Below are 576,716 nucleotides of genomic sequence, written 5' to 3' on the forward strand. Positions count from 1 at the left end.
ATGGAGATTTTGCAGTATCCTTCCCCTGGAATGGGGAGGGAATGGAGATTTTGCAATTTCCTTTCCTCAGGAGTGAGGTGGTAATGGAGATTTTGCGGTATCCTTCCCGTGCCACGCCCACCAAGCTATGCCCACAGAACCGGTAGTAAAAAAAAATTGGATTTCACCACTGGTTACCACCATTTTAAAAAAATAAATCTGAATTATCTAAGTAAATACATGGGGAAGGGGAGTAGTGGGGAGGGAGTTCTATTCGACGATACTCCCACTTTTGCAATCCCAAGGGGTTTTCTAACCCAAGCTGGGTTCACACAAGATGCTTAGCCACGCCCACCTTAACCGTGGAAACGTCTCCATCCAAAAGCTTAGGGAACTTAAGCTTGTTCAGAAGAACCGTGGTTTGTTTCCAATTACCACAGGGTGTTTATAAGTATTTAGTTATAAGTATCTTTTTTTTTAACTATTTCTTATATTGTTGGTTGTTGATACTGCTGATATTGCTATGACTATTGATCTGCCACAGTGAAGCAGTATGTAAGTACCTCTAATAAATAGGACACCCAGGTATTGGCCAATCTACCGTACTTAATCATCTCTAGAAAGAGTGCAGAGAAGAGCAACAAAGATGATTAGGGGACTGGAGGCTAAAACATATGAAGAACGGTTGCAGGAACTCGGTATGCCTAGCTTAATGAAAAGAAGGATTAGGGGAGACATGATAGCAGTGTTTCAATATCTCAGGGGTTGCCACAAAGAAGAGAGAGTCAAACTATTCTCCAAAGCACTTGAGGGTAGAACAGGAAGCAATGGGTGGAAACTAATCAAGGAGAGAAGCAACTTAGAACTAAGGAGAAATTTCCTGAAAGTTAGAACAATTCATCAGTGGAACAACTTGCCTGCAGAAGTTGTGAATGCTCCAACACTGGAAAAATTTAAGAAAATGTTGGATAACCATTTGTCTGAAATGGTGTAGGGTTTCCTGCCTGGGCAGGGGGTTGGACTAGAAGGCCTCCAAAGTCCCTTCCAACTCTGTTATTATTATTATTATTATCTATGCAAAAAAAATTAAAAATGCATTTGAAGGCAATGCCTTCATTGCAACAGGCATCTAAAGCAGGGGTCTCCAACCTTGGCAACTTTAAGCCTAGCGAACTTCAACTCCCAGAATTCCCCAGCCAGCAAAGTCCTCCAGGCTTAAAGTTACCAAGGTTGGAGACCCCTGATCTAAAGAATTCTCCAAAAGAGAACTGGGCTGCTTTTGTGTTTCCAAAAAGTTTTCAGTAACGTTGGAACCGCATCCCATTGTAACTTCAGGAACAGAAATGACAGATTGATTGCAGTGGAATTGGGTGGGATTTCCATAAGAAATCTTTATGACCGGATGAGGGAATGTGATTTTGGCATCTGCAGAGGCTTCAGCGTTTCTCCAGCCCTCCCTGTGCAGAAGCCAAAGGCTTTGGCATCTGTGCATGGGACAGAGTTCAGAATCAAATTCTGTGCTGGAGAACCAGAAGCTATTTTTTTTTATTATTATTATTATTATTATTATTATTATTATTATTATTATTATTATTAATTTGATTTTTATACCGCCCTTCTCCCGAAGGACTCAGGGCGGTGTACAGGCGCCCTTCTCCCGAAGGACTCAGGGCGGTGTATTTTATACTGCCATATACTCATTAGGCTTTCAGTGATCAATACTCTCCATACAGATTTGATGTTTGATTACCCATTGCAATGCTCTAAGTCTAATCAAGACTTATTAAAGGAACTAGAGTTGTCTGGGATTAGGCAACATGCTAAGCTATAAACTAATTCAGGCAACTCAGGAGTGAAATGCTCCCGGTTCTGACCGGATTGGCCAATTCAATAGCGATGGCGGCAGGTGATTCGGAGAACCAGTAGCAAAAATTATAAACCAATTCACACATGCCAGTGGCTGCATTCACCTAATATGCTAATAAGACAACAACAAACAAATCATGGTATACCTTGGTTTAACATAACATCAGAGTTGGAAGGGACCTTGGAGGCCTTCTAGTCCAACCCCCTGCCCAGGCAGGAAACCCTACACCATCTCAGTCAGATGGTTATCCAACATTTTCTTAAAAATTTCCAGTGTTGGAGCATTCACAACTTCTGAAGGCAAGTCGTTCCACTTATTAATTGTTCTAACTGTCAGGAAATTTCTCCTTAGTTCTAAGTTGCTTCTTTCTTTGATCAGTTTCCACCCATTGCTTCTTGTTCTACCCTCAGGTGCTTTGGAGAACAGCCCGACTCCCTCTTCTTTGTGGCAGCCCCTGAGATATTGGAACACAGCTATCATGTCTCCCTAGTCCTTCTTTTGTTAAACTAGACATGCCCAGTTCCTGCAACCGTTCTTCATATGTTTTATCCTCCAGTCCCCTAATCATCTTTGTTGCTCTTCTCTGCACTCTTTCTAGAGTCTCAACATCTTTTTTACATCGTGGCGACCAAAACTGGATGCAATATTCCAAGTGTGGCCTTACCAAGGCATTATAAAGTGGTACTAGCACTTCACGTGATCTTGATTCTATCCCTCTGTTTATGCAGCCCAGAACTGTGTTGGCTTTTTTAACAGCTGCTGCACACTGCTGGCTCATATCTAGATGGTTATCCACTAGGACTCCAAGATCCCTCTCACAGGTACTACTATTGAGCAAGGTACCACATATACGGTACTGGTGCATTTTGTTTTTTTGGCCTATATGTAGAACCTTACTTTTTTCACTGTTGAATTTCATTTTGTTAGATAGCGCCCAATGTTCAAGTCTGTCAAGATCTTTCTGTAACTTGAGCCTATCTTCTGGAGTGTTGGCTATTCCTGCCAGCTTGGTGTCATCTGCAAATTTGATGAGTTCCCCATTTATCCCCTCGTCCAAGTCATTGATGAAGATGTTGAAGAGTATTGGTCAGCCAGTTACGAATCCATCTGGTGGTGGTGCTGTCTAACCCACATTTTTCTACTTTATCTAGTAGTAGGTTATGGTCTACTTTATCAAATGCTTTACTGAAGTCCAAGTAAATTATATCAACAGCATTCCTCTGGTCTACTAATTTTGTCATTTTGTCAAAGAATGCGATAAGATTAGTCTGGCATGATCTGTTTTTGACAAACCCATGTTGGCTTTTGGTTATTACTTTGTTTGCTTCTAGGTGTTCGGTGATTCGTTGCTTGATTATCTTTTCCAGAATCTTCCCCGGTATTGAGGTCAGACTGATAGGTCTGTAGTTTCCTGGATCTGTTTTTTTTTTTTTTTTTGAAGATGGGAACTACATCAGCTCTTTTCCAGTCCTCTGGCAGCAAAGAAGTTGGGTATTGGTTTTCTAGCTACATGGAGTTGCATTCACATGTTACAATAAATCATAGGTTGTATTGGCAAGACATATTAAATCTCTGTAGCAGGTCGACAGAGCCATGCTGCCCTCCATCACCTTACTGCCTTCTTCACAAATGGTCCTTTATCCAAGTTTGAAGTTTTAACTGAGATTACTTACAGGGTTCTCCTGAGTAGGCTCCATTACAAGCGTGCAGGAGCTTCATGCATTATCTAGAATAGAGGTGTATTGTGTCCAGGAAACACAATGACAGGGCAGTTGATTTGGTTTTAACTGGGGATATTATACAAGCCAAGTTCTTGCATTTCATAAATCATGGTTTATGGCAGAGGTGTCAAACTTGATTTCATTGAGGGCCACATCAGGGTTGTGTTTGATCTCGGGGGGTGGGGATGGGAGGGATGGGCATGGCCAGGGTGGGCATGGCCAGCTTGACATCACTCATGTTGGGGGCGCCTGTGGTGGCCCAAGCGCTTTGCCAGTGAAAACGGGATCCTGAGCTCCGTTTTTGGCTGTGACGGCCTCCTGCAACCCTCTGCCAGCGAAAACGGAGCTCGGAGGGGCTGCATGTGGCCCTACTGAGTTCTGTTTTTGCTGGCAGAAGCACCTTTGCTGTTTCCAGGGTGGCCCCCCGGGCCAGATCTAAACACCCCATGGTCCGGATCCAGCCCCCGGGCCTTGAATTTGACACCCCTGGTTTATGGTTTAGCATAGTTCCACAATTTTCATCAGCTGAAGGGACAGAAAAGGCTTGGTTTAACAAATTGAGGACTGCACTCCAAAAATGATCAGGAGAAGAGAGGGTTAAATGATGAAGTGGTGTCCTAAGGTCTGTGTGGTTGAAGCCACTGGTTTGCCCCTTCAGATTCACCCAAATTTAGACCTGTAATAGCAATAGCACTTAGACTTATATACCGCTTCATAGTGCTTTTACAGCCCCCAACAATTTGGGTCCTCATTTTTCCGACCTCGAAAAGATGGAAGGCTGAGTCAACCTTGAGCCTGGTGAGATTCGAACTGCCAAATTGCAGGCAGCCGGTAGCCAGCAGAAGTAGTTTGCAGTACTGCATTCTAACCACTGCACCACCTCGGCTCTTATATGTAGTCCTTTTTTTTTTTTTTTTGAATTTATATCCCGCCCTTCTCCGAAGACTCAGGGCGGCTTACACTGTGTTAAGCAATAGTCTTCATCCATTTGTATATTATATACAAAGTCAACTTTTATTGCCCCCAACAATTTGGGTCCTCATTTTTCCGACCTCGAAAAGATGGAAGGCTGAGTCAACCTTGAGCCTGGTGAGATTCGAACTGCCAAATTGCAGGCAGCCGGTAGCCAGCAGAAGTAGTTTGCAGTACTGCATTCTAACCACTGCACCACCTCGGCTCTTATATGTAGTCCTTTTTTTTTTTTTTTTGAATTTATATCCCGCCCTTCTCCGAAGACTCAGGGCGGCTTACACTGTGTTAAGCAATAGTCTTCATCCATTTGTATATTATATACAAAGTCAACTTTTATTGCCCCCAACAATCTGTTGGGGTCCTTGACTTACAACAGTTCATTTAGTGATTGTTTGAAGTTACAATGGCACTGAAAAAAGTGAATTATGCCTGTTTTTCACACTTACAACCGTTGCAGCATTCCCATGATCCCATGATCAAAATTAAGATGCTTGCCAACTGACTCATATTTATGATGGTTGCAGTGTCCCAGGGTCATGTGATCACCGTTTGTAACCTAACCAGCAAAGTCAATGGGGAAGCGGGATTCATTTAACAAGCAACTTAACAACTCACTTAGCAACTGCAACTGAACAACTGTGGCAGAAAAGGTTGTAAAATGGAGCAAAACGCACTTAACAAATGTCTCGCTTAGCAACAGAAATTTTGGGCTCAATTGTAGTTGTAAATGAAGGACTGCGTACCTTTCACAGCCCTTTGAAGTCAACTAAAGTTATGAATGCTAATACTACTTTTATTATAAAGTTATAATAACTGAATCTTGCAAGTCTGAATATAACGCCTTTCTCCTTCTATTCATCTTTGAGAGAACTAGGCAGGATCGTGTTTGAGATGCTTTCACAAATTACATTTTGGCCTGGGCTCAGATTTCTTTGACTGTTGTCTCTATTGCAGTTCTGGGTCCTGTTTCTCAAGGTTACACTTACAGCCCTTTACATCACCAGATGTGAGTGCGTAAAAAGGCAGATGAGCAGTAGATGGCAGAAATGAGATACAGAAAAAGTGTGCTCTTTGCTGCCATCCTGTGGTCATCTTTTTATGATTCCAAGTCTAGTAGTTTCAACCAAACTACCCAAAATGCAAAGAGGGTTTCCGTTTTAAGATGCTGCTGGCTGCACTTTTTACATTCTTTGAGTAGCATATTGTGAGAACTTGGCGAAGAATCATTTATTCAACAGCTATTATTAAACAAATCAGGATTCATAGAATATGTGAAATATCTGTTGTCATCCAACCCATTTGAAGATACAAATGATCAAACTTGAGATTCATTTTATGTACATGCATGTGTAATTTTTTTTTAAAAAACAACCCTTAAAGGTCTGAAAATAGAAAGTAATAAAAAGCCCAGTTCAACAACAATTTCAACCATTGTCTATTTAACCACTGTTTATTGAATAAATGACAGACACAACATAGCACCTGCTATAAATTGGGATTTATAAGCCACAACAGATGCATGCACACTGCACCTTAAACCAAAAACAAACAAACCACATCACAGCAAACTTTGTTGTGTAATTATGTTTACCAGCTACAAAATGTTGTTGTAGGGAAGGGAACCAAGAAAAGTGGAGTGGAATTCATTAGAAGAGGAGGGCATAGTGTGCTGACAACATAGGATGGATGCACACAACATGACAACACATTATGTTTAGGAGATGGACAGCTATATCCAATTTGTTTAATAAATAAATGGAATAAATTACAGGCCCCTCTACTTAAAAGAGAAGAAACCAATGGATGGGTAGATCTTTTTTAATCAGAAAGGGGTCAAAAGGTCAAGCAATGCAGAACGTAATGGTTCAAACATTCCTAGGATGAAGACACATAAATGAAAGTCTCCAGTCATAGCTGTGATATGACCAGCATCCCTGGGGTTAGATGGTTACAGGTCCAGATCTAAAGGTTGTAAAGCAACAGCTAGAGAGAAGACAACAAAGGATTGGGAGACAGATATTTCCAGAAACCTCTAGTGTGTAGAACATCTTCTCTTGAAGATACTGAATCTTCTTTTCTCTTGGGCTGCTATAATTTTTAATCCCTGATATGAATCCAAGGTGGGAAGTTGGCAAAAAAAAAATGTCCCAAAATGCAACACACTTCTCTATGGTGCCAAGAAAATGGCAAGGATGAGCCAACAGGAGACAAGTGTGACTTGGGTATGGTACCATCTTTCTTAACTTGGCAACTTTATGACATGGACTTCAATTCCCAGAATTCCAGAGTCAGCATGCTGGCTGGGAAATTCTGGGAGTTGAAGTCGCATGTCTTAAAGTTCCCAAGTTTGAGAAACACCGGTGTAGGTTTTTGCCTTCTTGTAGAGTAGACCAATGTTGTTGTTTCTTCAAATTTGGCAACATAAAGATGTGTGGACTTCAACTCCCAGGTTTTCCTAGTCAATGTGCTTTCTGGGGAATTCTGGGAGTTGAAGTCCATACACCTTAAGGCTGCCAAATTTGAAAAACACTGTTGCGTAGGCTAATTGGGCTATTTATGGGAGGGATGTACCAGTTTATCTGGAAAATCTGAAATACTATCCAGAGGTGATAATCACATAACATCTTAAGTTATGGTTAAACAACCAACCACAACTTACTAGCTAAAAGATAAATTAGCTGCCTTCATACTTTATTACATCTGGTTTAAAACATCATAATGGCTACATTTATCGTTCAAGTCCTCATGTGGTTTATGATGTTTTTGTTTAGATGATGAGTGAACCAATCACAGTAGCTTCAAAATCATGGTTTAGCACTGTGTAATTCAGTACACAAGATATGAATCATGTCAGTATATCTCTCGCTATCTGAATAGAAGACTATATTCATGATTAATGGAATTGTCCTCCAGAACTATGTCAAATTTTCTGTTAAAGGCATCTAAATTATGACATAAAAACATGGTCATATTACCTACAATGTTGCATCTGGATAATGGGAAAGCATTGCACCATAGAAACAGCATGATACAAAGCATCCTGCTGTTTAAAAAAAAGTCCCCAAATTCTCTCTTCTATTAAAGTGAGAAAATAAATTTTTTGCTTAGGGTCCCCAGCATGAGAAAAAAAACCCCATTCCAAGCAGAGTTGTTTTAGCAGGCTCATTTTATAGTCTGTGCTGAGTTTTGCAATCTCCTCTGAGCCATGTCTTTGACACACAAACAACACATCTTCCCTGCCTGTATTTGGAATTAAAAAAAAAAAATAGCTAGCTTCAAATTGCTGATAGCTTAAGATTTCCCAAACTGGCCATGCATATATTGAGCTCCAACCAAAATTATTTGACCACTGAAAGGATTTCCAAGGAAGTCTGTTTAGGAATCTGATGCCAAAGATTCTACACGGCATAAATACTCTCCCAGTTTAAACAGGCTAAGCCAGCCCTGCTTGGAAAAAAAAAAGGAACACATATGCAGTAAACATTTACAGAGAATATATAATAATCAGGATTTGTAGAGGGCCAGCCCTATCATTAGGTAACATGAAGCCCTGCTTTTTAAATTACATTACAGTCTGCATAGTTACTCCATTTCTACTCTGGTTCAGAAACGCACTCTTTGAGCCCTCTGTCTAAGACCTCCCAAAGTTGTTACCAAATATTAATGTTTAAAGTAACACAGGAGGAACATTCTTCAGTACCTTGTTGGAGAGTAACCTGTTAACTAGGCTTTATTTTAAGGGAGTTTAAATATAAATTTAGTGTTTGGTCTGGATCTCTCACTCGTTTGGGGAATGCAACATGTGGCTCACGTCTCCGAGGACAAATATGGACTCAGTCCAGAGGAAAACAGATCTGTGCTCTAAGCCGTGTGTGTGTGTGTGTGTGTGACAAGAAGTCAAGATGTTGGCTGCAACGGTGTGATTGAAGTTCTGCCTGTTTGTTGTGTGTGTTGCGGTGCACATCCAATATATAAAAACAGGCAAGAGTTTTGATCACACCCTTTGAGACAGTCTTCCTTTGTTTATGGACCCTATTTTGAAGGCGCCTCTGATTCTAGAGCAACATCAGTTCTAGGATTCAACTAGAGTAGAGTACTTAGAATGGATACCTCTTTTGGTTGTTCCAGGTGTGAGAGGCAACTGAAACTGTGGGCTAAGTAGATGCCTCTACTGTAGTGAAGAATGATCGGAATAGAAGCGATCCAGCAAAATAATTAAACAGAGCCGAGTGTGCTGCTTATTGGCACCTTTGTGCAAGAAAAGGTAAGGAGCTGCAGTCAAGTGTTACATTCACACCTTCACGGCCCCTGAATCCAATGCTTTGCAAACCCTCTTAGGCTTTGCCTCTTGAGGGAAATCCTCTTGTTGGAAAATTAAATCTGTTTGCTGACTCTCTTCAATTTTACCTGTGATAATGATCCTTCACAAGGTGTCTTGTGTATCAAAAAGATGGAAAAATCTTTCAAATCATCTAATCCAGTGTTTCTCAATCATGGCAATGAATAGAGTAGAGTAGAGTAGAGTAGAGTAGAGTAGAATAGAATAGAACAGAACAGAGTAGAATAGAATAGAATAGAATAGAATAGAATAGAATAGAATAGAATAGAATAGAATAGAATAGAATAGAATAGAATAGAATCAGTGGTGGACTGCTGCCAGTTTGGACCGGTTTGAGCAAACCGGTAGGTTCAATGATCAGTTAGCCCCACCCGCCCACCCCTGCCCTATCCTGTCCTATATTTCCTTCTTTCTGGCTTAGCTGATTAGCGTGGCACAGCTGATTTCTGTGCCCCCACTGTTCTATTTACTGGGACTGCCTTAGAAGGCAAGCAGCTGAGTTCAAATTGCTGTATTTTGAAAGCTGACCGCAAGTGCACTAGGCGTGCACGCGTGCTCACAGAACCAGTTGTTAGCAGCCCACCATTGAATAGAATAGAATAGAATAGAATAGAATAGAATAGAATAGAATAGAATAGAATAGTTGGAAGGCACCTTGGAGGTCTTCTAATCCAACCCGCTGCTTAGGCAGGAAACTCTACACTTCAGACAAATGGTTGTCCAATCTCTTCTTAAAAACTTCCAGGGTTGGAGCATTCACAACTTCTGCAGGGACTGATTAAATGTTCTAACTAGTGGGAGCCACCCGTTGCTCCCATGTAACACCAATCCTGCGCAGTCTGCACTGGCTTCCTATGGTCTTTCGGGTGCGCTTTAAGATTCTGGTTACCACCTTTAAAGCGCTCCATGGCTTAGGGCCCGGGTACTTAAGGGACCGCCTGCTGTTACCGTATGCCTCCCACCGACCCGTACGCTCACACAGAGAGGGTCTTCTCAGGGTGCCGTCCGCCAAACAATGTCGGCTGGCGGCCCCCAGGGGTAGGGCCTTCTCTGTTGGAGCTCCTACTCTCTGGAACGAACTTCCCCTGGTTTACGCCAATTGCCTGATCTTCGGACCTTTCGCCGTGAGCTGAAAACGCATTTATTTATTCAAGCAGGACTGGCTTAAAAGTTTTATTAAATTTTTAAATTGGGGTTTTTATGTATCTTAGGGTTTTAAATTGTTTTAAATTTTGGCCATTTAAGTTATATGTTTGGTTTTAAGTTTTGTTTTAATGTGTATATTGTGGGGTTTTTACTATTTTGGCTGTACACCGCCCTGAGTCCTTCGGGAGAAGGGCGGTATAAAAATCTAATAAAATAAATAAAATAAATAAAATAACTGTCAGGAAATTTCTTCTTAGTTCTAGGTTGCTTCTCTCCTTGATTAGTTTCCATCCATTGCTTCTTGTCCTACCCTCAGGTGCTTTGGAGAATAGCTTGACTCTCTCTGACTGGGGAATTCTGGGATTTGAGGTCCACACAACTTCATGTTGCCAAGACTGAGAAACATTGATGTAGTCTAACACTCTTATGGGTAAAATACTGTATCAATACAAGCATCTCTGATTGCAGACAATTCCAGCCTCCATCCCAAACTACATAGCAACAGCCTTGGGCTGACTTTGGACCACCTCTTCTTGAACTTCATTGTTGCCTCCAAGCTCAGACTGCAATCTGACTGTTAAATCAGGGACTACACATTCCAAAAGTGGTTGTTCCTTTCTGATCCTATCTCCTGATCTTCCAGTTGCATCCTTGACATAAAGAATTATAGCAACTGTGGACATAAGTATAGGAATAGGACAGGGGTGAAATGTTCCCGGTTCGGACCAGATTGCCCCATCCGGTAGCGATGGTGGCGGGTGATTCGGAGAACTGGTATCAAAAATCCCTGCCCCCCCCCATGCCCAGCTGAGCCATGCAATTATCTGAGGTTTTTTTTTTTTACTTTTAAAAGCATTTTTTCCTTCGGCAGAAAAAATGCTTTTAAAAGTAAAAAAAAAGCCTCTGATGATCGCGCGACTCAGTTGGGATCATCAGAGCCTTTTAAAAGCATTTTTTCTACAACCTCTTTGGCCAAGGTTGTAGAAAAAATGCTTTTAAAAGGCTCCTCCGACGATCCCAGCTGAGTTGCCTGATCGTCAGAGGCTTTTTTTTCTTTTAAAGGCAAAAAAAAATGTGTTTAAAAGAAAACAAAAGCTTCTGCCGATCAGGCAACTCAGCTGGGATCATCAGAGCCTTTTAAAAGCATTTTTTTCAGCCGAAGAAGTTGTAGAAAAAATGCTTTTAAAAGTAAAAAAAAAAGTTGGCCACACCCACCCAGTCACATTACCCCCCCCCCACACACACACACTAAGCCATGCCCACAGAACTGGTAGTAACAAATTTTACATTTCACCACTGGAATAGGACATTTTGGTTGAAGTATAGTAGTTCAGTCTTTGCCAAGATTTGGCGATGTGGTTCCCATAGAAACATGATAGCTTCTCTTCCTGCCCCCCCTCTTCCCGGTGCCAGGGACTTCCAAAATTGTATTTGAAAGTAAACGCTACTAAAAATAATAATAATAAATCAGCCCCAAATCTTTCAAAGTCTCCAACATTTCACAGATTTTGATAATCCCACATGAGATTGCCATAACATTTCATAAGGTCTCATGATATTTCAGATGTTTGCCTACTACTGTCTCATGAAATATCAGGGTATCAACCACATCTCAGAAAATTAGTATATTTTTGAGATTCAAGGCAATTGCAAAGTGCCAAGCCATTGTGTGAGCTCATGCAAAGCCACCGCAAAGCTGAAAAAGATTGATTACTTATGCTTCACATTAAAAAAAAAAAGCTGCTATATTTATTTTTAAGCCTGAATACATATCAAAATATACAGCATGAAAACCCTGTAGTGCTTGTTCTGGATAGAGTGAAGGCAGCTGGAAGGAGCTGACCAGAATATACAGCATAGTGAATCTTAAATCCCGTAAAAGCAAACAGGGTTGGACCGAGTTACTGTTTGGGTGGGAGATTACTAAGTCATCTCACAGCTGTGGACTAGACAAGAAAATAGAACCAGTGGCCTGAAATAACCCAAAAGATGGGATTGCAGGCCACTTTCATATTGTTGCGAAGAGTTAACTTTTATGTGCAACCAAACTGTAGAATGGAATGGAATGGAATAGAATGGAATAGAATAGAATAGAATAGTTGAAAGGGACCTTGGAGGTCTTCTAGTCCAACCCCCTGCTTAGGCAGGAAACCCTATACCGTTTCAGACAAATGGTTGTCCAATCTCTTCTTAAAAACTTTTTTTTAAAAAACGGTGTTGGAGCATTCACAACTTCTGGATGGAAGTTGTTCCGCTGATTAATTGTTCTAACTGTCAGGAAGTAGCTGACTATGTGATTTTGGACCAATCACTTTTTCTCAGATTTACCCACCTCACAGAGTTGTTGTTGTGAAGAAAGACACTGTGAAAATATCAGGGGATGTTGATCCACATTTTTTTTATTAGAAAAGTCTAACAAAAATTATGCTACAGTAGTAACCTTAAAAAAAATCATTCGGTCTGCAGCATCTCCCAATATTCTCAATATCCTCCATGAATAAAATGAATTGGACTATGAAAAATACAGTCCTCTTCAGCATTGGATTGTCTATAGCAGTATTCCTAGCAAGTGGGATCCTAGGACCCCCAGGGATCTTCCAAAATTCCTCTCAGGGATCCAAGAAATGAAAATGATTTGCCAGCCTATGTTGAAATATAATACACCATTAAAGTCCCATTAAACAATCATGAGAAGTGGTAGCAGCAGCAAATGCATCAATTTTAAATTTTAATATAGTAAATATTGATAAATATAACCAATAGAAACAAAAGCTCCTTTGGGGTCCCGTATTAATTTTTAAAAGTGGGGAGGGGTCCAAAGTTTGGCAAACATCGAACCATAGTGTACGAAAGCATTTGAAGATTAATTTTGTTAGGTCAAACTGAGAATAATGTCTTGTGCTCCCTATTTTCAAAATGGTACTGTACTTTTTGTTGTTCTTGTTCAACTGCAAAGTTGTGTCAGATTCTTTCCAACCCCATGGACCACAGTACGTCAGTCCCTCCCTTCTCCCCCATCCTCCATTGTCTCCCGGAGTTTGCCCGAATTCATCCTCATTGTGTCAATGAAACTATCTAACCATCTGATCCTCTGCCATCCCCGTCTCCTTTTGCTGTCAATCTTTCCCAACATCAGGGTCTTTTTCAGTGAGTCCTCTCTTAGAATAGATTAACAGAGTTGGAAGCGATGGTGAAATCCAATTTTTTTTACTACCGGTTCTGTGGGCGTGGCCTGGTGGGCGTGGCCTGGTGGGCATGGCAGGGGAAGGATACTGCAAAATCTCCATTCCCACCCCATTCTGGGGCCAGCCAGAGGTGGTATTTGCTGGTTCTCCGAATGGCTCAAAATTTCCGCTACTGGTTCTCCAGAACTTGTCAGAACCTGCTTGGATTTCACCCCTGGTTGGAAGGGACCTTGGAGGTCTTCTAGTCCAATTCCCTTCTTAGGCAGGAAACCCTATACCGTTTCAGACAAATGCTTATTCAATCTCTGCTTAAAAACTTCCAGTGTTGGAGCATTTGCAACTTCTGGAGGCAAGTTGTTCCACTGATTAATTGTTCTGACTGTCAGGAAATTTCTCCTTAGTTCTAAGTTGCTTCTCTCCTTGATTAGTTTCCACGTATTGCTTCTTGTCCTGCCTTCATGTGCTTTGGAGAATAGCTTGACTCCCTCTTCTTTGTGAAATATTGAAACACTGCTTTGTGAGATATTGGAACACTGCTGTCATGACCCCTAGTCCTTTTCTTCATCAAACTAGACATACCCAATTCCAGCAATCATTCTTCATATGTTTTAGCCTCCAGTCCCCTAATCCTCTTTGTTGCTCTTCTCTGCACTTTTTCTAGAGTCTCAGCATCTTTTTTACATTGTGGCAACCAAAACTGGATGCGGTATTCCAAGTGTGGCCTTATAAAGGCATTATGAAGTGGTATTAACACTTCAAGTGATCTTGATTATGCAGCCTAGAACTGTGTTGGCTTTTTTTGGTAGCTGCTGCACACTGCTGGCTCATATTTAAATGGTTGTCCACTTGGACTCCAAGACCCCTCTCACCTCTTCTCATAGGATGGCCAAAATATTTCAGCTTCAGCTTCAGATGCTTTGCTAATGGAGCCCAAATAGGATTACAGGTAGTCCTCATTTAATAACTTCTTGTTCGGTGACCATCTAAAGTCCTGAAGGAGGAGACTTTACAATGGTTGCACAAACCCAGCCACATGATTTGTAAATCATGGTTTCTGTCTAAGCACATTGCTTGAACCCTGCCCATTATGACTAGTGCAGGAAACTGTGATTAAAGAAAGCTAATCTTAGCCCCATGCCCTAAGTTTTGTCTTTCAGGCTAAGCTCCAGTTGAGGAATAAAATTCCAGGAAATATAGTGGGAGTATAAAGTTCCCCTATAGAACTTGAGCACTGAGGGAACTTATTTTGCGCCAGTTTCCTTTGGTCCTCTCGATTTCCAAAAAAGCAAATGTGGGGAAGGTCAGTGGATGAAAGGAAATTCTGGAAAACTGCTGCGAATCATCCATTTCCCGGAGACCTACATGAGCCAACTGGCTGGTGTGGGGAGGGGAAGGCGAAGTAGAAGCAACCAACCCTGAACGTTAATAATACATTCAGTGGTCAGAGAAGAAGGGAAAAAAAGAGCTCTTGATTTCTCTGTGGTTTCCAGGATAGGCTACTCTGTTGAACTAAAAGTCCTGCGGGTTGGCGTTTTGAGGTTGTTTTAATTTTGTCAAATTATGGCTTAGCTGCTTGGCTTTGCTTAGTCATTTTTTTGTGCGTGTGGGGGGGGTGAGGGCTGAGGTTTTTAGAAAGGAATCATATGAAGACCTTTCGTTGCCATGGGAAAGATGACCTTGACTTCACAAAGGAGCCAAGGCCAGATTAGTTATGCTTTGTTTTTTTTTAAAAAAAAAATTGTGCGGAAAGGCCTGATAGAAAAAGCAAAGATGCATTTCCAGCCTATAAGATTAGGATATCCCAGTCTGATTTTGAAAAAAACAGAAGGAAGGAAGGAAAGAAAGAAGGAAGGAAGAAAGGAAAAAGAAAGAAAGAAAGAAAGAAAGAAAGAAAGAAAGAAAGAAAAAAGTCTGCATGAGTGCTTAAAAATGGGAAATAGGTAGAATACCCAGAAAATCCATTCTTCAGCCCCACTTTTCTGATTCAGCTTTTCAGCTTTTAGCTACAGAAATTTTGCAGAGCCTCTTAATGCAAATCACTTCATACAATTCAGCTTCAGTCTCAGAGCCATTTAGCTTAAAATAAATGCAAAAGAAGTACTGTGGAATTCAGTAGGGATAAACCCACGATTAAGTATGCATTGCATTGATGTTATCAATCTAAAGATACAGAACATAAAATCATAAAGCTGGAAAGTCTGTAGAGATTCTCAGTCATCCAGGTCATGGTTGTCCCAAAGATGCTTTTTCAGGAGGCAACTGGACTTCCTTGTTTTTTCTTTGAAGACGTTTTGCTTCTCATCCAAGAAGATTCTTCAGCTCTGACTGGATGGTAGGGAATGGAAGGACTGATATTCCTTGCAGACCATTGGTAATCTGCATCCTTTTATGGTCTACTCTACTCAGGTGACCCTGAGGACACAGATAAACCTCCAAATGCTTCAATGTCTTCTACGTCTTCTCCCTGATCTTCGGACCTTTAAACGTGAGCTCAAAACTTTCTTTTTTCATCAAGCAGGGCTGGCCTAACGTTTTTTATTGAGGGTTTTTAGTGGGGCTTTTAGAATTTTTAGAATTTTACATCCCTATTTTAATTATTTAGTGCATTGAGTCAGTTTTTTAACCAATATTGTATTTTAATTTTTTTGATATCTATGTTTTATTTGTGATGTACACCACCCTGAGTCCTCGGAGAAGGGCGGTATAAAAATTTGAATAATAAATAAATAAATAAACGACTGGCTAAAAGGAATATAAATCCTTCCGTTCCGCACTGTCCTGTCAGAACTGAAGAAGCTTTTGAGATGAGAAGCAAAACATCTTCAAAAGAAAAAACAAGAAAGTCCAGTTGCCTCAGGGATGAAATCTGAATTGATTTACTACTGGTTCGGTGGCTGCGCATGCGCTCTGTACGCCAAAAGTGTGCTGTGTGCACGCACATGCGCAGTGTGCACCACATTCCAAATGCGAGGTGCACACGTGCGCACATGCAGTGCACACCAAGAGGAGGCATGGGAAGGAAGGTGTGCGTGCGGGGGGGGAATCAGCTGTGGCGTGCGATCGTCGGAGCCTTTTTAAAACTTTTTTTAAAGCGTTTTTTTACTACCTATTTGGACGAATAGGTAGGAAAAAAAATGTTTTAAAAAAGTAAAAAAAAAAGATTCTGATGATCCCGCGCCGCAGCTGTGATTGTCGGAGCCTTTTTTTTTTACTTTTTTAAATGCATTTTTTATAAACTTTCTACCATTCAGGCGGGAAAAACAAGCAAGCCAGAAAGAAGCGGCAAGCCGGTGACCCGGCGATTGTAGGGGTGGCTTGGGGGGGAGGGATTTTTGCTACTGGTTCTCCGAATCACCTGCCGCCATCGCTACTGAATTGGCCAATCCGGTCAGAACCGGGATCATTTCATTCCTGAGTTGCCTCCTGAAAAAGCACCTTTGGGATAAAGCTGGAAAGGACCTCAGAGGTCTTCTAGTTCAACTCCTTGTATCATCCTGGTCAAAGGGTTGTCCAATCTTTTCTTGAAAATCTTTAGTGATGGAGTACCCACAACTCCAGGAGGCAAGCTATTCCACTGATTAATTGTTCTCACTGTCAGAAATTTTATCCTTACTTCTAAGTTAGATCTCTCTTTAATAAGCTTCCACCCATTACTTGTTGTCATGCGCTCTGGTGCTTTGGAGAGTAAATCAATCCCCTCTTCTTTGTGACAGCTCCTCAAGTACTGGAAGACAGTTACATGTCCCCGGCCTAACCCTTCTTTTCTATAGTTTAGATATAATACCTAGTTCCCTTCAACTGTCCATCATAAACTTTAGCCTCCAGACCCCTTTATCATCATCGGTGCTCTTCTCTGCAACTTTCCAGGGTCTCAACATCTTTTTCATATACCTACAACTGTACCTTTTGTAGGATACGACCTTGTAGATGACCCTCACTCTGTCAAGGACCTTGGAGTACTCATATCAAATGATCTGAGTACCAGAGCCCACTGTAACAACATTGCCAAAAAGGCAATAAGAGTTGTAAACCTAATCTTGCGTAGCTTCTTCTCAGGTAATATTACACTACTAACCAGAGCATACAAAACATTTGCTAGACCAATTCTCGAATACAGCTCATCTCTCTGGAACCCGTACTGCATATCGGATATTAATACAACTGAGAGAGTCCAGAGATATTTTACGAGAAGAGTCCTCCATTCCTCTACCCACAATAAAATACCTTATGCCACCAGACTTGAAATTTTGGGCCTAGACAACTTAGAACTATACCGCCTTCGGTCTGACCTAAGCATAGTACATAAAATTATCTACTACAACGTCCTACCTGTCAATGACTACTTCAGCTTCAACCACAACAATACAAGAGCACACAATAGATATAAACTCATGGTAAACCAATCCAAACTAGACTGCAGAAAATACGACTTCAGCAACAGAATGGTCAGTTCCTGGAATGCACTACTGGACTCTGTGTTTACTTCTCCAAACCCCCAAAACATTAACCTCAGACTGTCTACTGTTAACCTCACCCCATTCCTAAGAGGTCTGTAAGGGGCATGCATAAGAGCACCAAAGTGCCTACCACCCTGTCTCACTGTCCCCATTTATTTGTATCCTTATCCTGTATTCATAATCATGTTTATATTTATATCTGTTATCTTATACATCAGTGATTCCAAATATAAAAACTTGATGTGCTAAATGTCTACCACCCAATTGAGCAAATTGTTTGGCAATTCTAGGAGTCATCATTTCAGAATATTTGGAAGTGTCCAGAATGGGGAACATTGAGAAGCGAAAGATGTTATTTCCTCCTTATTTCCTTTGGCTTCAATTTTATGCTTCCTCAACTTCGGCTCCGAGCTTCAGTACTGCTCCCTCTAGCAAAGTTTTTTATGGTGGATCCATGCACCAGTAGGCTTACTCAATGGCAGATGTAAAAAAAAAAATTCCAGGCAAAGGATCTTGAGAACTGTCTTCTCTTTAAGGTAGGCTGGGCCAAGATATAGGCATGATGGGAAATTCAGGAATGCTCTTTATTAGAGGATACACTAAAATCTTGAAATCTTTCTTTCTTCTCCATCTTGTAGTAAACGAAATCAAGGTGACATTGAGTTTCTTTTTCCACACTTCCTTTTTCTCAGGATGGCACAATCTTTGGCCAAAGTTCCCTCTTAATGGCTTACTCAACCCTTCCCTGTTTCCAAGATCTGGTCTATATTCTTTCCCCAGAAAACACACAAACGCACACACTTCATCTGTGTTAATATTTCTTGAACTTCATCAGTCATTACCCTTAGGATACCATTTGAGAAATGGGCTAGCTTTCCTCCTCATGTGAAGAGCATATGAGCCACTATGCTGCTCAGACAATACCTTCTACATGAGGGTCTCCCAGCTGCCTCTAGGAAGCTCCCAAATAGGGGGCCAAGGCAGTTCTCTTTTCCCACTGTGGTTCCTGTCCACCCAGTTATATAGAGGTGAATGGATTCTGTGTCAGGAGGCAGCTCCTAGTCATCAAAGTTAACGACCACTGATCTGTAATTCGTGGATTTATTTTTATTTATTTATTTTGTCACAACATCATATAAAAAGATTATATAGTATATAAACATATATATGAGTAAATATTGGGAGGTATAAGCATCTATATATATATAGGAAGAAGAAAAGAAAAACAATAGGACAGGAACGGTAGGCACATTTGTGCGCTTATGCACGCCCCTTATGGTCCTCTTAGGAATGGGGTGAGGTCAATAGTAGAAAGTTTTTGGTTAAAGCTTTTAGGATTATGGGAAGAGACCACAGAGTCAGGTAAAGTATTCCAAGCACTGATGATTCTGTTACAGAAGTCATATTTTCTGCAATCTAGATTAAAGCGGTTAACATTAAGTTTAAATCTGTTGGTTGCTCTTGTATTATTGCAGTTAAAGCTGAAGTAGTCTTTAACAGGAAGGACATTACAATAGATGATTCTATGAGTTAAACTTAGGTCTTGTTGAAGGCCTAATTGTCTTGTCTAGTCCGTTCTTGAGTCCATCTATATTAGCGGCCAGCAACCCATCTTGTGGCACATATTCCACAAGCTGAATATATCCTACATGAAAAAAAGATTTCCCATTCTTTTGTGTTTAATTTTATATTTAAAATTAAGATAATGTCTTTTTTTTCTTTCTTTCTTTCTTTCTTTCTTTCTTTCTTTCTTTCTTTCTTTCTTTCTTTCTTTTTCTTTCTTTCCTTCCTTTCTTCCTTTGTTCTTTCGTTCTTTCTCTCCCTCCTTCCCTCAAAGTTTTATATAACTGCCCATCTCATTCCATGAGCCTGAGTGGTTAATAGCAATTTAAAACTTTAATGACACAAATAGATAACAATAACTCAGTTCCATGAGGATCTTGGATCCATAGGACAAACACTGCAATAGACATTTACTATTTTCTTTTTTAAAAAAGAAAGAACATAGAAAGCATTGTTACATCTGGATATAGTTGAACTTCCCCCCAAGCTTGAACTATTGATATAAGATCATCTGCTAAGAGAAAGAGTTAATTAACTGAAGGAAACCTCAGGGCTGGGTAAGAGCTACCCAGGTTTCAGTTAGAATCTTGGAAACTAAGAGGAATTTCCAAGAGTTAATTGTGGTAGAGTCGCCTGGGATATTTTGAAATGCTTCTTTCCTGATTTCTGGCCACTTAGACTGAATTGCCATTCATGAGGTAACCTGCCAATGGTTTTGCATTTTCTTTCTCGATTGCTCATGTCAGTGATCTGCTTCATTCTTCTTCCAGCTTCCTCAGAGCCTCTCCAATCCGGAAAACACAAAATAGGCTTAAAACTGTATCTCAGTTTTAAAAAGCAAAGGAGTGTTACTCCAATCAAGCCTTATCTGCATATGTATGATGGTCCCTCTACGTCATTGTCCTCACACACACACACACACCCCTCCCAAAATACAAAGCGTAGCCCTCAGTCAGCAAAAGAGAGACCCCAGCCTAGTCGAAAATTACAGACCAATCTCTTTTTGCTGCGTCACCTGCAAAGTCATGGAATCAATCAGCAACCAATCCATTACCCTCCACCTAGAAACAAACAACCTGTTCTCCAATAAACAATTTGGTTTCGGAAAAAATTCTCCTATAATCTACAACTTCTACACTGCAAAAACTTATGGACTACAAATCTTGATCAGGGAAAAGCAATAGATGCAATTTACATAGACTTCTGTAAAGCCCTTGATTCAGTGGTACATGACAAACTACTTCTAAAACTAAAATCCTATGGCCTCTCTGGACCTCTCCATAATTGGATAACCATGTTCCTGTCAAACAGGCAACAAGTGGTCAAAATAGGGAGCGCCCTATTAAATCCTGCACCTGTTAATAGTGGTGTCCCCCAAGGCAGCATTCTAGGACCAACACTCTTCATACTATACATAAATGACCTTTGTGATCATATTATAAGTAACTGTGTTCTCTTCGCCGATGATGTAAAACTATTTAACACCACCAACAATGCTGCTACCCTTCAAAAAGACCTTGACTTTGTGTCGGAATGGTCAAAAAATTGGCAACTCCAAATCTCAATCAACAAATGCTCCGTCTTACATATTGGCAAAAACAATCAGAACACAAAATACAAGCTGAGTGGACACGACCTTTTAGATGACCCCACTCTGTCAAGGACCTTGGAATACTCATATCAAATGATCTGAGTGCCAAAGCCCACTGTAACAACATCACCAAAAAGGCAGTAAGGGTTGTTAACCTAATCTTGTGTAGCTTCTTCTCTGGTAATACTGTACTGCTAACCAGAGCATACAAAACATTTGCTAGACCAATCTCGAATGCAGCTCATCTGTCTGGAACCCGCACTGCATATTAGACAATAATACAATTGAACATGTCCAGAAATATTTTACAAGAAGAGTCCTCCACTCCTCTGCTCGCAACAAAATACCTTATTCCATCAGACTTGAAATTTTGGGCTTAGAAAATTTAGAACTAAGCATAGCTCATAAAATCATCTGCTACAATGTCCTACCTGTCAATGACTACTTCAGCTTCAACCACAACAATACACGAGCACACAATAGATACAGACTTAAAGTGAACCGCTCCAAACTTGATTGCAGAAAATATGACTTCAGCAACAGAGTGGTCAATGCCTGGAATGCACTACCTGACTCTGTGGTTTCATCCCAAAACCCCCAAAATTTTAACCTTAGACTGTCTACTGTTGACCTCACCCCATTCCTAAGAGGTCTGTAAGGGGCATGCATAAGAGCACCAGCGTGCCTACCGTCCCTGTCCTAATGTTCCCTTTAATTTTATTCATTTTATGTATTCAATTCATGCGTATATATATATATTATCTAATAAGTACTTGACAAAATAAATAATTAATTAAAAAAAAAAAGATTGTCCTAGCTCAATCTAAATCATCCAGTTGTAAAAGGGGAACAATTTTCACTTCCTGGCATTGTTATATACAGGATTCCCAGGGAGGAATTCATGACGCTGTGTGTTGTGTGTGTGTGTGTGTGTGCGTGTGATATTAAGACATGAAGCTTGTGAATGGCAAGGAAAACATGAATTGCTTCAACAGTTGTTTTCCTTTCCAACTGCAAGCATTGATTACATTTACTAGGCGTTATTTTTAATACATATACTTAAGGTGCAGGAGGAAGGAGGAGGGGGAGTGTAAATCACAGCCAGGAAAAGGGTGAAATAAAAAAAAAAAAACCCTTGTCAGAGCTGAGGCATTCGGCAGCAGAATGCAACTGCGAATTCTACCATGTGAGCTATTTTTTCTCATTAACACATAACGTCATTTGGAGCTCTTCCAATCCTGCTTCTGTTGCTGAGGGATCCTCTCTCGATCATGTTCTTGGTCTGCCCTTCATTTTTCCCTCTCTGAGGTAAGTTACTACCACGTAGGCGAAGGCTGACTTTAAGCTTTAGTTTGGACAAGAAGCGAAACCCGGTTAGTTACTATGATCAGTCAAGGGGTTTGACTAGGATGACAATGTACAGGTAGTCCAGAGATGGGTTTCAGCAGGTTCTGGAGAACCAGTAATGGAAATTTTGAGTCGTTCCAGAGAACCGGTAGTAAAAATTCTGACTGGCCCCGCCCCCATCTATTCTCTGCCTCCCAAGTCCCAGCTGATCGGGAGGAAATGGGGATTTTGCAGTAACCTTTCCTTGGATTGGGGAGGGAATGGAGATTTTACAGTATCCTACCCCAGGAATGGGGTGAGAATGGAGATTTTACAGTATCCTTCCCCTGCCATACTCACCAAGCCACACCCACAGAACCAGTAGTAAAAAAATTTGAAACCCACCACTGAGGTAGTCTTTGACTTACGACCACAAATGAGTCCAACCTTTCCATTGCTAAGCAAGACAGTTGCTAAGCAAGTTTTGCCCCATTTTGCGACCTTTCTTGCCATGGCAAGGTTTAAGGTTTTGGTCACTACCTTTAAAGCGCTCCATGGCTCAGGGCCTGGGTACTTACGGGACTGCCTACTGTTACCGCATGCCTCCCACTGACCCATACGCTCACACAGAGAGGGACTTCTCAGGGTGCCGTCCGCCAAGCAATGTCAGCTGGCGGCCCCCAGGGGAAGATCCTTCTCTGTGGGGGCTCCTACCCTCTGGAACGAACTTCCCCCTGGTTTACGCCAAATACCTGACCTTCGGACCTTTCGCCGCAAATTGAAAACACATCTATTTATTCGCGCGGGGCTGGCTTAAATTTTATTGGGTTTTTATTGGGTTTTTAAATTTTTACTATGAATTTTAATGGGTTTTTTAGTTTTATATGTTTTAAAGTCTTAGGCCAATGGTGTAATAAGTTTTTTAATTTGGATTTTAATTGTATATTGTATTGTTTGTTTTATTCTGGCTGTACACCGCCCTGAGTCCTTCGGGAGAAGGGCGGTATAAAAATTGAATAAATAATAATAATAAATAATAATAATAGCAGTTAAGTGAATCCCTGCAGCTGTGAAGTTAGCAACACGCTTGTTAAGTGTATGTGGCTTCCCCATTGTCAGAAGCTTGCAAAAGGGGATCACATGACCCTGGGACGTGGCAACTATCATAAATGTGAGCCAGTTGCCAAGTGTCCGAATTTTGATCATGTGATCATGGGGATGCTGCAAGGGTCCTATGCGTAAAGAATGTCATCAGTCACTTTTTTCAGTGCCATTGTACCTTCGACGGACCACTAAACAAATGATTGTAAGTCAAGGATTACCTTGTACATGTAGTCCTCGACGTACGACCAGTCACTTAGCAACTGTTTGAAGTTACGACCTGTCTGAAAAAGGGGACTTATGACCCCGATCCGAACTGCTGAAAGTCGTCCTCACCTCTGCAGTTATATGACTCGACTTCAGCTGCTTGGCAACACAGTCTGATTGATGGCAGTTTGCAGCATCCCAGGTGTCAACCCTGAAGCTGACCTGACTGAAGCCATTTTAGAATAGGATAAAGGAGTTGGAAGGGACCTTGGAGGTCATCTAGTCCAACCCCTTGTCTAGGCAGGAAACCCGACACCACTTCAGACAAATGGTTATCCAACCTCTTCTTAAAAACTTCCAGTGTTGGAGCACCAACAACTTCTGGAGGCAAGTTGTTCCACTGATTATTTGTTCTAACTGTCAGGAAATTTCTCCTTAGTTCTAAGTTGCTTCTCTCCTTGATTTTGACCGCTTTAGTGTTGCCACAGTGGAGCTGAGGGTCAGGGAGGGAGGAATTGAGATAGAGAGGAATCTGTAGCCAAAACAACATATTTTCTCTTGGGAACCAAGGACATTCTCACACCTGGTCGAAGAAAGGAGGAGTGATGCCACCCGGTTGCCAGTCTGCACCGTGACTGGACCATGTAACTGATTGTTTTGAGAAAGTAGAAAAACTTTTACTTTTAATTAGGTGAAAACTGTGGGAGACTTCAGAGTCGGTTTTCACAAGATATGTGTCAATATGATAATTCCAATAAAAATATTCTTTGAGGAATGCTTCTCCCTCGGTATAGTATTCTACCTCGGAGTCTTGCTTGCTATGGATTTATTACTTGGAAACCTGACACCATGGGTATGTGATTGCATTTTGCCAAAAACTGGCATTTTCAGTTTTCAGCAAAACCATGCCCATACTGAACAATGGGTTCGCACTTATGACTGCTGCACTCCCCTAACGACTGTCACCAAAAAATAATGTAAAATTCATTTGACCATTTTACAACCATTATGACTTACGACCATAATGGGCAGATTCCTCTCTGTAAGGCTAAGCGGCTAACCTGCCTAACAAATGTTAGCCCAGCACAAGGTGGGCAGTATGATGCCTGTCAAGACTCGGTTTTTAATTCATCCTCAACACTACTCTTGATAAGCAGCAGGAGCTTCCATGGAGGGCATGAAGAAAAAAATCACACACACACACCCTCCTTTATTTGGTAAATTCATATAGCTGCCCGTTTCATATATGTGGCTCTGAAAGCTGCACAAAATTAAACAAAAGACAATACAGGTAGTCCTCGTTTAGCAACCGCAATTGGGGCTAGCAACTGGGTAATTAAGGGAAACGGTTGCTAAGTGAAACAGCGACTGTGCTTATGATTTTACTTTCCATCTTTCCTTTGCTTTACAAACACGTGAAGGTCATAAATGCGAGGATTAGTTGCAAAGTTACTTTTCCAGCACCATTGTAACGACCAACGGTTACTAAATGAGTCAGTCACTAAACAAGGACTACCTGTATAACAAAAGAATTAAAAAAGTTCACAACAAAGAGTATTCAAAATAGTAAGAAAAGCAACTAAAAACATTTTAAAAATATTAGAAAGCAACAACTATGGGAGAGCACACTCATTTTCCCTAGCAATATCAACACATTTTAGACTCCATGCCCACGTTACCAGATCCTCAGGTCAGATGGCAAAGCCAGGTCTTCAAGCTCTACTTGAAGGTCAGCAAAGTTAATCTAGGTCAGGGTCTGCAAACTTGGCTCTTTTAAGACTTGTGGACTTCAACTCCCAGAGTTCCTCAGCCACCCCTGATCCAGGTGATGATGATGATGATCATTCAGTCGTGTCCGACTCTTGGTGATTCTATGGGTCAGCACTCTCCACATCTTTCGATCTTGAATTACTTCTTTGAGTTACTTCTTTGGCCTGGCTAGGACTTAGCTAGATTGTACAAAATCAGTCTTAGTATAGGATGAGCAATGGGGTGGAATCATGACCCAGTTCTGCACAATAATCCAAAGGCAAAAAATGGCCTTGAAGCCAGAGGCCTTGTGTTCCTCCAAAGTTACTCGGAGTGCTATAATCCAGTTGCTAGAAATTGATTTTCCTAGGCATGATATTCAAACGTTTGGCTGCCAGGAACCAGAAACTCTATAAGGGACCGTGAATTGTGGATATATATGTGCAATGGAAGATGGCATTCTCAGGAGTGTATTTTCTTGAGAGTTTTGTGGCAAATTGCAATCTATATAAGTGACAAGGACTGCAGTATTAGACCATGCCATATATATCGGCTTTGATTCTCAATTCTGAAGACATTCTTGGAAAATTTGGAGAGTCATAGTCCAACATTTTCTCAGCCCTGGCTGCCTCCCCCGAATGTCAGCAACTCATCTTGAAATTGATGGAAGGGAGAGACAGAATTGTGTGCCACTCGTGATGAAAGGTTGATGAAGACGATTTTAGAGGAAGCCATCATGACAGCTGAATCCCAGACTGGTACCTTTATAGTTGGCATCTATGTTTGATTTCTAAAGGCAGAGTTCCAGTTCTCATAGAAGCAGATAAATCTACATGTCTGAGCACCGCTTTTCACACATTTATTTTCAGCTTTAGGTGTTTTTTTTTTTTGCTGTATTTGACAAACTTTGGCAATCCCTACATCTTTGCATTCAATTAATGACAATATGGCTGGATTTTGATAAGTTGTTTTTCACAATGCACTAAACAAAATTCTCAGTGATCTGTACCAGTCGATATAAAAGTATTTCTAGAGTGGTGAAGGGCCTCTTGTTCTTAACTAGCTAGGAAATTGCTACTCTGGCAAATTTTGTCATTTTATCCTATGTTTCTCAATTCGACAGCTTGAAAATATATATGGACTTCAACCATATAGCATTCTGGTTGCGGAATTCTGAGAGTTTAAGCCCACACACCTTAAAAGTTGCCAAGATTGAAACATACTGCTCTAGACACTGGGAAAGTACCTTGGCAGAGCAGGGCTATGATGCCCAACTGAGCACATATGCCCAATATCACAGCATATTGATGATATTTAACTCCATGCTGATGGCTTTGGCAGGGGAATTCTGAGTTGAAGTCCATATATCTTGTAGCCACCAAGGTTGAGAATCACTGATATAAACTATGGAATATTAATGTCTACGGAGATGGTCATGGTTGTCCCAAAGGTGCTTTTTCAAGAAGTAACTGGACTTTCTGGTTTTTCTTTGAAGACATTTTGTTTCTCATCCAAGAAGCTTCTTCAGCTCTGACTGGATGGTGGGGAATGGAAGGATTTATACTCCTTGCAGACAGATTGACATTTGCATCCTTTTAGAGAGTCCTTGAGGTCAAATGGAGGTTTATCTGTGTGTCAGAATCATTGAGTGGTGCAAATGGGTGTGGAGCCTTCTTGGAACTGTTGAAAAGGTTGTGTTGTAGACTGAAGATAGATAATGTTGTATCCCTCCACCTACTTGAGAGAGCGCTGTTAAATTTTGACACAGATGGCCTCTTTGACCCCTCTTTCTAACCAGAAGTCCTCTCTATCCAAAATGTGGAGTTTGCTATCTTCAAAAGAGTGGCTTTTGTCTTTTAAATGCAGATGGACTGCTGAATCTTGTCTTGATTGGTTTGTTCTCCTATGTTGTGCCATGCGTTTATAAATATTGATCTAAAGCCACTGAGTTGTTTAGAGATTGGAAATGTTAATCTACCTGTGATGGACGTCATCTTCAAATCTAGCTATTAATACCCAGAGGAGATACCTAATGCTGATCAGAATGAGAGCCAACAGCAGTGACACTGATAGGCTTAAACTTTCCGCTAAACTTCAGTGCCCCTCAGCATGGAGGATCTTCCTGGATCCATTAATGGGGCAGCGGCAAACAAGCCAAGCATCCTTGCCCAGTATAGGCATATTCCCAGTCAGGGGTTTAATTTGTGGAAAAAGAAGTTTAATACAGTGGTATCTTGGTACTCGTAGTTAATTTGTTCCGGGAGGCATGATTAGTACCAAAAACGATAAGTACCAAACAAATTTTCCCATAAGGAATAATATAATGAATCTCAAGACATCTGTCACCAACAAGTTCTAGCTTGTGCATTGTGCACCAAACAAATGATAAATACCAGGACAAAATTTTCACATCAAAATGCATTGAGTACCAAATTCAATAAGATTCAAAGCAATTGAATACCAAGGTACCACTGTACATAGTATGAGTGCCAATTGGAGGAAAGCTGATATCATTGTGGTGGTTAGAGAACCAAGCAGGGGTGAAATCCAGCAGGTTCTGACAGGTTCTGGAGAACCGGTAGTGGAAATTTTGAGTAGTTTGGAGAACCGGCAAATACCACTTCTGGCTGGCCCAAGAGTGGAGTGGAAATGGAGATTTTGTAATATCTTCCCCCAGGAGTAGGGTGGGAATGGGGATTTTGCAGTACCTTTCCCCTACCTTGCCCACCAAGCCATGCCCACAGAACCGGTAGTAAAAAAAAATTGAATTTCACCACTGGAACCACATAATATCTGAAGGGGACCAGGCTGGAAAATGTTGCTATACTATATGGGGGATCTAAAAGCCACCCCCAAAAAAGAGAGAATTTTCTCAGAAATTATGATTTGTGAATGTCGGGAAAGTTGTGAAGAACATCATACTTCCCAAGTCATTTTTGCACCAGGTCTCGGTGAAAAGCATTGTGTCACACTAGAAGAATTTGCAGAGTTCCTGAATGGTGTTATTTGTTAGAGGAGTCCCCTGTTTCTATGCTGCCTGACTGTGTGATGCCCTCGCATGTGCACGATGAATGTCATAGCAAAGTGAGAACCCGATAAGAAATCTACAGATGTGAACACACAAGCCACGGTCACCTTCTCCCACAGAAGGTAATTTGCTACTTTCATCGATTCAACAGCCCAACAGCTAGTCCTTGACTTATGGCCCCAATTGAGGCCAAAATTTCTGTTGCTAAGCGGAACAGTGGTTAAATGAGTTTTGCCCCATTATACGACCTTTCTTGCCATGTTCAGTGAATCGCTGCCATCGTTAACTTAATAACATGGCTGTAAAATGAATCTGGCTTCCCTTTTGACTCTGCTGGTCAGAAGATCGCAAAAAGTTGTAAGTCGAGGACTACCTGTATGCCAAGTATCTAACAGGCAGTAATAACTGGATTACCAGCTCCTATACAGGTAGACCTCCACTCTACAACAGTTCGTTTAATGACCATTCAAAGTTACAACGGCACTGAAAAATGTGACTTGTGACCGTTTTTCAAAGTTACGACCTTTGCAGAATGCCCATGATCATGTGATCAAAATTCAGATGCTTGGCAACTGGTTCATGTTTATGACCGCCACTGGCGGGTCCCAGGATCATGTAATCCCCTTTTGCGGCAAGCAAAGTCAATGGGGAAGCCAGATTCACTTAACAACCATATTACTAACTTATCAACTGCAATGTTTCATTTAACAACTGTGGCGTGAAAGGTCGCAAAATGGGGCAAATTTCAGTTAACAAATGTCTCACTTAACAACAGAAATGTTGGGCTCAATTGTGGTCATAGGTCTAGGACTACTTGTATATTGCAGCAGTGGCTGTCCTATATGTGAAATAGTGGCATGTTTTACACGCTGATGGGCTAAAGGTGAGATCCAGTTACTCACCCACTCTGAGAGCTAAGGCAGTTCAAAAGGAACATGTCATCTATAATTGAATCTGGTTCAGATTAACAGAGTTGGAAGGGACCTTGTAGGTCATTTTGTTCAACCAGTAATGAAATTCAATTTTTTACTACCGGTTCTTTGGGTGGGGCTTGGTGGGTATGGCAGGGGAAGGATACTGCAAAATCTCCATTCCCACCCCACTCCAGGGGGAAGGATACTGCAAAATCCCCATTCCAGTGGTGAAATCCAATTTTTTTACTACTGGTTCTGTGGACGTGGCTTGGTGGGTGTGGCATGGCATGGCACGGCTTGGTGGGCGTGGCAGGGGAAAGATCCTGCAGAATTTCCATTCCCACCCCACTCCAGGGGAAGGATACTGGGACCAGCCAGAGGTGGTATTTACCAGTGTCTGAACTAATCAAATTTTCCGCTACCGGTTCTCCAGAACCTGTCAGAATCTGCTGGATTTCACCCCTGAGTCCAACCCACCCACCCACCCCACCCCCGCCCAAGCAGGAGACCCTACACCATTTCTGACAATCTCTTCCTGAAAGCCTCCAGTGATGAAGCTCCCACAACTTTCAAAGGCAAGCTGTTCCACTGGTTGATTGTATGTGTTGTATCACTGTTAAATCAGATTTTTAACTGGGAAAATTAGGAAATGGGCAGAAAAGGGTACTTCCCTATGGGCTTTGTTAGCTAGATGGATGATAAGGATTAGGTTAAGCAATAAATCATAAACAATTTTCTCTTCGTTTTACAATGCAAGATAGTTTCTTAAAGAATCGATGGTTCAACAATTACTAGGTTCGGTGACTGTTTATTACCTCCTGAATCATAGGTTGTGTATTTTAAATACCAGCAATCCCCATTCACGATACCTCGTGATTGTCACCTTCATAATTGCTTGTGGGCTTTCTGAATGCCTATGATTGATCATAACAATTGGATTACATGAGCTTTTGTCATTATCAAGCCAAACTCCATTTATGACCCTTAATCATATAAGGTATACAGTAACTCTGCTTGCAGTCTTTCTATATATTAAAATAAATACATGGTAACTTTCCATTGAGACTATTGTGTTCAAAGAGATAACTTTTTTACTTTTTGTCCAGTCCGTATGTTTCATGATAGTCACATTCTATGACACTTGTAAAGATTTTTTTAAAAAATGGTTATTTTTAAAAAATCCTATAGTGAACAAGGTGAATTTTATGAACAAGCAGAATCCAAGGATGTGTGTGTGTGTGTGTGTGTGTGTGTGTGTGTGTGTGTGTGTGTGTATTTTAATAGCAAAAAAATTAGAAGACATTTTTTAAAAGTTTTAAAAAAAGAAGCATAAGAAAATGTGGGCACGATGCATTTTTCTTTCTTTAAAAGCGATTTCTTTTCTTTAGTAAAAAAAAATTGCACAGTATCTTAAGCAAATGAAAAGAGGGGAGCGGGGGAAATGAGACCCATCATCCAACCAAACCATTGTATTGAAAGAATAAAAGTAACCAAAGGATCATGGTTTAAGTCAGGGGATGAAAGCAGAGAGCTCAGGCAGGTAGCCAAGGAACATATTGTTACTGTTATCAATATAAACCTGACAGGATTGTCACTCACTCAGTAAAAGGAAAGTAAAAGGAATTTGGGTAATAATGGAATCGTAGATACATGAAGAAAGAGCTTTTTTGACAATACATTCCCATTTCTTGTTCAGTGCAGGAATTCATTAAAACACCTCCACTTCACACCTAGTGAAAGGGAGTCCACCTTCAGACTCTTTCACCCCCTCCATAATTGGTCCCATTGTCAACTAGCTCTTAGAAAAAAAAAATTCTAGCATACAATTGAAATCTTTATTTTTCTAATTCAAATCATAATTCAACATTCTGCACTCCTGAACAATAAAAAGCAGAGTGCATTTTTTTATTTTGCGGCACCCTCTGGCATTGAAACTCTCTTTTTCATGCCTTTGGGAAAAAAAATTGTCAAGACAGGAATCTACCACGCTTAACAGGTCGTCCTTGACTTATGAGCATTCGTTTAATGGCCTTTTGAAGTTATGACAGTGATGGGGAAAATGACTTACGACCGCTCCTCACACTTACAATCGTTGCAGTGTCCCTGTGATCAGAATTTGGGCACTTGGAAACGGGAGTATATTTACAACAGCATGAGTGACAGAGGCTCATGTAATGGCCATTTCCCAGCTGGCTTCCAACAAGCAAAGTCAATGGGAAGCCAGATTTGCTTAAGGACCATTTGATTCCATTAATGGAAAAGCAAAGATGTTCCCATATGCATAGGTTTGTGATAGTTCTTGTTACATATTGAATTTTCCTATTCTCAATTCATTTCTCTAGACCCTTTTTCTTCTGCATTGCATTTCTCTTGCTTAGTGTGAGGTGCATTTAATTTCATTTAGTTTCAGTGGGGGAACCGGAGTCCTAACGATTCCTTTCTCCCCATTTTTCCATGCCACACTCTGCCCCAACTCTCCAAATTAACCACCCCCAAAGTCTTTCTTAATAGACCATTACTTTAATAATAGCAATTGCCTTTTCCTGTACCTTTTCCCCTCTACAATATCTTCTTATGACATTTAAACAGTGGTGGGTTTCAAAAATTTTTACTACCAGTTCTGTGGGCGTGGCTTGGTGGTATGGCAGGGGAAGGCTACTGTAAAATTCCCATTCCCTCCCCACTCCAGGGGAAGGTTACTGCAAAATCCCCATTTCCAGTGGTGGGTTGCTACTGGTTCGGTCCGGATCTTGTGAACCGGTAATAATGGCAGCAGGAGGCTCTGCCCACCCACCTGAATGTCATCATGGATGCTTTGCGCATGTGCAGAAGCTTCTGCGCAGAAGCGCCGTGCACGCACTCCCATTGCGAACCGGAAGCAAAGGTAAGTGGAACCCACCCCTACCCATTTCCTCCCAATCAGCTAGGACTCGGGAGGTAGAGAATAGATGGGGGCAGGGCCAGTCAGAGCTGGTATTTACCAATTCTCCAAACTACTCAAAATTTCCACTACCAGTTCTCCAGAACTGGTCAGAACCTGCTGAAACCCACCTCTGGCACAAACCCTTGGCTCAACAACCCTTTCCCAGCCCAGCCCACCTCACAGGACAAGATACATATCACCAGGAGCATCAAAGGAAAGGAAGAAGAAGGGAGGACCTTCAGGTGGAGTATTCAGTGTACTTAGAGATGCTGGCAAGTTCTCTGTGTTGTTGTTTTTTGTCTGGTGCTCAAGTTTTGTGAGTTTAATGGCATTCACACAGCATGCTTGTCCAATTCTGTGTTTTATTTGGCTTTAGCATGGTGGGCTGTATGAATCCAGTCATTATCATATCATGTTTACAGTTTAGCAACTTACACAAGACTGATCAATTGTGCTTCATTTAATCTATATATATGCATATACATATGTCCATAACGAACAAAGATACAAACAGATAGAAGGAGCACCCATGGGATCACCCCTCTCACCCGTCATCGCAAACCTATACATGGAATACTTTGAAACCAACACTTTAGACAAATCTGAACTCAAACCCAAACTCTGGCTTAGATACGTAGATGATACTTTTGTAATTTGGCCATATGGAAAGGAGAAACTGGACAACTTCCTCACACATCTCAACAGCCTACATCCCAAAATACAATTCACTATGGAAATAGAAGCTAACAACCAACTCCCCTTTCTGGACGTACTAATCTACAAAAAACCCAATGGCTCCCTAGGACACACCATCTACCAGAAAAAAACACACACCAACTGCTACTTAAACGCACAATCACATCACCACCCTGCACAGATCAGCTCCATAGCCAAGACTCTCATCTCCAGGACAAACGCCTAGCCGACAAAGACCACCTGAAAATTGAATTACACACTCTCACAAACGTATTTAACTCCTACAGATACCAAAGAAACACAATTATCAGCCTAATCCAAAGAGAGACACCGCCCAAGAACCAAGACACAGAACAAGACAACAGCATCGCCCTCCTCCCATACATCAAAGGCACCACAGATAAAATCAGCAAAATTTCCCACAAACACAACATCAAGACAGTCTTCTGCACAGACCAAAAAATAGCCAACATCTTAAGAAACCCCAAAGACAAGATCCATCTAGAAAACCAAGGAGTCTATGAAATACCATGCAAAATCTGCCCAGCCACATACATTGGATAAACTAATAGGAAAATAAATGCACGCATCACAGAACACAAAAACGCAGTCAGAAAAGAAGAAAAAACCTCCTCCCTTTTCCAGCACCTTAAATCCACAGGACACGAAATTGATTTTGAAGGAACCAAATTAATCTCCACAACTGAACACTATAACAAGAAAATAATTATGGAAGCCATTGAAATAGAGAAACACCCTCACAATATGAACAAACAGGACGACACCTCCTGCCTACCAGACATCTGGAAACCAGCTTTGGTCAACAAACGAGTCCCAGCCACGAAAATTGACCCTGGACCCAGGACAACACACAACGCCACCACCAATCATCTTCACCAGATTCAAACCCAAACCCATCCCACAGACGAAACACAACCACCATTTAGAAACCAGACCATGCTGACACCACTGGCTGCTGCGCCCCACTCCGATCCCCACACAAAGCAGGCTGACACACACCAGGAACACATGACAGGACCTCGGACTCAGAGCCAAACCAGGGCCCGGATGCTGCATCACAGCCATCTGCTCAAGACATCACATCACAGAACTTCAGAGGCCACAACACCAAAGCTCAGGAACAAAAGACCAGGACCACACCCACACAGGATGCTACGAAACAGCCGACCAATCTGCAAACACCTACTCCATCTACCAATCAGGATGCAACCACAGAGCCAACCAACCCGCTCACAGCAACACTCCCCACCTCGACCAATCTGCAAACACCCACTCCATCTACCAATCAAGATGCAACCACACAGCCAACCAACCCATTCACAGCAACACTCCCCACCTCCCCACCAGTATTTATAGAGAGACAGCAGCTCCAACCACTCTTTGCTCGAGAAGCACGAAGCCGAAGACACCAGCCTGAAGATGATGACCTCGTCGAAACGTCGCCAAGATACTCTCAACTTTACACCGGAAAAGACCCGAAAATGCCAAGACCTACATATACATATACATATACACATACACACATACACACGTATATATATATAAGCCAAATCCACTCATTCATCACGAAATCTCCAGAACCGTAAAGCCTACAAACTTGAAATTTGGCACGTATATTCCTCTTGGCTTCTAGGTGCTCGCTAAGAAAGGATTTTTCAAAATGACCATCAGATCATTAGTATTTCATATACAGTATATTCATATACAGTATATTAACACGCTCTGATGCTAAGGAGTTAGACATTCTACCCCACCTGAAAAGTTCCAACTGCCACTTGCCTCACATTCCATTACCTCAGTTCAAATTGGCAGATGTTCCACTCCTTCACTCAGGAGTGGTCCAGGGCTCCTTATAGTACTAAACATTCCTATGTCACCAAAATGTTTACGCCTTCCACCTATGGAACTGCTTCCAGACTCAAGGCAGCAGGAGAGATATTTCCGTATGTGTTTCAATCACCGACCACCCCTGAGCCAACGGATTGTGAACCAAATTTCTCCTGCCTAGTGTCTCAGCCCCAACTCACTTCTTACACTGACCTCCTCAGTTCAGATGAATGTGTTCTTTCTACTGAAACACCAGTGAAAGGAAAAAGACTGTCTTTCTGCTACCTGGAAGTACAACGGATGCTTCCAAATGACGTCTTTTGGAGCCAGAGAGGTGAAGGAGGGAAATGTTACACCAACATTCAAAGTGCAAAGGCAGGTCTACAACAGGATAGGGAGTATCATGGCAGGGCCTCAGCAGCAGCCTTCATTTCTCCAGATGTACTTTGTTGGTGATGATGACAATGAGAGTCTGTCAAGACCATGGGGATGCGACAATGGTCATAAGTGTGAAAAATGGTCATAATTAGCAAAGCACGGGTATCCAGCTAGTAAACAATAATCAATAAGAGTAGGCAAAAGGTGAACCAGGGCCCTATTTATCTGTGTTTAGTGCATCAGATTATAACTGGTATTGGATAAGACGAGGGCCTTCTGCATTTTCACGTACATTCTTGAGATAGATGTGAATAAGGGCTTCAAGAAACATTCTTTGCCACTTCACTATAGGATGCAATGAAGACAAGCCCATTTGCTTTGAAGGAACACATTTAATTAACAGTAGGGATCGTCCTCAAGTTACAACCATAAGGGAGCCTCCCCATTACGGTCTTAAGTCGCGACTGTTATAAAATGAGTTTTACAATTTTTTTTTGCAGTAGTCATTAAGCAAATGTGGGTAGTCATAAGTGCAAATTTAGGGGCTGTAAGTGCAAAACGTGGCAGTTGTTAAGTAAGCACTGTGGTTGTTAAGTGAACCCATTGTTCATTATGGCACGGTTCTGTTAAAAACTGGAAATGCTGGGTTTTGACAAAACCATCATAAAACATGGTGGTGTGACAGCAGGATGCTGCAAACAGCTGTAAATGTGGCCTTGTTGCTAAGCACCCCAAATGTGGTCAGGTGATTATGGTAGGATGTAACTTTGAATGGTCATTAATTGACCGGTCATAAGTCAAGGACTACCTTTATGACAGAGGGAGAAGAGTTAATCTTCTTGTCTGGCTCTGAAAGAAATTGAAGGTCTGTCTGACTCATATGATTTGGTCCTCTTCTGTTATGGTCCTCTTCTGGTTTCCAGTGAATTGTAGATGTCTATACAATTCCCCTGGGGGGAAACCACAATAGTTGGAGATGTAAATATGAAGCTAAACTACATTCCAGAAATATGGAATTTGACACTTTAGGAAGAACTTTGGTTCTATTGAGTCTTAGAATTGGTTGAGAGGATTATTCTAAGCCCAATGATACTTTTGGACAGAATTATGCTCAAAGCCAGAATGGCTTTCCTGCATGCCAACTCATCGTTTAATTTTCATTATAATTTGAGATATTAAAAAAAAACCCAGTTGGGCAGAGATCCTACCAGGCAACAAAAGAAGTCTCCGCAGACATGCTAATTGCTCACTCATTGTATAAAGCCTATGAAAAGAGTCATTCTATTAGTGAACAACATCCCCCAAATCTGAACATAGCTCAGAAATTAATTGGGAGGGCTAACCTAGAAAAGAATGGTGTAATAGGACTGAAACCATTTATTTCCAATTAAAGCTCTCATTGCCTCTGGGAATAATAGCTTCCAGATCATTTGCAAAAGCCATCTCCTGCATTTGGAAACCCAAATCTAGGAGGGGACAGGGAGGAGCAGCTTCTGATGTAGTCACCATAGGCTGGGGCGGGTGTCGGCAACCCGCAGCTCCGGAGCTGCATGAGGCTCTTTCGGTCCTCTGCTGCGGCTCCCTGTCCCATCACTGGCTGGCCCCACCCCTCGCCCTCCCCTTCCAGTCACTCCTCACCTGGCCTTGGAAATCAGAGAGATACAGAGAGGGGGGAAATAGAGAGGAAGAGGGGGAGAGAGACAGAGAGAGATACAGAGAGAGGGGAAGAGAAAGATACAGAGTGGGGGGGAGATGGGGGGGGAGGGAGAGAAAGAGAGAAAAGGTTTTGGTGGTTCCCGGTGTTTTTTAACAACCGGTTCTCTGCTCTAATGACTGGCTGGGTAGGCATGGCTGGGGGGGTCATGTGACTGGATGGGAGTGAGTGACATGGAATTGGCCACACCCACCCAGGTTTTGTGGCTCCCGGTGTCTTTTTTTTCTGTGGTAAATGGGTCCAAATGGCTCTTTGAGTGTTTAAGGTTTCAGACCCCTGGGCTGTGGGAAAAGACACAGCTGCTTTAATGATTTTGAGAGAGGTGATTGGTACAATTGGTTGCAAAAACACCTCTTTTGAAGGGTCTGAAAACACACACACACACAAAGGCAATGCAGTATTAACATTGGTATCCAGGATGTGATAGCTAAAAACAAACCATGGGGTAGGAAGCACATGAACAGAAAGCATAAAAAACAAAACTTCCCAGCCTCCTAAAATGGGGGAAGAAATGGAAAATTTCAGCTTTACTGATGCTTGTGATTCAGCCACACCTGTTTTGCAATTTTATTCCATCCATTATATCCATTTTTCCTACCAAAATGAATAAAATGTGACCCCAATGACAAGGTCGTTCCCAGCTCTGACTCTAAACAGAGAGAGAAAACATTTCTCCCTTTTTTTTTTCTTTTGTAAAATCAGTTTCTGACCTCTATAGAAAGAAGTATCACATTTTATTTTATTTTATTTTAATCGGAGGTAATGATGTTATCCAGTTGAGTAATAAGAGAGCCAGTTTGGTCCAGTGGTTAAGGCCCTAGGGTAGAAAGCAGGAGGCTATGAGTTCAAGTTCTGCCTTAGGCGTGAAAGCCAATGGGGTGACTTTTGCCTAATCACTCTATCTTAGCCCAATCCACCTCACAGGGTTGTTGTTGTGGGGAAAACAGGAGGAAGAAGGTCAGTGGTGGGATTCACCGGTTGTAAAAACCGGTTCGCTGTGCTCACTTTGCTCGGATGTGTGCCAAACTCATGCTTCCCACATGCACGTTACGATCGAAAGTTACTTTCTACTGAATTCAGAGTGAGTAAAACAGTTGAGACGTGGCAATCCACTCTGCCTATCAGCTGGGATTAAAAGAAAAGAAAGATAGGTAGATTATAGCGCAGGGGCAGGCGGGTGACCCATCTGATCATCGGAGCGAACCGGTTTGCACTCAGCTGATCGCCAGAGCTACCGGAATGTCCGAACCGACTGAATCCCACCCCTGAGGAAGGTGTGTTGGACATGTTTGCTGGCTTGAGTTACTTGTAAAAAATAATAAATATGGAATACAAATAAAGACGAATAAATAGATAGACAAATACATAAAAATAAATGAGTATTGTTTTGTACACTGTGTAGGGAATTTTTAAATATGAGAAATCTTAGATCCAGGGCTATACTTGCTCTTCCAAATGGATCTCTGATCACTGAGGTTGGATAGTAGCAGAAACTCTGCATAATACATTTTGACTATACAGCTCTTACTTGGACTTTCAGGTTTGACATCCAAGTGACAGAATTTTTTTTTTTTAAAAATGATTATTTATACCAGTTACTCAGTGTCATTTCCTGGTGGGAAACATCTATATTGCAATAACAGGCCTGGCTAAATTCCCTGGGAGAGAAGCAATTTACACTTCTGCCAATGAGCTTTTAGCAGCTAAATTAATTAAGCTAATGGATGCACATTGGAAAATGTCTACTTGATTAAAAGGGGAAAAAAGGCACACATAAATAACAAAAATGGGAAGCTGTAAAATGACAATGTAGAGAAATGGTCATTATTCATCAAGCGCATTTTCCTCCATAAAGGAAACACACCTTCTCCAGCATTAAAAACTGAAGAGCCCCTTCCCCTTTTGCTGTATGAAGGAAACAATGGGATCATCTGTGCAGCAAGAACAACCTGTTCACTATGGGTATTTCCCCCCCCTCAGAAACCTGAAGTAAATGGCAGTAGGAGCTGTGGTGGCGCAGTGGCTAGAATGCAGCATTGCAGGCTAATTCTGCTGACTGCCAGCAGTTTTATCCTGATGGGCTCAAGGTTGACTCAGCCTTCCATCCTTCCGAGGTGGGTAAAATGAGGGACCCAGATAGTTGGGGGCAAGATACTGACCCTGTAAACTGCTTAGAGAATGCTGTAAAATATCATGAAGCAGTATATAAGTTTAAATGCTATTACTGTACTGGAAATAATATTGCAAATCATGGTGATGTGACCAGTGGTGGGCTGCTGCCTGTTCAGACCAGTTCATGCAAACTGGTAGTTCTGACCAGCGGGTGGGGGAGTGGACCCACCCCCAACCACCCCCAACCACCCAACCTGGCACTATCACTTCCTATATAATTGCTGGTTTTTCGATGCTGCGCACGCACTCACACTTTCTGTTCCAGGCGAACCAGTTGTTCCAGTATGTGACGCTCATCTCTGGATGTGACTATGGGATGCTGCAAATGGCTGTGAATATGGGCCAAATGCCAAGTGCCCATAATTGGTCACATGAAAAGAAGAAAAAAACCATAGAACGTGGATTTAGGGTTGGAAGGAACCTTGGAGGTCTTCTAGTCCAACCCCCTGCCCATGGCAGGAGATCTTATATCTTTCTGGACAAATGGCTGTCCAGTCTTTTCTTGAAAACGTCCAGTAATGGAGCACTCACAACAGCCAGTGGTAAGCCATTCTACGAATTAATTGTTCTCACTGTCAAAAATTTTTTTAGTTCTAAGGTGATATCCAATGGTGAAATCCAAATTTTTTATTACCAGTTCTGTGGGTGTGGCTTGGTGGGTGTGGTATAGCTTCGTGGGTGTGGCTTGATGGGCGTGGCAGGGGAAGGATACTGCAAAATTTCTATTCTCATCCCACTCCAGGAGAAGGATACTGCAAAATCTCCCACCCCACTCTAGGGCCAACCAGAGGTGGTATTTGCCAGTTCTCCAAACTGCTCAAAATTTCTGCTACCGGTTCTCCATAAACTGTCAGAACCTGTTGGATTTCACCCCTGGTAGTATCTCTCTTTAATAAATTTCTACCTATTAATTCTTGTCCTGTCATCAGGTACTGTTATGACCCAGGCCTTCAAGGCAAAGGCCTCCTTTATTGCTTTCAATAAATATTCCAACCAAAGGCCTTCCAATGACTGGGAAGGCTCCATCCCATGCTACCTTGAAGGCAGCCACCCTCAGTCCCCCAAAACAACAACCCATAACCAAGAAAGTCCACAGAGTAGGAGCATGCTCACAGAGCAAGGTCTGGGGTTCCAAGTCCAGTCCACCCAACTAAGCAAATCCATGAGGCAAATTGTAGTCCATAAGGTAAAGTTCAGGCACAAGGCAAATGGCATTCCTCAGGGCAACAACAAAGCACGAAGCAAAAGACAGTTCTAAAGGCAATGCAAAGCAAAGGGCAAACATCAGTTCATGAGGCAAGGGTAAGGTCCAAGACAAAAGGCAGAAGGCAGTCCTCACAGCTGGGCAAAGCAGAAGGTGAAAAGCAGTCTTCAAGGCAAGGCAAATGGCAAGAGTCAAAGCTGGGGAGTGTAAGCCAAAACAAACAACTGATCCAAGCAAACACTATCTCCCCATTGCCTCTCCTTAACTCACCCCACTCCAGGTGTTCCTGGTGAGGAAGGTGGAGAGACCTTCTCCTGAATAGCCTTGCAGTCCTTCTCTGAGCTTGCCTATGATCCGGTCTCCATGCCCTCGGATGTGTGGGAGGCAGCTGTTCCTCATCAGAAGGAATCTGCTGCCTATCAGCACCACTGCCTGTCAGTAGCTGATCCTCCCCTGTGTCTGTGAAGGCAGGAAGTTCTCTGTCTAGTTTGACCACCTCCCCTAATGCCTGAGGGTCTTGGGACAGCATCATTCTCAGCCTCTGGCCCCTCCAAACATGCCAAGGTGGACGTGACATCCCTGTCGGATGGTCTTGGTTCCAATTCCTCCTCTTCCAAACCAGGCCATAACAGGTACTTTGGAGAATAAACTGACTCCTCTTCTCTATGACAGCCACTCAACTAATAGAAGACTCCTATCATATCACCCCTAGTCCTTCTCTTCATTAGACTAGACCGGGTGTGTCAAACTCAAGGCCCATGGGCCATATCCAGCCCACGGGGTGCTTAGATCTGGCCTGTGGGTCCAGTCTGGAAATAGCAAAGGACCAGCCCACGGTGCCTCTGCTAGCAAAAATGGGGCATGGGTGGGGCATTTTCCCCCAACCGCTTTTGGCCTCTGGAGTCCTCCAGGAAGTCTTCCAGGCCCAAAATCGGGCCTCCAGAGTGGTCCAGGAGGCCATCCAGGCCCAAAAGGGGCTCCAGGAGGCCGTCCTTGACTCAGAAGGTTATAAAAGGGAAGAAAAGTAAAATATTTTACCTTTCAGGCTTGCAGGATTCTGCTACTGTAGCCTATGTCAACAATTTTGTAGTTCTAGTCTTCCTATGGAGTCAGTTTCTTGATTTGGTCTCTCTCTCATAAGATGATCAAGTAGATCAAGTATGTTAGATACTGACAGCCTGGTTTTCTATCGGGTCCGGTGTTGGAGCAGGAAGAATACTCAAACGTAATTGGTTGAACTCCCTGACAACTCCCTATATAAGGGCAAGCTGTCAGAGAGGTATTTTGCTGGATTGCAGATAGTTATAGACTAAAGAGCTGTTGACTGAAGCCTGTTTCCAGTCTCTTCACTCACCCAACTTAACACTGGCGACGAAGGTGGGATTTGTGAAGGAGAACTGAGGCAAAAAGAGCTGACAACAAAACATCCAGCCAGGCAGATGAAAAGGAATGGCGGCCATTTTGTATGGCAAATTCGAACGAGCAAAAAGCAGCAAGAATGTCTGCATTCCACTTGCCTACGCCTTTCAATTCAACGAAAGAACACTGGGACACTTATATGACCCGATTCGAATGCTTCATGGAAGCAAATGATCTCCTCGAGTTATCAAACAACCGGAAAAGGGCATTATTTCTCAGCCATTGTGACCACAATGTGTTCGACACGGCAGAATCCCTGTCCAAACCAACTCCAGGGCAATCCGTACCATGGCAAGTGGTTTAGAACGCACTGAAGCCTCACTACGTTCCAGCCCCATCCAAGATAGTGAGATGCTATAAATTCTGGCACCGAATGTAGAAGGATGGCGAGTCCATCAACCAATATATCACATTGCTTCAAAAGGCTGCTGCCCACTGTGAGTTTATAGACTTAAATGATATCCTTTTAGATCGACTCATCTGCGGGGTACAAGACCTCTGCCTACAACAAAGGCTTCTAGCCAAAACAAACCTGACTCTTCAGGCTGCCTTAGACAAAGCAAGGGCCACCGAGTCGTTTAACAGGGTGGCTGAATCACTCCAAAAGCTCGCTACAGCCCCAGCGGCAATAAAACCTACAGCCACCATGGACAAAGGACACTATGAGGACAAAGAATCTAATGGTAGCGGGGACGAAGTCTATCACACAGAAAGAAGGCAGTCCATGGACCAAGAAAGCAAACAGCAATTATGTGCCGGCTGTGGGGGCCAGCACCCAAGAGCATCCTGCCGCTATCGGGATGCCATCTGCCGAAGATGTGAATGGAAGGGGCACTTGGCAAGACTATGCTGGGAAACTCTGCCCATCACCCACAGAACTACCCCAGGGGCCGCCCTGCCTGAAGCACCAAAGCAACACAAGCGGGAAACATGGAAACCGTAGTGCACAAATAACAATGCAGGGGCTCCTGAAACCAACCAAATGATAATTGGCCAAGCAAGCACCCCCTCCCAAAAGAAACTAAATGTGACAATACAGATCAAGGGGTCCCTTTGCAAGATGGAGATAGATACTGGGTCTTCGGTGACCATCATATCCTGGCAAGTGTTAAAAAAAAGCGGTTCTGAGACTCCAGAAGTGGCAGTTGAATTGCCAACAGCTAAAGCTAAGTGACTACTGAGGGAATCGAATTCCTGTGCTGGGCTGCAGAACGTTCAATGTGAAATACAACAAGTTCCACGGAAAGCTGTCATTAATGGTGGTCGGTGGTGACCTCCTGAACCTGCTTGGTTTAGATTGGTTTGGTTCCCTCGGATTGGGGGTAACTGTCATCAACGCCATCAGCAGTACTGCTGCAGATGACCTGATCCAGGAGTTCTAGGATGTTTTCAGCCCAGAGTTTGACTCAAGCCCGATGGAGACAGAGTACGCACCTGAAGAACCGGGAATCCAGTGATGCGAACCGGTTCCAGCCGAGCCCGAGGCCCCACCCAAAAAGTTCCAGGAGTTTCCACGGGTGGACTTTTGACGGCAGCAGGCACTATCTATCAGACCGCTGCTGCCACACCTACTGAACGGTGCAAGTCTGGAAGGACCGGTAAATACCCTGCCTACTTGTGTGACTACGTATGCAGAGTAGACTGTTCCAACTACGAGGGGAGGGGTGTTAGAAACTGGCAGCCTGAAGGTTTTCTATCAGGTCTGGTGTTTGAGTGGGAAGAATACTCAAACGTGATTGGTTGAACTCCCTGACAGCTCCCTATATAAGGGGAGCTGTCAGAGAGGCATGCTGCTGGATTGTAGATAGTTATCAAATAAAGAGCTGTTGTCTGAAGCCTGTTTCCAGTCTGTTCCACTCACCCAACTTAACAAAGTAAGTATTTAAAAAAAATCACAGAAATGTATTCCTCCCTATTTTTATAAGTTTATAAAACCATGTCTGCAGAGGTGCGGTCCCGTGTCACACCCACCATGGCCACACCCACTGACCCTCCAAGGCCAAACCCAATCCTGATGTGGCCCTCAATGAAATTGAATTTGACACCCCCGGACTAGACATACCTAGCTCCCTCAGTCATTCATCATATGGTTTGGCCTCCAAAGCCTCATCTTTGTTGCTCTTCTCTGCACTCTTTCTAGGGTCTCAACATCTTTTTTGTATCATGGTGACCAGAATTGGATGCAGTATTCCAAGTGTGTTTTTATTTATTTATTTATTTGCATTTATATCCCGCCCTTCTCCGAAGACTCAGGGCGGCTTACACTATGTTAGCAATAGTCTTCATCCATTTGTATATTATATACAAAGTCAACTTATTGCCCCCAACAATCTGGGTCCTCATTTTACCTACCTTATAAAGGATGGAAGGCTGAGTCAACCTTGGGCCTGGTGGGACTTGAACCTGCAGTAATTGCAAGCAGCTGTGTTAATAACAGACTGTCTTAGCAGTCTGAGCCACCAGAGGTTTAACCTCAGAGGTTTAACGACCAGTGCAGTATAAATCAGTGCTATCGCTTCATGTGATTTTGAAACCATCCCTCTGTTGATGCCTCCTAGGACTGCATTCATTTTTTTTGACAGCTGCAGCAAAAAGAAACCAACCCAGTGTTCTCATTCAAGGCACAAATGACCACCTTCAAATCATCCTACTTCAGACACGTTATGTGAAGATCTTGCTTTTTGTAATAGGCTCTAATGCTGGGAAGGTAGAAGGAGAGGGAAGAAAATAACCATCAGCAAAGTGGCGAGGAGACCTGAAAGAACAGGTCAGGGACAGAATGTCATGGAGAACATCCATCTGTGTGGTTGCTAGGAGTCGAAAATGACTTAATGGCTTAATCATCATCAATCATTACCAAACTATGGATTTTGCAACATTTTGCTTACTGCTGGCTGTGTCTGATTGCATCTCACTCAGATGTAGTTTCTTGTGAAAATTTCCATTTATAGAGCAGTAGATAGAATTATGGCGACAACTCTTGAAGCACTAAGGTGGAAAACTTGCTACAGGCAATGGAATTGCAAGCCTAAATATGTGCTGAATCAGGTCCCTCTTAATGCTTCGGGAGGAGAAGAAGCAGCTGTGAAAGTTAATAGTAATGATCATGATGAAAGTTAATAGAAATGATCAGGATATTAGTCGAACATCTATTTCTGGGTAGCTTATCCTTCTGTGGTGGACAGCTCCCTGGTTGCTTTCGCAGCACTGCTCCATCCTGTATCTTTGTCTGTTGGACAGCTGCTCCAAAAAGATTTGAGTAAGATTTGAGGCTTTCCAAGAGAACTCCAGATGATTCTTACTTAAACTCATCCCTTAGTACTGATACCAAAAGCCAAGAAGAGATGACTCAGTCACCCACTTAGAAAAGCTGGTTTCTTTCTTTAAATGAGTCACAATACAGATTGTACCTTTATCCCAGATTAAAGAAGGCAAAATATTAAAGGGAGAGCTGTATTCAGATTGGTATGTAAAATTCCCAGATATTGCTGAATTCCAGCTTCTGTTAGTCCCAGTCAAGATGGCTAATAATATTGGGGTATGGGAAGTTAGTTAAGTAATATGTGGAGGATCACAGGTTTCTTCGGCTGACTTGAACTATATAGAATAGATTAGATTATTAGAATAGAATAGAATAGAATAGAATAGAATAGAATAGAATAGAATAGAATAGAATTTTTTATTGGCCAAGTGTGATTGGACACACAAGGAATTGTCTTGGTGCATATGCTCTCAGTGTACATAAAAGAAAAGTTCATCAAGAATCATAAGGTACAACACTTAATGATAGTCATAGGGTATAAATAAGAATCAGGAAACAACATCAATATCAATCTAAAATTAGCAGTTTGTTAAATAAGAAGATACTAGATAGGGCACATATAGCCTGGCTAAGAAAGAGATGGAGAGGTCTGAGCTAAGAGCATGGTATAATGCAATTCTTAGAAACAAGTTAAGCACCATTGATGCTATTTCAGAGTTTTTAAAAAATCTTTTGAATTTTATCCTATACCAGATATAGGGTTGTGTTTCTCATCCTTGGAGGCTTTAAGTTTTGTGGACTTCAATTCCCAAAATTCCCCCACCAACGCTCTGGATGGCATATTCTAGGAATTGCACTCCACATGTCTTAAAGTTGCCAGGTCTGAAAAAGACTGGCCTACCTATATCCAGTTCTTTAAACTATTGTACCACTCATTGGATTCAGCTGTGGTGTATTCCGTAGTAGTTTGGCACTCAGACCTTGGGGCTTCACTGAAGGCTCTAGGCCAGTGATGGCTAACCTTTTCCAGACCGAGTGTCCAAAGCACAAATGCCTGAACCCCCAAAATGCAATGTGTGCATGGCCCCCCTGCATGCGCCCCCACGTGCATGCATGCATGGCCCCTGCATGCACCCCACCCCCTGCATGCGTGTGCAGCCCCCTGCATGCAGCCCGCCCCTCGTGCATGCGTGTGTGCCCCCCCCTGCGCCCCACCCCCCATGCATGCACACCCGGCCCCCCAGCATGCACCTCACACATGCACGGCAGAGACCTGAAGACCAGCTGGCCAGTGGGAGGCACACACACATGCACAGTGGAACTGAACTGGGGCGACGGCTCAGGTGCCATCAGAGAAGGTGCTGCATGCCACCTCTAGCACGCGTGCCATAGGTCCGCCATAACAGCTCTAGGCCAATGTTTCTCAACATTGGTGTGAACTTCACTTCCCAGAATTTCCTAGCCAACACTCTGGTTGGAGAATTTTGGGAGTTAATGTCCACACATCTTAAAGCTGTCACAACCAAGAAACACTGCTTCAGGCAATGAAAAAGCGCTTGGGCAGAGCAGTGCTAAGATACCCAACTGAGTGTCATCAACATATTGATGATACCTGACCCCATGCTGACAGCGTTGGCTGGAAAATTCTGGGAGTTGAAGTCCACACATCTTAAAGCAGGGGTGAAATGCTCCCAGTTTGGACCGGATTGCATGGTCCTGTAGCGATGGGGGCAGGTAGTTCGGAGAACCAGTAGCAAAAATCCCTGCCCCCCCTCCACTGCCCACGCCTTGCTGTTCCTCTTCTCTGTCCCTGAAGCGCTCAGTGGTGATATAGCTGCAAACGGCCTTAAATGACTGCTGATGTAGTGCCGCACTACAGCTGATCAGCACTGTAGGCAGCTAGTAGACTATTTTTAAAGAAGGTAGACTGGGGCCTGCCAGTAAAAGGCAATTGGTAGACCGGGGTCTGATTTTAAAGAAGGTAGACCGGGACCTGTCAGTAAAAGGCACTTGGTAGACCGGGGGTCTCTATTTTTAAAGAAGGTAGACGGGGGCCTCCCAAGTTTTGTATACTTTATTATTTTTATTATTTATTATTATTGACCATGCCCATTCAGTCACCTGACCACCAAGCCACACCCACCAATTAAGCCACGCCCACAGAACCGGTAGGGAAAATTTTTAGATTTCACCCCTGTCTTAAAGCCCCCAAGGTTGAGAACTACTGGCCTAGTGTGTATATATCTCAGAGGAAAGCATCTGGAATGAGCTTAAGGCAACTGCCTTAGGCCTCCTGCATTTGCATTATGCCCCACTGAGATAACAAGACATCATTCTGAGTAGGACAGCAAATGCAATAAACCAAAGCAACACATTTGACAAGAGCTAAGTCAAGTTATGCTAAAATATTTATACGTAGCCTAAATAATAGATGAGTGGAACAAAAACAATCAGTTTCGTGTACATCTCCACTGTCAACTTTCATTCTGAGTGTGTGGAAAGACACAAGGCCCTTTCTCTTATTTTCATGTCCTCTGGGGATAAAGAGAAGCATCCACATGCCGGAGGATAACAACGTGCCTTTTTCCGATTTGTCAGCACAAATTGCTCCTTTCTGTCTTCTTCCAAGGGAGGCAAATATTTAGGTAATTCAGCTGTCAGAATCATTTACTCCCTCAACAACTACCATGCATAGCCATGGGAATTCTGGTCTCACTTGCGGTCATAAATTGAGGATTACCTTTATATACGAATTAATATTAATATTATTATTTAAAAAATTTAAATGATTTTTTTTAAAAAACCACCACTCGAGCAGAATAGAAAGGGATTAGGTGATCAGCAGGCACACAGGAGCTCTCTCAATAGTTCACAATTGACTGAGTTCTCCAAGCCCTCTGACACAACCACAGTTTGAGGGACCTCTGGAAAATTAAAAGGAATGCAGATTAACAGAGTTGGAAGCAGAGGTGGTATTCAGCCGGTTCTGACTGGTTCTGGAGAACCGGTAACGGAAATTTTGAGTAGTTCGGAGAACCGGCAAATACCACCTCTGGCTGGCCCCGCCCCCATCTATTCGCTGCCTATTCGCTATCTATTCAGCTGGGTCTTCTTTTGTTGCCCTGCACACGGATCTGGAAAGCAGGTCAGTGGGGTGGGGAGGGAATGGAGATTTTACAATGTCCTTCCCCTGGAGTGGGGTGGAAATGGAGATTTTACAGTATCTTTCCACCTGGAATGGGGCGGGAATGGAGATTTTACAGTATCTTTCCACCTGGAGTAGGGTGGGAATGGAGATTTTACAGTATCTTTCCCCTGGAGTGGAGTGGGAATGGAGATTTTACAGTATCCTTCCCCTGCCACGCCCACCAAGCCACGCTCACCAAGCTTTGCACCACCCACCTGCCACGCCCACCAAGCCACACTCACCAAGCCATGTGCCACCCACCAAGCCATGCCCACAGAACCAGTAGTAAAGTTTTTGAACCCCACCACTGGTTGGGAGGGACCTTGTAGGTCATCTAGTCCAACCCCCAATGAACCTTACAGTTCCATAAAGTGAGGGCCACAGCAGAAAAAGCCTATGGCCTAGGACCCACCAAATAAAACTTCCTAATCAACAGGACCCACAAAATCAGGTGCTCTAATTGCCCTTATTATAACAACATAAACTGGTCACTTCTCTGCAAAATCATTGCCTCCTTAAAATAGGGGCATACAAAATATAGAGCAGCTTCCCGAAATTGCTGCAGAATTGAAAGTGTTAACAAGGCAGAATCAGTGGTGGAATTCAATTTTTTTTACTACCGGTTCTGTGGGCGTGGCTTGGTGGTTGTGGTTTGGTGGGAATAGCAGGGGAAGGATACTGCAAAATCTCCATTCCCACCAGTGGTGGGGTTCAAAAATTTTTATTACTTGTTCTGTGGGTGTGGCTTGGTGGGCGTGGCATGGCTTAGTGGGCGTGGCCGGGGAAGGATACTGTAAAATCCCCATTCCCTCCTGATCAGCTGGGACTCAGGAGGCAGAGACTAGATGGGGGCGGGGCACTCAGAGGTGGTATTTACTGGTTCTCCGAACTACTCAAAATTTCCGCTACCGGTGCTCCAGAACTGGTCAGAACCTGCTGAAACCCACCTCTGATTCCCACCGCACTCTGAGGCCAGCCAGAGATGGTATTTGCTGGTTCTCCAAACTACTCAAACTTTCTGCTACCAGTTCTCCAGCACCTGTCAGAATCTGCTGAATAGCACCCCTAGGCAGAATTAACAATTATTAAACATACAGGCTCTATGAAGGATAAAGGATGTTTAAGGAACAGGAATAGAATTAGAATGGAATCAGATTTATGGGTACTTAAACCTGACTCTGCTTCCTGGTAGAGGGTGTCCTCTGAAAACAGGAGAGTTTCTAGATTTGATATAAGAATGTGAAGATGAGAGCGAATAGAAAGGAAAGGGCTTGTCATGTGATATCTGGACTTTTAAACTCCTTGTGGATGCCCATGGGATCCTAGCTTTAAAATAAAAAGGCTACTCCCTGCCTTAGAGCAGTGTTTCTTAAAGTATGGTACTAAGAATTTCTGGGGATCACTCAGGCCATGACCCTCTCAAAAGGAAAAGGAAAAATATTTGCCAGCCTATGCTGAAAAATAATACAATATTAAAATCCCACCAAACAATTGTGAGAAGTGGTAGCATCAGTTTTAATTTTTAATTCATATGGTAAATATTGATAAATGTCTATGTACCACTAAAACTCTCGTGTCTGTTTGTAACCTTCAATTAGCCAAAATGGTGCATCATAGGATAAGAATTTTTGAAACCAGATACTTCAAGTGGGCTGACTTGTGGAACGTAGCCAAAATCTAGGACCCATTATTATTGTGGGACTCAAATTTGGAAAAATTGTGACCTCTTCAGCACTGCTATACCCCCATATTGCCACACTGCTATGACTAGCCACAGTTATATGATCATAATTTCTAACGTGTACTGATCGTGTCCCAGAACTCAGTGGGGAAGCCAGTAGGAAGTCTAAGCTTGATCATGATTGCTGATACTCCCTGTCAATTCCCACAACAAAGTCAGTGGGAAAGCTAGCAGGAGGTGCAAGTGAAAGGCAGAGGTGGATTTCAGCAGGTTCTGACCGGTTCTAGAGACCCGGTTGCGGAAATTTTGAGTCGTTTGGAGAACCGATAGTAAAAATTCTGACTGGCCCCGCCCCCATCTATTCTCTGCCTCCTGTCCCAGCTGATTGGGAGGGAATGGGGATTTTGCAGTAACCTTCCCCTGGAGTGAGGTGGGAATGGAGATTTTACAGTATCCTTCCCCTGCCACGGCCACCAAGCCATGCCCACCAAGCCATGCCATGCCTACCAAGCCACACCCGTAGAACTGGTAGTAAAAAAATTTGAAATCCACCACTGGTGCAAGGCCAGAACTCAGGTAAGTAGGTGCTGCAGGACAGATAAGGGAGTGAGAGGGGTCTGTGAGAGGTGCGATTAGGGTTGGGTTGGGGAGTTTGTGCGAGAGTGTGAGGAAGTGCCCAAGAGGTGCAGTGAGTGTGCATGGGGGTATGGCATAGATGCCCAGGAAGCAGCACAGGTTGAGGTGGATGCATGGGGGTGAGCGGTCAGTATAGCATGAGTGCAGAGGAATCAGGGTGAAACCACCCTTCAGCAACTTCCAACCTTTCCTGCTGGTTTTCCCATTACCTTTCTCCCTGCCATAGGCAAAGTCAGTGGGCAAGCCAGCAGGAAGTCAGAAATTGCTCCCAGTTCTGCTGCTTTTTTGCTTGCCTATGATTGTTCTATTCATCTGTTTATGCAAATAAATATCTCTAAAATGATGACACAACTGAAATGATGACCCAACAGGCCACCAATTGTCTAATAACCCAGGGGTCTCCAACCTTGGCAACTTTAAGACTTGTGGACTTCAACTCCCAGAGTTCCTCAGCCAGCTTTGCTGGCTGAGGAGCTCTGGGAGTTGAAGTCCACAAGTCCTAAAGTTACCACGGTTGGAGATCCCTGTAATAACCCATTCGAGCCAAAGCTCTCATGGAGTCTTCCATAGTTTTTAAAAGTGGGAAGGAGTCCTGAAAGGAAAAAAAGTTTAAGAAAGGCAGCCTTAGAGTCATCATCAATCCCATTTCAGTTCATCCTTTCTGGGATTAAACCTGTAACTCAAGAGGGAAGCCTGTCAAGGGATATCTGTGCATGAATGTTAAGCCATGTCACTTGCATGAGGACCAGAAATGCCCCATAGCAATGAACATTGATTGTTGAATGGGTGAAGAGAAAAGGGGGGAAAAATCAGAGAGAGGAAATGGAATGAGGTATCTCGGCTCAAATTCTGAATGGCGGCTTTCAAGCCAGCCATCTTTTATTGCAGCTCCCCTTTATGGAAATTCACAGCAGGGATAAACAACAATCCAGGGTGTGTAAGTAGCCTTCTCAATATGGCCGATGATGAAGATTTCTGGGAGTTTTAGTTCAATAACATCAGAAGTGCCACAGGTTGCCTATGTCATTATCTGTTGCAGGTATTTCTAGTCTTGAAGTTGGCTGGCGACTTTTAGCTCATCCACTTGTCACCCGGATGCATTTTCTTTCCTTCCTTTTCCCTTTCTTAAAAGTTGTGTGTGTGTGTGTGTGTGTGGATTACATGATGTGCAGTTGGGCCATTCTTTGATCAGGGCTCCAGCAGTTCCCTAAATTTACTGCAGCAACCCTCTCAGGTTTATTGTTTTTCGAGACTTGCAAGTTTAATAAAAAGCAAGCCACTCGCTGTTCTGTACTATGGCCTCCTGGTGTTTTCTAATAGCTGGCTGCCCCCCATTCCAGCATCGCTCCTTTGTCCTTCCTGACTGATTACTCTGCTAAAATGTTACAGCCAATTTAAAAAGCAGTTGTGATGCCTCCTGCAAAAAAAAAAAAATAATACTCCAGAATACAGAACGTGCACATTTCTGAACAGTCGTTGAAGTACTGAAGGAAGGGAAAAGATCCTGTTCCTTCAAAGCATGTAATTTTCTTTAGCAAAGTGTTCCCTTCCATTTGTTCAAGGTTCCAAGTTGTTCAAAGCAAATCACTGGGTGGGTTGCATTTTGAAATTTGAAAAGTGGGGGTGGGTGGATGGGTGGAGATGGAGGCTAGTAGAAAGGCCTCCAACAGGGAGCAATTCAATTCATTTTCCTGCTACGGGGGTGAGCAACTATCACTGTCTGTAGAAGAAGATTATCTGTATTTAATACACAAGCTTTGAAAACCTCTCAGCTGCATGTATTGACAAAGTGTCTTTTAATAACCCATGGAACAGTTGTCACTGCTGGGCCATTGAACTGAGCAAAAGCCTCTTTCCAAGGCGATGAAATTAAATACAGGTTTTGTGGGGGGGGGGGGGTTTCCTAGTTGAAAAGCAGCTGTCATTCCGGAGTGAAACACCAACGTGGAAGAACTTTCTGTCCAGCCCTCATACAATTTCTGGTTTAAAAAGAATCACAACTTACTTTTACACAATTGTCTAGATCAGGGGTCTCCAACCTTGGCAACTTTAAGACTTGTGGACTTGTGGACAGCAAAGCTGGTTGAGGAATTCTGGGAGTTGAAGTCCACAAGTCTTAAAGTTGTCAAGGTTGGAGACTCCTGGTCTAGATTAGCCTAAGCAGGAGTGTCAAACTGGATTTCTTCGAGGGCCAGATCAGCATTGTAGTTCTCCTCCATGGGCAGGCCGGGAGTGAGGGGAGTGGGAAACAGGACGGACGTATGATGCATCCAATCCGTGGGCTGAGAGTTTGACAGCCCTGGGTTAAGGCATCAGGCTAGAAACCAGGAGACTGTGATTTCTAGTCCCGCCTTAGACACAAAGCCAACTGGGTAATCTGGGCCAGTCACTTTCTCTCAGTCTTAGCAAGGAGGAAATGGCAAACCACTTCTGAAAAACCTTGCCAAGAAAATTGAAGGGGCTTGCGCAGCCAATCCCAAGGATTGGACATGACTGAGCAGGAAAAATAAATTATTAGCCGAGATGTTGCTGTTCTTTCAACAAACCATGACTTGAATTTATGTTAATTTTGAAAACCAGGCATTATTACCAGTAAGGGCAACTTTCCCCACAAATGTAGACAACCTGGAAAAATAACAAGATGTATAGATGGTTGATGTGTGAGGTGGAAAATCAGATGGGATGTCAATGCAATAATTAAATTCAGCATCATTTTTAATGCCTATCTCACTATATAACTTATCTTTTTCTTCAGCCAATCAGCTGGAGTGGAACATCTCTGGCGAATATCAGTTTTTGCAAAATGCTTGTTGAAATGACAAAGCAAATAAAACCAATTCTGATTTAAAGCAACAGTCTAGTTCACAGAATGCACTAACACACACACGTGCTGTGTTCCTCCAACACAATGAGCCACAGAAACATTAAAATATCTTTTAATGTAAGTTCTAAGACGGGCTGGGTTACACAATGTGCTTGCTGGGTCTACTTTAGTCATGGTTTACGAATCAATCCAATTTTCTGTATTTGCACAACATGCTATACCCGTGATGGCGAACCTATGGCATGCGTGCCGGAAGTGGCACGCAGAACCATGTCGCCTGGCAAATGCAGCGTTGCCCATTCCTCTTCCGGATTTTGGGGGCACGCATTCGCACTGGCCAGCTAGTCAGCTGGTTACTGATGTGCATGTGTGTGGGAGGATCAGCTGGCCCTCACATGTGTGGCAGTGCCCAGCTGAAGTTCATTTCCCGGCACGCTCTTAGCACTGGTACATCGCTCCCCTGTGCCTGCCTGCCTGCTTCATCACTGCCACTGCCGCTGCAAGGAAAGGCCCCGAATCTGTGCTGCCTGGGATCCATGTGGGCTGCCACAAGTGGAGAGCAGGTATGGCTGGCTGGATGCTGTCTGGAGCATGAGGCTGGCAGGATGAGCCGCCGCTGCCTCTTAGGCAGCACAAACAGCCTGCTGCCGCCCTCTCCACCCCGCTGGCTGCTCCTGCCACTGCCAGGGAAGCAGCAGCATGAGAACTGCCCCCCAGGGGTGAGGGGGTGGTGGCAGCAATGATGAACAAGCCGGGGCTTCCCTGTCTCCTCGCCCGAGTAGGCTTCTGGCGGGAGAGATTTAAGTGTCCCAGCGCCCCGCCGGCTGCTCCTGCCACCGTGCAGCTCCAGGTCTCCAGGAAGAAGGATTGAAGCCTCAGCCGGCTGCTCCAGGCCATCCTCCTGAGGCTAATCTCCCTCCCAACTAGAGGCTTGGGGCTGCGGAAGAAGCCTTCTCGGGTTGGCTGCGAGGGAAGCGTTCTCCCTTGCACCAGGGATTCTTGAACTGCTGTTTCCCCAGCAGCAGCAGGAGCTGTGGGCTGAGGCTAAGCTCCCTCCCAGCCAGAGGCTTAGGGCCAGCCAAGTTTCGTGCAAGAGGCTTTCCAGGCCCAAAACAGGGCAGGGGGGGATGCACGCATGCGCAGGGGAGCATGGGGTGGTGGTCACGCATACATGCGCAAGTGGGGCATGCACTGCATTGTGGGTGCCGGCACCTGCATTATGGGTGCTATCGCACACACACAGATACACTTTTGGCATGCAACAAGAAAAAGGTTTGCCAACACTGTGCTATACCATAAATGAATCTACATTCACACAAAGCATGTGACTAATTATAGTTACCCAGTTTGTGGTTCAGTACAACATGCAAATACAGCCATTATATTAAACCACCATGTAATTTGTTTAGTTTGGAGCTTAGTCTGTTTTGTGAACCCCAACCAATTGCAGGTTATTTTTTTAAAAAAAAATCTTAATAAATAAACCCTGATTTAGCAAAATCTGTTGATAAGGTCATTGCTATGAAAGCTATCCAGCTGCCTTAAGAGATGGTTGAAAAGAGCTAATTCAAGTTCAGGGATGCTTTTAAATGGCTGTTTTATATCATTACTTTACTCTAACTTTCAAATTAGCACCTACATCTATTCAGAGAGAGAGAAAACCTTACGTAGGAACAGGGTGCTAAATTGTTGAACTGTTCCTGAATTGTTAAAGAAAAGAATGTTTTTCTTTTCCATTCATAATTTTTTTTTTTACAGTGATTAACACCAAAAGGAGAAAGTTACTTTTAAAATCATCCATGGCAATTTGGCCTTTCTGAATTAATTTGTCTTTTTGAGTTGGTTTTAAGAATAAGCATATACCTTCACTGGGGGAGTGGTGCAGTGGTCTAAAGGTAGAGTTCTTGCCTCACAGTCAGGAGGCTGTGAGTTCGATCCTCGGTAGCGGCAGATATTTCTCTCTCTGGGCACAATGAGTTATCTGCTGCAAACTCTGCATTGGTGACAGGAAGGGTATCCAGCCAGTAAATAATCTACTCCATTCAGTTGCCCCGACTCCACCCGATGTAAGGGATTGCAGGGTCATTAAAAGACCAAAAAAAAAAAAGTAACTTCACTGGGCATCCAGTCATTATAACTATCCCTCCCAATTTCTTGGACATCTACATATTTAAGAAGCAAAAGACTATTCAAGACTATCCTCTAATTTAAGGAGGAACCCAGGGGTGGATTCTACTTACCTTTACTACCGGTTTGCAACAGGGCCGCATGCGTGTGCTTTTGCACATGCGCAGAAGCTTCCTGATGATGTCCGGATCAGTGGGCGGAGCCTCCCGCTGGTTTTACTACCGGTTCTTCTGAACCGGTCCAAACCAGGGACAACCCACCACTGCAGGAACCATGTAAGACAATTCTAAATATGATGGCTAACATTTCAGCTGAAAACCCAAAATTTTCAACTTGGCAACATTTTTAACTTGGCTGCTAAATCAGGGTTACCCTTACCAAGTTTTAGGACATTATACCAAATGCAGACAAGTTAAATATGTTGTGTGAAATACAGCCTTTATCCTCTTTATTCTATCTGTGTAACACACAAACCATCCAGAGGATATTTTTATTTTTTATTTATTTTTATTTTTTATTTATTTATTTTTGTCACAACAATATATGTAAGTATCATACAGAAAGGTTATATAGTATATAAAGGTATAAGCATATATATATATATAGGAAGAAGAAAAGAAAAACAATAGGACAGGAACGGTAGGCACGTTTGTGCGCTTATGCACGCACAATTTTATAATTTATAATTTATAATAAATTTATAATTTATAATTATAATTATAATTATAATTTATAATTTTAAAAATGTCAAGATGGCAGCCAGAATTGTGCAACTGAAATACCGCCTATTTTTTATGCATAATCACATCACAATGGCTACCATCTTGATTTTTTTTTTTTTACCTCCTGCAAACTACATTTTGTGATTACCTGGTTTTCAGAACAACTAACTGGGAGTACCATTGCCCCCAATCCTGAATGCAATAGCTAATGGGACTGTACAAAGAACTGGAAGAAGTATTTCAGGAGTTACATGTTCCTTCATTAGGGAAGGAGTAATAACAGTTTGCCAGTTGAAATCAGAGTGGTATGACTCCAAATAAGCCAGTATTGGGCCACCACTACAGTGCATTTCCAAAATACAGGAAGTAATAGTCCACTTTCATTTATACCTTGACATGTTTATGAACTTTAAGGGATCATTTCCCACTACTGTTTTTCTCCCCACAAGAGCAAACCTTTGTGATAGGTTGCTCCCAGGGGTGGGATTCAGCCGGTTTGGACCAGTTTGGGTGAACCAGATGCTAATTTTACATCTGGTTCGCCGAACTGGTATTTGCAAGGACTGGCTGGCCCTGCCCACCCCACCTCTCCCCTCCCAGGAGTCTCCACGCGGCCCGTTTTGGATGTCAGGTAAATGCAGGGCCCGTGCAGAGGTTCTAGGAGGGTGAAAAACGGGTCTCCCAGAAGTCCTGGAAGACCAGAAACGCATCTGTTTCTGGCCTCCGGAGGGCCTCTAGAGCCCAGGGGAGGCCGTTTCCACAATCTCAGAGGCTTAGGAAAAGCCTCCAGAGCCTGGGGAGGGTGAAAACACCACCCTGCCATGGTTCAGGAGGCCGAATAGGCTACGCCCCCATGGCCATGCCTACCCAGGCACTAGGCAGAGAACTGGTTGCTAAAAATTTACTATCCCACCCCGGTTGCTCCACAATTAGTCATCTTCCATGGCTGAGGGTAGACTTTATCTTGAGTCTCCACTTTAACTAATGGATTCCTCAGGAGGGCATTGAATGAAATGGTCCTTTCCCATTTTATTTTAGAACATTCCTATTTCTCTGGAGATTTTAATACTGATTGAATTTTTATTCTGATTGGGTAGGGAATCAACCTAGCTGATGTATTTCCGTTCTTTAGATTTATTTTTAAGGATTTATGTTTTGTGTTTTAGTTCCGCCGTGTGTGTACATTTATGTTTAGATACAGATCTGAAATTCCATTTGCTGGGTGATCTATAAAGCTTTCAAATAAATGAAAATGTTTACTTGATCAGGGGAATATCTGGAAGGGAATTCAAAGTCCATCACCATCCAACCTTCTGAGGGAAATTTACTATAACAGTTTCATTGACTGGTATCATTTGAAACTTGACTCCAATTTCCCAAAAGCCTCTCTGAGTGAATATGGGACAATCTTGGCCATCTTAAGCTCCTGGGGGCAGGATACAGATCTAAACAGCAAATAAATGAGTCTTTCCCCTAACCAAGATGACTTGGCAGCATTGTTGTACAATAACAAAGCAAAAGTGAATGGAGTTTATTGCCTTAGGCTTCTTGAGAGATCATAAAATATTTCTGGGCTAAAGGGAAATGGATTCAGAAGAACTTTCAAAGGAATGAAATCTATCATCTTCCAATCTAGGCCAGTTATGATATGCCCAGTGTTTAGAGCAACAACAAAAAATTCTATTAATGTCACCAATCATCGCACTTTTCTGATCATGAAGCTTACTTTTAAGTAGCAGTCTGATACATGGAAAGTGCTTTATTTACTAAATTTAGCATTTTAAAAGCATTAAAATCATAAAAGATTATTATTTCTAAAACAATGAAAATGGAAATAAGTAAGACCACACCTAGAGTACTGCATTCGGTTTTGGTCACCACACTATAAAAAAGATGTTGAGCTCCTCTGCTCACAATTAAATACCTTATGCCACCAGACTCCAAATTTTGGGCTTATACAATTTAGAACTATGCAGACTTCAATCTGACCTAAGCATAGTACATAAAATTATCTACCACAATGTCCTACTGCCAATGACTACTTCAGCTTCAACCACCATAATACACAAGCAAATAATAGATACAAACCCAAGGTAAACCGCTCCAAACTTGATTGCAGAAATTATGACTTCAGTAACAGAGTGGTCAATGCCTGGAATGCACTACCTGACTGTAGTTTCTTCCCCAAACCCCCAAAACTTTAAGCTTAAACTGTCTACAGTTGACCTCACCCCATTCCTAAGAGTTCTGTAAGGGGCGTGCATAAGTGAACCCGCCTGCCTATCATCCCTGTCCTAATATTCTTTTTTTTTTTTACTTATTCTTTTCATGTATCCAAATTATGTTTATACTTTTACCTGTTACCTTATTTGTGATTGACAAATTAAAAATAAATAAAAATAAAAATAAATAAATAAAAAGTGCAGAGAAGAGCAACCAAGATGATTAGGGGACTGCTGGCTAAAACATACAATGAACGGTTGCAGGAACTGGGCCTGGCTAGTGAAGAGAAGGACCAGGGGAGACATGATAGCAGTGTTCCAATATCTGAGGGGCTGCCATAGAGAGGAAGGGGTCAAGCTATATTCCAAAGCATCTGAAGGCCAGACAAGAAATAATGGATGAAAACTAAACAAGGAGAGATTCAACCTAGAAATGAGGAGGAACTTTCTGACAGTGAGAACAATCAACCAATGGAACAGTTTGCCTTCGGAAGTTGTGTGAGCTTCATCACTTGAGACTTTCAAGAAGAGACTGGACTGCCATCTGTCAAAAATGGTGTAGGGTCTGCTTGGGTGGGGGGGTTGAACTAGATGACCTACAAGGTCCCTTCCAACTCTGTTAATCTGTAAAAATGAAATGAAAATGGAAATTACAACCAGAACTGTAAGTTAAAAGGGAAGGTTAGCGGGAGTTTATTAATTGTTTACAACTGTTAGATTCAAGGCTGGCCTTATGAGGAGGGGGCACACTTCCATTTCCTTTAAGGTTCAAGCCACTAGCTATCTCTCAACAGGGCTTATACCACAGCCTGAACCAATTACAGGTCCCTCCCTGGTCATTTTAACAATCCAGGAGACTGGATCCAATAAATGTTTAGCCAAATTCACAGAGCACAGAACCTTCTGTATTTCTTAGGTCTCACCAACTCAAACTCATTCTAAATCACACCACAACAGTGACCCTCAGGAATTTTAGCTGGACTTGCCCTGTCACTTGGAGCAGATCTAAGATGGTCCAGATTACTCTAAAAAGGACTGATTGGCTATTGATGGAGCCCTAAATTAAGAAACTATATTACAGCTGTGTTTGATAGGATTCAGTTGTACAGCTGTGTACAACCAGGAATGGGCTGCTGGGAGTTCGCAGGGGTTCAGGAGAATCTCTAGCTAAGATTCTGTGCAGTTCGGAGAACCCTCAAATCCCACTCCTGGCTGGCCCCGCCCACTCCTCCCCTCCCCTCCCAGGAGTCCCCACACAGCCCATTTTGAATGTAGGTAAGTGCAGGGCGTGCACAGAGGCTCGGGGAGGGTCAAAAAACAGGCCTAGCAGAAGTTCGGGAAGGCCGGAAATGGACCCGTTTCCAGCCTCTAGAGGGCCTCCGGAGCCTGGGGAGGTGTTTTCGCCCTCCTGGAGGCTCAAGGAAAGCCTCCGGAGCCCAGGAAGGCAAAAACGCCCCCCCTGCCATGGTGCAGGACGCCAATTAGGCCACGCCCACCATGGCCACATCCATCCAGCAACTGGGCAGAGAACCCCTTGCTAAAAATTTTGAAGCCCACCCCTGTGTACAACTATATTATAACTATGTTTGATAGGATTCATTCAGGGTCTTCCTCCAATAATGCTCCAGATGTCTGTTTTGGCACTTCATTTCTTGCAGCTCCTCAATAACATAAGGTATACTTAGAATCAGTACACAGAGAGAGGCCACATTGCAGTAATGTGGTCCAAGGCCCCAGCCTCTCAACCGTTCCAGGGAGTAAACAAGGGCTCAGCCAACCTGCCCATCAGATCCTCAGGTTGGCTGAGCCCTTGTTTGCGCCCTATGTCCAAAATTCCTTTGGAATACCACAAACTGTTTCCTAGGGCCCAATTTCAACCAAAGTCCCTTACATCTGTTTATCTATGGATCCTCTGAAGGCCTATAATAACTCATGGATGACAACAACCTCTTCCCTTTCCCTGAGGTGGTACAGCTCCTGAAACTCTAGTAGGCACAACTCCAAAGGGCTATACTCCCCTCTGAGCCCAAACAGGGTATGGTATGGTATGGTATGGTGTGGTGTCATGTATGAGTGGAATGGAATGGAATGGAATAGAAGGGATCCTCTAGTCCTTTCCCCTACTCAAGCAGGAGAACCTATACCATTTCAGACAAGTGACTGTCCAATCTCTTCTTAAAAACCTCCAGTGACGGAGTGCCCACGATTTCTTGCCCACTTTAAGAACCTAACCATTTTTATTTGAAAAAAAAATGCAGATCTTGACATTCATCTTCACATTTTTCCCTGTCCTCCCCAACCTCCCTTTTTTTCTTTCTTATTTTAGCTACAGTCTCAGTGGGATTCACCACCTCAATTCCACCCCCTTTTTTTTCCTAAGGTGCAGAATTCTGCAATGTGGTTGCTTGGGGAAAGGGGAATCCTGCAAGTTACATATCTTCATTGGATCAGAATGAAAAGACTCAGGGGAACTTAAGGAAATGAAACAAAAAGCCTTGGAGAGGTATTTACTTCTGGAGAGTGTATGTATGTGTGTATGTATCAGGAGATTTAGGTCAATGGAAATCTTAAGAGCTCTGATATGAAACAAATGAGCAGAAAGGTAGCTCTAAATAATCTCAGTTACTTGGCAATTTCCCAAGTTTTGTTATTGTCTACTTGGGTTCTGCAACTTTGGGAACTGCTGGAGACTTCCATTAGGGACTTTTTTCACTCTCTGCCCACTCCAGGGCCTCTAAATTGACTACCTGGTTGTTTTAGCTCCTGAGTTTTAGAACATGAAGATGAAGGTGAAGGTTCATTCTCCGAGCTTGTGTGTTGGTTTCCAAATGTTTTGTTACCAGGCTAGGTAACATCTTCACTGTTCACTGACGTCCCCTAAACTCCACTGAAAATGTTACCTAACCTGGTAATGAAACATTCGGAAACCAACACACAAGCTCGGAGAACGAACCTTCACCCTCATCCTACAACCGAGCTATAGATGATATTCACAGGAGTGGGCTGCTGGGGGTTCGGAGGGGTTTGGGAAAACCTCTAGCTAAGATTCTGTGCAGTTCTGAGAACCTCCAAATCCTACTTCTGGCTGGCCCCGCCCACCCCACCCCTCCCAGGAGTCCCCATGTGGCCCGTTTAGGATGCAGGTAAGTGCAGGGTGCACAATGGGCCTACCAGAAGTTCAGGAAGACTGCTGAAGGCCTCTGGAGCCTGGGGAGGCCGTTTTCGCTCTCCCGGAGGCTCAAGGAAAACTTCCGGAGCCCGGGGAGGGCAAAAACATCTCCCCCATGGTGCAGGAGGCCATATAGGCCATGCCCACCATGGCCACGCCCACCCAGCAACTGGGCAGAGAACTCCTTGCTAAAATTTTTGAAGCCCATCCCTGCCCTCATCCTACAACCAAGCTATATATATTCATCACAATTGCAAACATGAAGATGAACCCAGATTATCATGAACTAGTCAGAGTTTTCACCAGCCAATTTAGAGGGCGCCAAAATTATCAATCCAGTTCTTGTTGGAGCCCCCACTTCAAAGAAAAAAAGAAGAATTACCGGTACATTTCTTGCCAGGTTCCCTCCCATTATTTTCAGTTCTTTCTATCTGCTTTGGCTATTTTAAGGATAATAAAGAGTTGCTGATATAAGGGAAAGCCAGATACTCTCAAGTTATCATTCTTAACTGCTTATAGGCAGCATACAATTTCTAACAAAAAAATGTCCATTGGATCACTTGGTAGCATGTGATTTGATTAACAATCGTGGCAGTTCACTTAATCGCTGTAAAAAATGCCATAAAATCAGTTCCAGTTCAACTTATGACTACAATGATTTAGGATGAAAATTCCAGTCCAGTTGTGGTCTTAACTTGAGAACTACCTGTATTTATTTATTTTTTTTGTTTGATTTTTAAAAATTGTTCTCAGCAACCCAGAGTCAATCGTTTGAGATAGGCAACAAATGAGTAAATGAATGAATAAATAAAGGTGGAGATAGACAGAATATATTTGTTCACTTCGGTTGAGAGACTGAGAAATAGAGCAAGGCAAGAGTCTGGTGCCTACTACTTAGAAAATCAATCTGAGGAATGCTCTAGAGATTCTGAATCTGAAACTGTAAGTGGCTTTCTGGAAGCAAGCTGTATAAAAACACAATAAAGAAATAAAATAAAGAAAAGCTGGAATTAATATTGTGCTTGCAAATTAAGTTCCTTGTGGAATTTACCAAAGATCTCCAAGTTCAAGTGATGGGAGGCATGAGCAGATGAAGCCTATCCCAAAACCTCTTGGAACTCCAGAATAACAAATCACAAATCCACTAGAAGATATTGTAATTGGCTTAGTGATGCTGTGGAAAGCCAGTGGGCAGTGCCCTATCAGCACATTTGCTGCATATGAAAGGGCTCTTGAGGAACATCTTGAAGGACCTCTTAGAAAAGCATTGCTGGAAGATGACCTGACTCCCGCACAAAATTACTACTATGGGAACACAACCTCTTTGCAAAGCACCAATTTGCTACAATGTCACTTACTCACTGCCAAGTTAGGCAGTAAATCATAGCTTTCCAGGTGCTTACCATCTTATTCAGCACTTGGCCTTCTCCTGGGGTGGCAGAAAACTCACACACAATTCAGCTGGATTAGAGTCTTTATTGCAAACAAGAATGAAGTTTTCAGGGTAACAGCTGACTGCTCGCAGCAGTATACATAAGCCATAAGGTGAATACATTTATTTCAATGCTCCAGAGTTCAGATTTTTTTCCACTTGCTTTCCTCAGTTAACCAATACTTGATCACTTCAAGAGGCTGCGGAGGTACATTTCTATAACAATTCCCACTAGTCTGAAAACTGCTGGTTCCTTCTCAACTTTAAAATTATTATGTGTGTTGGAAGAAAGATCCATCTGGTTCAGTTCCAAGCTGGGAGAAAGGCACTGGAGACAAAATGGAGGCTAGAGGCTGATTGGAAAGAGGGTCCTTTTATTGATGAAGCAGAACCCTCAAGCACATGTGATTCTGGGCAGCTGACTACATGGAGTTGAGAGTGAGGGGTATTTATACCTACCCTTGGGCTTTGCACTTGAGCTTCCTGTTCCTGTATAAGATCATGTATTCTATTGACTGTTGTCAGACTCCCATGATGCTATGATGTAGAGGTTATGTAGGGGTCATAGCTGGCTCTATAGGCAAAGTAAAAATCCTAGGAGTTTGTCTGCGCTAAATTTGGTTGAAGATTATGAGGGTGATGCAATAATTCATATTGTAGCTTTTGGCTCTTGGGTGAGGGCTAATCTGCTTTGGTTCAGATTTTGCTGAACAAAGTCTTTGCTGAATCCATTACTTTGGGAATAATGGATTACCAAATCTGCATTTCTAAAAGCTGCCACACAGAGGTGGGCTTCAGCAGGTTCTGACCAGTTCTGGAGAACCGGTAGCGGAAATTTTGAATAGTTCAGAGAACCATTCGTAAAAATTCTGACTGGCCCTGCCCCCATCTATTCTCTGCCTCCCAAGTCCCAGATGATCGGGAGGAAATGGAGATTTTGCAGGAACCTTTCCCAAGATTGGGGAGGGAATGGAGATTTTACAGTATCCTTCCCCTGGAGTGGGGTGGGAATGGATATTTTACAGTATCCTTCCCCTGCCAAGCCCACCAAGCTGCGCCCACCAAGCCACACCCACAGAACTGGTAGTAAAAAATTTTGAAACCCGCCACTGCTGCCGCAGCTCAGTATCTGCTTGAGGGCAGGGAGCTGGGGCTCTGAGTTTCTGTCTCCCTTAAGCTTTTTTATTTCTCTTTTAGGGGAAATATTTTATCCTGCCTTTTTAAAATATTCCTCAAAATATTTCATTCTTCTAGGAGAGGGGTAGGTGCTAACTTTCTACATGTGTTTTAACCACTCTTCCACAGGACCTTCCCTATTATTCTTACTTAGCTTTATCCTTAGGATACAAAATAATTTCCTTCTTTCCATAGTCTACCATTCTGATCACCACATGCACAAATTACAGCTTCATTTTTTCTTTTCTTTTTTCAGCAAAAACCCATCAGCGATTTCCAGTCACTAATAATATAATTATTGTTTTTTCTCTAATCAAACAAATCAATTTTGGCATCTCTGCCAATACTGTCCTTTTCACCAGCCATCCCTCCACTGTGGATATTTCTGTGTGTTTCCATTTTTGTGTATGTAATAATCTTATAGCAATTGGTGGGCCTCTGGTGGCTCATCAGGCTAATGCAGCCTGTTATTAACAGCAACTGCCTGCAATATTGCAGGTTCAAGTCCCACCAGGCCCAGGTTTGACTCAGCCTTCCATCCTTTATAAGGTAGGTAAAATGAGGACCCAGATTGTTGGGGGGCAATAAGTTGACTTTGTATATAGTATACAATTGGATGAAGACTATTGCCTGACATAGTGTAAGCCGCCCTGAGTCTTCGGAGAAGGGTGGGATATAAATGCAAATTAAAAAAAATAATTGTATATATAAAAAACAATCTTCCATAACTTTCCAAAATTGTCTATCCATTAGTCCTGAGAAAAGCTCAATTTCAAATGAATATTATCTTTAAAATTCTTGGTATCACAGTGTGTATTTTCTGCTGTTTGCAAGTCCACCAGACATGATAAAACAACATCTTCTTTTTTTCCCACCAATGTTCTAAAAAAAAAAATCTCATGGGGCCTATCTGGGGATGTCAGATATTCTTTTTAGTAAAAATGATGCTGCAGGCTGATCATTTGCTTTGAAACATGGCAGCTTTGTGTGTTTTAAATTGACTTTAAAACAAAGGTAAAAAATGAGATGGAAAAAGGTGAGGGAACAACAGCACACTTGGGTATTGTGTTGGCATTTGTATTTATTTTACTTATTAATGCAGGCATGTTGATATTTGTGATGCATTATTACAAATCTTTTATTCTAGTACACTGTTTCTCAACCTTAACGAATTTAAAATATGTGGACTTCAACTCCCAGAATTCCCCAGCCAGCTCTGCTGCTTGGAGAATTCTGAGAGTTGAAATCCATATATCTTAAAATGGCTAAGGTTGAGAAATACTGCTCTAGGGGCTCCTTTCTTTATATTTTAAAATATATTTTTTTATTCTTTATTTCTTTATATTTTACCAAATCTTTTATAGTATGTTAAGAAAAGCTTATTTTATTTGGAAAGGAGGAGGAGTGGAAAAAACATATCCACTTTGGAATAACAAAGTACCGGCAATCTGAGGCAATTAATTAAATTGCTAATTAGGGGCTTTCAAAAGATGGAGAGAAATCTTAAGAACTGCCAAAAATATTTATGGATTCAATTGTTCAGTTTACTCTCTAGGATAAAAGTGGTAAATTATATATAATTATGTAGACATACAGACTTATAATGTAGAAATGTTTAAAGATTTAAAGTCAGTCATGACCAATTCATCCTAGCCACTTCCATTTAGACCGCTCTTGCTAATGGAATGGGATGACTTGCCATAGCCAACTTGCGGCCAACTCAACTCGCTACGGCCAGCTTGCTACAAGACAACTCGCCACAGGACAATTTAACAATTCAATTTAATTATTGAAAATAAATAAATAAAATATTTTAATTTTTGTCATTCACATTCCATTCTTTTCCTTCCTTTTGTATCCTTCCTTTAGTTATTCTGTTCCACCATTTCTTTGATATTAGTGTAACTCTTGTTCCACAGCTAATTGTCCTGCGGTGAGTTGGCTGTGGCGAGTTGGCTGTGGAGAATTGTGATAGACCCCTTGCTAATGTGTTGACTTGTATTCCAGCATGACTGAGGTCTGGAAGTTGAAGGGACTCACAGGGGGATAGAACTAAAATATACTGCTCAAAAAAATAAAGGGAACACCTAAATAACACAATGTACTGTATTTAATAAAAAATATTTCATTCCTTCAGATCTAGGATGTTTTACAGTATTTCTGTGTTCTCTTTATTTTTTTGAGCAGTGTATATTGTTGAGACAGGGCAGAGCAACAGAAACTGGCAAGTCTGATTATGTTTTTCCCCTTCTTACACTCTAGGACCATGATGGCGAACCTATGGCACACGTACCCGAAATAGCAAGCAGAGCCATCTCATCTGGCACATGTGGTGTCGCCCGTTCCTCTTCTGGGTTTCTGGCGTGCATGCGCACGCGACAATCAGCTGGCCTTTTTGCATGCAACAGTGCAGGAACTAGAAGAGCAGGTCTTCCATTTTCCTGCGTGAGCATGCGTGCTGGCCAGCTGATCGTCACATGCACATGCATGCTAGAAACCCGGAAGAGTAGCTAGCTGAAACCGGAAGTTCAGTAGCTAAAACCGGAAGTTCATTTTCGGGCGCACGCATGCGCCCTGGGCAGGTCCTCTTCCGGGTTGCAGCCCAGGCGCAAAAGGTTTGCATCACTGCTCTAGGAGTCCTAGAAGAGCCAGTCTGAATCCCTTCCTAATATTGTTCCCTTCTCCCTCGGTTTAAAGCAGGGGTCTCCAACCTTGGCAACTTTAAGACTTGTGGACTTCAACTCCCAGAATGGATTCTGGGAGTTGAAGTCCACAAGTCTTAAAGTTGCCAAGGTTGGAGACCCTTGCTTTAAAGCATATTTCTGCGCATTTTTTTTTTCATGGTTTCTAAAAAGATAATCCCAGGTCATTTCCATAATTCTCTGCCTTGCTCCTGGGCACTCTATAGGTAGTCCTTGACTTACAGCCATTTGTTTAGTGACCATTTGAAGTTACAACGGCACTGAAAAAATCTATTATCACTGTTTTTCACGCTTACCGCTGCTGACACCTCCCCATGGTCATGTGATCAAAATTCAGACACTTGGCAATTAGGATGTATTTTTGATCGTCATAATGTTCTCGGATCATGTGATCACCTTTTGCAACCTTCTGACAATGGGGGAGCCAAGTTCACTTAACAACTTAGTGTTACCCTATAAGACAGGCGGCCAATACGTTTTATGAATAAATAAACATAGTGTTACTTAATAACTGCCATGATTCACATAACAACTGTAACAAGAAAGGTTTAAAATGGGGCAAAACTCAATAACTGTTTTGCTCAGCAATAAAAATGTTGGTCATAAGTCAAGGGCAATTCTGCTAAATTGTGGTCATAAGTCAAGGACTATCTCTGTTGGGGAACTCCTGAATAGATTCTCAAATATAAGTAGCCCTCAAGTTACAAATGGTGACTTAGCAACCATTCAAAGTTATGGCAGACCTCGAAAAAGGGTGTTACAACCCAGATACAAATTTCTGACAACTGTTCCTGTGGCTGCAGTCACATGACTGATTTTGGGCACTCAGCAGTTAGCATTGATTGCTAATTTACAGTGCTCCATGGTTACATGACCACAATTTACAACATATTTGCCAGAAGCCAGCATTTACTTCTGGTTTCTAGCAAAAACTATTACATAACAATGGAATTGCTCAACGATTGCCATGTCCACTTAACAACCATCACATTCACTGCCACAGAAAAGGTTGTGAAATCAGGTGTGATCATTTGATCATTCGTTTTACGACCATCACAACTTATGACCAAAATTGCAGTCTCAATTATGTTCATAAGTCAAGGACTACCTGCATATAGAATGTATTCTATATTCTGTGTTTCAGGGATCAATATAATAATATAATAAATGCAATCTAATTAACATAACATAAAACATAACATAAAACACAACATGAAACACAACATAAAACTCAACATATAACATAGCATAGCATAACGTAACGTAACGTAACGTAACATAACATAACATAACATAACATAACATAACATAACATAACATAACAATATTGTCCCTTATTCTTAGGGACAAGAAATAAACTAGAAATAGAACTATACCTCGCCGTTCCCAGAGAAATCTTAAAGCATGGTAGTCCTTCCTGTTAAGGTGAATTGGTAGGCAGCCTTGAGTAATGATATTGAAACCAGTCCAGTACTTAGGGGCTAATTACCATGCAGAGGGAACACCTCAAACTGCAGTTTTGTGGCTCACTGGCTCATGAGGTATAACAACTTTGAAGAAAATTGAGGGACTCATGGTTTGAGCCCCAACAATTTTTTTTTTCTGTCAAAATGTGTGCCATGTTTCTTTACTGCAGATCAACAACTTCTGACCCATAGACCAGTGGTGGGCTTCAAGTAATTTAACAACCGGTTCTCTGCCCTAATGATTTTTTCCAACAACCAGTTTTCCAAACTGCTCAGAAAGTTAACAACCGGTTCTCCCGAAGTGGTGCAAACTGGCTGAATCCCACCACTGCCATAGACCTAACTTGGCCTGCAGAGCTTCAATGGAGACCTGTTAGATAAGCAGTCAGTTCAAGACATGGACTTCAAGAGTTTCCATGTCCCTGAAAGCCACCACCACAACCACTCCAGTTAAACAAGACAGGAAACACATCTAGATGAGCTACATGATCCATTTTATTACGCAGTTACATTATCAGAACATTATAAAGTCTGAAAGTAAAAAAACCTTTCACCACCACTTTGCTTGGTCCATTATTGTCTTTTCTAGGTTTCTTTCTCTGACCATTAAGCCACTGGGGGCTCCTGCCCCTCTTATCAGATTGTTTCCTAGGCAGCAACTATTCCCCCTCCCTCACTTTCCCCAAAGTAAGCCAGGTGTTCCATTACAGGTATGTATGAAGGGGAAGGGATTCAGAAGAGGCTTCCTTTTCTGGAAAAAAAAAACACCTGCTATTTCTTCCCTTTATCTCTGGCATCGCCTGGTTTACCAAGGGCTTGGATAAATTAGTTTTTCCAATGGATTAGTTCCCAGGCTGTTTTCGTCTACGGGTTTAAGATACTGCACAGGAGATTCAGTGGCCCTGTTGATTATACAACATAAAAAGAAGAGGAAAAGAAGGGAAGAAGATCTAGGTCACAATAAATGGAAGAGTCGCTTTTTAAACCAAGAACCTGAGGCAAGTCAGGAATTAATTAAGTGCCAGAGGCACTGGGCTATATTGTTACGGATAGCCTCCACAAGGAGAGGGCAGAATGATAGGTATCAGAGGGCTTACTCGTTCTCTTTGATAGATGCGTTCCGCCAAGCTCACATATTGCATAATGGGAGAATATAGCTCTGCTTTTTGATGAATGGGAAATGGACTCAGGATTGTTACCATGAGACCAATTCATCAACATGCCCTCATTATAGGTCGGCCTACAAAATGATCTGTACTGTCCTCGATTTATGACCATAATTGGAGCCAGATATTCCATTGCTAAGCAAGGCAGTGGTTAAAAATGAGTTCTGCCTGGTTTTGCATGTTTTGCCATGGCTGTTAAGTGAATCTCTGTAGTTGTTAAGTGAATTGCATGGTTGTTAAGTGAACATGGCTTCCCCCAGATTTGGGTGGGCAGAGCAGGTGAGTGGGGTGAATGGTGACCAGGCAACCGGGTGGGTGGGGGCGGGGCCAGCTAGAGGTGGTATTTGCCAGTTCAGCGAACCAGTTAAAATTTCTGTTACCGGTTGTCTTGAACTGGTCCGAACCGGCTGGATACCACCTCTGGTTACCATGGTTTAACACAGCTTGTAAACTCTGCCATTGCGATCCTACTGACAATTGGAACTCAACATGGCTCTCCTTAGGATAGGCCTTGTTGTCTAAAGCAGGGGTCTCCAACCTTGGCAACTTTAAGCCTGGCGGACTTCAACTCCCAGAATTCCCTAGCCAGCTTTGCTGGCTGGGGGATTCTGGGAGTTGAAGTCCGCCAGGCTTAAAGTTGCCAAGGTTGGAGACCCCAGGTCTAAGGGCTGTGCACGAACATCACCCAATTTATCATTTTTCTTCATTTTTCTTTTTCATATCATTTCTCAGGATATATTTTTCTTCCCCAAAAAAACCCCCAACAACCCTATAGCCTTTTGAATCAGCAAAGGCTCTCTGATTTCACTGAAGTGACCTGTTTGGGTTATTTGGGGAAAAGGAACACTTGTGTAATTGAAATCTTCACTGTTCCGGCACAACTATTAACCAATTCTGCAGGGAGTTCCCTTAATTAACCCTTCTGCAGTATTTAATTCATTGGAGACTTCTCAAAGACTTCTTAATTAGGTCTTTAAAAATAAGGCAGAGATGTGCAGAGTGTTCTCAGAGAGTAAGTGCCAGGCCTGTTCTGCAGAAGAGGGTGGGCCTTCTTCCTGTGTCCCCAGAGTCTCTGTGCCCTATTGCTCCTGTGGTCCTTTCCTATTTCACACTGCAAAAGAAGAAGAAGAACCCTGGGGAACTTTAAAATACGGAGCAGTTTGACTAGGAAAGGGCAGCTGGATGAATCAGAATTTTAAGAAAACTAGTGACAACAAAGTAGAGCTGGTAGATCCAAATCGCCAGATGCACCCATGGGTAGTAACAGATGCAATGGTTAATTTGATGCAATGGTTCCAAAATTAAAATCTGAATGGAAAGGAGATCAGAATTTGTGAGGGTCATGCACACTAATGGAGGCGCTGCAGCTTTCAGTTGCGTGTCTCCGCTACCTAAATTAACCAGAAATGAAACTGGCTTAAGAAATGTTTTTCCGGTTTTTAACAGTTCCTATGTTTTGGTCTAGGGATGTGGTGGCTCAGAGGCTAAGACATTGTACTTGTCGATCAGAAGGTCGGCAGTTCAGCAGTTCGAATCCCTAGCGCCGCGTGATGGAGTGAGCTCCCGTTACTTGTCTCAGCTTCTGCCAGCCTAGCATTCGAAAGCGCATAAAAAATGCAAGTAGAAAAATAGGGAGCACTTTGGTAGGAAGGTAACAGTGCTCCATGCGCCTTCAGCATTTAGTCATGCCGGCCAAATGATCATGGAGACGTCTTCTGACAGCGCTGGCTCTTCAGCTTAGAAACGGAGATGAGCACCGCCCCCTAGAGTCAGGTACGACTAGCACACATATGTGTGGGGGAACCTTTACCTTTACCTTTATGTTTTGGTCATGGTGATGGCAATGTGTTCTGCCTATATTGCACTTAATGCAGCTCCCAATTGGTGGGTTTGCATGACGACTGGCAGTTCTCAACCTTCAAGGTAACTCAGTGCCCATTCGAAGTTACAGTGGTCCTGAAAAAAGTGACTTATGACCATTTTTCACACTTACAACATTGCAGCATCCCAATGGATACATCATCAAAATTCAGATGCTTGGCAACTGGCTTCTATTTATGACAAGTTGCAACGTCCCAGGCTCATGTGATCACCTTTTGCAACCCTTTGACGTGCAAAGTCAATGGGGAAGCCAGATTAATTTAGCAACTGTATTACTAACCTAATTGCAGTGATTCACTTAACAACTGTGGCAAGAAGGGTCATAAAACGACCCAAAATTCACTTAACAACTATCTTGCTTACTAACTATTGTGCTCAATTGCTCAATTGTGGTGGTAAATCAAGGACTACCTGTATTTTCTCCTGCCCTGCATGCCAAGAAAGCAAGTAGCAATTGTTTTCCTTTCTATGGCTGAGTGGGTCTTTTGAGATGGAGAAATAAAGAGCCACAGTTTAGTCAGTGCAGAGTTTCTTCATTGATAATGTTACCTTGTTGAGTAATGAAACATCTCCAAGAAAATTCTACAAGCAAACAACCAAGCTCAGGGAATATTCCGAAATTCAACCCTGAGCCACAGATACTCACTTCTACTGGAGTTTTACAGGTCTTGTCACTTAGGTTCAAAGTGGAAACTTGACAAAATCCCCATCAGTTTGTTTAAAAAGAAATTGAAATTAACATTTAAAAATGGCCAGCATTTACATAGTTGCATTAACAGAGGGAAACCATCAAGATCAAGTGAGGTACTAATACCACTCTATAAAGCCCTAGTAAGACCACACCTAGAGTACTGCATCCAGTTTTGGTCACCACGCTATAAAAAAGATGTTGAGACTCTAGAAAAAGTGCACAGGAGAGCAACCAGGATGATTAGGGGACTGGAGACTAAAACATACGAAGAACAGTTGCAGGAACTGGGCATGGCTAGTCTAGTGAAGAGAAGGACCAGGGGAGACATGATAGCAGTGTTCCAATATTTGAGGGGCTGCCACAGAGAAGAGGGGATCAAGCTATTTTCCAAAGCACCTGAAGGCCAGACAAGGAATAATGGATGGAAACTGACCAAGGATAGATTCAACCTAGAAATGAGGAGGAACTTTCTGACAGTGAGAACAATCAACCAATGGAACAGAAGTTGTCTTCAGAAGTTGTGGGAGCTTCATCACTTGAGACATTCAAGTAAAAATTGGATTGCCATTTGTCAGAAATGGTACAGGGTCTCCTGCTTAAGCAGGGGGTTTGACTAGATGACCTATTAGGTCCCTTCCAACTCTGTTAATCTGTTAAACATGGACAGGTTACTGGGGAGGTTGAATGCCACCACATGTTTACTGGATCCGTGCCCCTCCTGGTTGGTGCTGGCCACACAGGAGGTGACACGAGGCTGGCTCCGGGGGATTATAAATGCTTCTTTGATGGAGGGGGTCGTCCCTGCTGCCTTGAAAGAGGCGGTGGTGAGACCCCTCCTCAAGAAGCCTTCCCTGGATCCGGCTGTTTTAGGAAATTATCGTCCAGTCTCCAACCTTCGCTTTGTGGCGAAGGTTGTAGAGAGTGTGGTGGCATGTCAATTACCCCGGTACCTGGATGAAACTGTCTATCTGGACCCGTTCCAGTCCGGCTTTCGGCCCGGTTATAGCATGGAGATGGCTTTGGTCGCGTTGGTTGATGATCTCTGGAGGGCCAGGGATAGGGGTTTTTCCTCTGCCCTGGTCCTATTAGACCTCTCAGCGGCTTTTGATACCATCGACCATGGTATCCTGCTGCACCGGTTGGAGGGATTGGGAGTGGGAGGCACCGTCTATCGGTGGTTCTCCTCCTATCTCTCCAATCGGTCGCAGACGGTGTTGACAGGGGGGCAGAGGTCGTCCCCGAGGCACCTCACTTGTGGGATGCCGCAGGGGTTGATTCTCTCGCCCCTCCTGTTCAACATCTATATGAAGCCGCTGAGTGAGATCATCAGTGGCTTTGGGGTGAGATACCATCTGTACGCTGATGATATTCAGCTGTACTTTTCCACCCTGGGCCACCCCAATGAAGCTATCAAAGTGCTGTCCTGGTGCCTGGAAGCCGTATGGGTCTGGATGGGGAGACACAGGCTCAAACTCAATCCCTCCAAGACGGAGTGGCTATGGATGCCGGCACCCCGGTACAGTCGGTTGCAGCCGCAGCTGACTGTTGGGGGCGAGTTATTGGCCCCAATGGAAAGGGTGCGCAACTTGGGCGTCCTCCTGGATGGACGGCTGTCTTTTGAAGATCATTTGACGGCCGTCTCCAGGAGAGCCTTTTACCAGGTTCGCCTGGTTTGCCAGTTGCACCCGTTCCTAGACCGGGGTGCCCTATGCACAGTCACTCATGCGCTCGTCACATCTCGCTTGGATTACTGCAATGCTCTCTACATGGGGCTCCCCTTGAAGAGCATCCGGAGGCTTCAGTTGGTTCAGAATGCAGCTGCGCGGGTAATAGAGGGAGCCCCTCGTGGCTCCCATGTGACACCTCTCCTGCGCAGACTGCACTGGCTACCTGTGGCCTTCCGGGTGCGCTTCAAGGTTTTGGTTACCATCTTTAAAGCGCTCCATGGCATAGGGCCGGGTTATCTACGGGACCGCCTGCTGCCACCGACTGCCTCCCACCGACCCGTACGCTCCCACAGAGAGGGACTCCTTAGGGTGCCGTCCGCCAGGCAGTGCCGACTGGCGACACCCAGGGGAAGGGCTTTCTCTGTGGGGGCTCCCACCCTCTGGAACGAGCTCCCCCCAGGACTGCGCCAACTTCCTGACCTTCGAACCTTCCGCCGCGAGCTTAAGACACATCTATTTATTTGTGCGGGGCTGGCCTAGGGTTTAGTTTTTAAAAATTAGTTTTAAATGGGGTTTTGTATTATTTTAATCGATATTTTTAAATTTGGCCTAATGTAATAAGTTTTTTAAAATGTTGTTTTAACTTGTATTTATTATGTTTTTTATGTTTTTATAAGGCTGTAAACTGCCCTGAGTCCTTCAGGAGATAGGGCGGTATAAAAATTTGAATAATAAAAAAATAAATAAAGATTTCCCAAGGTCCAGCTTTTCATAACAGGTGGCCCAATAGCTCAGAATGAAATGGTAGGTGAAGCATTAGAGACATGCCCAACCATATTTGGGTAAAATGGAATGAAACAGACCAGCTTCCCCTGCTTATAACAGAATAACCATGGAGAGCAATGGTTAGAATGCAGTACTGCAGGCTACTTTAGCTGACTGCAATTTGGCAGTTCGAATCTCACCAGGTTCAAGGTTGACTCAGCCTTCCATCCTTCCAAGTTGTGGCCCCAGATTGTTCGGGGCAATATGCTGACTTTGTAAACTGCTTAGAGAGGATTGTAAAAGCACTATGAAGTGGGTATATAAGTCTAAAGTGGTATTGCTATTGCTATGGCTATAACAGAGTTGGAAGGGACCTTGTAGGTCATCTAGTCCAGGGGTCTCCAACCTTGGCAACTTTAAGCCTGGCGGACTTTAACTCCCAGAATTCCCCAGCCAGCAAAGCTGGCTGGGGGATTCTGGGAGTTGAAGTCCTCCAGGCCTAAAGTTACCAAGGTTGGAGACCCCTGATCTAGTCCAATCCCCTGCCCAAGTAGGAGACCCTTTATGCAAGCAAAATCTAAGCAGGATACAATTTCTGCCAACAGAGGAGAGAAAGCACTACTTCAGTTGCAAAGCAAGAAAACTCAGCATGCTGATGACAAGCCTTGTCCCGCCTACTTGGAAACATGCACACCTGGACTGTACCCTAAGCTAAAACAAATTAGGTGAACTTGAACACTGCCAGCTAACTCTCAAGAGACACCAAACCCCCAAACTCCCTTGCAGCCAAAACATTGTATTCTGATTGTAGGCCTCTGCTGAGTCTTCTGCTTCTCAGTCCATGGCACAGCAACTCTGGATCTAGCTAGTGTCATCGCCAATCAATGTGAGTCTGGGCCTGGAGTCACCACAGAAAATAGACACTGTCCAAATTTGTATATGAACTTTTCCATAGAAGATTGTTTCATGGCTCTGCAGTGTTTAGATGTTTCAGAAAGATGCTTAGCACTAAATTAATATATATATATATATTGGGGATAAATAGTGGATGTAGTTGAGAATCCCCATAAGACCAACGCCCATTTCATGTCAAAAGCATCTTCTATCCATCTTCATGGAGTGCAACAATAATCCATCTGGATGGCTGTTGTTTTCTGTATTGCCTTATGGACCACAAGATATAAAACAGATTTATGGAGCCCCAAGTCTGAACATAAAACCTTGCTTGTGAGTCATCAGTCTGCAAACGCTGGAAAGATAAAACCGTAGTCTGTTCTATGGCTAGATTTCTAGTGCACCATTTGTCCATTGATTTATTTGTCGTAAATATTTTTATCCTGCCGTTCTTCTACTGTAAGTCTGGAGGATATAAATATTTCTGTGCACCACCCTTGTTCCTAGTTTCCAAGATGCAAAAGTGGGGTTCACAAAAATAAATTTAAAAACTGAATGCAATACAATTAAAAGAATAAGATAGGGGTGTCAAACTCAATTTCATTGAGGGCCACATCCGGCCACATGTTTAACTTTGGGGGCAGGGGTGGGCATGGCCAGGGTGGGCGTGGTCTGCTGGACATTACCCATGTAGGGGGCGTCTGTGGTGACCCAAGCACTCTGCCAGCAAAAATGGGCTCGAGAGCTCCATTTTCAGCTGCGACGGCCTTCTGCCACCCTCGGCCAATGAAAACAGAGGTCGGGAGGGGGGCAGTTCCGTTTTCACTGGCAAAGGGTGGCAAGAGGCCGTCGCAGCTGAAAATGGAGCCTAGGAAGGATGCACGTGGCCCTCCCAAGCTCCATTTTCACTAGCAGAGGCACCGCAGATCGGTCCTTTGCTGTTTCTAGGGTGGCCCTGTGGGCTAGATTTAAGCACCCCACAGGCCGGATCCGGTCCCCGGGCCTTGAGTTTGACACCCCTGGGATAAGACGTCAGACATTAAAATATTATCATTCAGGGTAACAAACATTAGCCAACTTGCTTCTACAGACCTAAAATGCCTGAAGAAACATTAGATAATGATGTGATTCTGAAGAGAGGTTGAGATGACACAATAATCCTTACCCTGCCTGTAATAACAATGATGAAAGTCTACAGGTAGTCCTTGAACTTAAAGCCATTTGTTTAGCAACTGTTCAAAGTCACAATGGCGCTGACAAAGATGACTTATGACAGTTCCTCACACTTACGGCTGTTGCAGCTTCATGTGGTAAAAAAATGGGTACTTGGCAACCAGCATGTATTTATGACAATTGCAGCATCCCAGGGTCATTTGTGACCTTCCCAGCCGGCTTCCAACCGGCAAAGTCACTGGGGGGAAGCTGGATCTGCTTAATAACCACATGATTCACTTAACAGCTGTAGTGATTCACTTAACAACCATGGCAAAAAAAAAGAGTTATGAAATTGAGCATGACTCAGCAATGGAAATTCTGGTCACAGTTGTGGCCAAGGTCATAATGATCAAGGACTACCTGAGTGTACTATGTTTCTTTCCTTTTTTTTGACAAGTTATAAGGAGGAAACATTTTGTTGGCAAAGATTGGGGAGGAGCCTGAGTTGAAAGCCCAAAATCCATCACAAAATACACGAAAATGTTATCCACATAGTTAGAGTCCCACCCAGCAGGAGGAACAACCATTTTACTGTATTCCAAATTTAAACAGAGGACAAACCATTTCAACCGGTTCACAATGATTATGTTGCATATGCACACAGAGTCCTTGCTTGACAAATCTGCCTTCTGCCCCCGCTAGATTCCTTGGCAGGCTCTTATGGCGATTCTGAAATGAGGAAATTGGAGCACATTTTCAATGCCAAGCTAAGACGTTCAATCACGGAAGCGTTGCCGCTGCCACCATCGACTTAACGTGGAGGATGTGTCAATTTCAGGCCTTTTCGTTCTTTGCAAGAACAGAAATGGGAATAGAGGTAGGAATATCAGGTTGCCATTCTCCCTGAAAGTCGTAGCTTTTGTTCTCAATGCCTGAAACAAGAGGTTCCAAAAAGAGTCAAAATAAGTGAAAAACAAAGAAAAGACCGAAACTGCCATTTCTTTACATGTCCAATAGTCTCAAAAGTAGTCCATGGGGCCCAAAACCTCTTTATAAATGCAATCAATAGAAAAGGGCTGCCACTGGAGCATGCCCAGTTTACAAAAATGGTTGCCACAGTAGAAATGATCGGTTTCAGAAACCAACATACAAACAACAAATTTGAACAAATGAGGAAAGATGTTTATTATTGCTGCTCAAGAGCCAGTTTGGTCTAGTGGTTAAGGCACCAGGCTAGAAAGCAGGCAATCCTGAGTTCAAGTCTCACCTTAGCCATGAAAACCAGCTGGGTGACTAAAGACCAGTCTCTCTCTCTCACAACGCAACTCACCTCACAGTGTTGATGTTGTTGTGGGGAAAATAGGAGAAAGGAAGGTGTGTGGGATATGCTTGAGCCTTGAGTTATTTGAAAAAAATAATAAAGATAGAATACAAATAAATAAATAAATAAATAGCCCACAGCTTACTTCAGTTGTATGTCTTTGGGGGAAGATGGCAAATGACCACACACATTTGATGACATCTCACAAAAGATATGGGTTATATTTTCTGGATGACTCATCATGGCTTTTAACAGAACAGAACGGAACGGAACGGAATGGAACGGAATAGAATAGAATAGAATAGAATAGAATTTTTTATTGGCCAAGTGTGATTGGACACACAAGAAATTTGTCTTGGTGCATATGCTCTCAGTGTACATAAAAGAAAAGATACATTCATCAAGAATCCTAAGTACAACACTTAATGATAGTCATAGGGTACAAATAAGCAATCAGGAAACAATATCAATATAAATCGTAAGGATACAAGCAACAAAGTTACAGTCATACAGTCATAAGTGGAAGGAGATGGGTGGTGGGAACGATGAGAAGATTAATAGTAGTGCAGACTTAGTAAATAGTTTGACAGTGTTGAAGGAGTTATTTGTTTAGCAGAGTGATGGCCTTCGGGAAAAAACTGTTCTTGTGTCTAGTTGTTCTGGTGTGCAGTGCTCTATAGTGTCGTTTTGAGGGTAGGAGTTGAAACAGTTTATGTCCAGGATGTGAGGGGTCTGTAAATATTTTCACGGCCCTCTTCTTGATTCGTGCAGTATACAGGTCCTCAATGGAAGGCAGGTTGGTAGCAATTATTTTTTCTGCAGTTCTAATTATCCTCTGAAGTCTGTGTCTGTCTTGTTGGGTTGGAGAACAGATGTCTGTAAATTCACTTTAGTCTTTTCCTTAAGTCAAGTATGCACATGTACAAAAAACAAAAAAACTGGACAGCATCCACTTACCATATTTATTCTCTAACAATACTTATGGTGGTTATGTGAAATCCAAGGCCATTCTGAGAAATAAAAGATGGTTTTTGGAAGGTGGTGGCCTGCAGCTTGCTGTGTAATTTGGTTTAAATTTAAAAGAAGCTCTAATTTTTTTTTAAAAAAAAGCAAAGTGGAAAGAGGCAAGCAGGGGGCTAGTATGTGCCAATATAGACATGTGTGAGCACACGGGTGCCTCGTGGGTGCCACAATAGGGATCCCAGTGATTATTTATTTGTAAATTGTTTCTGGTTTTAACATAGTGCTGAACTAATATTCTCCATCACTTCCATTTGATAAAAGATTTGTACTCCCTCAAAATGGGGAGGGCTTTTTTTTTTTTGTAGCTAATTTCTCTGAAGTGGTTTTGGAGGGCAGCTTGACTTTTTCTTTTTTTAAACGAGGCAAGCAAAGATTTTGAAATTAATGCAATGCCCAAAATACTTTCCTTCTGGCAATATCAACAATTATGGCCCCTGGCAGGTCCTCCTGCCCATGTTTCCTGAGTGACAAGGCCCGTGGGAAACTATACAGCCTTAGACTCAGGGGTCTCGTTGTCTGGGAAACCTACTGAATGTCGCATGAAGGAAGGCTTAAAACTCCTTGCCCATTTCATAAAAATAAAAAGAGCTCCAAGAAAATAGTCTCCATCCACAGCCTCCGGTACATTTGCTTCCACAGAAAAATCTGGACTGAAAAATCGGGCCTCTCTTTTGTCAGAAGACACAATGCTGTTTATTGCTTGGGCGAAAGACCATTTCAGACAAACAAAAGTGTTTTTCTACAATAGATTGCAGACAGAAGGGATTCCTGAAGCCAGAGGGCCTGGCTGTCCACATCTGTGTCCTTCTCTACTGAGAAACAAGAATGGCTCTCCTGCCCATCTTCAGATTTAATTTCTAGAGATTGTGAGGAATATTATATTATATTCTTATGGTTATTTCATGCTTATATACTGTTGTGTTTGACAAATAAATAAATAAAAATAAATAAATAAATATGTTATGTTATATTATATTATGTTATGTTATGTTATATTATATTATATTATATTATATTAATTATATTTATTATATTTATTATATTTTAATTATAATAATTTCCCACCTTTATTATTTTTACGGATGACTGAAGAAGGCAAAAATATCCAACACACTTTCTACCTCCTATTTTCTCCACAACAACAACGCTATGAGGTGGGCCAGGATGAGAGAGAGAGAGAGAGGGAGATAGAGAGAGAGAGTGCAACTGGCCCAAAGTCACCCAGCCAGCTTTCTTGGCTAAGGTGGAACTTAAATTCACAGATTCCTACTTTCTAGCCTGGTGCCTTAACCACTACTAGACCAAACTGGCTCTCTTTTATTATTTATTCATATTTAATGACCGCATGATTCATTTAACAACTGTCATAAAGTGGGGTGCAATTCACTTAACAACTGCCTAACTTAGCAGTGGAAAAATTGGACTTAATTGTGGTCGTAAGCTGAGGAGTATCTCTACCTCTGTGGCCTGGTCATGCAATTTACTGGATTATGTGATTTGTAGCAGTTTTGCCTTAGTATGTTCTGTGAATGCACCCCACTGTGATATATTTCATCGAATTATGGTATAGTGCTGGGGTGTCAAACTCGATTTCATTGAGGGCCGCATCAGGATTGTGTTTGACCTTGTGGGGGGCGGGGTGTGTGAATGTGCCAGGGTGGGCGTGGCCAGCTCACCGTCACTTGTGTCAGGGGCGCCTGTGGTGGCCTGAGCACTCTGCCAGTGGAAATAGCCTCCTGAGCTCTGTTTTCGCCTGCGACTGCCTCTTGCAACCCTCTGCCAGCGAAAACAGAGCTTGGGAGGGTCACCCACAGTCCTTGCAAGCTCCGTTTTCATTGTCAGAGTCACTGCAGGCCGGTCTTTCGCGGTTTCCAGGATGGCCCTGCAGGCCAGACCTAAGCACCCCATGGGCCAGATCAGGCCCCCGGGCCTTGAGTTTGACACCCCTGGTATAGTGTATTGGGTGATGATGCTACCTAATATGTTTATGAGAGTAAATAAATGAATATTCAGATATGAATATGCTTTGTTGCCTAAACTGGGGCCTCCTAAGACAGAAACATTGCCTTATACAATGTAAGCCGCCCTGAGTCTTCGGAGAAGGACGGGATATAAATGTAAATAAATTAAAAAAAAACATAATAGATGGCTTGTACGATATGCTAAACAAAAGACAGATCCAATTATCTGCACCCATTTAAACATTTGGCTTTGCTGTGTAAATTTCCTTTCCTTGCAGGTAATCCTCAGCTATCCTCAACCATTCACATAGTGACCATTCAAAGTTACAGCTGCACTGGAAAAAGTGATTTACGACCAGTGATGGGATTCAAATAATTTAACAACTGGTTCTCTGCCCTAATGACCAGCTGGGTAGGTGTGGCTCAGTGGTCATGTGATTGTGTGGGCGTGGCCAACTCAACGTCACTCACATTGATGGGCGCTTCGCCTTAGCTGTTACAATGTAATAAGTGTTAACCAGAGAGACAGTTTCTGTAAGTAGGGCAATAAAGATCAGGCTAGAAACAACACCAGAATGTTTCCTTCCTGCCTTCCTTACAGGATTAGCCCCGTAAAGTGGAGAAAACCAAAATTAAGATTTCTTCCAACAATCGGTTCTCTGAACTGCTTAGAAAGTTAACAACCAGTTCTCCCGGATAGGTGTGAACTGACTGAATCCCACCACTGCTTACGACCAGTACTAGCATTAACAACCACTGCAGCATCACCAAAGTGACGTGATCAAAATTCTTGGCATGTATTTTTGATAGAGAAGGAAGGATTCACTGGAGAAGAACCTACGGTAATTTTGGGAAAGATTGAGGGCAAAAGAAGAAGAGGACAACAGACAATAAGGTGGCTGGATGGAGTCACTGAAGCAGTAGGTGTGAGCTTAAATGGACTCCAGAGGATGGAGGAATGTTGTCCATGGGGTCGTGATGGGTCAGACACGACTTCGCAACTAACAATAACAATTTATGATAGTTGCGGTTGTCCTGGGATCATGTGATCACCATCTGCAATTTTCCCAGCTGGTTTCTGACAAGGAAAATCAGTGGGGAAAGCCAGATTCATTTCACAATTGTGATATTAAGAATGGCAAGTGAGTTGCTTAACTGCCAGAGCATAAAAAGTCATAAATCAGGTGTATCTCACTTAACAACTTCCTTGCTTAACAATAGTTTCTGGTCTTAATTGTGGTCACAAGTTGAGGACTACCTGTATCTTGTTTTTCCACCCCTCGTTCACCTACTGTGCCATGAAGACAGCAGTTTTAGCCTCAGGACCTGCCTCTGGTCATGTTCTGAGAGCTTCAGACTCTTTTGGCAAATGGACTGGGAGTCTGAATGCATGTTGGGGACTACAAAAATCATTCTAAAAATACTTGAAATGGAAGATTTCTAAGGAGCATGACATATGCAAATCTAGTCATTCTCAAAGCAAAATCTCTTTCAAGCCCTCTCAAACAAGTTAGATTTCAGTTCCCCTAATCCGCATAGACTAGTTCCAGCATCATCTGGAAAGTATCAATATCAGTGGTGGGTTGCTACCAGTTCCCCCCCCCCGGTTCGGGAGAGCCGGTAGCGGAAATCCTGATATGAGAGCGAACCGGTTCGCTCCTAACGTCAGCTGGGCCTTCCTGCCCGCCCCCACACTATACCTATCTTTATTCCTTTGGTTTTAGTTCAGCTGTAAGGCGCAGCATAGTGGATTGCCATGCCTCAGCTGTTTTTTTACTCAATGCGCTTGCATAAAACGCAAGTTTGGCGCATGTGTGAGTAAAGCGAGCATGCGTGCGGCGATCGTGCACAAAGCGCGTGCACGATGCGAATCGGTGGTAAAACTGGTTAGAACCCACCACTGATCAAGGTCATAGCTCAAAGAAAAATCCATGGGATAATAAAATGTTAAATCTATGATTCCCAACACTTTTGTCTTTCTTCCAGTATCTGAGACTTTATGGTTGCCATTTAATGTTTTATGAGAACTGGTTCTTGGATCGTTAAGAAGTCTAATATCTGCTTCCAAAACAATTAGCATGCAGTTTTTTCCTCTGCTCCCCAAAAAAGAAGCAACAGTCCTGTTTTTTACTTTGAAAGTTGAAAGAAACTCGGAAACCTCCCTTAATTTACCTACACGCTGATTTCTCAATTGTAATTAAGAGTGCTCATCTCTCCATCTTTCCCAGGTTTTTTTTTTGTTTTTTGTTTATTTTGTCACAACAGTATATACAATCATCAACAAAGCACGATAATCGGTGGTAAAACTGGTTAGAACCCACCACTGATCAAGGTCATAGCTCAAAGAAAAATCCATGGGATAATAAAATGTTAAATCTATGATTCCCAACACTTTTGTCTTTCTTCCAGTATCTGAGACTTTATGGTTGCCATTTAATGTTTTATGAGAACTGGTTCTTGGATCGTTAAGAAGTCTAATATCTGCTTCCAAAACAATTAGCATGCAGTTTTTTCCTCTGCTCCCCAAAAAAGAAGCAACACTCCTGTTTTTTACTTTGAAAGTTGAAAGAAACTCAGAAACCTCCCTTAATTTACCTACACGCTGATTTCTCAATTGTAATTAAGAGTGCTCATCTCTCCATCTTTCCCAGTGTTATCCAGAAATGCTGAGAAGTGAATTTTAATCAACCTTCGGTGCATCTGAACATGTATGATCTTCCTTGGCCCAGATTTAAGGAAAGAAATCTTGGAATGTAGGAAAAAAGTATTTGGAGTACAAGAGGTTCTGATTGCAACCTTCCTTTGAAAAGCTCTGCAGATCATGTCAATCCACCACATCAACAGCATTTAAAATGCCACAAGGTATTTTATTGCATTCACTGCAGCAGCTGAATGCAATCAGCCCTCCAGGGGGAAAAAAAGTTGTGTTCAGAAAAGACAGAATCAGGTTATTGAGCTGACCTGTTTTCTGGACTCCCACAATACATTAAACAATAACTCGACCATAATGGCAATTTGTACAGTGCGCTGAGTTCCCCAGCCCAGCCCAATATTAAATGCATATTGTAAAAATGTGTTTGTTACATCTGCATCTATCTTGATTAATTGTTGATGAAAACCACCTAATAAGTGGAAGTTCTGGTGCTGCCTCTCCATCTCAATATCTGAGACTATGCCTAGTAAGAGAGCAACTTAAAGTGTCAAATTTATTTTTTTAAATTTTTATTTATTTGTCAAACACAACAGTATTTATAAGTATAAGCATGAAATAACCATATGAATTGGATACAATCAAAGAGAACATTAGGACAGAACGGTAGGCACGCTGGTGCTTTTATGCACGCCCCTTACAGACCTCTTAGGAATGGGGTGAGGTCAATAGTAGATAGTCTTTGGTTAAAGCTTTGGGGATTTTGGGAAGAGACCACAGAGTCAATAGTGCATTCCAGGCATTAACAACTCTGTTACTGAAGTCATATTTTCTACAATCAAGATTGGAGCGGTTCACTTTAAGTTTAAATCTATTGTGTGCTCGTGTATTGTTGCGATTGAAGCTGAAGTAGTCTTCGACAGGAAGGACATTGTAGCAGATGATTTTATGAGTTATACTCAGGTCATGCCAAAGGCGGCAGAGTTCTAAATTTTCTAAACCCAGGATTTCAAGTCTGGTGGCATAAGGTATTTTGTTGTGATCAGAGGAGTCCACTTTTGCAAGTGGACTTATATGTTGCTTTAACTTCCCTGACTTTATTTCTAAAAACTGCCAAGCAGCTAAACCATCTCAAAAGGGTTTTTGCTGGTTTGGACAAATGTAGTCCAGTTTCTAGCTTATCCGGTTTAGGGAATATTGTTGAGAAGGTGGCAGGCTGACAGGTTTCTGGAAGAAGCAGATGATCTGGATCTGTGACAGTCAAGGTTCAGGCCAGGATATACCACTGAGTTGGCAATGAATGGTTGCAGGAAATGGGCATGGCTACTCTAGTGAAGAGAAGGACCAGGGAGACATGTGTTGTGGTCCGCCAGCAGCCTGCAGAACTGGCAATGGAGTCGGACAGCAATGAGGCTGAGGAAGAGTGTGGGCCAGTCCTGGAGGCTGGGGAAGGCCCGGATGAGGGCTTTGCGTCGGAGGCTGACGTGGGGCCAGGGCCATTGGGGAGTGAGGTGCGGACTCCAGAGCCTCCAGAGACTGACAGTAGTGAAGCAGAGGAACAGGAGGAGCCTGTTCCTAATGCACACATGAGAAGAACTGCCAGAATGCAAGAGCAGCTCAAGCAAAGAGGATGACTTGGGATTAGGGCCAAGAGATGATTGGCCCCTCCCATAAGGCTTAAAAGACCAGCAAAAGTGTTTGGGCTCTTTGCCAGAAAGCAACGTTGATAACTTTGTCTTGTTGCCTTTATTTTGTATCAGTGTCTTCTGAACTTTTGCCAAGAAAGGCCTTTGGCAGTTTGCCTAATTGGAGCAAGGTTGGTGATAGGACTGAGGAATTGTGTTGGGAGGAATTTGCTTTAATTTAATTGGACTATGCTGAGAATGAAGTAATTCTCAGCTGTTTTAATAGAGTTTGTTTGTTTTTACACTGACTGTGGGCCTGGGTCACAAAAACATGATAGCAGTGTTCCAATATTTGAGGGGCTGCCTCAGAGAGGAGGGGGTCAAGCTACTTTCCAAAGTTCCTGAAGGCCAGACAAGGAATAATGGATGGAAACTGATCAAGGAGAGATTCAACCTGGAAATAACCTGGTTTTCTGACATTGGCAATCAACCAATGGAACAGAAGTTGCCTTCAGAAGTTGTGGGAGCTTCATCACTGGAAGCTTTCAAGAAGAGATTGGACTACCATCTGGCAAAAATGGTGTAGGGTCTGCTTGGGTGGGGGGGTTGGACTAGAGGACCTACAACCGTGATGACGAACCTATGGAACACGTGCCAGAGGTAGCATGCAGCGCCCTCTCGGTGGGCACGCAAGCCATCGCCCCAGTTTAGTTCCGCTGCACATACCCGCACACCTCCCGCCGGCCAGTTGGTCTTTGGATCTCTGCCATGCATGAGTGGGGGGCGGGGGGTGGAGCATGCATGCGGGGGTACACATGCATGCGCAGGGGCGGGGTGCATGCACAGTGTGCTTCAGGGGGTGCGCATGCACAGGGGCAGGGTGTATGCACGGTGGCCGTGCGCACATTGCATTTTGGGGGTTTGGGCATCTGCGCTTTGGGCACTCGGTCTGGAAAAGGTTAGCCATCGCTGACCTAGAAGATCCCTTCAAATTCTGTTAATCTGGATCTTTGACAGGATTTCTGATAGACTCAGGATGGGAGTAGTGCATCCATTCTGGCCCTGCCTGATTGGCTTTTGATAGGATTGATCATAGTATCTTTCTGGACCAGTTGAGAAGGTTGGGAGTGGGAGACAGGTACTCCTCTTCCCTACATTCCAGTTGGTGTTCAGTGAGGTGTGAGGAGGGGAGGGAAGGTCCAACTCTAGACTTCTGCTATGTGGGGTTATGAAAAGCTTGGTGTGCTCTCTGGTCTTATTTAACATCTACATGAAACCTCTGAGTGAGATCATCTGCCAACCCAGGGTTAAGTACTATGAATATACTGATGATAATCAGTTGGACATCTCAACCCCACACTGCCAAGAGGCTTTCCTATGCCTAGGGCAGTGGTTCTCAACCTTGGCAACTTTAAGATGTTTGGACTTCAACTTCCAGAATGGGAAAAATTGCCAAGGTTGAGAAAGAATGACCTGGATAGAGAAGAACTGACCAGCTCAACTCTGAAAAAGACTGAATGACTGTGAGTTGTAGGGGTCCTCAGATCTAGTAGCTTTGTACTGTTAACTCTGAATGAGTGAGAGACCTGGAGGTTCTCTTGGACTCCAAACTCCTGCTCAAAGCAGCCACGGCAAGGAGAATTACTGCACAAATAGGTTTTGTCCTCCAGCTATGCCCATTCTTGGATCAGGAGCTTTACTCATGGTCACTCATGCCTTAGTAATCCCCCATTTGGATTGTTGCAATGCATTCTACATGGGACAGCCCTTGAAGAATATGTAACAGCCCATGTAACACAGATGCTATCTGAGTTGTAGTGTCTTCCCAGTGCAATTCAGGGTTCTATTTGTCATCTTTAAAACTCTGCATGGCATAGTACCAATTTACTTGCATGATGGTCTCTCCCCAGTGATTTTGGCCTGTCCCATCAGATCTGACAGGCTGGGTATGCTCCAGATGCCATCAATAAAACAAAAGTATCTGGCAGCTCCCAAAATTACTGTATGCTCTTTCTAATATGGCACTTGTCCTATGGAACAGCCCTCCCCATAAGTACAGCCCCTACTCTATTGGCCTTTCCCAAGGACATGAAGACGTGATTCTTTCTCCAGACATTGGGTCTGGATGCTAGCATGGAAGCTCTGGTAGAGATGTATATGCCTAGTGGTTTTGTGTTTTTAATTGAGCTTCAGTTATAGTTGGTTTTTTTGTTTAATGAAAGTGTATGTTTTTATCTGATTTATGGCCCAGCGTTTCTTGGGAAGCCATATAAACTGGCTGGCTGGCTGGCTGGCTGGCTGGATGTATGGATGAAAGTTAAATAAAGAGATAGATAGATATAGATAGATAGATGATAGATAGATAGATAGATAGATAGATAGATAGATAGATAGACAGACAGACAGACAGACAGACAGACAGACAGACAGACAGACAGAGACAGACAGACAGACAGACAGACAGACAGATTTTAGATGAGAGAGAGAGAGAGAGACAGACAGACAGACAGACAGATAGACAGATAGATTTTAGATGATAGAGATAGATAGATAGATAGATAGATAGATAGATAGATAGATAGATAGATAGATAGATAGATAGATAGATAGGGACAGACAGATAGACAAAGACAGATGAGAGATGAGACAGAGACAGAGACAGAGAGAGAGAGATGATATCAGTCTTGGTACAAAGTAGTGTTTAAGATATTTTTTTATGGTATTCCTGGGGAAGCCCCATTAGGTAAATTAATGCAACACTAAAGTCACATTCAATGTATCATTATCATTCTACAAATTAAAAGAAAAAGACTGACCTTGTCTTGGTGTTGCTGGCGGTGTTGTTGGCGCTGCAGCTTTCTTCGAATCTTCTTCAATATGAACAGCCGTCAGGAGGAAACAGCCTCCTCCAAGGACACCAACAAAAATGCAAACCACAAAACTGTATTTCAGACTCTGGAAATCCCAGAAAGTGGAATTATCTCTTTGGTGCACTTTGATTGTATTTGCAATCTATAGGATTGAAAGGATTTATGTCACCATCAGGTACAAGCGGCAAGTGATCTCATTCCAAATCAGATCTTTGGAATAGCTAACACAGGGAAACCCTCCATGCCAGGAGTCACATGGACCAGGAGTCTCCAACCTTGGCAACTTTAAGACTTGTGGACTTCAACTCCCAGAATTCCTCAGCCAGCTTTGTTGGAGACCCCTGACATAGACAATATTTTGGAAAATACGGACTATATGCGACAGAGGATAATGCAGACTGGGCAGAGTTGAGTTATGAAAATAGACAGAAGCAGAAATGGGGGTAGAAATAGTCCTACGTTAAGGGAAGATTTCTTTCAATTACATGCCTCTATTTACATTCTCCAGTTCTTCACATTTTGAAATATTATATAGAATTATAGGAAACTGTATTGTTTCCTGATTTCTATTAACCTTGAAACGCTGAGAATCCCCTAAGATACTCATTGTTCCTTTCAGCAAAAATCAAATTATATAAATTGTGGCTGTTGACATCCCCCCAGCTCTGTTTTCAACATATTGTTTGTATTTGTCATATGTTCACAAAAGTAAAGAAACATCTGGATGCTGGTTATGAATTTAAACGTCCTGGCTGCAAAGTTGCCATTCTTTTTGAATACCAAAGCCCATGGCAAAGAGTAAAGGTGAATTTTACAATCAGATCCTATCCTGTACAGTGGTAATGATGGCTATGGAATAGCAATAGCACTTAGATTTATATACCATGTCACAGTGCTTTACAGCCCTCTCTAAGCGGCTTACAGAATCAGCATATTGCCCCCATTTGGATCTGGATCCTCATTTTACCGACTTCAGAAGGATGGAAGGCTGAGTCAACCTTGAACCTTGGTGTGAATCAAACTACCGAACTGTTGGTAGCTGGCAGTCAGCAGAATTAGCCTGCAATACCAGAGGTGGGCTTCACATAATTTAAGAACCAGTTTGCCCCAGTACCGAAAATGTGAGTGAATGTCTTCCGCGCATGTGTGCAGCCTTCTGCGCATGTGCTTTGCTTGCACGCATGCACGCAGCTTAAAAAACACAGCTAAATAAGACGGCATAGCATGGGGGGGGACACCCGCAGGTCACAACTACCGGTTCGCCCGAATTCGTACAAACCGGCTGAATCCCACCTCTGTGCAGTACTGCATTCTATCCACTGCACCACCGTGGCTCAATGGTGCAATGAGATGAATGACCCTCAGAGCACTACAGACTTGAAGCCAGGATTGCTACTTTTCCAAAGCAAAAATCCAACTCTAGTTTATTGTAAAGCTAATCCATCAACAGGAAGGGCCTCTAAAACCCAAATAAAATGACTTTATGTTGCACTATTTCCAATTCATCCCACCAAAGACATGCTTTCTTGTCAACCATCCATCCAGCCCTGCCCCATCTAGTCCACAAATCCTGCCATAACTTACAATCCCAATGAGGTAGGGGCTGCCAGCATCACCCAGCAAATGGCTCATAAAAATTTGAAGAGAAAGTGCAGTTGATTGACAGGCGGGTTTCACTACATACTGGAAAAAAAATCCAAAGAAATTGTGTCAACATTTGGCAGAAATGCATTACAGGTAGTTCTCGACTTAATAACCACAATTGAACCTCTGTTGCTAAACGCAACAGTTGTTAAGTGAGTTTCGACCCATTTTACAACCTTTCTTGCTGCAGTTGTTCAGTGAATTACTTCAGGTATTAAGTTAGTAACACAGTTGTTAAGTGACTTTCCCATTGACTTTGCTTATCACAAGCTTGGAAAAGGTGATCACATGATCCTGGGACACTGCAACCATCCTAAATACACGCCAGTTGCCAAGCATCCAAATTGTCATCACATGACCACGGGGATGCTGCAACGGTCGTAAGTGTGAAAAACAGTCATAAGTCACTTTTGTAACTTTGAACGGTCGCTACATGGAAGGTTGTAAGTCGAGGACTACCTGCATAAGGAAAGAACAAGTATCACAGGTAGACCTGGTTGGCATTGTTATAAGCTGAATGGCTATGGGTGTGCATGTTGATGCCTTAACTTTGTAAATGACAAAGTTTGTAAATAGCAAAATTTCAAAAAAAGATACTGTATTTTTCGAACTATAAGACACACCTAAATTTAGAAGAGGAAAACAACCACAAAAAGTTTTTGGCCTCCACAGACCCCATTTGTGGCCATTTTTTGGCCTTTTTCCAGCCTTTTTTCGGCCTTTTTTGGCGCTTTTTCCAGCCCATTTTTGAGAATTTTTTCAGGAAAAAATGAGTCAAAAAAGCCTCCTAAACGGGTCAAAAAAGCCTCAAAAATGGGCCAAAAAAAGCCTAAAAAATGGGCTGAAAAAAGCCTCAAAAATGGGCTGGAAAAAAGCCTCAAAATGGGTCAAAAACGGCCTCAAAAATGGGCTGAAAAAAAGCCCCAAAAGGGCCAAAAAAAGACCTGAAAAAGGACAAAAAAAGGGCCAAAAACGAGGAGTGCAGAGGCAAAAAAACAGCCAGCGGTTGGGCGGGGCTTTGGCAATATTCAGTCTATAAGATGCACATACATTTTCACCCCCTTTTTGGAGACAGAAAAAGTATCTTATAGTCTGAAAAATACTGTATGTACATAAGCAAAGGATTATTTTCATTATACCTGTAACCACTGGCATGATTAAGAGATTGTATTTATGCACACATGTCATCAGATCAGCAGATTTGGTGAACTCTTCTGCTCCAGGGAAGAGAATGATACTTTCTGAAGGATATAATATACCCTGATCGTGTGGTTATACTGCAATTTTGGACTTTTGCCCCAGGGGTGAAATCCAGCAGGTTCTGACAGGTTCTGGAGAACTGGTAGCGGAAATTTTGAGAAGTTTGGAGAACCGGCAAATACCACCTCTGGCTGGCCCCAGAGTGGGGTGAGAATGGAAATTTTGCAATATCCTTCCCCCAGGAGTGGGGAGGGAATGGGGATTTTGTAATATCCTTCCCCTGCCACGCCCACCAAGCTACGCCCACAGAACCGATAGTAAAAAAAAAATGGATTTCACCACTGTTTTGCCCCCCTCACCAGTGGGTACTCCTGAACTTAAAGCCAGCTTAGCAAAACACAACTATCTAAGATTGTGATTGTGTCCATGGCATACAGTGAACTACAAATCACCCAACCTCTAAACAGCCCAAAGCAATATTTAAACCCAGGAAGCTAGGCTGCTTCAACAAATCCTGATTCTCTTAACAGTAGAGCAGGGACAACCATGGCAGGAAAACAGAGGCATCATGAATAATCTATTACGCCACTACAGATATATTAATATGGTTTTATAGCTCTCCTATGTTTTAAATTTAACATCAAGGGACATTTGAATGGGTTATTCATATGTAAACCTATGTAAACACAAAGAGCCTTTGTGTGTCTGGTACACACCAGGTCAGTAGGTTCCTTGTGTAACCATATGTAACAGAATTTCAGCAGATGGCTTAGTTTTATGATGCAAATCAGACCACGCATGCTTCCCTAGGACTGACGCCCTGAGAGATACATCAAGACTGGCTTTTGAGCGAACATGTATCAAAGTGCATTTTAGGCCACTCCACACTCCTTCACCATGCCTCCCCCCTCTTCCCGAATACTTGCTGACGTAGACCCTGACGGGAGGTGAAAACAGAGAGCATAGAGAACTAAGAATAGAAGTATTGGATTATCAACAAAATCAATATGACAGTAATGACAGTTGAACTGAACTCACCAAGAGGATGTCAGCCACAATGGCCCAGTTTAAAGATAAAAAAAACACCGCAAGGGCAATAAAAATCTGAAATATTAAAGAAGACAGAGAAAGAGAAAGAGAGAGAGAGAGAGGGAGACTTAGAACATCATGAGTTGATTGGAAGGGCAATCCAATGCCCTCCTAGAAGTATAAACTGATACTACAGACAAATAATTGATGCCATATTTATCCGTTCCAAGCTGCCATAATCCCCTGGCCATACTTTTAGCTGAATGTATACTGAATGCTGAAATCGTAACATTTCATTTGTTTTCTAGCAATCTTCCTGTCCTTTTCCTCGCAACCTTGAGGGCTCTAATCATTAAATCCTACATATTTCAAGGTGCCCATCAAAACGGTAGATTCTCTGTAGTGAGTGACTGAACTTTGACATGGTTTGTCAACTAGTTGACATATTCTAGAAGGGTGGGACTCTCGATTTCGTAATTCCCAGCCTTTTCTAGAGAGTGATAGGAGGGGAAAACACAATATATCAACTGGGGCTTCTTTAAACTGAAAACGAAAGTCACCCATTTAAATATATGAATTATTTGGTCACTTACATATGCAGCTACAATGCTCTTCCCAGCCAGCATAATAGCCAAGTACATGCATGGAGATGAACAGAGCAAGCCCATCGCACAGATAAGAGGGTCAGCCTTGGTGTTAACCTTCTTGTATCTTCGGGCAGCTTCTGCTCCAATGACGACCCCCAAAATGCCAGTTGCTATGGTGATCCCTCCAAATATCTCACTAATGACCAAGCAAAAATGCAACATTTTTATCAACAGCATTCCTTAAATAGTGCCTTTTGGTGTAGAAATCTAATAAATTACTAAGGGAGGGAGGGAGGGAGGGAGAGAGATGATAGATAAATTTTAGGGTGCAATTCCCTTCAGCCCAGTCAGCTAGGGAGGTTGGGAACTGACATCCAAACTACATAAAAGGCATATCATATTTGGGAAGGCTGCCATAAAACAAGGAGGACTTTATCCTTTTTTCAGGGCCTTGTAGCAGCCATTTTTTTCTTTTTTTTCTTTTATTTGAAAGAAATCATGGTGATTCATTCAGGGCTATGCTTTCTTTGCTCCCCCTCCTGCCCCCATCCTAGATGAGTGTTGCAGAGGTGATAACTTGCCAGTGGGAATATGCAGACTAAAACGTGCCCAGTTCCATTTCGCTCCTGCTGCAGTAGGTTTCTTAGGCAGGTTTCTGAGTCATGGTGTCATTTGAACCTAAAGCAGCACCATATTAATCCAAAATTTTCACTATCCTAATCAACAATAAACTTATCAGTATTTAGCAGAATAACAGAGTTGGAAGGGACCTTAGAGATTTTCTAGTCCAGGGTTGTCAAACTTGCATCGTCACAGTGGTGTCAGATTTTTCCCCCGCTTCGTTAAACCGGGCGTGGGCATGGCCGGCATGTGGCGAATCCGGCCCATGGCCCAGGAGCTTGACAGCCAATGCCCTGCTCAAGCTCAAGCAGGAAACCCTATGCCAGCGATATCCAAACTTGGCCCCTTGAAGAGTGGTGGACTTCAAGTCCCAGAATTCCCCAGCCAGTAAGTTGCTCATATTTGTGGCTCATGCTGGCTGGGGAATTCTGGGAGTTGAAGTCCACCACTCTTCAAGGGGCCAAGTTTGGACACCCCTGCCCTATGCCATTCCAGACAAGCTATCCAGTCTCTTCTTAAAAGCCTTCAGTGATGGAGCACCCACAACTTCTGAAGGCAAGCCATTCCACTGCTTAATTGTTCGCACTTAAATCAACTCACTTAAAATACTCTAAACTGGTAACCATTTTAGGTTTGACTGTGCTAAACTTGTTAATTTCGTTTACATACTGAAATTGATGGGGATAAAAGCTTAACCGGTATTGCATTGACTAATCAAGCCAATAAATTTAACAGAGAAAAATCTCAGCTGCCAGAACGTATCTGGAGCTATCCAAGGTCCTGTTTCTTGCCTTGTGTTGTATTCTAGTCACTTGGACTTTGCCAAAAAGTCTGCTTTCCTTTGACTTCCTTGCTATGCTTAAGACTTTTTCTATCACTTCAAATAGCCAGCAGAATTAGAGGAATCCCACAAATCTTTCCAGGCATCTCCCATATAATCTCCATTTGCTTTTCAAGGTTTTTCAAGAGGTGGTTTGGTGTGGTAGCTAAAGGCTGGGAGACTGGGAGACTGTGAATTTTAGTCCCCCCCCCCGCCTTAGGTATAACAACCATCTGGGTAACTTTGAGCCACTCCTCCTCTCTCAACCCAACTCACCTTACAAGGTGCTTTTATGGGGAAATAAGAAGAGGGGACATTGTGTATGTGTGTCATCTTCTTGGCCAAAAATAAAGGCAGGATAAAAATCAAATAAGTAAGCATTTAAGACAAGCGTTTGCATTACCTGTTGTGGCTTTCACATGGGTTTTTGCTGCATGGTTGTATAATATCCAAAACAACCTCAGCTCTGTAAAGAAACACAGGAATCCAGAAACCGAGAGCACCAGTGATGAAACCCATGCAAGTTACACCCAGCGAGGATCCTATAAAGCTCCAGCTGGGAGACAGAGAAAGGTTGGCATGGATGAAGAAGTGATGGAGAAAGAAGAGGTACCAAGTTCGGTGGTCAAGATGTAAGAGAGGATTAAGACAAAAAGATGTTCTACAGCTCCCTCAAGTGGCCTAAAATAGCTACACAGGTACCCAGTGTGCTTCTAGTCCAGATTTATGAAGGCCACCAAGAACTTGGGACAGGATTCCTTGTGACAATGAATCGCGGTATATTTACTACTCTACTTTGTTTTTTTTTAAAGCTATAATTGGCTGAGTATTGAAATTTAAATAAGAAAGAGGAAGCCCTTTCTTGGCCTCAGTGGAATAATTATTTTTCCAAAGTATTTTGGCCTCCAGGACAGGCCTCTCCAACCTTGGCAACTTTAAGACTTGCGGACTTAACTCCCAGAGTTCCTCAGACAGCTTTGCTCTGGGAGTTGAAATCCACAAGTCTTAAAGTTGCCAAAGTTGGAGACCCCTGCTCTAGGACATGCAAGAAGACATGTTTGTTGATGTAGTGACATCACTAGGGGTTTTAGGCTGAATATTTTCAGTCTATGGATTGGTATTACTTGGGGGAGAATGATTTACAGAATGGAAATGTTATATTTTGGCTTGCAGAGTCTTAATATTCTATTTCCCTCTTATTTTAGCAACGTTTTATGAAAATCATATTGCCAAAACTTGGCCATTTGTCGATCAGTCTTGCTGATACAAATTGTATGAATTACAAATTGCAAATTGGGGGCTATGTATTGCAAGTGGTGGTGGGGAGGTATGGGGCTCCATACAGCCCAGTGACTGCACCATAAAAATGGTTTGCAAATCATAAAGGCACATCATGCTGAGTAAATCAGGTTATGGCCTGTCAAATCAGTTGCAGTCTTCTTTCACATAAATATAGCTACTTGCTGGGACCATTAAGGCGCTGCTGGTTGTATGGACTTTCCTTAAGGAACAATAGGAAGTTAGTACCCACCCCTTAGGAAAATGAGATATTTTAGGAAATATTAAAGGGGCAGAATATTTCCCCTAAAAGGGAGGCAGAAACTCAGCCACTCTGTCAATGGGCCATTAAGGCCTAGGCCAGTCTATTCTACATAACAAAGATCTACCTCCTTCAGGTACAGCTATAATAGGAATTGCCCAAAGCCCCTTCATTACATCATCACCCAGCAAGAGTCAACCAAATCTGGGACTCAAAAGACAACCTATAAAGTTAATCCTGCATGACCCCATGGGAGTCTAAAAACCAATGAGAACACAAGCTCCAATTCAGAGCCCAACAGAGGGCATAAAACCCAGGCACTCTCAGCATGTCTACCCTTTTTGCCCAGGACTTCAAACCATGTGGTCCTCTCCACCATTAAAAAACATCTTTCCAAACAGCCGCCATGTTTCTAGTGACTTTCCCCCCACTTGGAACTGAACCCAGAAGGATATTTCTTCCAACATACCCTTCTCCTAGAAACACAAATTGAGTGCAGGTAGAAAAGAGTTTTATTTTAGTTCACCTTGACATCAGACATTCTCCTGATGGTGCGGTTCCATCAAATTAATATCATTTTGTTTAACTCAATAAATAAAAGCATTGAAAAGAAAAGAAAATGCGAACATCTCTTGGTTTTGAATCACTGGCCGGTCCCATGTCAGCTGAATGATCAAGAACAATCAGAGCCCCTGAAGAGAAGCTTGAAAACAGGCAGGCATTTTACCCGGTCAGAATTTTCCCATCGTGGTGAAATATATTTCTATTTAAATATAGGATCTGTGTTTGCAAATATGCCTCTGTTTGCAAAAAAAAATAAAAAATCAGCACATGCAATTTTTATCCCAATGTGTTTGCCGGCCACCATTTGGGGGAGGGGGGTGAGAAGCAGATGATACAGCTTTTTAAAAAGAGTAAATTCTAGAATATGGCTGCATTCCACAGCACACATTCACTTGAGTCACTTAAAGCAGGGGTCTCCAACCTTGGAAACTTTAAGCCTAGAGGACTTCAACTCTCAGAATGGTTATCCAACATTTTCTTAAAAATTTCCAGTGTTGGAGCATTCACAACTTCTGCAGGCAAGTCGTTCCACTTATTAATTGTTCTAACTGTCAGGAAATTTCTCCTTAGTTCTAAGTTGCTTCTTATAATAATTCTTATAATAATAGATACAAACTCAAGATAAACCGCTCCAAACTCGATTGCAGAAAATATGACTTCAATAACAGAGTGGTCAATGCCTGGAATGCATTACCTGTTGTGGCTCCAGACCCCAAACCTGGCCCCATGCCCGAAAGTGACTCCGAAAGTGAGGGGGAAGGGCCGGTAAGGCTTACCTCAGAAGCACCGATTCCTTTGGCCCGGCTCCAGGAGCCAGAACCAGGCCAGTCGGAGGACGTAATGAGGCTGACATCCCCTGATTCCTCCCTTCCTCAGGCTACGCCTTCAGACGCAGCTGATAATCATACTAATCAAGCCTGGATTGACCCGCGCTTCAGAAGATTAGAAAGGCGGCGTCATCAAAGGGAAGGGTGGGGCAGGAGCCCCACCCCACAGGATATATAAGGAGCTTTGGGATTGCTCTCAGTTCCACAGGAAGCAAATTAGCTGAACCGTGTCGAAGTGAGCTGAAGTCTTAATCTGTTTGAACTTTTTGGCAGACAGCTGCGTTTTTTCGGCCAGGACTGATAGAAGCCGTGAATCCACTGGCTGTAGGCCAGCTCGTTACTCCAAAGTGGGGACGAAGACAGAACACTACCTGACTCTGTAGTTTCTTCCCCAAACCGACAAAACTTTAAGCTTAAACTATCTACTGTTGACCTGACCCCATTCCTAAGAGGTCTGTAAGGGGCGTGCATAAGTGCACCTGCGTCCTACCTTCCCTGTCCTAATATTCCTTTTTTTACTTACTCTTTTCATGTATCCAAATTATGTTTATACTTTTACCTGTTATCTTATATATGAATGACAAATAAATAAATAAAATAAAATAAATAAATACTGTAGACTTAAGTATTTAAGTCTACGGTATTTAAATAAGTAGCAGAATTATTTAAGTCTATAGTATTTAAATAAGTAGCAGAATTATGACAATAGGTTTACCTTTTCCAGAGCATTATTTTTTCAGATTTAGCTATTGCCCTGCTGGTTAAGAATCCAGAGAGTTGCAGTCCTAACAAATCTGGAAGACCCCAATTGAGAAAAGGGTGTCTAAAGATTTACTTGCAGGATAAAGCAGGCTTACCAAGGAAAATAAAAAAAGATTTCTACAAGCCAACATCCCCCTCTAGCGTCTGAAAGTATTAACTAGCCATACAGTTGAAAAGACAGATTTGTGGTGCCTTACTGATTAGCAGATATATGTTCCCGTACATGCATGTTCTGCTACATGGGAGGAAACAAAGCTGCAAGTAATGGAACCACAGGTACTGCAACAAACAATAGCATAATGGCCAGAAACCTGAAGGGCTGTTATGCGAGAACAGGAAAAGAAATAGCTTACTTTTTGCAAAGAGAAGAAATGTCTTTGAACCAGTTTGAGGTTCTGGTACTCTTGCCAGCTACGAGCGTCTTGTTCTTTGGTTTAGGGACTAAAAGAATTAGGAGAATCAAGCCTGTAATTCCCATAAAAGGAGTAACCTAGAGAGACAGAAGCAACAGGGATGTCAACAAGGACCATTATAAGAAGCTGAAGGACTGTTACTTGTTTTTTCAGCATACGAGGGGAACAAAGACAAAGAGAAGTAAACTTGTGCACACAATCCATGTAATTCTATACAAAACTAGTACAGGGCTTCGGCAGTAGCCTCATAGTTGGACGCTTCTGGCATTGCTTCGTGAAAATCTTTTAGGAAACCAGAGAACGCATGTCATGGAAAATCTTGCACAATATGTTTAATAGTTTGCATATCAGCACCACAATCGCAACAAGGGGGATCTTTTTATTCCCACTGATACAGGATAAAGGTGTTGTGGTCCACTAGCAGCCTGCGGAGCTAGCAGTGGAGTCGGACAGTGAGGAGGCTAGGGAGGACAATGGACCAGTCCTGGAGTCAGGGGAAGGCCCAGACGAGGGCTCTGCATCAGAGGCAGAGATGGGGCCAGGGCATCTGGGAGCGATCCGTGGACTCTGATGTCTCCTGAGGTGGACAGCAGAGTGGCAGAGGAACAGAAAGAGCCTGTTCCTAGTGTACACATGCGAAGAGCTGTCAGAAGACAAGAGTAGCTAAAGCAAAAGGGACGACTTATGAGTAAGGCCAGGAGATAATTGGCACCTCACATAAGGCTTAAAAGAGCAGCAACGGCTCTTGGGTTCTTTGTAGGAAAGCAACATTGCTACAATTGTTTCTTGTTGGCATCTCCTGTTTCTGAACTTTGTGGGATTTTTGCCAAGAAAAGCCTTTGGCAGGGTCCCAAAGAAGGCAAGGCCGAAGGACTTTTTCTGAAGGACTTTGTTTTGGACTTAATTTGGACTAGGCTGAAAATGAAGTAATTCTCAGCTGTTCTAATAAAATATGCTTGTTTAGGACTGATTGTGTCTGGTAATAACTACTTCAGCCTAGGTCACAACAAAAGGCACTTCTTCCAGTATTGCATCTAATTCTGTTCCTAATTACAAGAAGCTTACACAGTGAAGCAACTGTTTTATATGGCAGACTGAACAGTATGGTAGTCTAGGGCTGAACTTCACTTATGTTCTTCTGACCTTTTCTCCAGAGAAATTCTCCACTCCGGCCATCGTTCAAAGAGAGTCTTCAGATGCCATGCATAGTAATAAAGCCTGCCCACAATTTTCTGCCATGGCCACTTCATTATTTTGAGGAGCCTTTAAAGCAGTGTTTTTCGACCTTGGCAGTTTGAGGATATGTGGACTTCAATTCCAAGAATTCTCTAGCCAGCTATGCTGGCTGAGAACTTCTAGGAATTGAAGTCCACACATCTTCAAGTGGCCAAGGTCGAGAAACACTGCTTTAGAGTGATCGTGATACTATGACTAACTGGCTGGAGGATGGATCCACCATCAGGGAAGAGGCATATGAGAAGAAGGGGCAAGAAAATATCTAATTTTTCCTCTTTCCCCCACTCCCAGAACTTCTGATAAACTACCATCAAAGACGGACAGTTTGACTTCTCATTTTCACTTTCCCTCTTCTGAATTATCACTTGATTTTTATAGCTTATATAAATAAATAGCTAAAATAAATATATAAACATACAAACACACAGTATGTGTCTAGATGGATGGATAGAGAGAGAGGGAGGGAGAGAGAGGGACAGACAGACATAGATGATTGATGGAGAGAGAGACAGAGACAGAGAGACTGAGAGATCAAAGAGAGACAGAAAGACATATAGACAGAAAGACAGACACAGATTATAGACAGACAGACAGACAGATAGACAGCTAGACAGACAGATAAATAGATAGATGAGAGAGAAGAGAGAGACAGAGAGATGGAAGATAGAGATGATAGATAGATAGATAGATAGATAGATAGATAGATAGATAGATAGATAGATAGATAGATAGATAGATAGATAGATAGATAGATAGGATAGATGAGATAGATGAGAGAGAGAAAGAGGAAGAAATCACACACATAGACCAAAATTCTAACATTGTAGAACTATGTCAGCATCTTTGTATACACTATTTCTTTTTCAACATTTTCTTAAAACCAGCTGAAAGAGAAAGAAGTTTTACTACTAACAGATTGATAGAACCCCACCCTTTTAATCCAGGGGGATTCTCTTAAAGATAGACCTGACCAACCAAGACTCACCCTGAAGCCCCAGCCCCAGAAACCGCTTGCACGCGCCACTCCAGATGACAGGATATAACCGAGTCCGCTGCAAGAGAGGAAAAATCCTAGTTGAAAGAAGCCCTTAAAGCCACAGAGTTCAACCTCCTGTGTTGTGCAGCAGAGGTGGTATTCAGCAGGTTCTGACCAGTTCTGGAGAACCGGTAGCGAAAATTTTGAATAGTTTGGAGAACCGGTAAATACCACCTCTGACTGGCCCCACCCCCATCTATTCTCTGCCTCCCGAGTCCCAGCTGATTGGGAGGAAATGGGGATTTTGCACAGTGGTGAAATCCTATTTTTTTTTACTACCGTTTCTGTGGCCGTGGCTTGGTGGGCATGGTGTGGCTTGGTGGGCATGGCAGGGGAAGGATCCTGCAAAATCCCCATTCCCTCCCCACTCCAGGGGAAGGATCCTGCAAAATTCCCATTCCCTCCCTATTCTGACCTGCGGGAAGGATATTGCAAAATCTCCATTCCCCCCCCCACTCTGGAGCCAGCCAGAGGTGGTATTTGCCAGTTCTCCAAACTACTCAAAATTTCTGCTACCGATTCTCCAGAACCTGTCAGAACCTGCTGGATTTCACCCCTGATTTTGCAGTAACCTTGAATGAATATGAATATGAATATTTTAATTTGTATACCACCCTTCTCCCGAAGGACTCAGGGCGGTGAACAGGCAGATAAAATACAGATACACACAATAGTTAAAAACATCCCTTAAAAACTAATTTAAATTTGCCCAAATGTTAAAATAACACACTCCCCCATAAAATTACAAAACTTTAAAAACCCATCAAATTCAATTAAAATTCAAAGGTAAAAATCAAGCTAGTCCAGCCATGCGAAATAAATAAGTTTTAAGTTCGCAGCGAAAGGTCCTAAGGTCAGGTAATTGTCGAAGTCCGAGGGGAAGTTCGTTCCACAGGGTCGGAGCCCCCACAGAGAAGGCTCTCCCCCTGGGGGCCGCCAGTCGACACTGTTTGGCTGACAGCACCCTGAGGAGTCCCTCTCTGTGGGAGCGCACCGGACGATGGGAGATAGAGGCCGGCAGTAGACGGTCCCGTAGATAGCCCGGTCCTAAGCCATGGAGCGCTTTAAAGATGGTAACCAATACCTTGAAGCGCACCCGGAAAACAACAGGTAGCCAGTGCAGTCTGCGCAGGATAGGTGTTATGTGGGAGCTCCGAACCGCTCCCTCAATAACCCGCGCAGCCGCGTTCTGAACTAGCTGAAGTCTCCGGGTGCTCTTCAAGGGGAGCCCCATGTAGAGAGCATTGCAGTAGTCCAGGCGAGAGGTAACGAGAGCATGAGTGACTGTGCATACCTTCCCCTGCTACAGCCATCAAGCCACACCCACAGAACCAGTAGTAAAAAAAATTGAATCGCATCACTGTTGTGCATGTATCCTCCTCTCTATCATTTCAACCCGTTATTCTACATGCTACATTTTGGAGGGAGCTAGAAATGATTTTGACTGAGATCTCTGAACTGATATGTTCTGGTATTTCTTGACTTAAGGCCACAATCAAGCCCAATATTTCTGTTGTTAAATAAAATAGTGATTAAGTGAATTTTGCCCCATGTTATACCAGTTGAATCACGGCAATGGTTAAATCAGTAACACAGTCATTAAGTGAATCCGGCTACCCCACCAACTTTGTTTGTCAGAAGGTCACAAAATGTGATCCCATGACCCCAGGACAGTGCAACCATCATAAAGACGAACCAATTGCCAAAATCCAAATTTTGATGACATGACCATGGATATGCTGCAATGGTTGTCAGTGTGAAAACATTTTCAGTGCCATAGTAACTTCAAATGGTCACTAAAACAAATGATTGTAATTTGAGGACTACCTGTATTGAGAGAAAGACTGCATATTCCTTAAGTCAGGGGTCTCCAACCTTAGCAACTTTAAGACTTGTGGACTTCAACTCCCAGAATTCCTCAGCCAGCTTTGCTTAAGTCTTAAAGTTGCCAAGGTTGGAGACCCCTGCCTTAAGTCACCCCCAAAAGATCCTTCCACCACAGGAATCAAGGTTCAATGATGGGAGGACATATATCTGCCTCAATGCCTGATAACAGCCTATCCATTTTCACCATCCCCTCCCCATCCCTCCGTAGCGCAGCGGTTAGAATGCAGTACTGCAGGGCTAACTCACTGCTCACTCCAGGAGTTCGATCCTGAGTGGCTCAAGATTGACTCAGCCTTCCATCCTTCCGAGGTCGGTAAAATGAGGACCCAGGTTATTGGGGGCCATATTCTGACTTTGTAAAACCACTTAGAGAGGGCTGGAAAGCACTGCGAAGCAGTATATAAGTCTAAGTGCTATTGGTATCCCATTAATTTTGAACCCAAGAACCCGTTCCTTACAATTCACTCCACTCCCTCCAAGGAGTCCTATATAAGAAGAGACCGTGGATATGGGTTCAGTGATTAAACTTATTGGGTGACCTTAGACTAGTTGCTGCCCCTTTGGTTTAGGTCTGTGATGGTGAACCTATGGCACGTGTGTCACAGGTGGCATGCGGAACCATGGCTGTGGACACGCGAGCATTGCCCTAGCTCAGCTCCAGTATACATGTGTGTGCTGGCCAGCTGATTTTTGGGCCTTCCAGGCCCTCTGGAAGTCAGGAAACAGGCCTTTTCCGGCCTCCAGGGGGAATGGGGAAGGCCATTTTCACCCTCCCCAGGCTCCTAGAAAGCCTCTGGAGCTTGGAGAGGGAGAAAACAGGCCTTCCAGTCCCACTGGAAGTCAGGAAATGGGCCGTTTCCAGCCTTCGGGGGTGGGGAGCCTATTTCCACCCTCCTCAGGCTCCAAGAAAGCCTCTGGAGCCTGAGGAGGGTGAGAAATGGGTCTATCGGGCCCACTGTGCCAAAAGCTGGGGGAGCGTGGGGGAGATCACGCGCACATGCATGGAGCACATTGAATTATGGGTGGCACACGAGGCCAAAAAGGTTAGCCATCACAGGTTTAGGTTGCGGTGAGATAAAATCAAAGTTTGAGTATTAAGGATGATGCCTTGAATTCCTGCATGAGAAGCAGGATATAAATATGACTCATAGAGATATATCTACTAATTGTAGGTTCAGTCTTTGAGCATGGTTAGATCTACCTTCCAACAGGTATGAAGATGTAGAAGACTGACAACATCCACGTCCGATAGTCTTTCTCGAACAAGTCAGCAATGATGGTGGGTGCTATGGTGGAGTAACTGGAGGTACCAGCACCCACCAGTCCCCGTGAAATAAAAAACAGCCAGGGCATCTAGATGAGAATTTGGAAACGGCACATTCAGTCATGCCCATCAATATTTAGTATAATTTTTTAAAACTTTAACTGCAATCATTTTCTTATGGATGCACACTGATCCGTATCTATTCTCTATGTATTCTTTTCCTATTCTATTCAATCTATATTGAACTCTGGTTAACTGGCGTGGGTAAGATTGCGCAAAATTCTGTATAATTTTTGCATCTGTTAGACTAATTTTTCCTGAAAGAAAAGCGAGAGATTAAGTAGTAAAATGTGGCTTTCAATTCTTTCACCCTTGGAAAATTGAGCCAAAAATGTTGACTGATCCTTTAAAAATTACTTCCCCAGGGTGAAAAATAGTTGCCTGTTTCTAAAAAGTTGAAAAAAAAATAGAAGAGATTAAAATTAAGCAGTCTTTAGAATAATGAGCGTGAATGATTGTTCTGGAAAAAAAAGTGGCAGTTTTTTGTTGTGAAATTATTCTCAATCATGAAGTATGGTCAGTACAAAAAGAAATATATTTATATATATTGGACACTTTGGAAAACATTTAATAAAAGTTTGTAATCACTGCCATATTGCTTTAAAAAATGCTATTCAAAAGGTGGAACACTAATCTCATACAGTTTGGGCTTGTCCTACTATTTTGATCTGAAACCAAGGTTGTTAACATGACTTTAAGCAGTTCCTGTATAAGGAAATGTATAAGTTTCTTCTTACTTGTGACCTGAATAATTTAATAATTTAAACCAGAAATATGTTTCATTTCTTGAGACCCATGCAATAATGCACTATAAAGAATCCAATATAAAATAAAAATAGCAAATTATTAGCAAATTGACATCAGAGTGCTTAAGATCTTAAATACACAAGCAATTCCTAGCACCACTAATTATTATGAAAACTTAAAGATCCAGTTATTATATCCGCTACATCAATGGCCTAATGCAATGTGAGAATCCAATCTATATTTATAAATAAATGGAAAGATTATACCTTTGGAAATTCAAAACAAGAACATATCCTTAGAAAATGCATATTTTAAGACCCAACATATTTTAGAATATGCATTAGATATTATTTACATGCCCATTTCCATTATTTAATTAATGGATTTGTGTGGAAAATAAAGAAAATGGATTTATGGATAAATATATGCAAAAGTTACAGGTCCGAGAAACAAGGACAAGGAAGGACTGGACAGCTTATTTTGTTATTTGAACGCGTCTTCCAAGAAAGCCACTGTGTATTTCAAATCCCATTTTAATTCATTATTAATTAAATTTTGGGGGAGCATGACGTACGGCATCTTGATTTCTACAGGGAAGACAGAATAAGAATAACAACAACAACAACAACAACAACTGAGTTGGAAGGGACCTTGGAGGTCTTCTAGTCCAACCCCCTGCTTAGGCAGGAAACCCTACACCACTTCAGACAAATGGTTATCCAACATCATCTTAAAAATTTTCAGTGTTGGGAGCATTCACAACTTCTGGAGGCAAGTTGTTCCACAGATTAATTGTTCCAACTGTCAGGAAATTTCTCGGTTAAATAGAAATTTAACAAATGATTATCACCATCATAAACACACATCACAAGATTTTGGAAATCTTAGGTGAAGACATTGAAATCTTCAATGAGATTTTTTTTTTTTTTGAATTTATATCCCGCCCTTCTCCGAAGACTCAGGGCGGCTTACATTGTGTTAAGCAATAGTCTCATCCATTTGTATATTATATACAAAGTCAACTTATTGCCCCCAACAATCTGGGTCCTCATTTTACCTACCTTATAAAGGATGGAAGGCTGAGTCAACCTTGGGCCTGGTGGGACTTGAACTTGCAGTAATTGCAAGCAGCTGTGTTAATAACAGACTGCATTAGTCTGTTGAGCCACCAGAGGCCCTGCACAGTGGTTCCTGCACAGAATTTGGCAATGTGGTAAGAGTTTTCAGCCATCATATTGCTGACCTTGATACATGCCCACTATAATCTCTAAATATTTAAACAGATAGGCACTAGGACAAAGATTTCATCCAGAATGGAGCAGAGAGGAATACACCAAATCAAATAACCTCTCTTACCGAGGCAGGAATGAAGGAGCTACAAAAGGTAACAGTTGACCAGAAGGATATTCCGATGCAGAGGATGATTTTCTGATTGTATCGGTCCCCAAGGTATCCAAAAACAGGAGCCGAGAACAAGAAACAGAGAATGAAAACTGCCATGAAAAGAAAGGAGAGTAATGATGAACAACCTCACTTGATTTTCAACACAACTATCATTTTAATGCATTTGTCATCTCACACTAGATTTATTACAGTCTATTTCACCTGGAATTCTCCTGGAAGATGAAGTAGGTGCTACTGTTGATGAAGAACACAGCTAAGTGGAATCCCATGAAAATTCCAGTTATAGTAGTGGCCAAAATTGTGGGAACCTTTTGGGAAAAGTGTATTTTTGAGATTTGATGGCTAATAACACCACTTTTTTGGGGGGGGCAAAATTTCCAGATAATCCTATTCCACTGTTGGAATGGCCTGGGAATAGCTCAGACCTTAACCCAACTGAAAATCTATGGAGCTGACTAAAGAAACTTGTTAGTCAGAAGCGACCCAGCAATAAAACCCAATTAATAGAAATAATCATTCAATTTTGGTTTCACATTAGAACAGCTGCAGAACTAAAAGACTTGGTTCACTCCATGGGAAGATGTTGTAAGGCCGTCATTCATGCTAAGGTTACCCAACTAAGTATTAACTGACATGGTGATAATTTTTGTATATCTCATTTTTTTCTATGTGTTTCACTTTTTTTCTTTCTACTGTAACTGCTATTCTAATAGCAAATCCTTCATAAAAGTTATTGCATTACATTCTTGATTAAATTATCTTTCCATTGATATATAATTTTATGGTACTACTAAAAAAAAAGTAGTGTTATTAGCTAGTTTTAGAAAATATACTTTTCCCAAAAGGTTCCCACAATTTTGGCCATTACTGTAAGTGGAATCCCATAATGTCAATACTTAGGGTGCTCCACTGGCAACTGTCAATTGCTGGATTCTCTTCAAATGGTTAACATTAAAAAGCAAGTCCCTAAAAGGCTTAGAATCAGGCGTGAAATTCAGCAGGTTCTGACAGATTCTGGAGAACTGGTAGCAGAAATTTTGAGTAGTTGGAAAACTGGCAAATACCACCTCTGGCTGGCCCCAGAGTGGAGTGGGAATGGAGATTCTGCAATATCCTTCCCCCAGGAGTGGGGAGGGAATAGGAATTTTGCAATATCCTTCCCCTGCCACGCCCACCGAGCTATGCCCACCAAGCCACACCCACAGAACCAGTAGTAAAAAAATTTGGATTTCACCACTGCTTAGGATGCTGGCAGACAAAAGAACATTTCTTATACTAAAACCTAGTCTACAATAAAATGGCCAAGCTCATGTTTTTATCTACATAACTGGCATGGAGAATAGTGACAAGAAAAGGGTGTTTTAGTAGCGACACCTTAGATACAAAACTCCCTTCTGGGGAATCATTGTTGGCTTCTAAGTACTACTAAGTAATATTAAGTACTACGTACTACTCGCTACTAAGCTGCACTTTTATCATATATGTAGGTAGTCCTCGATTCACAACAATTCATTTAATGACCATTTGAAGTTACAACAAAGAAATGTTGTAAAATGGGGCAAAACACAATTAACGAATGTCTCACTTAGCAATAGAAATTTTGGTCTCAATTGTGGCTGTAAGTCGAGGACTACCTCTATTGATACATAGATATATAGATATATCCACCATGTTTCCCTAAAAATAAGACCCTGTCTTATATTTTTTTTAACCCTGAAATAAGTGCTTGGCCTCATTGCCATGCGCTCAAAAGCCCGATTGGGCTTATTATCAGGGGATGTCTTATTTTGGAGGAACAGGGTATATAGCTATATAAATATATGATTGAAGATGCTATTATTATAACTGTTCTAACAAAAGTAGTTTTAGATTTACAGGGCATCTGTTTCTTCTATGATGCTCAATAACAGAGCCTCTGGTGGCTCAACAGACTAAGACAGTCTGTTATTAACACAGCTGCTTGCAATTACTGCAAGTTCAAATCCCACCAGGCCCAAGGTTGACTCAGCCTTCCATCCTTTATAAGGTAGGTAAAATGAGGACCCAGATTGTTGGGGGCAATAAGTTGACTTTGTATATAATACACAAATGGATGAAGACTATTGCTTAACACAGTGTAAGCCGCCCTGAGTCTTCGGAGAAGGGCGGGATATAAATGCAAATTAAAAAAAAATGCTGGCTCACTTGGAAAATTGAGAGAATGATGACAAGAAGTCCAAGACTGTTGAGATTTGACCCTCACCAATAGGTTATTGGTAGTCATAACTTTGAGGATGTGCCGTAAGCAGTGGTGGGATTAAGCCAGTTCACACCAGTTCGGGAGAACCGGTTGTTAACTTTCTGAGCAGTTTGGCAAACTGTTTGTTGGAATAAAACATTAGGGCAGAGAACTGGTTGTTAAATTATTTGAATCCCACCACTGGCCATAGTTCTCTGCCCTTTTGGGAAGTCCAAAATAACTTCAAATGGTCATTAAGTGATCAGTCATAAGTGGAGGATTATCTGTATGCATGCATTCAGTTAAGCAAATATCCTTTTTATTTTAAATCCTGTTTATGGTCATTTAAAATCCAATATGTCAAGCCATCCATTTTTTAAATGTGGGAAATACTGAAAGCAGTGGCAAAATGAAGAATAATGTCATAAAATAGCATCATTCATAATCACAAAGGCCCTAAGTTTAGAAAAGTTAGCCACCACAACTTCTCTTGAAAAGCACAGGATATGAAATTAGGTCCCAAATTCAGTTTCTTGTGGAACATCAATGTTTAGGATTGTTTTTTTTTTAATTTCCAAAAGCAGGCTGGGTGGGAAATTGCATCATTTGTTTTAAAGATACATAGAGAGCTTCCCTATATGAGTCATATCATAGAACCAGTATAGAACTTTTGACTCTAGCTGTTGAGCTAGCTTTGAATTTTGAAGTTCAAAATTCAAAGTTCAAAACCCAGGGCAACTTTGAAGTTGCCCTGGGTTCCAAGCACAGGGATGATGTAGCACAGGTTTCTTAGGTGTCATTAAGCTACAACTGCCAACTGTTGGCCATATTGTCTAGGACAGTGATGGCAAACCTTTTTGCCGTCACGTGCCAAAAGCGGAGGGAGCGCAAGGCGGGGTCATAAGCACGTGTGCCCACACCATAATTCAATGTGCCCCCCACGCATGCGCGCACGACCCCCCCCCCACATATGCGCATGCGACCCCCTGTGCTCCCTCTGCTTTTGGTGCGTGGGGGCCCCCAGGCTCCAGAGCCTTTCTAGGAGCCTGGGGAGGGCGATAACGGCCTTCCTCACCCCCTGGAGGCCCTCCAGAGGCTGGAAATGGCCCGTTTCCCAACTTCCGGTGGAACCGGAAGTGATGTTTTTTCACTCTCCCCAGGCTCCAGAGCCTTTCTAGGAGCCTGGGGAGGGCAAAAACAGCTTTCCCAAGGCCCTAAAATCAGCTGGCCGGCATGCGCATGTGTGCTGGAGCTGAGCTAGGGCAACGCTTGTGTGCCCTAGCTCAGATATGGCTCCGTGTGCCACCTGTGGCATAGGTTCGCCATCATGGGTCTAGGGTGTCTGGATGCTTACTGAACACCATTTAGAGAGCTATAAGTGCCCTTCCTTGCCTCACTGGAGCCATCTAGATTTTTTTTCTGATGGCTCTGTGACAAGAGAAATCTGGGAAATAGATTTTGGGTGGTGATATTGGCAGATCATTGCTCCTAGCTTGGATAAATGACCTTTCAGCTTCTTCAGGGTATCCACCTTGAACCTCTTGCTGTATATCATTGATACCATGTGTTGTAACAAAATAATACATTGGAAGGGACTTTGGAGGTCTTCTGGTCCAACCCTTTGCACAAGCAGGAAACCCTATACCATTTCAGACAAATGTTTGTCCAATCTCTTCTTAAAATCTCCAGTGTTGAAGCACTCACAATTTCAGGAGGCAAGTTGTTCAACTAATTAATTATTGTGTCAGGAAATTTCTTCTTAGTGCTAGGTTGGTTCTCTCTTTGATTAGTTTCCACCCATTTCTTCCTGTCCTGCCTTCACATGCTTTGGAGAATAGCTTGACTCCTCCCTCTTCTTTGTGGCAGCCCCTCAAATATTTGAACACAGCTATCATGTCACCCCAGTCCTTCTTTTCATTAAACTAGACATACCCAATTCCTGCAACCGTTCATCATATGTTTTAGCCTTCAATCCTCTAATCATCTTTGTTGCTCTTCTCTGCAGTCTTTCTAGAGTCTCAACATGTTTTTTATATAGTGCAAATGGACTGAGAATTCAACTCCCAGGATTCTCCTGCAATAAAGCCATGAATTCTGGGCTTTGTCAACCTAATAATTAGAACTGCAGAAAAAACAATTGCTACCAACCTGCCTTCCATTGAGGACCTGTATATTGCACAAGTCAAAAAGAGGGCTGTGAAAATATTTACAGACCCCTCACATCCTGGACATAAACTGTTTCAACTCCTACCCTCAAAACGACGCTATAGAGCACTGCACACCAGAACAACTAGATACAAGAACAGTTTTTCCCAAACGCCATCACTCTGCTAAACAAATAATTCCCTCAACACTGTCAAACTATTTACTAAATCTGCACTACTATTAATCTTCTCATCATTCCCACCTCCCATCTCCTTCCACTTATGACTGTATGACTGTAACCTTGTTGCTGGTATCCTTACAATTTATACTGATATTGTTTCCTGATTGCTTATTTGTACCCTATGACTGTCATTAAGTGTTGTACCTTATGATTCTTGATGAATGTATCTTTTCTTTTATGTACACTGAGAGCCTATGCACCAAGACAAATTCCTTGTGTGTCCAATCACACTTGGCCAATAAAAAATTCTATTCTATTCTATTCTATTCTATTCTATTCTATTCTATTCTATTCTATTCTATTCTATTCTATTCTATTCTATTCTATTCTATTCTAATACATCTAGAAACCCTGCCAGCAAAATCAGTTTCTAACTATTGTATTACATTGGCTTCCATTGCCCCTACCTTTAGATGCCCTTGTTTGTTTTCCTCATTATTTTGCAAATTAAAAGCACAATTAGTAAGTAATTTACTTTCAGAATGTATGTACCGACTTAACCCAAAAAATTAAGAGAGGTTATCAATCCTGGAAGAGAGAATTGTTTTACCAGTGTGTAACAGGCCTGTAGTCTGGTCTGTAAGATTAAAGAATTTCTGGATGTCGAGAAGCACTCCTGAAACAAAATGATATGGAATAGATTAATTCATGATGTTCAGCGGTGGGTTTCAATTTATGTTATTACCAGTTTGCTGCACGCGCGGATGCTCATTTCATGCACACGTGCACCCGGTTCACGTGAGTGCCTGCCTTCCACACATGCGCCCGGCCTCAAAAACATGCTAAATAGAATAGCATAGAGCCGGGTCAGTTGGGCAGACTGGTTCCACTACCGGTTCGGGTGAACTGGTCTGAACCGGCTGAATACCATCTCTGATGATGTTGTCCTATTCTGACCCCAGGATTTTCACAGCAAAAGGGCCTCTGGTGGCTCAGCGGACTAAGTCTGTCTGTTATTAACACAGCTGCTTGCAATTACTGCAAGTTCAAGTCCCACCAGGCCCAAGGTTGACTCAGCCTTCCATCCTTTATAAGGTAGGTAAAATGAGGACCCAGATTGTTGGGGGCAATAAAAGTTGACTTTGTACATAATATACAAATGGATGAAGACTATTGCTTAACACATTGTAAGCCTCCCTGAGTCTTCGGAGAAGGGCGGGATATAAATTCAAATTAAAAAAAAAAAAAACAAGCAGTAAGCACCTGATTCTTTCCCCAGACTGGGTTATGGTGACTGAAGTTCTTTTTCTCTGTGTTATAAGCTTCTGTGTCATTCAGTAGATTCACCATCTTGTTTATTATTTTTTATATACATTATACATTTTTTATCTTGTTCTTATACTTCGAGCTAGCCAGAGTCAGTTTGAAACTGGGTGACACCTAACTGAAATAATAAATAAAAAATGACCTCACACTACATTTTATCCTCAAAATAATGGATTTGAAGTTTAGGCTGAAACAGAACTGTCTTAATTCTCTTTAGCCAGATAAAACTCTCCCAATGTACTTTTAAGTCCTAGAGCATGGGTGTCAAACCTGCGGCGCCAGGTTGCTGTCACGTGACGTTTCACATTTCCCCCCTTCATATACGGGCCGGACATATCCGGCCCGTGAGCCGCCAGTTTGATACCCCTGTCCTAGAGGTTGCATTCAAATAACATGTTAGATTTAGTTAGATCTAATTTAGGTTAGCCTTTTTCTGGCTTAACATACTGTGCGAATCTTTGGTTAGTTTATAGATCAGTGGATTTTATGAATTCAGAAAATTAGTTTATTATATCTTGCAAAATATAAAGCTGACCTTAGACCTCCCAATAAACATTGATTGAGTCAGGTTTTTGAAACTGAAACATTTGATACTGTAGTCCAACATTTTTTTTGAGAAGGTAGCATTCAGATTATTTATAGTTTAGTTCTGATCCTCTTATGGCAGAATAGGCAACGGAGAGAGATAAATTATATGGTTTAAACCAGGGGTCTCCAACCTTAGCAACTTTAAGACATGTGGACTTCAACTCCCAGAATTCCTCAGCCAGCAAAGAACTCTGGGAGTTGAAGTCCACAAGTCTTAAAGTTGCCAAGGTTGGAGACCCCTGGTTTAAACAGGTGGAGGACACCATATGAGAAAAAGCTGTTTAGTAAATACAGTTTTAAAGTTTAGTAAAGTAAATTAAGATTTGAGATACCTATTTTCAAACAAGGAGAATATCTGCAACCTGAGACAATCCCTAGAGCAATTCACCAGTTTGTCAGTTGGTAAATGTACAAAGATGTTACTTTGGTCTGACTGGCAGTTCAGGTTAAGCAAGGCTGCTTAAAAATAGCTTGAAAGAATTTGACCTTTTCCCTTTGCTTTTACTCGAATATTTGCAGCTCTTGTTAACTTTTTTTCTTAATTTCCCAATAACCCAATAAAATGAATAGCCTATTTCCTGAAACTGAAATGAAAGGAGAATATTATAAAAGTACCAAAACAGGCCCCAAACCCAAATCATTTGAGGGAACCATGGAGTAATTCAAATATATAAAATAATATTAAATATATAATTTGTATTGTATTAAATATAATATTAACTTAAGCCTGTTTCTCCCCATCCAGAACACTAAAGAGTGAGAAAGAACCTTTTGGTCAGCCTGGGACCAAGATGTATAACTAAGTATCATTACCATACTAATGATATCACAACCCATGCTGTCAGCCTTCTTCATCCAGCAAGGATTTAGAGTAGTGTTTCTCAACTATGGCGACTTGAAAATGTGTATACTTCAATTCCCAGAATTCTCCAATCAGTTATGCTATCTGAGGAATTCTGGGGATTGAAGTCCACACATCTTAAAGTTACCAAGGTTGAGAACCACTGGTTGAGAGCTAAACGTCTTCCCTGTTACCAATAATGACTGGAACCAACTCTAGAAAAAGGAGGAGGAGGAGAACCACCATAAAATTCTGCTCTCCACTCCTGAACTCAGATCAAGGGAGGCAAGAATAAATGTACCATCTCTGTTCTGGTTTTATTTATTTATTTATTTATTTATTTGATTTCTATACCGCCCTTCTCCCGAAGGACTCAGGGCGGTGTACAGGCAAGAATAAAACAGACGGTACAATATACAAATTTAAAATGCAGTTAAAAAACTTATTTTAAAATTGGCCTGAGAAGTAAAATATATAATAAGCTAAAAAATCCCATTTAAAATTAATTACTAAGAATTTAAAAATTTGTTAAAATCAATTTAAGCCAGCCCCGCGCGAATAAAAAGATGTGTCTTCAGTTCGCGACGGAATGTCCGAAGGTCAGGTATTTGGCGTAAACCCGGGGGAAGTTCGTTCCAGAGTGTGGGAGCCCCCACAGAGAAGGACCTTCCCCTGGGGGCCGCCAGCCGACATTGCTTGGCGGACGGCACCCTGAGAAGTCCCTCTCTGTGAGAGCGTACGGGTCGGTGGGAGGCATGTGGTAACAGCAGGCGGTCCCGTAAGTTTCCTGGAGATCATTCATTCATGCAAACAATACAGCCTTTGTGATGTACCATTCTAAGGAAGCAACGGGGAATTCTTGTAACGACCCTGTGATTAGCTTAACTGCAGTGAGTCACTCAAACAACCATGGCAAAAATGGTCACAACATGGGGCACAACTCACTTAATGACTTCCTTGCTTAGCAATGAAAATTTTGGGCTGAATTGTGGTCGTCCGTCAAGGATGCCTGCAATCCTTGATGCTTTAACTGGGTGTTTTAGCTCGACTAGATGATCAAACCAGTGGTGGGATTCAAATTTTTTTACTACCTGTTCTGTGGGCATGGCTTGGTGGATGTGGCTTGGTGGATGTGGCAGGGGAAGGATACTGTAAAATCTCCATTTCCTCCCGATCAGCTGGGACTCGGGAGGCAGAGAATAGATGGGGGCGGGGCCAGTCAGAGGTGGGATTTACCGGTTCTCTGAACTACTCAAAATTTCCACTATCGGTTCTCCAGAACTGGTCAAAACCTGCTGAGTACCACCTCTGGATCAAACCCATTCTTCCAACATTTATTCTATCATCTCCGTTTATGGCAGTTGGGGCATTGAGCTTTAGCCCATGAAAACTGGTATGAAAATAGCTCAAAATAATTGTACTTAGCTTTTTCTTATTGCAACAAGAAAACGTAGATAGTGCTATGCTTCACTGAGCATATTCCTCATTCCTCACCCTCTTTTTTCATTCTAGTTCTTATCCAATTTAATGAAAGAGAATTTGCTTTCAATTTATCTTTTAGGATACTATTTTAATGACATTCTGACGATGGTGGAATTTTTGCTTGTATTTAGTTATGAAGCGATCAAGACAGGTGTCTGAATGGTCCAATTTTCATTGTACAATGATTCTCCAATAATCTTTAACCTCCCTGTAACATGTAGTTCATCCCAAGGCAGCATCTCATAGGGGCATTTCATAGTAGGGAGAATGAATAAACAGAGAGGCTACAGAGAGATGGAAGCGGTTGTTACAGCAAGAACAGCACCAACTCAAAAACATTCCTGAGAAATTCTCAGGGATCTGGAGAGTAAAACAGTGAGAAAAACAGAAGTCTTTTTTGGATAGAAAAAATTGTGTTGTTATTGTTGTTATTAATCATCACACAGTCAGCCAGAAGTTCAGATTGGGTTTGGCATTTATGTGTACCGATCAAGTCCATCATTAAACCCAGATTCTGGGTGCTATTGCCACAAAGTAATTGTAAATGGGATCCACCCTACCTGCTACAAGAAACCAATCCATGTAATTCACCAGGTTCAGATGGCAAAGCGTAGCAATAGCGATGTAAGCCCGTCTGGTGGGTGGCTTTGATGATCCTTGAGGTTGCTCAGCTGATTCCATGGTTCCGTAAGCCTTGACAGAGGCAGGGGATTGAGGTGGCAGGTCTGGGATCACTCCTTCATCCATCTTCCTGGTCAATGCTGCCGATTAGTTGCAGAAACCCATACCTTGGTCCGGCAGTTGTCTGTTGCTCTACAAGGAGCTTCAGTTTTGGCCTTGCCCTCAACAGGAGGAACTTAGCTTTGCTCAGTCATTTCCTGTAAAAAGCCGCCTGTGTACTGGCCGCAGAATTTCCAAGGTTCCCCTCCATCCAACATGTTCACAAGCCAGTGAGAAAAGCAGCCTGCTTCTCTCAAATGGCTTAGAAGACAAGGTGTCCATGGGCATCTCTATTGCAAGGCTAAGCTACGTTAGGATTATAAACCTGTGGAGACAAGCAGAAGAGCCCATCTTTAGATGCTGAGCAGATTCGGGTGAAAAAAGAGCCACACTGAGAGAGGAACTGCTAATCTGAGTAAACTGAATCTTCACCTTGTGACTCCGGATGGAAGCTGTGTCCTCACAGCCCAATAACCCACAAACCAGTTGTTCATATACTAACATCTTGTGCAAAACCAACCCATCTGTTAGCTGATGAGTTGTTGGGTGGTGAGAACCTTGAGAACCTTGAGAATTCCCATAATCCTAAAAGCTTTAACCAAAAACTTTCTACTATTGACCTCACTCCATTCCTAAGAGGACCATAAGGGGCGTGGATAAGCGCACAAACGTGCCTACCATTCCTGTCCTATTGTTTTTCTTTTCTTCTTCCTATATATATATATATGCTTATACCTCCTTATATTTACTCATATATGTGTTTATATACTATATAATCTTTTTGTATGATATCTACATATATTGTTGTGACAAAATAAATAAAATAAAAAAAAATAAAAAAAAGAATTCAATTAATCAAATGGTCTATTGGTCAGTTAGCCACGACAAAGCGTATTATGTGAACTCAGCCACAGTCATGCAATGGTGCTTACAAAAAATGGGGGGTGGGAAGTTACGTGAGCTACTGCAACCCTCATCCAGTGGGATAGTAGGTAAAATCAATTCAAAGCATGAGCATAGGAGAGCCAGTTTGGTCTAGTGATTAAGATACCAGGCCAACCAGTTCCTGTCCTACCATAGCCATTGAAGCCAGTTGGATGACTTCCAATCACTCTCTTTTAACCCTACCCACCTCACTGTGATGTTGTTGTGAGGAAAATTGGAGGAGGAAGGTGTCTGGATATGTTCACCGTCTTGAGTTATTTGTAAAAATAATAAAGGCAGAAAATACCTACCTACCTACATACATACACACATACATACATACCAGGGGTCAAATTCAGCCGGATCTATCCGGATCGTGTGATCCGGTAGCGCTGGCAGTGGGAGGCTCCACCCACCCGCCCGGACGTCATCACATCCTGTTTCCACATCCACACTCTGCGCATGCATGGAGGAGGCACGCGCGGTCACGTTTACGAGCCAGTAGGAAAAGGTAAGTGAATTTCACCCCGAGATAGATAGATAGATAGATAGATAGATAGATAGATAGATAGATAGATAGATAGATATTTGTTTTCTGATATATATATACATGGTTTGAATCTTTCCTTGCCCTGGATCTCATAGTACAGTAAGACTAGCTTTATATGGTTTTTTATTTATTAATTTCTATAGCCACCCAGCTTAACCAGGAAACTCTGGGTGGCTTACAATTCTAAAACAATTAATTTAAAAGTACTAAATAATAAAAACAAGCATCCACAAAATAAATGTATAAACAGCAGCCAAGATGGTTAATTAATTTAGTAGTAAAGCCAAATAATGAGGCCCTTAGCACATTCTGAGCCCCAGGCCTGAGTACATAGCCAAGTTTTTAAAACTGCGAAAAATCAAGAGGGTTGAGGCCATTCTAATCTCCGAGAGAGAAAATATTTCACAAGGCAGGGACTGCAACAGAAATTGCTGTTGCTAACTGGGTCTTCTGTCAGTGAGGGGAATCTGTCCTTCACTGCACACAAAAGCAGATTATTAATTCAGGAAGTGCAGGGTAAGGCTCATAGAGTTTCCTGTCTACCTCCCAGCATCTGTCATTTGAAGCAGATTTCTCACTCTGTTAAAAGATAATGCTGTCCCTATTGAGTGGTCTTCTTTGAACCAGTATCTGGAGAGAAATGAGAATTATCTGCCAAATATAGTTGTGAACAGAGGGTTCTTGCTTGAGTTTAATTTTATTTATTTATTTATTTTGTCATAACAGTATATATAAGCATAAGCATGAAAATAACTATATAATATATAAGCATAAATATATAAGCATAAGCATGTAATAACTATATTAATTGGATATAATGAAAGAAAACAATAGGACAGGAACGGTAGGCACGTTTGTGCTCTTATGCATGCCCCTTACGGATCTCTTAGGAATGGGGTGAGGTCAATAGTAGACAGTTTTTGGTTAAAGCTTTGGGGATTTTGAGAAGAGACCACAGAGTCAGGTAGTGTATTCAAAGCATTAACAACTCTGTTACAGAAGTCATATTTTCTGCAATCAAGATTGAAGCAGTTAACATTAAGTTTAAATCTATTGTTTGCTCTTGTATTGTGATTGAAGCTGAAGTAGTCTTTAACAGGAAGGACATTGCAATAGATGATTCTATGAGTTAAACACAGGTCCTGTCGAAGGCGGGATCAAAACGGTTCCTACTTCAGGTGGGAAAGGAGGGGAGGGGGGCCCACCAGAGGCCTAAGCATTAAGCAAACTTCCTGAAGTGAAGACCAGAAAGTTGGCTAATGGCGCTTAACCCTGAACGCTGTTTCCCCTGGGCTAAAGCTCCGAACAGGAAGTCAGAAGAGAATGCAGGCAAAAGAGACCCATTAGTATAGTATTTCTCAAGCTCAGCTACTTGAAGATGTGTGCCGGGGGAACTTGGGGAGGTGAATTAGTTCTTGCTTCTCAAACAGCACAAAATTAGCCCCATGTGCAAAGGACAGAGCAATGTTAACTAGAGCATGCTAACTAACTAGAGCATACAAAACATTTGCCAGACCTATTCTTGAATACAGCTCATCCGTCTGGAACCCATACCACATCTCTGATATTAATACAATCGAACGTGTCCAGAAATATTTTACTAGAAGAGTTCTTCGCTCCTCCGAAAACAACCAAATACCTTATACTACCAGACTTGAAATCCTGGGATTAGAAAACTTAGAACTCCGCCGACTTTGACATGACTTGTGTTTAACACGCAAAATCATCTATTGCAATATCCTTCCTATAAAAGACTACTTCAGCTTCAATCGCAATAATACAAGAGCAAACAATAGATTCAAACTTAATGTCAACCGCTTCAAACTTGATTGCAGAAAATATGACTTCTGTAACAGAGTTGTTAACGCTTGGAACTCATTACCTGACTCCATAGTCTCTACTCAAAATCCCAAAATCTTCAACCAAAAACTGTCTACTATTGACCTCACCCCATTCCTAAGAGGATTATAAGGGGCGTGCATAAGAGCACAAAAGTGCCTACCGTTCCTGTCCTATTGTTCCCTTCATTATATCAAATTAACATAGCTGTTGCATACTTTTACTTATATATATATATTTTTCTTTCATGATGTGTTGTTTTTATTTATGACGATGTTTGTGTATACTGTTATGACAAAATAAAAATAAAAATGTTTCTCAGCCTTGGCTGCTTGAAGATGTCTGGACCTCAATTCCCAGAATTCCCTAGAAAGCATATCCATATGCTGACGGGGGAATTCTGGGAGTTGAAGTCCACACATCTTCAAACAGACAAGACTGAGAAACACAAAAATAGTACGTCCGCCATTTGTCAATTCTGTCAGCATTTGCCAATTTTTCTTGGATATCAAGACTGCTCCAATGAGCATCCTTGGCGCACTCTGAACTTGGTTGTTTGGTTGTTTTCTTGCAGAATTTTCATTACCCAAACCAGATATTGTCATCAATTCTAGGACTGATGATGTTACCTAGTTTGGGTAATGAAACATCTGCAAGAAAACAAATATGCTGTTCAGAGAATATCATGTAGATTTTAAGCCTGAATTGTTTTTGTTAGGTATAATATCAGAAAAATTAGATAATAAAAGTATGTATTTAATATTACATGTTGCAACAGCAGCAAAGATTATATTCGCACAACATTGGAAAAAATGAAGAAACACCGCGAGATGAAGAGATAATTAAGAAGATACTAGACTGTGCAGAAATGGATAGACTGACACTGAAAATTAAGCAGAAAGGAGAGACAGAATACTATCAAACATAGAATCTGTTTTACCAGTGGTTGGAAAAAAGGGGTGGAGATTGAGTATATAATCAGTATTGTTAAGCAAATTAAGTACCCAGACAACATGGTATTTAATAAGCACTAAGAAATGTAATTAATAAAAAAAATCAATTAAAAAAAGATTGCTCCAATGAGCGTCTTTGGCACTCACTGCACTTGATTGTTTGGTTGGCAGAAGTTTTATTACCCAAACCAGATATCATCATCAATTCTAGGATTGATGATGTTACCTAGTTTGGGTAATAAAACATCTGCAAGAGAACAATTTCAATGCTGAGCTGCAAATATTCTTTTTCATCAAAGTGTTCCAAATTTCTGGACTACTGATCCAATTCATTTAGCACTGCTTGTCCCTTGGGAGAAACAAGGGTTCTATTTAGGTCAAATTCGAATTCATTGAGGGCCGCATAAGGGTTGTGTTTGACCTCGGGGGGGGGAGCAGGAGGGCAGGGTGGGTGTGGCCATCTCGACATCACTCGGGGATGCCTGTGGTGGCCTGAGTGCTTTGCCAGTGAAAAAGGGCTCCCAAGCTCTGTTTTCGGCTACGATGGCCTCCTGCAACCCCCTGCCAGTAAAAACAGAGCTCAGGAGGGCCACCTGTGACCCTCCCGAGCTCCGTTTTCACTGGCAGAGGCACCATGGGCCGGTCCTTTGCTGATTCCAGGGTGGTCCCGCAGGCCAGATCTAAGCACCCCTTGGGCCGGATCCGGCCCCCGACCCTTGAGTTTGACACCTCTGGCTTAGGTGAATCTGGTTGAAGCTAAACATTTCATTTTATCTGCCAAATGGACAAATGATAACAATACTGGAATTGGTCATTTAATCATGTCATTAGCAACTCAGAAAGGATATCCTCCACCTTCCTCTTTGTGGGCTGGAATACCATTTTTTAAACAAGCAGAAAATGAAGAAAGAAAGAAAAACCCACATCCGGAAGCCGCAAACAGGAAAAGGGTCTTAAACTACTGCAAATTGCTCATATAATTTTCCTTGAAAAAATAAAGAATAGATTTTACAGAACAACACCTCACAGGGTGCAGAAGCCAATGGGCAGCTATTATTTACTAGCTCAGCAATGCATCATATGATACTTACATCAGCCCTGGATGGCCAAAAATATTTCATGACAATATATATAAATGTTGCCCAAATCTCACACAAAGAAAATCTTTGAAGGTTTTCTGAAAGATTTTGGGAATGAATGAATGAATAAATAGCCTCAAGACAGGTCAACAAATTTGGGGATGAGATCACAAGCATCTCATAAAACTTAATCCATTAAAAGACCTCCTTGAAATAAGAACAATATTAATCTCTAGTATCTATTCATATTTTAATTCCCCCTTATTTATTTTATATGTTGTGACTCTTCATCTCTAATGAAAACGGTGTGGTGGCTCAGCGGTAAAGATACTTGGCTTGGCAGCTAGAAAACTGCTTTTGGCAGTTTTGGCATACTTGGCTTGGCAGCTAGCAGTCCAGGTTTGAGATCCAAGCATCACATGATGGAGTGAGCTCCCGACCTCGCCCCAGCTCCTGACAACCTGGCACAGTGATGGTTAAACTTTTCGTTGCTGCACACCCATAATACACTGATCCCCCTGTGTGCACCGCCCGCATTGTATGCGTGCATGCCCGCCACGTGCCCCTCGCCCCGCGCATGCATGCATGCCCCCCCCACGTGCGCCTCGCTCCCCACGCATGTGTGCATGTCGCCCCGCCCTCCCCCCATGCATGCACGTCTCCCGCATGCATTCCACCCCCCGGGCATGCGCAGCAGAGACCCAAAAACCAGCTAGCTGGCGGGAAGCATGCGCAGTGGAGTTGAGCTAGGGTGACGGCTCGTGTGCCCACAGAGAGGGCTCTGCAAGCCACCTGTGACACTTATGCCATAGATTCGCCATCACGGACCTAGCAGTTCGAAAGCATGCAAATGTGAGCAGATAAATAGGTATCACTTCAGTGGGAATGCTTTGTGATGTCATGCTAGTGACATGACCATGGAAATATATTTGGAGAACGCTGGCTCAATGACCTTGAAACAGAGATGGCACCACCCATATGGTTGGCAATGCCTAGCGGTGGGCGGGGGACGACGACTCCATCTCTAATTGAAGTAAAACTAAAACAGGAAAATTTCTACACTATTTTGTCAGTTGAAGTAGAATCCAATGCCCAACCCACTGATAAACTTCATAGTCACAGAGGTGTCCATAGACGAGAGTAAAAAACAGGAGTGAAATGCTCCCAGTTCAGACCGGCTCGCCTGATCCGGTAGCGATGGCGGCTGCTGGTTCGGAGGACCGGTAGCAAAAATCCCTGGTCCCAACCCCTGCCTCTGCTGAGCCGGACCATCAGCAGAGGGTTTTTTTTAAACTTTTAAAAGCAGTTTTTCTTCAGCTGAAAACATGCCTTTAAAAGTAAAAAAAAAAAAGCCTTTGAGGATCCCGCGGCTCAGCTGAGATTGCCAGAGCCTTTAAACTCTTTTTTAAAAAACTGAAGAGCTTGTTAAAACAATTATTTTAAGAGATTCTGGGCTGCTATGAGCAAACTTTAGCTGAGATCATCAGAGCTTTTAAAATCTCTTTTTCCTCTGGCGATCCCAGATGACTTGCCTGATCCTCACAGGCTTTTAAAATCATTTTTTAACAGCCCCCACTTACAAGAGCCCCCACCCATGCCTACCCAATGCCCCCTCCTCACTTACCTATAATTACTGCTTCTTTCAGGCTGGCAACACCATGCTTTACTTCAGCTACTGATTACAGCCTGCTTTGACTGCCTGCTTTGCTGAATGAGGAACTCTGGGAGTTGAAGTCCACAAACCTTAAAGTTACTAAGGTTGGAGACCCCTGATCTAAAAATAATAAATATATAAAATAATAAAATAAAATATTTGTGCAGCTTTCTGAGATTTGGTGCGTTTCTATAGTGTTTCACTCTAACTACACAAACACACAGAATCTCACAAAGCTGTATGTGGCATTTTGTGTGTGTGTGAGAGAGAATCAGTTGTGTTATGTGTGTGTAAAGTGTGAAAGTGTGAGGTTCCTGCTTGTTGCAGGGGCCATTTTGGGTGAAGTGCAGCTGCTTTTACATTGTGTGTGAGTCAGTTGTGTTGTATTGTGTGTGTGTAAAGTGTGAAAGTTGGTTTTTGGTACCTCTTATTGTTTTGTATACTTTATTATTTTTATTATTTATTGTTATTGACCACGCCCGCCCAGTCATCTGACCACCAAGCCACACCCACCAATTAAGCCACGCCCATGGAACCGGTAGAGAAAATTTTTAGATTTCATCCCTGGTAAAAAGTCAAGGTGGTTTATGTGTCTCCGTTTGTATCTGTGTGATTAAGTCTCTGCTTTTTTACACACAAGAACCACAGGACAGGAAAGATTGTGCATTATTTGACCGTTTGCGTTGCTTCTGGTAAAAGAATTGCCTTCCTGTTGAAGACTACTTCAGCTTCAGTTGCAACAATACACGAGCACACAATAGATTTAAGCTTAATGTGAACCATTCCAATCTTGATTGCAGGAAATATGACTTCAGTAACAGAGTTGTTAATGCCTGGAATGCACTACCTGACTCTATAGTCTCTTCCCAAAATCCCCAAAGCTTTAACCAAAGACTATCAACTATTGACCTCACCCCATTCCTAAGAGATCCGTAAGGGGCGTGCGTAAGAGCACCAGCGTGCCTACCTGTCCTAATGTTCCCTTTGATTGTATCCAATTCATATAGTTATTTCATGCTTATGCTTATATATATGCTTATATATCATATAGTTATTTCATGCTTATGCTTATATATACTGTTGTGACTAATAAATAAATAAAACAAAATAAATAAATAAAATAACTCCCCAGCTCACATGAGAGCTGATAATTCAATCAACCAGCAGATGTCACCAGAACTGTGGTGTTTATATTCATTTCTTGTAAACAATCCATCTCTTATAGACGTAAATTAGGAATGCTCAAGATTTGAAAATATTAGGGCAGGGTTATCCCCATCTCCATCACACACAGTCTAAATTAATTTTCCAGTAGGATCGGAAGCCAAAATAATGAGGAAGTCATGTCTACTTGAACTCAGAAACTGCTGACATTCTGAAGACATGAAGGATTAATAATTCACATTAAATCGTTGACTTCTTTGGATGCTGTAAAAAGCCAGCTCTTACTTTCAAATTCCGAAATGCTGGACATTCCTTAGCTGACCAAGGCTGTGTCAATATTTCCATTATAGCTTCTACACTTTGGATATTCACATTAGCATTCCACAGGGCTATGGGTAGGAAGGAATGACTCTCAATTTCTCCATTCATAAACTGGCTTTCTTCTTAGATTGAGATTTTTAAAAAAAAGATGGTACCAAAATTTCTATGCACCAACTAGTATTTCTGCATGCAATTTAATGCGTTCAAAAATACAAAATGTTATTTTTACTAAGAATACGTGATAGATAGATATAAAATAAATAAAATGCTTTATCATTGGATTTTTTTATTACTCTATTGCTGTCTGGTTTTATAACAGGTGGCTTTATTTTGGATCATTTTATCTAACTGATTTTATTCAACATTGTTTTTAATTGTTCATTTTGTATTCTGCTGTAATCTCTTATCTCCTGCAGGAAGAAGTATTATTGTTTGCATTTTGCTTTTTTAGCCTATCCTGCACTCGTTCATTTTCTCTCTCTCTCTCTCTCTCTCTCTCTCTCTCTCTCTCTCATATGCAGTGGTGGGTTTCAAAATTTTTACTACCAGTTCTGTGAGTGTGGTTTGGTGAGCGTGGCATGGCTTGGTGGGCATGGCTTGGTGGGCGTGGCAGGGGAAGGCTACTGTAAAATCTCCATTCCCTCTCCAATCCAGGGGAAGGTTATTGCAAAATCCCCATTTCCTCCCAATCAGCTGGGACTTGGGAGGCAGAGAATAGACGGGTGCAGGGCCAGTCAGAATTTTTACTACCGATTCTCCGAACTACTCAAAATTTCCACTACCGGTTCTCCAGAACTGGTCAGAACCTGCTGAAACCCACCTCTGCTCGTATGAATGTGCATTTTTTGTATATGCATTTTTTTAAACTGAATAACTATATCCTGGTTTGTATACAGGTAGTCTTCAACTTACAACAGTTCATTTAGTGACCGTTCGAAGTTACAACGGCACTGAAAAAAAGTGACTTAGGTCCATTTTTCACACTTATGACCGTTGCAGCATTCCCATAGTCACTTCATCAAAATTAAGACACTCGGGAACTGACTCAATTTATGACCATTGCAGTCTCCTGGGGTCATGTGATCATTGTTTGTGACCTTGCGAAGAAGAAAATCAATGGGAAAGTCTGATTCACTTAACAATGGTGTTACTAATTTAAGAACTGCAGTGATTCACTTAACAACTGTGGTCGTAAAATGGGTTGCAAAATTCACCTAACAAGTGTCTCACTTCACAACAAATATTTGGGGCTCTGTTGTGATCGTAAGTCGAGGACTATGTGTATCAGCTGAAAAGTATACAATTAGGAAAATTCACACTGAAATAATCCATGAATGCCCGATCTCGTCTACCCTTAACTGAAGTGAGAACTAGCCCTTAGATTCCCAGCAGTGCATTTAAACCACAGAAAGTGAATCCCAGTTTGTGTACAGGAAGGAAGAATTTCTTTTCGGCTGTTGCAGAAGCAAACAATATTTGAGGGGGAATCTTACCATCTGTTGTGCCTCGTCCGCTTTCCCCGCAGCCGGGCCCGTCTTATCTGCTTCCGAACGCTGAGGAATGTCCTAGCATGCCTCCCGGCCCCAGCCCTGGCTCCATGCCCAGGCAAACGGAGCAACTAGACCCCTCCCCCTCCCCCACAGCATGTGAGCCTGAGGAAGGTCAATTACCAACAGCTGCAGACTGGAGTGACCCTCGCTTCAGGAGAATTGATAGGTGGCGGCAACAGAAGGAAGGGAGGGGCAGGCCTGGATAAGTGCTGAGTCATGGAGCCACACCCCATGGCCTATATAAAGGATCTGCTCTCTGGCATTCTCTGAGTCAGGCAAAGTCTACCTTATCTTGCTGAAGTCACTTTCTGGTCTCCTGCCTGCCTTGAGAACTTTGCTAGGACTTTGGCAGAGCTGCAGAGGCACGCCTGATTCGGATTTCCCTGACCCGGCCGTCAGTGGAGGAGTGGGACATGACACCATCATGAGTAGATTCCAGCTGTCTTCTTCAACATGGTGCCCTCCAAAATTAAATATCATTTAGTTTTAGTTACTTAAGGTAAACCGCTCCAAACTCTATTGCAAGAATACGACTTCAGCAACAGAGTTGTTAATGCCTGGAATGCACTACCTGACTCTGTGGTTACTTCCCCAAACCCCCAAAACTTTAACCTTAGACTGTCTACTGTTGACCTCACCCCAATCCTAAGAGATCTGTAAGGGGGCATAAGCGCACCAGCGTGCCTACCATCCCTGTCCTACTGTCCACATTTATTTGTATCCATCTTCTGTATTCATAATCATGTTTATACTTATATCTGTTATCTTATATATGTTTATACTTATTTGTTATCTTATATATGCTTTATGTATGTTTATACTTATATCTGTTATCTCATATATGCCTTATATATGTTTATATTTATATCTGTTATCTTATATATGCTTGACTAGATTAATTAATTAATCAAAATAAATCATGCTGGGAAGAGATGATTGGAAATGTCCTACACATCTGGAGAGGAAGGCAGGAGAAGGTCTTCCCTTGGTTACATCTGTCTCTACTAAGTACGCACCAATCTCATACTTGGTTTCACAAGTCTTCTTCCCATTCTCACATAGAGAATCACACACATGCAGCAGGAAACATATTTTATACATTTCCCTTGTATTCTGAAATGGGGAGTTTGCATTGATGAGTGTCTACTTCTAACACTCCAGATCTGCAAGGTAAGGAGGTATCAGCTGGAAACTATAATCACGAGGACATTGTGATAAAATAAATGTTAGTCATTTAAAGCTACTATCACCAGTCCATTGTTGAGCAACATCACATTCCAAAGCTCTGAGAAATAACTGTTTTGACCACCTTGTTTATAAAAAATATATCAATATCGGTGCAATCCTGGAGGCTATTTTACAAAGTGGACGCCACCACCAAGAAATGTTTACTTTGGATAACCACTATATCACCTCACGTGTGCCGGGAATATATTAAGTTACAGATACAGAATTACAGAGTAACAGATTTGGAAGGGTCCTTGGAGGTCTTCTAATCCACCCTCTTGCTCAAGTAGTAGATCCTATAGCAGGCAAGTGGCTGTCCATAATGGATGAACTGGATCTTCCTAGAGGGGAAAGAACTGCACATGCCACTGCACATTCTCCTAGTCTTGTTTCCTCCATTTTTTTTAAAGTTTCCATCTAACAATCCATAAAGGAGGGAATGATGAAATACTGTCCAATCCCTTCCAACTGAAAATGCTTTGTGTCTTGTCTATAGAGAGTCTCAATCATCCAGGTTACGATTGTCATAAAAGATGCTTTTTCAAGAGGAACTGGGTTTCCTTTGTTTTTCCTTGAAGACGAAAGTCATAACTTCGAAACGGTTGCTAAACAACCAGAGATAATTCGCGACTACTTGCACTGTCTTTTATTGATCCTGAATCTCCCACATTTAGTTTCAGTGGGGGAACTGGAGTCCTAACGATTTCTTTCTCCCCATTTTTCCATGCCACACTCTGCCCCAACTCTTCAAATAAACCACCCTCAAAGTCTTTCTTAATAGACCATTCCTTTAATAATAACAATTGCCTTTTCCTGTAGCTTTTCCCTCTACAATAACTTCTTGTGACATGTAAAAACAGTAGTTGGTTTCAACATTTTTAACTACCAGTTCTGTGGGGATAGCTTGGTGGGGGTGGCTTGGTGGGCATGGCAGGGGAAGGATACTGTAAAATCCCCATTTCCTCCCCATCAGCTGGGACTTGGGAGGCAGAGAATAGATGGGGGCGGGGCCAGTCAGAATTTTTACTACCGGTTCTTTGAACTACTCAAAATTTCTGCTACCGGTTCTCCAGAACTGGTCAGAACCTGCTGAAACCCACCTCTACGTGTAAACTATAAGCATTGTTACACCAGCATAGCTGGCATTTTAAAGAGTATCCACCTGCTTTTTTTTGGGAGAACCCGTTTTGGATAATTTGGCAATCTCTTTCTATTTTTACTAGTCTGAATAATTTGATGGTCCAAGATCCAGAACCACTTCTATTCCTAACACTCCAAAATCCTCCAATCTCTGGCAGGGTGGAATATGGAATAACATTGCAATATGCTTTTTCATAACCTTGCTTGTCTCACATATCCAAATGTACAGGCTGAGTATTGAGAGAAATAGGACGGTGGCCAGACTAAATTTATCCCTGATGTCCTGTCAATTACCACGAAAGCAAAACTGCTTGCCTGAACAGTGGACATTTTCCTCTTCCACGAAATCTGCTTCCTGTAAGTTAATTGAAACCTTCCAGATTTCTTCCAGGGCTCTTGTTCCAGTTCCTACCAGCAACATGAAGATTAAACTCAGCAACGGTTGGTGAAAAGTTCATCTGACTATAATCTCCCGATAATCATGAAGGAGCAGGGAAGAGCCACAAAATCTACCCTCTAATGATCATCCCAATTTTACTAGCTCAGATCAGGAAGCCCTAATGGAAGGTGCATATTTACCGATTAACTAAAGTATATTAGTTTTTCTCCCTGCAGCGTATTCCAGAAGCACATTGCTTAATGCCTTAATGGGACCTGTAACCTTGACAAGGTTTTCCAGGCTCTGTTGCAATCTAAAGGCAGCTCCCCCTTCCCCCATCCACTCCTTGGCAAAACAGGCTTTTGTTTATTCTTCTCCACCTCTTCGTAGAACCAGAGGAAACGTACTGCTGGATCGAAAGAAGCTTATAAAGGCAAAAGGAGCCATTATAGTTTGTGGATTTATTTATTTATTTATTATTTATTTATTTATTCAAATTTGTATACCGCCCTATCTCCCTAGGGACTCAGGGCGGTTCACAGGCAAGTAAAAATACATATAAATACAGAGTAAAATATCCATTAAAAAACTTATTTGATGTAGCCAAATAATTAAAAGAACAATATATATAATAAAACCCATTAAAATCTAAATTTAAAAATCTAAAAATCTAATCCAGTCCTGCGCAAATGAATAGATGTGTTTTAAGCTCGCAGTGGAAGGTTCGGAGGTCCGGAAGTTGACGAAGTCCTGGGGGGAGTTCGTTCCAGAGGGTGGGAGCCCCCACCGAGAAGGCCCTTCCCCTGGGTGTCGCCAGACGGCACTGTCTAGCCGACGGCACCCTGAGGAGTCCCTCTCTGTGAGAGCGCACGGGTCGGTGAGAGGTATTCGGTAGCAGCAGGCGGTCCTATAAATAGCCCGGCCCTATGCCATGGAGCGCTTTAAAGATAGTTACCAACACCTTGAAGCGCACCCAGAAGGCCACAGGTAGCCAGTGCAGTCTGCGCAGGAGAGGTGTCACATGGGTGCCACGAGGGGCTCCCTCTATCACCCGCGCAGCCGCATTCTGAACTAACTGAAGCCTCCGGATGCCCTTCAAGGGGAGCCCCATGTAGAGAGCATTGCAGTAATCCAGACGAGACGTCACGAGGGCGTGAGTGACCGTGCATAGGGCATCCCGGTCTAGAAAAGGGCGCAACTGGCGAACCAGGCGAACCTGGTAAAAAGCTCTCCTGGAGACGGCCGTCAAATGATCTTCAAAAGACAGCCGTTCATCCAGGAGGACGCCCAAGTTGCGCACCCTCTCCATCGGGGCCAATGACTCGCCCCCGACAGTCAGCCGCGGACTCAGCTGACTGTACCGAGATGCCGCATCCACAGCCACTCTGTCTTGGAGGGATTGAGCTTGAGCCTGTTTCTCCCCATCCAGACCCGTACGGCCTCCAGACACCGGGACAGCACGTCGATAGCTTCGTTGGGGTGGCCCGGTGTGGAAAAGTACAGCTGAGTATCATCAGCGTACAGCTGGTACCTCACACCGAAGCCACTGATGATCTCACCCAGCGGCTTCATATAGATGTTGAACAGGAGGGGCGAGCCAGGCTCTTTCCTGGCTTTGGCTGGGTTCACATCACATGTAAGGGAAGAAGCGGTTGGAGGCTAAACTCTATGATAAACAGTTGAAAGAACAAGGTCAGAGATGGCTAACCTTTTTGCCATTGCGTGCCAGGAAGGGGGGGCGGGGGGGGGGGTCGTGCGTGTGCCCACACCCATAATTCTATGTGCCCCGACCGCTCGCATGCATGTGTGACCCTCCCTCCCACTCCCCCCCCCACCGCTCCTGGAACACGATGGCTTGGTAGGCTCATTTTTGTCTCTCACCTGGCTCCAGACTCCTAGAGAGGCTCTGGAGGCTGGGGACAGCAAAAAACATCACTTCCTGTCCAACTGGAAGTTGGGAAATGGGCCATTTCTGGCCTCTGGAGGGCCTGGGGGGTGGAAAAGGCTGTTTTTGCCCTCCCCAGACTCATAGAGACGCTCTGGAGCCAGGTGAGATGGGCCTTTCCCACCACCACCCAGGGCTGTTTCCCTATTCTGGTGGGCCCAGAAGGCCCAAAAATCAGCTGGCCGGCGCGTGCATGCATGCAGGAGCGGAGCTCACGTGCCCACTGATATGGCTACGCATGCCACCTGTGGCATGCGTGCCATAGGTTCGCCATCACGGAACTAGGTAGATCCAGCGTAGAGAAGAAAAGGATTGGGGAGGGGGGAATGTGATAACTGTTTTCCAGTACATGAGAGGCTGTCACAAAGAGGGGGTTGACTTATTCTCAAAGCACCTGAGGTCAGGACAAGAAGTAATGGGTGGAAGCTTGCTAAAGAAATCCAACCAGGGGTGGGATTCAGCCAGTTTGGACCAGTTTGGGCAAACCGGATGTTAATTTTAATCTAGTTCGACGAACCAGTTGTTGCAAGGACTGGCTGACCCTGCCCACTCCGCCCCTCTCCTCCCAGGAGTCTCTGCGCCGGGGTGAAATGCTCCCGGATCGGACCGGCTCCCACGATCTGGTAGTGATGGTGGCTGCTGATTCGGAGGACCGGTAGCAAAAATCCGTGGCCCCACCCCCCTGCCTCTGCTGAGCCGCACCATCTGCAGAGGTTTTTTTTTTTTTACTTTTAAAAGCTGGTTTTGCTTCAGCCGAAACATGCCTTTAAAAGTAAAAAAAAAGTCTTTGAGGATCCCGCCCCTCAGCTGAGATCGGCAGAGACTTTAAACTTTAAAAAAAAAAGTAAAGTCTCCTCTGGCGATCTCACCTGAATTTCTCATCAGCAGAACCTTACTTGTACTCTTACTTGTAGAAAAAATGTTTTCTACAAGTAAAAGTAGAGATTCTAAGGCACTTACCTGATTACTGATGAACGCATGGCTCTTTTTCCAGCCCGAAAACAGTTTCAGTTTCAGCCAGACAGAATCAATCGCTTAGCTAATCTATTTCCTCGGTGATCAACTGACTGGCTTTGCAGGCTGGGGAACTCTGGGATTTGAAGTCCACAATAAAATAAAATAAAATAAAATAATAAAATAAAATATTTGTGCAGCTTTCTGAGATTTGGTGTGTTTCTGTAGTGTTTCACTCTTACTACACAAACACACAAAATCTCAGAAAGCTGTATGTGGCATTTTGTGTGTGTATGTGTGTGTGTGTGTGAGTTGTGTGTGTGTGAGTTGTGTATGTGTAAAATGCGAAAGTTGGTTTTTGGTACCTCTTATTGTTTTTTATACTTTGTTAATTATTTTTATTATTTATTGTTATTGGCCACGCCCACCCAGTCATCTGACCACCAAGCCACGCCCACCAATTAAGCCACGCCCACAGAACCGGTAGGGAAAATTTTTAGATTTCACCCCTGCTCTGAGCATTCTATTTTGGATGTCAGGTAAGTGCAAGAGCCGCATGGAGGCTCTTGGAGGATGAAAAATGGGCTACCAGAAATACCGGAAGTCTGAAAATGGGCCCGTTTCTGGCCTCCGGAGGGCCTCCAGAGCATGAGGGAGGCCATTGTTGTCCCCCCCCCCGGAGCCTCAACAAAAGCCTCCAGAGTCTGGGGAGGGTGAAAACACTCCCCCCCCCATGGTGCAGAAGGCTCAAAAGGCAGAATCTATGGACCACTGGATCTTTTTCTGCCATCAGTTTTCTATGTTTCTGTGAACACAATCAAGTTACCCATGTGAAAAAATCTGACAAATCATCATGATGAAATTAGTCACACAAAAGTTAAATAATACATAATATTGGCACTGTAAGTATGAAAAAGCTGCAAAATTTGAACAGGTGGTCCTAAAACTGAAACATTTTGCACTGCCAGTACCAGACAAATTTTAGCAAAGAGATATTCTGAAAACTGGGAACGTGCATGGGCCTCCCATGTGAATATATATTGCACCCCTCATGATGGAGTAATACAAACAAATGTGTCCTCTGAAACCTGAAGAATAGAATAGAATAACAGAGATGGAAGGGATCTTGGAGGTCTTCTAGTCCAACCCCCTGCTTAGGCAGGAAACCCTACACCACTTCAGACAAATGGTTATCCAACATCTTCTTAAAAACTTCCAGTGTTGGAGCATTCACAACTTCTGCAGGCAAGTTGTTCCACTGATTAATTGTTCAAACTGTCAGGAAATTTCTTAGTTTTAAGTTGCTTCTCTCCATGATTAGTTTCCACCAATTGCTTCTTGTCCTGTCTTCTGGTGTTTTGGAGAATAGTTTGACTCCCTCTTCTTTGTGGCAGCCCCTGAGATATTGGAACACTCCTATCATGTCTCCCTTAGTCCATCTTTTCATTAAACTAGACATATCCAGTTCCTGCAACCGTTCTTCATTATGTTTTAGCCTCCAGACACTGGAAAAAATTTTAAATTTTTGTAATTCTCAAATATTGAAGCTGCAGGGAGGTATATCTGCAGGGGAAATAGAGAGACAAATAGTGCCACACTCATCATGATGTTATTATGAAAAGTGCATAATTTGTGTCACCAGTATGATGATATCATGGCATAATTATGGCTGCAACAGGGCGCCCATGGCCTCAAACCTCAAAGGCGGTTATCAGTAAAGAGCCCATCAGGGCAATGAAATGATGATGAAGACAATTTGGCTGCACAGTATTTACTCTAGGTTTGGATAGTCTGTTACCAGCAAATATCTATTACAGATAGATAGACAGATATGAATAGAATGAAACAGGAAGAATCATAGAAAAGGCAGTCTGAAGTCAGAGCTGGTTGCTGAGTGCCCAAAATGTGGTCATATGACCACCTGGGGGCAGCCATTGGAACTTCGGAACTAGTCATAAACAGCTTTTGGGGAATCCGTCATCCGGTGTGGCTCAGGCTGTAAGAAGCCTGTTATTAAAACACAGCTGCCTGCAATTACTGCAGGTTCTAGTCCCACCAGGTCCAAGGTTGACTCAGCCTTCCATCCTTTATAAGGTAGGTAAAATGAGGACCCAGATTGTTGGGGGGGCAATAAGTTGACTTTGTATATAAATATACAAATAGAATGAGACTATTGCCTTACACACTGTAAGCCGCCCTGAGTCTTCGGAGAAGGGTGGGATATAAATGTAAATTTAAAAAAAAATAATAATAATTTCGAACAGTTGCTAAGCAACAGGTTATAAGTTGAAGACGACCTATATGCAAGCCCCTAACAATACATCATTTCTGTAAGGAGGCACCAACAGATGTTCTGCATGGACTCATTCCCACCCTAGTGCACTGTTTTGGCTTCATAACCAAAGGGCTGGCTGCAAACCCCTATGAGGTACATGCATTGCAAAGGTAAAGGTAAAGGTTTCCCCTGTCCAGTTGTATTCAACTCTAAGGAGTGGTGCTCATCTCCATTTTTTAGCCGAGGGAACCAGCATGGTCCAAAGATACTTCTGTGGACATGTGGCTAGCATGACTGTACACTGAGGTGCATGGACTGCTGCTACCTTCCCATCAAAGTGGTACCTATTTATCTACTGGCATTTGTATGTTTTCAAACTGGAGTGGTGCGGTGGCCTAGAGGTAGAGCTCTCCCCTCACAATCAGGAGGCTGTGAATTCGATCCTAGGTAGAGGCAGATATTTCTCTCTCTAGGCACAATGACAATACATCTGCTGAATATAACTCCGCATTGGTGACAGAAAGGGCATTCGGCCAGTAAACACTGAGCTCCAATCAGTTGCCCAGACTCCACCCCACACGGGATTATGAGGTCATTAAATGAAGATGATTTTCTATGCTTTCAAACTGCTAGGTGGGCAGGAGCTGCGCCAAGTAACAGGAACTCACCCTCTTGAGCTGCCGACTTCCAGTCAATTGCTAAGTCAACATGATTTTTAAAAGTCCTATTTGAAGCCTCCCTAGTGGGAGGAGCTGAGGGAGGCCTTAAATTATAAATTTCAGCTAGCTGTGCTTTTGACAACATAGAGGGCAGCACATTCTGACTAGTGTCCACTTCTCCCACTCATCATTCATAAGTCAAAATTCCACTAGTTTCAATGGCAATAAGATCAACATGGGGAATTCGCTTTTACGGGGAAGAGCAGGAATTGAATTCTCATATTCAAGCGGACTGGCTTTCCATCTGTCAAAAAACGAATAACTCCAAATGTTCTGCAAGATGGAAGGTAACAAAAGAACAATATCATCAAGATGACAATGTGAAAACAGTAATGTACCTGTGCTGATTTCAACAAGATGGAAGACAATATTTTCTCATGTTATTGCAAGAGAAACTGGTGAAAAGGTATTGTCTCCCCTGAGCTACGAAGGCTTCTGGCTTACCAATGCCATCAACTTGTTTTAAATGGGTATGTCTAGTTTAATGAAAAGAAGGACCAGGGGAGACATTATAGCAGTGTTCCAATATCTCCGGGGCTGCCACAAAGAAGAGGGAGTCAAGCTATTCTCCAAAGCACCTGAGGGTAGAAGAAGAAGCAATGGGTGGAAACTAATCAAGGAGAGAAGCAACCTAGAGCTAAGGAGAAATTTCCTGACAGAGTAATTAATCAGTGGAACAACTTGCCTTCAGAAGTTGTGGAAGCTCCAACACTGGAAGTTTTTAAGAAGATGTTGGATAGCCATTTGTTTGAAGTGGTGTAGGGTTTCCTGCCTAAGCTGGGGGTTGGACTGGAAGACCTCCAAGGTCCCTTCCAACTCTGTTATTCTATTTTAATTTTTAAATTTTGCCCTGGAAGTTCCCGGAAGCCTTCCATCCAATACTAACTATCCCATTTAATCATCCAAGAGCAGCCAAATTTGGCTTAAGTGCTACACCTTGCTGGACAAAATGGAAACATGGGTGTTGCATCCTGTCAACATGACAGCTGCTATACCTACTGATAACTTTGTCTACTACCATTCTTTTACACAAAGGTGGCTTCCCTTTTGAATACAGGGACGGTGTATATGCTGAATTATTAACTTAATTTCGGGAGTATGTATCAATGTCAAAAGTAACTTCAGCAGTCTGAATATTCGTTTTAATTTTGAGACTTTTTATGGACTATAATTTTGCGCACAGATTTCTATCACAGCTGAAATTCAGATTTCTTTTAACATGACTTTAAAACCCCTTTAAAAATTGACCATAACAGTACTAATTTAGAATTCTTGTTAATTCTTATATTTTTCATTAATTTGACTGTTAAATCTTATCAACTGCGATTTTGAAGTACTAAAGTGAGGCATGATTTTCTTCATATTTGTTTTGGTTCAGTATTACTTGTAAAGGAATGGCAGACAGTGTTTCCTTTTCTTTTAATTTATGTAACTTTTATATTTTGAACACCCACAATGATTTCTGTTTTCTATTTCCATTATTTTTATTTCTTTATTACAGTTAATATATATTTTTTTAAAAAATATTTCTTTATTACAGTTAATATATTTTTTTTAATTATTTATTTTTGTTCTGACCCAAACTATTTCTAAGAGTACAATCTATATTCCTTGACCGGGATGCCTTATGCACGGTCACTCATGCTCTTGTCACCTCTCGTTTGGATTATTGCAATGCTCTCTACATGGGGCTCCCCTTGAAGTGCACCCGGAGGCTTCAGCTAGTTCAGAATGCAGCTGCGCGGGTGATAGAGGGAGCCACACGTTGCTCCCACGTAACACCACTCCTGCGCAGTCTGCACTGGCTTCCTGTGGTCTTTCGGGTGCGCTTTAAGGTTTTGGTTACCACCTTTAAAGCGCTCCATGGCTTAGGGCCCAGGTACTTACGGGACCGCCTGCTGTTACCTCATGCCTCCCACCGACCCGTACGCTCACACAGAGAGGGTCTTCTTCTCAGGGTGCCGTCCGCCAAGCAATGTCAGCTGGCGGCCCCCAGGGGAAGGGCCTTCTCTGTCGGAGCTCCTACCCTTTGGAACGAACCTCCCCCTGGTTTGCGCCAATTACCTGACCTTCGGACCTTTTGCCGTGAGCTGAAAACGCATTTATTTATTCAAGCGGGATTGGCTTAAATTTTTAATCTTAAATAATTTTAATTGGGGCTACTATTTATGAATTTTAAGGGTTTTAAATTTGATTGTTTTAAATTTCGGCCATTTATGGAATATGCTTGTTTTAAGTCTTTGTTTTAATTGTATATTGTATTGTTTTATAATTTGGCTGTACACCGCCCTGAGTCCTTCGGGAGAAGGGCGGTATAAAAATCTAAATAAATAAATAATAAATAAATAAATATAGCACATCACTCTGCAAGGATGACACAAGGGGCAAATGATGAAACGTGTGTTGTGACATCTCACTGCAAACCAAGTGACTTACGTATTACATGTAATGTTGCAACACAAGTTGGAAAAGTGGGGGTTTGCATTGTGATGCCACAATATATGTTTTGCCACTTTTGTGCCTTGTGTCTTGTACCGGATGCCTTCAGCCACGGATGTCCCTTATTTGAATAAAATGCTTTATCGACTTCCCCTTAAGGGAGGAACCTCTGGTTTGAAACTAAGATAACTTCTGGTCAAATTCGTACAGATTAAAGGTATTAAGAGTCAGGTGCAAGATTATAAATTTGTATGTAGGGGTGGTCTGCTTCTTGGGGTTTACGTGGTTCCGATCACGGGTCTCCAACCTTAGCAACTTTAAGACTTGTGGACTTCAACTCCCAGAGTTCCTCAGCCAGCAAAGATGGCTAAGGAATTCTGGGAGTTGAAGTCCACAAGTCTTAAAGTTGCCAAGGTTGGAGACCCCTGATCTAAATCCGGGTGTCAAACTGGATTTCTTTGAGGGCTGGATTAGCATTGTAGTTTTCTGTGGGCCAGCCAAGGTGTGGGGAATAGGATCGATGGCTCCTGAAGCACCCTGCTGGCAAAATGGGGTGCCAGGGGGTGCACACAATCTTCCCGTGCCCCATTTTCAGTCTGGACAGCCTCCTACAGTACCCTGCCAGCCAAAATGGGGTGTGAGGGGGTGCGCCTTCCCGCACCCAGTTTTGGCTGGCAGGGTGCTGCAGGAGGCTGTACAGGCAAAAAACAGAGCATGGGGATACATACAGTCCCCCCACACCCTATTTTGGCTGACAGAAGCACCCCGGGCTGTGCTATTTCCAGGCTGGCTCCAGATTTAAATACTCTGTGAGCCCGCGGGCCTTGAATTTGACACCCCTGCTCTAGATGTATTTCTGCATTAGAGGGTTCTAAGCCACCACTGAGTCACGGATATGTGCATCAGTGTAAAACATGTCCATAAGAATGGTAGTCAGGATTTCAGGTGAGCTGGCAGTGGGAAATAGGAGTTGCATCTGGCATACTTAAAGAGAGCCTGGTTGGGAATGGATCGTTTTGCTAAGAGAAACATTTTATATAGAAAACATATAAAGGTAAAGGTGTTCCCCTTGCACATATGTGCTAGTCGTTCCTGACTCTAGGGGGCAGTGCTCATCTCCGTTTCAAAGCCGAAGACCCAGCGCTGTCCGAAGACGTCTCCGTGGTCATGTGGCCGGCATGACTAAATGCTGAAGGCGCATGGAACGCTGTTACCTTCCCACCAAAGATGGTCCCTATTTTTCTACTTACATTTTTACGTGCTTTCAAACTGCTAGGTTGGCAGGAGCTGGGACAAGTAACAGGAGCCCACTCCATTACGTGGCGCTAGGATTCGAACCGCTGAACTGCCAACCTTTCTGATCAACAAGCGCAGTGTCTTAGCCACTGAGCACTGCGTACCACAGAAAACTTATAGGAAAGCAAAATACCCTTTCAAATTCCTAACCTCAAAAGATAGCATGTTTCTTCCATTCCATAGGGACCTCTGGGAACTCTTTGCATTAAGACCTGCCATGGTTATGCAATTTATTGCACTTATCCTCTATCATGAAAAAACATAATGTGAGAGCAGATGGCCGTGTTGCCAACATTTGCAAAAAAAAAAACCGGTGCTCCCAAAACAAAATGTACATGGATGTATAGTACATGAACTACATGGAATTATATCTCTTCCTTCATCTTCCTATGGGGAAGGATTCCCTCACTCCCACCTACAGCCTCCAGCAATTATTGGAAAGAAAAACGGTGACTTGGCTGCAGGCCAGAAACATTGCAGATAAAATCATCCTGAGGGATTATTCAGAGTTCCACCGTATGCTTTGGTTTGCAGAGATACCAGTGACAGGTAAAGCATGGCTCTGTGTAAACAAGCTTGTTTTGGGCTGATCCAAATGTATTTAAAAAGGATTAAGAGGCACAAAAAAATGCCTGTAGTACCATATAATGATGGTGATCAATCTGCCACCCTCCAGGTGTTGCAGATCTTCAACAGCCAAGAACTCGGCCATCTGTGCCTGGAGGACAGGCAAAAAAGAAAGCGACACCATGTTGATCATCATGCAAATTACAACTGTGATGTCATCCAGGCTTCTACCAGATACCTATGGCTAGTATACCCAACAGTGAGGGATTTGGAATGACATAATTTCTCCTTTCTTGCCATACACTCCAACTGCTCCTTATGCCAGGCAACATGTTGATGTGAATTTTCTAGCATTTTCATGCCTTGAAGTTTTAACACTTTCCACTAGAGTACTACAAATGAACTCTTGGAAATGGCACACTGCATCGCTATCACAAATGCGTGTGAATAAGGTGAGGCTAAGATATTTAGCTCTCTATGGCTAAATATTTTTATTTATTTACTTGCATATTTATTGTACTTCTACACCCTCTGATATTCTGAATCTCTGAACCATTCACAAAACTAAAGTTAAAATCAGAAAGGGATTGGACCACCTTTTGTCGGACATCCTAGAGGTAGTCCTCGACATATAACAGTTCATTTAGTGACCATTCAAATTTACAACATCACTGAAAAAAAGTGTCTTAAGACCGTTTTTCACGCTTAAGACTGTTGTAGCATCCCCATGGTCACATGATTTATATTCGGATGCTTGACAACTGACTCACATTTATGACGGTTGCAGGATCCTGGAGTCATGCCTTTTGTGACCTTCTGACAAGCAAAGTCAATGGGGGAAGCCAAATTTGCTTAACCACGGTGTTACTAATTTAACCGCTACAGAGATTCACTTAACAGCTGTGGCAAGAAAAGTTGTAAAATGGGGCAGAACACACTTAACAAATTTTTCACTTAACAGCATAAATTTTGGGCTCCCTTGTGGTCATAAATTGAGGATTACCAATATAGGGTTGGACTTGCTTGAGCAGGGGGCTGAACAAGAAGAAGACTTACAATGTCCCTTCCAACTCTCTTCTTCTGTTCTTCTATTCTGTTATAAGTGCATAATAAAGCAAGGATACATTTCAAAGAGCTGTGGATTAAAATCAAAGGACTGAAAAAAACACTCTAGTACCATGATGGCGAACATGCCGGCCTGTGTGCCGGAAGTGGCATGCAAAACCATCCCGTGAGGTATGCGCGGTCCCGCTGGCCTTTGCGCACGCAGGAGCACCCAGAAGAGCGTCGGTCCATCACGCATGCACAAGCCTGCACCCAAACACCCAGATATCGGCCTGGAAGCGTGTCTGACAAACAGCTGTCCCTCGCACATACGCACGTCAACCCAGAAGATCGGGTGCCAGCCTGCGCATGTGTGCCGGAACGCCGCTCTTCCAAGTTCCGCCACCCCCGCGTGCGCCATGGCCAGCTGACCAGTGTATGTGTGATCACAGGAAGGCGGAAGAGGAGCCAGCGAGGCTGCACATTCTTCATGGGATGGTTTCGCATGCCGCTTCTGGCACGCGTGCCATAGGTTTGCCAACACTACTCTAGTAAATCAAGTGACAAATCTTTTCAGGTTAGATACCATTAAAAGAAGATGAGATTAAGGTATGGATGGATACTGTGCTTAAAAACTAGGTTTTTACCCCCTGAATAATTTATTTTTAAAATACTCAAGTCTTAAGGTGAGTCACTTAAAATAGGGTAGTGGGATTAAGTTTTTAAAATCATTCTGGTGTAGGGAATCATCTTAAATTCAGGGCTGAGTAAATATGGCATACAGAGGGTGTTCAACTTACAACCATTCGTTTAGTGCAGGGGTGTCCAAACTTGGCCCTTTAGAGAGTGGTGGACTTCAACTCCCAGAATTCTCCAACTAGCAACTTGCTTAAATTTATAGCTCATGCTGGCTGGGGAATTCTGGGAGTTGAAGTCCACCACTCTCCAAAGGGCCAAGTTTGGACACCCCTGGTTTAGTGGCTGTTCAAAGTTACAATGGCACTTTTGACACTTGTGGCTGTTGCAGCATCCCATGGTCACATGATAAAAATTTGGACACTTGGCAACTGACTCATATCTATGGCAGTTGCTGGAGTCATGCGATCACCTTTTATGACCTTCCGACAAGCAAAGTCAACTGGGAAGCCAGATTCGCTTTACAGCCGTATTATTAACTTAACATCTGCAGTGATTCACTTAACAATTGCCACAAGAAAAGTCGTAAAATAGGGCAAAACTCAAAACAACGGTCTCACTTAGCAACAGAAATGTGGGGCTCAGTGGGGATCGTAAGTCAATGATTACCTCTACGTGAAAGGAGATATACTACCACATCACCACCATCATATCAATTCATTGTTCCAAAACTAACAGTCGGAGCTGGAGGTTATTTTAATATTGGTGTAAAAAAACAAGGGAATTAGGGACTCTGTGTGAAAGTGTGTGTTTCTGTCCGAGTCTTCAGATTTAGCTTGAGCAGACTGAGTCTGAGTCTGCACCACAGGGATTAAATCAGGGGTGTCAAACTCATGTCATCACAGCTGCGTCACATGACGTATCAGGACTTCACTAAATGACAGGCATGGGCGTGGCCAGCGCATGATGCATCTGGCCCACAGGCTGGGAGTTTGACAGCCCTGGATTAAACAAAGAAAATGGTACAGGTGCAGACTGAGTCAGCTGTCCCAGAACTTGAGTTAGCCAAAAATCTGAGCCCAGAAACAGATCATAAATTGAGAAGAACAAAGGAAACTTAGTTGGCTAGGAGAACTTGCAACTTAATCTCTTATATTCAGAAGTTTACGTTCAGTTCAGTGGTGGGTTGCCCCCGGTTCGGACCGGTTCCAAAGAACCGGTAGTAAAACTGGTGGGAGGCTTCGCCCACTGGCCCAAACTTCATCAAAACTCTTCTGCGCATGCACGGGCAGGCAAGTAAAGGTAAGTAGAACCCACCCCTGGATCAGTCTACCTGCTAATTGTTGGCATACAACTGGAATAGATCGAACTCTCCATTTTGAAAGTATCTTCTATTGACAAGATTATGCAAAACAACAATAATTGATGGAACTCCGGGGAATATGCAGAAGCTAGTCCCTTATCCAAGGGACTCCTGAGAATATCCAGAAGCAAGAGAGCAAATTAATTGCTTGCAGAAATTCAGTCACCAAATATAACTGAGAAGTCATGTGTTCTTTTTCCCAAAAGGTTTCTTGGAACATATCAACGATAGAAGTAGGAGAGCAAATACACTGTGAACAGTCGTAGATGATATTTGAACTAGATCATGACATCAGGCGGGATTGTTGTTGGATCCTATTACACAAGTGGGACGTGGAGCAAAATTCTGCAGCGCGCTTGGCTTTTGGATGAATCCTCTTTCATGATATTTCCTCGCCAGCCAACTTTTCATCTCTCTCCTTTCACTAATCAGCATTCTGTAGACACCGTTGTATACATCTGGACCTCCCTGAGCTGTTTGGTGGGGACTTTCTCTATATTTTTTAATGTTCCTACTCCTGTAATCCTCAGATCCTGGGTGATACGGCTTTGGCTCAGAAAGATTAGAACTGGATAGTTAAGAATTTATTGTGGGTTTTTTTTTTCCTGCAGAGGAAAAAAAAACCAGCATACTGGTAGTTGTCTTTTCTAATCCCGTGATGGCGAATCTATGGCACGCGTGCCATAGATGGCACACAGAGCCTTCTCTGCAGACACGCCAGCCGTCACTCCAGCCCTGCTCTACCACGCATGCGTGTCTGCCGGCCAGCTGGTCTTTGGGTCTCTGCCGCACATGCACGGGGCAGGGGCACATGCGGGGGACACGCAGGCGCATGTGCAGGGGGAAGAGCGCATGCACAGGGGGATGCAAGTTGGTGCAGGAGGCTTTCCAGGCCCAAATCGGAGCGCAGGGGCCCCCGTTTTGGCTTCCAGACAGGGGTAAAAGGCTCCTGGTTCGGACTGGATTGCCTAATCTGGTAGGGATGGCAGCGGGTGGTTCGGAGAACCGGTAGCAAAAATTCCTGCCCCCTCCCCATGCCCAGCTGAGTCACGCGATCATCAGAGGGTTTTTTTTTTTACTTTTAAAAGCATTTTTTCTTCAGCTTTAACTTTTAAAAGTTAAAAAAAAGTTGGCCATGCCCACCCAGTCACATTAGCCCTCCCTCCCACAGAACTGGTAGTAACAAATTTTACATTTCACCCCTGCTTCCAGGTTGGTGCAGGGGGATTTCCAGGCCCAGAATGGGGTGGGGGGGACGCACACAAAGGCGCGGGGGCAGGGCGCATGCGCAGATGGGCGTTCGTATTGCAGTTTGGGGGTTATGGCACGCGTGCTTTGGGCACTCGGCAATAAAAAGGTTTTAATGGATCAAATGGATCAAATGGAAACAGAACTGGTGAAAAAAATAGCAGTAGGAATATAGCCCGGTACTAAGTGCTCCATGGCTTAGGACCGGGCTACTTACGGGACTGTCTACTGCCAGCCTCTATCTCCCAGCGTCCGGTGCGTTCCCACAGAGAGGGACTCCTCAGGGTGCTGTCAGCCAAACAGTGTCGACTGGCGGCCCCCAGGGGGAGGGCCTTCTCTGTGGGGGCTCCTACCCTGTGGAACGAGCTTCCCCTCGGGCTTCGACAACTACCTGACCTTAGGACCTTTCGCCGCAAACTTAAAACCTATTTATTTCGTATGGCTGGACTGGCCTGATTTTAAATTCTAAATTTTAAATTTTAATTGAATTTTGATGGGTTTTAAATTTCTGTAATTTTATCGGGTGTAATGTTATTTTAAATTTTCTGGCAAATTTGAATCAGTTTTTTAAGGGTTGTTTTAATTATGGTGTGTTTCTGTTTGTATTTTATTTGCCTGTTCACCGCCCTGAGTCCTTCGGGAGAAGGGCGGTATACAAATTAAAACATTATTATTATTATTATTATTATTATTATTATTATTATTATTATTATTATTATTATTATTAATTATTTATTTATTTATTTATTTATTTATTTATTTATTTATTTATTTATTATTTATTTATTATTTTATTTTATTTTATTTTTATACCGCCCTTCTCCCAAAGGACTCAGGGCGGTTTACAGCCAACATAAAACAATTTTATAAATAGAATTAAAAAATCTTAAAAATCTTATTCAATTTGGCCAACCCCATTTAAAACTATAATAAGAAATGATAAAAACCCAATTAAAAATTGTAATGTATTAGGCCAGCCTTGCGCGGTGAAACAGAAAAGTCTTGAGTTCACGGTGAAAGGTCCGGAGGTCAGGGAGTAATCGTAACCCCAGAGGAAGCTCATTCCAGAGGGTAGGTACTATAACAATAGTACTTAGACTTATATACTGCTTCACAGTGCTTTCCAACCCTCTCTAAGCGTTTTACAAAGTCAGCCTATTGCCTTCAACAATCTGGGTCCTCATTTTACCAACCTTGGAAGGATGGAAGGCTGAGTCAACCTTGAGCCGGTCATAGTCAAACTCCTGATAGTGAGCAGGGTTAGCCTGCAAAACTGCATTCTAACCACTGCGCCACCCTGGCTCCTAAATTTTCTAAATAAATAAAATAATAAATAAATGAATGCTCCTAATGGTTCCAATATTGCAGTCTTTGCAACAACTATATGAAAATATATTCCACTCAGAGGGATCTCTATACGATGAAAACAAGAGTAAGAAATTTTAGCGGCTTGATGACTAGATTAAAAAAAAAGAACAGGAAAAACCTAGTCAAAGCTAAGTTTTCTGACCATGGCTAAAAAGCACAGTAGCTGGAGCTAGACCTGATACAAATGTTGATTTGTTTATACATATCTAAAAGTTTGAGTAGGAGTTAATGAAATCGCAGAACTTTATGGTAAGAAAAGAAGGGGTAGACCTTTCTGAAATCAGTGAACGGTGGCTGAATTATTTGAAACTTTGCAGCCAAGTCCAAATTATCTGGACTGGTCCCATGGGCAGCTGGGACCCAGATAAAGATGGGAAGTTACTGCCAAGTGATGACCTTATGAGATTGCACTGTATGGCTAAGATATTAGAGAACTGCGTGTAACTTTCAGTACTTAGAACTATGATCAGGCTTTCTATTAATAGACTTGTCCAAAGCGGATGTTCATAGATAGACTAATGGCTGGCAAAACCATTTTAAGTGAATGAAATACTGCCCCGTATGTCTGCTGAACTGTGTCTTTTTACAAATGTTTTAGGGAATTGATATACCAAAACTGCATAGAGGTAGAACCAGTGGTGGGATTCAGCCAGTTCACACCACTTCGGGAGAACCGGTTGTTAACTTTCTGAGCAGTTTGGCAGACTGGTTGTCAGAAGAAATCATTAGAGCAGAGAACCGGTTGTTAAATTATTTGAATCCCACCACTGGGTAGAACCACCAATAGGAACATTTTTCGGTGTGAATCCTAATTAGGGAATGGGGCTCAGAGGCGAATGCCTCTTTTGCATGCACATGATCTAAAGTTCGGTCTTGACGTTTCCAGGTATGTCAAGGAATGTGCCTAGAATTCAGGAGAGCTGGTTCAGTCATTATCAACAATACTGGGTTAGATAGATATACTACAAATCATGTATGCATTTCGAGAAAAGTACAACAGAATGGCCGGTGTGCCTGATATAATAAAAACTCAGTTGATCAAAACAAGGATACAGACTGTTCTGTTTTCCTAAAAGCAGCAAACTAACAGCCTCCTAAATTGAAAAAGTGTGAGAAAACGGAAATTATAGAATAGAAAGATATCTTAAGAGGTCATATACTTCAAATCTTGTTTAATGCAGGATCCACTGAAGCATTTCTGACCAATGACAGTTCAAATTCTTACGACTTCCAGCAAGGGAGAAAATATTTCAGATGGCAGCTTGTTCCACCGGCTAATAGCTCATACAGTCAGAAATTCCTTTTGATGCCTAACCTAAACGTTGGGGGTGTATTGTGGGAGGGTCTGTTCTTGATCACAGTTACATGACCTGGGCCCCTCATTGTGATGACATCTAGATAGGGTGCAATTCAGTGGTGAAATCCAAATTTTGTTACTACTGGTTCTGTGGGCGTGGCTTGGTGGGCTTGGCAGGGGAAGGATACTGTAAAATCTCCATTCCCACCCAACTCCAGGGGAAGAATACTGCAAGATCCCCATTCCCTCCCCACTCCTGGGGGAAGGATATTGCAAAATCTCCATTTCCACCCCACTCTGGGGCCAGCCAGAGGTGGTATTTGCCAGTTCTCCGAACTACTCACATTTTTTTTTTTTGTTTACATTTATACCCCGCCCTTCTCCGAAGACTCAGGGCGGCTTACAGTGTATAAGGCAATAGTCTCATTCTATTTGTATATTTTTACAAAGTCAACTTATTGCCCCCCCAACAATCTGGGTCCTCATTTTACCTACCTTATAAAGGATGGAAGGCTGAGTCAACCTTGGGCCGGGCTTGAACCTGCAGTAATTGCAGGCTTTGTGTTCTTAATAACAGGCCTTACCAGCCTGAGCTATCCGGCCCCTATTTCCGCTACTGGTTCTCCAGAACCTGTCAGAACCTGTTGGATTTCACCCCTGGTGCAATTTCTCATCACATCTAAACCAGATGGGGCCACCTTTCTATCAGGAGGCCTTTCTGCTGATTCTGAATAAACAAAGACGACAATGTCATGACCCCTCTGGAGCTCAGGACTATAACAGTGGTGGAATCCCAGTAAGTTTTGAAGCTTATCTAGCAGTTCTATGACCGGCTTTATCAATATCTTCGTTCTTGTGATGTTTAATGGCCCTCCAATTGAAGTCTTGCAATGCATAAGTTACACACCCGTTCAAAAGAAGTGAATGCTGAATCTATTTCAGCTCCTCCATCGATGTGATTGAAATGGCCATAAGGAAGATGATGCGATGTTAATACGACACACAAATCATTGCTGGAGATAAAATGTGGAATAAAGAGGTGTGTCAGTTATTGACCAAATAGCAATAGCACTTAGACTTATATCCCGCTTCACGGTGCTTTACAGCCCTCTCTAAGCAGTTTACAGAGTCAGCATATGGCCCCCAGCAATCGGGTTCTTCATTTTACCGACCCCGGAAGGATGGAAGGCTGACTCAACCGTGAGCCTGCGAGAATCGACTGTTGAACTGCTGACACCTGGCAGTCAACAGAAGTAGCCTGCAGTACTGCATTCTAACCACTGTGCTACCACGGATCTTCCCAGGCCATTATGCAGAGGCTGTTAAGAAACATCTCCATCATCATGACATACATCTTCTTTCTTAGGATGTTTCTTGGATTATTTTAATTCCCAGGGTCTCAAGTGTCTTCTACAATATCCTGTGGCATAGTTTGCTTAGGGATCTGCTGTTCACTCTCTGGCCCTGGCACTGAACGATTCCTGTTCTTTTTGCATCTTTGAGTCACATGCTTACACATTTCTGCCAAACTCTACTGAAATTTGCTCTTTGCTCTCTCTGTTGCTTGCTCAGAGTGCTCTCCTGTATCAAATTACCTATTTATTTAATTAAATTTACTTTGGGGTAAACATGGATATATAAGGCTTGACTGGGCTTTTGTAAAATGTTGGATTGCTTTGGAGCAAGGGTCTCCAACTTTGGCAACTTTAAGCCTGGAGGACTTCAACTCCCAGAATTCCCCAGCCAGCTTGCTGGCTGGGGAATTCTGGGAGTTGAAGTTCTCCAGGCTTAAAGTTGCCAAGGTTGGAGAACCCTGCTGTGGAGGATTTAGGAGGAGTTCATCTGTCCACAACTCCCTAAAACAGCTGCATCTTTAAGTACTGCACACAATCCTAGTGCCTGATTTTGTCTGGCATGTGTGTTTTTCTTAATTTCCAGCATATATAGTCAAACTTGGCTTCGACATAGCATGAAATATCTCAGTGAATTCCCTCCCCATTCCTGGGGGAAGGATATTGCAAAATCTCCATTCCCACCCCACTCTGGGGCCGGCCAGAAGTGGTATTTGCCGGTTCTCCAAATTTTCCACTACTGGTTCTCCAGAACCTGTTAGAATCTGCTGAATTTCACACCTGGCTGAATGCAAAATGTTCCCTAAACAGAGTGGCCACAGGTCTTACTTTATGGATGTCAGGTCCCTGCCAGGACGCTGCCATTGTGAAGGTGAGGGGGTTGCTTCGTGAGCTTGGATGCTTTGAATACTTTTGGTTTTGCTGTAAACGCATGGGAATTAGGGAGGGAGACTGAGTCGATGTGATGGACCTCCTCCCAGCCAGTTCCAGCCTGTTACCAAGGTCATGGCATCCCGAGGATGAGCCATTATCACCTTCCCTCCTCAGGGTTCCCATAACACCTTCATGGCATCATCTTGGCTACTGCTGGACTAGGGAATTGGGGTGAGGGTTGAATGGGGAAAATAGCTTAGCGCTTTGTGGAGGATTTTCAGACTCCCCCCTGAGTCTGCAATCACTTTCTCTCAGTAAAAGTTGTTTCAAGAGTCATGCTTTCCTGAGATGAATGCTAAGGCAGGTCCTTACATTAGGCGGAGTCTGCAAAGCAGTCAACCCGGAGAGGCACTGTGGGGACCGTGCAAACAATGTCCACCCAAGGCAGTGATGAAGAGGAAGCTGAACGTTGGGGTGAAGCCTCAGCCAAGGCTGACTCAGGGTCGAATGCTGCATATGGATGGAGGAAGTTGTGGGCCTGGGGGGCTCAGCAAAGCCCAGATGGTCCATTGGAGTCGGGAAGAAGGATGATTGGGAAGGGAAGATGAAGGGAGTCACTCTCACCCAAGGTAATCACCAATGGAAAGAGGAGCTGGAGTGCTGGGAGACAAGGAAGAGGAAGAGAATGAACCTGACCATGCCGACCTTCTGATGAAACAAGCCATGTGATACATGATTGGATGCATTCCAGAATCTAAAGGCCGGAGAGGTACTGGCTCGGATGCAGTGGTGGGATTCAGCCAATTCTCTCCGGATTGCGTGAACCGGTAGCAGCTACTGCGGGACGCTCCGTCCATCTACCCAGACGTAATGCGCGACTACTGCGCGTGCACAGAAGGCCATGCACATGAGCAGAGGTGGTCACATTTGGTGGTCTCCCAGCATCCGAGCAGAGGTAAGTGAATCCCACCTTGCTCGGATGGCGGGAGACAACAGCCGTCGGAACTGACTGGATGACAGAGACAGGAAAGCCTCATCTCTAGACACCACAGTGGCAGTGGCTGCAACCCCAGCAGGGGCACAGCAGCGGCGGAGAGCCCACAAGGGGACCGAAGGAGGGCGAATATCCCAAGACCAGGTGATGATGTAGCACCCCAAAGGTGAAAGGCAATTTCCATTGGCATGAAGTTCAACGGGGACCCTCAACAGCTGGGGTTTTTCCTGGCTCATGTCATCTCTACATGCAAGAGTATGGCCATAAAATCCCTAATGAAGGGACCAAAGTTAGAGTCGTCATATTGGTATTAGAAGGAGCTGCGGCTAAGTGGATGGTGACCATCCACAATGCAAATGCCCCGAGTTGAGAAACTTCAACCAATTTATGATAGCTCTAAGATGGTGTTTGAAGGACCCCCTAGTGAACCGCAAACCCTGAGACCACATAAAGACCATCCAACAAGGGCATCGGCCAGTGGCTGAATACACAGAGGAATTTAGAGACCTGGTCTACCGCCTCGACTGGCCAGAGGACATCCTTGTGAATTGCTTCAAAAGAGATCACCCCCGGAAAGGAAGAGAGAGGTAGCTAAAGCTCAAGTTCAACCACTGTGTTCCATTGCCTGTTTCAAATGTGGAAAAGAGGGCCACTGAGCCTCAGAATGCCACACCACAGCAATTATATCCACAGCATTTCTCTGGTCCACTAATTTTGTCACTTTGTCAAAGAATGGAATAAGATTTGCAGTGTGCAACAGCTGCCAAAAAAGCCAACACAGTTCTGGGCTGCATAAACAGAAGGATAAAATCAAGATCACGTGAAGTGTTAATACCACTTTATAATGCCTTGGTAAGGCCACACTTGGAATATTGCATTCAGTTTTGGTTGCCACGATGTAAAAAAGATGTTGAGACTCTAGAAAGAGTGCAGAGAAGAGCAACAAAGATGATTAGGGGACTGAAGGCTAAAACATATAAAGAACGGTTGCAGGAACTTGGTATGTCTAGTTTAATGAAAAGAAGGACTAGGGGAGACATGATAGCAGTGTTCCAATATCTCAGGGGCTGCCACAAAGAAGAGGGAGTCAAGCTATTCTCCAAAGCACATGAGGGTAGAACAAGAAGCAATGGGTGAAAACTAATCAAGAAGAGATGCAACTTAGAACTAAGGAGAAATTTCCTCACAGTTAGAAAAATTAATAAGTGGAACAACTTACCTGCAGAAGTTGTGAATACTCCAACATTGGAAATTTTTAAGAAAATGTTGGTTAACCATTTGTCTGAAATGGTGTAGGGTTTCCTGCCTGGGCAGGGGGTTGGACTAGAAGGCCTCCAAAGTCCCTTCCAACTCTGTTGTTGTTGTTGTTGTTGTTGTTATTTGTCTGGCATGATCTGTTTTTGACAAACCCATGTTGGTTTTGGTTATGGCTTTGTTTGCCTCTAGATGTTTGCACATTCATTGCTTGGTTATCTTTTCCAGTATCTTCCTAGATATTGATGTCAGGCTGATACGTCTATAGATTCCTGGATCCATTTTTTTTTTTGGAAGATGGAAACTACATCATCCCTTTTCCAGTCCTCTGGTAGTTTCCCGGTGCTTCAGGATCTTTGAAAGATATGGTTCAAGAGACTACTAGAAAGTTATACCAAGTTCATTTACAACTGGAACATAAATGACGGCAAGCAAATTTCCTGACAGACAAATTGCATACTATATCCCTCAATTTTCCAACCTTTTAACTTCTGCACTTTCACCCCATATTGTTGCCGTTACTTCATGCACACAACATCTTATATCAGCCCCATTCTCTTTATTTGTAAGTGGAGACAGTGTGGAACCTTTGACCAGTGGTGAAATCTGAACCAGTTTACTACCGGTTTGCTGGCTGCGCATGTGCAGTGCACACCATGCACCAAATGCGAGGTGCGCACACACAGTGCATGCCAAAAGGAGGCATGGGGTAAGTAGAACAGCGTGCGAGGGGTGTGTGATCAGCTGTGGCGTGCGATCGTCAGACCCTTTTTTTTTACTTTTAGAAGTATTTTTTTACAACTTATTCAGGCGAATAGGCTGCAAAAAAATGCTTTTAAAAGGTAAAAAAAGACTCCGACAATTACAGCTGCAGTGTGCAATCGTAGGAGCCCTTTTTTTTACTTTTAAAAGCATTTTTTACAACCTATTTGCCCAAATAGGTTGTAAAAATGTTTTTAAAAGGTAAAAAAAAGGTTTTGATGACCGTGCGGCACAGCTGTGATCGTCGGAGCCTTTTAAAAACTTTTTTAAAACATTTTTATTACCAGTTCTGGAGAACTGGTAGTAAAAAAATGCTTAAAAAGTTTTTAAAAAAAGTTTCGATGATCGCACATCGCTCACCTGATCATCAGAACTTTTTTTTTTACATTTTTTACTATCGGTTCGGTGAACCAGTGGCCTTTTTTACTACCGGTTCAGGCAAACTGGACTGAACTGGGAGCATTTCACCCCTGCCTTTGACACTTTGAGAGATTCCTATGTAAAACAAATCCACAAGCATAGACTCAAGAATATTTAGTCTACCTGAACAATAGTTTGAAATAATGACAAACTTGAAGGCAGATTTAAAAAAACTGGAAAAGTTTATCTCTAACAAGAGAAGCAATGGGTTGGTAGCACTATTCATTTCAAGTATGAATAATATTGCATGGAAGGAAGTGTCTACATGGAGATTCTCAGTCATCCAAGTCATGGTTGTCTCAAATGTGCTTTTTCAAGAGGCAACTGGACAATTTTGTTAGTTTTTCCTTGAAGACGTTTCGCTTCTCATCCAAGAAACTTCTTCAGCTCTCATCCAAGAAGCTTCTTCAGAAGTGAAGAAGCTTCTTGGATGAGAAGCAAAATGTCTTCAAAGAGTCCAGTTGCCTCTTGAAGTCCAGTTGCCTCTTGAAAAAGCACCTTTGGGGCATAGAAGGAAGGTAAGCCCTGTTCTTTATAATGACAGGAGGGAAAATATGGAGTAAGAGTTTTATGGTAATTTACAAACAGCCATATTTCTATCAGCCATTTGGGGGGGGGAAATCCTAGCAGCAAGAAAAAATTAATGGAACCAATTTCTCAGAAGGATGATGGCTTTTCCTTTGCTGGTTCTTTCCAGAACTAAACACCTCTCTAATGGGCATGCTTTAATTTGGATTTTTGCAGGGAACAAAGAAGCTTCATAGCATAACATATAATGGTGCAGTTATGAGAGTAGGACGCTTAAGTACATAGAAAAAGCATCAAGTACAGATGATCTGGTTTGTATGCAAAGCCAGAGTCAACCAATGTTTTTTTAAGATCAGCAGGGGCGCCTCTGTGAGCATGTTGGTGGGTTCAGCTCAGTGCGGAGAGCCAGGAAAAAGGCCTCTGAGTGGCATCATTTCACATATGCAATTTCTCCATGGGAAAATACGACGAGTCCCATATTCTTGTTTGAAACAACTGAAGGTTTTCATCCAGGCATTTTCAAGATGAGGTTAGTTACCCTTTTAAAATAAAATGCTTTATTACTGGATTTTTTAATTACTCTATTGCTGTCTTGTTTTACAACAGGTGGCTTTATTTTGGATCATCTTATCTAATCGATTTTATTCAACATTGTTTTAATTTTCTTTTTGAATTCTGCTCTAATCTCCTGCAGGAAGAAGTATTATTGTTTTTATTATTTTGCTTTTTAGCCCTTCCTTCCTTCCTTCCTTCCTTCCTTCCTTCCCACCCTCTCTCTCCCTCTCTCTTTTGAAGAATAGATGAGTGCTTTATTTTGGATCATTTTATCTAAATTATTTTATTTAACATTGTTTTTAATTGTTCTTTTTGTATTTTGCTCTAATATCCTGCAGGAGGAAGTATTATTGTTTTTATTATTTTGCTTTTTAGCCCTTCCTTCCTTCCTTCCTTCCTTCCTTCCTTCCTTCCTTCCTTCCTTCCTTCCTTCCTTCCTTCCTTCCCTCCCTCCCTCCCTCCTTTCCTCTTTTAGAGACTAGATGAGTGCATCGCAAAAGCATTCATAGAGGTATCTGATGGTTTAATTCACTCACAGTGCCTTTAGGGTCTGACATAATGTTGCTCTAGGGCTCGCATCTTCAATACAATGTGCATGAGCATTAAGCTCCCTGCTGTACCAAAGATGCTTTTAATGAAAATATAAATGGGAAGATGTCATGCTGGGAAGAAAAGTGCCAGCCTGAAGGATCAGATCTTGACTCAGGATAAGCAGTGAGCTAAAGAAGGTCTTATAGAGGATGCCAAAATATTTAGTATCATGAGGAGCTCCAGAAGAATCTCTTCAAAGTGGGTGAATGCTCAGGAAAGTGCTAAAAGCAGTTCAATTTAAATAAATGTAAAACAATGCACACTCAGACAAACTGTGAATGGAAAATGTGCAGAGGCAAACATAATGATCAGGGGGTTCATGAAGAGATTAAAATGTTTGGGACACTTTAACTTAGAAAAAAAAATGTTAGAGGGATATAAAATCATGGAGAAAGTGAACGCTAGGAACAGAGGCCATCCAGTGAAGCAGAAGGGAAGACGATTCAAAGCAGACCAAAGAAATAACAAAGCATATAATTAATTTGTAGAAGTTGTCACCTCAAGTTGTGGGTGAAGGCCATGTCTTGGATGGCTTTCAAAGGGCATAAGTTAATGGAGGTGGGATCTATCAAGAGCTATTACAGTAATTTTTTCTAGATTAAAGATAGCATGCCTCTGAATATATATTGCAAGGAATTGACAGTGATTTGAGAGAGCTATTTCTTCATCTTTGGCACTCCAATCAATCAATCGATCAGAATAGTGCGGGAAGACCTTGGAGGTTTTCTAGTCCAGCCCTCTGCTCAAACAGGAGACCCTATACCAGTGATGACTAACCTTTTTGGCACCGAGTGCCGAAAGCGTACAAAAGCGCGTGTGCACACCCACAATGCAATGCGCATGTGCCCCCGCCCCCTGCATGCGTGCATAACCCCACGCATGTGCATGCGACCCCCACGTGTCTACCCTGCCCCACCCCTCACACATGCATGCGCGTCTCCCACATGTGCCCCCCGCCCATACACATGTGCGGCAGAGACCCGAAAACCAGCTGGCTGGTGGGACGCAATGTGCGCTTGCATGGTGGAACTGAGCTGGGGCAACGGCTCGCGTGCCCCCAGAGAAGGCTCTGTGTGCCACCTGTGGCATGTATGCTGTAGGTTCGCTATCACGGCTCTATACCATTTCAGACAAGTGTCTGTCCAGTCTCTTCTTTTAAACCTCCAGTGATGAAGCACCCACAACTTCTGAAGACAAGCTGTTCCACTGGTTAATTGTCCTCACTTGTTAGGTAGTTTCTCCTTAATTCCAGGTTGCTTCTCACCTTAATTAGTTTCCATCCATCGTTTCTTGTCCTGCCCTCTGGCACTTTGGAAAATAAATCGACTTCCTCCTCTTTGTGGCAACCTCTCCAAAAGCATCTTGCTGGCCACTATAAGAAACAAAATGTTGGCTTGATCCCACATAGGTTTTTTTACATTATTTTTATTTCCCAGAGTTCTTTTGGGACCCACATATCCATAAATATTTAAAAAAAAACAAGAGTAAGTACCTTATTGCCTATTTGTGCAGGAAGATCAAATAAATATAAGCAATCCGGGGAAGCAGGAAGCACTCTGAGAACTTTTAGGAGTGATATGCTATTTTGTTATCTGATAATGTTAGCAATGCAGAGGATGCTGCTTGCTACCTAGAGGATCTTCAAGACTAATAGTCACTGATAGATTTGCCCTCTGTGATTTTATTCAACATGCCAAGCAAATTAGTGGCCATTACTGTCTTATGGTAATGAATTCCACAGGTTAAGTATGAAGTACTGACTAAACATGTATAACAATATTAGTAGTGAATGCAATTTTTGAGGAAAAAATAGTTCCAAGCACTTCCATTTAGGATAGTGGTGTCAACTTACAAATTGCCAGAATGTACTTCCAACTTCTGTATTTACTCTTTTTAGCATTGGTCTTCAACTGTAGAAGAGAGATTGGCCAAGCCAGGGAGACAAGTCAAACTGGGACTTAATCTAGAATCCCTACATGGGCACAACAGGCTGAAATCTGACTCTCCCCCTTGAACGTTGTTGAACCTTATCTAGTCTCACTTAATTGCAAAGTGTTAGTTTGAGAAGATTCTTTTGTATAGACTTGAAAAATAAATCAGCTAATTGAATTCTTTACATGTGGAGCAGATTTAATAATAATAATAATAATAATAATGTTTTAATTTGTATACCGCCCTTCTCCCGAAGGACTCAGGGCGGTGAACAGGCAAATAAAATACAAACAAATATACACAATAATTAAAACAACCCTTAAAAAACTGATTCAAATTTGCCAGAAAATTTAAAATGACATTACACCCCATAAAATTACAAAAATGTAAAACTCATCACAATTCAATTAAAATTTAAAATTAAAATCAGGCCAGTCCAGCCATATGAAATAAATAGGTTTTAAGTTCGCGGCGAAAGGTCCTAAGGTCAGGTAGTTGTCGAAGCCCGAGGGGAAGTTCGTTCCACAGGGTAGGAGCCCCCACAGAGAAGGCCCTCCCCCTGGGGGCCGCCAGTCAACACTGTTTGGCTGACGGCACCCTGAGGAGTCCCTCTCTGTGGGAACGCACCGGACGCTGGGAGATAGAGGCCGGCAGTAGACGGTCCCATAGGTAGCCCGGTCCTAAGCCATGGAGCGCTTTAAAGGTGGTAACCAATACCTTGAAGCGCACCTGGAAAACAACAGGTAGCCAGTGCAGTCTGCGCAGGATAGGTGTTACGTGGGAGCTCCGAACCGCTCCCTCAATAACCTGCGCATTTCTGAAACCCACTAATTTAAAAGTCAGAATGATAAGAACTTTTGTTTAAAAACACATTTTTCCTGCAATATTCTTAGTTTCCTAATGTGAAATAACATTATTGTTCATCTACTTGTTTCCATATGCACTAAGAACAAAATTCCCTCCTCAGTCTGCCACTGCATTCATCCATGTATAGCCAAGTTTTACTTCATCAGTTTGTTAAATAAGTTATAACTGGCTGGCTGCAAGCAATACATTAAACCACATACTGGTAGTAGAATATAAACCACAATGGTTAGGCTCAACTTGCTAAACCAAAATGAAACAAATCACATTATAGTTCAGCACAATAGGTGAACCTAGTCTGGAATTAATTTCAAAACACTCTGGGGTAAGTTATGAATTACATTTTGGTATCTATGAGGTTTTTCTCTCCTGCAGTGCAAATAACAACTTTCGATCAGCAATTTTCAACAAGATTATAGTATGAGAGAATAGGGTTAAATTTCCTCCTTCTCTATTTCTTGGTTTCTAATTCCACTCTCTGTCTTCTGGACTATTTACTTTTTTAAAATGTAATGTAATTTATCTTTTATAATGCTTGAAATGTAAAGATGAATTTAACATTTTGACCTTCAGCAATTTATCAACTGGGTTTGTACAGCATGATGGGCTAATATGTGGCTTGTTAATTTGTGGGTTGATAATATGCACATATCTAGGTATAGTGGTTTATTAAGTCTAATATATGCTCCTGACTGTAAGTAATAGAGTTGGAAGAGACTTTGGAGGTCTTCTAGTCCAACCCCCTGCCCATGGCAGGAGATCCTATACCATTCCAGACTTTCTTTGGACTTGAGAGAATGGATACACGTGATCATAGAAAAAATAACAGAATAACAGAGTTGGAAGGGACCCTGGAGACCCTCCAGCCCATCCCTGCCCAAGCAGGAAACCCTGCATCATTTCAGACAAATGGCTGTCCAATCTCTTAAAAATCTCCAGTGGTGGAGCACCTACAACGTCTGGGGGCCAATTTCCCACTGGTTAATTGTTCTGACAGGAAATTTCTCCTTAGTTCTAGGTTATTTCTCTTCTTGATTAGTTTCCATCCATTGTTTCTTGTTCTATCTTCAGGTGCTTTGGAGAATAGATTGACCCCCTTACATACTGGAACACTGCTATCATGTCACCCCAATCCTTCTTTTCACCATATTAGACATACCCAATTTCTGCAACCGGTTTTCATGTTTCAGCCTCCAGCCCCCTAATCATCTTTGCTGCTTTTCTCTGCACTCTTTCTAGAGTTTCAAAATCTTTTTTATATTGTGGAGATCAAAACTGGATGCAGTATTCCAAGTATGGTCTTACCAAGGCATTATAAACACTTCATGTGATATTGATTCTATCCCTTTGTTAGCGCAGCCTAGGACTGCATTGGCTTTCTTGGCAGCTGCAACATATTGCTGTCACATATTTAAATGGTTGTCCACTAGGTCTCCTTGATCCCTCTCGCAGTTACTGCTATTGAGCCAAGTTCTGCCTCCCCTCTCCATCGACCACTCCAACCTTACTATCCTTTGGGAAGTCCATGAACACCTAGTTCCTCCCTCATGCATTGGTGGTGGGCTGTTAGTTTAGATTTAGAAGCTCCAACATGGATGTGTGATCGAGATATTTTGTGTTTTTAATAAGGTCTTCAACCTGGGTTTTGTTTTATTGGTGATATTTTATATGGCATATTTAACATCCAGAGCTTCATTGGATAGATGTAGCCTTCAAAGTTGATTATTAGATTTTTATCTCACATTTATTACTTTATAGGTAATTCAAGGCACTGAACATACATAATAATCCTTTGTCTTCCTATTTTCCGCACAACAATAACCCTGTGGGGTAGGCTGAGCAGAAAGAAAGTGACTGGACAAAAATCACCCAGCAGGCTTTCATGCCTACGTGAATACCTTAATCACTATAACAAACTGGCTTTGAGAGAATGAGACCATTGTTAATATAACTCATTGTTAATGATCATATATATATGAACGATACTTTCTTACTTTTGAAGTGCATTTTATTTGATTAATTTATGGACGTATCCATATGACCTTTATATGACTGGACAGCTTACAATAAAATAAGATGTATAAAATATACAACCTAAAAATAAAAATATTTATTTGATTTATATAGCCTTTCATCTCACCTTTATGACTGGGCAGCTTACAATAAAATAAGATATATAAAATATAGAAGGTAAAAGTAAAAATAAACATATTTATTTGATTTATATAGCCTTCCATCGCATCTTTATGACTCTAGGCAGTTTACAATAAAATAGATAAAATACATACATAATCTAAAAAATAAAAAACATTTCATTTTGCAGTAACAACTTTCACAAATTGAAGCGGTTAATACAAACAAATTAAAATTGCCAAATTAGTCATGACGCTATCTTTGTTTTCACTGGATAGCTGGTGGGTGGGTGGGAACTAGACCTAGATTATCTCAAATAACTTTTTGGGAGGGGGTTAATTCATGGTTAATGTTAAATCTTATTACCGTACATTATTTTCACTAATGAGACAATGCAGTACTTAATGTAGTGGCTGAGTTGAGCGGCTTTATAAATCTTTAAATCAATCAATGAGACTCAAATCACCAGAGAACCACAATGCTCCTGGGATAATCACTCTTCCTTCAACCTACCTCTTAAAATTGTTGAGCATAAAACTGGGTTGAGAATCCCACGTGGCATTCAATATATAAAATTCTGAAAGACAGTAAAAAATACTATAGAAAAGAAACTCTATTGACTCAGTTCTGTATTTATGAAGTAAAAATACATCAAGCTGTCACAAGATTATCTCTCAAATATTTTTTCACAAGCATTGGGGGGGTGGGGGGGGGTACAATTGCCAGAAATAGTGAGTTTAATCAAAACTGTAGAAGGGACGGGGAGGAGGGGTATTAATATTGATATTAATTTCTGAATGGTTAATAAGTTTAGAAGGGAATGTTTTTAACAGATCCTTGATTTTGTGTATCAACTTCACCCGTTAAAATGTTTTGCAAAACTGATTTAGAAAACCCCGTTCACCGGAAGGCAGTTAAGAAAAATATGACATGATTTTTTTTAAAAAAAATGCAGCGTAACGATCTACGTGAAACCGAAAGCCTCATCATATTTGCATAACTTGGAAAGCGTGGCGGGGAAGAAACGAAGAGTAATGCTGCCCGTTCTTCCTTTGGCAAACTTTTAGGGTTATAGAAGTCTAAACCAGGATGCTTCTGCCCTTCCCAAGATGGCGCCAAGGCCGGCGAATACACAAATAAATAAATAAATGCCTCCACCACGCGCCCGTACACAGTCACAACTCTCTGGCGCGCGCCGGAGCGGCTCAGCCCTGCTCCCTTTACACGGCCACGAGTTCGACCTTCCAAACATGGCGGCCACCCCACCGCTGGGCAATCCGGGCTGAAAGAAGAAAAGAGGAGGAAGCGCAAGCGCCATCTGCGACAGGGGCGCATGCGCCGAGGGAGTTGTGCGCCTGCGTGTCGCGGCGCCCGAGTGCAGTGAAATTCCGTGAAGGGGGAGGAGAAAGAGAGAGGAGGTGGGGGGGGAGAAAAAGAGAAAAGAAAGCTGAGGGGAAGGTGTTGGAGCGGCAGACGCGGGGCGAGCGGCAGCGTTGAGCGCCCTCCCGCGCGCTTTCTTTCCCCCTCCCCACCCTCTCCACACGCACACACCTGGTCCGACGCTGCTCCCGAATTCTCTCAGAATAGTTTCTCCTCGTAGTTCCCCCTCCCCCTTATTCCCCCCTCCCTCCCCCCCCGCGGCGGAGGGACTCGCGGCGCTGCTGTGGCGGCGGCGCCGGCGCTGAGAGGACGGGCGGGCAGGCAGGCCCCCGGCGGCGGGGTCGGCGCGAGCGGGGAGGGACGAGGGCTCGCCGGCTAGCTGGCTCGAGCCCGGCAGTCGTAGGAGCGGGAGGATTAGCAGCAGCAGCTGCGCCGCCGCCGCCGCCGCCGCCGCCGCCCCAGACTCCCTCCCCGGGCACCGGTGGGGAGAATGACGGAGCTCCAGTCCGCGCTGCTACTGCGGAGACAGCTGGCAGGTGAGTCCGGGCGGCGGTATTTCAGGGCCGTCCCTGAGACCCGGGCTGGGCTGAAGCGTGGTCGGTGTGGGGAGCCCGAGCCGGGAAGAGGGGGCCGGCTTTGAAACGTGGTCGAGGAGGAGAAACGGGGAGCTCCGTGAGGCGGGCCGGTGGTGGTGTGGGGCTGGGGGGGGGGGAGCAGAGTTTCCAAAAGAAAAGTTGGGGTTGGGATTTGGGGGTAAGTGCGAGGTAAGACGCGGGGTAGGTTGAGAACAGGGATTGGGGGCGGAAAGGGCCGGTGTTCGAGTTAAAAGATAGCCGGGGAAAAGTCTCTTTTGTGCCTAAGGCGGAAGACTGGAAATTTCCTGAAGAGGAGGGAGTAACTTCGTGTATTTCTGAGGGCTGATGGGGCGGGGGGGGGGGAAAGAGGAGAATATAGGGCATTGAGAAACTCGGGCTGGGGGTCCTGATGTTGTTGTTTATATACATACATATATATACACATATACATACATACATACATATATATATAAATAAATATTGTTCTTTAATTTTCTCCCATTCCCCACATTCATGTTCCCCACGGTCTGGAAACCCCACATCACGCTTGATTGATATATATATATATATATAGTGGGAAGACGGGAGACTTGGGAATGGAGGGAGGTTTAAATATTGCCGAGGTAGGAGGGCCCGGGGGGGGCAGCGATGGGCAGCTGAAGGCAGGCAGTATGGTGGCGGAGAGTTGGGAGGCGTGGTGCGACTAAAGTAGATAGTGGAGCCAACGTGTTTAATGAGGGGAGGAAGCAGAGTTGCTCTTAAGTTGGAGAAAGAGATGTGTGCTGGTTAGTCAAAGAGTAAGAAAAGGGGTGAGTGATCTGGAAGGAATGAGGGATAGGGAAAGGAAGGGGAGGTCATTGGAGTCATAAGAGCCGCTGGGCATTGGTGTGGTGTACAAGAGAGAGCACGGCGCCTGTGAATCGGTTGAGAAGGAAGTCAGGCAGGCAGTGATGGATGGTATAAGTGAAGGTGTCACCCGGGTGAGCCCTTGAAGTCACTACAACAGCCTCTTTTGTGGAAGTTGAAGATTCAAAGAAAGTGCCTTTGCTGGCTTTTCAAACGGTGCCTAATCTTCCTCCAGCCTTTTAGTGCAGAGGCTGGCAAGAGGGGGTTGAATCTGGAGCTATTAGAAAGGGGGAGTGGCTTGGAGTATGCAGAGGAAAGCTGGAGGTGCAGAGGCCCGAGTCCCAGACGGGAAATGAAAAGTGGTAAGATTATTTTGTGTGTGTGTGATACCAGTCAGATTGCTACTACCCCTGTGAAAGGTCATGAGGGGAGCTGGAAAATAATAACCCAGATGGAAATAGGTATTTTGTGCCATACTTGAGCGTGTGTGAGGTAAAGTCAACAGTTTCAAGCAACCGAGAGTTAACTAAGACTGCCAGAGTGAGGGAAAGCTGGAAAAGAAAGACAGGTTAAAATTTAGGATACCCTGAATAAATGAAAAAGATGCCCTCTAGTCAGATTACCCAATTTCTCATAACTGAAAAATGTGTTTTCTCCAGTAGTATGATAAAGATGACTTATTAGGGTTGCTTTCTGGGATATGTTTTTAACTTCACAGATAATCAAAACCTGTGGAATTCTCAAATGGTCCTTGTTAGGATATCCTGGGTTGCCAAAGTGTTGTTGAATGGCTGGGATGGCTGGGATACAGGTTGTTGAATGGCTGGGATGGGAAGCAAAGATGTCTTGTGCAGTTAAGGTAGCGTGAATGTTTGGTTTGTAAAGAGCACGTGGAAGATGAGAATATATAACACCCAAGAATGTAGAAGTTATTAGGCAGTAACTATTAATCAAAGATAGGAAAAACTTCATTTCAGAAAGAGAAAACCTAGTGAATTGTGTACACTGGCTGCATAAGGCAAATGAGAAAACATGAGTGCTGTGATCCTATGGAAGATGCTTGGCTGTTGTGTATAAGAGCTTGATTTACACTTTAGACATTAGAAGATTCACTAATAGCTACTGGGTTCACCTAATATGCAGTCAAACAGATCTTATCTGTTTAGAGAAGATTTGTGAGCTGCTGTCTTGAATGCCTCCTCCTGTGCAGTGCAAAATGAGATTGTACATTGCCTGTTTTGAACAAAGCAGAGTAGGGCTGACATCTGTGGAGTACAGTATTGGGGTGGGTTGCAGGGGGATTAATTATCATTGTTTCAAATTCATAATAGAGGAGCTATTGCAGTCTTCAACTTTTTTTTTTCTTTGCTGGGGTTACTGCCAAGTCTATTCCTGGCTGTAACTGGGAATAAACAAGGGCAGAACTTACCAGAGATCTTACCTGGGAAATGGGTGACAGAACCTGAAACCTAAAAGAGGATTGCATTACGAACTTCAAGGCATTTGTAATATATTACTGATTTCATTTTTTTAATTTCCATCTACAGTTATCCTCCCTCTTTTTCTTTGTCCCTTGACTGACCAGTCTTGCTTGACTAACATTTTAGCAAGTAATGGTGGGGGGAGGGGCAAGGCTGAGCTTGGTCTGTCCTAGCAATCATATCCGACATGTAAGTATGTTGCCTGTATAGTTAGAGTGGCATTGCATACCTAGTAGCTCCATACTGTATGCTACTCACTGCCGTATTAAAAGAGAAAGAAAGCAACAGCAATGTGAAGATAACAGAATGTGTCAGTTCTTTTCTTTTTCTCACCTCATGAGTCCATAGGATTTTGTTTTAAAAAATGTGCATCTATGGCCTCTGATTTCTCTTGTCAGGAAGTTGAAACTCCTTGTTGACATATTTTCTTAAAATTTGAATCAAACCTGAATACTTTTTTCTGGTATAGAAACTTTTAATTTATTACAAACAAAGATAAGGAATAGTATGATCTATACAAAAAGGCTTTGACTTAAAAACACTGAATGGCTGTATAAATTCAGTTGAGAATAAATTCCGGCAGTAGTGTAAAATAAAGAACTTATTAAATGTTATGGAAGAATTCTCACTGCATGAAAATAGCCCATAGCTCTACTCCAACATGTGTCTTTTAAAGTTATATTTAAACTTAGATGTAGTAAAGAAATGCAATCGTTTGCTGAAATGTTACCTGGCCTGTTATAATCAGAATCAAAATAGGGCAGATAGTTTTTTTCAACAAAGGATTACAATTTTATTTTACTTGTTTGCAAAATAGATATATGTTTACATTGAATTTCCTTTTCAATGAATTGTGCATATTTGGGAAATTTAGTAAAATACAGGTAGTTCTTCACTTATAGCCATTTGTTTAACAACCTTTTGAAGTTACAGTGTCACTGAAAATAAAAAGACTTACAACTGGTCCTCACAGGATTGTTGCAGCATCTGCATGGTCATATAATCAAAGTTCAGGTGCTAGGCAACTGGTATGGTAGTTACGACAGTTGCAGTATCTGGGGTCATGTGATCACCATTTGTGACCTTTCTAACTGCCTTGCAACAAGCAAAGTCAGCAGGGGAAGCCAGATTTGCTTAATGATTAATAACTGTAGTGATTTGCTTAATAACCATGGCAAAAAGGTATGACTCACTTAACAACCACCTTGCTTACCAATGGAAATTCTCATCGCAGTTATGGTTGTAAGTCAAGGACTATATAAACACCTATAATATACCTATTCTGTTTATTTAGAACAAAAATATCACAGTAAGCTAAACCGATTTTTGACTTGTAGATATATGGATGGAGGAATACCAAACTCTACTGTGCTTAAATGTGTGTGTCCCCAAAAATGGAGATCTTTATCAGTCTTAAGAAAATTATATGAATATTTGCTCCTGAAGTTATCAGGAAGAAAGCTTGATATGAAGAAGCTTTTATGATGAACTGTGATGGAGCAATTCATTGGATAGCTTCAGGCAGGAAAGGAGGCTAAAAGGCTACATGGCCTTTGTACTTCTGCTTCTTGTCTACCCACATTCAGCAAATCAAATATCGTGACACAGTAGTAAATAACCACATTTTAAAATAACTACATTTTAATGTAGTACAAGAAATTGCAACAACTATCAGATGATTTGTATAACAGTGTTAAATCTGGAGCACACTTAACTTTGCACCATATAAAATATCATTGAGAAACCTGAGTATCTGATCCCAAACAGTTAAATAAGAACAAGAAAGGCATTTTAAGAAAAATTCTGAATTATGATTCCAGTGTTCTTAATTGTTTCACTACTGTCAATATAGAGAACTTGCTAAGAGTTGTTTCCATTATCGTAATACTGATAACCTGTAATTTGGAGATTTTTCCAGGTTACTAAACTAAAGTAATTATGCTAGTCTGTTTAGGTGGTTGGATAAAACTTGTGCATGTAAACTGAAGCAATCAGTTTACATGCACATAAATAGGATAGTTTATCCTTTGAATGCTACAGGATGACTAGCTGTACACAGTTCATTAAGTTATAATGTATTTGAATTTTGCTTAGCATTTTGTGTTTATAATAAATTGTGATTAAATTATGGCTTGCTGCAGTATGTGAATCAGTTTGATGACTCTTACAAGAAACACTCCATTCTTCCCAAACATATGCCAGAATTCTGGCTGATTATTTTTGATCAGAGTTGCTATTCCTTTAATGGAGACCTGCATTCAGTGGTACTAGTATGCATGTGAAAAGCCCCAAGTTAAATATGTTGTGTAAAACTTGTATAAAAACATTTTGTAGCCATTACTTTGGAGAAATTAAGTCAGTTGAATCAGTGATCAGAATTGGCATTAGATAATTCTTACATTCATAATACATTAAAGCTTTTGAAATTAGGATTTATTTCTAGTATTCTCTGAAATCAAGTTTTAATTGAATATAAAATAATATTGTAGCAGAACCTTGTTACACAACTCGTTATAAATAGTACAGTATAGATGCCATCTACATTTATTTTAGAAAATTTATATAGCAACCCATATTATGTATGAACTCTGGATGGCTAACAACAGTCAACAAAAACAATATCATAAAACCTCTTTCCAAAAGCAAAATAAAAAAAATTCTACAATCATAATTTGGGCATACCTTCAACTTTTTTACTGTATTTTCTGTTCCAGCAAGTGAAATTACATGTATCAATATTCATTGGTTCTTTCCTGCTGATCTCCTAAACTGGTAATGGCATACATACAAAATAATGATTTATGAGTGCTTCTACCTTCTGGCAAGTATGAAGGTCCCATTCTCCATCTCGTTCTGGAGTGCAGGAAAAGGCCATTATTTCTGCAGCAGTGTAAATCTGCGATCCCTCCCTCACTGCTCAATGTTCCAGGGTTAGAACTGAACCATTAAGATTGTGTTAGCAGCCTAATAAGCAAGACCTTTTTGTCTTGCTTTTTGACTGCAAGCATTGAGTGACATTCTATTTGATTTTGCACACATATATGAAATCTGTTGAAATGCAGATGCTGGTGATTCTAATTTTCAGCTTAGTTTGCAAGCCCAACTAAATATGTGAACCATCCACAATAAATGCTAAATATGGATAATAAAAGCTAAAGAGTAATACTAGCTTTAAAATGAATATTACAAATACGGACATTTCCAGGTGTAGATGACAATATGAATATATGGGCCAAGATGCCTTTTGAAAGTTGCATGTACAGTAATTCTTTGTGTCTATGTCAATCTGCATATCTATAACAGGGTATCATAATATCTTTATAAAGGTGGATCCTTTTTCAAACCTTTACAAAACCAAAATAAGCTCTGTTTGCTATCGTTTTTTTGCAGTGAGGGCCTTGATAATTCTCCCCCTTCTACATACACATATGCACAGACTGATCAGGAAATTCAGGCTTCCCTGTGCTAGTTTCCTATGCTTGGCTGCACTAAAAGGGAACTCCCTTGTGCAGATAATGTTCCCAACCCCCTTCTGTTTGCCGCACTTGCATTCCAATTTCAGCTGTCATTTGAACGCAGCATTAGAAAATTGTATTGCTATCTAGTATTTTATGTATAATGTTTGTGTTATAAGGTATTTTCTGTCAGATATTGTAGCAAAAATGAGAATAACGTCATTTGACATAAATTTATTGTGGCGGTTCATAATAAATTGTTGGTCATAAGGCCCTTAGTATTGACTCTTCAATTGCAGATGTGGATTTGTGACAAAGTCTGGGGTCTCTCAGTTAAATTAGTATTGCAAGATACTATTAAGAACTGTGTTGGATGCAAGTAGGTATTTAAAGATAATGTTGATCCTGAATTTGCTACGTTTGCCATGAATAGGCAAAGCATGTCCAGCTACAATTCTTTTTACAGTTCTTGCAGTTAGTATAGAGGAGCCAGGGCATCTTTCTGTTGCTTAATTATACCTTCATAGTTGTTGCATTTGAGGCTGCCTCTAGTAGCAGTAGTTTGTGACAGAAGCAGTTCCTTAGATAAGTAATTAGCATAGTGGAATGTTCATAAGTACTGTATAGGCTCAGTCTTACAAACTTTTCTGAACAGTGTTTGGGTAGATAGTTCGTTGCTTCTGTTTATTTTTATTTTATTATACTTCTGTTTGATTTATGATTTTTGATTAGGAATAATATTACTTATAAATTTGAAAAAACCATATTTGTTGGAATACTGCATGATATGAATGTTTTGTAAATGGTAACTGCTACCATATATAGCAACTATTTCTGTGTGTGCCTATTCCATATGCTTGCAAGTTTTCAAATATTTTGAATAGTTTTCAAAGGATACTAAAACCTGCCTAAATAATACTGTTAATACTAATATAACCTGAGTGAATACTTATGCAAGTAGTCCTCGACTTACAACCATTTGTTTAACCATGGATCAAAATTACATTAGCCTTGGAAAAAGTGACTTACAACCTATAGTAATTTACAACCAGTTGGAACATCCTGTAGTCATATGATTGCAATTTGCCGCTCTTTTGCCAATTTCTAGGAAAAGTGCCCTTAGGGGAAGCCGGATTTGCTTAATGATCATGTGATTTGCTTAACACCATTGTAAAAATTGTTGTAAATTGGGTCCAAGTCAACTTACGATTGCAGTGATCTGCAACAAAAATTCTGGTCTGGTCCCAATTGTGGTCATAAGTCAGGGACTACCTGCATCTGGAGAGCAGAAGATCTTGTATTGATTTTGTTGTACAACATTTTAAATCTAACATCGGGCTAATTTTATAAACTTGTAAATTGGTGAGCCCTAGACTTTGTCAGCATGAAAAACAAACATGCCCATAAATGTAAGGTACAAAATAGAGGTAATCTCTGAGTCACTTTTTGGGCCCTCCATTTTAATCTCTAGTAGTAATTTCACAGAATAAAAATTGATGCCATATCTCATCAACTTGAATAAATAGTGTACTGTAGAAAACAAATATTTTTGCCTTAAATAATATTTTGATAACATGTTTCTCAGAAAGCAATTTGGTGCTGTTTAGAGAAACATAAATATAGTGGATACAGAAAACCCTGTAAAAATGCCAGGTTTTTTGAACTGTAAAAAAAAAATTAGACCAAGATAAATCAGACCACTTCAGAATTTTTTCCACTGTTAATATAACATATAAGCTGCACAATTCAGCTGAATTGTGAAAATTGAAAAACAAATCAAAACATCTTTTGGGGGGAATAACAATAAAAAATTAGAATAATGTGGCTGCATAAGCGTTTGCACCCTCTTATAAGCAGAAGTATGACGATGTTCAGAATTAACCAGTCACATTAAAACTTGTTAGTAGTTAGTAGACACCTGCTATCAATTAAAATGACTGATCAAGCCCATATACAATGCAGCTGTTCAAATTGGCTTTTTCTGACATTTGCTCAGTTGCCTCTTACAGCAAAAGCCATGGTCTGCACAGAACTTAGAAAGCATCAAAGGGATTTTGTTGTTGGAAGATATCAATCAGGAGAAGGGTACAAAACATTTCCAAGGCATTGGCTATACCATTGCATACTGTGAAGATGTTCATCAACAAGTGGAGAAAATATGGTACAAAAGTGATATTTGCAAGAACTGAATATCCCTCCAATTTTGATTAAAACAGAACTGCAAGAAGTTCTGACAAGTACTGGTTGTGTACTACATGTGATAACAGTCTCCCATGTTCTTAATATATCTGGGCTGTGGGGTAGTGTGGCAAGACTGAAACCTTTTCTTATAAAGACAAACATCCAAGCCCTGGCTACATTTTGCAAAAATCTGCATCAAGTCTGATAAAAGGCATGTTGGAAAATGTGCTATGGTTTGATGAGATCAAGGTTAAACTTTTTGGCTTTAATCCCAAAAGTATGTTTAGCACAAAAACAACACTGCACATAACCAAAAGTATACCATATCTACAGTGAAGCATGGTGGTAACAGATTCAGAATGCTTTTGCAAGGAAAAGTGGACAAAGATTTCCAAAGCATGATGTGCCATGCTGAAGACCGCATGCTGTCATAAAATCAAAAGGTGCTTCAATAAAGTATTGCTTTAAGGGTGAGCATCTTTATGCAGCCACATTCTTCTACTTTTTTATTGTAATTTCCCCCCTAAAAGATTTCAGCTTGTTTTTCAGTTGAATTCTACAATTTATATGTTATGTTAAAGGCAGAAAGAATTCTGAAGTGATTTATCTTGGTCTGGTTTTTTTACATGTCAAAACCCAAGCATTTTAACAGGTATGTAGACTTTCTATATCTACTGTATACCAGAACAGACTAACTCCATGCACCAGAAAATATACATCTGCATAGGCAAAGCATCTTGCAGAATGTTAAGACTTTGGCTTCCCTTTTATATTTTCTAGGTGACTTGTTAGATACGTTTTAAAGCACTGAATTATGACCATCTGTTTGAGCCTTGGAAATTCTTGGAAATAGAAGGAAAGCTGAAGTTTAATTCTTATAAATTAAACTCTAGAAATCTGGTCAATTCCAAGGAAAGTGTCCACAGTAATTGGTCTGAATCACAATCTAAATTAAATTATAGGGTTCATTCAACTAGCAATGTTGTTATTTATTTAAAAGTAGGGAAACTAGAGTTGTTTATTAAATGCAATTATGAGCGTCTGTGGAAATATGGACTCTGATCTGCAGGATTAGGAGCAAAGAACTTTGCCATTGCCTTGTTGCTGTCAGATGATGCAATTAAACATATTAGGAAGGTTTATTTCTTCTAAGGTTCATTAAAAATTTGACCTGTTAATTCTTAGTTAACTACTCCTAATTTCAGTCCTACTGAAACTCTTTTGAAGCATCTTCCCTTTTATGACAGTCCTCTGACCCATTCTGAGTTATTTAACATCTAACCTTTTAATAACAATGCTGGCTCTTTTTTTAACCAAATGTATCCCAAAAGTATGGGCTCGTTCCTGTCCTTGATTTTTATGGCTTTTAAATTGCCCATGATATGTTAGCTGGTTCAGGTGGAAATGGATCTATGTACTCTTGAGTTGCCTTCTTTTAGTGATATTATAAATATATTTCTAGCATAGATCACATATAAGAATACTACAATAAACTGCAATAATCCAATTATAAGGCATTTCTTCCAAAATAGCTTTACTATTGAGATTATTAGTTCAAGAAAGTAATTTTATTAATTGTATTGGTGAAGCTCATTTTTGGGAGGTCTCATTAACTATAGTTTGTGCACACATGATTGATAATTTGAAACCAGACCTTAGTATATATGCAAAAACGTTACTGTATCCATGGTTTTCACCTAAATTTTATTACTTGATAGCAAACAGCATTTTGCATATGCATAGAGAACTTTTTAAAGGTTAAAAGTAGTGTGTCTGCACAATGTATGTGGTTCTTTTCTCTCATGGTGAGAGATGTAGTGATCTCTCAGTTATACTATTGCAGTGATGGCTTTTCTGGACCGAGTGCCCAAAGTGTGCACCCGAACCCCCAAAATACAATGTGTGCATGGCCCCCCACACATGCCCCCTGCTCCCGTGGATGCGCGCATGGCCCCCCATGTGCTCAGCCCCACGCATCTGCACGGAAGAGACCTGAAGACCAGCTGGCCAGCGGGAGGCGCACGTGCGCATGTATAGCAAAGCTGAACCGGGGCAATGGCTCGCATGCCATTTGGGCGCTGCCACAGGTTTTGCCATCATGGTACTATTGGATGCTAAGGGTGGATGTTATAGCTGCTCATGGATTATACAGGCTCAGTCTAACTACAGCTGCCAGAAATGATCTGGGTAGCACTAAATGTCCAGTAATGTGATTGAATAATATTATTAAACTTGTATGCCACCCAATTGTCAACTACTCTGGGTGACTCACAACAAAGAAAAGAAAAAATTGACAATAAAATCAATAAAATATAAAAGGCAAAGGTAGAAGATAGCAAGTGCAATGAAATGAAGGGTTTCACTGTCTCTAGGCATAGACCTGAACAACTGCAGAGTGGGGGCTGTCCAGATCTTGTGTGGAACCTTGCTCCAGAGAGCAGATGCTGCTATAGCGAAGGTGCACTTCCAGAATCCCACATTGTTTAATTTGAAGGAACCGAGAGCATATCCACTCTGCAGGATATAATCGGCTGGGTAAATTTTATGGTATAGAAGAGAATATTTGTTGCCCAGGGTTGAAGTCTAGGATCCTTGGTGCTCTCTGAGCTTGATTGTTTTCTTGCAGATGTTTTATTACCAAACTAGGTAACTTCATCAGTGCTACTAGGAGTGGATTTGTGCTCATTTTATATATTAGTAGCTTGCCCTGTCAATGTTGGTGGAAGTGGTCTTGGTGATTCCTTGATTGGGCAATTGTTTATTGTTAGCTTTTTTTGTATGAGTTCCTTGATTGGGGTATTGTTTGCTTCTTGATTGTCAAGAAGCAAGAAATGTCTGCAAGAAAACAAGAAAGCTCAGAGAGCACAAAGGTCCCCACAGATTTTATGGGATACAGGCAGTCTCTTTTAGTAAAATAAAGAGTTGCTTGGAGTGGAAAAGCCAGTGTGAACCTATGGTGCAAGGAAGATAATTCTTTCCATCACCAGTCAAGTGAGCCACTCTGAAAAAAGCCAGCTGCCAAGAGGAGACCACATGAAACCTAAAGACTAGGCTGACTCAGCAAGTTCTATCATAATCAAGCAAGGAGGAGGAAAAACATGCAGGTACAATGCACAGGGGGAGGAAGGGGAAGAAAGCATTTGTGGGAGGAAAAAGACAACCCTAGGTTCCAGAACCTAACACCCCCTCCCCAGTTCTCATAGATTTGAGGATACATAATTTGTGGTTTAATTATCTATGATTTAAGTTTGATTCAGATATGGAAATCATAGAGTGTTTTCTTATGTATAAGGGAGTGACCCTCTTAAGTAACTATTTAAGCATTAATCCTAGGTAAATATAGAGCACAAAGAGAAGAGTTTGCAGATGTGATCACAATTGGACCCAGCAACATTTCACAGTGCTTCAGATCCCCATCCTTAGGCTGAAGAGATGATAAATGGAGCTAAAGCTCTGAACAGATGCTTTTAAGACCTTAAATCTTGTAAATCACTTTAGTGATGAGAACAGCTTATTGTTGGGACTATTCAGCTTTTGTAAATCCACACGTACAGAACTCCAGGAGAAATCTAGTCTTTGGAAGAAAATACAGATTATTTTGTAGATCTTGACTTTTACTGTTAAAAAATACCTGTGTATGTGTGTGAGGGAGGGAGGGGGAGAGAGAGAGAGAGAGAGAGAGAGAGAGAGATTAATTCCAAGGTAAAGCCTGAAAAAAATGTTAATTTTTAGAATTGCTCACTGGTCTCCTGTGTTCTTTTTAATTCCCTGAAAATGATAAATGAATTTGTTTGACTTATCTGTGGATAAAGCTAAAAACTACACTGGGATTAGGCTGGGATAAGAAATAAATACATTACTTTTAAGAAATATATTAACTAAGCTGCCTCAATTGCAACATCTCTAGATGATGTACACTGATACAATGAATGCAATAAAGATAGCAGGGTCAGGCCATGCAGCCTTCTGAGGGCATGCTCTTCTACAAGGCAGTGCAGCCACACAGTAAGACAGTATTGCTTTAATGATAGGACTGGCCTGCCAAATGTTACTGGGTGGATGGCTCTACCCAGGTCCTAAATAAAACCGTAATAGAGGTTTATATTTGTATAAAGTAAAGTAGATAAAAATATTGAATTTTACTGGTATGTACTGTTAATCTATGATATACTAATGCCTGTTACACCTACAGAGATGGCAGAAAAATACTGTGGATAATAACCATTGTCAGTGGATTGCTAATATTCAAAAGTATTTTATCACATGATTCATAGGAAACAAATCTTATTTTCTATGGAAATGGGAATTATTTCCATTTCTGTTGTATTTTTTTAAAAATCAAATTTATGACATTCATTCTTGAATTAAAACCAATTGTAAAATGATTTTATAGTTTCTATGGTTTTTGAAATATAATGTATCAATATATTTTAATATAAAACTGATTTCAGATTGTTCTATAATAGGTAATTTAAATAAAACAATGTTACTGATTGTTCCTATAATACTTGTGCCTCTTTTAAGAAATTAAACAAGTGGAATATTGATTTGTAACCTTCGTAATTTTGCCTAAGGCAGAATTTTTAAAAAGTTTCAATTCTCCTTACCAAATTATGCAGAAGCCACAGCAAACAATACATTGAGGTTACCTGCTTAATTTTTTTTCCATGTTTTTCCTTTCAACTCTTTGAATTTTATGACTTTTCCACAAAATGTAAATTCTATATTAACTTCATAACTTCACATTGGTTTGTTTTGACATGTACATTGCCTACATTAAATACAAAATTAAAATAAATCTGATGATGTATGATAACATACTGTTGCTGAAAACTGTCTAAAGGTTGGTCTTTAATAATATTATTTTATGAATAAACTAAATTTTGTAGCATGGAAAAATGAACAACTGCTCCTCCAAAGAACTGAGATATGGACAGATAACTATACATTTTTGGAGGGACTCTGCAGCTGGATCAAAGACATTTTATATCTAATCACTAAGTGATTCTGGACAATGAAAAAATAAAATAAATAAATAAAATATTTTTTTCCAACTAAATAATGGTTTGGAGATTCTTGGAAGTCTTAATGGATTATATTGGAAACTAAAGAAATAGGAGAAAAAAGTAAAAAACTATTGAACTGTTTTTTATGCGAATATCTCAAATCCCTCTGTTTTAAATTTATGAAATATTAAAGATATCAATAGGACATAAGAATCTGGAAGTTAAATAAATACAGTTAAGGAAAATTTTGGAAAATTGACCTCCACGTACCAAAGCATTTGAGAACAAAGGAACTTTGTCACCAAAATGGCTACTTATTATTTGTGAGCTGTAACTGTTTCAAAAGGAGACATCTAGAGGCAGAGGAAGATAGCTAGAGGATTGGTGTTGCTGGGACTACACAACAGCTTTAGAAGAGAGTTTCAGATGGCGTGTCTTTGAACTATAGAAATTGAATTCTCTATTTAAACAAGAATCCAGAGGCAAAGAAAGTATGCAAGAATGGAATAGCAGACTATTCCCCATGCAGAAAGTTCTGTGGGTGTGGGCACACCACATTTTTTTGAAAGGAACTTATGGCTGCCTTTATAATTAGAGGCAGAGGAAAATAGCAAGAGTCGAATAGCTTTCTTGTGATTATTCCCATGAGGATTGATGTCGTTGGGACCACACAACAGTTTTAGAAGAGATTTCTAGATGGCGTGTCTTTAAACTATAGAAACTGAATTCCCTATTTAAACAAGAATCCAGAGGCAAAGAAAGTATGCAAGAATGGAATAGTAGACTATTCCCCATGGAGAAAGTTCTGTGGGTGTGGGCACATGACATTTTTTTGAAAGGAACTTATGCCTGCCTTTATAATTAGAGGCAGAGGAAAATAGCAAGAGTCAAATAGCTTTCTTGTGGCTATTCCCATGAGGATTGATGTTGTTGGGATCACACAACAGTTTTAGAAGAGATTTCTAGATGGTGTGTCTTTGGATTATTGATTTAAGCGGAGAATTCCTTACTTAAGAAGAACTCAGAGGTAAAGAAAGAAAGAATGGAATAGTGGACTATTCTCACAGAGAAGGAGTTGCTGATGTAGACACACAACATTTTTTTGAAAGGAACTAATGGCTGCTTTTAGAGTTATATTAAGAAATTTATTTTAGAAAATGTTAATATCTATATTAAAATATGAGTGATAACTATGATAAAAATAATTGAGGTTTTGGGAAATGGAGGGAAAAATACTAGAATAAATTGGTATAAGAGGGAAATGAGTGTTATTATATTGAAGAAAAAATTCTCTTTTTTTGTTCTTACAAATAAGTAAGGTAATGGAAGGATTTGATAAAACTTCTAAGGAAACAGTTAATATTTTGGGGGAATAACTGGGGGAAATAATTGGCGACTACCCTTGCAAATGTTAAATTTTCTGTTTGATATTAAAGTGGGTTAGATGGAAAACTTTAAATATATGTTATTGATTTAGAGGCAGTGGAAGATGAAGGGAAGAATGAAATTGTCTATGTGATCTCTGGGCAGTTTTAAGAAAGAGATTTTAGATAGGATGACCTCTGATTAGTAATGTAGATATAAAGCTGAGAGTGGTGAAATTTTAAACGGGGACTAGACTTCATTTAAATATTTTCCTGAATGGGTTGAATTTGATTTACTTCTATAATCAGATTATGTGCAAATAAATAATTGAATTTAAAGAAGAAGAAGGAAAATACATTGTATTAGACTATAACTTAGGTGAAACTTGATATGTTTAAAGATGTACCTGACCAATAATTTGTTCACAATGATTTTTTTTATTATGCTTGTAAAAAAAATAAAATTTTGGCAAAAAAACCCCCTAAAATAATACAAACATTAAAATATATCAGTCTAGAACAAAGCACATATAGGTAGTCTTTGACTTACAGAAGTTCATTTAGTGACTGTTCGAAGTTACAACATCACTGAAAAATGTGACTTGTGATCATTTTTCACACTTATGACTGTTGTGACATCCTCCCCATAGTCATGTGATTTACCTTTGGATGCTTATCAACTGGTTCATATTTATGACACAATGTCCCAGGAGTCAATGGGAAAGCCAGATTCACTGAACTAATTTACTGTAAGACACACTTCCCCCCCCAAAAGAGGGTGGAAATGTTGGTGTGTCTTATACACTGTATACAGCCATTTTTGGCCTTCCAAACCCCTGCCCTGCGGGCTTCCCATTTTCACCAAAAACAGGCTCTTTTTTTGCAAAAACGGGGCACACAGGGGATTTGGGAGGCCTGCAGAGTCATCCTGGGGCTGGGGAGGGCAAAAACTTCTTTTTCTTGTTTTCTTCTTTGAAATCTTGATGCGTCTTATACTCCAATGGATCTTAATAGTCCAAAAAATGTAGTAACAATTGCAGTGATTCATTTAACAAACCTCATGAGAAAAGGGGCAAAATCAACTGGTTCATAAATATGAACCAGTTGATAAGCATCCAAAGGTAAATCACATGACTATGGGGAGGATGTCACAACAGTCATAAGTGTGAAAAAATTTCTTACTCGGCAACATAAATTTTGGGCTCAATTGTGCCCAAATAAGTCGAGGTTTACCTGTATTATAATGACTAAATTAACCATGAAATGGGTCCCTGTATACACTCTGGGGCTCAGGTCTTGGCACAGAACCAAGTTCTTTTAAGGATTTACAAAAAGCCATCAGAAGTGGAGCCATCCTGATCTCTGGTGGGCGATTGTACCATATGGTGGGAATGTCTGCTACAGTAGAAAAAGCACATCTTCTAGGCCTGCCACCTGCATTCCATAGCCAATAGGACCTGAAGCATGCCAATCCTGTCTGACTGGATCAGATGGGGGAAAATAATTGGAGAGAAAGAGTCACTCACATAACCTAGTCCTGAGCTATGAAGGGTTTTAAAGGTTATACTAGCACTTTGAATTGCACTCAGAAGCACTTGAATTGCACCTGGAAGCATATTGGGGTAGGGGTCTGCATGCTGTGCTTCCCTGCCATAGAATGTCTTATTAGTATTATATTTTTTCAGGTAGTTGGAAATTGTGTTTCAATTATCTCTGAGACATGGAGGCATAATGCTAGACGACTGGAGAAAAGCAAACATTTTTTTATCTTCAAAGTAACTAAATAAGATTGATGTTGATACTGGGCAAAATTTTGAAAGAAATTAAGAAGTGAGTGTGTGAGCATTAAAGACAAGAAACGGCATAGGTTTATCAAGAGCAAGTTATGGTAAAGGAAACTGATCCAGTAAACATAAGTGTCAAACTAGCGGGCCGCAGGCCAGATGCGTCACACACAGGCCACACCCACCACAACTCCACAAATGGGAAAACCATCTTGAAATGTCACGTGACACAGCGAGTTTGACACCCACGCAATAAAACGACAAATAATTGTCAGGAATGTAGTTAATATTGTTAATTTGACAAAGTATTGAATAGTGTTCCAGGAAATCCTGGTAGAAAAGATTACAAAATGTGAATCGTTCTGTGCTCTCATTAGATAGGTTGTCAGGGTTCCAAGTAACACCCCCAGCGAAATCAACCTCCAAGGCTTGAAGTTCCTCAAAGCTAAATTTTATTAGAGGTGTCATATTGGCATATCTGGGAAAACCCGAATCTGAAATCTTCTGGGTTTTCCTCACCCAAAAGAAAGTTCAAGACCTTGCCCACATCTTCCACATGTCCACTACAGCTCCAATCAGTTCTTTCTTGAACAGAAGACATCCTCCAATTTCTTCTTTGCACAGCTGCCAGACACCATGGCCTTGAACTTCTATAGAGAAGTTTGATATGGCTAAATCTACATCACTCTTGCAACCCCTCCTCCCAACTTCCCATGATAGGATTGTGGCAGGCCTGGACTCTGAAGGCACAAAGGTAATATGGCTTCCAGGCATGACATAGGTATTGAATCGGTTGAACAATCATCTCCATCAGTTCTCCCATGTCGGGGTGGAAGGCAATGCTAATGATGTACATAGAACATAGAATAATAGGGCTCGAAGGGACCTTAAAGGTCTTCTAGTTCAAACTCCTGCTCAAGGCAGAATAACTTATATCACCTTGATCAACTGCTTGTCCAGCCTATTTCTGAAAACCTCCTGTGATGGAGTACCCACAACTCTGGGAGGCAAATTATTCCATTGATTAATTGCTCTTGCTGTCAGAAAAATTCTCCTTACTTCTAGATTGGATCTCTCTTTAACACCCAGTACCTCCTGTCCTGCTCTCTGGTTCTTTGGAGAATAAGTCAGTACCCTCTTCTCTGTGATAGCCCCTCAAGAACTGGAAGACGATTATTTCCCCCTTCACCTTCTCTTTGATAGGCTAGACCTAGGGTGTCAAACTCACGATGACACGTCAGCGTTCCAAATAATGTATTCATAGAAAAAAGAACTCTGAAGCAGGTACATTCCTCAAAGTACAATTTATTGGAAATATTGGCACAACTGGTGAAAGCTGACTCTAAAGTTCCCATGGCTTTCACCTTGTAAAAGTTTCCCCTTTTCTATAAAGGTGGGACCAGCAGCCAGGAATGGCTTGCTCTGTCTGTTATCCGATAGGACTGAGTCTGCAAGCTGTTAAGCTCCTCCTCTTCCTGTTGCTTCCCAGCTTTTCGACTCAGTCTGCTGGGACAGACATGTTTTCTCGAGCTGATCCATTCTGGTTGCTTGATCCTGCTTCTAGGCTTCTTACCATCGAGGCTGGCTCCCAGTTCTCTGGTTGAGCTGGCTTTCTTGCCAGCTTGAAGGGCACTCTAGACTGATACCGCTGAAGGTTTCTCTCAGCGATCCATCGCAGAGGGCTCCCAGTTTGACTGGTTGAGGTCTGCCATCCAGCATGAAGGGCTTCATTGCCTGACCCTGCTGAAGGCCGTTTCATGGCAGTTTCTCGCAGACAGCTCCTAGCTCAGCTGGTCGAGTTCCCTGCTTTTCCAGCATGAATGGCGCTTCAGCCGGAGCCCACTGAAGGCCATTTGGCGGCGCAGATCTGTTGGCTGGCAGATCGTCAGGGTGGTGTTCCTGGGCATTGCCTACATGCCTGATCCTGAACGGAGGGTTTGGAGGCCTCCTTGTCCGCAGGAGAGTGGCGATTAGCGGTGGTGCTTCAGGGCCTGTCCCAACGGCATTAGTCAGCCAGGGACGGCGCAGCTCCCTTTACATTTTTCCATTTTGTTTTTACATTCTCTCAGCGGGGCTGAGAACTCAACAGGGATAGGTAAGACCGTGACATCTCCCACGGCTCGCAAGGGATCAGCGAGCCTCGTACCACATAGAAAAGCCTTGTGGTGGTCTCAACAGTCTTCCCCCCTTCACTTGTTGGAACGGAGGTTCGCAGGGTGGGGGTCGGATCCACTAGGCCTCTGGCATTAATTGCTCTACTACACAGTTGCCACATGCTACATTAGAGGCCTAGTTTGCTAGGCTTCGGTAATTTTTAAAATGGCTGCCGCCCAGTCAGATCAGCATTCCAAACGCGGCCTACAGAGCCCCCTTGAGATAGACCAGGTGGAGGCGGAGCCCTCGCAACTGAGGCACACTAAGAGGAGAAGGCCCACTAAACCTGCCCCCCCTCCGCCAAACCTCCTAAAAAGGCCCCAAAGGCTTCAGAAAATTTTTAATTCTAAACAATTTTAATCAGGGTTATTATTTATAAATTTTAAGGGTTTTAAATTTGATTGTTTTAATTCCGGCCATTTATGAATTATGCTTGTTTTAAGTTCTTGTTTTAATTGTATATTGTGCTGTTTTTTATGACTTGGCTGTGCACCGCCCTGAGTCCTTCGGGAGAAGGGCGGTATAAAAATCTAAATAAATAAAATAAATAAAAATAAATAAAATAAAAGTAGGCCAGCAAAGAGGCATAGGGCGATTGAAAAGGCCATTGAAAAGGCCTTTAAGGAGGCTAACAAGAAGGATAAAGGCCCTTCCGGGCCAAGGCAGGCTATCCCTTCAGCTCCCCCCACCTTGCTTGAGGAACTACTTCTGCCTCCACTCCAAGTAACCACAAGGGCCTGGTCCCCAGACGGGGAAGGGGTCTTGACCTCCATGCCTCCTGTCCACAGCAAATTGCTATTTGGACCTCTAACAGAGTCTGATCTAAGGGGTTCCCCCTGGGCTCAATCAAACAGGCCAGGGGTGAGCCAGGCCGAGGTTACCTTTATGCCCACGGCAGCCAGCCTTCGGCTGGAACAGCAGGATGACCCACACTGCCAGTATGGCAGCCATCATTTCGGATGCAATTCAGCGAGGCATTGCCAGGGGAATGCAAGAAAGAGCTGGCTCAGGCCTATTCCGCAGCATCCCCCAGTCAGGACTCCCTTTTGGGGGAGGAGATGCTTTGGGATCTGACGACGAGGGCCTGATCCCTGACCAACCTTTCTTCATAGAACTATTCAAGCCTCAGCTGTTCTGATCACTGCTCCACAAGACTAAGACCACCACACGATTGGGTATGGTCAGGCCTCTCCCAGATCCCGCACCGGGCGAATTTGACCCTTCAGTTCCCCTTTTGAGGAGCCAGCCTTTGAGGCGGAGGAGGTCCCAGCTCCCAGATTATTCAGGGATGTGGTGCAAAGACAGTGGTCCGCACCAGTCTCCGGATCCAATCTTAAACCTAGATATGCGCCTCTACAATATGGGTTCGGACCTGACCAAGGCTCTCAGGTCCCCACCGTGGATCCTCCGGTGGTAGCCCTTTCTGCCCCTTCAACTTTGATAGGCCCTTGGAGGAAAGCCTCCGCTCTTAGGATAAGCGGTCGGAGCAATTACTGGTCAAGGCTCACCAAGCGGCAGCTTTGGCCATGAAGGACTTTATTGCCGCTTTTTTTTTTTAACGGGGCATCCCTGCTCTGGCTGTGACAACTGCAGGAGCGCTTGCCAGCTTCCGACATCAGGTCCCAACAAGATTTGAACAAAATTGTGGCCACCCTAGAATTTTCAGCAGATGCTACCTTAAACAGCTCCGGATTTGCCACTAAGTCCATCGGTTCCACAATTATGTCTCGCTGCATTCTTTGGCTCCGCCATTGGCAGGCAGACACCAAAAATAAATAGGGGCTAGCATCTGCCCCATATGCCGGGGACAAACTGTTCAGCGAATCCCTGGATCCTCTTCTAGTGGAATCCAGGGGTAAGTGTAAAGTCCTCCCCAGCATGTCCCATTGGGCTGACCCCAGACCGACTCCTTATTTTCGGCCCTTTGGGGTTCAGTTGTCGGCTGTGGGGGCCCACAGTCGCAGAGATTCCCCTCCCCCAATGGGAGACCTCAAAATAGAAAGGGTGGTCAGTGACAGAGAGGACCTCCCAAATGGCCCTTTCATGGTGGGAGGGGTCGCCCCTTCCGGCGCTCCCACTGACTGCACATCCAGCCCTCTCATTGGCGGCTGTCTGGCTCTTTTTGCCAGCCAGTGGGAGGTCACCATCACGGACGCTTGGGTCAGGGAGATGGTCAAGTCGGGCCTATCTCTGGAATTCCTCTTCACCCCCACCCCCCTGAGCCTTTTTGTTCGGTGCCCCTTATCGCGGGATCGGACAGAACAGCTCATGGAATCGGCTATCAAAAACCTGGTCGATATTCAGGCCATACCGCTGGTTCCACAGGAGCAACACGGACAGGGCTTTTACTCTTGCCTGTTTGTGATACAGAAAGCCTTGGGGGGCTGGAGGGCAATTCTCAACCTCAAGTCCTTGAACCCTCACATTGTTTACTAACAGTTCAAGATGCAGTCTCTCCAGACCATCTTGGAGAGCGTCAGGGAGGGTGACTTCCTGATGTCAGTAGATCTGCCGGAGGCGTACCTCCATGTCCCTGTCCTTTCGTCCCACAGGAAGTTCCTCCGTTTCTGTCATGTGGGCTGCCATTATCAGTATTGTGCCTTGCCATTTGGTCTCTCCTCTGCTCCCAAAGTCTTTACCAAACTGATGGCCGCACCAGCGGGCCACCTCTGGAAAGTGCTGATAAGGATGCAATTCTACTTAGACAATCTCTTTATCCAGTCCAGTTCGAGTCTCTGGCGCGGATAGATCTCAACACCTGTTGTGTCCTCCTCGCCTCCGTCCGAACGATGGCTTAATTAGCCGGCTCTTATCTGGCAGCAAAAGAATCAGGGTCTGCCAAGAGCCCTCGATAGCTGCCAAGACGCTGGTGAGTCACAACTTTCAGCTCTAGTCAATCCGTGGATTTGCCTGATACAAAGAGATACACTAGCTCTTGCTGCCTTTTATATCCTGTGGAGTGTGGCTCCATGACTCAGCACTTCCTAGGCCTGCCCCTCCCCTGCTTCTGTTGTTCTCTTCTCTCCTGCCTACGAAACCTGGGATTGAGCCAAGCCTGATTGCTGTCAGCTGGGTCTGCAGGCGTGGCCTGGGGGGGGGGGAAGAGTCAGGAGAAGGAGGCCTCATTATCTCTTTCGCTTGGCCTGCTTCTGGCTTCTGGAGCTGATTCAGGGAGGCCGGTGCTTCTGAGGTAAGTCCTGATGGCCCTTCCCCCTCACTGTCCACGTCACTTTCTGAAAGTGGCCCGGTTCCGAGTCGCTTTCTGGCAGCAGCAGGCCCAGCTCCAAGGCACTGGGCATGGGGCCAGGTTCGGGGGCGGGAGCCACAACAACACCACTCTGGAGGTATTGCAAGACCACGGCTTCTCCATCAACAGAGCCAAAAGCCACTTGATCCCGATAACCCACATTTGCCACTTAGGGGTGATCATCGATACGGTCGAGAACAGAGTATATCTTTCCCAGGAGCGTCTTTCCAGCCTGACGGCCTTGGCGACACGAGTCAGGGCAGGGAGGTCTGTACCCCTGCGCCTGCTCTCGCAGCTCCTGGGAAAGATGGTGTCTTGCATCGGAATCATACCTTGGGCGAAGCTCCACTGCAAGGCTCTGCAGTGGTTTCTACTCCCGTATCAGAGGGCACATCAGGGTTCCCTTCATTTGCCCCCTCCACCTCACCTCCTCATCTTGTGCTGTTTGCACGGGAAGCAACGAAAAAGCCATGATTGCTGGAGGCAGCGGCCTGAGCGGCACTGGCGCAGCAGCTGGTTGGCACTCCGGCAGCAGTCCCCCTGCCTCGGGCCAAGGTTTAGGGGCCTCCTACTCCTCAAAAATAATAAGGCCAAGGCCATATTTCAGGGGTCAAAAGAAAATAAGACCCTGTCTTATTTTCGGGAAAACAGTACAAATTTGTAGAGGATACAGAGATAAAGACAGTAAACACCTTAGAGGATTATATAAATTCAGCAAGACCTAGACAAGCTGGGCAAAAACCGGCAAGGATTTTAACAAAGATAAATGCAATGTCTCTCATCCGGTTAATTATAGCCATAAGTATGGCGGGGGGGGGACCATGTTGGATACCATTACATGAAAAATAGTTTGAGTGTGTTAGACATAGCTGCAAAGTAAATGCAATCCTGGGCTATGTCAGGCTCAAGAAAAATAACCATTCCATTCTACATTGGTCAGACCAGACAGAGAGTATTGGATCCAGGACTGTGCACTGTTTTTTGGAAAAATACAGATAAAATTGTGGAGCAAGATAGTAAAAGGAATTGGAGCCACTTCAAGGTTGGAGAAGACTGCTGAAGATAAGATTACTGTCTTCAAATATCTGAAGCTTGATATCTAGACTGAGTTGACTTACAGTATTCATGACTGTTCTGGGTGACAAGAAACAATGGATTTAAATTACAAGGAAGCAAATTTTGCTTAGATATTAGGAAGGGACTTCCTAATGATAAAAGAATTGGGAAACAGACTTATTATTATTATTATTATTATTATTATTATTATTATTATTATTATTATTATTATTATTTATTTGATTTTTATACCGCCCTTCTCCCGAAGGACTCAGGGCGGTGTACAGGCAAAAATAAAACAGATAATACAATATACAATTTAAAAAGCAGATTAAAAAACTTATTTTAAAATTAGCCTGATAGGTTAAAATATACAAGACTAAAAAACCCCATTTAAAATTAATTAATAAAAATTTAAAATTTAAAATTAATAAAATTCAATTCAAGCCAGCCCCGCGCGAATGAAAAGATGTGTCTTCAGTTCGCGACGGAAAGTCCGAAGGTCAGGTATTTGGCGTAAACCCGGGGGAAGCTCGTTCCAGAGTGTGGGAGCCCCCACAGAGAAGGCCCTTCCCCTGGGGGCCACCAGCCGACATTGTTTGGCGGACGGCACCCTGAGAAGTCCCTCTCTGTGAGAGCGTACGGGTCGGTGGGAGGCATGTGGTAACAGCAGGCGGTCCCGTAAGTACCCAGGCCCTAAGCCATGGAGCGCTTTAAAGGTCATAACCAACACTTTAAAGTGCACTCGAAGGCCACAGGTAGCCAGTGCAGTCTGCGCGGGAGGCGGTGTTACGTGGGAGCTACGCGTAGCTCCTCTATCACCAGCGCAGCTGCATTCTGGACTAGCTGAAGCCTCCGAGTGCACTTCAAGGAGCCCCATGTGAGAGCATTACAATAATCCAAGCGAGAGGTAACGAGCGCATGAGTGACTGTGCACAAGGCATCTTGATCAAGAAAGGGGCGCAACTGCCGAACCAGGCGAACCTGGTGGAAGGCCCTCCTGGAGACGGCCGTCAAATGATCTTCAAACGACAGCCGATCATCCAGGAGGACGCCTAAGTTGCGCACCCTATCCTTTGGGGCCAGTAACTCGCCTCCAACAGTCAGCCGCGGCTGCAGCTGACTGAATCGGGATGCCGGCATCCACAGCCACTCCGTCTTGGAGGGATTAAGCTTGAGCCTGTTTCTCCCCATCCAGACTGCCTTATGAGGTAGTAGATTTTCATTTATTGGAAGTTTTAAAAGAGAGACTGCATTGTTAACTATTGGGGATGCTGTTGTGGTTTCCTGCATCGGGAAGGAATTGGGTTAGACCTCCAAAGTATCTTCCAATCCCATTCTATAGTTGCATGATTGGAATTAGAATATAAATATGCAATTTTTGATTCTGAAATGTTTCCAATGGAAGAGAATATATGTAGCTTAGGTTTGGACTGTGGAGTCCTTGGTCTCTCACTTTGGTTCTTAGCTTCCAGATGTTTTACTGCTCAACTAGATAAGATCATCAGTACTAGCAAGTGTAGGACTTGATCCCGGTATAAAATAACTTGCCCTGTCAGCATTGAGGGGAGTGTAGCTTTTCCCTTAGTTGTTCCTTGCTTAGGGTATTGTCTTCTGCTTGATTGTGGCAAGTCCTATGGTTTTAAATGTTTAAATATGTGGAATGTTTCCGGTGTCAGTTGTTCTGGAGATTAGGGTGCGTACCAATGAACGCACCCTAATGAACCAAGCTTTTATGTATATTTTTTGTCACATGTTTTAGGCTTGTGCACTTAATCCACTGTTTAAACTCGGAGTCATATCTATCAAATTAGGTGAGGACATCTGTTAATTTGAGGTGAGTTATCACCAGTGTGCTGATAATGCTCAGATTTACACCTCCACTTCAGACTGCCTATGGGACATCCCATCATGATGGCTAGAAATTTTTGGGGCCTACGTGGGCTCAACAGGCTTCAGCTCAACTTACCTAAGACTGAGTGGCTTTGGGTAGTTTGGATGTTCTGGTGCCAGAGATCTTCTATCCTTAGTTCTGAATATGTGATGGCACTGCCTTGAATGCCCTTGAAGAGCATTTGGAAGCTTAACTAGTGCAGAATATTGCTGCAGCATGAGTAATAAATAGTGCTGGCCACAAATGGTATGTGATACCATTTTTTTCATGTGCTGCATTGATTGTCATTGTGCTTCTGGGTGTAATTCAGGGTGCTGGCTGTCACCTATAAAGCCCTTCATGACTTGGAACTGGGTTACTTAAGGAACTGCCTCTGCCCAATTGTTTCTGCCTGTCTGATCCAGTCCAACAGGATGAGCATGCTCCAGGTTCCATTAGCTAAAGAATGTCAGCTGGTGTCAGCCCTTCGAAGAAGCTCAAACTAAGAAGTCAAAGTTATGAATATTAATATTGCTTTTATTATAGGGTTATAATAACAGAATCTTGCAAAGTCTGAATAAACCTCCCCACTTATCCCTTTATCTGCAAGAGAACTAGGGAGGGTCAAATCTGAGACATATTCTTAAATTACATTTCTCTTCCTTCACATTTTGTTTGTCTGACTGTTGTCTTGGTTGCAACTCATCTTCCTATTTCTCAAGGTTAAGTTTCACAGCCCATTACATCTGGTGTGGCCAGATACAGCCTTTTTTACTGTAGGATCTGCCCTTTGGACTATTCTCCCTTTAGAGATCAGGTTGGTCCTGACTCTACTGGTCTTTCACAATGTCTAAAGATTCTGTGCCTGGGCTTCATGCCTTGAAAGTGTGATGGGTCCCATCTCTTGTTTGTGTTAATGATTAATGACTTGTATTTCTCTCAGCTGCTGTGTATTTTTATTTTTATAGCTATCAATTGTAATTATTTTCACCTCCAGTTGTTTTACATTTAACACTGTTTGCTTTCCGGAATCACTTATTGAGATGGATGGCTATATAAACTGATTAAAAAAATAAATTTACAATCAGCAGGGTAAATTATAAATTTTTGTATTTAATAGAACTTTCCATGAAGGTACTCCTCGACTTACAGTTATTTGTTTAGTGACCATTCAAAGTTACAATGGTCATGTGATTACTTTTTGAAACCTTCTGAGAAGCAAAGTCAATGGGGAAATCAAATTCACTTAACAACCATGTTGCTAACTTAACAACTGCAGTGTTTCACATAACAACTGTGGGACAAAAGGTTATAAAATGGAGCAAAGCTCACTTAACAACTGTATTGCTTAGCAACATAAATTTTGAGCTCAATAGTGGTCATAAGTCGATGACTATTTGTACCAAATTCAAAATGCAGGTATTAACATTCATTTCTCAGAATCAGAATATTGAAAAAAATTGCTTTTTTCTGTAAATCAAATTCCTAGTTGTAAAAAAAATAGACAACTAGTAACATAACAGGATTTTTGAACCTAAGGATTATTTATGCCTTCTCCAGCAACTTGCTTGATTTCCATGCAAAATATGGAGAGAAATGTTTCCTTTACTCTTTGGCAATCCAGGTCTTCCTCACCAATCTGGCTTCTGAGGTAGACATATAAAAAAACACAGCAGGCAGGTAGTTTTGTTGATGCATAGATTGATTCCTGCTATTTTTGCTTGCTTTTTTTCTGTGGCTACAGATTCACTTAATGACTATGGTGATTCGCTTAATGGCACCACAAAAAGTTGTAGAATTGGGTTGGTCATGTGATTAGGAGCCATGGTTGTGCAGTGGTTAGAATGCAATATTGCAGGCTAATTCAGCCCGCTGCCAGGAGCTTAATCCTCACTGGCTCAAGGTTGATTCATCCTTCCAAGGTTGTAAAATGAGGACCTAGATTGTTGGGGACGATATGATGACTCTGTAAACCACTTAGAGCAGGGATGTCATACGGCGTTGCAGCATCACATGACATATCACGAATTTTCCTCCCTTCACTAAACCGGGGTGGGCATAGCCAGCAGGTGACGCATCTGGCCTAGGCACCACAAGTTTCACACCTCTGGCTTAGAGAGTACTGGCACTGTGAAACGGTATATACCGTATTTTTCAGCGTATAAGAGGCTCTGGACTATAAGACGCACTACCTTTTTTGGTGAGGAAAACAAGAAAAAGAAATCTGCCTCTGCCTCCCAGAAATTTTGCCTGGTTGCAGCAAACAGCCTGCTTTATTTTCATTTTCATTTTCAGCATAGCTTGATTAACACAAGAAAAAAAAATCTGCTCCCAGCAATTTACCTCTTTGCAGGAAGCAGCAGAAGCCTGCCCAGCAATAGGCAATGGCAATCCCTGCAGCCTGAAACAGCTGAGAGATGGGAGGCCTATCCAACAGACAATCAACTTGTGCTAATTAGGCTGTGCTAAAACTGAAATGGGCTGTTTCTTCTTGCTGCTTGCTGCAAGGAGGTAAATTGCTGGGAGGCAGAGGCCATAGGGTGGGGGCCATGAGTGGGCAGAACTATATTCAGTGTATAAGACACACCAAAATTTTCACCTCCTTTTAGGGGGGAAAAGGGTGTGTCTTATACTCCAAAAATATGGTAAGTCTAAGTGCTATTGTTATTGCTATGACCTGCTTTATGACTGTCACAACACAGTCCACTGTTTTTGGAACAACCCACATTTTGATCCATTGGTTACAACAGGAATTGGCTGACAGGCTTGTCATCCAAACCTGACATCATGGGCCAAGTGAGAGTGATTGGCCCAAAGTCATCCAGCCGGCTTTCATGCCTAAAACAGAACTAAAATCTCAGTCTCTAGGGGTTTTGTCTGGAGACCAAACCACTAACCAACCAAACCACTAGACCAAACTGGCTCTGATGAGCAGGAAGGATTTTATTGTTGTTAAATTGTTATTAGTTGCGAAGTTGTGTCCGACCCATCGCGACCCCATGGACTTCCTCCAGGCTTTCCTGTCCTCTACCATCCTCTGGAGTCCATTTAAGCTCACGTCTACTGCTTCAGTGACTCCATCCAACCACCTCGTTCTCTGTCGTCACCTTCTGTTGTTTTTCTGGAATTCCCTAGCTTTCTCCATGATCCAGTGTATGTTGGCAATTTGATCTTTAGTTCCTCTGCCTCTTCGAAATCCTGCCTATACTTCTGGTAGTTCTCGATCCACATACTGCTGGAGCCTAGCTTGTAGGATTTTAAGCATAACCTTACTAGCATGTGAAATGAGTGCAATGGTGTGATAGTTTGAACATTCTTTGGCATTGCCTTTCTTTGGAATTGGAATGTAAACTGACCTTTTCCAATTTTGTGACCACTGTTGAGTTTTCCAAATTTGCTGGCAAATTGAATATAGCACTTTTACTGCATCGTCTTTTAAGATTTTGAATAGCTCAGCTGGAGTACTGTCACCTCCATTAGCTTTGTTGTTGGTCAGATTTCCTAAGGCCCATTTGACTTCACATTCTAGGATTTTCTGGCTCAAGGTCAGTGACATCGTGGTTATCAGGGACGTTAAGCTTATTCTTGTATAGTTCTTCTGTGTAATTTTGCCACCTCTTCTTAATCTCTTCTGCCTCTGTTAGGTCCTTGCCATTTTGATCCTTTATCATGCACATCTTTGCATGAAACATTCCCTTCATATTTCCAATTTACTTGAAGAGATCTCTGGTCCTTCCTATTCTATTGTTTCCTTCTGTTTCTTTATATATAATAATATATAATCTTTACATCATCGGACTTTCCTTTCACCACCAGATACATCCGCAGCTGAGATTCCCTTTTGGCTTTAGCCCAGTCGCTTCATTCTTTCTGGCGCTATTAGTACTAACCCTCTGCTCTTCCCCAGGACCATATTGGACACCTTCCGACCTGAGGGGCTCATCATCCAGTGTCATATCTTTTTTTCCTTTTGGTACTGTCCATGGGGTTTTCATGGGAAAGATACTGGAGTGGGTTGCCATTTCCTTCTCCAGTGGATCACGTTTTGTCAGAGCTCTCTGCTATGACCTGTCCGTCTTGGGTGGACCTTCATGGCATAGCTCATAGCTTCATTGAGCTATGCAGGCCCCTTCACCACAAGGCGGTAATCCATGAAGAAGATTGTTGTTAATACAACCAGGAATAAAATTAACACAACAAGGAATTGAAGATGTTTCAATTCTTCAGTGGCAGATAGGAAAATGAAATAAACTATTAATATTCTATAGTCCAATCAATTATATTCTTTAGGAAAGTTCCATGTAATCAGCTGTTGGAATTTTTAATTATGAATTGTCACCATGTGGGTGACTAAAAGCATGACTATATGTTAAGATGTTCAGTAGAGACCTTTGCATTGGACCTTGCTATTCGCGGTATAATTGTGAAGGTTTCTCAGGACACTTTAATGGTAGTGCTCCAAAAGGTCTAATCTTCTTTGGGCTTTGTCAATATGTACTCTACTTTAGGGAAGCAGTGGCTCAGTGGCTAAGACGCTGAGCTTGTCGATCGAAAGGTCGGCAGTTCAAATGTTTGAATCCCTAGTGCTGCATAACAGGGTGAACTCCCGTTACTTTTCCCAGCTTCTGCCAACTTAGCAGTTCGAAAGCACATAAAAAATGCAAGTAGAAAAAATAGGGACCACCTTTGGTGGGAAGGTAACAGTGTTCTGTGCACCTTTGGCATTTAGTCATGCTGGCCACATGACCACAGAAACATCTTCGGACAGCGCTGGCTCTTTGGCTTTGAAATGGAGATGAGCACTGCCTCCTAGAGTCGGGAACAACTAGCACATATGTGCGAGGGAAACCTTTACCTTTACCTTACTCTACTTTTGTGAGAAGAGTAGAGTAGACTAAGATATTTTGCCTTGCACATCATTAGTTTAAGGGGACTGAAGGCTAAAACACTCAAAAAATAGTTGCAGGAATTGGGTATGTCTAGTTTAATGAAAAGAAGGATAGGGTGACATGATAGCAATATCTCAGCGGTTGCTACAAAGAAGAGGGAGTCAACCTATTCTCCAAAATACCTGAAGGCAGGACAAGAAGCAGTGGATGGAAACTAATCAAGGAGAGAAGCAACCTAGGAAGAACTAAGGAGAAATTCCCTGACAGAACAATAAACCCAGTGGAATGATTTGCCTCCAGAAGTTGTGGGTGCTCCAACACAGGATGTTTTAAGAAGAGATTAGACAACAATTTGTTTGAAATGGTATAGGTTTTCCTGCTCGTACAGGATATTGGACTAGAAGATCTCCAGAGTCCCTTCCAACTCTGTTATTTTGTTAGTGTAGCTTAGTGGCAGATTTTCACCATTTTCTATATTGACAGGAATTCACATGTCTCAATAAAGGAGTGAGTCTCTGAGCTCAACTGACTGAGCTTGGTTGTTTTCTTGCAGACATTTCATTATCCAAACTAGGTACTGTTATGAGTGCTAGCAGAGAGCATCAAGGAGCCCTCATTTACATGTCTGTCAATTCCTGCCAATATATTCTGAGAGATTACACAAGAGGCTTGTCTAAATCATATGGACTTTCAAAAGTTGAAAGTGAGGAAAGTGGGAAAAAGAAAAAGCGCTGACTTACAGTTTTTACCCTCTGGTACATAAGATACATAATAAAGTTATAGTATCAATTTTTTAATTATGCCAAGTAATAACTGCTAGCCATTTCTATAAAAATACCCCATTTAATTGTCAAAACCCAAGCTCCAAATTTCCTATTTTTTCCTCTTTCACAGATTAGTTAGTTCATCATTGAAAATATGTGCATATTGGGATGTATCAACTGAACTAGTATCTTGAATAAATTGCTCTCCAAAGTCCATTTCCTCTAAAAGTCTGTAAAAGTTCTTTTAATGTTTAATAACAACAAAAGAAAATAACTGGAGAATTCCTGATTAGAGAGAAATAATAAATTTTAATTAAATTAATTTTCAATATTACTGACATTTCAAGTGCTGCTCTTGGCCTGTGCACCTTTTAGAGTTTCATACATTGGTAACATAATCCAGCTTGCTGTCTTCATATCTAAATTAGAAGATAGTGGAATAGAAATGGCAAAAATGGCAAGTACTGAAAGACACACAGTGCTAAGGCTAACTGTGAGAAAGATAAACAAGTGGGCCTCTGCTGAGTCAAGTGTAAAATAAAACTGCAAGTGCATGAAAGCATGGAGTCTTGGCAGACCCATCTCAGGTGCTGCAGCTATTCTACAGTGCTATGGCTGGTTATACTTTACTGACAAACAGGAAAGAGAAGCTAAGTTAGTGAGTATGGTAGATATGTTAATTGACCTGCATTATTCTTCCTGCCAAGTAAATCACTTTTGGTTTGAAAAGCAATTGCTTAACATCCATCATACTCTTTTCACTTTGCTCAAGGGCCAGATTTTAGTCCAGTGCTTCCCAATTTTTTTCCTTCATTATTCAAAACTGCTTATCAGAAAATTCTTATTTAACTATCCCTGTTGTGATTGGGTAATGAATTTGTGGGTCTCTTTCCAGAGAAAAAACACTTTTACACAATTTTGGGTGATTTACCCAACTTTGGAAAATATTGCTTTAGTCCCAACCACTTAGATCAGTGGTGGCAAATCTTTTCCTCACCGAGTGCCAAACAGTTGCACACTTCATGAGCACACGTGCTATCCGCACAAATGTGTGTCTCCTCCCTGTGCACTGCTTGCGCAACTGCACCATCTGCACATGTACACAGTTTTTGCGCACACCCCTGTGTGCTGCTTGTGCAACCTCACCATCTGTGCATGTGTGCAGGTTTCACGTGACTCCCCTGTGCATTGTGTGTGCAATCGCACCATCTGCGCATGCAGTTTTCACACTCAATGCACACACGCACATGCCATCTACACATGCATGCACTGCATGCACGTACTCTTACGCACATGTGTAAATGCATGCGCATGAGAGTTCTGAACACCAGCTGGGTCCCCTGAATTGCATATATGCGCACCGGAGGTCCGGAAACCATCTGGGGCATGCACCCATGCATAGCTGCAGGTGAGTTGGGCGACAGCTCCCATGCCCGGAAAGATGGTTCTGTGTGCCACCTCAGGCACGCATGCCATAGGTTCACCATCACGGCCTTAGATGATTTGCTACAATATTTGAAATTGTTGAGTTATTTTGCTAGCTAAATAATTTTACTATCAAATGAGTTTCCTTCCTCCCACAATCCTTTCAGTTAGTCTGATGAGTTATGACTCTAGAATAGATCAGTTTTGGGATTTCTAAACAAAAGTACTGTTGGTTTAATAAGTAGAATGAGAAAAAACATGGATACTTCCATATGCTACTTAGTATGTGGTTACTGTGCATATATAAAATACACAAGCCATTATAAAGTACTAAAGAAGTCCTGTAGTAACCTTTGAAGTTAAAATACTTCAAAGGTTCCAATCCACAGCAGTGATTTAGAAGGATCTCCTAATAGGTTGCCTGTAGGAACACGTACATGATTAAACCAATATATCCACGCTGCTCTTTCATACTTGCAATGACATTGCTGTTGCTTCTGGGGACAGGAGATCTACAGTACATAATCCATGACAGCTTGGGAATTACCCTACCTTTACAAGCACAGTTTCTGTTTGATACAGAAAAGTCATCCCAGTAATTTTTCTGGATTTTTCGTACTGAAGTGTTTAAGATCAGTTTGTTGAGATGATTAGATTAGCTGAATCTGATCTCCTAAATTCATGGGAAGTGTGGGTATGTTCAGCAGCAATTTTTTACGCAAAACATTATAGTTTTTTTAAAAAAATAATTATTAAGTTTCAAAGAAAGCTAAAATACAAAATTAAAAATATTAAAAAGATCTAAGGAGGAAAAAGTTAAAAATTGACAAGAAAAAAAGGGGGAAGGATATAAAAATGATTTCCAAGTTTCTTTAGTACAGATAAAATATATAATAAAATACTTCTAATTTAGAGTCAATATTTTATTATATATTTTATCTGTACTGAAGAAAGTTGGAAATCACATTTTGTTTGAATTTAAACAAAAACATATAAATAATATACAAACTAAACAATCCAAAAAACACTAAAATTATATTAAAAATATCTATTTACTCTTAGCAAAATAACTATAGTCTGAATCTGTGTTTCTATCTGATTCTGTTTAATCCTTGGCATAAGGATTGGGAAAGATTTTTGCCTTAAATCCTGGGTTGGGTTCAGAATTCAGATGTAATATTAGGCAACTCTTTTCTAAATTTGTTTTCTTCAAGTATATTTGGATTATAACTACTGTTTGATTCAAACTTATTTGATTTATGACCATTCATATTATATGTTGTGAAAACTTTGATCAAACTAGCAGTGGAAGTGCCACAAAATACTTCATTGTTTTTACCAGAACAAACAACCGGGCTAGGTAGAACTAATCCTGCAACAATTTGGATAACAAACTTTAAAGTGTCAATCAAGTCTCTAACTTGATTACCTCCAGAATGGATTACTTTCATGTATTCTAAATGGGACTGCCCTTGAAGAATATTTGGACTCTACATGGGGCTGCCCTTGAAGAATATTCAAAAGCTTCACTTGGTATAAAATGCAGCAGTGTGAACAGTTGTGTGGCACTTATTACATACATATTCATGTGCACACCCGCAGATATTGCACCCCCACTCTATGAGCTGCACTAATCAAGTTGCTTCTGGGTCCAATTTAAGTTGCTAGTGATAACCTGTAAAGCCCTACATGACATGGGGTGGCCAGGTTATTTGAGGGACTGCCAGTCCCCAGAGTCATCCACCAGTCTCAAATGGTCCAGCAGAAGAAACCTGTTCCATCCACTAGGGACACAGGAAAGGGCCTTTGCTACTGCTGCACCCACCCTATGGATTTTCCCCAAGGCCATGCTGGCCCCCACTTTAATGGCCTTCCAGAAGGATCTGAAGACCTGGTTTTGCCATCTAATTTGTGGATCAGATAATGTTGTGGAGGTTATAACATGGTTGTACTGTTCTTGAATGTATGTGCTCTCCCAAGAATTGAATTGTATGGCTTTTAATTGTTTAGTTGTTTCTAACATTTGTATTATTTATATCAGAGGTCCCCAAGCCCCAGTCCATGGATTTGCACCGCAGAATTTGCATTCCAGAAACAGGGCCGCGCAAACAAGTGAAGGCCCATCCATGGGATGCAGGCAGCACGTGAAACTTTGCTCCCTCCGGTCCATGGAAAAAACACTCTCCATGGAACTGGTCCCTGGTGCCCAAAAGGCTGGGGGGAGCATTCTTTGCAGAATGCTTCTTTTCTTTGTGTAGCAGTGCTTTAGGATCTGTGAAAGGATCATCATAATCTCACACACACACACACACACACACTTTTTTTTTTCCTGTTGATCCATTAGTGACTGAAAATTTATTCCCTGTGCTCCTTAAACAAATGACATACGCTTCTTTAGGAGCCAGAATTTTGAACAGAATCTTAAACATAAATAGTAGATAGCTTTAAGTTGGCTTCGGGGAGGAACGACTCAGCTATTATTTGATATTTTGCTGTTGCAAAATAAATACACAAATACCAACATATGAAACAAAGGTGACAAATACTGTAAATATTTCTCCATTTAATTATATTGTTATATTACTAAATAAAATTTAGTAAAATAAATAAATAAAATGTAATAAATAAATGTTATATTACTAAATAAAATTGGATAAGATTTTAGAATTATTTTACATTTAGGTATTCTGGACAATTAGCTGTCAGTTCAAAGCAATATAGCTGGTCTGCAGGTAGTCTTTGAAGTATTAACCCTGGAGTGTAGTGGTTGAAATGTAACTGGAAGACATTTCTGGTTTTGACAAGTTTTCCTCTCCCTCTGCCTTGTTAACTTTGCAATTGTTCCTTTTAATTTCATTTTAATCTGGTTTTTAACTTGTTTTTAACTATATATTTTATATCATTTTACTGATTTATCTTTAAACTGCCCATAAACACATTAATGCCATAGGTGGTATAGAACTTTGATAAATAAAATACATTTTTTAGCACTTTTTTCTTTCAGCAAGTTGTCATTTGTGTCTTTTGGGCTTCATTAAACAATATCTATTTATCCTAGGTTTGTTCTGTTTTTTTGGAATGTTCTTTGCAGAAAGTTGGCTAATGAGAAATTTACTTCTGTTCAAACATGTCCATTCGATAGTGGTTGGTAGCTGGAACAGTGTTTCTTTCTTTAGCATTCACAATGTACTAGCAAAAGCATTTATATGAAATGGAAGGTTACAGCTGCCACAGCAAGTTAAAAAGTTGAGATACCATGCATTGCTGCTCCTTTAACCATAAGATTTTCCCTGCTTAGTCACTTTCATTGACTATATTACTTCGACTGACTTGGATTTATATCGACAGCTTGATCATGGTTAAAATCAACAAAGGCCACACTGCTTGCATGGCATGTTGCTAAATTACAGATGTAACCCAAACACTATTTATTTGTTTATGTAATAAAATAACCTTTTTGTTTCCCATCGCAGATTGATTAAAACATTCATTATAATTGCCTACCTGTTGTGAGTAGATAGCCAGTTTGTGCACAGTCAAAATTATTTTGTTTTGTTCTTAATTAATAGCAGTGCTTCCTTGATAGCAAATGTAAGTGCTATTAGAATAATCACTTGCATTTTCTGAAATCTCTATATTTTAAACATTTATATACTGCTGCCATTTGTTGGTGTGTTTTTTTAAAGGAAGACAATCTGAGACCATGCAGAAGCAAAATCTTGAGATATAAAATATTTTATATTGGAATTTCAGTTGCAGTAATTGAAATAGATATTTTGCTTAGTTTAAGAGCTTTTCTTGAGGGACAATGGCTGCCATTTGAAAATAAGGTAATTTCAAATGATTCTAAGCTCCAAAGTTTATAGCTTCCTTGTAGAAAACTGTCAAGGATAGAGCCAAGGATTAAGCTGAATTCAAGGGTGTTGTCTCCCTCTGTAGGTTAAGCGGGCTTTTTTTTTTTAGCAAAGCAATTTCTCAGAATTTAAATGCCTTAAGCAGACTAAAATGTGCTTTTGGTATTGCTGACCTTAGAGGAGAGGCAGAACTTAGGCATATATACAGCTTCAATTACATAGCTGCTAAATTTTGCAAACCTGAAACATAGCTGTGGCATCTGTGTGCGTCAGTGCCTTGTTTTGCTTTTGTCCTTTAATGCAACTGTTACTCTCCCATCCAGCAAATCTTAGTTCAGGCTATTTGCACAATCCTAATGAAACACTGTCAAGAAAAAAGATGTTCATACTATCTGTGCATGTTGTGTAGGCTGCTGGGTGAATGTTTAAATTTGGGAGGGGGGATTCTGGGAGGCTTTCAGTTGGATTTTCAAAATATTGGTTCACATCTTGAAAATAATAGTTTCTATACATTCTTATTCTGGTCTTTATGGACAAATGCAGATCAGTTGTTGATTTAACAATATAGCGAGTGGTATCATGTCAACTTAAAACCATAGCTGGAACTTGAACCGGAGTCACTGAGTTGTGCCCAGTGTTGCAACCATTTTTGCTGTGGTCATTAAGCAAAACATGGTTGTTAAGTGAATCTGGCTCCCCTCAAATTACTTTGCTTGTCAGAAGCTTCCTGGAAAGGTGGCAGATGGCAATTATGTGACTCTGAGATACTGTAACCATTGTAAATACATGGCCAGTTGCCAAGTACCCAAATTTTGATCATATGACCATGGGAATGCTACAGTGGTTATAAGTATAAGGATTAGTGAAAAACCACTTTTTTCAGCAGCACCATAATTTCGAACAGTCATTAAAAAAATGGTTGTAAGCTGAAGACTAATACCTGTCAGTTTCTAACCTTTTGTCAACAAGATCAAGAGAAATTTTGTTAAATGCTTCACTGAACTCAGGATGCAGATAAATGATTCTATTTAAAAAGGCAATAAAGCAGTGGTGAAATCCAATTTTTTTTACTACCGGTTCTGTGGGCATCGTGTGGCATGGTAGGCATGGTGTGGCTTGGTGGGCGTGGCAGAGGATGTATACTGCAAAATCTCCATTCCCACCCTACTCCAGGAGAAGGATACGGCAAAATCCCCATTCCCTCCACACTCCTGGGGAAGGATATTGCAAAATCTCCATTCCCACCCCACTCTGGGGCCAGCCAGAGGTGGTATTTGCTGGTTCTCCGAATTACTCAAAATTTCCACTATCAGTTCTCCAGAATCTGTTGGATTTCACCCCTGCTATAAAGCTTGTATGGTATGATTTTATCTTGATAGACATGTATTGGTTTCTAATAATCATGTTACATGTTAGCTCACAAGTCTATTTTAAAATAGAGTTTGGCATATAATTGCTGGACTGATATGTAAATCCTTGGATCCATCTTTTTTCTCCACAGAGGCTTGCTACTGCCTAGATTCTAGAAAATATATACCCAGCTAAACCATCAAGGGGGTTAAGGTAGAAATACAGGTTGGAGCTTCTAGCTCAGTTGCCCCTTTCTCAGGCCCTGAATGCCAATGTCTTGGCCTCAGGCTATTCTTAATTATTGCTAGAGAGTAAAAAACATTTGCCTAAGAAAGAATGGGCCAATATGGCATGCATGGCTGAGACTTGGCAGAGCAGCTGCCATTCTCACCTAATTTTCTATTTGCCTACTAAGGTTTCAGATATTGCACAGCAGGAGACTTTCTCCCTGAGAAAGAGTCAGAGTAGAGGGATAATACTGAACCTTTGTGAGAATTTTGCTGTGACCAGAGGCTCAGATCTACATGAAATAAGATGCAAATACCTTTCCCCCTTGATTCTTGCCCTGAACAAAAGGGGCTAGGTAACCTCTAGATACCTTTTAATCAGGAGTATCTGTAATGAGGGTCAATGGTTTCAAAAGAGCAGGTTCATCTGAGGAATTAAAACTGATCTCTTATGTGCTTGCAATGTATATAATGTATTAAAAACTCTGGGGTTTTACTCACCATTTTGAAGCCAGTGAGCATTATTGAGGAAGCTCCTGCTTCTACTGTTTCTACAATTTCTAATGGTGGGTTGTAGAAACAAGCTAAAATACTGTTAATATACTGCCTGTCAAACTGCCCAGCAGGTTCACTGCCTCAGTTCCTAGATCTCACTGTGTGGAATGGGACAACTCATCACCAACTCGCTATGGAACAATTTAACAAATCTAAAAGTTAAATTAATTTCAGTGGAGCCATGGCCAATAATAATAAAACAAAGAAATTCAATCCAGAAATAAAAGAGTTACAATAATTTCAATGAAAAATGGTTGTTAGTAATAAAAGTACCTGATTAATACATTGAATTGTCCCATAGTGAGTTGTCCTGAGATGAGTTGGCCATGGCAAGTTGTCCTAGCACTACCCCCACTGTGAATCAGGCACCCAGTTCCCCCTGACTGTTAACTCTGGAGTCAGTAATATGTTAGGGGCGGAATCTTTAATAATTCAGGAATTCATGAACATGGTGATAAGTATTTTGTCAATCACTTTATGACTAGTTTGCAACTCATCAGTAACACTGATGCAAGAGGAGAAAGTATCTTTTTTTTGGTGCCAGATGAACAATTCATTAGGAAGTTTATCATTGCTAGGTACTCCCATAGAAGTTATCATTCCTCAGTAGTTTTTACCTAAGCACAATGAAGAAGGCTGTTTCAAAATTCTCTTATTGTATAAAATCTTATGGAACAGGTATTCTTCAGATTTCCAGTTCATTTAAAGCTTTTTCTTGGCTCCAAGTAAAATCCTTAATGTTGGAGTGATTTGAAGGATCTGTATGAATGCATTTTAAAATTAAATGTTAGTGTTTATTCTTTTTAACAATAGCTTGCTCTTTAAAGGGCAGATGGAATTTGATGAGTACTACTAGGGCTATTAAATAGTATTAAAATGCATTATAAAAGATAGCAAACCAAAAAACCATACAGTAACTTGCAGGGAGAAAGTCAGGTAGCTGATTAGAATTTCCTTTAGTTACTTTTTTGTCATTTGTGAGTTCTTAGAAAATCAATAAAAGAATCTTGAGAATGTGGTAGCAAAAAGGAGTATTTTGAAATATTCTGAAAATTCTTTTGTATGCATGTCATTAATGAAGCATGAATATGAGTTATAACAATTTTTGTTTCAACAGAGCTCAACAAAAACCCAGTGGAAGGCTTCTCAGCAGGTTTAATAGATGACAATGATCTTTATCGATGGGAAGTTCTTATTATTGGGCCTCCAGATACACTCTAGTAAGTATTTCTAATAACACAGCTAATAGCTTGTGATGTTCGCATTTAATTTCTTGTAAATCAGCTTCAGGCTTTGATTTTGCTGAAACTGATACCATAGCTTTTGGTCTCATTTTAAGATTTAATATAAGACTTGCATATGCAACTTAAGTGTGTCAGTGCTCTCTGCATACCTCTTAGGGGAACAGAATATTGGCTTGCAAGATAATCTCTAAATTGGAATTCCTAACTTGCACAGAGTAGCATTTTATGATAATATATGTGAGAAAGTTATTGTATGTTTGCTGATCTAGGAGAGGTGTTATCAAGGGAATAGGAATGCTGTGGATGAATATAAAAGTTTGTTACTGAATGCAATAACCTGTGTATGATAGAAATAAAGAATGCATGTGAATAAATAGAACGCTTAACATAAGTACATCTTGGAGGAGGGAATAAGGCAAGGATGTGTAATAGTTTCTTGATCATTTAATGTAGTTGTGGATAAATGTATCAGGAATGTTTGTGGTGTGTCAATTTGGGACATGAATGCTGTTGTTGGCTGAAAACCTGAATAATATTCAGGAAATGTTAGAATGTGTGATATAATGGGACATCTACTACTAGACATCTACTACTTCTAAAACTGTTGTATCTGTAACCTTTAACTGGGTGAAACAGGTGCATCAGAGGGCAAATTTTTTCACCCAAGGTAGCTAAAATGGGTTAACTCACAAAATGTAGCCAAAATTCAGGGCCCATGAGGGTTGTATGCATGTGTGCAAGCACAGGGAGATTAACGAAAGGAGGCATAGAGCGCATGTGAGCAAAGAAGAAAGGAAGGCATAGTTCATGCAAGGAAAGAAAAGCCATGAGTGGGGAAGACTTACCAAGTGACTTGCAACCTTTCCTGCCAGCTTCCCCATTAACCATGTTTATGGGAAACCATCATGAAAGATCACAAATGGTGATCACGTGACTGCAGCACATTTTCAGCTGGTCATATGTATGAGCTATTTGCCAAGCATTCAAATTCTATTCACATGACTACGGGGGGCCTTGCAGCATCCAGAACTTTGAGAACCATTCGCAAGTTCCTTCATTTAGCACTGTTACTGAATGCACGGTCATAACTCGAGGGTGTCCTGTAGACTGAACAGAAGGAGAAAATCAATAAAATTTTAGTTAGATGGAGCTGATGAAATTCTCAAAAAAAAAAGTTGTAAAAAGGTTAAACAACCAAAGACCAAATATGCTGTGTATGAATATGGTAGTTTTATAAGGATTAAAGGAAGAATATAAATACATTGAATGAAGCCAGTTTGGTATAATGGTTAAGGCCCCATGCTGGAGACCATGAGTTGTAATCCAAACTTAGGCTTGTGCCAGTCACTCTTTCTCAGCCCTAAGAAGGAGGCAATAGCAAACAGCTTTCAAAAATATTGGCAAGAAAACAGCAGGGACCTGTCTAGGCAGTTGCTAGAAGCCAATACAAAAAAAGAGTGAATAGTTTTGAAGTAAATCATGTTTACTTACATTTTCTTTTCTTTTGCTTACCTCACGTATGGTCTGGTTTTATTCCTTTCAGTGGTTTGCATAATATTGCTTTATCCCTTGTAAGTGGATATAATGGCTATGTATACATGTAGAATTATATTATGCAAATCGAAGCTAACCTTGGCTAAGCCATTAGTCAGCTCCCTTCTCTCTGAAACCTAATGAGATCCACATGCTGAAACAAAATTGCATATGAAATGTAACATTTCTTACACATTTGAGAAATATTTGTTTCAAATTCAATGGAATGTTGGAAAGAAATTGTGGAAAGTTGCTTGGGACTGTGGCTGTAAGCAGGATAACTCTCCAGAAACTGAAAAATAAGGGAGCAAGTTTGGTGTGTGGGGATAAGCTGATAAAAGAAAAAATGAATTGGAAAATGAGCTATATAGAAAAAAAAATTCACTATAAAAGCCCAGTGTATCCATATGGGGAAGACAGTTGAATATTGCTGACTATTCCACTCTAAGCCACCTTCCTTTCCCCTTCTGGTCATACGGCCCAGAGTAAAGCATATAGCCAACCCTGTGCTTCTCAATGCATATATATACCTAAAACACAGATAGGCATAACATTAGAGAAGAACAGAAACATGTACACACACACACACACACACACACACACACACACACACACACACACACACTCTCTTAGGCAGCATCTTACTTTCTAACATACAAGTAGAACTAATTTACCAACCACAGTAGGGACTGGCAACTTCATTGCTAAGCAGCATGATTGTTAAGTGCAACAACACATGACTATGACTTTCGACTTCCTGTCTGCTTCCCCATTGACCTTGTTGGAATCTGGTTATGAGGTTGTAAATGGTGATTCTGATCACAGGAAGGCAGGGTGAGGCAACTGTCATAAATGCATGCCAGTTGCTGAGCACCCATATCACAATGACATAATTTCAGCAACTTTGAGGACTAGTCATAAGCCTTGTTTTTCAGTGCTGTCATAACTTTGAATGGTCGCTGAACAAGTGGTCAGTAAGCAAGGACTACCTGTAGTAGCAACTTCTATGGTTTGCTGGTCAAAGAATAGAAAAATTTCAGAAGCAATGCTTTGTGTGGTTTCGATATTCAAAATAAAAAGATCTTGGAGTCCTACTGGACAACCATTTGAATATCAGCCAGCAGCGTGCAACAGCTGTCAATAAAGCCAACATAGTTCTAGGCTGCATAAACAGAGGGACAGAATCATGATCACGTCAAGTGTTAATACCACTTTAAAATGCCTTGGTAAAGCCACACTTGGAATACTGCATCCAGGTTTGGTCGGCTTGAGACTCTTGAAAGAGTGCAGAGAAGAGCAACAAAATGATTAGGGGACTGGAGGCTAAAACATGAAGAACAGTTGCAGAAATTGGGGTATGTCTAGTTTAATGAAAAGAAGGACTAGAGGAGACATGATAGTAGTGTTCCAATATCTCAGGGGCTACCACAAAGAAGAGGGAGTCAGGCTATTCTCCAAAGCACCTGAAGGTAGGACAAGAAGTTTCCAATGGGTGGAAACTAATCCAGGAGAGAAGTAACTTAGAACTAAAGAGAAATTTCCTGACAGTTAGAATAATTAATCAATGGAACAACTTGCCTTCAGAAGTTGTAAATGCTCCAACACTGACAGTTTTTAAGAAGAGATTGGACAACCATTTGTCTGAAGTTGCGTAGGGTTTCCTGCCTAAGCAGGGGGTTGGACTAGAAGACCTTCAAGATCCCTTCCAACCCTGTTATTCTGTATTCTGTATAATTTTAAAAATATGTTATAATTCTTACAATTAGTTCTCATTCAGTGACCATTCGAACTTACAACTGCACTGTATGAGTGGTCGTTAGACCAGACCTCATACTTATAGCTATTGCTGCATCATCCACAATCACATAAGAATATATTTCTACAAAATAAAAATACTTCAAAAATGGTTCATATACTGTAACTCCTGTCCACCTTTTTCTGAAAATAAGGTACATTCTGTTTAGTGAATGTTATATAATTACTAATAATATGGTTCTGGCTATAAATGCTGTTCTCTGCACCTGATATACATATACTCCTAAATAAGCCATCATGTTTCTCCCCACCAGGTAATTAAATAATGGATTGTAGGATCTGTGAATACTAATTATGAGCAAAAGTGTCCAGATAATAGGCGTCCCCTAAAAGATTTGAAAGGAGTAAAAGATCAAGCACAGAGACAAATATGATGAAGATGTTGCACAAAGTTCAAGCTATAAAACAATTAAATCTCTTAAGCTAAACCATGCACTTTAAAATTAATTTTAAAAACTTTAAGAAGCAAATCCCATACACAAGACATACTTTTAACTAAACTCCAAGTAAGGCTCTCTGCTCAGTCTTCACAGCATCTGTTATCTGTTACATTATAGTGTAAGGCATAAATACAGGAATACCTTTTTTAAAAAATCTATTCACAGACACTCCGCTCATAATTTCAGTGGACGCCTTAACTATAAATTAATAATGGTTCAGCAGCTTAAATGTTGAGCAGAAGCTGAGTCTGAATTACATAAAAGTAAAGCATAAAGATAATGCAAATATTCATATAAGCAGGATAGCAGCCAAAATGAACTTTGCCAACCTAGGATTTTATATATGTTATTTTTTTCTTTTTCTAATTTTCATCATTTAATTTATTTAGCATGCTCTTGGTGCCATCCTAGGCTTCAAAAGTTGAGATCTGGATGTCTAAATGTGGTTTCAGTAACAAAGATTATCCATTTTATGACCATTTCCAAAACAGGAAATGACAGCTTAATCTTTTGTCTATATGATTACATATTAATTGTGATAAATAACAGGAGTACAGATGGTAGGATCTGATGGGAAAATGTCTGATAATGATAATATTACTTTCTGAAACTGCATGTCTTGTTAAAATTACTACTTGACAAGAACAAGTTCAGGCATTTGTCATAATACTTATTCATTTAATACCCCCCTACATACCAAATGCTATCTTAGGCACTCTGCCAGTAAGTTTGTAGTTTCATTTAACAGATGACGAGAGTACAAATGCAGGTGGCCCTACAACATCTTTTATGCAACAAATGTTTCCTAGACTGCACCGTAGAAACCCCACTAATTCTTTTATTCCAAGTGCAGGGAAGCTTTTCGTTTATTTAATCTGTATTGCTGTAGGCCACACTGGAAATGTTCTTCAAATATTTAAGTCTTGCTTTTAATCCTTATCCACAAGTTCAGACTTAACATACACATCTTTATTCACCTTTCCTTTGTTTGGGACCATATCTGGATTTCATTATATCACTGTAAGAAAAAGTTTGGTAGAAGTAGAGATCTCTGGAAGATAATTCCTCTACTTGTACTAAGCTATAGCTCTGGGAATTTAGATAGAAGACAAAAAGATCCCAAGCGTATTTTTCCTTGCATGGTTGTCTCGGTTTTATAAACCTTGTAGATCTGTTCTGAGGCCAATACTTTTGGAAATACATTTGATGGGAAAGTGACAAGAGAACCTTTTCTGAACCAAAGTATACCAAAGGTTGGAATACCGCCACCAAGAAAGAAAGCCTACCTGCTCTTTTTCTGTATTCTTCCTGACAGTCAAAATATTTTTATCCAGGCAGGCGGTTGATGTATAAGCGTGTTTAATTTTTTAATTATGTGGGTTTGTTTAGTGTTCTACATTAGCACACAGCTGTCTTTCAAAAGACACAGTGCTTATTTGTTTGTGATCTATACTGTAGCGCTTCAGTCCATGTCTAGAGATTTATTTGTGATGTTATCATTTATACTGAGATATAGTACATATTTGTTGGTACTTCCCCCTTGAGTGAGCTACCAGTCAACCTGGACCAGGATGGTATCTGTTTTTTTAAAAATGGGTGTTTCTCTCTGGCCTCTGTTGTCTATCTGCCTGATTGCAGCCTTCGCCATATGTGTGTAACAGCTGCCTAGATTTAAGCCAAAGCTCATACGATTTTAAGGGAGGCATTATCATTCCATTCACTGTATAGGATTTCCTTTCTTACAGTAAATGGGCTTCCTGTTCACCCTTGTGTGATACTTAATGACCATGAAGAAGAATGACAAACTGCTCATGATTTTCATTCTTCAAATGTTTATCTGGGCATTCACACAAACTACTATTTTCCTTTCCTTTGAGTCTGGAGAGATGCTCCCTTAACAAAAACATTGGTGGGGGGGTTATGATATATATTTTTTAATAGCAAACATTTTGGTTGTAGAATAGCTTTCCCCAACTTGGGTGCCCTTCAGTTATTTGAATTTCACACACACGCATACAATTCTGATCGAATATGGCCATTGCTAAGAATTTTGGTAATTGAATTTTGATGCTTAAGTTGTGCTTTATATCATACTAAATGTGTTTCTGCATATGCTCAAAAACGCATATGCAAATTCAGAAATGACTGCCCAAAGTTGCAAGTTAAACAATCTACTGTTTTTAATTTGTTGGTGGACTATTGGGCCATTGACATTTTTCATGGGTTTTTAATCTTCATGTTAGCTGTGGTTCCTTATTCCTTGGTTAGACTAGCAATTTAGTTTATGTCTTTGCCAAGAAAATGAGATGGAAAGCAAAAAAGGAAGTTAACAATTTAAACTACCATATTTTTTGGAGTATAAGACACACCTTAATTTTGGAGGAGGAAAACAAGAAAAAAAGAATTCTGCCTCTGCCTACCAGCATCAGGATCAGCAGCGTCCTCACTTCCATTCAGATTTTGATAACGAGTAGCACAGATCTTTTTATCAGTTTAAAACAAATCCTATCACTCTATTTAACTGGAGGGGGTGGGGGATGATTTTCATGAGGGCAGAAGGGGGACTTGGCAGCGAAGGCTCCACTCTCGAGACGCCCCCATCTTCCTACCAATAGCCGTAGGCGTTGAAAGCCTGGCTTTCTCGCAGCAAGGCCCCATAGAGATGCAGCACTTGAATCCTCCTAGATGCTGCCATCTCATAAACACGGTGTCAGGCTTCCCGGCAAGCCCCCTGTGCCTTTGCTGCCTTGGTCGGAGCCTGATTCCGGAAGTGGCCCGGGGAAGCTTGGAGGTTGGGACTTGGTTGGCAAAGCAGGCGCTGCGCAGGGGGCATAAGGCAAGGCACTGCCACCCAAAAACACTGTTGATGCGATCTCCGCTGCCTGGAGATCTCCATTGCCTTCCCGATTCCAAAAATGGGGTGTACGAAGGCAAAGAAAGAGCATCACTTTTTGGGCGGTTTCAGGCAGCAGAGATCACAGTAACAGTTTTTAGGTAGCAGTGCCTTGCCTTATAACTCCTGCACAGTGCCCAGCAAGCCACCAGTTCCTTGAAGATGCAAGCCCACTCAGTACACCCGAAGCCTGCAGGTGGTTTGCACCGACCACCCTCACCCTATGCCACACAGCAACCATGGGGGCAGGAATCTCAGGAGGTTAAGGAGAAGTCTACTGCTGTAGGGAGTGGGGATCTTCAGTCCTGCACAAGTTGTGAAGGCAGCCATCAGAACTGCTGGAGCTGCTTCCAGGCAGATCCTGGAAGAACTCGGAGCTCTTAGTGGCAAAAGGGGAAGAAGAAAACTCTGGGCACGTTGAGAACACACACACTCCTGTTGCTGGAAGAAGGGGAGAAGGGCTGCTTCTCCTGCAGTCCTCCCCCCCACCGTCCTTGTGCCTTCCCTTGCACCTACACTCCTCCCTCCTCAGCCACCTTCTCCTCCCAAATGGTCTTCGTGCCCAGAAGGGCTCCATCTGCAGTTGAAATTGGTTCCCCCCCCCTCTTAAACGGAACTGCACTAAGGAGCTGGGGGGGGGGGCTGCGTGAAGGAGAAATGTCTCAGCTCCCCACAGCCGCTTGGCGTTTTGACCACCCAAAACGGATCCATGGCCATTGCTGCTTTCTCCCAGGATCATTTATCAACAAGTCAGAAAAGCAGTGCATTTCAGTTTAGGAGAGCAAGGGATGGGGGAACCAACTTCAACCTTCTTCCAGCAATAGGAGTGTGTGTCGTTCAACGTGCGCAGAGTTTTCTTCTTCTCCTTTAGCCACCAAGGAGGAGGAGGGCGCACAGCTCTGCAAATTGCATCGGAGAATCAGGGAGGAAAACGCCAGAAAAGACGATGCTCTTGCGAGGCGGGCGCTTCTGCGTGAGAGGCGTAAGGCAAGGTGCTCGCCGCCTGGCCTGCCCCTTCTCCAGATGACCCAGGCTGGGGGGAGTCGGCTTCTGCTCCTGGCCCGGGAGATGGATCTGGCCACAAGGAAAGAGAAAGTGAGACTGTGGAAATTGGGGAGTAAAAAGAGCATTGCCTCCATGCATTGCGTTTTCTGGTGTTTTCCTCCCCAATTCCTTGAAGCAATTTGCAAAAGCCACACCCCCTCCTCCTCCTTTTCCTCAGTCTCACTTTCTCTTCCCTCGTGGCCAGATCTGTCTCCCAGACCAGGAGCAGAATCTGACTGCCCTCAGCCTGGGTCGTCTGGAGAAGGGGCAGGCCAGGCGGTGAGCCATCTTACCTTACACCTCTCATGCAGAAGCGCAAGAGCATTGCCTCCATGTATCGCGTTTTCGCAGCGCCGCACACCCCCATGAAAACATGGTGGCGGTGGTTTTTGGCCAGTTCCAAGCAGCACTCTAACCATTTTTGTTGCCCATCTCCCAGCGTGCGGAGACTGAAAATGCGATGCTCACTTTTGGCAATGTGAGGATTCACGCCACCTGAAACCACCGGGAAATGCAATGTATGGAAGCAAACAACCTCCAAAGGGTGGGGGCTGGTGGGTGGGTGTGGCTATATTTGGACTATAAGATGCACTCAGATTTTCACCGTCTTTTTGGAGGTAAAAAGGTGTGTCTTATACCCTGCAAAATATGGTATGGCATATGTTTTTATGATATGCAAGAATCTGCGTTCTTTGTACATATAATTTTGGTGATACATACTGTTAATAAGAAATGCTACATAAATTTGGTTTGAGAATAGTGGATTAAAGATCAGAATCTTTTATCATTTATACTTTAATATAAATTCCATTTAAAATCAGTGAACGTTTACAGTACAGAGCAGAGTGGTTTAATTATGAAATAATGAATTTAGATTATAGTAAATACTTCACAGTTCTGGCTTATGAAATTTCAGTATTAATTCCCACTGAGGAAGTATTGAATGTATAGGCAGCAATTTAAAGGATTAAAAACATATGTTTAATCGGTCTTTTGGATGGTATAGCAACTGTTTTCAAGCCAACAAATAACTTAAAGCTTTGCCATTTTAAAAAAATCAATTACTGAAAATATTCTTAATTTCTTCAGTGAAGGCGGTGTCTTCAAGGCTCATCTTACTTTCCCAAAAGACTATCCTCTCAGGCCGCCAAAAATGAAATTTATCACAGAAATATGGCATCCAAATGGTAAGATATTATGTCTTATAAAATGTTGTTTTTCTGTGTTATATGTGGAATGAATGTGAACTACATTAGGAATCACTGTGGGAAATTACTAGAAAGGAATGTCATATTTGGTCCAGAAGAATTTCGTCACTGAAATCAGAATGGACCAGATATGTTTTCCCGAAATGAAGACTGTAAAAGAAATTGGGTAGCTTTTCTACACTGTTTTCTCCTTAATGTTCGCAATTCTCCTAGAATGATCCCTTGAAAATTATGAAATCCATCTTAGTGCTGTCATTGTGGTGCTAGAGAAAAGGGGATTTCATAGAAATTTAAAGTGAATTTTTGAAATGTCAAGCCCAGTACACTGATTTACTGTATTACACTGTACGCAGTCTGTTGAAGTTAAGACTTGTGACCTTAGAAATTGTATTACAGTATTAAAATAACTTACTCCATGGGCATATGGTGGCTGCTGTGCTGAACTAGCTGTGTTGAGGGCCACCAGATCCATTGTTCCTGCCTGCTATATATAAACACTGAGGACTAGAACTCGGGGGGGGGGTACCCATCTCCAGGTACAGTAATATCACCTGAGCATGTTATAACAAATTTTAGCTCTCTCTTGTCAAACCCATACATGAGAGATAAAGAGGGAGAGAAAGGGGGAGAGGCAAAAGAGATAGAGGAGGAAAGTCTTAAGGGGTAAACATGACATTGGGTATTGTGTTGTATATACCTGTTGTATAATGCCTGCTGTATATCATTGTATCATACATCATCGTAAAAAGCATAAAGGCCTTCACTGTTACGTTTTTCTGTCAATTGCCACCCTTGCAAAACAACACACCTTCAATTCAAAAAAAAAAAAAAAAAAGAACTGTTACCCTGTGACACTCCATAATAATAGCATGATGGATTGAGGATCATGACTGAGAATTGACTCATTGCTGATCTGTTATCTGAAATACCTTTGCTGCTACACTATGTCTCTGAGTGATCATCTCCTCCTTTCTTTGCAGTTGACAAAAATGGTGATGTCTGTATTTCTATCCTTCATGAACCTGGTGAAGACAAGTATGGCTATGAGAAACCTGAGGAGCGCTGGCTTCCCATTCATACAGTGGAAACCATAATGATTAGTGTAATCTCTATGCTGGCAGATCCCAACGGCGATTCTCCTGCTAATGTTGATGCAGCGGTATGACTCTTGTAAATAAAAATGTTCCTACCATTGCTAAAAGAAATTAGGAATTAGTCTGAGTCCTTGACTAACAGATTTTTTCTGTAATAAATATTTTCTTAAGAGAAACAGGGCTTGAGCTTAAAAACAAGTGTGTTTAATAGTGTTAATCTTCTGACTTTGGGTGGCAGCAAACCACTTGATGGGTTCCATGGGATCTTTTAAAGATTTTGACCTTTTAAGGACCCATATTATTTGGTGCCAGATTCTCTGAGGGATCACCTCTCCCTGTTTAACATCTACCCATTCAATCATGTCCAGCAGGACAGGCATGTTGTGGGTCCTGTTGGCTAAAGAGCATTGTTTGGCGGGGTCTGAGAAGAGACCCTTTTCTGCCGTGGAACCCACCCTCTGGAATATTATTCCTCCTGAAGGGAGATCAGCCCTCAACTCTATTAGCCTTCTAAAAGGCCCTTAAAAATTGCTTCTGCCATTAGATCTGTGGATCCCATAGAACAGGGGTAGTCAACCTTTTTATATCTACCGCCCACTTTTGTATCTCTGTTAGTAGTAAAATTTTCTAACCACCCACCGGTTCCACAGTAATGCGGCGTGTATTGTCTGCGCATGCCTCTCGCGCATCGTGGGTTGGGTTGGAGGAGGCGCCGGCTACCAGCTGTGCTTGTCTATTACAGCTGGGTGGTGTGGGGGGGGAGATGCGCGAGCTATTCTGGGATGAGGCTCTTTTGTTTGCGGTCGCACTATAGCGCCATTTAGTTTCACTTACGTGAATAAACTTATGCACGGGCGATACAAATAGTATATTTTCAGCAATTTAAATTGTCATGGGGAATTTTATGAAAACCTAATGAAAATGTTTTTAAATAATGCTATGAAATTTTTTTTAAAAGTCAATTAAATTAAAAAAAAAGGAAAGGGCTTCAGTATCGGACAAAACCCCTGCCGCCCACCATGAAAGCTGGAACACCCACTAGTGGGCGGTAGGGACCAGGTTGACTACCACTGCCATAGAAGCACGGACCCTGTGAAATGGCTGTATTGTATGCAAATTTGGAATGCGCTCTCCCCACCTCTTTTTTTCATAGTTTTTTTTATAGTTTTAACTGTTATTTAATTATATTAATGGTTTTGTTTTTATTTTTGTTCGATTTGTTCAGGATGGAATTGCAAATTATAGTTACTATGAAGTTACGCAACAAGCTACAATTTATAAATGTATGCTTAATTCATTGAATACATTATTTGAAACAGCACATGCTATTTTTTTCTCTTAAACAATATAAGAAAATAATGGGTATTTTTCCCAGAGGGTTGGAAAGACAATGCATGTTTTAAACAGCTTTCAAAATCTGTATTTTAATTTGCAGAAAGAATGGAGGGAAGATAGAAATGGAGAATTCAAAAGAAAAGTTGCCCGCTGTGTAAGAAAAAGCCAAGAAACTGCTTTTGAGTGACACTTAATTCAGTTAGTAGCTTCACTTTTTTCAGGGTAAGTAATTTAACTTACAGAGAATTCCTGTTTTAACAGGAAATACTGCAAGGTAGTATCATAAATATTACTATATTTTTTGGACTATAAGACACACCAGTGTATAAGACGCACCTAGATTTCGAAGAGAAAATAATAGTTTTTGGCCTCTGCACGTCTGATTTGTGCGCTCCCCAGCCCTCAGGAGCACTCTGCAGGCCTCCCAAACCCTCTGTGTGTCCCGTTTTTGGCAAAAACGGGACGCATGGGGGGGTGGGTCAGGAGGCCAAAAACAGGGCCATATTCGACACACCAACATTTCTATAAGACGCACCGACATTTCCACCACTTTTGTGGGGGGGGATTGCATCTTATAGTCTGAAAAATACGATACCTTTATATGCTGAGTGTTTCTCAGACGATAAGGGAAGATTATCTCATACATATATGGGAAACCTCTAGCCTATGAAGACCAGTACTCCACTGATAGCTAAGCATAGAAAACAAGTGGCTTATCAAAATCTATAGCTTAAGGTCACTCTGAGCATTTTGAAACTGTTCTCAGAAAAGTTTTTTTTTCTTCCTGCCTTTCATTTGAAGTAGAAATAATTTGAAACACTGAGTCTCTTGGGCTACATAACAGTGGATGGATCTTTATCCTACTAAAGGTTTTCTGCCTCTCTGTAAAGGGCTTGATTTTCTACCCACATGCTACTATGTAGAATTTACTAATAGTTGACTTGCCTTAAATCTAATGGATTGGATCCCACTGTTATTTCATATAAGAGCAGATTATAATAGTATTTATACAAAACTATAATAATAAGAGTGTTAACTTTTCCATAGAAACATTTTTGTCTACTCTTATCTCCAGTGTTGTAAAACCTCATTTGCTTTATCTAATTGTCAGAGAATAAGTTACATTTGTTTGAGTGTCTTCATACCAGAAGTTATAAATGCTAATACTAACCTCGCAGCTGTTTTTTTTTTAATCAAGACATTGGCACTTAACTCTGAAAACTAAACATGCCAATTTAGATTTACTTATATATATATATATATATTAATGGTATTTGGGAATGACCTTGGGAGATAGGATGAAGAGGTACAGCCTAAATACTGCAAAAAGTGTCTCAGCCCATGGAAGGAAAAGGAGAATGGGAAACATCTCAGAAGGGACACTCCCCAGTTTTCTGGAAAGTAAAAGGAGGGGAGAAATTCTTTCAGACTTGCAAGATTCTGTTACTGTAACCTTACAATAAAGGTAATGTTAGTACTCATGGTTTGTGCTTCTTGTCCGGACTACCTCAAAGTACAGTATAAGAACAACTTGTTCTTCACTTGGGTTGGTTGTGTTTGTTTGTTTTTTGCATATGAGTCTCTCAAACTGATGGGTAAACTTTCCTGCTTTAGTTTAAGGTTACCTCAATAATTGAATTGGTTTAAGATTCTCCATGTGGTACAGATTATGGGACTCTTAATATCTTGTAATGTATGTGAGAGAATAGTTTAAACCAGGGGTTTCCAACCTTGGTCCCTTTAAGACTTGTGGACTTCAACTCCCAGAGTCCCTCCCAAGCTCTGGGAGTTGAAGTCTACAAGTCTTAAAGGGACCAAGGTTGGAGACCCCTGGTTTAAACCAGGGGTCCTCAAACTATGGCCCAAAGGCCGCACGTGGCCTGCCGAAGCCATTAATCCGGCCTGCACAGGACCACGAGGTTGCCCCGCCCACATCTTCCTGCCCACCCTTCAACAGAGCGCAGGACCTGCCTTTGGGAGCCCTGTGGGCTGGAACTGAAAGGTAAGCCCAACAATTTTAGCCTGCAGAATGCTGCTGGGGGAGGTAAGGTGAAAGGAGGCCAAAGAATGGGCAAAAATGGGCCATTTTTGCCTGGTTTTAACCTGCAGAATGCTTCTGGAAGTGCAAGGGGGTGAAAGAAGGCCAAAAAACAGACAAACTGCCTGTTTTTGGCCAAAAAGAGCTGGTTTTGGCCTGCAGAATGCTTCTGGAGGTGTGGAGTATGTGTGAAAAACGGGGTGCACAGACGCCCCAGGAGGCCAAAAAACAGGTGAAAATGTCCTGTTTTTCACCTCCTCCGTCTCCAGAAGATAAAGAGAGAGAGAGAGAGGGAGGGAGGGAGGGAGACAGAGGGAAAGAGACAGAAAGAGAGAAAAAGAGAAAGAAAGGGGGAGAGAAAGAGAGAGAGAGAAAAGAGGGAGAGAGAGAGAAAGGGAGGGAGGGAGGGAGAGAGACAGAAAGAAAGAGGGAGGGAGGGAGGGAGAGAAGGAAAGAGAGAGAGAAAGAGATAGAAAGAGAGAGGGAAAGACAGAAAGGGAGAGAAAGAGAGAAGGAAAGAGTGAGATAGAAAGAGGGGGGAGAGAGAGAGAGGGAGAGAGATTTCTCAAGCTCCTGGTGGCTGAGAAGAATTACTGCAAAACAGAGTTTCCTGAAGTGGATCACTGGACTCCTAAACAACTGAAAAACAATCTAGTAAAAAGAAAAGGCAACCAAAAGAGCAGCATGCAAATAAAACACCCCAAGGAGCAAAACAAATTAAAGTTTAATTTGTTTGCATTGTTCAATGGACTGTTAAATTGGCCATGGCCACCTAGTCACGTGACTTCGCCACACCCACCTAGTCACATGACCATCTAGCCATGCCCACCCAGCGGATCTGGCCCCCCCAACAGTCTGAGGGACTGTGAATTGGTCCCCTGTTTAAAAAGTTTGAGGACCCCTGGTTTAAACCATGGCAAAATTTTGGGCTCAGCATACCAAATATTCAGAAAATATCTAATTTGACTCTGCTGTCATTTCACTGACACATACACACACACACCCCAAACGAAAGAGAAACAATTCTCTTATCTCCATCTGATCTATGCCACCCTAAATGGCAGTGCTAAGGCTGAGCCTGAAGTAGAAGCCCAGACTTCAACTTCACTCCTAGCACTATCACTACCACTCAGAAAGGCTGCCTTGTACTGTTGCCTAAGATGCGCAAGTCTTGGGGAATTGTCTCATAGCCCAGCGCTTCTCAGCATCTGCTGCGCATCACTTATCTTGAAGTGGTGTTCTGTCCCCTCCCTTCCTCAACAGGTATTCTCTTTCTGCTGACTGGTCCCTATGGTCTACCTGAGGCTGCTGCAGGTCACACAAGGCTGTTTTTTGTTTTTTTTTGAAGTGGCTTCAGAGAATGCTCTTCCATAGCCTCTGCAGCCTCAAAAAACCACATGAAAGCACACCCTGTTCAAAAATGGTAAACACCCCGTTCACATAGGAATGGTGGCGGGTCCAGAGAGTTCATCCCATCCTCACATGGCCTCCACAGCTCCCAAAAATTGCATAAGTACAAGATGTGCTTTCACAAATAATTGGGTGTTGGTGAATGTTGGTGAATTCTATCACCTAGAATATTGCGGCATGTCATCTTTGACATCCATGTCATAGGTTCACCATCACTGGTTTAAATATATGGCTTTTCACTTAGCCAATCAAGATAGTCTTATATTTAATACCTTTTCCTGCGCAATTTGGGCATTGAACGTTTTCACTAGTGCAATAGTTCAGCTTTATTGTATGAATAGTCAAGTCAGTAAAAGTGCTTTTAACTGGGTGTTTTAAATTGAGCTAGCCAATGGGCATTTATGGCAGTGCAACACTATCATTTTACAAATTAGTAGTTAAAATTGCACATGCCCTAAATATTTAACTGCAAAGGCTGCTTAGTGCATTAGAGCAGCCTAGAGGTAAATGAATTAGAACTCTGAACAGTAGTTCAGTTGCTGATCATGGAAGTTAACTGTCTAATAAAAATACTCTGGGGATTCTCATGAATATATGTTGGAAGTACTAAAGATATATGAAGATTCATGGCTGATGGTTCTCTCTTCTTTTGTTTGTAGGTTTCCAATTGAGGAATATGGCACTGTTTTTCCTGCACTCTACCCACCTATTGCTGGACTTCTGTTTATACCAAGTTGGCAGACACTGGCAGGAACTGGGCTGCAATAAAACATGGCAGTTATTAATGCTGACAAGGAGTCTAACAAGTGCCAACAAAGATTTGTGCATTTTGAAAACTAATGGAACTGCTTTAACCTTCAGGAAGAATTGTAAAGATGTGTACATAGCACAACATGATCCGGATAATATATATACTGTTCATGTACATCCACAAATACACATTGTACCAAATAATGCTGTCTTGTAGTTAGAATAAGAATCGTGTAAATTCTAAAGATTTTTAGCAGGTTCTTTTTTTCTCCACTCCAATTCATGGGGTTCTTTTCTTATGAGCCTTTTCTCAAATTTTCTCATGAAGCATGTTGGACTAAAACAAATTAGGATTAAAAAAAATTCCATTTTAACTTTTCTTTTCAGCCATTAAAGCTTCATTAAAAATCTCACTTTAATAAAAATTTAATACCTTTGTAACTTCCTTCCCCTCAACATTTTTTGGGAGTACATTAATAAAACATTGAGATCTGTCATTTGATTCTGATGATGACTTGAGCATTGTCATCAGGTGATGCATTTATTCCCCTTATGTTTTTACCTAGCTGTGCTCATCTTTTGGCTTGGATGCAGCAATAAGATTTACAGCCATGAATTACGCTTGAGCCTACTAGTTGTTCCCAAAAGGGCTGAGAGCATTTGCTTTGAAAGTGGTCAGCTATGTAAGTTAGCCCAATATAGGTTGAACCACTTTTTTTAATTTCTTGCCTGATTTGAAGTTGGATAAATAAAAGCATGCAGAGCTATAGGCTTCAAGTGAGTTCTGGTTTTGCTATCATATACTCTCCCCTCTTTTACCTCTTCTTTTTCCTCTTTTTTGCATTCTGATCCCATACAGATTTTCCTCACTTAATGTATAAAGAGAAATTGCAATGTATATTTTCATGTAACTTGATTTTGGAATTCTGTCACCTTCTGTAGTGAGTTCTTCCAAAATATAAATTTTTCCAATAGTTCTGTGTCAAGTTGGCTGTCTGCACTTTAAAAAATGAGAACACAGTTTCAGAGAGCCTTAACAGACTGCAAATCCTTGTCAATGAGCATGGACAAATCCCATGTATTCCATGCACTATAGTTGGACTGTTGACTGGGTCAGAGACTTGCTAATGAGAGTTCTGTGACTCCTATATATACTTTATAATATAGCCTTAACAACTGCATTAGTATCATATTTGAGGAGGATAAAGCTGAATGCTCTTTGATAAGATTCCCCATCAATGAATCAGAAATGGAAAAGTTCACATTTCCATGCAGGTTTTTCATTTCCTTAAAATTTGCTCAAGAGTTCTAGGTGACTTTCCAAAGCAAATTAACAGGCGACAGGAAAATTAGATATTCTTGTATAAGAGGGTATATCCGTATAATATATTCCTTGGGTTTTGCTGCAGGTGATATAATAAATTAATGCCCATTTATGGAAAAAAATCAATTACATCGGCCACCATTGGGAAACTGTCCAGATGTTGCTAGGCTATTATTCCTAGCATTCTTCATTATCAGGCATGTTGATTGAAGGCTGCTGGAATACAATATATAGTTTAGGTACCCATCCCTGGTCAATGGAAGTAGAAGAAATTAATTGTAATCTTTTAAGTTATTGATGAGTAAATATCCTGATAAAAAGATTAGGAGCGGGATGGATGGCAAAGCTCTGCCCGTATTTGCAAATTATCAAAACAAAAGTGTATGAACTCTCTTTATTAGAAGCACAACCATTCCTACACTATCTTATAATGCGCTTCCTGGTCTTGTCTGCCCTGCTTATTAGAGTCTATGTACATTCATCCGTTAGCTTCTGCAGCAGCTCTCATTACTTCCTACTTCAGAGCAAGGACTGGAAGCAAATAGCCCGGCTGGAATTCAGATGGGAATTAAAGCAGAATTCACCTGGATATAGAAGCAGTAGACTGAGTAATATAAAGTACCAGATGATGCTATATCATAATTATTTTATTACATATACACTTGTTTAATCCCCATCTTTTCTATTAAGTACCCAAGGAACAAACCATGCATATTTGTATGGGGTAATTTCTAATTCTATACATGTATTTTTCTGATAGAAGGAACATTCATACAGCAATTACCTTAGTGGAAGGGGTTTTATAATAGTAATTTTACCTTTTTATTTAATTGAATATGTCTGGGTGGATTCATCTGAAGTAATCTAACAATGTGTGCCAATAAAACGGCCTCTAAACTCAAACTTTCTTTAAAACAAGCAGTTGTCATCTTACTGCTTGTTTGGTTATTACTTCAGATAAAAATAAAAGGGGTCGGTGGGAGAAGACATTCTCCTGAGGGGAAAAAAGTAGTAGTAGCTACCCGTCACAAATGTCAGGAGACCACAATTGATATAATTGAAAGAAGCAACAATACATTAGACTGAAAGAGGGGTAGTAGGTTCTTGCCTTGAGTATTTCTTTTAAAAAAAAAATGGAATGTTTTACCCTCCTGGCTGCATTCCCATGCAATCCAGTTTACGTTGGCATATGAATTGGAAATGGTACTTCATAAATCCACTGTCTGATTAAAAAGATATTTCTTGCGGTAGTAGCTTGGTTTAGATCAGAGGTGTCAAACTCAGTTTCATTGAGGGCCGCGTCGGGGTTGTGTTTGACCTCATGGAGCTGGGGTTGGCATGGTCAGCTCGATGTCGTGTCGGGGGCACCTGTGGCGGCCCAAGCGCTCTGCCAGTTCCCGAGCTCTGTTTTCAACTGTGATTGCTTCCTGCAACCCTGTGCCAGCCGCAGCTCTCCTGAGCTCCATTTTCACTGGCAGAGCCACCACGGGCCGGTCCTTTGCTGTTTCCAGGACAGGCCGCAGGCCAGATCTGACCCATGGGCCTTGAATTTGACACCCCTGGTTTCGACAATTGATCAAGAACCAGATTTGCTTGACTTTTGCTAAGGAAAGCTGGGGGTAGGGTATTGAAGGAGATTCCTTGCCAACCAACTGACTATCATTTGTGTTCTTTTTCTTGAGTAAAATACCACGAGGGAATTTTATTGTATCCTCCTGACCACCTCTTCCATAATTAAAACATGAAGGGAACTATCCCCAATTTGAATTGCATATTTCTGTAAAACAAAAGAAAGCAGATTGAAGTTAAATTTTTCCCAGGTTAAGAGAAAGCTTCATGATGTTGTAGTTAAGCTGTTTTTGCTAGGTTTTTTCCCTAACTTTGTCTGATCTTGAAACACTCAGATGTTGTACTTGGAGGGAAGGGCAACAGGAAATCCCATGCAGACAAAGTAGGAAGCAAAAGAATTCCAGAAGGCAATGGCATACCATTTCTGTATTGACCAAGAGGAAATTCAGCAGATTTTATTGCTCATGTTATATGTATTCTTGTGTTCTAAGCAAGGCTGCATAAATTCCTAGCTCTTGTTTTAAAGTGTTACATTTTACTATTTAAAATCTTATATCTGATTTTCCAGTGATGATGATCAAATAGCAGACTCTGATTCGTGAACTGTTTTCTCTGTTTAATGATTTGTTATAAAAACTAGTACCTTAGAACAGTGGTCCCCAACCTTTCTAACTCTGGAGACCTGCAGCAGCAGCAGTGACAGCAGGGGTGGAGGGAATTTTTCCACACGCACACCGCTTGCACAAATGCAGCTTCCTGCGCTTGCACGGCCTAGTTGCCAACAGGCCACAGACTGGTACCAGTCTGCAGACTGGCAGTTGGGGACCCCTGCCTTAGAATACAATTTTGCACTCAGAATATTGTAACCCACTAGACATACTTTTTAAAACTGCATATAGATGGTAGAATCCACTCGTCCTGCAGTGTTGCCTCAATCTTGGGTGAAGGTGGTGTGGTGATCTTTGGAAAGATGAGTGAAGAATGTCAGGAGTGTATATCAGGCACCCACATTGGCAGCACATAGGAAGATGCAGGAGGTAGGCTTATCATTTTAGTAATAATGATGAAGGCACCACGTCATGCAGCACTGAAAGCAACGATAACCCACTCCTGTATTTTGTCAAGAAACTACAAAGACGGTATAAAGTAGCTGATGATGTAGGGCCCTTCAGTTTGGATGTCATTCAATATGCTTTTGTGGATGACCTGATATTTTGGAACACTAATGGTGTTTATAACATAGCTACGGTCAACTACACTTTTTTATTTTTTCAGTATCAAACAGAACAAAATTAGACACTTATTTTTTCAGTATCAAACAGAACAAAATTAGACACTCAAGAGTCATACTGTTTACTACTCAGGACATGAAAAACAAAGAAGCCGTTCTGATTTCATAATCAGAAAGTGTTGTTAGTTGGGAAGTCGTGTCCGACCCATTGCGACCCCATGGACAATGTTCCTCCAGGCCTTCCTGTCCTCTACCATCCCCTCGAATCCATTTAAGCTCACACCTACTGCTTCAGTGACTCCATCCAGGTACCTCATTCTCTGTTGTCCCATTCTTCTTTTGCCCTCAATCATTCCCAGCATTAGGCTCTTCTCCAGTAAGTCCTTTCTTCTCATTAGGTGGCCAAAGTATTTGAGTTTCATCTTCAGGATCTGGCCTTCTAAAGAGCAGTCAGGTGATGATCTCTAGAATTGACCTGTTTGATCGCTTTGCAGTCCAAGGGACTCGCAGGAGTCTTCTCCAGCACCATAGTTCGAAGGCCTCAATTCTTTGGCGCTCAGCCTTTCTTATGGTCCAACTTCCATAGCCATATATTGCAACTGGGAAAACTGTAGCCTTGACTATAGGTACTTTTGTTTGCAGGGTGATGTCTCTGCTTTTTAGTAAGCTATCTAGATTTGCCATAGTTTTCCTCCCCAGGAGCAAGCGTTTTTTAATTTCATGCCTGCAGTTCCCATCTGCAGTGATCTTGGAGCCCAGGAAAATAAAATCTGAAACTACCTCCATTTCTTCCCCATCTATTTGCCAGGAATTGAGAGGGCCAGATGCCACGATCTTTTCTTAATTTTGATCAGAAAGTATATTGCAAGAAGGATACATGGGTGCAATGCAGTATAATGAGTAATGACAACTCCCACATAAGGATTTATGGACAATCCTGTAATATGATCACCCAAAATTTATGTTCCAATCGTTGATACAGAAGAAAAGACTGATCAGTTCATGGTCAAGTTTTATCTAAAATTCACAGAACATAACAAGTGAGACATTGCTCTCCTACAGAATCTATACTGTACTGGGCAGGAAGCTGCACTGATGGATCATGGCAAAACAAGAGTTCAGGACAGTAAAAAACGGAGCTCCGTGTTCTTTTATTCCATTTATATGCTGAATATATTCAAGGAAACGACTGAAAAAAGGTGAGCTTGGTTTGAAAACTGGAGGAAGAAACATCAAACCACAGTATGCTATTCTGATAGTGAAAATGGAAATGATTTGCAAGTTCTAGTGAAAGTTGAGCACAAGGGAAAAAAGAGATTACATATAAAGTTCAAACTCATGACAATGGTACAATAAATAAGCATCCTTAGGAAGCAACAGTCAAGAAACGGGGCACAGACTAGCACTTCATAGGGGAGTTGTGAAGGCCTTGGACAAGATATTCAGATGTCAGAATGTGTCTATACCAGAGGTGGGTTTTAGCAGGTTCTGACCAGTTCTGGAGAACCGGTAGCAGAAATTTTGAATAGTTCGGAGAACTGGTAGTAAAAATTCTCTGCCTCCTGAGTCCCAGCTGATCAAGAGGAAATGGGGATTTTGTAGTAACCTTCCCCCGGAGTGAGGAGGGAATGGAGATTTTACAGTATCCTTCCCCTGAAGTGGGGAGGAAATGGGGATTTTGCAGTATCCTTCCCCTGGAGTAGAGTGGGAATGGAGATTTTACAGTATCCTTCCCCTGGAGTGGGGAGAGAATGGAGATTTACAGTATCCTTCCCCTGGAGTGGGGTGGGAATGGTGATTTTACAGTATCCTTCCCCTGGAGTGGGGAGAGAATAGAGATTTTAAAATATCCTTCCCCTGCCATACCCACCAAGCCACACCCACAGAACCGGTAGTAAAAAATTTGAAACCCACCACTGGTCTATACCTACAAAGATCAAAATCACAAAGGCCATGAGTTCCTCTGTAAAACTTCTTAGAAACAGAAACAGAAATTGGACTTTGAAGAAGCAGGATAGAAAGTATTGGCACAGATAGCTAAGACAACAAATAGGACACAGAACAATCTGTTTTAATTAGAGCCATGAATGACCAGAATCAAATTGTATCCTGGACCTGTTATTTATTACCTAGTTCTCTTGCATTCTCTTGAGAAGTCTGTGAGGCTGGGAAAGATGGAAGAAAGAGAAAAATAAAAGACAACCAGCAGCAAGATCTAGTTATAGTAGTATATATAGTATTCCAGAATGCTGCAAATGGCCATAAATGTGAGTCAGTTGCTGGGCACCTGAAATGCAATCATATGACCATAGGTAGTGGAGCCTGGTGTCAGAACTGGGTCGTAAGTACCTTTTGGGGGATCTGTTGTCACTTTGGGGAACAGCTGCTAAGTGACCAAGTAGAGTTTGTCCATAGAGCTTGGGGATCTAGTGATAGATTTCGGAGGATTTATAATAGAGTGACAAGTGTTTCTGAAGAGCCAGTTTAATTAAACTGGATGAGTATTTTTAATAGCACAAGTAATTTTTGTTTAACATCCATTTATTCAGAACCTGCAAGGGGAAATAATGGTATGTAAAATAGTATATTGCAGAGCAGAAACAGCTGTACACTCTTCTCAATATCCTCAGATAGCTGAGCTCTCAGTTTTCAACTCTCAGAGCAATTAGAAAGAAGATCAGAGAAATTAAAGAAGCCTTACCTTATCATACTTACTAATAAGCTTAAAATACCTATATTTACTTGCCAAGACTTTGTAACATACATTCCTTTTCTTTCACTAAGGAGGCTGAGAATCCAGTTGTCTTGAGTGGGAACGACGGTTAGAAGTTTGATGTAGGAATTCCTAACTTAGATCTGAGAAGCTGAATTTTGGGGCATTTTGGTCCTGGGTTATGGTTCATAAATGTCAGATTCAGGACTCCATGATCTATAATGGGGGTCTCCAACCTTGACAACTTTAAGACTTGTGGACTTCAACTCCCAGAGCTCCTCAGCCAGTGCTGTCAAGTTGTCAAGATTGGGGACCCCTGATCGATAAAGAAACAACACCTGGACTTGGCTTATATTATTAAAATCTGGTTGGCTGATGATGGGAATGTATTTCTCAGATGTTTCCCCTCAGGTCTTACATTCACTATAAGGCCAAGGACAGATCGTTTGAGAGATCTTAGTAGTTTCAGAGATAACCAGGTGTGTCATTATATAAGATTGGATTGTAGGGACAGGTTAGGATTGTTGTTGATCCATCTTCCTGGACCTTATTGCTGGTGTGGTGGTAGAATCTCCCATGTTCATAGGTCTACATGCCCTAGGTGGGGGTCCTCTGTGGAGGTACCCATTTGTATTTTATTTGGCAATGGACTTTTTCCAGTATAAAACCGTTTGCTTTACATTGTGAGACAAGCTCTAACAGGAGCTCTAGGAAAGGATGTGAGAACAGGTAGCCCTCGATTTACAAGGTTGTTGAGTGACAGTTCAAAGTTACAACAGCACTAAAAAAAGTGATGTATAACTACTTTTCACACTTATGACCGTTACAGTATCCCCATGTTTTTATGCTCAAATTTCCGATGCTTGGCACGGATTCATATTTATGGCAGCTGCAGTGCCCCAGAGTCATGTGATCACCTTTTATGACCTTCTGACAGACAAAGTCCATGGGGAAGCCAGATTCACTTAACAACGGTGTTACTAATTTAACAAGTAGAGTGATTCACTTAACAGTGGCAAGTAAAGGGATAAAATGGGGCGAAACTGAATAAATGTCTCACTTAGCAACATAAAATTTGGGCTCAGTTGTGAATCGTAAGCTGAGGACTACTGTGACAGGACATCTTGGGTGACCTTGACAGAAAACCAAGAGTGAATATGAGTGAATACAAACACATCCCCATATTCAGGCCTAAACTGTGGTGATAAGAGTGGCATCTTAGAAGGTCTTTAGATTTTCATCCATTGGCACTGCTAGTCATTTTCTTATAACAGGGTTGCCTAGATGCTGTTAGAAAAACTTGAACAAACTCCTATGATATGTTTGTGAGATTCTCTGCAGATAAAGGAGTTATCTAATGAGATGACTGGAGCATCTTGAAATGGGATGCTTTGTTTTATGAAGTTTGGCTCCTTCAGCCACAATATGTGCAGCTGGATTCCAGATGTAATTAATGCCTGTTTGAAGGAGGACATAGTGCCTCCATTTCCAAAATATGCTTTCTCATAAACCAGGGGTGTTCAAACTTGGCAACTTTAAAACTTGTGGACTTCAACTCCCAGAATTCCTCAGCCAGCAAAGCTCCAAAAGTCCACAAGTCTTAAAGTTGCCAAATTTGGACACCCCTGTCATAAACCATCTGAATTTGAAAACGTCCTAGTTTCCAATTTCCCTTTTGGTGAAATGTTTTGGGGGCAAATGTTGAAAGGTCAATTATATGGGTTCCTAGAATTAATCACCCTTTCCTAGAATTAATCATTCCTTTTCAGTCAGAATTCAGATCTGGAAATCTAACAGTAGTAGCTTTGTTTATTTTTTTTTATTTTTTTTTTTTATTGAAAGAGTTTTAAAAAAAACAAAAACATTTTTCCCCCTTTTTTCCCCCTCCCTCCCAAAACAAAACAAAACACCCCCCTCCCTCCCCCACCCCCCGGCTTCCCGGGTCAATCACAAGGTAAAGTCCAATCCAAATAACCACATCCAAAGCTTTTCGTCTCCCAGCCCCCTCCCCATTACATAAAATAACTTTCTAATTATTCAAAGGCAATCTGATATTTCTTAATCTGATATCTGTTTTGTAGATAATCAATCCATTTTTTCCATTCAATTAAATATCTTTCCTGCGTATTGTCTTTTAAAAACGCTGAGATTTTAGCCATCTCAGCCAAATTAATAACTTTCAATATCCATTCTTCTATTGTAGGTATCTCTTCTTCTTCCAGTATTGTCCAATCAACAGTCTTGCTGCTGTTATTAAATTCAAAATCAATTTAGTCTCAATCCCTGTACAATCCATTATAATTCCCAAAAGGAAAAATTGTGGCAGGAACTTTATCTTCTTCTTCAGTACATTTTGAATAATCCACCAAATTCTTATCCAAAAGACCTTAATTTTCTTGCAAGTCCACCAAATATGAAAATATGTAGCATCATCACAATCACACCTCCAACATTTCGCTTGGATATTAGGATACATACATGATAATTTTTTGGGATCTAAATGCCATCTATAAAACATCTTATAAAAATTTTCCCTTAAATTCTGTGCTTGTGTAAACTTAACATTTCTAACCCAGATTTTCTCCCATGTTTCCAACATTATTGGTTCCTGAATATTCTGTGCCCATTTTATCATACAATCCTTTACCAAATCCTTTTCCGAATCTATTTCAAGCAACACATTATACAATCTCTTTATATGCTCCTGGGTCTGATTTCTAATTTGCTTTATTAAATTTTCCTCCTTTGCATTATACCAATTTTTTGATCTTCTTTCCATCTAGCACTTATTTGCCCATATTGAAACCAAGTATAATTCCTCCCTTCTTCATTTAATACCTGTAATGATTTTAATTGCAATCTACCTCCTTCAGCATACAAAAGTTCTTTATATGTAATCATTTCCTGTTTCTGTTCTATATTTATATTCTCTATTGCATGTCTTGGGCTCATATAGGAATCTTGTAATCTAATTTATAGGAATATTTATTCCAGACCATAAAGAGCACTTCTCAACACATGATTCTTAAAAGCCCTATCCACTTTTTTCCATAAAATAAATGCATGCCATCCATATAACAAGTCATAACCTTCTATATTCAAAATTCTTTCCTCTGTTAAGTTAAACCAGTCACTTATTACTGAAAGGGTTACTGCTTCATAATATAGTTTAAAGTTAGGCATTCTTAAACCACCTCTTTCCCGTGAATCCTGTATTATTTTCATTTTAACCTCGCCTTTTACCCTGCCATATAAATTTATTAATCCCACTCTGCCAATCTTCCAAATTTTTATCCTTTTTAATTATAGGTATCATCTGGAACAGAAACAAAAATCTAGGTAACACATTCATTTTAATAGCCGCAATCCTTCCCAATAGGGATAACTGCAATTTCTTCCAGCCACTCATATCATTCTGAACTTTTTGCCATAGCAAGTCATAATTATTCTTATAAAGTTTCTTGTTCGATGAGCTAATATAGACCCTAAATATTTAACCTTTTTTACTACCTCAAATCCTGTCATTTCCTCTAGTTTTTGTTTCTGTTGTATAGACATATTTTTAATTATCACTTTTGTTTTATTCTGATTTATTTTAAATCCTGATACCTTTCCATATTTATCAATTACTTCCAACAAAAATCTACTTGAATTTATAGGATTCGTTAACGTAACCACTACATCATCTGCAAAAGCTCTAACTTTGTACTCATATTGTCTAATCTTAATTCCTCTATTTTCATTAATTCTCGTATTTTATCTAATAATGGTTCCAGAGTCAAAACAAACAATAATGGTGATAAGGGACATCCCTGTCTTGTTCCTTTCGCAATCTTAATAACTTCTGTCAAACTACCATTTACTATAATCTGTGCTGTTTGCTCTCCATAAATCGCTTTAATTATTCTAATAAAACAGTCTCCAAATTGCATTTTCTATTAATTTAAATAAAAAATCCCAATGCAATCGATCAAAGGCTTTCTCTGCATCCAAAAAAATAAGTGCCGCTGAAGTATTCTTCTTTTCCAAATATTCCAATATATTAATAATCTGTCTAACATTATTCCTCATCTGCCTCCCTTTTATAAAACCAGATTGATCAGTATGAATTCTTTGTTGTAAAACTAACATTAATCTATTTGCTATTATTTTTACAAAAATCTTATAATCATTATTTAAAAGTGAAATCGGCCTATAGTTACCAGGTTTAGAGCAGTCTTGCTCCTCTTCGGTATCAGTGAAATAAAAGATGTTTTCCATGACGGGGTATTCCCACCCTAATTGTATCTGATTAAATAATTCTTTAAGTGGGCCTAATATTTCATCCTGTGTTTTTTATAATAAGTTGCTGTAAGACCATCTGTACCAGGGTTTTCCCATTTTAATTGTTTAATTGCCTCCACTATTTCTCCAGTAGCTATCGGCCGGTTCAGCTCCTCCTCTGTTCTAATGTTAGAATATTCACCTTATAATCTTTCAAATAATCATAAATGTCCCTATCCAATATTTTGTCTTTTGCATATAGTGCAGTATAAAATTCTGAGAATGCCCTTTTAATTTTATCCTGTTGGTATATCTCTTTACCTTTATATTCTATTTTTTGTATGACACGTGCTTTCTGTTTCTTCCTTAAATTATATGCCAACCATCTCCCAGGTTTATTTGCATTACAAAAGGTATTATGTTTAGCATATTGTATATTCGTTGCCACCTGGTCTGCCATTAACATATTAAATTGACTCTGTAATATTTTTATAGCCTCTTTAAGTTTATGATCTTGTGGGTTTTGAATTAATAACTGTTGCTTCCTTTGAATTTCTTCTTCCAAATATCTACGCTGCCTTTGTTTATTATTCCTTTGCCTGTTGTCCAAATAAATCAATATCCTCTAATAAACGCTTTGCTCGCTTCCCACACAGTTCCTATAGGTGTCCCTTTGTACATATTAAAATCAAAAAATTCTTTTAACTGTTTCTTACAATAAGTTACATTATCCTCATATCTAAACAGATTTTCATTCAACCTCCATGTTCTACCACCTTTTTTCCCTTGTAATAATTCCATCCATACTGGGCTATGGTCAGTTAAACACCTCGGAAATATCTTCGTTTTCTTCACCCTAGAAAGCAAGTCATTAGAAATTAAAATAAAATCAATGCGTGAAAAAGATTGATGCCTATCAGAAAAAAAAGTAAAATCTCTCTCATCTGGATTCCGTAACCTCCATATATCTCTAAACTCAAAGTCTTCCATCATTTCAAAAAAGGATTTTGGTAATTTTGCATGTATAGGTATCTTCTTGGAGGAGGTTCTCTTATCCCTTCTTGTATCAATTACTCCATTCCAGTCTCCTAATAAAATAAACGAACTATAATCCCAGAGGGTCAACCTCTCATGTAACATTTTGTAAAACTTTTCTTGTTGCTGATTAGTAGTAGCTTTGTTTATGATTGTTGTGACTTAGATGGGAGGATTACTGATCTTCCTGGCCCCTTTTGTCAGCTCTGTGTTTGATGGCGTCAATCATGGTACCCCACTGGACCATTCGCAAGAATTTGGGATTAATTTTGAAGGTTCAACTAGAAAACATCCAAAGTGTATGAGTCTATGTTCCTACTTGTGGGCAATTCCAAGCACCCTGCATGCAAGGGGACAAAAGTGTGATTAATGAATAGTTTGTGATCTTTGAATAACACAATTAAATATCTTTACAGTTATTAAAATATTCTGTAGCTCACAAAACCCGCAAAGTTATACATTCAATCTAGGAATACCTTTACTCTAGAAAGAAAAGTGAACAACTAAGCATGTACTACAGACTTGTCTGATCTCTCTTTCTGAGTCTGTATAAGATGATACCAAATCTCACAAAACTGGCATCAGTCACCACAAAAGTTGGTGCATTCAGATAATAATAAGCCTTATTAAGATAAGTTTTTTTTTTTTAGCTAATTCATGCTTCTGCAGCTGAACTGCAGTTATCTGCTGCAGATAAGAGCCAAGGGACTCCTGTTGTACTCCACAGGCATAATACTTCCAAAATAACTGCATAATTAATTTAATTAATAAATTTCATGCTGTAATATGGCTACAGGTGGCTTAAACATGTAGCTAATCAGATTCTATGATGTTGGGCTTATAAAAAAAACTTCCACCATTTTTGGATCAGGTTTAACTGCTTCAGCTGAGATGATGTCTCAGCATAACAATACCATCAAGTCAAAAATGGCATTTGTTTAGTTAAATAAAGTCCTGTTTTATAGAATTTCTCAAAAGCTGCTGTCAGTTTATCACAGAGCTTTCAACAGTTCCTGTGTAGACAAAATCAGGAAATATTTGCAAGAAAGAATCTATAGATAGTCCAGATAGGTGAGTGCCCAAATGTTACAGAATTTGTAACAACTATGATACCTTACAGAGGTTGTCAAATGGTGAGATTCTGGTGTCAATTCAGTTTGCCACAAACTTTTTATGGCCTCTAATTTAACAAAATTAATACACTTTGCATGGATGCAAAATAATGCTGGGATAAAATGGTACTTCTATACCACAGCTTTGTTTGCCATCAGCTCTTTAAACAAGACCAGTGAGCCACACTTAACATAATTGTCATAACATAATGTTTGTTGCCAATGGCTGTGTTCTTCCTTAATGGACTTTTAATACAGACTCCAGAGTCAATTAAAACATACCATTCTTTAACTATAAATATGCAAACACTATTTAAATACACACAGACACACACAGATGCACCCTTGGAAGACCTGAAGGATCAGTTTAGGGAAAAGATTGCTATGGAGACAATCTATATGGTCACTAAGAGTCTACATTGACTTAATGGCGCATAATGAATAGATATATATCACAAATGACCATGACAGCAATAGTCCTTAGACTTTTATACCGCTTCACAGTGCTTTACAGCCAATCACAGTTCTCAATGTTTCTTCCTGTTCTTTCAGGGCTTCCTCTTGGCTGCAGGGTCTTCTGGAACTTACAATACTACACATGGGGACTACGCAGTGGTGGGCTGCTGCCGGTTGTAACAACCGGTTCTCCCAGCACCAAAAATATAAGCCTTGCGTGCCTTCCGTGCATGCAAGCGGCTTCAAAAACACAGCAATATAGGACGGAATAGTGCCGAGGCAGGTGGGCTGGCCTACCCAGGGGTCTCAACTATGCAGGTTGCAGGGTGGCAGCAGCCCACCTCTGGGACTATCCTGAAGCAGGGGTGAAATCCAGCAGGTTCTGACAGATTCTGGAGAACTGGTAGTGGAAATTCTGAGCAGTTCGGAGAACCCATAGTGGAAATTTTGAATAGTTTGGAGAACCGGCAAATAACACCTCTGGCTGGCCCCCGAGTGGGGTGGAAATGGAGGTTTTGGAATATCCTTCCCCCAGGAGTGGGGGGAATGGGGATTTTGCAGTATCCTTCCCCTGGAGTGGGGTGGGAATGGAGATTTTACAGTATCCTTCCCCTGCCACACCCACCAAGCCATGTCCACCAAGCCACACCACGCCCATCAAGCCACACCCATAGAACTGGTAGTAAAAAAAATTGAATTTCACCACTACCCTAAAGTCCAGACTTCTGAATTTCCAAACTGCTCCCAGTGGCTACATAGAATTTGGACAAAATCTGCCAATAGGTTTGATTCTGCTGGGCTGTTATGTTTTATGCATGCTCACAAACTGAATCATTATTATCTACAGTTTAAAGGGTCTCAATTTAGGGGAGCTGTGAAAAAACTACTGGCAATTAGAATAGAGAAAATACCAGGCTAGACAGACTGTTGATTCAGGAGCTTGGCCACCAAAACACTGTATCAAAATAACTTGATTGGTATGTTAAGTGAACCCTCTATGAGGAATTGTGACTTATTTATTGCACAATGATTAAATAAACCATGTGGTCCATAATATAATACAATATATAAACCAGGGCAGTGTCTTAATTCACATGTTGCATTCAATTCAGAGCAGAGAAAGCCCATACTTATTACTATTATTATTTTTGACCTTCAAAGGCTGTAAGAAAAGTGGTTGGTAAAATCAGCGATTTATATAAATGGCATAGATGGCATAAATAGTACTTCCTCCTCCTATTTTTCCCAACAATAACAGTAACAGCTTAAAGCACTCAACTTGTTCCAGCAACACAAAGGTACGCTTCTGAAAATATTGACTTTTGCAAAATTTAAGTACTATGATATGAAAATATTACTGTAAAAAAAAAGCTGAGGGTCGTTTATACCTGCACCAAACAATTATTTCCTTAACTATGCTTGTTGAATAAATCATAACTGGCTGAGATCTCACATCACATAAACCCATAAACTGTTTGACATATGATTAACAACTGAGTTTGTATGAGTTAAGCCAAATATGGTAATTGTAAGCTATTCAAAGTCAGTTGGGAGTTAAGTGGCATAAATACTTGTCAAATTAATAAAATTAAAAACTATTTTATGATTTGATATGGTATATGAACACATAAAATATAAAGGGAGCTTTTAATATTCATTTAGAAGAATACAATTACCTCAAATATGCTTCCTCCCTTTTATTTCTACAGTTCCCTTCATCCTTTACTGTTGGACATGCCAATAGCGTCTCAACATCTACGGTAAAATGGCCTTACAGCGCCCCCCCCCATTCCAAATTGAAACCGTATTGTCTTAAAACATTCCACTCTTACTGAAGTTGATATTTACTTTTTGTTAAGATTTATAGCCCACCTTTTCCTCCCCATCTTCCCCAGGAAGAATTCTGTGATATACAATTAATTTTAATTCATTATTGGACGGGGAGGGAACTTGTAAATTTCAGAAGAATCCCAGACTATGTGGTAGGCACTAGATTGAGGCTGTGCTAAACCAACCAGAGATAGAACTATCCATCACTTATTAGCTTTGTATATAACGTGTAACTAGATGTATTGGGAGTAGTATCTTATCCATTCAATGCTAAACTATATTATGGCTTAACATCAGTGGTGGGATGAGCCCTCTCAGCGAACCAGTTGTTCAAGCAGTAGGATCCCACCCCTGCTTGATAAGTTGTAATATGGCCTGAGTCAGAGTTATAGTTATGACTGGCTGAAAATTTTCTTGGCTTAATTGAAATGGGATTTTAACCACTTGTAGTTATTATTCTAGAAAAAGTAAACTGCGTACAGTATAAATCTTTATATTCTGCACAGGCTGAAAAGGTTTTGTAAGTTTTTATAGGTTTTTTCCCCCCAAGTTGCTTTCTGTCAAAAAGCAAATATTTTTAATATTTGGATATTTATAGGATTTTATTTATATCTACAGGTTTTGTACAGTTTTATCTTTGTGGTTAAGATGCAGCCAATACGTTTTAAAATAAATTAAACAAATTAAAAAAATATTTTAATATTATTCATCAGAAAAATCCTAAAGGTAGAAAATGGGGAGTGGGTGGGGTGGGAAATTATTTGTTCAAAGATGCTTTGCGCTCTTTTACAAAAACCCTCATTAGGGAAAACGAAGTTGAACTGTTGCAGTTGTCTTGTAGTCCTTAAAAATATAAAAACAAAACATAATGGTGAAAAAGAAAAATGCCACAAATGTTAAGAGAGGCTTCAATTACGTTGATCTTAGAAAAAGCCTCAGAAGCACTATCACTAAGGTTCTTAAGTCTTCGTTCTGCTTAAGAAAAAAAGAGAAATTCAACATGCGCTCAAAAAAATTATTTCGTTTTAGGGAAAAGTGATCCCATTTCATTTAGCAAGCTGGACTCTATGTATGCGTAAAAATACCGTGCCTTCGGCTTCTAAAAGTTATAAGAATTAGACAACGGCGTTAGACCCATTCCAAAAGAAAATGAAAACAAAAATAAAAAAGAAACCTAAGGAACAGCCCGCTAAATACGAGCTTCCACGAGGTCCACAGCCTGCAGACTGTTGACCCTGAACGCGCTTGCGCACTCGATCGCCTTGACTCCTTTGCTCCTTGGCCGTCGCCACTCCGCCCTCAAGCTCAGATATCGCGAGAGCTCTGTCCGAGAAACGGCGGAGGCCAACATGGCGGAAGGTAAGCGAGACGGGGGTGGCGGCAGTAGCTGCAACTTGAGCAGGAGAGTGGATTCGCCCTGAGGCGGTTTTATACGGGGTGGAGCATTTCTTTCGGGGTTTGTCGAGAAAAGACCGAAAAGGAAGAGGAGAGGCTGAAGGCGCGTTATCGACAGGGGTCATCTGTTATTTTGGTGTGAACCAGGGGGCGTTCCCTGGCAAGGAACAAACCTTTCCCCCTCTGACTAAAAGCTGGTCGGACTACAACTCCCATCGCTCGTAACGAAAGCGATCCTTTGGCTTTTCCGGCGGAGGAAGATGAGAGGTGTAATATCACGCCGGCAGGCTAGAAAAACCTGGGCTAAAGAGGGAGGGTCTCTGTCTGGGATTGGATAGTGGGGAGGAGGAAGGGTGGGAGAGAGGAGGCGGTAAAAAAAAAAGCCAGTGTATTTTTCTGAAATAAGATGCTTTAAAACACCTTTCTTCTCAGTGGGATGCTCTCAGGTTGGATTATAGCTCCTCTGCCTTATCTGGGGGTGGGCTGTGCCTGAAACACCTGTTAATGTTTTACGGCCCACTACAGGCACTTAATTTGCTTTATTTAACTCTGGTGATTGATTAGCGAAGCTGCGTATTGGCTGGCAGTGATTTGTTGAATGTTAGGGTTTCTATCTGAGAGAGGAGTGGGGTATTTTGGGGGGTTGGGTGTCTTACACACAGTTTTTCACTCCTAGTTACAATTTCCTTAGCAAGGTTTCTTTCAAAAGTGGTTTGGCATTGCCTGTTTCCTAGGGCTAAGAGTGAGTGACTAGCCCAAGATCACTTGGTTGGCTTTGTGCCTAGGGTGGGACTTGAATTTAGGGTCCTCCAGTTTCTAACCTGACACCTTAACTACTGCACCAAACTTGCTCTGATATTGAGAGAATGGAGAATTAATTTTTTTGCAAGGAGAGCCCTTCCCTAAGAAACTGTTTAACAGTAATCCAGGCTGTTAGTATTTTTAGCTCAGGTTTGCTTGAATTGAAATGCCCTTAAGTTTCTTTCCCATTATCTTTGACCTAATTATTAAAGTGGCATACCAGGGATTTTATCTAAACCTAGGACTTCCTCTGAAGTCGGAGATTAATCCAACAATATCTGGGAACCCATAGATTTCTTAGTCCTAATTTTCAATGGTGGACTATTGGTCATCAATGTCCCAAAAGGTCTTTCCTGGTTTTGACTGAAATTATTAGGGATTAAATATGAACTTTCTACTGAGGATGACCTTACTGTTTGGCCCTTCCTGTTGCTTACATGGATTCTCCATATCTGCAGGCAAAAACTTTTCTGTTTATCTCATATCAGTGATCTTCTCACATATTTATACATGTTTCAGATTCCACTCTAGTCTGTGAAGCAGCAATGGTTATGAAACTTTCATCCTTTTATAGTGCTTGTTGTAGGATTATTGTTTCTTCCCTGAAGTCCCCAAAAGGATAGGCTGATGATGAAATTTTAAGACCCAAGGTTGTTTTAAATGGTTATACAGCATTCACAGTAGGCTGAATTCACATATCACATTATATCATGGTTTCTATGTTATGCTATATCACAGTTTTAATTAGTTTGTTGAACAAGTGGTCAGACTCAGCTGAATAAGCCTAATTCATAATTTACAAGCTACATTGTAAGCTAAAGTCAAACTAACCAGATGTTGAATCTAGTTAGTGTATAATACCTATGAAAGAAGCAGTAAGGGGTTGTTGGTCTAAAAATCAATTGTGTTGTAAATGTTGTACCTTGATGAACGTATCTTTTCTTTTATGTACACTGAGAGCATATGCACCAAGACAAATTCCTTGTGTGTCCAATCACACTTGGCCAATAAAATTCTATTCTATTCTAAAAGGGCACCGATGATTATTATAAAAAGGTAAAGGTTTTCCTGTCAGTTATGTCTGGGGCATGGTGCTCATCTCCATTTCTTGGCCAAGGGAGCCAGCCAAGATGCTTAAATCTAAATCTAGGTTAATAAAATACAGTTATTAAATTCACATAACATGAATGCCCAGCCCAATAAAGTATTTGGCTTAATGTGATTGCTTGATGCTTCCTACCATTATACAGAAATTGCACCTTTGTGCCCATTTCTGAATGAAATGAAAGAAAGTGTTTTGAGCAAGATAAATGAAAAGGTTTCCTAAATGAGTAAGAATTTGAATTAACTATTCTACATTGGTTCTTGATTGCCTTAATTCTGAATAAGACAGGGTACTGAACAGTAATTAAATACTGAAAAGTAATTGTTCTCTTTAGAATGTATATTCTCAATGGATTCAGCCCTGAGACAAAATTATTGTAATGCTGATCTATTTGAAAACCAGTTATGATGTCATGCATTAATCCATTCTCAATAAATTTTGACTCATTGTTCATTTTGCCCACTCTGCTTTACAGTTATAAGTGTAACTTCCATGTTGAAAGAACATACAGAAATAAACACAAGCTAGTTTAGAATAGAATGAATGTATTTTATAACCTTTAAATTGCAGGTAAACTGTTATTCTAATCCTTTATGTTCTTATATAGGAAACTTTACTAATTTAAAATACTTATAGTCCATTCTCCTGAAATCTTAAATATTTTTTGAAAGCAAATGTGAAAACAGTACAGAAGCAGTTGTCAGTAGGTTGATGATTTTACAGATTTTGACTTCCTCCTCCTGCCAGAAATCTGTGTTCTCTGTTTTTCTTTTTAAGAAAACATTGTTCAAGGAAAGGAAGACATCTAGAATTTCACTGGAAGATGACCAACTTGTTCAGATTCTTTTCCTCTTCTGCATTACTTTGTAGTGTGCTTGTTTCCTGTGCAGAAGTTTGGTAGATAAGACAGCACAGCAGAAATGTTACTGTAGGGGAGGTTTGCAAAATTAAATGAAACTTAATTCTCCGAGGCATGGTTTTACAACTAAAGCTCTGTTATATTTTATTAAATTATTTGTGTTTATTTTATCAGATTTAAATAAAATTGCAGTGAATAAAAATTATGAAGTAAAAGTATATGCAGCTTATATTTAAATAATATGCAGTATGCATGTCATCATCTTAGAAAAGGCATTTCCTATTATGCAATTAAGGGCAATGCCTCTTTAAAAAATAAGCTGCTGGCAGTTCTTGAAAGAAGTTATGTGAAAAATAAGGCTTCAGAGTTCAGCCAGTCAATTAAACATATATTTGATTAACAACTAAAAGAATAATAGTATATAATTGTGTAGAATTACTTGTGCTTTCCAAACAGTAGCTGTTGAATGTTGAATATGTCTCTATGGCTGAAGAATAGTTAAATTCTGTCATTTTTGGCAGCTAAATCTAGGCTTGGAAAATCGCAGCTTCCTGAGCATCTAGAAATGATACACTGGATTCCTAAAAGAAAAATAATACAAATACTGTGCACAGTATAAAACTAATAATTTCCATCAATTTGATGCCTTACATTAAAAGGTATTATTGAGATTTTAAAATCTGATTTAGCTTGTTTTTCCTAAGAAATAGCTTGTGTCTATCTACAGATGTCCATAAAAGTATGTATATAAGCCTTTTAAAAAAATCAAACCATGTATATGGCAAACAATAAGTAGAATACCTGAAAGTGTTTTAAAATTATAAAAGAAGTTAATTATATTTCTAAATAATAAGGGGTTCTGAAGGTGGGAGTTTCAAAAGTTAGAGGCTTACACAATAAAATGTTGCATTATCACTGCACAGTATCAAATACAGTAAGCAGGGCAGCAATGGAAGAATCTGTTTAGGTTTATATGCTAATCATAGAGGCCAAAATCTTTATAGGTCTTTATGGGCTTTTTAAAATTTGTGTTTAGTATGTTAGAGGGATGGGGGAAACATAACATGAGTTGTGCATTCCACCATGTAAGAATTGTTTGTTAAACATTTTTATATTTATCTTGTTTCTTTTTTTTAAATTAAACACTTTAAAGTATAAGCAAACAGGAAAAAAGGGATAGTTAATTGTTGCAAGGATATATCTATATATGCAACAATTAAATAAAGTGCATCCAGTATACTTTGAGCAAATATTTGAGTTAGTAAAGTTTAATAAAACTGCAACATCTGTATTTCTCTTTAACAAAGTGTTTTAGATAATCCTGGGTTAAATGTAGGACAATTTGTATTGGGGCTGCAGCTTGAGAAATTCCCCAGCTAATAGGGCCAAAGGTTGGGGATAGTCTCAAAGTTGTAATTTAAGCACATCTGGAAGATACCAGATTGGGAAAGATGGCTTTACATAAATGAAAACTCATTTTCTGAAAATCCACAGGCTTTTTTTTGTATTTTATAGTTGTAACTTATTTCAGTAGTAGTTTATGTAAATAAGTAGTAACTGATAAATTTTTCCAATGAATTTGGGTCTTTGTGTAGCTGTAATGTTTTTTTAGCTTGTTAGTGAACAATGTCCAGAGGAACAGAGAAATATTGTTTTGTAGGGCTCCAAGCCACTGCAGTTTCCTTCCCCCTACTTCATTAGGGAGCCATTCAATTTGTAATTTGAATAAACTGCTTTAATAATCTAAAATTATATTTAGATTATTGTTGGCTTGTGATTTTTAATTTGCACATAAATTTTCTGTTCTGGTAAAGTGCAAAGGTGTATTTATTTTTTATTTTTTGCAAGGCCATTTGAAACTCCTAGAGATAAAATACAGTTTAAAAATAAATAAGTGTAAGATTGCCCTTTTCATATTTTTTTCAGGACAGGGTGGGAATTTAGGGGATGCTTACACGATACAATAATTGATTTGGGGAAAAGCCGGGGAGCTTAAAATATGGAATTGCAGTCAGTTGAATTAACTTTATTTGTTCCTTAAAAGCTTGAATAAGTAGACTGAATTTCCTTTGTAGCTAGATCAAGAAATTGTGCAGATAAAAAGTATTAAATGTAAAGCTAATTCATTATTCAATAAAAGTTCTCTGATCAATACTGTAACCTTTAATATCTGAAGGAAGAGAACTTGATTTTCTCACAGAGTTCATAGCTGTGTTTGCAGCATGTCAGTATGAAAATTTTGGCAATTAATAACATTTTGCTTCAGAGGCATAATTGATTTTTCCACCCCCTTCTGTCACCCAGATAGGAATTTGGTTCTTGTTGCATTTGTAAGAATGTCGGTATCTGTTTAAGTTGAAATATTTGTAAGAATCATGTAGTTGAAGTCCAACCAGCCTTGCTAGAAGAAAAATGTTTCTGTTTGATATTTTTATTGTCTGTTGATCTAATCTCATGTTGAGTATTATGTTAAGAAGGATTCAGGCAAACTGGAGCAGATGCAAAGAAAGACACAGAAATGATAATCGAGGAACTGGGAACAAGAAAATATTGAGACAATTGGGCATATTTAACTTTGAGGAAAATGATAAGAGTTGTTTTTCTTTACTGTAGCATTCTTCAAGTACCTAAACAAATGTTAGATAGAAAAAGACTAAGTTCTATTATCTGTTATTTTCTGGTGTCGAATATAAACGATGCAGACAGATTCCAGGTGAATATTAGGAAAACAATTCTAACAAAAAGGGCAGTTATGGCTATTATCAAAGGAGAAAGAAAGCTTTCCTAGACTTGGTGTGTTAGTCAGACATTAAAATTTGAGGATGCTTAGTTTAAACTGAGTATGGAGCTGAACTCAATGACTTATCTGGCCCCTTCTTACTCATAAACTACTGTTGAACATATATGTCATTCAGAGACCACTAATGAAGAAAGCTTACTAAAATGTTTAATTTTTTCATTAGTTTCCCTCGTTTATTATTTTTATAGATAACTCAAAGGCAGCAAACAAAACTCCTTTCTCCTATTTTCCCCACAGCAGCAACCCTGTGAGCTGAGAGAGAGAGTAAGTGGCCTAAAGTCACCCAGTCAACTTTGATATCTAAGACAAGACTAGAAGTTATCCTCTAGCCCTGTGCCTTAACCCATTTAATCTTTTCTTCACCACAGACCCCTTTAAATACCTTTTATGGCCACAGACCATAGCCACGGAACCCCAAAACTTAAGATTTAAATCATAACACTTCAAGCCTTTCGCGAAACCTCTGTGACAGTCCAGGGGTCCACAGACCACAGGTGGAGAACCACTAGATCAGACTGACTTACCTGCTTTTATTTATTTATTTATTTATTTATTTATTTATTTATTTATTTATTTATTTATTTATTTATTTATTTATTTATATATGCGTTTATATCCCGCCCTTCTCCGAAGACTCAGGGCGGCTTACACTATGTCAAGCAATAGTCTTCATCTATTTGTATATTATATACAAAGTCAACTTATTGCCCCCAACAATCTGGGTCCTCATTTTACCTACCTTATAAAGGATGGAAGGCTGAGTCAACCTTGGGCCTGGTGGGACTAGAACCTGCAGTAATTGCAAGCAGCTGCTGTTAATAACAGACTGCATTAGTCTGTTGAGCCATCAGAGGCCCCTGTTACATTTTTACATTTATTACATTTTTATTAATTACTTATTTATTTAATTACTTATTTAATTTTATTTAAATAAAGACGGAGAAGACGCCTAGAGAGTTCCTGGAGATCCAGTCGTTCGGAGGCTGATCGGACACTAGTTAGGTCATATACCAGGACCTACCTAGTGGCATTGAGGGAAGCGAGACGTGGTTACGTCTCCTCCCTCATTGCGTCGGCAGATAATCGCCCAGCCGCCCTGTTTCGGGTGACACGCTCTCTCCTTCAACAGGGGGAGCGGGATGACCCGTTGCAGGGACGTGCCGAGGAGTTTAGTGGTTATCTATACGATAAAATCGTTCAGCTTCGGGATGGTCTGGATCAAAATTGGGTGGATCCAGGTGAGAGGTCAGAGAGCTGTCTTGTTGAGACTGTTTGGGATGAATTTGACCCTGTGGCTCCTGAGGACATGGACAGGTTGCTGCGGAGGTTGAATGCCACCACATGTTTACTGGACCCGTGCCCCTCCTGGCTGGTACTGGCCACGCAGGAGGTGACACGAGGCTGGCTCCAGGGGATTACTAATGCTTCTTTGCTGGAGGGGGTCTTCCCTGCCGCCTTGAAAGAGGTAGTGGTGAGGCCTCTCCTCAAGAAGCCTTCCCTGGACCCGGCTGTTTTAGGTAACTATCGTCCGGTCTCCAACCTTCGCTTTGTGGCGAAGGTTGTAGAGAGTGTGGTGGCACGTCAATTACCCCAGTACCTGGATGAAACTGTCTGTCTAGACCCGTTCCAGTCCGGCTTCCGGCCCAGATACAGCACGGAGACGGCTTTGGTCGCGTTGGTGGATGATCTCTGGAGGGCCAGGGATAGGGGTTATTCCTCTGCCTTGGTCCTATTAGACCTCTCAGCAGCTTTTGATACCATCGACCATGGTATCTTGCTGCACCGGTTGGAGGGATTGGGAGTGGGAGGCACCGTTTATCGGTGGTTCTCCTCCTATCTCTCTGACCGGTCGCAGACGGTGTTGACAGGAGGGCAGAGGTCAACCCCGAGACACCTCACTTGTGGGGTGCCGCAGGGGTCGATTCTCTCGCCCCTCCTGTTCAACATCTATATGAAGCCGCTGGGTGAGATCATCAGTGGTTTCAGTGTGAGGTATCAACTGTATGCTGATGATACTCAGCTGTACTTTTCCACACCGGGCCACCCCAACGAAGCTGTCAAAGTGCTGTCCTGGTGTCTGGAGGCCGTATGGGTCTGGATGGGGAGAAACAGGCTCAAGCTCAATCCCTCCAAGACAGAGTGGCTGTGGATGCCGGCACCCCAGTACAGTCAGCTGCAGCCGCGGCTGACTGTTGGGGGCGAGTCATTGGCCCCAATGGAAAGGTTGCGCAACTTGGGCGTTCTCCTGGATGGATGGCTGTCTTTTGAAGACCATTTGACGGCCGTCTCCAGGAGAACTTTTTACCAGGTTCGCCTGGTTCGCCAGTTGCGCCCCTTCCTAGACCGGGATGCCCTATGCACAGTCACTCATGCTCTCGTGACATCTCGCCTGGATTACTGCAATGCCCTCTACATGGGGCTTCCCTTGAGGAGCACCCGGAAGCTCCAGTTAGTCCAGAATGCGGCTGCGCGGGTGATAGAGGGAGCCCCTCGTGGCTCCCATATGACACCACTCCTGCGCAGACTGCACTGGCTACCTGTGGCTTTCCGGGTGCGCTTCAAGGTTTTGGTAACCATCTTCAAAGCGCTCCATGGCTTAGGGCCGGGTTACTTACGGGACCGTCTGCTGCCACCGACTGCCTCCCACCGACCCGTGCGCTCTCACAGGGAGGGACTCCTAGGGGTGCCACCCAGGGGAAGGGCCTTCTCTGTGGGGGCTCCCACCCTCTGGAACGAACTTCCCCCGGGACTCCGTCAACTTCCCGACCTTCGAACCTTTCACCCCGAGCTTAAGACACATCTATTTATTTGCGCAGGACTGGGCTAGGATTTTAATTTTAAATTTAGTTTTTAATGGGGTTTTATTATCTTGATTTATAAATTTTAAATTCGGCCTTATTTAATAAGTTTTTTAATTAATGTTTTATTTTGTATTTATATTTCTGTATTTTGTGTTTTAATAGGCTGTAAACCACCCTGAGTCCCTTGGGAGATAGGGCGGTATAGAAATGTGATTAAATTAATTAATTAATTAATTAAATTTAATTAATTACTTATTTATTAAGTAGTTATTTATTAATAACTACTATTAATCTTCTCATAGTTCCCATCACCAATCTCTTTCCACTTATGACTGTATGACTGTAATTTTGTTGCTGGCAATCCTTATGATTTATATTGCTATATTGACCATCAATTGTGTTGTAAATGTTGTACCTTGATGAATGTATCTTTTCTTTTATGTACACTGAGAGCATATGCACCAAGACAAATTCCTTGTGTGTCCAATCACACTGGGCCAATAAAAATTCTATTCTATTCTGTTATGCCATTCACCTCCCCTACAGATGACTCTGGGTGACTCACCATATTTAAGGATATGTTAGGACTAGGTTAGTTTTCAAACTTTTCTTTTCTGTTCCTATAAATTCTGCTTACCACTTTGATATTTCACAGAAGCAAAGCCAGGGAAGGAAAAACCTTGTATTGCCTGGCTTCAAATGACACGCTGAACCTGTGGTTTATTGACTATGTCAATACTTAAGCTTTGCTTGTGCAATATCTTATAGCAATCTCCTTTAAATATCACTGATCCCTTATATAAATTGCAGTAAAGGATTTACCCAAAGCACAGGACTAAGACTAATTTAAACTGTGACTTAGTATGATAGGTACAATCCATTGAGATGGATATGTCTGGCTATGGTTTGGTTACAACTTAAACTGGGATTCCAGTTATTGCTAAAGATTTATTTAACATGTGAAATAAAGTTGTTGTTGAATGTTGAACATAGAATCCACTGAGTGTGAAAGTCTTATTTGTTAATTTTTATTGTAGGGTTTTCTCCTTGGAGCTGGCCCAAGGAGGTCTTATTGCATTCCTCCCTCCCCCCCACTTTCTTACTTGAAATTTAATCTCAAAACTGAGTAACGATGCTAGACCACATATTTCATTCAGATTCCTGAACACATTGGAAAGTTGCTACATTGGAAGTTGCTACTACTTTGCAACAAGTTTGTGCATCATACATTACCTTCATTGTACTGATTGACCTTGATTTTTACTGAGTAATTCAGAAATAACATTTAAAAATGAAAGAATTGGCCTACAGAAGTTTTGGAGCTGTATATAGATTTTTTAGGGACCCAGTGGCTCGGGCTGGGACGTTGAGCTTGTTGATCGAAAGGTCAGCAGCTCGGCGGTTCAAATCCCTAGTGCTGCCATGTAACAGGGTGAGCTCCCGTTACTTGTCCCAGCTTCTGCCAACCTAGCAGTTTCAAAAGCGTGTAAAAATGCAAGTAGAAAAAATAGGGACCACGTTTGGTGGGAAGGTAACAGAGTTCCATGCGCCTTTGGTGTTGAGTCATGCCTGGCTCTTCGGCTGGCTCTTCGGCTTTGAAACAGAGATGAGCACTTCCCCCTAGAGTCGTCAATGACTAGCATGTATGTGCGAGGGGAACCTTTACCTTTACCTTTATAGATTTTCTAATACTAGAGTTTATTTATTTTTTATTTATTTATTTATTTATTTTTGTCACAACATCATACAAAAAGATTATATAGTATATACACATATAAACATATATAGGAAGAAGAAAAGAAAAACAATAGGACAGGAACGGTAGGCACGTTTGTGCGCTTATGCACGCCCCTTATGGTCCTCTTAGGAATGGGGTGAGGTCAATAGTAGAAAGTTTTTGGTTAAAGCTATTAGGATTATGGGAAGAGACCACAGAGTCAGGTAAAGTATTCCAAGCACTGATGATTCTGTTGCAGAAGTCATATTTTCTGCAATCTAGATTAAAGCGGTTTACATTAAGTTTAAATCTATTGGTTGCCCTTGTATTATTGCAATTAAAGCTGAAGTAGTCTTTGACAGGAAGGACATTACAATAGATGATTCTGTGAGTTAAACTTAGGTCTTGTCAAGGCGACGGAGTTCCAAGTTTTCTAAGCCTAGGATTTCAAGTCTGGTGGGATAAGGTATTTTGTTGTTTTCAGAGGAATGGAGAACTCTTCTTGTAAAATATTTCTGGACACGCTCAATTGTATTGATGTCAGAGATGTGGTGAGGGTTCCAAACAGGTGAGCTGTATTCTAGAATTGGTCTAGCAAATGTTTTATATGCTCTGGTTAGTAGTGTTGTGTTTTGGAAAAGAAGCTACAAAATTAGGTTTACAACTCTTAGAGCTTTTTGCTATGTAGTTGCAGTGGGCTTTGGCACTTAGATCATTTGACATGAAAACTCCAAGGTCTTTAACGGGATGGGGTCGTCTGTAAGGTAATGTCCATCTAGTATGTACTTAGTTTTAGAGTTCTTTTTCCTATATGTAAGACTGAGCATTTGCTGGTTGAAATTTGAGCTGCCAATTTTAGACCAAGCGTTAGATGGTCAAGGTCGCTTTTGAATGATAGAAGTGTTGTCTGTGGTGTTAAATAGTTTGACATCGTCAGCAAAGAGAACACAATTACTTGAGATATGGTCACAAAGATCATTAATGTATAGAATAAAGAGTGTTGGTCCAAGGACGCTGCCTTGAGGAACGCCACTCTTGACAGGAACAGGATTTGATAAAGCATTGCCAATTTTGACCACTTGTTGTCTGTTAGACAGAAAAGCAGATATCCATTTGTGGAGGGGTCCTGAGATGCCATAGGATGTTAGTTTAAGGAGAAGTTTATCGTGTACTACTGAGTCAAAAGCTTTGCAGAAGTCTATGTAGATTGCATCTATTGATTTGCCTTGATCTAGATTTGAAGTCCATATGTTTTTGCAGTGGAGAAGTTGTAAGTTACATGATAACTTTTTCCTGAAACCAAATTGTTTGTTGGAGAGTAGGTTGTTAGTTTCTAAGTGTGAGGTAATGGATTGATTGATGATAGATTCCATGACTTTGCAGGTGACGCAGCAAAGGGAGATCGGTCTGTAGTTTTCGACTAAGCTGGGGTCTCCTTTTGAAGATGGGGATGACTGTGGCTAGTGACCAAAGTTTGGGAAGAGAACTGGTAGTGAAAGCTTTATCAAAGATAATACTTAGGGGTTCAGCTATATTAATGGAAAGTTTTTAAGAAATATGCACATAGACCATCAGGTCCAATAGAAAGCGATGGTTTTAAGTTGTGAAGAGCTTTACCAACGTTGTCTTCTGTGAAATCTATATGAGTTAAATCATCATAGTCATTGCTGGTTCGTTTGTGGAATGTTGGATATGTGTTATCGGAGTTAACAAAAACTGAGCCAAAGAAAATGTTGAAGAGGTTTGCTTTGACTGTTTCGTCATTGCATTCTTTGTTGTTAGAATCTTTTAGTGGTGGGATGGATCTTGAATCTTTAAGTTTACTGTTGACAAAATTATAAAAGGCACGATTGGAATTTGTGCGTAGAAGGTTTTCTTCTTGCTTGGTGTGGTAATTTGTGCATTCAGTTTTAATTTGGTTGCATATGTTTCTGTAACGGTTTCTGAAGTTTGTAACATAGCCTTTTTGTTTCTTTTCCAGAGGATTTTTTTGATTGAAGCTTTTTATTGATATGGGTAGTTTGTTTTCTTGGACATGGTAGTCATTCGTGGTACATATAATTTAATGACTCTATTGATTTCAAGTAGGAAGATTCTATAGAGGTCATCAGCGGTTTTGCAGGTTGCAAACAGATTTTGCCAGTTCAGAAGTGAAAGATCGTTGTTTATAAGGTCGTAATTGGCTTTCTTGAAGTTGTAGTTGGGAGTTCTGGTGTTATTGCGATTTAAGTATGGACGATATTGAGACGAAAATCAATCATGCAGTGGTCACTGTTTGAAAAAGGTTCTTTAATTTGTATTCCGTAAATTGAGTTTGGATTGTTGCAGAAGATGAGGTCAAGGCAGTTGTTGAGTCTTGTATTGTTAGTTACAAGTTGTTCAAGACCTAGGTTTGTAACAGCGTTGTATAGTGTAGTATGGATTGGGTCAGTTGAACATTCATTGGTTGTCCAGTTAATGAGAGGTAGATTTAAGTCACCAAGGAAGATAAGAGGGTATGGGCAAGAGGTAGTCCATGTTAGCATTGAGGTTAGCATATTTGCGTGGGTAATGTCATAGTCGGGGCTCTGTAGCATAGTAAGAATCAAGAGTAGTGTCAAGGGATAGGTCGCATACTATAGTTTCAGGAAGAGAGAGTTTATGTGCTACTTGGATATTTTTAGATTCAGTGTCTTTTGTAAAAGATAGCCACTCCACCACCTCTTGGTTTTCCCGATCTGATCGATAGACTTGATATTCTTTGTTTGAGATAATGGAGTCAGGAAGGGATGAATTCAGCCATGTTTCACAAACAAAATGATATCAAATGTGCCACTGTTTAATAAGAGGATAAATTCAGGTAATTTGTTGACTATGCTTCTTGCATTTATCAATTTGCATTTGAGATCTGATATGATTGGTGTTGAAGAGGTAAGGCGTGCATACCTAGTTTTGGGTGTTAGTAGGTTGGGGTTGTGGACAATAGATGGTTGTATAGATGGTTGGATGCTAGTTTGGGTGTTTGGATGGATGGTTGTTTGGATGGCTGGTTGGGTGGATTGTTGGGTGGCTGTTTGGATGGCTGGTTGGATGGCTGTTTGGATGGCTGCTTGGATGGCTGCTTGGATGGCTGTTTGGATGGTTGGTTGGATGGTTGGTTGGATGGCTGGTTGGATTGTTGGTTGGATGGCTGTTGGTTGGATAGTTGGTAAGATGGTTTATGTGGTAATGCAATTTTTCTTTCTTTATGTAAAAGGATTTTATATATATATTGATGGTTTTTATGTTACTCATGTAAAGACCATAAAAGAAATATTCTGTTTTCCCAATCTTTGGTGCATTGCATCAAAACACAGTTAATGTTATATCTGTGGGTTGTTTTTTTTAAAAAAAAGCTTGCTGTGGCTAGGACTTGATAGAAAAGAAATGGTTAATTGCTGTTGGGTTTTGTAAGAGAAAAATTGCTTTACCATAGTAAGATACTGCAAATTGATTCAGTAACTGAGCAGCCTGACTAAGTTGCCCTCACACATGGTTGGTGTGCTGAACAGTTGGCTGAAATTGTATGCAGAACTCTATATTATTAGGCCAATGCCTCAAGATCCAGAAGGCCTCTTCCTTTGAAAAGATTCTCAGGTTTGATATTTTTCTTTGGCATTCTGAAAGGTAGCAAGTTCATATTTTCCCAGCTTTTCTGCAAGCAGTAGTAAGAACATTACAGAATCGGGCCAAAGACCCACTGAGTCTAACATTTTCTGTCAAAATCGGATTCATTGTGAAAATTCACAGACACGGATATGAGAAAGATAACTGCCCTTCTCTGTCACTTCATAGAAACTATTTAAGATATGCAGTTTAAGAGGTCGTATATACCCATTCAGATTAGTTATTGTTGCTAATCTGAACCTTACATGAATTTGCCTTAGTCGCCCTTTATAACTTTCTAAATTGCAGGGCATCATTACATTGAATAGCACAGGATTTTTTATATTATGAAGGAAAAATTCCCTTTATTGGTCTAGAATCACAATACATTTAATTTCAGTGAGTGATCCTAAATTTGAACAGGAGAGGGGGGAAAATAATTTCGGCTCATATCTTCATTTTCATGACATGCTGTAACTTGTAGTATAAAAACTCCAAATGATGTACTCTTTTCTCATAGGGAAGGTGATTGCTTTATTAGGGATATAATATTTTTTTTAAAGAAGTACTGGAAGTACATGTGAAATTTGCTGAATTGGAATTGTAGGAATTATACTGTTAACATATTTAGATAGTCCCAGATTGAGAGAAATTGCAATAGAATTCAGTCCTGCTTTTTACTTCTATAACTAACAAAGTTCTTCCCTGGAACTATGAGTCTTCTACAAATATAGTTACATATGGAATGTCCTTAATTTAAACCTTGTCATTGATCTGACAGGAAGAATGTTTCCTGATTATCAGATAGGATTCTTCGGAAACCTTGAATTATCCTTACTTGATTTCTTGGTTTCAACATTCTTAATTTTGAGGGTTGACTGATAATTTGGAGATGTGATACTAGCTAGGAAAAGAAGGGGAGATTATGTATTTTAACAGTGTAATCCTTTGGATGCTTATTGAGAGGACAATCCCATTGTATTCAATATAATTTGCTCAAAGTAGGGATGATTAGAATTACAATGAAATGTTGCAAATCAATAAATCCATAGGAACAGACCTATAGAATTCACTCAATTTTGTCTGTTTAGGCATTTGATGGTACTACTTTGAAACAAACTTTGTTTTATGTTTTATGTTTTGGCTGAGAATGAGAATCACCCATTTCTCTTTATCACTAATGCTAGGAGTATTGTAGGTATAATAAAAGGCCAGTCTGGTGTAGTGGTTAAGGTGCTTGTCAAGGAACTGCACAGCAGCTGTCCAAACGAAGTCGGAGACACTGATACAAACTAGTAGTTTTATATAAATAAACATATTTTACATTTATATTTAAAGCAGAGAACATAGTCAGGAACATCATGAGGTAAATCAAACAGCATGCTCAGCACAAAGAAGAAAAAGGCGGGAAAATTATCCTTAGTTAATTGCAAAAGGCAGTTTTACTTGGAACAGCTTACATCCTGCATTGACATCTTTAATATTATTAAACACAACATTTGCTTATCCTAGGTCCTTGGGAAGGACTCGATCCAATCTAAACATCTGGCTGACTACATGATCAACAATGATAATATAACCTGATACTTAAAGTCACTCTCACAGACTATGCAGTCTGTACAGACCAGAGACTTCATAGTTGAAAAATTTGGTTTAAGTTGGAAACATTTCTTCCTCTTTTCATAACATGTCACCTGAATGTCAAAGGATTGTTAGACTTCCATGATCTTTGGAATCATTTGGGTCAGTCCTAAAAATGGCAGTGCCAGACAGTGAATGTTGTTTTTTTTCCCCCATGGATAATTATGGCTATCTTAGTTTGCACGTGCCTTGCTAGTATTGTCTACCTTTCACTGGTCCTAGTGGAGAACAATCTAGCTATTAAACTGAGGTCTTGTTCAAGCAAGTCATGTGTTGTACCATTCAGTTATGGTTTTTTGTTGTTTTTGTGTGCTTATTTTTGCAGAAGAGGTGGCAAAACTGGAAAAACATTTGATGCTTCTCCGTCAGGAATATGTCAAATTGCAGAAAAAACTGACAGAAACAGAGAGAAAATGTACCCTCCTAGCTGCTCAGTCAAACAAAGAGAATGCCAGTGACTCTTTCATCAGTCGACTGCTTACCATTGTGGCAGAATTGTATGGGCAGGAGCAATATAGGTAAGAGATTCCCCCCAAAACGGTAGTGAGACCATGGGTGGTTCCTATGGTATAACATTATTACTAATAGCACAATCAGGGTTTGCTATAACCAGTACTCAAATTAGAAGTCTTGCAACCAAAGAATCAAGGTGCAGATCTGATAAGATGCTTTTATTACAGGTAATAGAGAAGCTTTTAAATTAGCTTATGCACAAGGAATTTACTCTGGAGCTTATGCACTGGAGACAAATTCCTTGTGTCCAATCACACCTTAGCCAATAAAGAATCCTGTCCCCATCCCTATCCTATCCTATCCTATCCTATCCTATCCTATCCTATCCTATCCTATCCTATCCTATCCTATCCTCCTAATTTCTAATTCCTTATTTCTGTTTCTTCTGTTTCTATTCAGAAAGCCTGCTGCAGCATACCCAAGGTTCAAATTTTGTACCTCATTCTCTTGCCCATATATTGTAACAGACTGAGAGCCATTTCTTTCTCATTAGGTGAAGCAATTGTTATAGTGATAAGCTACAGATAGTTCTCATTTAGCAACTCTTTGAAGTTACAGTGGCACTCAAAAAAACGAGTTAGAACTGGTCCTCACATTTGTGACCATTGCAGCAGCCCATGATCAAGTCAGGTTTTTGGCAACTGGCATGCATTTACAATGATTGCAGCATCCCAGGGTCATGTGATCACCATTTGTGACCTTCTCAACTAATCAGAGTCAATGGAGAAAACTGGATTTGCTTAACAATCACATGATTCATATAACAACTGCAATGATTCACTTAACTGCCATTAGAGTCATAAAAAAGGATCATAAAATCGGGCATGGCTCATTTAACAACTGCCTTGTTTAGTTAGGATATCACTAACTAAGCTTAGTATTTTTTGTGAATTTATCTACCAGATATTTAACTATATATGAACACAGCCATTGTACATTTTGGTTTATCAGTTGATTAAATAGAAGTTTTGTTGACTGATTCTGAATGTTAATCAGCAATCAAATTAATATGATTTGGCTCCATGGTCTAAATTTTAAACTTTATACCATCTCTTGTCCTCATTGACATTTAAATCTGCAGAGTTTCTTAATTTTAGCTTTTAATTAAGCATATATTGCCAACTATGGGCTTCTAGCTGCCTTTTTCTTTTTACTGGGTGTTTTTCCTCCCTATTTATGAGTGTACTCTTCCTTTAGACCACCATAGAGGAACTAGATTAAATACAGGGAGACCAACTAATAAAATATAACTGTGAAGGAGGATGTATGTGAAAATGAACACAAAACCGTAGAAATGGTGGTAGACTTTAGGAAAAACCCTCCCATACGTCCACCTCTCACAATACTAGACGACACAGTATCAACAGTAGAGACCTTCAAATTTCTAGGTTCTACCATATCTCATGACCTAAAATGGACACTCAACATCAAAAACGTCATCAAAAAAGCACAACAGAGAATGTTCTTTCTGCGCCAACTCAGAGAGCTCAAACTGCCCAAGGAGCTGCTGATCCAATTCTACAGAGGAATAATTGAGTCTGTCATCTGCACCTCTATAACTGTCTGGTTCGGTTCTGCAACCCAACAAGACAGACACAGACTTCAGAGGATAATTAGAACTGCAGAAAAAACAATGGCTACCAATCTGCCTTCCGTTGAGGACCTGTATACTGCACGAATCAAGAAGAGGGCCGTGAAAATATTTGCAGATCCCTCACATCCTGGACATAAACTGTTTCAACTCCTACCCTCAAAACGACGCTATAGAGCACTGCACACCAGAACAACTAGACACAAGAACAGTTTTTTCCCGAAGGCCATCACTCTGCTAAACAAATAATTCCATCAACACTGTCAGACTATTTACTGAATTTGCACTACTATTAATTGTCTCATAGTTCCCATCACCAATCTCTTTCCACTTATGACTGTATGACTATAACTTGTTGCTGGCAATCCTTATGATTTATATTGATATATTGACCATCAATTGTGTTGTAAATGTTGTACCTTGATGAACGTATTTTTACTTTTATGTACACTGAGAGCATATGCACCAAGACAAATTTCTTGTGTGTCCAATCACATTTGGCCAATAAAATTCTAGTCTAGTCTAGTCTAGTCTATAATGTATTATTTGAATAGAATTTATAAATTTGATCCAAATACACAAGAACTAGGTTGCTTTTGTGCATTAGAGTTTCAAGATGTGGAATTAAATTCAAGCTATATTTTCAAAAGACTGAGGATTATCCTTTAGCAAGCTGTTCTGAGCATTATTTTGGTGTATTTTCTTGAGGGATGCATTCTTGAAAATGAACTCCACACATGAGAATAAGCAGAGTCAAGGATTGTGCCACTGAAAAGCTTAAGGCTTGCTGCTGAAATTTGATGGCATATGTGAGAAGTGTTTAGAGAAGTGTGTATGTGTGAGTGAGTGAGTGTATGAATTAAGAGTATTTTTACTTTAAAAGATGTGATGACTTATAGTTACGCTCATTGTTATCATATTGTTATTTTAAGATTTGCAAACAAATAAAAATAGCCAGAATTAGCTGAAGATGCAGCCTTTTAAAATATTTTTTCCTGAATAGAGCAAGGAATTTTACCCAACTTCCCAATGTTTTTCTTCTATATGGGTGATTCAACCCTTAGTTTTGTGCTTGCAAATAATAAGCAATGAGAAGTATTATCTTAGCTACATCCCTTTTTCTTTTTCTTTCTTTTTTTTTTTGTCTACATTTTTTTGTCAGTCTCTGAGCAGTCTCAAAAATGCTGAAAGAAGAAATTGCTTTAGGGTTCTCAGGCATTATAAAGACTTGAAAACTGGGTCAAAGTACATGGAAAGCACCCATATTTTACTATGTCCCCATTGTGACTCATCTGATTTCTTCCAATTTGATGTTGTGGTTAGCAGAATACCAAATCATCTAATCATCTAAGTTATGTTTGTTCTGTTTCTTCAGTGACCTGAAGATCAAGGTGGGAGACAGGTACATCAGCGCTCACAAATTTGTATTGGCAGCCCGGAGTGAGGCTTGGAGTCTGGCCAACTTAGTGTCAACAGCTGAGCTAGATCTGTCAGGTTAGTGCTGTGTGTGGATGAAAGATTGGAGAAGTACTCACTGCCTTGGGAAGATTAATAAAAACATAAAATGCCTTTGGGAGAAGAGGTTATATTTTTATCCTTCAAGAGGAGAGGTTCAGCTTGCAAAAATTGTACTCAATCTTCTAATTATGAAGCATTTGTCTTTCAAATATGCTAAGTGTTTAGTGCCAGTTAAATTGGGAGCTTATACCTCTTTAATTTTAATGACATGGGGGTTAGGTATGGTGGTCTTTTTCATCTTATTAAATAGGCTCTGAGACAGCAAGGAAATCAAGTTGTTGAAGATAACTGATTATTCCTTTGGTTTTCACAGTTGCTTTCTGAAAGCATCAATGTCTAGTCTGTAAGGCAGCTATTGCAATTGCATCATTTTTATCTTTGGAAGCATAAGTTAGGTACTTGGCCACTTTTCTGTTTTGTTTGGTTTTTTCCTCCCTGATTGAGAACCTTGTCAAAAATTCATGACTCTTCCCTAAAAGCTAGATTCTGGGATGAGGTTACTGTCCAAGAGAAATGCTCTGAACTGACATTTAAATGAGATAAATAGAGCTGCTGGGATTTATGTTATAAAATAAGTCATTTTAAAACACATTAGGATATGTCAAGCTTCATACTGGATAGTAGTTTTACATTTTCGTAGCCAACATATTGAATTATGCTATCTTTCTCCATTAAGGGCTCAAATGTTTCAGACTGTTTTTTCTCCCAACCTTTTTAATTTCTGTGCTTTTATGTTTATTAATTTTAGTGTATTGTAATTTTATTTTTATATCTAATAATTTGCATATACCACTTGAAAATGAGTGCAAGAGAAGCAGTATAAAAACAGGCAAAATAAATACATAAATAAATGAAGTTATTCATTTATTATGTTATGTGGAAAAGATTTTGGGAGACTGGGGAAGAGACGCTGTCAAGGAAATGGTCAAATAAGAGACAGCATACCCTTTAGCTGGATAGTGGTTGGGGCAGGAGGCTCAGAAGAGACCCTCCCTAGTTTCTCAGGCTATATAGGACAGGATGTCAAATTTGTGGTGTCACATCACATGATGTATCGTGACTTCCCCCCCACCTTCGCTAAACCGGGGGTGGGGGTGGCCAGCGCGTGACACATCTGGCCCATGGGTCACAAGTTTGACACCCCTGTATAGGAGGAGGTGAGAATTGTATTTTCAGACTTGCAAGATTTTGTCAATGTTATTTAACATAAAGTAGAATTAGCTCATCTAGTTGTGATTTCTACCTGGTTTATCCCATGAGGCTGACATTAATGTGCAGGTAGTCCCAGACTTACAACCTTTTGTTTAGTGACTGAAGTTACCACAACATTGAAAAAAAGTGATGTATGACCGATTTTCATACTGTTATAGATCCCCATGGTCACACGATCAGAATTTGTGCCCTTGGCAACTGGCATATGGAAATTGCACTGTCCTGGGGGTCATGTGATCACCTTTTGTAACCTTCCCAGCCAGCTTCCAATAAGCAAAGTCAGTGTGGAAAGCTGGATTTGCTTAATGATTGCATGATTCATTTAACAACCGTAGTGATTTGCTTAACAACTCTAGTGAATAGGTTATAAAATGAGGTCATAAAATAAAGAGTGAAAACACTATCAATCAGACTGAAATTGCCCTAGATTATTAGTAGATTCAGGTAGACAGTTTTATAGGTCTACATGTACATTGCCCAAAAAAAGCACAATCATTAACATCTGCTAAAATTAGTAATAGTGGTATATAATTTGTGTGTCATAATTATTAAAACCTATGTAAAGGGAATTTGAAATTTTACACTACTCTGATCCTCCATAACTGTATAAAGAAAGGGTATAATATTAAAATTGTTGGGTTGTGAAATGTTCAAAGATATAATTGCCAAATCAGATTCTCAATTTGAGTACATCGTCTAAAGCAGGGGTCTCCAACCTTGGTAACTTTAAGCCTGGAGGACTTCAACTCCCAGAATTCTGGGTGTTGAAGTCCTCCAGGCTTAAAGTTGCCAAGATTGGAGACCCCTATTCTAAAGCACAGAAAGACTGTATATAGATTTATCCAAAAGTTAGTTGATTTCTCTAGGATGTACTTCTGAGTAATAATAATAATAATAATAATAATAATAATTATTGTTTATTATTATTGTTCAAATTTATATACCGCCCTATCTCCCACAGGACTCAGGGCGGTTTACAGGCATTTAAAAAACAGATAAATACAATCTAAAAAACAATTAAAAAACTTATTATGAAGCCTAACAATTAAAATAATTAAAATATAAAAATAAAACCCACTTAAAACCCATTAATTAAAACCTAACTCAGTCCTGAATGAAATAAGTATGTTTTGAGCTCACGGCGAAGGTCCAAGGTCGGAAGTTGACGAAGTCCCGGGGCAGTTCGTTCCAGAGGGTGGGAGCCCCACAGAGAAGGCCCTTCCTGGGGCCGCCAGCCGACATTGTTTGGCTGACGGCACCCTGAGGAGTCCCTCTCTGTGAGAGAGCACGGTCGGTGGGAGGCAACGGTGGCAGTAGGCGGTCCGTAAATAATAATAATAATAATAATAATAATAATAATAGTAATAATAGTAATAATAATAATAATAATAATAATAATAATAATAATAATAATAATAATAATAATATTTTAATTTGCATACCGCCCTTCTCCCGAAGGACTCAGGGCGGTTAACAGCCAAATAAAAACAACAGACAAAGTACAATACAATATAAATAAAACAGAAACTAAAAAACTTATTCAAAATTTGGCCCAAAATTTAAAACATATTTAAAACCCTAAAAACAAATTAAAAATTAAAACCCATAGAAACATCTAAAAATCCTATGCCAGTCCTGCGTGGAAAAATAGATAGGTTTTAAGCTCGCGGCGAAAGGTCCAAAGGTCGGGAAGCTGTCGGAGTCCAGGGGGAAGTTTGTTCCATAGGGTAGGAGCCCCCACAGAGAAGGTCCTTCCCCTGGGGGCCGCCAGCCGACATTGTTTGGCTGACGGCACCCTAAGGAGTCCCTCTCTGTGAGAGAGCACGGGTCGGTGGGGGCAAACGGTGGCAGTAGGCGGTCCTGTAAGTAACCCGGTCCTAAGCCATGGAGCGCTTTAAAGGTGGTAACCAACACCTTGAAGTGCACCCGGAAGACCACAGGCAGCCAGTGCAGCTTGCGCAGGATTGGTGTTATATGGGAGCTCCGAACAGCTCCCTCTATCACCCGCGCAGCTGCATTCTGGACTAACTGGAGTCGCCGGGTGCTCCTCAAGGGGAGCCCCATGTAGAAAGCATTGCAGTAGTCCAGGCGAGAGGTAACAAGAGCATGAGTGACTGTGCATGAGTAAATAGATATGGGACTTTATTGGATTCCCTGCCCCCAGCATTTTGTAATGTATTTCAGGAAAAGCCCTGTTGAGGTGCAGTGAGGGCTGTTTTAATATAACCCTGATATTCTGAAAGCTTTACACTGATTGAGTTACAGTTGTAATGCATGTGACTTGGTCTAGTATAGACCTATGCTCAAATTCCTTTTCAGTTCCATTGTTAACTGAGTAGGCTAGGACAGTGGGTTTCACCTTCATAATAAGCCACACTTGTTCACACAACACACTAAGCTGCAATATGCAGATCGCAGTGGTTGGGTTCATATAGGATGCTGAGGCAAACCCAAATCCACATTTGACTCTTGTAGACAACGGTTTGATGAACCTGGTCTTTCTGTTAGATCAAATGGATAATGATTTGAAGATTGAGGACACTGTAATCTGTCTTTTTTTCAAAGTTTTTTTTTGTTCATTGCCATCCAACTTGTTGGTATCTACTGTATGATTTCTGAAATGGAGGCAGCAGTTAGGATCTGACTGATATGCCACAGACATTTTGGTTTCTTCCTGATAGTTTGGAAAGCAGTTCTACCACATACCTAACCAAGCTCTGGAATTCAGCGATGATAAGGGCATTTGATGTAATTGCTCCTGAGTGGCTTCCCTTGAGTGTTTATGGCTCTTTCATAATTTTGTGTGGTTTTGTGGGTTAACTGTATCCCTTTAATCCTTTTTAATCAGAGTAAACATTGTTATAAATACCTATTGTGAGCTGACTACACAATACATGTTTTTCTTCCTTGAAGGGATTTACTGGTAGAATTAATAATTTTTCCTCGCCCATTTTTTTTAATAGATGCACAAAATATATTGGGCTGAGAGCAAGTGATATCCAAAAGGGGGCCATGTATATGGCCAACTGTGGATTTGAATTAGGTCCTGTCCTTTTTTCTGATAGGATCTGCTGCCCCAATTTGCTAGTCTAATCTCCATAAAAACAGGAATTTAAAGTATTTTTACATCAATGTCACTTGCTTATAGCCTATTTCTGATGTTGAAATATGATGAATGGAGAGTTGAAGAGAACCAGTCAAATAATATCTGGGATTGTAATGCCTTTGGGGACTGCTTATTAAACTTCATAAAAAGGTAGCACATTTTTATGGCTCCCTTGTCCCATATGGCCCTGGCTGTAAGACCCCTTCTAATATTAGTACTTCAGGCAGCCTGTTCTGCTTTTTAGAAGGTGGGCACACAGCCAGCATTCATCTTGCAACAGTTATAAATACCACTAATAGTATTGCTATTGCTAGTTTCTGAGGTTCATGGGTTGGCCCCACCTCATGTTAATTTCTAAAAGTTCACAGCAAACAGTGTTATCATACACTGCTTTTCACCTCTGCAAAGTAAATGCCAACAGCTCTGTCAATTTAAATCATTACATCATTAATATCTTGGCCTTAAAAGAGCAGCTGTGGGGGCATAAGTAATGAGAATCTATTTATATATTCATTTTGGGTATTTCTAAATGTATGTTTAGTAGACATACTATGAGGTATATTTGCCTTATAATTAACAAATCTTGCAGCTTAAAAATCTGACAAAGCATAAAAGCAAGGAATAAAAGGCACTTGTTAATTCATAAGACAATACTATACTACTGATGCATTACTGCTTTGCAGATGTACTCATCATTTTAACAAATGTTAAAGCAATATTAAATCAGAATTCTATCACACATTCTGTTAATGTTTGTAATAGGATCTGTAGGCTCTGAGAATTTGTACAACATTGGACAAAGGAAATACCTTAAAATAACAAATCAATATTTTAAAAATAGAACTCTCCTGACAACATTATTTTTATTTATTATTGCCCAACTCTTCAGTCTGAGAAGGTCCAGGATTATTTATAGATCCATCAAAAGAGGGCAAACTTTATTTCAACTTGACAATTTGAAAAAAAAAAAGATATAACATGAAAAAAAGGGATGGGAAGTAAAAGGCATGTATTTTTTAATTTTGTTAGCAATATGTGTAACATTATTACAGCCAAAGATTATACTTTTTTTCCTTAGCTATAAAGGGATTAATCAAATAATAATGTCATCGATAAAAGACATTGAAAAGACATTCCATAGCTGAATAGGCTATGAAATTAGACTATAAAGGTAAAGGTTCCCCTTGCACATATGTGCTAGTTGTTCCTGACTCTAGGGGGCGGTGCTCATCTCCGTTTCAAAGCTGAAGAGCCAGCGCTGTCTGAAGACGTCTCCATGGTCATGTGGCCAGCATGACTATACGCCAAAGGCGCACGGAACGCTGTTACCTTCCCACCAAAGGTGGTCCCTATTTTTCTACTTGCATTTTTACGTGCTTTCAAACTGTTAGGTTGGCAGAAGCTGGGACAAGTAACAGGAGCTCACCCTGTTACGCAGCACTAGGGATACCTTTTGATCAACAAGCTCAGCGTCTTAGCCACTGAGCCACCGCGTCCCTAATTAGATTATAGTTTAGGTTATTTTAGTTGCATCTTGATAAGAATAGAGCATCCTTATTTTTATTTATCAATAAATCTTTTTCTGTGGATGAATTCTCACAACAAAATAGACTACAGATAATCCTTGATGTATGACTGGTCGCTTAGCAACTGTTCAAAGTTACAACAGACCCCTCTTCCCTAAAGATACCCTGAAAATAAGACCCTGTCTTTTTTCTTTTGCCACCTGTTCTGGAGCTGGCCACTCAGCCATGTGAAGTAACCTAAAGAATTGACTGGCACATGAAGTGCAGTTACAATCTGTAGGCTGAGGCCTACTTTCCATCCAGCCCCCTGATGGTCTCCCAAGGCTTCCCCTGCCTGCTGGTCTTGTCTTGAGGCTCCCTTGCATGGTTAAATGGCCAGTTTCAGAGTGGCCAAGGCCCAGGGAAATCCTGAGGATCAGGGAGCAGAGCATTGGGTGCTTCCGGGTTGGAACTGATTACCATATTTTACATAAAACTTTGAATACAGGTGGTCCTCAAGTTATGACCACAATTGAGCCCAAAATTTATGTTGCAAAGTGAAACATTTGTTAAGTGAGTTTTGCCCCCATTTTACAATTTTTCTTGCCACAGTTGTTAAGAAAATCATTGCATTTGTTAAGTTAGTAACATGGTTGTTAAGTGAATCTGGCTTCCCCATTGACTTTGCTTGTCAGAAGGTCGCAAAAGGGAATTACGTGACCCCAGGACACTGCAACCATCATAAATAGGAACCAGCTGCCAAGCATCTGAATTACAATCATGTGACGATGGGGATCCTGCAGCAGTTGTAAGCACGAAAAATGGTCATAAGTCACATTTTTCAATGCCATTGTAACTTTGAATGGTCACTAAATGAACTGTTGTAAGTAGAGGACTACCTGTAATTCGATCACTTCTTGAGATTCATTTCATGCAATAATAAGAGACCTAACTGTAGTAGCTCTTCCCCTTAAATCTCTCATCTTTCCAAATCACCTGTTGATAAGTCCATTTGTATTGACATTGGTTGGGTTTACCTGCTATGCTAAGCCAACAACTTTTTTTAACTTACGGTTTTTCTCAGTAAACCACGACTGCTTGGAATCATAGAGCTGCCAAAGCCAAAAATTCCCATACTTGGCTACAGTCTGATCTGTGTCTATGCCAATGTTTCCTCCTTGGGTTGGTTGGGTGAGGACATGTGCTGATTGGCACTGACCAGAGGTCTGAATTTTACTTATTGTTTCCTTATTGATGGGTGTTAAAGCTACTCTCTTGCTAAGCAAAACAGTGTTTCTCCCCATAGGAATATAATAATTGATGCTCTTCCACCAGACGCTGATCCCGAGGTGGCCATGGCAATGCTGCGTTGGATTTACACAGATGAGCTGGAGCTGCGAGAAGACGACGTATTCCTGACAGAGCTGATGAAAGTAGCAAACAGGTTTCAGCTGCAACTCCTCAGGGAAAGGCAAGCTTCTGAATGAGTTGTGGTGCCTCTGTTTTAATTAGCATGGCATGGCTATTTCATACAATGTCAATTATTGTTATTTTGCCTGCTCCTCTGGGAACTGACGGCAGACTAGAACTTGGGTCTCCCCATCTCTAGTTCAATATCATCGTAGCATACTGGCCTATTTTTACTAACAGGTCAGGCACCAGGGAGTCAGAGCGAACAAACAAGAGTTTTCCAAAGAGGCTATTGAGTTGTGGAGCTGATGTACTGATCGTATGAGGCCAGATTTTGTGGATGAGATTAAGAATGTACCTACGTTAAGAGGATGGTTCAGGTCTCTCTTGAAGCTGTTAGCAGGATGAGAAGTGTTGGATTAGAAGGAAAAGAAAGGATATTCAAGATGAATATTAGAAGGAATTTTCTGATGAAAATAATTATTATAAGCAATGGAACCATCTATCTGAAGAGTGGTGAATTCCTTCTTGCTGGAGATTATTAAACACGAGCTGAATGGTTACATGTCAACAATCCTTGCAGCTCAACCCCCATCCTGGTACAATTGCCTTCCAACTTGTGCATTCTACAATTCTTGGATTTGGGATAGTATTTTTATGATTTTCCTCAGATGTGGTTTGGTTTGATTTGTAAAATGATCTTTAAAGGATAATTTGGAGGGGTGTGTTAAATCTTCCTCAATCTTTAAAAGAATCTAGACAATGCACAGAGAGCAACAGCAATAACCCAATAAATAATAAAGAAATATTCCATTAAAAATTAATAATTGCATATCTGCACGTATTCTACATCTGGTGCCAATAATTCTCACCAATTGAGATTCAAAGGCCTTCCATAGTAACCAAATAAATTCTTAGCTTGCTACATTTTATAATCTAGATTGTTTGATCGGTTGACCATTTTTAGTCTATATTTCATGTATCATAGGCTCATAAAGGAAGGAACTTTAAAGATCATCTGGTCCAATCCCCCGTTCATAGCAGAAATCCTCAGATCATCCCAGACAAATAGTTATCCAACCTTTGTTTGAAAACTCCCAATGATGGAGAAAGCAGGCTGTTCCGCTGCAAAATAATTCTTACAGTGAAGAAATTACTCCTTAGTTCAGGAATGGAGTATGACAATGTGCTCTACGTGGGCTGCATTTGAAAGTGCCCCCCAGAAATTACATTTGATCCTAAATATGGTGGCACAAGCAATAATAAGACATGCCACTATATGTCCATGTAATACCTCTGTTCTGGGAGATGAACTGGTGGCCTGATGGCTTCTGAATGCATTTTAAGGTGCTGGTTACCATCACCTGATTATTTGAGGGACCAGCTATCTCCTATAGTTTCTTCCTGTCTAATAAAATCTGGCAGAATAGGTGCACTCCTTTCAATTAAAAAATGCCATCTAGTGGGATCTAGGAAATGTACCCAATATGTTACTATGCCTGCCCTCTGGCATTCCCCAGAGATTCATAAAAGTCTCAACAAGATGAGATTCTAGAAGGCATTAAAAATATTTTTTCCCAAGCCTTGCAGAATGGTTATTGGAGAGCTCTTCTAATATTTTTGTTCTATTCGTAAGTTTTTACTTTTTCTGGGACACACATTTTTGCTGTTTGTTCTAGCCTTGTTCGAATGTAAAGCAGAGGTGTCAAACTGGCGGCCTGTGGGCCGGATGTGCCATGCCTACCCCAGCTCCGCGAATGGGGAAAATGTCACGAAACGTGACACAGCGAGTTTGAAACCTGTCATGTAAAGTGTCCAGAATGGTTGGGAGTTGGATGATTTCATCTTAGTATTAAGAGTGTTTCACATTTGTGTAAGAAATCCATATAACTTTACTATTAACTTGTCATTCTCTATCTTAAGTTCTTATTCTTCTTGATAGATGTAAACACATAGGTATGTACATGAACTATATAATAATTCCATGAAATAGAATAAACCGACAAAACATATAAAATCTGTAATATAAATATCGTGTATCCTGTTTATTGTACCTATGAATTTCTTATGTCTTGATAGGTAGTCCTATCAAGAGTGGGAGGGGGTCGTGTGCGCGGGTGCCCACACCCATAATTCAATGCGCCCCCCCTGCGCATGCGCGCACGACTGCCCCCTGTGCTCCCCCCGCTTTTGGCAAGTGATGGCCCTCCGGAGGCTGGAAACAGCACATTTCCTGACTTCTGGAAGGCCCGAAAATCAGCTGGCAGGTGCACCCATGCACGCTGGAGCTGAGCCAGAGCAACACTCGTGTGCCCACAGATATGGCTCTGTGTGCCACCTGTGGCAAGTGTGCCATACGTTTGCCATCACTGGTCTACGCATTTTCTTGCATTTGATGAAATAAGCTGCGGTTCGCAAAAACTTATATGTATTTTTTAATGAAGTCTGTAAGTCAAAAAAGTTGCTCCTGGATTCTTTGATCCGTTTCCTTCTTTGTGTGCCACAATTTAAACGTTTCTGAGTTAATTAACTGCTGTTATTTTTTTGTGTTCAGAATGACTTTGAAAACATTATTTTGGACTCTGGTTTATTTTGAATCTTGCTTCCATAATGCCCTGAAAAAATAATAACTGATCTAGGCCAAAAAGGAATTTGGATTCAACTGTAATAATACAATATGACATTGTTGTTCTTGCTGGTTTCATACCATGATGTCCTTTTTGTTTACTTTTTTTTTTCTGTGACTAGTCCCTGTTGATCCTCTTGTGTTTACTGCTTGATAGGTGTGAAAAAGGAGTCATGTCACTTGTAAATGTAAGAAATTGTATCCGCTTCTATCAAACAGCAGAAGAGCTGAATGCCAGCACTTTAATGAACTACTGTGCTGAGATAATTGCTAATCATTGGGTAAGCATTAAGAAAGCTCTTCCAAAAGATATTTGAGGATTTGCATCCTTATTTTTACTTCTAATCACTAAAAGTGTGGCTTTTATCCATGTTATCTATGCAAGTTCTGTGTAAACTTTGAAATTGTGCTAAGATATTGGTATGTTTTTATTTGTTTTCAAACAACATATTTTTTGTGAACCTTTCTTTGTGCCAATAGTCTATTCCAGGGGTCTCCAACCTAAGTCCCTTTAAGACTTGTGGACTTCAACTCCCAGAGTTCCTCAGCTAGCTTTGCTGGCTGAGGGATTCTGGGAGTTGAAGTTCACAAGTCTTAAAGTTGCCAAGGTTGGAGACCCCTGGTCTATTCTACATCCCAGAACAAAGATCTTACTATGAATGCTTTTGTGGATAAAAACAAAAAGAGAGAACTTCCTTGTATGGAACAAGCCAATGCATATTAGAGAGAGATTGTTTAGCTCATCCATGATGTCCTGGATTTAGCTCATCCATGATGTCCTTTTAATATCCTGAGAAGTTTTATTTTTACATGAGGAAGCCAGCACTTTTTTCCTCACACCAGTGGTAACTGGCGATTTAAAATAGGATGCCTTAGCATTAGCAGCAGAAGTGCTGTTTGCATCGAAAACATGAAGTTCTGGCCTGAATTGCAGCTTAGTTCTTCTCTGAAAACATTTTGTGGCATGGAGAAAATGCCTCATTAAAGAACATCAGCCTGCACTCTGTCTTCAGATAAATATGCTAGTAGTTTGGGATGATGAAATATGGGCAGATGTTCTTAGAACTGCGATCCAAGCCCTAGGGAAAGAGTTGTGTACAGAACTACAGCACTGGTATTCTTCAGGAGAGAAATTTTAGTGAATCAAGGGAAGGGTTTTTTTTTTCTTCCTTTCAAAGCAAGAAATTGTAGACGTTCTTTTTTTCCCCTTCCCCTTCAAGGTCTGCTTCTAATGTGGAGGAACTAAAGTACAGTACTTTTTATAAACAGAATGTACGGCCTGCATAGGTAGTCTTCAAGATTTCTAATTGAAAATGGCTAGTATGTAAGACAGTCTCCTTAGTCTTAGTGGTCGTCTTACACCACAGCACATATTGTACTCAGAAGTTCCTTAATTAATGCCATTACTTTGTCATGTTGGATATTTATTTTGTCTTGAAAGCACAATATAATTCCTTGGATCTCATTCTTTTTGAGTTTATTTGTTGTTCTTAGTTGCGAAGTCATGTCTAACCCATTGCGACCCCATGGACAACGTTCCTTCAGGCCTTCCTGTCCTCTACCATCCTCTGGAGTCCATTTAAGCTCACACCTACTGCTTCAGTGACTCCATCCAGCTATCTCATTCTCTGTCGTCCCCTTCTTCTTTTGCCCTCAATCATTCCCAGCATTAGGCTCTTCTCCAGTGAGTCCTTCCTTCTCATTAGGTGGCCAAAGTATTTCAGTTTCATCTTCAGGATGTGGCCTTCTAAAGAGCAGTCAGGGTTGATCTCCTCTAGGACTGACTTGTTTGTTTGCCTTGCAGTCCAAGGGACTCGCAGGAGTCTTCTCCAGCACCAGAGTTCAAAGGCCTCAATTCTTTGGCGCTCAGCCTTCCTTATGGTCCAATTTTCACAGCCATACGTTGCAATTGGGAAAACCATAGCCTTGACTATATGCACTTTTGTTGGCAGGGTAATGTCTCTTTTTAGTAAACTACCGTATCTAGATTTGCCAAAGCTTTCCTCCCCAGGAGCAAGCGTCTTTTAATTTCTTGGCTGCAGTCCCCATCTGCAGTGACCTTGGAGTCCAGGAAAATAAAATCTGTCACTACCTCCATTTCTTCCCCATCTGTTTGCCAGGAATTGAGAGGGCCGAATGCCATGTTCTTAGTTTTCTTAATATTGAGTTTCAAGCCAACTTTTGCATTCTCCTTCTTCACCCACATCTAGAGGCTCTTTAGTTCCTCTTCACTTTCTGCCATTAGAGTGGTATCATCTGTATATCTGAGGTTGTTGATATTTCTCCCATCAATCTTAATTCAAACTTTTGATTCATCTAGCCCCGCCTTTCTCAGGATGTACTCTGCATATAAGTTAAATAGGCAGGGTGACAGTATACAGCCAATTTCCCAATTTTGAACCAATCAGTGGTTCCGTGTCCAGTTCTCACTGTTGCTTCTTGACCCACATATAGGTTTCTCAAGAGACAAATAAGACGGTCTGGTATTCCCATCTCTTTAAGAATTTGCCACAATTTGTTGTGATCCACACAATCAAAGGCTTTAGCATAGTCAATGAAGCAGAAGTAGATGTTTTTCTGGAATTCCCTAGCTTTCTCCATGATCCAGTGTATGTTGGCAATTTGATCTCTAGTTCCTCTGTCTTCGAAATCCTGCCTATACTTCTGGTAGTTCTTGATCCACATACTGCTGGAGCCTAGCTTGTAGGATTTTAAGCATAACCTTACTAGCATGTGAAATGAGTGCAATAGTGCAATAGTTTGAACATTCTTTGATATTGCCTTTCTTTGGAATTGGAATGTAAACTGACCTTTTCCATTCCTGTGGCTACTGTTGTTTTCCAAATTTGCTGGCAAATTGAATGTAGCATTTTTACTGCATCATTTTTTAAGATTTTGAATAGCTCAGCTGCTTAGATGCTTAAAATTGTTTCTTGCCTTTTTAGTGAATCTCACTGAACTTTTAATCAGACCTCTGCTTTAAAAAATCTCCGAATTCACAGTCAATATTGCTCAGTGGCCATTCTCATTTATGGCATGATTTGGAAGACTAGGCTAATGTTTGTTGAGATCGAGATAAAATTATATCTTTTTTTCCTAATGCTTTGCAGGATGATTTGAGGAAAGAAGATTTCAGTAGTATGAGTGCTCAGCTCTTGTATAAAATGATCAAATCTAAAACGGATTTCCCTTTGCATAAAGCTATTAAAGTGGAAAGAGAAGATGTTGTTTTCCTATATCTTATTGAAATGGATTCACAGGTAGGATTTGTTTGTTTGTTTGTTTATATGCTGCCCATCTTTCCTAGAGGGAACTCTAGGACAACAGGCAGTGGCCATGACAGAAGAGACTTTTCTGGACCTCATCAGCCAGAATTCCTTGATTGAGGGGATCTGCTGCATATCCCTTTTGTGATGGGTGGCTGGGCCAATCCCATTGGGATGAGACGGTTTCTCAGGTAGCCTGGATGAGGATGAGATGCCTCTACAGTCTATAAGACATGACATTTTGGAATAATTCTAGCACACGTGCACTCTATTTTTTTTAAAGGAACAATTGCTAGCAACTGATAGTAATAAAAAATTGAAGAAATTAAAGGATAAAAATGAATAGTTTTTGCTATATTTATTTGTAATGCATCAAATTCAGTGTTTCATTAACCATTTTAAAATGTGTGGATTTCAGTGCTAACTGGGGTATTCTGAGAGTTGAAGTCCACACATCTTAAAATGGTTAAGGTTAGCAAACACTGATCTAATTGAACTTTTATCAATAGCAATAGCATTTAGACTTACATACTGCTTCATAGTGCTTATACATCCCTCTCTAAGCAGTTTATAGAGTCAGCATATTGCACCCAACAATCTGGGTCCCCATTTTACCGATCTTGGAAAAAAAGAAACCTGAGTCAACCTTGAGCCTGGTGAGATTCGAACTGCTGGCAGTCAGCAGAATTAAGTCTGCAATACTGTATTATAACCAGTGTGTGCCACCACAGTTCTGTATGAAGCTGTTCTGTATATTGAGGCCACTGATCTGCGTAGCCATTTTCTCTTTCCTTCTGATTGTCAGTGACTCTGAACTCTAGCTGAATCGTAGATCTTCTGCCAAATGGATTATGTTTCTTATTAAGATGTGGCTTCTCCCATCTCCTAAAAGTGTATTCTGCCCTTTTGGTTTCCCTTCATACCTAGCATTTCCATTGGGAACAGATATTTGAATCCTGGTTTAAAATATTGGTAACTGCTTCTCTTCCTTGACTTATTATACTGGCTGACAACTGTCCACTGTTTCTGTTCCTGCAGCTGCCTGGAAAGTTAAATGATCTGGATCACAATGGAGACCTTGCTTTAGACTTAGCACTTTGTCGAAGACTGGAAAGCATTGCAACTACCTTGGTGAATCACAAAGCAGATGTGGATATGATGGACAAGAAAGGCTGGAGTTTGTTGCATAAAGCAATTCAAAGGGGTAAAGATGTTTATACAGATCAGGATGGGCTGAATTTAATAGTCGCAGGCCTTTGAATTTCTCAACAGACAAATCACTAGGAATTCAGAGTAACTATTGCTGCGTTCAATAAGGTGACATTTTGCTGAACTTTGATTTGTTGCACAAGCAACCATTGGTTGGTTTCATATATCATGCAAGCCATGTTAAGTTCATATGACTGCATTTTGGCTTAATATAATCTCATTGTTTTGCATACAGAATTGTATATATTGCTGACAGTGAACGTCAACCCATTGCCTAGCTGGGAAAGCTGCTGTAATTTAAGGTCTCTTGTTAGGACCATGACAACAAATCCCTGGGCTAATGCCAGATGTTATATTGCATTTTATTTTAAGATGGTGCTTTGTAAACCGAAAAACAAAACACCTCCCCGAAGCTTTGCACAATCTACGGTGTTTGTATATGCTAAATTTTTAGCGTGCAAGAGGAAAACTGTCTTGAGAACTAGTATGGTCAGAGAGGAGTTGGTTGCCATGACACTGAGAGCAAAAGAACAGAGCGGGAGCATCTTGCGTTACATCGTTTTCTGACAGTGGGGAAGCATCTTCTGTTCTGCCCCTGAGCTAAATGCCTATAGAAAATGAAAGGCATCTGAATCATAGTTCTGTGTGCACACTGTGAACATACTGTCAAGCATCAGCAGCAAAGTGTCTTAATGTTGGCGGTCCTTGTTTTTACTATTTTTATTCTTCTTTTGTTGTTGTTGTTCGAAAAACTCTAAAAGAGGTATATTAGACTGCCAGTGGAATCAATTTGGTTCAGACCCTCAACTCAAAGGGCTGAAAAAAATTTATGGTGTCCCTTCTATTGATATAATTGCACCATTGTCATACCACCCCATCCTGCCTTTACAAGCGAAAAAATAAAGCATGTTCCCTTTGGATGTAAAAAAGGAAAATTGCTGGGTCCAATCTGAGTCTGTCACCGGAACCAAAGATTTATTCTTCCAAGCTTTCAAGCTCATGCTAGAGCTCAACATTAGGGAACTTCTATCTCTCCAGAATATGTTCTACACGTTGTATTTACCGTATTTTTTGGATTATAAGACTCACCAAGATTTTGAAGAGCTAAGTAAGAAAAAAAAGTTTTTTTGCCCTCCCCGGCCCCCAGGAGCACTTTGCAGGCCTCCCAAGCCCTCTGCGTGCCCCATTTCTTGCAAAAATGGGCCTGTTTTTCACCCGTTTGTGCAAAAAACAGGGCATGCAGGAGGTTTGGGAGGCCTACAGAGTGTTCCTGGGGGCTAAGGGGCAAAAACACTCCTGTTTTTGCAAAAAACAGGGTGCACAGAGGGTTTGGGAGGCCTACAGAGTGTTCCTGGGGGGTAAGGGGGGGCAAAAACACCCCCGTTTTTGCCCTCCCCAGCCCCCAGGAGCACTCTGCAGGCCTTCCAAACTCTCTGCGCACCCTGTTTTTGTGAAAAACGGGCCCATTTTTCAGAAAAATGGGATGGGCGGGGTTTTGGAAGGCCAAAAATGGCTGTATTTGGTGTATAAGACACACCAACATTTCCACCCTCTTTTGGGGGGAAAAAGTGCATCTTATACTCTGAAAAATACAGTATATAGTTGCTGGTGGTGTGTAACTTTTAGTTGTTAATTAAGGTGTTGATGGCTTGTGAGGGAATGGTTACACAAGGAAACCCAAACTCATTGGTAGCCTCCTGTTGCAATGAACAAGGACATGCATTTAATTTCTCTGTTACTATTATTGTTGGTCAAGTTGAGATAAAAACAGCCAGAGAAATGATTGAAGCCTGGGAAATGGGCCCCATGCCAGTCAATAGGAGAACTGATTTACTACTAGGTGTTGTTGCGCCTGTCAGGTGTTCATGATGCAACAACACAAGGAAACAGTAATCTGACTTATTAGCCAACCCTCCGCACCAAAACCTTGGAAGAGTAAACCTTTGGTCCCCGTGACTGGCTCAGATTGGATCCTGCAGCATTATCCTGGAACACATATATTTACTTTCTTTGGCAATAAAATTGCCCTTCTCTATTTTGATGTATAGTACAAAATGCTTGCACATTAGAAGCATGCACACACATAAAATGTAGCCCACATTAATTGCTGTTTCATTTTGGCTTAGCAGTTTACTGGAGTTTGGGGTCCTCATGAGAGGATTTTGGCTGCGATATCAGTGCTGGAGTTTGAAATTGTGGAACTGGGAATAAGATACCTTTGCTCTTCCCTCCACTGACTGCAGGGACAAGATTTTTTTTCAGAAGCAGCTTCCATTGTCCAGTGGAAGTCCATTGGATCTCTTCGTGGATCTAAAGCAGGGGTCCCCAAACTTGGCAGCTTTAAGACTTGTGGACTTCAACTCCCAGAATTCTTGGCTGGAGAATTCTGGGAGTTGAAGTCCACAAGTCTTAAAGCTGCCAAGTTTGAAGACCTCTGCTCTAAAGTATCAATGGGCAGCCATTTTGCCCCAAGTCCACACTGAAAAATAGGGCTGGGATGCAAGGGCAAGCATAGAGTGGGTTTTCATATATAATTTGTTTTTCAGTTCTTGGATGCAGTCAGTGGAGGGAATCTTGTTCCCAGTTTATTTTTCACAGTGATAAACCTATTAGTTCAACCGTTTTGTCCTTCCTGCTTAAATGAAGGGGAATCACACTGTCGGTTTCCAGTTATGGGCAGGACCCCAAGAGAAAGAGAGGGTGAGGGTTTGCTTGGGAACTCGGCACATCTCACGTCCTGATTGTCTACGTGCAGTTGCAGTTCCCTTGCTCTTATTTTTCTCAGTCTTTTCTTGGCCAGGCCAAGGACTGTTGCTGTTTGGAGAACTTGCACAAACTGTACCTGATTCATGGTAGAAATATGCCCTCCGCCCTCCCCGAACGCCTTATTCTGGATAGCCATTTCTCGTGTTGCTTTACATACTACTAGTTCATTAAGCTGTGGATGAATGAAAACCGAAAACTTGCAGAGATACTTTTCTTTCTTTTTTTTTGTCCCTGTTAAAACATTCTTCTGCTTCTGTTCCTGGCTCCCAGCTGTCTCCATCTAAGAAACTCTGGTCCAGATTTTCCTAGCCTGACTTCATTAAAATCTTTAGGAAAGCCTGTTTTGAGAGTTTGCCCATGTTTTACGCATCACTCTGGTGTTCTGCCAGTTTGAAAGATTCTCCCTTTGGCAGGCTAAGAAAGCTATAAGGGACAGAAGAAACAGTATATTACACATACATGGGGAAATTGTCTCTGTTGGTTGCTTTGTGCCCTCTGCTGTCAGTCTTACCTTGCATAATGCTGCTGTTTTGTCCCTACTGTCCCACTGCCTGTGTCTAAAAAAAATTAGTTGCCAACAGGGAAGAAAGTTAATAATGGATTCACTGACATATCCAGCAGTTCCTTTTTCTCTGCATGTGTGATTTCTGTCTCTTTTCAACCTTCATAGTAGATAGAGCTGGCATCATGATCATAAAACTGTAATCAGGCTCTTTCTGAGTTAATCTACCTTTACTACAAAGTTAACATATAGTTTGGGTTATGGATAAACTATAAGGTAGTTCATTGGCTTTGGTTCAGTGTGTTGTAAGAGCCCAGTCAGTTGTAGAATAGTCAGTAAATCATGGCTGAAAAACTATGGCTTACTGTAGGGGTAAGTTTTTAAATCTCTTTAACCACTCATATTTTAATAATGTTGATCGCTGCAAATTGGCAGTATTTTCAAAAACATGTATAATCCTTATCATAATAATAATAATATAATAATAATAATAATAATAATAATAATAATAATAATAATAATAATAATAATAATAATAATAATATTTTAATTTGTATACCGCCCTTCTCCCGAAGGACTCCCGAAGGACTCATCATAAGCTTAGCGTAGATATAACTAAAAGATTCTAACAACACTAAAATATTCTAACAACAAAGAATGCAATGACGAAACAGTCAAAGCAAACCTCTTCAACATTTTCTTTGGCTCACTTTTTGTTAACTCCGATAACACATATCCGACATTCCACAAACGTACCAGCAATGATTATGATGACCTAACTCATATAGATTTCACAGAAGATAACGTTGGAAAAGCTCTTCATAACTTAAAACCATCGCTATCTATTGGACCCGATGGACTATGTGCATACTTCTTAAAAAAACTTTCCATTAATATAGCTGAACCCCTAAGTATTATCTTTGATAAAGCTTTCACTACCAGTTCCCTTCCCAAACTTTAGTCACTAGCCACAGTCATCCCTATCTTCAAAAAAAGAGACCCCAGCTTAGTCGAAAATTACAGACCGATCTCTCTTTGCTGCGTCACCTGCAAAGTCATGGAATCAATCATCAACCAATCCATTACCTCACACTTAGAAACTAACAACCTACTCTCCAATAAACAATTTGGTTTCAGGAAAAAATTATCATGCAACTTACAACTTCTCCACTGTAAAAACATATGGACTACAAATCTTGATCAAGGCAAATCAATAGATGCAATCTACATAGACTTCTGCAAAGCTTTTGACTCAGTAGTACACGATAAACTTCTCCTAAAACTAACATCCTATGGCATCTCAGGACCCCTTCACAAATGGATATCCGCTTTTCTGTCTAACAGACAACAAGTGGTCAAAATTGGCAATGCTTTATCAAATCCTGTTCCTGTCAAGAGTGGTGTTCCTCAAGGCAGCGTCCTTGGACCAACACTCTTTATACTATACATTAATGATCTTTGTGACCACATCTCAAGTAATTGTGTTCTCTTTGCTGACGATGTCAAACTATTTAATACCACAGACAACACTTCTATCATTCAAAACGACCTTGATCATCTAACTGCTTGGTCTAAAATTGGCAGCTCAAATTTCATCCAGCAAATGCTCAGTCTTACATATAGGAAAAAAGAACCCAAACACTAAGTACATACTAGATGGACATTACCTTACTGACGACCCCCATCCCGTTAAAGACCTTGGAGTTTTCATGTCAAATGATCTAAGTGCCAAAGCCCACTGCAACTACATAGCAAAAAAAGCTCTAAGAGTTGTAAACCTAATCTTGCGTAGCTTCTTTTCCAAAAACACCACACTACTAACCAGAGCATATAAAACATTTGCTAGACCAATTCTAGAATACAGCTCACCTGTTTGGAACCCTCACCACATCTCTGACATCAATACAATTGAACGTGTCCAGAAATATTTTACAAGAAGAGTTCTCCATTCCTCTGAAAACAACAAAATACCTTACCCCACCAGACTTGAAATCCTAGGCTTAGAAAGCTTGGAACTCCATCGCCTCCAACAAGACCTAAGTTTAACTCACAGAATCATCTATTGTAATGTCCTTCCTGTTAAAGACTACTTCAGCTTTAATTGCAATAATACTAGAGCAACTAATAGATTTAAACTAAATGTCAACCGCTTTAATCTAGATTGCAGAAAATATGACTTCTGTAACAGAATCATCAGTGCTTGGAATACTTTACCTGACTCTGTGGTCTCTTCCCATAATCCTAAAAGCTTTAACCAAAAACTTTCTACTATTGACCTCACCCCATTCCTAAGAGGACCATAAGGGGCGTGCATAAGCGCACAAACGTGCCTACCGTTCCTGTCCTATTGTTTTTCTTTTCTTCTTCCTATATATATATATATATGCTTATACCTCCTAATATTTACTCATATATGTGTTTATATGCTATATAATCTTTTTGTATGATACCTACATATATTGTTGTGACAAAATAAATAAATAAAATATTGAAGGAAGCTCCTGATCACTGAAATGTTGGATAGTCCTATTGTGGTGTAATGTGGGACCCAGGACATAGTTCTAAGAAGCCTAAAGTATAAGTAATCTAAAGCATAATCTCCCTTTCTATGTAAAAGATCTGCTTCAAGGGAATTCCAGTAGTCATTATTTACTTTTTTTTTTGGTAACTCTTTTTTTCTCTCACAGGGATATGTTTATATATGGAAATATATATATATTTACTATAAGTCTTATGGAAGAGCTTTCCTTTATTAGCAAATTAGGCTATACTGTATGTGCCTAGCTAATTTCTTTGTTTGCAGAAAATTCTTCTGAATCATTGTGTTCTTCATCAGAGTGATCAGAAAGAGAAACCACTAAATTGCAATTAATTATTTTGGTTCTGAATGTGAGGGAAAGTTGGGCAGGGACAGTGACTTTTACTTCACATGTTGAGATACTTGTCATCATTTCCCCCCTACTCAACAGGAGATAAATTTGCTGCTAATTTCCTGATTAAAAATGGTACCCGGGTGAATGCTGCAACCCTGGGAGATCAAGAAACTCCCCTGCATCTTGTGGCATCCTATAACTCCAAGAAGCACAAACCAGAAGTAATGTCGGAGATGGCGCAGATTGCGGAGTCCCTCCTAAGGGCAGGAGCCAATCCTAACATGCAAGACAGTCAAGGAAGGTGACTATTGGGTAGCCTGCTGTTTTTGTATGTGTGACTTATTACTCACGAGGTTGATGTGGACATATGAAGCTTTCCCCAGGCTGAACATACTCCAGAAGTATCCACTAAAGCTCAGCATTCTCAGCATTTGCCATGTTTTATCGAGAAATTACGGGAATCGGAGTCCACATATTTGTAGCAATTTTCTTCATTCGGACATCTCAAGGCTATTGTGTTAATAACTCCATGTAGCTCAGTGTTTCACAGTTCTCATTCAAACAGGATCCCAAGTTCTTTGGACAGTGATCCTTACAAGATTTAAGTTGGGAGATGCTGGGGACTGAATTTGACATTTTCTGTTAGCAAAGTCATTTGCTCTCTGTTGAACTGAATCTCAATAATACAAAAGCTTGATTTTCACTACATAAGCCTTAATTCAACATGGTGGCTCCAGAATGCTTTTCAACATAAGATGCTCTTCTTCCCAGACTTCATCTGGAATTGAAGGAAACCCAATTGTCATGTTTTATCAATATTTACTATAGGTTTATATCTGCTATTTAAAAGCCCACTGTCCACTGTCCACCACAAAAAATAAAGATCATAAAAATGGGTCTGATAATGTAGTGACTCATTTTATGATTGTCACAACTTAGAATCGTAATGGACAGGCTCTATTATGGTTGTAAGTGGAGGACTACCTATTCATGATTTGACTTTGGTCACTGGATAAGGAAAAGTTGTTTGGGTGTCAGATACCATGGCTAAGAATGAAATCTATCAGAAGGAGGTTGCATGGGTTAAAAATATGAGAACTCAGTTAACCTGTTTTTTTTATTATTATTAGGTTTTCTATACTGTGTTTTTATTGCTTGTAAGCTTCCTAAGAGTTGCTGTGAGCAATTAGGCACCATATAAGTTTCCTAAATAAATAAAAATAAATTGGATGGCATCTCAAACATTGAAGTGATACCCAAGAAGAACCTTGTTGGAAGCTAAACCTAAAACGAATTGCCTGTCTTCTGAACAATATTTAGTGATAGTCATATTTTTATGTATAAGCGCCCAGGTGGCGCAGTGGTTAGAGTGCAGTACTGTAGGCTACTTCAGCTGACTGCTAGCTGCAGTTTGGAAGTTCAGATCTCACCAGCTCAAGGCTGACTCAGCCTTCCATCCTTCTGAGGTGGGTAAAATGAGGACCCAAATTGTTGGGGGCAATAGGCTGACTCTGTAAACTGCTTAAAGAGGGCTGTAAAGCACTATGAAGCGGTATATAAGTCTAAGTGCTATTGCTGTTGCTAGTCAGGATAAAAATAAAACTGAAGCTATTAGAGCCAAATGAAGGAGGAGTCCCTAATTCTCCAAGTGTGTTGGGGCTTCTAAATTATGGAAGATTGCTTTTATAACCTTGCATTTGAAATAACTTTTCCTTCCTTCCTTAGAACTCCATTGCACGCATCGATTGTTGTGAGAAACGACCAAGTATTCAGTCAGCTGCTGCAGTGCAAACAGTAAGTTTGTGGAAGCCAACAAAATATGGACAAGTTGAGGAAAGTTCATCTGTTAGACTGCTATTTTAAATAATATCGTTAAGAACCAGTTGTTACATTAGGTTACAGCCCAGAAGAATTACTTGCATTTATCAGAAATCGTAATAACAGTCAATCTTATATGTCAGTAATTTTGCGTGAAAAAATTAAGCATTTATTGTAACTGCTGCTTGTGGAAGGCAGAAAATGCAAAATGTAGCCATTGAAAGCCCAGCGCAGTAAAAATAGGTGAGATTCGGGGACAAACATTCCCCCAATAGTAGAAGCTCCTAATTTTCACTATGTTGGAACAAAGACCATATCTCCAGCACAATGGGAAATAAGACTCTGTGGTTCTTTTTAGACTTGATCTGGAACTGAAGGACCACGAAGGAAGTACCGCCCTATGGCTTGCGGTTCAATATATTACCATGTCTTCTGACCCATCTGTCAACCCCTTTGAGGATGTCCCTGTGCAGAACGGCAATTCCTTTGATGAGAACAGCTTTGCCGCTAGACTCATCCAACGAGGGAGCAATACTGATGCTCCAGATACAGTGACAGGTGAGAGAGGGTGAGGCTGGCAAGAAATTGAAGAGGCTGGTTCGAATTTGTACTTACTGCTCTAATTTGTTGGCGGTTGCTTTTAGGAAGCTGCTTGTTACAGAGAGCTGCGGGGGCCGAAAATGAAGCTGCAGCACTCTTTCTAGCCACACATGGGGCCACAGTCAATCACAGGAATAAATGGGTAGGTCTGGAGAAAGGAATACTGAATGCAAATGATTGTGGTCCGTCTGTCCCAAAGTAGTTATCGCTGCGGTTCCTTTTGTACCATGTCCTGGGATATGGATCAGTACGATGGAAGCTCTTATTGCAAATTGTAATGGTAGAAGGTACAAGTAGTCCTCCACTTACAACAGTTTATTTAGTGACTGTTCAAAGTTATGACACTGAAAAAAATGACCTTGTGACTGTTTTTCATACTTGTGACCATTGCAGCACTCCCATGATCAAAATTCAGATGCTTGGCAACTGACCCATTTATGACGGTTGCAGTGTCCTGGAGTTATGCATTCACCTTGTGCAACCTTCTGATCAGCAACGTCAATGGGGAAGCCAGATTCACTTAACTGTGTTACTAATTTAACAACTGTAGTGATTCATTTAACAACTGTGGCAAGGAGGGTCGTAAAATGGGACAAAAGCTACTGAACAATGATCTCAATTAGCAACAGAAATTTTGGGCTCAATTGTAGTTGTATGTCAAGGACTACTTGTATTGTAGTTAGAGAGTAAATATGCCTTGATTTCATCCTCAGTCGCCTCTCGTAATAAACAATCAAAAGACCCAAGCATTAAATTCTTTAATTGGTTTAACTATAGAGCTCCTGAAACTTCATATCTTGCCATCTGTGTGAGGCATCGCCTGAACCACCAGAACATATGTGAGACCATCCAGGGCAATTTTATTTATTTCCTTAACAATATGTCTACCTCTGTATGATTTATGTTGTTCATCTTTCAGCAAGGTTCTTTGAATGGCATCCTGATGTGAATAATGAAAAAGTGCCTGCCCCAAAGTTTTTACATTAAAAGATACAGTGCACAAGAAAAAGGTGAAGGAGGAAGAAAACAGCTTAGATAGAAATACATAAATTATGTATTAATTTTGTATTAAAGGTGAAGGAGGAAGAAAACAGCTTAGATAGAAATACATAAATTACTGGGTTTTTAAAAAAAAATTACGACCAGGTGGAATGAAAACAATTCAAGTAACCTTGTTTGATTCCTTTCAATTTCTTTCACAATGCAAGTAGCCCTTGATTTATGACCAGTCTGTCAGGGTTCCAAGTAACACCCCCAACGAAAGAAGACTCTGAGGCTAGAAGTTCCTCAAAGTTCCATTTTATTAGAGATGTCATATTGGCAGATCTGGGAAAACCCAAATCTGAAAGCTTCCAGGTTTTCCCCACCCAAAGGAAAGTTCAAGACCCTGCCCAGCACCCACATGTCCATCACATGGTCCAATCAATGCATCGTCCCAACTGGAGATGCCTCCCAGTTCCAGCCTTCCAGGTGCAGGGCAAGATGTCCTTGACTCTCAGAGAAAGGAATGCTATTATGAATATATATCTCCCCTGCTCCATACAGTCCCCCCTCCCAGTTTCCCACAGCACTAAATGTGGCAGGCCTGAAGATCCAATGCAAAGATGGCTTCCAGGCCTGACATTGTTGCTTAGCAACCGTTCAGAGTTACGATGGTCCCCAAAAAAGGGCCATCGTATCTGGCTTCAGAGTTTCAATGCTGGCTGCCTCTCCTGTAGTTATATGTTTGCATTTTGGATGCTTGGCAACTGACCAATATTTACCACCGTTTGCAGTGGTCTGCAATTATATGACCACAATTTATGACATCTTTTTTTTTCTCCAGAAATTGGTGTTTACTTCTGGTTTTTGGAAGAAAAAAAACCATTGCAGAAAATGGGTTTACTTTACAACTGTGATGTTTTACAACTGCCGTGGTTGCTTAAGGATTGCCCCCCCCAAAAAGTTGTAAAATCGAGGTGGTCATGTGATGACCTACATAACAATTGGCATAATTCACAACCATAGTTTCAGACTCAATTATGGTTGTAAATTGAAGACTACCTGTATGATAGACTGGCTGCCTTTAACTGGCCATTGAGAATCCAAGGTTGCTGATGAGAATATAATTGCTTCTCTTTGTCTGGTGTGAATCTCAGTGTGATGGGGGTGTTGTTGTTTTTTTAGGGGATTAGGGGAAGATGGTATAGAAGGCCATACAATCAGATGAACTCATATCTGCCTTCAGAAGGAATTAATCCCAGACTCAGATTGGATTGATGATAGCTAAATTCATGTCAGCACATGACACTTGAGGTCTGGGCTGCTTAGTTCTGAAAAGTCTTTTTTAAGAGCTTCCCCTCTCCCCCCTTCTTCCAGCAGATGCCTTTCATTTCTCCAACTCTTCTTCTTTTAAAGGGTGAAACACCACTGCACACCGCCTGCCAGCATGGTCTAGCCAATCTCACAGCTGAGTTGCTGCAACAAGGAGCTAATCCAAATATCCAGACAGAGAAAGCAGCACCTTCCCCAAAGGGGACTGTCATGCCTGGCACTGCGGATAGTGTTTGTTTGCAAACTCCTCTTCATATGGCAATAGCCTATAACCACCCAGATGTGGTATCGGTCATCCTGGAGCAAAAAGGTAAGATGCTCAATGAACTTTAGGTACGGAGTTGCTCACTGGAAAGCATCAGAATAGAATGAATAAGACAAAGGAGTAGGAAAAGGATCACCTGGAAGAGGTTCACTTGAGAGTTAAAGCAAAGAGCCAAGAGGACAAATCTGAGAAGGTGATGAAAATAACAGAGTTGGAAGGGACCTTGGAAATCTTCTAGCTCAACCCCCTGCTCAAGCAGGAAACCCTATACTGTTTCAGGCAAATCAAATCAAAAAGGAGACCGGGAATTTATGCTTGTCTCTGTAATTTATGCTTGTCTCTGGTTTACGTCAAATACCTGACCTTCGGACATTTCGTCGCGAACTGAAGACCCATCTTTTTATTCGCGCGGGGCTGGCTTAATTGGATTTTAAAAGGGAATTTTACAAATTTTAAATGGGGTTTTAATTGATGATGATTTTTTAATATCAGGCTAATTTTGAATAAGTTTTTTAAGGGTATTTGAATTGTGTATATTTGTATTGTTGTTTTTATTTTGCCTGTACACCGCCCTGAGTCCTTCGGGAGAAGGGCGGTATAAAAATCAAATTAAATAAATAAATAAATAAATAAATAAATGAGAGAGTTAAATGAAAGGAGATCTCTTAACAACTTGGTCTAGAGCAGAGGTGAACAATCCTTATCGTTGAGGGAGTACCTCAATACTTTTTTGTGGAGAGAAAAGAGTGCAGGTGGTGAGAAGCTCCACCCATCCACTTAGATGTCATCATGGACACTCTGCACATGCACAGAAGCACCATGCGCGAGTGAAGCAAGCAAGCACGCTTACAGTTCCAAACCGGTAGCGAAGATAAATGGAACCCATTACTGCTCCAAACAGATAGATTGGGACTGCAAAACTCTGAATTCTCAACCAGGATGACCTTTATGATAGTTGAATCACAGATTATGAAAATTTAAAGACTAATGTATCTGGAGGATTCCAACTTGAGCAATGATGCTATGGATTTTGGCTAAGGGTTTTGGAAATTGTAATCACAACATACTTTAGCACGTTAAATTAGCATGTTTGAAGAAACCTGATTTTTACTTTTTGTTTTTTTAGCTAATGCTCTCCATGCAACCAACAACTTGCAAATCATTCCAGACTTCAGTCTCAAGGACTCTAGAGATCAAACTGTGCTAGGATTAGCACTGTGGACAGGTAAGGATTGAAACAAGTGTGATATTGGTATGGTAGGTTGAGGAGGCTTTATTTTGCAAAATAAAAGAAAACATTGTTTTATAAATTAAGGATGTAATCCAGGCAAAGCTAATGCTTTTGAAAATCCTTTCAAACGATTCACCACCGAGAAAGACTTCACTTCTTTGCTCTCTCAGTTGAAATTAATGGGAGTTTAAAGCCCCATCCAACCTGATATTTTAAAATCCTGTTTTCAAATGCAGAGAAGGTTTGGTTATTTCATATGATTACCCACCCTTTATTCTTTACAAGTGGTGGCTCAGCAGCACGTTTACTAGTGTGTTCTCTGAAACTGTTAGTTTTTGCAAGCCGAGGCGCTTGTGAGCAGAGATACAATCTAAAAAGCTAATGAAGTCAGGGCCAAAAAAAGGAGATTGCCAGCACAGGAAAAAAAAATGGTGTCATTTAAATTTCATTACAATTTCAATTAAATGCAGTTCAGTTCATGATTTTACGCGCGCACACACACTTTTCCCCTAACACCCCCTTAAAAATTAAAACTCAGTGGCAGCTTTTGGGAGCATTTAGAGCAGAGGTACCCAACTTCTTTGGTTCCGCAGACTGACAGCGGTAGCGGCTTCAGGGATGGTGAGTGGAATGGTTTAGTGAATGCAACCTAAATCCTGTGCATGCGCAAATGAAGCTTAGCACACTCCTCTCCCCCCCCCCATTCAGCAGCTCATTAATGGTCCATGGTCGAGGGGTTTAAGACCCCTGATCTCGATCCATTTGACAGCGAACATAATCTATATGTGAACTTAGGCCTTAGGCGCAAAATAATCTTTGCTAACTTTGTACTTTCCAGGTATGCTGAGCTTGAGCACACAAAATCTAGCTATCGTGTATCCCTAAACATCTGGAGAGTTCTGGGCTTTCTGTTGCTGAATTTAAAATAATTAAAATAGTAAACAAGTAAAGTGCATCTTAGAATGTTATTGAAAACCTGGACTGGGAAGCTGTCTTAAATTGACCCGTGGCCCTTGAAAGGATCAAGATTAAAAATACCATAAATACCTTGCCCCTTTTCTTATCAGGGATGCACACGATCGCAGCTCAACTCTTGGGCTCTGGAGCCTCCATCAATGACACGATGTCAGACGGACAGACTCTGCTACACATGGCGATACAGAGACAGGATAGCAAGAGTGCCTTGTTCCTCCTAGAGCATCAAGCCGATATCAGTGTCAGGTAATAAGGGGTATTACTTCCATATTTGCGAGAAACTCCTGGCAGGCTTTCAGAATTCAGTTTTTAGGCTCCAAGCATCTGAGGAGAACCAGCCTAAGAATCCATTTTGTTACATTAATTGTCTGCTGGTTAGATATCAAAAGGTTTCTCATAGCTGACTTGAGTCTTTTGACCCTCTCCATGCCCTGAACATTAAGTCCTTTCGGGAGGGGCTCATTTTTAAAATGCTTTTATAAGGGTATTATTTTTTGTATCCGTGGATGCATATTTTTCTTTCCATTGAGAGATTCAGTAACTGAGACAATATTACACAAGCCAGAATTTTCCAGAAGTGGTTTTTTTGTCAGAAAATGTAGTTAGGTGCATTTAGGTAGATCAATGGATTTGCTATTTTCTTTTGTTTCCCCATTGAAAATTGTAGGAATGTATGCATTACTGAGAGTTCGTTCTTACATGCTAAGAGACAAACAGCCAGAGGCCAGGACCTGCAATCCAGGTCTCCTGCTCAGACAAGAGATACAAAAATTTTGTAATTAGAGTTTCAGTATAAAATACGGAATTACTAAAGATTAGGGTTAGCATTTGTTTTACATGAAGAAAGCTCCACTTTTAACCTCTGGCATTGTCTGTTGAAAAGGCCTTGGGTAATAGGAGGTGGATGGGCAGGAACATGTATGAAATCTTGGAGCACAACTCATTCTTTATAGAGCAGTTAGTGTGGGCAGATGGACCTTTTATTTTCAGGAACAGCAAATGTACAATAGTTCTCCATGCATGTTCTCCAACTTATCTAGTTGAAATAATAATTATTAAAAAATACAGAGAACTTAATGTTTAGCTTTTTTACTGCTTTTTAGACAATGGTGAGAACTCTGCCACTGTTTTGAGAGCAAAATATTTACAGGGTTTTTGAAAGGTTTTGAGAATCACCTCCCAATAAAAATACTGTCTAATTAAAGAATTATATAATGTGATCACTCCTTGCTCCTAACATGTAAATAATTTTCCCCTTCTGTGTCACTACAAAGTGCAGTAGTTCTGCATGTTTTGATAAGCTCTTGTTTGTGATCCCAGCGGGAAAGCCAATTAAGGGGTGGAATGCTGATTATATTTACCAGGTATTGAGTAGTAAGGATTCCCTGCCAGAGGTAAAGGTCTAAGACATAGACTTGACGTTGCCTTTATTGCAGGACTCAAGATGGAGAGACAGCTCTTCAACTAGCAATCAAAAACCAGCTTCCCTTGGTAGTTGATGCAATCTGCACTAGAGGAGCAGACATGTCTGTGCCGGATGAGAAGGGGAACCCTCCCCTCTGGCTTGCTCTTGAAAATAATCTGGAAGATATTGCTTCAACGCTGGTAAGAGGGAATGGAACTGATAAAGTTAAGAATAAATCTTACAATCTTAAATTATTTGGAAAAACCTCCAGCAATAGAGCACCCACAACTGGGAGGCAAACTATTCCATTGATTAATTGTTATCATTTCAGAAAATTTCCCCTTACTTCTAGGTTGGATCTCTCTTTAATAAGCTTCCCCCCACTTGTCCTGCTCTCTGGTTCTTTGGAGAATAAGTCAGTACCCTCTTCTCTGTGAAGCCTCTAACGTACCAGAAGACCATTATCATATTCCCTCTAATCCTTCTGATAGGCTAGACATACCTAGCTCTCTCACCTGTATACCATATGATTTAGCCTCCAGACCCCTCAATATCTTTGTTGCTTTTCTTTGCATGCTATCTAGACTCTCAGCATTTTTACTGTATCATGACAACCAGAACTATACATAGTATTCCAAATGTAGCCTCACTAGTGAGGTATAAAGTAATACTACCATTTCTCATGATCTTGATGCTATCCCTCTGTTAATGCAGCCCATGACTGTATTGGCTTTTTTGGCAGCTGAAGCTGGTGGCTCATACTTAAGTGGTGGTCCATTAGGACACCTAGATCTGTCTCACAGTTACTACTGTTGAGCCAGGTACCACCTATTCCTGTGATTGCGAACCTATGGCAAGTGTGCCACAGGTGGCATGCATAGCCATATCAGTGGGCACGTGAGCTCAGCTCCGGCGTGCGCATCTGATTTTCAGGCCTTTTGAACTTACCAGAAGTAGGGAAACAGGCTGTTTCTTGCCTCTGGAGGGCCTGAGATGTGGTTGGGAAGGCCTGTTTTTCTCTCTCACCTGGCTCCAGAGCCTCTCTATGAGTCTGGGGAGGGTGAAAACGGCCTTTCCCACCCCCCAGGCCCTCTGGAGGCCAGAAAAAGCCCGTTTCCTAACTTCCAGTTGGACAGGAAGTGATTTTTTTGCTGTCCCCAGCCTCCAGAGCCTGTCTAGGAGTCTCTGCAGACTTGGGATAGCAAAAAACATCACTTCCTGTCCAACCAGAAGTTGGAAAACGGCCCATTTTTGGCCTCTGGAGGGCCTCCGGGGGTGTGGGGAAGGCTGTTTTTGCCCTCCCCAGACTCATAGAGAGGCTCTGGAGCCAGGTGAAAGAGAAAAACGGCCCTACCGGGCCATTGCATTCCAGGAGCTGGGAGGGGGGTTGTGTGGGGTCGCGCGCGCATGCGCGGGGGAAGGGCACATAGAATTATAGATGTGGGCACATGTGCGACCCCCACCCACCCCACCCCTTTTTTGGCAAGTGAAGGCAAAAAAGGTTAGCCATCACTGACCTATTCTATACTTGTGCATTTGATTTTTTTTTCCTGCCTAAGTTCAGGAAAGTGCATTTTATTAGAGACAAAATAAATAAATGCAGTTTTTCAGGTTGAACGGCCCACATACTTCTTGTCTATATATACACATAAGAAAGGCAGATTATGATATAAAGATGTCTGTTTTTCATTCTAGGAATCATTGCTCTATGTTCAAGATTTTAAAAATAATAATAATAAAGTCATACATTTGGAGTCAGTCTCTTTATCTCTTGCTTGCAGGTAAGGCACGGCTGTGATGCAACTTGCTGGGGCCCAGGACCAAGTGGTTGTTTACAGACATTGCTGCACCGGGCCATTGATGAGAACAGTGAACAGATTGCCTGCTTCTTGATCCGCAGGTCAGGAGACAAAAAACCTATAGTACAAAAATTTACAGCATTTTCTGCCTGCGATTTATATGTTTATCATATAAATCCAGCCATTCTTGGTTCGCTACGAGCTGGTTTTGCTGAAAACCAAAGTAAATGCTGGTTTTCAGCGAAACAGTCATAAAACACAATTGTGTGACCATGGGGCTGTAAATGTTGGCCAGTTGCCAAGCACCTTACATGAAGTCACAAGTTGCGGACTACCTCTATTGGCCTCTTTAGACTAATATGGACACAGTTTTGCAGGGCCATTCTGTTTGGGCAGTAGAAGAGACCAGTGCTTCAAACCGCTCTCTCCATGCTATCTCCCAGGCAGTTGAGTAGATCCCCAGCTTGGAAACTTGGATCTGCCTGAACAGCAGCTAACTAGTAGTGCTGCGGGAGAGTAGGTTACTTAGTGTATTAGGAGCGAGAAAGCCAATTCTTCCCTGTTTCACAGCACAGCTCTTTCAATGCCCATCAACTCCTATTCAGGCTATTTTTAAATACGGCTTTAATGCCTTTCTGAAATAGCATTAAACTCACATTCAAAAGAAACATAATGATCTGTCGATCAATTGTGTTTTTGGAAGGAGAGTTAATGCTATTCCAGAATAATGCTAAACGCAAGCCAAAAAAGAAGCATATCACCTGATACCCTTTGAAACCACCTGCAAAAAGCATTCATGCTGAAAAAAATGCTCTACCTGAGTGTCAGAATGTATGTCCTTCCCCCAGCTATGGTACTGCCCTGATTAAGGAGAGTTATTGCTGGAGGTTCTCACAGCTGGTGAATCTTGGTTGGAAGGATGGGAAGCCAGTCTCTCTATCCTTAAAGACCCTTGTACTTTCTAAATCGGACACTATAATTTGTTGGTGTGGTGCAATAATAGGATAGAGATCACTAGATCTCTAAAATGTAGAGATCTACATTTTATGCAGATATAGTTCTCTTCCCAGTTGAGGACTGGTGGGTATCATTTTAATTTTCCTCCATATGGAATAAGTTCCATTTTTCTTACGGTCTGGAATTTTGAATGCTTCAGGCTGATCTTTTAATGCTACTTTCTTCCCAGTGGCTGTGATGTGAATAGTCCAAGGCAGCCAGGTGCCAATGGAGAAGGTGATGAGGAGGCTCATGATAGACAGACGCCATTGCACTTGGCAGCTTCCTGGGGACTTGAAGAAACAGTGCAATGCCTTCTGGAGTTTGGTGCCAACGTAAATGCACAGGTATGTGAGAAAAGTTATAATAGTTTAGCTTCTGCTGGCAGCCCTTTTTTTCATTGCAGGTATGCTAATTTCTTTGTATCTGCTTTTTGAATCTTTCCTCATGGACAGTTGCTACGAAAACATTCTGATTCTACATTGTGCTCAGGTTTATCGTTTCTGTCAAGAACTCAGTCCTTTCCTATAAATCCATCCTTGCTTGCTTATCAGATCTGTCCTTCGGTTGGAAACTGGCTACCGTATTTTTCGGAGTATAAGACGCTCCGGACTATAAGTCGCACCTATCTTTTTTGGTGAGGAAAACAAGAAAAAGAAATCTGCCTCTGCCTCCCAGCAATTTTGCCTCATTGCAGTAAATAGCCTGCTTTATTTTCATTTTCATTTTCAGCATAGCTTGATTAGCACAAGAAAAAAAAATCTGATCCCAGCAATTTACCTCCTTGCAGCAAGCAGCAGAGGCCTCCACAGCAATAGGCCATGGCAATCCCTGCAGCCTGAAACAGCTGAGAGTCGGGAGGCCGATCCAACAGACAATCAACTTGTGCTAATTAGGTGTGCTGAAGCTGAAATGGGCTGTTTCTTCTTGCTGCTTGCTGCAAGGAGGTAAATTGCTGGGAGGCAGAGGCCAAAGAGTGGAGGCCAGTGGGTGGGCAGGGCTACATTCGGTGTTTAAGACATACCTAAATTTTCACCCCCTTTTAGGGGGGAAAAAGGTGCGTCTTATACTCGGAAAAATACGGTAAATCCTTTCTATTCTTTAAATTAGGTGAGACTACAGGTTAAATGGACTCATTTGTCTCACTGTCCTAGGTACATTTTTGGATATGTGATCCCCTGATGTATCATTGCAGAATAAATAACCACATTTATAGGCCACAGTTTCTGTTACTTCATTGATGCATGTTTGTTTGTTTCAAGTTACATAACAAATATAAAGTTGGGTTTGATTCTGGATAGAGGCTGAATTGGGTGGAAATGAGCATGGTGGTGGGAAGCTAGGATTTTCGGGTTCTTTTCTTTGGATGTTAGAAGAGAATGCTGTTTGCTTGTTTGTTTAGCACTTTGAAAATGATGTTAAGTCTGTTTTAGAATTTACATGGCAGTTTTGACATGCTTCCCGCTTCAAAATGGGAGCAACTTTGTGAAGGATTGAGTAGGTCTGTTTTGAAAGGGCTTTGGGTAGTGGAGTCCAAATGGGTTTAGTACCTCAAGTTGCCCATCTATCCTTTCATATTCAGAGCCTCTTTACTTAATCTGTTATGTTATACATTGTCAGTATTCCTAGCAAATGTAGCCCAATCTGTCCATAAGGCAGACCCTGTGGGCACTGGTCATTTGTTTTGCACCACTGACTAAACTGTATTTGCAGGATGCAGAAGGAAAAACCCCAATCCACGTTGCCATTATCAATCAGCACAACACCATTATCCAGATGATGATCTCACACTCTGCCATCCAGCTCAACTTAAGGGACCGACAAGGGTTGACCCCCTTTGCCTGCGCTATGACGTATAAGAACAACAAGGCAGCAGAAGCGATTCTCAAGCGGGAGCCTGGAGCTGCTGAGCAGGTAGAGGAGAGCCAACCATTATCTATTAAGCACATTTATGCAGTCTATCCATTGCAGAGATGCATCGATATGCCAGTGTTAATTCCAACAGCTTGATAGTATTCAGTATGTAGGTAAGTGACTCATTTAGGATATAAAGCCTGAGTGAAACTATCCCAAAAGTGCTTTTTCAAAAGGCAACTGGACTTTATCTTTTTCCTTGAAGACTTTTCGCTTTTCAACTAAGAAGCTACTTCAGCTCTGACTGAAGCTTTTTTTTTTTATTTGCATTTATATCCCGCCCTTCTCCGAAGACTCAGGGCGGCTTACACTATGTCAGGCAATAGTCTTCATCCATTTGTATACTATATACAAAGTCAACTTATTGCCCCCCAACAATTTGGGTCCTCATTTTACCTACCTTATAAAGGATGGAAGGCTGAGTCAACCTTGGGCCTGGTGGGACTTGAACCTGCAATATTGCAGGCAGTTGCTGTTAATAACAGGCTGCATTAGCCTGTTGAGCCACCAGAGGCCCCTAAGCTTCTTGGGTGAGAAACAAAATGTCTTCAAGGAAAAAACGAAGTCCAGTTGACTTTTGAAAAAGTACTTTTGGGACAACCATGACCTGGATATCTGAGAATCTCCATAGATACAGAGTGAAACTATTTTGTTTTCTTTGACCATAAAACCCCCAATTGTCACTTTGATTGTGAAATTGGCTGTTACAAGAAACCAAAATCCCATCCTTTACTCAAGTAGCAATTTTCTGGGTTTGCTAAGAGATTTGGCTTATCTGTGGGGGTGCCTAAAGCAAGCTGGAATGCAGGATACACATCAAATGTTTCAGAAATCTCAGCATTTTTCCCTAGAAGTGGTTAAGTAACTGTTCAGTAAAGGAGCTATCTTAAAAAAACAACTAGGATGTTCTGCGTAAATGATATATTACAAAAAACATCAGAAGCCGAAAGCAAAAGAATCATAGAAGTAGATGGCACATTCCTCCTTTTGCATCCCACTTCTTCATGTTCTTTTCCCCCATCCCCTTTTAACTTTTTTGCATCTAAGAAAGCAGTCAATTTGCTTTGTAGTGCCAGAATTTTCTGCCAATCTGAATATTTGTGGACTAATGAAGACTGCTTTCAGGCTAAGCTGAGTCTTATATTGAAAACACAGTGAGTGGATTCTAAAGCGCTAACCGTCATAGCTTGGGTAATCATGTCTGAAGGAGGATTAAATTATTTCAGTTGACTTAAAATGGTATTTTGTTTGGCTAGGTGGACAATAAAGGTCGGAATTTCCTCCATCTGGCTGTTCAGAATTCAGACATTGAAAGCGTGCTCTTCTTGATCAGTGTCCAAGCAGATGTGAATTCCAGAGTCCAGGACACCTCCAAGCTGACACCATTGCACCTTGCTGTTCAAGCTGGCTCTGAAATTATTGTGCGCAATCTGGTATGTGGTGCGAACTTTTATTTCCAAATTTCAGTGGGGAGAAAGAGCCTCTCTTTTTTTTTTTTTTTTGGTCTTAAAAGACATTTTTGAAGGAAGAAGATAAAATGTAAACAAAGTAACCATTTTCTCAATGTTAACAACTACTGCAGATTATACAGAAGAGCAGAAACATTTCTGGAATGACTTGGGACAGTCTGTGCTGATCCCTCTGTGTAGCTTCAAGTGAGCACACTTATACACTGTAAGCCGCCCTGAGTCTTCGGAGAAGGGCGGGATATAAATGTAAATTAAAAAAAAGATGTTTGCAGGTCTTGGATGGCTACCTCTGTCTTGCAAATATCTTTCAGTCTTGGCTTGCTTTACAGTTCCATTCTTTAACTTGATACTTGATAAGTTAGGATTATTCCATCGAATAACGCATTTCCCCGAAAATAAGACCAGGTCTTATATTACTTTTTGCTCCAGAAGGCTTATTTTCTGGTTAGGTCTTATTTTGGGGGAAAATATGATACTAAATGCGCCCACCTGGCTGACAATCTTAACTGGGGCTTATTTTGGGAGTAGGGCTGATACTACGAGCATCCTGAAAAATCATGCTAGGACTTATTTTCCAGTTGGGTCTTATTTTCAGGGAAACAGGTAAGTACTTAAAATCATTGATCATTATTAATTATAAAAAGCATTTTAAAAACTATAAAAACAAAAAAGCAAGCAAGATCACAGGACAAAGGGGTGTTAATCATAATGGAGCCACTTTACAAGTTCAGTTGTTCTCCCTGCACTTGATGACATAACCAAGTCTTAAAGGATCATTGGAAGCTCAGAAGTGATAAGGATATTTCACCTCAAGGAAGAGAAGATTCCATAGCGATTGCTGAGTAAGGCAAGAGTTTTTTATTGCAGAGTTGGTACCTGGTGGGCCATGTTTATTTCCCCATTTCAATTTATGCACTCTGTAAGTTTTGCCAGATGCACTTCAGAAATCTATAACTGAGCAGCTAACCAACATTAGTTGACTTCAAAATTTGATTAGTATTTGGGTTTGAGAGTGCCAAGAAAGCAAAGAACCATAGCACTTCCTGGAGGCAGAAAAAGATAAACTATTTTTGTGTTGTTGTTAAGGAAGTTCTATCAATAGCAATATCACTTAGACTTATATACCGTTTCACAGTGCTTTAAACAATTTACAGAGTTAGCATATTGCCCCCAACAACCTGGGTCCTTATCAATATCTTCATGAGGTCATCATCTAGCTTCAAAATAATAAATGCTAGAAAAAGGACCCTCTCCAGCCATTTTCCCCCTGTCATGCAGAAGCATCTGATTAAGATGAGGTTGCTGTGAAATGGAAAGTGTTTTCCTTCAAAGTTAACTGTGCATCTTTAATTTTAAAACTGTCTCAGCAGGTTGCAGCACCTACCAGTTGACCTTTCCTGTACCCAGAAATGAATTAGGTCCCTAATATTTGGGTGGGAGACCAGAGAAAATCCCAAAAGCTGTAGAAAATTGAAATACATCTTGGATGAATGGAATAATAAACCATTTCCTTCTATTGCTGAGAAAACTGCTTTGAGATATATTTGAAATCATGTACAGTCAAATAAAATGAAATTCAATGGTGAAAACAGTAAGATTCTACATTTAGGCAAGAAAAACAAAATGCGCAGGTACCGTATATGTGGTACCTTGCTCAATAGTAGTAACTGTGGAAGGGATCTTGGAGTCCTAGTGGACAACCATTTAAATATGAACCAGCAGTGTGCAGCAGCTGCCAAAAAAGCCAACACAATTCTAGGCTGCATAAACAGAGGGATAGAATTAAGATCACATGAAGTGTTAATACCACTTTATAATGCCTTGGAATATTGCATCCAGTTTTGGTCACCACTATGTAAAAAAGATGTGGAGACTCTAGAAAGAGTGCAGAGGAGAGCAACAAAGATGATTAGAGGACTGGAGGCTAAAACATATGAAGAACGGTTGCAGGAACTGGGTATGTCTAGTTCAATGAAAAGAAGGACCAGGGGAGACATGATAGCAGTGTCCCAATATCTCAGGGGCTGCCACAAAGAAGAGAAAGTCAAGCTATTCTCCAAAGCACCTGAGGGTAGAACAAGAAGCAATGGGTGGAAACTAATCAAGGAGAGAAGCAACTTCGAACTAAGGAGAAATTTCCTGACAGAACAATTAATCAGTGGAATAACTTGCCTGCAGAAGTTCCGATTGCTCCAACACTGGAAGTTTTTAAGAAGATATTGGATAACCATGTGTCTGAAGTGGTGTAGGGTTTCCTGCCTAATCAGAGGGTTGGACTAGAAGACCTCCAAGGTCCCTTCCACCTTTGTTGTTCTGTTAAAGAGGATTCTGTTTAAAAAATTCAAAATCATGTAAAATCAAGTAAAGTTGTGCCAAATTGCTTCAATTTATCATGATTTCAGAACAGTTCTTACTGTCAACTGCCATGTGAGCTTTTGAATTCTTTAATGTGCTATAGCTTGCCTTGGTATCATATTAATAGTAAACAAGACATTGAATTATTAATAACGGAGTAGATGGATATTTTTCCAGATGATCTGCTACCTATGTTTTATTGCTCCTGGAACAATTCCCCCTTCTCTCACGTGTTCCTTTCCTCGTAGCTGCTGGCAGGTGCCAGAGTCAATGAGTTGAACAAGCATTGCCAGACTGCCCTCCATCTTGCAGCCCAGCAAGACTTGCCCACAATATGCTCAGTCCTTCTGGAGAATGGCATTGACTTCGCTGCTGTGGATGAAAACAAAAACAATGGTATGTCTTGTGAATTCCAAGGTTCCTTCCGCATTATCCAAGTTCACTTCCCTCTCAGGCATCAGAAGACACTTTCATTCTCTTGTGGCGCAGTTCTCCTTTTGGGCTCATGGTTATACTTTTGGGGCCCTTTAAGACAGGGTTCTTCAACCTTGGCCACTTTAAGATTCTGGGAGTTGAAGTCCACAAGTCTTAAAGTGGCCAAGGTTGGAGACCCCTGCTTTAAGCAGTCTTGGAACCAGTTTGATTTGGTGGTTAAAGGCAGGGGTGAAATTTATTTATTTATTTTATTAAATTTTTATACCGCCCTTCTCCCGAAGGACTCAGGGCGGTGTACAGCCAGAAATAAAATACAATATATATACAATTAAAACGAATTAAAATATAGCAATTATTAAACGGCTGATAATTAAAAATTTTTAAAATATTAATAAACCCCGATATAAAATCAAACTATTATGCCAGTCCTGCTTGGATAAATAAATATGTTTTTAGCTCACGACGGAAGGTCCGAAGATCAGGCACTTGACGTAGGCCAGGGGGGAGTTCATTCCAGAGCGTCGATGCTCCCACAGAGAAGGCCCTACTCCTGGGGGCCGCCAGCCGACATTGTTTGGCGGACGGCACCCTGAGGAGACCCTCTCTGTGAGAGCGTACGGGTCGGTGGGAGGCATAGGGTAACAGCAGGCGGTCTCGTAAGTACCCGGGTCCTAAGCCATGGAGCGCTTTAAAGGTGGTGACCAGAATCTTGAAGCGCACCCGAAAGACCACAGGAAGCCAGTGCAGACTACGGAGCAGAGGTGTTACGTGTGAGCCACGAGCGGCTCCCATTACTACTCGCGCAGCTGCATTCTGGACTAACTGCAGCCTCCGGGTGCACCTCAAGGGCAGCCCCATGTAGAGAGCATTGCAGTAATCCAGCCGAGACGTAACCAGAGCGTGAGTGACTGTGCATAAGGCATCCCGGTCAAGGAAGGGACGCAACTGGCGGACCAAGCGAACTTGGTAGAAGGCCCTCCTGGAGACGGCCGCCAGATGTTCATCAAAGGACAGCCGTCAATCCAGGAGGACGCCCAAGTTGCGAACCACCTCCTTTGGGGCCACTAACTCGCCCCCAACAGTCAGCTGCGGGTGCAGCTGACTGTACCGGGGTGCCGGCATCCACAGCCACTCCGTCTTGGAGGGATTGAGCTTGAGTCTGTTTCTCCCCATCCAGACCGTACAGCTTCCAGGCACTGGGACAGCACTTCGACCGCTTCATTGGGGTGGTCCGGGGTGGAAAAGTACAGCTGGGTATCATCAGCGTACAGATGATAACTCACCCCAAAACCACTGATGACCTCACCCAGCGGCTTCATATAGATGTTGAACAAGGTAGGCGAGAGAATCGACCCCTGAGGTACTCCACAAGTGAGGCACCTCGAGGACGATCTCTGCCCCCCTGTCAACACCGTCTGCGACCGGTCGGAGAGTTAGGAGGAGAACCACCGATAAACGGTGCCTCCCACTCCCAATCCCTCCAGCCGGCGCAGCAGGATACCATGGTCGATGGTATCAAAAGCCGCTGAGAGATCTAATAGGACCAAGGCAGAGGAACAACCCCTGTCCCTGGCCCTCCAGAGGTCATCCACCAACGCGACCAAAGCCGTCTCCGTGCTGTAGCCGGGTCGGAAGCCGGACTGGAACGGGTTTAGATAGACAGCTTCCTCCAGGTGCCGGGGGAGCTGCCATGCAACCACACTCTCTACAACCTTTGCCAGAAAGCGAAGGTTGGAGACTGGACGGTAGTTTCCCAAAATAGCTGGGTCCAGGGAAGGCTTCTTCAGGAGAGGTCTCACCACCCCCTCTTTCAAGGCGGCGGGGAAAACCCCTTCAACCGAAGAAGCATTTATAATCCCCTGGAGCCAGTCTCGTGTCACTTCCTGAGCAACCAGCACTAACCAGGAAGGACACGGGTCCAGTAAACATGTGGTTGCGTGCAACCTCCCCAGCAACCTGTCCACGTCCTCGAGAGCCACAGAATCAAACTCATCCCAAATAACCTCAACAAGACGTGTCTCCACCATCTCGGTTGAATCCTCGCAATCATGGTCCAGGCCATCCCGAAGCTGAACGATTTTATCGAAATGCTCCCGGTTCGCATCGGCTCCCCCGATTAGGTAGCGATGGCAGCTGCTGGTTTGGAGGACCGGTAGCAAAAATCCCTGGCCCCGCCCCCCCTGCCTTTGCTGAGCCACACCATCAGCAGAGGTTTGTTTTTTTTACTTTTAAAAGTTTTTCTTCAGCTGAAAGTTGCCTTGAAAAGTTAAAAAAAAAACCTCTGATGATCGCGGGGCTGAGCAGAGATCATCAGAACACTTTAAAAGTTTTTTTTTTTAAAAAACCCTTTCAGCCGAAGAGAAAGAAAAAAGAAAAAAACCGGAGGTTTTAAAAGCCTCCTCTGGCGATCCCAGAGGAGTTTCCTGATCCTCACAGGTTTTTAAACTCACTTTTTAACAGCCCCCACTTACAAGAGCCCCCACCCAAGCCCAGCCAATTCTCCCTCCTCACTTACCTATAATTACTGCTCTTTTGGGCTGGCAACAGCATGTTTTCTTCAGCTACTGAAGGAAAAAAAAAGCTTGCTTTGACTTCCTGCTTTGCTGGCTGAGGAACTCTGAGATTTGAAGTCCACAATAAAATAAAATAAAATAATAAAATAAAATATTTGTGCAGCTTTCTGAGATTTGGGGTGTTTCTGTAGTGTTTCACTCTAACTAAACAAACACACAAAATCTCAGAAAGCTGTATATGGCATTTTGTGAGTGTGTGTGTGTGTGTGTGTGTGTGAGTTTTTGTGTGTGTAAAGTGTGAAAGTTGGTTTTTGAGCTTTTTGTGGCTGTGTGAAGTGTAAAGTGCAGCTGCTTTTACATTGTGTGTAAGTCTGTTGTGTTGTGTTGTGTGTGTGTAAAGTGTGAAAGTTGATTTTTGATACCTCTTATTGTTTTTTATACTTTGTTTATTATTTTTATTATTTATTGTTATTGGCCATGCCCACTCAGTCATCTGAACACCAAGCCATGCCCACCAATTAAGCCACGCCCACAGAACCGGTAGGGAAAATTTTTAGATTTCACCCCTGGTTAAAGGCATTCAGGATAGAAACCAGGAGTTGTAATCCCACCTTAAATATGAAATGGGCTGTTCACTCACTCTCAGCCCAATCCACCTCACAGGATTGTTGTGGGAAAATAGGAAGAGGAAGGAGTATTATTTATGTTTGCCACCTCACTCAGTTGGAGTGGGTAAGTCTTAGTGCAGATGATGTTTAATAGTCCAAAGTAGTAAAAACACAGTTGTTTGTATTGGCTGCCTTTCTCTAATAATTAAAGGTAAAGGTAAAGGTTCCCCTCGCACATATGTGCTAGTCGCTTCCAACTCTACGGGGCGCTGCTCATCTCAGCTGTTTCAAAGCTGAAGAGCCAGCACTGACTGCAGACGTCTCCGTGGTCATGTGACCAGCATGACTAAACGCCAAAGGCGCACAGAACGCTGTTACCTTCCCACCGAAGGTGGTCCCAGTTTTTCTACTTGTATTTTTTACATGCTTTCGAACTGCTAGGTTGGCAGAAGCTGGGCCAAATAACGGGAACTCACCCTGTTACGCGGCACTAAGGATTCGAACCGCTGAACTGCCGACCTTTCGATTGACAAGCTCAGCGTCTTAGCCATTGAGCCACCGCGTCCCTTTTTTTCTAATTAAGCTTTCCCAAAGTGGTAAGCTGCAGATGCATTTTGACTACAAGTAGTCCTTGAGTTATGACTACAATTGAGACCACAATTTCTATTGCTAAGCAAGGCAGTTAAATGAGTTGTGCTTGATTTTAGAACTTTTTTGCCATAATTATTTAAGTGAATCCCTCTTCCGCCATTGACTTTGCTTACTGGAAGCCAGCTGGGAAGGAATCAGATGGGGATCACATGACTTTGGGATGCTGCAGCCTTTGTAAATACATGCTGGTTACCAAGTACCCAAATATTGGATCACATGACCGTGAGGAGGCTGCAATGGTTGTAAGTGTGAGGACCAGTTGCAAGTCATTATTACTTTGAACAGTTGCTAAATGAATGGTTGTAAAACAAGGACTGCCTTGTGGGATCCAAGTCAGTATGGCAACTGCAATAAAACTTGTCATTTGAACACTTTAAGTCTGGCATTGCTTCTTACAGCAAGGAAGGGAATTATTTGTAGTGTATATAGCTTTGCAGCTCTTGAGCCATTTTTTGAAGCCCTAGAGCTCCTCTGAAATCTGATAACTAAAAAAGCTAATTTTGCCATCATTGTTTTATACATTCCCCCTCAAGTCAACAGTAAAGAAGATTTTAGTACCAGACAGAGCAGAGACACCCCAATATTACCATTGTGCTTCTGTAGCCCTTGTAAGTTGAGGAAAAGTAGCTCCCCAAGGAAAAAGGTTTACTGTCTTTGCTAGGGTTTGATACAAGTAAGTTGGCCATATAAGTGTGCATATTAAACAAATAGCAATAATAATACTGAATATAAACTTTGCTTTTAAATGTCACTGAAAATCATGTACAGATCTTCCTTTTAGGTTCTGTTTGAATCCTGCCTTCTTTTTCTTGTCAAAATTTAGCTCTCCACTTGGCGGTCATGCATGGACGTCTGTCAAACATTCGTGTCCTTCTGACAGAGTGTAATATAGATGCAGAAGCCATTAATGCCAGGTAAGAAGAACAGCCTTTTTTATCTTTGTATTAGCTGGTTGTTGTTTTTTTAAGCACTGAAAACTATCCAAGAGCAGGTTGCTATTCTTCAAAAGCAAGGCTAAACAAATATCTTTTAATGGGAGGTATTTTTTCCTTATCCAGTAAGGTTGCTTCAAATTTAGTGGGGTTTCCAAACTCATGTTCTTAATAGGTCTGCGTGTGTGTGTTTACACTCGCCCATGATTGCCACATTTTCATGCCTGTCAATTTATCTGACCTTGGATTTTCAGACTGTTTCAGAATGTGGGCTTATGCAATTCCACTGGGAAAAGTAGCCATGTGTAACCAGGCTTTCTTAGTAAGGCTTCTCTGGAGGAAAGGTACTGTTTTTCCCCAAAAATAAGACTCTGTCTTATATTTTTTTGAACCCCGAAATAATGGCCTTATTTTTGGGGATATCTTATTATTTTGGGGCGCTTGGAGCAAGACAGGACTCCTCTTGCTGTCTTACCTGATTTCCAGCTCTGTCTCCCTAACCCTAACCAGAGGAAATGGCGGGGACCGGCTGCGCATGCGTTTAAATATTTTCAGGGAGGGCTTATTTTTAGGGGGTGGGTGTTAACACCCGCCCCCCGAAAATAAGCCTTCCCTGAAAATATTTAAACACATGCGCTCAAAAGCCTGATTGGGCTTATTATCAGGGGATGTCTTATTTTAGGGGAAACAGGATAGAAAGAATTGCTTCAGGGAGATGAAATAGACCTTCTTTTCCTGGTCTTTAGAATTTTTTGAGTATGAGCACTTAGTATGCAATCATCGTCAAAAAGCAATTTGTGTATAACATGTAACCAACTGCCTTTAAAGATGTATGTGTGTATATGTATGTGTGTAAAAAAGTGAACTCTGACTTGAAAAGGAGAAAGCTGCTTGTATTGCCTTTGGAATTTGCTCTGGATGTAACACAATCAATGTCTCATTACTAGAGGCCAGTCCCCAATGCACATCCTGGGGCAATATGGGAAAGAGAATGCAGCAACTATCTTTGATTTTTTCCGGGAATGTATGCCAGACTATCCGCTTGACAAGCCAGATACTGATGGAAACACGGGTAAGAACTTTTATTCCAGTGTTTTTGAAACTCGGCAACCTTGAAATGTGTGGACTTCAGCTCCCAGAATTCCTCAATGAGCATGCTGGCTAGGTAATTCGGGAAGTTATGTCCACACATCTTAAAAGCCAAGTTTTAAAAATGCTTTTTTATGCTGTTGCCCAACAGTGCAGAATGCCACCATTTCCTTGATTCAGCCTCTTGTGTTTAATTGTTGCCGAAGGATCCCCAGTCACAAAAGAGAGCAAGTTGTGCTTGAGGGTATAACAGTTGGGTCTGACCCTTTCATAAGATTTGTTGAAAGCAAAATTTGTCCTTCCCCCCACATATTGAGACTGTAGCACCGACAATTCTCCCCCAGGATCAAAAACATGTTTTAGCTTCTTCCCAGGCCAACAGAGTAACTGCCATCTTGGCAAAAGGGATGAGAGTATGTCAATGAGATCTCACGCCATTAAAAATATTTTTGCTTTCTCATACAAGGTCAGGGAGCTACCAAACATTTTTCCTTTAAACATTTTATACATGTATAAAACATATACACTCCTGCAGTTTTTATCCCAATGCTGTGATTTGCTTCTGCTTCTACCGTTTCTTGTTAAGGTTGAATAGTCTTCATTAGCTTTAATTCAGATTCTTGAGCTTTAAATCAGACACAGCTTTAATTCAGTTATATTTTAATTCAGATTCTTGACTAAACAGGTGTCCAGACTTCATGTCCTCTTCCATCTCTCTAATTATACATACTGTAGGCCGCTATGAACATTCAAATTGAAGAATACTATGGAGTATTAATAAATACTTAATAAATAAAACTTGGTCAGTGTAGCCTAGCATCTCACAGGATTCCTGTGGCTACAGAAGATACATTCTTTAGACAGGGAGGACAAAAGACAGGCATGGCAGCTTATGGCATCTGTATTCTTCAGTCAGGGGAAAACAGTGGCCATCCTCTTTGCTAACATGTTAAATGTAAACAAAAAAAACAAAACATAATCAAGGGAATTTATTAGATTTCTTGGTATGGAATGATGTGTCTGAACTTGCCAGCTTCCCTCTTGTGTTTAGTGTTTGTGGTAGCTTTATTTGGGGCAGAAGTATCCATTAGCACAATAGTGTGCAATTTGCAGAGTTCTCTGGTGGCTCATGTCAATGTTTTTTGGCAGAATAGAAAAAGTAGGCATTGATACAGTAGCAACTACTGAAATTGCCCAATCACTTCCAGTAATACCTGCCAAAAGAGTTGGTTTGCATGTGGGGCTGGGTTCGGTGTTCTTTTTTCTTTCTTTCTCCAATTAAGAAAAAATGTTTGCTGCCATATGACTTGCTGGGGAAATCTTAACTCCCTAGAGTTAAGATACTGATGATGGTAATGATAGTGAATTGGCTTGGATGGGATCTAAATACTTCCTTTTTTTCTTTTCTTTCCAAGTGCTCCTTTTGGCCTATACAAAGGGAAATGCCAACCTGTGTCGGGCTATAGTGAGAGCTGGTGCTCGCTTGGGCATCAACAACAATCAAGGGATCAATATCTTCAACTATCAAGTAGCAACTAAACAGCTTCTCTTCCGGCTTCTGGGTAAGGATCTTGGAAAGTTGCATGTCCAAAATCTGTCCTTAGTAAACAGCTATAAATGACCAACTTCGCATGATCAGGACTTTTTCACAGATTTCTCTGTTACGAAGAGAAGCAGGCTGTAGGCAGTTTTAACCCAAAATCATCTCCCTGGAAAAGGTAGAAATCGCCATTGCTTGCCCGTCAAATTTCTCTGAAATGTTTTTTTTTTTAAATTGAGATAATGGGTTCAAATTTTATATTTCTTGAAAGAAAATACAGGTAAAGCAGCAGATTGAAGCATAGCAGACTGACAGATGTTATAAAAAGGTACAGGTTACAAAAATGTGTCCCTTTCAATAAAACTTATTACCTGGGGAAAGTGCCACCAGCCTCCTCCTGATTTTTGTGTAGCTTAACATGACTCTCCTCCTACTGTGTCTTCTCAGAATCAGTATGTGATTTAATAGCTGAAGAAAGTGGGCTTAGAAGTGAGACTGTATTTGGTTTCAATCAAACAGGTAGTCACTTTTCCCATAGTTCTCTTTATCTGTTGGTCATCTGCTAATGGGATGGCCCTGATGATAATCTCCTTTATGAGCAGACCTTTAAGAGAGTAAAGCGAGAAAGATCTTTGGGTAGGTACTTCTACAACTTCTGCTCTGTGGGGTTTAGCCCAGCTAAAGACTCTGAACAAATTGGTATGGATCCCATCAACTAAGACAACCCTCAAGATGCTTCACTTAAATCTTGCTTGCCTGTGCAGCTTACTTAAATAGGGTGGGTTAGAAGGGGTGGGCAGTGATTGTGGGTTCCCATTGTTACCCTTTCTTTTGCAGACATGTTGTCCAAAGAACCTCCCTGGTGTGACGGCTCCAATTGTTACGAATGCAGTGCCAAGTTTGGTGTCACTTTGAGAAAGCATCACTGGTAATTTGTCTTGAGTGTTGATATTTTAAGAATATCAAATGATGGATTGTTGCATAAATGAAAGTGGTTTTTTAATTTCTTTTAAAATTTAAGGAATATAGTGAAGGACTTGTAACCTGCCGTTCTTAATCTTTCTGTCCCACCTTGCTTTTTTGAGTGGGACAGTGCAGCTGCCAATAGAGTTCATTGTGCTATTTACTGAAATTTGGCCCTTTCACTGTCCAGAAAGCAGCTTGTGCTGTTTCGTTCATTTAGTCCAAATCCTGTGATCAGGAATGAGGCCTTTCCTCTTGCCCATCTTTCAGAGAGGCTAACTCTTAAGGAAGAAAGGGGCCCTTTTCTCCAGGTGCCCCACACCGATGGTTTACAAATCTCAGTTTGGGAATTCAGGTTAAAAATGTACAATAAATACAAAACAAAAATAACAATGTCCTCCACACAAATTAGAGATCAGCATAAAATATGTTATCCTAGAAAAGACAGCTGCAAGTAATGATTCCAGTTTCTTTTCAAATTCACCTTTTTGGCTTCTGAAAGCAAGCACTGGTTTCAGTTGAAGACAAATACAAAGACCCAGATGAAATTCCCTCTGATGAGCGTTATAGGAATTTGGTAGGAAGGCAGGCAGGCAAACAGGCAGGTAGATAGATAGACAGACAGACAGACAATGTGTCATAAAATCAGTGTTGACTCTCAGCAACTACATAGGTTTTCTTCAATTTGACCCACACTTTGTTTTTTTTTTAATCTGTTATTTTCTTCCAGCCTCTACTTTTATAGTCAACCATCCTGATTAAAAAAGAAACCATATTCGTTATTAATTATTAAACTTATATGGACACCTAGCTCTAACGATTGGCCATAAAAATTCCAACAACTTTTAGTGTTGCGGAAACCTCTAATGGTTTTCTTTCCTTAAGCTTCTCTTCCTAAATAGATCCCCTGATTTTTTTTTTATAGTAAACAGGTCACGGGGATGAAGTAAACACATCTTTTTCCTTCCTTGTTCCTTGCAGCCGGCATTGTGGGCGTCTGCTGTGCCACAAGTGTTCAACCAAGGAGATTCCTATCATCAAATTTGAATTGAACAAGCCCGTCCGCGTTTGCAACACCTGCTTTGACGTCTTGACTGTTGGGGGTGTTTCCTAGTTGGCTATGAGAAGGGAAGGGACTCCCAGGGAATGCCTCCCCTTCCACCTTGTAAAAGGCCTATCCCAAGTCACATCTCATGGAGAAGGGGAACCTCATAGTTTATCTTCCTGTTACAGTGGACTCTGACCAATTTAAGGGACCATGCAAATGCTATATTCCAGTATATATGATTTTTTTTGTGAGGGGGGGTATATTAATGTTAACAATGAAAGAAACTGCAATGGGAACAAACTGGGAATGCTACAGAGATTCTGTGGGAAAACCAACAAGATTTGGTTGAGCTGCTCTGTTGCCAGTTCAGAGCATTGCAAACCAAGATTTTTGTACTTGCTGATCATGCAACAAAAAAAGTCCTTCCTTGGTGATAAAACTGTGACTTGGCTGTTCTAAAGTCTTATCACACTTTTTTAAAGAAAAGAAATAATATTGTTAGCACTTACATTTCTGGGTAAGTATGAGCTGATCTGCCCCTTTTGTTACCTTCCTGGAGAGAACGTGTTGGTGTTCTCTGAATATTTTTTTTTTTTACAAAGGGCAGCTGTGCCAGGCATAGGGACTGCTTTTACCCAAAAAGAGGTTGACCGCAAGTTAAGTTTTTGTTTACTGCATTGCTGAAAATTTTGTGTGGCCTTATAATAAAAGCTTTACCACTTCTCCTGTTGAAAAGGAGGCTGGCTAAAGCTCCTGGATTTTCAGAACCCTTGTTTGCTCTCCTGCGTCAAAATTGGGGAGCGATGAGGCCAACTTTGCTATCAAATTCAATCAGGTTTTCTTAAGGAATGATTAATAATCCAAGCTGTCTTTCAGTAATGTATCAAAAACTTTGCAAATAGTCCTATGTTTACAGTGATGTTGAAGGAAGGTCTAATTATATGGGACTAACTCCACATGCAGTGATGATGCTACTGTGGGGCAAGACGACTAGAAGCCGAGATGATGAGACAGGGATAACCAGGAGAGGTAGAATAGTGCCAGTAGAGCAGCCAACAGCAAGACAGTGACCCTTGGAGTTGGTCATCTCTGTCCAGAAATCTTGAGGCAGCCCAAGGTGATTTACAAAGCCCTTATGCATTAAGATGACTGTTGCTGCTCACATCAAATCCATGTATAGGGAGAAGCCTGTCTTGAGCCAGATAAAGTAGAATTGGCTTGCGGTTTTGACTCCTGTAGGCCTCTTTCCTCAGACAAAGACATTTTATAGTTGTCAGGTACCACAGCAGGTGTCTCTTCTAAAATCTTGGAATATATACAAGGGATATTTTTTTTGGGTCATATGTTTAACACAGCAAAAAAAAAGGGGTGTGTGTGTGTCTTGGATTCAAACCACCATGTACTTAAATGTAGAGGATTAGGGTGGGTTGGTGCAATCTTATAAACAGAACCAAACCCTGGAAGATAAGCAAGCCTTCCATTGCTTCATAAATGGGTTAATTGAAACATGTGTCACTCTTCCCTTCAGTAACCACTACTTTTCAGTGTCTATATGTATGTAAGGGAAGAGAAAAATATTAACCAACTAAAAATTGCATTCTCTCTCCTTTCTAGAATACTAATGAGTCTTGTAATGTTACCACATGGGTGAGTGTATACACATACACCAAACAGAGTGTTACTTTTTATAATATATTTCTGTGATTTGAGGGACATAACAGCTTTACATGTTAAGCAAAATCTCGGGAGAATGGAGTAGAGAAAGACTTAAGGGGAAGAAGTCAATGCTACATTTCAAATTGGATCCCAGTTTGCTGCTTGGACCTTCGGATCAGTAGGGTGAAAAACTGGAATTCTGCCTTCAGTGACATTCAGGGAAGATCAGGGGATCCTTAGTAATTATTTGCCCTTTTCTAAAATTTCTGCTTGTATCTATTTGTTTCAAAAGGATGAACTGCTTTGTCATTTAACCTGTAATCGGTGCAATCTCTACCCACTCAAAGAAATAAGCTACTTTGTGAGGCTGTAGGCAGGCAGCTTGTTTTGGATAACTAGATGGGAAATGCAATAGTTCACCTAGTAACTTGTCACACTTCATCTGGGCAAATGTAGGTGGAAGGTGAACAAATTGCTAGTTTTTCAGTTTACCTTGGTGATTCTGGTATTTTTTAAGAGTTATTTTTTTCATAGACACATGACCATATTTCTGCACTGGCATTATGGACATTATGTAACCACTTCCAGGTTGTAAATTGTATATATGATAGATCATTAACATGCCAAAATTAAGCAGGCCTCTCTCAGTATCAATTGAGCTATGGAATTTCCCAGTTAAAGATTCTATTGGGGCAGTGTGCTTGAATTTGAAATGGACTTGGTGGATTGCACAAAAGAAATAATTGTAAAGCACTTTTAATAAAAACACTTGTATCTGAGCCTATTCTACTGACTGGCCCAAAATTAGTGTTTTGTTTTATTTTAAAGAAAATTGTTCTTGCTAGTCAATGTTTAAGTGTTAACACTTGAGGACCTGACAGCGTCACATGTGCAATACTGTACCATGATAGATTATAAATTGGCAAATTAACAAATGTTAATTTGTTCTAATGATCTGAACTTGTGGTCTCAAACTCATTTTCTTGGAGAGAAAAAATATTTCGGTCGATTGTCTTGAGATTCAGCACGTTTCATTCGTTTCTGGCGTGTATTTCCACTTAAACAATGGCAATGCTGTTGAATGAAACACAAGGGGAGATGGGGAGAACACGGCCTGCATTTTCTTAATTTATTAAGTGACATTTTCGGTGTGGTCTTGTGAGTGGTGGCTTGATCTCTCGTTACCAATTATTTCCTTCTTGGTATATTTTTATTTCCTTCTTGGTATATTTTTATCTGCAAATTACATGATGAAAAGTGGCTAAATGTTGTGAAAGAATGTGAGAATTTGAACCACTGTAAACACTATAAAGATGGTTACGGAATGTAAATCAACTGACAGAGATACTTTTATCTGTGTTGGCTTTGGCCATGGCATCAAACTCTCCGGGGATCTTGCTTTCTTTGTTTCAAAGCACATGGAGGGAGATGTGCTTTATTTGTCTTCAAGGCACAATGCAAAAAGTGCAACTTTTTAGAAGTTTGGAAGCAACTTGCTAATTTTCATGCAGTCACATGTTCTTGGTTTCTCATCTTAAAAGGTGATCTGCTTCTTCATGGTCTTAGGTTTAAGATTCTTAAACCTCAGTGACCACATTTAGATCCCTTTCTCCCATCCCTCCCTTCTGCACAACTTCAGTCATTGGTCAGTTTCCCCATACTGCTTATTCTGTACTTCAAGCATAGGCATGGAATATGATTTCAGCTTGTGAATTCAGCCCTTCCCTTCGCATCATTACATCGCGAAACTGATGGTAACAAAAGTTTTGCGCTCCAGTCTTATAATTTGTGACAGTACTTACTGTATAATCCAGCAGGTGAGCATGGAAAGAATTTATATGTTTCATCTGTGAAGAGTTTTGGACACCAAATCTCCTGTTGTTTTGTAGACATTGTTCAGCATTACTCTGCAGCCAGTTCATCCGATCTCAGACCTCTTTAACTACAACCTGCTCCCCTTGCTTTTTCTGAATGGTCACCATGTGCCATCAAAAGGTAGTTCTAGCTAGAAAACATGTAAGACCAACTTGATATAATTTAAATCTGTGGAATGCAGGCAGTCTGGAAACTATATTTTTGTCAAATGAGTTTTCTTTTTCAGTGTTCTGAGAGCACTGACCTGTTTCTTGATTAGCTCTGAACCTAAGATCCCGAAAATTGATTTTTCTTTGTTCATTTCCTAGCATGTTAAAAAAAAAAAGTTGTATGAACCAATCTATAGAGGTAACTCATGATCACTCTAGGAGTTTGTGCTTCTTTATAATTTAAAAGCAAACTTCATTTCAGCATGGCTTAAGCTCAGCCTTCTCTGAAGCTGCCTAGCTATGAGTTTTATAGTAGCATTAAGCTGTTGGCAGTGCAGATTACTAAAAGGACTAATCTGTGTTTGGGAAAGGATAACTGCTTGGCTTATGAAAGAGTGGTTGTGAAGTCTTGTATTCAAGTCAGAGGGACATTAGTGGAAGAGGAAACTTTTCTACCCTTGGTTCTCCCACATAGCAACTCGGGTACTAAACCTAGATATCACAACATCAGGTAACAGAATTAAGCTTATGATGTCCAATATACCAGAGGTCTCCAACCTTGGCAACTTTAAGCCTGGCGACTTCAACTCCCAGAATTCCCCAGCCAGCAAAGCTGGCTGGGGGATTCTGGGAGTTGAAGTCCGCCAGGCTTAAAGTTGCCAAGTTGGAGACCTCTGCAATATACAGTAGCTATTTGCAAACATGCTACTTTGTTTTGAAGTTGGGGTGTCTGTATTATTGCATTAAATAAGTTTTGCCTATACTTTTTTTTTTTTTTAAAAAGGCATAGCTCTCCTTATGGATTAACTGTACAAAACTGTAGTCTTGTCCCTACCAGACTGGGGTTACTTCAGTCAACACACCACAATACCATTTTCATAGCAAGAAACTATAAAACATCTGCAAGTAATATGGCCTGCTTTTCAGCTGTTCTGAATTTGAGAAACAAAGTCTTAATCATTTTTTAAACTATTACTCTATAATCTTTCCTTCAAAAACCCTGTAAAGCAATGTATTTTTTCTAATATTTATATGCCAACTTGTAACTTCTTCTAATAAAGCAATTTAACTGAAGCAGTAGGCGTGAGCTTAAATGGACTCCAGAGGATGGTAGAGGATAGGAAGGCCTGGAGGAACGTTGTCCATGGGGTCACGATGGGTCAGATACGACTTCACAACTAACAACAAAAATTGAATTGGACACCAGTAAGTTCATGGTTACAGAAGTCAAGCAGAACTGTATATTGCTGCAAACTGAATACTGACACTAGTAATGCTCAATTTTATCCAGAAAAAAATTGTTTTTTTAAAATTTTCACTTCCCCAAGCTGGTATCTTCCAGATGTGTTGATATTACAATTTGCTCAAGAGCATAAGAGGTTTGTCTGATGGTTAATACAAACCATAACCTGAAGTGCTAAATTAAGCTAGATGGAAAACAATACAACGCATCAAGTGGGAGTTAAATAGGCATGTTTACTGAAGAGCAGCAAGAACATTAAACTCTTTAAGTTATCTAACAAACCATAATTTAGCAGGGTTAATCTAAAGATAAAGATAAATGTTTTCCCTGTCCAGTTGTGTCCGACTGTAGTGTGCTCATGTCCATTTCTTAGCCGAGGGAGCCAGGGTTGTATGAAGACATTTTTGTGGTCACGTGGCCAGCATGACTATACTGTATGCTGAGGGACATGGGATGCTGTTTATCTACTCACATTTGCATGCTTTCAAACTGTTAGGTGGGCAGGAGCTGGGACAAGTAACAGGAGCTCACCCTGTTAGTGCATGGTTCTTGAACTTGGGCTGTCAGCTTTCTGGCTAACAAGCTCAGCGCCTTTAACCGCTGAGCTATCGCACTTCCCTTAGAGTGAATCCGGTTATTACTTAAATATGGTTTATAAAATGATCAGTTTAGAACTCTTGCGTTGTGCAGATCCAATATTTTAGCCTTGCATGTTATATAAAAATAAGAGGCAGGATGGCTCAGCGGTTAAAGACTGTGAGCTTGTCAGCTGGAAATCCCATTCAAGAATGAGCACCATGCAGTGGGATGAGCTCCCGTTACTTGCCTCAGCTCCTGTCAGTCTAGCAATTCGAAAGCATGCAAATGGAAGTAGATAAATAGATACTATTTTGATGGGAACATAACAAAGTTCCATGCACCTTGGCCTATAGTCATGCTGGCCACATGACCACAGAAGCATCTTCAGACAAAGCTGGCTCCCTTGGCTAAGAAATGAAGATAAGCACCAGCCCTGGAATTGGACACAACTAGATGGGAAAACCTTTATTTTTGTCTTTTTGTTATAGCAATACAGCCATTTTATATGAATTAGCAAATCAATTATAGGTGGTCCTCAACTTACAACCATAATAGAGCTTGCCCATCAAGGTGTTGTCGTGACAGTCATAAAATGGGTTGGTGTCATGACTGACCTGATTATATCCTTTTTTGCTGCAAGTTAACCCATGGTTCACTATGGGTGCATTTTGCTGAAAACCAGAAGTAAATGCCAGTTTTTGGCAAAACAGTGCAAAACATGGTCAGGTGACCATAGGGCACTGCAAATGGCCATAAATATTGCCCAACTGCCAAGTGCCCAAATTTCAGTTGTTGAAGCCCCAGGGTAGGTCCATGGTAACTCTTAAGCGACCAGTCACAAATCGTGCTCTACCCATATGCTTCCGGTTCAAATGCTGGTATCAATGACCTACGAAGCAGGTGCTGGGAGCCTGTGCTACACCTCCATTCTTCAGGGCCAACGAATCTCTCTTCCTCCAGTGCTAAAATCCTCTGCTTAGAGAAGCATCATCAACTGCCATGTTTTAAACACACAATGTTTAAAGCGCTCTCTCCATTCCTATTTTTTACCTTACGTTTTACAAACCCATATTTTTAAAGAGTGATTTTTAATTGCAAATTCAAATTTTGCAAGCTATAATGTTAGGTTAGGACAGGGTATCAAAATACATAGTTAAGTTTCCTTAAAAGTGGCTTCCTTTAATACTTGGATCGTGTAGAAGTGTTTAATCTTCAGTGAGGTAGAATTGACTCATTCTTTCAAAGCACACCATTCAGAAAGTGGGTGACACCCTTTGTATTCCTGAAGGTTAGGATTGTTCAACTTTCCTTGGTTGCTAGGCCGGGTGGATTTCTCTTGCCCAGGAAACAGCTCTTCTGTCTTCATGCAAACGCAATGGCTACGACTGGACCCAGGTTCATATAGCTTCCTAGGTACCCCAGACCATTCTCGGGTGATGCCCCCACTGAAAACCACAAAAAGAAGAAACGAATGAAACAGGAAGAATGGACATGTTTAACAGTGGTAATGTTATAGTGTGTGTGAACACAGTAGCTTCTGCAATTTTTAAAAGAAGCTATGTCTTACCCGAAGATCACATGCTAATTGAAGACAGCTATGCAACCTTGGAAAAAAAGTAGCTGCTTTAAAAAAGCTACTGATAGTGCTTCTGCATCCTCCACCATTTCTGCACTGCAATGCAACCATGTTTTAACTCACCCTAACATTAGCAGTGTGTTAATATATCCTGTGGCCAGAACTCAAGACTATCAATATATAGATATTATTGTGCTATAGATACTGAGCCTAATGGGGGGGAAAAATTTCCAGCTGACAAACTCAGCATCTTTAACCACTGAGCCATCACACCCCCACTACAGCATTAAAAAAACACTGCCAGTTTGTTTATTTTTTTAAAAGAACTTTACCACCACAAGCGGTAAGACAAATAGAAAATCCCTGCCACCAACAGACTGCTCACAATGACACAACAAAGAGTTACCAATGAATCTCGAGCTTATGACTGACGCATAGATCCAATTTTTTTTTTAATTTGCATTTATATCCCGCCCTTCTCCGAAGACTCAGGACGGCTTACACTATGTCAAGCAATAGTCTTCATCCATTTGTATATTATATACAAAGTCAACTTTCATTGCCTCCAACAATCTGGGTCCTCATTTTACCTACCTTATAAAGGATGGAAGGCTGAGTCAACCTTGGGCCTGGTGGGACTTGAACCTGCAGTAATTGCAAGCAGCTGCTGTTAATAACAGACTGCATTAGTCTGTTGAGCCACCAGAGGCCCAATATCTGCATCATACAATTACACTTGGGGGCTTCACTATCGTCTTGTCCTCCCCTTCAGTGTTGTAAGTGCAAATCCTACCTTTGCTTGGAACACCAGACCCTGCTTCCTCCAGCTGAGCTCCATTCAGAGTTACAAGGTGGAAACTGTTTTTTTCGATCAACCTCCTCGGCCTGCAGCTTCTCCCCTTCTTCAATGAGAGCTTGGGCCTCCTCCAAAACCTTCGTAGGTTCCCCATTTTCTTGGTAAAATCGTCCAGCTACTTTGCCTTTCGAAAAAATGAGGTAATAGATAATACATGTCACCGTAAACTCATCCCTGAGACACACACACACACACACACACGTACTTACATTTCCATGTTTGGCTTAATCATGATCTTGTTCACTCTATATTTTTTTTTATACACTGAACAATAAACTGGGTTTTAATGGGAAAATGGTTAGGCTAATAGTTTTTTTTTGCTCTCCACTGTTTGATTTCCTTTTAAAAGTACATAGCTTGGGTGCACTTGGCAAGTTTACTTACTACTATTTTACATCAAATCCTGTTTCTTTGCTGAATTGCGAAAACAACTTGAAATGGAAGCAAAAATAAAAGCTTCCAGACTGCAAGCTTCTTCCAGATTGATAAAATAATAATTGATAGGTTAAGGCAAATTCCTAAGTTATTTAAACCAGGGGTCTCCAAGCTTGGTCCCTTTAAGACTTGTGGACTTCAACTCCAGAGTCCCTCAGCCAGCTTTGCTGGCTGAGGAACTCTGGGAGTTGAAGTCCACAAGTCTTAAAGGGACCAAACTTGGAGACCCCTGGTTTAAATTCTCCACATTCTCTTAATAAACCTGATATTCTTACATACTCCAATAGGAATTCTGTATTTTGACTGTTCAGAGCAAGATGGGCAAGTAAGAGATAATTTATTTATAAAATATATAGGCCGTCCATCAAGGTAACTCTGAGCGGCTATCTATATCAACTGAGTTAACACACTACACTAAGATGTGGCTGAAAAGTTGGTGCAAACAAGATTGGTTGGTATCGGTGATTTCGAGGCATCTTTACATACCGATATGCACATAATTCTTACAGTAGAAGGAAAGCCAGTTCTGGATGGCCAGCATTTGTGGTGGTGACAATCCTGAAACATCATCCACCAGGCCAGCTGGGGTGAAGTCACCTGTGGCAAAGGCTCTGGAGGCATCTTTCCCTGGACAAATAAACAGAAAACACCTGCTTTGTTACTCAATTAACCCAATTTCTGGCCTTGTATAATACTTGTACATCATCTAATAAAATAGACTAGGTCTGCACACATCTAAGCCCTAAAAACTAATCAAAATTAAAATTTGACTCTAGGCCAGGGGTGTCAAACTTGATTTCATTGAGGGCCGCATCAGGGTTTTTTTGACCTTGGGGGGGCAGTGTGGGCATGGCCAGCTTGATGTCACTTGTGTCGGGGGCGCCTGTGGCCCGAGCCTCTGCCAGTGAAAATGGGCTCCTCCAACCCTCTGCCGTGGTCCTCCCGAGCTCTGTTTTCTCTGGAGAGGCACCGCGGGCCAGTCCTTTGGTGTTTCCAGGGCAGCCCCAAGGTCTTGAGTTTGACACCCCTACATTAGGCAAATGAGACCATTTCCAATTTTTTTTAGACAATTGGTTGAACCATTCTGTGTGAATCCAGTCACTTGACAGCCACAGGATCAAAAAGACAAAAGAAGGAAGAAAGCGAACGACAGCAGCGGGGTGGTGCTCTGGGAGGGCAGGCGGGCCATGAACATCCTGGGCTCCTGCACTTGCACATGAAAGCGAATGGCGGCAGGGTTGCTTCAGGACGTTGCTTCAGGCAGGCAGATGTCTGCAGCCAGGCTGGGAGGGAGGGTGGCGAGAATTGTGGTGGCGGGCAAGGAACTCCAAGAGGAAGGGCTACCCACACTGGCCCACCTGGGTAAGCGCCACCACCCAGTCCCAAGGGAAAGTGCTGCGGGCTCCGCAGTGGTGCAGCCAGGCCTGGGCCTCTCCCCGCACGGGGGGCTTCCGCCCCTCTCGCTCTGCTTCTTTGCCATTGAGAAGCAGTGTTGCGTCTGAGCCTCCTTTCCCCGGAGCACCGGACTACGCAGGTTGACTTCCCAGAGTGGCACCGGCGGTCAAACAGAGCAGGCAGGTGGCCGAGTGGGAATCCAGTGGGCTACTTTGGAGCCCCAAGCTCCATGGAGCTGGTATGGGTGGAAGATGGTCTTTTCTGCAGCATCCCCCTCCCCTCTTTGGATTGCCCTGAAGGGGGGGCCTCTGCCTTTGCAGAAACAGGGCAGGTGGTTTGTACAGAGGATTGGCAGGTGGTTGGATGCGTGGCCCTCCAAGATGGAGAGTGGGGCAAGAGAAGGCTCCGAGGTTTACTTGGGCAGTCAAGCAAGATGGCGAAGGGAAACTCAAAGCGTTGAGGGCATCAGAAGGGCAGAATGTGCTTCAGAAAGTGCAGCTCCTGGTTCTTAACAGTGAGTGACATACATGATGTCAAGTTGGCCATGCCCATCCGGTCACATGACCACCAAGCCACGCCCATAGAACTGGTAGCGACAATTTTTAGATTTCACCACTGAGCAGATGTAATCAAGGCAGTCCCTCAAATAACCATTTACCTGGTGATTCTCCCAGAGCTTAGGAACAGGACATTGTTTTTGTGCTTTGCTCTTCTAGTGTATTGTATTTTTCTTTTAATAAGTTAGCTTTTAATTATAAGCTATTCAGAGTAATTTGGGAGTTGGGCAGTCCATAAATTACATACATTTGCAAAATCTCTGCAGGCTCTTGACACCAAAGTTACCAATTTATATAATAGCCCAACTCACACTTGTTATTCTGGGCAGTGCACACAATAACAAAACAAGACAAAAACACAGTTAAAATGTTTAAAAACAATAGTAAATTAAATTAAATGAATTCTTTTCACAGAGCAACCATGAAGGCATTGGAAAAGGTATTCAAATACCATGATGTGTGTATCCCTACAAAGATCAGAATTATGCAAACCATGATATGGAAGCAAAAGTTTGACTGAAGAGGTAGAGTAGAAACAGTATTGACAGCTTTGAACTTTGGTATTGGAGAAGATTCCCGAGAATACCATGAATGGCAAGAAAACAATCCTTTGGAACAGGGGTCTCCAACCTTGGTTCCTTTAAGACTTGTGGACTTCAACTCCCAAAGTCCCTCAGCCAGCAAAGCTTGGAGACCCCTGCTTTGGATCATCGACCAGATCAATCCAGAGTACTCACGCTAGGGACTAATGGAGCAGGCTCAAATTATCCTACTTCAGACAAATTATGCATTTGCCTCATAATTAACCACACTGCATATACCCAGCATAATTAACCACATTGCATATACTCAGGTCTCTGGAAAAGGCTCTAAAGCTTGGAAAGATGGAAGAAAAGAGGATGACAAGTAGCAACGTGGATGGGGCTCAGTTGCAATGGTGGCGAGTCCACCCTTGGACAGACTTGAAGAAATAGATTAGGGACCGATAATCAAGGGGGGAGGGAGGAATCTATTTGGTTGCTAGAAGTCAAAAACGACCTAATGGCACATAATCCATCAGTGGTCGTGCTTTATATTATAAAACAAAAATGGGACACAGTGGTCCTCTGGAAGGATAAAGGGAGTGCCCTCATAAAGAATACCTAGAATCAGAAGTGTCAAGGTGGATGATGGAGCTTGGAATCTCAATCCAGACATTTCAGTTTTCAATCAGGCCCCTTGGAAAGAGGTAAATAGGAGAATCTCTCTTCCCAAGAAGAGGGAGTCAAGCTATTCTACAAAGCACCTGAGGGCAGGACAAGAAGTAATGGATGGAAATTAATCAAGGAGAGAAGCAACTTAGAACTAAGGAGAAATTTCCTGATAGTTTGAACAATTAATCAGTGGAACAACTTGCCTCCAGAAGTTGTGAATGCTCCAACAATGGAAGTTTTTAAGAAGAGATTGGATAACGATTTGTCTGAAATGGTATAGATTTCCCACTTGAGCAGGAGGTTGGACTACAAGAACTTCAAGGTCTCTTCCAACTCTGTTATTCTGTATAATTTTAAAAAATATGTTATAATTCTTACAATTAGTTCTCATTTAATGACCACTCATTCAGTGACCATTCGAACTTACAACTGCACTGTATGAGAGTGGTCGTTAGACCAGACCTCATACTTATAGCTATTGCTGCATCATCCACAATCACATAATAGCAATTTGTGATTTTTCCCCGCTGATTTCCCAGAAGCAAAATCAGTGGGAATGCCAGCAGGAAGTCAGAAGTCACAGTCACATGTGTTCCAACTCTGTATTCTATTCTTATATTTATTTATTTATTTATTTATTTATTAGTCATGTTTATGTAATGTATATTGGAGGTGGAGATCCTTTGAGAGCTGTATGCAACGAAATTTCATTTTAATGTATGCTGATTAGTGTACATTCAAAGTGACAAAGTTATTCTAAGTTTTCTAATTTTATTATTTTATTTATTTCGTCAAGCATGTATTTTATGACAGATACCAGTGTAAACATAATTATGAATACATGAAATGGATATGAATAAAAGGGAACATTAGGACAGGGATGGTAGGCACGCTGTTGTGCTTATGCACGCCCCTTACAGACCTTTAGGAATGGGGTGAGGTCTACAGTAGACAGTCTTAAGGTTAAAGTTTTGGGGATTTGGGGAAGAAACCACAGAGTCAGGTAGTGCATTCCAAGCATTGACAACTCTGTTACTGAAGTCATATTTTCTGCAGTCTAGTTTGGATTGGTTTACCATGAGTTTGTATCTATTGTGTGCTCTTGTATTGTTTTAGTTGAAGCTGAAGTATTCATTGGCTGGTAGGACATTGTAGCAGCTGATTTTATGTACTATGCTTAGGTCAGATCGAAGAGGGCAGAGTTCTAAGACAGGGGTCTCCAACCTTGGTTCCTTTAAGACTTGTGGACTTCAACTCCCAGAGTCCCTCAGCCAGCAAAGCTTGGAGACCCCTGCTTTGGATCATCGACCAGAACAATCCAGAGTACTCACGCTAGGGACTAATGGAGCAGGCTCAAATTATCCTACTTCAGACAAATTATGCATTTGCCTCATAATTAACCACACTGCATATACCCAGCATAATTAACCACATTGCATATACTCAGGTCTCTGGAAAAGGCTCTAAAGCTTGGAAAGATGGAAGAAAAGATGACAAGTAGCAACGTGGATGGGGCTCAGTTGCAATGGTGGCGAGTCCACCCTTGGACAGACTTGAAGAAATAGATTAGGGACCGATAATCAAGGGGGGAGGGAGGAATCTATTTGGTTGCTAGAAGTCAAAAACGACCTAATGGCACATAATCCATCAGTGGTCGTGCTTTATATTATAAAACGAAAATGGGACACAGTGGTCCTCTGGAAGGATAAAGGGAGTGCCCTCATAAAGAATACCTAGAATCAGAAGTGTCAAGGTGGATGATGGAGCTTGGAATCTCAATCCAGACATTTCAGTTTTCAATCAGGCCCCTTGGAAAGAGGTAAATAGGAGAATCTCTCTTCCCAAGAAGAGGGAGTCAAGCTATTCTCCAAAGCACCTGAGGGCAGGACAAGAAGTAATGGATGGAAATTAATCAAGGAGAGAAGCAACTTAGAACTAAGGAGAAATTTCCTGATAGTTTGAACAATTAATCAGTGGAACAACTTGCCTCCAGAAGTTGTGAAAGCTCCAACAATGGAAGTTTTTAAGAAGAGATTGGATAACCATTTGTCTGAAATGGTATAGATTTCCCGCTTGAGCAGGAGGTTGGACTACAAGAACTTCAAGGTCTCTTCCAACTCTGTTATTCTGTATAATTTTAAAAAATATGTTATAATTCTTACAATTAGTTCTCATTTAATGACCACTCATTCAGTGACCATTCGAACTTAAAACTGCACTGTATGAAAGTGGTCGTTAGACCAGACCTCATACTTATAGCTATTGCTGCATCATCCACAATCACATAATAGCAATTTGTGATTTTTCCCCGCTGATTTCCCAGAAGCAAAGTCAGTGGGAATGCCAGCAGGAAGTCAGAAGTCACAGTCACATGTGTTCCAACTCTGTATTCTATTCTTTTATTTATTTATTTATTTATTTATTTATTAGTCATGTTTATGTAATGTATATTGGAGGTGGAGATCCTTTGAGAGCTATATGCAACGAAATTTCATTTTAATGTATGCCGATTAGTGTACATTCAAAGTGACAAAGTTATTCTAAGTTTTCTAATTTTATTATTTTATTTATTTTGTCAAGCATGTATTTTATGACAGATACCAGTGTAAACATAATTATGAATACATGAAATGGATATGAATAAAAGGGAACATTAGGACAGGGTTGGTAGGCACGCTGTTGTGCTTATGCACGCCCCTTACAGACCTTTAGGAATAGGGTGAGGTCTACAGTAGACAGTCTTAAGGTTAAAGTTTTGGGGATTTGGGGAAGAAACCACAGAGTCAGGTAGTGCATTCCAAGCATTGACAACTCTGTTACTGAAGTCATATTTTCTGCAGTCTAGTTTGGATTGGTTTACCATGAGTTTGTATCTATTGTGTGCTCTTGTATTGTTTTAGTTGAAGCTGAAGTATTCATTGGCTGGTAGGACATTGTAGCAGCTGATTTTATGTACTATGCTTAGGTCAGATCGAAGAGGGCAGAGTTCTAAGACAGGGGTCTCCAATCTTGGTCCCTTTAAGACTTGTGGACTTCAACTCCCAGAGTCCCTTAGCCAGCAAAGCTGGCTAAGTCCACAAGTCTTAAAGGGACCAAGGTTGGAGAGCCCTGTTCTAAGATGTCTAAGCCCAAAATTTCAAGTCTGGTGGCATAAGGTATTTTGTTGCAAGCAGAGGAGTGGCAGACTCTTCTTGTGAAATATCTCTGGATTGTATTAATGTCCCATATTGCAATGCGGGTTCCAGACAGATGAGCTGTATTCAAGAATTGGTCTGGCAAAAGTTTTGCATGCCCTAGTTTGCAGTTGAATATTATGGGAGAAGAAGCTAGGCAAGATTAGGTTAATGCCTTTTTAGCAATGCTGTTACAGTGAGCTCTGGCACTTAGATTGTTTGAGATGAGTACTCCAAGGTCCTTGAGAGAGAAAAACTGTCTACTATTGACCTCACCCCATTCCTAAGAGGTCTGTAAGGGGTGTGCATAAGAGCACAAGCGTGCCTACCATTCCTGTCCTATTGTTTCCTTTCATGATATTTATTTATTTATTTATTTATTTATTTATTTATTTATTCGTATTTCTATACCGCCCTATCTCCCTAAGGACTCAGGGCGGTGTACAGCCATATAAAAAACACACAAATGTACAGAATAAAAACATTCAACTAAAAAACTTATTATAAAGGCCAAATATTTAAAATAAGATATAAATAATAAAACCCAATTTAAAACCCAAGCTAAAATTTAATCATTTAAAAATTTAAAACCCTAGTCCAGTCCTGCGCAAATGAATAGATGTGTCTTAAGCTCGCGGCGGAAGGTCCGAAGGTCAGGAAGTTGACGAAGTCCTGGGGGAAGAGGGTGGGAGCCCTCACAGAAAAGGCCCTTCCCCTGGGTGTCGCCAGTCGGCACTGCCTAGCCGACGGCACCCTGAGGAGTCCCTCTCTGTGAGAGCGCACGGGTTGGTGGGAGGCATTCGGTGGCAGCAGACGGTCCCGTAAGTAACCCGGCCCTATGCCATGGAGCGCTTTGAAGATCATTACCAAAACCTTGAAGCGCACCCGGAAAACCACAGGCAGCCAGTGCAGTCTGCGCAGGAGAGGTGTTACATGGGAGCCACAAGGGGCTCCCTCTATCACCCGCGCAGCTGCATTCTGAACTACCTGGAGTCTCCGGGTGCTCCTCAAGGGGAGCCCCATGTAGACAGCATTGCAGTAGTCCAGGCGAGATGTCACGAGAGCATGAGTGACCGTGCACAAGGCATCCCGGTCTAGAAAGGGGCGCAACTGGCGCATCAGGCGAACCTGGTGGAAGGCTCTCCTGGAGACGGCCGTCAAATGGTCTTCAAAAGACAGCCGTCCATCCAGGAGGACGCCCGGATTGTGCACTCTCCATTGGGGCCAATGACTGCCTCAACAGTCAGCTGCGGCTGCAGCTGACTGTACCGGGATCCCGCCACCCACAGCCACTCCGTCTTGGAGGGATTGAGCTTGAGCCTGTTTCTCCCCATCCAGACCCGTATGGCCTCCAGACACCGGGACAACACCTCGATAGCTTCATTGGGGTGGTCCGGTGTGGAAAAGTACAGCTGAGTGTCGTCAGCGGACAGTTGGTACCTCACACGAAACCACTGATGATCTCACCCAGCGGCTTCATAGATGTTGAACAAGAGGGCGAGAGAATCGACCCCTGAGGCACCCCACAAGTGAGGCGCCCGGGCCGACCTCTGCCCCCGTCAACACCGTCTGCGACCGATCGGAGAGATAGGAGGAGAACCACCGATAAACGGTGCCTCCCACTCCCAATCCCTCCAACCGGTGCAGCAGGATACCATGGTCGATGGTATCAAAAGCCGCTGAGAGGTCTAATAGGACCAAGGCAGAGGAATAACCCCTGTCCCTGGCCCTCCAGAGATCATCCACCAACGCGACCAAAGCCGTCTCAGTGCTGTAACCGGGCCGGAAGCCGGACTGGAACGGGTCTAGATAGACGGTTTCCTCCAGGTACCGGGGCAGCTGACATGCCACCACACTCTCTACAACCTTCGCCGCGAAGCGAAGGTTGGAGACCGGACGATAATTACCTAACACAGCTGGGTCCAGGGATATATCTATATCCGATTAATATAGTTATTACATACTTGTGCTTATATATATGCTTATATTTTGTATAGTTATTTCATGCTTATGCTTATATAAACTGTTGTGACTAAATAAATAAATAAATAAAAATAGAGGTAGGGTCGTCTGTTAGGTCCTATCCGTCCAGCTAATAATGTACCTGTGTAGATCCTGTCCATTTGCACCCCCTGCACTACACCCGCGCGGGGGGGGGGGAGAGAGAAAGGGCTCACCCCTTTACCCGGACCTGGCTGGGAAAGAGGGAGTGGGTGGGAGGCGGGGGGGGGTACCTGAAAAGAAGCCGTAAGCTCCTCCGGGGCCGTAGTGCCTGCGCCCCTGCTGCACGTCGAACACCTGTCCCAACACGGCCAGGTAAAGTCCCGGGCTTCCCTCGGTGCCCGTATAGCGGCTTAGCTCGGCGGCAGTTAAGACCGCCTCCCCGCTGCAATTCTGCCCCAGCCGCCACCAGGGAGCGAAGCCGCGAGCCGCCAGCCAGGCGACCGCCCAGCCCAGAGCCAGAGCAGCCAGCGCCGGCCGCAGCATGAGGCGGGCACCAGACAGCTGAGAAGGGCAGGGGCCAGCACTCAAAATGGCCCCTGGAGAGTAAGGAAACGGGGCACGCATCACGATTTCCCGTACGTTCATTGGTCGCCGGTTTTAGAGGGCTCTGATTGGCTTTTCTGCGCCACTGTGTTAAAGGCTCCTCTCTCTCTCTCTCTCTCTCTCTCTTTCGCAGGTCGCCAACCTTAGTCCCTTTAAGACTTGTGGACTTCAACTCCCAGAGTCCCTCAGCCAGCAAAGCTGGCTGAGGAACTCTGGTAGTTGAAGTCCACAAGTCTTAAAGGGACCAAAGTTGGAGACCCCTGCTCTAGACGGAAAAAAAGTTTAGAGCAGCACGAATTCCGAGCTTCAGGGTTTCTAATGGGTTTTCCGATTCGGTCAGAAAACATAAGCGGTGGAAAGCAAAGCAAAGAGGCTATGACGCCAGTAAGGATTTAGTCCTTAACATATTTGCTGGCGCGTGGTGTGTATGTGTAGCTGAAAGTGCCAATTCGGCAACTGTGCAGGAGCAGAAGATCTGATTAGTATTTGGATAGGAGACCAACAGGAAATATCTCACAACTACTGTATTGGATAAACTGGAAAGTTGAAAAGAAAATCCTGGAGTTTGGAAATGCTGCTCTCTTTTTGGTCCTAGAGGGAAATGGTTTCCGTGGCATAGAACACTTTCCTCCAGCTCCATCGCTTGCCAGCATCGACCTCCTCCCCGTCCCTCATCCTCCCTCTCCCTTACCTCTGATAATAACCTGCCTGGATGAAGTCATAAAGGCATTAGAATCCACCCCTTGTTTCTGCCTGCCCTCTCTGTCAATGTCCCCCTCCCTCTGAATTTGATTCTGATCCTGACTCTCAACTTCACCGTTCCTTTGCCTTTTCACCCTGTCTCACCTCCACCCTAAACCAGGGATGAAATCCAGCAGGTTGACAGGTAGCAGAAATTTTGAGCAGTTCGGAGAACCGGTAGCGGAAATTTTGAGTAATCCAGAGAACCGGCAAATACCACCTCTGGCTGCCCCCGGAGTGGGGTGGGAATGGAAATTTTACAATATTCTTCCCACAGGAGCCGGGAGGGAATGGGGATTTTGCAGTATCCTTTCCCTGGAGTGGGGTGGGAATGGAGATTTTCCAGTATCCTTCCCCTTCATGCCCACCAAGCCACACCACGCCCACCAAGCCATACCCACACAACTGGTAGTAAAAAAAAATGGATTTCACTACTGCCCTAAACCTAACCCAAACTCTCACCCTCACTTACCCTTCTAAAAGTTGGCTACTAAAAGAGGGAAAGGAGCCCCCCTGAAGAGCAACTTACCTCTAGGAAGGCATCTTTGCTCTGATAATTGACAATAACTGACACTTTAGCCTGCATGGATGAAGTCATAAAGCCACTAGAATCCCCAAGATGACCAGCCCCCCTTATCCTCCTATCAAAGATCACTTTTGCGACCTACATCCATGCCACACAATGTCTCTAGGAAGCTACCAAACCAATCACTAAAGCTGCCTATTTGTCTTTGGATGTGACTTAATTCTTGTTATAGAAGCTCCACTAAACACTTAAGCACTGCTGAGCAGTTTAATAGTGTGCTGTTTGCTTTCTAAAGTCAGGGATTGGGGGCAACTTGACTGTATCTAGGATAGGCCTTGAAAAATGTTTGTCCCCTTGAAATCAACAGGACTTAATCTAACAGATCTCACTGAATCTAACAGATCTCACTGATTTTAGTGGCACAACATTGACAAACTTTGAATCCAGCCCATTGTCTGGAAACCAAAATTATTCAGCCTGTCGCATTTAGGCACATTGCAAGATATACCCTGCATTGTTTCCTGTTTGACAAAGGGAAAAGAGCCTGTTACTTCATCAAGTCCAATTAGGGAAGTATATTTATGAATCAATGGTGGGATTCAAAAAATTTTACTACCAGTTCTCTGGACATGGCTTGGTGGGCGTGGCAGGGGAAGGATACTGTAAAATCTCCATTCCCTCCCCACTCCAGGGAAAGGTTACTGCAAAATCCCCATTTCAGGAGTAAAATTCAAAATTTTTTCCTACTGGTTCTGTGGGTGTGGCTTGGTGGGCATTGCAGGGGAAGGATATTGCAAAATCTCTATTCCCACCCCACTCTGGGACCAGCCAGAGGTGGTATTTGCCGGTTCTCTGAACTACTCAAAATTTCCACTGCCGGTTCTCCAGAACCTGTTAGAACCTGCTGGATTTCATCCCTGCCCTATTTCCTCTCGATCAGCTGGGACTCCGGAAGGCAGAGAATAGATGGGGGTGGAGCAGGGGTGAAATCCAGCAGGTTCTGACAGGTTCTGGAGAACTGGTAGCGGAAATCTTGAGTAGTTCGGAGAACCGGCAAATACCACCTCTGGCTGGCCTCAGAGTGAGGTGGGAATGGAGATTTTGCAGTATCCTTCCCCCCAGGAATGGGGTGGGAATGGGGATTTTGCAGAATCCTTCCACCAGGAGTGGCGTGGGAATGGGGATTTTGCAGTATCCTTCCCTTGCCATACCCATCAAACCACGTCCACAGAACCGGTAGTAAAAAAATTTGGATTTCACCACTGGGGTGGAGCCAGTCGGGTGGTATTTACCAGTTCTCCAAACTACTCAAAATTTCTGCTACCTGAATACCACCTCTGTTATGAATCCCTGAAATCAAAAAAGCATTATTTTTCTCTAAAGTTCTTTTTAACTGAAAGAACCCTCTGAATGTTTTAATCAGTCCAAAACAGATCTATGTAGAAAATATGCAGAATGAAGATAAACAGCAGCATCTAAAAGGAAACCAAAGGCACCAAAATAATTAATCCTGATTATAAAAGAGGGCATGATGGAAAAATCCTTGAAGTTGATCCATGGAATAATGAACGGTAGAATGTAGTCTTACAGAGTTTCATGATTAATAGCAATCAGATTCTGTTTATTTATTCTACTTATTACAATAATATGTATATTGCCCAATTACAAAACCCCTAGGCAGCTTATTACAAAATGCAACCATTGCAAATAAAATATTCCTCCAACAGCCTTAAAATCCATTACTTAAAAAACATACCACCGAAAGAAAAACATTGGATAAGCTCAAATGCCCTTCAGGTTTTTAAAAAGATTTTGCAAACACTAGGCAGGTTTGGCAGTCAAACTGTCTAATTATGCTGGAGTTCTTGAGAAATATCACTTCTAGGCCCCCTTCCCTAAAACCTTATGTGAGACCTAGAGCAGGGGTCTCCAACCTTGGCAACTTTAAGACTTGTGGACTTCAACTCCCAGAATCCCTCAGCCAGCAAAGCTGGCTGAGGAATTCTGGGAGTTGAAGTCCACAAGTCTTAAAGTTCCCAAGGTTGGAAACCCCTGACCTAGAGCATCTCTTTTTGGAATAAATGCATAGGGACAGGCAGATTCTAGCTGCAAATAATTCTGAACCTACACCAGAGTCATGATGAAAAGTTTTAGAGGTTAAAACCTGCACTTTAAATTGAACCTAGAGATCTTTTGGCAACCAAAGCAGCAACTTTAGCACCACTATTACACTGGTTTTTGACAGCAGCTGGACTGCCATGTTTGGCCAACTGCAGTTGCTGAGTCACATGCAGTGTGATACAAGAAACAAAGGATATAACAGATTAACAGAGTTGGAAAGACTTCTAGGTAATCTAGTCCAACACCACCTACCCACCCCGCTCAAGCTATTTCTGACAAATGGCAGTCCAATCTTTTCTTGAAAATCTCAAGTGATGAAGCTTCCACAACTTCCAAACTTCTGTTCCCTTGGTTGATTGTTCTCACTGTCAGAAAGTGCCTCCTCATTTCTAGGTTGAATCTCTCCTTGGTCAGTTTCTATCCATTATTCCTTGTTTGGCCTTCAGGTGTTTTGGAAAATAGCTTGACCCCTTCCTCTCTGTGGCAGCCCCTCAAATACTAGAACACTGCTATCATGTCTCCCCTGGTCCTTCTCTTCACTAGAATAGCCATGTCTAGTTCCTGTAACCGTTCTTCATATGTTTTAGTCTCCAGTCCCCTAATCATCCTGGTTGCTCTTCTCTGCACTTTTTCTAGAATCTCAACATCTTTTTGATAGTGTGGTGACCAAAACTGGATGCAGTTTCTAGGTGTGGTCTTACTAGGGCTTTATATAGTAGTATTAGTACCTCACTTGATCTTGATTGTATCCCTCTGTTAATGCAACATAGGATTGTATTAGCCTTTTTGGCTGCCGCCGCACAGTGCTGGCTCATATTTAGTGTGTTCAACATTCCAGTGTTTCTTAATCTTAGCAACTTTAAAATGTTTGGAAATCAATTCCCAGTCTAGTTTAATTAGTAATTTAAACCTACTGGTAGTCAATAATTAGCTCAAAGTTATACAGTGAGTATTAAGGGTAGAAATTTGAATAGCTATTTAAAGTCCAATGTTCCTTTCACCTCACCTTCTGCTCTTTAATTTTTTTAAATGGTTACTTAATGTTACATTTGCCTTCCACTCCTCTCAGAAATAAACAGGGTGTTGGTTTATTGGAAAGCTGTTCAAAAGTAGTAATCATTGAACTGAAGCTTGACACTGAAATGGGTTGGGGTTTTTCCTGCTGGCACCCTCCCCAAGCAGGCCAGAATTACTTTTGACAGCTCTTGCTTCCCAGAATGCAAACTTGTCGAGCCCAAATCTCCAGCACGGTTTCAGGTGAAGAAACTCCCATTGTCTCCAGAATCCTACAAAGGGGAAGTTGAAAATTAGTCACAAAGCCCAGTGCAATATGTAATCCATAGGAATAATTATATCAAACACACACAAACAAACATACAATGCATTTTTTCTAAACAGAGTATTGGCCAAGTTCCAAATTTATACAACTTTTAGTTATCTTCCAACACACTTTATATGTTTCACTTTTTGCCATAATATTCTTTCTCTCTAATTTTTATTTTATTTTCTTTATTTCTTTTTTATACTAGTCTTACCCTTTGCCCTAAACTCTAATCCTTAATCAGTTTTTTTTCCTTCTCTCACTACTTCCTCCAAATTAAACCCTTTAATTTCAAATCAATCGTTTTTCTAATATTTGACCCTAACTCTAAATCATCCTATTCAAATATTTTCCCCTAGGGAACATAGTTTGTTTATTTTGGGATATCTATTCCCCAATAAGGAATTACTTTTGCTGGTACAGGTTATCTCAACAATTTTTTGACTAAAAAACAGAAAATTATAATGTCAGTGTTAATGGCATGTGGGAAAGCCGGGACCAAGAGACACGGCCTAGAGAAGAGTCAGATATGAAACAGCATTGCCTGCAGCTGCATAGTGCTCAGGGCAAGAAGGCACCTTCCCTAGTTTCTTGGGCTGCAAAGGAGACTGCGGGAGGATTGCACTTTTAGACTTCCAAGAGTCTATCAATGTAGCCTTACAATAAAGTATTATTAGCTCATCTGGCTTCAAGTCTTAGCTAGTTAACCCAGTGAAGCTGGCAGTCAGGTTTCAACATACACCTTCCTAACATTTTTGCATTAAGAGAATAATTTAAGGATATTATTATTAAACTTGTTTGCTGTCCATTTCGCCATAAAGCAATTTAATTCAACCTTGCAGCCCCTAGAATTCCCTTTTGCAGAAAACCTATACAGCTTACTTCACTGTTGACCTTTGAATGTCTGATGTTAGATGTCTTCAACCTTCTCTAACTTGCCCTTCTAAATATGTTGGGGCTGCTTTGTTGCTGGGAATTTTGACAGTTGCAGATGCAGCACATCTGGATGGAGGGTTGGAAGAAAATGGATTTATTAATTCTGAGTATACCACTAACTTTATCTGCCTATAGGTTATGACTGTATTTTTTTTTGCTGACTACTTTGAAGGTTGCTGTTTTAGTACAAAGCAATAATATTAGGGAAAAAATCCCTTCTTTGATCTTATGTAATTAGGCTTTCTCTGTTGAATTATTTGTCATCATATTACCTTTGTTCAGCATTCTGAATGAGATATTTGGCTGCCTCAGGCTGGGCTTTTAGCAAACTGTGGTACATAGAAAAGGACTGGAGATATCCCAGTAATTCAGAGACACTTTTGGGAACTTTATCGACAATATCTGTGATTCTGTAAAAAAGCAAAATGTCTTTTAGGGTGGAATCATAGACTTCATCCCATGGATTCTGCAATCTAGACCAGAGGTCTCCAACCTTGGTAACTTTAAGACTTGTGGACTTCAATTCCCAGAATTCCTCAGCCAGCAGCTGGCTGAGGAATTCTGAGAATTGAAGTCCACAAGTCTTAAAGTTGCCAAGGTTGAAGAACCCTGGTTTAGATTAATGGAATGATCCTAGGTTTACTGAGGTTAGCAAAGGAAGGGCAGCTGCAGGTTAGTGCTTGGGAAAAATAATGCAATTTGTCTATTTAGAACAACGTCCCATTGAATAGAAATGGCTTCCTTTTTTAGCAGTAACGTTGTCAGTTGTAACAGCATTGATAAAATCACCACCAATTTCATAAGGCAGTTTTACTTAGAACAGCTTACATCCTGTGCTGATACTCTTAATATTATCAAGCAACAAAATCTTCCTATCCCAGGTCATTGAGAAGGAATCGACAGGTAGATAAAAAAATACCAAATCCAGTCTAAGCGTCTGGCTGATTGTGCAATGAAGAATAATTTATTAAATCTTTATGCTGCTCAATTCCCAATGACTCCAGGTGGTTAATTAAAAAAAATTAAAACATTTAAAAATGCATGGTCTGTCTCAGCACTGTTGGGGCTTTGCTTCTGGACCCATTAGATTCTAATATCCCTGCAGCCACCGGATGCATGAATATAGGATTACAACTTTGACATGCATAATTCATAATGCATAAATGCATAATGCATAATTTATGCATATAATGATTTATGCATAATGCATAAATCAAATTTGCAATTTGAATCAATTGCAAAGCCTGACTAGGTGACTCAGTGGCTAAGACATTGAGTTTGTCGATCAGAAAGGTTGGCAGTTCAGTGGTTCGAATCCCTAGTACAGGTCTCCTGTGTGAGCAGGGGGTTGGACTAGATGACCTCCTAGGACCCTTCCAACTCTATTACTGTTAAAAAAAATTGTAATTTTGTACATGGGCTGAACCTCACAATCTGCTAGCTTCACACTCACAGAAACTCCTAAGTCTATCACTCACCTTTGCTTATCCTGGAAGGGCAGAGCATCAAATATTGCTTTGTAGTCATCTGAAACAAATTTGACTCTTTCATGTGTATAAGGAAGAAGTTGGGCTTGAATCTGCATAAAAGAAAAGGGAGAAAGTCTTAGACGTGGTTTCATAGTAGACACCGCTGAGCTTTGCTCACTCCCTTTATCCTATAAGTCAGAGCAATAGCATTTTTATTTATTATTATTATTATTATTATTATTATTTATTTTGTCACAACGGTATATATAAGCATAAGCATGAAATAACTATACGACATGTAAGCATATATATAAGTATAAGCATGAAATAATTATACAAGTTGGATATGATCAAGGGGAACGTTAGGACAGGAACGGTAGGCACGTTGGTGCTCTTACAGACCTCTTAGGAATGGGGTGAGGTCAATAGTAGATAGTCTTTGGTTAAAGCTTTGGGGATTTTGAGAAGAGACCACAGAGTCAGGTAGTGCATTAACAACTCTGTTACTGAAGTCATATTTTCTGCAATCAAGATTGGAGCAGTTCATATTAAGCTTAAATCTATTGTGTGCTCGTGTATTGTTGCGATTGAAGCTGAAGTAGTCTTCAACAGGAAGGACATTGTAGCAGATGATTCTATGAGTTAAGCTCAGGTCATGCCGAAGTCGGCGGAGTTCTACATTTTCTAAGCCCAGGATTTCAAGTCTGGTGGCATTAGGAATTTTGATGTATTGAGAGGAGTGGAGAACTCTTCTTGTAAAATATTTCTGGACACGCTCAATTGTATTAATGTCTGAAATGAGGTGTGGGTTCCAGACAGGCAAGCTGTATTCAAGAATTGGTCTTACAAATGTTTTGTATGCTCTGGTTAGTAGTGTAATATTTCTGGAGAAGAAGCTACGTAAGATCCTGTGAGAGGGATCTTGGAGTCCTAGTGGATAACCATCTAGATATGAGCCAGCAGTGTGCAGCAGCTGTTAAAAAAGCCAACACAGTTCTGGGCTGCATAAACAGAGGGATAGAATCAAGATCACGTGAAGTGCTAGTACCACTTTATAATGCCTTGGTAAGGCCACACTTGGAATATTGCATCCAGTTTTGGTCGCCACGATGTAAAAAAGATGTTGAGACTCTGGAAAGAGTGCAGAGAAGAGCAACAAAGATGATTAGGGGACTGGTGGATAAAACATATGAAGAACGGTTGCAGGAACTGGGTATGTCTAGTTTAACAAAAAGAAGGACTAGGGGAGACATGATAGCAGTGTTCCAATATCTCAGGGGCTGCCACAGAGAAGTGGGAGTTGGGCTGTTCTCCAGAGCACCTGAGGGTAGAACAAGAAGCAATGGGTGGAAACTGATCAAGGAACGTTAGGACAGGAACGGTAGGCACGTTGGTGCTCTTACAGACCTCTTAGGAATGGGGTGAGGTCAATAGTAGATAGTCTTTGGTTAAAGCTTTGGGGATTTTGAGAAGAGACCACAGAGTCAGGTAGTGCATTAACAACTCTGTTACTGAAGTCATATTTTCTGCAATCAAGATTGGAGCAGTTCATATTAAGCTTAAATCTATTGTGTGCTCATGTATTGTTGCGATTGAAGCTGAAGTAGTCTTCAACAGGAAGGACATTGTAGCAGATGATTCTATGAGTTAAGCTCAGGTCATGCCGAAGTCGGCGGAGTTCTACATTTTCTAAGCCCAGGATTTCAAGTCTGGTGGCATTAGGAATTTTGATGTATTGAGAGGAGTGGAGAACTCTTCTTGTAAAATATTTCTGGACACGCTCAATTGTATTAATGTCTGAAATGAGGTGTGGGTTCCAGACAGGCAAGCTGTATTCAAGAATTGGTCTTACAAATGTTTTGTATGCTCTGGTTAGTAGTGTAATATTTCTGGAGAAGAAGCTACGTAAGATTAAGTTTACAACTCTTAAAGCCTTTTTTGCGATGTAGTTGCAGTGGGCTTTAGCACTTAAATCATTTGATATGAAAACTCCAAGGTCTTTAACTGGGTGAGGGTCATCTACAAGGTAATGTCCATCAAGCTTGTATTTAGTGTTCTGATTCTTTTTTCCAATGTATAAAACAGAGCATTTGCTGGTTGAGATTTGGAATTGCCATATTTTTGACCATTCCGACACAAAATCAAGGTCTTTTTAAAGGATAGCCGTATTGTTGGTAGTGTTAAATAGTTTAACATCATCAGTGAAGATAACACAGTTACTTATAATATGGTCACAGAGGTCGCATCAAGGTCTTTTCCTCCATGAATTTTCCCTATGTGCACTTTCTCTCCTTAATTACAAAATTCAGTATTGCCTAATGAAACTGGCGGATGTCGGACAGATAAAAGGAAAGAGTGCATGCAATGGATCTCATTCCCAAATGACGCAGATGCCTTGCCGGATACTGAAGGCAAGACAACCATATCCGGGTTGCAAAATCCAGACCACCATTAGGTGGCAGCAAAGACTTTGGTGTTACTCTTTGTTGCCATCTAAGATTCCTGCAGGTTTTGCAGAGGTCATGTAACTATAGGGTTAAGAAGATTCAAACCATTAATGAATAATTGAAGAGTTCTTGACGTACTGTATGGATAGTCCTTGACTTATGATCACAACTGAGCACAAAATTTCTGATGCTAAACAAGGCAATTGTTAAGAGAGTTTTCCCCCATTTTACTATCTTTCTTGTTACGGTCGTCAGGTGAATCACTGCAGTTAATAACATGTTAAATGAATCTTGCTTCCCTACTGACTTGCTTGTTAGAAATTGGTTGGGAAGGTTGCAAATGGCAATCACAATGCCCTGGGATGCGGCAACTGTCGTAAATGCATGCTGGTTTCTAAGCAACCAAATTTTGATTACTTGACGTTGGGATGCTGCAAACGCATCACTGGGACGTTGGGATTACTTGACGTTGGGATGTTGTAAGTGCAAGGACAGGTTTTAAGTTACTTTCTTCATTGAAATTGTAATGTTGAACGATTGCAAAACGACTGGTTGTAAGTTAAGGACTACCTGTATGCATGCGGCAATAGGTGCTATCACCTACCTGGGTGCTTGCAGGGTGCTTACCTCCTTGAAGATCTCCGTCAGCTTCTCTGACTGATCTCCATAGTGCCACTCCATATCAAGAGTGTTGGAACACAGGATAAAGCAGCCAGATGGTTTGAGAATCCGGTCCATTTCTTTTATGAAGCTGGGGATATCAAACCAGTGCACAGCGCTAAAGGCTGTGATGAGATCCACAGAGTTATCCTCAAATGGCAGCTCCTCTGCAGGACTTGCACTATGGGAGAGAACAGCAAATCAGTGACTTTATTTAGTACTCCTTTGTTGCCAACAAACAATTACATTTGCCTTCTATACCTGTGATGGCGAACCTCCAGGAGTCTCTGGAGGCTGGGGACAGCAAAAAACATCACTTCCTGTCTAACCGGAAATTGGCAAACAGACAGTTTCTAGCCTCCAGAGGGTGTCCGGGGTTGGGAAAGGCCATTTTCGCCCTCCCCAGATTCACAGAGAGGCTCTGGAGCCAGGTAAGAGAGAAAAACGGGCCTACCAGGCCATTGTGTGTCAGGAGCAGGGAGGAGGGGGGATCGCGCACAGGGGCAGGGCACATAAAATTATGGTGTGGGCATGCACGTGCGCAACCCCCCTCCCCCCCATCTTTTGGCATGCGATGGTAAAAAGGTTAGCGATCACTGTTCTATACATCTCCCAATGAAATTGTAGCTGCATTTTTTTTCCCAAAGCTTTTGCGCTCTGTTTCAACTTGCTTACCAAAGGTGGGCTCCTTACGAGTCTGATTATACGCCACAAAACTGTTTGATAATCATTAGTGAGCTTATTTCAAGCAAGATGAGCAAAGAGTTTTGTGGCAAATAATCAGACATATATGAGCCAAAATTGTCCAAATATCCTGAATGTTTACTTACAGATATGAGACATTTAGAGGATGTGCTGCTCGCTTAGCTTCCTCAATCTGAGCTTCGCTTACATCTGTTCCAACCACCTTTTCAAAATATTTGGCCAGTAGGAGAGTATTTTGACCTGAACCACATCCCACATCCACTCCCAGCTGGAAGCATTTCACCTTTGAAGGAAAAATAGCAATGTATTTCAAAGTCACAGAATAATTTATAGCACTATCTTCTTCAATATTTTACAAAAGAAGAGTTTCTTAGTTTCTTAGCAACAACAGGTCCTAAACCAATTGTTACTACTTAATTTATGTTATCTTCTTGCCATTGGTGAACTAATTTGATGTCATGGAAATGCACAGCTTGCCTGAGTTCTATTTTCAGAAAATAAAAACGTTAGGCAGTCACTCATCTATGCATATGGAACTGACTAAAAAGCAGAAATTTTGCAGGGTTGGGTGGTTGAGAGATACAGTCTATCAAGAGATTATGATCATGCGTTACCACCTGGAACTAAATTCAGGAAAAGATCCCATAGTATATTAAGACAAATTAAGCAAAAATACATAGAAACATGTACCCAGTGGTGAAATGTAAAATTTGTTACTACTAGTTCTGTAGTAATGCTTTTAAAAACCTCTGACGATCAGGCAACTCAGCTGGGATCACCAGAGCCCCTTAAAAGCATTTTTTCTACAACCTCTTCCGCCGAAGAGGTTGTAGAAAAAATGTTTTTAAAAGGCTCTGACGATCCCAGCTGAGCTGCGTGATCATCAGAGGCTTTTTTTTTTACTTTTAAAAGCATTTTTTGGCCAAAAAAAAGACTTTAAAAAAAAACCCTCTGATGTGGGGGTAGGCAGTGATTTTTGCTACCCCTGCCACCATCGCTACCGGATCGGACAATCTGGTCCGAACCAGGAGCATTTCACTGCTGCATGTGCCCCATTCTCCATCCAGGCAAAAAAAATATATATATATTGCCGTTTGTACGATAAATGCTTACTTGTGTTTTTATTCTTAGGCCTCACACTGATTCCACTTCCCTCTAGGCCAGTGTTTCTCAACCTCAGCAACTTTAAGATAATGGATCCAACTCCCAGCATACTCCATGACTGCCTGGAGAATTCTGGGAGTTCAATTATCTTAAAGTTGCTAAGGTTAATATACACTTGTGGCATAGACCGGGGGTCTCCAACCTTGGCAACTTCAAGACTTGTGGACTTCAGCTCCCAGAAGGTTGGAGACCCCTGGCATAGACATACTATCACCAGATGGATTCATTTATTTATTTTTATTTTATTTTATTTATTTTGTCACAACAATATACATAAGCATCACACAAAAAGATTATATAGTATATAAACATATATATGAAGAAATATAAGGAGGTATAAGCATATATATATATATATATATATATATATATATATATATATATATATATATATATATATATATATATATATATGAAGAAAAAAAGTTTATTATTTATTTATAAGAAAAATAATAATAAAAAAAAATTCAGCTTATGAGTCTCAATGGAACTATATCTATGTGCAGGGAAGCATGCAGTGAGGTACCTTGAGGTTCTGACTTGGGCCCAAGGACTCTTCAATAACTTCATAAATGAGCTAGATGAGAGGATTGATGGCACACTCATAACATTAGCAGATAACACCAAGTTGGGGGGAAATTGCTAACATTTTGGAAGAGAGACTCAAGATTCAAAAGGATCTTGACAGACTTGAGCATTGGGCCCTAACCAACAAGAAGCAGTTCAGTGATGAAAAAAGTATGGCCCTGCATTTAGGCAGGAAAAAAAACCACAACTTCACAGGCACAGGATGGGCAGTACCTGGCTCAATCGTAGTGCTTGTGAGAGGGATCTAGATGGCCTGATGGCTCATCAGTTAAGTACATGTGTTGCAGCTTCAAAAAAAAAAGTCAACCCAATCTTAGGCTGCGTCAACAGAGGGATAGCATCAAGATTACTGAAAATCATAGCACTCCTCTATACTGCCAGTGGGGCCACATCTGGAATACTGCATCCCGTTCTGGTTACCATGATACAAAAAAGATGCTGGGGCCCTGGAAAGAGTGCAGCGAAGAGCAACAAAGATGATAAGAGGTCTGGAGGCTAAACTGTATGATAAATACATCAGGGAGCTAGTTATGTTTAGCCTAACAAAGAGCAGGCTCTGGGGAGACATGACAGCAGTCTGTCAATATTTGAAGGGCTGCCACAGGGAAGAGGGCATTGACTTATTCTCCAGAGCACCTGAAAGAAGGACAAGAAGCAAATGGGAAATCTAACCTGCAAATAAGGAGGGATTTTCTGACAGAAAGAAGAATTAAAAAATGGAACAGCTTGCCTCCCAGAATTGTGGATGATCCATCATTTTAAAGAAAAGACTTTTGTCTGGGATGGTATAAGGACTCCTGTGTTGGGCAGGGGGTAGGACGAGAAGACCTTCAAGATCTCTTCCATTCCCGCAATTCTATGGCCTATGCAATCTCTGTTTCCTTGTGACTCTGCACCTCCAACTATGTTCTTTGCACAGTATTGCTAATCTAGCATTTTGCTCCCACAATGGCCTATTTATCTATCCATCAATCTGTCGAACTATCATCTATTCTTTCCCCCATTCTGCTTTTTTTTTTTAAAAAAAATTTCTAGCAGGCATCCTTTTTCATTTTATTAGATTTACATACATTTGGAATATATGAAATGGTTCTCTCTTTTTTCTTGCTTATATCAGTTAACTTGTTTTACTTTTATTTACTTTTAGAGAATAATATAACATTTGGTATCTGGATTACTAATCCACCAAATTTTCTACACAGAGAATAAAAGAATAATTTAAAAAATGTCATAACTTTGTCAGAAATGTTGAAAACTTGGTATGCCTGCAATATATATTTTTAAAATCTTACATGCTCATTTTTATTGTTTGGGGTCACAGAAAGCTGCTAGATGAAAGCGTGTCCCATCTTTTTGAGCAAAAAACAGAGGACGCAGACTGTACAAAAGAAATATAAATAAAGAAAAACATTCCGCCTCAGAGTCACAGCTTTCACTAGCAAAACTGCTTTATTCCAAATCAAACATTGGTCCAACGATCCCTTTCTCATCACTTCTGAATGTCAACTCTATTGAGTGACGTAACTTGGTGCTCTGCAAAGAGCAATTTAAAATATATATCTTCTCTGAAATACAAAGATTCTAGTCCTCATGTTTCTAAGTGCTGAATGTTTTGTTTGTTTTTAATTGGGGGTTCTCCACCCCGACAAACAGGAGCTGTTCTTGCTGGAGAAGGAGTTTTCCCTGCTGTAGTTGGATTCAGTGGACCGTTTTCCACCTGCGACCGCATTGCTAAAAGTCCCAACGCAATCCGCTCTCCCATCTTTACCTTTTTCTCTAGGAACGCGAGGATCACGGCTTGCAAATTCTCCTGAAGCGAGAACCTGTATTTCTTATAGAAAGCAACGTGATCTTTATCCTCAAACATGCGAGAGGCCATTTCTTAGCGATGGAAGAACTTCTAAACTTTGACAGAGAAAGACCGGAGGGTGGCTGACGTCGCCTCTGGCCACCTCCGCCTTCATACATACTGTACGGGAAGGCGGAAAAACCGGGACAGAGTTTGCGGAACGGCTCCTTTGTGCATAAATCGGTGGGTCGCTTTAGGGATATTTTAGCATCGTATTTCCAAATGTGATTGGTTCTCCGGAACGGAGACAAGCGCCAATGGGTGGAAGGTTTACAGAAAGAGATCCAAGTTTGAAAAAAAAATTGTTCTTATAATCAAGAAACTATTCCTTAAGACTTAGTTTCTCAGCCTCCGCAATTTTAAGCTGTGTGAACTATAACTCCCAGAATTCCCCAGCTTCTGGTCTTATTACTATTCCATCATCAGAGGTTAATTCTAATTCTGATTAATTCTTATGTGTTCATACATATCCTGTGAAAGCCCTAAAAAACTGCTTTGGTCTTGGCACAATCTAATTTCTGGAAGATCTTTGTTAAAAATCCTGCTTCAGGTTAATACAAATAAAGGTTGGTTAGCCCTTTGTTTGAGATAATTTCAGGATTCCTGCCCTCAGCAGGGATTGGACTAGTTGAACTCTCAAGAAAAAAAACTGGACATCCATTTGTCCAGAATGGTGTAGTGTCTCCTGCCATTGGCGTAGGGTTGGACTAGATGACCTCCAAGGTCCTTTCCAACTCTGTTACTGTTACTGTTCTAGATCAAAGGTGGGGAACTATAGCCCTTTTAGGACTTGTAGACTTCAACTCCCAGAATTTTTGAGCCAGCCATGAGTTAAAGTCCACAAGTCATAAAAGACCATAATTCCCCATCCCTATTCTAGATGATCTCTGTTCTCTTCCCACCTGTGATTCTATAATGGCAAAGATGACAAAAATAAAATAAACTCTGCAGCACATCACATTGTGGTCCTGGATGTAGTGCCCTTTACAAAGAAAATCACACTCTCCTTTGAGAGAAAAATCACTTTCGCTGGATGGAAAGGTTTGTTTAAAAAGGGGAAAACAAAAGATAACTTTGAATACAATAGATACATGCAAAATAGCAATAATTGAGTTAAAATATAGAAGTTTCAATCATTGTAAGCTACCTTAAGGGGTTGTAAAATGGAATTTTATTAAATTGGTGGCTTCTTCAGTAATACTGATTTATATTTTTTTAAATATGCATTGAACATGTTTTAGTCTTGATTATTGTTGTTTTGCATGCATTGACAATTGTTTTCACCTGATGCTCAGATATTGACCTTCTGATTAATTCTTAGATGTTAATACATATACTGTAGAAGTCCTAAAAGATTGCTTTTGTCTTAGCACAATCTAGTTCTGGAAGATCTTTGTTAAAAATCCTGCTTCAGGTTAATACATTCCTTGTTTTAGAAACTCCTTGTTAGTGGTCGATATGAGAAATAGCTATCAAATGTGTTATTATCTTGAGCAAATAAGAACTTGATTTTAAGCGCTGAATTGTTGTGCCCTGTCTTCAGATTAACGGAAGGGACCTTGCAGGTCATCTAGTCCAACCCCCTGCCCAAGCAGGAGACCCTACCTCTGCCTCTACCTAGGATCAAACTTGCAAACCTCCTGATTGTGAGGCAAGAGCTCCTCCACCTCTAGGCCACCAGGTCAGTAGTGAGATTCAACATTTTTTGCTACCAGTTCTGTGGGCATGGCTTGGTGGGCCTGGCATGGCTTGGTGGGCGTGACTTAGTGGGCATGGCAGGGGAAGGATACTGTAAAATCTCCATTCCCTCCCCAATCCAGGGGAAGGTTACTGCAAAATCCCCATTTCCTCCTGATCAGCTGAGACTTGGGAGGCAGAGAATAGACGGCGGGACCAGTCAGAATTTTTACTACCAGTTCTCCGAACTACTCAAAATTTCCGCTACCGGTTCTCCAGAACTGGTCAGAACCTGCTGAAACCCATCTCTGCACCAGGTCGTTTTCTTCAATTTTGCATTTGATGAAATGTAGCCAGTTTTATGGAGGGAAAAAAATAGGCTGCTTCTGTCTTTACTATCAATGTGTTACTTCCGAATAAGACCCACTGAACTCAGTAGGGCCCTCATTTTAAAAGACAAATCTGCAAGATTGAATTCTGGTCTTTTAAAAATGGTTTTTGTTTGCTTGCTTGTTTTCTTGCTTTCGTCCTCTCCCTTTTTAGACTGAATTGGCTGCACTGTAATTATTCCTGCTTTCCATGGAAACCAGCTTTTCTAAGTACAGATTAGGAAACCTAATTATCATTACAGTACTCAATTCTCAGGGCAGGCTGTGATTGACAGTGGCTGGTTCTGGTTACCGTGTGGTCCCGCCTCTACCTTCCTTACAGAAAAACCTCTTGGATTTCAATCTGGAAGGAGATAAAAATTATAACTCTAGAGATAGCAAAAGGTGAGAGTCACAACACCACTGCACAAAGAAACAACTTCTTGGTTCCTTTTGCTGTTATGTTTGGATAAAGTGAAATACTGCAAACCTATTTTAAAAAATAGGATTCATGCAGTTGCTTGTGCGCAACAAGTGTGGTTACCAATTGTTTTTTCTAATTCAGATCATATAGCCTGTGAAGACCTCTTTAACACATTCTTCGGCTCAGTCTTTGTAAACAGTGATGGCTCATATCCAACATTCCTCAATCGTATCAAAAATGTTAACAACGACTCAACACATATAGACTCCACAGAAGAAAACAACGACCTAATACATGTGGACTTTACAGAAGATAATGTTGAAAAAGCCCTTCGCAACCTGAAACCATCATTATCTATTGGACCAGATGGACTATGTGCATACTTTTTAAAAAAACTTTCAATTAATATAGCTGAACCCCTAAGCATTATCTTTAATAAAGCCTTCAAAACTAGTTCCCTTCCAAAACTCTGGTCTCTAGCCACAGTCATCCCTATCTTCAAAAAAGGAGATCCATGCCTTGTTGAAAATTACAGACCTATCTTTGTGTCTCATGCAGAGTAATGGAATCCATCATAAACCAATCCATTACACTCCATCTCGAAACAAACAGCCTTCTCTCTAATAAACAATTTGGTTTCAGAAAAAAAAGTCTTGTAATCTACAACTTCTCCACTGCAAAAACATATGGACTACAAACCTTGATCAAGGAAAAGCAATAGATGCAATCTACATAGACTTCTGCAAAGCTTTTGATTCAGTAGTACATGATAAACTACTCCTCAAACTAAAATCCTACGGCATTTCGGGACCTCTTCACAATTGGATAAATGCCTTCCTGTCAAACAGACAAGTGGTCAAAATTGGCAACGCTATATCTAATCCTGTTCCTGTCAAAAGTGGCGTTCCCCGAGGTAGTGTTCTTGGACCAACACTCTTCATACTATACATAAATGATCTCTGCGACCTCATCTCAAGTTATTGTCTTCTCTTTGCTGACGATGTCAAACTATTTAATACCACCAATAATACCTCTACCCTTCAAGAAGACCTCAACTTAATTTCCGATTGGTCTAAAACTTGGCAACTCCAAATCTCAACCAGCAAATGCTCAGTCTTACATATTGGAAAAAAGAACCCTAATATCAAGTACAAACTTGATGGACATTACCTAACTGATGACCCCCACCCTGTCAAAGATCTTGGAGTTCTCATATCAAATGACCTTAGTGCCAAAGCTCACTGCAACTACATAGCGAAAAAAGCCCTAAGAGTTGTAAACCTAATTTTACGCAGCTTCTTTTCTAAAAACTCTACACTACTAACTAGAGCATACAAAACATTTACCAGACCTATTCTTGAATACAGCTCATCCGTCTGGAACCCATACCACATCTCTGACATAAATACAATAGAAAGAGTCCAGAAATATTTTACTAGAAGAGTTCTTCACTCCTCCAAAAACAACAAAATACCTTATACCAACAGACTTGAAATCCTGGGATTAGAAAACTTACAACTCCGTTGACTTCGACATGACCTGTGTTTAACACACAAAATCATCTATTGCAATATCCTTCCTATAAAAGACTACTTCAGCTTCAATCGCAGTATTACAAGAGCAAAAAATAGATTCAAGCTAAATGTCAACTGCTTCAAACTTGATTGCAGAAAATATGACTTCTGAAACAGAGTTGTTAATACTTGGAACTCATTACCTGACTCCATAGTCTCTACTCAAAATCCCAAAATCTTCAACCAAAAACTGTCTACTATTGACCTCACCCCATTTCTAAGAGGGCTATAAGGGGCGTGCATAAGAGCACAAAAGTGCCTACCGTTCCTGTCCTATTGTTCCCTTCATCATATCAAAAGATGTAAAATTTTCATATGCAATGAAATTTTCACATGAACACTATACTTCAGAGATGGGTTTCAGCAGGTTCTGACAGAAATTTTGAGTAGTTCGGAGAACCGATAGTAAAAATTCTGACTGGCCCCATCCTTGTCTATTCTCTGCCTCCCAAGTTCCAGCTGATTGAGAGGAAATGGGGATTTTGCAGTAACCTTCCCCTGGAGTGGGGAGGGAATGGAGATTTTACAGTATCCTTCCCCTTCAATGCCCACCAAACCACGCCCACCAAGCCATATCCACAGAACCGGTAGTAAAAAAATTTGAAACCCACCACTGTTATACTTTTAAAATAGATGACTAGATAAACTTATAGCGGCTGTAGAATTCACTCTGCATTTTGATATTGGAAAATCGGCCTGGAGAGTTGAGCCATTCCCACAGGGATGATGGGAATATCATCTCTTGCATATTTATGGTTTTTTTTCCTTCCTGAGAACAGCTGTTATGCAGATACCCAACAAGTTGTCCCAGGAAGCGTGCGGGCCCGATAAACCCACGCCAGATAGGTAGAAAGGAATAAGACTTTTATTTTCAAATAAAAGGTTGCCCAGAAGCAAGTTCCAAAATGGACACACCTCTGCTTGGAATGGATTTCTTTTTATACATTTTTCAAAAGTGTACATTGTTAGGAATCAGTCATGGGAGCATGCATCCCTGTAAACTGAGGGAAGTCACCCCCTCCTAGAAGAATGAAATATTTTGAGAAATATTTAAAAAGGCAGAATATTATATTTCCCTAAAGGAGAAAGATCTTTCTAAAGACAGAAAGCAGCTCCCTGCCCCCAGCAGGTATTTGGTGCCCATTAAGAAAGACTGGGCCATCCTATCTATAAGACAAAAGACCTTCAGCTCCAGGGTGATGGGATTAAGGCATGACTCTCCAGATAGGATTATCTAGTAGCAGAGCTCATTGCAAAATCTCCTAAGGACATTGCCTCAGCCCAAGCTTCAACCAAACTTATCTCAGACAAATTCCTAGGATGTGTACATGGCACCATGGGAGTCTGACAACAGCCAATAGAATACATGTTCTTGAAAAGGAACAGGAAGCTCAAGTTCAAAGCCCAAGAGAAGGTATAAATACCTCTCATTCTTAACTCCATGTGATCAGCTGCACCAGGACGGTATGTGTGGTGGTTCTGCTTCATCATTAAACCATCTTTCCAATCAGCCTCCGTGTTTCCAGTATCTTTCTCCTGGCTTGGAACTGAACCAGATGGATATTTCTTCCGACAAAACCAATTCTTCCAATAAAACCAAAAACAACATCATGCATATATTTCAGCAGTCATATTAACATAGTTCAACCAAAGGTTACAAAGTATGTGAATACTGTTAGAGTTTGCAGCAATCCAATCAGCACACAAGTAAATGATTCAACAGGATTCATTTATATAAGAAACTTCTTTATATACAGTACCCATGCAGCAGAAGCCAGAACTCAGAATTCAGAAGTACAGAATCAATAATCACAGAATATGTGTGTGTGTGTGTAGGTCTTGGCATATTCGGGTCTTTTCCCGTGTCAGGTTGAAAGTATCTTGGCAATGTTTCGACGAGGTCTCACTCATCATCTTCAGGCTGGTGCTTTCGGCTTCGTGCTTCTGTGAGCAAAGTGTGGTCGGAGCTGCCATCTCTCTATAAATACTGGTGTGGAGTGTTGCTGTGAGCGGGTTGGTTGGCTGTGTGGTTGCATCTTGATTGGTAGATGGAGTGGGTGTTTGCAGATTGGTCAGCTGTTTCATAGCATCCTGTGTGGGTGTGGTCCTGGTCTTTTGTTCCTGACTTTGGTGTTGTGGCCTCTGGAGTTCTGTATTGTGATGTCTTGAGCAGATGGCTGTGATGCAGCATCCCGGGTTTTGGTTTGGCTCCGAGTCCGAGGTCTTGTCATGTGTTCCTGGCGTGTGTCAGCTTGCTTTGTGTGGGGATCGGAGGGGGGCACAGCAGCCAGTGGTGCCAGCATGGTCTGGCTTCTGGATGGTGGTTGTGTTTCGTCTGTGGGATGGGATGGGTTTGGGTTTGAACACAACTACCATCCAGAAGCACACAACCACCATCCAGAACCCTTATACACTGACATATACCTTTGTTCTGTCCTCCCCCAACCACAGCCAAGAAGACATGTGAGCTGGAGACGACTTCCGGTATCCAGCGGCAACGGACGTCTGGAAGGCTTCTCCTGCCTCCAGCGCCCGAATCCGGCCGCCGCCGAGGCCCTCAGGGGCCAGGTGTTCCGAAAAGGACACCTGCCGCACGGACGGCTCGCCAGGGGTCTCCCAGCCGACATACAGGACTGTGGGGACCGATGCTGGCGCGTCCTAGGCTCGGGGGGGTCCGGAGGCCCCAGGCCGCGGCCATTATTTTGGTCGCCGCCTGGGCCGCTGTGCCCGGTGACACCGGGGCATTGGATTTATAACTGCAGCAGCCTGGTGGTGAACAGGGCACGGAGAAGAATTGAGGAGGAGAAGGGAAGGGAATATCGGTAAACGTGAGTGGACTGCTCCGAGTGCGGGGGTTTTTTCTCCCTGCGGTTGGAAGGAGCACGAGTTATTCTGGAGAGAGGAGAACTTAAAATAAGAAGATTACCGGTTTTGTGGAGCTCTGGAGAGAAGAGGTGATGGAGAAATTTAGGAGGGAAGGTTTGAGGCCCCTCCTTCTGGGGAACAGTGGTGGCGCCCAGCTTCCGCCTTCACTATGAGAATTTTGATGACATCACTTCCTTCGGCTTCCTGGTTGACTAACTGTACTCTGGACTCGTTGCTCCTGTGAGTGCCCCTGGTGGATCCGGAGGAAATTACAAGGATACTGTGCCTGCCTGAGGATTTTGTATTTTTTTTCCTTAATGGCAAAAGGTCAGAGACCAACTGCTGGAGAGATGGAGAGAATTTTGGAAAAGTTATCTAATATGGACAAGAAATTGATGAAATAAGAGCAGAAATTGTGACTATCCAAAAGGATTTAAAGGATACTCAACAAGTTTCAGCAGAAAACAAGCAGAAAGTGGAAGGTTTGAGGGTGAGATGCGGCAGTGCAGAAAAGAGAGGAGACGACAGGCAATGCTGTGCTTGGACTACAGATGGATAAAATGTCTTATTTCCTTAGGTTTCAAAATTTGGAAGAAGTGGACCAAGAAGACTTGAGAGATGTTGTGACTAAATTGTTGGGAGAATTTCTTGGGAGAGGTGTTGATTTCATGAATTGGGATGTGGATCGAGTTTATAGAGGTAATTGCAATATGCACGCATGCAGTTCCCAGAGAGGTTCATGTCAAATTTGTGAGAAGAGAGACGAGATGAAATTTTAGAAAACATAGGAGTGGGGCACTGATTTACAGGGGCAGGGAGATAGCCATTCTGAGGCAGATTCCCAGACAGGTACGTGAAAAAGAAAGAAATATTATTTTGTGTCAAGCAAATTGTACCAGAAGGGAGTGGGCTTCAGATGGCTGATGCCAGAGGGATTGATGATTTTCCGGGAGGGCATTACGAAAAAAATCAGTACAATTGCGGAGGCTACGGCCTATGTGGAGGAACACAAAGCCTTCCTGGAATCAGATGACCCAGGAATTGAAGAAGGGGAGGTTATAGATCATGGGGCTGAAGCGGCTGCCGCTGTTGCGGCCCTGGAGTTGGGTCAGGCTGAACCCAGAGTTCTGAGATCCAAAACTAGGAAGTGATAAAGATATTTGGGATTGTGTTGGTTTTCCTTATTCTCTTTTGTACGATATTCTGTTTATTCTTGACTCTTCTTTATTACGTATTTAAAATTTGCAAACTTAGCTACTTCGTGTCACCTGCTTGCCTTATGGCTGTTGTATGTGTTAAAAAATTTGAGTAAAATTCTTATTTTAGATAAGAAAAATGAAAATTTACCATACCTGATATGTATTTGTATAAACCTTTTTTGACTAATAAAAACGTTTTGAATATAAGAAGACATGTGAGCTGACTATATCTGCTAGCAATTTATTCCTACGACAGATATCAGTTCTGGCAATGAACCTGCGATTGCCTGACAAGTTCTCTTATCTCCTCAGAAGCCAGCATAACTGCAGTTCCTTGCTGGAGCAACCAAGAGTTCAGAAATAAACAGAAATCCAGAAGCCAAATTCTTAGTCTCGAAATATGCAGCCAAAGTTTCCAAGAGTCAGTTTTTGTCCGTCACAAGAAGCTATAGAGCAGCTCCTCCTGCTTTTATACCCTGTGGGGTGTGGCTCTGTGACTCAGCACTCTCTAGGCCTGCCCCACCCCTTCTTTTGTTGTTCCCGCTTCTCCTTTCTGCGATGCCTGGGATTTAACCAGGACTGATTGTCAGTAGCTGGGTCTTGAGGCATTGCCTTGGAGGGGGAAGGTGTGGGAGAAAGAGGCCTCGTCATCTCCTCCACCTGGCCTGCCTCTGGAACCTGGAGTGGAGCCAGAGAGGAAGGTCCTGCAGAGGGAAGCCTAGTCGGTTCTTCCCCCTCACTCTCTGAGTCACTCTCTGCCAAGAGGCCAGGCTCGGGAGCCAAAGACACAACAACCTTTACCTGATTAGTAACATTCCTACATTCACAGCATTCCTAAGTCACTTGGTACCAGGATCTTGACCATTGCCTTAATGAACAGGCATTTTTAAGCAGGATGGCAAATGATTTGACTCCTATCAATTACTGTCATCCTTGCCTAACAAACCAGATCAATCCCTGGATAACCACACAAATAGATACAAAGCACCATCCCCCAAAGCCATATGCTATATGCCCATGATTGCAAACCTATGGCACACGTACCACAGGTGGCACGCAGAACCATTTCTGCGGGCATTCAAGCCCTCACCCTAGATCAGCTCAACCATGCATGTACATGTGCCTCCCACCAGCCAGCTGATTTTTGGGTCTCTGTCACGTATGCTTTAGAGGGCCGGGGGAGGCTGTTTTCACCCTTTGGAGGCTCCAGGAAAGCCTCCAGAACCTGTGGAGGGCAAAAAATGGGCCTACTGGAAGTTTGGAAACTAGGCCCAAAACAGGATATGGGGAGGTGTCTCGCGCACATGCGTGGGGGTGGGGGAGCACGGGGGTTGCATGCGCCTGCGCAGGGTGGTGGTGCATGCGTGGGTGGCATTGCATTATGGGTGTGGGCACGCGCACACACGCTTTTGGCACCTGAGGAAAAAAAGGTTAGCCATCACTGCTATATGCTAAGTAATAATTAATGCATTAAATACATTAGAATGGGGTGTTGCAACAAACAGACCCACATTTTAATCCAGCACAGTGTTTCTCAAACTTGGCAACACTAAGATGTGTGGACCTCAGCTCTCAGAATTCCACTCCATACATCTTAAATTTGCCAAATACACTGGCCCATCATATTGTGCAGACTTCATGTGTAAAGTGTTTCTTAAAGTTTTTGCTGTCAGAATCCCTTTCTGCTTTTAATAAAACAGAGGACCAGAAAAGAGGTTGTGATGACCCGGGGTGTGACACAAAGGCAACACAGCCAGAGAACCGATAGGAGTCCCTTTATTATCACCAACTGTGCCCCCAATGCCCCTTTCAATTCTCCAGCCTGGAGAGAATTCTTCCACCAACCTGTAATAGTCTTTGGCTGGAATACTTCAGTCCCAAACATTGTAAGTAGAAAACTTCTAACAAAAAATCCAAAGGCAAGACAAGGTAATTAATCCGGCAGGGCAAGCAAAATAAGGAATTTCACAGGTAAAGTTGGACGGCAATAAATCAAACCAGTTGTGGGGGGGGATGCCAGGATTCAAATAAACACCAGATAAACTCAGTGTTTGTTCCCAACAACCGCCCCTCCCATTTGCCTCTCCTTTTAAACTCCATCAGCAGCTGTGCCTTGTAAAGAGGATCGGGCCCCTTTCCTCCCTCGTAAGCCTTGCAACCCACATTGCTCTCTTCTCCGTTCCTCCCTGCGCTGCCTAGGATGAGGAGGGGGCGGGCCTTGGTCTTCATTTGAACCCCCCCTCCCTTGTTCTACCTCTCCCCTGCTCTGCCCAGCCTGACTTTGCACTTCCCCAGTTTCTTCCACAGCCAACAGATCTACTCTCTCACTTCTGTCAGCTGTTCCTCTTTCCCTTCAGACTCCAATAGGGGCATGACAGAGGTTTTGACAAATCCCAGGCTCGGGAGGCCCTCTGGAGGCTGGAAATGAGCCTGTTTCTGGCCTTCCTGAATTTCCAGTAGGCCCATTTTTCGCCTTCCCCAAGCCTCCACACATGCCCTGCACTTACCTGCATCTGAAATGAGCCACTTGGGGACTCCAGGGAGGGGTGGGGAGGGCAGGGCCAGCCAGGAGTGGGATTTGGGGGTTCTCTGAACTGCACAGAATCTTACCTAGAGGTTCTCCTGAACCCCTGCGACCCCCAGCAGCCCACCCCTGATTATACACCAAGGTGAAAGTATTGTAGATTTTACAACTCCTTCCAAACCGCAGAGCAGAATGTCTCACTGTTTATTATAGCTATTTTTCCTGTCAGTTCTTGAATGATTATTTTCAGGGTTTGACATCTTGGCTGTAGTAAAGATATGGTTCCTAAAAGGAGGATGAAAGAAACCTCCGTCTGGATTCTCTGCTTCTTGTGCGTGCAGGGAATTTCGGCTCCTTGTCTCGTTGCCAGGCTATGTAGGAGTAAAGAAAAGACATGAGCTTCTTAAGGATCAGGGGGATACTTGGAAACAGAGTGACTCATGATTGCTGCAATGGGGTGGGGAGAAGTCTTTCTTCTGAAGTTTGAAACAAGCAGAGATATTATGTATGTCCAATATTTAAAACCCTTCACTGGCTCAAAACAGGATAGAATTTCTAAAGGTGCTTTTTCAATTGGATTTTCTTTGTTTTTCCTTGAAGGCAACTCTGGTTCTTGGATGAGAAGCGAAATGTCTTCAAAGAAAAAACAGAAATTCCTCTTGCCTGTTGAAAACGCACCTTTGAGACAACCATGACCTGGATTCACTTGTTAAGTGAATAACTGCAGTTGTTAAATCCCCAGAAATAAGACCACCCCAGATAATAAGCCCTCCCCAAAAATAAACCCTTCTCCAAAAATAAGCCTTCCCCAAAATATTTAAGTGCATGCGCAGCCGGTCCCCACCATTACCTCTGGTTAGGGTTAGGGAGACAGAGCTGGAAATCAGGTAAGACGGCAAGAGGAGCCCTGTCTTGCTCCATGCGCCCCAAAATAATAGAATAGAATAGAATAGAATAGAATTTTATTGGCCAAGTGTGATTGGACACACAAGGAATTTGTCTTGGTGCATATGCTCTCAGTGTACATAAAAGAAAAGATACGTTCATCAAGGTACAACATTTACAACACAATTGATGATCAATATATCAATATAAATCATAAGGATTGCCAGCAACAAGTTATAGTCATACAATCATAAGTGGAAAGAGATTGGTGATGGGAACTATGAAACGATTAATAGTAGTGCAGATTCAGTAAATAGTCTGACAGTGTTGAGGGAATTATTTGTTTAGCAGAGTGATGGCCTTCGGGAAAAAACTGTTCTTGTGTCTAGTTGTTCTGGTGTGCAGTGCTCTATAGCGTCGTTTTGAGGGTAGGAGTTGAAACAGTTTATGTCCAGGATGCGAGGGATCTGCAAATATTTTCACGGCCCTCTTCTTGATTCGTGCAGTATACAGGTCCTCAATGGAAGGCAAGTTGGTAGCAATTATTTTTTCTGCAGTTCTAATTATCCTCTGAAGTCTGTGTTTTTCTTGTTGGGTTGCAGAACCGAACCAGACAGTTATAGAGGTGCAAATGACAGACTCCCAGAAAATAACGCCAGGCGCTTATTTCAGATTTCAAAAAAATATATAAGACAGGGTCTTATTTTTGGGGAAACACAGTAGTCAAAGTCATAAAATGTGATCACATGACCCCGGGACACCACAACCGTCATGAGTATGAATCAGTTGCCAAGCATCTGATTTGGATTACATGACCATCGGGGATGCTGCAACGGTCATAAGTGTGAAAGATGGTCATAACTTAAGTCACTTTTTTAGTGCTGTCGTAACTTTGAACAGTCACTAAAAGAACTGTTGTAACTCGAGGACTACAAAGTTTTCCCCCATGAAAGTTCCATCTTGCTTTAAAACCCCGTCCCAGAGGAGCCCCAATTAGGGGAATTCGGAATGGGACTTTTCGCCTCGAACTCTTGGCGCTGCCTGTTTTTCCACCAGGGTTTCACCTCCGCATTATTACACCTCTGCACTTTGGGCCATGGCCTCTCCATCCCAGTCCCTTCGCCATGGCCCATTCATCACAGTTACAGCTTGCCTCAGGCTTTTGGGCACACAGGACATTTCGAAGCCAGCCAATTGGTGCAGGGCCTTGGGGGCTTTGGGCATAGAGCAGGGGCTGCAGTTCAAAGGGAGGCTCTGTCAGTTTGGAGCCTCCCGAGGCGGTGGAGAGCAATGTGGGGGAGGGATCCAGCCACAAAACCTGGGGGGGGGGGCTGTAGATGAAAATTCCCAGAAAAGGGAAGGAATTTACTAGGACAAGACTAAACATCCTCAGGTGCTTGTTAGGAGAAGGAAGGGGAAGGGTGCAAGCTCCCCTATACCTGCCTCCCTGACACCAAACAGGAAGAGAAGAGGTGGCGGGGGGGCGAGAAAGAAAAGGAAAAAGGAAAGAGAAAGAAAAAAAGCCCCCAAGCTCCTTCACCAATTGGCTGGCTTCGAACTGTTCTGTGCGCCCAAAAGCTCGACGTGAACTGTACTGTGACGAATGGGCTGTGGCGAAGGGACTGGGACAGAGGGGCCGTGGCCCGAAGTGCCGAGGCGTAATAACGCGGAGGCGAAACCCTGGTGGAGAAACAGACAGTGCCAAAAGTTCAAGGCGAAAAGTCCTAGACCCATGGAATTTGGGTCATTGTGAATGAAAGGCAGCTGTTCTTTAGTTTGGGCCTTGTCCCTTTTAGTTATCTGGTTCTTTTTGGAAGTGAGGGGGGAATGACTGATTAATCATATAGCTTCAAGGCTCCGCTACAGGATTCTATCTGTCACTTCTGAGTCAGCAGAAAGCTTTACCAGCGTGTCCTTTGCTGCATCGGTGGCTGCTCCCTGTCCTGCCATAGGCATGAAACCAGCAGCTGGTGATTTAATTAGAAATGAAAATGCATCTCAAAGAAATGCTGCCCTTCGAATTGCTGGTGGGAAGGACCCTCAACACTGGAAAGAAAAGAAATATCCAAGTTCTGTTCATTTTTCTATCTCTGCTACGTAGGTTGCATAGCAGGAACAATTAAACAACTTAAAGGTCATACTATTGCTATGTTCCATTGCGAGAAAAAACTGCTTAAGCTGAATTGGTGATAGATCACATTACTGCTTTTGCTCTGCCAAAAATGTGGTAGCAAAGTAATTTGCTTTTATTTGGGATGCAATGTCAACATCCCTGAGGCTCAGAAAAGATTTCTTAGTCCGAAGGGGGTGGGAAACATGAGACAGACACTCAGAATGAGCTCACCTGAAGGGGCGTGGATGGTTTAGTAGTAGAGTTTGTCAGTGGAAGTTTGAGTTTGACACCCTGGGTTCGAGATACGAGCGCTGTGTGATGGGATGAGCTCCTGCTACTTGCTCCAGCTCCTGCCCGCCTAGCAGTTAGAAAGTTTGCAAATGCGAGTAGATAAATAGGTGTCACTTTGGTGAGACGGTAATGGCGTTCCATATAGTCACAGCGTATAGCCATGCTGGCCACATCGCCATGGAAAATGTCTTCAGAAAATGTAGGCTCCCCTGGCTAAGAAACAGAAATAAGCACTGTGCCCTAAGAGTTGGATACGACTGGACAAGGAAGCCTTTACCTTTTAATTTTGCTAGATATAAGTTCTAATTTACATGAAAGCTGGAACATGGCCACTGAAGTCAAAACAAGGATAGAGAAAGCCCGAACAGCATTTTTCAAAATGAAAAAGATCTTCTGTGGTCACGACATAAGCCTAAGATTGAAAATCAGGCTTGTCAGATGCTACATCTTTTCTATCCTGCTCTACGGAGTGGATAGTTGGTCAAGCCACTGGAAGAGACTAGAAGCATTTGAAATGTGGATTTATAGGCGGCTGTTATGTATAAATTGGGTTGACAAAATCAGAAATGAGGAGGTGATAAGCCACCTGGGAAAGCCAAGGGAAAGCATCAAAACCATAGAAAAGCAAAAAGTTAGAATATTTTGGACATGTAATGCAACACCCAGAAAAATACGACATCCGTCACTTAATCCTCCAAGGAACAATTGAAGGCAAATGAGGTCCAGGCAGAAGAAGAACATCATGGCTTCAAAATCTAAGGGACTGGTTTGAACAAAACTCAGCAGCACTTTTTCATGTGGCTGTTGATAAAAATAGGATCGCCAACATGATTGCCAGCGTCCGATGACGAATATGGCACAAGAAGAGGATAAGGTGATCTGAAGAATTTATTTGGCAGACTTTCAAGATTCTGTTGTGTTACCTTCGTATTATACTAATAAATTCAGAAATGTAGGTGGTTCTTGTTCTTGAATTGGCCAGCCTCAAAAATTTTGAGGTCACTACTTTTTACTCCATGGCTCATTGATTGGGCAGCTTAGAATCTGAGGCAGTTATAGAAAGTAAACATTTTTGGTTTACTTTATGTAGATATAAGAGGAACAAAATGTTCTTGTGGTCACAGGTAGATGTGCTTTGAGGGTGGACTTCCATGCATGGAAACACTAAATTTCTTGAATTTGCTAGACTAAGGCATACAGATAGTCCTCGAGTAATAACAATTGGCGCCACAGTTTTTATTGCTAAGTAATGAGGTCAAATAAATGAGTCACATCTGATTTTATGACTATTTGCCATAAGCATTAACCCTGGAATGCTGCAACTATTGCAAATATATGCTGATTACCAAGTATCTGAATTGTGGTCATATTATTGTGGTGAGCTGTGAGGTCATAAATGTGAGGACTGGTAATAAGTCACTTTTCTTAGTTTTGAACAGTCACTAAACAACTGGTCTTAAGTTGACTGTGTACAACATGTGAGGCAGTATCATTAATAGCCAGAAGATGGCAGTAGAAAACGTTACAACAGAATCAATGAACTGGAAAAGCATTGCTTTGTTTAAAATATATATAACTTTATATTCATTTTCAAAATTGTGACATATACATACAATCTTGATTGCTCTTGTAATAGTACTTTTTTTCTTCCTTTTTTTCTTTTGCTATTGCTTTTCTTCCCTTCTCTTTTCTTCAGTTTTATCAAATATTTGCAAATATATATATATGTACATAAGCTGTAGAAAAAGGGAGAGAGAAAGAGAGAGAGGGGGAGGGCATCAGCTTTCTGGGAAAACTCCAAAATGGTACAAAGACATAAAAAAGTTGTAAAGGCAAAGAGGCAGTGTCCAGAGGTGGTATTCAGCCGGTTTACATCAGTTCGGACGAACCGGTAGTGAAAATTTTGAGCAGTTCAGAGAACCGGCAAATCCCACCACTGGCTGGCCCCAACTCCACCTACCCGCTTGCCCTCTTGCCCCGCCTGCCTACTCACTCCGACCCACTTGCCCCCGCCCACCCTCTTGTTTGCTCACCCCACCCACCTACTGTTCACACCGCCAACCCACCCCATCCCACCCAGGCACTTCTCATCTCGCCTCCCCGGCATAGCTGTTGCTTCTGTTTGGCTCCTTGCATGCATTGACCACATGATCTCTGCTGGCCAGCCAGTTTGCCTGCTTTCCAACGTGGTGCCCACGGCCCAACTGAGCGGCCCAACTGAGCGGCCCTGAGCAGGGCCTGAGCGGCCCTGAGCAACCTAGCTAGCTGCCTCCCACCGTCCCACCGTCCCACCGTCCCACCGTCAGCTTGCCTGCCTTCGTTGCGGCCTACCATGTTGGCCACGCACCTTAGCTGATATCCATGCCTTGCCCATTCTGCTCATCGCAACTGCCTGTGAAGGTAAGGCGCTCAGCCGAAGAGCATCCTTGGGGTGAACAGGCAAGGTTTAGCTGCCTTTTTGGCCTGACTCTCACCTATACCATCCTTCTGCCCACATGCCGCCCGCTCTCCCTTTGCCTTGGGTCAGGGGACATGCCATTCCCTGGCTCTGGCCTTGCCCCAGAGCCTCTGCCCACTTGCTGATTGCTTCAGCTGGATTGGGGAATGCGCCATTCCCCTGCTCTGGCCTTGCCCTGGGCCTCCGCCTGCATGCCACCCCCACTGGCCTCAAACTATGCCCCCCCCAGGCTGGAGCAATTTATTCGGTCTGTGGCCTGTGAGAGAGGGGCAACGTGGGCGCAGGAGGGCCAAAATGGTTTGGGAATTGACCAGACGGTTCTTCTTACTTGTAAGAAGTCCCATCCAGAAAGCACTGCAGCGGAGATATTGCAACTGCTTCTTCTGTCCCTTGCCGAGCCTTGGTTGCTCTCGGAGAGGCTCTATGTGCTCTCCGGGTCGGCAGCTGCTTCTCTCCACTGCTGCTCTTGCTGGGAGAGCAACTTGTGCAATTTAGCAGCTGTGAGCTGCTGCTTTTCTATAAGTCCCATTTGGAAAATGCTGCGGCTGCAGCCATGTTGAATGCTGTTTCTCTCAGCCGCAGCGCTTTCCGGATGGGACTTAAGAGGAAAGCAGCGGCTCACAGCTGTTAAATTGCACAAGATGCTCTCCCAGCAGTGTGGGGTGAAGCAGCCACTGCCCCAGAGAGCAGAGATAGAGGGGAGCAGGCCCCAAAAGGCTGCTCGGTCAAGCCTCGCCGTGTGGCGTAAACCGTGTAAAAACAAATTAAAAACCTCTAATTGAAATGCAAACTATTGATAATAAAGTGTTTAGTTTAGACTACAGTAATATTTAGGGCAGTATGTTCACCAGGGGCCGGAATAGCTCAGGCTGTTAAGAAGCCTGTTATTAGAACACAGCAGCCTGCAATTACTGCAGGTTCAAGCCCGGCCCAAGGTTGACTCAGCCTTCCATCCTTTATAAGGTAGGTAATATGAGGACCCAGATTGTTGGGGGGGCAATAAGTTGACTTTGTAAAAATATACAAATAGAATGAGACTATTGCCTTATACACTGTAAGCCGCCCTGAGTCTTCGGAGAAGGGCGGGATATAAATGTAAACAAACAAACAAACAACAAACAAACAAACAAACAAACAAACCTCCAAATATTAGAAATGGTTGTTGAATTAATGAATGGTAAAACTACGAAGACTTGAGATTTTTTCATTTGTGAAGATACAAAATATAGACCTTTTCTGATATTGCTTGTTCTTTTGTTTTTGAAGAAAAGAGATGCGGGGAGATTGAACAGAGACCCTGTAACTAGCCCAAAGTCACTCAGGTGAGCTTTGGATAAATCAGCCGCTCTGCTGGCGACATACTTGATCAGGTCAAAATGACAAAAACAGCATCAAGCGTGTGTGCTATAAACTCAACCCTTTTGGACATGTATCTAACCTCACGAAGCATGTACAAAATCCCTCGTGATACAAGTCTTCAACTTACAACCACAACTGAGCCCAAAATTTCTGTTTAACAGTGAAGTGAGCTTTTTTGCCACCATTGTTAAGTGAATCACTGCGGTTGATAAGTCGGTAACCCGGTTGTTAAGTGAATTTGGCTTCCCCATTGACTTCGCTTGTCAGAAGGTCGCAAAAGGAGATCACATGACCTCAGGACACAGCAACCGCCATAAATATGAATCAGTTGCCAAGTGTCTGAATTTTGATCACGTGACCACAGGGATGTGCAATGGTTGTAACTGTGAAAAACGCTCATAAGGTCATTTTTTTCAGTGCTGTTGTAATAAGTCATTTTTCATAGTGCTGAAATAATTTTGAACAGCCTCTAAAAACTGATCTTAAGTCAAAGACTACTTGTATCGCCACTTGAATTATAAATACAGGTGGTCCTCAACTTTACAACAGTTCATTCAGTGACCGTTTGAAGTTACAACGGCAATGAAAAAAGTGACTTACGACCATTTTTCACACGAATGACCTTTGCAGCATCCTCATGGTCAAGTGATTTACATTTGGATCAGAGGTGGGTTTCAGCAGGTTCTGACCAGTTTTGGAGAACCGGTATTGGAAATTTTGAGAAGCTCGGAGAACCAGTAATAAAAATTCTGACTGGCCCCACCCGCATCTATTCTCTGCCTCCCAAGTCCCAGCTGATCAGGAGGAAATGGGGATTTTGCAGTAACCTTCCAATGGATTGAATGGAGATTTTACAGTATCCTTCTCCTGGAGTAAGTTGGGATTGGAGATTTTACAGTATCCTTCCTCTGCCACGCCCACCAAGCCACACCCACAGAACCGGTAGTAAAAAAAATTGAAACCCATCACTGATTCGGATGCTTGACAACTGGTTCACATTTATGACGGTTGCAGTGTCCCGGGGTTATGTGATCATCTTTTGTGACCTTCTGACAAGCAAAGTCAATGGGGGAGCCAGAGTCACTTAACAACCGTGTTACTAATTGAACAACTGCGGTGATTCACTTAACAAATGTGCCAAGAAAAGTCGTAAAATTTACTTAACAAATTCCTCAGTTAGCAACATACATTACATACATTCTTGGCTCAATTGTGGTCATAAGTCAAGGACTACCTGTACTCTACAGCTTGTCAGGCAGTCTCACTAATAGCCAGAAGATGGCAGTAGAATACATTATAGCTAGTGCTCAAGTTACAACAGTTCTATTAGTGGCCGTTCAAAGTTACAACAGCACTGAAACAATTGACTTACGACCATTTTTTCACACTTAAGACCATTGCAGTATCCCCATGGCCACATGATCAAAAGTCATATGCTTGACAACTGACTCATACTTATGACGGGTTGCAAACTCCTAGATCACATGATTTCCTTTTGCAGGCTGCTCATAAGGAAAGTCAACGGGGAAGCCAGATTTACTTAACAACCTTAAGTTACTAACTTAACTGCGGTGATTCACTTAACAACAGCGGCAAGAAAAAAACCGGGACCAAACTCACTTAACAACTGTCCCGCTTTGCAACAGAAATTCTGGGCTTAATTGTGGTCGTAATTTGAGGACTACCTGTGCAATAGAATGAATGAACTTGCAAAGCCAGAGATCCTGACTTTGCCTTTTGTCCAATAGGACGGGTCTGTTTTTGAATCGCAAACCCGATGGAGCGGATTACCTATTTGTTTGCTATAAGCTACTCAACGCCCTAATTCCCTAAATGCTAAAAATGCTTTTAATAAACCACTCTCTCAATATAATTTTTCTAGGACAAAAACCTCAGAGAGGATTCAGGCTTAAAGCCCACAGGCTAAAACAGCCCCCGGAATAGCTTCCCTTTCGGTTTTTTGTTTGTTTAATGCCAGTCGCCGCTGGCCGACATCAGCAACCGTTTCCCATGTTCGTGTGACGTTCAAGGACCCAGCAAAGGGAGCTGGGACTGCCTGCCTTACTTCCACCCTCATTGGAAGAAAGTGACCTTCGGGCTTAGAAAAAAAGGGAATTTAGCAAAAGGATGATGAGCGGAGCAGCGTGATTGGCTGCCTAAAAGGCCAAGGCAATTTTAGGCTGCCTCAATCGTTTCCAAATGACAGGAAATAGTAATGGATTTCAGCCGTAGGAAAGAAGCTTCTGATTGAATTTGCTAATAATAAAAGCAGCAACCGTAGAATAATTCCCTTCCTTGGATGTTTTCAAGTGGAGGCCGCTAGACAGACAATTCTTGGGGATGCTTTGAACTGGAATCGTGCAGCGAGTGTTGCGGGAGGGGTGTCGGAGGATGTAATAGCTTAAGTGGCCCCTTGAAACTCTATAATTCTATGATTACAGCGTGAGGAACTCATTCATTTTCCTTCCTTATTGGGGGTTTTAACCAATGGTAGACTATGAAGTCTAAATCTCTTTAAAGGTGAGAACAGGCAGCTCCAAGCCAAGTACGGTAATGTCAGAATAATAATTTGGGGTTCCAACTCAAGCTGGGGATGCGCAAGAATATATATAAAAAAGATCTAGGCAGAGAAAGAAGAAATACGTATATCTTAAAGCAAAACAGTTTGCATTGAGGGGCAGGCTGCAGAAAAATGGCAGCAGAGGGAGCTTGTTCAAAGTGTGTCACGTGCACACTCTAGGGTGACACTTGAGCAGAGGTGGGTTTCGGCAGGTTCTGACCAGTTCTGGAGAACCGGTAGCGGAAATTTTGAGTAGTTTGGAGAACCAGTAGTAAAAAATCTGACTGGCCCCGCCCCCATCTATTCTCTGCCTCCCAAGTCCCAGCTGATCGGGAGGAAATGAGGATTTTGCAGTAACCTTTCCCTGGAGTGGGGAGGGAATGGAGATTTTTACAGTATCCTTCCCCTTCTACATCCACCAAGCCACGCTCACCAAGCCATGCCACGTCCACCAAGCCACACCCACAGAACTGGTAGTAAAAAAAATTTGAAACCCACCACTGCACTTGAGGTGTGTGTGGTGTGTGTCAGTGTAAGTATGTTTGTTCTTGTGAACATGCAGTTTCTCCGGGAGACCTAATTTAATTAACCCTGTTTGTGTTTGCAGACCTTATCCTTTGATATGTGGGTTAGGACTGGTAACTAATTTGAGGAATAAATTGCTCATTTTAGTTGATTAACTTAGTTTCAGCTTGGCTGTTAATTATCTAGTGCAGAAACTGATTCTCAAACCATTGTGGATTCTGTTAATATTTTAAGGGGAAGATGGAGACCGTATAAAGAATAAAGTATGTTTGGATATAAAGCTTCTCACAATAGTCCTCGACTTATGACCCTAGCTGGGATGAGAATTTCCGTTGCTGAGCAAGGAGCTTGTTCAGTGATAATATTTTTCTGAGCTTTTTGCCATGGTTGTTAAGTGAATCATGCTGTTGTTAAGTGAATCCGGCTTCCCCCGTTGACTTTGTCGGAAGCCCTCTGGGAAGGTCACAAATTGACCTCCACAAACCCAGAGGTGGGTTTCAGCAGGTTCTGACCAGTTCTGGAGAACCGGTAGCAGAAATTTTGAGTAGTTCGGAGAACCGGTAGTAAAAATTCTGTCTGGTCCCGCCCCCATCTATTCTCTGCCTCCCAAGTCCCAGCTGATCGGGAGGAAATGGGGATTTTGCAATAACCTTCCCCTGGAGTGGGGAGGGAATGGAGATTTTATAGTTTCCTTCCCCTGCCACGCCTACCAAGCCGTGCCACACCACACCACACCCACCAAGCCACACCCACAGAACCAGTAGTAAAAAAATTTGAAACCCACCACTGGATCACACCACCACAGGATGCTGCAATTGTTGTTTGAGACCCAGTACAAGTCACTTTTTTTCAGTGTCGTTGTAACTTTGAGTGGTTGCTAAATGAATGGCTATAAGTCAAGAACTACCTGTACTTCATTCAAGCATACCAACAGCTGCATAAATATTACAATGCAGGAGAATGACAGGATTGCACAGGCCTCCAGGGCAGTTACAGATTGGGAGCCCACCTTATTTTGCTAAGATCGGTTCTGCTTCTGGCAACCCGAAAAGAAACGTTGTAAAGAGGAAATACGGTGTTGAATATCTAAAAATGGAATTTCGTCGGGCTGGGGAACCACTTCTTCTTTAGCATTTAGACATTTCTACTGAAGAAGCTTCTTGGGCAAGTCTGTAATAAAATTTGTTGCTACGATGGTACCTAAAATAATTCAGGTAGTAAATACTGCAAAACTTTAATTTTAGATTTTTAAATTTTTGTTTGTGCAATATTGCATTAAATTGCACAGGTGCACGACAGTCAGGGTGTCTGTAGGACGTGAAAAAAGTCAAAATGGTGACCATTATGGTGAGATTGAAGCTCCACCCATTTTCTATATCAGGGGTATCAAACTCACAGTGTCACGGTGGTGTCACATGATGTATTGGGACTTCTTTTCCCCCCTTCGCTAAACCAGGCGTGGGCGTGGCTAGCATGTGACACATCCGCCCTGCGGGCTGGGAGTTTGACAGCCCTGTTCTATATGTATTGCACATGCAATGCACATAAAAATTGGGCAGAGGTTTGATCACCCTACTGTGGCTCCACAATCCACTGGAACTGGGTAGCCAATACATTTAAATAAATAATAATAACAATAATCTTGATTGTTTTAATTATATGTTATGAATACACCCAACTGCAACAGTTCAATATTATTGCAATGCTCTCTACATGGGGCTGCCCTTGAAGTGCACCCGGAGGCTGCAGCTAGTCCAGAATGCAGCTGCGCGGGTAGTAACGGGAGCCACTCGTTGCTCCCATGTAACACCACTCCTGCGCAGTCTGCACTGGCTTCCTGTGGTCTTTCGGGTGCGCTTTAAGATTTTGGTTACCACCTTTAAAGCGCTCCATGGCTTAGGGCCCGGGTACTTACGGGACCGCCTGCTGTTACCTCATGCCTCCCACCGACCCGTACGCTCACACAGAGAGGGCCTTCTCAGGGTGCCGTCCGCCAAACAATGTCGGCTGGCGGCCCCCAGGGGCAGGGCCTTCTCTGTCGGAGCTCCTATGCTCTGGAACGAACTTCCCCCTGGTTTACGTCAAGTGTCTGATCTTCGGACTTTTTGCCGTGAGCTGAAAACGCACCTATTTATTCAAGCGGGACTGGCTTAAAAGTTTTATTAAATTTTAATTGGGGTTATTTATATTTTAAGGTTTGTTAATTGTTTTAAATTTTCGGCCACCCTATAATATGTCTTGTTTTAATCTTGTTTTTAATGTGTATATTGTGTATTTTAAATGGCTGTACACCGCCCTGAGTCCTTCGGAAGAAGGGCGGTATAAAAATCGAATAAAATAAATAAATAAATAAATTCAATAGTGCTGTGGATAAGTCCTTGCAGTTTTCTTGGCAAGATTTCAGAAGCGGTTTGCCATCAGAGCGTCTGGCATAAGGTCAACCAGTTGGCGAAGCAGTGGTGGGTTGCTACTGGTTTGCCCTGGTTTGGACAAATTGGTAGCAGCGGCAGCGGAAGGCTCTGCTCACCCACCCAGATGTCATCAAATACGATCTGCGCATGTGCAGAAGCGAGCGAACCAGTAGCAAAGGTAAGTGAAACCCACCCACCCCTGTGGTGAAGGCAGGACTAGAACTCCGTCTCCCGGTTTTAGCTGGGTGTCTTAAGCATGATACCAAACTGCTTCTCAATGAGGAAGTGTGGGGTCCTTGGTGCTTCCTGAGCTTGGTTGTTTTCTTGCACACATTTCATTACCCAACTAGGTAATTTCACATCAGTGCATCATATGCACTGATAATATCATCAGTAACTGATGATGTTACCTAGCTGGCAGGGGTGGGTTCTAATTTTTTTACTACCGGTTCTGTGGGCGTGGCTTATTTTGTGGGCGTGGCTTGATGGTCATGTGACACTGGGCGTGGCTTGGCAGTCATGTGACTGGGTGAGAGTAGCTTGGCAGTCATGTGACTGGGTGGGCGTGGCCAATAACAATAAATAATAAAAATAATAAACAAAGTATACAAAACAATAAGAGGTACCAAAAACCAACTTTCACCCTTTACACCCACACAACACAACACAACACAACACAACACAACTGACACACAAAATGTAAAAGCAGCTGCACCTCACTCAAGATGGCCCCTGCAACAAGCAGGAACTTCACAGCGCCACAAAAGCTCAAAAACCAACTTTCACACTTTACACCCACACAACACAACACAATACAACTGACTCACTCACACACACACACACACACACAAAATGCCACATACAGCTTTGTGAGATTTTGTGAGTTTGTGTAGTTAGAGTGAAATACTACAGAAACACACCAAATCTCAGAAAACTGCACAAATATTTTATTTTATTATTTTATTTTATTTATATTTTTTAGATCAGGGGTCTCCAACCTTAGTAACTTTAAGGTTTGTGGACTTCAACTCCCAGAGTTCCTCAGCCAGGAAAGGTGGCTAAGGAACTGGGAGTTTAAGTCCACAAGCCTTAAAGTTACTAAGGTTGGAGACCCCTGTTTTAGATAAAAGCAGCTAAATTTAAAACTTCCTTAACTTTTAATTGTTATCTAGAAACCCAACTCCTTAAAAAAAATCCCAATTAACTATTTTTTAATAGTTTACTTACCCAATTGAGGCAGGCAGATTGAGTTGCTCACCGAGGAAATGGATTGCAGGGCAGGCAGATTCAGTTGCTAGCTGATGCAACTGATTGCAGAAACTGAAGTAAAGCATGGCTTTGTGAGCCCGAAAGGAGCAGTAATTGGGTAAGTGGGGAAGGGGTGATTGGGTGGGCATGGGTGGGGACTGTTGTAAGTGATTGTAAAAAAGTGATTTTAAAAGCCTGTGATGATCAGGAAATTCATCTTGGATCGTGAGAAGAAAAAAAGATTTTAAAAGGCTCCTCTGATGATCCCAGGTGAAGTTGCCTGATGAAGCCCAGAACCTCTTAAAGGATTTTTTCTACAAGCTCTTCGGCTGAAGACCTTGTAGAAAACATGTTTTTTAAAGGTTCTGGTAATCAGACAATTCAGCTGGGATTACCAGAGGAGCCTTTTAAAACCTTTTTTTTACAACCTCTTCGGCCAAGGGAACCGATTTGGGGGCGTGGCCAGCTATGCATTGTTACCGGTTCTGCGAACTTGGCCAGATTTTTGCCAGCAGTTCTTAAGAACTGAACCGGTAGTGAATCCACCACTGCTAGCTGGATAATGAAGCTCAGAGACCACCAAGGACCCCACTGTTCAACTCTGAGCTACAAATATTCCGTTCTGTGAGGAAGTGCACACCAACAATTCAGCCTTGCAGCATTTTCAGGGTATCTCAATAGCTGCTCTGCTACAGTATGCAATTCTTTGGGGTGTCCTTAATTTCACATCTAGAATGATCCAGAGTTTAAGCTGGATAGCTTCCACACACCAAAGCGGATCTCAAGAAACAATCTGTGGAGTTGAATACTCAAGGACACTTCATGATTAGGAAGACTAAAATGCAACGAGCCAGTAGAATGAGTTTTTGCTTTTTCTTCATGTTTTAAAAGAGACTAAAGCAGTGGTGAAATTCAAATTTTTTTACTACTGGTTCTGTGGGCGTGGCTTGTTGGGTGTGGTGAGGCTTGTTGGGCGTGGCTTGTTGGGCGTGGCTGGGGAAGGATACTGCAAAGTCCCCATTTCCTCCCCACTCTGGGGCCAGCCACAGGTGGTATTTGCCGGTCCTCCTGCTCAAAATTTCCGCTACCGATTCTCCAGAACCTATCAGAACCTTCTGGATTTCACCCCTGGACTAAAGGTATGCTTTGTAATGATTCGTAAGAGGAAGAGGAACAACCAGGGGTGTCCGTGAGGAAACGCCTTCAAGGAAAAATCAAGATAGTGGTCATAATGAAACAGTCGTTACCAAAGTTTGCCTGTTTCACGATGGTGACACAAATAAAATTACAGGTAGGGCTTCAATTGCACTTCTGTGGCTGCCATTTGTGGTAAAAATGTAAAATGGGGCCATTTCAACTCCCAGAATTCCACAGCCAGCATGCTGACTGGGGAACTCTGGGAACTGAAGTCCACCCATCTTAAAATTGCCAAGATTGAGATATACTGGTTTTTAGAGGATCCCTCCTTCAGGCTCACATATTTTGCTCTCATTCCTGACCAGGTGGCTCAGGGGCTAAGACACTGAGCTTGTCAATCAGAAAGGTCAACAGTTCGGTGGTTCGAATTCCTAGTACAGGTCTCCTGCGTGATGACCCTCCAAGGTCCCTTCCAACTCTGTTACTGTTACTTGTTACCAATCCACCCCAATCTGCCTGCATTGGCTTCTTTATGAAAGCATTGGCTTCCTTTAGCATTAAATTAAATTAAATTAAATTAAATTAAATTAAGGGCCTCTGGTGGCTCAGACTGCTAAGACAATCTGTTATTAACACAGCTGCTTGCAATTACTGCAGGTTCAAGTCCCACCAAGCCCAAGGTTGTCTCAGCCTTCCATCCTTTATAAGGTAGGTAAAATGAGGACCCAGATTGTTGGGGGCAATAAGTTGACTTTGTATATAATATACAAATGGATGAAGACTATTGCTTGACATAGTGTAAGCCGTCCTGAGTCTTCGGAGAAGGGCGGGATATAAATGCAAAAAAAAAAAAAAAGGAAAGTGACTTCTGGGTTGGTAAGGAAGAGAATTTGCAGCTGGAAAGGGAACTGGCTTTCTGTCACATTTATTTCTGTTTAGAATATTTACAATGACTCCTCTCCCTTCATAAGGAAACATCCCTAGGACAGCAATACAAGATTAAAAATGAAAGCAGCAGAAAACATATTAAAATATGTAGGAAAAGAATAAAAATGAATTGCGGGAAAATCTTGTTTTAACCCCAGGGTTGTGGTCCGCCAGCAGCCCATGGAGCTAGCAGCGGAGTCGGACAGTGAGGAGGCTGTGGAGGACCATGGGCCAGTCCTGGAGTCTGGGGAAGGCCCGGATGAGGGCTCTGCGTCAGAGGTAGAGATGGGTCCAGGGCCATCTGGGAGTGATGTGTGGACTCCAGAGCTTCGAGAGGCGGACAGCAGAGGTGCAGAGGAACAGGAGGAGGAGCCTGTTCCTAATGCACGCATGTGAAGAGCTGCCAGAAGGCCAGAGCAGCTAAAGCAAAAAAGACGACTTGGGAGTAAGGACAGGAGATGATTTGCCCCTCCCATAAGGCTTAAAAGAGCAGCAAACGCTCTTGGGCTCTTTGTAGGAAAGCAACGTTGCTAAATCTGTTTCGAGTCAGTGTCTCTTGTTTCTGAACTTCGTGGGGCTTTGCCAAGAAAGGCCTTTGGCAGGGTGCCCAAGAAGGACTTTTTCTGAAGGACTTGTTTTGGACTTAATTTGGACTAAGCTGAGAATGAAGTAATTCTCAGCTGTTCTAATAAAATATGTTTGTTTAGGACTGGGTGTGTCTGGTAATAACTACTTGGGCCTAGGTCACAACACCCAGGGGCAGCTTATTCCAGGAGAAAGGCTCTGGGGTGCGGAAATGGAGTCAAAAAAGGCAGAGGGTGGTGGCAACAAAAAATCTGACATCCTTCCCTGGCAGCCACCCCTGCATGTGAAGGTCCACAGGGGACGCAAACACTGCACCAAAATTGTGATATCATAGTGCAAACCCTACTCCTTCAGATTTTGCCCACTCATTCTGTTGTGACATCACAATGCGCCTTTTGGCTAAATCTTGGCTCATTGCAGGTACCCCCTGATGGTGAGATTGAGCATTACATGTTATTCATCTATATCAGGGGACTCCAACCTTGGCAACTTGGGGAATTCTGGGAGTTGAAGTCCACCAGGCTTAAAGTTGCCAAGGTTGGAGACCCCTGATCTATTTACAGGTAGTGTCAACAGGTAGTCCTCGTTTAGCAACTGTTCAGAGTTACAACGATGATGAAAAAGTAACTTTGCAGCCAGTCTTTGCATTTAGAACCTTTTCAAGTTTCTTTGAATATTAGTAGCTCGGATCGGTGGTTATGTTGTTGGTTTGAGCTCCGAGCTTGGCGATTTGGCTGCAAACGTTTCATCCCCATTCGAGGAGACATCTTCAGTGCGCTTCGGATTGTGCTTGTCTGGGGGGAGCACTGGCCTTTAAATACCTTCTTGAGTCCTGGTCTGATTTCGGGTTGTGTGGTTGGCTGGCTGTAGTTCAATGGATGGAATTCAATTTTTTTTATTACCGGTTCTGTGGGTGTGGCTTGGTGGGCATGGCTTGGTGAGCATGATGTGACTTGGTGGGCGTGGCAGGGGAAGGATACTGCAAAATCCCCATTCCCTCCCCATGCCTGGGGAAAGGTTACTGCAAAATCCCCATTCCCTCCCCACTCCTGGGGGAAGGATACTGCAAAATCCCCATTCCCACCCCACTCTGGGACCATCCAGAGGTGGTATTTGCTGGTTCTCTGAACTACTCAAAATTTCCACTACTGGTTCTCTACAACCTGTCATATAACCTGCTGAATAGCACCCCTGCTGTAGTTGCTGAGTTACAATCCTTGGTTTTAAGGACTGTCTGTGTGAGCTCGGAGCTCAGACCAGGGGTGGGTTTCAGCAGGTTCTGACCTGTTCTGGAGAACCAGTAGCGGAAATTTTGAGTAGTTCAGAGAACCAGTAAATACCACCCCTGGCTGGCCCTAGAGTGGGATGGGAATGGAGATTTTGCAATACCCTTCCCCCTGGAGTGGGGTGGGAATGGAGATTTTACAGTATCCTTCCCCTGCCATGCCCACCAAGCCAGGCTCAAAAAACCATACCATGCCCACCAAGGCACACCCACAGAACCGGTAGTAAAAAAAATTGAAACCCACCACTGGCTCAGACCAACAACTTTTCAGGTTGGTGTGGCAAATGGAAGCTGAAGTAAGATCGTAAGCACCATTCAGCTTCACTTAGTGACTGCATTGTTTAACAACTGAGTTACTGATGCCAATTTGGTCGTTAAATGAGAACTACCTGTATTTCTATGTCCTTTTTGGTGGAGTGGCGTGCCTTAAATTCAGGAACCCTTCCTGAAGAAGGAGCAGAGACCTATTTTTCCCTGACTCTGAGTGCCCCTGAAGTGCCCCCTCCCAAGAAACAGCAACTCAACCCGTAATTTCTCCTTTGTACCCATGCCAGCCTTTCAGAACCACACTTGCAGCAGGAGACCCCACTTCAGTTTCCATTAAATTTACGGCTTTGCCTTGTGCAGCAGAAACCCAGCGGCTGCATAATTACCCATAACACAGCCTGGAATTAAAAAAAAAAAAAACAATTGTCAAATGCCCCCTCCTCTGCACCCAGCCCTAAAAGCCGGTTTTTCTGGCTGCTTCCCAGGGAAGCCGAGGTCACAAAATGAAAAGGTTTGCAAAGTGCCGGTTCATCAGGGATTTAATTTAGTGCCGGGCGACCAGTGCCCACGTAACGCTGCTGGGTGACTCACCGCCACATAAGTGGTGAGTCAGACCCATTCAGAATTGTGCAGTGGTGCGTGCGTGTGTGTATGTGTGTGTTTAAGCCCCCCTTTGTGTAAAGAAGGATTCTGCACAGATGGTGTCATGTTGTAACCTTGTGTAATGGAATTTCCATGATACCTTCCCCACGGGAAGGGATATAATAGAGAGTGCCAAAATACCAATTTTTCCATCCAGGCCCTTGGAGTGCAAAATCTAGAGATGCTAAAAGTATCGTTCAGCATTACTCAGCGCAGTATTTTCTGCACGTTCCACACGGTTTCCATACAGTTCGTGCTTTCATGCCAGAAGCAGGGTGGTAGAATAACAGAATAACAGAGTTGGAAGGCCTCGGAGGTCTTCTAGTCCAACCCCCTGCTCAGGCAGAAACTCATATATCATTTCAGACAAATGGTTGTCCAGTCTCTTCTTAAAAACTTCCAGTGTTGGAGCATTCACAACTTCTGGGGTCAAGTCGTTCCACTGACTAATTGTTCTAGCTATCAGGAAATTTCTCCCCTAGTTCTAAGTTGTCAAACCTTTACTAGATACCAGCATTCAAATATTTATCAGATACTCACATTCAAACATTAGAAATTACTATATGTTAACTGACAAATCCTGAATAAAAAAACCTGCAACATCTATTTGCAAGATTTAGAAACAGAATATTCTATTTAAAAGATCTCTCTTAAAACTGAAAGCAGCCCTCTAAATAATGGAAAAAGGAAAGTACCTTATTTCACCATGTGCTTCCATAAAAGTTGTGGGGTATTGTTATAATTGTTGCTTTTTTTTTTTATGGAACACCTCTGCCCTCTTGACATAGTAAATGATAATGGGAGGAAACTTCCCATGTTCTGCAGCTTGCAGAATTAATGTTTCTGACACCACCACAGCATTAGCCGGTGCTTATTTAAGGGAATATTCAAACCGTTTCCCAAGCTGATTTTAGATCACAATAGAGAAAGTCACAAACTTCAGTTTAAAGTCTCTAATAGAGAATTGGATAGCTGAATGAACAATTTGTACTCAGAAAGAAAACCGGGAGAAAATTTCTGTCTGTGAGGAATAGAAATAAAAGACCAATATACTCTGGAGCAGTGTTTCTCAATTTTAGCAGCTTTCAGATGAGTGGACTTCAACTCCCAGAATTCCCCAGCCAGCACCTGCTGTATTGGTCTGTAATGCCTATTTTGCTTATGTGAGTGAAACGTAACCAGCATGAAAACCAGAATGAAGTTGATGCTCAATGAACAGTAGTTGCTCAAATGAAGACTCAAATCAAGTCCGATACACTTACAAGTTACAACCGTTTGTTTAATGGCTGTTCAAAGTTACAATGGCACTGAAAAAAATGACTTGTGTCCATTTTTCACATCGACATCAGGTTATTAAAATTCGGATGCCTTGCAACTACCTATGGTCACATGATCAAGGTTTAACTGCTTGGCAACTGGTGTGTATTTATGACAGCTGCACTGTGCGGGTGTGTGTGTGTGTGTGATGTGATCGCCATTTGCAAAAGCCATGGGGGCACAATGGTTACAATGCAGTATTGCAGGCTAATTCTGCCAACTCTTAAGCAGTTCAATTCTGACCGGCTCAAAGTTGACTCAGCCTTCCAGCCTTCCAAGGTTGGTAAAATGAGGACCCAGCTTGTTGAGGGCAGGATGCTGACTCTATAAGCCGCTTAGAGAGGGCTGTAAAGCACTGCAAAGCGATATATAAGTCTAAGTGCTATTACTATTTGTAACGTGGATATAATGGATGGAAACTGACCAAGGAGAGATTCAACCTAGAAATAAGGAGACATTTTCTGACAGTGAGAACAATCAAGCAATGGAACAGAAGTTGCCTTCAGAAGTTATGGGAGCTTCATCACTGGAGGCTTTTGTAATGTATCTTTAAATATTTTGGCGGGAATCAAGCACGTTGCTGATTGGTTGAAGCCGCCGGTTAAACAGTATATAAGGAGAGGTTTTTCCCCAGCCTGTTTGCTGGGTTCACCATATAGTAAAGAGCTGTTGTCACTACCCTGGTCTCCTGCCTCGTTATTGCCCGAATTTAACACTGGCGACGAGGATGGGATCTCGAGGTTAAGAGCACCAGGAACGAGCTGAAAACACGAAAGAACCGAACCCAGCAAAGATCAGGGCAGAATCGCAGCGATGGCCAGCTACACTCCGCCCGCGCCGTTTGACCCATCCAGGGAGAAATGGGGAACGTATATGACCCGTTTCGAGAGCTTCCTGGAGGCAAATGAGCTGCAAGGAGTTCCAGACAACCGCAAAAGGGCATATTTCCTGAGCCACTGCGGTCCCGAGGTCATCGACATCGCGGAAGCCCTGGCAGAGCCAACGCCGGTACAATCGGTATCGTGGCAAACTCTGCAAAATCTCCTAAAGAACCATTTCGCGCCAACACCGTCCAAGTACGTACGGCGTTTTGAATTTGGAGAGCGCAGACAGCAAGAGGGCGAATCCATCAGCGAGTACATGGCTGCCCTGAGAAAAGCCTCCAAAGACTGTGGGTACCGAGATTTGGACGAGGAGCTACTAGAGCAACTCATCCGTGGGGTCAGAGACATGCGTTTGCGGAGGCGGCTGCTATCAAAAAGCAATCTAACGCTGGCAAACGCTCTGGACGAAGCCAGAGCTCATGAGATGTCCACCCAAGCGGCGGAAACCCTACAAAAGCCACTCACGCCAACGGCGAGTGCAAAAGAAACCCCGGTGCACAACGAAGAAATCCAGACCGAATCAGACGGCGAGGATGAGGAGGGAGTTTGCCTCACCGAGAGAAGGGGCAAAGAAGACCGGGATGAATGCGGAAGTTGCGGAGGGCAACACCAGCGTCAACGATGCAAGTTCAAGGACGCTACCTGTCGGCGGTGCGAGAAGAAGGGGCACCTGGCTCAAGTCTGTCGAGCACCCCAACCTTCCCGCCAAAAATTCAAACCGACCAATCAGAGCACAGGATCGGCAAGGCGACCCGCGATTGGTCAGAACAGAAAGGGCGCGAATTCAAATCGCACGACCGTTGTAATAGGCCGTGCAGCAACCCGCGTCGAGAAGAAAATCTTCACCAGACCGAAGATAGAAGGAGTGCCGTGCCGACTAGAAGTGGACACAGGGTCAGCGATCACAATCATGTCCTGGGACACTTTTGCAAAAGCTTTGCCGAAAACCGCCAAACGCAAACTGCAAACACAACGGCTACGAGTGCACGACTACCAAGGGAATCGCATCCCTGTTCGAGGGACCACCTCCGTCCGCGTCGAGTACGGACCACACAAGAAGACCCTGCCCATCACGATAGTCGAAGGGACCCTGCCAAGTCTGTTGGGACTAGACTGGTTCCGTGCATTGGGCATGGGAGTGACTGGCATCTACAGAAGTGACTGTAACCTAAAAGACACACTCATGAACGAGTTCGAAGATGTCTTCAAGGACTGCCTGGGCAAGTACAAGGGGACCCCTATTTCCTTCAACTTAGACCCCCAGGTAGCCCCCATTAGGTTAAAGGCAAGGAGAGTCCCTTTTGCCCTTAAACCTAAGATTGACAAGGAGATAGACAAGCTCATTAATCAGGGAATTCTGGTGCCAGTCGATCACGCAAAGTGGGAGACACCAATCGTCACCCCAGTGAAACCAGATGGGTCAGTTAGAATCTGCGCTGACTACAAGGCGACATTAAACAAAGCCTTACAGAAAAGCGCTTACCCGGTTCCCGTGGTGCAACACTTGCTGCACTCGTTGGGGCAAGGGCAAGTCTTTGCAAAGTTAGACTTGGCTCAAGCCTATCAACAACTGCCCGTAGACGCCAACACAGCCGAAGCCCAAACGATTGTAACTCACAGAGGTGCTTTCAAGTGTACCCGTTTACAATTTGGGGTGAGTGTGGCACCGGGGCTATTCCAAAATTTAATGGAACGACTTCTGCAAGGGCTCCCAGGGGTAGTCCCCTATTTCGATGATGTATTGATATCAGCCGAAAATTTAGAGGAATTGGGGGAGCGCTTGAGAAAAGTCCTGGGCATTTTCCGGTCAGCCGGACTAAAGGTTAAAGTGAACAAATGCCAGATAGGGGTAGAATCCGTAGAGTTCTTGGGCTACAGAATAGACAAGAAGGGAATTCACCCCACTGAAAGCAAGGTCAAGGCAATAAGAAAGGCTCCAGCGCCCAAAAACAAAACAGAGCTACAGGCATTCCTGGGGCTAGTGAATTTTACGGTATTTTTAAAAAACAAGGCAACCGTTGCTGAGCCGCTGCATAAGCTTCTGGGAAAGAATACTGTTTGGTCTTGGGGAAAGTCGGAAGCTAGGGCTTTCGAAGCAGTAAAAAACCTACTCTCGAGCGATAGCTTACTGATCCAGTATCATAGCTCATTGCCATTACTATTGGTTTGCGATGCCTCCCCTTACGGGGTGGGGGCTGTGCTCAGCCACAGACTTCCAAACGGCACAGAAGCCCCAATAGCCTTCTACTCCAGAACGATGTCCTCGACAGAGAGGAACTATAGCCAGTTGGATAAGGAAGCGCTAGCCATTGTGTCAGGGGTAAAAAAGTTTCACGAATACGTTTTCGGGAGAGACTTTGAAATTGTTACAGACCATAGACCTCTGTTAGGGATACTGGCTGGCGATCACCAACGCCTGTGGCACCTTCGCCACGATTGACCCGATGGACCATCTTCTTAGCCGCTTATTCCTACAAGCTGCAGCATCGACCCGGAAAAGAGTTGGGGCATGCGGACGCTTTAAGCAGATGCCCACTACCAGGGGCGATTGAAGACCCCACTCCGGGGACGCCCATCTTGCTAATTGACTCTCTGGACTCTGGCCCAGTCACGTCTAAGGAGGTGGCTCGGGCATCATACCGGGACATTATTTTGAGGACTGTACTCGGTTGGGTACAAACAGGGTGGCCGCTGCGCGGGCGGCGTTTTAAAGAATTTGTAAAAACGTGGGAACTTTCGGCTCAAGGGGTGCCTGCAATGGGGGGATAGAGTGGTGATCCCAGAGAAATTAAGAAAAAGGGTGTTGGATCTCCTGCACGAGGGTCACCCAGGGATCGTTAGGATGAAGGGTCTAGCGAGAAGCTATGTGTGGTGGCCCTTAATAGACTCCGAAATTGCTGAAAGGGTAGGGAGATGCCAGGCCTGCCAGAGTCCAGACCTCTACCCCAACGGCCCCGGTTCGAATGGGAAAGACCCCAAGGGCCCTGGTCAAGAATCCACATTGATTTTGCCGGCCCTTCCACGGCCAAACCTTCCTGGTAGTAGTTGATGCCTACTCCAAATGGCTGGAAATCATTCTCATGAGATCCATGACAGCCGAGGCCGTGATCTCAGTCCTACGGCACCTATTTGCAACACACGGTTTGCCTGACACATTGGTTTCCGATAACGGCCCGCAATTCACGGCAACACAGTTTGAGGAATACTTGGCAGAAGAGGGCATCCGCCATGCCTTCTCGGTGCCTTTCCACCCTGCGACAAATGGCCTTGCAGAGCGTTTCGTCCGAGCGCGAAGAGGCATTATCCAGACTCAAGCCAGGCGACTGGCAATCAAAGATAGATATTTTCCTAGCCGTCCAACACCGAACCCCCTGTGCCACCACCGGCAGAAGCCCTGCCCAATTACTAATGGGCCGGAAACTCAGGTGCCCACTCGATCGTTTAAATCCCAACTATACACGGAGGGATACAAGGGGACTCGAAAAGACAAGGGGAATGGATATAGGCGACCGGGTATGGGCACACAACTATGGTGAGGGCCCGACCTGGGTAGCAGGAGAAATTCTAAACATAACAGGCCCCAAGTCATACTTGGTAGAGTTAACGGATGGCCGAGTATGGAGGCGACATATAGATCAACTGAGGAAACGGTTAGCCGGACAACCCGAGTCAGACGAAACAGGCCCTGACTATTCTATGTTTGAACCAACAGCTGACTCAGACCCGGGAAAATCGCAGGACTTAACTGAATTCCCGGAGGTCCAGCGACGCCCACAGGTTCCTGTAGAAAACAGCAGGGACAACTCGGAAAATAATCCAGGGCCGGATGGCCTAGAGGAGGAGCCGAGAGGAGCAAACAGCCCCTCCGGCCAACTCAAACCGCTCCCAGAGACTGTACTGCGCAGGTCCGAAAGAGTCAGGAGACGCCCAGTCTATTTACGTGATTACGTTGAAAAGTAATATGTAAATAAATGTAAATATATAGGTAAAGTGTTTTCTGGGAGGGAAGGAGTGTAATGTATCTTTAAATATTTTGGCGGGAATCAAGCACGTTGCTGATTGGTTGAAGCCGCCGGTTAAACAGTATATAAGGAGAGGTTTTTCCCCAGCCTGTTTGCTGGGTTCACCATATAGTAAAGAGCTGTTGTCACTACCCTGGTCTCCTGCCTCGTTATTGCCCGAATTTAACAGCTTTCAAGAAGAGGCTGGACATTTCTGTCAGAAATGGTGTAGTAGGGTCTCCTGCCTGGGCAGGGGGTTGGACTAGATGACCTACAAGGTCCCTTCCAACTCTGTTAGTCTGTCATCTGTATTTAGGATATTGCAGTATCCCACGGTCATGTCACCATCTTTTTTTTTTTTTTTTTGCATTTATATCCCGCCCTTCTCCGAAGACTCAGGGCGGCTTACACTATGTCAAGCAATAGTCTTCATCCATTTGTATATTATATACGAAGTCAACTTATTGACCCCAACAATCTGGGTCCTCATTTTACCTACCTTATAAAGGATGGAAGGCTGAGTCAACCTTGGGCCTGGTGGGACTTGAACCTGCAGTAATTGCAAGCAAGCGGCTGTTAATAACAGACTGCATTAATCTGTTGAGCCACCAGAGGCCCTTTTGTGACCTTTTGAGAAGCAAAGTCAAGGGGGAAGCCAGATTCAATTAACAACTGTTAAACCAGCATTCCTTGAACCGTCCGGGTGTCTGAAAGCTGGCATAAAAATTCATATGTCGAAGAACATGCATGCCATTTGATGAACGGGCCCTGCCTCACTAGTGCTTTTGCCTTAAGCTGCTCTCTACCCCCCTTCCCCCCCATTTTCCATCCTCCCCCTCCCCAAACAGCCCTTCCCCTTTCCCCCCCCCCAAAAGCCACTAAGCATCCTTCCTCTTTGCAGAGTTATTATGTTTCCCCACCTGTCTTTGAGTGGGCAGAAAACTCTAGCAGCGTGAAATCGGCAGCCTCCATTGCCAAGTCCTACTGTGCCTCTCTGACTCTCCATCAAGGCAAAGCTGAACAGATTTGCGTACCTGGAGGGTGCCCTGATGTAGTGATGGAATAAAGGAAGGGACTAATTTAAGCCTGCCTAAGCCTGCCTGGCTAGAACCTGAGCAGTTTCCCACCACCCCCACATTTTTTGCTTTCTTATCAGACTTTTACCTTTAGAGGTCATGTTGTACCCCTGGAACTTAATCACGAAACAATGAGACACTCTTGCTAAAATAGCCCAGCTTGGCAGCTTGACTCACCTACGCCGTGTGGTCATCTGAGCTCTCTCTGCTCAGTCCTGTTTCTTGGCTGGAGAGAAATGTCTACAGCCTGATATTTATCACAGGCCAAAAATGAAAAATAACCACCCACTGTGTGGGGCAGGTTAATCATGAACTCCTAGGAACAATATTAACCATCTTTTCCTGACAGGTACAAAGATAAATATTACTGTTAGATTAGATCTCATATGCAGTGGTTATACAGGCAGGTAGTCATAACATAACATAATAACAGAGTTGGAAGGGACCTCGGAGGTCTTCTAGTCCAACCCCCTGCCGAGGCAGGAAACCCTACACCATTTCAGACAAATGGCTATCTAACATTTTCTTAAAAATTCCCAGTGTTGGTGCATTCACAACTTCTGCAGGCAAGTTGTTCCACTTATTGATTGTTCTAACCGTCAGGAAATTTCTCCTTAATTCTAAGTTGCTTCTCTCCTTGATTAGTTTCCACCCATTGCTTCTTGTTCTACCCTCAGGTGCTTTGGAGAATAGTTTGACTCCCTCTTCTTTGTGGTAGTCCTTGTTTACAGGTAGTCCTTGTTTACAGGTAGTCCTTGTTTAACAACCATGATTGGGCCTCGTTGCTAAGTGAAACCATGACTGCACTACAATCTTGCTTCAGTTTTCCTTTGCTTTACAGACCTGGTTATGATTATAAATGCAAGAGCTGGTTGTAAAGTTACTTTTTCATTACCACTGTAACAGCAAATGATTGCTAAACAAGACGGTTGCTACCTGTAGCTTCGTTTTGGAGATCAGAACATAAAGATAATTGTCCTTTTTAAGAATAACCAGTGGCTCCCCAGATGTTGCTAATGTACCACTCCTGATACGTACAGTCAGCATGGCGAAATGATAGGTGATATTGGAGTTCTCAATCGGCAACATCTGGAGAGCTGTTTCATTGGTAGCCAGTTGTTTCCCAGCTCCAATTTCAGATGCTTGTAGCAGCATATAAAGCCTTACAAATTTTAGACTCAGGAAACTATAGGACTGCACACTTGCTTAGATTTTTTCTCATTTTCCTAGGGATCTTCCCTACCTCTAAGTAAATCTGTTCTCCATCCATTCTTAATATAACATAATAACAGAGTTGGAAGGGACCTTGGAGGTCTTCTAGTCCAACCCCCTGCCCATCTTCATTCAGTAAAAAATCCTATAACAGACAGATGCCTGCTATCTTCTAATCCTTATCCTATTGCAGGAGTGCCAACCTTGCCAAGTTTAAGACTTGTGGTTTTCAGCACCCAGAATTCCCCAGCCACCAGCAGGGCTGGCTGAGGAATTCTAGGCACTGAAATTCACAGGTCTTAAAAGTTGCCAAGGTTAGACATCCCTGCTCTGTTGTCTCTGACCCCGGGCACTGAAAGTCACCTGACTTCCTTCCAAAACTTGGAACATGTTACATACCTTGAGGCATCGGTACCATAAAATCAAGGTGTTGCAGTGGTTAGAATGCAGTACTGCAGGCTACTTCTGCTGACTGCCGGCTGCCTGCAATTTGGCAGTTCGAATCTCACCAGGCTCAAGGTTGACTCATCCTTCCGAGTTTGGTAAAATGAGGACCCAGATTGTTGGGGGAAATATGCTGACTCTGTAAACCACTTAGAGAGGGCTGTAAAAGCACTATGAAGCTGTATATAAGTGGTACTGCTATTGCTGTCCCTTGGACAGTATTGTATGTTGTGGTCTGCCAGCAGCCTGCAGAACTGGCAATGGAGTTGGACAGCGATGAGGCTGAGGAAGAGTATGGGCCAGTCCTGGAGGCTGGGGAAGGCCCAGATGAGGGCTTTGCATTGGAGGCTGAGGTGGGGCCAGGGCCATTAGGGAGTGAGGTGCGGACTCCAGAGCCTTCAAAGACTGACAGTAGTGAAGCAGAGGAACGGGAGAAGCCCGTTCCTAATGCACACATGAGAAGAGCTGCCAGAAGGCAACAGCAGCTCACGCAAAGAGAACAACTCGGGAGTAGGGCCAAGAGATGATTGGCCCCTCCCATAAGACTTAAAGGACCAGCAACGGCGTTTGGGCTCTTTGCTGGAAAACAACATTGATAGCTTCGTCTTGTTGCATTTATTTCGTATCAATGTCTTCTGAACTTTTGCCAAGAAAAGCCTTTGGCAGTTTGCCTAATTGGACCAAGGTTGGTGATAGGACAGATCAATTTGTGTTGGGAGGAATTTGCTTTAATTTAGTTGAACTACACTGAGAATGAAGTGATTCCCAGCTATTCGAATAAAGTTTGTTTGTTTTTACACTGACTGAGTTCCGTACTACCTAATTGGGCCTGGGTCACAACATTGTAATAAGGGAGAGAACAATCTGGTTTTAATACCAGCACAGCTAAGGACAACTCAACCCAGGCTCACTAATGAGAAGAAACAATATCACAGGTGGAAAAGTGATAATGCCAAGACAAGTTTGTGTTATGGTTGGGTACACCATCAATGAGCAGCCTCTTCCGGTTCCTCCATGGATATGCTTGGCATCAATGCAGTTCAGAAGCTCTATTCCTCCAAGAGGCTTAATGGGTTGGTTAACAGACCTGGCAGTTGAATCCTTAGCTTGGTTAGTTTAGGGGTGTGTGTGTGTGTGTATGTGTGTGTGTGTGTGTGTGTGTGTGTGTGTGTGTATGTGCTATGTTTAGTTTAGTTTACTTTATTGTCATTGGCCCTCATACAATGAAATTAAATGCCATTTTCAGTGTACATTATAACTATAAAAATAAAACACAAACACGCATCCTTCACATTCTATACAATTGAACTGAAAACCCCTGATATTGCATTAATATTGCACTATACAGTAGAATTCAATATAGTTACTGCTCTGGAATAGAAGCTGTTTTTCAGCCTATTTGTACATTATCTTGTACCGTCTGCCAGATGGTAATAGTAAAAAAAAAAAAAAAAAGGTGCCCAGGATGAGATGGATCTTTAGGAATGTTTTGAACTTTCTTAAAGCAGTGGGAGCTATAAAGCTCTTCCAAAGAGGGGAGAGGGCAACCAATGATCCTCTGGACAATGATGTTGACCCTCTGGAGCACCGTCCTATCTGCCACTGTGCAATTGGCAAACCATACACAGATGCAATAAGTTAAAATACTCTATGGTGCAGCAGTAGAAGGCCACCATCAGTTTTTCATTCAGTTGTTTCCTGAGAAATCTCAGGTAGTATAATCTCTGCTGGGCCCTTTTGACCAGTGCTGCAATCAGGTCCTCTTTTATGATAACTCCCAGAAACTTAAAACTGGCCACTTGCTCCACTCGGTCTTCATTGATAAGCAAGGGCTGGATGTCTGATCTATTCCTTCAATAGTCCACTATAAGCTCCTTGGTCTTATTGGTGTTAAGGACCACGTGTGTGTGTTTAAGGAACAAAAGACAATGTATAAAGAACACTCCAACATATTATGTCATTTGACCTTACTCTCATTACAATCCATAGATTCATTTTGGGCAGTTGAGATAATAACCCAAGACAACCCTAATATTTGTACTAGTAAAATAATTTCCCACTTAAATCAACTTCAGCTCCTAGTGACTAAATGTACTTATTCAATGTATTTTATTTGGCAACCACACAATAATGGTTTGTCCTCTTCTGGGATGTCTTTTAATTTCCCAATCTGGTCCACAGCCCTAGGATTTCAGAGTAATCTCCCATTTATACATAAACCACATCCTCCTCTCGCTTGTTCTTTTAAGTTCAGCCATAGTTGGCTGAGCATTGTTAACTCATTGTGATATATTACTGCTAATCTCATATTAAGAGAAGCCCAAGAGGAACATGGGTCATTGTATTCTGTGCATCAATGATTTATTTATTTTTATTTATTTATTTTCATCAAGCATGTATTTTATGACAGATACAAGTGTAAACATAATTATAAATACATGTAAAGGGTATGAATAAAAGAAAACATTAGGACAGGGACGGTAGACACGCTGGTGCGCTTATGCACACCCCTTACTCTTATTTGTAGCCTATAACTATCATTAAGTGTTGTAAGTGTTGTACCTTGATGAACGTATCTTTTCTTTTAGGTACGCTGAGAGCATATGCACCAAGACAAATTCCTTGTGTGTTCAATCACACTTGGCCAATAAAAAATTCTATTCTATTCTATTCTATTCTATTCTATTCTATTCTATTCTATTCTATTCTATTCTATTCTATTCTATTCTATTCTATTCTATTCTTAGGAATGGGGTGAGGTCTACAGTAGACAATCTAAGATAAAAGTTTTGGGGATTTGGGGAAGAAACCACAGAGTCAGGTAGTGCATTCCAGGCATTGACAACTGAATACTGAAAATACTGAAGTCGTATTTTCTGCAGTCTAGTTTGGATCAGTTTACCACAGCGGTTCTCAACCTGTCGGTCGGGACCCCATTGGGGGTCGAATGACGATTTGCCAGGGGTTGCCTAAGACCATCGGAAATATGGGAAGTATACTTGTGAGTTGAAGAATCGTGCTCCAATGGTTGACTTCACAAGCCAGCTGCAGGCTCTTCAAATCGCTAGCCGAATTCGGCTTCAGGCATGATCAATTAAAAAAGAGAGAAATCTTTGCTCTGATGTCTCCCTCTCAAGCCAGCTGCAATCATTCCCAATCGCTAGCCTAATCTGGCTTCAGGCACCATAAACTTAATAGGGGAGGAGTCTCCGCTTTAATGCCTCTGTCCTCAAGGCAATCGCAAGCAGTTCAGATCGCTAGCCAATACGGCTTCAGGCGCGATAAATTCAGAACAAAAATAATTTTACGGTTGGGGGTCGCCACTTCGTGGGGAATTGTATTAAAGGGGTCGCAGCACTATAAAGGTTGAGAACCACTGGTTTACCATGAGTTTGTATCTATTTTGTGCTCTTCTATTATCATTCCCAATCGCTAGCCTAATCTGGCTTCAGGCACCATAAACTTAATAGGGGAGGAGTCTCCGCTTTAATGCCTCTGTCCTCAAGGCAATCGCAAGCAGTTCAGATCGCTATGTCGGCTTCAGGCGATAAATTCAGAACAAAAATAATTTTACGGTTAGTCATACTGTGGGGAATTGTATTAAAGGGGTCGCAGCACTATAAAGGTTGAGAACCACTGGTTTACCATGAGTTTGTATCTATTTTGTGCTCTTCTATTATCATTCCCAATCGCTAGCCTAATCTGGCTTCAGGCACCATAAACTTAATAGGGGAGGAGTCTCCGCTTTAATGCCTCTGTCCTCAAGGCAATCGCAAGCAGTTCAGATCGCTAGCCAATACGGCTTCAGGCGCGATAAATTCAGAACAAAAATAATTTTACGGTTGGGGGTCGCCACTTCGTGGGGAATTGTATTAAAGGGGTCGCAGCACTATAAAGGTTGAGAACCACTGGTTTACCATGAGTTTGTATCTATTTTGTGCTCTTCTATTGTTTTGGTTGAAGCTGAAGTATTCATTGGCTGGTAGGACATTGTAGCAGATGATTTTATGTACTACGCTAGGTCAGACCAAAGACGGTGAAGTTCTATGTTGTCTAAGCCCAAAATTTTGAGTCTGGTGGCATAAGGTATTTTGTTGTAATCAGCATGATGCTGCTAATTGGAGAAGCAAAACTATAATTCTGAGCCACAAGTTCTTCCAAAGTTGTATTCCATAGCCTGATATGGTTTTCCTGTGAATGAAGGTTTCTGCAAGCTTAGGGTATTTGGCATATTTTCATTTATTTACTAATAAACGAAATACAGTTGGAGAAGCCATTGCTTTCACATTATCTTTCCAAAGAGAAGCAATATCACCCACCTTCTTAGATTTTGTTTTTCTTTTTAGGATCCTGTAATCCCTTTATTTGGGATGGGGTCAAGGCAACTGAATGGAACTGAGTGTTTACTGGCCGGGTGTCCTTCCTGATGCCTATCTGGAATTTCCAGCAGATATTTTCTCTTTGCGCCCTGATGAGAAACTGTTAAGGTAATGATTAATAGCCGAACAGCTGCTGTAAGGCTGTAATACTGTAATGCTGATGCAATGAGAATGAGTCAGCAGGATTATTTAACTTATCACTTTAAGGGGCAGTATATATAAGAGAGACCCTGTCAAGGCATTCTCTCTCTCCATGTGTTCTTCCATGCTATAGTTGATGATTGATTGCCTAACTTTGCCTAGTACGTGTATGTATATATTCCTTGTAGATAAACCAGTATTTGAAAGACAAACCTCTGTTTACTCTATTTTGCTCCTGGGTTGTCTCAAAATAGTCACACTATGTGCACTCTGAAAGAAACATCTGTTGCTACTTAGGATTGAACTCTCAACCTTCCGAGTGGGAGGCAAGCAACTCCACCTCTAGGCCTCTTAGATTACTGCTCCAAAATTCAAGTTGTGTTCCGTTAAGTTTCACAAACCAAAGAAGTGAGAACTACATGGATTGCCAAGATCTTCAATGCAATTTAGGGGTAAAAACATAATGCTGAAAACTCTAAGACACAATTCCTAACCAACAGGTAATCATTTAAGACAGAATGCCTTTAAAATGCCTCTGTCTCCTGGCTCCAGCATCTGGATGGAGAACCTCTTCCTAAACCACATTCCTTCTGCAGGTCCTCCTCAGGTTCTCACACCTGCAAATTGGAGTTATTCAATACTTCACAATCCAGTATTTTGGACCAGGCAGAAGCCCTTACCTAATGCTTGTCTGCAATTCCTTAACATAGTATTTTCTTTCTCCAGAAGTCATGTGGTTGCTTCTACAACTGCAATTCTGAAAAAAAAAATAGATTTGATTTGTGGAGCTGCAGATAGGTGCAATATTCATACCTCCATGTGCTCTGAAATATTTTAGCCTTCATCTCCAAACCATTGCACACTTCCTACAAGCATCCCCTTGATATGTAGAAGGTATCTCCATATCAACAATTGAAATAGTATAAGGTTTTGTGCCTGAGCAGTGGATTGGACTAGAAGACTTCCAAGGTCCTTTCCAAATCTGTTGTTCAGTCTCACTATTATTATATTACTCAGGCCAATAACAAAAGTAATAAAAATAAGTTTAATAACAAAAGTAACAAATTCGTTTGGAATGTTCACTGTGTCCTTGGAAGTAATGCATTTTTCTTTTGTTTCTATTGGCAGCTTGTTGTTGTTGTTGTTGTTGTTGTGCCATATCCGTCATTGGACATCGCCGATCATATTGGCGATTCTATTTTTATCAGCAGCTGCCCAAAAAAGTGCTGCCGAGTCTTGTCCAAACCAGTCCCTTAGATTTTGAAGCCATGATGTTTTTCTTCTGCCTGGACCTTGTTTGCCTTCAATCTTTCCTTGGAGGATTAAGTGAAGTATGCTGTATTTTTCCAGGTGTTGCATCACATGTCTGAAATATTCTAACTTTCACTTTTTAATGGCTTTGATGATTTCCCTTGGCTTTTCCAGGCGGCTTGTCACCTCCTCATTTCTGATTTTGTCAAACCAGTTTATACGCAACAGCCGTCTGTAAATCCACATTTTATTTGGCAGCTTCTATAAAAGAAAATTGAACTGGATTGGGAAAATGCATGCACATGTGCAGGCACACACATATAAACACACACAAATATATTTATAGATATTCCAAATATTTGGAAAAAAAGAAAAGCAAGGAAAAGAAAAGAAAAGAAGAGAAGAGAAGAGAAGAGAAGAGAAGAGAAGAGAAGAGAAGCGAAAAAAGGAAGAGAGGAAGGAAGGAAGGAAGGAAGGAAGGAAGGAAGGAAGGAAGGAAGGAAGGAAGGAAGAAAATGATGGATACATGGATGGGTGGATGGACAGACAGACAACTAACAATCAGATGACTGCTAAGGAATCTCAGTCCTTCCATTCCTCACTCATCATCATCATACATTCTTTTATGTACACTGAGAGCATATGCACCAAGACAAATTCCTTGTGTGTCCAATCACACTTGGCCAATAAAAAAATTCTATTCTATTCTATTCTATTCTATTCTATTCTATTCTATTCTATTCTATTCTATTCTATTCTATTCTATTCCATTCCATTCCATTCCATTCCATTCCATTCCATTCTATCATTTTAGCCATTATCTATCCACTGCAGGATGAAGGCCTGTGTCGTATGTTTCCAATCTATACAGTCCCGAGCTTTCTTTTGCCAACTGGGCCCGTAATACTTGCTGGTGTCGTCAGTCCATCTTGTTTTAGGTCTCTTTCGTGGGTGCTTTTCATCAAGTGGGAACCATTCTAGGACAGCCTTGGTCCACCTGCAACCAGTTCTTCTTGCTATGTGACCAGCTCATTTCCATTTCAATTCTTTCCCTTCCCCACTATTTAGCCAGAACTGAAGCTTCTTGGATGAGAAGCGAAACGTTTTCAAGGAAAAAAAGAACACAAGACAATCAGTCTGTCTGAAGTGGTGTAGGGTTTCCTGCCTAAGCAGGGGGTTGGAGTAGAAGACCTCCTGTTATTCTATTCTATTCCATTCAGTTGCCTTTTGGATTGGGTTTCGGGACAACCATGACCTGAATGATTGAGAATCTCCATAGACAAGGTATCTACTATACAAAACATGATCTTTTCTCTGATGGACTCCTTGCCTATGAAATACTCTTTCTCAAGAGGTACACCTAGAATTTTGAAGTCAAAAATGATATAGATGTTTGCATCAGATTTTGACTTTAAAACATCTCATTTTGGCCTTAAAGTCAGCATGGGGAATTCTGGGAGCTGAAATCTATACATTTTAAAACAGGAGTCCCCAATCTCCAGTCTGTGCCCTGGTGCCAGGCTGTGGAAATGGTGGGCGAGCATGCATGTGTGAAGCTACATTTCTGAAAGCAGCGCATACATGTGCACATGAAAGCGTACATGTGTACAGAAGTGCTCTCTCCACCTCGACCACCGCTGCTACAAGTCAATCAAGCAGGAAAGGCTGGGGAAACAATGTCTTAAAGTTCCTGAGGTTGAGACACACACCTATATTGGTGACTTTCACATTGATTTACAGCATCTTCTAATCATCCAACAGCTCTTGTGCAAAATAAGTGTAACAAAGTTTTCATTCACTTTGGAGGTAATACCATGAAGATTCTATAAATCACTTCTGAGGAAATGGCCTTTTATTATCTTTTGTCAGAATGACTCTAATTTTGGATTTTTGAAACCTGTTTTCACAGGAAAGCTGACACAATTGATTAGAAGCACGCCTAAATGTACCAATTGGTAGCCTATTTGGGGGAAACCCGTTGTCAGGCTACCTCCGACTATAATCAGGAAAGAATACACCTTGACTTCATTTGGAACAAAGACAAGTACTTTTACTTTTTACAGTCATGATAGCAGCCAAGCTAAGTTGGAACTGAGACAAAATATGGCTAACATATCATATCCCCCCATTTGTCCCTCCTCCTCCAGGAGGTCAGGCTGGTTTGGTCCAATGCCAGCTTCTTCTCAGCCCCTCGTGGTAATCTTCTTCCACAGGTCTCTAGATGTCAGTCATCTTAGGAATGCGGTGTCTGTTAGAAAACGCGCGCTGATAACACTCAGTCGTTAATCATCCCTCCCCCCTGTTATGTCAGCCGACACTCTTAATAGGCTCCTTTCCCTTACCCTGTACGGTGGTGTGATACATCTCATTTCCTAAAGAGTTTTATAATACAGAAATAAACATTTTACATTCTATCTACTGGTATAATCATTTCAAAGCATATGAAGATTGGAGTGGAGGCTGACATTCGGCCCTCCTGCAACAAGGACGTCAGTCCTAGAAAGAAAAAAGAGAAGTTAGGGTTTGTCAGGATATTTTTTATAGAATTGTGCTATCTTTTCCGATGCACGAACATCTTCTTTGTTCACCCATTCAGCTTCGGATAACGGGAAGTGTTTCCAGGAAATAAGATATTGAATCTTATTCCTATGTTTTCTTGAATCTAAAATTTCTTTTATTTCAAAGTGTTGTTCTCCCTCTATGAGAATTGGTATAGGAGGGGGTGTACGGTTAGGACGGAAAGCAGACGTGTGTTCAGGTTTCAGCAAACTCACATGGAAAACGGGGTGGATTCTCCTAAGTGTTTTTGGTAAATCTAGTTGTACCGTCACGGGGTTGATGATTTTTACTATGGGGAAAGGTCCCACGTATTTGGGTCCAAGTTTCTTAGATTTTTGAGTGGTTTGAAGATATTTGGTGGATAGATAAACCTTATCGCCCACTTGATATTTGTTTTCAGGGGACCTTTTTTTATCTGCTTGTTTTTTATGCGCACGATGAGCGTCGTCGATCGCTTTGCGAGTCATTTTCCATGTGCTTTGTATTTGGTCTATCCATTCTGACAAAGAGGAAACAGTAGTTTCTTCCTTTGGGAGTTCCGAGATCGGAACAAAATCTTGACCTGAAGCTATTTTAAAAGGAGTAAATCCCGTGCTATTATGAATTGAGTTGTTGTAGGCAACTTCAGCAAACGGTAAGAGATCTGCCCAATTGTCTTGCTGGTAGTTAACATAACATCGCAGATATTGTTCTAGTACAGAGTTCGAACGTTCACAGCTTCCATTAGTTTGGGGATGATGGGAGGAGCTCAATCCTTGGGCGGAGCCAATGAGTCGTAAAAACTCTCTCCAAAATTGAGAAGTGAATTGAACTCCTCGATCTGAAATGATGCGATCAGGAACTCCGTGGAGTCTATAAATGTGTTGTACAAACAACTTCGCTAGAGTCTTTGAGGAGGGTATTTTTGAACATGGAATAAAATGGACTTGTTTGGAGAAAAGGTCAGTTACCACCCATATAACAGTATTGCCTGAACTTTCAGGTAATTCCACTATGAAATCCATGGATATTTCTTTCCATGGGGTTCCTGGTCTGGCTACCGTTTGAAGCAGTCCAGGAGGTTTTCCGGAGGCCTTTTGGATGATGCAAATAGGACAACTTGCTACATATGCTTGAACGTCTTTTTAAGACTTGGCCACCAAAATTGTCTTTTAAGAAGATGCAAAGTTTTTACAAATCCAAAATGTCCTGCCATTTTAGCATCATGGCATCGTTGTAGGATGGTTTCTCTGAGTGATAGAGGAACATATAGTTTTGTTCCAATCCAAGCTAGTCCATCACGGAGTGTGCATTCATGGAATGCGTTAAGTACCAGTCATCGGTGTTTAAAGCTTCTTTAAATGACTTGGTCAGTTCATCTGGGAGCGAGGGTCAGCCTTGAGTGGCTTCTAGTTATTGCTGGGGCTGCCAACTGTTGCACGGGAAGTATTGGTCGAACCACCTCGGAACGAGTGCAATTGTATTGGGGCAAACGTGAGAGAGCATCCGCTAAGAAGTTTTTCCCCCCAGGAATGTAATGTAAAGTAAAATTAAAACGGTTAAAGTATTGAGACCAGCGAGCTTGTTTAGGTGAAAGTTTTCTAGGAGTCTTTAGAGCTTCTAGATTTTTGTGATCAGTCCAAACTTCAAAAGGATGATTTGAACCCTCTAAGAATTGTCTCCATGTCCGTAGAGCCCAATGAACTGCAAATGCTTCCTTCTCCCAAATAGCCCATCGTCTTTCAGTTTCAGTCAATTTTCGCGAAGTGAAAGCACAGGGTTGTAGTTTACCATCAGTATTGTTTTGGAGCAAAACGGCTCCGACTGCTACATCACTTGCATCAGCTTGTATTACAAAAGGAACATCCATGTCAGGGTGCTTTAAAATAGGTTCGGCAAAGAGTCGTTTCAATTTTTCAAATGCTGCCTGACATTCCATTGTCCATTCGAGAGGTAATGATGGTTTGGGTTTCGTGTCTCCTTTAGTTTTCAAGAGGTTGGTGATTGGTAAAGCAATTTGAGCAAAGAGGGATGAATTGACGATAGAAGTTTGCGAATCCTAAAAAACTTTGGAGTTGCTTGCGTGTGCGTGGGGGGGCCCATTCCAAGACAGCTTTCACTTTCTCTGGATCCATTTCTAACCCATCAGCTGAAATGCGATATCCTAAATAGTCTATTTTGGTTTGATGGAAATCACATTTGGATAGCTTGCAATATAGTTCTGCAGATAATAACTTTTTGAGAACAGCTCTTACTAATTTAATATGTTCTTCCATTGTTTCAGTATAGATAAGTATGTCGTCAAGGTAGACAAGAACTCCTTTGAACAGATGCTGATGGAGTATTTCATTAATTAGTTGCATAAAACTGCGGGCGCCCCCTGCAGTCCAAAGGGCAGTACTCGAAACTGGAAACATCCTAGTGGACAGTTGAAAGCGGTTTTCCATTCATCCCCCTCTTTTATACGAACTCTGTAGTAGGCTTCTCGCAGGTCCAGTTTGGTGAAGAATTTTCCCTTCGCTAAATGTGCTAACATATCTTTCATGAGTGGCATGGGGTATATGTTTTCGGCGCACACGGCGTTTAGGTTCCTATAGTCAACTATAAGACGAAACGAGCCATCTTTCTTTTCCCGGAACATCACTGGCGCAGCCACGCGAGGTCTAGCCGGTTGGATAAACCCTCGCTCAAGGTTTTTGTCTATGAATTTGCGTAGCTCACCCAATTCTTTTTGGGTCATGGGATAAGCTTTTGGTTTTGGAAGCTTTACCCCCGGAAGGATGTCTATGGCACAGTCAATAGGCCTATGGGAAGGAAGTACGTCTGATGCTTTCTCACTAAAGACTTCTCGCAAGTCCCAGTATTCCTTGGGTATTCTCTCCTCCCCGTCTATCCGTTCGATTATTGCCCCCAACGTATCCTGGTGCATGGCCACAGTAGATCCCTTCTTGGGTTCCCCTTTTAATGTTTTGGAACGGAAACGTAGGACTCCCGTTCTCCAGTTAATATGGGGGTTCCATTTCCGCAACCATGACAGGCCTAGCAACAGGGGTTGGTCCATTCCTGGGGCTACTATGAAGTTCAGAATTTCGCGGTGGTCTCCTATTATCATTTCTATGGGTTCTGTTACGAAATGGGCGGGCCCTCCCCCTGCCACAGAGCCATCCAACTGGGCAAACGCTATGGGCCTACTTAGGGTTCTCAATCTCAGTTCCATTTTTTCTACTAGTTCGGGACTGACCATACATCTAGTGCATCCAGAATCGAGTAGTGCTAGCAGTTCCCCCTTATTACCCGAAGAGGGTACATGTATATTGACTGGAATGTCCAAGGGGCCCCGTGCCCAACTCACCAGAAGGTCTTCATCGGACTCTGATGTGGTTTTGCTGTCGTCAGTATCGGTCGATGCTTCGCCATCCTCTTTGATGGGCGTGCCCTTCTTGGCAACGCCCTCCCCCACTTTTGCTGGTTTACGCGCCTTAGCCGCTGGTTTCACTGGTTCCTTTTCACCACCAGAGGTCGCGCTTGGTATCAACTTAACCCTACAGTCGGCTGCTCGGTGGCCTTCTTTTCCACATCTGTAGCACGCAGACGAACGTGGTCTTCCTCCCTCCAATCTAGGGGCGTCCCTATAGGTACCTCCTGGAGAACGGCCAAGGGATGGCCCTCCAGTGCGCTGTCTTCTGCCACGGTCCTTCACTAGTTCGATTTCCATCTCTGCTGCCAGGGTGTACCAGCCATACAGCGTAGTTGGAGAGGCTCGGGCTCGACACAGTTCGTAGAGATCTCCATTCAGACCATCTTTGAAAATGTCCACAAGGGTCACCTCCGACCACCCTCTCATCAAGGGAACTAAATCACTGAACTCCTGGTTATAATCAGCCACCGGTCTCCTCCCTTGCCTGATGGTTTCATACGACCTTTGGCCTTTTGCTCTGCCAGGGGGTCCTCAAACCTCCTCCTCAGTGCAGTCATAAAATGCTCGTAGTTTTGCAGTAAGGGGGAGTGGTTGGTATATAACGACACATACCACGCAGCTGCTCTTCCGGTCAAATTGTGGGTCACAGCTCTCACTTGTGCTGCCTGTGACCAATAATCTTCCCCCCAGTCTATCATGTGGTCATTCACTTTCGCCAGGAACAGTCCCAATTCCTTCGCATTTCCATCAAATTTCTCTGATATGGGGGGAATTTTTGGCTTTTTCCTTCCCCTGCGCGGCCTTGCTTGGTCAGCAGGTGGCGCCCAGCCCCCAGCCAATTCAGCTTCCTCTGGGGAGAGAGTTCCCGGCTCTTCAGAAATCTCACCGCCCTGGGAATCACCTCTAACTGGCCCCTTTGTAATTTCTTCTTCCTCTTCTCCTCCCCCCTTGGAGGACTGAACAGGGGATTCATACCTTTGGCGAGCAGCTTGCCTTACTTTCACTTCACGAAATAGGCGTAGTGCTTCTTCCAATTGGAGGCTGTCTCTGACTTTCTGCTCCTCAGCCCACTCGGAAAAAGTGCGCAGTTTCTCCTTTCTCCTTGTAGTTACTCCAGAGGGAGGTTCCTTGAAGTCGGGTTGCCTCCTCTCTTCTTCCAACTGCATTATCTCCAGCTCAGGGTTAAAACTGACAGAAGAAATACCTCCGGACGCCTCCCCCAGCTCAGCCGGCAGCAGGCCTTCTATCACATTTGGGTTTTCTTCCCCCCCGGTATTGCGATTGCAATCCTGGTTGGTAGACATGATGTGGAGTTCCAACTTAATGTCAGGCTACCTCCGACTATAATCAGGAAAGAATACACCTTGACTTCATTTGGAACAAAGACAAGTACTTTTACTTTTTACAGTCATGATAGCAGCCAAGCTAAGTTGGAACTGAGACAAAATATGGCTAACATATCATATCCCCCCATTTGTCCCTCCTCCTCCAGGAGGTCAGGCTGGTTTGGTCCAATGCCAGCTTCTTCTCAGCCCCTCGTGGTAATCTTCTTCCACAGGTCTCTAGATGTCAGTCATCTTAGGAATGCAGTGTCTGTTAGAAAACGCGCGCTGATAACACTCAGTCGTTAATCATCCCTCCCCCCTGTTATGTCAGCCGACACTCTTAATAGGCTCCTTTCCCTTACCCTGTACGGTGGTGTGATACATCTCATTTCCTAAAGAGTTTTATAATACAGAAATAAACATTTTACATTCTATCTACTGGTATAATCATTTCAAAGCATATGAAGATTGGAGTGGAGGCTGACACCCGTACCTTATTTTGCGTTCCTGATACCAGCGTTTTCCCCCACCCCCCTCCATTTCTTTCAGCCCCAAGTACATCTAGCTTGAAACAGTAAACAGCCTCTTGGTAACTCTGTTGTGGCCAACATCTTGGTCAAAATTCGGTGTGCCTGGCTTTCTGGGGGTGAGGAAGGCACAACAGAAATGGAAAAATATCCACTTTTGTCTCTGAAGTCAAGATGGTGCTAAGACACAATGGCATCTGTTTTGTGTAGGAGCAGAAACAGTACCAACCAGAGGTGGTATTCAGTCAGTTTGGGCAAATTGGTAGCGAAAATTGCTCAATGCCATCCTATCTGACACATTTTTGAGGCCGGGCGCATGCGTGGAAGACACGCATGTGTGAGCAAAGCTCATGCATGGAAGGCAGGTGCACACAAAGTGGGTGCATGCGGGGTGAACTGGCAGTAACTTAAACTGAAACCCATCACTGGTGCCAACCAGGGGAGCTGGACCTCCTGTCAATTTTGACCCAGCCTCTTCAAGGCTCTTGACCTGGCAGATGGATAAATCCTCTTCTCCTTTTCCACCCCCCCCCAGGTGTCTCCTTCAACTTTACCAGCTGCAGCTGGTATTTTTGGTAAGAGAAGCTGCCACAGAGGCTGTTCCCAAGATTCAACCTTCAGACGAGACTTAGGAAAGGTCTCCGTGACCTGCTCTGCATGTTCGAGCACAGCACAAAATGTACACCAATGCAGCTGGTGGCTCTTAATTCTTCGTCGAGGTAGGATTTCGATCTGCCTGGAGTTTTAGCACTCGGTGTAGTTAATGCTGGAGAGATGGGTAGGTTTCCCCACAGCATTTAGAATAGAATAGAATAGAATTTTTATTGGCCAAGTGTGATTGGACACACAAGGAATTTGACTTGGTGCATATGCTCTTAGTGTACATAAAAGAAAAGATACGTTCATCAAGGTACAACATTTACAACACAATCGATGGTCAATATATCAATATAAATCAATATAAAGGTTTCCCCACAGCATTTAAAATGTGGAAACACAAAAGCACACTCTTGACGTGCTCTTCCTCCTGTGAAGACACCCGCCAGCGAAAGAGGTCCCAATTTAATTCCTTGGCTAAGCATGCAGTAATAGCCCCAATCGTCCATCTTGCTTAGGATCAGAAACTAAGCAGCCTTGCAGTGTTTTTGGGTTTGTTTTTTTCTCCAAGAGGCAACTGGACTTTCTGGTTTTTCTTTGAAGACGTTTCGCTTCTCATCCAAGAAGCTTCTTCAGCTCTGACTGGATGCCTGGGAATGGAAGGATTTATACTCCTTGTAGACAGCTGGTCATTTGCATCCTTTTAGCAGGTCATTAAGGTCACCTGAAGCTGAAGAAGCTTCTTGGATGAGAAGCGAAACATCTTCAAAGGAAAACCAGAAAGTTCAGTTGCCTCTTGAAAAAGAAAAAAAAAGCACCTTTGGGAATAACCATGACCTGGATGACTGTGAATTTCCACATATAAGCCTTGCAGTAGTTAGAATTTGGAGGGGAGAGTTCCAGAGAATCCCAGGGCTGTGGTTACATATAAATATCCTAAAAGAAGGCAAGGACGAATCCCCTTTTTGTGTTACTGTGGGGGAAAAAACCTACAAAGATGTGATCATGATGTCACCATCAGCCAAGCTCTCCTTGTTTCTCTAATGTACATCTTAACAACTGAACTGACTCAGAGTAAATTCCAATTTGGGGAAAATTTCTGACGTCTTTTTTACAAAAACAGAAGGGATCAATGTCTGTATTTGAACATCTTCTCTGTCCGATGCCGGTCATATCGCTAAGGGACTAACTAGGAATCCCAAGATAGATTTACTGCAAAGCTCCTTTGAGGCATCACAGGGTGGTGTTGGGGCCCCCAGTGTAACTGCTGATCGATTGGCACCTATAGTGAACACAGCAGCCGCCCTGCATACACATTATGAATCTGACACCTACGTGGAGTGTGATGAACGTGCAAGAATCAGGGCTGGGGAGTGGCGGTTATGGAACAATTTATACCTGGGCAAGACAGCAGATGCTTGCTCAGCTGCCTTGTTTGCTTGTATCCATTTCTTACCAGTTTTCCTCCTCCTCGGAAGAGAATAATAATAATAATAATAATAATAATAATAATAATAATAATAATAATAATAATAATAACAACAACAACAACAACAACAACAACAACAACAACAACAACAATAATATCAGAGTTGGAAGGGACCTTGGAGGTCTTCTAGTCCAACCCCCTGCCCAGGCAGTAAACCCTACACCATTTCAGACAAATGGCTATCCAACATTTTCTTTAAAATTTCCAGTATTGGAGCATTTACAACTTCTGCAGGCAAGTTGTTCCACCGATTAATTGTTCTAACTGTCAGGAAATTTCTCCTTAGTTCTAGGTTGCTTCTCTCCTTGATTAGTTTCCACCCATTGCTTCTTGTTCTATCCTGAGGTGCTTTGGAGAATACTTTGACTCCCTCTTCTTTGTGGCAACCCCTGAGATATTAGAACACTGAGATATTGAGAACACTGCTATCATGTCTCCCCCAGTCCTTCTTTTCATTAAACTAGGCATACCGAGTTCCTGCAACCGTTCTTCATATGTTTTAGCCTCCAGTCCCCTAATCTTCGTTGCTCTTCGTTGCTCGAGAAAATAAGGGCTAAGATTCCACCTGTTTATGCCGTTGCCCTTTATTCAATACAGAATAGAATAGAATAGAATAGAATAGAATAACAGAGTTGGAAGGGACTTTGGAGGTCTTCTAGTCCAACCCCCTGCTTAGGCAGGAAACCCTATTCCAGGGGTGTCAAACTCGTGTCATCATGTTGTTATCACATGACGTAGCGCTACATTTTTCCCCTTCCCTAAAACGGGTGGGCGTGGCCAGTGCATGACACATCCGGCAGCATGCTGGGAAGGTCTCATATGCTGGGAAGGTCACATGGGAGGGGGGGTCATGATCACATGATCCCCCTAGAATGTTGCAACTATGCTGGTTGCCAAGCATTTGATCATGTGACCATGGGGATGCTGCTATGATCATAAGGGCAAGGACTAGTGCTAAGTCACTTTTTTTGTGCCATTGTAACTTTGGTCACTAAATGTTTGTAAGGATATCTAATGCCATGAAGAGGAAGACATTCAATAGCAATTCACTTTTTTTAAAAACAATGAAACAGTATTATGGGGTAATTTAAGAGAATGGAAGCTCATAGAAGGGAAATAGGAGGAAAATTCAACGTTACAAAGGGGTTATTGAATTATTCAGTATTCCAGTATTCTGATATTCTGTTCTTCTTCATTCCTTTCCCCTTCTTCATCTCCCTTCCTTTCCCTTCCCTATTCTCCTCTCTCTCCCTCCCTCTTCCTTATCATTGATAATGACCTGCCTGGATGAAGTCATCAAGGCATTAGAATCCCCCTCCCTCTTTCTCCCTTCTCTACCTCCTCCTGTCCTTTCCCCTTTCCCTCCCCAGCCCACTCCATTTTTTTCCTTCCCCTTCTTTATCCCCCTCCCTTCCTTCCCTTGCTCTCTCTCCCTCCTCCCCTATCCATCCCACTCCACCTTTTTATCCCCTTCCCCATCTTCCTTTCCCTGCCCTTTCCCTCCCACTCCTCTTTTACCTTTCCTGCTCTTCTTCCCATCTATACCAGGGGTGAAATCCAGCAGGTTCTGATAGGTTCTGGAGAACCGGTAGCGGAAATTTTGAGTAATTCCGAGAACCAGCAAATACCATCTCTGGCTGGCCCCAGAGTGGGGTGGGAAATGAGATTTTGCAGTATCCTTCCACTGCCACGCCCACCAAGCCACATCACACCACGCCCACCAAGCCACGCCCACCAAGCCATGCCCACAGAACCGATAGTACAAAAATTTAGATTTCACTACTGATCTATACCCCTTCCCCTCCATGTCCCTTTGCCCTGATCCGTCAACTTCAACCTCCCTCTCAGCCTGTCCCTCATCCTCATCCTCTCACCCTCCTCCCCACCCTAAACCTAACCCAAACTCTCACCTCACTTACCCCTCTAAGAGTTGACTACTAAAGAGGGAAGCTTTCCAGACCCCAGGAGCCCCAATGAAGGGCAGCTTACCTCTGAGAAGGCAACTTCACTCTGATAACTGAAAACTAAAAGTAACTGACACTTTAGCCTGCAGGGATGAAGTCATAAAGCCACTAGAATCCCCAAGGAGATAATCCTCTCAGTCCCCCTCTCTTATCCTATTATCAAAGGTCAACTGCTCATCCACCTTTGTGAACTACATCCATGCCACACAATGTCTCTAGGAAGCTACCAAACCAATCACTAAACCCATCATATTTTGCATGGAAGCCATACTCTTTGGATGTGGCTTGTCTCTTGTTATATAGAAGCTCCACTATGCACTTCAGCACTGCTGAGCAGTTTAATATATTTGAGGGGCTGCTACAAAGAAGAGGGAGTCAACCAGTGGTGGGTTGCTACCAGTTTGCCCCGGATCAGGTGAATTGGTAGTGGCGGCAGTGGGTGGCTCCGCCCACCTGCCCAGATGACTCTGGGCATGCGCAGAAGCGTTGCACGTGCAAGACAGCATGCACGCACCCACGAGCGAACCAGTAGTGGCCGAAATTGAAACCCACTACTGGAGTCAACCTATTTTCAAAAGCACCTGAAGGCAGGACAAGAAGCAATGGATGGAAACTGAACGAAGAGAGGAAGCAACATAGAACTATAAGAACAATCAACCAGTGGAACAACTTGACTTCAGAAATTGCAGGTGCTCCAACACTGGAGGTTCTCAAGAAGAGATTGGACAGCCATTTGTCTGAAATGATCTAGGGTCTCTTGTTTGAGCAGGGGGTTGGACTAGAACAGAGGTCTCCAACCTTGGCAACGTTAAGTCTGGCGGACTTCAACTCCCAGAATTCCCCAGTCAGCTTTACTGGAGCTGGTGTAGGAAGAAGGACTCTCTAAGTGGGACTTAGGGCCCCTCTATCACTGAACCCTAGACTTGTAGCGTTGGAGGGGGCCACAAGATCATGTAGTCCAGCCCTCTACCAAGTGCAATAAAACCAATTTAAGTAAATGCTCAGTCTTACATATTGGAAAAAAGAATCCTATCAACAAGTACAAACTTGATGGTCATTACCTTACTGATGACCCTCACCCTGTCAAAGATCTTGGAGTTCTCATATCAAATGACCTAAATGCCAAAGCCCACTGCAACTACATAGCAAAAAAGGCTCTAAAAGTAGTAAACCTAATTTTACGCAGCTTCTTTTCCAAAAACTCTACACTACTAACTAGAGCATACAAAACATTTGCCAGACCTATTCTTGAATACTGCTCATCAATCTGGAACCCACACCACATCTCTGACATAAATACAATAGAACGCGTCCAGAAATATTTTACTAGAAGAGTTCTTCACTCCTCCGAAAACAACAAAATACCTTATGCCGCCAGGCTTGAAATCCTGGGATTAGAAAACTTACAACTCCGTCGACTTCGACATGACCTGTGTTTAACACACAAAATCATCTATTGCAATATCCTTCCTGTAAATGACTACTTCAGCTTCAATCGCAATATTACAAGAGCAAAAAATAGATTCAAGCTTAATGTCAACCGCTTCAAACTTGATTGCAGAAAATATGACTTCTGCAACAGAGTTGTTAATGCTTGGAACATTACCTGACTCCATAGTCTCTACTCAAAATCCGAAAATCTTCAACCAAAAACTGTCTACTATTGACCTCACCCCATTCCTAAGAGGACTATAAGGGGCGTGCATAAGAGCACAAAAGTGCCTACCGTTCCTGTCCTATTGTTCCCTTTATTATATCTAATTAATATAGCTAATGCATATTCTTTACTTATATATATATCTATATATTTTTTCATGATATGTTTTTTACTTATGACAATGTTTATGTATACTGTTATGACAAAATTAAATTAAAAAAAAGTAGTTTTCCTAAGCGGGCCCCTTGATTCCTAAACAATAGTAGTGATGATGATGGTATCCATTCAGTCGTGTTCGATTCTTGGCAATTCTATGGGCCAGATTTCTCCACATCTTCTAATCTTGCATTGCTTCTTTTGAGTTTTTCTATTCTCTGGCTGGTGTCAGCTTTGAGGGTGTCCAGCCACCGTGTTCTTTGGTGGCTTGGTTTCCCTTTACTGCTAACTCTTCCAAACACAATGGCTTTCTCCAGTGAGTTCCCCCACATGACATGACCAAAGTGAGAAAGAGGCAGTTTCGTGATTTTTGTCTTCCAGTGACATGTCTGGCGTTATGCTTTTCAATACTTCCTTGTTAGTCACCTTTGCTGTCCAAGGAATATGCAGGAGTCTTCTCCAACCAATCATACATGCATCAGTTTTCATTTAAGGAACAGAAACTCCATCAGGAGAGGCTCTGGTGAGTTAAGTCGTTGCTAAAAACTTATACAAGACAATAGTGCAATTAGGTGACAATTCCCCATCATTCTCCTCCTCTCCCCGCTTCGCAACTTGTTCCTGATCATCAAACTTCATTGTCTATGACCTCATCCACTGACCAGAATTTAAAAATAGAAAGGAAAAAAAAATACCCAGCTAAAAATAAAGTCCAACCAACTTGGCAGCAGAGCTGTGTTTGAAAGAGGGGGGAGGAGGGAGGGGGAAGCAGCGAAGAGGAATCTCCTTTCAATTGAAATATTTTTTGGAAGAATTTTTTTCCCCATGGAACTTGTGAGGAAGGAAATCTACTTGCCTGTGGGTGTTTTTTTTTACGTCCTTTTCTTTCTCAAAGCTTCTTATTTTCTCATTGTTCTTTCCTTCCTTTGATAGCCCGAATGCCCAGGATAAAAAATAAAATAAAATATGGCTTTCTGTGTTTTGCCTTTAATTTCTTTCAAGCCACTAACAGCAGTGCTTCTTTCTCGGTACAGAAGTTGTGCTGCAGGCTTTGATTAAGGTTGTTTCTCTCTAACTGGATTTTGTTGTTGTTGTTTTTTTTGCTTAAGCCAAATTGCTGGGGCCAGCAACTAGGAAGGAGAAATGTTGCTCCCCCACTTATGGCCTGTACCAGCAAGCAAACTACATTTCGAAAATGTTAATTCCAGAGAGTGATGCACATATGGCTTGCTGTAGCTTACTACCGGGGTGGGCAGATTTTAGGCTTATAAGATCTTTTCTGCTAAAACCCTAGAGATCCGCCACCTAGGGTTTGGTGCAAAAGGCATGAATGCAACATTTTTTAAAATGCTGAATCCACAGATTTGCTTCAAATACAAATAGGTCTTGATGTTCTTCATTAAAAACCTCTCTTTGTTTCTTTATTTTTTCACCAAAAGGAGAGGAACGAGGCAAGTTCTCATTGTTATCATTAAAGAATAGTGTCAAAAATGCTTGTAAGAACACTAAGTTTCTCGGAGTTCTGTTAGTAGATCTTGATTTCTGTTCTGCCATTCCCTGGCTTGTAAGCTGCCTTGCATCATTTTCATATCTGCATAAAATAATTTGTGCATGGTTAGGGTTGGGGTTAGAATTGTTCCTTCTGGGGATAATGAAAAAAATTTATGATAAGAAAACAAGACATATGATTCTACACATAACAACCGCGGCAAGATTGGCCTTTGCGCAATGTTGGAAGAATGTACAGACGCCCTCCGATGACTTAATAATTAAAAAAAACTTTGAGCTGAAATGGACAAACTAACATTAGAATTGAAAGGAATGACAGACTAGGAGTATTATGTATCATGGGAGACAAGGTACAAATGGATTGAAAACAGAAAAATAAAACAGACTCAGACATAGTAAAATTTGATGAAGTAAAATGTATAGAGTGTAAGAACTTCGTACTGATATGTCGTGTAAATGGTCACAGTTCTGCACAAAAATTTTCTTTTTTGTATTTTTGTATTTATGTTTTTGTTTTTTGTTTGTTTAAAAATTAATAAAATATGTTTTTTAAAAAATAATAATTTGTGCATGGAAGAAGATGCAACCGATTTAGAGGAAGAGAAGGAGGAGGAGAAGGTTTCAAAACTGCCCTGAAAGATACTGAAGCATCTTCAAAGTTCTAGTGACAACTGTTGTGGGCAAAAATGAATTCAAGCAAATAACCTGAAAGAGGGTTTCCCAAAAATATTTCAGGCAATATTTTCAATTGCCTTTCTCCCCCAGATTTATCAACACAAGCACAAAATACAAACTCCAAACTAAAAAAAATCCAATATATTTCTTAACCCTGAGATTTCTTTGTGGTCTCCTGTCCAAATACTAACCTGGTCTGATTAGTATTTGGACAAGAGGCCATTAGGAAATCTCAGGGTTAACATATATTTTGGGAGTTGCCAAAACTTCCCTTCAAAGCCGGGAATGACAAATCACTTTTGTCCTGTTGCTAGGAAAACTTGCATAGATGGACATAAATCATTAGAAGTTATAATAAACATTTTTACTTTTATCTGCTGAGGTTTATTTGAAATGCTCTATCCTGGGTATGTGAAGCAAAGCAGTAGATGTATTTATGGAACATAGCTAATCTGGTTACAATATTGAGTTGCCCAGTTCAATGAATCATAAGCGGACCAAGTGGGATGCATTTGCACATGTGTGAGCATGCACACACAAATGCACAAACCCCGAATCTTACCTTGCTGTTCAAATGCATTTGCTAGACATTTATCAGACCTGGTTAATCCTGTGTGAATGTTTGCAGTGAATGCTGTGTGAACACTTTTCTCCACATAGAAAAAGCAGAGCATATGAGCTTAGTTCATAAAATCATCTGCTATAATGTCCTTCCTGTCAATGATTACTTCAGCTTCAACCACAACAATACACGAGCACACAATAGATTCAAACTTAAAGTGAACCGCTCCAATCTCAATTGCAGAAAATATGACTTCTGCAACAGAGAGGTCAATGTCTGGAATGCACTACCAGACTCTGTGGTCTCATCCCAAAATCCCCAAAACTTTAACCTAAGACTGTCTACTGTTGACCTCACCCCATTCCTAAGAGGTCTGTAAGGGGAGTGCATAAGAGCACCAACGTGCCTACCATTCCTGTCCTAATGTTCCCTTTAGTTGTATTCATTTTACGTATTCAATTCATGCTTATACTTATATATATTATTTAATATGTATTTGACTAAATAAATAAATAAATAAATATTCACATGAGGGAAGGGCCCAGGATTTAGAAGGTTTTGGACGTGAGATTGAAGAGAAGAGGAAAAAGCAAGAGCAAAATTGCTGGTGCCCTTTCCACATTTAAGAGAAGAGACAAGATGTTTCGTCTAAAAACAAGCAACGTATCTAAAGAAACCAACACATTATATTCCCTCTGAGACTGTCATTTAATCATGCAGCCATACAGAGGGAATCATGCACTGAGTTCTTGAGAGATGCCAAGTGGCTGAATTAAGCACATAAATACACACACACACACAACTTGCTTCAGCACAGAATGGTAGAACCACTATGAATCTAGAATCTGTTTGGCCCATTATTCTATCCCTCTCTGTGACCTGATCTATTTATTTATCACAGTTAGGAATAAGCCACATCTGTCAGGTAAATCGAAGCAACCTGCTGTTATAATAAAACAAAACATATGCCAAAATTTCCATTGCTAAGCAAAGCAGTCGTTAAGTCCGTCATGCCTGATTTTTTAAAAAAATTTTTGCCCTGGTGGTTAAGTGAATCATTGCAGTTGTTAAATGAATCCAGCTTCCCCAATTAAATTTGCTTTTCAGAAGCCAGGTGGGAAGGTTGCAAAAGTTTGATCACATGTCGTTGGATGCTGTAGAAGTCTTAAATATATGTCGGTTGCCCAGTGCTCGAATTTTGATCATGTGACATGGGATGGTTGGAAGTCCAAGGACCAAGTCATAAGTCACTTTTTTCAGTGCGTTGTAATGTTGAACAGTCACTAAACAAATGGTTGTAAATCAAGGACTACCTGTATGAATGCAACAACACTCCACTATTTCTCTTGCAAGTTGGAATTTGGAATTATATTGCCATGTTGTGATATCAGCCTAGACCCAGACCCGATTATAAGAAATGTGACTGATTTACAGCTTGACTTGGCTATTGGCTCATCTTCAAACATAGTTGGAAATGAAAGCTACAGTTAGTCCTCACCTTACGACTACAATAGAGCCAGGGGTGAAATTCAGCAGGTTCTGACAGGTTCTGGAGAACCAGTAGTGGAAAATTTGAGTTTGGAGAACCGGCAAATACCACCTGTGGCTGGCCCCAGAAGGAGATTTTGCAATATCCTTCCCCCAGGAGTGGGAAGGGAATAGGGATTTTGCAGTATCCTTCCCCTGCCACGCCCACCAAGCTATACCATGCCCACCAAGCCACGCTCACAGAACCGATAATAAAAAAAAATGAATTTCACCACTGAATAGAGCCCAAAATTTCCATTGCTAAGCAAGGCAGTTTTTAACTGAGTTTTGTCCCATTTTATGACCTTTTTTGCCACAGTTGTTAAGTGATTTGCTATAGTTGTTAAGTGAATCATGTGGTCGTTAAGCGAATCAGGCTTTCCCCATTGACTTTACTTGTTGGAAGTCAACTTGGAAAGTTACTGTCTTAAATACATGCCAGTTGCCAAGCGCCCAAATTTTGACCCCGCGTCTGTGGGAGGGCTGCAACGGTCATGAAAACAATCCTAAATTACGTTTTTCAGTGCCGTTGTAACTCTGAATGATTGTAAGTCAAGGACTACTTCTGTCCTACAAAGATTTGTATGACTCGTTTCTGCAAGTGAACTACAAGAATATATTCTTGGAAATAAGGATGAAAAAAGATAGTGCTGGGGAAAAAAAAGAAAAGCAGCAATTAATTACTATTACCCTGGTATTTTAAAATCCCACCGAGTGTGCTAGAATAGCGTGGGGTTACCGAACGGCATTGAAGTACATTATGTGGTTATTTCTCCGCCAACAGCAGGGGGAGCTACTGCTGTTCTTAATTCAGATCTAAGGAACTTGCTGTTAAATGGATACATCCAGAGGGTTCTCAAGAGACTTTTCCGATGAGGATTTGTGCTTAATAATCACTTTTCTGTCAATCTATAACACCCCCACCACCACCACACACACATACCTCCAAATTTGATTGTATAAATAAGATCTTGGTTAATGTTTCTGTTGTACAAGATTATACTAATATAAGAATTTTAACGCTAGACAGAGACCCTGGTTGACAGTAGGTTTATGTGGATTGTGACAGCTGAAAAGGCCATATGCATTCCAGGCAAGCTTTCGGTGAGCAAATGCCAGATGTGCAGTGACTGGCCTCATCGATGCATCCTGTTTGCTCTAGGGCAGACATTTTGTTGAGGAGGGAAATGCACGTCACAGATCACAGAATAACAGAGTTGGAAGGGACCTTGGAGGTCTTCTAGTCCAACCCCCTGCTCAGGCAGAAAACCCTATACCATTTCAGACAAGTGGTTGTTAAATCTCTTCTTAAAAACCTCCAGTGTTGGAGCACCTACAACTTCTGGAGGCAAATTGTTCCACTGATTAATTGTTCTAACTGTCAGGAAATGTATTCTTAGTTCTAAGTTGCTTCTCTCCATGATTAGTTTCCACCCATTGCTTCTTGTCCTGCCTTCAGGTGCTTTGGAGAATAGCTTGACCCCCTCTTCTTTGTGGCAGCCCTTGAGATACTGGAGCACTGTTATCATGTCATCCCTAATCTTCCTTTTTATTAGATGAGACATCTGCAGTGGTCAATGTAATGACCAAAACTAGATGCAACCTTTGTTTTCTTTGCAAACTCATTTTGTAGGAATCCATCTAACATAAAAATGCATCAGCAGGAGAGGGTGGGAAGGGCTGACCAAGAGTAAAAAAAAAATCAATATGGCAGCCATAACCAGAAAATTGAAGCTCCCAAAGTGTTTAAGGACTTCACTTGCATAATTGTGGCCGCCATCTTGATTTTTTGGCGCACATCCATGGACACCCCTGATAGGGAGATCCCTTTAACTTGGAGTTGAATTACACCCCCCCTTCCCCCATTCCTTAAAATGCCCTGCAAATGGCTGGCTAGGGAGTGCTTTCTTTGCAGAGGCGGGAACTGATAACCACAAAAAGACACATCAATCAGTCTGATTGTCCATTAATCGATTATATTAGCAAAGTTGGAAGGGACTTTGTTGTAGGTCATCTAGTCCAATCCCCCCCCCCCCAAGCAAAAGACCCTACACCATTTCTGACAGATGGCAGTCCAATTTCTTCTTGAAAGCCTTCAGGGATGAAACTCCCACAACTTCTGAAGGCAACTTCTGTTCCTTGGGTTGATTGTTCTCACTGTCAGAAAAGTTCTCTTTGTTTCCAGGTTGACTCTCTCCTTGGTCAATTTCTATCCATTATTCCTTGTCTGGCCTTCAGGTGCTTTAGAAAATAGCTTGACCCCCTCCTAAGATCCAATTTGTCTGTCTGCCGATAGCTGGATAGTTTTAAGAACCTGCATCAGAAATGCCCATTAATTAATTTTAGGGATGCCCATTCTATCAGCAGGTCGTCTGACAGAGAGCCACTGTATGATAATGGATTGCCATTGCAACTCTCTGCCTCATCTCATGCATCTTATTTCCACCCTAAGAAGAATCTTCTTGAATCCAGCAGGAGCTGCTTTTGGGATGTCTACATAAGACTGCCTCTGTGAAATTTGGGGGGGGGCATCATTATCCAATATATGTTTATTTGGAATTAAATTCCATGCCAATCTCTGTGTACCTTAAGATTTGATTCATGCTTAGCCAGTCGGTGTGTTGGCTCAGTAACTTAAGCCAAGTCAGTTTGCTATGGCTTGTAAACCTTTTTTTCAATTTTCTTGGCTTCTAATGCTGGGGTAAATCCAGTCCTGTAGCCTATTTAAAAACTACTATTAAATAAACCGAAATTTAAAAGCAATGTGCCAGTTAGGTTTTAAATCCCACAAAGAGTCCAGGTGAAATTTAAGGCTAAGCGCTGGTGTAGAATTGTTCTCTTTTATGCCTGTAGCACTTAGAGCAGGAGTCCCCAAACTTGGCAGCTTTAAGACTTGTGGACTTCAACTCCCAGAATTCTCCAGCCAGCTATAGCTATAGCTGGCTGGAGAATTCTGGGAGTTGAAGTCCACAAGTCTTAAAGCTGCCAAGTTTGAAGACCTCTGACTTAGAGCTTACCTAGATCTGCCCCAGAGCCAATGTGGCAACCCCTGTTTGGGCTGCTGGCAGGAAAGATCCCTTTACCCATGTTGCAACCTGACATACAGAACAACTAAATCACAGACTCCCTCTTGAATTTGTCAACCCTTGTTCCCAGCAGACACCCCTGATGTTTGGGTTTCTACTACCCAATAAGCCCCTATTAGCTCATCCAGTGGTGAAATCCAATTTTTTTTTACTACCGGTTCTGTGGGAGTGGCCTGGTGGGGATGGTGTGGCTTGGTGGGCGTGGCAGGGGAAGGATACTGCAAAATCCCCATTCCCTCCCCACTCCTGGGGGAAGGATATTGCAAAATCTCCATTCCCATCCCGCTCTAGGGCCAGCCAGAGGTAGTATTTACCGGTTCTCCGAACTACTCAAAATTTCCGCTACCGGTTCTCCAGAACCTGTCAGAACCTGCTGGATTTCCTGAGCTCATCCCATTGTAGCTGGCTGTGTGTACCCCTTCCACAGGATTGGTTTATAGTTTGGGGAATCATGCGAACCTAGAAAATTACTATCATGGGGTAAATTATAACTCACTTACTGTGGATAAGCCATGGTTTATTACCTAAGCCAGTTATAGTTACAACAGAAGAGAGTATCTGTGGCTCAGGGCTGAACTATGAGGTTCCTGGTCCTCTCTAAGTTTCCTTGCAGACGTCTAAGACACTGAGCTTGTCGATCAGAACGGTCAGCAGTTTGGCGGTTTGAATCCCTAGTACAGGTCTCTTGCATGAGCAGGGGGTTGGACTAGATGACTTCCAAGGTCCCTTCCAACTCTGTTACTGTTACCTGTTTCATGACCCAACTTGTAACATTAGAACGAGGGAAGATAAGGTTTTCTGCCAGTTTTGGTAGGGTGCAGGGGTGAAATCCAACAGGTTCTGGAGAACCGGTAGCGGAAATTTTGAGCAGTTCGGAGAACTGGCAAATGACACCTCCGGCTGGTCCCAGAGTGGGGAGGGAATGGAGATTTTCCAATATCCTTCACCCAGGAGTGGGGAGGGAATGGGGATTTTGCAGTATCCTTCCCCTGCCACGCCCACCAAGCCACACCACCCCCACCAAGCCCACAGAACTGGTATTAAAAAAAAACTGAATTCCACCACTAGATGGGTGGCATCGCTCCCACTAATAATGTTGGGTCAGAAATGACCAGCCATCTGCAAGGAATATAAATCCTTCCATTTCCCCACTATTCTGTCAGAGCTTCTTGGATGAGAAGCGAAATGTCTTCAAAGAAAAACCACAAAGTCTAGTTGCTTCTTGGGGAAAAAAAGCACCTTTGTGACCTGGATGACTGAGAATCTCAACAGACTTTTAACCAAGCTCAGAGAGCTCACCAAGGACCCAGCAACCACCTGCATTTACACAACACAGTCGTGAAAGCTGGACGCCCAGATCTCATAAAGCTAAAAAATAATATTCTCATCATTCCCATCACCCAACTCCTTCCACTTATGACTGTATGGCTGTAACTTTGTTGCCTGCATCCTTACGATTTATATTGATATTGTTTCCTAATTGCTTATTTGTAGCCTATGACTATCATTAACTGTCGTATCATTAAGTGTTAAATTGGTACCCTATGACTGTCATTAAGTGTTGTACCTTAGAATTCTTGACGAATGTATCTTTTCTTTTATGTACACTGAGAGCATATGCACCAAGACAAATTCCTTGTGTGTCCAATCACACTTGGCCAATAAAGAATTCTAAAACTAAAACCAAACCCATCACCCAACGAGGTAGATCATCTGCCTTCCTCCCTCCCCATGGCCCATCATCCCCCCCCCACGGCCAATCACCTCCCCCATGGCCCATCACCCTCCCCTCATGGCCCAACACCCTCGCCCCCATGGCCCATCAACCCCCCATGGCCCACCACTCCCCTCATGGCCCATCACCCTACCCCCTCATGGCCCATCACCTTCCCCATGGCCCATCACCTACCCACCTCCATGCCCCATCACCCCCCCATGCCCCATCACCCACCCCCCCCCATGGCCCCTCACCCCCCCATGCCCCATCATCCCCACCCCCATGGCCCATCACCCACTCATCCCCATGGCCCATCACCTCCCACTCTCCGAGCCAGTGAGAACCTGCTCCGGGAAGTTGCAACCCAAGCCCAGGCGTGGGCGGACTTCACTCCGAGCCCCCAAGTCACAATTGGGAAGCGTGAAAAGGGCTCCTCCGGACAGCGGGGGCGCCTCTCCTCCAATCACAGCTGACAGTCTCCTCGCGACCACGCCTCCTTCTCCCTCTCTTCGCTTTCCGATTGGCCGAGCGGTAAAAAAAAAACCCCAAAAAACCGAGCACGAGTGCGCCTTTCCTATATACCCCCATATATATATATAGAGAGAGAGAGAGAGCGCGAGCTGAGGCAGGCAAGGTTGCGTGGAAATGCGGGAAGGCGCCGAGTTAGCGGTCGTTCAGTTCTCTGTTTCGGGTCCCGTTCCGATTATTTAGTTCTTGTTCTTCTTCTTGTTAAGTCTCTTCATCACGTTGGGCGTCATCAACCCAGTCGAGTCCGATTATGGCAACCCGGCGTTAAGGTTTCATTCTGGCGGTCCTTCTTCGCAGGCAGCGCGCGAGTGAGCCATGGCTAAAAGGAGCTCCTTGTTTATCCGAATAGTGGAAGGGAAAAATTTGCCCGCCAAAGACATGTAAGTAAGAAAAAAAAAAAACCACCACCACCACCCACCAGTGAGACGCGTGTCCTGGCTCCGCACCTGCTACCTCTTTACAGTTGCCAGATTTGCCGGCTTTCTGCGACGGGGCTTTCCCACAATAATAACCCCTCGGTGATACTGACTTAGATTGTGTGTTCCTTGGCAAAGCCTGCATAGGATCGCTTTGCAAGAGCAGCCCGCAGCCTTCTTCGCCCATTCCTGGTGGGCGTTTAAGGGAGTTCCTTGCTAGCTTTAAAGTGGGGAGGGGGGCGGAGAGGAAGGACGGGGTGAATAACTTTGCAATCTTTCCTCGCACTCAAACGGCGCTTGGGGGGGGGGGGGAAGAAAGAAAAGAAAGAAAGGGCTCAAAGCTGAGACATTTGTAACTGTCTTTAAAATCGAAAAGTGCAGAGTTGAGGTCGACTTTTCCTCCGAAAATGCAAGCTTGGCAGGTGTCAGATATGTATGCTTTGGGTGAGACTTAAAGAGACATTGGCTGCATCCATTGGCATCATTTCTGAGATGTGGAAATCTGGTCTCCAAATTCCAACAACAACAACAACAATAATGCTGCAGCCTGAATCTTCCTGGGGGTTGGGTGGGGTTTTTTCCCACCTGTATTCCCTCACTCAGCAAAGTGTCCCTCCACATCGTTAGCAAGATGATTTGCTGGGGTTTCTAAATCTCCACAGATTTTCATAATCTAGTTCTGCAAATTCAGAGGGAAGCTTGTGGCATTATCTAAATTAGGTTCAGGATGGTGGTATGATGTGTTCCTCAGACACACGGTACTAGCTGGTTGTGGCTGTGATTTTGGAAAGGATGCATCTTTCGGTCCTTGCATTGGGATTATAGGCTCAACCAGTTTGGTTTGTTATGGATTCAGTGTGAAAAGGATGGTCAGAAATGGGTTAGTCCAGTCGGCAAGTTTAACTGTGTTGAGTGAACACAGGCAATGAAATGGCTGTCAAACAAAGATAAACAGTTTTGGTTTTTTTTTTTTGCAAATCTTTAAAATCTTGTGTGTGCCAGATTTCAATCTAGCTCTTGGGTCTCTTTTTTCTTACCGAAATTGGGAGCCTTCTTTTTAGAATTTCAGCATTATTTGATGTTGGAGGAAGAGAAACAGGAAAAGGCTATGGCTAGCTAGAAGGAAATATGGAGAATCAAAAGGGAGAAAATGCAGCAATTGTTATTCTCTATTATCTTGCACAGATCCCACTGAAGGGAAATATTGGATTTAGAATGGTCTTTGCCTGGGCTTTAAGGAAATAATCATGGAATTGGGAGGGTCTTCAAGGATCATCTAGTTCAACCCTCTGCAATTGCAACAAAATCAATCAATCAATCAATCAATGGATTCTTCTTAAAGACCTCCAGAAATGGGAAATTTTATATATATTGCAGTGATTAAGGCACCAGAAGATCCTGAGTTTGAATCCTTCCATAGGTACAAAGCCGACCAGGTCAGGGGTCTCCAACCTTGGCAACTTAAAGACTTGTGGACTTCAACACCCAGAATTCCTCAGTCAGCAAAGCTGGCTGAGGAATTCTGGGAGTTGAAGTCTACAAGTCTTTAAGTTGCCAAGGTTAGAACCCCTGAACCAGGTGACCATGGTCCAGTCACTCCCAGCCTTAGGAATGAGGCAAGGGCAAATCACTTCAGGAAAAATCTTGCCAAGAAGACTGCAGGGAGTTATCCAATACAGGTAGTCCTTGATTTACAACCATTTGGCTAGTGTCTGTTTAAAATTACAAAGGCATTGAAAAAATGTGATTTATGATCATTTTTCATGTGATTGGTTGCTTGGCAACTGGCATGTATTGATGATGATCGCAGTGTCCCAGGGTCATCTGACACGCAAAGTCAACGAGGAAGCCAGATTCACTTAACAACCGTGTTACTAACTTAACGACTGCAATGATTTGCTTAAACTGTGGCAACAAAGGTTATAAAAAGGGCAACATTCACTTAACAAAATTTTTTTTTTTACCAACAGAAACTTTGAGCTCAATTGCGATCCTAAGACGAGGACTACCTATAGTTGCCAGGAGTCAACCCTGACTTGTAGGCATTCATTCCCCATTCCAAAAACCCTTGGGAAAAGTATAAGCCATGGGGAGCCAAAATGTTTTGAGGGATGGAATTGAAAGTGAGAAGAGATCTGGTTTTGGGGGAGTAGAGAATGTGATCAGTTTTTCTTTTCCTCTCAAAATGTCAAAAATCAACTGAAACCAAATATTGAGGAGATTCCCACAACTCTGTCAAACTATTTACTAAGACTGTATTACTATTATTCTTCTCATCTTTCCTATTACCTATCTCCTTCTACTTATGACTATTACCTTGTTGCTTGTATCTTTACGATGATATTGTTTTATTTTGTTTCCTAGTTTGATTTTGATTGCTGATTTAGTATCCTATGACTATCACTAGGTCCTATATCTTATGATTCTTGATGAATGTATTTTCTTATGTACACTGAAAGCTTATGCACCGAAGACAAATTCCTTGTGTGTCCTATCACACTTGGCCAATTAAAGAATTCTAAATTTTGAAATTTTTCAAGATCAAGTAAATATTTCCTCCCTTCAGTGAGGAGTTAGAATGGGAAATTCACTGTACTTGGATGTGTCCATGGCCATCAGTTGAAATGGTTCTAAAAGAAGAGACAAGGCAAATTCAAGGAGAATCGGTTCCTAGTTTTGAAGGTGTATTGAGGGTGTATCCTGCCTTCTGCCTACATGGAGGGCAACAACAGTAAAAGCAGTGTCGAACGATCCCGACCATTTGGCATATGTATTGGATCATGCACACATGAAGAGGGCATGTAGCACAAGACACGGCTTCTGTCATGGAGATGGAAACATCAAGATCAGGGGAACAAGAGTAAACGAGAGCTACCACCTTCTGACCACAGAATGTCTCTGATCAGTTATGGTGGAACAAAGCAAGGTCTTGGCTTTAAGGTAGACATGCTTTTTTTCACATTCTTGCCCTTTCTGGCTTGATGATGGTGGAGAGGACAAGAGATTGATAGATAATAATAAATGACAAAATCACCGTCAGTCAATTGCCAAAGGCAGCTTTACTCAGAACAGTTTACATCCTGCAACAATATATCTTTTTTTTTTATTCAAAAAGTTTTACAGAAAATTTTTTCCCCCTTTCCCCCCACCTCTCCTCCCCCCTCCCCTCCCCCCCCCGACTTCCCGGAACGAGCACAAGGTATAGTTAAAAATAAAACAAACATATGCTAAAAAATTTTCGTCCCAACTTAATTATACCCCTACAATCATCAATTCCTAACTTCCCCCGAAAACAATCAAAAATAATACATCATAATCATTCAAAAACAGTCTGATAACTCTTAGTCTGATATCTACGTTGAATATAGTCAATCCATTTTTTCCATTCCTTTAAGTATCTTTCTTGCGTATTGTCTTTCACCTGCAACAATATATCAAATGTCCACATCTGCCTAGGTCCTTGAGAAAGACTCAACAGGTAGATAAAAATGCCAAATGCAGTCTGAACATCTGGGTTGACTGTGTGATGAATCATAAAAATAATCAGAAACAATTTAAGCAGGAGATACATTAGTTTTAGATATACTTATATCTGAAATATACAGTATGTATTGTAGAATAGAATATTCTTTTATTGGCCAAGTGTGATTGGACACACCAGGAATTTGTCTCCAGTGCGTAATCTCTCAGTGTACATACAAACAACAGAGCGATAATTATAAGACACCAATAGGAGAAGGTAATAGGAAAGATGGAAAAATATAATTGGTTTTGATGCTAATTATTTGTATAATTTGCTATTCTGTTGGGGGAGGGAAACCCTAATTCAAACATAGAAGATCATAATACATAAACAAGCCATTACAACAGATTTTCTTTTCTTTTTTATGGATATAAATCCCTGAGACTCACTTTGAAGTTGACACTATGCAAATCAGATAATAAATAAGAATAGTCAAGCATATTCACATTCTTTACTTGCAAAATTTATTTAAATTTATGTTAAGAATCCTGTGGATTTTAGCCAAAATATGGGAGTAAGAAGATGAGCCGCAGCTGAATGGATTAATGCCGCAATCTCTTGGAAGGCATTTCTAACAGTCCTAAAATTGCCTTCAGTTCTCAGGAAATATTTTCTGAGATATAAAACAAAAACATTTCAAAATAAAAGAAGCCTATTTTCATATTTTAAAATGAAAAACAAGATATTGATGCTCCTTATTCCTACAAATGTGGCAATAATTAATTTCAGTTTCATCTACCGGTATTTCTTCAACTTCCTTTAAAATTTTGTTTCTGGCCTACTTAAATTCCTCCGAAATTAACAAATATGAATATTTAATGAAATTAACAAGTTTCAGAAGCAGGAATGCCAAATAAGAAAAATTTAATTTGAATAAACTGTGTAGAATCATTCTAAGGTAATTTAAATTCAGTTTTGATTTTTTAAAGAAATGTTTTATTAGAACTAAAGCTGGTAATATTTTGTAATATTATTATAAAACTTTCAAATCAGATCAAACAGATCTTCCAAGTCCTATTTATACACGATTGTCATCTGATGGAATCTCAAAATGGATAAATGCATTATTTTTGAAGGAGTTGCTTTCATTTCATGCTGATCTTGATTGTTAGTGGCCCAAAACCTACAGGAATAGGGAGCATACAAACTAAATAAATATACAAATAGAAGCTCAGCTGATTTTTCATCTGAAATTAGCCCATAATGTAAACTGATCATGGAAAAAATTATTTGTTTGTTTGTTTGTTTAGCAAATGGCATATCATATATGGACAAAAGAGATATATTAACATTTCACTTAGATTAGTAAAACACAATAAAATATAAACATTAAAAAGATCTATGTTCAAATGCCAATGGCCGGCCCATCTAACCATTGAAGTACAACATCGTTTATATTTTTAAAAAATCAGCTACTGGACCAATATATGCCCTCAGCTTATAGCCAATCATGATGTGATCTACAGATGGATGGGAAAAATAATCAAAAATTGTATCAACTTGGTTTTTCCATGTAAATCTTCTAGGACTTTCCCTGTATGTCTTGAAGACCATTGAGAAATGCAGGAGATCCAGGGTGGATGTAGCCTCCATCTCTGCCCCACCAGAGAGCACACACAATTGCGATCAATGCTAGCTAAATCCTGGTTTTAAACCTGACAGAAAAGTTCAAATAATTTGGTTCTTCTAGGGCCCTCTGTCCAATTACCTTATTATTCACCTTACCTAAAAAGAGAAGAATGAAGTCGGAATAAAAATTGTCCAATACTTTTGGGTTCTCAGCGACTTCTTGAAAAGGGACAGATCAAGTTCAAGCTGGATCACCCCTCACACAAAGGTGAATTTAGCAATGATAAATTGTGTCTCAATAGGTCTTGATTAGCCAGGAAGGACATGGATCTAATACTCAAGTGGTGATGGCCAAAGCCCTTAGGACTTTGTCCATTTCATCAGGACCAACAGGCGCTACAGTTCTTCCCAAATAATCAATCCTCTCTCAATGTCCAGCTCAAAGAAGATCTGAATGACTTTATTCATCAGATACCTTGAACAATAGCCCTGCAGATTGTTCCTCTGGCCACTCTTTCCAGATCACCTGAAACATCTGATACTAAGCTTCTAGCTAACTATCTACAGATGTGATTAATGGAAAATAATTAAGTTTCGCCACACTTATCAACACAAAGGAAGCTTAATAAAGGCTTTTACACATGATCGGTTAGATTTAATGCCTTGGTAAGATCACACTTGGAATACAACATTCAGTTTTGGTCGCCACGATGTAAAAAAGATGTTGAGACTCTAGAAGGAGTGCAGAGAAGAGCAACCAAGATGATTGGGGGACTGGGGGCTAAAACATAAAGAATGGTTGCTGGAATTGGGTATGTCTAGTTTGATGAAAAGAAGGACTAGGGGTGACATGATAGCAGTGTTCCCATATCTCAGGGGTTGCCACAAAGAAGAGGGAGTCAAGCTACCCAAAGCACCTGAGGGTAGGACAAGAAGCAATGGGTGGAAACTAATCAAGGAGAGAAACAATGTAGAACTAAGGAGAAATTTCCTGACAGTTAGAGTAATTAATCAGTGGAACAACTTGCCTCCAGAAGTTGTGAGTGCTCCAACACTGGAAGTTTTTAAGAAGATGTTGGATAACCATTTGTCTGAACTGGTGTAGGGTTTCCTGCCTGGGCAGGGGGTTGGACTAGAAGGACCCTTCCAGCTCTGTTATTCTATTCTATTTGCTCATCTTCTTCCAGGGACACAGCTCTTCTGCTATTTCATCTCTTAAAAGTTCCTCTGAAAAATCAGGGGATCCTAGGATCTGTGAACAGGGAGAGGTCACATGGGGATAATCCAATCCAAGGCTGGACTGGTGCTCCTCTCATTTCAAGTGGCATTTAATAATACAGTTGAAGTGCACAGCCTAGCCTCAAGAACCAACTATCTCTGGAAGCCAACAGGATCCAACAGGGCTTGGAACAGACCGATTAAATAGATCCCAATTCTTTCCTGAGTATCAGTGCATCAAACAGTGGGTTTCAAAGGGAACCTAGAGAGGAACTCAATTCTGAAACCCCTTGTACCAAATAAGGTACACTGTTAAACACTAGGATTTTCCTGCTTGAGCAGGGGGTTGGACTAGAAGATCTCCAAGGTCCCTTCCAACTCTGTTATTCTGAAAGTTGGAAGCCAAAATATATACTCTATGGCCGTGATGATGAACTTATGGCACGCGTGGCAGAGGTGGCAACCAGAGCCCTGTCTGTGGGTATGCACGCTGTCGTAAGCTGCTCTTGTGGTTTCCAGTGCGCATGTGCTTGCTGGCCAACTGGTCTTCACGGGCGCTGGAGTACCTAAAAAAACAAGTTGTTTTTCGGGCCAAAAACGGCCTGAAAAACAGCCAAAAAACAGGCATGCGTGTGCTAGCCAGCTGGTCTTAAGGTTTCCAGTGCTCCAATGTGCATGCATGCATACATTTATTTTTATTTATTTATTTATTTATTTTGTCACAACAGTATATATAAGCATATATATATATATATATATATATATGTAGGTCTTTGGTTATTCGGGTTTTCTCCCGTGTAAAATTGGAAGTGTCTTGGCGACGTTTCGACGAAGTCTCATTCGTCATCTTCAGGCTTCAGCTTCGTGCTTCTGGGAGCAATGTGTGCCATTTCAAACCCCTCCAATCCATACATGCAGCGGACTGACACCCACTACGAAGATGTAGCACGACCACGAACACGAAGCCAAACAGCAGCAGTGCAGCTCACCAGCTCAGATCCCCCTGCAACTCAGACTAATTTGAGCACAACCAAGCCCCCACCCAAACAGGACACACCCCCAGCCAATCAGAGCACAAAAAAACCCACATCCAATCAGAGCACAGCCAAGCTCCCACCCAATCAGTTCAAAACCCCCACTAGCAGTTAAAAAGGAAGAAACAGCTGCAATCACACATTGCTCCCAGAAGCACGAAGCTGAAGCCTGAAGATGACGAATGAGACTTCGTCGAAACGTCGCCAAGACACTTCCAATTTTACACGGGAGAAAACCCGAATAACCAAAGACCTACATACAAACACCATGAAACCTCAGAAAATATATATATATATATATATATATATATATATATATATATATATATATATATATATATATATATGTAGGTCTTTAGTTATTCGGGTTTTCTCCGTGTAAAATTGGAAGTGTCTTGGCGGCGTTTCGAAGTCTCATTCGTCATCTTCAGGCTTCATGCTTCTGGGAGCAAAAAGCTTCGTGCTTCTTCGAGCAGAAGCACGAAGCTGAAGCCTGAAGATGACGAATGAGACTTCATCGAAACGTCGCCAAGACACTTCCAATTTTACGCGGGAGAAAACCCGAATAACCAAAGACCTACATACAAACACCCGCGAAAACCTCAGAAAACATATATATAGCACGCACGCACGTTCCAGTTTGGGCATTCGGTGCCGAAAAGGTGTGCCATAACTGCTCTCTGGAAAGCTGAAAGAGTGGAAAATAAAATCTGCTTTTCCTAACAGTTGTAGTTTTATAGATGAAAGAGTTGAAGAATGCCCCTGTCAAAGGTAGCTTTTGAATAATGAATAAATGTCCTTAGTAATGAGAAGGAATTAAAACAAGAAGAGCTCCTAAAATATAAATCATGCCATTTGGAATTAAATGCATCTTGTGCACATTTAGTTTACTCAAAATACACAAAATAATTGTGGATCGTCTGTCTAGATCTCTTTTCATTTGTGTCAGAATTTTGAATAATTTCAAATTTGTCAGTTAAGGCAGCTTCTTAAGAATCTTTTTTTTTCCAAAAAAAAAAAAAAGGAATAAAAGCAGCCTAAAACTCAAATTTTAGAAAATTGCCAGAATTATCACTGGGACTGAATGATATCAAATCTGATTTATTCCAAATTACAGAGTAACCAAGCTCTCACGTTAGCAAAATGAGATTAAACATAGAACGTCATGGCTTCTTTAAACATAATATTTTATGCACCAATAGGCATATTCCCAGCCACCCAATAGCACATAAACACTCTGTAAACCCCCTTCCAGAATCTAGAGTCTCTAAAGCAGGGGTGTCAAACACGATTTCATTGAGGGCCGCATCAGGGTTGTGTTTGACCTCGGGGGGGGGCGTGGTCAAGGTGTGCATGGCCAGCTCGACGTCACTCGTGTTGGGGACGCCTGTGGTGGCCCGAATGTTCTGCCAGAGAAAATGGGCTCCCAAACTCCATTTTTGGCTGCAACCCTCTGCCAGGGAAAAAGGAGCTCGGGAGGGCCGCCCGCGGCCCTCTCATGCTCTGTTTTCGACTGTGATGGCCTCCTGCAACCTTCTGTCAGCGAAAACGGAGATCAGGACAGCTGGCCGTGGCCGTCTCGAGCTCTGTTTTCTCTGGCAGAGGCACCCCTGGCCAGTCCTTCACTGCTTCCAGGTCAGGCCCGCGGGCCAGATCTAAGCTCCCCGTGGGCTGGATCTAGTCCCTGGGCCTTGAGTTTGACACCCCTGCTCTAAAGCAACATTTGAAAGAAAGGAAGAGGAATCCTTGATATGTAAAAGGTCAAGTTGAATGAGTCCCTGTGGATCTTTACTCTGCTAGTCGTAGCCGACTTTGGGTGGCATCTCATATTCATGATATGTACCACCATGTAAATTTAAGAATTTAAGAAGAAAATAAACCAGTGATAATCCAGCAATTCCATTTCTCCTCTAATCTAGAGGAATGTATAATCCAGAGGTCCTGGGCGTATCATTTGACGATTTTTCTGGAAGTTACTCCTCCAAACCCAAGGGTACTTTTTCCCAAAAGGCAGCTGGATTTTCTTACTTTTTTCTTAGTTTTGCTTCTGATCCAAGAAGCTTCTTCCATTCTTGGATGAGAAGCAAAACGTCTTCAAGAAAAAACAAAGTCCAGCTGCCTTTTGGAAAAAGCACCTTTGGGACAACCATGACGACTGAGAATCTCCATAGACATTTACTCCTCCAAGCATGTCTTCCGTTATCTGGAATACCACAATGGCTTTTACTTTAAAAGATTTACTTCCTGACCTGCCACAACATCCAGAAATAGCCAGATTGGCATGTTTGGAAGCACTGTTTCATTTTTATTTATTTAATTATTAGGGGCGACACGATGGCTCAGTGGTTAAGATTCTGGGTTTATCAGCTGGAAAGACGGCAGCCCAGGTTTGAGACCAGAGCTCCATATGATGGGGTGAGCTCTGGTTTCTGCCCCAGCTCCTGCCAACCTAGCAGTTAGAAAGCATACAAATGCGAGTAGATAAATAGGGAAGTAGGAAGGTAATAGTGATCTGTGACATCATGCTGGCCACATCACCACGGAAATATCTTTGGACAGCACTGACTCGGTGGCCTTGGAATGGAAATGAGCACTGCCCCCTATAATCAGCAATGACTCATCATCATTGTCATTTAACGACCCCATAATCCCTTGCGGGGTGGAGTCTGGGCAACTGAATAGAGCTACCAGAGTGTTTTAATGGCCGGATGCCCTTCCTGTTGCCAATGAGGAGTTTCATTCAGCAGATATATTCTCAGTGTGCCCAGAGGGAGAAATATCTGCCTCTACCTAGGATTGAACTCACAGCCACCTGATTGTGAGGTGAGAGCTCCACCTCTAGGCCACCGTACCACTCCATAATCAGCAATGACTAGCGGAGTAAAATCTACAGGGACTCCTTTACCTTTATTTAATTATTAAATTTATATGCCACCCATCTCCCTGCCCAGAGTTCCCTGGAATGCTCTTCATAAATGCCCAATAATCTCCATTCCTTTTGTAGCAAAGCAATTAAGAGAAGCTGGCCCTGTGACAGCTATGGATATTTCATAGAAAAGAATCCTACCAGATTATCTTTTGTTGAAAAAGAAGCTATAACTTTTCCGTTTGGAATAAAAAAATAAATAAAAAGATTGACTTAGAATCTGTAAACTCTTTTCCTCCATGAATCATGAATAAAAGATCTAGGATTGTACTGCTTAATTTATACATATCTAAAAGGTAATAAAAAGGGACACGGTGGCTCAGGGGCTAAGATGCTGAGCTTGTCGATCGAAAGGTTGGCAGTTCAGTGGTTCAAATCCCTAGTGCTGCCATGTAACAGGGTGAGCTCCCATTACTTGTCCCAGCTTCTGCCAACCTAGCAGTTCGAAAGCATGTAAAAAATGCAAGTAGAAAAATAGGGACCACCTTTGGTAGGAAGGTAACAGCGTTCCGTGCGCCTTTGGCATTGAGTCATGCCGACCACATGACCATGGAGACGTCTTCGGACAGCGCTGGCTCTTCGGCTTTGAAATGGAGATGAGCACCGCCCCCTAGAGTCGGCAACGGCTAGCACTAAAAGGCAATAGTTTACTGATTTGTCTTTTTTTCCTGGGATCACTCTCTGATACAATTCAATAAAAAATATCCTTGAAGCATCATGTTTGTTCAATTTAACAAAAAACAGAGATCTATATCATTTTAGAAATAGATTTTGTACATGAAGTGTTAATTTTTTTTAACCTTTTTTTCCTAAGGATTTAACTTTAAACAATTATTGCTTTTTGGATAAGAAGCATACACTATGCAGTAACACAGCTGAATTAATACATTTGCATATTCCATGCAAAGGCAGCAGGATAATTGAATCCCTATGAAAAAATCGTAGTGTGCCTGTTCCATCTGTGTAATAAAATCTTTATACTCCACTAGATGTACAGAGACAATTTAAAGGAAGTACAGTATTTAACTTGTTCTTCAAATAAGGGTATCAATTTCTGACAAATGTGGTTTGAAATAGATAATGAGGAATGAAATACTGGGACATAATAATTGTTTAAAAGTAGCTTCTGTATACAAAAGAGAGAAAAGAGTATTCACATTGGAAAGGACAAAAAGTTGCTTGAAAGTCATAAGTTAAAACTGCCTACAGTATGTTTTTTAAAACTGCATATATAATCTAGAGATAGGGGTGTGTGTGTGTGTGTGTGTGTGTGTGTGTGATAATTGAGAAAGAAATTTGACTTAGATCCAGCAGTATGCACAACAAACCAATATGACATCAACACACAAACATGTGAGCAATTAAGTCATCATGCCATTGCCACAATTACATACTTACATCATTTATTTATTTATTTATTGTTTGAATTTATATACCGCCCTATCTCCCAAAGGACTCAGGGCGGTTCACAGGCATATAAAAACATCAATATACAAATTAAAACAATCATTAAAAAACTTATTCTACTGCCCAATTAATTAAAAGTAAAAAATATAGATGTTAAAATCAATTTAAAAACCCCTCTAAATTTAAAATCTAAAAAACTAAGCCAGTCCTGCACAGATGAATAAATGAGTCTTGAGCTCGCGACGGAAGGTTCGAAGGTCCGGAAGTTGACGGAGTCCTGGGGGGAGTTCGTTCCAGAGGGCGGGAGCTACTGGTAATCTGAGTTGCACTATTGCATGCTGACATCATCATACTCTGTGTCAGGGGTGAAATGCTCCCAGTTCAGACTGGATCAGCCAATCTGGTAGCGATGGCGGCGGGTGGTTCGGAAAACCAGTAGCAAAAATCCCTCCCCTCGCCCCGTCCACGCCCACCCAATCACCCGCTTGCCCATTTGCTGCTTCTTTCCAGCTCGCTTGCTTTTCCTGCCCGAATGGTAGGAATAGGTGGTAAAAAATGCTTTTAAAAGGTTAAAAAAAGGCTCTGACGATCACAGCTGAGCTGCACGATCATCAGAGCCTTTTTTTTTACTTTTAAAAGCATTTTTTTACAACCTATTTGGCTGAATAGGTTGTAAAAAAATTTTTTTTAAAGTAAAAAAAAAAAGATTGTGCACCACAGCTGATCCCCCCCCCATGCGCTGTTCTACTTACCCCATGCCTCCTTTTGGCATGCACTGTGTGCACACAGACACCTCACATTTGGTGCATGGTGCGCACTGCATGCGCGCGCACAGCGCACATGCACAGCCAGTGAACTGGTAGTAAACCGGTTCAGATTTCACCACTGCTGTGTGTGTGCGCGTTTGTTTGTATACAGCATGGAGATGTAGTGGTGGAGATGTGCATCTCCTACTTGAAAGATTGAGAGTTCAATCCTAAATAGCACAGATTTTTCTCTCCTAGGGTGCAAAGAGAAAATATCTGCTACAAACTCCACATAGGTGTCAGCAAGGGCATCCGGGCAGTAAATGCTCAGCTCTATTCAGGCACCCGAACTCTAAAAGGGATTACAGGGTCATAAAAAGTGTGTGTGTTTTTGCTTCCCTTGTTTTTCCATAGATACCCTTTCTCAGATCCTCCCCAATTGTTTTTTGATCCACTGATACAGAAATGTAAAAAACAAATTAAAGATGCTTTTTGCATTTATGCAGTGTTTCTACAAAACAAAAAACAAAAAAACCTACCCTCTCAAAACTAGGCATCACCTGAATTCCATATTCATATTATTAATTATTTACTTTTTAAAAAGAGATTAAAGTATGGCATAGCCACGGTTAAACCTACCGTGTTTCAATGAAAATAAAACCCTGTCTTATATGTTTTTCTGAACCCTAAAATAAGCGCTTGGCCTTATTGCCATGCGCTCAAAAGCCCGATTGGGCTTATTATCAGGGGATGTCTTATTTTGGGGGAAACAAGGTATAACCCTGCTATGTTCCTCCTGCCATATAACTCTTGAGTGCTGTGATCTCGTTTGCTATAATTTGGCAATTATAGGGACCAAAAAGGAGACAAATGTAGGGCAGTCTGTTTTGCCTGCTCCCCGTTTTTTCGAAAGCCTCAAGTCATTCTGCACATCTCCAGAGGCATTTTTTTTTCCTAATAAATAAATAAATAAATAAGTAAATAAATAAATAAATAAATAAATCACGACAACTAAAGTGCAAGACACGCAGCATGGTGGAAACTCTGCCCTTTGCCTCACAATATCATACCCAAGTGTGTAAGAAGAGTTTGCATTATAACACTGTAGTGCAATATATTCTCACTTGTTTCCCCTCTTCCCCACCCCGCACGCCTACGTACAGCTGTGTAGCTCTTTCCTGCCTCGTATTCTTTCTGATACCTGAGAAGGAAGGCTATGCCTTTTAATGTATTAAAAAGAACAGCAAGAAGGAACCCTATCTGGAAATGTCATGATGCCCCCAATTAAACACTCCAAGCTGGAAAAAGAGATTCCTGGATTGGCCTTTTAATTCACAGCTGTTTCCCCACTTTCTTCTACTTACCAGTCTCCATGTGTGACATTGAGAACTGAAAATGTGGAGCCTCTTTTCCACAAAATGGGAAGTCTGGCTGGTGTTGAAATATAGAAGGACTTTCCTTGGATGATTCTCAAGGTAGAAGTACAATTTGAGTATGGGCAGTTCTCAACTTCAATCACAATGGAGCCCAACGTTTCTGTTGTTAAGTGAGACATTCGTTCAGTGAGTTTTGCCTCATTTTTCAATCTTTCTGGCCACAGTTGTTAAGTGAATCACTGCAGTTGTTAAGTTAATAACATGATTCTTAAGTGAATCAGGTTCCCCCATTGACTTTGCTGGTCAGAAGGTTGCACAAGGTGATTTTGCATGACTCCAGGACACTGCAACCGTCATAAATATGAGTCAGTTGCCAAGCATCTGAATTTTTATCATGTGACCATGGAGATGCCGTAACGGCAGTGGTGGATTGCTACCGGTTCGCCCTGGATCGGGCGAATCGGTAGCGGGGGTGGGAGGCTCCACCCACCTGCCCAGACACTTCTGCGCATGAGCACGTGCACGCCCACGAGCAAACTGGTAGCAACAGGTTTTGAAACCCGCCCCTGCACAACAGTCATAAGTGTGAAAAATTATCATAAGTCATGCTGGCTCAGGAATTTTGGAAGTTGAAGTTCACAGATCGGAGAAGGGCCATCGTTCCCCACCGCTGTCCTAGAGAAGTTATTACATAATGTTTTGAAACGTGAAGGGAAGGGCTATTTGTTTTGCTTTTTTAAATAGTAATTTGAATAAAGATTATCATTATAACAGTAAAAATTAATGCAAGCTGAAAAACTAGAAGAATTAAAGCAATAGAAGGTTCAGAAAAGAAAGAAAAAGGAGAAAAACAGAGAAACAGAAAAAGAAAAAAATAAGCATATAGTAACAATATAAATTAAGAATGGAATTAAGATTGCCGGAAGAAATATCAACAACCTCAGATATGCAGATGATACCACTCTAAGGGCAGAAAGCAAAGAGGAACTAAAGAGTCTCTTGATGCGGGTGAAGGAGGAGAGTGCAAAAGTTGGCTTGAAACTCAACATTAAGAAATCTAAAATCATGGCATCCGTCCCTTTCAATTCCTGGCAGGTAGATGGTGAAGAAATGGAAGTAGTGACAGATTTTATTTTCCTGGGCTCCAAGATCACCGCAGATGGGAACTGCAGCCAAGAAATTAAAAGATGCTTGCTCCTGGGGAGGAAAGCTATGGCAAATCTAGACAGCGTACTAAAAAGCAGAGACATCACCCTGCCAACAAAAGTGCGTATAGTCAAAGCTATGGTTTTCCCAGTTGCAATGTGTGGCTGTGAAGGTTGGACCATAAGAAAGGCTGAGCGCCAAAGAATTGAAGCCTTTGAACTCTGGTGCTGGAGAAGACTCCTGCGAGTCCCTTGGACTCCAAGGCGAACAAACAAGTCAGTTCTAGAGGAGATCAACCCTGACTGCTCTTTAGAAGGCCAGATCCTGAAGATGAAACTGAAATACTTTGGCCACCTAATGAGAAAGAAGGACTCACTGGAGAAGAGCCTAATGCTGGGAAAGATTGAGGGCAAAAGAAGAAGGGGACGACAGAGAACGAGGAGGCTGGATGGAGTCACTGAAGTAGTAGGCATGAGTCTAAATGGACTCCAGAGGATGGTAGAGGACAGGAAGGCCTGGAAGAATGTTGTCCATGGGGTCACAATGGGTCAGACACGACTTCACAACTAACAACAAAAAACAATATAAATACTATAGGTATATAAAGTGACTCCTCATCTTCATAAGTAAAAGCAATTTTAGTTTATCTTATTACTCTTAAAATAGAACAATCTGTTCTTCGATATCCCATCCCTTATTGTAGAAAAAAATCCATCAAGCATCATCGTTCTAGTCCTGTCAGCAAAAGTCCATTAAAAGTTACCAGAGGTAACATTATTTTAACCTTGATAGCATAAACCAACTTGAATTCCTTTTCTTTTTAGCAATCTTAATCTATAGTTCCTTCCTTCCAATAATGTTATTGAGTTTGATTTCTTTTCATTTTTTTCTTTATTCCTTCTCATAAAGTTCTTCAAAACTTTAAACAAGCCTGTTTTGTAAATCTTTAATATGTTCAATATTAAAATATTTTGCTTCATTCTGCAACTGTAAATCAAATTTAGATGTTCTTATCCTTTAATTGCAATCTTTAGTTCCCTCTAGTGTCCCATTTTAAATTTTTTATGTATTATGTTTCAAAACAAAAGCATTTTCCCATGGGAAGGATTGTTTTTAATGAATTCCAACTCTTTACTTCAAATTTATGTGGACTGTTAATCTACTTGTGATTTTTTTTAAATCAAAGTTTTAGTCAACTTTTTGCTGTTTATTCCAAAAGGAAATAAAATAAGTTTGTAGGTAAAACTTCTTTCACTAAGGATTGAAGGAAACTCATCTGGTGCTGTAAAACATGTTAATTCAAAGGTTCCTAATAGCTGAAAAGCAGTTAACAAGCCAATTCTGAAAGTGAGTAGAAAAGGAAGTACCGTATTTTTCAGAGTATAAGACATACCATAGTATAAAACGCAGCTTAGTTTTGGGGGAGGAAAATAGGAAAAAAAATCTGCCTATCAGGTATTCATCTGGCTAGCGTCCTTAGTCTGGTCAGCTTCAGCACATTAGTTTGCTAATTTTGAGTGTGTGCGCATGCTTTTCATCCCCTGCTTGGGGATAAAAAATAACTTGTACAGCACAGCTGATCTTTGGAGAGAGAAGCAATGAGAAAAGCAGGCAAAACTCGGAAGATCGCTTCACTCACTAGCGCCTTGTTAGGGCTGGAAAAAAGCTTCTAAAGCACAGCTGAGAATAGGAGGGAGCAGGCAAAGCACAAAAGATCGCTTCACTCACTAGTGCCTTGTTAGGGCTAGAAAAAAGCTTCTAAGGCACAGCTGAGAGTCGGAGGGAGCAGGCAAAGTGTGGAAGATCGCTTCACTCGCTAGCGCCTCGTTAGGGCTGAAAAAAGCTTCGAAAAGCTACTTTTGGAGTATAAGTCGCACCTAAGTTTTCAGCCTCTTTGGGGGGGGGAAGTGCATCATATACAGAAAAATATAGTATGTGAATTTAGCGGCCTTTCAAAGTTCCTGACCGTGGATAGAGCACGATGGCTATTCCCTCATCTCTCAGAGTTCTAAACCTGCTGGAGACTCCTATCTTGAAGTCTCCTCATGTGGAACAACAGTCTGGAGCAATTGTGGGCAATCTCGTCTCCTCCTTGTCGGGAGGGGAATTATAAAAGAGCTGTACTTATTTTTTGAAATACACATGCTTTGTTTTCAATAAGACCACTCAAACCAGTTAAATAGTTGTAGGAGATGACCAGGTTGAGACTGATGGAGTGGGTCAGATGCATCATCAGTCATGAGACCCTTTGCACCGACAAGAGATCTAAGTCCAGCTCTCCTTGAATTCCTTCTACTCTTTATCTCCCGCTAATTTCCCTTGGCCATTAGTAGTTCAGATTCTTGTAGAGAACTTCAGCTTGCAATAAATCTTTATACCCATTTGAACTATCTGGATCTCCAATTTTCCTGGTACTTGATAGTAGTCCTTGTTTAAATACTGCCTCATAACAATGACTAGTTCCAAATACAAGAGTAATGAAAAAGAAACTTTGCAATTAATCATCACATTTATGACCTTTGCAGGTCTGTCAAGCAAACTGAAGTTGTTAAGGGAATCACATGGTTGTTAAGCGAATCTGCCTTCCCCCGCTGACTTTGCTTATTAGCTGGCTGGGCAGGTGGCAAATGATGATCACATGACACTGCATTAATACATGAATTCAAGCTGGAGCTTTAATTTTGATCATGTGACCATGGGGATGTTTCAACAATTGTAAGTGGGAGGACTGCTTTTAAATCACTTTTTTTCCAGTGATACTGTAATTTCCTTTTTTTGTATGAACTTTTTTATTTTTTATTTTCTTATATACATATTCTAAATGTACATTCTCTTATTCATACATAATCATACATATTTTTTCAAGTACAAAAATAAAACACTTTAATTCTGTTTGGGGTTGCTCTTCTACCCTCTCTTCTCCTTCATTTCACAACAAACCTTCTTCTCCTCTTTTCCCTCCCTCCCTTCTCACCTTTCCTACCTTCTTCCTCCTCCTTTCCTTCCTCTTGCCTACTTCCCCTTCCTCTAGTGATACTGTAATTTCAAAAAGCCTGTAAATGAATGATTGTAAGTCCAGGACTGCCTATAGAAGAATTAAATTTAGGTTCACCAATAAAATGCTTGTGAAATCAGCTTGAGAACTCGTGTAGCAAAAAGACTGAGTCCCACTGAATGGAAGCTTCTTGGATAAGAAATGAAACATCTTCAAAGAAAAAACAAGGAAGTCCAGTTGCTTCCTGAAAAAGCACCTTTGGGACAACCATGACCTGGATGACTGAGAATCTCTACAGACTTTGTGATATGGACTGTGTTGCAATCAGACGAAAAGAAAATGTACGTAGCTGCCCAAAGCACACAAGTTGTGAGAAGAGTAGTGTAGCATTAAGAGTAGAGGATCATTAAGGCCACAGGTAAAAGGACTCAATGATCTCTTGAGAAGTAAAGATAATAAATGTTTAAATTGTGTGTCACCCATAGAAGTGTAAAACACGATCAAATAAATCAAGCTGACAGAGGAATGGAAAGATTAGGAAAGTAACAGAGCATAAATTCTAAAAACAGTGATTCCGTTTATGTTATTCTATAAATATTTTTGCAACACTACTGAGTGAGCCTAACATCCATAATTTCAGGATGACGTCAAATCTATTGTGAGGTTGTCAGGGTGGATAAAATTGTTTTAAGCTTTATTTTTATTATTTGTCTTTATTTTATCTTGTTGCATTCTTTGACAAAGTAACTAAATTAGTGGACCAGTGAAATGCTGTGGATATGGTATACTTAGACCTCAGAAAAGCATTTGACAAAGTAGACCACAACCTACTTCTTGGTAAGATAGAAAAATATTGGTTAGAAAACATCACCATCGGATGGATTTGTAATTGGCTAACAAATCACAATGTGTAGTCCTCAGTGGAACGACATCTACATGAGAGAAGCATGCAGTTCTATCTTTGGCCCTGTACATCTTCATAAATGATTTAGATGAGGGGCATAGGATAGCCAACACTTTAGAACAGGTGTCTCCAACCTTGGCAACTTTAAGACTTGTGGACTTCAACTCCCAGAGTTCCTCAGCCAGCAAAGCTGGCTGAGGAACTCTGGGAGTTGAAGTCCACAAGTCTTAAAGTTGCCAAGGTTGGAGATACCTGCTTTAGAAGATAGGCTGAAGATCCAGACTTGAACCTTTCAAGATCCAGACTTGAACCTTTCCAACAAAATGCAATTCATTGATGAGAAAAGTAACATTTTATACTTAGTCAAGAAAAAAACAAAAGGAATCTAGTGGACAGCCACTTAAATATGAGCCAGCAGTGTGGTGTAGCTGGCAAAAATACCCACAGAGGAATAGCATCAAGCTCATATGAACTATTAGTACTATTTTATAGTGCTTGGAATGCAGGTAGTCCTTGACTTACAACAGTTCATTTAGTGACTGTTCAAAGTTACAACAGCACTGAAAAACATGACTTATGACTGTTTTTCACACGACCATTACAGTATTCCCATGGTCACATGATTGAAATTGGGATGCTTCGCAACTGGTTCATTTTTATGACAATGACATTGTCCGGGAGTCATGTGATCCCCTTTTGCAACCTTCTGATAAGCAAAGTCAACGGGGAAGCCAGATTCACTTAATAATTGGGATACTAACTTAACAACTTCAGTGATTCATTTAATAACTGTGGCAAGAAAAGTCATAAAATTTCTTTACTTAACAAATGTCTCACTTAGCAACATAAATTTTGGGCTCCATTTTGGTCATAAATTGAGGACTACCTGTACTGTAAGATATGAAAAGATATTGAGACACTAGAAAAAGTGCAGAGAAGAGCAATAAAGATGATTAGAGGGCTGGACACTAAAACATACAATAAACAGTTGCAGGTACTGGGTAGGTTTAATCTAGCGAAGAGAAGGACTAGGGTGACATGATCACAGTCTTCCAATATTTGAGGGTCACAAAGAAAAGGGGGACAATCTATCCTCCAAAGCACTTTCAGGGCAAGACAAGAAGTAATGGATGGAAACCGGTCAAAGAGAGCCAATCTAGAACTAAAAAGAAATTTCCCAACAGTGATTAAAAATTAATCAGTGGAATAGGTTGCCTTCAGAAGTTGTGGGTACACCATCATTGGAGTTTTTTAGGAAGAGACTGGATAGCCATTTTATCCAGAACAGTCTCCCGCTTGAGCAGGGGGTTAGACTAGAAGATCTTCAAGGTCCCTTCCAAGTCTGTTATTCTTTTTATTATTTATTTTTTAGCTTAGAGTGTTATTTATTTTTTATTATTTTTTATTTATTTTTGGGCTTGGAGTGGAATGTTGGTAAGACTTTTAGCCTTATCACTTTCTCTTCTGCACTCATCTATTGAAGGAAGGACCCATTTCAGATTTCTACTTATCAGATGAATCCCTTTAAATTTTACATTAGAACTCTATGGTCTCCATTCAGAGCCCTTATTTGCCAGTATGGTTTACTGGAAAGCTCTCCCTAGCTAATTGGAGACCTTGTGGCTTTGTCAACAAAGCATAAAATTTTTCAGAGAGGAAATGATTTAAGTGTGACCTTTTAAAAATTGTTTATTCAATGATAACTGCGCCAAAGGCCTCTAGGAAGAAAACATGTTTTGTTACAGGCTGATGGGCTTCTCAGTTTGCTTAGGTAGAAAAAAAATGAGATAAAATATGTTTTAAGGTTAACAAATAAGACTGAAAAATTAGGCTGTAGTTTACTCTAGAAAGCAACTTACATCTTTTATTTTAAGAACTGCTAATTTTAAGATTGAACAATTAGGTGCAAATTAAAGCAATTGCATATTCTTTTCCATGCCTCTATTTTTTCCTCCAATTTTTGATTATTTTCTAATAATCAAATTCTGAGCATAATTCTAGCTGATATCTTGTAAACAAGGACATTCATTTGTTTAATTCAAGATGGTTATTATGAATCTAGTCAAACCTCAAACCTATTACAAGCTTCAAAGGTTAAAAAGCACAAACTTTGCTCCAGAAACTGCGGCCACCATAATATCAGGCCCCAAATCCAAAAATGTCAACATATTGATTCTTCCAAGTGGAGTTTTTCCATGCCTGCAGACAGAATCTTGCCAGACTGAGTATTCTTCATGCATCTACCACATACTCTGACAATTATTAGGGACAGTTGTGGGTTTCAACCAGTGTAACAACCAGTTCGCTTCCTGCACGTGCTTTGCCCGTGCTTCGCACAAGTGCATTGCATTTCAGAACAGCTGAAGCATGGCAATCTGCTCTGCCATGCCTATCAGCTGGGCTAAAAACAAACGAATATAGGTAGGTATAGTGCAGCGGCGGGTGGGAGGGTCCAGCTGACAGTTGGAGCAAACTGGTTCACTCTCAGCTCACCATCGCTGCTACCGGCTCGCCTGAACCGGTAGAAACCCACCACTGATTAGGGAGGGACAGTCTTCACTCTCTTTCACTCACACAAAATATATAGCCCACTACATTCCATTATAATATTTACTTTCTTTTATTCTCCTTGCAAATGTCCTCTGTCACAAGATGGTAGTCAATGGGAGGGGGGGGGGGAATAAGAAAAGCAGCATTGCACTGTTGCGATGCAAGCTTTGCAACTTTTGTACTTTGTGTTGTGCATTTGGGTATGAAAGGAGAGGAACAGTGGTGAAATCTAAAATTTTTTACTACCAGTTCTGTGGGCATGGCTTGGTGGGCATGGCAGGAGAAGGATACTGCAAAATTTCCATTCCCACCCCACTCTGGGGCCAGCCAGACGTGGTGTTTGCCAGTTTTCCAAACTACTCGAAATTCTGCTACTGGTTCTCTGAACTGCTTAAAATTTCCACTACTAGGTTTTTTTTTTTCATTTTGTCACAACAGTATACACAAACATCAATGTAAGAAAATCAACACATTATAAAAGAAATATATATATATAAGCAGAAGTATGCAACCACCATGTTAATTTGTTATAACGAAAGGGAACAATAGGACAGGAACGGTAGGCACATTTGTGCTCTTATGCACGCCCCTTATTGTCCTCTTAGGAATGGGGTGAGGTCAATAGTAGACAGTTTTTGGTTGAAGATTTTGGAATTTTGAGTAGAGACTCTAGAGTCTGGTAATGAGTTCCAAGTGTTAACAACTCTGTTACAGAAGTCATATTTTCTGCAATCAAGTTTGAAGCAGTTGACATTAAGTTTGAATCTATTGTTTGCTCTTGTATTATTGCGATTGAAGCTGAAGTAGTCTTTTACAGGAAGGATATTGCAATAGATGATTCTCTGTGTTAAACACAGGTCATGTCGAAGTCGGCGGAGTTCTAAGTTTTCTAATCCCAGGATTTCAAGTCTGGTGATATAAGGTATTTTGTTGTTTTCGGAGGTACGAAGAACTCTTCTAGTAAAATATTTCTGGACACGTTCTCCAGAACCTTTCAGAACCTGCTGGATTTCACACCTGGAGAGGAACTTGTATTGTCCTGGTCCAACATTTGCTTTTGACAAAAGTCTGAGATCTTATGGAGGCCTCTGGGTGGAAGAGCTGCCTGCTTGATTGGTTTTTGACTTTAGCCCAAGACACCACTGGAGTGCTTTGCAAGACTTCTGGTGATCTGTTGGAGAGAAGGAAATGGAGAAGGAGCAAAACTAGAAGCCTCGAGCAATCACTTTGCTTATCTTGCATTGTACACACAGAGTCGGGATAGCAACGTTCAGCAATGAGTCAAAACAAAAGACTTTAGAGGCAAGATAGGTGTTGTTTACAGTTTACAAATGATTAACAAACGAAGCCGGTGAACCATGACTGCTAAGAATGCTTTTGTTTTACATTCCGTTGTTCCCTATCTCAACGCTTGCCAGTTCATGAAGACAGTGTGGAAGCTTACAGGACCTCTGTGCCGGGTGTGTCAGAGGTTTGTTGTATGACTATATGTGCCCTTTTCCAAAGCACCTGAGGGCAGGACAAGAAGCAATGGATGGAAACTAATCATAGAGAGAACCAACCTAGAACTAAGGAGAATTTTTTATCTATTTATTTATTTATTTTTGTCACAACAGTATACACAAACAAATGTCATAGATAAAACAGCATATCTGGGCCTCTGGTGGCTCAGACTGATAAAACAGTCTGTTATTAACACAGCTGCTTGCAATTACTGCACGTTCTAGTCCCACCAGGCCCAAGGTTGACTCAGCCTTCCATCCTTTATAAGGTAGGTAAAATGAGGACCCATATTGTTGGGGGCAATAAGTTGACTTTGTATATAATATACAAATGGATGAAGACTATTGCTTGACATAGTGTAAGCCGCCCTGAGTCTTTGGAGAAGGGCGGGATATAAATGCAAATAATATATATATAAATATATATAAATATATATATAAATATATATATAAATATATATATATATATATATATATATATATATATATATATATATATATATATGTTTTCTGAGGTTTTCGCGGGTGTTTGTATGTAGGTCTTTGGTTATTGGGTTTTCTCCGCGTAAAATTGGAAGTGTCTTGGCGGCGTTTGACGAAGTCTCATCTTCAGGCTTCAGCCGTGCTTCTGGGAGCACGGCTGAAGCCTGAAGATGACGAATGAGACTTCGAAACATCGCCAAGACACTTCCAATTTTACGAGGAGAAAACCCGAATAACTAAAGACCTATATATATATATATATATATATATATATATATATATATATATATATATATATATATATATATAAAATTAAAATTATGCATCAACTATATTAATTGGATAGAATGAAGGGAACAATAGGACAGGAACGGTAGGCACATTTGTGCTCTTATGCACGCCCCTTATAGTCCTCTCAGGAATGGGGTGAGGTCAATAGTAGACAGTTTTTGGTTGAAGATTTTGGGATTTTGAGTAGAGACTATGGAGTCAGGTAATTTCCTGACGCTTACAGTAGAACAATTAATCAGTGGAATGATTTGCCTCCAGAAGTTGTGGGTGCTCCAACACTGGAGGTTTTTAAGAAGAGATTGGTTGTTCATTGTCCAGAATGGCGTAGGGTATCCTTGTGGGGGGGTTGGTCTAGAAAACATCCAAAGTCTTCAGTGATGGAACACCCACAACTTCTGAAGGCAAGCCATTCTACTGGTTAATTGTTCTAACTTGTCAGGCAATTTTTCCTTAGTTCTAGGTTGGTTCTCTCCTTGATTAGGTTTAGTTGGTCGGCTTCATGCAACTTCTGTAGTCTGGCAGACATATAAACCTGCCCATGTTCGTAGCATCTTGACATCCATTAATCAGTCAAAACTACCTTAATCATACAGGTTGCACTTTAAAATGACATCAGAGGAATTGGGAGATTGTCTTGAAATGCCATAGATCTTGTTTTAAGAAGCTCTGCTCCGGGGCACAAACTCTGTTACGTTAAACTAAGGGAATCTTAAGATGGATCTATATATTATATTGTACTTTGTTTTGAAGCATAGCTTTTTGAATAAGATAATCTTGTTTCGGTTCAGCGCGGCAAACGATAGTTGCAAAATACAGTGGCTGCGGTTTGCATAATACACTGACTCCAAAAGGGAAATAAATATGTCATAGCTTGGCAAGATATATGATACTGTCTTAGAATAAAGATTTTACACTAGGAAGAAAAAGATCTGTGGAACTATTTTGGCTGGGGAATTTTGGGAGTCATGATCCCAATTCATCTTCATGATACCAGGCCAGGAACACTGTAATGCAAGCTGGATAACATAGAACAACATAGAATAACAGAGTTGGAAGGGACTTGAGAGCTCATCTAGTTTAACCCTCTGCTCGAGCAGGAGACTCTGTACTCTATACCATTTCAGACAAGTGGTTATCCATCCTCTTCTTGAACGCCTCTAGTGGTGGGGCACTCACAATTTCTGAAGGCAAGCCAATCCATTGGTTGATTGTTCTCACCATTAGGAAATGTCTTCTTAGTTCTAGATTGCCAGAAGACCTGATAATTTTTTCTTTAGGTTCTAGGTTGCCAGATAGCAGAAGACCTTTCCAGCTTTCATCTGTTTTGGGACTACAGTTCCTAGAATTCTCCAACCTTGAACTATGTTAATTGGTCAGTTTGTGGCTTAGGTCCATATAACTGCTAAATCTTAAACCTGGTTAACTAAACACAAGTGTTATGTTCATACAGGTAGTCGTCATTTAACAACTGGTTGTTGTTGTTGTTGTTGTTAGTTGCGAAGTCGTGTCCGACCCATCGCGACCCAATGGACAACATTCCTCCAGGCCTTCCTGTCCTCTACCATCCTCTGGAGTCCATTTAGACTCATACCTACTGCTTCAGTGACTCCATCCAGCCACCTCGTTCCCTTCTTCTTTTGCCCTCAATCTTTCCCAGAATTAGGCTCTTCTTCAGTGAGTCCTTCTTTCTCATTAAGTGGCCAAAGTATTTCAGTTTCATCTTCATGATATGGCCTTCTAAAGAGCAGTCAAGGTTGATCTCCTCTAGTACTGACTTGTTTGTTCGCCTTGCAGTCCAAGGGACTCGCAGGAGTCTTCTCCAGCACGAGAGTTCAAAGGCCTCAATTCTTTGGCGTTCAGCCTTTCTTATGGTCCAACCTTCACAGCCATACATTGCAACTGGGAAAACCATAGCTTTGACTATACGCACTTTTGTTGGCAGGGTGATGTCTCTGCTTTTTAGTACGCTGTCTAGATTTGCCATAGCTTTCCTCCCCAGGAGCAAGCGTCTTTTAATTTCTTGGCTGCAATCCCCATCTGTAGTGATCTTGGAGCCCAGGAAAATAAAAACTGTCACGTAACAACTGGTTACGTACCAACTATTCAAAGTTGCAAATGGTCTCCTCAGAGCTACTTATGACCTGGTTCTGCAGTTTCAACAGCTGCACATCCTATCTCCGCTATAATCACATAATCACATTTTGGGTGCTTGGTAACTAATTCAAATTTATAGCTGTTTGTAACTGCATTTTTTGGCAGTTTCCACTATTTACTTCTGGTTTCCAGCAAAAAAAATGCCCGTTGAAGAAAACGGATGTAACACCACTCTGTTTACTTAAGGACTACCACAGAAAAAGCAGGTGCTGTCATTTGGTTACCCACTGAACAATTGCCACAATTTACAGTCATAATTCTGGGCTCAGTTATAGTCATAAATTGAGGACTACCTATATATCATGCTATGATCCAACAAATAAATATTATCATGTCTTAATGTTGTGGCTAAGTTCATAGAAGACAGTTCCTGCATTCTTACAACACAAAGAACTTTAGATTACATAATCTGATGGTTATGGTTTGTGGTGACATGATTTCTCAGCATTTCTCAGTCTCAAAGCCTTTAAGATGTCTGGACTTCAACTCCCAGAATTCCCTAGCTAGCTTTGAGAAACACTGGTTTATATATAAACCAAGCCCTAATTGTCTGTGTTTAGGGGACAGGCATTCTCACTTGTGAGTTTTCCAGTTACAGCTTGAAGTCATGCAGTCTGACTAAGTTTGTTTGCTATTTTGGGAGGGCCAGAGTCTGGGAACCAGGACTGAAAATGCAGAAATGTCTTGTGACGAATTTCCTCTTCAGAAATCTGAGGTGTTCATGTTTAGGAGGAAGTCATGTGTAGGAAAATGCAAGGCTTTCTATATGTATATCCTACTGTCAGAGGACTGAGTCATTACAGAAATTTCTCAGAACCATCATTGTCTCCCATGGGCCACACCAGTTGGGCCATGATGGTTTTTTCCCAGTAGTATTCCAGAAATTGTGGTATTCTGGATGAAACATCAGCATCAGGCATACACCTAGTCCTCAACTTATGATAGGTACCTTAGCAACCACTCAAAGTTTTCATGGACCCCTCCCTAAAAGTACTTATGAGCTGATTCTAGAGCTCCAATAGAAACACCTCCTCTCTGACTGCAATTCAGGTATTCAGCAACCAGCCTGCATTTGCTGCTATTAGCTGTCAGATGACTGCAATTACAGTCATTTACTGTATATTTTTACAACATATTTACAACATATTTTTCTGTAAACAAAAAACCAGAAGTGTTTACTTCTGATTTTCAGCAAAAACTCTCCATGGTGAACAACGGGCTCATTTAATTAGCATAGTGAGTTACTTACCCACCATTACAACAAAAAGTCATAAAATCAGGTTGGTCACATGATGACCTGCTCTACAACTGTCACGACTTATGACGATAATGGGCAAGCTCTATTACCATTACTAATAGTTGCAAGTTGGGGACTATCTGTACCCTGAACACATTATCATTCTAGTAATGTTTTGACCATCTCTACTTAAATCAGACTGAAGCTGAAGTTTTAATTTTCTTCAGCGGAAGAAAAAAAGAGCTTTAAAATCTACTAACTTAGTGCAGAAATGTAATTTCTGATTTGAAGTGTTTTTAAGGAGTTTTTAATTAGCACCCCCGTTGGTTTGAGCCTTCTGTTGGACACTTCTCTGAATAATTATGCTGCATGTACTGTTTAAAACATTTCCACCCTCACAGTGACTATCTCAGCTTTCTGTAATGTGCTCCCAGAATTCCTAGCAAATTTAGCAAATAATGGCGAATTGTGGAAATTGAAGTAAATTGTCCTTGTAATATCTACTGTTTTTCAATAAACCCAACCTTTATCTTCAGCCGACATCCTTAATTAAGGCAACCCAATGTGATTGTAGCAAAGAGAGATCTCTTATTATGATTTATGGCACAGTATATTATCAAAATAAGGCCAATAAGGCTTATGATCAGATTAAACAAATTATAATGTGGCACTTTAAGGGTGTATATTTGCCACCATAAAAGAATGAGCAAAAATATTTAACATTTGTTGAGCACTTAAGTGTTGCCAGGATTCACATGTTGTATTCAGCCTTGATTATTTGAACCATGATTTATTGAATAAATCACTGTTGATCCAGTTTCTGCAGCACAGTGTATTACAAAAAACAACAACAACAACTAAGATAGTTCAAATCAAGGTTAGCATATTGCATAAATGCAGCTTCTGTAACTTAAAATGTATTTCTTAACATTTCTCCACCACCTATCTCATTTAAATTGTGAAGTATGGCTATTGTAGCAAAGGGAGTAAGAATGTGTTGAAGGGAGGTGAAGAACAACTGGTACATATATCACAAAGATCAGATCTGACCCTCAGAGGAATGTTATGTATTGAGCTGATGAGAAATCCTCTATCACAGATCTTAGATAAAAACCACCAGGTTTGATAGCAAAAGCAATAGCATTTAGACCAGGGGTCTCCAACCTTGACAACTTTAAGACTTGTGGACTTCAACTCCCAGAATTCCTCAGCCAGCTTTGGGATTCTAGGAGTTGAAGTCCACAAGTCTTAGTGTTGCCAAGGTTGGAGACCCCTGATTTAGACTATACCGCTTCCCACTGCTTTACAGCCCATCTGGATCCTCATTTTACTGATCTTGGAAGGATGGAAGGTTGAGTCAACCTTAAGCCGGTGAGGCCTGAACTGCTGGCAACTGGCAATCAGCAGAAGTAGCCTGCATACTGCATTCTTATCACTGTGCCACCACGGCTTGATAAGACTGATGGCCTGAGATAGTGACTGGATTCCCAGGTATCCTAAGGGCTCATCCACAACAAAGTTTTCCTAGCTAAGACCTTCCTGGTTGCAGAAGAATCTTCAGAAGGCAGTGATCTGCTGGACTGCGATTGGCTTGTTACAGAATCACCCCTTCCCATCCAACTAACTAGCTGTGGTGGCTCAGTGGTTAGAATGCGGTATTGCAGGTTAATTCTATCCATAGCCTGGAGTTGGATCCAAGACCAGCTCAAGGTTGACTCAGCCTTCCATCCTTCCGAGGTCAGTAAAATGAGGATCCAGATCATTGAGGGCGATACGCTGAATCTGTAAACCACTCAAAGAGTGCTGTAAAGCACTGTGGAGCAATATATGAGTAAGCGCTATTGCTACTAGGAGTTCTGCTTTCATGGCTGCCAGAGGGACTGGAATCTCACGGGTGCAGTCTAGTTCTTTTTTGTAGGTTCTGGGAATGTTGACCTCATAGGAGACCAATTGTGGTTTACCAGGAAGTTGATATTCCCATTGTATTGAAACCAAAAGATTGCAGGGTTCAGGTGACTATTCCTCAGAGGTCTGTCACTTGTCAGCTTTTGTTAATCCATACCCAGCTGCTATTTTTCATCAAGAAAATACAACAACTGCTTGATTGATTCCTTGACTCTATGGAGATTTCATTCTTTAGGCTGTTGTGTGATTTCCCCCCCCCCTCTCCTTTTATCTGTCAGCACAGCCTCCCTGGTCAAAGTTGGTTGGTGGGATGGTGCCTCTCTACCCACAGAGCTGCTATTTGGGAGAACTGCTGCTGCTCTGAAAGCAATTGGCATTATGTTCATGTCTGCGTGGACAATGGTCTCTCTGTTGGCATACTTTCTACCCAGGAGGAAAGCACATTATCCCAGAAATGTGAATGAATCATAAGCCATAGCATTATTTCTTTGATTTGGGGCTTAGCGTGCTGCATGAATTCAGCCCTTCTCACTTCTAGCTTAGCAGGTTGTATGTGCCAACCCATCCAATGTCAATTCTGCAAGCCACAGTTTGTGCACATCATGGCTCTGAGTGAACCAAGCCAACATAAAGTCAGTTGCTTAGGCAGGGTTCTTTCTTAGTGGAAATATATGTTTTGAATGCTGAGGTCCAGAACAAGTAGTCCTCGATTTACAACAGTTCATTTACTGACCATTCCAAGTTACAGAGTCACTGAAAAAAGCTGCTTATGACCATTGTTCACACTCACGACCATTGCAGCATCCCCATGGTCATATGATAAAAATTTGGATGTTTGGCAACGGGTTCATATTTTTGATAGTTGTAGTGTCCTTGGATCATGTGATCGTCATTTGCAACCTTCTGACAAGCAAAATCAATGGGGAAGCCAGATTCACTTAACAATTGTGTTACTAACTCAACAACTGCAGGGATTCACTTAACAATTGTGGTAAGAAGGGTCGTAAAATGGGGCAAAATGCACTTAACAAGTCTCACTTTGCAACAGAAATTTTGGGCTCAATTGGGATTGTAAATCAAGGACTTCCTGTATTCTCCATGTTGGGCTGACAAGGTCCTTTATCCTTATACTACCAGGCTTGAAATCCTGGGATTAGAAAACTTAGAACTCCACTGACTCCGACATGATCTGTGTTTAACACACAGAAAATCATCTATTGCAATATCCTTCCTGTAAAAGACTACTTCAGCTTCAATCGCAACAATACAAGAGCAAACAATAGATTCAAACTTAATGTCAACCGCTTCAAACTTGATTGCAGAAAATATGACTTCTGTAACAGAGTTGTTAACGCTTGGAACTCACTACCTGACTCTATAGTCTCTACTCAGAACCCCAAAATCTTCAACCAAAAACTGTCTACTATTGACCTCACCCCATTCCTAAGAGGACTATAAGGGGCGTGCATAAGAGCACAAAAGTGCCTACCGTTCCTGTCCTATTGTTCCCTTCATTATAGTATTATATGCATACTTTTACTTATACTTTTACTTATATATACTTTTTCTCTCATGATGGGTTATTGTTTATGTTGATGATTGTATATACTGTTGTGACAAAATAAAATAAAATAAAATAAAACATACAAACCAATAGACTTGGTAGATGGCAAAGGTCTAGTAATCTGTATAAACGCCTATTTAACCAGAATTATTCTCCGCTTGTCCTCAAGAAGTATTAAAGCCAGGTGAGCTCTGTGCCTGTTCCTCTGTCCAGTGATTTATTGTGAGGGGATCTCTCATTATGGTTTCAATTTTGAAATTAGTCTGAACTAGTGTCACTTTTTCCAACTTGGCAGACTTCAGTTCCCTGGAAGTTAGGAGCTGGCAAGTATCCATTCCAAGTGTCCATGAAGATCCGCACTCATTTAGGTCATGGTTCTCCCAAAGGTACTTTTTCAAAAGGCAATTGTTTTTTCCTTGAAGACATTTTGCTTCTCAAGCAACTTTCTTCAGTTCTGAATGAATGGTGGAGGATGGAAGGATTTATATTCCTTGCATCCTTCCGTCCTCCACCATTCAGTCAGAACTGAAGAAGCTTCTTGGATTAGAAGTGACGGGTCTTCAAGGAAAAAACAAAGACATTCCAGTTGCCTTTTGAAAAGCACCTTTGAGATAGTTGGGTAATGAAATGTCTTCAAGAAAAACAACTAAGCTCAGACAGCACCAGGGGATTCCACAATTCAACCCTGAGCTACAGTATTCTCTTCTATTGGAAAATTTTCTGTAAGTCTAACAAACAAATTATTTAAATCTGTATTAAACATACTTGGACATTAACAACAAAGAAAGAAAAAGTTATTTCCAAGCAATTTACACTAAACATGATATTTTAAGGATGCTCTCCATCCTTTCTCATCAATGCAAGATTGTAAGCCGCCCTGAGTCTTCGGAGAAGGGCGGGGTATAAATGTAAACAAACAACAACAACAAAAAAAGATGGGGACAGCAGGAATTAGACACAGACTCCATTCACACAACACATTAAGCCACAATCAATCCCATCCCAATCCAGTCTTGTCTGTAAAAAAAACTCAGATGTGTCCCTGCCAAAGGTTTGGCTTATGTGCTGGGGGCAAAAAAGTATTTCTGCAGCTGCAAAAGCTACTGCAGTTTTTCTGGGGAAATGGCCCTTATTATCCTGGCTTCCATGAAATCTGTTTATTTGCAGTTCAAAGGAAATTAATCTTATCTACCGCAGATCAGCAGCTTAATAAACTTTCCTGTATCTAGGGAATGCTTGCCAGAAGGCCAAGTGACTAATTGGTAGAAGAAATTACAAAAATTTTAATTTCGTAAATCTTCCCTCTTTCTTTCTTTCTTTCTTTCTTTCTTTCTTTCTTTCTTTCTTTCTTTCTTTCTTTCTTTCTTTCTCTTTCTTTCTTTCTTTCTTTTTCTCTCTCTTTTTCTTTCTCTCTCTCTCTTTCTCTCTCTCTCTCTCCCCCCCTCTCCTCCTTCCTTCCTTTCTTCCCCAACTCTACATTTCACACTGTAATTTTGGAAGACTCAGTAGGCAAGTTAAACAATTATTGCCTTGATCAGTTGCCAACAGCTAAGAAATCTTTAGCTTTTAAAAGCTGGGATGAAATTTGCCAAATATTTCTCTCCAGTTAAAATTGAGGAACTCCGGAGAAAAATCTGACCTCAGTTGCTCACATCTCCAAGTATGGTTGAGAAAGTGAAAATTGTGGGGTGGATTTGCCAACTGATGTAAACAGTACTTTTATTAAGTTTATCACAAGCCAGATATGAGTCATAAGAACATAAAAACATAAATAGCTCTGCTGGAGCCATATGAGGACCGTATTATGCAGCTTTTGGTTTATTACAGAACCAACTTGATGCCTCTGGGTGCTCAGGAGAAATAGATGGAGATGTTCTCTGTTCCCATCTTCATTCCTTGCAAGTAATAGTATGGGTAGTCCTTGACTTACAACAGTTCATTTAGTGACTGTTTGAAGTTACAAGGGTGCTGAAGAAAGTGACTCATTTTTCAGATTTATGACCATTGCAGCATCCCCATGGTCACATGATCAAAATCCAGATGCTGATTCATATTTAATGACGGTTGCAGGGTCCCTATTTGAGTGCATATGCTTTCCAAATCTGAAGTCTTCAGTAGCTAGACCTGTCCTCTATTACTTTAGGATTTTCCAGAGATTAACTTTAATCTCAGTTAATACATAGAGAGTGGCCTTAAATTTGTTTAATGTCCTGTATAAGAACATCTGTGGAGGGAGGTGTACAAAAAACCATGATGATGGCTACAATCACATCACTTTTTTTATGTGTATGTATGCCCATAAACAAACACCTTTTGTTTCATTTGAAGGACCTGCTTCTGTGGCTGGCAGGAACTGAAGAATAGTACTTCTGGAAGAGGAGCAAGATAAGAATGGCTGAAACTCCCTTTTGATGGGCTGTGAAGTTGAGACTTTAGAAAGAATACAAAGAAGATCAACAAAGATAATCAGGGGACTGGAGGCTAGAACATATAAAAATGGTTGCAGGAATTGGGATCATGTAGTTTAATGAAAAGAAGGAGTAGGGGTGACATGATAGCGGTGTTCCAATATCTGAGGTGCTACCTCAAAGAAGAGGGGGTCAACCTATTCTCCAAAACATTTGGAGGTGGGACAAGAAGCAATGAATGGGAACTAATCAAGGGGAGAAGCAACCTAGAACTAAGAAGAAATTTCCTGACAATTAGAACAATTAAATTAGTGGAACAACTTGCCTCCAGAAGTTGTGGGTGCTCCAACACTGGACGTTTTGAAGAAGTGATTGGAGAACTATTTGTCTGAAATGGTATAGGATATTTCCTGCCTAAGCAGGGGGTTGGACTAGAAGACCTCCAAGGTCTCTTCCAACTCTGTTATTCTGTCCTGTCCTGTCCTATCCTATCCTATCCTATCCTATCCTATCCTATCCTATCCTATCCTATCCTATCCTATCCTATCCTATCCTATCCTATCCTAGTCAATAGTTACATACACCCGAGCGACAGATATTCGCCATTATTGCAAAGTTACATTCAAGTTTAATTCCTACCAACTCCAGTCAAAAGGATTGAGCAGTAGAACCACTGCTAGTAAGGAGATGGGATCAGGGGTGAAATCCAGCAGGTTCTGACAGGTTCTGGAGAACCGGTAGCGGAAATTTTGAGCAGTTTGGACAACCGGCAAATACCACCTCTAGCTGGCTCCAGGAGTGCGGAGGGAATGGGGATTTTGCAGTATCCTTCCCCTGGAGTGAGGTGGGAATGGAGATTTTGCAGTATCCTTCCCCTGCCAGGCCCCCCCAAGCCACACACCCCAAGCCATACCATGCCCACCAAGCCACGCCCACAGAACCGGTAGTAAAAGAAGTTGGATTTCACCACTGGATGGGATGCCTCAGCAGTTAAAGACGCTGAGTTTGTCAGCTGGAAAGCTGACAGCCCAGGTTCGAGACACAAGCGCTAGGTGGGCAGGAGTGCCCCAGCTCCTGCCCACGTAGCAGTTCAAAAGCATAGAAACGTGAATAGATAAATAGGTACCACTTTGGTGGGAAGGTAACAGTGTTCCATGCACCACATGACCACGGAAGCATCTTCAGACAATGTTGGCTCCCTTGGCTAAGAAATGGAAATGAGTACCACCACCTGGAGTCCAACATGACTGGATATGGGAAGCCTTTACCTTTACCACTGCTACAGTAATACTTAAGAGGTACCAGGCTATGCGAATAAGCATCTGATATGAAATGTCTCCTTATACTTTGATTGTCCCAATGTAGCTAGAAGTATATGCTAGATTACCCTTCTGGTGACCCTCATTCTTCTGTGATTGTTTATAAGTTCCATTCAACCCAAATCCTCCTTAATGTTAATTGAAAGCTTCCTGTTTGGCTATGGTTTTTCCATCTGCTTTATTGTTCTCTGGCTGGGAAGATGAGTGATTGCCCTTGTATAATCAGCTTTTGTTCTTCCGGTGGTGGGCAGTGGGTGGACGGATGGATAGAAATGCGCTTGATATTGGGGTGGGGGTGGGGGGAAAAAACAAGCATTAGCTGAAATAGCTCCCCTTGCAACTATCACAAGCTAAATGAAGAGCAACTCACTTGGTAATTTCTCAGGTCTGAGCAATTTAAGAGGAAGAATAAATAGGCTGCCTCAGGCAGGAATGGAGCTGACTTCACTTAATAAGCAGAGGCTAGAATTCATTTGGTAGAAAAATACTGGCTTTTTGCATCGCAGGTAGTAAACTAGGAAATAAGTTAGACCCCAGGGTTCTAATTATAATTGATCTGAAATAGCACTATATTCTTTTTCTATTTATCTTCCTCTACACCTCCCTACCCTTCCCGTCTTTCCTGCAAGCACCTTCAGTTTCTTAATACCTGACCTGACTTGGCTGCATTATATGTGAGTCACTTTTATTCCAAGGGCAAACTTCATTCTTGCCATAAAACGTGGTGCAAAGTCAGAGACCCAGGTGGATCCTCTGTCCCAAACTCCATATATGTCACTTTGTCTATGAAGACAGGAACCACATTTAGTCCCTGCTCAGTTGCCTGTGATTTGCACGGCAGATGATCTTGTCTTTGAAAATGTCAACTGCCACAGTTGTCAACAAAACATCAGGAAATCCATGATCACTAAACCCTGAAGCTCAACACTGCCCTGTACTTGTGGGGACCTTGGTATTCGCTGAGTGGTTTTCTTGCAGACATTTCATTACCAAACCAGGTAACATCATCAGTGCTAGAATGGAGGAGGTTTGCTTTTATTTTTATATATTAACGGTTTGCCCTGACAATGTCAGTGGGAGTGTTCTTGGTGGTTCCTTGATTAGACTATTATTTACGGTTAGCTTGTTTGTCTGTATTGGTAGTTCCTTGATTGGTAGTTCCTTTGCCTCTGCCAAATGTCATCCAGTTGTCCTTTTCCGGGAACAATGAGAACTCTTGCCCCTAGATTAGCATATTGGGTGGGTGTGTGCCTTATCCAAACAATGGTTCAGTATTTGGAATGATCAGATGAGCCAATAACTTAGTTCAAGGTAGCCAAAGAAATTAATTCTAAATTTTATTCCTGTATTTTGAGTTTCTGGGCCTCTTTAAATCATCAAGGCTGACTCAGCCTTTCATCCTTCCGAAGTGGGTAAAATGAGGACCCAGATTGTTGGGGGCAAATATGCTGACTCTGTAAACCGCTTAGAGAGGGCTGTAAAAGCACTGTAAAGCAGTATATAAGTGCTATTGCCAAGTGCTATCAAAAGCTCTCTTTGTATCAATAATATGGTCTTGTTTAGGTTGGCTGAAGGAGAAAATCATTCAGTGGTGGAAAAGAACCATATTACCTAATTGGTTTATTTTTAATTGATTTTAAATCCAGTGAATGGAGTGTTTGCTGTACTCCCTCCCTTCATAAGCCCAGCCCACAAAGCAAAAAATGTTGCCCACTTTTGTTATCAAATATATTAATGAAAAAAATCCAGTTACGAGTCCTCAGAGTGCACTAGACCGTTTTTATCGACTGAATCAGGAAACCAGTGAGCTGTGTCTCTTTCTTCTTGTAGACTCTGGTTCTGGGCTTATGGCATTATTTTCCAGTCCATCAAACAGACAACGGGGAATAATTTTCTTGCCTTGGCTATTCTGGTTTTCCAGAATAGTTCCTTCTGTGCAGAAGAAAGCAATTGTGACTTTTCCTTATTGTTGTCTCCCCACTTGGCTTTGCAGTTTTCTTTGTCTGAAAGGAAGAAAATAAAATTTTATTTTATTTATTTATTTATTTGTCAAGTATGTGTTAGAATAGAATAGAATAGAATAGAATAGAATAGAATAGAATAGAATAGAATAGAATAGAATAGAATTTATTGGCCAAGTGTGATTGGACACACAAGGAATTTGTCTTGGTGCATATGCTCTCAGTGTACATAAAAGAAAAGATACGTTCATCAAGGTACAACATATAGATAACATATATAAGTATAAGCATGAATGGAAAAACAAAATCCTTTCCACAGCTAGGATTCTTATCCAGTGTTTATATTCAAGCTAGGAACTTTGAACAAAACACTAGGTTCTTTCTAATTTTTTTTCAGAGATTTGAAGAAATCTGTACTTAGTTCTGTCCAGTGGTGGGATTCAAATAATTTAACAACCGGTTCTCTGCCCTAATGACCGGCTGGGTGGGCGTGGCCATGGTGGGTGGGGCCAGTGGGTGTGACAGGCAACACTTGGCCTCCTGCACCCCCCTGAGAGCAAAAATGGGCCTTGGGTGGGGACGTACCTCCCCATGCTCCGTTTTGGGCCTAGTAAGCCTCTCTGCAGCCTCCTGGGAGTGAAAACGCCATGGGGCGGGGGCTGCACCTCCTGCACCCCGTTTTGGGCCTATTAGGCCTCCCTGCAGCCTCCTGGAACCAAAATGGGGCGTGTGGGGACTCCTAGAAGGGGAGGGGAGGGCCAGCCAGCAATTTAACTGCCGGTTCTCCCAAATAGTTCCGAACCGGCTGAATCCCACCACTGGTCCTGTCTGTCAGTAAGCCGCATGCGTCAGTGTTTCTCAACCTTGGCAACTTGAAGAAGTGTGGACTTCAACTCTATGGCTCAGAGCTGATCCACATAGGTAACCTGTCCCTTGGGCTATTTCTGATACGGATCTGGCAATATTTGGGAAGCCCAGATGACAGGAAGAACAATACACCAGCCTCCCAATCTTATGCAAGACAGGTACGCCTCTCTCACAAAACAGCCAGCGGATAGATTGGTTGGTTGGAAGAAGGTGATGGAATGAAGTTCCCGCTATCCCCAACTATCAACCTATCAGCTAGGTTAGTTTTGAACAGAGGTTTACCCGCCTCACCGGAAACTGGTAAACTAACCTTTCCTCCAACATGTGGTTGAGTCCTAATAAGTGCAATAGGATCGTGCCACATACGTGGCAGAGTGAGGGTTTTAAATTTCGTTTTCTGCTTTTGTTTCTGTGAATTAAAAGAAATCCGTGCAAATCTTCCCAAGGGTAGCAAACCCTGCCCTTCGTTTTCAGCCCTTTAGGATTCCCATGGTTTCCAAAGCCTTAAAAACAGGATCAGATTGCCTATCAAAACGATAGTATGTGCTTGTCACGTAAACTCAAATTTCCTCATTATACAACTTTACAAAGCTTAGACAGGTTGGTTGAGGGAGGGTTCCTTGGCACTTAAAGTTGGATAAATGAGTTAGAGGAAACATCTTTAAGCATTAATTAATTTATGACAAAATGGAAGGGAAGTGTATGGGACACTTTCTGGCAAGCTGCCGTTCTGGTTTCACTAATATATGGGTGGATAATTTCTTATATTCATTTAGTTATATACGTGGTAGGGGAAGAATCAGAATCACAATAGTCTTCTAGTCCAGCCCCCTGGTTAATTGTCCTCACTGTTGGGAAGTTTCTCCTTAATTCCAGGTTGCTTCTCTCCTTGTTTAGTTTCCATCCATTATTTCTTGCCCTGCGCTTTGGAAAATAAATTGACCCCCTCCTCTTTGTGGCAGCCTCTCAAATACTGGAATAACTGCTATCATGTCCACCCTAGTCCTTCTTTTCTCTAGACTAGCCAAACCGAAATCCTGCAACCATTCTTCATACGTTTTAGTCTCCAGGCCTTTCATCATCTTAGTTGCTCTTCTCTGTACTCTTTCCAACGTCACTATTCCAGGTTTGGTCTTACTAAGGCTTTATAAAGCAATACTAATATTCCACATTATTTTGATTCTATGGCTCTGTTTATACAACCAAGGATTGTATTAGCTTTTTTTGGCCTACTGCCATACATATCCTTATACTGTATGTATTGTTCTTTTTCCCTTTTTCAGTACAGGTAGCAGTGACCCCTACTGTATTGTGAAAATTGACAATGAAACAATAATTAGGTAAGCCAAGAAAGCTTTTTTTCCCCTTCCTTCCCTCGTAGAACAAAGAAGACCACAGTCAGAACTTACCAGAATGATATATAACAGTGATGGCGAAACTTTTCAGCACCAAGTGCTCAAACCGGAACATGCATGCATGCGCGCACTGGTCAGCTGGTCTTTGCACATGCCAGAGCACTGGAAACCCAAAGACCAGCTGACTGGTGCACGCATGCCTGATTTTTGGCCATTTTTGGTCACTTTCTGGGCTGTTTTCAGGCCGGTTTTCAGGGTGTTTTCCAGGGTGTTTTCAGACCATTTTTGGGGGCGTTTTTCAGGCCGTTTTTTGGGTGTTTTGGGCCCAAAAAACAGCCTGAAAATGGCCTCAAAAATGGCCTCAAAAATGACCTGAAAACTGCCCAAAAATGGCCTAAAAACGGCATGAAAAACAGCCTGAAAAGGGGACCAAAAAACCACCCCAAAATGGGCCCAAAAAAGGCCCGGGCTTTGGCCATTTTTGGGGCTGTTTTCAGGCCATTTTCCGGCCCTCCTGCACCTGCAAAGACGGCTGGCAGGCAATGGAAACCAGAAGAGCAGGTGGCAGCAGCGTCCGTGCCCACAGAGAGGGCTCTGCGTGCCACCTCTGGCACACGTGCCATATGTTCGCCATCACGGGTGTATTTACTGTTTTTTATCCTGGCTGTACACCGCCCTGAGTCCTTCAGGAGAAGGGCGGTATAAAAATTTAAATAAATAAATAAATAAATAAATAAATAAATAAATAAATAAATAAATAAAGTCTAGCTTCCCTTAAGCTCTCAGAGCAGGGATACAGATATTACAGCTAGTCCTCAACTTATGACCACAATTGGGACCGGAAATGCATCACTAAGCAGTGCGGTTGTTAAGTGAGTCACAGTTGATTTTATAATCTTTTTGCAGCCATTGTTAAGTGAAACATGGTCATTAAGCAAATCCAGGTTTCCCCATTGACTTTCTTTGTCAGGAACTTCCTGGGAAAGTTACAAATGGCGATCATTTTTTATTTTTATTTATTTATTTATTTAGTCACACAGTATATATAAGCGTAAGCATGAAATAACTATACAATATATAAGCATATATATAAGCGTAAGCATGAAATAACTATACAATATATAAGCATATATATAAGTATGAGTATGTAATACTCATTACATACTCATATATTAATTGGATATAACGAAAGGAAACAATAGGATCATGTGATCCAATTGTCACAAAATACATGCCAGTTGCCACGCATCAAAATTTTGATCACGTGACCACACAGGAATCCTGTGACAGTCTTAAGTGCAACTACCGTTCAAACCACGTTTTTCATCACCATTGTAACTTTTGACTGTCACTAAATGAATGGGCGTAAGTTGAGGATTATCTGTATGTCATGGCCACATGTATAAGGTGTTACTGACTTCCATCCAATCCCATATCCTGGAGAGGTGGAACATTTCTCTATTTTCACACAGTGTGTACTTTGTGTTATGTTTTTCAGTCACGTAGTTCACTAGAAGGGCACGCACTACCTGCCCACTTCCAGTTTCATCCTTACAGGGAATTCTCAGATGTAATTAGTCATAGATGAACATCTGGTTGCCAACATCTGATGATTCCCAATAAAGATGAATCATGCAATGTTTGTCTTTTGATGCTCTGTGGAACTGAATTAAAAACCCAGCCTAAGGAAGCACCTGTTGTTTCACCAGCCTGGTGAAACTTCGTGTAGAAGGAAACATGAAATTATGGTAGCTATCACTTCTTTGAAGTCGTTGGTCTGTGCCCACAGTGTTTTAGCCTGATTGTGGATCAGTAAAAAAACAAAAGTCAACCAGAGTAAGCCAATCCTACATAGCTGTATTAATTCTGCAACTGATATCTGAATGCAAAATGATCTATTCTAGTACTACAAATTAACTTGAGGGAACAAATCCAACTCTACTTTCTCTATCTGCTTAATCATTCGAGGTGGGCTATTCTATAACCTTCCTAACCTTTCTCCCTCCTGCCTTGAATTTGGAAAGTAACCCGACTATTTCAGGCTCATAGACTGTGCTAGGAGTGAAATGCTCCTGGATCGGACCGGATTGCGCAATCCAGTAGCAATCGTGGCCGGTAATTCAGCAATTCGGTAGTGATGGCGGAGCAAAGCTCCGCCCACCCGCCCGTGGCATCATTACTTCCTGGGTTTAACCAGAAAGTAATGTGTTTTTTACCTTCTGCGCATGTGCAGAAGGTCTGTACGCGCATGTGATGCACGCAAAGCATGCGCATGTGCAGAGCGCATGCACTTCCGAACCAGTAAGGAAGGTAAGTAGATTTCACCCCTGGACTGTGGGTAACACCAACACTATAGGGTTTGCCGGTTCAAAATAAATTAATAAAATAAAATACAGCTTTTTCTCTAATAAATTGACTACACAGGTGTTAAATATATTCCTGGGGCTTTGCTTAAATTATTGTCAAAAGTACATTGTTGTAAAAAAAATGTATTTTTGTTGGGGGTTTTTTTAAACCCTCTTTGTTACCTATATTACTTTGGGCAAAAAAAAATGGACCTTTGATTGACTTCCTCCTTCTCTCAGGACAGCCACGGTGTGGAAAACTCTCTTTCCCTTTTGGGGTGAAGAATATGAAGTCCACTTGTCTCCCAGTTTCCGTTGTGTATCCTTCTACGTGATGGATGAAGATGCATTGAGGTATACTATTCTATTGTGGTCCCCCAGCGGATCTGGCAGCAGATTCGGACAGTGAGGAGGTTGGGAAGGAACATGGGCCAATCCTGGACTCTGGGGAAGGCTCTGATGAGGGCTCTGCGTTGGAGGCAGAGAGGGGGCCAGTGCCGTATGCCAGTCATCAGCTGCCTTTGGAGTCAGACATCAGTGAGGCAGATGAACAGCTGGAGCCTGTTCCCAGTGTGAGCATGCGCAGAGTTGCCAGACAAAGGGAACAGCTAAAGAACAAGGGTTGACTTGGGAGTAAGGCCACAGGTGGACCGTGAATGGCCCTTCCCAGAGGGAATAAAAGAGGAGTGAAATGGGAATGGAGTTTGTAGGAAACAATTAGTTCATTACTGCATTCTTGCCAAGTATTGTGGCGTCTGAAAGATATCTGCCTGGCCACTCTCCAAACCTGATAAAGGTTGGTTATTATGAACTATCTTGAAAGACTGTGGGAGAAGAAAGACTTTGCTGGAGAGGAATTCACTGTAAATTAAATAAAAGCGGTTTTTGTCAGGAGGAGGGTTTGGCTTTGTGGTTTGGGGAAGCCTAGGTCAGAACATATTCCTCCTTTTAGAACGATCCCTTCTCCTTGTCCCTGCCTTTAGTGAAAATGCCTCATCATGAAGCAGCAGTGGGACGACTTCTTCCTGCTGAGCCCATCTGCTGCACTGTGTATTTTACAAGAGAGTAAGAAAAGTGCCTTTCACATTGGAGCTTGGCCCCTGGTGACTTTATGGGGGCATTCATGTAGTACAAAGTCATTTGAGATCTCCTTTCTCCTCCTCCTCCTCCTCCTCCTCCTCCTCCTGATTTCTTGCAGGTTCCCTTATCCAGGTACTCAAGAGGTTCCACCCTTATTAGCTTTTCAAGACATCTGAAGGGAACAGGTGTAGTGTGAGGTGCTCTTTTTCAGAATTCTTCATTCTAATCCTTGCGGCCTTCCTCCCTTTCAGGAGTAGGTATTTTGTGACCAGGGATCACTGTCCATCCTAATCAGGCTTTTAGAGGGTAGCATTCTCCCTCATTTTTTTCTAAAGAGGAGAAAACTGTATACAATACAATGCCAATCAAAGTGGGTGGATAATTGCATTATACAATGTTTACCCACTAGGTGGCATTAGATTTTATTGGTTTGGGGATGGGTGACTGGATGAAGAAAAAGTGCTTTATGTAGCCTTTTTAAAGTAGTATAATACAGGAGTTTCCTAGCATCTTCAGAACTTTAGGGTTATATGAGAAGAAGAAAGCAAATATATTGGCAGAGGCACAAATGATGAATAGAATAGAATAGAATAGAATAGAATAGAATAGAATAGAATAGAATAGAATAGAATAGAATAGAATAGAATAGAATAGAATTTTTTATTGGCCAAGTGTGATTGGACACACAAGGAATTTGTCTTTGGTGCATATGCTCTCAGTGTACATAAAAGAAAAAGGGTGACAGCACAAGCAGAATCCTGTAACATTTTGAAAGAGCTGGTTCTGAAAGTCCATGAAGATTATTGTACAGGCCATTGAGACCCTGTTGTGGGTCCTGGCTCCATATAAAATATTATTAATATATTTTCAGCTCAAGGCTCCCCTCCTGTATAATGCTGAAGTGCTCTGGGGTGGCCTCTTTGGTTGGTGGTGACACTCCATTTACCTTTGTCTTGTCTTGTTTGTCTTCCTTGTATCAGCCGGGATGACGTCATTGGGAAGGTGTGCATCCCCCAAAGTTTGTTGGCTGAGCATCCGAAAGGTGAGATTCCCTCTTGGCTGAGAAAGACATCTCTTCATTTGAATGGAATGGATGCAGAAATGAATGCAATCATTTCTTCTCCCTTTTGGATCTACTATTAGAACTATTTCCTGTCCAGGTATCTCATTTCTAAAAGCCGAATGATCAATACTTCTGCTTGCAAAGGAGGTACAATGGCTCAGGAGTTAAAGAAGTTGAGCTTGTCAGCTGGAAATCTGATAGCCAAGATTCAAGACCCGAGTCATGCACAACAGGATGAGCTCCCATTACTTGCTCCAGCTTCTAGCAGTTTGAAAGCATGCAAATGCGAATAGATAAATAGGTGCCACTTGTTCTGACCTAGGCTTCCTGAGACAGTAAAAAGCACATAATTAGTCCCAAAAACCCTCTTTTTATTTCAATGCTGTGAATTCTGTTCATTCACAGGCCGTGATGAGTCACAAATAGTTTGTAAAGAGTCTGACAGAAGTCTGCCACAGTCCTTCGGGATAAGGCTGATAAGCACCCATCTTTATCTCCCTTGACACACTGCCAAAGACCTAATTGGCAATTAGCTTTGCAAGGCCACACGGAGCACAGAGTCAAAACGGAGCTTCAGAATTTAAACTGACCACCACAAACAAAGTTGCTTCCTGCAAAGGCTCACGTGCCTTTCCTGCTCCTTTATGTCTTATGGGAGGGGCCAATCATCTCCAAGCCTTACTCCCGAGTCGCCCCTTTTGTCTTAACTGTTCTTCCTCTCGCATGCATGCACTGGGAACAGGCTCCCCCTGTTTCTCTGCCTCGCTAATGTCACACTCTGGAGGCTCCGGAATCAGCACATAACTGCCAGATGGTCCCGGCCCCATCTCTGCCTCCCATGCAGAGCCCTCATCTGAGCCTTCCCCAGACACCAGGACTGGCCCATGTTCCTCCACAGCCTCCACACTGTCCGACTCTGCTGCCAGCTCTGCAGGCTGCCGGCGAACCACAACACCACTTTGATGGGAAAGTAACAGCGTTCCGTGCGCCTCGGCATATATTCATGATAACCACATGACCATGGAAGCGTCTTCAGATAATGATGGCTCCCTTGGTTAAGAAACGGAGATGCGCATCACTCCCTAGAGTCAGACACGACTGGACAGGGGAAACCTTTGCCTTTATCGTTTTGCTTGCAAGCTCCAAATCTAATTAAGTTGCCCAGATAAAGAGTCAGGCTGAAATGCTTGGAGGCACTCACCTCATCTCACTTCATCCGGGGATGTCATGGTTAAAGCTGGCTGGAGAGGTTGTAGCTCAGAAGAGGGGAGGAAGAGGGAGGAAGATCATTAGCTTTTAACACCACCCAGATTTATTGGACGAGTTCACAGTAACTTGCTAAACCCAAGTTAATCAAACAAAACGTGGATGTCACAGAACATCTTGTGCTCCATATTATACCTTCACTGGATCTTCTGGTTCACCCTTTGTGCTAAGCTAATGGTTGGAGACCCCTGCTCTGGACCATAGCAGAGAAGGGAAGGCTTTTTTCCTTAGCAGGATTCCCCTCTTTCTTTGCACAGAATATTTATTTTATTTTATTTTATTTTGGTTCTTTTCTAACTTCCATGCTAGACAGAGAACGTGAGATGCTTACTTAAAAATCTGGGGGGATCTATTGGAAGCAAACTGACTCATCCTTGAGATGGGGGCAGGGAGAAGTGCTCTCTCTGCAGTTACCGGGGCTGAATCTGAAAGCTCTTTTAAGGGTGAAAAAGGGGCATAGAAATTCTTGTCTTCCAGTTCAAGTCTCTTTTGGGGAAAAAAAATTACAAAGCAGGTTGACCAGCTCGGAATCAACACGTGCTCTAACCATGCAGTGGATTTTGTCAGCTCAGGTGCATTTTTTAAGTGTGCCTTGGTGACTCCCTGGACCAGTCCTTGTTGAGTTTTTTGCAACATTTTTTAGAAGAGGCTTACTGTTACCTTCTTCCTAGGGCTGAGAGATAGGGACTGGCCTCAAATCACCCTGCTGGCTTCGTGCCTAAGATAGGTCTAGAATTAACAGACTCCTGGTTTTAGGTGGGTTATGTTGCCTATTTAGAATAGAATAGAATAGAATAGAATAGAATAGAATAGAAGAGTTGGAAGGGACCTTGGAGGTCTTCTAGTCCACCCCCCTGCTTAGGCAGGAAACCCTATACCATTTCAGACAAATGGTTATCCAATCTCTTTTTAAAAACTTCCAGTGTCGGAGCATTTACAACTTCTGGAGACAAACGGTTCCACTGGTTAATTGTTCTAACTGTCAGGAAATTTCTGACAGAAAGTTGCTTCTCTCCTTGATTAGTTTCCACCCATTGCTTCTTTTCCTGCTCTCAGTTGCTTAATCTCCCTTTCCAAAAAAAGAGAGGAAGCATTCTTCCCTTTGTAATCACAACTTCCATCTAGTTTAGGTGGGATTGGAATGGGGAACAACTGAGGACACACAGTCTCTGCGTTCAAACAACAGCATTAAGTCAGTTAAAAAGGGACCCGACAGGCTATAATATATGCTTGGCTCCTATAAACTTCAGCTAGATGTGTGTGTGCGTGCGTGGTTTAATGTATTTTGCAAACCCTCCTTGTGTTTTGTTTTTAGTTTATGGTTCACTTTATCATTCAGAAAATGAGTCACTTCGGTAACCAGGCAAAGCCTATTGGGAGAACGCAGCTGTTGGTTTTGGTTTTTTTGCTAATAAACGAGCCACAAGGCGAGATACAATACAGCGTATCCGGCTGCTGTACAACGTCACTGGCTGCTAACAGAAGGAGGTTCACAGTGCTGAACAAGATTCAGTTTCATTAAGACTGGATGCAGATGTTTTAAATAAAGAAGCAAACATTTTAATCTCCTAAAATAGGGATGTCAAACTCAAGGCCCGGGGGCCAGATACGGCCCACAAGGTTCTTAGATCTGGCCCGCAGGGCTGCCCTGGAAACAGCAAAGGACCGGCCCGTGGTGCCTCTGCCAGTGAAAATAGGCTCCTGAGCTTTGTTTTCAGCTGCCACAACTTCCTGCAATCCTCTGCCATGAGAAAATGAAGCTCAGGAGGGCCGCAAGCAGAGGGTTGCAGGAAGTTGGGGCAGCCGAAAACGGAGCGCAGGAGTCCATTTTCGCTGGCAGAGCACTCGGGCCACCACAGGCGCCCCAGACACGAGTGACATCGAGCTGGCCACGCCCACCCTGGCCCCACCCAGTCTGGCCCTCCAAGGTCAAACGCAATCGTGATGTGGCCCTCAATGAACTCAAGTTTGACACCCCTGTCCTTTTCCCAGAGTGGAAAAGTACCTGTTGTGACCCAGGTTCCTGGACTCGGATGATTCAGAAAGTGAGGGAGAAGACCTGGCAAGCCCTGTTTCTCTTGAGCCCTTTCCCTCCCTGGCACCCACTCAAAGGGAGGAGGAGGGGCCGGCAAGACCTGATTCCCTGGAGCCTTCTTCTGATTTGGCAACGCCCCAAGAACAGTTTTGGAGTGATGCAAAGCTGCGCAGGCGTGATCGGCGTGCGCAGCAGAAGGAGTGTTGGGGGAAAGCCAAGTCATAATTATCATGCAGTGACATCTGCAGAGACTATAAATAGGAGGCGGGACTTCCTGGTTTTTTGTCTTGGACAAAGCAATGAATTGGCGCGGGCTAACTGTCTCAATGGAGGGAAGAATATATTCGTGAGTAATTCTGGCCTTATCTATAATTTCCTCGTTATCTCCAGAAACTTGGCAGGCCCGTGGGTAGACGTGGCCAGGACATGTATCTATGTAAATAAAAGGAGAAAAGAAGGCCTCTGACTGACTCTTTGCTGGGAGTATTGGGGGGAAGGAAACAGAACAGTACCTCTGTGCTCTGATGATGTTACCTAGTTTGGGTAATGAAATGTCTGCAAGAAAACAACCAAGCTCAGAGAGCTCCAAGGACCCCTCATTTCAACCCTGAGCTACAGATATTCTCCTTTATTAATCCTTTCAACCCTGAAGTGCCTTGGTAGGCGCTTCCAACACAAATGTAACGTCGTAGTAGTAGTAGTGGTAGTAGTAATCCAGTGTTTATTCTGTTGAGTCAATCCAACTTTTGTGGTTATATGCCATAGTGGATTAGGCTACCATTTTGTGCAAACGCATGGTGGCTTGTTCATTAACTCAAGATTAATCAACACACAATGACTTTGTGCAATGTGTGTAAACCAGATGATAAGCAGGGAACGTTCCGGGAGGAACTTTCTATTTCAGCCCATCCTACCTCACTGATTGAAAGGGGATATAATAACAATGGCAGGGAGTAAATAAAAGCTGCCTTGAACTATAGAAAGAAAGACAGCACCAAAATTTAACCAATAGAGGATAATCATGAGTGTGGGAATGAAATGTCAAGAAAGTGTTTGATGATCTTCTTGAGGTCTCACCTTGCACCATCCCTGCAAGATAGACTGCTGTTGTTCTCATCATGCACATTTGGTTTCCCCCACACCCTTCTCTGTATGCTCCTGTTCTTAGGCTACAGTGGTTGGTTGAACCTCACGGAAATTGACCCTGATGAGGAAGTGCAAGGAGAAATCCACCTGCAGATCGAGATCGTCGGCAACGGTGCTGCAAGGAAGTTGCGCTGTGTTGTGTTTGATGCCAGGTAAAGCTGGGGGCCAAGGAAAGAACAGAGGGACTTGCAAGGAGGCAGCACTGAGAATGTTTAATTCCTTGGAGAAAGCAGAAGAAGGAAGGAAGAGAAGACGAAGTCAAAACTCCAAGTAACTCCTGTACTCATGGCCAATTGTTGATTGAACTGTATGTTTTCCTCCTATTTTTAAAACCATTTAAGTCTACCTAGCAAGCAATACCTGTTAAATTTTGGCTGGTCTTAAATACGTGAGAGGCAAAGTGGCTAGTAGTTGTGTAGAAGACCACCAGCAAACCCTAGAGGCAGTGGTGGTATTCAGCTGGTTACATCCGGTTCGGAAAAACCTGTAGCGGAGGCTGCAGGTGGCTCCGCCCACCCGCCTGGATGTAATCACATCCCATTTATCCACATTTTTGACGCTCTCCACATGCGCACACGCTCACATTTGTGAACCAGTAGCGAAGGTAAGTGGATACCACCCCTGCCTAACGGTGGAGGCCAAAATAGATTTTTTTAAAATTCTGGAAGAAGGCCAAGACAACCCTTTAGTACATACATTGCTTAAACCAGGTAAGGTTGAAAAGAAAAGGGAAACCCAAAGAGAAATGGGAACATTATCTATCCTAAAAATAATAATAATCTTAAAATAAATTCTAGCATTCTTGAAAATTGCAAAATTAGAGAAATATTTCAGCTTGATCCTGTTACTGAGGCATTTGAGTGTTCTTTTAGTTTCCTTCCCCCCCCCCTTCCTTCATTATGGGGGATGTACAAAATCAAACCTAACCCTGCTTAGCATTAGCAAGATTACCACCTCATTTTCCTTCATGTCATGTCCTGGAATACAAAACAGAGGGTTGTTTACAGTTTCTAGACTTATTTTACAGGAGTTCTGCTGCCAGAATTTCTTAATCTTAAAAGTCCCCGTGACTTCCACATGTCCTGTTGTTTTCAGGTCTTAAGCTTCCGACTAGCTTTAGCGACTCGGCCAAACCTTTCCTGTCTGGGAACATTCTGAGCATGTGTAGCTCTCTTGTTCTATCTGCCCTAACCTCAATCAAAGGAGATTGATAGTAACGAACTAGGCCCAGCAACCTAAAATCAAAGGAATGACCAATAAACCAGCAACCTATCTTTCTCAACCTCAACAACTTGAAGATGTGTGGACTCCAGCTCCAACCAGCATTCTGGGAATTGAAGTCCACACATCTTAATGTTACTGAAGTTTGAGAAATTTCAGGCCAATCAGTCTAGGCCAGGGGTGTCAGACTTTCAGTGTCACGTGCTGGCCATACCCACGCCTGGTTTAGCAAAGGGGAAAAAGTCACGATACATCACGTGATGCCGCTGTGACGCCACAAGTTTGAAACTAGGCCAATCTCTCCCAGTCTTCTGTCTTCTAGCTAGATTGCTTTCCATCACTGCAGGTTTTTAAGAAAAGATTGGCTAGTCATTGGTCTGGAATAGGATAGGGTCTACTGGTTGAACAGAGAGTTGGAAGTCCCATCCACCTCTAGGAGTCCCATCCACCTCTGTTATTCTGTTTTGTTAAATTCCCAAATGGGCATTGCTGAGAAATTGGAGAATTGGTCCACAGATCTGGAACATATCCTGGGGTTCTGAGTGTTTTGTGACAGGCTTCTGCCATAACCAAAGAAATATAATTTAAAGCCAGGCTACCATAACAAAGCAGACCGTTTTAATAGGATAAAATTGGAGCAAGGATTGAAAAAGATGTGTTTTACTGGTGGGGGGGCGGAATGTATATTTTTTCCCCTTGCTTTCTGCAAGCAAAGGATCTGGCAACATGAGTCAGAACTGTGAATTTTTCCATTTCCTTTCTTTTCTTGAGCCTTGGAATCCATCAGGTCACTGCTGGATACAAGCATCCTATATTTTTTGATTAAAATAAAACCCCAGTCTGTAATTGAAGGAAATCACTTTGAAATTACAAGCCGCCTCTGTGAGTAGTGATTTTCTGTTTTGAACATTACACAGAGAATCACCAGGAAGGGGTGAGTGAGAAAGAAGAAAGCGAGGGAGGGCAGCCTCCTTACAGGATGCATTCTATCATTATTTTTAAAGGCCTTTTGATAGGAATGACAAAAGGGGCTCTGGGGGAACCGCACTGGAGCAGAAGGTTTTGTGCCGTTATTGACGATTTTACCATTGTTCATTCATGTTCCAATTCTTCTGAATCACACGAATCTCAAAATTCCTCTTTGTTTATTGTCCAAGAAATATGGTTCTCCAGGGCTCCCAGGCGATTTTTCTGTTTTATAGACCTATGTAATTAGAGCCGGGGAAAAAACACCATCTTGCAATTAAAAGGTGGGCTGGGCAAGATAAAACCAAATGGAGTGTTTCTGAACGGTTGCAAACTTTCAAGGGTTGAGAGCTAGAGGGGCACCCTGGAAATCAAAAGGAAGTCGGGAAAGTGCTATTTTGTACAGCAAAAAAACCAAAACCGTTCAGAAGACAAAGGAATTGATTCCTAAAGGAGGCAGATAGTTATTTATCTGCATGGAGTTATCGATATAAGAATTCTCTAGACGACTGACTTGCCCTTAGATTTCCTATATTCTTCAAGAGTGGCTATGTCTTGGCAGCGTACAAGAGTTGGCAGGTGGAAGAGCACCAATTTGATCTTAATCAGAGTACAGCTATAAGGGACCGTGGAGGTCTTCTAGTCCAACCCCCTGCTCAAGCGCTATATCATTTTAGATGGGCAGCTGACCAGCCTTTTCTTAAAAACCTCCACTGATGAAGCACCTATAACTTCTGCAGGCAAGCTGTTCCACTGGTTAATTGACCTCACTGTTAGGAAGTTTCTTTTAATTCCAGGTTGCTTCTCTCCTTGGTTAGTTTCCATCCATTGTTTCTTGCCTTGCCTTCTGGTGCTTTGGAAAATAAGTTAACCCCCTCCTCTTTGCCCCTCAAATACTGAAATACTGCTCTCAAATACTGGAATACTGTCTCTCAAATACTGGAATACTGCTATCACGCCCCCCGCCCCAGTCCTTCTTTTCTCTAGACTAGCCGAACCCAAATCCTGAAACTGTTCTTCATATGTTTTAGTCTCCAGGTCTTTCATCATCTTAGTTGCTCTTCTCTGTACTCTTTCCAACGTCTCAACATCTTTTTTGTAATGTGGTGACCAAAACTGGATGCAGTATTCCAGGTTTGGTCTTACTAAGGCTTTATAAAGCAGTACTAATATTTGCATACTGCAGGGTTGAGAAAGCTAATTTGCTGTAGTGCTTAAGGCATCAGATTAGAAACCAGGAGACTGAGAGTTCTAGTCCTGCTGTGGGCACAAAAGCCAGTTTTCTCTCTGCCTTAGGAATGTGGCCATGGGAAGCCACTTCCGAAAAACCTTGCCAAGAAAACTGCAGGGACTTATCCAGGCAGTATCCCAGAATTGAACACAATTTCCAGCTTGTATTCAAAGGTATGCCAAATATATAGGGTAGATTTTAGTTTTTTGGGAGTTGAACGTATCTTGTTGGTTTTTTTCTTACGTTCATGCAAATGGCACATTTATCATCTATAACTTTTCTTCTCTTTCTTTCAAGGGATTTAGCTCGGAAAGATCGGAATGGAGCTTCTGATCCTTTTGTCAGAGTCCGCTATAATAGCAAAATTCAGGAGACTTCGGTGAGTTGAGAGGAGAAGAAGATGGGACTACAACAATTTTTGAAATTGTAGTTGATTATTTCTGCCTATACAACTTTGCTTTACAATTTTTTAATGGCCCATATTACTACAGGCAGTGCTTGACTTACGACCACAATTGGGACCAGAATTTATGTCGCTAAACAAGGCAATTGTTAAGTGAGTTGCACCCAATTTTATGATCTTTTATCCCACAGATTTATTTCATTAGATCTATGACTGACAGTTGGAAAGTCTTAAGGCAATTCAGATTAAAAATTCAGTAAAAGCAAAGTGCAAAAGGGTTTGCAACACTTCAACAAAATACATAAAGTTTCAAATTCCATAATTCCCAATCTGGCTTTAACAAACAGGAGAGATTTGGCTTCCTGAACTAGAAAAAAAGCCCCATATATAATATATAGAACTCTTGGCCAGCCATAACCACACACACACACAATAGATAATAGCTAGAAGATAGCTAGCTAGATGATAGATAAATAGATAGATAGATAGATAGATAGATAGATAGATAGATAGATAGATAGATAGAGTAGATAAAGAGATAGATAAAGAGATAGATGGTAGAGAGACAGATAGATATGGATAGATAGAGAGAGATAGAGATAGATGATAGAGAGAAAGATAGATAGATAGATAGATAGATAGTGTTGTGTCTTGCCCGCCCTCAGAGCAGCCGGGGCCTTCTTACCTGCTCCCGAACACTGAGGAATGTATGCCTCCCCGCCCAAGTCCTGGCTCCATGCCCACACAAACTGCAGAAGAAGGAGCATCTCCCTCCCCCAGCCCTGACTCCATGCCCAGGCAAACGGAGCAGCTAGACCCCTCCCCCTCCTCCACAGCAGGTGAGCCTGAGGAGGGTTTATTACTAACAGCTGATTGGAGTGACCCTCGCATCAGAAGATTGGAGAGGCGGAGGCAACAGAAGGAAGGGAGGGGCAGGCCTTAATGAGTGCTGAGTCATGGAGCCACACCCCATGGCCTATATAAAGGATCTACTTTCTGGCAGTCTCTGAGTCAGGCAAAAGTCGAACTTATCTTGCTGAAGTCACTTACTGGTCTCCTGCCTGCTCTGAGGACTTTGCTAGGACTTTGGGCAGAGCTGCAGAGGCAAGCCTGATTCGGATTTCCCTGACCCAGCCGTCAGTGGAGGAGTGGGACACGACAGATAGATAGATAGATAGATAGGTATAAATGATAGATAGGTAGGTAGATACATAGACAGACGTGTGTGTGTGTGTGTGTGTGTGTGTGTGTGTGTGTGACTGGCCAAGGGTTTTGTCTGCCTAGCTTAGGGCTGTCAACTCATGGCCCGCGGGCCAGATGCATCACGTGCTGACACTCCCACACCCAGTTTAGCGAAGGGGGGGGAAAGTCCGGATACGTCATGTGACGCTGCTGTGATGATGCGAGTTTGACAACCCTGGCCTAGCTGGATCATTAAAAAAGAGTTTCTGTTATAGCTTCCGTTACTGCAAATAGCCCTCGACTTACAATCACAAATGGATCTAACATTTCCATTGTACATAAGTCATTGTAGTCATTAATAGAGTCGGACATAATTTTATGACAATTTTTATAGTAATTGTTAAGCAAATCCAACTTTTCTAACGGCCAGGTTTTGCTAGAAAACTGCAAAAAAAAGTTGTGAATTGTAATGATGTTACCACAGGATGCTGCAACCTGTTGTAAATACGAGTCAGCTGTCAAATATTTGAGTTGCGATCATGTGACCGCAGGGGTGGGTGTGATGGTCGTAAGTACAGGCCACAGTCACTTTTTCCAAGACATTCATAACTTTGGACCATCATTAAATAAATGGTCATAAGTCAAGGACTACCTGTAGATGACAATATTGAGTGGACTGAAATAGCGAAATGTGTTACGTGATTCAGTGCTGTAGATAGGCCGTGATAGCTCAGGCTGTTAAGCCTGTTATTAGAACACAGAGCCTGCAATTACTGCAGGTTCAAGCCCGGCCCAAGGTTGACTCAGCCTTCCATCCTTTATAAGGTAGGTAAAATGAGGACCCAGATTGTTGGGGGGGGCAATAAGTTGACTTTGTAAAAAATATACAAATAGAATGAGACTATTGCCTTATACACTGTAAGCCGCCCTGAGTCTTCGGAGAAGGGCGGGATATAAATGTAAACAAACAAAAAAAAACTTTCCGTAGCTCTCAGTCTCCAAAGATTCATTTAACCATAACCCTCCACCCATCTTCCCCAGCCCATGCAATCCTTTATCATGTTACTGGTGCATATGGGAGTTGTAATCTGGCATCATTGGAGCATCTCTCATCTTAGGCAGGCTGCCATATTCCTTTTTAGGAGTTCCCTGATATAGGTAGTCCTTGAATTACAAGTTTACTGACTGTTCAGTGTTAAAACATGAAAAAAAGTGCTGTGTTATGCTATGACCATTTTTCACACTTACAACCATTGCAGAATCCCCCTGGTCATGTGATCAAAGTTCAGGCACTTGGCCACTGACTCATATTTATGACGGTTGCAGGGTCCCGGGGTCATGTGACCCCCTTTGGCGACCTTCCAACTAGCAAAGTCAACGGGGAAAACCAGATTTACTTCATAACTAACTAACTGCAGTGATTCACTTAACGACTGTGGCAAGAAAGATCGTAAAAAAATGGGACAAAAACTCACCCAATTCTGTTGCTTAGCAACAGAAAAGTTGAGCTCAATCGTGGCCATAAGTTGAGGACCACCCGTACAATGGAATTGTCTTCCTATTTCTTTCTTCAGGTGATCAAAAAATCGTGCTACCCCAGATGGAACGAGACCTTTGAGTTTGACCTGGATGAGTCAGCCGCAGAAAAGCTGTGTACTGTTGAAGTCTGGGATTGGGATCTTGTCAGCAGGAATGATTTTTTGGGGAAGGTGAGTTGAAAAAGAAGGACACGCTGAAGGCAGGTTAGCACATGTGAGGAGCAAGGAGGCGGCTCTGTTGAAAGACTGTCCTGTTTTTGCTATATTTAGAAACTCTAACTTGAGAACTCGGGAGGAGAGCAATAACCTGAAGTAGCTGCTTGCGAATTCTTGTGACTAAGACATAGGATACGAAGGCCTGAAAATTGAAACATGGCTGCTGTTGAAATCAGCGAGGACTTGGGTGCTCGTACTGCCTCGATCACACTGATGTTTGTTTCTTTGTTTTTTTCACGCACATCTTCCTTCTTTTTTTCTTAGTACTGTAGGAAGGAACCCCCTCCCCTGATTAAAATATTCTTTATTCTTAATATTAAATTAGTATTAAATTAGTATTAATATTAAAAAGAGGACAGAATATTATATTTCCCCAAAGGAGAAGCAAGGTAGAAAGCAGCCTCATAGCCTCAAATAGAAGTCTCAAGTCTTTAGAGGACTTTTGTATCCATTAAGAAAGACTGGGCCAATCTATTCACAAACAAAACACCTTCAGCCACAGCTCCCACAGAAGGCTGGAATTGATGGGGTTAAGAATTTGCATTCCCCCACCCAAATTCCAAGAACAGGATCTGACCTTTTTTTTAGACATAGTAGGATTTACCCGCCATTATTAGACTAGCACAGGGGTCTGCAATCATAAACACTCGAAGTGCCATTTGGACCCGTTTCCCACAGAAAAGAAAACACCGGGAGCCACAAAACCCTTCTTGTGCCTGACTATTTCTTGAGCGGCCACAAACTAGCATATGTAGTTGAATTAAATGTTCTGCATGCTTCTGAAACTTAACTTTTCTTGGATTTATCCATGGTTGGCCTACCGGGGGTTGAAAAGCTCAATGAATCGTATTCCAGCGGGTGTTGCACATTGGCGGTTGTGACACCTATTTTGAGTGACAGGGAGCTGCAGCAGAAGCGTGAAAGAGCCACATGTGGCTCCAGAGCCACAGGTTGCTGACCCCTGGACTAGCAAAAGGAGTGGTGTGGTGGCCTAGAGGTGGAGCTCTCACCTCACAATCAGGAGGCTGCGAGTTCGATCCTAGGTAAAGGCAGATATTTCTGTCTCTGGGCACACTAAGAATATATCTGCAGAACAAAACTCCGCACTGGCGATGGGAAGGGCATCCTCTGCTTAGCTCCATTCAGTTGCCCAGACTCCACCCCACAAGGGATTATGGGGTCATTAAATAAAGATAATGATGATGATTAGACTAGCAAAAGACACAAAGCTCACTACATTGCACAACCCCTTGGAGCATCTCAAACCCAAAACCCCAGAACCCTATAAAGATCCATCTACTCACTTAGCCATTTTGTCAGCCATCCCAGAAACATGCTGCTGTCGCTGAAGTTTCTGGCAACCAAATAAACTTTCTTTCCTTTTTTTTTTTTGTTTACATTTATACCCCTCCCTTCTCCGAAGACTCAGGGCGGCTTACAGTGTATAAGGCAATAGTCTCATTCTATTTGTATATTTTTACAAAGTCAACTTATTGCCCCCCCAACAATCTGGGTCCTCATTTTACCTACCTTATAAAGGATGGAAGGCTGAGTCAACCTTCCTTGCATTCAGTCTCCATTTCATTTGCAGTGTCTTTTTCCTGGCTTGGAATGAGACCGGATTTTTCTTCCTACGGTATATACACTTAAAAGAAAGGAAGAATAATTGCTGTTTGATAATACCGGGACCTATCTATCTAAAAGCGTTGGTAGAGACTTATTGTATAAAGCCATGACTTGCTTTGGCCTGAGTTATTTATTATGCTTTATCTTAACCAGTTTTCCAGAAAGAAATAGGAAAAGAATACCCCAAAATGTGAAGGAAGTACATGAGAAACAAATAAAATCTGAAAAGGTGGAAATTATCTAGTTTTGCCACATATCAATCAACTGTCAAAGAGATTTCTAAATCTACCCAAAGGGGTAACATAAAATAAAAAATAACAATTCTCTAATGTTAGAGGATATCATAATAGCTATAAAGACATACCAAGTTTATTAGTAGATAAAAATGCCCTTTCAAAAACGTATCTCTTGAATCCAGTCTTTCATAACAAAAACAGACTACGTTTTCATTAACTTTTCATGTATGTGTTCAATAAATGGTTGGGCTCCCACAATACCCACGCCCAAACCAATAAGCCACATGGTGCAATGTGTGAATGGATGCTTATTTTTTTAACATTTTGGCAATGCCTGAGAAAATGTGGCTGCGTAATGAATGATGAGTCATTGCACCACAAAGCAGAGATTGCCTTCCTTTATTGCTAGATCACTGCAGAGTCATCTTTACTTATTTAGCTTATTTATTAGATTTATTTGCGCCCGTCTTGGTTCTGTGCAACTCTTATTGTTATGCATGGTAGGGAGTGAACTGGGGCCAGACCCCCTCCCCTGCCCTCCCCACATGCTCTTAAGTGGCTCCCTGGCCATTTGACTCATTGAAAAAGGATGACACACTGTGAGGTGGCCCACCTGCACCTTTTATGAAGGCACCTTGGAGATGTTATAAGATGAGGAAGGTCTGCCAGGGGTTTGTGAGAGAGATGGGTGTTTTTGTTTCAGGCAATGGATCCTCCTGACCACACTAGGCACTGAATGTAAATGCAGGGGTGAAATGCCACTGGTTCAGACCGGTTCTCCGTAATAAAAGCTACCGGTTTGGGCAAACCAATAGTAAAAAAAAATGCTACCAGTTCAGATGAACCAGTGTTTCCAACGATCAGCTGTGCCGCGTGATTTAGATACACTAGAAAGCAGGAAATCCTGCTTTCTAGCAAATCTAAATTATGCGGCACAGCTGTTTCCCCCTCCTTGCTGTTCTACTTACCTTCTCAAGCCTCCTTTTGCAGCGCTGCGCAGTAGCGCCTGCGGTGTGCATGCGTGCAAAGTGCATGCTTGGCACCCACCGCACATGTACGCACACAGCAAACCAGTAGCAGACCTCAGAGGATTTCACCACTGATGTAAATCAATGACAAAACAGATGTATTTATTGATTGATTGATTTGATTTATATAGACACCCGTCTCATATATGTAATTTTGAGTGGTTTTCAAGGATAAAACATAAGCAGTACACAAAAACAATACGCATTAATAATAAACTCAAACAACTGTTGTTTATATGGATACATGCATGTGCTTTATATTGGGTCAAGACGGTGATGATGATAATCACGATGATTTTAAAAAAGAAAAAAACTCCCAAGAAAATCAGTTTGACTTAATAGACACACATTTTTCTTGCAAAGTTAAAGAAATGGCTTGATGTTTAATCTCTCAGGATGCCTTTCCAGCTGCTCTTACAATTGGGATTCCCTGATCTACCTGAATTACTAGACCTGAGTTTTGCTTAAGTTCTCAAATAATTTTTTTTTTTTTTGCATTTATATCCCGCCCTTCTCCAAAGACTCAGGGCGGCTTACACTATGTCAAGCAATAGTCTTCATCCATTTGTATATTATATACAAAGTCAACTTATTGCCCCCCAACAATCTGGGTCCTCATTTTACCTACCTTATAAAGGATGGAAGGCTGAGTCAACCTTGGACCTGGTGGGACTTGAACCTGCAATATTGCAAGCAGTTGCTGTTAATAATAGGCTGCATTAGCCTATTGCACCACCAGAGGCCCAAATTGACCATGTGCTGCCATCTGGAGGAATTCTAGGAGTTGTCCACTCATCTTGAATTTGCCAGGTTTGAAAAACTGTCTCAAAATAGCAATAGCAATAGCACTTAGACTTATATACCGATTCATAGTGTTTTTACTGCCCTCTCTAAGCGATTTACAGAGTCAGCATATTGCCCCCAACAATCTGGGTCCTCATTTTACCCACCTTGGAAGGATGGAAGGCTGAGTCAACCTTGAGCCTGGTGAGATTTGTTTGAACTGCCGAACTGCAGCTAGTAGTCAGCTGAAGTAGCCTGCAATGCTGCACTCTAACCACTGTGGCACCTCGGCTAATATTCAAGCCATATTGGCTAATATTCAAGCCATATGAATAGAAAAACGGTGAATATTTTTTTGTAAAAAACCAACCAATGCACTTTTATGATACTCTTAAAGGACAGTTGGTGGCAGTGATTTGGAGTAGGAACAGGGGTGAAATGCTCCCAGTTCGGACTGTATCACCCAATCCGGTAGCGATGGTGACAGGTGGTTCGGAGAACTGGTAGCAAAAATCCCTGGCCCCGCCCCCTGCCTGCCCCAGCTGAGCCGTGCGATCATCAGAGGTTTTTTTTTTTACTTTTAAAAGCTTTTTTTCTTCGGCTGAAATAATGCTTTTAAAAGTAAAAAAAAAAGCCTCTGATGATTGTGGGGCTCAGCAGGGATCGTCAGAACCCTTTAAAAGCATTTTTTACAACCTCTTCGACCGAAGAGGTTGTAGAAAAATGTTTTTAAAAGGTTCTGGTGATTAGGCAACTCAGCTGAGATTGTCAGAACCCTTTAAAAAGTTTTTTTCCTCTGGTGATCCCAGGTGAGTTGTCTGATCATCACAGGCTTTTAAAAGAATGTTTTCTACCAGCTCTTCAGCCGAAGAGGTTGTAGAAAAAATGCTTTTAAAAGTTAAAAAAAAAAGTTACCCCACCACCACCACCAAGCCATCCACACAGTACCAGTAGTAACAAATTTTACATTTCACCCCTGAGTAGGAACAATCTTTTAAAGAGGCTGTTTTCTGCTTTTTCCTCCTCTCCTTTCAGGGATCTTGTGCATGGGACAATTGATAATAAAGTGTTAATTTACTAAGACTCTATACTAACCCCGCTTTGAAAAATAGGGTGCACCTCTGTCTTCATGGCATCTCTTCTGTCACTCAGCTTCTTCTCCCCGCCCCCGCCCCCAAAATTAACATGAAAGAAACAATTGGGAAATGGCTTATCCCATCACCTACTTGCTACCTGATCACTGGTTTCTGGATGGTTAACATCTTTAGGAGGCCACCAACCTCTCTTGGACATTCTTTTCTGATCTGCAGGTGGTATTCAATATCCAAAGGCTGAAGGCTGTCCAGCGAGAAGAAGGATGGTTTTTGCTCCGCCCAGACAAATCCAAACCAAGATTGGATGAGTAAGTCTGAATTCTCAGTACCTACCAGATTATCGAAGGAGAAATGAAAACAGATGTTAGAGAGCACCACAGAAGTTCAGAAGGGTTTCCTCCAAAAACATTAGAAGTTGCCTTACAGTGTCTTGAACTGATTCATCTTATCTGCTTTTACTTGGGGTTATTTATTTATTTTTGTCTGATTAGTTAATTTTGCCCTAAGGCTGTTAGGAGCATCTGAGATTAACTTTTCTTCTTTGGAGAATAAGTGTGGAGATGCCTATGAGAAATATTCCATGAGTTCATCCGCTGCTGAACTCATATTCCATGAGACCAAACTGAAATGTATCTACCATCCCCAAATGCTAGGGAAGTGCTTACCAGCTTATAAAGTATATCTAATATCCTTATTTTTCCATGTGTTTCAGAGGGAATCTAGGCTCCTTACACCTCCAGGTGCAGCTTCGGGATGAGATAGTTCTGCCATCCATCTACTACCAGCCTCTTGTCGAGCTGTTGTGCCAGGAAGTGAAAGCAGGGATAAAGGTGATGCGGAATAACAGAATAATAGAGTTGGAAGAGACTTTAAGAGATCTTCTAGTCAGGGGAGGGCTTCAAAAATTTTAACAAGGGGTTCTGTGCCCAGCTGCTGGATGGGCGTGGCCATGGTGGGTGTGGCCTAGTCGGCCTCCTGCACCATGATGGAGGGGGTGTTTTTGCCCTCCTCGGGCTCCGGAGGCTTTCCTCAAGCCTTCGGGAGGGCGAAAACAGCTTCCCCAGGCTCTGGAGGCCCTCTGGAGGCTGGAAAAGGGTCCATTTCCAGCCTTCCCGAACTTCCGGTAGGCCTGTTTTTTGTCCTCCCCGAAGCTCCGTGTGCGCCCTGCACTTACCTGCATCCAAAACAGGCCATGAGGGGAGGGGAGGGGTGGGTGGGGCCAGCCAGGAGTGGGATTTGGGGGTTCTCCAAACTGCACAGAATCTTAGCTAGAGGTTCTCCAGAACCCCTGCGAAACCCCCAGCAGCCCACCCCTGCTTCTAGTCCAACCCTTTGCTTAAGCAGAAGACTTTATATAGGTAGTCCTCGACTTACAACCACAATTGAGCCCAAAATTAGTGAGGTATTTGTTATGTGAGTTTTGCTCCCTTTTACAACTTTTCTTGCCACAGTTATCAAGTGAATCACTGCAGATGCTCAGTTAATATCACGGTTGTTAAGTGAATCTGGCTTTCCCATTGACTTTGGTTTCAGCAAGTTGCAAAAAGGGATCACGTGATCCCAGGCTGCTGCAGCCATCATAAATATTAGTCAGTTGTCCAGCGTGTGAATTTTGATCACGTGACCATGGGGATGCTGCAATGGTCGTAAGTGTGAAAAACGGTTGCAAGTCACTTTTTTCAGTGCCATTGTAACTTTGAACAGTCGCTAAATGAAGTGTTGAATGTTGACGACTACTGTACCATTTCAGACAAATAGTTGTACAATCTCTTAAAAAACTCCAGTGTTGGAACACGCACAACATATGGAGGAAAGTCATTCCACTGTTTAAGACTTCACAACACAACACAACACAACACAACACAACATAACATAACATAACATAACATAACATAACAGTAGCAGAGTTGGAAGGGACCTTGGAGGTCATCTAGTCCAACCCCCTGCTCACGCAGGAGACCTATACTAGGGATTCGAACTGCCGACCTTTCTGATCAACAAGCTCAGCATCTTAGCCACTGAGCCACCTTGCCAGGCTAAGACCCTTGTACCATTCTTGCTCCTGGAAAAGGAGTGGTTGGGAGCCCCCTGTTCTTATTCCAAGCATTTCTGATGATCCTTGGGTGATGATAGACCAGGTAGTTGTTCTGTCCCCCTCCCCACCTCACAGAGAAGACGCAGAAACGCGTGTCCCACAGTCCTTTATATTTACAACAGACCTGACTTTCTGTAGTGTATGACAGACTTGGCAGCAACAGTGCAAAGGCCTGCCAAGTTCCGAGTTCCTTATCTCTTACGGAGAAAGAAGCCCACATGTCCAAAATCCGTTGCCAAGAGCTCACAGAAAAAATCCTTTGCACAGTCCAGGCCTTTTAACTCCCAAACGACCGATCTGCAGTTCACACTTGGTAGCTTTTTTTCTGTCACAAGGGCCAGATGGCAACTCCACCCGCTTTTATCCCCTGTGGGGTGTGGCTCAGTGACTCAGCAATCTCTGGGCCTGCCACACCTCTTCCTTTGCTGCACATGCTTATTTTTTCGTCGCTGCCTCAGGTCAATCCATGATTGATCTTTTGCAGCTGGAACCTGAGGCGTTGCCAGGGAGGAGGAGAGTCCGGGAGAGGGAGGCCTTGTCAGCTCCTTCTCCTGGCCTGCAGTTGGAACCTGGGGCGGTGCCAGAGAGGAGGGTCCTGGAGAGGGAGGCCTTGTCGGCTCCTCCCCATCACTCTCAGAGTCATCCTCCTCCATGAGGAGAGGCTTGGGGGCCGGAGTCACAACAGTAGTTCTCTCATGCTAACCTATCTCACAACAGAACTTATCATTAGGCGGAGTGAAGAGCCGGCTTTGTGATGCTGGGGAAAAAGACAACAAGCACAACTGAGTAGCCATTCCATCTGAACCTCCCAATCACTCTCTCTCTCTCTTTTTTTTTTTGCAAATTTTTTTTTATTTTTCCATAATAATTCCCACAATTTGACCAGTGTACAATACAATCACTTATCCAACAATCAGTCCTATACTCAAATTATACTCAATCAGGGCTGCTCGACTGCCACTCCCCCCTTTAATCCTTTCTTCCCTTCTCATCCTTCTTAAACTTCTCCCACCACCTTCTCCTCGCTTTCCTACTTCCCCTCCTCTTTCCCACTTCTCACTACCATCCTTTCTAACCCTCTATCTTCTCCTTCTTCTCCTCCTCCTATCCTTTCTTCTCCCTCCCTTCTTTCCTCCCTACCCACCTGCCTACCTACTTTCTTCCTTCTTTACTCCTCTTTCCTTACCCTTTCCCTTCGGGAGTGTTTGCCGAGCAGTCCCGATATTGCACCATTCCAACTTGTTTAATTCTACCATTATTCCTGTACAATGGCAACCAATCAATTTATAGTCTTCCCCTTCCCCGCCTCCTTCCCCCCCCCCCCCCCCCGAGACTTCCCAGAACAGAATACAGGGTATTGTAACTAACAAACATAATCTAAAATATAACATAAAACATATTCCATTTCACACCATCACACTATCAATTCCCTTCTTTCTTAAACTAATACATAATAATTCCTAACTTCACTCAAAAACTAATTGATATTTTTTAATCTGATACTTATTTTGAATATAATCAATCCACTTCCTCCATTCCAATATATATTTTTCTTGTGTACAGTCTTTCAAGTAGGCAGAAATTTTTGCCATTTCTGCTAAATTTGATACTTTACTAATCCATTCTCCAATTGTAGGTAAGTCTTCTTTCTTCCAATATTGTGCAATCAATAATCTTGCAGCAGTTATTAAATTCAGAATCAGTTTTGTCTCTATAACAGTGCAATCTGAGATTATTCCTAATAAAAGAACTGTGGAACAAACTTGATCTTCTTTTTCAAAATGTTCTGCATAATCCACCATATTTTTAATCCAAAAGGCTTTAACTTTTTTGCAAGTCCACCATATATGATAATAGGTAGCATCCTCACAATCACATCTCCAACATTTTGCTTTCACATTTGGATACATACATGACAGTTTTTTAGGATCTAAATGCCATCTATAAAACATTTTATAAAATTTTCTCTTAAATTTTGTGCTTGCGTGAATTTAACATTCCTCACCCAAATTTTTCCCATGTTTCTAACATTATAGGTTGTTGAAAATTTTGTGCCCATTTTACCATACAATCTTTAACCAACTCCATTTCTGAATCAATTTCAACCAATACATTATATAATCTCTTTATATGCTGTTGACCTTGATCTTTTATTTGTTTTACTAGATTATCATCACTTTGCCTTATACCAATTTTCTGATCTATTTTCCATCTAGATTGCAATTGTCCATACTGGAACCATGTATAATTTCTTCCTTCATCCCTCAATTTCTCCCTAGATTTTAACTGTAATTCCCCTTTTTCCATAGTCAAAAGCTCTTTGTAAGTGATAACTTCCATTTTTTGTAATATATTTATATTCTCTATCATATGTCTGGGGATGGTCCATATTGGTATCTTTCCATCTAACTTATATTGATATTTTTTCCAAATCCTCAACAACGCACTTCTGACCATATTATTCTTAAATGTCTTATCAATTTTCTTGTCATATATTACATATGCGTGCCATCCATATAACAAACCATAACCTTCTATATTCAAAATCCTTTCCTCTGTTAAATTAATCCAATCAGAAATTAAAGTTAAAACAACTGCATCATAGTACAATTTCAAGTTAGGCATTTTTAAACCCCCTCTTTCCCTAACGTCTTGCATTATTTTTAACTTTATCCTCGGTTTTTTACCCTTCCATACAAATTTATTAATCCCTTTTTGCCATTCTTGTAAATTTGCATCTTTCTTCAAAATTGGAATCATTTGAAACAAAAATAAAAATCTAGGCAAAACATTCATTTTTATAGCTGCCACTCTTCCCAACAATGATAATTGTAACTTCTTCCATTTCTCCATTTCTTTAACTACTTTTCCCCACAATACCTATGTCTGTCAGAAAAAAATGTAAAATCTCTCTCTTTTTCATTGCGTTCTCGCCATACATCTCTCAATTCTAAATCTTCCATCAAATCAAAGAATGCCTTTGGCAGTTTTACACGATTGGAAATATTTCTAAGACTTCTTTTATCTTTCTGGGTATCCATCACTCCATTCCAATCACCCATTAATATATAAGTTTTATAATCCCAAGATGTTATTCTTTTATGTAAAAACTTATAAAATTTTTCTTGTTGTTGATTTGGTGCATAAACTCCTATTAAAAGTATTTTTCTCCCTTCCAATAAAAGTTCAATAGCAATATATCTTCCTTGATTATCCGCTTCAATTAATGTTGCAGATAAATTACTCTTTATATAAACAACTAGTCCATTCTTCTTTTCTGTAGCAGATGCAACAAAATGTATTCCCAATTTCGAATTTATCAAATATTTCTGGTCTAATGTTCTAATATGTGTTTCTTGTAAACATACAATGTCATTTTTAAATTGCTTCAAATAATGAAATATCTTTCTTCTCTTTTGTGGTGAGTTTAATCCATTGACATTCCAAGATAAAAGTCTAATTGCCATTATCAGCAATCGGAAACTTTTGAAGCACCAGCCGCAAATCATATCTTTCTTTGGGCCTTGCTCCTCCCACTGTTTCCGTCTTGGTAATAGCAGATTGAGCCTGTTGAGCCTTTTCTTCTTGTTCCTTGCGTTTGACAGCTGCTCTTGTCATCCTTGGCTCTTTTGGAATCTCTGATCCCATCTTAGACACATCCAACGCTTGTAAACGGTCTTCTTCCATTATTATCACTTCTTTTTCTTTAATTTCACCTTCCTTTCTCCTACCATCCGGAGATGGTGGACTTCCAGCCTTAAGCACATAAGCATAAAACTCTTGTGCTTTACTGACTGTATTAAGACGATGTGCTTTCCCTTCATAGTAAACTATTATACCAATTGGGATGTCCCATCTATACTCAATCTGACATTTTTTAAGTTCGTTCACCAAAAAAGCAAACTCCTTCCTACCTCTCAACATTTTGGGGGGAATTTCCTTTAGTATTAAAATATCTTGGCCGGCTGCTTGAATCTTGTCTCCTTTAAAAAAAGCTTGTAAAATCTCATTTCTCACTGTTCTAGTAGTAAAATAAATAACAATGTCTCTGGGAAGATTTCTTTGTCTTGCTATCCAGGAATTCACACGATAAATTTTATCAATATAAAATGCCACATCTACTGGCCGAACTGCCAAAATCTCTGCAAAGGCCTCCGAAAAAATTTGCTTCAAATTCTCATTTTTACATTCTTTCAGTCCACGGATTCGTAAAGCAAGTTCCATTGCTCTATATTGTACCAAAACAATTTCATCATCAACTTTATCCATTTTACATTGAACTGCCTCAATCTCATTTTCCAATTTTAAATTAACTTTCTTTATTTCTTCTACTTCCTGCTCCAATAAAATCACATTTGATGCCAGACCCTGTACTGCTGACACCAAACCTTCTTTAACTTCTTTATTTCCAGTTTGAATTTCTAACATCTGTTTTTTCATCTCTGACATTTCTTCTGTAATTAATTTAAACTTATCCTCTATCTGGGAAGTTTGCCAATTCATAGCATCGTTAAGAGATTCTTTCATAAATTCTTTCAGGTTATCCTGAAGTGCTTCCAAATTTAGTGATTTTGTATCTGCTGTATGTGCTGGAGAGACTCCCGGTGTTAATGTTCCTGGGGTTTTTGTAGCAGTTGACTTTAATTGTTTTGCTGCCATCTCTTAAAATTTCTCTTTAACTTAATATTACGTATAAACCTTTTAAGTCTTTTTTTTTTCCAGTCTCAGTATCTCTTCTCCCTTCTCATTACAATATTTAAAAAAAAATTTTTCCAGCTGGCCTTCAGCAATAAACAACAGACAGTGAGACTTGTAACACTTTCGTTTTCAACTGTGTAGCTCATTAAAGAACGATCGCCATTTTCACTTTGAAGTCAAATCCAAAACTTAAAAAAAATAACAACAGGGAATTGATTGATTACTTGCTTTTATAGTTAGAGCTCTCCTGTTTCTGTTCAGTCCGGTATTATCTTCTTTAAGTTAAAATTGGTCCCGGCTAATATTACGTATAAACCTTTTAAGTCTTTTTTTTTTAAATCAGTCTCAGTATCTCGAGCTCTTCTCCCTTCTCATTACAATGTTTAAAAAAAATTTCCAGCTGGCCTTCAGCAATAAACAGCAGACAGAGAATTGTAACACTTTCGTTTTCAACTGCGTAGCTCATTAAAGAACGATCGCCATTTTCACTTTGAAGTCAAATCCAAAACTTAAAAAAAAAATAACAGGGAATTGATTGATTACTTGCTTTTATAATTAGAGCTCTCCTGTTTCTGTTCAGTCCGGTATTATCTTCTTTAAGTTAAAATTGGTCCCGGAAGTTGGTCGCGGCAATTAGGTCTGCCGGAGCAGGAAAAAAGCCTCAGATCTGGAGCACTTTGAAGTTCTGAGGGGGCTTAACCCTTCGAGCCCCCTGGTATCTTCCAGGAGCTCTAGGGAAGCTCTACCTCTGCTTCTTTTGCTCACCACCGCTTCTTCTCCCGAAGAGGGGGATTTCCGAACTGCTGGACAGCTGATTGTCGCTGTCTTAGCAGTCCAACATGATCCAGAGGTTGGTGACCAGAAAGATCACCTCCATTGCCAACGGAGCCAACCAGGAAGTCCCAATCACTCTCTTGAAGAATATAGTTCTTCAGGGCCAAATAATATTTCCTGAACCTGCTAAGCTGCCTCACTACAGTCAGGAGTGGTGATGGATAGCGATAATACTTAGCACTTAGTATATACCGCCTACTGTAGGACCGCCTACTGCCACCAGTAGCCTCACACCGACCAGTGCGCTCTCACAGAGAGGGCCTCCTTCGGATACCATCAGCCAAACAATGTCGGCTGGTGATCTCCAGGGGGAGGGCCTTCTCTGTGGGGGCTCCTGCCCTCTGGAACGAGCTGCCTCTGGGGCTTCGTCAACTCCCCGACCTCCGCACCTTCCGCTGCGAGCTGAAGACGTTGTTGTTTTGATGTGCAGGACTAGCTTAAACGTAGTTTTAAATCGGAGTTTTAAATTGGGGTTTTTAAATGGGGTTTTTAATTGTATTTAAAATTTTTAGGCCATATATCGAATTAGTTTTTTATACTGTTTTTTAATCTGTATCATATGTATTTTGGTTTTTATTGGCTGTGAACCGCCCTGAGTCCTTTGGGAGAAGGGCAGTATACAAATGTAATAAATAAACAAACAAACAAACAAACAAACTGCTTCAGCCCCATCTAAGTAGTTTAGAGTCAGCATATTGCCCACAACGATCTGGGTCCTCCTTTTACCAACCTCAGAAGGATGGAAGGCTGCGTCAACCTTGAGCCTGGTGAGATTTGAACTGCCAAATTGCAGGCAGCCGGCAGTCAGCAGAAGTAGCCTGAAGTATTGCATTCTAACTACTGCGCCACCACAGCTCTTAATCTTCTCTTATTGCCAATGTTGAAGCAAAATTGAGCTGCTGGATCAGTTGCTGTACACAGAACAAAGGGCCATATGTGGAGGTTGAGTCATGGCAGCTGGACTCCTTTTCTTTTTACTTTGAAACATTTTGCTGCTTATGGAAGTAGCTTCTTTGTTGATGGAGAATCTCAGACTGAGGCAGCTACTTTGATAAGCCACAAAACATTTCAAACCAAGAAAAGGAAAGAGGTCCAGTGGCCATGATTCACCTTCCAGATAACTCTGTCTGGATGACTGAGAATCTTCATCCATGTTTCATCTTTTGCCTTAGGCAGGGAAAGGTCTTTGGCTCAACGCTTACGACTCTTGGGTGGCTTGGAATGGAAGGCAGCTGCACAGAGGCTGTACGTGTTATGAAAATGTGCTTCATAAAACAGAGAATGTAGACGGTTATATTCTTTTTTTAAAAAATCAATTTTTATTGATTTACACACACACACACACACACACACACACACAGAGTTTATGAACAGATTATTGGACATATCATATCTTATACACCTTAATTTAACATATTCAAATATATTTTACTTAGTTACAATTTCTGCCAAAATATTCTTTTTCCATTTTTTGATCACAATCTTAATATTTCTATGCTCATTTATATAAACCACATCTTCTTTCGCCCTCAAGTTCAAATTTCTCCATTTTTACTAACATATATTCTCTTTTATTGTTTTTAAGCTAATTCAATTTTTATCCTGATGTATTCAAACATGTTCAGGGTTGTCTTTCTTCCATTTTATCTTTTTCGTTTTACAACAATCTTTCTTCTCTTTCTCATTCCTTTCCCTCCCTTCTTTTATCCTTCCTACTTTCTTCTCTCCTCTCCTACTCCTTCTCTACATCCCCTTCCTTTCCCCCTCCTCCATTCTTCCTTCCACTCTAACCTTCTCTCCTACTCATATTTCCCCTCCCTTTCTTCCTCTCCTCTCCCTTTCTTCTTTCCCTCTCTCTCCTTCTCCCTTTCTTCCACGTCTCTCCTTATCTCTCTCTATTTCTGTGTTCATTTTCATTTCAATATTTTCCACTATGGTGTCCAGACAACCCCGATTTTCCCTTTTATTGAGTTTATTTCTCAAAGTTCGCAGACAGTTTTGTTCAAAGGGACACACGAAACATCCCGTTTTTAATGAAAAATACACCCTCCCCTTCTGAAATTAATGTGCGGTAACTTCTCCATAAAATGTATTTCCTCGGCCCACGCTCTTCTCTTTACAGAACAAGAAAGTGCACCTAATAACCCTGATTGATGAGACCACAACAGCTGAATGCAGACAGGAACTGGCGGTGAACCTAGTCAAGCTCTTCTTGGGCCAAGGCTTGATTAAAGAGTTCTTGGACCTCCTCTTCAAACTGGAGCTGGACAGAACCTGTAAGGAGCAGGGCAGGAGGGAACACATCCCTTTATACTACGATTTTGTGTGTGTGGGAGGGAGGCGGAGGGGAGGGTGCCTTTGAATCAGTGTTGGCTCCTTGGTGACTGCTTGGAAAAATTCCTGCAATTTTGTGTGTGTGTGTGTCTGGTGATTGGGGATGTTGAGTTTGTTTTAATTGCTTTTCATGTTAATGAAATCATGGATATTTTAATACTGCTTCTGTCGCATAAACTGCTGAGAGTTCATTCCGACTTTCATGGGCTATGCATGTAATAAATTAAATACCATGAAGAGTGGTATTTAATACCACGAAGGTGTGTGGGTTCAAAGGGGTTAGACCAGTAGCTAAACTAGTAGCAATAAGTAATTTGTGGTTCCATGTGATATCTTAATATGTAGCATGCAAACCAACGTGTTACATATTTACATGCTACACTACGTTAAATCATCCCCCCCCATTTTGGTACAGCATGCTATAAGGATACATTTTGTTATTTGGGTATACAGCGCAGCCATTGGACACGCTAAACCTGTCCCACTCAGTTTATTAATTGTCTGTCCTTTCTTGTTTCTTAATCCCAATGAGCGTTGTGGTCAATTTAGTTGTGGCCAAACTCCTTTGCCTTCAATTTGGAATTGTCAAGGTATTTAGAAGCTTTCTGGGTGGGCAGGATGGGCAGCAGAAGGTAAGGAAAAGAGAATGCAAAGAGGAGAGAATATCTGAAATATATCTATATATATCTATATATATAAAAGCCAAATATTTATTTAATTTAATCAAATTTTAATCAAATCAAATACCACTCACTCATCACGAAATCTCCAGAACGGTAAAGCCTACAGACTTGAAATTTGGCACGTATGTTCCTCTTGGCTTCTAGGTGCTCGCTAAGAAAAGATTTTTCGAAATGACCATCAGATCATTAGTATTTCATATACAGTATTATATTTACATGCTCTGATTCTAAGGAGTTAGACGTTCTACTCCCCCTCCCCACCTGAAAGGAACTCTGTCCCAACTGCCAGTTGCCTTATATTAACATGCTCTGATGCTACCCCTTCGCTAAACCGGGCATGGGCGTTCTAGCGTGTGACTTATCCAGCCTGCAGGCTGGGACATTCTACTCCTGCTCCCCCTCTGTTCCAGCTGCCACACGCTCGGATGCTACGGAGTTACACATTCTACATTAAGTTTCAGGCTTGAAGTGTCAATTTATCACGCCCGATCACATAGTTTCGTAGCGAAGCACGGGCATCCAGCTAGTAAGATATAAGGGGGAAGAGAGCAATCAATATGAAAAAGAGGGAAGTCTTTCTTCTTTTGAAAGCCAATGATGGCAAAGATGACTATCATATTTGTTTCAGACAATCTCTAAGAGAATCACTATCAAAGGGGACAACCAATGAAAGATGTCTTGACCCTTTCAAGGGTCAAAATGTAATCAATCGATAGCAAGTCATCCTGTTTTTCTTCATAAAATAAGATGAAGTGATTGAAAGGGTACATAGATCAATGACAGATCATAAACCACTTTCTGTGTTTCAGCTGAACCCAACACGTTGTTTCGGAGCAACTCTTTAGCTTCTAAGTCTATGGAGTCATTTCTGAAGGTACTTTGTGGGATTCTGCTTTCCTTCCATGACGGGTGGTGGGAGGCTCTTCCTACCAATTTCTGACTCTGAAGCTCACCCTCTTCTGCTGTATCTCTAATAATCTCTGACTCTGTAGGTAGCAGGTATGCAATACCTCCATCGAATCCTTAGGCCGTCAATCAACCGAGTGTTTGAAGAGAAGAGATACATCGAACTAGATCCCAGCAAAGTGGAAAGCAAAGAGATCGGGTAGGAAGAAGGAAGGAGCAACAGAGGGGTGGCCTCTCTGTGAAGGAGAGACTTATAGTCAAGGGCCTCACCATTTTTGAGCCAGTGGATCAGGGGTGAAATCTACTTCCTTCCTTAATGGTTCGGAAGTGCATGCGCCATGCGCAGAAGGTAAAAACACATTACTTCCTGGTTAAAACCTGGAAGAAATGACACCCGAGCGGTTGAGTGGAGCTTTGCTCCGCCATCACTACCAGATCACCAAACTACCGGCCACGATCACTACCAGATTGCGCAATCCGGTCTAATCCGGGAGCATTTCACTCCTGCAGTGGACACGAAACCTTGAGAAGTGGTTGTGGGTGCCTTCACAAAATGGCAGCCCTTATGAACATTATCAATCACAACCAGTGGTGGGATTCAAGTAATTTAACAACCGGTTCTCTGCCCTAATGATTTCTTCCAACAACCAGTTTGCCAAACTGCTCAGAACGTTAACAACCGGTTCTCCCGAAGTGGTGCAAACTGGCTGAATCCCACCACTGTTCACAACCCTCCCATTTAGCAGAAGGAAAACTGGGGTGGTAGATGGGGGCTCTTGCTCTCCAAGATTTATTTCCCATCCCAATTTCTTTAAAAAAGGGCTGATTTGATTCCCAAATGGATTCTGGGAAATAATACTGGTTTCTTTGAAATATGCCATTTGATGTTAAATAGATTTTAGGTTAGAAGATTTTTTTAAAAAATCTTGGTTGCCAGCATGTTAGTGCCTAAGACAACTGAGAGGAAGTTTTGTCAGTGTCAGACATTCACATTGTTGTGTCTTGCCCGCCCTCAGAGCAGCCGGGGTCTGCTTATCTGCTCCCGAACACGGAGGAATGTATGCCTCCCGGCCTCAGTCCTGGCTCCATGCCCAGACAAACTGCAGAAGAAGGAGCACCTCCCTGCCCCAGCCCTGACTCCATGCCCAGGCAAACGGAGCAGCTAGACCCCTCCCCCTCCTCCACAGCATGTGAGCCTGAGGAGGGTTTATTACCAACAGCTGATTGGAGTAATCCTCGCATCAGAAGATTGGAGAGGCGGAGGCAACAGAAGGAAGGGAGGGGCAGGCCTTAATGAGTGCTGAGTCATGGAGCCACACCCCATGGCCTATATAAAGGATCTGCTTTCTGGCAGTCTCTGAGTCAGGCAAAAGTCGAACTTATCTTGCTGAAGTCACTTACTGGTCTCCTGCCTGCTCTGAGGACTTTGCTAGGACTTTGGGCAGAGCTGCAGAGGCAAGCCTGATTCGGATTTCCCTGACCCGGCCGTCAGCGGAGGAGTGGGACACGACACACATTCTTTACCTTTTCTGACCTGGCCTTTGCAAAAAAAACAAAACCTCATTATTTACACATTGAGAATTAACTGCATTCACCAACAGAAAGTCCAGGCAGGAGTCCTGCAAGAAGTTAACTGAAACGATAGTCCTTATCAGCTCCTTATGATAAATGCAAGGATGTGAGCTCCCTGCCTGGAGGCTGCCAATTAAGTTCGTTCAAACAGAGAAACAGACAGACCTCAATTCTGGCAAGGCAGTCTTTGTCCCACCAAACACACAAGGAGCCAATTTTCCAGAAATGTGGACGGTTGTCTGCGACAACCAAACCATTCCCCTTTCCTCCTATTTATTCCCCAGCCAGGGAGGGGCCAATCAGTGTCCACATTTGTTTTGCTTCATCTCTCCTATCTGCTCTGCGCATATGCGCATCTGGAACAGGCCCCAGCTGTTCCTTCTCCTCCTCACTCATCTCTGACTCCAAGGGCAGCTGCCTCTCTGGCTGGGAAATGCTGGACGGCCCTGGCTCTATCTCTATGTCCGACGCTGGGGATTCATCAGAGCCTTCCCCAGACTCCAGAACTGGCCCAAATTCTTTCCCAACTTCCTCATTGTCCGAGTCTGCCGCCAACTCTGCTGGCAGCTGGCGAGCCACAACATTACCTGGATGCTGTTCAGGTGTAAAAATGCAAAGTCTGGAGGTTTTATATAATTGTGCATAAAATAAAAACCAGGCCTGCTTATCAAGGAAATAATGCGGGTCTTGAATCCTAGTGCTTGCTAGAGGTGATTCTCACTGTCTTATTGCTTGAGATGTTGGGATGAAAACATGTATCAGGCAACCTAATTTTAGAACATTGGAATTTTGTGGCTGGTAGGCAAGTTACACTGAGTTGTTCTGACCTAGGTTCCCTTAACAAGCAGGAGGCAGGAATTGGTCCTGGCAAAACCTCTTTTATTTACACAACTGTGAATTACTTTCATTCACAGTCAGCAAAGTTTGTCCAAACAGTTTGTCCAAACAGTTTTGCAAAGGGATATTTCTCAACACACCTTATCTCGCTTGGCAAGCTGCCATGTAACTTGTTTCCAACCGCAGTACAAGGCAAAACCTGGGACAGAGTCTCTCAGAGTCACGGAACGAATGAATTGTTTCTTGCAAAAGTCCATTCCCTGTTCTTTTATTCTCTTTTATTTCTTTTATTTCTTATGGGAAGGGCCAATCACCTCCAAGATGTGGCTTTACTCCCGAGTCGACCCCACTTTCTGAGTTGTTCCTGTCTTCTGGCAACTCTGCGCATGCGTATACTGGGAACAGGCTCCAGCTGTTCCTCTGCCTCTCTGCTGTCTAACTCCCTCTCTGCCACTGATGCAGAGTCCTTATCCAAGCTTTCCCCAGTCCCCAGGACTGGCCCAAGTTCCTCCCCAACCTCCTCATTGTCCGACTCTGCTGCCAGTTCCGCTGGCTGCCGGCAGACCACAACATGAGTATTCCGCTGACACTTTGAATATGAAATGGCCTTGCTTCCTTCACAGCATTTATAGTGGCTCTGTAGAGCCATGAATGAATGAGACAGAATTCTTGGTTATCTTCTTGGATGGAAGAGATGATAAATAGGTAGGTAGGTGGTTGGTAGGTAGGTAGGTAGATAATGGATAGATGATGGATGGACAGGAGAGAGGGAGAGAGAGGGGAAAGAGAGAGAGAGATTTTTGGTAATCCAACATGGCTGTGAATGGCATACAGGGAAGTTCTGAGTTATTTGGTTATTTTTGTTTTTTTGCTCCAGATGTTCTAGCCTTCACCGGATCCACAGTGAAAGTGAGGTGATCCAGCAGAGCGGCCAACTCCTTCAGTCGTATCTGACCGACCTACTGAACACCATCACCAGGTCTGCCAAGATGTGCCCTCCGGTCATCCGTGCCACCTTTCAGCTCCTTTTCAAGAGAGTTGGAGAACAGTTCCCCGAGGAGAAAAATCAGGTCAGTTGGACAGGGTTAGATCCTTTTAACTCAGGGGCTGTCAAACTTGATTTCATTGAGGGGAGCATCAGGGTTGTGTCTGACCTTGGGGGAGGGGCAGGGGGCATGGCCAGCTCAACGTCACTCATATCGGGGGCACCTGTGATGGGCCGAGAACTCTGTCAGCGAAAATGGGCTCCCAAGTTACGTTTTTGGCTGCCCCGGCCTCCTGCAATCCTCTGCCAGTGAAAATGGAATTCGGGAGGGCCGCATGCGGCCTTCCCAAGCTCCATTTTCACTGGCAGAGGGTTGCAGGAGGCCGGGGCAGCTGAAAACGGAGCTCGGGAGCCTGTTTTCACTGGCAGAAGCACCACAGGTCAGTCATTCGCTGTTTCCAGGGTGGTTCCGCAGGCCAGATCTAAGTACCCTGTGTGTTCTGTCCTCCCTCGCCTCCGTCCGAATGATGGCTTAATTAGCCGGCACTATCAGCTCTGGCAGCAGAATAGCCAGCCAAGAGCCTTTGTTATCTTCCACGACGCTGATGAGTCACCCAGAAACAAACTTCAGCTCTTAATCAGTGGATTTGCCTGTTGCAAAGAGACACACCAGCTCTTGCTGCCTTTTATATCCTGTGGGGTGTGGCTCCATGACTCAGCACTTCCTAGGCCTGCTCCACTCTTGCTTCTGTTGTTCCCTCCTCTCCTGCCTATGAAACCTAGGGTTCAATCAAGCCTGATTGCTGTCAACTGGGTCTGCAGGCGTGGCCTGTGGGGGGAAAGAGTCAGGGGACGAAGGCTTCATTATCTCTTCCACCTGGCCTGTTTCTGGCTCCTGGAGCTGAGCCAGGGAAGCCGGTGCTCCCGAGATAAGTCCTGACGGCCCTTCCCCCTCACTGTCCAAGTCACTTTCTGGCAGCAGGCCCAGCTCCAAGTCACTCTCTGGCAGGAGGGCCAGCTCGGGGGGCGCAGACACAACACGGTGGGCCGGATCCGACCCCCGGGCCTTTTGTTTGACGCTCCTGTTCTAATTCAATCTCACTCCCTTTCCGGGAATGTGGGATTTTAATTTTGTAAACTTTATTTATTTATTTATTTTATTTTGTCACAACAATATATGTAGGTATCATACAAAAAGATTATATAGCATATAAACACATATATGAGTAAATATTAGGAGGTATAAGCATATATATATATAGGAAGAAGAAAAGAAAAACAATAGGACAGGAACGGTAGGCACATTTGTGCGCTTATGCACGCCCCTTATGGTCCTCTTAGGAATGGGGTGAGGTCAATAGTAGAAAGTTTTTGGTTAAAGCTTTTAGGATTATGGGAAGAGACCACAGAGTCAGGTAAAGTATTCCAAGCACTGATGATTCTGTTACAGAAGTCATATTTTCTGCAATCTAGATTAAAGCGGTTGACATTTAGTTTAAATCTATTAGTTGCTCTAGTATTATTGCAATTAAAGCTGAAGTAGTCTTTAACAGGAAGGACATTACAATAGATGATTCTGTGAGTTAAACTTAGGTCTTGTTGGAGGCGACGGAGTTCCAAGCTTTCTAAGCCTAGGATTTCAAGTCTGGTGGGGTAAGGTATTTTGTTGTTTTCAGAGGAATGGAGAACTCTTCTTGTAAAATATTTCTGGACACGTTCAATTGTATTGATGTCAGAGATGTGGTGAGGGTTCCAAACAGGTGAGCTGTATTCTAGAATTGGTCTAGCAAATGTTTTATATGCTCTGGTTAGTAGTGTGGTGTTTTTGGAAAAGAAGCTACGCAAGATTAGGTTTACAACTCTTAGAGCTTTTTTTGCTATGTAGTTGCAGTGGGCTTTGGCACTTAGATCATTTGACATGAAAACTCCAAGGTCTTTAACAGGATGAGGGTTGTCAGTAAGGTAATGTCCATCTAGTATGTACTTAGTGTTTGGGTTCTTTTTTCCTATATGTAAGACTGCTGGATGCTCATGTAATGACAAATTCTTTTGTAAATCTTCCACTTCTTTGTCAGGTAAGGCAACTTGTGAGATCTTGTGGGAAGAAAAGCAGCAGGATCTTACAATCTAGCATGGATTTGATCATATTTTTAACTATTATCCTAAGGAAAGGCTAGTTTTATTTCTAGTTTTGTTATCTTATTCTTACCACTCTCCTTTTCTCTGAGACACCAACCAGAGAGATTTTGGTATTGCCTGTCAGATTGCTTTTGTCCTTGGTTTCTTTCCATCCCTTTTCAAAAACTCTATCCTTCTGCACTTGCAGAATGTGAAATTCATTGCCATCACCAGCTTCCTCTGCCTACGATTCTTCTCTCCAGCCATTATGTCCCCCAAACTCTTCCACCTTCGGGAGAAGCACGCCGATGCTCACATCAGCCGGGCTCTGCTTTTGCTGGCCAAGGTAAGACCTGTCCCAGAAGAGATGCTCTTAATAGCCTGATAATGTCCAAAAGGGCTCCTTTGTCAAACGTCCCTGTTCTCTTTTCTAGTTTCTTACTTCTATCTCATCTTGCTTTCCTTCCCTTTCCCCCTTCCCTCCCCCTCTCCTCTTCCCCTCTCCCTCTCCCACTCTGTCTACTCCTCCCCACTCCCCTCCCCTTACCCTCCCTGTTCCCCATTCCCCTCTCCCTCTCACTTTCCTCTTTCACTCTCCTCCTCCCCTCCTCCTTTCCCTCTCCTCCTCCTCCTCACTCCACCTTCACCCTCTCCTGTTCCCTCTCTCCTCTCCTCCTCCCACTTACCCTACCCTCACCCTCTCCTGTTCCCTCTCTCTCCTCCTCCCTCTCCCGTCTCCCTCCTGCTCCCGTTACCCTACCTCACCTCTCCTCCCCACTCCCTTTCCTCTCTCTCCTCCCCATTATCCTACCCATACCCTCTCATGTTACCCTCTCTACCTCTCCTCTCCATTACCCTATCCTCACCCTCTCCTGTTCCCTCTCTACCTCTCCTCCATTACCCTACCCTCACCTCTCCTCCCACTACCCTTCCCTCTCCTCCTCCTCCCCATTATCCTAACCTCACCCTTTCCTGTTCCCTTCTCTCTCTCTTTGCCTCCTCCCCACTCCTGTCTCCCTCCTCCTCCCCATTACCCTAACCTCACCTCTCCTGTTCCCTCTCTACCTCTCCTCTCCCACTCTGTCTACTCCTCCCCACTCCCTCCCTTACCCTCCTGTTCCCCATTCCCTCTCCTCTCCCTTTCCTCTCTCTCCTCCTCCTCCTCCTCCTTTCCTCTCCTCCTCCTCCTCACTCCACCTTCACCTCTCCTGTTCCCTCTCTCCTCCTCCCACTTACCCTACCTCACCCTCTCCTGTTCCCTCTCTCTCCTCCTCCCTCTCCCGTCTCCCTCCTGCTCCCGTTACCCTACCTCACCTCTCCTCCCCACTCCCTTTCCTCTCTCTCCTCCCCATTATCCTACCCATACCCTCTCCTGTTACCCTCTCTCCTCTCTTTGCCTCCTCCCCACTCCTGTCTCTCTCCTCCTCCCCATTACCCTACCCTCACCCTCTCCTCCCACTACCCTTCCCCTCTCCCTCTCCTCCTCCCCATTATCCTACTCTCACCCTCTCCTGTTCCCTTCTCTCTCTCTCTTTGCCTCCTCCCCACTCCTGTCTCCCTCTCCTCCTCCCCATTACCCTAACCTCACCCTCCTGTTCCCTCTCTACCTCTCCTCCATTACCCTACTCTCACCTCTCCTCCCCACTCCCTTCCCTCTCCCTTCCTCCTTTCCATTACCCTACCCTCACCTCGCCTCCCTTCCCTCTCCTCCTCCCCATTACCCTATCCTCACCCTCTCCTGTTCCCCTCTCCATCTCTTGTTCCCCCTCCCTCCCCCTTCTCCTCCCCACTCCCTTCCCCCTCCTCTCCCCTTGAGCTAAACATGACTCCAGATTGGATTGGATTAGATGGCTATTTAAATCTCAGTCCCCTTCATCTCATGAGTCCCAGCATTCTCTCCGCTGCAAACCATTCTGGCTTTCTCTCAATCTGGGTGAAGCTTGTTCTTGAGTTGTGATGACTTGTTCTGATTTTCTGCTGGGCCAGGCTGTCCAAAACGTGGGGAACATGGACAACAGCATCAGCCGCACCAAGGAAGCGTGGATGGCCCCTCTGCAAGCCACCATTCAACGCGGTGTGGCTCAGATGAAGCAGTTCATCCTGCAGCTCATTGACATTGAGGAGAAAGATGGTAAGTATTTGATAAAACCAAAGAAATTAAGAAACGTTCTGGTTACTGCAAGCAGCAGAGTGTTTTCTCTGAGCCATCTCAGAAATTTAGTGCCTGTTCCCATTTCTTTCTTAGTATGGCAGTCCCCAACTTATGACCGTTTGTTTAACGACAGTTCAGAGTTATGACAGCCTCAGAAAAAATGTGATTTACAATCCTTTCGTATGTGTTGTGATATCTCATGCATATACAAAAGCTGCAGGGCTTTTTATCCCAAGGACAAAAACGAAGCTGATCACCAAAATAGCAAACCTGCTGTGGATGAGCCTGGTTTCCCATCCTTGGCATCATCCAAAGAGGGGAGGACCACAAAGCCAGGTGGCTTCACTAATGGCTTTGAGTAAGACACCTTGCAGGGACATTCCCAGTTAGCAACAAGCCAGCACAGGACCGAGGTTAGCAATGAGGGCAGCGGATGGTATCTCATGATTTTCTGCCAACTTGTGGTATTACCAGTGTTATTATTATTTCCTGCTCATTCAAAACCCATGCGCGTATATTGCGTTCACTGCTGCCGATGTTGAGTTACAGAGTTAGACCTGCAGAAGCCCATCTCCCTGCAACCTCAGGTTGTCAAAGAAGGGTACCTGTTCATCCACAAGGCGAGAAGCAAGGGGCCTCTCCTCTCGTTCTCCTTTAAGAAGCTCTATTTCTCATTAACACATGAGGCTCTCACCTGTGCCAAGACACCCAACTCTAAGGTAGGTAAAGGATAGAGATTGGCCACTACCAGAGGCTCTGGCCATGGTCCTTGCTGAAATCACTTTTCTTTGAAACCCTCTGTAAATTGTGGAGTCCAAGCAGGAGTGCCCATGAAGGCTAGCCAGTCATCCTAGGTCTCTTCCCCCAAAGCAGCAACCAAATGGCCACCCTCAAATTATCCTACTTTGGACCAGGGGTGAAATGTAAAATTTGTTACTACCGGTTCTGTGGGTGTGGCTTGGTGGTGCTGGGGGTAATGTGATTGGGTGGGTGTGGCCAACTTTTTTAAAAAATTATTTTTAAAAGCATTTTTTCTACAACCTCTTTGGACGAAGAGGTTGTAGAAAAAATGCTTTTAAAAGGCTCTGGCGATCCCAGCTGAGCTGCCTGATCATCAGAGGCTTTTAAAAGCATTTTTTACAACCTCTTGGGCTGAAGAGGTTGTAGAAAAAATTCTTTTAAAAGGCTCCTCTTGACGAGTTGCCTGATCATCAGAGGCTTTTCTTTTCTTTTAAAAGCATTTTTTTTGCCTTTAAAAGAAAAGAAAAGCCTCTGACTATCAGGCAACTCAGCTGGGATTGCCAGAGGCTTTTAAAAGCATTTTTTTTACAACCTCATAGAAAAAATGCTTTTAAAAGCCTCTGATGATCCCAGCTGAGTTGCCTGATCGTCAGAGGCTTTTCTTTTTACTTTTGAAAGCATTTTTTTGGCTGAAGAAAAAATGCTTTTAAAAGTAAAAAAAAAACAACTTCTGATGATTGCATAACTCAGCTGGGCATGGGGAGGGCAGGGATTTTTGCTATGATTTTTCTCCGAACCACCTGCTGCCATCACTACTGGATCGGGCAATCCGGTCAGAACCGGGAGCATTTCACCCCTGCTTTGGACACATTAGAGCTGTGATGGTGCAGTGGTTAAAATGCAATATTGCAGGCTCACTCTGCCCATTGCCAGGAGTTTGATCCTGATGGGCTCAAGGTTTACTCAGCCTTCCATCCTTCCGAGGTGGGTAAAATGAGGACCCAGATTGTTGGGGGCAAGGTGCTGATACTGTAAACCGCTTAGATAGGGCTGTAAAGCTCTGCAAAGCTGTCTATAAGTCCAAGTCCTATTGCTATTACTATTATGTGAAGATTGAGCTCTCTGAAAAAGGTACCATTTCTGGGAAAGGTAGAAGGAAAGAGAAGTTGAAGATGCTGAGCTGAATTCAGTTTCGGTTGCAATAGGGCAATGGTGAAATGCGGCCAGATCTATCTGGCTTGCGCGAACCGGTAGCATTAGCGGTGGGAGGCTCCGCCCACAGGCCGGGACGTCATTATGTCCCCTTTTTGACCCTCTGTGCATGCGCAGAAGAGGTGCGCACGCTCCCATTCCCAAACCGGTAGCGAAGGTAAGTGGATTTCACCACTGCAATGGGGGCACCATTGGGAGACTTAAAAGATCAGGTTAGGGATAGATCATTGTGGATATAATCTACCTACGTAGTCACAAATATAACCTGATGGCACATATTCAAATCTTGGAAGCCCTTGAAGCAATGTCGTATAAGAAAGTTGGACTAGGAGTGCAGAGATTTGAATTCAAGTCTCGGCTAGGAAACTCATGATGTGATTTTGAAGCAGCTGCTATTGTGCTGAAGAAGAATAACTTTCAAGCAAGCTCAGAATGTAATCGATTGTTAGCAATGGCATATGACAGCCCAATAGTCCAAGTTTCAACTACAGCGGGAAGAACATTTCTGGATGGCCAACAGGCACACTTAACATCTTTGGTGGCGATGATTTTGGGATAGATTTAAGTGTTTGAGGGAACACGGTAGCTCAGTGATTAAAGATGTTATGTGCACCTCGGTGTATAGTCACACTGGCCACATGACTGCGGAAGTGTCTTCAGACAATGCTGGCTCCCTTTGGCTAAGAAACCAAGATGGGCACCACTGTCTAGAGTCAGACATGACTGGATAGGAGAAACCTTTGCCTTTACCCAGGGGTGGACTTCAAAAATTTTAGCAAGGGGTTCTCTGCCTGGTTGCTGGGTGGTGTGACCATGGTGGGTGTGGCTAGTTGGCCTCCTGCACCAGGTTTTTTTTTTTTGCCCTCCTCAAGCTCTGGAAGCTTTCCTCGAGCCTCTGGGAGGGCGAAAATGGCTTCCCAGGCTCCAGAGGCCCTCTGGAGGCTGGAAACGGGCCCTTACTTCCCGAACTTCTGGTAGGCCTGATTTTTGCCCTTTCTGAGCCTCCGCACTTGCCCTGCACTTACCTGCATCCAAAACGGGCCGCGTGGGGACTCCAGGGAAGGGAGGGGAGGGTGGGGCCAGCCAGGAGTGGTATTTGGAGGTTCTCCAAACTGCATAGAATCTTAGCTAGAGGTTCTTCCTAACCCCTGCGAACCCCCAGCAGCCCACCCCTGCCTTTACCTTTTTAAGTGTTTTCCATTTGAGGGAAACTTTAAAAGAGGGTTTGTCAAATTGATGGAGGAAGGAAGCTCTACTTCTAAGCATTACCTATTTGTGATGATATAGAAGAGGGGTCTCCAACCTTGACAACTTTAAGACTTATGGACTTCAACTCCCAGAGTTTCTGGGAGTTGAAGTCCACAAGTCTTAAAGTTGCTAAGGTTGGAGAGCCCTGATATAGAATATCCATGATTAGAGACAGTCTTCTCCAGAATACTAGTGGCTACTAGGAGAAAGGGTTGTTGGAAGCATTTGGTTGGATTCACAAATGCAAAACAAAGTTTGTTTCCATTTGACTCAAGGTTTCTTGAATGTATATTTATGGGATTTCCTTTCAGAAAAGCTCCTTTGTGCCACTGAGTAGCATCCGGGCAGCTGAGAAAGTCGAGGAGAAAAGTTTTGGTATCTCTCATGTCATGCAGATCATCTACACTAATGATGCTGGGCAAGACGACACAGCTTACCTGCAGTGCAAGGTGAAGATACAAGTCACATTTTGTTTGGATGAGAAGGGAGAAGCAAGAATCTATCTGGGTGACCCCATGAGAGAAGTTGTAATGATAGACACAACATGCCACTTGTTTTATGAGATGAGCAGCTATATAAATCGGACAAATAAATACGTACAATCCAGACGTTTCTCACATCTGCAAAACTGAGAGATGCTTTCAAATAAAATGCAAGGGAATCGAAATGTTTTAAGGGGAAACAAAAAAGCACCCCCGTTGATACTTTGCCCCAACAGGTATAGCACCTGGGCATCTTTGTCTAGGTTTAGAAGCTAAGCAGAGTCAGGTCTGGTAAATACCTGGAAGGGATACCACTAGGAAATCTCAGGGCCAGTGGTGGGTTGCCCCTGGTTCGGACCGGTCTGCAAGAACCGGTAGTAAAACCGGTGTGAGGCTCTGCCCACTGACCCGGATGTTATCTGGAAGCTTCTGTGCATGCGCGTGCAGCCCCGTTGCGAACCAGTAGTAAAGGTAAGTAGAACCCACCCCTGCTCAGGGCTATAGTCAAAATGCCCTCAAACAAGACAGCAGGAAACTAACTTCATTCTGCTGCAAGAAAAGTATTTGGATGTATCAATGAATTCACCAGGAGATGAATTTAAGCTGAGAGACACTTTACGCTTTATGAAAATTTAACAATAGCATAGGCCTTATTTGCATTGTGAAAATGATCCTGTCCCATCTTCCCTGAGTCTTCATGCTGCTCGGTTTCGGGTCAGCGTTCGTGGCTCAGGACCCCAGACAGCACCCTGGTATTCGGGGAGCTGGTTGAATTTTTAAAAGAGATTCGGGTTAATATCAGGGTTCCAAGTAACACCCCCAACGAAAGAAGACTCTGAGGCTTGAGTTCCCTCAAAGTTCCATTTTATTAGAGATGTCATATTGGCACATCTGGGAAAACCCAAATCTGAAAGCTTCCAGGTTTTCCCCACCCAAAGGAAAGTCCAAGTCCCTGCTCAATACTCACAAGTCCATCATGTGGTCCAATCCAAGCACCGTCCCAACTGGAAATGCCTCTCAGTTCTAGCCTTCCAGGTGCAAGGCAAGATGTCCTTGACTCCCTGAGAAAAGAATGTTATTATGACTATATATCACCCTGGCTCCATACAATCCCTCCTTGCAGTTTCCCACAGCACTAAATGTGACAAGCCTGAAGGCCCAATGCAAAAGATGACTTCCGGGCCTGACAGATCCAGGCATCAGTTAGGCTTAAGGTTAACCTCAATAATTTCAGCTCTGTGAGCCAATAGCTAATTTGGGATGACTCATTGATGATGTTTATGTTAGACTGAACACCACCATGGAAAGGTTTGACTGCAGTAGATGAAAACAAATGACCACAGACACAGAGTATCAAAAGAAATTCCATTTTTGCAGTTCCTGTCTAGGTCTTTGTCTCAATAATGACTGATACAAGGCCAAGTAGTCCTCCAGTAAGTAGCTTACATACCATGAAAAGAGTTAATTAAATTAATTTAACCCCATCCCCCCAAAAAAGAAATGATCTGTCTCTAGCTAATTATAATCTTCTTTGAACACTGGGTCAATTAAATCAGTTTTGCAGTTGACTGGACCTATATTAAGCATTGACATTTAATTAGACTGAAACCATTGCATCAAATGGCTTCACTGAAAATTTGGAAAATAAATGAATTAGGTGTGAATCTGGTTGTAATTCCATTCTATATTTGCATTTTATCATTGGTTAATTTTAATATGCATGGTTTAAGTATTAACCACGGGCTCAAGCATCCTGTTACATTTCTTTTCTCTCGTTTACGAATGTCATAGTGAACAAGATTGAAGGTGTGTGTCTCTTTTAAGGGAATTGAAAGTAGCTCAACATTGGCTTCCTGATTTTTATGTCCACTCTGCTTTCTATTGACTTGCTATTTTCCCTGGTCAAGCAAGCGTGGGGGTTATGCAGCACTGCAAAACCCACAGCCTGGGCCTTGTAGAATCTGTTTCCCTAGAACCGTGATGGCGAACCTATGGCACGCATGCCTGAAGTGGCAGGTGGAGCCATGTCGCCTGGCACGCACGGCGTCACCTGTTCCTCTTCTGGGTTTCTGGCGCGCATGCACAAGCGATGATCAGCTAGCCCAGGGGTCTCCAACCTTGGCAACTTTAAGACTTGTGGACTTCAACTCCCAGAATACTTTGCTGACTGAGGAATTCTGTGTCGTGTCCCACTCCTCCGCTGACGGCCGGGTCAGGGAAATCCGAATCAGGCTTGCCTCTGCAGCTCTGCCCAAAGTCCTAGCAAAGTCCTCAGAGCAGGCAGGAGACCAGTAAGTGACTTCAGCAAGATAAGTTCGACTTTGCCTGACTCAGAGACTGCCAGAAAGCAGATCCTTTATATAGGCCATGGGGTGTGGCTCCATGACTCAGCACTCATTAAGGCCTGCCCCTCCCTTCCTTCTGTTGCCTCCGCCTATCCAGTCTTCTGATGCGAGGGTCACTCCAATCAGCAGCTGTTGGAAATAAACTTTCCTCAGGCTCACATGCTATGGAGGAGGGGGAGGGGTCTAGCTGCTCCGTTTGCCGTTTGCCTGGGCATGGGCATGGAGCCAGGGCTGGGGCCGGGGGGCGCTCCCTCCTCTGCAGCCTGCTTGGGCATGGAGCCAGGGCTGGGGCCGGGAGATGCCCCCTCCTCTTCAGCTTGTCTGGGCATGGAGCCAGGACTGGGGCCGGGAGGCATACATTCCTCCAGATAAGAAGGCCCCGGCTGCTGTGAGAGCGGGCAAGACACAACATTCTGGGAGTTGAAGTCCACAAGTCTTAAAGTTGTTGGAGACCCCTGAGCTAGCCTTTTTGCATGTGGCAGTGCCGGAAACTAGAAGAGCTGGTCTTCCATTTTCCTGTGCGAGCATGCGCACCAGCCAGCTGATTGTCACGTGCGCATGCGTGCCAGAAATCTGGAAAAGTAGCCGGCTGAAACCAGAAGTTCATTTTCAGGCGCGCACATGGGCCCTGGGCAGCTCCTCTTCCAGGTTGCAACCCAGACGCGCGCGCTCCCTTTTCGGTACTCCGAGCCGAAAAGGTTCCCCATCACTCTCTAGAAGTAGGGCAGAAAAAGGGGGAATATGTTATTAAAGGCCCTGGCTACATCCAGTCAGAAGAATCCATGGCATTGACGTCTCTCTGCCTTGCCTTGTTTTACAGTGTGTGAACGAGCTGAGCCAGTGGCTCTCAGCCTTGCGGAAAGTCTGTGGGGACAACGCGGGAATGCTATGCTCCTACCACCCAGGAGTTTTCAGGGGAGACAAATGGAGCTGCTGCCACCTAAAGGACAAAGCAGGTATTGCATACTTTGGAAAATGCTACTTTGGTACTGCCTTCGTTCTCTCCCATATTTCTGGGTGTGGGAATTTGTATCACAATGTTTTCTCCTTATGTTAATATATATCAAGATATAGAGGGCTTTTTTTAAAAAAAAGAAAAAATATAGAAAAGAAAAATGTACAGCTACTCCTTGTGTAACCATCACTCACTTGCCAACCATTTAAAGTTACGATGGTCCTTTCTAGACCATAAATATCTATGAAAATTCTCAGTCATTCAGGTCATGGATACTCAGTCATTCAAGAGTCAGTTGGACTTTCTGGTTTTTCTTTTGAAGACGTTTCGCTTCTCATCCAAGGAGTTTCTTCAGTTCTGACTGGATGATGGGGATGGAAAGGACTGCAAGGAGTAAAAAAGTACTTGTGACCGGCCCATCATTGAATCCCTGCAGCCACTGATCATGATTCAAATGCTGAGCAATTGTCACACATTTACAACAGTTGCCATAGTCATATGATCACATGATCGTCATTTGCAACCTTCCCAGCCATTTGCTTCTCACCTGCAAAGTCAATGAGAAAGCCAGCAAAGAAGATCATAAAGCACATTCTGGGATTCTCACTTAATGACTGGCAAGTCATAGAAAGACTACAGTAAAAACAGTAGTAAAATAAGGTCATGTGATGCCTCACATAGTAATCACATCACTTAACAATGAATTTTCCGGCCCCTGTTGTGGTTGTTAAGTCAAGGATTACCTATAGCAGAGGTCTTCAAACTTGGCAGCTTTAAGACTTGTGGACTTCAACTCATAGAATTCTCCAGCCAGCTATGCTGGAGAATTCTGGGTGTTGAAGTCCACAAGTCTTAAAGCTGCCAAATTTGAAGATCTCTGACCTATAGCTTGAGACCAGCGGTGGGTTTCAATTTTTTTTACTACAGATTCTATGGGTGTGGCTTGGTGGGCGTGGCATGGCTTGGTGGGCATGGGAGGGGAAGGTTACTGTAAAATCTCCATTCCCACCCCACTCCAGGGGAAGGTTACTCCAAAATCCCCATTTCCTCCCGATCAGCTGGGACTTGGGAGGCAGAGAATAGATGGGGGCAGGACCAGTCAGAGGTGGTAGTTACCGGTTCTCCGAACTACTCAAAATTCCCACTACCGGTTCTCCAGAACTGGTCAGAACCTGCAGAAACCCACTTCCGCTTGGGACTATGTAGGTTTCTTTGTCAGCAAGATAATTCCCCAAAATTGGAACAGAGTGGGTTCAGTGCTCCCTTCTTTGCTTTGAAGGTCTTGGTTGTGACAAAACCCGGCATGGAGTTACTCTGCGGGAATGGAACGATCCCTTGGATCCTGACTTAGAGGCTCAGCTGATATTCCAGCATCTGCTTGCAACTCAAGAAATAATGAGGTGACTTGACTGACCATGCCTTGCTCACCCAATGCTGAAGTATTCTTGTAAAACGGAGGTCCTTTGGCTTTTCATTCTTCATGGGCCTGGATGGTGCTACATGAGTCGTTTAAAAGAAGACTGTGTAGTTGCCAAGAAATAACGCCAATTAGTAGAATAAAATCATCCTCAATCAAATACTCTAGAACAGTGTTGGCAAACCTTTTCGGCACCAAGTGCCAAAATGGGAACACGCGTGTGCGGGGGTGTGCCAGAAACTGGAAGAGCAGCTCCCTGGTGCGCACGTATGGGAGCGTCGGAAACTGGAAGAGCAGTTCTGAGCTTCCGGTTTCCAGCATGTGCATGCACACCTGTCACATGCTCATGCGCATGCGAAGACCAACTAGCCGGAACCCGGAAGAGCAACGGGTGATGGCTGGCATGCCTGGAGAGATGGCTCTGTGTGCCACTTCCAGCACGCGTACCATAGGTTTGCCATCACCGCTCTAGAAAGAGTGCAGAGAAGAGCAACCAGGGTGATTAGGGGACTGGAGGCTAAAACATATGAAGAACGGTTGCAGGAACTGGGCATGGCTAGTCTAGTGAAGAAAAGGACCAGGAGAGAGAGACATGATAGCAGTCTTCCAATATTTGAGAGGCTGTCAGAGAGAGGAGGGGGGGTGGGTCAAGCTATTTTCCAAAGCACCCAAAGGCAAGACAAGGAACAATGGATGGAAACTGATCAAGGAGAGATTCAACCTAGAACTAGGGAGAAATTTCCTAACAGTGAGAACAATCAACCAATGGGAGAGCTTGCCTTCGGAAATTGTGGGTGCTTCATCACTGGAGGCTTTCAAGAAGAGATTGGATAGAAATGGTACAGGGTCTTCTGCTTGAGCAGGGGTTTGGACTAGATGGCCTGCAAGGTCCCTTCCAGCTCTGTTATTCTGTTATATTCTGCACGAATTAGCACTTAGGGAATTGAGTTTATGATTTCACGCAGCTGAGGGTGGAACTTTTTTGCAACCAAGATTTATAAAGAAAAGGAAAACAGTTAAAGGAATTACAGTTGAAATGCTGTAGAGAGGTGCTCTAAATGCTCTGTATCAGGGGTCTCCAACCTTGGCAACTTTAAGACTTGGGGACTTTAAGACTTGAAGTCCTCAAGTCTTAAAGTTGCCAAGGTTGGAGACCCCTGCTCTATATGACTACACTGATGAGAAGGGTTAGGGTTATGTTGTCTGTTTTTCAGAGAAAGCAATCCTAACGTGGATTTTAGTAAAACCAACTGATAGAAACATTTATAGATGATAAAAATTAAAAGCTTAAAGCAGTGTTTTTTCAAAGTTGGCAACTTTAAGATGGGGTGACCTTAACTCCCAGAATTCCCTAGCCAGCCATGCTGGCTAAGGCATTCTGGGAGTTGAAGTCTAAACCTCATAAAGTTGCTTTTAAAGTTACTGCTTTTTCCAGTCTGATAGCACAAACCTGAAAAACTATTGAAGTTTTGAAGTGGTTATAGTATAATGTTCCTTTTCTTGCAGTGCTATTTACAAAATGCATCCAACTGTGAAGATTGCTGTATAATTTATTAACTTCCATTTTATTCTACTTTTTTACTGTCCAAAGGGAAAAGTATAAAGAATTGTCAATTCTGGAGAAAAGTGAAAAATATCAGAGTGAAGGTACACAATTTAATTAATTTTAATTGTTTAAATTTATTGTTTAATTTAATGCCAGAATCCATTGCTAGGCAGAGTTGGCAGCTAATACCTTTAAATAATAATAAGATAGATGGATAAAGATGCCAAGTCCAGTCTAAATATCCTGCTGATTGTCCAACAAACAAATAATAATAATAATAATATGGTTGAAATGGAGATGCTAGGTTGAGGTTGGTTTGATTCAAAATGGTCAGGGTCCGCACAACACCTTTAACAGAGGTGGACAGATATATGTATTCATATATTAGTATATATTATCATGACATGGATTTATAGATATAATAGCTAGATTATAGATATGTAGAGTGAATTGAAAGATTGGTGTCAGCCCTACCAGGTAGATCAGACAGAAAAATATGACCAGTTGAGCTAATTCTACTTTATTGTAAAGATGCATTAACAGAATCTTGCAAGTACAATTCTCCCCCATCTCCTTTACATCTTGGGAGGTTAAGGAGGGTCTCTTCTGAGCCTCTTGCCCTGCCTACTCTTCAGCTAATATGCTGTCTCTTATCGGATCAACCCCAAGGCATCATCTCTTTGCTCCTTCTCCCAAGGGCTTTCCCACATACCACTGCAGGACGTGTGTCCCTGAGTGTCCTTGTCCGCTTCTAGCTTCCGTACTCTGTTGCTTCCTTCAGTCTCACCTGCAATGCTGCTCCAAAAGATTAGCTCTAAAAAACCCATAGTCCTTGATCAGTTATGCCATTCAATTTTTTTCCCCTACCGGTTCTGTGGGCGTGGCTTGGTGGTGGTGGTTCCTGTGACTGAATGGGCGTGGGCAACTCAATGTCACTCACGCCCACTCAGTCACATGACCCCCACCACCAAGCCACACCCACAGAACCCAGTAGGAAAAAATGTGTGTATGAGCACGAGAAGGGCTCATAATGAATGCTTAGTGAATGCTTCTCCTTCCATTCACAGCAGAGCTGCTGCAGCCTGTCCCTTTAAGGTAGTCCCTGGAACGGAGGGAGGGAGGAGTGGGCGGGCAGGTTGACAGCCGGAAGGGCTGAGTGAGCAGCTGGAAGAGGTGAGCGTCGACCAGGTGACCGGGCAGGTGTGGGCAGGGCCAACAAGGGTAATTTTTACTGGTTCGGCGAAGTGATTCAAATTGTCCCTACCGGTTCTCCCAATCCAGTTGAATTTCACCCCCGTCCTTGATAAAAAAAAAGATTTTTCTACATATTGCAGCTGTCCTCTTTTAGGGATATCGAATGACTAGTTGGTTTGGGTATCTTTTCCTAGCTCACCTTCCTTCTCGTCTTCTCCCCCCCTCTTGCTACAGATCCTGAAAATGCTGACTGTCCTTTCAGGCTTTTCCAGATACTACACGATTTAGAAGAAATGTATCAAAAGGAGGTTTCCAGGTCCACTGACATGGCCCAGCAGAATCAAAATCACTTGGTGGAACTGCAGACGTGATTCTCACACACACAGACACACACACACACACAAATCATTGGGGGTGGGCAAGCTCCACCTTTGCCCTGTTTAAGCAGAATGGTTGCTACATCCCCAGAATGTCAACTACACATTCTGGATGCAATTTTGTCCACTGAGATGGAATGGGAGGGACTGTCCCTTTGCTCGGAAGGTCCTAACCTCTCTTTTGGGACTTCTTCTGTAATTCAGTTGTTCGGCCTCTGTAGTTTCTGTGGATCATTGAGAGTGGCTCTTTTATCTCTGTTCATCCACCAGAATTGGACAATTCTTTAAAAAAAAAAAGACTGTGTTTCTCTATCTCATGATGCTTTTGATAATACACAACAGCAATGCATTTACTCTGTTGGGGGGGCTGGTAGGGTAAAGTTTCTGTGCCTTTCATTCTTCCATCTTTTTTCCTTCTGACTTTTCCTTACGTCGCTTTAAAAACACACACTGTTGCATTAAGCAAGCAGCCTGGATCTTGTGAAGTAGCAAGTCCCGTTTCCCACCTCATCACAGAACTTTTTCACTAGCAGTGGATTTCTTGAAGAAGCAACGTTTCTTTCGGATTCTGAGCTCCAATGCGTAGAAGAGCTGCCCTGAATTAGAACAGGGTGAGATTTGAACTTTTGGGAGCACCATAAAACTGCAGCAAACTGCTCAAAGGTTATACAAAATCTGCAGCTGAAAGATTTGAGTCAGGTGATAGAGAGAAAGAGAGAAAAAAAGGTGCTTTTGTCTAATTCTTTTTTTTTTTTGCAAGGGGAGAGCTAGGGGTCATCCAGTAAGACAAATGAAGGTGAGGTTCTTAATATAAGTAAGAGGAAAGAAGAAATTGCTTCACAATTTTTTTTATCTTTGATCCAACTCTGTCCCTTCAAGACCCCCAAACATTGAATGTACAATAAAGCTTTTCTTTTTTTAAATCAAGGACTCCATCAGTGTCTGACATTTTTCAGTTGCTCCCTTTGAAGGACATCGGATTGGCATGTAAATTGGAGAGGAAATTTTGTGATTAAAAACATGATAAAACCTGTATGTTCTCCCCCACCCCATAGCTCAAGGAGACAAGAACAAAGAATGACCTGAAAACTCACCTCTTACTTTCTCTCTTTTTTCAGATAGATATCTTTATTAAAGTTTCAAAATCAAACATTAAAATGCAAGCTAAAATAAAGGGAAAAGGGGAGGGGAATAACAGGACATGTTCAAAAAATGGCAAAAAGTCTACATCAAACAAACTATATAACAAAGGTGACCTCCAACTTATTTCAGTACAGAGATAATAATGCATCAGCCTCTCTAATTAAATGAATAATCAATAGTTCCATAATTCATTATACTTGTCTGTACAAAGTACAGGCAAAACCACCAAACATAAAACCCTTGAGAATCAACTATACTAAGTGCCAAATTTTTGCATGGCTGTCCACAGGAGCGGGTGGGATTGCAAATGACAAAATCTATGTCATTGTCATCACACAAATGTGGCAACTGATTTATGTCATACTCTGGGATACAAGTAAAAAATAAGGGCACTGTGGTGATAACGTCATCTTGTACCAGGGGTGAAATCCAGCAAGTTCTGACAGGTTCTGGAGAACCAGTAGTGGAAATTTTGAGCAGTTCAGAGAACCGGAAAATGCCACCTCTGGCTGGCCCCAGAGTGGGGTGGAATGGAGATTTTGCAATATCCTTCCCCTGGAGTAGGGTGGGAATGGGGATTTTGCAGTATCCTTCCCCTGCCATACCCACTAAGCCACACCACACCCACCAAACCACACCAACAGAACCAGTAGTAAACAAATTTGGATTTCACCACTGCCTTGTACATGTGGTCATTTTGCTATTGTAATGTGTTATGAAAGCTGCTGGTGGCTCAGTAGCTAAGACGCTGATCTTGTCGATCGAAAGATCGGCAGTTCAGCGGTTCGAATCCCTAGTGCCGCATGGAATAGATAGCATCACCATCAGATGGATTCGTAACTGGCTGACAAACCATACTCAACAAATAGTTCTTAATGGGGCCAAGTCTACATGGAGAGAAGTAAGCATTGGGGTACCACAAGGTTCAGTCTTAGGCCCAGTATCTTCACTAAACGAGTCTTCATAAAAGACTTAGATGAGGGAATGGAAGGAAAACTTATCAAATTGCGGATGATACTAAGCTAGCAGGAATAGCCAACCCTAGATAATAGGCTCAAGATCCAGGTGGATTTTGACAGACTTGAACACTAGGCCCTAATTAACAAAATAAAATTCAATGTAGAGAAAAGTAAAGTCTTGCACTTAGGCAAGAAAAAGCAAAAGTACACATATAGACTGGGTGATACCAGGCTTAATAGCAGTAACTGTGAGAGGGATCTTGGAGTCTTAGGGGACAACCAATTAAATGAGTCAATAGTGTGTAGTGGCAGCCAAAAAAGCAAATGCAATCTTAAATTGCATTAACAGAGGGATACAATCAAGATTAAATGAGGTACTAATACCACTATATAAAGCCATAGTAAGACCACACCTAGAGTACTGCATCCAGTTTGGGTCACCACACTATATAAAAGATGTTGAGACTCTAGAAAGAGTACAGAGAAAAGCAACCAGGATAATTAGGGGACTGGAGACTAAAACATATGATGAACAGTTGCAGGAACCGGGCATGGCTAGTCTAGTGAAGAGAAGGACCAGGGGAGACATGATAGCAGTATTCTAATATTTGAGGGACTGCCACAGAGAGGAAGGGGTCAAGCTATTTTCCAAAGCACCTGATGGCCAGACAAGGAACAATGGATGGAAATTGATCAAGGAGAGATTTCAACCTAGAAATAAGAATTTTTCTGACAGTGAGAACAATCAACCAATGGAACAGTTTGCATTCAGAAGTTGTGGGAGCTTCATCACTGGAGGCTTTCAAGAAGGGACCATTTCTGTCAAACATGGTGTAGGGTCTCCTGCTTGGGCAGGGTTGGCCTAGATGTCCTGAAGGATCCCTTCTAGCTCTGTTATTCTGACCTTCCCATAGCATGGGATCAGAGGTGGGTTTCAGCAGGTTCTGACCAGTTCTGGAGAACCGGTAGCGGAAATTTTGAGGAAATGTGGATTTTTGCAGTAACCTTCCCCTGGAGTGGAGTGAGAATGGAGATTTTACAGTATCCTTCCCCTGCCACGCCCACCAAGCCATGCCACACCCACAGAATCGATAGTAAAAAATTTGAAACCCACCACTGCATGGGATGCTCTTCCTTCCCTTACTTCAGAGTATTCCTTTGGAGGATACTGCCAAGACAAAGTTTTTTAGCAGGATTTCAGATGTAGCTAGCCACTGCTTTCTTCTTAGGGCTGAGAGGGTAAGACTGGCTGACCCGAGGGCAACTCACTTACAGTGGGATTCGAATTCACGGTCTCCCGGCTTTATTTTAGTGCCTTAACCACTACTCTGTACCAAAGAGGCTCCCAAACTCCACTAGAGGGTGCTAAAACGCAGCCTCTTGAGAAAAAGAGGCCAATTGCTGCTTGTAGACGCGATGGAGCAATTCCTCCTCCTTGCCGCTGGGTGATGCAGAAGGAACCTGAACCCGGAAATAGTCGTAGAAATTTGACCCTGGAAATATATTTCTCCCGGAAGCGGCCGCTTTGCTGGAGAAACGTTCGCGAGAAACAAGTGGGGAGGATGAATGCCCCTCCGGCCTTCGAGTCCTTTTTACTCTTCGAAGGGGAGAAAAAGTCAGTGGGAGTGGGGAAAGGGGGGGGGGGAGGCAGCCAAAATCGACCCTCCTGGTTAGGATGGGGGGGGGAGGTCTATGCTAGCCCCCTGTCTCAAACCCCTGCATAGGAGAGGGAGGAGGAGGGGGAGAGCAAATGGGGCGGGAGGGGGGGGGCTATTCGTGATGCCTTGAACTCCTAAAAAAGGATTTTCTTCATTTATTTAAAAACTTACAAGGCGGCTCACATCAACCGCCTACCCTTAGAAGGGGTAGAAATGTAGCCAAAAATATGAGGGCGAGTTTTTTTTTTTGCCAGAAGAAACCCTCGGCTTTACTTGTTTGGCAAGTCTAAGTTAAATTCATCAAGATCTTGAAAAAAACAAAATCAATGCCAGTGAAATAGGTTCATGCTAGATTTTAGAAAAAGATTTCAATTGATCTCATCTCCTGTTGATTTCATGAGTGGGTCTGTATGATGTTTTTAAAACAGTGCATGTTTTGTAGGTTGAATACTTTCTGGATATTTTAATTCCTTTTACTTGCCAGACTAACCTGCCACCCTAAAATATATTTCACCCAAATCCTAATCAGGTCCAACCCCATTTATTTATTTTTGTTGTTTTTTGTGAGCAGATAAGCTTAGCTATATGCTGCCACCAGAATAGACATACTGGGCTTTGGAAATACATGTGCAAATCCTAAGAGCTCACCAACCTATTCACTTGGAATAGATGACCTCGAAGGTCCCTTCCAACTCAGTTGTTTTGCCTCTGGGAGATTTGTATGTGTAAAATATTTTCCATACTTATTTCATTCCTTCATGTTTATTTCATCCATTAGCTTTGATAGCCAAATGGGCTTCAGATTCTTTCTCAGCACACTCTTCTTCAATAAGCAACTGAGTCCGAAGATCATTTATTAGAGTCTGTGGAGATTTTCAGTCATGCAGGTCATGGATGTCCCAAAGGTGCTTTTTATGCAGAAAGTCCAGTTGCCTCTTGAAAAAAAAAAGGCACCTTTGGTACAATTTATTAGAGTACTCTGACAAAGGGGTGGGGTGGGGGATTTCTATGAAATACGAGAGACCAAGAGGAATCTGGGGCAAATCCTTGGAATACCTTTTATACACTTGGTACAGCAGAAAGCAATACAAAAGAAAATTTGGTTGGATGGAAAAAAATCTTCCTATCCAATTGCATCAGAAAGATTGACAGTTTGCTAAACATCCCATATTAAGTATGCCCATTTGAATGAGCGTAGTTTTAAAAATAGTGGGGGGGAGTTAGCATGGGAAAAGATGTTGCACTCTCTTTGAGTCTGTTGTAAAATGATAACAGTTGAAATAGTACATAAAGCTGAATATCCATTTGTTACCTCCACCTGATTTTCTCCATTATCTTTGTTTTAAAAAGAGCCAATATGAAAGTGATTAAAATACTGGAGCGGACCCGGATTCTAATCCCCACTGATCCATGGAAGTTTTCTGGGAGCCAGTTCCTCTTTCTTAGTCCAGTCTATCACACAAGCAAGGTTGCAGAGAAAATTGGAAGAAGGAATATATGGACCCTGTCCTAAAAAATGACAGTGACTGGAAAAAAATTGAAAAATATATATTTATCTAATGAATAAAATATTTTTGACAGGCTCTAAATGCTGCCTCCACTTGGAAATAGCTTTGTAAAACAACTTCAATTTTGTGCCAAGGTAGCTTTATGTACTTATAGTAAAGAGAGAGTTAGAATTAGATTTTCCATTGAAAAGGACTGTGTTTAGTTTCTGACTTGTCTATGCAGGTTTTCAAAAGTTCCTGTCAGAATCCTTGAAAGTTTTGGTCATAGCATGAACTATTTAGGCTGGATTAACATAATCTAGGTTTACATAAAACAGTTGTAACATTGTTGCATGATTATTATAAGACAAGACTGCACAAGCTGAGGTTATATGACCCCCCTTCCGCCCCCCCCCCCTTTCTCATTGAAGGATTACAATAAATAAGGACACAAAAGTGCCAAATGCTTGTCTGTTTACAATCAACAAAGAAGATCACACTCTTGGGAATATAATCAAATCGTGAGTAGCAATGATTCTTGTTCTTGCAAAATAAAGTTGATGAAAGAATGTGATTAAATTGGTCAACTACCAAGAAAATGCAGAAACAATTTTTTTAAAATTTACATTTATATTCTGCCCTTCTCCGAAGATTCAGGGCGGCTTACAGTGTATAAGGCAATAGTGGAAGTTTTTCAGTATCCCTACCAAATTTGCTTGTAAAACCCCAGGATATATACAGACCATGTGGAGAGGTGGTGTAATTTAAATATACAATGCAGTAATGAAGGATTTATATATTTAAACTCCCCCCTTAGCTTAATTTCCTTTCCAGAATTTTCTGTTCCACAATATGCTAAAACTTTCCATGTTTAATCATCACACTCAATATGACCTTCTTGACTGGTTTTGTTTCTCTCTTTTCTAATGGATTTTTTCCCCTTGAAATTTTGTAGAACCTTGCAAGTTATTGGGATCTTTCAGTACTAGTGGCTTTGTTTCCTAATCGATGGATGGAGCTATTTTGGCTACAGCAGACTCAATCAATGCTCAGTGCAAACATACACACAATGTATGTAATATGTAGAAAAGAGAAGAATGGTCATAGTTACCAAAACAGAAACTTTCTTTTCTAGTTGTTAAAAATGAGCAACAAGAAACAAATTCTGTCTGCATTCTTATTGTATAGTTTCAAAGCTTTCTTGGAAATGCTGGATGGCCCTTAGTCATCCAGCATAAGTTTAACAATAAAATTTTGTCTATTTTTCCCCAGGCAATTGTTGAAAGATCCTCAAGTGTTATTTGCAGGATACAAAGTCCCCCATCCCCTTGAACATAAAATTATCATTCGTGTTCAGACAACCCCCGATTACAGCCCCCAAGAAGCTTTTACCAATGCAATCACAGATCTCATCAGTGAGCTCTCTCTCCTTGAGGAGAGATTCCGGGTAAGTCAGCAGATCCTAACAATCACATGATTGGGGGGGGGGGGGCGAGAGCTACTTGCCAAAGACAGAATGATGAAACCTAAAGCTATGTCTGGGAATTAGGTGAGATATTTCAGCGCTGTTAAATACTTACGTTTCATTGGGAGCTTTAATTATGCATCTACCCTTATAATAGCAAGATGGATTTTGGTGCTGAAATTTGAAACTTTTGAGATTGAGGCAGGTTAAGCCTTGTAGAAAGGCAGAATCAGGGAATTATCACCCATTAGATATTCAAGTATGTAGTTGTTAGAGAATAAGGCATCAAGACAACTGCCGGTAGATCTGAATAAGCTCCAAGATCCATCATCTATTCCCACCTCTAATGTCCTTTGTGACATTTCCATCAAATTGTGTTTCTGGTAGTAATGGGGCTTGCCATGAATAATTAGGTAGAGAGAAAGAGAGATGGTATTTTAAACAGTTGTGTTGACTTTTCGCATGTCTTGGTTTTCTGTGAAGGATGAGAAAAATCTCAAGTATAAGAAAATGTTGCACCTTCTTTGATAATTTCACCAATGTGCCTTTAATGATGGTGGATTATTAAAGGGCTTGTTATTTGTAAAAATAATAAAGGTGGGCTATGAATAAATACATTTTGTCTGGTTAGGTTTAGCTCGTGCATTTTGAAGTTCGCATAGACTTGGAATAATTGCAGCTCCTTTCTGCAAGGGAAACTTTCCTTACTACTTTTATGATCAGACCTTAAATAAAATTGTCAAGATTTGTATTTATTTATTTTTATTTTTCAGTTACCATGTGTTTATTTTTCTCTTAGGTTGCCATCAAAGACAAACAAGAAGGAATTGAGTAGTGATTATGTTTATCAAATATATTTGTAAATAAAATTCATTTTTCAATGTAGTAGTCTACAAGAAATGTATTTATGATTACTTTGCTACTTCATAACCTCTAAGAAATTTCAATATAGATCATTTACATGAAAGTTCAAGTTGGCTTATGTGATGGCTAATAAATTATACTTAATTGTTGCTCTTTTGAAGTGATTCATACCTTCAGCAAAAACATGGTAAAATAGTTGTTGAAACTCCCTCCTAATTTAAAACTGACAATATACTATGTGCTTTCCATTTCAATTAGAAATACCTCTTGATTTTCTTTCAGATACACCGTTGTTTTTACTTTGTTTTCTCAAGATGCGCCTTGGTATAATTCTTTGCCTTACTGTTAAGATACTGCTCTTTTTAAATTATGCAGGCAAACTGTATGTCTATGTACAATATCCTACTGAAGTTTTAACTAAAGAATGGGGCAGTTTTCAGTTTCCGTATTGGTAGAGCAATAGCACTTAAACTTATATACCGCTTCACAGTGCTTTTACAGCCCGCTCTAAGTGGTTTTACCGAGTCAGTATATTGCCCTCCATACTCTGGGTTCTCATTTTTCTGACCTCAGAAGGATGGAAGGCTGCGTCAACCTTGAGCCTGGTGAGATTTGAACTGCCAAATTGTAGTCAGCGGGCAAGTTAGTAGAAATAGCCTGCAGTACTGCACTCTAACCACTGCGCCTGTGTAAAGTGCAACTGTCTATTGAATTGAATCCTATATTGTTTTAAGTGCAAGTATTGCAAGTATTTTGGTTGCCTCCTTCATGTACTTTAGTTTGCTGAACATTTTAAAATGTAGCATTCTCTACTACATGCAGTACCAGAGATTTACTCTTTATGCATCTCTGAACTGAATGAAGCTTAGGTTTTTCTTCTTCTACTGCTGGCTACAGTTTATATATATATTTAACTCTTGCACTTCCCACTTGCCTTTCTGTTGAAGGAAGGCAAAACTTAGAAAATTCTCATTAAAATGGTGATTGCTGAGGGGGAATGTACCTATTCAGAACCCTTCCCCATAAGAAAAGATCACCTAGTCATCCAAATTAAACAGCTGCATTCAGTATAAGGTGCCCTTTTCCAGTTAAGATAATAGCACTGATTATGTTCTGCAAATGTAGGAAAAATGATAAAATATTCCATCACTATTTTTTTAAAAATGTTGGTGCTTCGGCCTTCTCTCTTGGTAGCCACTTGAAGTTGACTCAATATGCTTTCCCAAGCACATATTTTCTGTGCCTCAGGATATCCCCAGGGTATCCCCAGAGGCAATTGTAAGGATGTCATTGCAGAACTGCCATTGTTCCCTAAGAGTAGGCCAAGTAGACAAAGTTAATTACACCAAGAGTCAGAGGATGAAGAATTATGAAATTAAATTTTACTTATGTCTGCACCTTATGAAATTAGTTTTACTCAAGGAGGTTCTCATGCTTCCCCCTTTTTGCAGTTTGCTCTAAGGGGAATCTTCCTTTATGCAATTGCCTGAATGAAATTATCCTTGTACATACAAGTCCACACAACTTTACAATCAAGAGTATTTCTTTTCAGTGAGTTCAACAGTCCTGTCTGCACAATGCAAAGTTGGATAGGTAGCTTTCCCCAAGATCCTTCAAGATAGGGGCCTAAGTAAATATATTTAACATATTTTTTAAAAAGTGCTTCAATTATGTTGTATCAAGTTTTATTAAATACTGTCCTATAAAACAAATACACTTAAGACACAAATAAAGCAAAGTCACAGTTAAGAGATGTCGGCATTGGCAACAACTTCATTTAGTTCCAGCCAATACCTTTGGTTGGATTTTCTTGCATTGAGATATATATCTATATATATGAATTTCATCCCACCAACTCCCATCCCTATCCCTAACCCACCCTGATTATTCTCAGAACAGTCACAAATACTGCACTACTGAAATGTGGTTGAAAAAATGGGATTGCTCCTTCTGGGTGCCCAACCCAGCTAGACTTTCTTCCATATTGCGGCAATGTTGACATCTGTCAGCGCGACTAGATATGTAAAAGTGGGATCTGTGACCACGTTGTTCACCAAGACATCTGTCAGCAACTCGCCATTTGCCTTCAATTCCGGCCACTTTAGAATCTAAGTGGGAGAAGAGAGTGAATTTATCCAGAAACTCACGAGATTCACGAAATTATTTTATTGCACTGTAAAATGTTCAGGAGATCAGCTATTTTCTTTAAAATTGCAATGGATGTTTGTCAAAGGCTAAGTTTTCTCTATATTAATCCTGTCAAATTTATATATATGGGCACATAAAGGTTTGTCAATCTCGGCTGGGGAATTCAGGGAGTTGAAGTCCATACATCTTAAAGCTAATAAGATTGACAGTTTTTCTTGATTTAAGCTGAAACGTATCCCTGTGCGGAGATCTTCTCAAACCTGTCCCTCTGTCAGGCGCAAAGAATCAGGACCATATGTTAAATTCCAGTTAAGATGATTTATTGCTCATGCCTTTGTACAGGAATCTACTCCACTGATGATCAGCACTAAATTGGTGTTAGTTAAGAGTCAACAGAATTCTGGGGGCGGATGGACTTGGAGTTTTTGAGGACATAATGATTCTAGGCTGAGTCCTCTTTTGACTCTGCCTCAGGTTCTGCCTTTTCTTCTATACCCAATTCATAGGAAAAAGCTGTACAGGGAATTAATTTTAATTTTCTTTCAGAGAGGGAGGGAGAGGTTTTTTTTATGTTTAGAGGATCATCATTCTTTCAACTAAATGAAGTATAGCACACTGTATTGTAGATAAATGATGCTGATTTGGGATGGCAGGGCCAGCAGCTGATGAAGCCTGAATGGTAGGAATGGTTGCTAAGGAGATAAGGCCTACTACTGAGATAGGTAGATCACGATTAGAACAAGTTTAAATAATGCAATATTATTTTAGTGCAAATTGGAAATCGATGCCTGGTTGTGTTTGATGTAACCCAAATTTCAATTAAAGCAAGGCTAGCACATGTGCAATGATTATTTAGCAACCATTTGAAGTTATGACGATGCTAAATGAATGGGGATTATTACTGATCCTCAGAATTCCAGCCACCAGCATCCCTGTGGACACATGATTATAATCTGTGTGCTTGGCCGATTGCTGTGCCCCGGGATCATATGATCTTCATTTAGGAGGTATCCCAGAAAGTCAACCAGGAAGCCAGCAGGCAAGGTTGCAAGTCACTTGGGTAAATCTTCCCCCACCCATGCACTCTCCCCTAACCCTTCTGCATTTGTGCCATACTAACTATTTGCATACACCCCTTGCACCCTCCCTGAGCCTCAATGTGCCTTCCTCATAGCCCTTTCCACCCTGCAGCAGCCACTTACCTGCCAGCCAGCCTGCTTGCAAACTGAACTTGGTTGTAAAAACCTGGCAGGAAGTTGCCTCGTTTAACAATCATGGGATTCAGTTAATGATGGAAATCAGGACTGCAAGAACTGTTAAATAACGCCATCATGCTTTACGACTGCATTGCTTGGCAATGGAAATTTCGATGCCAATTGCTGTCATAAGTTGAGGCTTACCCGTGTGCTCTTAAAATTTTAAGTTTATAAATTTAATTTATAAATTCAATAAATAAATAAATATAAGCTGCCCAGAACATTTTGGCACTGGGTGACCTCAAAGTCAAATAAATGAAATGAAAACACTTGTTTGTTATTACAACTCGAATCAACCAACATTGGATCATCGTGACCTAGACTCTATATTCTTGAATACCTGAGAAGGCCCTATTCTCTCGGTTGGGCAATCTTCCTTGGTAGCACAAAGAGCTGACAAATGGTTGCTGAGGTCATACATCCAGATGCTTCCTTTCTCATCACCACAGAAGACATATTCTTCTGCTGCAAAAGTAAAACAAGTATCACCAAATTGTTCAAATGCTTCTAGGGCAGGCTTGAATTCCACATCTGAAACTCATCTTGCTGGGGGCTCCTCCTCAGTTCACTTACCAGCACCCACACTTCCTACCAACTATATCCTTACTCCACCTCTCCCCCAATGCTTGTCTGAGGTCTTGGCATGTTGGGGATTGAAACCAGGGAGCTAACATCTTGTACTGTCCCAAAGGTAAGCCTATATTAATCTGGAACTGCAGCATTTCATAAAATACAACACACTGATGATAACCTGTTACTACTTAAGAGCATTCCCAAATTGCCAACCTAACTGGTCAAGCTTATCTGAGGGGACAACATAAGCAATAGCAGTGGTAATAGACTAAAATGATGTCAGAGGACATGTTTGTGCCAGAGACATGAATGGAACTATATCCATGACAATTCAGACATGATACCAGCACTTACTTGGGCATGTACTGAGAGTGAGATAAGGAAGATCAGTTGAAGACCATTCCAGTTCAGCCAGAATGACAGCCTGCACTGTCCTCCGCCCACTTTTGCCTTGTTTGAAAGAGCGACTCCAGCTCCAGAGGTTTATAGAAGCTCTCTTTGAACTCTTGGTAACTGAAGAGGAAAAAAAAACCACTAGTACCCTTGCTAAACAATGGGTCTCCTGCTAGATCAGCATTTCTCCCCATATTGGCTACTGTTTAAGGCAATCGTCATTAAGGCAATTATCACGGCAGGCTCAGCAAAAATGTGCAATATCAGTGGCTTTACATTTATTTTCTGGCAATTATGGTGCAATCTTAAAATAAAGCCCCTAATAATACAGCTATACCCATAAGCTCATAACTTACAGCACATCCTATAAAATGCCTGACATCAATAAATTGAATTCAGTGGCTTTGGTCCAACATTGCATATAGCAATGTTTTCTAACTTCGGGAATTTTCAGGAGTATGAACTTTAACTCCCAGAATTCCATGACCATTGATGAAAATTCTGGGAGTTTTCACACTCCTGGAAATTCCCACGGTTAGAGAACCCTTGTGTATAGCATAAAATAATAGGTTCCTGTTAGGTATCAATTATTACTCTAAATTAAAACATACCAAGGTAGAAGAGTTCTAATGGATAGTAAGCATTTACTATCATTACTAGCATTTGAGATGCACTCGGAGGCTTCAGTTGGTCCAGAATGCAGCTGCGCGGGTGATAGAAGGAGTCTCACGTAGCTCCCATGTGACACCTCTCCTGCGCAGACTGCACTGGCTTCCTGTTGCCTTCCGGGTGCATTTCAAGGTTCTGGTTACCACCTTTAAAGCGCTCCATGGCTTGGGACCTGGGTACTTACAGGACCGCCTTCTGTTACCGCATGCCTCCCACCGACCCGTACGCTCGCACAGAGAGGGCCTTCTCAGGGTGCCGTCCACCAGACAATGTCGGCTGGCGGCCCCCAGGGGAAGATCCTTCTCTGTGGGGCTACTCTTGGAATGAACTTCCCCTGGTTTACGTCAAATACCTGACCTTCGGACCTTCCGCGCGAACTAAAAACATATCTGTTTGTTAAATGCGGGCTTTCTTAAATTGTTTAGTTTTAAATTTTAAACTTCTCTCTGGTTTTAATTGGGGTTTTTAGATTCTTAACTATTTTAATTTCGGCCACACTGTATAATAAGTTTTTTAATTTTATTTTAACTGTACATTGTTTCTTTTTATTTTGGCTGTACACCGCCCTGAGTCCTTCGGGAGAAGGGCGGTTTATAAATCTAATAAAATAAATAATAAATAAATAAATAGAATTGTCTATATTTGGACTAAGCATGGAACAGCCTGGAAAAAACTCCAAGCAAGCCTTGTTTGGACAAAGCCTCCTTATTCCCTCTAGAAAAAGACTGAAATAACAGAACTGTAACATTTCTCATCTCTGTTGTTACTCCTTGTAAATGTAGATGGGTCAGCAACTCCAAGGGAATACTAATCTCTTAGTTTTTTCATTTCATCTTCCACCCTGTTTTCTAAATGTACATGTTAAACCAAAAGATATTTTGAGAATATGTGTTGCTCTTTTGCCTGGGAAAGACTTTGTAAAAAATGATCATGCAAAAAAAGGAAAAGATGCTCTAACGAATTTCCCTAATTTACTTAGACATATCATAATGCTTATTTCTTACCCACAATGTCTTCATTCAGAAAGGCTAGGCCATCCACCCGGTGAGAAGACGTGTCATTCCCTTCATCATCTGGAAATTGAAATTCAACTTCAAAAGTTCTGAAATGTTAGAAAATAAAATAAAGAATCAATCTATTGAGCAATTACTGTAACTTTAACCTACAGTAAGCAAATGCTCTAATATTAAATATATTGGTTTTAACCAGAGGTGAAATCTACTTACCTTCCCTACCGGTTCAGAAGGGTACGCGCCCCGTGTGTGGACCCTCTGCACATGCGCAAACCCTTCTGCACATGCACAGAGGGTAAAAAAAGGTTACTTCCTGGTTAAAACCAGGAAGTAATGATGACCGGGCAGGTGGGCGGAGCCTCGTGCTGACATCGCTACCGGTTCTCCAAACCACCCGCTGCTATCGCTACCGGTTTGGCTGAACTGGTCCGAACCGGTAGCATTTCACCCCTGGTTTTAATCCTTTATAATAGGTGGACATCTTCAAAATGCATAGGCTGTAGTTGTTTCAACTGTAAATTTTGACAGAAGTTGGTCCACAGTTCAGTGGCTGAATACTGGAATCAGTCCATGAATCTCTAACTAGATAAATCATTAATTTAGCTGAAGAAAAAATATATCCTAAGACTTGAATAAGACTTGATACAAAAATAGTAGAGAACTGGAAACATTCATATGATATTAGCATTGCTAGTTAATCGTTTTTGCATGTAAGGAGAATTTAGAAATAATTAAATTTTGCATAACTAACTACAAGTCAGTTATATTGTAACTGATTTGCCATTCAGAGTCCGAGCCACAGATGTCTTGCAGAAGTAGCAAAAAATGCAGTTTTTAGAGCTCTCCAAAACAATGCTGCTTATTTTTTCCAACTCCAATTTTAAAATCCAATTTCAGTTTTAACTTCTCTTTTTATTTTTGCCTATTTTTAATATTTTGCTCAGCTAAAGCATCCTGTAAAGGGCAGTTTGATATCAAAGAGATCCCTTATAAAAAAAATGCCAATTGTTTATACAGAATAAGGAAAAAAGAGGTATAGTTTTCTTTTGATGAAAGGTGTAGTGTCCCAATTACAAACACTAAACACTGGGGGGGGGGGAAATACCCCATAGTGAACAATAAGTTCACTTTATGGCCATGACGTTTGCTTAACAACTGCTACAAAAAAAGTCATGAGATCAGGTTTGCTGATGTGATAACATGCTATGTGACTGTCACAACTTATGACTACAATCACCAGGCTCACTTATGGTTGTAATTCAAGGGCTACTTGTAATTTATCTTTCCAATACAAGGCATGAGCTGATTACATGCTATAAAATTGGTATAGATTCTTAGCAGCAACACAGTTAGATTTTCCTCAGGGAGACACCTTCTACTCACCTGTTTTTCTGAGGCTTATCATCCAGTCTAATATCCCAGGCGAAGCAACCCTGTTCGCAACCAGCCACCAAGAACCGATCTGGGCAAGAGGGTACTAGGGCAATACGTAAAGGTGTGGAAATGGTCTCCAGTACCATCAGCTGCCTAACAAATGAAATACATTTCAGTTCCTCTCTTCTAGTATTAATGCAAATACCCCTTTGCAGATGTGAAAGACGGAATCCTGTATCATTACCTTTCTTGGAAGTTATAGTCGCAGTCTGGAATTCCAATGTCCCATGCGCATATTTTTTTGTCATAGGAGGCAGCTGTTGGGAGGCAGGGAAGAGAGAGGAAAAGATGTATGCAATAAATAAAAAAAAAATAAAAAAATAGGCTTCCAAATAACAAATTAAGAAAATAAGACCAACCGCCTTCAAACTCAGAACCTCAGAATATTGCAGCTAGTTCCAAAGATAACAACATGAAATTTAGCTTGTTATCTTATTGTACTCGCAGACCAAACAAGGCAGTCTGCTCTTCCCTTGACTCAAAAAATGCTGAGAAGAAATGAGTGATTGGAGAATATAAGGTGTCTTACTGAAAAGGTGCGTTTCACAGGTTGGACTAAAGCAAGCAGTAGCAATGGGTTTCTTGTGAGCCTTGATTTCTCCATAACAGTAATCAGCAGTCACATGAATTAGCTTTACGATTCCTCTTCTCCCAGCAGCAGCCAAAACATTGTGTTTTTTCTTTCTTCCATCACTTGTTACCATTGTCAGAGTTGTCCATGCAACAGTGTAAAACTCCTAGTGAAAAAGGCAAGGTATCGGTGAAGAAGAAGCCGTGCAAGACTAGAAGTTTGGGTAGACTTGGATAAAGACAACCAAGGGCACCAAACAATCTTTTCAATAGTAGTGCATAAAAAATAAAAGAAAAAACAATAAGAAAGAAAATTAAGAATGTAGTAAAGGAAAATAAATATATAATTATTTCTCCCTTCCTAAGACATATAAACAGTTTGAGTAGATTATCTTCTCTTAAAATACTGTATAACAAATAATCTTTTTCCCATATCTCATGTTTTTATAAACAAACCCTTGCCATTTCAGTCCTGGTACAATGTTGATATATTTAATTCCCTTAAATAATGTTCCAGAACTTGATTTCTTTTCCTTTTTCCTTTGTCCCACCCCACAATTTTTTTCAAAGCTTTAACCAGCCTCTGTTGCAAATCCAATACAGGAATTATCCAGGTTTGCATATCTAGGTGTCTCTTGGTTTGTTATATGTATATCCCTTTTAATTATTAAGACATCAGCTGGATTATTTTGTACGTTCAGTGTATCATGTTTTTCCATTTTATCCTTGTAGAAATTCACTTTCAACTCAGCCTTGGTCTTGGCAGGAAGAAGTTGCTTCTTTCATAATGTCTTTTTGAAACAGTCTAAAGATAGATGCTTGTCCATTATACAAAAATATCCCTTAATATGTCCAATGTTAAAATAGTTTGCTTCATTCTATAACTGTATACTTATTCCATTTGTAACTTTCCAAATTTAAACTTCTAATCACCTTTTTGCTGTTTATTGAAAAACATTTTTTAAAAAAATCTTTAAACTTGTATTTTAAATATCTTTCATTAAGAATTAAAGGAAACTTCTGAGGAAATTATTTTGGTAATAAAGCAATTAAAAATAGGGAAATCCCCAGGCACAGATGGACTTACAGCAATATATTATAAAAAGTTACAGGATGAGATAGTTGGTCCACTTATGGAGTTATTTAATCAGATATTGATGGGAGGAGGAGTACCACCATCATGGAGGACTACTTTTATTTCATTGATACCAAAAGAGGATCAGGATTGTACTAAGCCTGGGAATTATAGACCGATTTCACTCTTGAATAATGATTATAAGATTTTTGCAAAAATAATGGCAAATAGGTTAATGGAAATTGTACAACAAAGGATTCACACTGACCAGTCTGGTTTCATAAAAGGGAGACAAATGAGGAATAATGTTAGGCAGATAGTGAATTTATTGGAATATTTGGAAAAGAAAAATCAGATTCCGCAGCGTTTATATTCTTGGATGCAGAGAAAGCTTTTGATCGTTTGCATTGGGAATTTTATTTAAATTATCAGACAAAATGCAATTTGGAAATGGTTTTACGAATACTTAGGGCAATTTATGGAGAGCAAACAGCTCAGATAATAATTAATGGTAGTTTGACAGATAGTTTTAAAATTGCGAAAGGAACAAGGCAGGGGTGTCCTTTATCACCTTTATTGTTTATTTTATCTTTGGAACCTTTATTGGATAAGATAAGAGAGTTAAGGGAGATAGAGGTATTAGAATTAGAAGATATGAATATAAAGTTAGAGCATTTGCAGATGATTTGGTTGTTATGTTGACTCAGCCTATAAATTCGAGTGTATATTTGTTGGAAGTAATTAATCAATATGGAAGGGTCTCAGGGTTTAAAGTGAATCAAAATAAAACAAAAGTGTTAACCAAAAATATGATTAAGAACCAGAAAGAAAAACTAGAGGAAATAACAGGATTTGAAATTGTAAAAAAGGTTAAATATTTAGGAGTCTTTCTTACTTCATCAAATGGAAAATTGTATAAGAATAATTATGATGTGTTATGGAAAAAAATTCAGAAGGAAATGAATACTTGGAAAAAATTACAATTATCTTTGTTAGGGAGAATAGCAGCTATAAAAATGAATGTTCTGCCTAAATTCTTGTTCTTGTTTCAGATGATACCAATAATTAAGAAAGATAAAAATTTGGATGAATGGCAGATTGGAATTAATAAATTTATATGGGAAGGGAAAAAAGCGAGAGTTAAAATGAAAATAATGCAAGATACACGGAAAGAGGAGGATTAGAAATGCCTAATTTAAAACTGTATTATGAAGCAGTTGTTCTTTCGGTAATAAGTGATTGGTTTAATTTGACGGAGGAAAGGATTTTGAATATAGAAGGTTATGATTTATTATATGGTTGGCATGCATATTTATTGTATGATAAGAAAGTAGATAAAGCTTTTAAGAATCATGTGTTGAGAATTTCTCTTCTGCGTGTCTGGAAAAAATATTATTATAAGTTAAATTATAAAATTCCTATATGGGCAAGTCCTCGGCACGCAGTAGAGAATATAAATATAGAACAGGAACAAGAAATGATTACTTATAAAGATCTTTTATACAATGAGAGGAAATTTACAACTAAAATCTTTGGATACATTAAAAGAAGAAGGGAGGAATTATACTTGGTTTCAATATGGACAGTTAAAGGCTAGATGGAAAGAAGATCAGAAAATTGGTATCATTCAAAATGAAGAAAATCTGGTTAAACAAATTAGAAATCAAACTCAGGGGCATATAAAGAGATTGTATACTGTGTTGATAGAAATAGATTCTGAAAGAGATTTAATAAAGGATTGTATGATAAAATGGGCACAGAATATTCAAGAACCAATAATGTTGGAAACATGGGAAAAATTTGGGTTAGAAATGTTAAATTTACGCAAGCGCAGAATTTAAGGAAAATTTTATAAGATGTTTTATAGATGGCATTTAGATCCTAAGAAATTATCATGTATGTATCCAGATATGCAAGCGAAATGTTGGAGATGTAATTGTGATGATGCTACATATTTTCATGTATGGTGGACTTGTAAGAAAATTAAGTCTTTCTGGATAAGAATCTGGTGGATTATGCAGAATGTTCTGAAGAAGAAGATAAAGTTTCTACCGCAATTTTTCCTTTTGGGAATAACAACGGACTGTACAGTGATTGAGACTAAGTTGATTTTGAACTTAATAACAGCAGCACGACTGTTGATTGGACAATATTGGAAGAAAAAAGAATTACCCACAATAGAAGAATGGATATTGAAAGTTTCCAATTTGGCTGAGATGGCTAAAATCTCAGCCTTCTTGAAAGACAGTACTCAAGAAAAATATTTAAATGAATGGAAGAACTGGATTGATTATATTCAAAATAGATATCAGATTAAGAAATTTCGGATTGCTTTTGAATGAAGGATGTTATTTTGATTTTAATGGAAGAAGTCAGGTTATGTGAGAGAAAGATTATAATTGTGTTAGATTTTAAAAAGTTTAATGTATGACTGTTTTGTTTAAGGAACTATACCTTGTGTTTGCTCCGGGAAGTCCGGGGGGGGGTTTAGGAGGGAGGGGGAGAGGGGGAAAAATTTAATTGTTGTAAAACTTTTTTAATAAAAAAAAAAAAAGAATTAAAGGAAACTCATCTAATGTTCTCACACTTTTATCTATCCAAAGCATGGTTCCTCATAGTTGAAGCAGTTACAAGCAATTTCCAAAAGCAATTAGAAAATGAAGTATGTAAATTTAGTGACCTTTCACTGCCATTAACCTTCATTTGAGCAAGATGGTTACACTCAGAGCTCTAAACTCTCTACAGGAACGTTGTACTCACCTGAACGTTCTTCCTATGTGCGCTGCAGGTGAGACTGCTGTTTTACAGTCTCTTCTTAAGGAGCAACTATCTGGAGCACTTGTGGCTGATCACAAGTCCTCTCCTTGTCCAGAGAGGAATTATGAAGAGCTTGTCTACTTGCCGATTCTTCATTCTGCCACGATCATTCAGTCTATCGTTAGTGGAGTCATCTTCAGTTTGCTATTTTTTCCCCTGGAAGTCCAAACATTCTAACTTATATACAAACCTGTTAAAAACTGCATTGAATTTGTAAGGGGGAAGCCATAACAGTTTGCTCGCATTCGCTTTTTAAAGATTTTCTGATTATAATTTAGCAGCATCCTACCACTCTTCTGATGACCTCCCCTGACAAATTTCAATTCAATAGAAAGCTTTATAGTAATAGAATTAAGATACTTTGAAGAACAGAATTCAACACAGCACCGGTGCTAAGTCAGAGGTGCATCAGGAGACATCACTACATTAATAAAACTTTTGATCAATGTCCCACTAAATAAAAAGGAGAAAGTCGAGAGAAACTGTGTTTCCCTTACCTCCCCAGTCACTTTGTATTTTTTCAAAACAATGCCTGTTTCACAGTCAACCAAGCAAACAGAATCTCCGCCACAGGTAGCTGCTGTCCTAGAAGAGCTCACCACAGGGTCTGAAAGATAAAGCACAGTGACTGTAATCCTCTTGTCATCATAAGCCTGTTTTCAATTGCTGTAGAAGTGAAACATTTAAATACATATAATGTGTATATTCCATACCTATTATCTATAATTCTATATAATACTTTTGTAAGTGTGAATCAAGGATTACTACACTCAATTTAGTAGGCCAGTTTCTTCTTCATAGAGGTAGACTTCACTTAATGACTGCCCTGTTAATGACTGTCTGAAGTTAAGACAGTGTTGAAAAAATAATTCCACAACCAGTCCTTGCATTTACAACCCATGCAGCATCCCCATGGTCCCATGATTCAAGCATTTTGTAACGAGTGTGTATTTACAGCTGTCTTGGTGTCACATGATTTCCCTCTGCATGTTTCACAACCCGTTTGACAAGCAGAGGCAATAGAGAACTTTGCAGTGAAATTACAAGTTGCAGTCATATGACATCTCACTTAATGACTTAACGATGGAGTTGCCAATCTCAATTGTGGTTGTTAAGTGAGACTGGACTGCAAGAGTAAATTTCTCCAAACAAGCCTAATACTTTAAATATATAAGAGTAGGGTTAGGCCCTTCGCCAAAGACACCAAAGTCCTAATTTGCTCCTGTCTCTTTGTATTTTTATTAAATTAGGAGTGGGCACCAGCCTGATCGCCACATGGTAACTGCAACTTCTTTACTACTTTACAACTTCTTTACAACTGGCATACCTTGAATTATGAGTGTACTGAAAAACAGCAGCTCCTGTATAGCAGTCACCTTCATATTTGAAATACAAATAAGCAACTTGCTGGAGAAAACGAAAATGTAAAAATTATGGAACAATGTGTATAAAAATTCAGAATTCACAAGAAGAATGAGAGTTCCTGCAGAACACTGCGATCGGATTTATTGCATTTTTCTTTTAGGACAGCCCAGGACACTAGACCTTGCTCACCTTTTCTCGTCCCACAATCTAGTGGTGGCTCAAAAACACAGGCCCATAATTGGGTCTTGAAGTCATCCCTGTTGTTGGCCTTACTGTGACATTGCAGAAAATGGACCGGTTCCAGGGTGATTGCCTCCTGTAAGAAGGCAGAAAGCTTTGAACACAAAATGTCCCGTTATATTCGTGGAACAAAACAGAGGTTTTCTGGATGGAGTTAAAATCAACTTAGGTACACAACACAGCCATGTTTTAAAGTCAAGCTTTTTAAAATAGCCCTTTGCCACATCATTATATAACAATCTAACTGACTCACGGAGTTTATATACTTTCTGTCTTTGACAGTGGAAGGAAATGGGTTACCTCGCATTCCAAGTCCTTCACTGGAGTGCTGCAAACATCTCTTTCATCCTCTTCCTCTTTGTGCTCCTCTTTCTGGTGAGTGACCTTTTTGTGGCTTTGTGCTTTTGGAAGCCGCCCTCCATTCCGATGGGCTCCATCAGGATCCGGAGCGGTCTGGGATTCCTTGGCTTGTGGGCGAGAGGCTCTTGTGGCCTCAGTACTGGGCTCATCCTGCAAGCGGCTGAGCTTCTTGGGGCTGGGTGATGCTTCTTCCTTGGAGCTGCTTTGAGAATGGGATCTCTTGCTCTTTGCCCTTCCTTTGGAACGAGCTCCTTTCCTTTTGCTGGGAGTTACTGGGCCCTAGTAAAAATAAAGATCAGCAATGTTCAACATGATGTTGTCAAAGTAATCTCAATTGTGCAGGGTAACTTTCCCAACAGAGAAATTTGCCTGGACTTCTGCTTAAATCTACGATGTCCCCCAATCAGATGAATATTATTTTTACACCTGAGACAGCACCATCCACTGTTACCTTTCCTATTGACATTAACGGAAAATAATCCATTCATAATCCACTAGGCAGTGTGCTGTATATGAGGCCAGCCTCAAAAAGTATCCAGAAGCTTCAGCTGGTATAGAATGCAGCCTCACAAGCAATCTTAGGCATCCAAGAACGGTTCATATAATACTTTTACTGCTCAAGCTGCACTGGGTGCCAGTTTACTTCTGGGTTCGAGGTGTTAGTTATGACCTTTAAAGCCCTACCTGGCATGGGTCAGGTTATCTTTAGAACCATCTTTGTTCCATTATATCAGCCTGTCCCACCCAGTCAGGCAGGGAGGGCATGTTGCAGACTTGTCAGTTAAAGAATTCGAACTGGCGGAATCCAGGAAGAGAGTCCCCCTCCCACCTGTGGAACTTTCTCTCCCTGGAGGTGAGGCCCCCCCCATTCTCTTGGCCTTCCAGCAAAAGAGTAAAAACATGGCTCTGCAGCTTTGTTCGGGGCTCATATAGGAGCCCGCAGCTGTGAGGCTGGTTAGTATTTGAAAAATCCTTTCCCCTGCCTTTTAACTTTCACAGATTCTTAATTCACTCTTGCCTTTTTAAATTTTACATTTTATACACTGTTTTTATAATATGATATTTTATCTATACATGTCCAGTCTCTCTCTATGAGGGAGATGAGTGGTTTTAAAATTTGATAAATAGATAATAAAATTCCATGGATCCAATTTGGGTCGGTCACCAGGACCAGAAGTTTTGTCTTCTGAGCTTTCAGACTCATGCTAGAGTCCATCTTCAGGGAACTTCTCTCTAGCCATCCCATTTGGGTGTAAAATTCCATTTTGGTGACTGCAAAAATATTTCTCTTACACAGCACTGAAAAAAAACATGCTACAGCCTTCCTCCCAGAATGAATTTTCTATGCTAAAATTCGCACAAAATCTTTTCTTGGTGTAAGACATATAGATTAGCTTCACTTACTGCGTTAAGCCATGTTTTCTAACAGAGTGGTTTAGCATAATGTGTGAAGCAATACTTCCAAACAGTTTCCCCTTTATTTGATGGGGATTGTTACCTAAATGATGGAAACATTATTAAAAGGGGACATTAAAAGGGAGGATATTTTATTGTACTGCTCGCATTGGCAAAAGTGGATTTAAATGGTTCAAGGACAGGAAATCTCCTGAACTCTGTAGCAGTTCCACATGGGGCAACATATTCCTATCCAGAACTAATGATGGAAGATCTCTGAATTTTACTTAGGTGGTCCAACAAAGAAGTCTCTTGAGTCTGACCTTAGCAGTAACTTTGTTGTCAGCATCCGCGGTATTTTTTTTAATTTCTTCTTTTTCTTCTTCCTCTTCCTCTTCTTTCTCCTCCTCTTCCTCCTCCTCCTCCTCCTCTTGCTCATCTGTTGATTCTGCTGCTGCTTCTGTAGCAGGCTTATGTTCCTCATTAATCAACGAAGTAAGGAATTGCTCAGCAATCATTTTCACCTAAAATAAGAGAATACAGACTTGTAAAATTGTTATAATAGGAATTTAGAATAGTGTCTCTTAACCTCAGCAACTTTAAGGTGTGTAGACTTCAAAAAAGTCCTATCTTGCCAAATTTTTAACTCTAATACTAATGCCAACTCTAACTACTCTAAGCTTTGTTCTGGCTTACCACTAGTTAGTGGTCTCTTGATTTCATGTATGAAGGTTATGTCTCTCAAAGCTATTGATTAAACACTCTGGCTTTGCTGCCCTACATTTTTTTTTTCCCATAAAAAGTTTTATTTTTACAATCATATCAAATAATTCATCCAATGTACAGTTATATACAATTAGTCGGGCTTGCCCAGTCACCACCCCCCTTTTTAACACTCTTCCCTCTTCTACCTTCTTTTACTTTCCAAACCTTCCTCTCCTTCTCTTATCTACATCCGCTCCTCCCTCCACCCTACACCTTCCTTCTCCCTCTTCTACCCCTCTTCCTTCCTCTTCTCCTCTTTCCTACCTCCTACTCTCTCTTTTCTCCCTCCTCACCGTTCTAAAATGGTAACTATGCAGACCCGACCCTACATTAATTATATTTCTTCAATAATCCCTGTACATTAACCATCACTCCATCTCTACCAACCCCCCAATTCCCTCCCCTTACCCCCACCCCACCCGACTTCCCAGAACAAAATGCAGGGTATCAAAACTAACAATCATAATCCAAAATAATTCCTAAATTATAATCTCTAGTCACACCACACTTAGTCACACTCTCAATTCCCCTCTCCTTCAAAAATATATCTAATACAAAATATTTCCTAAATTTACTCATATGCTATTCGATATTTTTTTTATATAATCAATCCACATTTTCCATTCTAAAATATATTTTTCTAGTGTATAGTCTTTCAAGTAAGCGGAGATTTTTGCCATCTCTGCCAGATTTGATACTTTGAGTGTCCATTCTTCGATTGTAGGTAATTCTTCTTTCTTCCAATACTGAGCAATCAAAAGTCTTGCGACTGTTATTAAGTTCAAAATCAATTTAGTCTCTATAGCTGTATAGTCCATAATTATTCCTAGTAGAAAGAACTGCGGAGTAAACTTAATCTTCTTTTTCAAAATATTCTGCATGATCCACCATACTTTAATCCAAAATGCTTTAACTTTTTTACAAGTCCACCATATATGGTAATAAGTAGCATCTTCACAATCGCATCTCCAACATTTAGCAAGATCTAATATGTGTTTCTTGTAAACAGGTAATGTCATTTTTAAATTGTTTCAAATAATGAAATACTTTCCTTCTCTTCTACGGTGAATTCAGGCCATTAACATTCCAAGATAATAGTTTAATTGCCATTATCGGCCGAAGGAAACTTTTGGAACACCAGCCGCAGATCACATTTTACTTTAGGCCTTGCTCCTCCCGTTGTAGTAGTTGCCAGTTGTTGTTGTGCCTTCATCTCTTGTTCCTTGCGTTTAGCAGCAGCTCTTGTCAGCCTTTGTTCTTTTGAATCTAAACCCGTCGTAGGTATTTCCAACACTTGTAATAAATCTTCTTCCATCACAATCTGTTCTTGTACCTGCTTCACTTCTCTTCCTTCACTTCAGCCTCCTTCTTCTAGCTTCCAATGGGGAAGACTTCCAACTTTTAATACCTCAACATAAAATTCTCTTGCTTTTCCAACCGTATTGAAACGATGTACTTTCCTGCATAATATACTATTATACCAGTTGGAATATCCCATCTATATTCAATCTGATGTTTTTAAGTTCATTCACCAGGAAGGCAAATTCCTTCCTAGCCCTTAACATTTTGGTGGAATTTCCTTTAATATCAAAATATCTTGACCAGCAATCTGAATCTTCTCCCCTTATATGAAGCTTGCAAAATCTGATTTCTCACTGTTCTGTTTGTAAAATAAATAACAACATCCCTTGGCAACTTTTTTGCCTTGCTATCCAAGAATTCACACGATATATTTTATCAATTTGATAAGCCACATCTGCTGGACGAGCTGCTAATATCTCAGCAAATACTTCAGAAAAATTTCCTTAAATTCTCTTCCTTATTTTCTTTCAAACCTCGAATTCTAAGAGCAAATTCCATATTTCTATATTGTATCAAAACTATTTCATCCTCTGTTTTTCCATTTTACTTTGAAATTCATCCATTTTATTTTCTAATTTTAAATTATGTTGCTTAATTTCTTCAACCTCCTCCTCCAATAAAATCACATTCGTTGCCAAACTTCGTACTGCCATTACAAATCCTTCTTTAACTTCTTTATTTCCCACTTGAATTTCTGATATCTGCTCTTTCATTTCAGACATCTCATCAGTTATTACTTTAAATTTTTCTTCTATAAAGCCTTTTAAGTTCTCTTGTAACGCCTCTAAATTCAATGTTCTAGTCTCTGCTGTATGAGCTGGAGAGGCACCAGCTGATAAAGTTCCAGAGCTCTTTGTTACAGTAGACTTTAATTGTTTGGCTGCCATCTTCTATAAAATTATATATTTATTTATTTCCAACTTAATATTCACTTTAAATCTTCTTAACCTCTAAAAAACACAGTCTTTTAAAGCAGTATTTAAAAATCTCCCCTAGATTCTATCAGCAGGCAGCAAAGAGTTAAAGAGTAAAAGCAACAAGTAACATGCAAATTACCAACTGCAGACAAACGCTGAAAGTATCGCTTTCGCTTTTCACTTGTTAACTTGTTAACAATTCGCCTCCATTTTTTTACTGTTTTCAAGCTTGTTACAAAGTATCGGGGAATCGGCTTGGCTACTTGCATAAAGTTCTCCCACTTTCGTTCTGTCCGGTATAATCCTTTATTGTCCAAAATAAATCTCGGCGTTTGGTCGTGGTGATTGGTTCCGCCAAAGCAGAAGAATCCTCGGATCTGGAGCACTTCGGGTTACTGGAGGGAACTTAACCCTTCAAACCCCTTTTTTCTCAGGGGCTTTAGGGAAATTCAACCTCTGCCCTCAGCTCACCACCTTCTCCTTCTCCCGAAGAGGGGGTTTTCTGAACCGCTGGACAGCAGATTTAAGCTGTCCTAGCGATTCCACATAATCCAGAGGTTGGTGATCGTAAAGATCACCGCCATCACCTACGGTGCCAAACCGGAAGTCACTGCCCTACATTTTTTTTTAAATGTCACCTATTGACCAAAATTCTACATATCCATGTGACAAGAATGCAAACAATTCATAGTCTGAATTTACCCTCCAACGTGTGAAATCGGCAAGTGAGCTGGGGCCATATGCTACATGAGCTTGTGCAGACCTGATGAACTTTTTTTTAATTGGCTTCAGTTGTTCAGAAGACAGTGTTTTAGGCATCTGGTTTCGAAATTTTTTCCCCCAGTGAGCAGAGACCTAGAAAAAAGGCAGACATATAATGAAATGATCTGGGAAGCCATACATGGTCCTGTACAAAAATTTCCATGATGCAATGTTAGAAATTTTTAGCTAACACACTCTGTTCAAGCTGTGTCCAGCAGATGAGGTAGCAAGAAAGAAATAGGGGCATCCACAGGGAGCACAAAAAATAAAAAATAAAAATCAAGATAGCAGCTACAGCCATATGATCAAGATTCCATCTTTTCTAAATGTGCATGTTGATGTTCCACATCTTAAAATGCAGTGGGTTTTCAATTTTACAGTTGCAGGCACCATCTTGATTTATTGACCTCAGCCACTGATACACCAGAAAATAGGGCTTTTTCTAGATCCATATTAATCTAATGTTTGTCATCCTATCTTTTAATCGTTATTTCTCCTTTTTTAAAAATATCCCTCTATTGGATTTCAAAAACTGATAAAATAAATAGAAAAAGTTAGGAAAAGCATGAAAAAGAATTAAATATTTAACAAGAAAAAATATATAAAAATTACTTACTAAACTTTTATTATAAAATAGTAAAATCACTGGAGATTTTAAAGAAGAGATTGGACAACCACTTGAAATTGTATAGGGTCTCCTGTTTGAGCAGGGGTTAGACTATAAGACCTCTATTTTAAAAAAAATAACTTCCAAATTCTTCACTACAGATACAATACATAATACCATAAAATGTCTTACTCTGTTTAAACAAAAATAAAAGCATAACATGTAAAACATACGTAACAAACAAAAGCAATAAAAATGCACAATGTTTCTATAAAAAGAGATCTAATCATCAGATGCCAAATCAGAGTTTTATTTTAATCCTTTTTTGAGCAAGAAGTCCCAAAGTGGTTTCCTAATGGAAATAGACAATTTTTTGTTTTTCACCTGTGGTCAATTTTGCTATTTCAGTCAGTCGTGCTGCTTTTATATTTCAAAGTTTCTATTAAAAAATTCCCAAACATTGTTATTGTATTTTGATTATAAAAGCAATTGGTATCTTAAGAATTAAAACTATACAAGAAAAAATAATCATATAGACCCACTAAGTAAATCAATCACTAATGTCCTCTTAACACCTTTAAAAATGTTGTACAATTTTTGATTACCATCTAAGAAATTATTCATACTTCGTCACTTACTCTATTAGTCAGCTCTCGACTGTTGACGACTCTCACATGATTGGCCAGCTTGGTGATGTCTTTGCCATTCAACTGACGGAGATTTTGCAAAAGAAATATAACCTTATAATCATCACTGGGCTAGAGAGAAAAAGAGTAGTCTTATCTTAAAAGAATCGTTGAAAGCAAAATCTTCATGTCGCAAGCTGTTACAGTCCAACTCAGTCCAATAGTGCCATCTATTGCTGTCTAGAGCACCTTAGATTCAGCACCCTGAATTTACAATGATCCAGTTAATCTGAATCAATTAGTTAGTTAGTGAAAAAACTTCAGGATTGTTAAGAAGGTAGGATCAATCTAAAAGAGATGGTTTAAACAACTCTCTTCTGTGCAGATTTCTGTTTCAATGATACCTTGATGACGGATTTTGGAATCCCGAGAGGTGGCATGCTTCTAAGAGAAGGCTTAGGGGTTTTTTAACTAGGTGTTATAATAAATTCTTATATAAGTTATCCAAGGGGAAGGGTGGGACGGCGAAGTTAGGTTCAGGGGGATACCTATCTGAGCCTTTGCTAGACCCTGTGCCGGCTCGCGGCATAAATATCATCGATTCTGAGATGGAAGAGGAGGGTGGAGCTCATGGTCTTGGGGATAACTCTATCTGCACGGTAGGTGGGAGGGGCAGGTATGGCGGACGCGGGGGCCCATATCGGGTTCGGGGAGTGCGCCCTCGCTATTTACGAGCGATCGCGCACTCCGGTCCTCCGATAGTTTCCCGTTCCCCGAGTGGCTTAAATCCTCAGAAGCTGGACCTTCGCCTGATGTTATGCAATGGCAGGTCCGTTATAAATAAAGCCCCCCTCATCTCCGATCTTATACAGGAGGGGGGTGCGGACCTGATTGGCATTTCGGAGACCTGGTTGGGCACGGAAGGGGGGGTTCCCCTGATAGAGATGTGCCCACCGGGTTTCCGTGCGTTTCATCAGGCCAGGGCCCAGGGTAGGGGTGGGGGAGTGGCGGTTATTATCAACGGGAGTCTTGAGCCGAGGGAGATCACTGTACCACAGATAACCGGATGTGAGTCCCTCCTTGTTAAGTGGGGCCGTGGGGTGCAGGTGGGTTTACTGATCACGTACCTAGCTCCTTGCTACGTGACAGAATCCCTGCCTGAGCTGTTGGATGTGGTCGCTGGGACGGCAATGGAGATCCCCAGGCTTATGGTCATGGGGGATTTCAATTTGCCGTCGGTGGGGATAGCATCCACATCAGCTCGGGAATTCATGGCTTCCATGACGGCCTTGAACCTGACCCAATTAGTGAATGACCCCACTCACATCGGGGGAAACACTCTGGATTTGATTTTTGTCTCTGGACAGTGGTTGAATGATCTGGAATTAGGGGAGTTAGTTATTAGACCCTTGTCATGGTCAGATCATTCGCTCCTTCAGCTAGACTTTCGAACCGCCGATCCCCGCCGCAGGGAGACGGAACCGATTCGCTGGTTCCGTCCCAGGCGCCTGATGGACCCTGAAAGGTTCCAGACGGAGCTTGGGCTATTCCCTGAGGATTTAGCCCACGACTCGGCTGGAGCTCTGGTTGCCGCCTGGGATCGGGCGGCGGCTGGCGCTCTAGATCGAGTTGTGCCTTTGCGGCCTCTGACCCGGTGCCGATCTCGTTTAGCCCCTTGGTACTCCGAGGGGCTGAGGGAAATGAAGCGCCGGAAAAGACGCCTAGAGAGTATCTGGAGGGCCAGCCGCTCTGAATCTGACCGGACACTAGTTAGGTCTCAAATTCAGACCTATCTAGTGGCGATGAGGCTGGCAAAACGGGAGTATTTTTCCAACCTCATTGCATCAGCAGATAACCGCCCAGCCGCCCTGTTTAGGGTGACCCGCTCGCTCCTCCATCAGGGAGCGGTAGAGGATCCCTTAAAGGGTCGAGCTGAGGAATTTGGACAATATCTGTTTGATAAAATCGCTCAGATTCGGGAAGGGTTGGACACAGACTGGGTGGATCCGGACGGGGTGGGGGAGGCAGGTCTTGATGTTATTATCTGGGATGAGTTTGATCCTGTGATCCCTGAGGACATGGACAGGTTAATGGGGAGATTGAATGCGACCACATGTTTATTGGACCCGTGTCCCTCCTGGTTGGTATTGGCCACCCGGGAGGTGACACGAGGCTGGCTCCAGAAAATCGTGAACGCTTCTTTGATGGAGGGTGTTTTCCCTGCCGCCTTGAAAGAGGCGGTGGTGAGGCCCCTCCTCAAGAAGCCTTCCCTTGACCCAGCTAGTTTAGCAAATTATCGTCCGGTCTCCAACCTTCGCTTTTTGGCAAAGGTTGTCGAGAGTGTGGTTGCACGACAGTTGCCCCAGTACCTGGATGAAACTGTCTATCTTGATCCATTCCAGTCCGGTTTCCGGCCTGGTCACAGCACGGAAACAGCCTTGGTCGCGCTGGTTGATGATCTCTTGAGGGCTCGGGACAGAGGTTGTTCCTCTGTCTTGGTCCTATTAGATCTCTCAGCGGCTTTTGATACCATCGATCATGGTATCCTGCTGCGCCGGCTCGAGGGACTTGGAGTGAGGGGCACTGTTCATCGGTGGTTCTCCTCCTACCTCTCCGACCGGTCGCAGACGGTGTTGACGGGGGGACAGAGATCGACCCCAAGGCGCCTCTTATGTGGGGTGCCGCAAGGGTCGGTTCTCTCGCCTCTTCTGTTCAACATCTATATGAAGCCGCTGGGTGAGATCATCCGTGGTCTTGGGGTGAGTTGTCATCTATACGCTGATGATACTCAGCTCTATATTTCCACCCCTAACCACCCCAACGAGGCTGTTGAAGTGATGTCCCAGTGCCTGGAGGCCGTACGGGTCTGGATGGGGAGGAACAGACTCAGACTCAATCCCACCAAGACCGAGTGGCTGTGGATGCCGGCGGCCCGGTACAGTCAGCTAATTCCATCACTGACCATTGGGGGCGAACTATTGGCCCCCACGGAAAGGGCTCGTAATCTGGGCGTCCTCCTGGATGCACGGCTGTCTTTAGAAGATCATATGATAGCCGTCACCAAGGGAGCCTTTCATCAGGTTCGCCTGATACGCCAGTTACGCCCCTTTCTGGATCGGGCTTCCTTATGCACGGTCGCTCATGCCCTTGTTACATCCCGCCTGGACTACTGTAATGCTCTCTACATGGGGCTCCCTTGAAGTGTACCCGGAGACTCCAACTGGTCCAGAATGCGGCTGCACGGGTGATAGAGGGAGCACCTTTTGGCTCCCATGTAACACCCCTCCTGCGTAATCTGCACTGGCTCCCAGTGGTCTTCACTTCAAGGTACTTGTCATCACCTTTAAAACGCTCCATGGCCTAGGGCCGGGATATTTACGGGACCGCCTACTGCCACCATTAGCCTCTCACCGACCAGTGCGCTCTCACAGAGAGGGCCTCCTCCGGATACCGTCAGCTAAACAATGTCGGCTGGCGACCTCTAGGGGGAGGGCCTTCTCTGTGGGGGCCCCTACCCTCTGGAACGAGCTCCCTCTGGGGCTTCGTCAACTCCCCGATCTCAAGTCCTTCCGCCGCGAGCTGAAGACGTTGCTGTTTCGAAGAGCAGGACTAGCTTGAATGTAGTTTTAAATTGGGATTTTTAAAAAAGGGGTTTAAATGAGGTTTTAAATTTGTATTTAAAAGTTAGAGCATCAATTGAATTTAACTATCTATTCTTTTAGCTGTTTTTTATCTATTATATGTTTTCTGTTGTTTTTTGACTGTAAACCGCCCTGAGTCCTTCGGGAGATGGGCGGTATACAAATATAATAAATAATAATAATAATAACAACAATAATAATAATAATTTTATACAGAATCCTAAGAGCCTTCTGAACTGCGAGATGGGCAGCAAATACCGTATTTCTCAGAGTATAAGACACATTCCGCCCCCCCCAAAGAGGGTGGAAATGTTGGTACATCTTATACACCAAATACAGCCATTTTTGGGACCTGAAGCCCCGCCCGTAGTGGTAGGTTGCTCCTGGTTCTGTCCAATTCTTGCGAACCGGTAGTGAAAGCAGTGGGAGGCTCCGCCCACCTGCCCGTCATAATGGAGGATCTGTGCATGTGCAGAAGTGCATGCCTGCGAGCAAAGCAAGCACACACGCGCGCTCCCATTGCGAACCGGTAGTAAAGGTAAGTAGAATCCACCTCTGGTTTAGGAGGCCTGCAGAGTCCTCTTACGGGCTGGGGAGGGGAAAAACTTTTTTTCCCTTACTTACCTCTTCAAAATCTTAGTGCATTTTATACACCAGTGCATTTTATAGTCCGAAAAATAGTAAGGTAAGTTTCATAAATAAAAATGAAAAATAACAAAATGGACCAAAATCTTTTAGAACTTGTTTTTATCAAACTTTTATATATATTATCTATTTAAATGAATACTCATCAAAGGCTTTTGGGTTAGGTAGTGGTGGATATTTCAAAACTTTCTCTGAAAGATTCTCAATCTTTTTAAAAAATATAGCAACTGTTCTTATAAAATGGTAAAAGTATGTAGTTGTTTAAACTGTTTTAACTTCATTTACATGCTGAAATCAGTAAATAATATTTCACAAAAATAAGTTAATGGATTTTGAGAAGGCAGTTCAGCTAAAACTGGAAGTGGATATTTCAATCCTTCTCTTCTTTCACTTCCATAGGAAATGGGGAAGCAATATGGGAGATCAGAGGCAACACATCTGAGCAAATACAACTGAAAATCAATTAGGTTGAGTTGAGTTGCATTTAAAGATCTGTATTTTCAGGCAATTCATATACTTTCATATGTTTGAAATCAAATATACTAAATCCCAATTTTTCCTTTCTTTACATTTTGAGCTACAACTCTAATGTGATGGCAAGACTGTTATGAATAGATGATGAGTAACTGCAGCATCAAATTATCTTAAATGAACCATACAGTTCACTGGAGATAGATGACGGAACTAGAGAATGTTCAACAATCTCAAAATAAGCAGAATTTACTTTATTCTGGGACATGATGGCATTACAATTATAGCTCTTATTGCAACTCTTCAGCTGTATGAGGACAGCAGTGCTCCAAGAAGTAGTTGCAAGGCCTAGAACTTCTACTGACTGCCAAATATACTCACTGTCAGATATACATTGTTGGTATAGGTGAGCTCCTCCAGTTGTGGAAACTGCTGCAAGGCTGTCACATCTTCTAAATGATTGTTGTTACAATTTAAGATGCGGAGGTTTGGCAAACTGAGATTGTCAGGAAGCCGTTCCAAGAGATTGTCAGAGAGATCAAGTTCCTGGAGATGGCGGAGATGAGAGAATAACTGTGGCTCCAAATCTTCTGTGGTTATTTGCAACTTGGACAGGCTGGAGGAGGAAATGATTTCATATATTACTGATAACCATCCCATCCACATTTTGGAACATTCTACGTTTTATGTTAAAAATCCAAAAAATGGAAACATCAGACTCTCTGAGATGAAAAACATAAACAGACAATCCTCATTTAATTACCTTAACTGAGACTAGAAGTGCCAGAGCAAATTGGTGTAGTCATTTCTTATGATGATTAAGCTAGGACCACACAGGTTGTTAAGTAAGGATTCTACATGACTGCATTTCACAATTTCCTACAGCTTTCCCATTGACTTTGCTTATCAGAATCTGGTGGGGAAGGTCATAAATAGTGATCATGTAATCACAGGATGCTGCAATGTTTGAAAATGCAGGCCAGTCATCATGTGCCCAAATTATGATCCTGTGTCCATAGGGATATAGTGATGGTGGTATGTGCAAGCATCGACGTAACTTTAAAAGTTTATTGAATGAGTGGTCATTAAGCAAGGATTACTTGTACTGACTTGCACAGACTATTAGGTTACATCAAACAATTAAAAAGAGTACTATCCTAAATTTAATTTAATTAAAATGTTTAAATTCCACCATTACCTTAATAATTCACTGTTCACATAATATATTACCTATATTTTATTGTTTGAAGCTGTTTTTCAGAGTAATTTCAGGAATAGGAGCAGGATCAAAATAGTTTTAAAATATTCATTTTTCTAAATCATCCCACTAATTATTCTGGGAAAAGATGGGAATGGTTAGATTAGCAAAGCTGAATTGTTGTTGTTGAGTAAAATCTTTTACAGAGTATAGAATCAACTTCAAATTGAAAGTTGTCATGATTGCTGTTGATACTGCTATTCATTAATTCGTTGATTGATTGATTCATATAATTTATCTGGCAGCCCATCTCACAACAATGATTCTGGATGGCATACAAAGATGCACTGTAGTTTTGGGGAGAAAAGAGAAAGAGGGCAAAATCGTAACTGAATTTTCTGTGAAGATTGAGAAAAATGAGGGACCAGGAGTATTATTGTATGGTTTTTGTTCTTAAAAGTCAGATTTGTGGAGTTCTATGTACACATACATGCACTTACTTCAATGTTTTGATCTTTCGTAGCCTTGTAGATTTGGGCACTGCTCTTTCCAACAGAAGTTCTGTAGTTATTTTAGACATACTTAATTCCTTCCAATATTCGGCAGATCCAAGAGTATATTTAATCTTCCTGAAATGTTGCTGGTAAAAAGAATAACAAGAGAATTGTTTAAATATCGTCCCAATGTTGCAGATCAAGGAAATAATTGCTCAGCCAAGGGTACAGTTGTAGTATAGGGATTCTATCTCCTTATCTTCTTTAGTAATATTGGACTGAAATGCTGGTTGGAGGCATTCTAAGAAATGTGGCTTGTGTCTCTTTTGAAATGGAAGAAACGTAATATTCTGTATTTATTTATATATGCCAGTTTAAGATACCAAGATCTGTCAAACACTTTATTTAATTTTGGGAATTTGATTTAAAAGTTTTATTTTAGAAAAATAATCCCATGTGGAACAAGCTGTCTACTCCAGCAGTTGGTCTCCTACTAGATATATATTTCCTGAAATTCTGTCCGCCTTTCTACCTCAGAAGTATTGTGACATGTTGCTTTACTTTGCTTACTCTTGTCTTTCTTAAGATGCTTTATGCCAGTTTCTTTATTTTTATAGGTTTTTCAACTTCAGAACTCTCAATTAGATGGCTCATTTAAAAAAACACCTATTTAACCATTTATTCTAGGTCATTTGGTGATTATAATATGCTTGGCAGACGTTTGATACTGTGCTAAACTGAGAATCTTTTTGAACTGCTTTAGGATTTGTTACCTGTAAATGGAGGTTTCTCACCCCCAACTCCTGGGATTGCTTCTGAGCATTTATAAGGGCTGAGCATTTCATTCACATCCCCCCTCCACATCCTTAAAATGTGAATTTACGTTCAGCCAGATAAGCTCTAAATTAAGACATTTCAATATTCTAGTTTCTTTCAGCTTGCTAATGTTAGCTTGTTGGATTCTAGTACTTGCTGACTGCATAATAAACCATTCTGCATAGCAAATTCATTTTTGTTTGACAAATTCCAATAAATAAATAAATAAATAATTCTCCAGTGAATTAATTCTGTTATGTTGAGGTTATGTGGGATGAGTTTGATTCTGTGGCTCCCGAGGACATGGACAGGTTGCTGGGGAGGTTACATGCAACTACATGTTTACTGGACCCGTGCCCTTCCTGGTTAGTGCTGGCTGCTCAGGAAGTGACACGAGGCTGGCTCCAGGGGATTATAAATGCTTCTTTGATGGAAGGGGTTTTCCCCGCCGCCTTGAAGGAGGCGGTGGTGAGACCTCTCCTCAAGAAGCCTTCCCTGGACCCAGCTATTTTGGGTAATTACCGTCCAGTCTCCAACCTTCGCTTTGTGGCGAAGGTTGTAGAGAGTGTGGTTGCATGGCAGCTCCCGGCACCTGGAGGAAACTGTCTATCTAGACCTGCTCCAGTCTGGCTTCCGACCCGGTTATAGCACGGAGACGGCTTTGGTCGCGTTGGTGGATGACCTCTGGAGGGCCAGGGACAGGGTTGTTCCTCTGCCTTGGTCCTATTAGATCTCTCAGCGCCTTCGATACCATCGACCATGGTATCCTGCTGCGCGGTTGGAGGATTGGGAGTGGGGGCACCGCTTATCGGTGGTTCTCCTCCTATCTCTCTGACCGGTCGCAGACGGTGTTGACAGGGGGCAGAGGTCGCCTCGAGGCGCCTCACTTGTGGGGTGCCTCAGGGTCGATTCTCTCGCCTACCCTGTTCAACATCTATATGAAGCCGCTGGGTGAGGTCATCAGTGGTTTCGGGTGAGTTACCATCTGTACGCTGATGATACTCAGCTGTACTTTTCCACCCGGACCACCCCAACGAAGCGGTCAAGTGCTGTCCCGGTGCCTGGAAGCTGTACGGGTCTGGATGGGGAGAAACAGACTCAAGCTCAATCCTCCAAGACGGAGTGGCTGTGGATGCCGGCATCCCGGTACAGTCAGCTGCATCCGCAGCTGACTGTTGAAGCAGTTAGTGGCCCCAAAGGAGGTGGTTCGCAACTTGGGCGTCCTCCTGGATGGACGGCTGTCCTTTGATGAACATCTGGCGGCCGCCGCCAGGAGGGCCTTTACCAAGTTCGCTTGGTTCGCCAGTTGCGTCCTTCCTTGACCGGGATGCCTTATGCACGGTCACTCACGCCTGGTTACGCCTAGGCTGGATTATTGCAATGCTCTCTACATGGGGCTGCCTTGAGGTGCACCCGGAGGCTGCAGTTAGTCCAGAATGCGGCTGCAGTAGTAACGGGAGCCGCCGTGGCTCCCATGTGACATCGCTGTCTGTAGCTTGCACTGGCTTCCTGTGGTCTTTCGGTGCGCTTCAAGATTCTGGTAACTATCTTTAAAGCGCCCATGGCTTAGGACCCGGGTACTTACGAGACCGCCTGCTGTTACCCTTTGCCTCCCACCGACCCGTACGCTCTCACAGAGAGGGTCTCCTCAGGGTGCCGTCCGCCAAACAATGTCGGGTGGCGGGCCCCACGAGTAAGGCCTTCTGTGGGGGCAGTGACGCCTGGAACGAACTTCCCCGGCCCGCGCCAAGTGCCTGATCTTCGGACCTTCCGTCGTGAGCTCAAAACATATTTATTCATTAAAGCGGGACTGGCATAATTATTGATGAATTTTAATTGGGTATTCTTATATTTTTAAATTTTAAATCTAAATTTTAATAATTCAGCCTTTTAAAATTTGCTCTTTTTAACTGTTGTTTTAAATTGTATATATTTTGTTCTTATTCCGGCTGTACACCGCCCTGAGTCCTTCGGGAGAAGGGCGGTATAAAAATCTAATAAACCATAAACCATAAACCATAAGCTATCATCAGTTGGAGTCTTGGGTATATTACGCCAGGCATAGCAAAATCATGATGAATTTATCAAATGTTCAGCCAACTTGGAGACTAAATTATGTTCAGGCACTTCTGGCTCTGCTTATACGCAGATCTGGTAAAGACCATCATACAGTTGTTATTTACTGTCCCCCTCCCATATGAAATAGGGAAGGTTAATCCTTCACTTATTAAGATTTCTTTCAATATTACTTATGGTCAGTATTAAGCCTTGTTCATGAGTTCTTTCATTCCTTCGGAATTCATTCAGTCTCACTTTCTTAGGCCATAAATATCTGCTTACATTAGGGCTTCAAAGTAAAGCAGTAGCCAGAAGGAAAAAATATATTCCAAAGAGAATATCCCAGAGAAAGATAAACAAACCTTCACTTCAGGAGCAGTACATCTTATCCAATCTTGGGAAAACAGACTGAAACGAAGTGCATATTATTTCCTTTTCAGCATTACTCCCAATTGTCATGGAGGTATGGAAGAAGATAATTACTTCTTCCTTGCCCCATTAATTTTAAACCATAACCACACTTAGTGCTGCAGTGTGCTCCTTGGCAAAGCAAAAGTTCAGCCAGCCAATTTGCTTAATGATCAGGGAAAGGTTTTTAAAAATGTAATAGGTGTTATCAAATTTTCTGTCCCTTTTAATAGATATTGTTGCTGGGGTGGATAAAGGGGAAGTGGATCCTTAAATTTTGCAGACACTTAAAGGATAAGCTGGGAGGAGGGGGTGAGTTGAAGACCTAAAAAGGGATGCTGGGAGACATATCTGGCGGGTAGATTTCCTCACTTAAAATTATCATTTGATATTACTTGGATATATTTAGTTGGCATTTTATGAAGCTGAACAATACTTTTAATGTTTTTACTTATGTTTTTACTTATTTTAGATCAGCTATATCTTCCCCATTTCAGACAAGTTGCACAGCCAGAAAGAACGCAAGCCACAGTTATTTAAGTCAAAAACTAAAATGTCTGATACATAAAAACACCAGAGTTCTTTATTACACACATAACTTATTTCCATGTTGAAAATGTGCTCCATACAAGCCGGACTTGTCTCCCAGCAGGGATCCTCAGCATCAATAGAAATCTCCCTTGGCATGCACCAGACTTAATGTAATGATCTTTAAAAAGCATTACTATTTTTATGGATTTATTTATCTAGGAGGCAATGTAAATACTGCCTCCAGTGTCATTTATTTCCATGAATGCTTCTAATTCATTTTTTATAAGTGTGACTGATTGCACTTCAGTATTTTGAAACCTCCTGCGATCTATTTACATGCTGCCTCATGCTTTTCTTTCTTCCTTTTTTTTTTTTGATTTTGCAGGATGCTATTTTATCAAAATAAGCTAAAGAGGAAATGAATATCTGACCACAAACAGTTACTTGAATAAATGATTGTATACATGGAAAGATGAAGCTTGAAATAAGTCGTTGGAAGATGGAGAGAGACTGTGCCCATCGGCCATCACTTGTGGGTGCCACAGGGTTTCATGCTCTCTCCCCTTCTGTTTACCTTCTGTTTACCATGAAACTTCTGGGTGAGGTTATTTGTCAGTTTGGAGTCAGACACCCGCAATATGCTGATGATACCCAGCTGTACATCTCAACATCAGGTAGACTGGCTGCTGCTGCTGAAATCCAGGGCTTGGGGCATGTGTGGATCTTGATGGGGAGAAACAGGCTGAATCTTGACAAGACCAAGTGACTATATCTGGGGTCCTCTGGATTTGGAGATACTACATTGTTAACTATTAATGAGGTAGCACCTCCCCATTCATAATCTCAGGGTCCTCTTAGACTGTTTTTGTTGGTAAATTTGATCAAGAGGGTTGTTGCATAGGCACATCTGGTTTGCTAGCTATTCCATTTCTGGACCAGTAGGCTCTTTGGACAGTTGCTTATGCCCTGGTCAGTTCAAGACTGGATTATTGTAATGTGCGCAACACGGAGCTGCCCTTGAAGACCATCAACTGGGCCAGAATGCAGTAGCACAGGTAGCGCTGGGAGTGGTGTCTATATGCTCATGTGACCCTGCTGCTCCATAAACTGCACTGATTATCAGTTCATTTCTATGTACAATTCAAGGTTCTCGTTTTCACCTTTAAAGCACTTCATGGCATAGGGCCTGGTTATCTGAGGAAGCACTTATCTTTCCTTGTTTCTGCCTGTCCAATGATCAACCTGTCTTGACCCCTAAATGAAACCTGATTACAGATGGTTCTCAATTAATGACCATTTGTTCAGCGATGATTCAAAGTTACGATGGGTCTGAACAAGTTACACTTATGACTCGTCCTCAAAATTGTGGCTACTGCAGCACCCCATAGTCATGCAATCATGATTTAGACACTTGGTAACAGTCCCACATTTCCAATTGTCAGTGTCCCATGGTTATGTCATTGCCATTTGCAACCTTTCCTGCTGGCTTCCCACAAGCAAAGTCAATGGGAAAGCCAGAAGGAAATAGCCAAGTTGTGGTCATGTGACATTCTCACTTAATAACTATAGAAAATTTGCTTAAACCAAAAGTGCCAAAACTGCCTTTGCAAGTTGCCAGTGTCATATGTCACACCTCATGACTGCATTGCTTAGCGACAGAGTTTCCGGACCTAATTACCATCATTAAGTGAGGACTATGTGTTAAGGATCTTCTGAATGGAAGAGTCCAACTGATAAATTCAGATAAGTTATTCAGTGTTATAATCCTTCATGGTCTGATATCAATCAAGTTCTCAAACTTGTTCATTCTTAGCTTTGTCTATGACATCTGACTGAGAGGCAGTCCAACTAAAGCAAAGAAATGACTTTCATTAGCCACATATAAAATTTACACTAGAGAAACTGTCTGAAGCTATATTGATCAGAGCAAAGAAAATAAAGGTGACTCTGATTGATGGTTTAGAGAGCACGAAACCATTTTTGAAAAGCACTTTGTATTAACATGCGTTGAAAATAGACACACTGTGGCTGTTGTTTTTGTAGCAAAATTCAGCAGCATTTAAAGACCATCTACGGCAGTGGTTCTCAACCTTTATAGTGCTGCGACCCCTTTAATACAATTCCCCATGATGTGGCAACCCCTTTAATACAATTCCCCACGATGTGGCGACCACAACCATAAAATTATTTTCGTTTTGAATTTATCGCGCCTGAAGCCGTATTGGCTAGCGATCTGAACTGCTTGCGATTGCCTTGAGGACGGAGGCATTAAAGCGGAGACTCCTCCCCTATTAAGTTTATTGTGCCTGAAGCCAGATTAGGCTAGCGATTGGGAGTGATTGCAGCTGGCTTGAGAGGGAGACATCAGAGCAAAGATTTCTTTCTTTTTTAATTCATTGCGCCTGAAGCCGAATTCGGCTAGCAATTTGAAGAGCCTGCAGCTGGCTTGTGGAGTCAACCACTGGAGCGCGATTCTTTGACTCGCAAGTATACTTCCCATATTTCTGATGGTCTTAGGCAACCCCTGGCAAATCGTCATTCGACCCCCAAAGGGGTCGCGACCCACAGGTTGAGAACCGCTGATCTACGGTCTTTAATGCTATGGCTGGCAGCCCTGTGTCTAAACCTTTGATACTGTGGCCCATGCATCTGACAAAATGAGTTATAATTTACTTGCTGTATAGCTTACAAATGTATGCCTTTTCCTAAAGCTTGTTAGTTTGAAAAGGTGCTAACAGACTCTTTCATATCTGACAGCGAGTTTCTATTTACTTTTACAGGTAATCCTTGTTTAGAAACCACAATTAGGATGACAACTCAATCATTCAGCAAAGTGATGACTAAGTGAAAATGCAGGTATGCTTATGATCTTGCTTCAGCTGTCTTTTGCTTTACAGACCTGCAAAGGTTGTAAATGTGAGGATTGGTTGTAAAATTACTTTTTCATCACCATCGTAACTATGAAAGATTGATAAAACAAGCCAGTTGCTAAATGAGGACTACTTACAAAGACTTTCAATATATTTGCCACAGGACTCTCTTTTTCTCTCAAGTTCTTAAAAGAGATAGTTAGAATTTTACTTTTCCTAGTGGTTCAGTTCTTATTCACTACATCTCCTTGCTTCACCTTCACAAGAAGTGAAGGACAAGAAGTGATAGGACTTTGTGTATCTTCTTGCTGCATTTAGCAAAATCTTCTAAAACCTAAATCTACATTGCAATTTTGTTTAGAGAAAATAAAATATCTTGGTCATGAAATTTTCTCTGGCCAATGTTGTATTTCTCCATCTTGCAACAGGTGCTATTGCAGATTCTTCATCCAATCACAATCTCACAAGTTTGCTCTTTTCTGATATGTATGGTTACTGTACATTATGGATTCTCACTTATGTCAATCTGCCAAACTGCTGTATGATTTTAACTGTTCATGAAAGAACCTTCCTGTGGACTGAAGCAGTTGAATCTATTGTTTTTATCTTGAAATAAGCTTTATTAGCAGACCCAACCTTGGGAAATTTAATTCTGAACACTTTTCTTATACAAATGGAATTGGTTAGCCCAGGACTCAAATGACTCTGTAACTCTCTCTGCTTAATGAGAAGGGCAATCAAACACCTTTCCATCATTAATGACATCTTTTTGATATTCTTCTCAGTACCCAAGCCACACTAACTCAAATATGGGTTTTAGAAAATCTACTATCAATTTGAATTTTGCTGTAGACTGTTGCAGCTGCACTCCCAGTTTATACTGATACAGCTGCTACTTTTTTGTCAGGCATCTGCCTCTTTGGTGCATGCTTATATGATTAATAGTGTGTATCTTCAATCTGGAAAAAGAAAAGTCCTGTTATATGGTTTTGATGGCTATCAGAAGTTCATAGTTCTAACAAAATATATAAAAATAATAAATATTAAATCCATTGCAGCTGGTCAGCCATTAAATTTCTTTCAAGTCACTGGAATGGACTTGGCACTGCAGAAGTTGAGTGAGAGAATAAATCATCTGTTGTGCCATCTGCCCTTACTCTGAACAACCTGTAACATCACACTATTTAGCAACACCACACACAAATTATACACTTATTCAAAGGTTTGGGATGTAAGCTTTCATATTTGGGAAAAATAGAGAGAAGATATAACCCCTAAGGCTTAGGCATAGTTTTTATCTGGTGTTCTGACATTGTCCAATAACAATCTCAGTGGTCATTTCAACTTACATTCAACCAGTAACTGCATATAACAAAAATTATGAATTTAAAATTATTGTGGAGAAGAGCACTGTAAGATTACAAGAAAAAACAAATGTAATATTTTAGGGAGTGGGGGAATTAACATTAAAGGATTCTGAGACAAGGAAAACAGCGGTAATATTAACTGAGAAATATTATTTTATGAAGGCTTTGGGGAAGAATTTACCACAACAAAACTAGAATTCTCCTTTTTAATTGTTCTAAGTACTCCCCTCTATTAAGTTCGTTAATTCTTTATACCGATATATCAGCACATTTTTGTATTTCTATATCAACAAGGGCTCCACAATTCAACCATGAACTACATATGGTCTCTGCTTTTGGAACATTGGTGATGTATGCCTTCAATCACTGTTGACTCCTGGCTACTGTCTGGATAAGTCCCAACAGTTTCCTTGGCAAGATTTCAAAAACGGGTTGCCATTGCCTCCTTCCTGACTGACCCAAGTTCATCCAGCTGACTTTGTACTTCAAGTGGGCCTAGAACTCAATAGTTTCCTGGTTTCTCCACTGATGCCTTAACCACACTAGACAGACTCTACATATTCATTAGGTGATGATAACACCTGTAACTCGTTTGTTGCCTTTGTACAATAGCAGTTTTTAAGTTTGGAGCTTTTAGAATTAGACTGTAAGAGAACTTTCTCAGCTTGCTTTTATTCTTAAGTTCGTTGCTTTCTCTTATGCTATTATTATTTGTATTTTTTAAATGTACAGGCAAATTGCTTGCTCCTCTCCAATTTCACATGTTGATTGTCAAAGTTTGTTTTAACCTCACACCATCATGCCTCCATTAGTTGAGTTTTGTGACTATGCATCAAAAGAATACAGATGTGGTAACCTCAACAAGAACAGGTTCATGAAGTTAACAGTTATCACTATATCTATCATGGACATCTATCATAGATATCTATATCTATCATGGACAGGAAGCAGCAGGTGAAGCTAAGCAGAACCACATCAGATATCTGTACAATTAGCACAGGGGCCCCATAAGGCTGTGTGCTCTCTTCACTTTTCTTCTCTCTATATACCAATGACTGCATCTCAAACGATCCATTGGTTAAACTACTGAAGTTCACAAATAACACAATAGTGATCAGTCTCATTCGAGACAATGATGAATCTGCATACAGAAGGGAGATTGAACAACTAGCCAACTTCCAGAACAATCTGGAACTGAAAACACTCAAAACCGTAGAAATGGGGATGGATTTCAGGAGAAACCCTCCCATACTACCACCTCTTACAATACTAGACAACACAGTATCAACAGTAGAGACCTTCAAATTTCTAGGTTCTACCATATCTCAGACCTAAAATGGATATCTAACATCAAAAATATCATCAAAAAAGCACAACAAAGAATGTTCTTTCTGCACCAACTCAGAAAGCTCAAACTGGCCAAGAAGCTGCTGATACAGTTCTACAGAGGAATTATTGAGTCTATCATCTGCACCTCTATAACTGTCTGGTTTGGTTCTGCAACTCAACAAGACAGACACAGAATTCAGAGGATAATTAGAACTGCAGAAAAACAATTACTACCAACCTGCCTTCCATTGAGGACCTGTATACTGCATGAGTCAAAAAGAGGGCTGTGAAAATATTTACAGATCCCTTGCATCCTGAACACAAACTGTTTCAACTCCTACCCTCAAAATGACACTATAGAGCACTACACACCAGAACAACTAGACACAAGAACAGTTTTCCCCCACGAATGCCATCACTCTGCTAAACAAATAATTCCCTCAACACTGTCAAACTAGTTACTAAGTCTGCATTACTGTTAATCTTCTCATTGTTCCTATCACCCATTTCCTCCCACTTATGACTGTATGACTGTAACCTTGTTGCTGGTATCCTTACGATTTATAGATTGTTTCCTAATATGATTTGATTGCTTATTTATTCCCTATGACTATCATTAAGTGTTGTACCTTATGATTCTTGATGACTGTATCTTTTCTTTTCTGTACACTGAGAGAGTATGCACCAAGACAATTCCTTGTGTGTCCAATCATACTTGGCCAATTCTATCTATCTCTCACAGATGTCCATGAACCTGAAGGATGACCAAAACTACTAAATCTGGGCTCTTATGAATTTTGAAATAACATTATGTTGTTATTTGCTGGAGCACTGATTTACAAAATGGCTTCCATCTCCATGAAACAAGTAGTGATCTTTTTGTTTTCAACAAGACTTTTCCTCAGGTAACCAATAAGGAGATCCTACCCCACCCGCACCTTTATTGGCATTTCTAAGAAAAAAGTTATTGTGACAGATCCTTGGATAGTATTGATGGGTTCTGATTCACTCAAGATGCACCATGGCATAGCATGAAACCTGTACTCCAAATACCCATAGATACTGTAGAAGAATTGTATTTACAATTTGAAAGGATACACTGAGCCATGGTGGTGCAGTGGTTAGAATGCAGTACTGCAGGCTACTTCTGCTAACTACCAACTGCCTGCAGTTCCATTCTCACTGGCTCAAGGTTAATTCAGCCTTTCATCCTTTTGATGGTAAAATGAGTACCCAGATTGTTGGGGAAAATTTGCTGACTCTGTAAACTGCTTAGAGAGGGCTGTAAAGCACTGCGAAGTGGTATATAACTCTATGGGCTATTGCTAATTATTTATCAATAAGAACCTCCTAGAATTGGTCCTTTGGGTCTCTGACATTTTATTCCAGGTCCTGCATGTTAAGCTAGAAGCAATTAATGTTTGAACAAGGGAAAACATCAATTGCCTCAATTTATGGTCCAAATGATAACAAACAAAATTTTATGAAAAAAATCAATCACTTCTTGAAATTGCAGAAAAAGATGTTCTAGCTTTTGGACAATCCTGGATTACAAAAAAAATATATCTGGCAAATGTCCAAAATTGTTATAGATTACACATCATTATTGTCCCTCTCAAATGCAGAGCCACAATTACCCTTCAGTAAAGAAATATACATATTATTCTTCTATTCCTAGAAGTTGTTCAAAGAGTGCCATGTTCTAATTCATTCCCAAACAAACATATAGATATGGAAATTGGATCTCTTACCTATGCTGATCATAATCCAGTAACTGTAAGCTTACACAGAGGATTCTTCGAGTGGTGGAGTGTTTATTATTATTGCTAAAAGAGAATATTAAACTGAAGGATCAATACAGATTAAAGAATGTCTAAACCAATTCAACTTCTGATGGTTATTTACAGTATGGAATTTAAATAAAGCATTTATGAGGAAACTATTTCAATAGCATCAAATACAAAACTGCTGGTATACAAACCAAACCAACAACTTGATCATTGAACTGAAGCTAGAATTAAGATTTGCTTTAGAACAAAAGATTAAAGCTATCTTAATTAATAGAAGTAAATGACACATAAGAAACTGAGCTTTGCCAAATAAAAATATTTTGGAAAAGTTAATAAACTAGATAAACTGCTGGGTATCAATTATGAAAGGAACAAGACAAAATTCTTATGATTAATTGGGATGGCAACAGATATGTTTCAACAACAGAAAATAAATCATTTTCTTAAACATTATTCCAGATTATGTAGTATTGTATGTATGTACTGTATTGTATTGTATCTGCATGTTAATATTACATACAGATTATGTATGTAATATTAACATTAAAACAGTATGAAGACACAAGGCAGTTTACAAATTCACAAAATAAAAATGAAGCTCTTTACAACCTAGTGACAATACTGAAAAGGAAATAAAATATATATATAAACACTGAAATTGAAGAAATCTGTAGAACCTGATGGATTTTCGACAATATCATATAAGCTTTTGTAAGAAATTCTGATCAATCTATTAATATAGCTAATTAATGAGATTTAACACTGTTCTCTTGGAAGAGAGTTTTAATTTACAGGTAGTCTTAACAAAGGTCATTGGGACTGGAATTTCCATTGCTAAGTGACACAGGCATAAAGCACAATTTCACATGATCACACCACTTAGCTATAGAAGTTCCAGAAACCATCATTAAATGAGGAATGTGTAGGTCCTTTTCTATGCCTATTCCATACTTTCAAAACAATACTTATTATTGAATGGTCTATTATACATTGCATTTTTCTGCATACCTTAGACTGAAGATTTGTACAACCTATCTGAAAGGCTTCCTTCTTCCATAGAAGCAATCCAACAATACATTTATATAATTTGGGTACATTTTTAGTTTAGTTATATATGTAGTTTAGTTATATAACTTACATTTGGACATTGTTAGTCCACCCTGTTTTTTTGAGTCTTCTAAAATCATAAACCATATTTTGGGTCTTTTATTAGACCATATAAAATCAATCATTTAGTTTTTTCCTCAATTCTTTTTAGGGATTATTTGGATATAAAAAAGCTGGGCCTTGCAAAACGTTAACTTCTACTGCTGTGATTTTTCCTAACAGGTCAGTTTCAACTTTTTCCATTTTGAAATGCCTTCCATTTTATTTTTCAAATGTGGAAAATGTAATACTCCTTGTGAGGAGACTGCAAGCCAGTAGGTTTAGAGTTCTGGGACGAGAACTCCATTTTTGCCCATACTACAGTTGACACCTTTCAAAAGGATACTGGTTCCCATACTTTCTTTTCTAATCACCTTCAGAAATGGCTTGTTAACTGCTTTTCAGTTATCAAGAATCTTTGGATTAAGGCATTTTACAGTACTGTGTGAATTTTCTTCAATTCTTAGTGAAAGAAAGGAGCTTTAAATACAAATTTGAGGGTCTAAGTTATTTTTTTTAATAATCAGTAAACAGATGATTTAGAACATTGATTTTGGAAAGCAGAAAGGTAGATTTGTAATTACGGGTATAAGAATTCTTCTTACGGGAAATTGTTTTTGTTTTGAATCTCTTAAAAAAAATATTACAGGATGGAATTTTGAAGATTGGACATTAGAGGAAACCATAAGGAACTAAAGATTACAATTAAAGGAGAACACGTTTTCTTTACTATTTTATTTTTTCTTTCTTCTCTTTTTCTGTACTCCAAGTGGACTCCTTTTTTATGGTGCTTTGGAAGTCTTCCTCTCCAGGTCATGCTTGAAGAATGGTGCAAGGTAGCTTTGGTAAGAAAACTATAGCCCACATAGGCTGAGTGTGCCTGGCAGTAGGAGGGAAAAGTGCTGAAATGGGGTGCTTTGTGCTAGTGAGGCAGCAAGTTATTCCATTATGAATAAAGCCCCCCTCATAGCCGATCTTATTCAAGAGGGGGGTGCGGACCTGATGGGCATTTTGGAGACCTGGTTGGGCACAGAAGGGGGGTTTCCCCTTACTGAGATGTGCCCACCAGGCTTCCGTGCATTCCATCAGCCGAGGGTCCAGGGTAGGGGTGGGGGAGTAGCGGTTGTTATAAACGAGGGTCTAGAACCGAGGGAAGTCACTGTCCCGCAGATAGCCGGTTGTGAATCCCTCCTTGTGAAGTGGGGCCATAGGGTGCAGGTGGGCGTGCTGATTGCGTACCTGGCTCCTTGCTACGTAACAGCAGCCCTGCCCGAGCTGTTGGAGATGATAGCCGGGATGGCGGTTGACACCCCCAGACTTATAGTTATGGGGGATTTCAACCTGCCGTCAGTGGGCGAATCATCAACGACAGCTCGGGAGTTCATGGCTTCCATGACGGCCTTGGACCTGACCCAGATAGTTAATGGTCCCACCCACATTGGGGGTAACACTCTGGACTTGATTTTTGTCTCGGGACAGTGGCTTAATGATCTGGAGTTAGGGGAGCTAATTTTTAAACCCCTGTCATGGTCAGATCATTTACTCCTTCAGCTAGACTTTTGAACCGCTGCACCACACCGCAGGGAGACGGAGCCGATTCGATGGTTCCGTCCCAGGCGTCTGATGGACCCAGAGAGGTTTCTGACGGAGCTTGGGCCGTTTCCCGGGGAATTAGCCCATGGTTCGGCCAAAGAACTGGTGGCTGCCTGGGAAGAGGTGGCGGCCGGGGCTTTGGACCGCGTTGTGCCTTTGTGGCCTCTGATTCGGCACCGAACTCGACCAGCTCCTTGGTATAACGAGGAGCTGAGAGAGATGAAGCGCCGGAAAAGACGCCTAGAGAGTGGTTGGAGGTCCAGCTGTTCCGAATCCGACTGAACACTAGTGAGGTCTTATATTCAGACCTACCTAGTGGCGATAGAAGCAGCAAAACATAACTATTTTTCCGCTCTTATTGCACTGGCAGATAATCGCCCAGCCACCCTGTTTAGGGTGACCCGCTCCCTGCTTACGCAGGAGGCTCGGGAGGACCCCTTGCAGGGGCGTGCTGAGGATTTTGTACAGTATCTGTCTGATAAAATCACTCGGTTCCGGGATGGACTGGATGCTGATTGGATAGATTCAGGCGGGACGACGGGGATGCGGATATTACCTGGGCTGAGTTTGATCCTATGACTCTCGACGACATGGACAGGTTGTTGGGTAGGCTGAATCCCACCACATGTTTATTGGACCCGTGTCCCTCCTGGTTGGTACTGGCCACACAGGAGTTTACACGAGGCTGGCTCCTGGGAGTTACCAATGCTTCTTTGTTGGAGGGAATTTTCCCCACCGCCTTGAAAGAGGCGGTGGTGAGGCCCCTCCTCAAGAAGCCTTCCCTGGACCCAGCTGTATTGGCGAACTATCGTCCAGTCTCCAACCTTCGCGTTTTGGTGAAGGTTGTTGAGAGTTTGGTAGCATATCAGCTTCCCCAATACCTGGAGGAAACTGCCTATCTAGACCTGTTCCAGTCCGGCTTCAGACCTGGATATAGCACGGAGATGGCTTTGGTCGCGTTGGTGGATGACCTCTGGAGGGCTCGGGACAGGGGATGTTCCTCTGTCCTGGTCTTTTAGATCTCTCAGCGGCTTTAGATACCATCGACCATGGTATCCTGCTGCGGCGGTTGGAGGGATTGGGGGGGGCACCGTTTATCGGTGGTTCTCCTCCTATCTCCTATCCTATATATATATGTAGGTCTTTGGTTATTCGGGTTTTCTCCCACGTAAAATTAGAAGTGTCTTGGCGACATTTCGACGAAGTCTCATTCGTCATCTTCAGGCTTCAGCTTCGTGCTTCTAGGAGCAATGTGTGATCGCAGCTGTTTCTTCCTTTTAACTGCTAGTGGGGGTTTGAACTGACTGGGTGGGAGCTTGGCTGTGTTCTGATTGGATGGGGGATTTCAACCTGCCGTCAGTGGGCGAATCATCAACGACAGCTCGGGAGTTCATGGCTTCCATGACGGCCTTGGACCTGACCCAGATAGTTAATGGTCCCACCCACATTGGGGGTAACACTCTGGACTTGATTTTTGTCTCGGGACAGTGGTTTAATGATCTGGAGTTAGGGGAGCTAATTTTTAAACCCCTGTCATGGTCAGATCATTTACTCCTTCAGCTAGACTTTCGAACCGCTGCACCACACCGCAGGGAGATGGAGCCGATTCGATGGTTCCGTCCCAGGCGTCTGATGGACCCAGAGAGGTTTCTGACGGAGCTTGGGCCGTTTCCCGGGGAATTAGCCCATGGTTCGGCCAAAGAACTGGTGGCCGCCTGGGAAGAGGTGGCGGCCGGGGCTTTGGACCGCGTTGTGCCTTTGTGGCCTCTGATTCGGCGCCGAACTCGACCAGCTCCTTGGTATAACGAGGAGCTGAGAGAGATGAAGCGCCGGAAAAGATGCCTAGAGAGTGGTTGGAGGTCCAGCTGTTCCGAATCCGACTGAACACTAGTGAGGTCTTATATTCAGACCTACCTAGTGGCGATAGAAGCAGCAAAACATAACTATTTTTCCGCTCTTATTGCACTGGCAGATAATCGCACCCGCTCCCTGCTTACGCAGGAGGCTCGGGAGGACCCCTTGCAGGGGCGTGCTGAGGATTTTGTACAGTATCTGTCTGATAAAATCACTCGGTTCCGGGATGGACTGGATGCTGATTGGATAGATTCAGGCGGGACGACGGGGATGCGGATATTACCTGGGCTGAGTTTGATCCTATGACTCTCGACGACATGGACAGGTTGTTGGGTAGGCTGAATCCCACCACATGTTTATTGGACCCGTGTCCCTCCTGGTTGGTACTGGCCACACAGGATGTCACCACCACACATCCACCCAGAAAGCAGACTCAAACCCACACCGATGATGAAGCACAACCAAAGACCAGAAGCCAGACCGCAGCTGCAACATTAGCCATTTGAAACCCTCCAATCCATACATGCAGCAGACTGACACCCATCATGAAGATGTACCATGACCACGACCACGAAGCCAAGCAACAGCAATGCAGCTCACCAGCTCCTTGGTATAACGAGGAGCTGAGAGAGATGAAGCGCGAAAAGACGCCTAGAGAGTGGTTGGAGGTCCAGCTGTTCCGAATCCGACTGAACACTAGTGAGGTCTTATATTCAGACCTACCTAGTGGCGATAGAAGCAGCAAAACATAACTATTTTTCCGCTCTTATTGCACTGGCAGATAATCGCCCAGCCACCCTGTTTAGGGTGACCCGCTCCCTGCTTACGCAGGAGGCTCGGGAGGACCCCTTGCAGGGGCGTGCTGAGGATTTTGTACAGTATCTGTCTGATAAAATCACTCGGTTCCGGGATGGACTGGACGTTGATTGGATAGATTCAGGCGGGACGACAGGGATGCGGATATTACCTGGGCTGAGTTTGATCCTATGACTCTCGACGACATGGACAGGTTGTTGGGTAGGCTGAATCCCACCACATGTTTATTGGACCCGTGTCCCTCCTGGTTGGTACTGGCCACACGGGAGGTTACACGAGGCTGGCTCCTGGGAGTTACCAATGCTTCTTTGTTGGAGGGAATTTTCCCCACCGCCTTGAAAGAGGCGGTGGTGAGGCCCCTCCTCAAGAAGCCTTCCCTGGACCCAGCTGTATTGGCGAACTATCGTCCAGTCTCCAACCTTCGCGTTTTGGTGAAGGTTGTTGAGAGTTTGGTAGCATATCAGCTTCCCCAATACCTGGAGGAAACTGCCTATCTAGACCTGTTCCAGTCCGGCTTCAGACCTGGATATAGCACGGAGATGGCTTTGGTCGCGTTGGTGGATGACCTCTGGAGGGCTCGGGACAGGGATGCGGATATTACCTGGGCTGAGTTTGATCCTATGACTCTCGACGACATGGACAGGTTGTTGGGTAGGCTGAATCCCACCACATGTTTATTGGACCCGTGTCCCTCCTGGTTGGTACTGGCCACACAGGAGTTTACACGAGGCTGGCTCCTGGGAGTTACCAATGCTTCTTTGTTGGAGGGATTGGGGGCACCGTTTATCGGTGGTTCTCCTCCTATCTCCTATCCTATATATATGTAGGTCTTTGGTTATTCGGGTTTTCTCCACGTAAAATTAGACCTCGGCTTATACTCGGATCGGCTTATACTCGAGTATATATATATATATATATATATATATATATATATATATATATTTGTTTTCTGAGGTTTTCGCGGTGTTTGTATGTAGGTCTTTGGTTATTCGGGTTTTCTCCCACGTAAAATTAGAAGTGTCTTGGCGACATTTCGACAAACTCTCATTCGTCATCTTCAGGCTTCAGCTTGGGCTGCATGACGAATGAGACTTTAAACGTCGCCAAGACACTTCTAATTTTACATGGGACAAAACCCGAATAACCAAAGACCTATATATATATATATATATATATATATATATATATATATATATATATATATATATATATATATATATATATATATATATATATATATATATATATATATATATTTGTTTTCTGAGGTTTTCGCGGTGTTTGTAAAGGAACTCAGGAACAGCTGCAATCACACATTGCTCCTAGAAGCACGGTTGAAGCCTGAAGATGACTGAATTCTTGTGTTCTTCAATGCGTGCACATTCTTCTATTGGTTTGTCCGATGTATGTGGTGGGGTAGGCGGTGCCCACACAGTATGAATAAACGAGATGATATCTCCCCCCTACCAGCCATTTGGAAACCCACCCTTATTGACAAACGTGTCCCTAACATGAGGAATGACACTAGACCCACATTCACAAGGGCCACACAGGATGTCACCACCACACATCCACCCAGAAAGCAGACTCAAACCCACACCGATGATGAAGCACAACCAAAGTCCAGAAGCCAGACCGCAGCTGCAACATTAGCCATTTGAAACCCACCCTTATTGACAAACGTGTCCCTAACACGAGGAATGACACTAGACCCACATTCACAAGGGCCACACAGGATGTCACCACCACACATCCACCCAGAAAGCAGACTCAAACCCACACCGATGATGAAGCACAACCAAAGACCAGAAGCCAGACCGCAGCTGCAACATTAGCCATTTGAAACCCCTCCAATCCATACATGCAGCAGACTGACACCCATCATGAAGATGTACCATGACCACGACCACGAAGCCAAGCAACAGCAATGCAGCTCACCAGCTCCTTGGTATAACGAGGAGCTGAGAGAGATGAAGCGCGAAAAGACGCCTAGAGAGTGGTTGGAGGTCCAGCTGTTCCGAATCCGACTGAACACTAGTGAGGTCTTATATTCAGACCTACCTAGTGGCGATAGAAGCAGCAAAACATAACTATTTTTCCGCTCTTATTGCACTGGCAGATAATCGCCCAGCCACCCTGTTTAGGGTGACCCTGCTTACGCAGGAGGCTCGGGAGGACCTTGCAGGGCGTGCTGAGGATTTTGTACAGTATCTGTCTGATAAAATCACTCGGTTCCGGGATGGACTGGATGCTGATTGGATAGATTCAGGCGGGACGACGGGATGCGGATATTACCTGGGCTGAGTTTGATCCTGTGACTGATGACATGGACAGGTTGTTGGGTAGGCTGAATCCCACCACATGTTTATTGGACCCGTGTCCCTCCTGGTTGGTACTGGCCACACGGGAGGTTACACGAGGCTGGCTCCTGGGAGTTACCAATGCTTCTTTGTTGGAGGGATTGGGGGCACCGTTTATCGGTGGTTCTCCTCCTATCTCCTATCCTATATATATGTAGGTCTTTGGTTATTCGGGTTTTCTCCACGTAAAATTAGACCTCGGCTTATACTCGGATCGGCTTATATTCGAGTATATATATATATATATATATATATATATATATATATATATATTTGTTTTCTGAGGTTTTCGCGGTGTTTGTATGTAGGTCTTTGGTTATTCGGGTTTTCTCCCACGTAAAATTAGAAGTGTCTTGGCGACGTTTCGACGAAGTCTCATTCGTCATCTTCAGGCTTCAGCTTGGGCTGCATGACGAATGAGACTTTAAACGTCGCCAAGACACTTCTAATTTTACATGGGACAAAACCCAAATAACCAAAGACCTATATATATATATATATATATATATATATATATATATATATATATATATATATATATATATATATATATATATATATATATATATATATATATATATTTATATTTGTTTTCTGAGGTTTTCGCGGGTGTTTGTAAAAGGAACTCAGGAACAGCTGCAATCACACATTGCTCCCAGAAGCACGAAGCTGAAGCCTGAAGATGACGAATTCATCATCATCTTCATTTCATTTCGACAAACTCTCATTCGTCATCTTCAGGCTTCAGCTTCGTGCTTCTGGGAGCAATGTGTGATTGCAGCTGTTTCTTCCTTTTTAACTGCTAGTGGGGGTTTGAACTGATTGGGTGGGAGCTTGGCTGTGCTCTGATTGGATGGGGTTTTTTTTGTGCTCTGATTGGCTGGAGGTGTGTCCTGTTTGGGTGGGGGCTTAGTTGTGCTCAGATTAGTCTGAGTTGCAGGGGGATTTGAGCTGGTGAGCTGCACTGCTGCTGTTTGGCTTCGTGGTCGTGGTCGTGCTACATCTTCATAATGGGTGTCAGTCTGCTGTATGTATGGATTGGAGGGGTTTGAAATGGCTAATGTTGCAGCTGCGGTCTGGCTTCTGGTCCTTGGTCGTGCTTCCTGATCAGTGTGGGTTTGGGTCTGCTTTCTGGGTGGATGTATGGTGGTGACATCCTGTATGGACCTCGTGAGTGTGGGTCTAGTGTCATTCCTCGTGTTAGGGACTCGTTTGTCAATAAGGGCGGGTTTCCAAATGGCTGGTAGGCGGGAGGTATCATCTCGTTTGTTCATGCTGTGTGGCCGTTTTTCTATCTCGATGGCTTCTCTGATTATTCTGTTGTTAAAGTGTTCAGTTTTGGCGATAGTTCTGGTCTTTTTAAAGTCAATATCATGTCCTGTGGCTTTAAGGTGTTGGACCAGGGAAGAAGTTGGTTCCTCTTTTTTGACTGAATTCTTGTGTTCTTCAATGCGTGCACATTCTTCTATTGGTTTGTCCGATGTATGTGGTGGGGCAGGCGGTGCCCACAAAGTATGAATAAACGAGATGATATCTCCCCCCTACCAGCCATTTGGAAACCCGCCCTTATTGACAAACGTGTCCCTAACACGAGGAATGACACTAGACCCACATTCACAAGGGCCACACAGGATGTCACCACCACACATCCACCCAGAAAGCAGACTCAAACCCACACCGATGATGAAGCACAACCAAAGACCAGAAGCCAGACCGCAGCTGCAACATTAGCCATTTGAAACCCCTCCAATCCATACATGCAGCAGACTGACACCCATCATGAAGATGTACCATGACCACGACCACGAAGCCAAGCAACAGCAATGCAGCTCACCAGCTCAAATCCCCCTGCAACTCAGACTAATCTGAGCACAACCAAGCCCCCACCCAAACAGGACACCCCCCCATCCAATCAGAGCACAAAAAAACTCCCACCCAATCAGAACACAGCTAAGCTCCCACCCAATCAGTTCAAACCTCCACTAGCAGTTAAAAGGAAGAAACAGCTGCGATCACACATTGCTCCTAGAAGCACGAAGCTGAAGCCTGAAGATGACGAATGAGACTTCGTCGAAACGTCGCCAAGACACTTCTAATTTTACATGGGACAAAACCCGAATAACCAAAGACCTACATACAAACACCCGCAAAAACCTCAGAAAAAAAAAATATATATATATATATACCGTATATACTCGAGTATAAGCCGAGTTTTTCAGCACGTTTTTTGTGCTCTGATTGGCTGGAGGTGTGTCCTGTGGCTTTAAGGTGTTGGACCAGGAAGAAGTTGGTTCCTCTTTTGACTGAGTTCTTGTGTTCTTCAATGCGTGCACTTATTCTTCTGCTGGTTTGTCCGATGTATGTGGTGGGGCAGGCGGTGCATGGGATTTCATATACTCCTTGATTTTCTAACTCAATTTTGTCTTTGGGGTTTCTTAGGATGGTGGATATTTTTGGTTTGTGCAGAATGCTGTCTTGATGTTATGTTTGTGGAGGATCTTGCTGATTCTGTCTGTGGTGCCTTTTATATATGGGAGGAGGCTTTCCCCAACCGTAGGTGCCTCATTTCCACCTGCTTATACTGAGTCCCCAGTTTACCCCAGTTTTTGGGGTAAAATTGGGGACCTCGGCTTATACTCGGATCGGCTTATACTCGAGTATATATATATATATATATATATATATATATATATATATATATTTGTTTTCTGAGGTTTTCATGGTGTTTGTATGTAGGTCTTTGGTTATTCGGGTTTTCTCCGTAAAATTGGAAGTGTCTTGGCGACGTTCGACAAAGTCTCATTCGTCATCTTCAGGCTTCAGCTTCGTGCTCAAATGAGACTTCGTAAACGCCGCCAAGACACTTTTAATTTTACATGGGACAAAACCCGAATAACCAAAGACCTATATATATATATATATATATATATATATATATATATATATATATATATATATATATATATATATATATATATATATATATATATATATATATTTGTTTTCTGAGGTTTTCATGGTGTTTGTAAAGGAACTCAGGAACAGCTGCAATCACACATTGCTCCTAGAAGCACGGTTGAAGCCTGAAGATGACGAATTCATCATCATCTTCATTTCATTTCGACAAACTCTCATTCGTCATCTTCAGGCTTCAGCTTCGTGCTTCTGGGAACAATGTGTGATTGCAGCTGTTTCTTCCTTTTTAACTACTAGTGGGGGTTTGAACTGATTGGGTGGGAGCTTGGCTGTGCTCTGATTGGATGGTTTGGTTTTTTTGTGTGCTCTGATTGGCTGGAGGTGTGTCCTGTTTGGGTGGGGGCTTAGTTGTGCTCAGATTAGTCTGAGTTGCAGGGGGATTTGAGCTGGTGAGCTGCATTGCTGTTGTTTGGCTTCGTGTTCGTGGTCGTGCTACATCTTCATAATGGGTGTCAGTCTGCTGCATGTATGGATTGGAGGGGTTTGAAATGGCTAATGTTGCAGCTGCGGTCTGGCTTCTGGTCCTTGGTCGTGCTTCCTGATCAGTGTGGGTTTGGGTCTGCTTTCTGGGTGGTTGTATGATGGTGACATCCTGTATGGACCTCGTGAGTGTGGGTCTAGTGTCATTCCTCGTGTTAGGGACTCGTTTGTCAATAAGGGCGGTTTCCAAATGGCTGGTAGGCGGAGGTATCATCTCGTTTGTTCATGCTGTGTGGCGTTTTCTATCTCGATGGCTTCTCTGATTATTCTGTTGTTAAAGTGTTCAGTTTTGGCGATAGTTCTGGTCTTTTAAAGTCAATATCGTGTCCTGTGGCTTTAAGGTGTTGGACCAGGGAAGAAGTTGGTTCCTCTTTTTTGACTGAGTTCTTGTGTTCTTCAATGCCTGCACTTATTCTTCTGTTGGTTTGTCCGATGTATGTGGTGGGGCAGGCGGTGCATGGGATTTCATATACTCCTTGATTTTCTAACTCAATTTTGTCTTTGGGGTTTCTTAGGATGGTGGATATTTTTTGGTTTGTGCAGAATGCTGTCTTGATGTTATGTTTGTGGAGGATCTTGCTGATTCTGTCTGTGGTGCCTTTTATATATGGGAGGAGGGCTGTGCCGTTTTCTTGTTCTCTGTCTTGGATTTTAGTGGGGGGATCTTTTTGGATTAGTTTGGTAATCTTATTTCTCTGGAATCCATTGGATGTTAGTACGTTTGTGAGAGTGTGCAGTTCGGTTTTTAGGTGTTGTTCGTCAGCTAAGCGTTTTGTTCTAGAGATGAGTGTCTTGGCTACGGAGTTGATCTGTGCTGGGTGGTGGTGTGAGAGTGCGTGCAGATAGCGATTTGTGTGTGTTTTCTTCCGGTAGATGGTGTGTCCTAGGGAGCCATTGGGTTTCTTGTAGACTAAGACATCTAGGAAGGGAAGTTGGTTGTTAACTTCTGTTTCCATGGTGAACTGTATTTTGGGGTGTAGGCTATTGAGGTGTGTGAGGAAGTTGTCAAGTTTTTCTTTCCCGTGTGGCCAGATTATGAAGGTGTCGTCTACGTATCTGAGCCAGAGTTTGGGTTTGTGATCAGATTTTTCTAGTGCTTGGGTTTCAAAGTGTTCCATGTAGAGGTTGGCAATGACAGGTGAGAGGGGTGATCCCATGGGTGCTCCTTCTATTTGTTTGTATTTTTGTCCGTTATAGATGAAGTATGTGTTGGATAGGTAATGGTTGGTAAGATCTAGGATGTGCTTGGGGGGGTTATATTTGTTTTGGATAGCTATCAAGGCTTCTTTGATTGGCACTTGGGTGAAGAGGGATATGACATCAAAGCTCATGAGTAGGTCGCTGGGCTGTAAGTTTTGTTTCTTTATGATATCTATGAACTGGAATGAGTTTTTTACGTGTGATACCTCCTGCCTACCAGCCATTTGGAAACCTGCCCTTATTGACAAACGAGTCCCTAACACGAGGAATGACACCAGACCCACACTCACGAAGTCCACACAGGATGTCACCACCACACATCCACCCAGAAAGCAGACCCAAACCCACACTGATCAGGAAGCACGACCAAGGACCAGAAGCCAGACCGCAGCTGCAACATTAGCCATTTCAAACCCCTCCAATCCATACATGCAGCAGACTGACACCCATTATGAAGATGTAGCACGACCACGACCACGAAGCCAAACAGCAGCAGTGCAGCTCACCAGCTCAAATCCCCCTGCAACTCAGACTAATCTGAGCACAACCAAGCCCCCACCCAAACAGGACACACCTCCAGCCAATCAGAGCACAAAAAAACCCCCATCCAATCAGAGCACAGCCAAGCTCCTTCCCAATCAGTTCAAACCCCCACTAGCAGTTAAAAAGGAAGAAACAGCTGCAATCACACATAGCTCCCAGAAGCACGAAGCTGAAGCCTGAAGATGATGAATGAGACTTCGTCGAAACGTCGCCAAGACACTTCCAATTTTACGCGGGATAAAACCCGAATAACCAAAGACCTACATATATATACAATAACTAACACAAAACTGAGTGAGAGAACTAATATTACAGAAGTAGCATAATTCAAAATGAATAATAGGCTATAAAAGTGGGCTGAAACTAGAATGAAAGTTAATAAAGATGAATTCAAAGTTCTTCACTTACAAAAAAGAAATAAAATACACACATACATGATCTCTTGACTTCATACTAGAACATATGAAAATGATTTGGGAATGTTAATTGTAAACTACATATGATACAGCTGCAAAGGGAAATGCAATTCAGAATGCAGCAACAGAAGCAGTAGTTACCAAAGCAACTATATTCTGCCTTCCTCAGACTCTACTTCATGTACAGTATCCAGTTGCAGATACTATATTTTAAGAAGATTCACAGAAACAAATAGAAACACAACAAGAAGGATCAAAGGACTAAAACTTTAGTTTTATATCTGAGGGAAATTTGTACTGAATGTTTATTCCCAACAGTAAACAACTGGAAGGGGATCTGATAGCAATTATGCAGAAATAGATGGTTGATCAACAGTTGGTCAGAACTTAAATCACTTCATAGTGCAAAAACATGGAGTAAGAATCTTTAAATGTCAGGAAAAACTTAATGTAAGAGAGTTTGATAGTAAAAATATTTATCCCAAAAAATGGTAGGTTTCCACTGACTCAATGTTTACAGAAAGAGACTGAAGGTCCATAGTTCAGGAATATTTTAATTCAAATTCCTAAACTGAACAAGGATTTGATGTTAATCGTCTTAACAGTCCCTCCCACCTCTTTGATTTTAATTTTGCTTACCCCCCTTTACATTATCTTATATAGATTTTCAGAAATTCATGGCTGAAAAAACATAATTTATATATGCATATATTATACAGCACTATCCCTATATTATGGGCCTTTAAAAAAATTAATCTCAGCTCTAACATTCTTACAAATCTGGATAGCAGTTTTGGACATACCAGAAAAGCATCCAAAGATAGGGAATGAATAGAATTTAGGTTAAAATGAGGGAGCTTTTCCAGCTTTGGGAAGCATTATTATCATAACTGGGTATTTTGATTTCCAAGTCATTTATAGTAGCTGACTTGTGTCAAATGATGAGCACCTTTGACTACCCTGTTCCCCATAAAAAGTGCTTTCTTTGTGTGTATTATTACTGAAACGAACTAAATCAGAGCATAGGCAGTTTCAAAGGTATGGGGAAAAATAGAACATGGCTAAGAATCTTGAAGGCGGCTTATTTTTTAAGAGCAGTTTTCAACTACAATGATATGCCTGAAATGGGGAACAGCAGGGCGACGCCGAAAAGGGGAAAAAAATCGACCCGGAGTCTTATCTCTGAGGCAAAAACCTCAGTCTGAATTGAGATGGAAGAGGGGAAAACTGCATGTGTCTTTTTTTTTTAAAAAAAGGGGGGGTTTTATTGTTTCAAAAGGAAGATGAGCAGGCTTTGAGTGTCTGGTTGCCGCCTCGTCTTCCTAAACCTCGTACTGAACAATAAACAGAAAAAAAACCCTCTCTCCTCAGACAGACCGATATCTACCAACATGTAAACAAAATTACACATCACATCGCTACGAAGGGGCAGATTTTATAAAAAAAAACCAAAAAAAAAAAACCCGAGGCCGGAGAGAAAGAGGCGCCGTGTGGCGGCGATGAGGAAAACTGGAGAGGGGAGGGTAAAGGCAGGAGCGGCGGCATCTTTAAACGCTCGACCGGCCTCGAGACCACAATTCCCATCACGCCCCGGCAGGAGGCGAGGATGCCTTTCTTACAGATAAGCCGCGCAAAGCGCTGCTGGGAAGACGAGTTTCCCGCCACAACGTCGCTCCTCCAGAGTCAAGGCGGCCGGTAGGGCCTTGAGGAGAAAAGTCCGAAGAGGGTGGCGGCTCGCCTCAATATTTCCCGCCGGGCGCGCGCTCGCTTAACGCCCCGTCGGCTGCCGGCCCTTGTCCCCACGCCCCCGGGCTCCGCGCCAGCCCATCTCTCGTCGTGCTCGGCCTGAACCTTACCTCAGGCGGGCGCGAGAACCTTCTGGTGCTGCTTCTGCTGCCACCGCCGGGGCTCGGCGAACCGGAAGCGCGGAGGGGGGGCCCGACGGCGGCAAAAGCTACCGGGGTCGGATAGGATGGAGGCTGCTAAAAGGCGAGGAGGAGGAGGAGCAGCAGCAGGAGGAGATAGAGGCGGCTCCGGAGAGCCCAGGGGTTGCGGGTGCAAGGGGATCCGCTCTTGCCTGCTTTGCGAGGCCGCCCCGCCCCCGCAGGTAACCCACACGGCCTCAGAGAAGGGAGTGGAGAAGAGGGTGGGAATTGGAGGGTGGGAGGGGGGAAGGCTTGAAGGAAGGGGTGGTCGTCGCCCCAGCTTCGGCGTAAGAGCGCCTCTGAGGATGTCCAGAGTGCTCGTCTCTCAAAGAAAGAGAGGAAGAATCCGAAGCCACGTTTGCTACAGCGGGTAGAAGGTTCCCTCTTCAGGTTGCCGTTGTATTTTTAAACGTATCTTTTAGAAAATCCATTTTACTTTTACATTAGGAAAGCTCAAAAGGGGATGTGGCCATTACAAGCAGGCAAATTTTGAGCAATGGAGGAGAGATGGAAATCTTCCAAAGAAACTTCCCAGACTCCAGTTAACATCCAGAAAAGTCTGTCCAATATAGATGAATGTATTTTCCAATATTGCCTTACCCATTCTTTTTCTCCCTTCCGTTTCCCCCCCAAATGTTACCTATGATCCTAGCCATCAAGGGATGGATTGCCATAGTCTTTTTTTATGTTTTGGCAGATTGTGTGAACTCAGTCCAGATGCTCAAACTTCTTAGGCATTTGTTTTGATAACAAAAAGACATTTACATAAGGTTAGGAAACACAAAAAGTTGCCAAGTCATTTCTTTCGATGATTTTTATCTAGACTATAATTATATGTGTTCAAATCCAGAAAGCTTTAAAATGTGATCAAGTTATTTCAGTTATGGATCATCTGCAATAATTGGGAACATAACTAAAATAGTATTGAAGTAGTTAAGCATTTTGGACAATTCATGGAAAAGAATATTTTCATTAATAAACTTCAAGAAAGGTTGACATGAATTTGCTTCATCTTACAAAAACCACTACCACCAGCAAAACAAACCCTGTGTGTATGTCAGAGGTGGGTTTCAGCAGGTTCTGATCAGTTCTAGAGAACCGGTAGCGGAAATTTTGAGTAGTTCGGAGAACCGTTAGTAAAAATTCTGACTGGCCCCACCCCCATCTATTCTCTGCCTCCCAATTCCCAGATGATCGAGAAGAAACAGACGTTGTCTTATCTGACGTCCCTTCTATGCACACTGCTGGAGAATCCAAAGTGTGGGTTATTCTTCGTCTAATAGCCAGAGACTGAGTGTGTATTTCTTTAAATTTTCTTGACCACGCCTCCTCTGCTCAGCTGAGCCTCAGTTTGTTCACAAAGGCGTAGATGAAGAGAGCGTCTAAAAAGAGCCATCCGGGCCCGAAAAGCGGAAGCCTAACAGTATGGGTTGGATTCTCCAGCAGCGCAAATAGAACGGACGTTCACGTAAGACAACATCCGTTCTCCAGCACGCTGCTTGAAGAATCCAAAGCGTGGGATATACCCAAGCTAGTACTATGAAGGGTGGGAGGCTGACTGCTCCCAGGTGGCCGAAGTAGAGTGGACCGTTTGCAGTACAGGCTGTCCGAAGGATGCTTCAGCTGAGGCAAAGGGGTTAACCTTATAATGGCATATAAATGGTGTTAAAGAAGTCCAGGTGGCTGCCCAAGCAAACAGAAGCTTGGGTGGCCCAAGCCACGGTGGTAAATGCACTTCTCGTCGAGTGGGCCAAAATTTTTCCCAGTAATAGTTTCTTCTTGAGTGCATATGCCTTTAGCAAGCAACCGATGGTAGAAGAAGAAACTTTCCTGCCCATTGATGCCAGAAGGAAAAAAACAAATAAGGCCTCTGATCTACAGAAAGGCGTTGTCTGTTTAATGTACCTGCAGAGGGCCCTCCTAACGTCCAAGGTATGCCATTGTTCTTCCAAATGATGCCTCAGATCTGGGCAGAAATCTGGTAGCACCAGTTCCTGGGTGTGATGAGAGAAGTAGTTTACCTTGGGCAGAAAAGAGGGATCCATCTGCAGGACCACTCTGTTCGAATGGAAGATACAGAGATCTTCCCTAACAGAAAGGCCAGCTATCTCTGAAACTCGTCTTACAGAGGTTATCGCCACCAGGAAGGCAACTTTAAGAGTCAGGAGCCTAAGGTTGATGGAACCCGATGGTTCAAAGGGAGAAAACATGAGTGCCTGAAGAACCAAGGAAAGGTCCCATGTTGGAGACCGATGGACAACTGGGGGTCGGAGGTTGGCTACCCCTTTAAGAAAACTCTGAATCCTCGAGTGCTGTGTAAGAGGACGATTGTCGTCACCAGACAGGATAGTGTGCAAGGCCGCAACCTGCCTGTGAAATGTGTTTGGAGCAAGACCTTTGTCTAAACCGTCTTGTAAAAATTCAAGAATCTCAGGCACCGATGCCAAAGTCGGGTCGATGTGCACCCTAGAACACCACAAACAGAACAATCTCCAGGTGGCGTTGTAAATCTGGTTCATTGATGTATGTCTGGAAGCCTGTATAGTGTTTATCACCCTCCCCGAGAGATTGTCCTTCCTCAGGAAGATCCTCTCAAGTGCCAGATGGTCAACTGGAGCCACTGAGGCTCCGGATGCAGAATGACCCCCTGGCTGAGAGAGATCCTGTCCCGGGGAATCCTTCAGGGACCGGATACAGACAGGCTTACTAGATCCGCGTACCAGGTTCACGGCGGCCAATGAGCGACTAGCAGGACGTCCGCTCTTTCTGCTAACATCTTGCAAATCACTCTCAGAATGATTGGAAGAGGTGGGAAGGTGTAGAGCAGCCCTTCGACCCTGGACATGGGAACCAGGCAAAGAAACGTGGTAGTTGAGTATTCTTCGGGTGCGCAAAAAGATCGAGAATTTGATGTCCGATCCTCTGTGACAACTTGCGGAAGAGAGAAGGATGGAGACGCCACTCCAACTGATCTATCTGAGTCCTGCTCAACCAATCTGCCTGGATATTGGTTGATCTGGAGATGTGCTCTACCTTGATGGAGATCATGTGTCTTTCCACCCAGGATAGCATCTTCGCTGACTTGTCCATGAGCAGTTTGGACCGAGTGCCCCCTTTGCAATTCACATGCGCTTTTGTGGTTACATTGTCTGTTAAGACTACCACATGGTGGCCTGCCACAGCGGACTGGAAGTGGCGTAGGGCAAGGTGGACTGCCCGCAACTCCAACCAGTTGATATCGTTCTGGTCTGCCAGAGACCAACGTTGGGCTACCCTGGAGAGAAGATGAGCGCCCCAGTCAAACAGGCTTGCAACTGTTGTAACAGTGATGCACTGGGGCTCTTGTAAAATGCACTCCTTCTCTATGGCCGTGGAGATCCACCAGCAGAAAGACAGGCGAACCGTCGCGGGAGCTGTACCTTGGCCCTGGAGTTGCTGTGGCATGATTTCTGGTACAGTAGGAGGTATCACTGTAATAGTTGGGCATGGAGCCCTGCCCAAGGGACGATTACAGTGCACGAGATCATTTTCCCGAGTAACTGAGACAGGAGAATCAGAGGAACTGACCTGAGGGAAAGAATCTGTGTTACTAGGTTCCTGATGCTGAGATGTCAATCCGGAGATAGGAAGACTTGACCTCTGAGGAATCTATCACTACTCCCAGATGGAGAATGCGAGTGGTAGGCAGCAAATGGCTTTTCTCCAGGTTCAAGGAAAACACGTGTTGCTGTAAGGTTTGACGCACTGTAATCAGGTCCTTCGTAACTTGTATCTGCGAGGACGACAGAATTAGGATGTCGTCCAAGTAGCAAAGTACTCTGACGGGTATCTGCCTGAGAGAGGCGGCCACCATTGTTAATAATTTTGTGAAGGTCCTGGGGGCCGATGACAGGCCAATAGCATGGCCCGATATTGAAAATGCCGATTAGCATACGTGAAGCGCAAGAACCTTCGATGAGATATTCAAATTGGGACATGAAGGTGGGCCTCCTTGAGGTCTACTGAAGTCATAAAATCCCACTCCCATATGCAACCCAAGATCGACTTGAGGGATTTGAGCCTGGTGTCATCAGGTGGAAGTCGTTCCTGTAGTTGACACAGCCATATTAACAGTGACCGATTAAAGGACTCTGATGTAGTAGCTTTAATGGCCCAAGCGGCCGCTTGGTGGGTTTTTTGAAAGGCAAGTTCTGCCTTCCTTTCCTCCATCCGCAATCCTTCCACTATATCATTGGAGAGGACAGTGGAGAAAGTCAAGCTAGCCACTGGGGCATCTACAGATGGTAACTGAAGCAAATCCTGAAGATTTGGAGCTGAACAGTAAAGTTTTTTGTCATGACCATTTGGTGCAGCTAGGGAACCGGATTGGTTCCATGGTCATTGAACCACTTCAGTGAAAAGTTATAGGCAAGGAATGAAACTCCTGCTCAGCTTTAGGAACTGTTAGCAGTTCGTCATGCAGATGAGATGCCCCTTGTTGGTCAGACTGGTCGTCTGATACACCAATATTAGTTGTTACTTTGGCTTTATGAAGTAAGGACTTAAAGATAGAGGGGCGGAAGAGACCCGTAACTGCCGGTCTATCTGGTAACATCCCTTTGTCGTAGCAAAACTGTATGTATCTGTGGTCATCATCATCTAACAAGGAATCCTCGCTATGGATGGAATCCTGCTGGCACGAGTAATCTGGATCAGGATCCACATATGCTGGGACATGCGATTGAGGAACGGCCGGCAAGGAAGAAATTGGGCTCCCTGTTGAGCTCCAGCTGCCATAATTCTGGATATTTTCCCGATAACTAGGGTCTGAATGTCTAAGGACAAGCCCGGCTGTAGCCCTTCCACAGCGCGGAGCCCTGCAGCGGTGGGGTAAAGATCACCTCAGGGGTGGAACATCTAGCAGATGGTTGGGTTTAAGTCTCAACTCCTGTATGTGTGGGCAAAACTGCAGAATCTCCTTGAGAACTCCCAACGTCAGCCCGTTGGAGAGCGGCAGCTCCTGCGGAACAACTCTGGAACCCCTCTGTCATAGTCTGGGGGCCCTTGTTAGGGTTAGGGACAGGCGGTTCAGAAGTAGATGTCATCTGAGTCCCTGAAGTCTGGGCCTTCTGTTGAGCCAAGGCAAATTGCCTCTCTAAGGTGTTGTGTCACTTCTTGGCATCCTTTTATCGGCAGATGACCATTTAGAGGTCCGAGAAGCTGGAGGCCTGAGCATGCCTGAATTGTGTCTGGTGCGTTTCTTGGCACCCTTGGAGATCAGCTTTGCATGTTTATGGGCCTTGGGGGGGCTATAGGCCTCTTCAATATCGGAGGAGAGATCAGAATTGGCCATAATGCTGTCTGATCACTTTATAATGACCAGAGGCAGTAGGAGGAAGGATGCTGTTGAGGCAATCTGAGAGGAAGAAAAACATTTTTTTAAAAGTGGGGGGGGCGTGAGTTAAAGGGTATGGTTGTGCTCCCAGTGCAGCCCCAGCTCACCCCACCACAGGCCTTGGCGCATAAAACAGCAAAGCGTCCAGTCAGTGCCTAAGCATCTGCTTGCTGGCGTAGTGTGACACTAGGAGGGAAGTGCATGATCCAGTGCTCCAGAAAGCTGACACAGGCTTGTAAGGCACAGGAGTAAAGTTACCCCCAAATCGCCGCTTTGAAATAGCCCCCAATTTCTGGCGCAAGAATAGACCATTCCTCTGTGCTGCTTCAGCTTGGTAGATCCAAAAAATTTTGGCGTGAGAATTGAATTGTCCCTCAGCGCCTCCACAGTTGGGCCGTTGATAAGAAAATGGCGCAAGAGCGGAAAACCGCATTCCAGCGCCTCCACGGTCTTCAAGGCTGAGCCAAAAGCGTGCAAGTACTAAAGGGCACTCCCAGCGCAGTGAAGCAATTGGAATTACACGGAGTGTGCCAGGGCTTACCGGGCACTGACTCCAAAGGTTCCTGCAGAGAATGGAGGAGCTTCGATGATGGCAGTGGCGGTTGTGCCAGCAAGCCAAGAAACTAGTTCATGCACCGGTGGCTTTGAATACTCTGAATACTCGGAGGTGTCCTGGAATGGACAGAGCTCCAAGATGTTGCCCTTCAAGTCCTGAGCAGTGGTAGCCAGCCTGGAGCCCCAGGAACGTCTCACCCACTGCCAGCAGCAGAGGAGGGAATGATCTATCGCAGAATAAACTGGTGCAACCTCCTCAATCCACAAAGGTCTGTCAGCTCTGCTGACAGAAGAAATTTGAAGAATCCAAACTGTAGGTTTAAGAAATCTCTCTATTTGCCAGAGCAAATGAAATACCAGTCTCTCTAGCTCAACTGAGTGAATAAACTGAGGCTCAGCCGAGCAGAGGACGCGTGGTCAAGAAAATTTAAAGAAATACACATTCAATCTCTGGCTAATAGACAAAGACTAACCCACGCTTTGGATTCTCCAAGCAGCGTGCTGGAGAATGGGGATTTTTCCAGTAACATTCCCTCGGAGTGAGGTGGGAATGGAGATTTTACAGTATCCTTCCCCTACCACGCCCACCAAGTCATGCCACATCCACCAAGTCACACCTACAGAACTGGTAGTAAAAAAATTTGAAATCCACCACTGGTGCATGTGTATATTCACATGACATAGCTCCAGGATCAATATGATGAATTTAGCAGGATTCTGATACAGATAGTCTATTTTCTCCTGTTCCTTATGCTAGGGCAAAAACCTTAGTTCTAGGTTGCTTCTCTCCTTGATTAGTTTCCACCCATTGCTTCTTGTTCTACCCTCAGGTGCTTTGGAGAATAGTTTGACTCCCTCTTCTTTGTGGCAACCCCTGAGATATTGGAACACTGCTATCATGTCTCCCCTAGTCCTTCTTTTCATTAAACTAGACATACCCAGTTCCTGCAACCGTTCTTCATATGTTTTAGCCTCCAGTCCCCTAATCATCTTCGTCGCTCTTCTCTGCACTCTTTCTAGAGTCTGAACATCCTTTTTACATCGTGGCAACCAAAACTGAATGCAATATTCCAAGGCATTATAAAGTGGTATTAACACTTCACGTGATCTTGATTCTATCCCTCTGTTTATGCAGCCCAGAACTGTGTTGGCTTTTTTGGCGGCGGCTGCACATTGCGGGCTCATATCTAAATGGTTGTCCACTAGGACTCCAAGATCCCTCTCACAGTTACTACTATTGAGCAAGTTCTGATTGTTGTTTGAGAGTCTGATACTTGGCCACAGTATCATCCCACTATTCAAAGATTAAAAGACCAAGGTATTATACTGGTCTCTGTAATAAACATTTGATTTATTGAGAGAAGGCGGGACCTCCACATCGCAAAACTGCTTTTTCAAGGGAAGTACAACCCCATCCAGAGCAAATTTAGGATATGGGAGTGAGCCAGGTACTCTTATGATGATCTATTCTGCTATCTGATCTATTTTTTGTGATCAGCCCAACTCTTTACAGTGCTCTTAAGTGCTGAGTCAGGTCTGGGTATGGTTAGTTTTATTAGCATACTGGTTATATACCCAATCCCAAACTGAAAAATTACATTTTAGAAGCTTCAGGCAGATGTTAAAGAACAGAAAGAGAGATAAGACGTGCATAACACATATGGGAGGAACTCTCATATGTGTTATGCACATCTTATCTCTCTGTTCTTTAACATCAGCCAGGCCCGTAAAATGAGAATAGATAACACTCCATCCAGATCTTAAGGCAACTGGTACTGTTTTTGTGCCATGCCTAGTCCTGAATCTCAGTTAAAAGGAAACAACACAATCCTTTTCCTCTAGGATCCTCTGTGGCTAGAAATCTAATGTCTTTTCCACATTCAGAATACAGGTAGCCCTCAACTTACAACCATTTATTTAGCAACTGTTTAAAGTGGTGAAAAAAGTGACTTATGATGATCCTCACACTTATGATTGTCAGTGTTCACACGGTCACATAATCCTGATTTAGGTATTTGGCAACCAGTTTGTGTTTATGGCTGCGGCATCCCAGGATCACATGATTGCCATTGTGTCCTTCCCAGTCAGTTTTTGACAAGCAAAGTCAATGGAGAAACTAGATTCACTTAATGACTGTATGGTTTGCTTAATGAAAAAAGCCATAAAATTACAAGCTAGATGGAAACTAGATCAAAAAATAGGTGTTAAGCAAACTGAGGATAATTTGTTAAAACAAATGAGAGATCAAGGCCAACAGCATATTAAGAGGTTGTATAGTGTATTAGTAGAAATAGACTCAGAGACTGAACTGGTTAAGGATTGTATGATTAAGTGGGCACAAAATTTTCAGCAACCGATAATGTTGGAAACTTGGGAAAGAATTTGGGTGAGGAATGTGAAATTTATACAAGCGCAAAATATGAGAGAAAATTTTTATAAGATGTTTTATAGATGGCATTTAGACCCCAAAAAGTTGTCATGTATGTATTCTAATGTACAGGCTAAATGTTGGAGATGCGATTGTGAAGATGCCACTTATTACCATATATGGTGGACTTGTAAAAAAGTTAAAGCATTTTGGATTAAAGTATGGTGGATCATGCAGAATATTTTGAAAAGAAGATTAAGTTTACTCCAGTTCTTTCTACTAGGAATAATTATGGATTGTACAGCTATAGAGACTAAATTGATTTTGAACTTAATAACAGCCGCAAGACTTTTGATTGCTCAATATTGGAAGAAAGAAGAATTACCTACAATTGAAGAATGGACACTCAAAGTATCAAATCTGGCAGAAATGGCAAAAATCTCTGCTTATTTGAAAGACTATACACAAGAAAAATATATTTTAGAATGGAAAATGTGGATTGATTATATTCAAAATAAGTATCAGATAAAAAAATATCGAATAGCATATGAGTAAATTTAGGAAATATTTTGTATTAGATATATTTCTGAAGGAGAGGGGAATTGAGAGTGTGATTAAGTGTGGAGTGACTAGAGATTATAATTTAGGAATTATTTTGGATTATGATTGTTAGTTTTGATACCCTGCATTTTGTTCTGGGAAGTCGGGGTGGGGGGGTAAGGGGGAGGGGAACTGGGGGGGGTTTGAGGGTAGAGATGGAGTGATGGTTAATGTACAGGGATTATTGAAGAATTAATGTAGGGTCGGGTCTGCCCAGTTACCATTTTAGAACGGTGGGGAGGGAGAAAAGAGAGAGTAGGAGGTAGGAAAGAGGAGAAGAGGAAGGAAGAGGGGTAGAAGAGGGAGAAGGAGTGTAGGGTGGAGGGAGGAGAGGATGTAGATAAGAGAAGGAGAGGAAGGTTTGGAAAGAAGGTAGAAGAAGGTAGAAGAGGGAAGAGAGTTAAAAAGGGGGGTGGTGACTGGGCAAGCCCGACTAATTGTATATAATTGTACATTGGATGAATTATTTGATATGATTGTAAAAATAAAACTTTTTTATAAAAAAAAGAAAAAAGCCATAAAATTGGATGTGATTAAATGATGACTCACTTAATGATTGCATTAAGGAGTTCTGTGTCCTAATTATAATCGTAAGATGAGGGTTACTTGTAATCACATTTAATCTTGAAGGATGTTACCCAAGTCATCTCACCAGACTCTCTATCCAAGTGGCACCTAAGTGCAAGGATTTGCAAGCTAACGAAGAACCTTGTAAAAAAATATAATGGCATTTGAGTATATATTATTGTGGGAGCTTAGTATAGACTGCTTGAACTGGCAGAGGATATGAATGAGGCTTTTCTGTGACAAATGACAAGCTTTTAATGAGGCACACGATAGTGCCAATGGGATATCTTAAATAGCCTTACATTTACTGGAAATCTTATTCTGCCAAAGGTCAGAGGTCTAACAAAATCTCCTCTTTTGCCGAGTACATTGTTTGTCAGACAATAAAGGACAGAACAAGGAGTTCTGTTATATTTAATGATAATAACTTTATTTTTGTCCTGCCCCTGGAAAATATTTGTAGGCTGTGATTCCACTGTTTAAAATACTGAACCAATAGTTTAAATTACTGAACCAATAGTTTAAATAATCTGTTAATTTTAAATGTGCTGTTTATTATTATTCTTAATTTGTTATTTTTTCCCTATAGTCTTGATTCAATGGAACATAATTCTTGATTGTCTCAAAATTACGTCTTTACTCATGGGGTATAAATTACATTATTATAACATCATCTTTTGAATTCTGCTAAAAAAAACATTGTGAAAATAAAATATTAATTGTACAGTACATTTATGTGCATTTTATAAGAATAGGAAACTGGTTATCTTAAAACATTTAGAATATATTCAACAAAACGATGGCATAAAGCCAAATGACCAAAGCCCCATCTTCAAAATCTAATACCAATTATAGGTAGACCTCAAGATACAACCATGATGGAGCCTGCCTATTTATCACGTATTGCCTTAGCCAGTAAACAATTTTGCCTCACTTAACGACCCCTACTCTCCCTGATGCAACTCTTAAATTAATGCACTTAATGTTGTTAAGTGGAATACAGGTAGTCCTTGACTTACAACCACAATTGAGCCCAATTGTTAAGTGATACATTTGTTAAGTGAATTTGCCCCATTTTACGACCTTTCTTGCCACCATCGTTAAGTGAATCACTGCCATTGTTAAATTAGTAGCACGGTTGTTAAGCGAATCTGGCTTCCCCATTGACTTTGCTTGTCAGAAGGTCACAAAAGGGGATCAGATGATCCTGGGACACTGCAACCATGATAAATATGAGTCAATTGCCAAGCGTCTGAATTTTGATCACGTGACCACGGGGATGCTGCAGCGGTGGTAAATGTGAAAAACAGTTATAAGTCACTTTTTTCAGTACCATTTGAACGGTCACTAAATGAACTGTTGTAAGTCAAAGACTACCTGCACAGGTTGCTTCAGGGATAGTGGCTGCCTGCTCTGCACCTCCCAAAGCTACCCCCATCCCTTGAGGCACCCATGCTCCACTTCCTGCCCCTCAGGGTCTCTGCAGCGTCCTTCCCATCCAGCAAACAAGGGAGATCCAAGCCAGCTGTAGAGCTTACAAGCCTTTAGCTGTCTTCCCACCCACCCAGAAAGCCTGGCAAACTCTGCTGTTTTGCATTAAGTTCTAATTTTGCAATACTGCATGGGGGGGAGGTTATCATATTTTTAAGGAGACTGCATTTTTTTTAAGGAGGCTCCATTTCTTTATGGAGTTTATGGAGCCTCCTTAAAATTACAGGTATTTGAGAATTAACACCTGCGTTGTCAAAAGGCTAGGTCTATAAAATCCTGTAATCAGGGCAGAGTGCCTCTCTCTGAAGCTTCAAAAAATAGAAAGGTAAATTGGGTGTTGTTGGGCTTCGGAGAGGCTGAGTCCTGCAAGTCCCTGAGTGGGAAAGAAACGGGAGGCTTGCAAGCTCCAGACGGCCTAATCTCCCCTTCCTTGCTGAAAGTTGCAAACTCCAGAGGCCTGATCTCCTCTTGGTTGCTGGGTGGGAAGGAAGCTGGAGGCTTGGGTAGATAAATGGCTGCAGGAACCCAGCGGAGTGGGATAGGGGGTGAGCGCTGCAGCATCCCTGGGAGTTGGCCATAAGGGCAAATGATTGTGGTGGTGCTGCAGCTGATGTAACTTTGAAACTGGGTCATAAGTAGCTTTTGGGGCTGTGTTATAACTTTGAATGGTCATTAAGAGACTGGTTGTAAGTAAAGGACTAGCTTTAATATAACACACAGGAATTCTGCCTAAAAGCACATTTAAGCAAGTGATTAGAAGGCTGTATTTCTGCAAACTAGAACATTTGACAAATAGCTAACATGAAGATTGGATTCAGTTACTAGTTTCCCCTCTCATATTTCAATTTTTTCTTTAGAAAAGTGCAAACTTTGTTTACTGCCCACTGACCGGCTTCGCTGTGGGAGAGAATCAATCAGAATTTGAAGGCTGGGCTTTCCAGTTTCCAGGAGTTTTTTTGCTGGAAGAGTTTATAAACACAAATGAGGAATATCAAATGGTTGAGCTAATGGATCGGAGCACATGGAAGCCATCACAATCTGGCCGAAGAAAACAGGTCTTGTCTCAAACTTGAATTCCTCCTTAATTTGGGAGGTAGGGATGGGATTATCTTTCAGTGTTTATCTTTGGATATCTTTATTTTGTTTGTAGTTCTTCCTTCCATTCTCTTTCCCTGTGATTTTTTTTTCAAAATAAAAAGTTAAAAGCAACAGAGAAATGTTAATAGCACCTTGTGGTGCAACCACTTTCATTCTATTTTGATCATGATAAGTACTTGGTTTATTTTATCAGGATTTATCCAATCCAGTTTTCTTAGTTTACATGAGAAAATGAATTATGAACACACCATAGGCTGCATTTGCATAACAGATGGTTGAACAGAATAACAGAGTTGGAAGGGACCTTGTAGGTCAGTGGTTCTCAACCTTTATAATGCTGCGACCCCTTTAATACAATTCCCCACGATGTGGCGACCCCAACCGTAAAATTATTTTCGTTTTGAATTTATCGCACCTGAAGCTGTATTGGCTAGCGATCTGAACTGCTTGCGATTGCCTTGAGGACGGAGGCATTAAAGCGGAGACTCCTCTCCTATTAAGTTTATCGCGCCTGAAGCCGAATTTGGCTAGCAATTTGAAGAGCCTGCAGCTGGCTTGTGGAGTCAACCATTGGAGCACGATTCTTCAACTCGCAAGTATACTTCCCATATTTCCGATGGTTTTAGGTGACCCCTGGCAAATCGTCATTCGACCCCCAATGGGGTCGCGACCCACAGGTTGAGAACCGCTGTTGTAGGTCTTCTAGTTCACCTCCCCTCCCCCCAGCAGGAGACCCTACACCATTTCTGACAAATGGCAGTCCAGTCTTCAGAGAAAGGCGGGATATAAATGCAAAAAAACCCCACCTCATCACAACCATATAGATTTTTTCTGTGACAATATGTCCTGAATGTGATTCTTTTAGGCCACCTATCACCATTGTAACTCAGTCCATCAAAGTTGCTCCTGGTCACTCCTCTACTTCCACCTTCCCCCCACTCACAATATAGAGTTCTCCAGAGAATTAAATCTTCACGTAATGTGTCCAAAGTATGATAATTGGAGTTTGGTTATCTGTGCCTTGAATGAGAAACAAATCCTAGTTTGTTTTGTTTGAAGATGCATTTGTTTGTTTTCCTGGTTGTCGATGGTGTTTCTTAAGAAAGCAAATTGAGGGCAAGAATTTCTGGGGTACCAACCAACTAAGCAATCAATAAATATTCTTCAGTTGTTAAACAGGAAATATGTTTCAGGTAGCAATTTCAGTAGTAGTTAAAGCACAATTAATCACCAGGATAAAAACCCTTCTGGAATATGTTGATGCTTGACTGATTACACTGCCATATTGGCCAAAAGTCATTGATTCTGACATTTTAGACCGTTCAACACTTTTTATGTCAGATGCAAAACAATTATAAATTCTTATATTGAAATTGAGATTGCCTATATATTTATGGTAGATTTTGATTTGAAGATCATCTATAGGAGGAGATACCTCTTTTAAGATGATATGTGTATGCAGTGATGCAGAAACCAAATATTTTAAACAGATTTGGTTTCAAAATTTGTTTTAGATATGCAGAATATAATTTTAATAAAAATTATAGCCAAGAGTTTGTTGTTTGGGAAACAGCACTGTTTGACTGTGTTTGTCAATCTCAACTAGAATATATAAATTAATATTCTTGCCCTGTTATTGCAGGTGGTGGACTAAAAATAGCAGTCTAAGCCTGCATTTTTTTTAAGAGATGCAATCTGAAGTGGGGATTTCAGTGCTTACAGTTTTCATCTTTTAATTCAACCCTCCTCAAATATTCTTTGTTCTTTTCTAATAGGACTACGGCCCCAAAGTGAACTTCAAGAAGCAGAAATTGAAAGCTGGCTATTTTTCTGGGTTGCCCAGCTTCAGCAAGGAGATTGTGGCACGAATGAGAAAATATCCAGTTCTTGAAAGTTTTTCTCCTGTTGAGCAGTGCAATTTAGATTATGATCCTGAGAGGGGATCTGCTATTGATCCACATTGGGATGACTGGTGGCTATGGGGAGAAAGGCTGGTGAGTTTAAACTTGCTCTCAGATACCGTACTTTCCATGTCCTGCGACTCCGAGGACAGTCTCCAGTTATTTCCCCTAGTATTTCACGAAAACAAGCAGATGCACGGGTCTAACTCTCCTGATGTTTCTCAGGAGTATCGGATTAATGATTGCAGTCTTCTAGAAAGACTAGAAAGCACTGATCATTCATCCACAAAGTTAGTCCCACTCAGAGAAATTCTGGTTGCGATTTACCTACCTCAGAGATCACTCGTCGTTCTCAGTGGACCTGCTCGCTACCAGTGGAAGCATGCCATTTATCGCAACCATATTAAAAGCCGTCGCATATGTATCACCTTCAGAGAATTAACTGCTGAGTTTGGTCTTGGAGGAGAACAGGAAGAGCTGGGTAACAATCTCTTGGACATCGCTCTAACATTCAAGGGATCACCTGTATAAATCCCCAGGGGAAAGCATTGAGGCTTTTCTTTGGCTGCTGGATATTAATGTTCAGGCCAGGGGTTTTATAAACCTGCTTCCTTTTTTACCTCCCCAGAGTGAAGGTATACATCATTCATTAATCTTACAAAGGTGCTTCTCAGAGTTATGTTCTAGAATGTCTTCCCCATGATAATTAAAATAATTTGAATTAATTTTTTAACCTACACTGTGGCTCTCCAGATGTCACTGAATTTAATTAATTAAGTTAACAGTGAAGAGAATACATGCCTCTTCTTTGGAATCAGAAGATTTCCTTTGAAAGTCTGCTTGCAGCACATAGTCTGGCTTATGTGTCAATGTTGTGGTGCAGCACCCACAATCCTCATCCTTAGCTGACTAACTGGGGCTATTGAAAATTGTAATTCACCATCTGAAGGGCCATAGGTTATATGTTTTAATTAAAAGTGTTAAATTTCTTATCCCTAACTCTGTTAATTAGTTTTAACGGTGGATATACATTAATTTTTCTTTTTATTTTATTAAACTCAAACTTTAATATAAGAGAAATAAAGTAAAAACAGAGTTTATTAATCCTTCTCACAATTATGGCATTTGTCCAAAGATGCCATCCTTTATATATAGCAATAAAACATCTATTAATCACAAGCTGATTTTTGTTCTTTTCTAATAGGACTACGGCCCCAAAGTGAACTTCAAGAAGCAGAAATTGAAAGCTGGCTATTTTCTGGGTTGCCCAGCTTCAGCAAGGAGATTGTGGCACGAATGAGAAAATATCCAGTTCTTGAAAGTTTTTCTCCTGTTGAGCAGTGCAATTTAGATTATGATCCTGAGAGGGGATCTGCTATTGACCCACATTGGGATGACTGGTGGCTATGGGGAGAAAGGCTGGTGAGTTTAAACTTGCTCTCAGATACCGTACTTTCCATGTCCTGCGACTCCGAGGACAGTCTCCAGTTATTTCCCCTAATATTTCACGAAAACAAGCAGATGCACGGGTCTAACTCTCCTGATGTTTCTCAGGAGTATCGGATTAATGATTGCAGTCTTCTAGAAAGACTAGAAAGCACTGATCATTCATCCACAAAGTTAGTCCCACTCAGAGAAATCCTGGTTGCGATTTACCTACCTCAGAGATCACTCGTCGTTCTCAGTGGACCTGCTCGTTACCAGTGGAAGCATGCCATTTATCGCAACCATATTAAAAGCCGTCGCATATGTATCACCTTCAGAGAATTAACTGCTGAGTTTGGTCTTGGAGGAGAACAGGAAGAGCTGGGTAACAATCTCTTGGACATCGCTCTAACATTCAAGGGATCACCTGTATAAATCCCCAGGGGAAAGCATTGAGGCTTTTCTTTGGCTGCTGGATATGAATGTTCAGGCCAGGGGTTTCATAAACCTGCTTCCTTTTTTACCTCCCCAGAGTGAAGGTATACATCATTCATTAATCTTACAAAGGTGCTTCTCAGAGTTATATTCTAGAATGTCTTCCCCATGATAATTAAAATAATTTGAATTAATTTTTTAACCTACACTGTGGCTCTCCAGATGTCACTGAATTTAATTAATTAAGTTAACAGTGAAGAGAATACATGCCTCTTCTTTGGAATCAGAAGATTTCCTTTGAAAGTCTGCTTGCAGCACATAGTCTGGCTTATGTGTCAATGTTGTGGTGCAGCACCCACAATCCTCATCCTTAGCTGACTAACTGGGGCTATTTAAAATTGTAATTCACCATCTGAAGGGCCATAGGTTATATGTTCTAATTAAAAGTGTTAAATTTCTTATCCCTAACTCTGTTAATTAGTTTTAACGGTGGATATACATTAATTTTTCTTTTTATTTTATTAAACTCAAACTTTAATATAAGAGAAATAAAGTAAAAGAGTTTATTAATCCTTCTCACAATTATGGCATTTGTCCAAAGATGCCATCCTTTATATATAGCAATAAAACATCTATTAATCACAAGCTGATTTTTGTTCTTTTGTTTTTTTTGTTTTTTTTAACCTACAGCTTCCTTCTCCCTCTTCTACCCCTCTTCCTTCCTCTTCTCTTTCCTACCTCCTACTCTCTCTTTTCTCCCTCCCCACCGTTCTAAAATGGTAACTGGGCAGACCCGACCCTACATTAATTATATTTATACATCTTCAATAATCCCTGTACATTAACCATCACTCCATCTCTAGCCTCAACCCCCAATTCCCTCCCCTTACCCCCACCCCCACCCCGACTTCCCAGAACAAAATGCAGGGTATCAAAACTAACAATCATAATCTAAAATAATTCCTAAATTATAATCTCTAGTCACTCCACACTTAATCACACTCTCAATTCCCCTCTCCTTCAGAAATATATCTAATACAAAATATTTCCTAAATTTACTCATATGCTATTCGATATTTTTTTATTTGATACTTATTTTGAATATAATCAATCCACATTTTCCATTCTAAAATATATTTTTCTTGTGTATAGTCTTTCAAGTAAGCAGAGATTTTTGCCATTTCTGCCAGATTTGATACTTTGAGTGTCCATTCTTCAATTGTAGGTAATTCTTCTTTCTTCCAATATTGAGCAGTCAAAAGTCTTGCGGCTGTTATTAAGTTCAAAATCAATTTAGTCTCTATAGCTGTACAATCCATAATTATTCCTAGTAGAAAGAACTGCGGAGTAAACTTAATCTTCTTTTTCAAAATATTCTGCATGATCCACCATGCTTTAATCGAAAATGCTCTAACTTTTTTACAAGTCCACCATATACGGTAATAAGTGGCATCTTCACAATCGCATCTCCAACATTTAGCCTGTACATTAGGATACATACATGACAACTTTTTGGGGTCTAAATGCCATCTATAAAACATCTTATAAAAATTTTCTCTCATATTTTGCGCTTGTGTAAATTTAACATTCCTCACCCAAATTCTTTCCCAAGTTTCCAACATTATTGGTTGCTGAAAATTTTGTGCCCACTTAATCATACAATCCTTAACCAATTCAGTCTCTGAATCTATTTCTACTAATACATTATACAACCTCTTAATATGCTGTTGGCCTTGATCTCTCATTTGTTTTAACAAATTATCCTCAGTTTGCTTAACACCTATTTTTTGATCTAATTTCCATCTAGCTTGTAATTGTCCATATTGGAACCATGTATAATTTTTCCCTTCTTCCCCCATCTTTTCTCTGGATTTTAATTGTAATTCCCTTTTCCATACAAAGAAGTTCTTTATAGGTAACTACCTCCATCTTTTGATATATATTTATATTTTCTATCATGTGTCTCGGGATTGCCCATATTGGAATCTTTTCATCTAATTTATATTGATATTTCCTCCAGACCCTCAATAATGCATTTCTAATTATATTATTTTTAAATATTTTATCTACTTTCTTATCATATAATAAATAGGCATGCCACCCATATAACAAACCATAACCTTCTATATTCAAAACTCTTTCCTCAGTTAAATTAATCCAATCAGTAATTAATGATAAAACAACTGCTTCATAATACAATTTTAAGTTAGGCATTTTAAGACCCCCCCTTTCCCTTGTATCCTGCATTATTTTTAATTTTATTCTTGGTTTTTTGCCCATCCATACAAAGTTATTAACCCCCTTTTGCCATTCCTGTAATTTAATATCATTCTTAAGCACCGGTATCATTTGAAACAAAAATAAAAACCTGGGCAAAACATTCATTTTTATAGCCGCTATTCTTCCCAACAAAGATAGTTGTAACTTCTTCCAACTCTCCATTTCTTTCCATACCTTCTGCCACAATACCTCATAATTATTTTTGTATAATTTAACATTTGAAGCTGTAATATATATTCCTAAATATTTAACCTTTTTAACAATTTCAAAACCTGTAGTTCTTTCTAACTCTTCTTTTTGTTGTATATTCATATTTTTAGTTATCATCTTTGTCTTTTGCTGATTCACCTTAAATCCAGATACTTTGCCATACTGACCAATTATATCTTTTAAACCAGTAGCTGAGTATATTGGTTGAGATACAGTAACAACCAAGTCATCTGCAAAAGCTCTTAATCTGTAATCTTGATGTTTAACTCTAATTCCCTTTATTCGATCGGAACCACGTATTTTATTCAGAAGAATTTCTAAAGTTAAAATAAAAAGTAATGGGGACAGGGGACATCCCTGTCTCGTCCCTTTCCCAATTTTAAAAGTTTCTGTTAACCCACCATTTACTATTATTTGTGCTGTTTGCTTCTGATATATTGCTTTAATTGCATGGATAAAATAATCCCCAAATTGCATTTTTTCTATTACTTTAAACAAAAACTGCCAATCCAATCTATCAAAAGCTTTTTCAGCATCCAAAAAAAGGAATGCCGCTGAGACTTGGTTGTTTCGTTCCAAATATTCAAGTAAATTTACAATTTGCCTCACATTATATCTCATCTGCCTACCCTTAATAAATCCTGACTGATCATTATGAATTATTTGATTCATCACTGGCATTAATCTATTAGCAAGTATCTTGGTAAATATCTTGTAATCAGTATTTAAAAGTGATATAGGCCTATAATTCTCTGCTTTAATACCATCTCGATCTTCCTTCGGTATTAACGAAATAAAGGCTGTCCTCCATGAAGGGGGAACATCTCCTCCCATTTGAATTTTATTAAATAACTCTTTAAGTGGTTCAACCATCTCATTTTGTAAATTTTTATAATAAACAGCTGTTAAACCATCTGTACCTGGTGCTTTACCGATTTTAAGTTGCTTAATTGCTAACAAAATTTCCTCTGAAGTAATTAATTGATTCAGTTCTTCTCTTTGATTTTCTGTAAGCTCACAAATATTTTGTTGTTGTAAATATCTTTCTATCTCTGTATCATCAATCATATCCCTAGTATATAACTTACTATAATACTCTAAAATGCTTTTTAATCAAGTTCTTTTGATAAACTTCCTTACCCCTATATTCTATTTTATCAATCGTTCGTGATTTTCTGTTTTTCCTTATTAAATAGGCAAGCCATCTTCCTGGCTTATTGGCATTATTAAACGTATTATGTTTTACATATTGTAAATTAATTGCTACTTGATCTGCCATCAACATATTAAACTGACCTCTTAATATATTTATTGATTCTTTTATTTTACTATTTCCTGGGCTATTTATCAATAACTGTTCTTTCTTTTTAATTTCCTCTTCCAATTCCTTTTTCTTTTTCTGCAATTTATTTTTGTATTTAATATTCATTTGTATAAGATTTCCTCTCATATAAGCCTTGCTAGCGTCCCAAATCATCTCTATAGATGTCTCTTTTTTCATATTCATAATAAAAAATTCTTTCATTTGCTTTTTACATTCATTTACATTTTGTTTATATTTAAACAAATTCTCATTCAACCTCCATGATCTCCTAGCCTCCTTTTCCCGATCAAATTCAATCCAAACCGGACTATGATCAGATAGAGTTCTTGAACAAATCTTAGTTTTCTTCACTCTAGAATACAAATCATTAGTAATCAAAATAAAATCAATCCTTGAAAATGATTGATGCCTGTCAGAAAAGAAGGTAAAATCCCTCTCTTCTGTATTATGTTCTCTCCAAATATCTCTTAATTCCAAGTCCTCCATCATTTCAAAAAAAGCCTTTGGTAATTTCGCCCGGCTTGATATCTTCCTTAAACTTTTTTTGTCTTTTTGAGTATCTTAACACACCATTCCAATCACCCATTAATATGATTTATAATCCCAAAATACTATTCTTTTATGTAAAAACTTGAAAAAATTTTCTTGTTGTTGATTCGGAGCATAAACTCCTATTAATAATGTCTTCTTTCCCTCCAACAAAAGTTCAATAGCAATGTATCTTCCTTGCTTATCCACCTCAATTAATTTTGCTGATATATCCTTCTTTATATATATAACTAAACCATTTTTTTTTTTCCAAAGAGGAGGCAACAAAATGTACTCCCAGTTTTGAGTTTATCAAGTATTTCTGGTCTAAAGATCTAATATGTGTTTCTTGTAAACAGGTAATGTCATTTTTAAATTGTTTCAAATAATGAAATACTTTCCTTCTCTTCGGTGAATTCAAACCATTAACATTCCAAGATAATAGTTTAATTGCCATTATCGGCCAAAGGAAACTTTTGGAACACTAGCCGCAGATCACATTTTGCTTTAGGCCTTGCTCCTCCCACTGTTTCCGTTGTAGTAGTTGCCAGTTGTTGTTGTGCCTTCATCTCTTGTTCCTTGCGTTTAGCAGCAGCTCTTGTCAGCCTTTGTTCTTTTGAGTCTGAACCCATCGTAGGTATTTCCAACACTTGTAATAAATCTTCTTCCATCACAATCTGTTCTTGTACCTGCTTCACTTCTCTTTCCTTCACTTCAGTCTCCCTTCTTCTAGCTTCCAATGGGGGAAGACTTCCAACTTTTAATGCCTCAACATAAAATTCTCTTGCTTTTCCAACTGTATTGAGACGATGTACTTTCCCTGCATAATATACTATTATACCAGTTGGAATATCCCATCTATATTCAATCTGACGTTTTTTAAGTTCATTCACCAGGAAGGCAAATTCCTTCCTAGCCCTTAACATTTTTGGTGGAATTTCCTTTAATATTAAAATATCTTGACCAGCAACCTGAATCTTCTCCCCCTTATATGAGGCTTGCAAAATCTGATTTCTCACTGTTCTATTTGTAAAATAAATAACAACATCCCTTGGCAACTTTTTTTGCCTTGCTATCCAAGAATTCACACGATATATTTTATCAATTTGATAAGCCACATCTGCTGGACGAGCTGCTAATATCTCAGCAAATACTTCAGAAAAAATTTCCCTTAAATTCTCTTCTTTATTTTCTTTCAAGCCACGGATTCTTAGAGCAAATTCCATATTTCTATATTGTATCAAAACTATTTCATCATCTGTTTTTTCCATTTTACTTTGAAATTCATCCATTTTATTTTCTAATTTTGAATTAAGTTGCTTAATTTCTTCAACTTCCTCTTCTAATAAAATCACATTTGTTGCCAAACTTCGTACTGCAATTACAAATCCTTCTTTAACTTCATTTCCCACTTGAATTTCTAATATCTGCTCTTTCATTTCAGACATCTCATCAGTTATTACTTTAAATTTTTCTTCTATAAAGTCTTTTAAGTTCTCTTGTAACGCCTCTAAATTCAATGTTCTAGTCTCTGCTGTATGAGCTGGAGAGGCACCAGCTGATGAAATTCCAGAGCCCTTTGTTACAGTAGACTTTAATTGTTTGGCTGCCATCTTCTATAAAATTATTTATTTATTTATTTCCAACTTAATATTCACTTTAAATCTTCTTAACTTCTGAGAAACCAGTCTTTTAAAGCAATATTTAAAAATCTCCCCTAGATTCTATCAGCAGGCAGCAAAGAGTTAAAGAGTTAAAGTAGCAAATAACATGCAATTTACCAGCAGCAGAGGGCAAGGACTAAAAGTATCACTTTCGCTTTCCACTCGTTAGCTTGTTAACAATTTGCCTCCATTTTCTTGCTGTTTTCAAGCTTGTTACAAAGTAACGGGGAATTGGCTTGGCTACTTCCATAAAGTTCTCCCACTTTCATTCTGTCCGGTATAATCCTTTATTGTCCAAAATAAATCTCGGCGTTTGGTCGTGGTGATTGGTTCCGCCAAAGCAGAAAAATCCTCGGATCTGGAGCACTTCGGGTTGCTGGAGGGAACTTAACCCTTCAAACCCCTTTTTTCTCAGGGGCTTTAGGGAAGCTCTACCTCTGCCCTCAGCTCACCACTTCTTCTTCTCCCGAAGAAGGGGTTTTTTGAACCGCTGGACAGCAGATTTAAGCTGTCCTAGTGATTCCACATAATCCAAAGGTTGGTGATCGTAAAGATCACCGCCATCACCTACAGTGCCAAACAGGAATCACAAGCTGATTTTTAAAGACTGATGAATTCACATATGCATAAATACCAGAGCATTCATTTTTTATCTTTATCTTCCAATCTCTGTATCACAGATATCCTTGTATAGATTTTTTTTAATTAACCAATTTTTTTAAAAAAGAAAATTTTTAAAAATCATGATTAGAAAATGGAGGGGGGAAAAGCTGAACAAAGAAATAAAACCACAAATACATTTTTTGTGTTTTTCAAGTCATTGACTCCTACTGACTTCCTGGACTAGTTGCTGCAGTTTTCTTGGCAAGATTTTTGAAAGAGTTTCCCATTGCCGCTTTCTTAGGGCTGAAAGAGCCCAGGCCCAGGTTTTGTACCAGGCAGGAAAAGAACTCCGTTTCCTGGTTTCTAATCTGCTGCCTTAAACACTACAGCAGGGCTCCCCAACCCCCGAGCCGTAGCCTGCTACCGCGCCTTGACCCATTCGAAACCAGGTTGCACGAATGGTTGGGCACTTGCATTCATGTGCAAAGCTCCATTTGTGTGAGTGGTAGCATGCGTGCCTGCCGTTTGCACAAATGGAACTGCGCACATTCATGTGCGTGCCTGCCATTCACACAGAACCATCCCCTTTGCTCCGCCCACCAGGCCGCCAAGCTGGAAAGGTTGGGATCCACTGCACTACGGTAAACTGGCTCCCAACAATCCTCATCCTTTTCTAACTAGTTTTATAAACATATAAATTGATGCCACAATTCAACATTGTCTTCCATAGCTGATCTTAATTGTAAGTCCATTTTCTTTGTCCAAAAATAAAAAACGAAGCAATTTCATTTCCATGGTGGCGCAGTAGTTAGAATGCAGTGTTGCAAGCTAATTCTGCTGGCTGCGAGGGGTTCAATCCTTACTAACTCAAAGTTGACTCAGCCTTCCAAGGACTCAGATTGTTGGGGGCAATATGCTGACTCTGTAAATCAGAGAGTGCTGTAAAGCACTGAAGTACTGGTATATAAGTACGTGTAGTTGCTACTACTATTCCCAACAATATAACTGCAATGAAAATATTGTTTTTTGTGGAAAAGAATGTAATCTAAAAATCTGCTGAAGTTTTTTTAAATCCTTTTTTTAATTAGCTAAACATGCAGGCAAAACAAAGGAAAGATACATACATGCATATAAGTTATGACCACAATTGAACCCAAAATTTCTGTTGCTAAGCAAGACAATGGTTAAGTGAATTTTGCCTCATTCTATGACCTTCCGTGCCACATTTAAGTGAATCACTGCATTGTTGAGTTAGTAACATGGTTATTAAATTGACATTGGCTTCTCCATTGATCTTACTTGTCAGAAGGTTGCAAAAGGTGATTGCATGATCCCGAGACATTGCAATATGCCAGTTGCCAAGTGTCTGAATTTTCATCGTGTGAAGATGCTGTAACAGTCATAGGTGTGAAAAATGGTCGTAACTTTTTTCAGTGCTCTTGTAACTTTGAACGGTCATTAAAGAAATGGTTGTAACTTGAGAACTACCTGTATGCATACTTTAGATATTTTGAATTTATAGTTACATATACAGGTAATCCTCAACTCACAACCAAAATTCAGCCCAAAATTTATGTTGCTAAATGAGATAATTGTTAAGTGAATTTGCCCCATTTAATCATTTACTTGCCACAGTTGTTCAGTGAATCATTGAAGTTTTGGGTTAGCACCATAATTGTTAAAATGAATCTGGCTTCCCCATTGATTTTGCTTGCCAGATCACAAAAGGTGATCACATGACTCTAGAACACTGCAACTGTCATAAATATGAGCCAGTTGCTAAGCGCCCAAATTCTGCTCACATGACCACGGGGATGCTGCCAACAATCATGTGAAAAACAGTCATAAGTCACTTTTTTCAATGCTGTTGTAACTTTGAATGGTAACTAAACAAATGTTAAGTCCAGGACTACCTGTATACGTGTGCATGTACGTCTTAGCTTGAATTGCTACAAGAGCTGCTGTATATAAGTAACTATTCTTGTTTGAATTTCATTAGATTTCTGCTGCATAAATGTACTTTTAATTGCTGCATATCCTTCAATTTTAGACTTCCAATCTTGTACTGACAACCAGGTTCTCCCCCCCCCCTCCAATATTGTGTGGGATTGATTTTTGTCACTGTCAATCTAGATGTTAATAAATTATGATACCTTTCACTTGTTTTCTCTGGAATCATAAGTGAAAATATTTGTTGTTTTAATTAAAATTTTATTTAAAATTTTCTGAATGTTTCTTTTTACCATATATTACCATATATAATAAAACATTATATCTTATTGATACTTTTCTGACAATTTATTTAGCACTACAAAGATTGAAAAATCCCTCCTCTAGGGTTTGATTATTTCTTAACTACAGTAAAACTATCTTCATGAAAAAGGTAGCAACTGTATATCTATAATTAACAAAGCTTTTATAAGTGCATGTCTTTGATAGCTGATGGAATTATTGTATAGCATGGTTGTGGTTTTTCTGATACAGACTGGCTATTCCTAAATGTAGCCTAATTTTGGCTGTTATTATCTGCAAAATACAATGTAATTTATTTACTTCCCCAGTTTACCGTGTTAGGGAATGGACCTATTTTCCATTATTACTGTTTTTATACTATTCAGAGAATATATCCCATTAGAGTCACACACTTATAGTACCATACTGCAGTACATTCACAAAACTCATCTCCTATGCTTCCTTAAAATTGTCATAGTATATGACTAATCCTTGCACAGGTAGTCCTCGACTTAAAACAGTTCATTTAGTGACTGAAGTTACGCCACCACTGAAAAAGTGACTTATGACATCAGCATCCCTGTGGTCATGCCATTTATATTCGGATGCTTGACAAATGATTCCTATTTATGACAGCTGCAGTGTCCCGGAGTCATGTAATCATCTTTTGCGACCACCTGATGAGCAAAGTCCATGGGGGAGCCGGTTTCGCTTAACTGTGTTGTTGATTTAACAACTGCACCGATTCACTTAACAAATGTGGCAAGTCGTAAAATGATGCAAAACTCACTTAACAGATTTCTCACTTAGCAACATTAATTCTGGGCTTAATTATGGTCGTAAGTCGAGGACTACCTGTATAATAGCAGATAAAACATGGCAAAAGCACAAAAGTAGGAAGTCAGGAGGATCTGCAGGAAGTCAGTCATGAAGGACTGAATATCTCTGTGGTTAATGAGGTGAATTTGCTGATGTCATTTGCACAATGTGGCTGCAGTATGCAAAACATATTCCACTGGATCCAGAGTTGAGGCTGGACGTTAGGCATACAAATTTGAGACACTAGAAGGCCAAAATGGACAAATTATTGACCAATAAGATTGATCAATAGGAGTGAAATTGGCAGTCTGGATGCTGATAAGATCAGTTGTATTTTGGACAAGGGGACAGGGTTGCCATAGCAACTTTTAATATGTGTTCACAGTGTCCCTACATGTTGTTTCCTGAATCAGCAGTTCACTTTGCTGAGATTCTAGTTCAGTTTCTCTCCTAGCTTCATCCTGCATTTTTGTAATCCTGCTCCAGGTTTGCATACAGTGCTTTAAGAGGGTTCTGCAGGAGATTCTTTGCCTTACGTTGTGCGTTTCTGGAACAGATGCATAAATTAAAATGGAACATCTACCTAATGATGTCTTATATACTGTAAGTATATAAGTTACAGAGTTATAATGTTTGCAACTCTGTATAAACTGTATATTTTACAGTTTGAAAAGCCTTCTCAAACATTTGGCAATCTTTAGTGGTGATTATTTGGATTTGTGAAAATAAAATAAAAATGATGGTAATAAAGGTTGTGGTGTCTTGTGCTGTTGTGTTAAAAGTCTTAATAATACTCAAGACTTCAGTGGAACAAACTCTAATTAATCAAACTTTCTTTTCATAATGTTCAAGAATTCAGTTCCTTAAAACAAATGGCAAAAAATTCATCTTTGTAAAAGGAGAAAACAAAGGCTTTTTTGCTTCACGTAGTAACCAGAATCTAGTACTATCAATCAATATATATATATAAAAAAATCCACTGTTGGTGCATTCACAACTTCTGCAGGCAAGTTATTCCATTTATTGATTGTTCTAACTGTCAGGAAATTTCTCCTTAGTTCTAAGTTGCTTCTCTCCTTGATTAGTTTCCACCCATTGCTTCTTGTTTTACCCTCAGGTGCTTTGGAGAATAGTTTGACTCCCTCTTCTTTGTGGCAACCCCTGAGATATTGGAACACTGTTATCATGTCTCCCCTAGTCCTTCTTTTCATTAAACTAGACATACTGAGTTCCTGTAACCTTTCTTCAGGTTTTAGCCTCCAGTCCCCTAATCATCTTTGTTGCTCTTCCTTGCACTCTTTCTAGAGTCTCAACATCTTTTTTACATCGTGGCGACCAAAACTGAATGCAATATTCCAAGTGTGGCCTTACCAAGGCATTATAAAGTGGTATTAACACTTCACATGATCTTGATTCTATCCCAGTTTATGCAGCCCAGAACTCTGTTGGCTTTTTTGGCAGCTGCTGCACACTGCTGGCTCATATCTAAATGGTTATCCACTAGGACTCCAAAATCCCTCTCAGTTACTACTATTGAGCAAGGTACCACATATATGGTATCTCTGCATTTATTTATTTTTTGCCTAAGTGTAGAACCTTACGTTTTTCACTATTGAATTTTATTGTTAGTTAGCGCCCAGTGTTCAAGTCTGTCAAGATCCTTCTGTATCGTGAGCCTATCTTCTGGAGTGTTGGCTATTCCTGCCAGCTTGGTGTCATCTGCAAATTTGATGAGTTCCTCATCTATCCCCTCGTCCAAGTCATTGATGAAGATGTTGAAGAGTACTGGGCCAAAAACAGAGCCTTGGGGTACCCCACTGCATACTTCCCGCCATGTGGATATAGTTCCGTTGAGGACTACACGTTGAATGCGGTTGGTCAGCCAGTTACGAATCCATCTGATGGTGGTGCTGTCTAACCCACATTTTTCTACTTTATCTAGTAGTAGGTTATGGACTACTTTATCAAATGCTTTACTGAAGTCCAAGTAAATTATATCGACAGCATTCCTCTGGTCCACTAATTTTGTCATTTTGTCAAAGAATGCAATAAGATTAGTCTGGCATGATCTGTTTTTGACAAACCCATGTTGGCTTTTGGTTATTACTTGGTTTGCTTCTAGATGTTCAGTGATTCATTGCTTGATTATCTTTTCCAGAATCTTCCCTGGTATTGAGGTCAGGCTGATAGGTCTATAGTTTCCTGGATCTGTTTTTTTTCCCTTTTTTGAAGATAAGATATCGAACAAGATAAAAAATCCATTCCACTTCTATTTCTTAGTTGGCTTCTTTTTCCTTCAATTTTTAAAAATATTCTTCTAGCTACTGTATACTCTCTGTAAAATAGCGGTCCCCAACCTTTTTGGGTCCATGGACTGGCAGCAGCAGCAGGGGGAGAGAGGATGGTTGCACATATGCAACCTAATCCTGCACATGCACAAATAAAGCTTTGTGTACTTGCCCGCCAATTGCACAGCTCTAGTTCCCAATAGGCCACAGATCAGAACTGGTTCACGGCCCGGGGCAGTGGTGAAATCCAATTTTTTTTACTACTGGTTCTGTGGGTGTGGATTGGTGGGCGTGGCAGGGGAAGGATACTGCAAAATCTCCACTCCCACCCCACTCTAGGGAAAGGATACTGCAAAAATCTCCATTCCCTCCCCACTCCAGGGAAAGGATACTGCAAACTCCCCATTTCCTCCACACTCCAGGGGAAGGATACTGCAAACTCCCCATTCCCTCCCCACTCCAGGGGACGGATACTGCAAAATCCCCATTCCCTCACCACTCCAGGGGAAGGATACTGCAAAATCCCCATTCCCTCCCCACGCCAGGGGATGGATACTGCAAAATCCCCATTCCCTCATCACTCCAGGGGAAGGATACTGCAAAATCCCCATTCCCTCGCCACTCCAGGGGAAGGATACTGCAAAATCCCCATTCCCTCACCACTCCAGGAGAAGGATACTGCAAAATCTCCATTCCCTCCCCACTCCAGGGGAAGGACACTGCAAAATCCCCATTCCCTCCCCACTCCAGGGGACGGATACTGCAAAATCCCCATTCCCTCGCCACTCCAGGGGAAGGATACTGCAAAACCTCCATTCCCTCCACACTCCACGGGAAGGATACTGCAAAATCCCCATTCCCTCCCCATTCTGGGGCCAGCCAGAGGTGGTATTTGTTGGTCCTCCAAACTACTCAAAATTTCCACTACCGGTTCTCCAGAACCTGCTGGATTTCATCCCTGGTCCTGGGTTCACAATCTCTACTGTAAAAGAACCAAACCTGTGGCGCTTAGAGTAGTTCAAATTAATTCATTAAATGTGCTATACAGAATTAAAGAATGTATTGCTATTTAATATACCATAGTTTACCAGGATATGTCAGCCAGTGTCCTTCCCTCCTTTTCCCCTCCATGCTAGGAATAGAAAATCAAATACTGTACAGTCTCTTTTTTTCAAGAGGCAACTGGACTTTCTGGTTTTTCTTTGAAGACATTTCGCTTCTCATCCAAGAAGCTTCTTCAGCTCTTGGGGAAAAAAGCACCTTCGGGACAACCATGACCTGGATGATTGAGAATCTCCGTAGACAATACTGTACAGTATGATTTTGGGCAATATTTGACTCAAACCTAAATAGGAGTTTACAGTTAGTTTGCTGATTACACTAGATAGCATATAGAATAGATTGTGCTAGATTTTAGCCCTGCTGATATCAAAGGACATGAGCTTGTCCCAATTATTGTAATAAAACTAAAGTGAAACTTAATCCAGATCCAATCAGCTGCTCCTGAGAAACTTTTTTTAAAACTACAGGAATATATGGCTCTTCTACTGCCATGTAAATTCTGCATATAATCTATTTGTTGTACTGCAGTTTTCAGAGAGTCTCAATTTCCAGCTATATATCAGACTTGTGATTTAGGCCTAATTTGAAGATACACAAATACTCAGACCAATATACATATTATTTAAATCATTAATGACTTGAGTTTTTTTTATAAAAAGCAGTACAAGAGTTGTTTTGAAGTATTCAATAACTGGTACTTTATGTAGTTTCGCAACTAGTATGTCTTTTGCAGAAAATGCACATACAATGAATATATATATGTATTAATTATACTAAAAGAAATATATCTGGCAAGAAAACCACTGAAAATAAGGGATGAGGTATTACTTTGAACAATTTATCAGCAGAGATTATATTTTATGTTCTATTTTTTCTTTTCAAAGTATCCCTAATTTTGCATAAGAAAAACCTTTGGGGAAATGTATTTGTAATTTATCATACAATTATCCTCTTATTTGCAAAATACAGTAATTTTTGATTATACATACTGTAAGATCTGTGAAGTAGGACATTGATATCTCATGTAAATAGGGCATGTTTTGAAAGATACCTGTTTATTAATAGGATCTCTTATTATTAAATTAAAATGCATAAGGTAAAATTTAATTTTCCCAGACTGAATAGAGCTAAATGAAATCATCCACATTTTGCTAAGACAGAATTCTTTGAAAGTATAGAACTGTGGTTTGAACAAGGATTCTTGGACTTGCAAAAAGGCCTTTTCCAAATACTGTCCACATCATGACACTATTACAGTATTTCT

General features: G+C 41.7%; 10 protein-coding genes and 1 pseudogene across 23 annotated transcripts in view; 6 read left to right on the forward strand and 5 right to left on the reverse strand.

Moving 5' to 3' along the window:
- Nucleotides 1-55,812: 55,812 nt before the first annotated feature.
- On the reverse strand, nucleotides 55,813-158,451 carry LOC131188791 (protein spinster homolog 3-like). 6 transcript variants are annotated; one of them, XM_058164347.1, is made up of 15 exons: nucleotides 157,619-157,682; nucleotides 154,029-154,086; nucleotides 153,441-153,548; nucleotides 114,757-115,241; nucleotides 110,570-110,635; nucleotides 105,368-105,504; nucleotides 103,142-103,293; nucleotides 100,003-100,069; nucleotides 97,722-97,858; nucleotides 94,079-94,231; nucleotides 92,241-92,430; nucleotides 91,657-91,722; nucleotides 89,359-89,457; nucleotides 87,721-87,916; nucleotides 55,813-58,784 (listed from the first exon to the last, which is right to left on the reverse strand). In XM_058164347.1, exons 4-15 carry the CDS (start codon nucleotides 114,941-114,943, stop codon nucleotides 58,780-58,782), a joined length of 1,455 nt encoding a protein of 484 aa, XP_058020330.1. In that variant the 5' UTR covers nucleotides 114,944-115,241; nucleotides 153,441-153,548; nucleotides 154,029-154,086; nucleotides 157,619-157,682; the 3' UTR covers nucleotides 55,813-58,779. The 6 variants fall into 6 exon arrangements, with proteins under 6 accessions (XP_058020330.1, XP_058020325.1, XP_058020329.1 ...); XM_058164342.1 differs by lacking the exons at nucleotides 55,813-58,784; nucleotides 154,029-154,086 and adding exons at nucleotides 74,780-77,256; nucleotides 158,277-158,451; XM_058164346.1 differs by lacking the exon at nucleotides 55,813-58,784 and adding an exon at nucleotides 74,780-77,256 and having other exon boundaries at nucleotides 94,079-94,141.
- A 78-nt stretch (nucleotides 158,452-158,529) lies between these two features.
- UBE2G1 (ubiquitin conjugating enzyme E2 G1) lies at nucleotides 158,530-214,349 on the forward strand. Of its 3 annotated transcripts, XR_009152840.1 has the most exons (7): nucleotides 158,530-159,021; nucleotides 197,689-197,791; nucleotides 206,630-206,727; nucleotides 207,729-207,907; nucleotides 209,278-209,399; nucleotides 210,475-210,642; nucleotides 213,285-214,349. XR_009152840.1 is itself a non-coding variant. In XM_058164348.1 (6 exons), the coding sequence occupies exons 1-5, from the start codon at nucleotides 158,976-158,978 to the stop codon at nucleotides 209,362-209,364; spliced, it is 513 nt and encodes a 170-aa protein (XP_058020331.1). In that variant the 5' UTR covers nucleotides 158,531-158,975; the 3' UTR covers nucleotides 209,365-209,399; nucleotides 213,285-214,349. The 3 variants fall into 3 exon arrangements, 2 of the variants coding, with proteins under 2 accessions (XP_058020331.1, XP_058020332.1); XM_058164348.1 differs by lacking the exon at nucleotides 210,475-210,642 and having other exon boundaries at nucleotides 158,531-159,021; XM_058164349.1 differs by lacking the exons at nucleotides 158,530-159,021; nucleotides 210,475-210,642 and adding an exon at nucleotides 160,001-160,268.
- A 15,889-nt stretch (nucleotides 214,350-230,238) lies between these two features.
- Nucleotides 230,239-301,421, forward strand: ANKFY1 (ankyrin repeat and FYVE domain containing 1). Of its 3 annotated transcripts, none has more exons than XM_058164350.1 (25): nucleotides 230,239-230,267; nucleotides 245,977-246,169; nucleotides 249,131-249,249; nucleotides 256,432-256,567; nucleotides 259,290-259,413; nucleotides 262,243-262,392; nucleotides 263,437-263,602; nucleotides 269,845-270,049; nucleotides 271,474-271,542; nucleotides 271,925-272,124; nucleotides 272,211-272,308; nucleotides 274,564-274,789; nucleotides 275,871-275,969; nucleotides 277,043-277,196; nucleotides 278,387-278,555; nucleotides 280,137-280,255; nucleotides 281,341-281,497; nucleotides 282,864-283,064; nucleotides 284,321-284,497; nucleotides 287,137-287,284; nucleotides 291,919-292,009; nucleotides 292,975-293,099; nucleotides 294,532-294,678; nucleotides 295,494-295,584; nucleotides 296,601-301,421. In XM_058164350.1, exons 1-25 carry the CDS (start codon nucleotides 230,258-230,260, stop codon nucleotides 296,731-296,733), a joined length of 3,507 nt encoding a protein of 1,168 aa, XP_058020333.1. In that variant the 5' UTR covers nucleotides 230,239-230,257; the 3' UTR covers nucleotides 296,734-301,421. The 3 variants fall into 3 exon arrangements, with proteins under 3 accessions (XP_058020333.1, XP_058020334.1, XP_058020335.1); XM_058164351.1 differs by lacking the exon at nucleotides 230,239-230,267 and adding an exon at nucleotides 230,302-230,570; XM_058164352.1 differs by lacking the exons at nucleotides 230,239-230,267; nucleotides 245,977-246,169 and having other exon boundaries at nucleotides 256,403-256,567.
- A 382-nt stretch (nucleotides 301,422-301,803) lies between these two features.
- LOC131188796 (neuferricin) lies at nucleotides 301,804-313,969 on the reverse strand. Its single transcript, XM_058164356.1, has 4 exons — nucleotides 313,589-313,969; nucleotides 305,523-305,663; nucleotides 304,539-304,725; nucleotides 301,804-303,614 (listed from the first exon to the last, which is right to left on the reverse strand). Exons 1-4 carry the CDS (start codon nucleotides 313,941-313,943, stop codon nucleotides 303,401-303,403), a joined length of 897 nt encoding a protein of 298 aa, XP_058020339.1. The 5' UTR covers nucleotides 313,944-313,969; the 3' UTR covers nucleotides 301,804-303,400.
- Nucleotides 313,970-318,361: 4,392 nt separating this feature from the next.
- Nucleotides 318,362-328,527, reverse strand: LOC131188797 (putative methyltransferase DDB_G0268948). The gene is made up of 6 exons (XM_058164357.1): nucleotides 328,348-328,527; nucleotides 324,953-325,110; nucleotides 324,090-324,303; nucleotides 321,025-321,125; nucleotides 319,819-319,956; nucleotides 318,362-318,575 (listed from the first exon to the last, which is right to left on the reverse strand). Exons 1-6 carry the CDS (start codon nucleotides 328,456-328,458, stop codon nucleotides 318,479-318,481), a joined length of 819 nt encoding a protein of 272 aa, XP_058020340.1. The 5' UTR covers nucleotides 328,459-328,527; the 3' UTR covers nucleotides 318,362-318,478.
- Nucleotides 328,528-395,819: 67,292 nt separating this feature from the next.
- LOC131188794 (ras GTPase-activating protein 4-like) lies at nucleotides 395,820-486,715 on the forward strand. 3 transcript variants are annotated; one of them, XM_058164353.1, is made up of 21 exons: nucleotides 395,820-396,112; nucleotides 434,517-434,573; nucleotides 437,174-437,287; nucleotides 438,994-439,055; nucleotides 443,546-443,675; nucleotides 447,239-447,320; nucleotides 450,101-450,235; nucleotides 455,264-455,355; nucleotides 455,760-455,877; nucleotides 464,797-464,950; nucleotides 466,501-466,565; nucleotides 466,684-466,796; nucleotides 469,884-470,076; nucleotides 472,318-472,455; nucleotides 474,096-474,240; nucleotides 474,811-474,980; nucleotides 477,774-477,911; nucleotides 481,110-481,245; nucleotides 482,524-482,644; nucleotides 484,253-484,308; nucleotides 485,636-486,713. In XM_058164353.1, the coding sequence occupies exons 1-21, from the start codon at nucleotides 396,048-396,050 to the stop codon at nucleotides 485,770-485,772; spliced, it is 2,421 nt and encodes an 806-aa protein (XP_058020336.1). In that variant the 5' UTR covers nucleotides 395,820-396,047; the 3' UTR covers nucleotides 485,773-486,713. The 3 variants fall into 3 exon arrangements, with proteins under 3 accessions (XP_058020336.1, XP_058020338.1, XP_058020337.1); XM_058164355.1 differs by having other exon boundaries at nucleotides 437,179-437,287; XM_058164354.1 differs by lacking the exon at nucleotides 434,517-434,573 and having other exon boundaries at nucleotides 485,636-486,715.
- A 2,645-nt stretch (nucleotides 486,716-489,360) lies between these two features.
- On the forward strand, nucleotides 489,361-493,503 carry POLR2J (RNA polymerase II subunit J). The gene is made up of 4 exons (XM_058164366.1): nucleotides 489,361-489,495; nucleotides 491,457-491,546; nucleotides 492,298-492,472; nucleotides 493,290-493,503. Exons 1-4 carry the CDS (start codon nucleotides 489,443-489,445, stop codon nucleotides 493,323-493,325), a joined length of 354 nt encoding a protein of 117 aa, XP_058020349.1. The 5' UTR covers nucleotides 489,361-489,442; the 3' UTR covers nucleotides 493,326-493,503.
- Nucleotides 493,483-546,699, reverse strand: LRWD1 (leucine rich repeats and WD repeat domain containing 1). 3 transcript variants are annotated; one of them, XM_058164359.1, is made up of 17 exons: nucleotides 546,560-546,635; nucleotides 531,281-531,355; nucleotides 520,157-520,296; nucleotides 518,840-519,074; nucleotides 513,714-513,833; nucleotides 512,409-512,561; nucleotides 508,986-509,186; nucleotides 507,208-507,546; nucleotides 506,857-506,983; nucleotides 505,800-505,909; nucleotides 501,370-501,577; nucleotides 501,025-501,097; nucleotides 500,790-500,933; nucleotides 499,398-499,495; nucleotides 497,686-497,844; nucleotides 497,099-497,223; nucleotides 493,483-495,462 (listed from the first exon to the last, which is right to left on the reverse strand). In XM_058164359.1, exons 3-17 carry the CDS (start codon nucleotides 520,234-520,236, stop codon nucleotides 495,322-495,324), a joined length of 2,313 nt encoding a protein of 770 aa, XP_058020342.1. In that variant the 5' UTR covers nucleotides 520,237-520,296; nucleotides 531,281-531,355; nucleotides 546,560-546,635; the 3' UTR covers nucleotides 493,483-495,321. The 3 variants fall into 3 exon arrangements, with proteins under 3 accessions (XP_058020342.1, XP_058020341.1, XP_058020343.1); XM_058164358.1 differs by lacking the exon at nucleotides 531,281-531,355 and having other exon boundaries at nucleotides 546,560-546,699; XM_058164360.1 differs by lacking the exons at nucleotides 531,281-531,355; nucleotides 546,560-546,635 and adding an exon at nucleotides 523,387-523,408.
- LOC131188799 (alpha-ketoglutarate-dependent dioxygenase alkB homolog 4-like) lies at nucleotides 544,535-561,735 on the forward strand. The gene is made up of 3 exons (XM_058164361.1): nucleotides 544,535-546,810; nucleotides 558,441-558,638; nucleotides 560,457-561,735. The coding sequence occupies exons 1-3, from the start codon at nucleotides 546,676-546,678 to the stop codon at nucleotides 561,111-561,113; spliced, it is 990 nt and encodes a 329-aa protein (XP_058020344.1). The 5' UTR covers nucleotides 544,535-546,675; the 3' UTR covers nucleotides 561,114-561,735.
- On the forward strand, nucleotides 561,701-563,322 carry LOC131188706 (alpha-ketoglutarate-dependent dioxygenase alkB homolog 4-like; annotated as a pseudogene).
- A 12,526-nt stretch (nucleotides 563,323-575,848) lies between these two features.
- The window catches only part of LOC131188801 (protein orai-2), a 4,234-nt gene continuing 3,366 nt past the window's right edge, over nucleotides 575,849-576,716 (reverse strand). The window contains exon 2 of the mRNA XM_058164362.1: nucleotides 575,849-576,716. This exon is cut by the window's right edge and continues 1,452 nt beyond it. The gene's annotated coding sequence lies outside the window, so the exon portion shown is untranslated.

The sequence above is a fragment of the Ahaetulla prasina genome, chromosome 1 (genome assembly GCF_028640845.1).
Source record: "Ahaetulla prasina isolate Xishuangbanna chromosome 1, ASM2864084v1, whole genome shotgun sequence".
Classification (NCBI taxonomy): domain Eukaryota; kingdom Metazoa; phylum Chordata; class Lepidosauria; order Squamata; family Colubridae; genus Ahaetulla; species Ahaetulla prasina.

Coding starts and splice junctions, on each gene's coding strand:
- LOC131188797 (XM_058164357.1), bottom strand. CDS start 328,458: ATGGCCTCTCGCATGTTTGAGGATAAAGATCACGTTGCTTTCTATAAG. Junction 319,957..321,024: donor CCCTTCCAGGATAAGCAAAG/GTGAGTGATAGA, acceptor GCTTTTTTACAG/AATCACAGATATTGTCGATA. Junction 318,576..319,818: donor ATTCAGAATGCTGAACAAAG/GTAATATGATGA, acceptor TCCCCTTTGTAG/GATTCTGGAGACAATGGGAG.
- LOC131188794 (XM_058164353.1), top strand. CDS start 396,048: ATGGCTAAAAGGAGCTCCTTGTTTATCCGAATAGTGGAAGGGAAAAAT. Junction 464,951..466,500: donor ACTGGAGCTGGACAGAACCT/GTAAGGAGCAGG, acceptor TCTGTGTTTCAG/CTGAACCCAACACGTTGTTT. Junction 470,077..472,317: donor TCCCCGAGGAGAAAAATCAG/GTCAGTTGGACA, acceptor CTGCACTTGCAG/AATGTGAAATTCATTGCCAT.
- LOC131188796 (XM_058164356.1), bottom strand. CDS start 313,943: ATGAACGTACGGGAAATCGTGATGCGTGCCCCGTTTCCTTACTCTCCA. Junction 304,726..305,522: donor TAAGAATTATGTGCATATCG/GTATGTAAAGAT, acceptor TTTTTTCGAAAG/GCAAAGTAGCTGGACGATTT. Junction 303,615..304,538: donor GTCTGGTGTTCCAAGCAAAG/GTAGGATTTGCA, acceptor TGTGGTTTTCAG/TGGGGGCATCACCCGAGAAT.
- LRWD1 (XM_058164358.1), bottom strand. CDS start 520,236: ATGTCTAAAATAACTACAGAACTTCTGTTGGAAAGAGCAGTGCCCAAA. Junction 507,547..508,985: donor ACAACAAAGTTACTGCTAAG/GTCAGACTCAAG, acceptor TATTTTTACTAG/GGCCCAGTAACTCCCAGCAA. Junction 501,098..501,369: donor CTGTGAAACGCACCTTTTCA/GTAAGACACCTT, acceptor GCCTCCCAACAG/CTGCCTCCTATGACAAAAAA.
- LOC131188799 (XM_058164361.1), top strand. CDS start 546,676: ATGGAGGCTGCTAAAAGGCGAGGAGGAGGAGGAGCAGCAGCAGGAGGA. Junction 546,811..558,440: donor AGGCCGCCCCGCCCCCGCAG/GTAACCCACACG, acceptor TTTTTTCTTTAG/AAAAGTGCAAACTTTGTTTA. Junction 558,639..560,456: donor AATCTGGCCGAAGAAAACAG/GTCTTGTCTCAA, acceptor CTTTTCTAATAG/GACTACGGCCCCAAAGTGAA.
- UBE2G1 (XM_058164348.1), top strand. CDS start 158,976: ATGACGGAGCTCCAGTCCGCGCTGCTACTGCGGAGACAGCTGGCAG. Junction 159,022..197,688: donor ACTGCGGAGACAGCTGGCAG/GTGAGTCCGGGC, acceptor TTGTTTCAACAG/AGCTCAACAAAAACCCAGTG. Junction 207,908..209,277: donor CTGCTAATGTTGATGCAGCG/GTATGACTCTTG, acceptor TTTAATTTGCAG/AAAGAATGGAGGGAAGATAG.
- ANKFY1 (XM_058164350.1), top strand. Junction 263,603..269,844: donor GCATAAAGCAATTCAAAGGG/GTAAAGATGTTT, acceptor CCTACTCAACAG/GAGATAAATTTGCTGCTAAT. Junction 272,309..274,563: donor TCAATCACAGGAATAAATGG/GTAGGTCTGGAG, acceptor CTTCTTTTAAAG/GGTGAAACACCACTGCACAC.
- LOC131188791 (XM_058164342.1), bottom strand. CDS start 114,943: ATGGATGAAGGAGTGATCCCAGACCTGCCACCTCAATCCCCTGCCTCT. Junction 110,636..114,756: donor GGATTGGTTTCTTGTAGCAG/GTAGGGTGGATC, acceptor ATTTTGTTTCAG/GAGTGCTTCTCGACATCCAG. Junction 77,257..87,720: donor GCCAGCAACACCAAGACAAG/GTCAGTCTTTTT, acceptor CTCTTGTTTCAG/GCATTGAGAACAAAAGCTAC.
- POLR2J (XM_058164366.1), top strand. CDS start 489,443: ATGAATGCCCCTCCGGCCTTCGAGTCCTTTTTACTCTTCGAAGGGGAG. Junction 489,496..491,456: donor CTCTTCGAAGGGGAGAAAAA/GTCAGTGGGAGT, acceptor TTCTCATTGAAG/GATTACAATAAATAAGGACA. Junction 492,473..493,289: donor TCCTTGAGGAGAGATTCCGG/GTAAGTCAGCAG, acceptor TTTTTCTCTTAG/GTTGCCATCAAAGACAAACA.